A 575,607-nucleotide genomic window follows, 5' to 3' on the forward strand; every position below is an offset into this window, starting at 1 on the left:
GCTGCCTGCATTCCTCGCCCTGACTTTTACTTTCACTTTTACTACAGCCAAATACTTGTGCAAAGAAAAAAAATGTGTAATTCCTCCCCTCCCTTTTTTTTTTACCATATACTTTCCTGTTTCACACCAAACTCTACAAAGCCTTTAGTGTGCTCACATTTTTATTTGCACCAAATATACATGCTCTTTTTTTCTTCTTTTTAAGTAAACGGTGTTCAATGCTTTCTTGTTTACCAGTACGTCTTCCTGAGAGCTGATTGTTGCTGCAGAAAGTGTGAGGGCCCAAGGGGCCCGGTGAGGAGCTGAAGGGACATTGGAGGGGCGAGCTTCTGCCCTGATGTTGGGCAGTGGGAACAAGAGACTGTACCTGCCTGACCCAGAAACATGCACAGCCCGCATGAGAGCATCGCTCAGGGACTGTTTTGTTGGTCAGTCTCACAATACCCTGATTCCTGCTTGCTGAGCTCCTCACACTGAGGTTTGAACAGGGAAAGCTCTAGAAAGAAATTGATGGAGGCCAGAGGCTGGGTCTGCAACGTGAGGAGATGGCTCCCCCCAGTGTCGGGATGATTCTTCAGAAACCTGGACGAGGTTAAGCCAGAGCAGTGACCTTGAATGCTGAGTTGGTGACCAATTGAAGGTGGTGTGACCCACAGGCCTCAAGAGGAAGGGGAAGGAAGAGGCCAGTGCCCAGCGTGGGGTACCAGTTCCCCCAAAGCCGGTCCTCCCTCTGTCACCTTCAGATCCTGATGATCAATGCTGCAGACCACCCCCAACACAGCTTTCTCCAAGGACTCCAGAAAAGCCACCAAGCCTTTTTTTACTGTGTTTTATTTGCTCGTTCCTCTTTCCCTCTGCAGCAGATGCCCCAAACCCTAAAGATAAACAGGTGAGGTTGTATGGTCACAGTACCTGGAATCCCATTGTGTTTTCCTCAACATCTTTTCCTGTTCAAAGCCCGATCCATTCCAGCTCAGGGGCCTCCTGCTGATTACCAGGGCCTCCCTAAAGCCCCCCTTTATTTTTTTAATTGTATTTTTTTTTTATTGGAGTTCAATTTGCCAGTGGTGGAAATGCCATAGACCTGTGTTAGAAAGCTGCCAAAGTCATTTTCCTGTTCTTAGGTTTAAATAGAAAGGTAGACTACGTATGAAGTTCTGAAGTGGAGCTGCCAGCCTGCAGCCCTGAGGAAGTACAGGGCGCTGGACTGCTATTAGGGATCCGTGCATGATTCTCAAAATAAATTCACCAGAAAAGAAAACAAAAAGAAAGAGAAAATTGATGCAGAATTCAGCCCAAGAGAAAAAAAGACATGAATAGTGCAAATATTTCCCAGGTCCGTTCAATGTAACAAAACATGTAGGGAAAATCTTATTACCATCACTTGTTCTGAAGATACCATCCTCAGTATATATTCTGCAAAGCTAAAGAAAAATGTCCTGAGGCTGGTGGAGTCAAGGCTGAAGCCAAACTTGGAAAGACACCTTGGAAGTGCTCTGGTCCAACTTTGGAGGCTGGTCCTTCATGGAACGTGTCAACGTCAAGTCATTCCTCTTCATGTCAGAGGCTGAATGTTATCAGAAACTAGGTATATCTCTAATAATGAGGCACATAGGTAAGTGACAAGATCATGGCATCTCTTTTTTTTTTCTGATTATGGTAGCGACACATGTTCATTATAGAAAAATACAAAATGTAGTTTGTAAATTTTTTCCTCAGTGTCATCAAATATTTTTCTATCTTGTTAAGTATTTTTTTTAATTTCATTGTAATGGCTGCATAATATTGCACTTTTAAAACCATTCTTTTATGAGAAGACATTTGTTTCCTTTTTTTTCCCTCTTTTTTAAAGTGAAACAAAACAGATGAACATAGGGGAAAGGAAAAAGAGAAGGGGTAGGGAGGCAAACCATAAGAGACTCTTAACTCGAGGAAACAAACTGAGGGTCACTGGAGGGGAGGTATCTGGGGGGGGGGGATGGGGTAACTGGGTGAAGGGCATTAAGGAGGACATGTGATATAATGAGCACTGGGTGTTGTATGTAAGTGATGAATCACTAAATTCTACCTCTGAAATTAATATTACACTATATGTTAACTAAAATTTACTTAAAATTTTTAAATATTTTTTAAAATATTTTTTTAAGTGAGTATGGTGAACATTCAGATTTCTGAGTTGCTGGGTCAAGGAGAAAGTCACTTTATTTATTAAAACATGCAGTTGAGGGTCTCATGACACCATGCTGTTGTTTTCCATGCCAGCACATGGTGCCTTTGTAGAGAAAATAAAACTGTGAAAAGTATTTGTTTGGAATTGAAATAATAAAATTAAAAAGTCGAGATTTGACTTTTGGGTTTTGCTACTACTGTGGCAGCTGACAGCCTGTGGCACATCCCTTTGACTCTACTGGCCACACCTAAATTAACAATTTTTTAAAAGATTTTATTTATTTATTCATTCATGAGAGACACAGAGAGACACATGAGAGAGAAGCAGAGACACAGGCAGAGGGAGAAGCAGGCTCCATGCAGGGAGCCTGACATGGGACTTGTTCCCAGGTCCCCAGGATCAGGCCCTGGGCTAAAGGTGATGCTAAATCGCTGAGCCACCCAGGCTATCCCTAAATTAACAATTTTTAAACAATTTAAGGTTATACAGAGAGAAAGCAATATGCTTAGTCTTTTCTCTTCTTCTATGGAATAATTTTTTTTTTTCAAATTCTCTGTTCTTGTGTAGGAGAAAGTATGGCAGTCATACAGATGGGAAACTGCTGCCAGCTGCTCGTTCGCAGGGGTTTGCCTCTGGGACCCTGGCCTGCACTGCAGTGTTTTGCCTGTGGTGAGAGTCCAGCAGATGTCCACCAATCCAAGAGCAGGTGGAAGGGAGGTTTAAATGCAAAGACATCAGGCTTCAGGGCTTCTTCTGTATTTCTCCCATTATACAAATCATAGTCCAAATCACCAAGGTGTAAGCAGTATACACTGGCATCAAAATCCCATGCTCAGAAATACATCCAGAGCCCCAGAACTGCCATTTCCTAAATGAGCTGTCTAAACAGGACCTGAGAAGTCTCTGCACCTGCGAAGCGGGTGGGGGGGGGAGTACCAGACTACCTATGTCTCAGAGCTGTCCTGAGACTCAATATAAAAATGAAATTATATATGTGGTTTAAATAAACCCTAAAACTCAAATAATTGCATTAAGTAAACTATCAAATAAATTAACCATTAAATAAACTCCAAAACTCAAGTAATCACAAACCACTATTATTGCCTTATCCAAGGAGCTGGAATGCATTGGGGATAAATGCAAAGACCGTAGAGCATATCTCCGTGGTGTTATGCAACTTTACAGGTTACTTATGATGATAAATACAGTAAAGAATCTAGAAATTTCCAAGTGTATTTGGCCCCAGAACTTTCAATTCACATTATATCTATTAACATCCACATATTAGAAATCATGGGTTTTGTGGTTTGATTTCATATAAAATGTAAGGTGTACGAAGGCAAGCACTTTGTCTTGTACCCTACTGTATCTTCGGGCCATAGAAGAGCTGCCTGCACATAATAGGTACTCAATAAATTTATATTCATTGCATAATGGATATGCTTTCCATTAAGCTAATTTGAAAATAGCCTCTGAAAATAATATGCATAGTGACGTGAAACATGGGTTTATATGCTCTGCTAGTGAAAGTGTAAATAGGTTTAATCTTTTAAAAAGCAGCCTAACTTCATGCAGCAAGAGCTTCTAAAGTATATGCCCTCTCACTAAGTTGTGTTGCTTCTGGAAATCTACTTGGATGTTATTCTAAGTATGAAAAAAAAAGTTTGTATTTAAGATGCTCAGGAGATGCAGTATTGTTTAAAATGGGGGAAAAAAAACCCACCTGGAAACCATCTGAATTATGTTCAGATGAATAATTAAGATACAGAATATTCACTTGATGGGTTATTCTGCAGCCATTAATATGCTTATGAAAATTATAGAACTTTTAAATATTCTTATATTATATTGTAAGCACACATTCATAAATCACATATAATTTCTTTTTTCTCTTGTATTAAGGAAAAAGGCAAGAAACTAAATTGTATATAAATTATAATCCATATATGTAACAAAAACAAATGCAAAATAAGGAACTAACACTGAGTGCCACTGTGCCAGGCAATCGCTCTAAATACTTCATATACATATAACGTCTTTATTTTCCTAATAATCTACAAGGCAGGTATTATTATAATACCCATTATAATACTGAAAAAAACTGCTCAAATACTTACACTCAAATATTGGCAACAGCTGCCTCTGAGTGATGAAAAAGACAGTAATTATATTCTCTGCACTTTTCTGCATTCTTACAAGTTTTATGTATGGGGAGAAAACTGCTCTTTAGAAGGGTAAACTAATGAATATTAATCTGTGTTCCTGTAACGGATCTGAACAGGAAAAAAAACTTAATTGACCGCAGGACCCCTTAATTTCAACCAGGGAACTCTGACCCACCCGTGCTCTGCTCGCCAGTTCTCTACTGTACAGAAGAGGAAAATAAGAGTAAGCTCCATTTAGGGTGAAATAGGCTGAAAATCGCTTGTTTTTGTGAATGCAGAGAAACCGGCCAAGGCTAGTGTTGGGTTTTCAGTTTCAATGTCACACTTGCTCAAACCCCAAGATAACCTCGGATAACCACTGTGCTGTACCCAGAATCAAGAATTCAGGCACCGGGAACCTCATATCCCCTCACAGACCAATGGGTTGTTGGGGGTGGAGGGGTGGAGGGGGTGGGTGGAAGGGTGGAGGGGGTGGAGGGTGGAGGGGGTGGAGGGTGGAGGGGGTGGAGGTAGGAGCTGTCACCGCCCAGGCAGGCATTGAGCAGGAAGAGTTGCAGCTGGAGCCCTACAGCTCCTTTCCTTTTATGCAGAGGGAAGAACTGAGCTTGATACATCCTTTGGACGCGGTGGAAATAAGGGATAAAAGATCCTAATGATGCTAGTCATCAATGCGAAATGGGACATATGCGGGGGGGTGGGGGGAGTACCAGACTACCTACGTCTCAGAGCTGTCCTGAGACTCAACATAAAAAATGAAACTATATATGTGGCTTAAATAAACTCTAAAACTCAAATAATTGCATTAAGTAAACTATCAAATAAATCAACCATTAAATAAACCCCAAAAACTCAAGTAATCACAAACCACTATTATGGCCATATCCAAGGAGCTGGAGTGTATTGGGGAATAAATGCAACTTATTTATCTATCTATTTATCTAATGAAAATATTTATCTAATTTATCACTTATCTAAATGGAAATTTAAAATGGAACTATTTATGTGTCTAAATTGATATTTACAATGGAAATATTTATCTAATTTATCTATGTGGAAATTAATTTATTTATTTTAAGATTTTATTTATTTATACATAGACACAGAGTGGGGGGGGCAGAGACACAGGCAGAGGGAGAAGCAGGCTCCATGCAGGGAGCCCCACCTGGGTGGGACTCGATCCCGGGTGTCTAGGATCACACCCCAGGCTGCAGGCGGCGCCAAACCGCTGCGCCACCGGGGCTGCCCCTAAATGGAAATTGAAAACGGAAATATTTATCTAATTTATCTATTTGTCTAGATGGAAATTTGAAAACGAGGGACAACAAATCCACCGTACAGTAAGGATTAGGTGGTAACAAGGATTTCAACTTAAGGCGCTGTCCGAGCTCGGAGCTCAGCGGGTCCAACTCTTAACACTTGTTTCTAAGAACCACAACTCCCAGCTGACGGCGACCCCTGCGCATGCGGCCTGACCACCTGCGCCTACATTTCCCAGAGGGCCGAGCGGCTACGCTGACGCACGCGTGCGCCCTTGAGTTTCTCTGACGCGGGTTTGACCTACAGCCCCCGGAGAAGATGGCCGCCCCAGCGGTGTCCGGGCTGTCCCGGCAGGTGAGCGAGGACGGAGGTCCTGAAAACTAGCGAGAGGATCCCTCTTAGGGCGGAATGTGCCAGAGCCCTAGGAGCCGCGGGGCGAGGCCGCAGCTGGGGAAGCGGCGTCGTGGGGCCCGGCGAGTGGGGGCGAGCGGCCCTGCCGGCGCCCTGCGGGCGGGGGGCGCAGGGGGACGCGCGCCTGACCTTGGGGAGCCCGGAGCACAGCCTCGGGACGCCGCTGAGCTTGAGGAGCAACGCGGGGGCGGGGGGCCTGCCCCGGACGCCGAGGAAAGGACACGCCCCACGCCCCCAGTCCTTTAACTTTGTCGTTGTGCCTAAACCTCTCAGGGGCCCACCAGTAACGCTTCAGGATTATTTGCAAAGCCCATTTTTCACCTTTGTGCAAAGAGAAAGAGACGGAAGCGTTTAAGTGACTCGGCCTTGGCCGCCCAGCCTGTAAGGGGTGCCCAGAGCTGAGATTCGAGCCCGCAGAGTCACACGGAAGATGGAGTCGGAAGGGAAAGCCGTGCTGTTTGTGCTCCATGGCAGCACGGTGCATGTCCCGACGCCTCGCCGCTTGGCCGAGTGTTCATGCTTGATGAAGTATTTGGATCCCCGCAGCCAGTTTTGGTGTAATAACGCTGCAGATTTGAGATATTATGTTAAGGTGACCTGTGCCCTTGCAGATGCTATTTAAACGAGCTCCAGCTCGGTTCCCTGGGAGACCAGATCCCGTGTCTGAGAACTAGGGCTTGGGCTCACGTCAGACGGCTGCAGTGCTCAGAGGATCAGTCTCCGTTTTCTTTTTCCTATAGCATTTGGTTTCTAAGAAGGTGTATCTCTTGCACATCACGCCTGGAAGCCTCCCTTTTTTTTTTTTTTTTTTTTAACTAAAATCCTTCCTCACGGGTGGAAATATAAATGCAAATAATAATAATAATAATAATAATACATGGGTGGTAATATGAATGCAAATAATAATACACGGGTGGTAATATAAAGGCAAATAATCATCATCATCTTGGGGTTTTTTTGAAAGTCATCATCATCTTGGGGTTTTTTGAAAACTGTATTTCAGCCAAATTTGTGTTTTCTCTCTTACACTGATGTGTGGTAGCCTCAGCCTGTTTCTAGCAAAACTGGGGAGTTGGTGGGAAAGCCTATTTCCCAGGCAACTAGGGATGAATCTCAATTGGGGGCAGGGGGGGATTTACCCCAGGTGATAAATAGCAGCTCATGGTAATCTGTGTGATGATACTCGGAAACTAATCATTTGAAATGTTTTATTACTGTTTTAAGGTGCGGTGCTTTAGCACGTCTGTGGCCAGGCCGTTTTCCAAGCTCGTAAGGGTATGTCAGCTTTTGTAATTAATTGTGGAGTAGATGAACGTGTGTGAGTCCAACGGCAATACAGTTAGGGCATAGACGTTTGTATAATTGCCACCTAAACGTTTCTGCGTGATCTGTGGTTTCCAAAAGGTGATATGTGCATGAGTGCAGGGAATGGAATATGTTGAATGTGGGGTGTGCGGCAGGCCCATGCATAACGTTTATGAGAATTTCCTTTTTTTTTTTTTTTAAGATTGTATTTATTTATTCATGAGACACACAGAAAGAGAGGCAGAGACACAGGCAGAGGGAGAAGCAGGCTTCCTGTGGGGAGCCTGATGCAGGACAGGACTCTATCCCAGGACCTGAACCAAAGGTGGATGCTCAACCGCTGAGCCATCCATGCATTCCTCTGAGAACTTCTCAAAACCCCATTACAGTGCTGGAAAGTAACTGGCCTTCCCATTTACAAAAGCGGAAGCCGACTCTGGAAAACTTGCCCAGTGTTACTCAGCCTGGTCTTAGAGCTGGACTAAATCTTTCTCATTCCAGGCCTCAGCTTTCCCACTATGACCAGATAGCACCACCAAGCGTGTTGTAGTCATATATAGGAAAAAGCCTGTAGTTTTTTGTGAAAAATAATTCAGGCACTTACTTAAGTTGTTAGAGCTCTGTTAAACTGAACATTGATGAGGAGGCACTGTAAGGGAAATTTTTTTTTTTTTTTTTTAAGATTTCATTTATGGGACGCCTGGGTGCCTCAGCAATTGAGCGTCTGCCTGTGGCTCAGGGCTTGATCCTGGGGTCCAGGGATCGAGTCCCATATCGGGCTATCTTTGGGGAACCTCCTTCTCCCTCTGCCTGTGCCTCTGCCTCTCTCTCTGTGTCTCTTATCAATAAATATTTTTCTTAAGATTTTATTTGAAACAGAGGGCATGCACGAGCAGAGGGTGGGTGGTGGAGGGGGAGAAGCAGAGTCCCTACTGAGCAGGGAGCCCTATGACGCGGGTCTCATCATGACCTGAGCCAAGGGCAGACGCTAAACTGCCTGAACCACCCAGGCACCCCAGGAGTAATTTATAATGTTACTGTGAAATGTATAAAGATATACTTGTATATGTTTCATTAATACTTTTTTCTTGGCTCTAACGTGCAAAACTGCCTTCTATCAGTGTTTAAAATCTCCAGTACTTGGAACTGATTAGTTACTGAGTTCAAAGGAAGCATGAGTTCATCTCAGAATTAAGGTAATTGACTTACAGTTAGAGCTGAAAGGGACACCCTGTGTCCTCAGCACTTTTAAGATGAAAAATTGGAAGTTCAAAGATTGAGTGACCTGGCCATGGAAACAGCTCTGGTTTATTGGAGAATTGCCATTCAAAATAGCTCTTCGATGACATCTTTAAAGTGTCGTGTGCTATAAATGATGTCATTTTTTAATACAAATGTTTAATTCTTCTGTTGGCAGTATGATATTGTCTTAACTGATTTTCCTTTCCTTTTTCTTCTCTACTCCATCCTTTTTTTAAAGCCACCTGTTCAGATATATGGTATCGAAGGTCGCTATGCCACTGCTCTTTATTCTGCTGCATCGAAACAGAATAAACTGGAACAAGTAGAAAAGGAATTGTTGAGAGTAGCAGTAAGTAGTTTTTTGTTCATTACTTACTAAATTTCGATCGTATGTTTTTTGTTTTGGTTATTTGGCCCTGTAGCCCTAATAAGGTATATCCTGAGAGAAAATGAACTATAAAAAAAGAAAAAACCTGAAATCATGTTGATAGTGATAGTAGTGGGTATTAATATTTTGAACCTATTGTGTGGTAGGTACAGGCAGATACATACCAGGATATTAATATTAGGAACCAAGATTTGGGGCTTAGAGGAGAAATAGAAGTCATCTTTGAAAATCTGTGTTTGTATTTCAGGTATTTTCAAAATAGTTTTTAGAATGTGTTATAACGTGCTTTACTAGGAATTTCTTTTCCTTTTGAAGCCTTTCCTCGGTTTCAATTTTTATTTTATTCCCAAGATGTGAGAGGAAAATGACCAAGCAGAGCATGCTGGGCAGCAAAATTAGGAAAGTCGTATGGGCTCTGTAATGATAATAGAGAACTGATAAAGATCATGAAGCTTACAAGGGAGTCCATTTTAACATTTTTTTTTTAACATAAAAAGAGTAAATTAATTGAATTAACAGAAGTCAACTATGTAACTTAAAGAGGAGAATCTGCTGTAATTTTAACTCCATTTTCTAGTTAACAGGTTCCTGCCCATTTTGTTTACAGCAGAAATTCTTTTTTTTTTTTTCCAAAGATTTTATTTATTCATGAGAGACACAGAGAGAGAGGCAGAGATACAGGCAGAGGGAGAAGCAGGCTCCACGCAGGAAGCCTGATGTGGGACTTAATCCTAGGACTTAGGGATCACACCCTGAGCCGAAGGCAGACACTCAACCATTGAGCCACCCAAGCATCCTGAAATTCTCCTCTTTGAGTTCTAGATTGAAGGTGGAGAGTCTGTACCCTCTCCCAAGAAAGTTTTGCTCTTTTTTGGTTTTATGCTTTCAGAAGTTCTTGTATTTTTAATCCACTTATTTCTAAAGATTTTTTTATCTTACTGTTCAGAAGAGAAAACCCCCACAGGCTAGTCACATAGGATGATACTTACATATTTTGTTCATTTTTCATTGTAAGCTTTTTTATCAGAACTTTTGTCCTAGTGGATAACATTAGCTCTGTATTCCTTTATGTCTGCAGATGATGCTTGCGGTGTTAGTTGGCATATCCACACAGAGCAGGCAGGCTCACACACAGCTCTTTTGGAGCTGATACTTACTGCCCGCTCTTGTCATTTATGCCCATTGTAAACGTGAACAGCAGTGTTCACAGTAGAGAGCGTGACCTGGGTTGTGGTTCTTAGAATGGGGTTTGACTAAAACCTGGAAATCAGTTAACATACAGAGAGATAGAAAGGAAGCAATTACCCGAAGTCTCTATAAAGAATTAGCAGTTTTTTAGAACTGAGAGGAAAGTGTTACACTACACAGATGCCACTACAAAGCTTTCCACTGGATGATGGAGCAGAAAAAAACTAGAAACATGAAATACTGGATTCCCCAAACACCAGAATGCTCTTAATTTGTGTAAGTCAGCAATTTTTAGGGGAAAATGTTGTTTTTATGGAGTCACTTAAATTGAAATTTTAGCCCTAGATGCTAGTATGTGACAAGTAGCCTGGATTAGACTCACAGTTCTGGCCAGGAGCCTGAGAAAAGGGGCTGCCAGTGGTATGTAATTGAATGAAAGGTGCCCAAATGGAAACAGCCATTGGTTCATTGAACTCTGGCCTGATACAGAGGGGAACAAGGTACCAGAAGCTACCTTGGGTCACTGAAAACAGACATTTATGAATTAACAAAATAGAGACCCACGCTGTCACTCCTGGTAGCCAGCTCCCGTCCCAGAATGGCTGAGGCTTCTCTGGAAACACCAGAGGTCTCTCACGGGGCCCTGTAAGAGGCAGGGCAGGGGCAGGACCAGGCTGAGACCTAGAGGCCCCCTCCCAGGGCATGACAAGGAGGCCTCCTTTGCCATCAGAGCCCCTTTTTAGGTCTGCACATGAGTGTTGGCATCACTAGCCTTCTCGTAGTTTGTGAAAATCTAGAGGATTACCCATAATAGATACGTTAACAATATGCAGTTAATTGATTCTTTTGGCTGCTTAATTTTTTAATAATCTCTTGAAAAGCAAAAAGGATTTAAGAAACCTTATAAAGTGTTTTTAAATTTTTTCAAGAAATATATAAGATAAAGGTAGAAAGTATTCTCAAAGGCAATGAAAAGTACTTGATTGTAAACTTCTCTCCATAAGTGCTTGAGTGCTAACTAACGAAATATGTGATTCATGCGAAAGAAGTATGTTGTGGCAGCTAGGATCATTTATGCTTTAAGGAGTTTACGAAATTATTTTTTGGTACTTTCAGCAAATCTTGAAGGAACCTAAAATGGCTGCTTCCATTATGAATCCCTACATAAAGCGTTCCGTGAAAGTGAAAAGCCTAAATGACATGACAGCAAAAGAGAGGTTCTCTCCTATCACATCCAACCTGATCAGTAAGTATTAGACCTTTTCCACTGAAGCTGCTGGAAATCTTGTTATTGGAAATGTCCAAGGATCAGGAGCATCAGCATCACCTGCCTTTTGGCAGTGAAGCGTCTCAGGACTTAGCCAACCTGCTAAGTCGGAATCTTCATCTTAACTAGCTCCCCACATGAATTGTTTGTGCATTAAAGTTTGAGGAGCACTGTCTGAAGGATGTTAGGATGTAAGAAGATAATTGCAGTCAGTACTTTCACCCTACGGAGAAGACCGGTGGGATTCATACCCAGAAAATGGTTTGCAGCCAGGGCTGTACCTCTGTCCTTGAAGACAGGTGGATTCTTTGGTGCATTTGGCTTGACTTTGAAGTCCTATGGTCAACCAGAATACGGGCTCCAAAGCAAACCATCTTTGAATATAGATATATGTTAATTTGGGGATTTGTAGCCAAACACTGGAATCTAACCAGAAATAGGAGAATCCGACCGCAGGCTGCGATGAAGATGCCTGTTGCAGATCTCTGAGACCTCCCCCTACACCCGCCTTACTGATTTAAATGCCTGTCAGTGCTGGTTCTTTTAAACATTGGATATACTTTTTTTTTTTTTTTAAAGATTCTATTTATTCATGAGACACAGAGAGAGGCAGAGACACAGGCAGAGGGAGAGGCAGGCCCCATGCAGGGAGCCCAATGCGGAACTCGATCCCAGGTCTCCAGGATCACGCCCTGGGCTGAAGGCAGGAGCCAAACCACTGAGCCACCCGGGCTGCCCTGGATATACTTTTTAAACAACAAGTTGTATCTCCTTTGTATTCACATTCTTTTTTTTTTTTTTTTTTATTAAGATTTTATTTATTTGTTCATGAGAGACACAGAGAAAGAGAGAGAGGCAAAGACACAGGCAAAGGGAGAAGCAGGCTCCATGCAAGGAGCCCGATGTGGGACTCGATCCCAGGGCTCCAGGATCACACCCTGGGCCGAAGGCAGGCACTCAACCGCTGAGCCACCCAGGCGTCCCGTTTATTCACATTTTTAAAGGATATTGAATATAGTATTTTAAGGCCACAAATCTAAATTTGCTTTAGAGGTGAATATAATACCTTATGGATAACCTGTTTTGAGTGAGTTTCATGGTCCTGAGACGCCTTCACTTCCCCAGATTTGCTTGCTGAGAACGGTCGCTTGAACAATACCCCTGGAGTCATTTCTGCCTTTTCCACCATGATGAGTGTGCACCGTGGAGAAGTGCCGTGCACAGTGACCACCGCGTCTGTAAGTGACCACTTGTTGCCACTATATTTACTTTGATACTCCATGCATCACATTTTGTGTAATGAAAAGAAAAAAACAGGCTGAAATCCAGAAATTGATAAAAGTGGCTTGCCACTTAGGAGGTTTGCTTCAGTTCTTACACAGTTCGACTCTGGGAGGTACCTTCTTGGTGTCCCCCTAACCAGTGACAAATCAGAAGGGCCAGACCGGGTTAAGATGTGTTAGGGAGTAGTGGTTTATGTTCCTTTACAGGTTTGAGTTACTTTGTAAAGGTCTTATTAAGTAGGCTCCTGGTAAAGTGTCTAATCTTTGGTGGTGGAGGACAGGGCACACAGGCCTCTTGATCTTGTTGCATTGTGGAAGTGGGCTGTAATGATGGACACTGCTTTTTTGAAACCTGTATGCCAGGTAGTTTGTAATTCATTATTTTTTTTAACATCAGGATTCCATGGGAGGTAGAATTATTCTTATTTTATAGATGAGGAAACAAACTAAGTTGCTTGCCCAAGGTGACAAAACATGGAATCAGGATTTGAACAAAGGCGTCTCTTTCAGAAGTGCATGTTCCTTAAGAATTAATTTTGTTAATGTCCTAAATACGTGTTTCCTTCCTACTCCAGTTGAGTCGGTCCAGGAGAACGGCCTTTGGGGCTTAATTATCAGGGGATGGTAGATGTGCTTGGTATATGCAGCACCTCACCTCGTCCAGATTAGTATTTCTGGTGTTTACAAGATACTCTGACTCCAAGAGACCACAATTACAAAGAGACATTGTAACACATTACAACATATTTGCAGTTTGTAGCTCAGCAGCTGGTCCCAGGAAGCACATAAGCAGCCGAGAACCATCAGAGCTCAGGCGTTCTCCTGGATGGGAGGGCCCGGGCAAGGCTTCACCTGGCAGTGGCTGCACCATCCCAGAGGCCAGGCCCCGCTCCGCGTCATTCAGAGATCATGAGGACATGGGTTTTTTTTTAAATGGTGCCAATTTTTGTGAAAGTTTTTTAGAAGCAACCGTTGCTAATGCTTTTGATGTTGAAGCTCCTGGGTAAATAAGTTTCCACTGTTTAAAACAAAACAAAAATGTATTATTTGATTAATGACTAAGGGCACGGACTATAGAAATACACTGCTTGTGAATATTGGAGCAAATGGGACCTTAGGTGGGTTTCTTAACTGCTCTGAACATTAGTTCTCTTGTATGAAAAGTGGGCATAAGAACTGCCTGCTGCCCAGTCGTCTAGATTAAAGGAGATGGTGGCTGTGAAGTGCCGGCACCTAGTAGGTGTCTACGTGGAAAGTGTGCACATACTTCAGAGTTCTCTAACCTCAGAAGCTCAGCAAATAGTGTTTTAATCAAACATTGGTAGACTTGGGGTGCCTGGGTGTTTCCATCGATTAAGCATCCAACTCTTGATTTCAGCTCCGGTCATGATCTCAGGGTCATGGGATTGAGCCCCTGCCTCAGTCAGGCTCCACATTAAGCAGGAGTCTGCTTGTCCCTCTCCTTTTGCTCCTCCCCCTGCCTGTTCTCTCTCAAATAAATAAAATCTTAAAAAATAAAACATTTATACACTTTCACAGCACCCCTCATGTGCCCCCAAGAAGCACTGTTAGATCTTTGCAAAGATGGAAAGCTTTTCTGCTAGCTCTTGGACTCCTGAATGTGGGGCTGGGGCGCTAGGATTTGTGACAGGTTGGAGGCCTCTCCTTCAGCCTTATGCATTCTCCCCTCACCAGGAATGAGACTGGGTCACGAGGGGAGAACACAGGCTGGAAGTCCAGTGCTGTACCCCAGTAGGGTACAGAGCTGTGCCTCCAGAGCTCCTGCCAGCCCTGAGTCTTAAAGATTGTAGGACTGGGTTAAACTGCAGCTTTCCATCCGGGGAAATAGCCCATCCCATGCCCACAGGGCTGCCCGGAGAAGCAGCCTGTGTCATCAAGCATCACTGACTTCAGGTTTCCCCTTACTCGTGTCTGTGGTACCGCTCGTACCGGGGAGCAGAGACACGGAGGCAAGTGGCACTTCCGGCCATAAGTGAGCCTCCCAGTGTGCGCTCAGAGTTGTTCTTGTGGGGCAGAGCCTTGGCTCGCTCCCCAAACAGCAGGGGTGAGTGGCTGCTGCCGGGCAGCTCCAGAATGGCTCCCCAGTGACCCCACACAGGCACTCATGAGGCCTATCATCATCGTGACGGGTGCCAGGGATGTTTCTTCCTTTTGTTTTACTATGGAAAGTGTCTGCTGTGCCTTATCTAAGTTTAAAGGATGATTTTGTCCTTTTCTAGCCTTTGGATGAAGCCACTCTTACTGAACTAAAAACGGTCCTGAAGAGCTTCCTAAGCAAAGGCCAAGTATTGAAATTGGAAGTTAAGGTGGGTCTCTATGTCTGATGTGCCTCCCCAGCTCGTTTGACTCCGTCGAATAGCTGGAGGAAGTGAAAAATTAAACCTGATGACATACTACATTGCTTATAATAGAAATTTTATATTTTCAACTTAAATGATTATGGACTCCGTTCACAATTTGACTTCTGCTTTTCTCTAGATATAACACCTTACTTTGTGCAACATGCAGACTTTTCAAAGCTTTTCATCTTTCTGTTTGATCAATGAAATGCCAACACTTTTTCACATTTCCAACCTATTTTCTTTCCTAGGTTGATCCGTCAATCATGGGGGGAATGATTGTCCGTATTGGAGAGAAATATGCTGATATGTCTGCAAGAACCAAGATTCAGAAGCTGAGCAGGGCCATGCGGGAGGTTTTCTGAAAGTATTGATTATCTGTCAGTGAAACCTCCTAAAACTTGGAGCAACAATAAAATGCTTCCTGAACAGAATGTCCTGTTTATCTTTTTTGAAGTGGAAATACAGGGAGCCTTAGTTTATATCTTTCCTTCAGAATCCCCCCTAGTTGGAAGGTTAAAAGGCCCATTGGTTGGAGATTTTAGTTTGTGTAGCTTATTCTTAGGAATTTATGGAAGCTTGTGATAGTAGGAAAAACATTTAACGTCTATTGAGGCCTTCTGTGCCAGGCACAATTAGGTCCTTAACGTATCGTATCTTACCTCTCTGGTCCTTGGCCTCCGAGCCCGGAGCCTGGGGTGCTGACCTGCAGGTGAAGTTAAGACCCCAGCAAACCAGGCCAGTTACCATCCTGGAGTTTCCGCAGTTAATGCCCATGTCCCGCAATAATACTGCAAGTGGTCCTCCGAGCCCCCAGAATCTGTGCCGACCAGGGCTCTGGCAGCTGCCCCGTGCTCTCCTTCCTGCTTCTTTCCGCTTCTCCTGTGTGTGGACCAACGGCTGTTGCTGTGCCCTCAGGTCCCACATCTGCCAGGTGGATGGGGTCTGTATAGGGTGCTTCACGCACAGCCAGCTGGTGCTCATCTGATTATTCTAGCAAGTATTTAACTCTTGTGCATCTCCTTTTGACCCCAGAGTGATTTGTCTGTGAGACACAGTGTTCTATGAAATATAAAGGCACTAGTGCTTTCTGTAAAAGTTCTTAGATTCTGGCCAAAAAGATGTCTTCGTTCTAGAATCTACCGGAAGAATGCCATTAATGCGCTAACAGGTATTCATTCCCTCAATCCCACTGAGGGCAGAGGGCCAGAGAAGGGCTGTGCACTCCGCCCGGGAAGCCAGCAGAATAGCGATCCCAACCCCTGTGAATGTCCTCAACCAAGGACTAGCCCAGAGTTTCAGCCCAGAGTAGGAAATCGGGACGTTCTGCCCCCTGGAAGCAGCTGTTCAGCATGGCGACCCTGGTCACTGAAGTCACGGCTCAAGCTAAACTTCTTGCCTGTTGGTCTTGGCGATTCTCAAAGGCCTTTCCAGCCAACCAGCAGGCGGGGTGACGGGTGTTAGCAGAGTCCCGTTTTCACAGGCTGGGACCAGACCCAAAGGCAGCAACACTTCTGCTTCTCTGATGATCATAGTTAACCCAAAAGGGTTGCCCCAAGGGGTTCCTCCGAGACTTACCTGTTCATATGCAGCCATCACACTTCGGGTTGTGAAGTGTGTCCTGACAAACTAGAACCTGTCGAGTACCAGGAACGGGCCAGGCACAGCGATTTTCACTGCCTACCCCACCAGAAAGTTCCATAAAGGAGGAGATAGGACACCATGTACGGTGAGGCTCATGATGTAGACTTTGGCTGCTCTGTGCCCTGGGACAGTAGCCTGGTGGTCAGGGACGTATCCGGGCCACCCAGGGGGTGTGCATGCAAGCCTGCTCTGCTGCTTCCAAGCTACGGGCCACCCCAGCCTCTCCAAGGCTTGGTTTCCAACCCGTAGATGGGAGTGATCACGCCCACTTCCAGGGTAGCTGCAAGACGGAAGCAGAACTATGAAGAGTTTAGCAGAAGGCCTCAGAGATGTAAAGATGTCAGTAAATGCTAATCCTGGCTCCAGGACCCACTTCCCTGGGTCATCTGACCCTGAAGATGAGTTGACTGCACACAGCTCTCACCTGACACGTGGTCACAAGACAAAGTCCACCTGGTACTGCTGTGAAGGTGTCTGTCCTCAAGGGCTTGTCCAGAGCTCCTGGTTCCTAACGGATCATTAGGATGACTCCCACTCCATCGGTCCTCCAGGGCGGCCTCTCCCTAGAAAAATACCCTTGACCCTGGCATAACCGCCCACCCTGCTCCCCTGCCCCATATAGGCTGCAGCTCTCGAAGCCACTTCATAGATCTCACTGTTTATAACAACCTCGTGATACAGGTGGGATAGACAGCACCCTATTTTCAAATGAGGAAAGAGCCTGAGGGGCTCTGGGGTGGGCTCCACATCACATGCTGGTGGATCAAGCCCCCGAGCCTGGGTCTCTCACCCCCCATTTCGTGCTGGTCCACACGTCACTGACTACACCCTGGCACATGGCCTTCCATCGCTGGAGCCAACAGGCAAAGCTAATCTTAGTTGAGTCCCTAAGATGCTCTTGATTCACCCCTCAATCCAGGTCAGATCTTCCTTATACCTTCCCTCCTATTGGCCTTCTAGAGAAAAAAGTTCTCCAGACACCAGCTGCCTGATTTTTGGTCACGCTCCAAGAGAGTTTGGACAGCAAACCGATTCCCTTCCTAGGGAATACCCCTGGGTGGGCAGAGGCAGGATGACTGCAGCTCCGAAGCCCTGCAGGGACATGGTGTGGCCCAGGGCCATCCTGCACCCTGGTGCTGGGACCAGCATGCCCTCCAGCTGGCACGACGCTGCCCTCCTGACCATCAGCTTGTCTGAAACTCTGGCTTCCTCCTGGCAAACCAGCTACCTAATCACCTGACAGCTGAGAGACACCACTTCAGGGCCTCTTGGTAGTTTCCCAGGAGCCAGGAGTGCCCAGACTGCTGGTTGGCCCCAATATCTGGTCACCAAACTTCTAGCTGGGCCTAGCTGGGGACTACATTTACCAGTGTCCCTGGCAGTCCCTGACCAGGACGTGAAGGTCCAGCAGACAAGCAAGGGGAGGAAACGATGTGTGGGTCTTCCTGGGTAGACCTCAGAGGAACCAGCACACAGGGACCTCAGGAGGTCCCCTTTCCCTCTGGCTACCTGCAGATGACAAAGTGGGACTGGAGCAACCACACCCCAAGGGAGAGCCAAGTGACTTCAGGACCAGGCCACCCTGGTCGGCCAGACCTCGGACCTCTGGGCTGTTAAGACAGAGAAATAAACTTCTCTCTTTGAAGCCACAGGGTGTTGGGTCTCAGTGCCAGCAGCTGAGTCTGTGACCTGACCAGTACCCCAGGTCCCCCAAGCCCTGTCTGCCTTCGTCCTGCCTTGCCTCCCGACTGCAGCCAGCCCAGCACCGCACTAGACAGAGCATGACACACGTAAAACACTATAAAACCACAAGCTTCTAAGGTGACAGCTCACGGACAAAATATCTCTGGGAGAACCTTTTGCTGTAGCACTGCCCAAATCCTTCAGATCAAACCCAACAACCTTCCTGTGGGTTAAACACATAGAAACAGGGGAAATGATGAAATGCTTTCAAATACTGCCCTGTGTGATCATCAGACCATCCGTGGGGTGCTCTACCCACAGATCTGTGTACAATGGTATTCAAACGAGGGGAAAAAATTGTAAAGCCACCTAAAGATGTAACTATCCAAGGCTGTTTAAATAAATTAGGATGCGTTCAGACAATGAGATACTATGCAGTCCTTAAAAATCAAGTTGTGAAAAAAAATATGTATATAGCTGATGTAAAAGAAAGCAATCAATAAAATATTAGTGAAAAGATTTAAATTGTGTAATTGAATGTTGCCTTGCATAAGGGAAGTGCTCAGTGAATATTAGCTATTAAGTAGCATCTCGGGGCACCTGGGTGGCTCAGTTGGTTAAGTGTCCAACTCTTGATTTCGGCTCAGGTCTTGATCCCAGGGTTGTGAGTTGGATCCCCATATGGCTTACCAAAAAAATAAAAAATAAAAAATAAAATAAAAAAAAAAGCATCTAACACACACGCGGAGCAAGAAAATACAGGAATGACGAGCATCAAAATGTTAACACTGGGCTCCTGGGTGGCTCAGCGGTTGAGCGTCTGCCTTTGGCTCATGGCATGATCCTGGGGTCCTGGGATCGGGTCACACATCAGGCTCCCTACGGGGAGCCTGCTCCTCCCTCTGCCTGTGTCTCTGCCTCTCTCTGTTTCTTTCATGAATAAATAAAATCTTTTTTAAAAAGTTAACATGTATTTTTGTGTGGAAGGATATCGCCATCGAATTTATTGCCTTTGTGCTTTTCTGTTTGCTGAATTTTCTGCGTTAACAAATATTACTTCTATAATGAGAAAAAAACAATAAATATTCTAGAATAAAATAGCTCCTTGATTATGCTGGCTCCTAAGTGGGGTTAAATAGGTATCCATTCAACATGTTTTATACCAGTGATTCCTTTTACCCTCCAATTTGTGCAAAAGGAGACCTTGTCAATCTCAAAGAGAACTAGGTGTCGTTTGGAAAAGAAATGCATTATTTTCTGTGTTTATGATGATGTTTAATTTATTTTGGAAACCTCAAGAAACCAAGGAAAAGGGAGTAGGATTTTTACATTGATCAAAAATGGGGCCTCCTGGTTTAAAAAGGGTGAAAACACACTACGTTAGTGTGCAAAATTTTTTAACTTGTAACATGTCAGCTGGTGTTCAAGCCAGCCAGACAGCTTAAAGGACTGGTTCATCATCAGAGAAATCAGTGATGAAATAGGGAGGAATTACCTTAAAACCCAATCAGCAGGGCAGCCCGGGTGGCTCAGCGGTTTAGCGCCACCTTTGGCCCAGGGCCTGATCCTGGAGTCCTGGGATCGAATCCCACGTTAGGCTTCCTGCATGGAGCCTGCTTCTCCCTCTGCCTGTGTCTCTGCCTCTCTTTCTCTCCCTGTGTCTCTCATGGATAAGTAAATTTTAAAAATCTTAAAATAAACAAAAAAACAATCAGAAGAAAATGCTATAAATTCAGATAACAACAAAATTCAGTGCTGGGTTTGCTAATGGCGCCCAGAGTTGAAACTCAAGGTTCTGACGAGTTGTTTGTGTGGGAAACTTCTCAGAAAGCCAGAGTGATCCTCCGAGTGTCTTTGTAAGACAATCTCAGCCTTATGCTCCCCTGTCAGGGCCCCTGCGTTCCTTCTGTTGCACCTCACTGACTTCCCCAGTTCCCAGAAGTACTCAGTACTGGGAAATTGAGTTCTACTTGGTACTGACATCTGTGTGGCAGGGGTTGTTGGTTCAGTTTTTTTTTTTTACTTTGCTTTTGCACAGTTTTCCTTCCACGACAACCACCTTATCTGTGGGAGAAGGAAGTGCCCAGGAAGAGAAGCCATTTGCCGAGCGGCCTGTTTCCTGTCTGCTCAGAAAGGAGGTGGGGCAGAAAGAACTCGAAATAATCCACCGTGACAGGGTTGGCTTTCTCGTTTTATTCATGAACCATGTGAATGTAAACCATCCAGGTCAAAATGAACACAGAGCTGTTCCGAAGAGATGGTTCTTTTTTCAAGATACATAGGACTAGCAATCTGTACCGATGTTGCTCCTGGTTTAAGGGAAAAAAATCAGTTACCATAAGTCTGAATCCGTAAAATTTACCATCTCATACATAATAAGGTGCCAAAGGAACGTCTGAACAGCAGAACTAACTCCAGCTTCTTTTAAACAACAAACGGAAGCAACCTCATAATTTGGCCCCGCTTCATCAAACCTTAGACAAATACATAATTCTACAATTTATAATAGAGTCTAATAATTTTTTAGAACTCCATTGACATTGCGTATTAGACAATATGGTCTCCCTTCCATGGAAAATTAAACAGTACCATTATTCAGCAACAGAAGTATCGTACAGTCAACAGGACGTCCATGGAGGGGTGGGGGGTGGCCTGGTCTCTCCCCCACGCCCAGCCCCCCGCCGGGGAAGGCTGTGAGGGGAGCACTATGCCACCAGCTCTGTGACCCATTTGTCACTAAAACACAAGGGACTCGTGTCAGACTGATACATTCTTTCCCAAACGAGTAAAGGCTAACAGGAGTGGCTTGCAAGCGCTGCTGGGCGGGACCCTCACTCTCTGGCTTGTCCTGTCCCCCCAAATTTCAAAACAACCAGGGCCCAAGAAGCAGCTGACTGGCTGACTCGTTCCTACCCACAGCCCTCTTGCTACCCCAGCCAAGAGGGCGTGGTGCTGAGAAAGGTCGGCCCCTGTGCTGGGCAGATGGACCAGAGCTCGACTGGTTCTGCAGATGGCCTGGGATGGCCCCCCCAGGCCGAGCCTGAACCAGGAGATCTCTGGACGGCTCCATCTTTGGGAACAGAGTCGGTTACATCCACATGGTTCCTTGCAGGAACTTGTATGACTCATCCACATAGTTCCTTGCAGGTTCCTTGTAGGACTCAACAGATTCCAAGAAGCTTCCAGAAATCACAGCTCCCCGCCCCTGAGGTCCCAGAAGTCACGTGGACTCCAGTGTTCACCAATCTCACGCTTATCAAAAAGGGACTTCAACGGTTGGTCAGCAGCATCAAGAAACAGACAGCTGACTGTTGAAAGAAATCTGGCAAACCCGAGGCTCCCGCTCCCCGCAAATGCCTGCAAGCCACCGGCCCTACGCTCCCCACGGCAGGGACCCATAGGCGGTGGCCCCATCTTACCAGAAACCGGCTACTTTCTCCACTGCCTCACTTCCGGTCTATCAGGGGAGGCTGGACCCCCCCCCCCCACTTGCCACCTCCTGCAATGACTTCTGAATGCATCTCTCAGGGGTTCAGATGTTGAGTTTCATGGGATTTTGTATGCCATCTTTCCACAGGTGGCCGGCAGGGACACTTCTGGTGGCCAGTCTGTGCCCTAGAAGCAGCCTGGACTTCTGGCTCTTTTTTTGGGAAGGGGAAGAGGAGGAAAGCCCCCTGGCCCTGGGACCTCCACATCGGAGGGACACAGGCACCTAAGGAGGCTGCTCTGCACCGCCTGTTTGGTGTGCCCAGAAACAGCTTGGCCCAGAAATTCCAAGCTGCCTTCGTCAACCCGCCCGGCCCCGCAACAGGTGAAGACGGTGAAGATGCCCCAGAAAATGTCATTGAAAACGCGACCCACCAAAGGGATACACCGAATCTATCCAGAAAGAGAGCTGCAAAGGGTGAGCCGGAAGCCGGGGGGCTGGGGTGGGGGTCGAGGGGCTCCCTCCCATGTCCTGGACTCTCTAAAGGATGTTTGGTTCAGTCTCGAATTCCTGACCAATCTGCCAGAACTCATGGAAGCTTCTGTGGCACACGGATCTGATGGGAAACAGGCTCTCAAGCCTCTTCGTCCTTCCTGACACAACCACCCTCCAGGATGTTACCTGTTCAAGTCAGTTTTTCGAGAAACACCACGGTCCCATCTGAGGTCATGGCTACAGGATGCTCGTCATCTTTTTCACACCCACCCATTTCCCTTAAATGAATTCATCACATTCTCTGCCCCACAAATGACTTCCTTGAATTTCTAAAATACACAACTTGGATTTTCTTTTTAATATAAGAAATTTAGTTGGGCTGAACCCAAGTAATCTGATTAAAGGTTTTCTACTCCTGGAATAGGTTTTTAATTTTTTTTTCTATAGTTTTATGCACTTAAATTAGATTCCTAAAATACTCTCATATACATACAGAAAAATAATCTCTCCATGACAAATCACATTTTACAATAACAAGTTAAATATTTTGACTACAGAATCTGTGTTAGTTTATGCAACATTTACCAGCATAGCCTCTTGCATACCGTATATACATTTAGTCATGGACATTCCCGTAAACACACAGCAGAGATTTCATGACAAACCTTTTGAAGAGCATAACCTTTTCACTTTATGTAGTAGATTTCTGCATTTTCCTTAGCTGGAGACTGTATAGAAATGCAGAAAACCAGATGCCAAGAGCTGATTATCATACACAGGACATTTTTTGTTGTAGATTTCTCATCTATATACACGTATTTACACATATGTTGACCACCTAGAGATGGGAGGGTACAGAGCTAATGTAGCTAAGGCAATACGACATGAATTATATGGTTGCCAACTTCCCTATCTACGCAGAGCTACCAAGAGTCGGAAGAAGGGGGTCGGGGGGATGGTATAGACTTCAGCTAGCTGGGTTTCAGCCCACCACGTCTGAAGTCGGCTTCACAGTTCAAAGACACTTGGGCTATTGGCAACGTGTGTTTGAAACGCACGTGTAAAAATAAATCCCATTACCAACGATCTTGCCAGGATGTCTACGTTCTGACACAGGGACTATGTAGCAGGTGACATGTTGAGGATGTTGATTTGTAAAATGCACATCGAAATGTTCATTCAGGAAAAATAATGCCAGCACGATGTTCATTAAATGCCCTCAGAAAAATACTTTCTGAGCACTCAGTAGTTTGGAAGATTGCATTGCACGGAGAAACAAAGCTATGATTTGCTCTTTCATTCAGAGGGACGCAGTCACACCCACAAAGATGAGTTTGCAGTGTCTGTGCAACTTTCTGGTGACATGTTCACTTAGCAAGCTTCACAATCCCGGACAGAATCGGGAAACAGGATTATTGCTCTGTGTGTGTAGAATCGAGGCTGATTTGCCAAGGGCAAGCAGAACTGCAAAGGTTTTGGGGCGTCCAGCCCAGTGCAAGACAAAGAAACAAGGAGCTGCTTTGTGAGGGAAAGCGACAGCCAGCGCCCGGCAGGAGCGTCAACCCCGGGAGCTACTCACACAGTGGGGTTTTCTCCGGCTCCCCACCCCACCCGGCTGCAAAGCCGTCCGTGCCATCCTACAGGGAAGGCCTGCCTCCCAGGGACAGGCACCCCAGCCACCTGCGGACCCTACAGCTCTCTCTCCAGGGAGTGGCCACGGACCAAGCAGCCCAGACCCCGGGGAAGGGACGTGAGCCCTTGTCCCAGCCTCCCTGCCTCTCCTGCCACCTGGATGGTCCTTTGAAGGCAGAGGCTCGAAAAGCCTGTCTGTCCTGCCAGGAAAGGGGAGAAAGGCCCTCAGTGGCCAACTAAAGATCAAAAGGAAGGGTTTTATTTCAAATTAGTGGGTTACAGACCCCAAGGCTTCTGGGTGCCTTGTGGCAACAGCCTGGGCGAGGGGCCAAGGGATGAGCCGATGACACCCTCTCTGGGCCCGGGGCGCATCTGTCACCTAGGGCCTTGCGTCTAGGCCGTTTGTGCTTCTGTGAAATAAAAGTGGATTTTAAAAAGTATCGTCAGCCCAGCGCTCCACAACCTGCCAGGAGGACTTTACAAAGTAAGAGGATGGAAGATGAAGCCCCACCTGCTTCCAGAACCAACTGAAAATACCACGTGCCCGGGGCCAGCTTCGTGGGTGTAGGATCTGTGCGGTCCCGGGGGACCACGTGCCCACTAGGGCCCACGCTTCCTTTAACTCTCCGCTGTCACCCCCTCAAAATTCATTAAGTCTCTGCTGTCACCGCCTCAAAATCTTAACAATTTTCAACACGAGGCCTCCAATGTTCATTTTGTAGCGGGTCCTGGGTGTCACTGCGGGAGTGTGAGACCAATCTGTGTCCTTGTTCGATCTACATATCTTCATTTCCCCTGGTGCACACACACACGCACACACGTACCATGGACATGCCACACACACATCACACACACCACACACGCATCACACTCTCACACACAGTGCAGTCCCACACTCACATACACACCACACACATTTAGACACATCACACACGCCGTCACACTCACACGCTCCTCTCACAGGCCACACACACACAACCTACACTCTCACACGCATGCCACACACAGTGTCGCACACCACAGATATGGTCATACACTCACACTCTGCTCACACACCCCACACACCCTGTTATACATTCACACACACACACACACACACACACACACATACACCACATACACCCCAGACCACACACACTCTCACACACATACCATACTCACACCACACACACATATACCAGACATCCTCACACATCACACTCACACTCTTACACACACCATACACGTGTGCACACACTCTCATACGCTCACACACACACACCACGCCATGAGCTTCTGCATGCCCCACCTCCACCCCCACCCCCACCAATTCTCTGCATCTGAAATTCGGCAAGTCCTAGTGTCCCAGGAGGGACACTTGGGTGGCTCAGTGGTTGGGCATCTGTCTTCAGCCCAGGCCTTGATCCCAGGATCCTCAGATCGAATCCTGCATCCTGCTCCTTGCAGGGAGCCTGCTTCTCCCTCTGCCTGTGTCTCTGCCTCTCTCTGTGTGTCTCTCATGAATAAATAAATAGCATCTTTTTAAAAAATGAGTAAATAAAATCTTTTTAAGAAAAACAGAGACTCTATTATCCAATCCCAGTAGAGGAGGCCTGACCCCTAGGGCCCCTGTGGGAGAGGGCACCTCCTGGGGGTGGGTGGACAGTGGGGGACACCCCCAACTTACACCTGAGACCCCCGGGAGGACCTCAGGGGCTCTCACAAAGGGGGACACGCTGAACACCCCAGCCCAGGGGGAGGCACAAGGTCACTAGGTACCCCGGGGGCGCTGGCTCGGGCCCACGTCCTGCCCTCCCCACCCGCAGGCAGGCCCCAGGGTGGCCTCACGAGCACAGTCACACCCCGGGGACCCCAAGGTCTCCAGCTGGAGATCGCCCCTTGGCGGCCACAGTGGGGGCAGCACGGGCTCCCCCCACCAGACTCGGCCCAGGTTCCCCGACCACCCTCCAGGCCTGCGGCCCCCCATCTTCTTAGATGGAGAAACAGGAGGAAGAAAGCCATTTGCGCCTAAGAGGAGAAATGCAAAGGAACCGAGTTTTAGAAACACAGCCACACAGGAATGTTATTTTTTTTTTTGAACGACAAAAGTACAAAAAAAACAGTGTTCCAAGAAGGAAAAAAAAAATTTCCATTCCTCCTACTGCATAAAAAGAAGAAACCCTGGTTACTGGTTCTCAGGAAGTATCAGAGAATCAGAGAAAGGTTCACTTTTTTTTTTTTTTTTTTTTTTGAAGGTTGACCAAATGAGCCCACCTCTGGACACGGTTTTACTTGGTGGGCTTTGAACACTAAGATAGTCACGCTAGTCAGAGGAGCTGAACAACAGAAGCTGGTATAGAAAGTAGAACAGAAGCCTGTTAAAAACGACTCACAAAAAAAAAAAAAAACGACTCACAAAAGCCCTGACATACAGTTGGGGCAGATTTACCCGAAATATGACAACCACACATAGTGTCCACAAAAATGATTATGTGTGTGTTATCTGGTCCCCCAAGGCCAGAGTAATGAGGGTTCCTCTTGTCTTAGGAGCTGATCTGCACGTCACTGATATGATTATTTAGAGGGGGAGGTGAATTTGTATAAGCATTGGGTATTTTTCAAATAGCTTAAAATCAGATCCACAAGCAGGCCACAAAAGCCACAGAGGCAGGCCCCCCCCTGCCCACCTCCCAGTCCCTAGGACAGGGCTCTGGAGCAGGATAGGGACTCCCTGGATGAACATGTACTATTAGCATCACTGGCTCTGTTACTAAGAAGTCACAGCCCAGAGATGAGACCCCCCCAACAAGGGGGCATCTGGACTTTAATGCTCCCAAGACAGAGAGCTGGTAGACATCCTTCTATCCTTCACGTGGAGTAAGATTTCCCTGCTTGTAGGGAATCGATTCTGGTGCCTACAGGTATCAGGTTAGGTACCTTAATTGAGCTGGATGACCTACAAACACACCCTGGATCTGACACCAGGTGAGGTGAGGGAATGGGAGTTCCAGAACTTTCCTTTCCTCAATGTGAAATACACGGCTGTTTTCCAAGTACGAGAAACATGCCAACTTGATTGATAGGATATGAAGCAGCCCCCACAAAACATGGCTCGGAGCACTGCCAGGAGAGTCCTGGCTGCTGACCCTGGCCATTCCCGGCAGGAAGGGGCATTTCGGCACCTCGGGGTATGAGAGGAGGAGGTGTTGCCTTCCAGGGTGCAAACCAGAGGTGTGACTTTTACCAAGTACCTCATAGGGCTGCTCTGACCACAGCATCTGAGGCCTGCACCATGTCCTTAGTTTCTGGTGCCTCCAACTATGCTTTTCCCTGGTGGGAACTCAGGCCTCTACACCTGAAGACAGAGGAGGAGCATCCAGGATATTTCATTTTCCTCCTCTCGCCTTCTCCCTTCTGGCTTGGGGGGCTCTAAACTCATGGAGTAAGTCCATCCCGAGTAAGCAGACCCCCTGCTGACCTCATGTTCACCTCGAGTCTGAACCCACTCTGCACCTCTCAAGTACGCAGGTGTCCATTTCAAAGTGCTGGCGTTTGCGGTAAAATTCACCTCCAACCTCAAAAGAGAAGGCAGTCAAAAGAAAATAAAAGGAAAGAAAGCCCATGAAATAAAATTTAAAACCCACTAGCTGTTTCCAATGGAAATTCTTCAAGTTGTTCCGCACAGTAACAGATTTTCTTCTTATGAACTGGCCCACCCAACTAGAAAAGGCTATCTGGGGTAGAGATTGTCTTTTTCTCCCCATACAAAGTGTTGGCAAACTCTAAAATATATTCCCAAATCTCCAGCCTTCCTAATAAAACCTGAAGCACCTCATCCATTCCCCTCTTCTCCAATCCCCTGGGATTCTAGAACACTCCTTCTCTGTATGGTCAGTGGCTTATGATCGCACCAGCCAAGCTCCTGGAGAGACAACCCTCTTGCCTGGTCTTGGACGGCAGGCCTGCAATCATCCTTCTCCGGTGGCTCCAGCACCCCATCCCCTGACCTCATTCCCTCCCCATAAGACACCAGGGGGTTGGTTACCAAGGTCACCAGGATGCAAGTGATCAATCTACCCACTTTCTGATTTTTTTTTTTTTTAAATTCCGTGCTACTCCACTGGATGAAATCAGTTACTTTCACATACTTTAAGTTCATGCTCAAGTTGTTCAAAAAGCAAAGAGGAAAAAGAAGTCCCTTTTAACATTAATGTTCTTTGGAGCACAGCTCTCTCCTCTGCCATCGGAGGACAGAGACACATTATCCAAGCAGGAAGAGACACATTATCCAAGCAATAAGGAAACCTGGCCCAATTTCTCAAGCATCCCTGGTGACCCTAGCCTAGAAGAGCCCCCCTTCTGGAGTCAGGCAAGCTTGGGATCTGAGTGTAAAACACCATCCAGGCTCTCCTGGTTCCAGGAGATGCTGCCTCCCTCCCTGCCTGCCTGCCTGCCTGCCTGCCAGGGGAGACAGTGTCACCCAGAGAAGCCCTGCCCCAGAGGGACTGATATATGGATTGTCCCTTCAGGAAAGCTAGTCTACAAAAAGCTCCGGTCCAAGGGCTCCTGTTCTCAGCACACAGCCTGTGAGCAGAAAAGCCCCTTGCCGGGCTAGAGGAGGTCAGTGTGGCTCAGAGAAGAAAGGAAGCTTGCAGGGGCGTCTGGAGGGCCGGGGTCAGGATGCCAGGATACAGTGGCCTACAGAAACCCGGCATCTAAGAAGCAAAGAGCTAGGAAACAGATCGCTTATTGGAAAGAGACATTTCGTCTCTATGAATTTTAGCGCAGGCAGCCAACAAAGCAGAAGCGAAGGAATAGAGGTCAAAGAGACCCCATGCACTGCCCACACGTCTCTATCCCCCCAACATGACTGCTGAGTCACAGCTGGATCCGAGGGTCAGATTAACTCACCCACAAATAGGCTGGGTCACAGTACAAATTACGCCAGCGAGCGCAAGGACACCGATCCAGGGCTGCTACCCCGGAGGAGCTTCTCAGAGATGCTCAATACAGTCACTTGGGGAAAAGGCTCACATACTGCTTTTTCATGCCACATTAATTCTGATAATGGGACGCTGTGAGAGGGTGACCTCGCAGACCTACAAGGGTTACCAGATGCTTGTTACTGTTCACATCACATCCTACCTGCATAAACAGCGACGACCAGCACGACCCAGAAAGAAAGCCAGTGAAGAAAAAGGTCTTTTCCTCCCAGAAGGAAAGGGATGGGAATGGTGATTCAGGTCTACCCCATTTGCACACCACATACATTTGGTCTCTACCCTAGAGCATGTCCTTCGTATAATACACTGAACAAACTGGATTGGTTATAGAAATAGGAGCGCATGAGTTGTATGTCTATTTATAGATTTAATCTCACACAGTTTCTTAACAACGTCAAAAAATATAAACGTAAGGTAATTCTAACTGTATTTTCTTCTGGGAAGTGGTAAACAAATGCATGCCTGAAGTTAGACTTGGTCTGTAACAGTGCTCAGTGGAAAGTTTCTAACTAAAGGGTGTGTCTGTTTTAAAAAATACTTGTCTGTTGTTCTGGATACAAAAGTCTACACTATCTTCAATAAATAAATAATAAAGTGTTTCTTAAAAGTATGAAATGTAAACTTTGTTGCCCCTTCTAACACACACACACACACACGTTTTAAAAATTGCTTGAAATATGACAGGGCTCTTATGGGAAATTATGACACTACGCATTCAGTTCTCAGCCAAGTGGAGACTCGGCCACTATGTTGATGCTACCGTCTATGAAAGCACTTCTACAACCCTAGTTAAATGCTAAGGACCTACGATCAAAGAGAACACCGTCTAACACAGGAAAGCTAGACTCCAGTGCCAAGAGAACATGCAAAGAACATTTCATGACCACGACGAACTGGGATTAGGACAGTCACATGCGAACAAAAGACGATCCCAACACTTTTCATTAGCAAATCAAGTTACTACCTAGTTAACCAGCCTATCTCCCGGCATTTAAGGGGGGTGGTTGGAGGGGGGGGATCAAAGAACTCAAACCAAACAGCTTGGCACAGGGTCATACACTCCCGACTCTGGCAACAAGCACGTGTATTTCCATTACTGAGAGGTTGGTTGTGTGCGGAAGAGGACGGGAGAGAGTCTTAGGTCTTCCTCCCCAGATTTGTGAGGCTTGGATGCTCCTAGAGCCTTCCCCCCACCACATGATGGAATTCCTTCACATCTTTCCACCCCACTTCCAAATTGTCACTTTCCTTTTTTCACATCTTGGGGACGTCTTTCTTGGGAACACACCAAATACGGCTGCTGGGATTTCCCATGACAATTAGGATCCGCCACACTCAAGCAAAAATGGGCTCAAAGCTGGTCACCAGCAATTACTCTTGAAACATCATAGGACCTCCAAGGCAAAGAGAATTTTCCAACTGGACTGGCAACCAGGACCCAATGATATTGTAAAGCAGCCTTTCAGGTGACCTGTGGTGATCTAATCCAGCAGGGTACAACTTTGTAGGTAACAAGCTTCCTTAACCGTCTTCCAAGCATGCTGGAAATCAATACTCAATCACCTGATAGTAGCTAGTGATAGTTCTCATTGACATCTATCAATAAAAAGACCTGGAGGGGACTGGAATGGCTCTAACAATGCACCTGCTAGAATCTTCCATGGACCAGCTCTTCAAAGAGCTAGCGCATCGTCTGATCAGGAGACCATCTCCCCGAGGGATCATATCCAGGGCAGCATTTCCAATAAGGTCCCAGTAGGGGAATGAGATTCTGGAGCAGCGGCAGGACCTTCATAATTATTTCTAAACGCACGACGGACTAGGCGTCATAGATCAAAGGGCCTATTCAGGGACTGGTGGAGATAAGAAATAGCGTTACATGAGTTCTCCAAAAATCCAGACATTGCATTTATAAATCTATAAACCAGACCCACGCCTCAGGCCCAGGAATGGGCCAGACTCCCAATCGAATCTAGCTGGGGGCTATGGGATTTCAAAGCCCCTAGAAGCCATGATGAGACCAGAAGTGGGGACCAAGGAAGACACAGTTTTGTTTCATAAAGTGGGAAATTGTTTGGGGGTGGGGGAAGGATTGTCGAGAACTATTCCTAGAAGTTTTGAGGGGCCTGTCTTCACTGTCTCGTTGCCCTGTGGCTGAACGTCAAACGGTGGTCTAAGGGAAGCAATGCATTTTTCCAGATTGCATCTGCCGCCTGGGGCTGGAACTCTGCCAAGCACAGCCTGGGCCCACTTCCCTATGGCTCATCAAACAGCTGCAGGTCCAAGCGGACCACAATCTCTCCTGTGGGAACTTCGTGTAGCAGGAGACACTTTGTAACTGGACCCTTGGAACCCTGGTCCTTCTTGATGTCGGCCACACGGATCTCTGTCCGACCCAAAAAATCTGCAAGGAGAGAAAAAAACCCTGCTCAAAGAGAGAATTCCTTTACTTCAAGGCATGTAGTTGGCATATTAGGAATTTCTCAGTGAACTGTTATGCTCTCTTTTCTTCCAAAAGGGAATTAGGTCTGTTTATGGGAATCCATGAACTACAATGACAGAACCTAAGTTTTAAATGGAATGTAAGGAAGAAAAAAAAAAAAAAAAGACTGTTCCAGACTGGGAACAGAGGGGAGTCTAAAAGGAGGTAAAACTGCAGACTATATGGGACTCCTGGGTGGCTCAGCGGTTGAGCGTCTGCCTTTGGCTCAGGGCGTGATCCCAGTTTGGGGATCGAGTCCCACATCAGGCTCCCGGCAAGGAGCCTGCTTCTCCCTCTGCCTGTGTCTCTGCCTCTCTCTCTGTGTTTCTCATGCATAAATAAATAAAATCTAAAAAAACAAAACAAAACAAAAAAATCCCCTGCAGACTATGACTTTCCCCACACCTGGGGACCTCCTAGGGGCTATAAGCTTCCCGGGAGGCAATGTGACATCGCATGTCGTATGAGCTGTGCAAAGATTGGAAAGAAGTAGCTCCCTGGGTTTGTCAGAGGAGGATACTTCATGATGTCACATCCTTTTCAGAAAAGCTAAGGATGGTGATCTAGGGCTGGTCCTTACTATGTCCCCTTGCACATGCCAGGGAGCAAATGCAAGGTGTGGGCAAGGAGGCCACAGCCTGGGCACCGCACGGTTCCAGCAGTGCTCCCAGAACTACCTCAAGACCACTTTTCATCAAATACTGAGTGTCAGCAGAAGAACAGATGTGAACATATTTGAACATTTTTTAAATGCGAGGCAATAACATGATGGTATTAAATGGGCCTCCAGGCCATAATTTCTTCATTTACTCATTTAAGAATTATTTATGGAAATATACTATGGGTACTTCTGTGCAGGAAACAGCTTTCTTTCAAGGTCCCATTTAAAATGTGGAAATTTGGGATCCCTGGGTGGCTCAGCAGTTTAGTCCCTGCCTTCGGCCCAGGGTGTGATCCTGGGGTCATGGGATCGAGTCCCACGTCAGGCTCCCTGCGCGGAGCCTGCTTCTCCCTCTGCTTGTATCTCTGCCTCTCTGTGTGTCTCTCATGAATAATAAAATCTTTTTTTAAAAATGTAGGAATTTGGGGTGCCTGGCTGGCTCAATAGGAGGAGCATACAACTCTTGATCTTGGGGTCATGAGTTCGAGCCCACGTTGGGTGTAGAGATTACTAAAAGAAAACAAAGAAGCTTTGAAAAAATAATTTTAAAAAATAAGTTGTGGGAATTTTTTTTCTGGTGGACAGATACAGCTTTATTTTGCTCACCTCATGAAATAATCTGTGATGTAAGAACAACACTAGGATTTTCCATTTATATCCCAGTGGAGTTAACACTATGTCGTGATATTTCACTATCTAAAACAACCATAATAACAATCCAGTCTCAAACCTTCACTCATCAGAATAAAAACTGATAATTAAACACAGTAGGATCCCACATGTGAGAGACTGTTCTGGAGACACTGTAATATTTAGGCAGTTACGTGCCTGTCTTTGGACCATAACTAAAGGTGCCTGACTTATGATGAGATAATTCATTTAAGTATTAAAAGGCAAAAGCCACATGGAACAATTTAAGCCTTGCACAGATCTTGCTAGCCGTAATCCCTCACTCCTACCACTTAACTATACTCTTTGAATATAATTAAGTTGATACTGTAATCTTTAAATGTATTGTCTGATTTTTATTGGGTGAGGAAGAGAGAATTTCTTGGAATCATTGTCCAGACCCCTGCTTTTCCAGGCTCACAGAAGAAATGGACAGCTGGTTGAAGGAATATGCATCCAACATAATTCTGTCCCTTTGATTAACCAGACATATCACCCAAAGGGCACTGATTGATTCGTGCCACACCCATTGTGGGCTGTGTTCTTCTTGCTCAGCTGGCTACTTTTATCCATTTTCACCATGGCTTTGGGCCAAGAACTCAAGGACTGGGCTGAGACTTTGGGGGATAGCCTTTGTTGTAGTCACTTGCTTTGGGGAAGCATCGGACCATGGTCCAGGGTCTTTATCTTGGACCACTATACACCAAGCACGCTTTGTCCACCTTCCCTGAGATACCGCAGCATCAGTGAAGTCCTCTTTCTAGAAGAGGCTGAGTCTTATCTTGTGTCAACCTCATCTCTCTGGAGGGAAGCCAAAAAGCCCCGGCCACCAAGTTCCCAGATAGAAAGCATTTACCCACCAAAGCTGAGTGACAGGGAAGAAGGAAGGACACCTCAGGGGACCATTCTCTACTCACCGTCTGGAGAGAACTGGTCCCTCTCAAACACGGTGATGCACAGGACCTCCTGCTCCAGGTCTTTGATGAAGAACTGGCAGTTGGAATTCCACTTGGGATTCAGAGTGTCCTGGATCGTCTTGGTGATGTGACACTGGGAACCCATGGTCACCTCACAGTACGGGTTACTCTTTCCTAGAGTGGATAGAGTCTGCTAGACTCCCGTGTGGCTGCAGGCACTTCTGGGCATGGCATGGCAGGAGCGTAGCCACACTGGGCAGCAATTTCCCTCCACGGGTCCCTCATTTCTATCCCCTCCCCCACTGCCATATTCGTTAAGTGGCATCAAATGGAGAATCTGGGGACTCCTGGGGGCTCAGTCAGTTAAGCATCTGCCTTCGGCTCAGGTCGTGATCCCAGGGTCCTGGGATGGAGCCCCTCATCGGGCTTCCTGCTCAGCGGGGAGCTTGCTTCTCCCGCTCCCCCTACTTGTACTCTCTCACTCTCTCTCTCAAATAAATAAATCAAATCTTTTTTAAAAAAATGGAAGATCTGAGTGAAAACTTCCACCATTCAGCATCAGACTTAAGCTACGATCCTTAAATATTTCTAATACTTAAACCATTAGATTAATGAGCTTTAAAACTAGGCCTTTCCAGTCTCCTTGCTAGAGCCTTAGGAATGCATTACGTCCACAGTGAAATGGCAACCACTCAGATCTCTCTAAAAAGCAAAGTGGTGGGAAGGATTAAATTAAGGGGGGGGAAAAACTCTAAGTTTTTAATAAGGGTTCGAGAAACCAATTCTGGAAGGAAATTTAGGATTATGGCAATAGTACATTTGACTTAAAGCTGGCTGGGCAGGGGCGCGGGGATTACAGAAAAGGCTCCCACCCTACCCCATGCTGGAGGAAATTTGGGGTCCTTACCATGTGACCGACAGGGTTTCAGCTCAATGCCCTCAACGACGTTCACCATCAACCTTCCAATACCTGTCGCCCTTTGGGAACGGACTGTGATGGCAGGAAGAACACAAGATGGCTCATTGAAACAATTGGCTCCCTCCCCATCTCTGTCTGCTTCAGATCAGCTGCCCCCTCCTCCCCTTACACTCTGGCTTCCTGGCTCCTGGAATTTACGCTCCACCCTCACCCTGCACCCCACTCTCCATCTCCTCGACGCCCATCCCTTCTCAGGTGCAACCCCCTCCACCCACAGGCCCGTCTTCCACCTCTAGGGACCCTGTGCCCAGCCTTCTGGGCCCAGCTTGGCAGGACACACAGCAGCCACGCCGCTGAGCAGTGCATACCCAGGTACGCCTTCTCCCGCTTCTTCTTCTCAGTCTCTATATAAAGTTCTGAAGCAGCTTTGATTTTCTGCACCCAGGCAGTCCTTGGGAAGAAAAAGACAGAAAGGTGCCAAACAGAACTCAGGGGAAAAGGTTTCAGGTCTGTTCAGACTCAGCCTCCAGGACCCTACCTGCTTTGTTCATTTGCCCCTTAACAATAAAGGCTGGGAAAGAAAGTCTGGGTTTATGTCAAATGATGCTAATAACTATTCCTACCATGAATAAGGAGGGGATGAGTGGTATTTTTATTGATGTACTCGAGACCGGCCTTGGCCTGGGTGTCCCCGTGGAAGAGAGATGCTGTCCTGGAGATGTTGGCACACAACTCTGTCCTCTGTTACTGAAAAGCATCCCATTTCTGCCTTCCCGAAGGAGGCCAGATGGATCTCTCTTACTAAACCATCCAAGGGAAGACCAAACTCAATTCCCAGAAACGGAAGCACTTTACATGGAAAAGCAAACACACTCTGGGGGAAGCACTGTGGCATGGTGCTTTCTTCTTCATTTCTTAGAGACCCATGGATGCATAACTTTGGCCAATTTTCTTGCTTGGCGCAAATGCTCTTCGGAATGCCGTTGGCCTTGTGTCAAGTTCACCCTTCAGAAATGATCTATTTCCTTTGGCTCTAGGGCAGAGTCTTGAATACACAATTGAGGCAAAGTACCCGCTGCTCTCAGATCCAGAACGTCTGTCCAAGCCAGACAGCTCAGGACGGGGTCAGCCTTGGGTGGTCCCATTAATCCCCAATTCGCATTCCTATTGGTCTCTGCCACCTGGGAAACCTCGGGAAATCTGATCTCAAAGAATGATGAAGATGTGTTTTTTAAAAATTCTCGAGCAAAATCAGTTTCAATTCATTCTATTTTGAAAAATTCATGCCACGTGTTAAACTTTTGAGAGGCTCTAGAGAAAAGTATTAAGACCTCTCTCCTACCCCCTCCAGCCAAAGGTTATGGTATTACAACTCAAGAAACGTTGGGACCTTCTGGTGGATTAAATGTCCTCTATGTGTCCAGCACCCAGTGGAGCCGGGGTGCCCAGAGCCGGGAGGTGGCAGGTCTTACCTTTCATTTATGCTTTCAGCTCGGAGGGTGTAGACTCGGTCAATGTGGGAGATGTGGAAGATGGGCTCATCTCCAGAAGGGTCAGTGGGTAATTTTACTAAAACCTCATTCAGGAAAATAGGCTGAAAAATAAGGCACAGGCATTATAAAACCAGACTGGGACTCTGTTTCAGTGAACTGTGTGTGTGAGCCTACATGCACGTGTTTTAGTAAACTAAACTTTGTGTGTGTGTAAACTAGTTTCTAATTTCCCATAAACTAGAAAGAGGAAATGCGTGTGTGTGTTCCAGTAAACTCTACCGGAATAATGATTTTGTGTTAATATCAACTTTCACGTATTACAAACTGTCAATAGGGATTTTTGCCTCCTTCATTTTGCAGGTGTTTTTTGGGTCCTTTAGAAGAAGAGCTGACTGGTCTGTTTTGACAAATCCTAATCAGCCAACAGTCCCCACGACTTCACCTCCAGCCAGTTCCCTCAAAGATTTTCATATAAAGTGGCTAGTGACAATCCACATAAGTATGTTTTCCGGGGATCCCTGGGTGGCGCAGCGGTTTAGCGCCTGCCTTTGGCCCAGGGCGCCATCCTGGAGACCCGGGATCGCATCCCACGTCGGGCTCCCGGTGCATGGAGCCTGCTTCTCCCTCTGCCTATGTCTCTGCCTCTCTCTCTCTCTCTCTCTGTGATGACTATCATAAATAAATAAAAATTTAAAAAAAAATTTTTTTAAAGTATGTTTTCCTTTTCCCCACAATCAGGCTAACTGCTGCTTCAGAGAAAATTCGTCTGCAAAAACACCCCCAACACAGACAAATTTAGGAAAACAGTAGCCCAGGACGCGAAGACAAACACAGCTATGGACGTAGGAGCAGACCAAATAAACAGCAGAGGGAAATTCTCCACACATTGACTGTTTAGATTGGCTTTTGCTGGGAAAAGGTGAGGGGCACAGATGTTTCAAGCCATCCCGGGCAGTTTGGAGGCGGATCTGGGAACGTTTGGAAGGTGGGCCCTGGAGTTCCAGTTTTGAGCTTTGCCAAGCCTGCCTCATCCGTAACCGTGAGCACAGGGTGTGCTGTCGCCTGGGGACCCACGGTGGCCATTTGGAAGCTAGTAGATGTTTCGTCAATCTAGTTGAATGCTGTTTCTCTTCTGATGGTGCTAGAGCTTCACTGCTTCAGTAACCCTAAACCCTGGCTCACCCCTTAGCTTTCTCCTCTGTGCCACAGCCCCCAAACCCTGCTAATACTCTGACTCTCTTTGGAAACTTTCTATGCGCCCCCCCCCCCCAAAAAAAAACCCCATCAACCCTGATATTGCAATCTGGAATCAGACTTACTGTTTTGTACATTTTATACTGCAGGTTAGATTTGGGACTGAAGACTTTGTCGGTGCCGGAAGAGCCCAAGGGCTTTATGATTTGGGTCAGCAGGAGGAAGTCGTTGAAGAGGAAGCCATACAGCTCCTTGTTGCTCTTGGCCTTGTAGAGTTTCCCACTGTGCAGAAACTTGCGTGGCCCCAAGCAATTGGTCACTGAATTGAACACAAGTTGCTGAGAAAGGAAAACAAAACCCAAAGAACACATGATGAAGTGAGGTCATTTTTTTGATTTTTGTATTTCTGCGCCTGAAAGCCCGGGCTCCATCAGAATAGGAGGCTGGGGGATCCCTGGGTGGCGCAGCGGTTTAGCCTTTGGCCCAGGGCGCGATCCTGGAGACCCGGGATCGAATCCCACGTCAGGCTCCTGGTGCATGGAGCCTGCTTCTCCCTCTGCCTGTGTCTCTGCCTCTCTCTCTCTCTCTCTGTGACTTTCATAAATAAAAATTAAAAAAAAAAAAAAAGAATAGGAGGCTGGGACCCAGGGGTCCTGTATCTGAGGCTCAAATCAAGGACTGCTTTGAAGTCTTCAGGTGGTGCCTTTCAGAGCCAAGGAGTCAATGTCAAAGACACAGTTTCCGAGATTCCAAATATCCAGATGAGTCTTGAGTATAATTCCTGCTGCTTTCTCCCTAGGGGTCTATTAGTGTCTCAGGGATTAGTGTCCCTCCTTACTTATTAGGAAATGGGAAGCAGAAAGAAAATCCTCAGCCCTCTCCCACCTCAATGAGTATGTGCTATGTCCACGCTGGGGCCAGGAATCGGCTCCAGTGATGACCCCACACAGGCTCGGACAGTCCCTTGGGCCTCTGGAAAGCAGCCACTATTCTCTGTATAATTCTATTTATTTATTTATTTATTTATTTATTTATTTATTTATTTATTTTTATTCTCTGTATAATTCTACAGGACATATGCTACTTTCCAAGCTGCAGATAGAGTCCAGGCCCCTAGCACGTGGGTGACTGCAAAACTCGGGGGCACTGGGTGATGCCTCAAAGCCAAGCAGAGCAGACACAGCGTCAGTGCACATTAAATCTCAACCAACTCACTTGTCCTGAAAATGTGAAGGGGAAACTTTTCCTGCCACTTCCCAAATCTTGGACCTGGTGCCAAGGGCTGCTGAAACCTGACTCTACCATCCCACTGGGCTCTCTTATCTCATGTGAGCAGTTTCTAAAGGGGTGGAGGTAGACTGAGGCAGAAACATGACTCCATTAGGACCCCCTTTTTTGGTAGAAGGAGAGACTGAGGGAGGGAAAGACCACAGCTGTGCCCAGGCAGCAATAGGATCCAGGCAAGTGTCAGTTCTTCATGGCCCCTACCTGCCCACACTTGAGCCCCAGGAGGAAGCTCCACCATCAGCCTTCAAGGGCAATCCTCCCCAGAGCTACGAACCCTGTAGACCTCCCTGAGAAGAATATTTGTGAAGAGGTGACAGGGTGCACACCATGTGTCCCCCAAGAGATGTTGGTGAACACCCATTTCCCTCCATCATGGGAGAAAGAATCAGTGGTGCCTCTGTGGCTGGAGATCCACAGGCATCAAGGAAGAGTGACCACTCCACTGCGCTCTTGGCCACAAGGAAGGAGGAGGGTCTCTAATCTCCCCCCGAGGCTCTAGGAGAGTCCAGAAGACTGAATGTGGTACCCTGTCCCCAAATGGGAGCCTTTGCAGAGTATTCTTTACCCTTTCACAACTCTGAAGAGGAGTCTGGAGATCAATTTTGCTTGCCTAGAGGGAGTTCAAGCTCCTTGGGGACAGACAACGAATCCAGGGAAGGCAGCCTGGATCACAGAAAGATGATGTCATGTATTCAGACTCCAGGTTTGGGGCTTCCATGTGGCCAGGCTAACACTGAATATAAATGAATTGGGAACCGTCATTTCATTTTCCTATCTTAGGACAAGAATGCCAAAGACGGTATGTATTTGAAATTTAATTATGGGTACGAGTCCAGACCTGGGCCAGGAAACAGAAGCCAACACGCCCTCGTCCACGATTGTACAGTGAACACCATACAGATGAGACAAAAGCTGGTGTACGAAGCCAGGTAGGAACGATCGATAGGGAGGCAAAGAGTCTATCTCAGAGAGGTACAGAAGCCACACAACTCATAATAAGAGCTTATTTCACACTCTTATTATGCTGAGTCTGCCTGATGACAGCTGTGGGACTCAGGGAAGGGTCCCCTCCCAAAGAGCAGGTCACCACGTCGGCACTGCCGCCTGGCAGGTTCAGGAGCTGGTCAGGCGTGCTGTCTGCAGGAACAAGGCAGAGCTCCTCTGGATGACACACACGCCTTGCTCGCCCTGGCTTCAGCTTGCCCCAAAGCCTTATCACCTCTTGCTCTGCAGATGCCCTGCTCAGGACATGCTCTCCACTGGGATGCCCACCCCCTGGATTCTATCCTGGACGGATAACGTTATCCTTCAACACGCAGCCAAGTGTCTCCTTCTCCGATGCTTCCCGGAATCTCCCTGTGACTGTCCCTTCCTCCCCACCAGCACCTGCACCTCATTCTGCCTGCATCTTGTTGTAAGCACTGGGTCAGCCCCCCACTTTATCCAGAGTCATAGGACCCAAGGGAGGGAGGGGGTCCCATCTTACTGATTTTTGTGTCCTTTGTGTTTAGCACTGAGCAATGGCACATGGGCAGGTGCTTGAGAAATGTCTACTGAATGGACAAGTGGATGAAAGAATAAGCCAACCAACCAGTGACTGCCCCTGGATTGCATATCAACCCAGAACCCCATGCTCCCACGGCTTTGCCAATCGCACACCTACACTGAAGGCAGACGGGGAGGTGAGGCAGGCGAGGAACCCCTGGTGGGGAGCCAGTGACCGCCCCTGAAGCACTGGAAGAAGGAAGGAGCCACAGGGACAGTGGGTGAGGGGGACTCTCATTCTCCCTGGGCATTTTGGTAAACCCTAGTGAACGGTGGGCGTGCATGCACGTGTGTATGGGTGTGTGCGCACGGCCACAGACATGGATGCAGAGGCAAAGAGAGAGAGGGAATACAGGCAAAAAGAATCAATGAAACTAAAGAAAGGTAAGCGACAAGAAGAGAATTAAATACCAGGAGAGAAACTTCTGTTTCTGGCAGACTGGTGGACTAGATAGCTGACACAGCCAGTGAAAAATTTTAAAACAGTAACATAGAAAAAATGCACTTTCGAAATGCAAGCAAGCAAAGCGATCAGAATTTCTAAAAAGTAAAAACAAAAAACAAAAAGCAAAACAAACAAACAAACAAAAAAAACGATGCAGAGAGAGGCCAAAGCCAGAATGAAAATGTCAACCTCCAAAGATCAACAAACCCCAAAGCCGGCTTCAGCCCTGAGAGTGTCTCTTGAATCCACTTGGAAAGCCAGGTGGAGGGCAGGAGACCAGTGATGCCTGGGGGGCCCAGGGGGGCTGCGGGGTCTACCCCGAGATGGCCACCAAAACACTGGCTCCCAGAGGAGGAATGACAAGTAGACTCCAGCACAGAAGGCAGGAACAAGACGACTTGCTTGTTTTTGACCTTGGAATAAGTGAGATGGAAAAAAAAAAAAAAGCTCCTGAGAATTTGCAAGAGCGAGATGGCCCTGGCCCAAGTTCGCACACTCGTGTGATCTCCGAGCCCCTCTACATTTAATTTAGGGTGAGGCCGGTAGCAACCCCCGCAGGAGGAATGCTGTTTCAGACCTCAAGGTCCCGCAGATAAAGCTCCCGGGCACCCCGAACTCACAATCAGAAATCACAGCCCAGACAGTGGAGCGGAGGCCGCCGACCAGAGCGAGTCCGGGGCTGCGGGGATTGGAGTGATCGGATCTGGAATGTGTGGGAATATGTTTAAAATGTGTTAAAACAGGGATGCCTGGGTGGCGCGGCGGTTTGGCACCTGTCTTTGGCCCAGGGCACGATCCTGGAGACCCGGGATCAAATTCCACGTCGGGCTCCCTGCATGGAGCCTGCTTCTCCCTCTGCCTGTTTCTCTGCCTCTCTCTCTCTCTGTGACTATCATGAATAAATAAAAAATAAAATATTTAAAAAAAACAAAAAAACAAAAAAACCCCCACAAAGGTCTTTAAAAAAAAAATAAATAAAATAAAATGTGTTAAAACAGGGATGCCTGGGTGGCTCAGTGGTTGAGCGTCTGCCTTTGGCTCACGTCGTGATCCCGGAGTCCCAAGATCCAGTCCCGCATCGGGCTCCCTGCACAGAGCCTGCTTCTCCTCTCTCTGCCTGTCTCTGCCTCTCTCTCTCATGAATAAATAAATAAAATGTCTTAAAAAAATAAAATAAAATGTGTTAAAACACACACACACACACACAAGCATGGCCACTTGTGCGAGAATAAGACACAAAAGAGAAACCAGCAGGGATCCCTGGGTGGCTCAGCGGTTTAGCGCCTGCCTTCGGCCCAGGGCCTGATCCTGGAGACCTGGGATCGAGTCCCACGTCAGGCTCCCTGAATGGAGCCTGCTTCTCCCTCTGCCTGTGTCTCTGCCTCTCTCTCTTGTGTCTCATGAATAAATAAATAAAATCTTAAAAAAAGAGAGAGAGAGAGAGAGAAACCAGCAGATCTAATGACATAAAGGAACTCTGGGACTGGAAAGAACGGGCCCGGTGGCCTGGAGAGGTCGGCTCACAATCTCCCCAACAACCACCCACCCCCGCCGGCTGCAGGGCTAAGCTCGGGGTGGGGGGGCTGGGGTTGGGGGTGCACAGCCTGGGCCCCCCCCCCAAGGCAGCTACCTCGGACAGGCCTTCGCACTGCACGTGCGCCTGGATCCACTCGAGGCGGTCGGAGTTCTCCTTCTCGCGCACCCCTTCGTTCACCTGCGAACACAGCTCTTCGGCCTTCTCCAGGGCGTGCTTCAGGTGGCTGTGGTCGGGGTGGTTCTCAGGAGTGTTTTCCAGGATCTGCGGGGTGTGGGGTGGGGGTGGGACAGGAGGCAGTGGCTTCAGGCGGTGCAGGTGGGCCCCGCAGAGGTGGGCATGGCACCCACCTTTCCCAATGGGTGCCCACGCGGGGAACCGCAGCTGCAGCCACTGGTGGTTGGCAGGGTCCCCTGGGGAGGCAGGGGAATGACACACGATTTATACCTGGGGGTCGAGGCGGGGGTGGCTGCTGCGAGGGTGACCAGGATGCAGCCTTACACATCTCCCTCCTAGAGATGGCTCTTTGCTAGGTCTGCGCACTCTGGAACACATCTGAGCAAATGTGCGTTTATTCTGTGCAAAACACTCGAAGCTGGAGGCTAAGAGTGCCAGTTCTTCCTGCGTTAAAATCTGTGCCCCCGGGTCGCCTGGGTGGCTCAGCGGTTAAGCATCTGCCTTCCGCTCAGGTTGTGATCCTGGCATCCCAGGATCGAGTCCCACATCGGGCTCCCCGTGGGGACCCTGCTTCCCTCTCTGCCTGTGTCTCTGACTCTCTCTCTGTGTCTCTCATGAATGAATAAATAAAATCCTAAAAATCTGTGCTCTGCCAGTGACCAGCCATGCTATAGGCCAGTCCCACAAATGTTCTGAGCCTCAGGTTCCTTATACTAAAAATGGGGATGCTCATCGTACCTCCTCTATAAGGGTAGCTGGAGGGGTAAATGATTTGATACGGCAATGCACCCCGCAAAGTACCTGGCGCTTAGAAGGTGCCCATCAGATTCTCAAAGGACTTAGGGTATTAGGAGCAGTCGTGAAGAAAGGTTCTGAGCCAGCTTTGGAATGCACGGGGGATGCAGAAGGTGTACCTGCCTAGGCCTTGTCTGCATACAAATAATTCAAATGGACCTAAGCATGAATAATATCTCACCTCAAAGGTACCCTTTGGCATAAAGTCCTAGGTAAGCACCTAAATTGAGAAAAATGCACATTCTGGGTCCTGTGTCCCCCAGTCGTCTCCAACAACAGCCCCACCCTCCAGGCCAATCCTAGCTGTAGTTAGGATCCCTTTGGAAACTCCTGATGTCTCATCCCCGACCATAGCCCCGGGTGTGTGTGGGGGGGGGGGGGCTCCCATGTAGCAATTTTCTAGAGCTCTCCAGGTGGTTCTAACGTGCAGGCAAGTCTAAGGACTACCGCTCTAGACCAGGAGCCCACACGACTGGCTTGTGCAAACTCCTTTGTTTTGGTTTTGGTTTGGCTTCCTTTTCTTTTCTTTTTCTTCAATTTATTTAAACTTAAGAACAACAACAAAAAACACCCCCACAAACATAGTTTACCCATTTATGCCATCCCCTACCCCTGCCTCTGGCAACCACTAATCTGTCGTGTCTATGAACTTGGGGGTTTTTGTTTGTTTGTTTGTTTGTAAATTTATTTTTTATTGGTGTTCAATTTGCCAACATATAGCATAACACCCAGTGCTCATCCCATCAAGTGCCCCCCTCAATGGCCGTCACCCAGTCACCCCCACCCCCACCCACCTCCCCTTCCCCCACCCCTAGTTCATTTTGGTTTTTTTTTAATTAATTTTTTTAAGATTCCAAATTTAAGGGGATCCCTGGGTGGCTCAGCAGTTGAGCATCTGCCTTCGGCCTGGGGCATAATCCTGGGGTCCTGGGATCGAGTCCTGCATCAAGCTCCCTGCATGGAGCCTGCTTCTCCCTCTGCTTGTGTCTCTGCCTCTCTCTGTGTCTCTCATGAATAAATAAATACAATCTTAAAAAAAAAAAGTCCAAATTTAAGAAAGATTGTATGGTATTTGTCCCTCTATATCTGAGTTTTATCACTTAGCCTAATGCCTCCAGAGTCCATCCATGTTGACACAAATGGCAAGATTTCACTGTTTTATTATGGCTGAATAATATTCCATTATATATTACATTATATACATTCAACATAAATATAACATATATTCACATCACAATTTTTATATCCATTCATCCATCAGTGGCTAAGTTGTTTCCATGTCTTGGCTATTATAAATAAGGCAGGGATGAACATGGGGATGCGTGTATCTTTTTGAATTCGTGTTCTTATTTTCTTCAAGTAAATACCAAGAAGTGGAGCAACTGGATTGTATATGATAGTTCTATTATTAATTTTTTGAGGAATCTACTTACTATTATTCATAGTGCCTGCACCAATTTACTGTATGCTTTTTGATGCAATTGTAAATGGGATTGTTTTCTTAATTTCTCTTTCCGATGGTTCATTATTAGTGTTTAGAAATGTAACAGATACTTGTGTATTGATTCTCTATCTTACAATTTTACTGAACTTGTGTATTAGTTCTAACAGTTTGTTTTATTTTGTTTCAAAATGAAAATGGGCTTATTGATTTCTCTAATTATCAGAGTGTCAAAATTCAGAAAATTCGGGAAGTAATGAAGATCCTAAAAATCATCTGTAATCTCCCCATCTGGAGAGAATTTCTATATATTAGTCAAATGCTTTGCCTACACACACACACACACACGCACTTTTTGGAAAATAAAAATTGAACCATACTACCACACTACACTGTACCATTTTGCACACTGTTTTTTCTCCACTTCATAAGTTATGTCATTTGATGTCCATTTTATGTGGACCTATGCTATCATTTGTTTCCTTCAAATATTTTATTTATTTATTCATGAAGAGACAGAGAGAGCAGCAGAGACATAGGCAAAGGGAGAAGCAGGGTCCTGCCCGATATGGGACTTGACTCCAGGACCCTCAACCAGTGAACCACCCAGGTGGCTATCACTTTTAAGGACCCTATGATATATCATTCTAAGGATGAACTACCAGTCATTTAAATATTTCCCTTCCCATACAGCTTCATATTGTTCCTAATTTTTCAATATTTCTGAGATTATTTTTGCAGAATAAATTCTTAGAGGGGGAGGTGTTCAGCCAAGAGAATCTGCAGTTTGATCTGTCCATCACCCTCCAAAAGGCTGACCCACTCTACCTTCGACCAGCATCTTTGCTCACCCTGGTGACCTACATTTTCAAGATATGCCTATCTGGCAAGCCCAAAACAAGGTATTTTCTTCTTTTGTTATACATCTCTTTTATTATGTAGCTAACTTAAGCTTTTTGTATATTTAGTATATAAGTGTACTAAATGATAAAGCTAATGTTTATGTACTATTTAGTAGGAGCCAGGTACTTTCCATATACTACCTTGGTTAATTCTCATAAGCCTTTGCAGTAGGTATTATTAGTGTCCCTAATTTACTGAAGAAATTGATGCTCAGAGAGGAGCATTGTACCCCAAGGGCACGTAGCAGCGGTACTGAGATTCAAACCCAAGCAGCCTGGCTCCTGACTATGTGTTCTTCACCGCTACTCTACACCGCCTGTCAGAAATATCTAGTTGTGTATTTTGCCTATTTTCCAATTGGAGTATTTTTTTCTTCTTGAGCTGTAAGTTGCCTTACATAGATGATAGATAGATACATACATACATAGGTATAGATGGGTAATCTATGGATATTTCATATCCTACTTACTTACTTACAGTCTGAAATGTGGTTACCCAGCTTACACCTATCATTTGCCTTTCATTATTGTTCATTATATTTTGTCACACAGAAATTTTTAAGAAAAATGATTATGCAAATAGTATGTTAACATATTCTTGATATGCAAGATTCAAAGAATATAGAAGTACATAGAGCAAATGTGGAAGTTCCCCTCTCATTATCCTACCCCAGAGGTAACCATGCCAATGCATTGAAGGGCATCCCTTGAACTCCTTTTAGATGCTCTGTACACATTTAATAATCACATCTCATTTTTCCTCTGTTTGACAAAATGAACCACACTGTAAGATATCTCATGATTTTTTTTACATACATAGAAGTCTCTGTATTTTTAAAAACATTTTCAGAGTACAGATCTACCGTAATTTATTTGCTTTATCTAGTATCTAGGTTGTTTCCAGAATAAAATATTTTTTACATTTGCTACAACCCTAAATCTTTTAAATTTCTGTCCTTAGTGCCACGCTAAGAATTTCTCCACCTTAGCATCATAAATGGTATTTCATCTTAGTACTTTTGTGGTTTTCATATGTATCTTATAACTGGCCACCTTTTAATATTCTCTTCCTGGGGCACCTGGGTGGCTCAGAAGGTTAAGCATTTGCCTTCGGTTCAGGTCATGATCCCAGGTCATGATCGAGTCCCACATTGGGCTCCTACTCAGCAGGGAGCCTGCTTCTCCCTCTCCCTCTCCCTGCCACTTCCTCTGCTTGTGCTCTCTCTCTCCCTCTCTCTCTCTGTCAAATAAATAAATAAAATCTTTTAAAAGAAAAAAGAGGAGCACCTCAGTGGCTCAGCCAGTTAAGCGTCTGCCATCGGCTCAGGTCATGATCTCAGAGTCCTGGGATCCAGCCCCACAGCAGGGTCCCTGCTCAGTGGGGAGTCTGCTTCTCCCTCTCTCTCTGCCTGCCACTCCCTCTCCTTGTGCTCTTTCTCTCTCTCTCTCTCTCTCTCTCCCTCTCTCTCTTTCTCTCTCTCAGATAAATAAATAAAAATCTTTAAAAAAATAAAAAAAGAATAAGAGGTATCAGTATGAACTCATGGGTTTTAATATGCATTATTATCTACATGAATTGATCTAGAAATAAATATAAATGTATGTGTGTACACTTAAATAAAAGTATGTGTGTATGAATATAACATACATATATACATATATTCCTGACTCTGCCACTGAGGGACCCAAAAGGCAGTAACACTCCAACAGCAATGAGCACCCCAGTACCCAGATATGGATTTCTAAAGTCTCCATTAAAGGGAACCTGAGGGGCGCCTGAGTGGCTCAGTGGCTGAGCGTCTGCCTTCGGCTCAGGGAATGATCCTGGGGTCCCAAGATCAAATCCCACATCGGGCTCCCCGCAGGGATCCTGCTTCTCTCTCTGCCTGTGTCTCTGCCTCTCTTTGTGTCTCTCATGAATAAATAAATAAAATCTTTTTAAAAAGGGGGGGGTGGAAAACCAGATCTAAAACCTCTCTCCAGGAGGTATGCCCCCCTGTGGTTATATAATCACAGGCTCAGAGTATGTCTGAGTCTGCTCACTCATATTACAGAGAGAAACACTGAAATCCTATTTTTTTTTTCTTTTGGTATTGGCTTCACAATGGCTTTCTGAAGATGGGTAGTAGGGATGACATTTCTTTCTGCTTCTTCCTGGGAAAATCAAGGCACGAGGGCATTATACCTCTATTAAGAAAAGAACCAAAGAACGAAGATTTCCTTTTCCAACTTATGAGGTGAAAAACACTGGGTCTCAGAGCTTAAGACTGTATATTATTAGCTCTTTTCACCATAAACAGTTTTTCTTTCTGAGTTACTGGGCAGATGCTTCCAACATCCCCTTGGTGTATGATTCTAGGCAACAGATACCAGGTGCGGCGTTGGCTGGAGAACTTGCCCATGACCCCGGGTCCCTGAAATGCTGAGAAAGCATTTCTCTGCTTGAAAAGGCAAGACGGGTACTTACATTTTTAATGATCAGTGGGTATCTCGTTACGCGTTGCATAGGCTTCAGGATAAAACTAGAGAGTGGCATCCCTTTACATCGAGGGTCCATTGCCAGCCTCTGAAATGAGAGATTTTTTTTTAATGTACTTAAGAAATATGAAAAATCTGGTCAGTGACATCAACTCCCCACCCATCACATTGTCTGATTTATCTGGACGAGAACGAGAATAGAGGGGCCTGGAGTTGGAAGAGCCTGACTCACTATTCTGGCCCCAGATGGAGGTCGGAGCCCATAGATGTGACTCAGCCGCCGGGGTTAACCTTTGCTCTGCAGATTCAGCACACGCTCCCTGGGACACATGGTCCTTACAGAGGCGAGAGTCTGTCTTTCCAGAGAGCATTTCTTCTTGTTACTGTCAGACCTTTTTAACAGTCCCAAGAACGAGACACAAGACCATAGAGTTAGAATAGAAATGTCCCTTCAGTCCCAGAGATGCCAGAAGGGCTAAATCTCATTGCCTGGTGCAGATGGAGCCTGCACACACCCATGGGAGCCCCGGGCAGGCGGGGACAGTGGAGTTGAGACATGAGGCGGGGGAGGACTACAATCTCAAGGCCTGCAGCTTGTCCCCGGCTTATATGGCCTGTCCCTTTTGTCAACTCGACAAAGATGATCCCATCCGTAAATCACAGGGATTACGTGGTGACTCAGTCCTCAAGTTGAACGCCTTAGAATCGGGCAGCTGCCCTGACCTGGGCCCCAGGTCCTGAGAAGTAAGTGTCAGCGCCTGAACCTGCTCCTGCCTGGACATCATCATTCCAGGAACACCTCAAACCTGGCAAAGGTGTGTCAGACCCCCGCAGGGGTGAGGTGAGGAGAGGTGATGAGGGAGAGAAAACAAGCCCCCTGCCCTGGATAGTGTCAGCATCTCCCTCAAGTTCAAGTGCAACCAGTGATGAACTCAGCCTGCCCTGTGCCGGGGGAGGACTGGCCGTTGGCTGAAAAGCCAGGTGGCTCACCATCTGCTCTCCAGTCTCTGGATCACCCTGGGCCTGCTTCTTACCGTATCTCTCCCCTTCAAATGACATTAGAACACCCCCTATTAATTGGATAGCGAATCAACGCTTTCATGTTGAGAAACACCAGGTGAGAAAGAGAGAACAGGCCTGTGGGATGCTTCGGTCAAGGAGAGACCACCCTTGTACCTCACAGTGGTGATTCCACTGATTATGATACCACTGATTATGGGAATTCCACTGGGATTCCCATGGATTCCCATAATCCACGGGATTATGGAGGAGGAAGGAACGGCCTGCCCCCAAATGCACGAGGTACAAAGAGAAGCCTGCTGTTAGTATGATTGGTCTATTCACCAAAATATGACTGAGGCTCAGCAGCAGTTATTTGATGCTTTTCCTGTGGTCTTTTTCTCTGGAAGATTTGGGGGCTGTAGAGTGGGCCAGTGGGGCCAGCAGGGACCCACCCTGGCCAAGGCCAAGTCCCAGGGCCTGGGGCCTCCAGCAGCATGGGGCCCACCTCCCCAGATGTCCCTTGTGGGGACACACAGCTCTCAAGACCCCCATTGCCCCCGGGGCAGAGGTCCTGGCATCCCACCCTCAGCCCCAAACACTTCTCAGAGCCTGAAGCCAACCACAAGAACCAACTGGGAAATGGACAAAGGATCCATTGGGATTCCTGGCCATTCCCTCTGCAGCAAAGAACAGGGCGTGGGGAGGTGCTCAGACCAAACGGAAGGGGGAACCTGAGATGCACCAGCCCCACCGGGCCGACAAATGAGAAGGATGATTTAAACCTGCATCCAGGTAGCACCACGTCTGCAGCCAATTAAGCCAACTGTGCTCTTTCTCCCTGGGGGCCCAGTGTGCCAGGCTGCAAACAGTAGCCTCCTTGGTATGTATGCAGCCTGTTGATTGTATGGGTTGCCCTAAGGGACCTTGGAGACAGCCCTTTGTGGTCGACTTCGAGGTCTGACATCAAACTGTCTCCAATCTAGGCTGCAGACAGGTATGCGAGGTGCCTTTGGGAAGCCCCCGGGCACAGTAGCCAGGGTCCACATTGGCCAAGTCATCATGTCCATCCGTACCAAGCTGCAGAACAAGGAGCATGTGATTGAGGCCCTACGCAGGGCCAAGTTCAAGTTCCCTGGCCGCCAGGAGATCCACATCTCCAAGAAGTGGGGCTTTACTAAGTTTAATGCGGACGAATTTGAAGATATGGTGGCCGAAAAGCGGCTCATCCCAGATGGCTGTGGGGTCACATACATCCCTAATCGTGGCCCCTTGGACAAATGGAGGGCTCTGCACTCATGGGAACCTTGCACCACCCGAACCCTATTCATGCCCATCAATAAATCCTGCTTCCTGTAAAAAAAAAAAAAAAAAAAAAGTAGCACCGGGACCACCCGGACTGCGGACCAGCGCTTGCAGGTGCAGGGCCGGCCTGTCCTCTCCAAGCCTCTGCTCACAGCCACACCTGCCGGCCACTGGGCCACTGTGGGGCCCTGGTCCTCAGCCAAGCCCCGGGCCTGGGGGCTGTCCTTAGCAGGAATAGGCTTGCAGGCTTGAATTCGCCCCTTGCACACCCAGCTGCCCCAAGTCAACCACTCGGGGGTCGGGGGGGGAGGCTCCTTACTTTGACAAACTCCTTGAAGTCCGGGGCCTCGTCGGTCTTCTGCTGGATGAGGGCAGCCCCGTTGAGCTGACAGCTGCAGAAGCGGATGTAAGGCTGCATGTGCGGCAGCTGGGCCGTCAGGATGTCGCCGATCATCTTCACGGGCATCTTCTCCCCTGACATCTTCTTGCGGACCCTCAGCGCTCTGCACGGGAACACGGCTAGTGAGCGGCCGGCACACTTCGAGGTGGCTCGGGGGCACACCGCGGGGTGCACACCCGGGGCGCTAAGGGGGCTACGGGGACACAGGGACAGAAGGAACCGGTCTAGTGCTACAGGGAGCTGCCACCCGGGTATTTTTCTTTGGTAGGATGGCTGTTTGCTGGTTCTTGGGAATAAAAACTTTTCAAAGAAATCTTTGCCGAACAAGTCAGCATGAGAAATATTTATTTATTTATTTATTTATTTATTTATTTATTTATAATATTTTTATATATAAAAACTTTTCAAAGAAATCTTTGCTGAACAAATCAGCATGAGAAATATATATATATATATATTTATATATTAAATATTTTTATATATAAAAACTTTTCAAAGAAATCTTTGCCGAACAAGTCAGCATGAGAAATTTATTTATTTATTTATTTATTTATTTAAAAATTTTTTTTTTTTCTCATGGAGAAATAGGGACTCATTTCTTGCATAACCCAGACAGGATCTCTGTGTTGATGTCTCATTTTATGGATTATTTGTGGCGGAAGTCCCAGGCTAGTGTGGCCCCGGTGCTGAGTCTGCTCTGGGCCAGTGCCACCCGTGGGAGGCTACTGTGGCCAAGGGACACGGAGGCTCATTTTCAGACTAAACAGAACATAATCAAGACGGTAAATCAACTGCCACAGAAAAATAATCCCATGTTGTTCACCAAAGCCAGGTATAAATGATTGTCTGAACTCTGTGCCGAGCACAGCTTCATCGCTGTGGCTAATTTGAAGGTGCCGGGATTACGGACTTCCAAGGAGAGAAGCCTGTTTATAGGATAATGGGCCAATGAACCCAAACGATTCATATCCTGGAAGTGTTAAGAGGCTGAAGGGACTGGGAAGCATTTGTTTTGGGATCCGGCTGCAGTCTGAGCGTTCCGGGCCGTGAGAGCCAGGACTGTGCTCCCCCGCTTCCAGCTCCAGTGTGTGACCTCCTGACATCAGCCCCTAGAAGGGCACGTCACTGAGCTTCTACCCAGCAATGACAGCCATGTGCTACGAGGGCAGGGCCACAACCTGGGAGGCCATGACTGTGCTCTGCCTCCCCCAGGGAGGGAGGGAGGAAGGGAGGGAGGGATGGATGGATGGATGGATGGATGGACAGACAGATGGATGGACGGATGGGCAGACACAGCAGAATGGCATATGATTTTAACATAAGGTTGGGAGGTTGTTATTATAAATTCCTTTGACCGCCTTCCTGGCCATGTTGGAGAAGCCCCGAGGGAAGGATAGGGCTCTATGAGAATTCCAAGGAAGCTTTGCAATACTAGCATTAGCCTTTCAAAACTTCAGACCACTTTACTTTCTTCCTCCTCCATTTTTTGGCTAAAGGAAAAATCCTTGGACTGGGCAAACCAGTCAAGGAGAGAAATTTTAGGGGACCGTAAGTTACGCGGTCTGAGCAATAAGAAATTCCATCTCAGGCAGATGCCCTTGTAGGGAGAGGCTCTGGTCAGCACTGGCTGCTTGCTGTGTGAGGGGCTGAATGGCCACTGCTCACTGAGGGGGTTGGGATGGAATATCCCCCAACATGTAGAAATTTGCTCAAGGGTGATGCCACCCCCAATTCTGGGGAACTGGAGCCCTACGTAACCATGGTATAAACTTGCTATGGATGGAAACAGGAAGAAATTCCATCGTTCCATCATTTTTGTATGAAGAGGAACAAAATAGTCTTTCTCTAAGAGAATGGAAGTACCCTCAAACCTCCCCCCACCCCGACTCTTTTGCTTTTAAAAAATAATGGAGGAGACAAGGAGAAGAAGAAAGGGCAACACATGGCCATTGTGTTGAAGAGGCTAAACCAGTGCCTGGGTTCTGGAGGAACTTGTCCTGGACAGACTCAGCTTGTCCAACCAGGGGACAGGTCTACAGTCAGGCTCCTACTATGGACCAGGCACCTGTTAGGTTCCGTTGCCGGTCTCCTCCTGGGATGTTCTACTGCACAGGCAGGACTTTCAAGGACTGGGCCTCAATGGATTTGAAAGGAGGGTGTCAGTGACACCTGGGTGGCTCAGTGGTTGAGCATCTGCCTTTAGCTCAGTTCATGATCCCAGGATCTTGGGATCCAGTCCCACATTGGGCTCCCCGCAGGGAGTCTGCTTCTCCCTCTGCCTATGTCTCTGCCTCTCTCTGTGTGTCTCTCATGAATAAATAGAATCTTTAAAAAAAAAGAAAAGAAAGGAAGGAAAGAAGGGAAGGAAGGAAGGAAGGAAGGAAGGAAGGAAGGAAGGAAGGAAGGAAGGAAGAAAAGAGGGTGTCACCGGGCTCGGGGCTCATGTGACTCAGTCGCCACAGCTCCACTCATTGGTAACCTGGGTCACCTCGTCTAACCTTCCTGGGTCAAGGCCTTGAAGGCCAGGGTAATCAATCAGCTAATGAGCATTTCAAAGAGTGCTCGGTTGTTTGCTGGGTGCATGAGTGCTCCTGACCCTCTGAAGTCCACCGAGCAAGCGCTGGCCTGACTTCCTATGCATCCTATGGGTCAAACCCTCTTGTACATCCATTGCTTATTCTCCCCACTGGCTGTTGGCAGAAGCCCAGTGACTTGACCAAACTCCCGCGACTGATACTGGCCCAAGCTGTGCTCGAACCCAGGTGCTGTGAGGCCGGGGCTCGCGGTCTGTAAGCAGCGAGCCTGGGGCAACGGGCACAGCGCCCAGACCCTGTGCTCCCCCCCAGGTGCTCCTGCCACCTCGACTTCTCTCTGTTGCTCCCTTGCCCACGGCTCCTCTCCCTGCCACCACTCCTGGCATCTCCGTGCCCCACCTCAGCCTCCCACCCCCCCAGCCCAAAGTTCCCTCCACCCTGTCTCTATCCTCGAGCTAGGTTACTCCTTGTATTTGATTTCTGCTTAAAATAAAAGTATGTCTGGGGGCACCTGTGTGGTTCAGTCTGTTAAGCATCTGCCTTTGGCTCAGGTCATGATCTTGGGGTCCTGGGATCGAGCCCCGTGTGGGGCTCCCAGCTCAGCGGGGAACCTGCTTCTCCCTCTCTCTCTCTGGCTATCTCTCTCTCTCTCTCTCCTCTTAAATAAAGAAAATCATTAAAAAAAAATACATAGGGCAGCCCTGGTGGCTCAGCGGTTTAGTGCCGGCCTTTGGCCCAGGGCGCGATCCTGGAGTCCCGGGATCAAGTCCCACGTCAGGTTCCCTGCATGGAGTCTGCTCCTCCCTTTGCCTGTGTCTCTGCCTCTCTCTCTCTGTCTCTCAAGAATAAATCAATAAAAATCTTTAAAAAAAGAAAACTGTTGAAATACGTGTTTCCATAAGGAAATCAAAACTGGAAAAGAAATATTTAAAAATAAATTAATTAATTAAAAAATACATAAATAAAATTATGTCTATCTTAATTAAGTTAAAAAGGTGACTTTTTTTTTTTTTTAGATGGTCCTTCATTTTTCTCCAAGCAAGGAGGCAGGAAAGGAGATTGATTAGAGGCAAACAGCTCCCAGGACCTGGGTTTGCGTGGCCCTACGTCACGTCTGCATCCCCTCTGCTATCACTCCTGACAGCTGGGCCGAGGCACCTGCTCTTACTGTGAAAAGATCCTTCTTCCCTCCTCTGCTTCTTAAAAGCAAATTTCACAGCTCACCAGTAAGAGAGCGAATCATCCGTTCTAACTGCCAACCAGAGGCCTCATTAGTAGGAAGTCCCTAGGCCCCAGTTAGCACCCCTTTATTTTCATTTATTTACTTCTTCTTTATCTGTTCCCTAAGTCCCATGTCCTCCCCACTCCCACCAAGCACAAGGAGTCGCTGGCTCTTGGGTCAGGAGGGCCAGATATGCAGCTGCTCACTAGTGACCGTGCAGGGAGGGCTGCCTCATACTCTCTATCCAAACACGCCTTCCTCTGCCAGCCTGCAAGGAGCCCTAAAATCTCCCCATCATTGGGGTCATTCCTTTGCATGAGGAAATTAAGGCGATGCAATGAAGGAACGTAGCAAAATGTTCCTGGTACAATCTACAATATGGGTGCTCGCTCCATAATTCTTTTCGTTTTTCTGTATGTCTAAAAATTTTTTAACTAAAAAATAAATTAAAATTTTAACATATTGAAGAGAAGCAAAAGAAATCAGGCCCCCAGGAGGCTCCTATTAAATATTTTTTCTAGAATAGGAAACCATTAGAAAATTCACCCAAACTGATGAGGACAGAGGAAGGGGACAGAGCTCAGGGACACCGTGAGGGGAGAGGGTGCGGTCGGGGTACATGGACATGATTGACAGCAGGCCAGTAGTACGGCCGACCTCCTCGCTCCTCAGAATACCCCCGCATGCCCCACAGGGCGAGCACCATGACTGCGCTTTTAGAGGCCCCAAAACAAGGGGTCCAAGGAAAACTGCCCAGAACAAGTTAGAAGATGCTGGAGCCCAGACAAAAACTTAGGACAGGGACGCCTGGGTTGCTCAGTGGTTGGGCATCTGCCTTTGGCTCAGGCTGTGATCCTGGGGTCCTGGGATCGAGTCCCACATTGGGTTCCCTGGATGGAGCCTGCTTCTCCCTCTGCCTACATCTCTGCCTCTCTCTGTGTGTCTCTCACGAATAAATAAATAAAATCTTAAAAATAAAATAAAAATTAAAACCTTAGGGCATTTGCCTCCTGGTTCCACATTCTTTTCCGGGGGGGGGGGGGTCAGCCCTGGCTGGGACGTCCGCAGGTCACCCACAGAGCAGCCTGGGCCCGGCTTGCCTGGTGTGTGCCGTGAGGCACTGGCCCTCTCCCAGCCCGGCTCCCCCAGCGGAAACAGGGCTCTGGAGCACATCGGCACCAACGGGAGGAAGGAGCATGCGGGCCTGGCCAGAACAGGGCTCCAGGAAGGGGCTTCTGCTTCCCTGACAGGACAAGAGGGAGGGTGAAGTGGGGGGACCACGGAAAGGTACGGGGAGCGTTGCCAGCAGCACTTTCAGTCGAGCCTGCCCCGATGGGTGGGTGGCGGGGGCACCTGGGCACATCAGACACATCTCCCACCTGCCCACCCCCCACTGACGGCTGCCCAAGGTGGGGGGGTTAACTTGTAGGTATATTTTCAACAGAAAACTTCTGTGTCTCTTTTGGAACAACTTGTCTCCAGCCCTTTAGGCTGAGCGCGTGTTAGGGTCAGGGGCTAACCAGCTCCCGGCCCCAGGGGATAGGGCGGCCTCTCTCCAAGGCCAGGCACCTGTCATCTAATGACCCCCTAATAACCACCCGATGCAGGAGGTACACTTATCATCCCCATTTCACACATTAGGACACCGAGGCTTAAAGAGCCTAAGTGACTTGCCCGGAGACACAGCCAGTAGGGCCAGAGCAAGGTGTGAGCCCAAGCGCCTGACCCGGAAGCTTCTGCAGCATCGTTCTGGAGGAGGAGGATGGAAACACTTTCTCCAAGCACCCCTTGGGGTCCCCTCTGAATATTAGTTCTCCAGAGCACAGAGAAAAGCAGGTGTCATAGTTTTGCTTCACATCCAGCTCTCTCTCCATCCCTCAACCGCCCCCAAACACACACTCAGGAAAGTGGGGACCAGGATTTATAAGAACAAGGGGTCACATGTAGGAAATGGCCACTTGCTCGTTCCGTGAATGTCTTGATCAGGAAGGGATGCCAGCTCCCGGGGCTGCTCTCCACCCCTGGGCCCAGCGGAGGACGGTCCTCCCAGGCTGGCTGTATCCACGCGGACCTGGGCCTACTCTGTGTTCTTAGCCAGGGATGTTCCAAACCATGGCCCCCTGGGCCCCGATGTGGGGGATTCTTTGTAGAACTGGAAGGGACCCTCGTGATGACATAATTCCCTCCCCTGGCCTCACAGCTGGGGACCCAGAGGCTCAGAAAGGAAGGACAGGGAGCTGGTCTGCTGACTCCAGGCCCAGAGCTTCCTCCCTGGCCCTGCACTTTGCCTCTGGAAACTGAAATGGGAATAAAATATAAGCAGCTCCAGGGACGCCTGGGTGGCTCAGTGGTTGAGCCTCCGCCTTCAGCTCAGGTCGTGATCCCGGGGCCCTGGGATCAAGTCCCGCATCGGGCTCCCTGCATGGAGCCTGCTTCTCCCTCTGCCTGTGTCTCTGCCTCTCTCTGTGTCTCTCATGAATAAATAAATAAAATCTTAAATATATATATATCCTCTCGGGGCGTGGATCTGAGGAAATTGATGGGCAGCAAATGTTCCTATTGTTTTTCCACCTGCAGGAGCCAAGAAGGTCCCACAAGAACATTCACCCCAGGACCCCCGGGTCTGTGGGCAGGGGAGTGGGAAGCTGCCCAGGCCCTAGGAAGGAGCAGATCCGCGGTCAGGAGCCACCCCCGGCCCCGCTCCAGAGTCCCTAGACCCCCCGTACAAGCAGGACCTTGGCATTCAACTCTCTGCAGTGAGACTAGGGGGCGTGGGGGGGGGGGGTGGATGTTTCTGGAAAGCATCAGGGGTGCAAAGGAGCCATGGTGCTTGTGAGTGGAAATGAGCGAAAGAGGCGGGGAGAGACACACGGGGCGGCATGCATGGGGGACACACGGATGCACCCACACGGAAGTGCTAGTGTGTGAGAGCCGGGGGGCGGGGGGGGGGGGTCGAAGCGAGGCTGGGGTTAGCGGGGAGAGGCTTACTTCAATAGTTTGATATTACACATAATCAGCTCCTTCCAGTTAACAAAAATCATAGCACCCTCTTTTTCTGTCAGCAGCTCAGACTCCATCAGGGGTTTCTGAAAGATCTACAGGTGCAGAAAACGAAGCAGTTCAGAAAGCAAACAGTTAGCTTTACAACTCCAACACGCGTCTGCGCCCTTGTGGGGGCTGGGGGGAGGCCCGGAAGCTGACCCCCCGCCTTCCCGCAGCTTCTGCAGCAGACGGCCCCTCCTCTGCCTGCCTGAGCGGTTGGGGGGTCCCGAGCAGGTGTGCACTGTTCGACAAAGGGGGGGGGGCAGCTGAACTCCAGAGGATGGGCCTTATCCCCAGCAGGACAAAGGTGAGAGGCCTGTGCAGAGTCATGCACACTCCTATCTGCCCACTGAGGGGAGCAGGGGAGGGGAGTGGGGGGGAGTGGGGGCTTCAGGATGCACGTGGCAGGATCTGCTGCCCAGACAAGCCTGGGGCATCCTTAAGGGAGCAGCTGTGGGCAGCAGGGCCTCCGACAGAGAGCCTGGGTGGAGGCTTCTGCAGCTCGGCTAGGCCCTCAGCCTGCGCTGGGTGGGCCTCGGGTAAGGACTGGCTGTGGCTCCGGGAAGGGAACGAGCCTGCCCAGGCGCCAAGCTCTGTGTGGCTGGGTGGCTCGGGGTGCATCACAGCTCTCGGCCCAGCCCCACGTGGTGGTGAGGCCCTGCCTCCAAGGAGGTCATTGTCTACCACTGGAGGTGGGCTGCTCTTCTGAAGGGTCTTTAGACAGGGGACAGCCTATCATTGAAATAAACGTGGTCAGGCTCAGGCTGTCCCCTGGGAGCCCTATTCTTCACGCAGTCTCAGGCCGACGTTGAAGCTGGCATATGCCAGCCCACTGCACACAAGGGCCACGTCTCAGGGCAGTGACACTCTCTTCCTAGGCATCCTAGGTTGTGCATTTAAGTGACAGTCAAGCGTCCTGAGGAAGGGGCCCCTTTTTTGGGTGTTCACTAACATGTCCTAATGCAGGAATGGTGGCCTCCTGGACCAGGAATCCATCCCACCTCCTATACTCATTCAACACAGGGCAGCCGGGTGGTGGCTTTCCTGGGGCCCAAGGAGATGGTTGCACAGCGGTTAGGTGGTGGTGGTGGGGGGGGGGGGGATGGCAGGAGTTTCAAAACTGTTATAGCACTTTTCAAACTGTTGAGTGACCCTCCCATCCAGCCCTACAAACCCCTGTTCACTAATATGGCATTTTCCCATGAGTATGAGCAAAAGGCTTCCTGAAAAGCAGGGGTTCCCAACTCTGCATCTCCCCCTCCTTCTAGACCAAGAGGCCCAGGCCTTTCAACAGCTACCCGGGGGGAGAGACAAAATGAGGTATCATCCAGGTCAGGGGAGGGAGTTAGGGGTGTGAAGAAGTCAGGACCCGAGAAGAAACATCTTCATTCTCTGTAGCAGATTTTCCTCAGGGGGAAATTGTACCATGAGAACTTGGCCAGGTTGGCTGCCGTTTTCAAATGCCAACCTTGAGAGCCAGGAGACCATGTGACAAGCTTGATGGCATCAACTAGTTGGTGGCTAAGCCCCTACTTCTGAGTAGAGTCTAGAATCTCAATTCCCTGCCCACAGGTCTCCTTCCATACACCTCCTCAGGGACTCATTCACCCCTTGGCATGAGCGATCTCTGCCCCTCTATCGGAATGACTCAGAGGGCCACGGTTGAGAGTCCAACCACCTTCTCTTGGGTATGAATCTCCTATGTGATTTCCCATCCAGATGCCCCCCACATGTCAGAAAATTTCTCAGGCTGAGAATCAGGAGAGAGTCCTCCTTCACAGAGCACCCCCTCCCCACCCTCTCTGCCAGTGCCCCCCAGCACCCACCGTGGCCCTTACCTCTGTGACCAGCTGCAGGTCATTCACATAGTTCTCCTCTGTGACAATGAGCTCATGGATGTATCCTTGTCGCTTTCTCTCCGTTGGGGTCAACATATCCAAGAGGTGTAAGTCTGAGCACCCTGGAAAACACAACCATCGAGACATTTCAGGCCAGGTCGAGGGACGCACTCGCAGCTTCACAGTGAAGAGCCCCGGGGCCTCATGCCTGTGGGCCCCTGTGGTCTCACTCTAGTTGGCAGTGAGTGCTGTGGGTTGGATTTGTGTCCCCTAAAAATACACCTGTAAGTCCTAACCCTTGGCACCTGTGGATGTGACCTTATTTGGAAATAGGGTTTCTGCAGATACAATGAAATTAAGAGGAAGTCTTACTCAATGAACGTGAGCCCTAACTCAATATGACTGGTGAGCCCTAATCCAATATGTCCTTATAAGAAGACATACAGGGGGACTTGGGTGGTTCAGTCAGTTAAGCATCTGACTCTTGGTTTTGCTCAGGTCATGATCTCGTGGGATCGAGCCCCATCTCAGCATGAATCTACTTGAGATTCTCTCTCCCTTTCCTTTAGCCCGTTCCCCTGCTCTCTCTCTCTCTCAAATAAAATAAATAAAATCTTAAAAGAAAAGATCTGTGCCTAGCACGGTGCCTGGCACGCAGTAGGCGCTCAATAAATCTTGAATGAAGAATTAAAAAAAAAAAGAAGAAGAAGATACACAGAGACACACAGAAAGAAGGTCATGTGACAACACAGGCAAGGACTGGAGTGAAGCCGCTATAAGCCAAGGAACACCAAGGATCGCTGGCAGCCATTGGAAGCTAAGAGAAAGGCATGGAAAAAAATCTCTCCTAAATCCTCCAGAGGGGATCCCTGGGTGGCGCAGTGGTTTAGCGCCTGCCTTTGGCCCAGGGTGTGATCCTGGAGACCCGGGATCGAATCCCAACGTCAGGCTCCCGGTGCATGGAGCCTGCTTCTCCCTCTGTCTCTGCCTCTCTCTCTCTCTCTCTCTCTGATGACTATCATAAATAAATAAAAAAAATAAATTAAAAAATAATAAAAATAATAAAAATAAAATAAAAAAAATAAATCCTCCAGAGGAACATGGTTTGGCCAACACCTTGATTGTGGAGTTATCTCCAAAAGTGTGAGAAAATAAATTTCCATTGTTTTCAGCCTCCCCGTTTGTGCCATTTGTTACAGCAGCCCTAGCAAACTAATACAGTCGGCACGCTCTTGCTTCATCAAAACCGCTAGAATAACATCGAAAGAAGACAAAACAGCAATTGGCCCATATTTCCTGAGGGCTCACACCTGCCAGGTGCTGTACAAGGAGCCTTTCGTGGAGCGGTCCTGAAGGCTCACCTAGATCCCACAATCATCACCATTTTACAGACGGGGAAACAAAGGTTTAGACAGGCTGACTCACCCAAGATCTCTCAGCTGGGGGGTGGCCAAGAGTCAAACCTGACACTTTGACACCAGAAACTGGGCTCTACCTCAGACCACTACTGTCGGGTCCAAGCTACAGGAGGGGATCAAGTTATCCCAAGGTTGGATTTGGGAGGACGAAGTGGCTGTGCTGAGGCTCCCGATGGGCCTGGGGAGATAGGCGTGGAGTGCATTCAGACGGCGCCCCCTAAATGGAGCCAGGCTGCTGCCCTGCGCCTGTGGAGCTGAGCAGCAGGCCTGCAGACAGACAGGGAAACCCCTCCAGCGGCAGGCAGGTGGGCACAAAGGTGGCCCCAGGTGCCTGAGACAATGGCTCTGTTGACCTCACATGGGGCACGCACAGGAGGCAGTGCCTGCCCTTGCCTCTGCTCACTTAGCCGGTCATTTAGGGTTTTGTCTGCATCGAAAATTCTCAGGTGATCAGCAGAGGTTGTCCCCTGACACACTGGGATGAAGGGTGGGGAGCTCTGTTCCCAGGAATGCCCCTCATCCAGGCCTGGTCCCACCTGTTGCAGGCCAGTGGGCTCTCCTCTCCTTTTTGTGGCGGGTTTTTCATTTAATCACACACACAAAAATCAGATTTTATAAAACAGGCTGAAAGGTGTCCTGGATGTGGGTGGGAGTCGGGGCACAGAACCCCATTCACTTGCTGTTCTCATACCGTCTCCCCACGAGGGGGCGCGATGGAGCACGACGTGAAAACACCTGTGGCCACCAGTGGGCATCAAGGACCCCAGAGCAGCAGCAGCAGCAGCACCGGGGAACTTGTTAGAAATCAGATTATCACCCCCCCCACACACCTCATAGGTGGTTATTTGGGCTCATGACCTAGTCAACATGCTGGAAGCTTCTGGAAAGAGAATGATCCCTCTGGGGGCGAATGATATCACTGACTTCTTAGCGAACATGTTACTGTGCCAGACATTAACTCCGAGTCTGAGTGCTTCCAGGCCTCAGTCTTTTCACCTCCCTGGCCAAATGCACTTTCTAGAATGCGGCAGCTTCTCTTTCTGGAACAGGACAATTCCAGGATGGGCAGGCAGATGGATGCCGGGAAAGCAGGAGGGATGAGCCGTCCTGACGTTAATACCCTCCACGCCCATCCATCTGAGACCTCATTGAAAGCCACTGCGGTGTGGCCAAGCTGTCGTTCCGCAGGGCCGTGCGCTGAGCACAAAGCACGGACGGTGCAGCGCTGCAGCTGAACCTGCGGCCTGGGGCCTCTGCTCAGCCACCAGCCCGGCCCAGCTGTCCCTTGTGGCTTGGGGCGTTGGCCGAGCTTTACTCGAACCACTGCCTCGTCGGTGAACTTTCAGGAAGGAAGCAAGTCCTGATGGCTCACTCTGCTCAGTTCGGCCAGCCTCTGCGTGAGCTTCGGTTTCTGGAAAGTAGAGTGATGCCACTGATTTCTTTGGCCTTCAGGAGAGAGTCACCCGGGAAACACTCTTCCATTTGGGAGGAGACACCCCCTTCCTGCTCTGTTCTCACCAAAGCTTCCCATGAGTGGCTCCAAGAGCCCAGGGCTGAGGTCATTTCTTGTTACAGGGCAGGGTGCAGTGCTTGGGGACTTGTCTGAACTCCCATGGCGCAGAGTCTTCCCCTAGAATTTTCAGGACATTCCTTTCTGCAGGGATGTCAGAATATTGTGGATATTGTTTGGGGCTGCAGTTCTAAGACTCATCCCACAACCGCTGTGCGGTAATGTTTGCAGGGATACAAACTGGGCACTGGTCAAAAAAATAAAAATTTAAAAAAACCTGGGCACTGGTTGGACCAGGCTTTGGAACGTTCCCTTAGGTCACAATTTGCCTTGGAAGGTATGACGGATGCTATCAACTTGGACCCCAGAAAACCCATGGGTACAACACACACAATAGATGCACAATTTGCACACAATTTTTTTTTTTTTTGCACACAATTTTATAAGGTCCGCGGGTCCTCTTGAAGCTTGTTCGCAGATCTCATTCATTCATTCCACAAATTTTTACTGGATGTCCTACTATGAGTCTGGCACTAGCTGATGGGGGAGGATTTACAGGGAAAGTGGAGAATGCCTGCCCTCGAGAGCACACTAAGCCTGGGGTCATCAGCTGGGGGTGGTGCTGACTCCCTCCACAGCCTGAAGGTGGTACCCCCCCCACACACACACACAGCAGGCTGAGGGTGGTGCTGACTCCCCACCAAACAGAGGCTTGTACTGCATCCACTGCTCTGGATTTCAGAAGTTCTTCCGAGTCTTCAAGTTTTACATGGTACAGTTTTGAAGAAGCTCAGAGCCAGAGCAAGAGCACAAGGTCTAGGGTGGATTAAAGCCATCAGTTCCAGAATCCCAGGTGCTGGGGCCAGTGTGGGGTGCACTGGAGGTCTGTTGCACAAGGGCAGGTGGGGGGCATGAGGAGGCCACATGGCCTCCTACTCTGGGCAGCTCCAGCTTTCCGGTCCATCCACCCACAGACCCACATCAGAGCTGATGGAGCCGGGAGAGGCCGTGGGACTCTGGGCTGCTTGCCCCCAACAAATTCCACCCCACACCGTCCACCTACCAGCCTGCCTGGAGACAGGGGCATGGCTCGGTTGGCCTCTCCAGGCCTCAGGATGCAATGAAAAGCAGAGATTCTGTGGGGGAGATTCGTCTCTGCATTGTAAGCCAACAGTGTTGGCTTTCAACCGTCTTTTTAGCTACCGAACTGACCTGTAGGATGCTGTTTTAAAAATCCTTGCTGGTGGTTGCCAGACCGAGAGAACCATTACAGACTTGAAGCAGGCACTTTGAACTAAAAAATATCGTTTCTTTGAAAAATTTAATATTTAGAAAAACAAACGAGTTTAAAAAGTGCATTATTCAGAGAAGGGTAAATGGAAAAGACATTTCAAATAAAAGTTTTCTTTAAGGGTGGAGGGACGTGGTCCTTCTCTCCTTTGGGAACCAGGATAAACATGGTTTTCTGGCTCACTTTCCCGGTGAAAAACGAGAGGATAAAGTACAGCAAATAACTTTTCATGGACAGCTCGGTGTGATGAAGGGCTTCTTATAACTAACTATAATTCACTCCCAGCTGAAATAATATTTCGAGTGACTCCAGGCAGTTAAAAATGATCCCCAACTACAGCCTACATAAAATTCCTAATCTATGTGCTGTCCCTTGTACTTTTGTGTAGTTAGACACATCTATAAAATGGAGAGGGCCGTGGCACCCCTTTGGAAGGATTTGAGGCTGGGGCACTGGAGAGAATATGGGAAAATTTTACCCAGAGAGGTTATCCTGTCCCCTCAATTGGAAATGTTTCTATGAACAGCATAATCTAAATAAATTGCTTTATTACGAAAGTAATACATAAACACAGGCTTACTGTAGACAGTTCAAAGGATACAGAAGCACTTAGGGTAAAACCTGAGAATCACCCCCCTCTCTGCACCCCCGACCGCTCTACTTCCTTTCCCAACAAGGCCCATAATTTCAAAAACCAAACCAGCCCCCACAGCAAGCTGGCCACGGAGCAAAGCAAATAAACAGGCCTTGCTCCTGGTATGAACGGGCCAAGATATACTATAAGATGGTCAATAAATATTTATTAAGTTCCTAGGAAGTCCAAGAGACACAGAAATGAGCAAGATAAAGTCCTTGTCCACAAGGAAACTCACAGCCCGGAGGGAGACTCGACATGAAAAGTAAACGTGAAATAGCAGGCAGTGGAGAACAGGCCCCCAGGCTGCGACAGGATGGTGGAGTCGGCAGGACTCGGAGAAATAGATGCTCCTGCTCCTCATACCGACAGAGGAAGGCTGGGGGGGGGGGGGGTCCTGTATCAGGGAGGATGGGCCATTATGCTGCGGGTGTGGGGCCAGCGTGCCAGATAAATGCAGAGACGCTGTGGGAGATAAAGTGGGAAGCGGAAAGCAGAAAAAGTGGAAAGTAGGAAAGTGGGAAGATCCTGGGATAAGGTGGTGAGAAGAAGGATGGAGATAAGGTGGGAAGAGGGAAGGAGGTAAGATGGGAAGAGGGAAGGGGATAAGGTGAGAAGTGGGAAGGGGATAAGGTTGGAAGAGGGAAGGGGATAAGGTGATAGGATAAGGGATGGAGATAAGGTTGGAAGAGGGAAGGGGAGGAAGGGGATAAGGTGGGAAAAAGGATGGAGATGAGTTTGGAAGCGTGAAGGAGATAAGGTGGGAAGAGGGGAGGGGATAAGGTGAGAAGTGGGAAGGGGATAAGGTTGGAAGAGGGAAGGGGATAAGGTGATAGGACAAAGAATGGAGATAAGATGGAAAGCGGGAAGGGGATAAGGTGGGAAGTGGGAAAGAAATAAGGTGGGAAGTAGGAAGGGGATAAGGTGGGAAGTAGGAAGGGGATAAGGTGGTGGGACGAGGGATGGAGATAAGGTGGGGAGTGGCAAGGTGGGGTAAGGCGGAAGTACATTCCATCACAGTCCTCATAATGCCAGAGGGACCAGCTGAGACATCTGGGTACCACTCAGCAATACGGAAACCCAGGCATAGATTTTTATCTTTAAGGGAAAGCACTTGCCAGAGTCTCTGGGGACCCCCGGCCCAAATCCCTGGCTAAGCGGCCCCGCTCACCAGGACACACCCTGGAGCCGGAGCTCCCCTCTCGACTGAAGGCTTCTCCAGGCTTGGCCTGAATGTAGGTAACAGGGGCCCCACGGCCCCGGTGTCTCCCACCAGGTGAGCCCACTGCCCCACCAAGGCTACCCTGGATTGTTCTGGACAATGAATCTAACGGTGCTGCCTTCAGCCCCCTGGAAAGAATGGCACACACGGGATGGCCTGTCGTATAGGAAAGGCCACAATGGATGTGACATAAAGAAGGTCCTCTGGTCAGAGCACTTTGTCCTCCACCTGCAGCTGACGTCTGACCACCGCCACCCCCAACCCCAATCCCCAGGCCGCGGACTTGTGCATCCTGCCGTGCAGCTGTGCATGGAGCTGGGACCTGGTAATGAATGAGGCGAGTGGGGGTCCCCGTCCTTGGGGGGCCTTGGTCTACCAGAGGCTCAGGTGGCCCATCCAGACTCTGGTTCTTGCTGAAGCACAGATACCCGGTAGAGGCACTGCCGTAAGCTGCCATCCTTGAGACCTCAGGGTTGAAGTCCCTCAGACTGGATTTCCATGGGGCCCCAGAGAAGCTGGTGGGCATGGAGACCTGTGGTGGGACCTTGGGAAATGTCCCCTGAGGCCACCAAAGACCCCTGTGCCTTATGGCCAGCTGAACCCAGGCCACCCCGTCCAGCCTGTCTTGGGGACTCACCAGGCCCCACTAGGCTGGCTCCCTCCGGGGGCTTCCACGCAGGAGTGACCCAGCAGCCTCAAAGTGCCAACGTGGCTGCCAGGTAACATTTCCTCCTAAGACGGGGACTCCGGTCTATGTGAGCTGCCAGCCAGTTTGATGACCACAGAGCATTTGCAAAGATCCAGCTACTCTCATAGTCAGGTTCTCTCTTAATTTGCCATAAATGAGAATATTGGTAACTTTTTACTTAAAGGCGTAACATGCATGGCTTTATAGCCAATGACGTCCCTGGCGGGGCGTCAGGGGCCCTGTGGTCTGCACCTGTTAGCTCATTCCTGGCCTCGCTTATGTTTCCACCTGCGTTTTCCCCTTCTTCTTGAGCTCCTGGTTTCTTTCTTATCTTGTTTTTTTAGAAGATTTTATTTTTAAGTCATCTCCACACCCAGCGTGGAGCTCGAACTCACAACCCCGAGATCAAGAGTCACACACTCCGCCAGCTGGGCGCCCCCTGAGCTCCTGCTTCCCATCCCGCACCAGCTCAGGGGTCCTTGGCCACGACCATCAATAAATCCTCCGGATACATAAGGCGAATCAGGGCACAGAAGTACAGACACGTTTTTATTGGAATGTGTGTGCACTATTTTTGACCAGAGGGGCCCGGAAATATGTTCCAGGGGAGCAGGAATTTGGGGTGGACCCCATGGGGCACAGGCCAGGGTGGGGAGAAGTAGTGAGAGAGCCAAGCAGGGAGGATGGTCAGAGAAAGGGGAGTAGGTGGTGCAGGGCCTGGAGCCCCGGGCACAGATGAGGGAGTGGGAAGCAGATGCCGGGGTGACGGGGAGCCAGGGACCTCAAGGTGGAAAGCTCCCAGGAGCCACACTCGCAAGCGCTGCGTCCTCGCCAACAATCCCGTGTGCTCACCCCCTCATCCAGCACACAGGGATCTGAGACACCCAAAGCCTTGGTTCATCCATGGCAGAGGGAGTCCCACGCTGCATGGGCCACCGGGCCCCTCGCCCTGCTGGGAAGGTGACAGCTTAGCGACAGCTGCTGGGACCAGGCTCCACAGACTGGTGGGGGGTAGGAGGGGGTGCTCAGACGAGAGAGATGGAGTCCAGAGGCGCCAAGTCCAAGATCACGGTGCCAGCAGGGCTGGTTTGAGCCCCCGCCCCCCCGCTTTCCGTGGCGGGCAGTGGTCAGCTTCCCCTCACGTGGCCTTTCCCCAGTACCCTGATGTCCCTGGTGACTCTCGGTGTCCACATCTCCTCTCCTGGGGAAGGACAGCAGTCAGATTGCAGTGGGGTCCACCCTACTAGCCTCATCTTAACTTGGTGGCCTCTTGAATAGAGGCCCCACCTCCAAATATAGTCAGATTCTGGGGCGCTGGGGGTGAGGGCTTCAACATTTCAATTTGGGGCTGGGGGGCCTCAATTCAGCCCCAGTGGGGGAAATAGGGTCAAGGAGTCCGAAGGCCAGAGCGAGACGGTGACACTTTGGCTGCAGAGCTGGGACAGGTGTGGGCTGTGTTCCAGAAGGGTCGCCGTGGCAGCCGCCTGAAGGAGGGTAGGGGCTGTGGCTTCGGAGCCTGCAGTCTGAATCGCCCGAGGGGCTATCATCAAGCCGGGGATCCCTGCGGTACCCCAGCCCCACCCAACCCGCCTGGCCAGGGAATGGCCTGGGCGGCCGTGAGTCCTGAAGCTTCCAGGTGGCTCCGATGTGCAGCCAAGAGTGAGGACCGCCCCGTCGGATGGCAGGGTGCCCGGAGGTCCAGACAGCGGATGTGACACGGGAGCAGGATTCGGAAATGAGATCTGTCCAGGCTCACGAAGCATGAGAGTTGTCACAACCGCCGAACCGATGATGCCGGACGGTCGGAGGCGGGTCACTCGAGCAACTTGTCCGAAGGGAAGGGACGTTTGTGACTCGGAACGCCTCCCCGCGTCCAGGGCCTGGAGCCCAGGCAGTCGCTGATGCTGTGTTCCTGGGGGCCACAGGGCCACCTCGACCCCCAACCCCAGGGCCAGAGCTCGGAAGGTCACTCTGCTCAAGGTCCTCACTGGGCTGATGGGACAGCAGTGCCTAGGGATGCATGTGGCTTCTGCTAGCAGGAACAAAACCTTTGCTCCTGCGGTTGTGGCAGACGGAGACTCACAAGGAAGCCACCAGCTTCTCAAAGGGTGGGCCCGAGGGTGGCCCATCCATCCCGTTCCGCCAGCCCCGGCCAGGAGGGCGCTCCTGGCCTTGGCGTCCGAGGCCTGCAGGGGCCAGGAGCAGCCAGGCCGGGTCAAGGCCACTGCGTCTCCTCTGAGAATGGCGCTCGGCTGACCGGTCCCGGGACCTGCTCTGGCGTCCGGGGCGGGGGGGGGGGGGCAGCGTGCTCCTCATCCCGGCAGAACTTTTTTCTTGAGCCTCTAAGAATAGCCTGGTCCCTGGGGCACCTGGGTGCTCAGCGGTGGAGTGTCTGCCTTCAGCCCAGGGTGTGATCCTGGGGTCCTGGGATCGAGTCCCGCATCGGGCTCCCTGCACGGAGCCTGCTTCTCCCTCTGCCTGTGTCTCTGCCTCTCTCTGTGTCTCTTGTGAATAAATAAAATCTTAAAAAAAAAAAAGAATAGCCCGGTCCCCTGCTGTTTCTCCTAACTTGGCAAACTGACTCCCGGTGGGACAACAAGAGACAACCGGAGCCTGGGACATTTCCTGCTCATTGTCAGCAACTGCACAGATGCGCTCAGGTCCCTGCTTCCAAGGAGCTTCCATTCTAGTAGGGGAGACAGAAAACCAAATACATCGTAGTTAGGGCGGTGGTAAGAATCATGCATGACTGGGACGCCCGGGTGGCGCAGCGGTGGGGCGTCTGCCTTCGGCTCAGGTCATGATCCCGGCTCAGGTCATGATCCTGGGATCGAGTCCCACATTGGGCTCCCCGCAGGGAGCCTGCTTCTCCCTCTGCCTGTGTCTCTGCCTCTCTCTCTGCATCTCTCATGAATAAATAAATATCCTAAAAAAAAACAAAAAGAATGATGCTTGACAATTCCCATGACTAACACACTGGTCTCCAGCCTCAGGTGAGTGTAGCTTTGAAATCAGCACAGCCTTGTGTGGGGTTCGAGGCCACACCCAGCACAAGGACTGAACCCCGATGTGTCCTCTCCCTGCAGCCCGGTGGGGGAGGAAGGAGCAAGCCTGCCAAGCAAGGGGACTGTCCACCACGGCTCCTGGGCGACCACTGTGGCCACGGCACCCGGGAGGGAGGCGTGCAAATGTGCAAGGCACACATGGCCTCCAACTTGGAAGCTGCAGGGCAGCTGGGGGTGTCCCGCAGGAACAAACTGTCCAGGGGGAGGTACCATCGCTGCTTGTTAGAGCTGATCCCGGGTAGATGATCGTGGGGCACCGCCTGGCCCCCAGGGAGCTCAGGGTCTCGTGTGGGGGATGCGTGTCTGTGTGTCTGTGCATCGGCTTCCACCTGCTGAGCTCCGTGTGCGGCAAGTGACTGGCAGGTCAGCAAAGGGCTGAGCCCTGGCCAGTGCGTGGAGCTGGGCTGGGCAGCAGGGAAAGGAGGGGGGTGGAGGAGGGGGTCGGCCCACCCCCCTGTGGCTTCAGCGTGACCAAGACCCCTTTGGATGGTGGTGACAGAGGAGGAGTGTTGGTTGGGTAAGACGAGACAGGCAACGTGGGGCCGGACAGTGGGGGTCCGAGGACCCTCGTGCCGCCTGGCCCTGAGCAGGGGAGATAGGAGGCTCCGGGAGGTTGAGTCACACGGTCTCTAAGCGGGGGAAGGCCCCGCGTCCATGCTCTCGGCTCACCGCTCACCTCCTCCCCACTGCAGGCCCAGCGTGCGGGACCGGTGAGGAAAGTGGGCATTTCCACCCAGAGGTTCGGAGGTGGGAGGAGACGGTCTTCAAGAGGGTCACTTGGAAGCCACCAGGCCTCTGTCAGGGGCCACCGGGGTTACTCAAAGGTGGCAGAAAGAATGTTAGACGGGGATGCTAGCCACCGGCTCTGTAAGGGGCCCGGGCCGGGCCTTCACCTCATCAAGCATCAGCGGCCCCTCCTGCAGCCTGGAGGCCCGGGGCCCCTGCACCTGCCTCACATTTGGGGGCTAGAAACCTGGACCAGTGTTCAGGTGAGAGCAGCCATCTGGGGCTGTTATGGAGCAAGCTTCCTGGAGCAAGTGGTGAGCGAGCGATGCTCAAAGGGAGCACACAGGCGAGGACTGGCAGCCCAGCTACGAGATTTGGGGCACCGTCACACAAGGACCGGGAGCCCCGGGGGGATCGTGAGCAGAGTAGTTCCATCTTTAAAACAGCTCTCTGGCCATGGGGTGGAGAAGAGGCTGGGAGACAGTGAGCCTGGTGCAGGGACCGGTCAGAAGGCTAGTAGTCCTTATGGGGTAGGGGGCAGGAGAACCTCAGTCAACCTCAGGGCCTTTGCACTTGCGATTCCTCAGGCCCTAAGCACTTTCCTCCCTGACTTTCGCAGAGTGCTTCTGCAGTCAGACCTCCACCCCCAAGTCACGTCTCTAGAGACACCTTCCCGGCCCTTCCCTGCCCTTCCCGTCTGTGACAGGCCTGGTCCTCAGTCACGCTCTGGGCCCTGTGGTCCGGACTAGCTGAAACGACCGCGCGTTGTCTGGTGGTGGTTTCCTCTGGCTCCTACAAGCTCCATGAGCACGGGCGCCTCGTCTGCTCTCGTTTCACTGAGCACAGGCCTGACACCTGGCTCCATGCTCCTTGGCCTTGACGGTCAGGGAAGTAGCGGGACAAGAGCTGCTTGCCAGGAGACGCAGGCAGGCTGGGCACCTCCCCGGCCTCGCGGGAGCTGGGCACCCTGGGCCCTTGCCACGGCAGGGTGGAGAGGAGAGGCAGGAAAGGGGGGGGGGAGGACTTCTGTCCCTTGAGGATGGACTGGGGGGGGTGTCCCAGCACGAGGGAGACCATGACAGTGGAGGGTCGCACCGATGACTTGGACACATGGGGATCTTCCCACAGCGGCCTCGGAACAAGGTAATGCTGCACGCAGGACCGGGGCGGCCTGGCCCCCCCTTCTCCTCTGGAGCAGATTACAGGGTTGGAGCTCCGCTGGGGGCCTGGCTCGCAGAGCACACAAAGCTCTGGATCCCGAGAGGCCTCTCAGGCTACTTCCAGGGGGCAGGAGAGAACTGATCTCCCAGTCTTTGAGCGTGCTGGGGGTAGCTGCTCTGGAGATGGCGCTTTGGGGTGGCACCCCCTCGTGACACATGTCCCCCATCCAAGCTGTATGGCTGCTTCAAAACAAAAGCCAAACAAAAAGAATGAGCTCCTGGCATGTTTGGGAGCTGACCGTTCCAGTCTCTGCTGGCAAGAGAACACAAGCCCCAGAAGGCCGTGATGAGAAAGAAAGGACCCAGCGACCCAATGCATCGGTGACAGGTTTATTGTGGGGCGCTGCATGGGCCTGCCAACGCGGTCCACAGACATGACATTTAGAAGCCTCGCACATTCCATTTGCTCCGGCGGCCTCCCTGGCCTCCCCGCCGCCGGCCGTGTGAAACACGGGGCAGCCTGTCCCCTTGGCCAAGAGTCTGCTGGGGAGGCTCTGCACTTGCAGGGAACGTGGGGAAGGGTTGACGAAGCGGCTGGCTTCAACACGGGGGGGGCCTCCCCCGGTGCACGAGAGGGGCCCCGACGTGTGCCTGAAGGAGCGGGCTGTCTGGACGTTTTAGGGAAGCCAAGTCCAAACTTTTCTCTCCAAAATCCCTCCCCTGCAAAAGCTCGTCTCCTGTAAAGCCTTAAAATGCACACAAGCCCCCGCTGTCTGGGTGTACGGCGAGCAAGCAGGAAGCCAGTTAAGTGGATTCCTTCATGCTTGGGGGCCAGGTGCAAGGCCTTTCCCCTGCAGTGAGAAGGAGAAGAAGGCTGTGGGGGGCTGCCTGCCTGCCTGCCTGGCGCTTTTACTGTCCCTCACATGCAAATGGAAACGTCCCTCTGGGTGGAAATGTGGTTTAGTAGCTTGCCCACAATCAACCCACCGGGAAGGAGCAGAGCTGGGAGCTGAACCCACGCTCCGAACCACCACCCTGTAGCCCTTCCTAGCGTCTCCAAAAGCCCAGGCTACGGTTAGGTTGACGGCGTGCTGGACACCCCCACTGTCTGCCTGCAGAAAAATAAAATATCCCAAAGTTGTTTAGTTTGTGTGTGTGTTTCTTCAGATTTTATGTATTTATTCATGAGAGACACAGAGAGAGAGGCAGAGACACAGGCAGAGGGAGAAGCAGGCTCCATGCAGGGAGCCCATTGCAGGACTCGATCCCAGGACCCCAGGATCACAACCTGAGCCAAAGGAAGGCAGATGCTCAACTGCTGAGCCACCCAGGGGCCCCAAAGTATCCCAAAGTTTTAGGAGAGATGGAAAGAAGTATCACAGTGAACTTGTAGGTACGCCATGTGGGTACATCTGGCACCACGTATCTCTGGCAGAGGTCAGGGATGACGGGGAGACGCCCTGGCAGCCGTTCTTGGGGTGACCCTGAGCAAGGGCATGTCTGGCAGGCCCTTGTCTTTGGAAAATACCCAGGTCCGCGGGGGCGGAGGCAGGGAGGACTGGAAAGGTTGAGGAGGCTGGCTGCGCCTGGAGCCTGTGCGCGGAGAAGGTGCTAGAATCTGGCACCAGCTCCCCATCCTGGCTGGGGCCGAACACCACGTAGGAAGAGGAACCTATTCCCCATCTTCCCACAGCAGGTGTAGGGATTCCGAGAGGCGGCTGGCTCCGAGGCGCTGCTGCTCTCACTGGCCACGAGCCGGGGGACTGGGGGCTGCCCTTGCAAGAACGTCCCCGCAGCTCCCAGAGCCCGGGTGCTCAGCTCACAGCGTGGGGTGACATCCAACATCTGGATGTCGTGGGACCATCCTGGGGAGCATCTCTGCGCGCGCGTGCACACACACAACACACACATGCACGTCCCCCCGCTTTCTTGCTGGAGTGCGCCACGAGTGGACCCAGCGTGCCTGAGGGGGTGTCCTGGGGACCAAGAGGGAGGGGACAGCCCAGGACAGAGAAAGGGACACCACGGGAATCCAGTTGTTCAACTGTGAGTGAGAACAGGTTCCTGGAGGAGAAAGGGCAGGTGAAGTGGCCCCTTGCCCCCCACCCAGGGTCCCCTGGGAGAGGCTACATGAAAAGGGGGATCTGCCCAACTTTACAAAATCAGGGCGTGAGTCAGAGGAAGGGACACTTCCTCTTTAGAGGCTTGCGACACTACTCGGGCCCCGCGTGCCCAACAGATGTGGGGCACGGCAGCTGGCGGCCTGGGCCAGAAGCTTGTGTGGCCTGACGGGTCTGCTTTCGGGCTGCGCCCCGACCTCACCATCCCACCCGATGTTACCAAGCTGAAGGCGAAGGCGTTTAACCTGCCCGTAAATCACTGTCCTGCCCGTGTGTCGGCCACACAGGCGCGTGCACGCACACACACACACCTGTGCACAACATAAAATATAACCTGGTGGTTCCTGAGAGGCAGTGTGCCTAACCCCAAGTGGCCCTGGTAGAGTTCTATGGCTGATTCTCACTTTTTACAAACCAAACCTTCCAGTTTTTTTATGAATCAAGTCCTATCATTTGAGGGAGGGCGCCTGGGGGGCTCAGTCACTTAAGCGTCTGCCTTCCACTCGGGTCATGATCTCAGGGTCCTGGGATCGAGTTCCGCTTCCCGCTCCCTGCTCCGTGGGGAGTCTGCTTCTCTCTCTGCCTCTGCTCCCCCCCTGCTTGTGCTCTCTTCCTCTCTCTCTCATGCTCTCTAATAAATAAATAAACATCTTAAAAATAAATAAATAAAAATGCCTGGGGAAGTCTTTCATTTAAAGGCTAGAACTTTCTCCCAAGGGAAATGGAATAGCTACACACCAGGAAACATTCTGGAAATCTGGTTTTTCATGTGTGGGGTTTTCTTAAAGGAAGGCCTGAGAACTCTGGCTGAAGTGAAGTATTCACATAAAGCCACCCTGACCCTTGACCTCATTATGTCCCCCCAACCCCCACCCCACCAGATCCAAAATACTAGATATTCTGAAGACGCTCCCCCCCCCCCCCCCATGCATTTTAGGATTGCTGGCAGTCAATGTAGTTTCCATAAAAATTCTCTCGGGTATTTTTGGAACTAGAAAGAATGAATAGGATTAACTTCTAATTTTGCTAGAGGCAAAAAAAAAAAAAAAAAAGAATATTCACTCCCAGAAATACTTTTCAATTGGCTAGGAAGCAAGGCTGTGATTGAGTAGGCCCATCCCTGCTGCAATCTGGGTGGGTGCCTCCCCCGCCCCAGGCAGGGGGAAGACCTGGCCATGATGAAGGTCCCCCCCGCACCCTGGCATCTCTGGTCCTTAGCCTCCTTCATAGACCAGAGGTGCAAATCCCCCATGAGCATGAGATATTGTTCCAAGGATACTGTTGCATTTAGGAAAGGGCACAGCTAAAGGAAAGGGAACCTCTTGGGGCGGGGGTGGGGGGGGGGGACACACGTGTTGTACCAGGAATGAACGCCAGTGCTTCCTTCTTACTCATTAATTGGTCAACCCACTCATTCAAACAGCATTTCTGAGTACCTAACATACTGTAGGCCAAGGTGATCAGTGTACTGAACGACAGGAGCTGCTGTTTCATGGGTGAGAAATAGGAATATGTTCCAACCTACTATTTAGAGGGTTTTCTTAAGCTGGTATTATCAGTTTTTCCTTTCTTCGGATGGGATCAAAGAAGGCATAGAGAGCCCAGTCACCATCTGCTATGGGAGTCTGGATCTGCCCAGTTCCCTTCCAGAAACAGGGCAGACACCAGTTTCTACCATCTGTGTAATGGTGAATTTTTTTTTTTTTTTTTACACAAAAAGATGAATCCTTGCTTTAGATCAGCTTCTCTCGACACCCTTTTATGCAGAGGTGGTCTGGGCTTGGGCCCATCGGCCACCACTCTTCCTGTGGCTCTCCGGGCCCTGTTCTGAGATGCGGAGAGGCAGCTGGCCTTGGGAAGGCAACTCAAAACTGCAAAAGGAAGGTGATCTCATTTGTACTCTTCTTCCCCATATGCCACTGTACCACCCAAAGTTCGGTTGTAAATATATTCACGTTGGACAAATCAACACCAATTATGAAATTAAATGATTTAATGACCAGTGATTTTTAACAACTCAAAAAAAAAAACCCTTGACATCTTGGAACTCTGGGGCCAAAGGAGATACCTGCCATTACTTGGCTAATTTAATTAAAAGATGCTTTCCCTCTGGTTTATCCATCTTTTAACAATCAGATTCTGGGATCCCTGGGTGGCGCAGTGGTTTGGCGCTTGCCTTTGGCCCAGGGCGCGATCCTGGAGACCCGGGATGGAATCCCACATCAGGCTCCCGGTGCATGAAGCCTGCTTCTCCCTCTGCCTGTGTCTCTGCCTCTCTCTCTCTCTCTGTGACTATCATAAATAAATAAAAATTAAAAAAAAAAAATAACAATCAGATTCTCTGAGAACGGGACTAAAGTACTTTAAACCAAATTGTGCGGCTTGGGGACTAGCCAGAAAGAGTAAGATCAAGTCTAAGATATAGAACCAAGACTCTGGGACACGTTTTATGCTACAGATATTGAGCATGAACTTATTACATGATTACGTTTACTCAACAGTAGTTACCAGAACAAACTCAGCCGCCACCAACAGGGCAACCGTTTTGGCCGTGACCAACCAGGTGAACATTAACCAAAATGGCCAGTGGGTGGGACCAGGGTTTCTCAACTCTGGTACTGGTGCCATCTGGGGCCAGATAATTCTCTGGTGTCCGGGGTGGGGGCAGGGCCGTGCGTTGTAGCACAGTTAACAGCATCCCCAGCCTCCACCCGCTAGATGGCAGTAGCATCCCCCCGGCTGAGAGGCCCTGGGTTGGATGGATACCCTGGGATCAAATGCAGACTGAGTGGTTTGTAAGAGGAAAGAGCAGCGTCCTGGGAAAAGGACCAGGAGGCCAACAGAAGGCTTTACAGAGAGGGTACTGTGCAGTTACACACAGTGCAGAGTATTACCCACCTTGACAATGTGCCACTTCCAGCCAAACTCAAGGCTGGAGAAGAAACATTGGCTTATATGGGTGAAGGGGTCCTGAGCAAGACATGGGGCTTGTGGCATCGTGGGGCTCGTGGTGGCATTGTTGCTCCACAGTGGTGGTGCGGGGGGGGGGGGGGGGGGGGGGGGAGGAGGGGAGCGCGGAGGTTGGAGGTGGAGATTTCTCCACTCGTCCCTTGGCATTTGCATGTCCTGACATCTGTGCCCAGGACAGCCACTTTTCTTCTCAGCTTCATCTGGCCCCTACTTGTTGTAGGTCTCTGCTAAAAGGTCACTTACCCCTGGAAGGGTTCTCTGCCCTGCAGCCGCCCTCCCTGCCCCCTCTGCTCTGGATGTCCTGCTCCATGGTGACTTGCATCCATTCCTCCAGCACAGAACTTATCTCATCACCCCCCCCCCCATATATATATATATACATGGAGTGCAGTAGTTTGGTTTTTGCCTTGTTCTTCCCATTAGAACACAGACTCCAGGGACGCGTGGGTGACTCAGTGATTGAGGGTCTACCTTTGGCTCAGGGTGTGATCCCATGTCTGGGGGATGGAGTCCCACATCAGGCTCCGTGCAAGGAGCCTGCTGCTCTCCCTATGTCCCTGCCTCTCTCTGGGTCTCTGACGAATACATAAAACCTTAAAAAAAAAAAAAAAAGGAACCGGACCCCATGAGGACAGGGACCCTGTCTCTGCCGAGAACCCAGTGGGGCACCTCCCAAAAAACATCTGCTGAACTGATGAAGGAAATCACTCTTCAACTGAATGGCAGCAGAGCGCCGGTTAAGTGAAGCTCACGATCGGAATCGAGCGCGTGGGCATCAGAGCAAAGAGTTTCGTCACTGTGTACACTGGCTGTTCTCTGCGAAGGCGACAAGAGTGGCGCGTGCCAGGCAGAAACGGATGGCGACGGCAGGATGGAAGACGTGAAAGTTCCCATCTCCACCCACACGGTTTTGTGGACGGTCAACAGACCCTTGTTATGATACGTTGTGCGGAAAAATGTTATGTGCCGAGTCACGCACCTGTCAGTGGACCAATGACATCTACGGAAAAGCCCGCGGGGACAGTTAACCATTCGGCTGCGTGGCGGTTCTAGGCTTCAAAACCCATCTTGTACGGGGCAGTCCTCTACTCCTTGGTCAGGTTAGGGGTGGGGGGCGAGGGGAGAGGGAGGGCCATTCGCAGGCTCAGGGAGGAGCGGACGGTGTCGGTATCTCAAGGCCCGAGTGTCCTATGGGACACGTGGGCAGCTGCCCCCCCCTGCTGACATCTGGTCTGCCTGGTTCCCCGTCACCACTGCCAGGTTCCAACAGCAAAACACAGAGACATTTCCGTCTAACTTTTATATGAAGAATTTAATTATCTATACACGTAACTAATTCAAAAGGTCGTATTACAGTTGTTAAAGCCGCAGGTTTATATATTTATATATCTTACATTCATATCCATGAAAATACTGAAGGGCGAGGGGATGAGGAGGAGCAGCCCTCGTTCCCTGCGCGCGGGAGTGGAGGAGGGCCCCTACACAGCTGCCAGCCCGGACATCTGCTCCCAAGGGAGATGTAAAAACAGAAGGTAACTGCAGGTTACAAAGGCATTAGTGGAAACTGTGAGACTGTGCTCGAGGCTCCCCCTCCCCGGTTTCCTGGGCTGTCAGCAACGGGCATTTTTATTGAGAGCTTTCCAACTAGTGTTTAAAAGACACACAAGGCTTCGGCTACAACACGTCAAACACATACACAGACCAGGAGCTCCGTTCCATATTAATCTGCAGAAATCCCACAGTCTAGTTAAAAAAATGTAAACATTGGAAATTAATTGCAAGGAGGCTTCTATACATTCTTTCTTGTCAAGAAAATTACTTGTTCAAAATATGTCATTCCATGAAGAGTAACTGGAATAAAAACTTCATGTAACAGAGACTAGGAAGAGATTGTGGATGCTGTGGATCGTAACAACCTCGGCGGTGTCTGATTTCATGGTATGAAAACACGCAAAATTAAAAACCCAAAACAGAAAACACCAACTCAACCAGATAAATCTGAGACCGAACAAAAACACAGGTGCTTTCTCATGTGGCTACAAGGTCACTGTGCAAAATCAAATTAATGCAGTATGATTAGAGCATCGTACAAGGTAGTAGCTTTCGCCACGGAAAAGAACTAATTTCTTATGTACAGGATGTATTATTACATGCTCAGCAAGGTACATCTGATACACACAAACAAGCACAAAACACCTTCCGTTTAATTGGGGTCGTTCTACAAGTCTTTAAAACAGATATACTGAATTCCTCTGTACGTCTACAGCAGGGGGGGGAACCCAAACTACACAATTTAGTTGATAACACTGGACAAAATGAAAAAAGAAAAATACATCAAGTCTCAGATTTATGGACATTTGGAACATTTTTTTAATAGCACATGCAGCATTCTTTGATAGTGGGTCTTTTTGCAAAACTGAAATAGCAAAGGAGTCATTTATTGATTTTTATTAAAAGGCTAAAATATATTTTTTAGAAACACTTTTAAAACTATTGAAAGCACCTGTGCAAAGGTGGGGGGGAAGTCAATTCGAGTCACTAGGAAAGCCACAAAAGGACCCACTACCCTGTGTATTTTTGTAATGTTCGCTTCTATCTCTGGAAGGAAGAGCTCGACATTGTCATCACATGCGACTAAGGTAAAATGAGGTAAACTGCTCTGCAGTGAGTTCTTCTACTCAGAAGGCAGTAGGTGATCATGCTGGAAGTCACATGATCAAGGCTGCATCTCCCATCATCCCTCTGGGCAGTGATATGGGATAGTGGGTCTCTTTGAGGACTTTCAAGCCTGAGGGGGGGATGGACAACATATGATTCCTAGAAAAAGGAGGAGAACAACACATAAGCAAAACAAAACAATGAGCAAAATTCAAGCTAGGAAAATGAGTCAGGCATGTAAACAGCATGGTGCCAAAATGATTAAAAAAAAGAAAAAAAGGAAAAAGTGGGGAGGGCGGGGGGGGGGACATGCTACAGAAGGAATGAAAAAAAAAAAAAAAAAACCAAACCAAAACCAAAACCAAACCAAACAACCCCGCAAGATAAAGTCTCGCATTACAGAAGGTCTTCAAAGAGACTGTGGTGAATGCAGCAATGGTCTGGCTTTTAAAGTTCTGCAAACGAAGCTCAGCAGAATCAGAGCAATGCTGCACGTCCGACCGAAAGGAACCAGAGAGGAGAGGCAGCGCAGCCACCCGGGCACTTACATTGCTGGCTTGGGTCCATGTCCGTGGTCAGCTTCACGTAGTTGGAGGGGAAGAGCCCCACTTGCCCGTTGACCTCGCCCTTCCACCAGTCCGGGTCGTCTTTGTTGAGGACGTTGATGATCTGGCCCTTGCTGAAGGCCAGCTCGTCGTCGTTCTGGGCGCTGTAGTCGTACACGCCGATCACCTGGCACACTGCGGGAGACAGGGCCGCGTGAGGGCCACGGGGGCTCGTTAGGCACTCCCGACGCCACTGCTGCGCGCGCTCTCTCTCTCTCTCTCTCTCTCGGGACGGGGCACAATTAAGTGGGTCTGCTCTGCTGGGCTTCGCCGAGCGAGGGCGACGGACGAAGGCAGGGGACACAAAGACCAAGGCCATGGCAAGATTTCACGCTAAGTCTTAGCTGGCGCGACACCTTCCTCTGTCTCGTGTGTGCTCATCAGCGGAAAACTTAGGACGAGGACCGAAGGCTCGCGGACTCGCTTCTATGTGGGCGGAGGGGAGCGCCCCTGAAATGCAGACTCTGGGAGCCGGGCCCGACTGCCCAGGACGGCTGTGCACCCCGGGGGCTTCACCACATTGCTCTGCTTCTCCGCCCCCCCCTTTTTAAAAGTGGAAGGTAATTAATCATCTGATTTCCACCCCCGATCCTGCTGCCCCCGCAAATCCAAATCCTACTGAAAAGTAAATCAGTGTTCTACTCTCCTATTATCTTTATGGCTCAGAATTTTGTCTCAAAGGAAGACATCTCCACGCCCGCTTTCCCTCAAACCTATGGGAGGCTAAATCGTTTTCTTTTCCCGGGCCTTAGCAACACTTTAGATAAAGTCTGCACCGTCAGGGTGGGCCTCTAATTAATCTTCCTTAACCAGCCTATCTATGGCTTTAGCTTTTTCAAATTCTCCAGCTAATTGAATCACTTCAGCAAATGATTTCTGTGGGTTTCAACCAACCTGATGAAGGGGCTCCTGCCAGGCCTCCCTGAGGGAGAGGAGGTCCAGCTGGCACCACACCTCCGCCCACAGGAGGCCACGGCTCAGGCAGAGAGGCCCAGCTGGGGCTGGGAACAGCCCTGGTTTGCCAATCCCTTCATTTCTTGCCAAGGCTGCCAAGTTTTAATCTGATTTCACTGGGGACGTATAGCACAGACATGAACAAAAACGTCTACATTTTCTGCAAATGCCACCCAAGAACGGGTGGCTTGAAGACCCGAGGGCAGATTCCTGCTCCCCTAACCTCGCCCATCTCAGATATTACCAAAGCATCTAATTTGGTCTCTTCAGTCAGAAAATAGCCAAGTGGCTCAGTCGCGGTGCCCTCTGTTCTTTTGAGCCCTTTAGGAGCGCGTGTGCAACATCCTGCCCATTAAGCGAAGCCCCCTCTGTTCACAGGAAATGTCACAGGGGAGTTATTTTGGTCTTCAGTGAGCAGCACATTACAACCAACAGACCCCCGTGGCCTCCAGCTCCATCTCCTGACCTATTTAGACCCCAGCCATTTATTTTTAGGAGCCTCTTTTTTGTCCCCTCACCCCCTAGCCCAAATCCCAATTTAAATAGTTGGAAGGAAATCAAGAGAAAAATCTGGCTTTAATGCCATAGCATTCATGACTCCTTTAGGAAGAGAGTCCAACAAGGGCTCTGTTGTACCCAGAACAGCCAAGCTGCTCACATACTTGGTCCTTTTGAAAAACATATTCCATATCACAGTAGTTGGGTATAGGTCCTGGCAAGTACAAGAAGTGTTCACAAGCAGATGTGAAAGGCAATCTAAGATCCTTCGTGAGAAAACCGAGTGAAAGACTACCGCGACCCGCAGACCATTTGCCAAGTAGAGATCGTATGCTGCCTACCTGCCGGGAACGCCGTGGGCTTAGGTGGCTCCGTTGGAGTGATTTTGCTCGTCCCAGGGCTTAAAAGTTTTACATAATTCGCGGGGAACCAGCCTATCTGGCGCTTCTTCCCACGGGCCTAGTAAGAAAATAATTACATCAAAATGCTTAAAAGGTTCATCCTCATTCAGGGTACAGTCTGCTTCGCAACAGAGCACTTAAAGTTTACAGAAAACTACAAACCAACTGGCATTAACAGTAGAACCTCCGAGTTCCTGTATTACACAATGAAAACACTGTAGCTAAAATTCGAAGTGTAGTAGTCATCGGCCAGCAGAGCTGGGAATGTTGTTGCATAGGCTGGACGGTGTGGGTCCAACTCAGTGTGATGTGGTAGGTCTGGCACAGGCAACTGCTCACACTGCGTTGGCTCTCACGTGTTACTTTCAGGTGACGCAGAGGTGATGGCGAGTGCCAACATTACAGAGGGATTTGATGAGTAACAGTGACAATGATGACAATGAAAATACTACCAAGAATAGCAGGTAACAGTCATTGGGTACTTCTAACGAGTCCGGCTCTGCGCCGAGCATCTTATATGCATTTACCTGCACAATCCCAGGAGGAGAATACTATTACTACTCCCGATTCCCAGATAACAAAAGTGAGGCCCAGAAAAGTCAACTGACAGTGTCAGGTTTACAAGCCAGTTAGTGGTAAGCCAATATTCACACTCGCACCTGCGCTCTTATGGGTTACAGGAGGCAACACGCGTGCAATACACACAGAACATAAAGAGTCTAAGCTTGACATTGTTTTCAAAAACTACCAGGCCTACATGATGGCTGCAGCCACGCTTTGCACTAACATTCTTTTCTCCTTCATTTCAATCCCATTCAACACGAGAGCCATTTAGTGAGTGTTTACATGCTGCATGTTGTTGGAAAGAAGTAATATACGACATGGAGGAAATTATAACCAAGGTGGTGAGCTGAGATCTGCAATTCTATGAGATGGGGGACCCTAGCTGGGAATCATGAGAAGCGCTACAAGCACCCAACTCTGCCAATGGGAACAGAGAACTCAAAAGGATTCATATATGTGCACACACATGCACACACACATACACACAGCATTTCTAGGAGCAAGACTCTGGTAAAAACAGTTGCCTTTGAGGACTGGGGTGGGAGGGAGACACTTCATATCCCCTTTTGCTCACTTTTGAATTTTAAACCATGTGAATATGTTACCGGTTCCAAAAATAAGAAAATAAAACTCAAAGCAAACTTCCTCTACCTTTACTCTGCCCTCCCACCTGCCAAATTATGGAGAAGGATCCATCTGGGTTACTTTTAGAATGCGGATCAAGTTCCCCTTCCTTGTGGTCTGATAGACTTCGTGCCCTTGGCTCAAGGACTAAAGCTTTTATTTTTACAGTGAATCCGCCCACGACTGCAGCCTCTCATTTTCAAGTCCCCGCGTGTTCCTGTACCCAGTAGGCCGCCATATGGCTTGCAATGACTCTGCTACGCCTCAGCCCTGCACTTTCACAAGGGCAGAACACCGAGCTCACTGGCAATTTCTTCGTTTGTGTATCCACAATGAGAGAGCCTCTGGTTGAGGCACCAGAAGCCCTCCTGCGCATGGCAATTCACCCTTTATTGTGGATTTCAAGAACCGTTCAAAACTCCCTTTTGAGCAAGGTGCTAGGGGCATGAGGATGAAAAAATATGGTTACCGCCTTCAAAAAGCTGATAACCTGCATGGTGACATAAGGAATATGTGTGAAATGCGAATATCATCGACAACAATGTTAAATACCAAGAGTGGTGTGGGCATTGGGACCACCACAGTTCAGGGGAAGATGTCACTTCCGGAGGAAGTGGGATGTGGCCAGCTGTGGGGGGTGGGGGAGGGGAGGGGAGCAGAAGGGAGTGGGGTGTGGGTAGACACGCACTAGGGAGGCATGTTATTCTCAATGAGGTTTGAGAGTCTGGAGCGGTCCTTGTTTTCAAATGCAATGAGGCTGGAGCAGAGGTGTCACTGATGGCTGGTAAGACTAGTAAGCATGGGGCTGGGAAGGGAAGAAGGGCACCTGGAGGCAGCCTCAGGTGATGGCAGCACAGTAGTATGAAGAGGAGTGGATTCCAGGACTCGAGAGGTCAGATTCCTGAGCCTGGAAGGTCAATGTGGTCAGCCCTGCTGGACAGGTTTTATGGCTGCCCAAGAGGAAGTTTAATCTCCGACTTCCCATTCTGGCCAAGACACATTTCTCTAGTCCACTGGCTCACCCCGTACTCTGCTGGCACTTTATTTTTTAACTCGCTGCCTCTGATCATATAGAGGTACTTATTTCTTCAGCTCACCACGATATAGATCCTCACTTCTTTGACCAAAATTTGCCTCGACAAAACAGTGAACTGAGGACACGCATACACACGCGCATGTGCACGCATGCATGCATACACACACACACTCCACACATGGGAACCAAGCATGTTGTGATGTGCACATGTAGCTTTTGTACCACATCTTACATTTATATAGATCTCCGCTTCTATAATGCCATGACCCCTGAGAAGGACTCTGCCCACATCCCTCATCCTGACCTCTCACGCTCCCACCACTCACTATCTGAATTCAGGAGTCAAGCAAATTTGGATAAATCTTCCAATGAATCCTTAGCTCTCACAATTCTGCTACTGGCTGTCCAACGCTCAGGAAACAAACACATAGATTCAGATGATGTGGAATCTCTCGATATCCAAGAGCAGGATGAGGTGGTGGTGGGGTTATGTGTACTGTGCGATGAAATCGTATCCCTTTGGGGTTTTGAGTATTCATATTCGGACAGAATTTTAAACAAATGGAAAAGACACTAACTTGCAGCTCTCCTTCCCACCAACCGCCTGGGTTCTTTTTTCGGATCAAAATCAGCTGACCAGGGGCCAGGGTGAGCTGCTCGGGACCAGTAGCTGTGTAGCAGGCGATAACCTGCGCAATTTCTGAAAAACAAGATCAAACATCGTGGCACAGTGTTACAGTCAGGAGAAGAAATTCTAGGAAGACGCAGCCACCTCCCGGGTTCACAGATTGGCATCATCAAAGTCAATGCCCTGGGCTGGTTCTCTACTAAATGGAGATGGTTCATTCATCCCCCCTACCCCCATTCTACGACCTATGACCCAGATGCAGCATTCAAGGGCTCGGGCGATCTTTTGGTTCTGCTCTAGGACTTCCTCATCATCTCTCGGAACTTATTTACCAACTTCCCTCCACCCCATTCTTGCCCCCAATTCTCGTACTTTCTGTCCCAGCCCCCCCCACCACCACAACTGCTGCCAACACCCTGCTGCCCACAGCAGGGCCTGGCTCCTCCGCACGCCACCCTCCACCCCACAGAGCTAGCACACAGCACATTCAAGGGTGGGCAAGTGAATAAAGGAACTCAAGTGGAGCTTTCCCACCTGCCAAGTAAGTAGAAAGAGGAATTCTATATTCTCCAGAAACTTTTGGGAGTGTGGCGCTAGCTGATTTCCAGGTTGTGGCTTTAGACGCTTAGCCCCACCCACATGACCACTGTCTTTGTGGCTCACACAAAGGGGGATCCTTGGATATCAGGTAGGAATCATGTCAATGCAGGTTTATTTTTATTTCAAGTTAAAAAAAATCTGGAGTTAAGAAGAGAATTTTATGCAAAATCCAGTTTAGCACAGGAAAAAACAAAAAACCTAAACAGTGCTTTACTTTCCCTGAATGTTAAAAATCTCATGGGAAAAATCCCAGCAGTACCACAGACCAGGCTCTGAAAAGTACGTTTCTATTGGCACAGGAGGTCGAGTATGAAAAAACAAAACAAAACAAAACCAAAATCCTTGTCTGACTGAATCCTGGCGTATCCAGTGACTGCTTTTGGAACTTCTAGAAGCAATGCAGAGCAAACCATTCTAGTCCTTCACACTCTCTCCCCATCATAATAGATCTTGAAAGAAAGAAGGGATGAGGTAAAGACAGAAAGAAAGAAATAAAGGAAAAAGGGAAAAAGGCCCCCTGTCCCCTGACAGTACTTCCTCGTGCTCAGGAATGCACAGTAGCAGCTGCCCATCACCATGCTGGGTGCGCCAGGCTGTCCGGGGGCAGGCCTGGCCCGATGCTCCAGGGAGATCAAGACAAGTAAGAAAGAGGCCAGATTCCATACACCTTGGCCCTACTGAGAGCCCGAGCTGGGAACTCTGTGCTAGGGTAGGAATTCTCCCCTGACATGCCAATGGCTAGCTCTAGATTCCAAGAGTTTTTGGTTTGGAGAAAGTCCAAATCACTGTCCTATTTGGCCTCAGATTTTCCTGCTCCTCAAAGGACCTGGCATGCCCCAGCCAGTGATCTGCCCCAGCATTCTTCTGTCTTTGGTGTCCTGGAGCGGCCCCCTGGTTTCAGTATAAAGTTAAGCCCATCTGGACCCTTTGGAATGACAGTTTCAAAATGTAAAACACTCACAGTTAAAACACAGATCTGACCCCGTGTTCCAGTGTCTGGAGTCTGACTAATACCCTATGGCAGCCCGAGAGCCCACTTTCCCCCGCCAGGTCAGGCCATCTGTGGTTGAGCACTGGACACGGAAACGCCAGATCCCCCTGTCGGCCTGCAGGGGACCCTCCCCACCCCTCATCTCCTACGGACACAACAGCAAAAACGCTCCAGTGACCTACAGGAGGAAGGCGTGCCAGACAAACCATGTTATTTCACCTCTGCTTCTTTCCCTTCTCTTTCGTGGTACTATTTGCAGAACGTGTGATTTTGCTTAAATAAACTATAGCACTAAATTCAGAGGATGACTGTAATTTTGCATCTTCAAATGTGTACCTGATGAAAACCTCCCTATGGCTTCCAAATATTCATTTGGGGGACCTCTACTTTGTTGCTCTTTGAATTTCTGCCACTATTTATGTCCTGGGACCAAACTGTGCTGTCAGGAGAGGGAAGGAGCTTCCTGGACCTCCCAAGAGAACGAGGATGCAGCAGTCCTATTACTTTTAGAGCTTCTATGCATTACGACTTCCCACCACCCTGCCTGACTTACTTCACAACCCAAGAGAACCTTCTGTCTAGCGGTGTCCCGCCCCCCCACCCCATGTGTGAAGCAACAGCCATCGCTCATAACCACGTACACATTATTAATGGATTCCAAGAAAAGGATAAACTCTGACTGCTCTTAAGAAAGATTCTTTTGTCTGTCTTTTTTAGGCTTCCAGCCCTAATGAACAAAAGGTTGGGAGCAACTATCAATTACATTCAAAAACATTGAAAAATAAGCATCAGGGTTTGCAACTTACCAGGTTTTTTTCCTAAACTCCCTGTTTTCCCAGCAGTTCCAGAGCCCTTAAAACAGAGCAAAAGGTCTCATTTGCATACTGAAGAGTTTTGGTCATGCAACTTAAAAACACGATCAATGATGACCCAAGCCCGATCGAGCCCCTGAAGCCCCCTGGTTCATTCTGGGGAAACACGGCAGCAACTCTATCTCTTGACATCAGATGTGTGTCAGGAAAACATGGGACAAAACGAGTACTTTGAAACACACAGCTTTTACCCTCTTCTTTAGAGAGAAGTGAGCCAAGTAACGTGGCATTGTAGAATCCCAGACGGCTCAGGTACTGTCTGCGTGTAGCACAGGTGCATCCTGTCCCTGAGTCACACCAAACAGGGGGTGCCGGGCGAGGAAGACTGTTAGGCTATGTCCTAAACACTGAACTCATGCTTATGTTCAAATGGTTATTGAATATTTTACACAATAAAACTCCAGAGACTCTGACATCCAGAGCCCAACACCCAGATGTGCTACATAAAATATTAATATTTTGCTACATTTGCTTTACAGCTTTATCTTTTTACTTAAAAAAAAAAAAAGATAACTGAAACAGCACAATGGCAATTCAAACACGCCTTCCCCTATCCCATTCACCTCTTTATCCACAGAGGCAGCTACTCGCCTGTGTATCTTTTTTGCCCAAATCTTACACTGTTTAAACACTGAAATTCCTCTATCAATGCTGGATGCACAATCCATAGAAGCAGACCATATTTTTGTTGTTGCAACGATTCATTGTTCCAAAAGTGCTCTGGGGTTGAATTCCTTTATGGGTACTCATGGAATTTTAAACCAGCTGAACAAGCCAATAGAGACCTTGAGACAGGACAGGGGCCAGACTGTCATCTGTCATTACAAAGTGCTTTATTCTGAATTGATTTTCATTCTTGAGTCCCTATCTGGCAGTAAATTAAGTATTCCAATTAAAACAAAACAAAACAAAACAAAAGGCTTATTAAGAAAGTAAATGACAGTTACTGTAAGAATAAAAACATGCCATTCATCTAAGCCATCATGGTCCCTTTATTTTGGTTATTGAAATTTAATAACCATTTACCAGGAAAAGTTTGAGTTACAATTTTTACTCAGATTATGATTTCTGTATAATATATAAAAAATATATAAAAGATATATAATACCAATCTGCCTTGCTATTTTTATAGGATGCGTATCAAAATAAAGGAATACTAATGAAACAAGATTCCAAATGACCAGTTAACTTTCCCAGTATGGACTTATAATAACTCCCTATAGGCCATAAAAGGAACAAAGGCATTTGGCAACACCCAATGAATGAGTCCAAATAGCTTCAGTGTGCTACCCTGCTTTTTTTAAGTGGGCTCTATGCCCAACGTGGGGCATGAACTCACGACCCCCCCAGATCAAGAGTCACATGCCCTACCAACTGAGCCAGTTGGGCACCCCAGTGTGCTCCCTTTTTAACACCACAGCCAGCACATAAACTAAGACATACTCAGAAGGCCTGGTTCTGTCCTGGCACATATCAGGAATGCAGTAGAAAAGCTGCCCCAGGATATGTGCCACAGCCCTTCTCCTACAGAGAAGGGAAGCCAGGATAGAACAACCTCTCCCATGCCCAGAGGGAAAGCCTGGTATCTGAGGCTGGATCTGGGTTTAGCAGGAAATTTTCCTTATTCGCTGAACTCTGTACCCAAGGAAAATGAAAGAGCTGACTTTTTAGATTTTTCTCATCACTATGAAATAATGTAGCCAAATGTTTGTGCAAAATCTTTAGCTCCGTTGGTTCTTCTGTGGCTCATAATTTAAGGCCATGGTTAAAAAAGCACCTTGATATTCAGCTTACCTTTAAAAATGTCAGTTTCTTTTTTAACTTACTGATTTCAGATTTTTTTTTATAGCAAACTATGATTTATCAAAATACAATACAAGTAATGGTTTTGGTCTTTCAATTGATCCAAAAAGGTAGTCACTCTAAGATTCTTCACGCCTAGCAGTAGAAATTGAGTTTAGTTTTAGTTATTCCCCTGTGACCCCTGGAATATCATCTGTATGATTCTTACTGGATCCGACTGGATTCCTGGAGAAAACCCTAATTCTCCCCTCTCCAGGTCTGCAGAGGACAATTCACTGCTGCATTGGAGAGAAGCACTGTCTACCAGGCTTCTGCTAAATTCTCTAAGGGTAAGCAGACTCATGCAAATCCTTTCCTGGGAGTCTCAATAAGCTGCTCTCAAGACCACAGCAAGGGAAAACAAAACAAAACCAAACCCCAAAACTGAAACAGCTAAAAAGACACTCCCTGAAAAAACAAAACCCAAGCAAAATAAAAACTTGCTTCTGGGCACTGCAGGGAAGGCGAGAAAGGAAGGGGAGGGAGGGACCACACTGTGGGGTCAGGCTCCAGGCTCCCAAAGCAGCTGCAGGTACTAGGGCCTGTGGATCAGCCCAAGGTATACCCTCCTGCTGGCATTCCAATGACAGAGGAGCTCTGTCCACTGGCTTACACCTGAGAAAGCAGGTTTAAAAAAAAAAAAAAAAAAAAAAAAAGACAATTCTTGTGGTTTATTTATGTGCAATGGATCTGTTAAATGACTACATTGATTCACCCTGAAATTCTCCACTAACTTGAAATTGGTCACTCTGAGACAGGCTCCCAATACCCCGGTGGTGGGCTCACCCCACCATTTCATTGAACTCTGCACTGCCTCAAGACCTCTTGTTCTGCAATTGGATTTTTAAGGCCCCGCATAACAATGGGATTCATTTCTGATTCATAAGGAGAACAGCAGTTAGAATAAATTCAGGCCCTCATCAATGGGCCTGAGATTCTAAGGCCTGGTCAAAAGTGTCATTGATCTCTTAAATCTTGTGTCTTCCCAATGTGTAGGCAAAAGCATCAATTGTAAAAACTCTCTACCACCCCACGTTCTGGGGCCAGTATCACCCAAATCCTCTTGTTTTACATGGGCAAAATATTGCTGTGTGTCTTTCTTTGGGTATCCCAGATCAGTGACCCTGAAGACCCAACCAAGAACATTCGCTCTAAACCCTAAGCCAGTCGCATGCAGGAACAGAAATGAGCCCTGAACATTAACTCTCTCAGACCAGCCTCCAGAGAGGTAGCCTCTGCTCAGCCCCAGGGGGTTCTTCTGCTTGTGGGAAGCTTACCCTGCAGCACCAAATGACCAGTTCAAACAATTACAGGGCACTCTGTATCCGCTGTCAAGTTCCCGGAACACAGCAAAACCCATCAACAGTGTTCCACCATCAAATATTGGCGACTCCCCGCCGAGAGAACCATCGCACAGAAAGGGAGAGTAAACAGTTAATGTGGGTTTACCTCTGAATCTTTAAGCCTCACATAGTTAGAAGGGAAGACTCCGGACTTGTCGCCCACTGCTCCTGTCCACCAGTCACCATCTTTCTTGGTAACCAAAATCACATCCCCTTGCTGAAACGTTAAATCGCCTTGCTCAGAACTCTCGTAAGTGTACATGGCAATAAATTCTGGTGGGGAGAAATATTGAGATACGGAGAGAGCTTGATTGTTTACAGAGATCCCAGACAGCTTTGCAAACGCAAGTTTATGAATAAGGAAGTTAGGATAAGATCCATTCAAGAGAAAAGCTTGTCACAGATAAAACAGAAGTGTGGAACATCCCTGGCTGCAAATGCCCTAACTGCACATACAAATTCAGTAACTGCAGACGTGGGAACAATTCTTGGGAAGACCCAGCCATGCGAACAAAAATGCCAACTGCCTGTCTACCGACACCGAGTGCCAGGGCTGAGCTATAATTTCATGTCATCATTTCCTTTGGAGTGAAAATGGTTTTTACATTTACTCTTAGCTAACATTTACTTAGTTGTGCTGAGCACTCATTTGGATGCACTAACACACCAGCTCTTCTATGCACATCAAGTATCCGTGTTTTCGTTTTGAGGGTACCAAGTCACAATTTTGGAACATTTTTAGATACACTATAATCCTTCACGTAAATTAAATAAGACACATTGTTCATTACTCAAGTGCCCGAGTGAAAACTTATGTCCTTTTGTGCCATATACACAGATAGTAGGAAGCTGTTAAAACACAAAATAAAAGATACGTATTATTTAGTTAAAAACAGGCATCTACTTGTCATTCAAGTGCACAAACACGTAGTGAGGACTGATAATAAAAGTAACGTCTACTCAATCCCAGAAAATAAGCAAGCCTTCCTGAACAAGCTGAAAGAAATGTTTCCTATGTTTTATTATTCAAGTCTTAAAGGCTAAGAACTGACTTTCTTTACAGTCTTGCATGTGATGGGGGTGCATTTCAGAGGAAAATTTCCTTTTTAATTATAAAGAGTTGGTTTTACAAAGGCTCAGAAACCAAATCACTCTCAGAAAGATCCCTAGACACAAAATTCTAGACACTATACTAGGTGCAGGATAAGAGATCTACAGAGAGATGAACCTAAGTGTCTTGCTTCCATTTTTTCCTCCATTTTATCCTAGGCCTTTGGGTATTTTTGTCAAAGTCATTAAAAAAAAAAAATCACCTTTTACCCACCCGGAAAGTTCATTTTGGGGGTGGATGAGGCCTGTTTCTCACTAAAACTTCAGATGGAGCCCTTAAATGCAGAGCCTAATGTTAATTAATAGGCAGAAATTGAGTATGGAGGAATGCTTTTGGCTAATTATAAGAGCCTCTGCAGGAGGTACTAATGAAAGCTAAAACAAACACAAAAAGACACAAAGCCCCCTAATGCGTGTGCTAATGTAGGCAGCTCTACAACGTGGGAGAGCCCGCCAAGGGCTGAGTCAGCTTAGGCAGTGCTGGCCTCAGGCTGGAGCCTCAGCCAGGGCCCGGGGAGTAGGGACCCCACAGCAGACACAAGGTCACCCAAATGACCAAGGGAGAACAGAAGACGCTCTGTCTCTAGTCCTCCAGTGTGGCTCACACGCACCTCCACAGTGAACACAGGAAAAATGATTTCCCACACACGGAAATCAAATCTGGCAGTTGTGCTAAGGACATTCTTTTTTCATTAATATGTTCCTTTTCCCGATCTCTCAGTATTCTGACCTTTCCCCCGTTTGGTTTTGCTCTGCCACTTGCCCCTGAAGCTCATGTTCGGCCATTTAAGATAGGATCTTTGGCAGATGGATGCTTTTCCCAGTGATTCCTGCATTGAAAAGTCACTTTCTCAAAAATGGATCCAATCTTTGAAGTGACTTTCAAAGTGCTGAAGAAACTTCAGACGCATGAACTCTGGCTGAACCTACCATTGCACTATAAGATACCAAGGAGACTGGAAAGACTGTGGCTTCGTTTGCCCTGCCATGCACACAGGCATCTGGGAGGCCCCTGTGGGGCTCAGTGACACGGGCCATGGGAGGATGGGCGGGCGATGGCACTCAGAGCCTCCTCCAGAGACAGTTACCACAGGGCACTGGCCATTCCTAAGGGGGCACACTAAGAGCTACCCAAACTGACCATCTGTTTAATCTGGTTTATGTATGCTTTACTTTGAATGTGACTACCTTTAATGCAATATTAATAAGGGGCTCATTGATACATGCAGATAGCTTTTCTCTGAACTTCAACAGCCAAGTCCTCTCACGCCACTCCGGAAGGCCAGTGAGCTCTCTCCTAGTGTTTCTTAATATTCCAGATCATCTGACAATGGATGTAATAAATGTCAGCGGAGATTAGAATCTCCCTTCTGTTACCCAACTTTAAACGTGTGTGTGGTTCACCTGTGACCTATGGATTGAGGCTTCAAGGGACGAGGCCTCTGTACACGTTTCAAAACAAATCGGCGTTCATCGATGCTGCTCCTAGAGGAGAATGCTCACGGCGTTGTTAAGTGGCTCTCCATCAACAACCCAGGAAATGAAGCAAAAAGGAAAAAACACTAGCAGACTCTTACTGACCTTTCTCCTAGATGCTTTATGCAAATTATCTCATAATCCTTGATTGTTACTTTCTACTCGAAGGGGGGGTCAGTAGCCCACTTTACAGGAGAGGAAGTGAGGGCATGGCTACTAGGAGAGAGCCAAGGTATAAACTTCAGCCTTCCGAGGAGACGTCATTGGATAAAACATACTGAATCTGGGCAGAATAGTAATCTGCTTTATATAATATGGACCACACACGTGTTTAAAAAGAGTTTGTTTTTTGTTTTTTTGCCTCGTTCTGCTAAGTGGATAAAGCACTCATTCAGATGACTGATAGAGTGTATAAACAGAACTCTTCTAATGATCGTTTTGGTGGCAATAGCAAAAACTGGATGCAATAAAATGCTGGATGTGTTTGGCAGTGATGAGGTTTTTATAGCTGTATCTATAAACTACAAACATTTTTGCTTCTCAAATTCCTTTGGGGAAAGTAATTTTGTTACCGGGCGTCTGAAATACCACTGAACTTTAATCCTTGCTGTCTCCAGCCAAACAACTGTTTTCATAATTCTTTCACAAGCCACACTTTCCAAGGAATGTGACAATCTCAGGATGGTGAACAGACTAAATAAAACACTCTATCTTCATAGAATTTACTTAAGGAACCCAAGAAAAATTAGCATACAATGGGGTAGACATCTGTTAGCTAGGAATCCCCATCAGACTTGCAGTGGAAAGCCTGTCAAACTACTGGTAGCACTCTTCAATGAGGTGAGAATGGCTACACTGACTGCAGAAAAGACGTGAGATTTTTACCATCCAGAGCCTGGATCATGTGGGTTTTATTTGTTTTAAAGCCCACACCATGTATCAGCATATATAATCCTCAGACTTATGTGATGAAGACCAAGATATAAGGCAATTAATTCTTTGTGTGCTAAACACTCAAAATTAAATTTTTAGGTCTTAAATAATCGGGTGTGCTTATTGACAAGGAACAGAAAAACTGAACTTCTCTGTTTCTTTTGAGGTGGCAGAGATGCCACTGCGATTGCTGGGACAGCTTTACTAGACTGTGTAGTAACATTTTTAAAACAAAACACTTATGTACAAGTCAGAAGAGAACAGACTATAGTAGGGGAAGCAATGACCACAATCCAGCTGCAGAGATGCTCACAAAACTTGATCCCTAGTGACACTGATGGGCCTCTTTCAAACGTCAGAGAGCTTGTGACCAACTATCATTAGAAGATTCGGTTATTATGATCAATGTATCTGATACTATTTTGAAAGTCTCCATGAAGTACTCTGCTTTTGTAAAGATCTAACCTTTCATTTGACCTCAGAGTGGAACACACTGAACATAAACTAATATAGTCTTTTTTTTTTTTTAGTACAGTCTATTTTAAAGTAAAATCCCATCTCATTTCAAACATGTACTGTTTATATTATGTGATCCCCTCGACCCTCCTAAGAACATGATTTGACTCAGGTTCTCACCTTCTCCCGAAACGGCCGGCTTGGCTGCTGGGGAAGCTACTCTCTTTAGACTAGCGGGACTTTCTGAAGAACCAGATTCCATGCTGAAAGAGGTGGGAGGAGAAAGTATTTTAATTTTTATCTTCAAAGACATGAATACAAATGACACTGATTTTCCTTTTTTTTTTTTTAAGAGCTGCTTAATATTTAAAACTTTGAAGCATCTACAGCTGTACAGCTGAAACAGTTGCACTTGGCTAAGTTAAAACACTTAACAGCGCCACAGAGGCATGAGTCTGAGCTGCATTGTTTCTCAGCACTTGCTACATAGCCAACGTATCCATCTAGTTCAAAGCAACGATAGATGCTCTTCCAATATTTTTGTTATTTTTATCTTCTTGAAGCTCCTAACCTGTTTGAACACCTAGGTGATTGCAATAATTGAACTACAACCTTTATGTTAAAGGATCCATGCTATAAGGTTCATAATCCATTCTTTCAATTATTTCCCCAAATGCATTGAGCCTGTAAGTATTCATGTGTATCTGCATAGTACTGAGTACTAGGCATGATCACCAACAAATCCACAAGAATGTTCCAGGCCTCAGAGTAGAAGTCCTTCTTACATAAGTCACTGGAACACAAGATATGCAGGCTTCCACCAATGAAGGGGGGGAGAAAATGACCACTTATTTGTCAGAGGCTGTCTTCTCCAGATACGCACTCTAACTTCTGCAGTTAGAGGATCCAGAAGACACCATAATCCTGCAATCCCATCTGCGAATCTTAATGAATGCAAGCAATAATTTCATGCCCAACATTGTTTTCATCTAACAGAAGCAGACAAACACAAAAATACCTTGTGGATTTCCTTATGGGCCCTGAAATGAGTTTCACGTAAGACTTGGGGAACCAACCCTTCTGACCTTGGACTTCTCCAAACCACCACATGTCTTGCTGTTCCAGGACGGTGATGACGTCATTTTTGTTAAAATTTAAGTGGTTGTCTTTTTTGGCTCTCCAAGGATACAGGGCTTGTGCTTGTAGCCCTTCCACCTTCTCACCCTTGTGTGGAAATACATAAAGGACCTCTCATTACTCTGTGATCGGTTACCGACGCAGGCGACATCAACACTGGCACGAACACTCCTTTCCAGCAAGCACACACAGGCACACACAGCCACAAAGGGCCCTGCTTCAGTGCAGCATGGGTGCTGGATGCTTCCCTGGTTCCTGGTGATCTCTCATTTTCAAAAGGAGAGCCCAACACCTGCCAGCCTATTCGCAGGGGCACTATCTGGCCATCCAGAGCTGCCTCATTAAACAAGCCAGGAGGTCATATTTCTTTTGGGGGACCTGGCTGTGTGCCTTTGACATCTGGTTCTGTTTTAACCCCCAAGGTGCCCAGGCCACTCCCACCATCCCCATTTCCAAATGGATTTTGGATGTTGGGTGGAAGATTCATACCGAAGTGTAGAAATCTTGCGAAATCTCAAAGGATAATGAACTGATAGTTTAGGTGGACAAAGGAAAATATGCCCCACGTTGGATTGTTTGAGCTCCTGTTTTAGAGACCCAGGGGTCTGGCTGGCATAAATCTGCTGTGATCCACTACATACATCTACATGCAAAGAGGGGTTACAAAGAGGAATAAAATGCCACCTCTGCCTCCTCCAAATAATTTAGGCTAAAAGACTTTATTGACCATATGGCACTGGAAAAAGGGACAGTATGGTATCATTAGCAAAGACTTCACAATTAGCGGGCAAGAGAGAGACACACACAATGATATATACCACTTGGCAGAACGAGATCTACTACAAAGAGGCTCCAGCTATTCACTGTGGGAACAGAGAGAAAAGAGGGATGAATTCTACCCAGGGGCCATAGGGACAGTTTCACAGAGGAGGCAGCACTGGAGTCAGGCCTTGAAGGGCGAGGAGGATTTTGAGAGCTAGGGCTTCGGAGGAAGGGCACTCCAGGCCGAAGGCACAGCACAGGCAACGGCCTCGGGGTGGCATACTGCAAAGGGTCCAGGAAGAGGAGCACAATCCTGGGGTGCGTGGAGCCTAGTTTCATGGAGGGGTGCAGTAGGAGATGAGGCTGGAAAGGTAGGGTGAGGCATTTATTATCTTTTTTTAAAAACTGTAACATAAAACCATTACAATATCTTAAGATGATACTAAGAAAATTATGACGTCAACTTTCAAGCATATACGAAAATGGACAGGAACAAAAAGATGATGCTCAAAGGCAGCTCATTTGGAACCAACTTGTACCTGTCTTTAAAAGACATTTTCCTATCGACACTCCTGGGTCCTCACCTTCTCGGACCTTCGAAGTCCCTCCTCCCTTCCATCTCGGCTGCACACTTCTTCAGATCCCCCAGATTCTCTGCCTGTTTTTCTTCCTCGGGCTCGCGGGAGCTCCCCGACCCCCACAGCCCACCAGCTCACAGCCCTTCTGTGCTGTCCCATCCTCCCGGCTGCTTCCATCCATTCCTCTGCCAAGCCTGGGCCCCAGCCTTGTCGACCTTTCCCCACTGACACTTTGGAATAACCCAGCCTGGGGCTGGACAGAGCCTGGACTCGGGGTTGGAACCCCACGTGTGTCACTGATTTCCTGACTTTGGTCAACTGTTTAATTCCCCATAGGACCCAGCTTCCACGTTCTAAAAATTGGATATAAACTATCTTCGCCTACCTAGCAGTCAGCATCTCCTACTCCTTCCCAGGTCGCAAACACATTCTTCTTACCACACTGAATGCTCTCTACCCTGATCACCAACCCCAGTCCCTGCAAAGAGCCCAGCAGGGACAGAAGCAAAGGGAAGAGAACATCTCTGGCTGGGAGCTCCTCCTCTCAGGTGGGGAGAACACACACACATGCTGCGGATTTTCCATTTTCTTACCCTGTTCTCTTTTTTTGAAGATCTCACATGTTTCCTCAGAGCTGATCTATGTTCTTACTGCCTGTCGCATGGGACCACCTGGTGCCCTACCTTCACCCTGAACACACCTAAAACTGAGCTCCTCTCTCCAACTAAAAATCATTTTCTCTCTGTGCCCTCCTTGTTTCTCTCGGAGGTCAGATCCTTCTCTCAATCCCAGGCTGCTTTGCTTTCCTTTGGCTCCAACAGGAGTGTGACTCCGTCCTGCTTAGCTGTCGCTGCTGCCCGATGTCCTCTGCTGGCACCTCCCCATGCACCTGCTCAGAGCCTGCATGCCTCCTGTTGATCCCAAGTCAGAGACTGTCCCTGACCCCCAAATGCCTCCCACATGGGCATTTGCTCTGTCTGGTTTGATTAATGTATAGATATTTCATTCCTTTATGTTCATTGCATTAAGTAAACTACTGCTTTATCGTATGGAGTAGTAATATTCAGAATAACGATCCTTTTAGAAACACCCTCTTAGGAGGGCACTTAAGAGTTTCCCATTCACCTGTAATCAAGCCTTTCCGATGTATATTTATTGGTCTCCCCAGATCGACAGGCCTAAGTTTTTCCTGAAACACTCTGGTCTCCTACGTTAAAGCCTCTCCTCACAGCATTTGCTGTCTGACGGCAAGCCCATTCTACTTCCTAACAAAATCTACCCATGGTATAAGATACTACTTCTTCAGCGAAGCTTCCTGGTCAACCTGTGCAGGAAATTACCCTCCTCTGAACTCCCCAGGCTCCTTAATGCTATTGGGAAAATGTAAACTGAATCCACACTGCCACCTGACCCAGATACACAGAAATAACACTGTCGATAAGCACTTGGCCAAATGTGCTCGTACTGGGTACTGCATGCTAGGTCTTCACACTCCCACTGACTGCTTTTACCTGGCCTAAAACGGGAGATGGAGAGGAGCCAGTGGCCGTGGCTGGAGTAAACGCTGATCTCTGCCTTAGCTGGCCAGCACTGGGAACGGTGAGCGAGGGCTGGGCTGCCCATGCGTCCCAGTTGTCGGTTTCTGGCTTCTCATTCGTGCTGGTGGGCCACCTGGAAGGAAAGTTTGCCACCATGAGAAGCAAGTACTTTCTATGTGCCAGCTTCTCACCTACGGCAGGTGTAAAGCCAGTGCGTTTACAGGGCTTTCTAAAGATGAGAAACAAGACAGCAACGAGCCTCAGACAAATTACAGTAGTTGCTCTAAATCTTCATTTCCCCATTGATAAAATGGAAACAATATTCTGTCAATTTGGTTCATTAGAAGGGTCTCATGAAACATGGGATAGGGACTCGTTGCAACTGTACCAGAGAAGCATCCTCACATGCCATTATTGTCACTGTTAAAAATGATAGTGCAGCCAGCAAAAAAGACGTAATACACCACATAATAAAACATGCCAGCTTGGCAGCTGGCACTTAACACCATTTCTCTGTCTCCTTCCACCCCACAGCAAGCACCAGGCCACATGCCTAGCCACCAGGGTAATGACAAGCGGTATCCTTAAGGCAACCAGTCGTGCTGGGTCTCAGGGATGGTTTTAATTTTGTAATTTTTATAATGTTAATACATCTGTGTGAATGCAAATATAAATGTAATGTACTTTTTGCATCTTTATAAGACATAAACATATTTGGAAATCAAAATAATTCCTTTGAGGGGTGCCTGAGTGGCTCAGTCGGGTAAGCATCTGACTCTGGCTTGGTCATGAGCTCACAGCCATAGGATCCAGCCCCATGTTGGTCTCTACATGGGGTGTGGAGTCTGCTTAAGATTCCCTCTGATAAAAATAAAAATATAATTCCTTTGTTAGATGGTACATCCTGATTCTGGGTTTGGAAAATAAGATGTCCGTGATTAAAGCAGGAGAACCGCACATCACACATGTATTGCAGAAGATTCACAATGACCGGATCCACAGCAAAAGAAACTCCTAGAAAACATGGTGTTTGTCTTCTATGTTAGTCTGAGCTTCAGTTTAAAAAAAGCCAGAACTTTTGAATCAAGATTAAGACAGGAAGGGAGTCTTTCAACTTGGAATCATGCTAATGGAAGGCTACTTTTTAACAGAGATTAGATAGGGAGGACTTTTCTTAGCACCTGCAACCGTTTGTATGAAAACAGGAATATGTAAAACTTGCTATTCCTTACATCCTTCCCTCTACTTCCTGTGCCCCTGGTCACCATGCTCCTTCCTCTACTCTATTTAAGCCATTTGATCTTTCTCTAGCCTTACGTCTTGACTCCTTGCCTACTATTTGTTTCTTCTGAATAATGATTAGGCTTGAAAAAGAAAATTAGGGGCACCTGGATGGCTCAGTCGGTTAAGCATCTGCTTTCGGCTCAGGTAATGATCCCAGGGCCCTGGGATGAAGCCCCGCACCAGACTCCCTGCTCAGTAGGGAGCCTGCTTCTCTTCTCCCTCTGCTGCTTCCCCTGCTTGTGCTCTCTTGTCAAATAAATAAATATTTTTTAAAAAATTAAAATAGTTCTTACTCAAATCCCTCCTATTTGAATGCTCGTATGAACTACTTTTAGACGACTGCACACATAGATCACAGTCCTCTACCTGGAAGCGTGGGCAGCAGTTTCCTCCATCATTTCAAACCTCTGCTTACACACAGTTTTTAATGCCATTTCCTGATGACCAGGGGTGCGGCCAAGAGCACACGTCTCTTCACTTCCCAGTACAAGACCGATGACCGATGACAGAGGAAAGTTTTAAAGGAAACAGCTTTCTATCTTGTTCTAAACCACATGACTGAATTCAATTTCTGTTTTTGACCAGCAGAAAAAGTGCTGCTTGCATGCAGGAAACAACTGTTTGCTGACTGCCCTGGATGGTAAGTGAATTATTATTAGAGAATGATATTTCTCCATTTCTTCCACAGGAAGGAAAGATAGAGACAAATTACTGAATGCAACACGATGACAGGCTTGACTTCGTTCCTCCCAGGACACACCAGTGCGGAGCAATGAGAGAATGAAATCCAGCTCCGTGAATGTAATCCAGTGTGCCAGCAGAGTGGTCAGAGAAAAGGGTAAGGGAAATGAGCCCACTCCTTAATGCCAGAGGTACAGCCCAAACCCATAAAAGTACTTTAAAAAGATTACTGAGCAAGGAGATCCAAAACCCCTCAGAGATGGCGTGCCTACACGTACGTGGAGCTGAAGTCAGCCCAGCTGTTGGGGGTCGTGGAGGGCTCCGGAGCGCTCACTGCCACCGGAGCGGGGGTCTCACGCACAGCCAGTTTGGGCGCAGGGGCAGAGGTGAGGTCGGGCCCGGGTTTGACTGGAGCGGGCACCTCGTTTTCTGGGATTTTCTCTGCGTAGTTAGCAGGGAACCATCCCGTCTTTCCTTTTAATTCTCCTCCAAGCCAGCCCGGTTCTCCAGTTTGGCTTTCATCCACCTGCAGGGAAAGTCACAAAGTTTAACTTGAAAAGTGGCCCTACATCAACCCCTCAAGATACCAAAGGGCTCTACCAGGACCAAGCCCTGAGCCAACGACCCCATCGGACTGATATACCCCACGTACGCCTCTTCACCCTCTTTTAGTCTCTGTATCCAGGGAAATGAACCCTAAACATGAACCCTGAACAAAGAGTTTGTGTTGTAAAGGTTTCTCATTCTTTCTGCTTTTTAAGTACCTCCCCCCTATCCTTTTCTAGCAACAGCAATTCAGATAGAGCTGAAAGTCCTCAGGCCCACAGTTTACATTTTTAGAGTGACTCTGAATTGAAAAGTGATTGGAGACACTCCATCACTCGGGAAGTCATGTAATTATTAAAAAATAATTTGACTTGGGTTTATTATTTAAAGCTTAATCAGTACTCTAGAAATCTCTAATAACGGAGTAGTATTTGTTTAGCACAGGGATCAGAAAGATAAAAGCACGGTCTTAGATGGTTTCCACGGGAAGCCAAGCTGATGTTAAGCCATTTAAAAGCTCCATAGATACATGATGAGAAAATCAAAGAAATAATTATTTATGGCCAGTCAACTTTATTAAAGTCCTATGTTGTTCTTTTATACAAACTTAACTTTAATATTACAAAAGTGCACAGGAGAATTCAGAATTCTGCTGTTTAATTCTAATTTAAAAAGATCATTCAGAATCACCAGAAAGGTTCTACCTATCTTTATGAGTTACCCCCACTATTTTATGAGCAACAGGAGGATGACTTTGGAGGAAAATTATGTTCATTCTTAGAAAACCATTTTCATTACTGTATCAAATATGGGTCTATCAGAGACCTTCTCTTATTCTTATTCCTTAATATATGCTGCCTGAGGAGGTAAAACGTTGAACACTTCATCAGACATTAATGTTGCTTTTTAGAAATCACAGAAATGAGTAGGGAGGATCTTAATAAAGATTTTGGGAGGGGGGGAAATGGGCAAAAATATCAGCTTCCTAACTCATTCAAATATATAGTAAAAAATAAATACAATAAAATAAAAAATAAAGGCCCAAACCATAGAACCAAACATCTACTACCTGTATTCAGTGCAGAGTAAGTGTAATGCTTATTAGCATACCTGAATTTTAAGCGTACTTGGGGTGGGGTGGAAAAAGCGGAATACATGGCTTACCACTTAACTCTACATCTTATTCACAAAACGTTCAATAAGTAGAAGATGCCGGCACTCTGCTCTACCTTAGGGGAGGGACCCTTATTGTCAGGGGTAAAAGCAATTTTTGAAACTGAGAATTCTCCAGAAAGGAGTTCCCCGAGATAAAGAGCAATATTGCTTCAGAGCTGCTATTTTTCTCTTTGCAGTTCTGATATTCTTACTAACGCTTACATCAGATGTGAACACATTAGCCACTTTTCATTCAACTCCCCCACACTGTTTTGTGCTTACGTTCCTTTTTCTGGGCAGCCCCAACTGTTTCTCTAGATGAGGATTTAAGATGACATTTTTTTCCAATAGGATTTCATGCTGAATGCAAACGGCTAAATGCCTTTGTTTCTTCATTTATACTTATTGGTGATATTATGACACATTTAAATATTGCCACAGCTTTGCAGTGGGAACAGCTGTTTCTAGGCCAGATTGTGCAGGGGAGGGGCTCCCCAACTCCTCGGCAGGTTCAACAGTCACGCTCCCAGCCGCCCTCTCCACTCATTCTATGACCCCAGGTGATGTCAGGCAGGAGTAAGTGAGGAGCTTGAGCCTAATTCACTACTGTGAGCCTGACACAGTGACTTAGCCTCAAGACTGAGACATGTAACAATCAAGGGTAGGGCTCAGCAATTAGATTGGTCTAGTCTGAATACTAGATCTACCATTTATTAACTGGGTGACTTTGGGCAACTTTCACCTCTTGGTGCCTCAACTTCTTCATCTGTCAAATGAGGATAACAGTACCTGTCTTATTATGGTAGCAATGAGAACTGTGAAGTATTTAAAACACTGCCTGGCATATGACCAGTGTTTACTGATGTATTTTTATTTTTTATTTTATTTTTTAAAAGATGTTATTTGTTTATTCATGAGAGACACAGAGAGAGAGAGAGGCAGAGACACAGGCAGAGGCAGAAGCAGGCTTTATGCAGGGAGCCCGACGCGGGACTTGATCCCGGGACTCCAGGATCACACCCTGGGCTGAAGGTAGGTGCTAAACCACTGAGCTACCTAGGGATAACCTGATGTATTTTTAAAAGCTATCTCTCCTGGGGCTCGTGGGTGGTTCAGTGGTTGAGCATCTGCCCTTGGCTCAGGTCATGATCCCAGGGTCCTAGGATCGAGTCCCACATTAGAGTCCCCTGCAGGGTGGCTGCTTCTCCCTCTGCTTATGTCTCTGCCTCTCTTTGGGCCTCTCATGAATAAATAAGTAAATAAAATCTTAACAAAAAAATCATAAGAAGAAGGAGCTATCCCTCCTGTTGTCCTGCTCTGAATTTGTACTAGAGCTGTCACTTGGGCTTTTGTCCCATTCTAAGAGCCTGGTCTTTACCCTCACTTTAGGTAACAATCCATGGTTCTCTGTATGGGGTATTACTTTGCTCCAGGAAACTGCCTGGGAGCCGGGCCCTGTGACTTTGCCTTCTTTATCAGCAGCAATCCTTTAGAGGCTGGAGCTCAATCCTTGATCGTGGCCTGTCTGGAATGTCTACTGGTCTATCCATGTAGGACCTCCTCAAATGTCAACTGCTTTACTCACTTATATCCTATGTTTTACGGTCATTCTCTTGAGACAGAGGGTCTTACCTGGCTAATAAGACTTCTGGGACTGATATATGGAATTGGCTCTGAAACTCTGAGGAAAGGTCCTGCCCTGTGGGCAGGTCTAGTTTGTACCCCAGGTAGCTGCTCACACCCAGCCCTGTTCCCCTGGTAAGAGAGAAAAACATGCTTCACTGCTGAAAGGTGTTTGTACACTTGGAGGCAGAGAAGGTGCCACATCAGCCTCTTATCTCATCCTTCAGGGTAATAGTGAAACTAGGGTTTCCGTTTTAACCAAGGAAATTCACTGGTCAATTCTGACCAAAAAATGGTCTTAATTAGCTGGTTTTGTTCTCATAGGAATCCATTCGTTTTAATGAGTAACTTAATTTTAAGATTCAGAGGATATAAGAAAAATTCACTCGGAAACTAAATTAACCACTTAGAAAAAGCACAGAGGTTCTCATATGAAAAGGAGAACTAGAGATGCCTGGGTGGCTCAGCGGTTGAGCATCTGCCTTCAGCTCAGGGCATGATCTCAGGGTCCTGGAGTAGAGTTCCATATCAGGATCCCCAGAGGGAGCCTGCTTCTACCTCTTCCTATGTCTCTGCTTCTCTGTGTCTTTCATGAATAAATAAATAAAATCTTAAAAAAAAAAAAAAAAAAAAAGGAGAAATGTATTTCCTGAACTAAGGAAACTTTACCCAAAATGCCAATCCAATTGTGGAAAAACAGTACAGAAGATCAGGATAGAACAAGAAGAATTAGGCATACAAATTGCAGCACAGCTGGCTAGCAAGTGAACTTTAACATACAAAAAGTAGATTCATCTATTGGTGGCTATAAGTCAGGGGGATCTGAATGATTAACAATATTGGTCTTGCTACAATTTCATTTGAGCAGCCCCACTGCACCACCTCAAAGCATTTGGGGTCATTCTAGTAGTATAGTCAAAAAGGGAAACCACAGGGCAGCCCCGGTGGCGCAGTGGTTTAGCGCCGCCTGCAGCCCAGGGCATGATCCTGGAGACCCGGGATCGAGTCCCACGTCGTGCTCCCTGCATGGAGCCTGCTTCTCCCTCTGCCTATGTCTCTACCTCTCTCTCTCGCTCTCTATCTCTCATGAGTAAATAAAATAAAAATCTAAAAAAAAAAAAAAAAGTGAAACACAAACCCCAGATGTTGTGTCCATGTCTCAAGTATTACAGATCTACAGACTGTTAATATACATGGTATGCTGGGAGGCTTGGATGCAATAGTCAAGTGCACATAAGAGCCATGAGGTTCAAGTACATATGGCTGAAGCCTGATAATATTACATCTCATGGCTGCGCGATCCGTTAGGTAGCATGAATATATCTAAAATCTCTGACCTTGTCACAAAGAAGCGAAAGAGAAATTTCCTCTCCTTTCACGAGCATGACGTGGAACAAGGAGAGCAAAGAGATTTAAACTAGGTACCAACTCAGAGCAGGTGGTGTGGCTGCTGAGATGTGCTGAGGAGTATTAGGAGCAGCACGTGGTTCACGCAATCGACAGTTTAGAAATAAAAGTTTTCCCCAAAACTTCTGGAAGTTACAACACTAAAATTGTTTTCTAAAGCTCTAATCTGTAGGTCGTCAAATTTTTCCTCCGTTGTAACCGCTCAACTCTGCCCTTGCAGCACAAAAGCAGCTGTAGGCAATATGCAAATGAATGAGTCAGGCTGTGTTCCAATAAAACTTTATTACAAAACAGGCAGTGGGCTGCATCTGGCCCACTCCTGGAATCGAATGTGTATTGGTCCCTCAAAACAGTGAAGATACTATTGTTACAAAACATGCCCACCTCAGATGTTGAGGTTATGGAACTCAAAGGAAGGCAAGAAAGAAAAGGTACTGACTATAGAAAAGAAAAAAAAAATCTCAATCAAGAGAAAACAAGGAAAAGCAATGAATTTAATGTTACAAGAATAACACCAAATTAGAAGATCAACAGAGTCAAATGAACTGGCTGATGGCTGACAATCGCTAAAGAAGTGTCCTTTTTCTGAGATATTTCTAAGAGGATATGTTTCAGAAATGATTTAGAATTAGTCTTGACAGGAAAAAGCCATTAGGATAGATCAGTGGTTCTCAAAAGTGACTGCCTAACAGAACCACTTGGAGAAGATTTTGAATCCTGTTTATGGAGTAAAGTTCCCAGAGTCTCTAGGGGTGAGCCCTGGAATGCTGATTTCTTCTGAGCTCCCTGAACAGTTCTGATGTACTCAGTCCTGCACCATCCAGACCTGCTGAGTTACATGATCAGCCTGTGCTCTGAAGACAAACTTCAACAAAATGGCAGTGAGCAAAGGTCTTTTTTTTTTTTAAAGTAAGCTCTACACCCAACATGGGGTTTGAACTGACAACCCTGAGATCAAGAGTCGCATGCTCTTCTAACTGAGCCAGCCAAGAGCCTCTCTTCTAATTTTTAAAGTTTTTCCCATACATTATGGATGGCAAATTTGATTTATTTGCCCTCCAAATACCGGAACCTCCAGATCAGAAGACAGGCCATCAAAGTTCACAGCTGTCAAGGTCAAACTCAATTAAGAAGCTTCCATTAGGACACCTGGGTGGCTCAGGGATTGAGCATCTGCCTTTGGCTCAGGGTGTGATTCCTGGTCCTGGGATTGAGTCCTGCATCCAACTCCCCGCAGGGAGCCTTGCTTCTCCCTCTGTCTGTGTCTCTGCCTCTCTCTGTCTCTCATGAATACATAAATAATTTTTTTAAAGATTGTATTTATTTATTCATGAGAGACACACAGAGAAAGGCAGAGACACAGGCAGAGGGAGAAGCAGGCTCCATGCAGGGAACCTGATGTAAGCCTCGATCCCGGGATTCCAGGATCATGCCCTGGGCCAAAGGCAGGCGCTAAACCGCTGAGCCCACCCAGGGATTCCCCACTATAAATAATTTTTTAAAGAAGCTTCCATGAAGAAGGTCTTCCCTGCATATCAGTCCATTCTCATTCCTTTCCTCTTAAATTCCTAGCAAAGTTAGAAGGATTCACTGAGAACATCAGACATTGTCTTTTCAAAGTGTTTCTCTCTACTTTCTAAAAAGATTTTAAACATATGAATGGCAGATATAATTTTATATTTCTTATATTATAAACAATATACACTGAGGGGGGCACTTGATGGGATGAGCACTGGGTGTTATTCTATATATTGGCAAATTGGACACCAATAAAACATAAATTTACAAAAAAAAAAAACCAATATGTAGAACAGGACACTATATGGTACGAACTTTTTTTGTTAACCGTGGGGGAAAATATTTTTGGACAAAACTGGACTGGTAGTTAATTTTTTTCAAAAAAAAGAAAAAACATTTTAAAGTTCCCTCCAAGACTGCCTACGTTAAAAAAGGAAAGGTTAGGGGATCCCTGGGTGGCTCAGCAGTTTTAGTGCCTGCCTTCGGCCTGGGGCGTGATCCTGGAGTCCCGGGATCGAGTCCCGCATCGGGTTCCCTGCATGGAGCCTGCTTCTCCCTCTGCCTGTGTCTCTGCCTCTCTCCCTCTCTCTCTCATGAATAAATAAATAAAATCTTAAAAAAAAAAAAAAAGAAGAAGGAAACATTAGACTTCTGAAATCTAACCAAAATAGTCTGCTAATTTTCAAAGAAGTTTGAGAAATCTGAGAATCCAATGATTACTGTGCCCACAAAAATAAGTGACCTTTTGATTATTCCACCAAGAGATTGATAGTAGTCTTCTACTACATATGTTCACGATGTTTCTTAACCTCAAACTTCAGGGAATAAAAAAATTATTACTATCACATGTCAATTTCCATTTTCTGTGCTGATTGTTAACCTCACGAAGATAATATAGTTGAATGCCATTTGGGGTATAATGCTGCACTGTGTAGTAGAAGAAGACATTGCCGCTATTCCTTTGGCAAGCCAGTATATTATGACCAGCCGCACATTCCATACTTCATTACATATTTGGGATGTCTGAGATAAAACAAACACCATTCCAGACCTGGGTATTCATTCTGTTATACTTGTCAAAGTTGGAATTATTTTTAGCATTTCTTTAAAAATTACAAATGTTGGCCCATTTATAAATAATACAAATGAAAATACAAAACTACAAAAAATTAAACATAAAAGCCCCTTCTTTACTGCCCAGCAGTAACCAATGTTAATGGTTTCGTGTCTCTATTTCAAGACTTTTACCACACACATAAAAACATTCACATATACACACAATTTTTTAAGCAAAATGTAATTATACTGTACATATTATTTCTGCTTTTTCTTTTTTTACTGGTGAGCTTATCTGTATGTGTAGATCTGCCTTTTTTTAACATCTTAATCATACTGTTTAGCTATATCATAATTTATTTAAGCATTCCCTGACTTATATGGCCCCCCCTTTTTTTTAACCAAGATTGCAGTGTACATTTGTGTACACACAAATTTGTGCATATGCCAAAAAACATAGGAAGAGTAACAGAATTTCTGGGTCAAGGGGAGTAAGAATTTTTAATTTTAATAGGTATTGTCAAATTGCTTTTCAAATAGCTTAGCCAATACAACCATGCTGACAGTGTGCATTTCATTTACTTTCCTACACTCTTGACAAAGCTAGATATTACCAAATCTTTAAACTTGCTCAGGTGAGAAGTGAAAAATGCTATCTGGTTTTTTAACTTACATTTCCTGATTATCAATGAGATAAAACCTCTTTTTGTATATTTTAAAAATCATACACTTTCTTCACGTGCCAATATCTCTTCATATCCATGGACAACTTTTTTAAGTTTTAGGTTTCTTTCATATTAACTTTTAGGAGTCTTTATGTTTTGCAGTATACAAGTTTATTTTATATTGTCAAATCTGTTCATTTTTATCATTTATGGCTTCTGGTTTTAACTCAGAAAGGCATTTCTTTGCTAGAAAACTATTCCTATATTCTGCTTAAAAAAATTTTTTTTTATTAAATTTATTTTTAAGTTGAAACTACTTGGAACTTATTTTTGTCTGTAGCCTGAGATGGAGACTTAACCTTATAATTTGCCAAATACACAGCCTTCAAGTCAGTCCTTAAATGGAATCTAGCACAGAGAAATCTGGTACACAAACTTTTATACCTCTATTTTGTTTTTTCTTAAGCACAGCCTACTATACAAACTCAAAACATATTTTTACTGCCACGACAACACCCAAAGATATGTGTACTTACACAGAATTAAAGTGATTTAAAAGAAAACATTTAATAAGATGCAGACTTCCTGACAGTTACACAGACTTACCCATTCCCCTTTAACCTCCACCAGGAAAGCAAAGGTTTGAAAGCAAGGCAAAATATGTTTAATGAATGTTTTATTTTTACAGCACATCTAAACTCTATTCATCTAGTCAAACTGGTGGTTAACCAGCTATTTTGAGAAAAAAATACCATTGTAACAAGACTATGTTTCCAAAAAATAGCAATATTTTCTCATTAAAGTATAGAGATCATCTATAACACTTCCTTACTGTAATATCTGTAACACTTCCTTATCTCATCTCAAGAAGAGAACACTACTTTCCTGTACATTGTGTTGCAACAAAATCCAGTTTCAAAAACACCGGGCTCTTTTTTTGTTTCAGTGTTAAAAAAGACTTTGTAATGAGGCCCTCTGAGGTCACACTGTACTCTCATAGGTTTTAGATTCCTGGTTTGGTATTTTTATATATTTTAAAACAATTCATAGGCTTTACAAGCCATGGTATTTTCAAAGATGAGGCAGGACAAGTAAAACCACTTCAGGCCTTTAGAAAACAGCATAGGAAAAAGTCAGTGGTGAAGAAGGTGCCTTACAAAACTGTCTGTGTGTACAGAGTGCTGTGCCCACACCAAAGAGAAACCAGCAGTTCTTTCCGTAAAGAATGAGTAAGGCTGGCACCCAGGCATTCACAAACTGTTTGCTGAGTGAAGGCTGGACTGTATTTGAAGAGGGTTTGTATTGTTACGGGGATTCTGACTTCTAAAGAATCTGATATTTGGCCTTGAGTCCCTATTTCAAGCCCATAATAATTTGAGAAAAAAAAAAAAACAGAAAAAAAGGGGAGAAAGGATTGAGAGCTCTGAATATTGAACATACTATTCTTTCTATAGATTTTGGCTCATTAAGGATCATATATTCCCCACCCAGGGATCTGATATATATGTGCAAGATGAATGCATGAGTAATAGTATAATGATCTGTGCATTACTCTGTTACTTCAAAGATACCTAATACTGGTACAACAAGCAGGTTTGTCTCACTCATAGTTCTTTTAAAATATGAAACGATGCCCTTCTTTAAACAAACAAAAAATGCCACCAACAAAACAAAGTTTGACCACTTCTATGACTGTTAATCCTTATTAACTAGATAGAAGAACTGTTTTCTTTTACAAAATTATTTAAATCAACCACATTGCTTTATTCTTTCTTAAACTATAGTTTGAGTTAGAATTACACGAATATATTTAACTGTTACTATAATTAAAGGAAATGAACCCTGACAAAGCAAAATTCTGAACTCTGTTATCTGCTCATTTACGGAGTAAGAAGGCAGATTAACTTTATGTACTTCATGACTCTTCACACAATTCAAAGATGACACAACTAAAGGGGAAAAATGATTCACTGACCCAAAAATACAAAAGTTATCATTGGCAATTGTGAAAGTGATGATAAAGCATTTTGCATTTAAAACCATCTCTTAAAGATTATTCATAGTATAATAAGTAGCAATCTAAACTCTAAATTACCAGACCCTTACAGATTTAAAAACACACTAAGGCTGTGATAAGAAGCCATTTTCTTTAACACCTCTATCTTAAAGTGATGCTAGGATATATTTCTAAATATCATCTTTCATTCTAATAGAAAAGGAAGGTTGAGCCCCTACTTCCAAAACCCTGGATTTCACACTTGGCGCCAATTTCGTGGTGTCAAAATGCAAGAAGACAGATGTTAATCACTGATAGAGATCACACTTTGACCACAGTCTTTCTTACCATTACTATGTCTCCAGGCTGGATCGTGATCTCATCATGACTTCTGGATTCGAAGGGATAGAGTGCTCGGTAATACACCACCTTTACATTCTCCTGTGCAGAAATTGTAAGTGGGCCTTTTTCTATTTACAAAACAGTGGGGAGAAGGGAACAAAAATCAAGCATTACATGGAACACATATGCATAATAATAAGCCAAACCACTGACCTCTCCTCTACAGATGACCTTAACAACTGAACTATTTCCATCTATTCCAGGAATTTCTGAAGCACATACTTCATGCCAAAGGAGAGCCAAATCTGATGTCAGCAACTGAAATCTATCAGAAAGTTCACTAGCTGCCGCTCCCTGAACAAAGGCCATCCCAATGCTGAAGGCAGTGAGGCTGCCTTAGGTCCCTGGAGAACTCCCTCCTGGCTGAGGCTCCAGCAGCACACATCTGTAAAGCATCAAGACCCCTCTCCCCCACCCAGGGTGCAGAGTACAATGAAGCAGTTAGAATGTGGCCCTCAATCTGAATCAGCCAAAAAGAAAACTCCTTTGGCAGGAAGCAAAGAAACACAACTTTCCACATTAACAGACTTGGAAATGTCGATGTCTCAGGTCCCTAAAGCAATCGTATAAAATGTCAAGTGCTGATTTCCCCAAAAATGATTATTATTGATAATCCCCGGTGAAGTAAGTCTTCCTCCACATCTCTCATGGGTGGGGAAATGAGTCTCATGACAGACTTTCTAGGAAAATACTTTAGATTTTAAGTAAAAAAGTTTTAAAAATGGATGCAAGCAGAAGACATTCTGACTTCTGATTAACTTAATGGTATCCAATTGCGGCCCCCTGAACTGGTTTACCCTAGAAATGGACATAGTTAGCCACACATCTATTTTCTCTGAAAAGCAGTGAGGGGAAGGTTATTATCTTCATGTAGTCTTCAAGTGGATAATGTGCAACATTTCCCACTGACCACAGGAAAAAGAAACCCTCATTTTATATGAGGAAGAATCGAGTCCTGGTGAAATTATTTTCATACCAAAGAAAGCATTAAAACATATATTTGCTTTGCCAGCCTGGGCTGCAGGTATTTGGATGTGGGGCCCAACTCCAAACCCCACTCCCATCCCTGCCTACTGTAAACAGGAAACAAACCTTATGCAACAGTGTGCTTCTTTCTTTTCTTTCTGTATACCAATAAAAAGCACACTGATGACCAAATAAAATCGATATAATTTGCCATACAGAGGAAAAGACAATCACTTTCTTCAGCTCAGTCATTTTCTGTGAAGCTGTACAGTATTATACAGCCACACAAGAAATCTCAAAAATACATTCAGGTTGCATTTGATGGAAGAGAGAATGTTTTCTAGCATTTTCGAGGTCTTTCACTTATCATGATTTAAAGAGGCCACTTACAATCAAAGGTAAAAAACAGTCACAGTTTTCAAAAGGTCAAAAACGTGGTTTTATGCAGCATTGGCTAAAGACAGATCAGCGTAGCCAAGGGGAAAAGGAGCCAATTTCCGTGCCTGAAACAGCCCAGTAATTCCCAGGGAAAATAGCAAACTGGAGAAGCAACAGGTTCTTTCCAAATCTGGAATACAGGTTTCTGCATGGGGCTTGGGAAGGACATTCTTGCCACTTTTGTCTGCAAAGGCTCTGGATCCCAGCGTGAGAGGGACCAAAGGCTGGCGTGGTGGTGGAAGATTATACAGGCAGATCATGAGCTCACAGAATGAGTATCTGCACGACTGAAAAAAGGACACTGGCATTCTCATCCCTCTCTAGGAAAGGAGCCAAGACAGGGCTGCCTAGGTATGGGAATTCCTCAGGGCGATCTGGCGGAGAAAACTTATTTGCTACAATGACTTTTGGGCCCTAATACCTGTGGTGGACCAGGGTGCCTGGACAGCTGGCTTGGCTGGCTCTTGATGCTGGTGGAAAAGCCGACTCATCTTGTCTTGCATGTCCGGTTTGCTTTTTTCCTCACTGTCCTTCTTTTTGACACTCTCTTCCCTTCGGAGTTTTTCTTCATCATGGATCTTCCTTGGCCGCTGATGCTCATCGTCCTGCTGCACATGCTCAATCCACTGCTTGTCCCTCTCCTGAGCTCGTCTGCCAACAAAATGCTTGATTACAGCTAGCAAGCAACGCTGGTTTAACACTGCTACGGGGTCTTTGCACTAAAAAAGCTCCATCTAGTAAATGTGATGCTACACATAGAGGGGATACTGTACTTCAGATGGAGCAATCCGAGTAAAACAAAGGCTCTCAGGGCTCCGATTCTGAGTGAGATGAAATCACAGGACTCAGAAAAACAGAAGATTTCTGATGTATTTTACCAAGTGGTTACAAGAATAACAAAAAGATTTCTCGATGATAAAACTGGTATTTCACTGCAAAAAACCCATAGCACACAGGAACAAACGAGATAAGAGAGCTCAGCCAAATAAACACACATGTAGCTCCCCAAAGCTGAACGTGAAAGCAACAGATTTGTCTGAACCCTTTAGGTAGCGGCCATCGATATTAGACAATAGTCTCTGTGCATTTCTCTGAATCTGACAACTTTGTGTTTATCAAAATAGCTGATGCAAAAGGACAAGTGCAATTAAATCTAGGCCCTGAAATCTAAGACAACCTCAACCTGAAACCCACAGGACAAGACTGGGGATGATTTTTCTCTTGGTGCATGGCAGTCTATAAAATCAGTAAACATGTTAAAGAAACTCACGTGCAAAAGGGATACAATGATAGTAATAACTAGTCCCTCCTCAGACATTAACTCCATTACCCTTCACGCCAGGGGGCCAGGTCCTATTAATGTCCCCATTTTTACATGGGAGAAAAATGAGGCAGAAATATTAAAAGGCTTGTCCAAGGTCACACGACCACACTTGCCTGGGGTTCAATCCCAGGCAGCCCGGCTCTAGGCTCCACACCCTGAACTGCTATCCTGTGACATGGCCAACGCACAGAGGTCATCTCCTGGAATTAGAAAACTGCCAAAGGAATATAATATAAACAAATAAAACTTGTATTTGCCATTTAAAAAGTATTATATTTATTTCTACCCTGTATGAATGTGAAAATTTAGCGGTAAAATTCTTAACTTACATCTTTAACATTTTACTTACTTTCAAAACATCTCTTAAGAAAGCACAAAAAAAATTTTTGAAGGAGTCCCCTACCTATGTTGTCATTCATAACAACAATAAAAACACAATAGATTTTGCTTAATATTTGCTACTAATAAAAGTCATCATGTATAGTGTATAACCATGTAATTTCTGAAATTAATTTTGGGGTACTATTCATATGATCATAAGCAGGACATTTACCCTTGTTGTACTATGATATTTTGTGTTGATTTCTTCTCCATAGAAATGCTAATGCTCAATATGAATAACCAAAGCATCTAATCAATTTTGAAGATACAAAAAGGATGGAGTTGGGGTTAATCAGCGTATCTAAGAAGTGAATCCTCAAATTATATCCCAAGAAAACCATAAAATAGTCCTCTAAGTTGGTTAGAGACCCTACCCACCTGTCCACTGGTAAACTGTGTGGGTTCACTATACAGGGATATTTGACAGTATGGTACTGTGAAAGTATGTTCTCTTCCTTATGATTTAAACATTTTCCTTCTCTAGCTTACCTTATTATAACAACACAGTATATAACACAACACACGTAACATACAAAATATTTGTTAATCGCCTGTTTATGTTATCTGTAGGCTTCCCTTTAATCAACAGTAGGCTATCCGTAGTTAAGTTTTAGGGGAGTCAAAAGTTATATTGAGATTTCCAACTAATTGCGGGGGGGGAGGCATCTGTGCCCCTAACCTCCTTGTCGTTCAAGGGTCAACTGTACTACATACACCCACAACAAAAGGAGCTCAGCCCACTAAAGGCAAGGACTTGCTTAAAGTATGTTTCTTCATTTTTTATTCTAATTTCAGTAACCAATTTTTACAATTTATAGTGTAAAACTGAAATATTTGGTCATTTTTGTTCCCTGGAGTCGAAATTAATTGAAATTTAAAAAGCAAATATCCAGTAACAAAATCAGACACACCGAAAGTTAACAAATAAATTGCTCTGACTTACTACAAAGAGTTACAAAACAGCAAACTACAAACACAAATATTCAAACACAAAAAAATGTGTATCCTAAACAGCAGCAAATTTTCTCCTTTTGTGCTCAAGCTCAATTTGCAGTTGAAGAAAAGAAGAAAGAAGTTGGAGTGGCACACTGTAGTCCTACTGGAGGAACCCTGTGTGGCGAGCGCTCAGGAGCTTTGATTTCAAACCCAGCGCTTGGACAGCCACTGTTATGAAAAGGCTGTGAACTGGAAACGTATTTTGGTCATTGGCATGCAAATGAGCAGACCAAGTGTCCTAATTTCCTTGTATAATTCCATTTATCTACTCAGTAGTAGCTTGGGAGAGCTCTGGAAACTAACCAAAAACTTCAGGGGATACTTATTATATATGCAAGATTTATATATCCACGTATTTGTGCTTGCATACACACACACACCAAAGAGTAAAGGCTCTTTCTGGTCAGTAGGTACTTGCAGAAGCCCAGAAAGAACAATAAACAAAGTTCCTTCCAGATGGGCCTATAATCCACTGGAAAAGACTCACCTTTGGGCTTCTTCTTTTTGTTTTTCTAATTCTATGGTTTTTCGCTCTTGTTCTTTCTGTTTCAGACGTTCGGCCTCTATGGACTTTTGTTTCTGGAGTTGTTGCTTACTATGTATTTCTCTTAGTTCCTATAAACAATCAGGAAACAGTTCATGTAATGACACAGGGTGATAGGCATTTCCACCATTTATCAGTATGCAACATTTTCATAGAGAGGAAGTCTAAGGCATTTAGAAAACTAACATCTCAGATTTGAAACATGTTAACTTGGAAAACTGAAATCACTCTCCATTTTGACATGACTGCACTCTAAGAGCTGTTCCAGATTATATTTTATTTTAGTGAGTCATAAAAACATTACACCATTTTCCATTACACGCTTTAGAAGGAACTTGCTAGAGAAGGGTATTAGAGAAGCTACACTGGTTCAAGACTCGGCAACAGAAATGGACTTAACCAGTTTTAAGGGATGGTGATGATCATCAGTAAAACCTCGAGGTATTTCTGATAAGGAATCAACACCAGCCTCCGCTGGCTTGGAAAATGCACACACCTCTTCACATGCTGCCTCCATTAAAACCTCACCTTCTTATGCTGCCTTAGAACATCCCTCTGCTTCACAACTTTGTTCCTACCAGATTGTTTTCCTTCAAACCACACCCCTTCCAGAGCATCTTCTCTTGCTAAATCCAAGTGTAAAGCTGTCGACCTCACCAGACTAACCCTTCAGTTGGGTTGAAAATAAATGCGGTAATAGTATGATCACCACCTTGGACCAAACTTCCTCATTTGGTATCAGCCCCCAGGAAAAACAATTTCCTTAGCAAACTACTAAAAATAAAATGCATTTTATGATATTTAAAGTACTCAATTCAGAAGTTTAAATACCCTAAAATGTGAGGAATAAAGAAATGCCTGTTGAGGGGGAACCCTCGATTCCATGTAGAAACCCAATGGCCAATAACTGATTCAGGTGCTGAGACTCCTCTTGCTCGTGTCAACAATAAATCAGATGCATCAGTATCCAATAGAGCCAAGGATGCATTTCATTTTTTTTTTCTCTCTGTCTCTAAGAGTGCATTTCCAGTTGACTACTTCATCTAAGTAACTAGGGCTAGTCCCCCGAGGTGGTAGCCCTGGGGTCTTTTTGGTGAGACACGAGAACTAAGTGAGGTCTGCCCCATCTTCTTCATCCTGTTCACTGGTTAAGTCCGAATAGGTAGGTTTCCTCCTGCCTTAAATTCCTACCTTTAGATTCATTCAGAGATTGAACAAAGGTAAAGCATTGTCTATAGAAGATCAGTGTTTTTTGTTTTTTTTTTTTTAAGATTTATTTACTTATTTATTCATGACTGAGAGAGAGGCAGAGACACAAGCAGAGGGAGAAACAGGCTCCATACAAGAATCCTGATGTGGGACTCGATCCAGGGACTCTGGGATCACACCCTGAGCCAAAGGCAGATGCTCAACCACTGAGCCACCCAGGTGCCCAGAAGATGAGTGTTAAAATGCACTTACTCCTAGAGAAAAGCCTTATGGGTTAGGCTAATCTTTTTCTGCTAGCTAGACTGTCCTCAGGATAAAGAAAGAACACATGGACAAATGTTTTATAAACCAGAAGTGACTCTGAGAGGTGCTAAAAGGGATCAGTGAGACACAAGAGAAAGTTTTTGGAGACCAGGAGGTTATGGAGAGATGGTACTGATGGGGGTGCTGGGGGAACACCTAGAGGGAAGTAGGCACTGTTAAAACTGGGAAGAAAGGAAGAGACTTCAGTAGGGAGCCCAGCAGATGAGACTGGGAATATCTAGGAAGAATGCAGGAGAAAGAAGCAACTCCGTAATGCACAAACTGGTGGACTATTCCCTACGGCAGCAGCCCTGACAACATGACTTAGACTTGGTATCTTAGAGACAAATGGAAAAAACGGGCCACTTCCTATTAGAGTAATCTGTACTCTTGGCTCAAGTTAGTATCTCCATGTGAAAAGGAAAACTGCAGTGGAGTGTAAATCAATCTCTAAAGTCCTATGAGAGGGACTCAAAAGTTGGATCCTGCACAGACAGCAATGACCCAACTCCATTGTTAGCCCAATGGCTCAGTAAAAAGGGACTGAAGCATTTACATTTTTTATTTTAAAACTTCATCTTCAATTGCAGAAAATTCTTAAATGGGTTCAAGAGAATAATTTATAGCAATAGACAAGAATCAAAGGGTACGGAACCAGGAAGGAAGAAACCTGGATTCTAGTCTCAGGTTCCTGACACAGGCCAACAGCTTAATCCGAGCAGATGACTGTTAGGTTTTCTTCTTGCTTTAAGATCTGTTATATTCTCAGACACTGCTGATCACATAAAAAAATCAGTTCTTATTTATTTCAGTGTCTTTTATTAAGGGCTTTATTCTTCTCACAGGAATAAACCAAAAAGGGTAACTAGTAAGCAAAATAACTGAGCTGAAATTAAATACAAAGAAGTATGAAATGGCAGGGGAAAAGTAACATTTTAGTTTGATATTCAGGAGCCTGGTTACACATTACAATAGAAAAGCTATTACTTTATATGGGAAAAATCTATTTCTAGGCAGAGTGATATTCAAAATATTTAACAACAGGTACAACATAAACACTGCCAGTTAGAATGACTGCTGCCCATGATGCACCAATGCACCCATGAAAAATGGTTTTTTGTTTTACCAAAGAATTACAATGCACATTTCCTTTCTATACTGGGTTCTAGTGATTGAATGTTAACTTACAGACCGATAATTACCAGATACAAAGTCAAGACAGATAGGAGTAAAGCTAGTGCCCCGGTGGCGCAGGGGTTTAGCGCCGCCTGCAGCCCAGGGTGTGATCCTGGAGACCCGGGATCGAGTCCCAGGTCGGGCTCTCTGCATGGAGCCTGCTTCTCCCTCTGCCTGTGTCTCTGCCTCTCTCTCTCTGTGTCTCTATGAATACATAAATAAAAAATCTTTAAAAAAAATAAATAAAGAATCTATAGAGGGGTGCCTGGGTGGCTCAGTCAGTTAAGCTTCGGGGTTTAGCTTGGGTCATGATCCCAGGGTCCTGGCTCCCTGTTCAGTAGGGTGGGGTTGGGGTGGGGGGTGGGGGTTGTGTGGAGTCTGCCTCTCTCTCTTCTCTCTCTCTCAAATAAAATCTTTATAAAAATAAAGAATCCATAGAAAAAAATCATGCTAATAAGACAGTTTTAAAAAACAATTTTTAAAAAAATTTATCAAACCTACATGAAGGAAGATATTTTAAAATTCTAAAAACACATTTATTTTTGAGTACAGTAGCATGAGAGGGCAGGCTAAACCCATCACTGAACTGTATAAATAAGTTGCAGCTTCAAGTGCCTCCAAGGAACTGGAACTTGCAGGAGCAATAAAATAACAGATGTCAAATAAGGTAACGGAAAGCCCTGGCATCTCATGATCTAAATTTGTGGACTGCAAAGTGTTTCTACCATTTCCTTCATCCAATCCAAACACTTTTGAGTACACAATTGTAAGAAAATCAAGATGCTACAAATAGGCAAACATTCCAGGTCTTCCTCTCTCTTCTTGGACTTGGGAGTTTAAGATGGCATGAACCAAGATAGAGCAGAAAATTCATGATTCCTAAGCTTGATAACTTTTTCTTGAAAGTTGAACTTCTAGATAGGCAATCTACAGAATGAAGGAATGTGTACTAAAGATGAGTCAACAACTTGTCTTTCCAAGCATGACGAGAGTCCTGTGGAGAGCAGAGTATCTTTCTATAGGGGGCAGGCAGCTGAACTGCTCAGTCATTCCTTTTCAGTGTTGTTTAAGAAACTCAAGTGCAATCATGGCTATTTAAAAGTACCCTTTTAATTGCTTCAGGGAAAAACTTCTAAGGTGACAAGGAAAGCTGATGTCATTAAATCATTTTTTTTTTTTTTTGGGAAATGACAGAACCATTGGGAGAAGTAGCTATGTAAAGCTTCACGACATGAGTTGGTGGCCAACCTCATCCAAGTGACCCTGCATGCTCTATTCCTGTCACAGTCATTTCTTTATCATAACTAAGATAAAAATAGAACAAAAAAAGAAATTACTGACAACCAAAATTCATTATCTCACTTGTGGCTCTTACTAAAATTATTTTTTTCTATAATCAATAACCCTGTAGTCACATTTTTATAGGCTTAATATTTATCTAGCAATAAGGTATTGAATATACAACTTTGTTGATTTTTCTTCTGTGAGCTCTACTCAATGATCTCAGATGTTTTACATAGGTATAGTGCACGGTAATTTGATATTATCTCCTAATAGAGCATAAATACCTTTTTTTTTTTAAATATTTTTTTTAATTTTATTTTATTATTTATTTATAATAGTCATACAGAGAGAGAGAGAGAGAGAGGCAGAGACACAGGCAGAGGGAGAAGCAGGCTCCATGCACCGGGAGCCTGACGTGGGATTCGATCCTGGGTCTCCAGGATCGCGCCCTGGGCCAAAGGCAGGCGCCAAACCGCTGTGCCACCCAGGGATCCCAATAAATACCTTTCTTAATAAAGAAGAAATAATTAAACATGCATTGAAGAAGTTTTAGCTTTGTGTTACAAATATATAAGAAAAAGAGAACTATAGAATGTGTAGTGTATATAAATTAAAATGATACCAATAATATGTCACCAATAATATCTATAGAATTCTAAAGATATCTATAGAATATAGATAATAGTATATAATATACATAATATATTATATATGCATACATATATAGCACATAATATCTACATAATATATTATATATACACCTATATATACTATATAATAATATCTATAGAATTCTAGGATGTAACAAAGTTTCCTCACCAGGGGCTAGCAATAAGTTTTGGATCTGGAAACACTATGAGATAGTATGCAAACTGAGCTATATGGGCATTTGTCTAGCAAAGAAGGCTCAGAGTTTTTATTGGATTCTGAAAAGGGTCTTTGATCAAACACAGATTATGAATTACAATAAGAAGATAACTGGCAAATAAAGATTGTGCCATATTAGCAAAGATAAATGAAAATAAGCTTGTTTTTTAACATTCTTCCTTCAGCTCAGGGGGAAACATCCCTTATTTCCCCTAAAGAATTAAGATATTTGTACTATAAAACATCTTTGGACATCCTATGGCAAACAGCCAAAGTATTTCAAAAGCAATATGCTGAACGAATTGAATACTCCAGAAGATTCAACTTTTTTTGCCCTGAGAAACATGGCTCACTTTCAAATTTACTAATGACAGTTGTTCTATTGCTATGCAAGGGGCACAGAATCACTTGACTTAAAAACTGTGACTCTTTCTCCTTTATTTGGACTTAAGGACACTCAAAAGTAGATGTATTATGTAAAGTGATAGTAACTGAAATACAGAGACATATCCACCTGAACTGGGATTCCTTTTCATAAACAAACATTACTTTACATAAATGCTTCTGAAGAAACAAAAAATTAACTAGCAAGGCTAGTAGTTAATGGAAATTTACTGCTAATTCAGTCATTTAATTTTTTTGAAGGATCAGGGCTTCTCGCTTTTGCCTCAGGCTATCTCTTGGAAATGTGAGACAAAACAAATACACCCTAATTACTTAAAATTCATGAACTCAACATTTTAAATCAAAATAAAGCTGTTTAGGGTACATTTCTTAGGTTTATAATAATCTTCATTCTATTAATATGAAATGAACCTAGGCAATTGATCTAGATGCCAGTATCAAAAATTTCAAGTGTTTGTTTTGCCTCAACCTAATACCTACAGAAAGTCAAAAGCAGAAGTGCTTATATAAATATGTCACTTTATTTCTAACCCAGGGGTATTATGTAGCACACAATATCAGAATTTTTAAAAAGCCTTTTGAGTTCTTAAGATACAGTTTTAAAATATCCCAATTAAATGGATGTGAAACAGACAAAGCCATTAAAGAATGCCAATCAACAAGCCCAATGAGGACAGAGGAACTTGTACCTACATGAAAAATCCTGAAAAGTATTTCAAAACATTGAAACTGTACCCAAATAAAAGTAAACTGATATTCCATTCATCACAAAATTATAAAATTATTCACTCTTAATGCGTTATAATGGGTGGAATACAAAAAAAATATATTGATTGGGTTATTTAAATTCTGAGGAGGGGTATATTAATGTTTAAAAACACATTTAAATATTATTCTAAATCTGAAGTCATTATTCAACCAAATAGGAATTCCAGTTGCCCATGGCACAATTGGCAGTCCATCTAACATAAGTGCTACAGGAGAGCCAACGAGGAATGTATTGGGGCGTGTGTGTGTGTGTGTGTGTGTGTGTGTGTGTGAACTGGTGAGGAGACAGGTGGACAGAGAGGGGAGAAGAGCTTGAAAATCCTGTCCTCTCTGTAGGAAGAGCTATTTAAGAAATTCACCCACACCTCCCAAGAGGCTCTGGTATTTACCCTGCTGTTACCAACAAGAGAAAACAGACTCCATTTTGTCCTGAAAATCTGAGTTTCCCCAAAATGTCTCAGCTTAATTTTATAAATCAATATCTCATTATTTGTTTTTTTTTTTTTTTTTAATATCTCATTATTTGAAATGCAGGTTATTCTAAAGGATAAAATGGTCAAAGGCTCCGGCTAAACAAGAGAATAAAAAAAGAAAATGTTTTTTCAAAAGATTGAATTCTGCCTTTTTCCCTTTCCCAAATCACCTTTTGTTAAATATATGTTTTTTAAACCTCAAAAGAAAAGCCCACACTCTAAAAAATGCTTCAACCAACCAACCAAGCCTATGGGTGCGGCCTAGAGTCCGGTATATACAACACCTGTTAATTATTTTGAGGCTTGGGCATGTTCAAATTCTTTTTCTTTCTTTTTTTTTTTTTTTTAAAGATTTTTTTATTTATTCATGAGACACACAGAGAAAGAGGCAGAGACTAGGCAGAGGAAGAAATCAGGCTCCCCGAGGAACTTGATCCCAGGACCCCGGATCACACCCTGAGTCAAAGGCAGATGATGCTCAAACCGCTGAGCCACTCAGACGTCCCTAATTATTTTACTATATTCAAGGAATCTACATAAAGTTCCCACAATCACAAGTACACTGAATGAGAGTTTTATTACTTCTGTGCTGAGCAGGTCTTTTGAAAAGGATCACATAGGTAAAAGGAAAATTTAATCATGAACAAAATCAGGGAGTGAACCATGAAACAGCCAAACATTATTCTACTAATATGAGAAAGAACTGCTGTTATTTTATTTGAGTTTACACTGATTTCTCTTGCTGCCTCTGTATCTCCTCTTTCTGGATTTCCCTCATTGTTTCCCCTCACATGCCTTTTTTTCCTGACTTCTCATTCTGTTCTGCAGCTCATTCTCCAGCTCTTTTCTTTTTTCCCCTGGTTGCTAAACATTTTGCTTTTCACTGCCTTCATAATGAATGAGCCTGCCATGAAAGCAAGTGTTTGAAACCAAGAGCATAAAAGCCTTAGTTTAAGCCAAAAGCCTTATTTACTCTAACTGGCATTCTCATTTCAACATCAATTCAGTTCTTAGGAGCAATTTTTAAGACAGGTATCATACAGGCAGAATTTATATCTCTAATAGCCTCTTGTGTCTAATGTAAGAAGCCTGATTTCCCAAGAATATTTAAAAAATACAATTCTGAATTCTCAATTAGTCCTAACCCCTCAATTTTGCTAAGAAATAAAATACTCTCCACTTTCAGAATAGTATTACTGACTATAATACTGTCTCCCATAGGATGGAAATATGCACAAAGACCCAAATCATGGCTCAGTTTTGTCTTTCAACATTTTGCAGCCAAGTGGCAAATTCAATGACCTAAAGGACTTGCTAGAAAGATAAGACTACAGTATACACAGTACCTTACCCAGCTGGTCGTTCAGAGCTTTCACCACCACACACACAATTTGTCAAGAGCAAAGCTTCACTCATACTCCATGATTTACAATAACTATTCATTGACTTTGACAAAGAAGGCTTACCCCTTCATGGTAAGCTCTCTCTTAGACACTGAGCACTCATCCATGTGGGGGAACTATAACACAGAGCTAGAGAAGGTTCATCATTCTTAATCTGAGAAGGATGTGCATTGCCTGAGTATGACATGGAGACCTTTAGAAAAGACTCTAAGTGGATGACGCAGCCCAGGAGAACTGCCTGGCAAAGCAACACTGCCTCCTCCATTGCCATTGACTAGAAGGAAGAAATGCTCCAATGAAACACCATTCACATTAGGACTTGTCCAGTACACAATGACTAGACAGGAACTATCAAGGACTCAAGCTTTTCAACATAAAATACAACGTCTAGCCTCTCTGAATGTTGGATTCTCTCATTTGGCACACACCTGAAGCCTTGAAAACTATTAAGCTATACATCATGTTGCTGCTCTGTATCACAGTTAAGATGTAAAAATATGGAGTATTAGGCTGTCAGTGCCAAAGAAAACTGGTACAGTAACTATTAACATTGCCGAAGGCAAGAAGTCTTCTATTTGAAAAGTCTCTATCAGTAATGTTATTTGACACTTGCCAGAATCATAATTTTATATCTATAGGTAAAGTACTATATGTAAGAAAAACAACGATCAGAATGTCTCTATGTGCCCTTTAGACACATACCTTCTTCAAAAAATGTTAAAAGTTCTTGATTTTCATGTAAAATGAAGGAAAAAGGAAAAGTCACAGAAGATAATGTTAAACTGATGTTTCTAGAAAATGAATATGAGAGGACTACTGATTTCTTAGTATGAGAAAATATCTGCATACAGAATACATTTGAAAAGCAGAGAAGTCTGGTAAACAAATGTGATTCACTGAATTAAAACTACTTTAAGAAGTATTAATTCTCGTTAGCAATAATTACAGAAAAAATCAATTATTCATGGCTAAATCACTGGTCAAATACTTCTTTTGATCATGAAAAAGCTGAAATTCACTGTTCACATAAAAGGCAGCATAAATATAAAGGCGGCTAACCAGGGCATTTCTAGCACAAGAGAGTCAGTATCTCAGTGTGCTACTATTTCTAACCCCCACTACCGCCCCCAAGCCCTTTCCTACCGCTTTAGCAAAGCAAAGTATATTTGCTGCATTGAGATTCCTCTGCTGCCTTTCTCAAGTAATTCTTGGCTTACAGTGATAAATTCGAAAGATGGTTATGTCCAAGGATTATTTTGGGAATATATAACATTACATCTATTAGGTAAATATCTATTATATATTTTATATATATATATGTTTTGGGAATATATAACATTACATCTATTAGGTAAATATCTATTAAAATGCCTGGAAAAAGCATTGTGTGAAAGGAAAGAATGAGCCCTCAATTTCTATGAGATCAGATAAACTCCAGAGACCTTACATCTTATATCCCTGAATCTGGATCTGTTTAAAACACGACTGTGATTGTAAATATGCTTTATGTTCTCAAAATGTTGCTATCTTTATGAAACATACACCTGTTAACCTGACTGAAAAAGTAATGATTTTTTCCTCTTTAATTAATTACTGGAGAATTTCCATCATTGGTTAACAGGTCTTGTGTCAGGAAGCAGAATGTAATTCTTCCTGAAGTGAAGAAAAAGGAGAGACTCCTAAAATAATGAATCTGAACAAGCCACGTGTTAGAAAGGACTAAATCAGATGGTACGTCTTTAAAAAAAAAAAAAAAAAAGGAGAAAATGATAAGATGTACCTACTCTCTAAACTCTTCTACGTTCAAGAAAATAAATACATTTAAGCCATTCTGATCACAGTCTTATACTCCAGAAACTGAGCTAAAGCAGGATGCTAGGATTCCTTATGGGACCTTCTAAGTAAGGGACTAGACATGACTTTGACTTTGCATCAAAGGAAGTGAGTAACTTATTGCAAGTAGTTGTGTATCAAAGCTTCCAATGGAGACTGGTTTTTTGTTAAATGGAATCCTCATTTGTGGAGCTAGCCATTGAATACAGATTTAATTTCCTGGTCAACTAATTTTAAAATTCTGCATGCCATAAGGCACTTCTCCAGTGTTATCCTACTAGTTGATAATGAGTGAATTACACTCTTTCTCTAGGGGAACAATCTACACGAATATAAAACAAAACTGCTAAGTCCTTTTTCTTCTATATTCTCCAGCTGGTTTCCTTCTGGGAGGGGGAGATTTTGGATATAGCGAGTTCACACCATCAGATAAGACGTGTGAAATGACTGGACAATCGCCAAGGTTTCACTCCCAGCAAGGCAGAAGTAATTTTTGCATCATTAGTGTGAATGCTGTAAAGGCACTGTTGTACCAAGAGAGGCACTGAAGAAACCGCAGGGGTCAGAATGCTGGCTCTCCTGGTCTATGTCATCATACAAGAATTATAGTTACTAATGAACATGTGCTCTAAATTCAGGGAAGAAATGCTCCCTATTTTCCAACACAACCACACCAAAGAAAAGTAGGCAGGAGATACTCAAGAGACGAAATCTTAAATCTGCCTCTAGAGTTGTCTCGATCAAATTATAAATCTTTTGATGCTTCAATTTAACCGTTTCTGTTTTGGTTTCACTAGGTAAGAGAGGAATATTAGAAATAATAACTATAAGGCAATACAATGTATTTGTTAAGGCCTCCAAATCGGTTGTTTATACAATAAAGCTCTACTGCCTTGTAATTCTTTACTCTCTACATTAAAGTTAATAATGGAAAACCAAAATAAAAATGAAGACAGAAAGCCAGGTTCTTATTTACAAATAAGTGTATCTGGGAAAAGGAATAAAGTAAAAGGAAGGGCTGACTTTGTGTCACTAACACTCAAGGCAGCATCGGTCAATGACACACAGTAACAGGGACTCACGCCACCTCCCTGCAGGGTGTTCTGTTTGGCAATGGCAACAGCACTCCAATAGGCCAAAACAATCCATAAATAGGCCAGACACTTGGGAAAAATCACCCACTGCAGTGTCATCCTCTAATATATGAACTTTGTTTTCGGGAGTCAAATTGCAAGAAAAAGGAATCTTCAGATTAAGGCAGAAATCTGGATGACTGTCTGGGTTCAGAAGAGACCCAAATATTTTAACACTGTGTGCTCCAAGAGACTTTTTCTCCCCCAAGAGACTCTTAAAATGCACTGTTAATCATATTCTTTTTGCTTGAAAGAGTGATAAGTCACAGTGAGAGTAAAAGTGAGCGCTTTTATTGTGTTTATTGTAGAGATAGAGAACTCACAGCTCTACTTCCAGTACTTCCCATATAATCATATATGTACAAATATGGGATGTACATATAATACCCCACACACACACACACTGTATAAGAATGAAAGCAAAGAAAAACACTAAGTTAGCTCCAATAATATGTCCCCTAGGAGCACTTGCCTGGCATTGTATAACTGAGAAAAGTTCATTACCTATTACTCTAAGAAAAAAAAAAAGCAAAAATACCTCAAACTCAGATGTCTGAACAGTTTGGCCTCGAATCTCAATTCAAATGCCAACTAAAAATCATGAATGTGGTTTCTAATTTTTTCCTATTTTTAATATTAAAGCAGTTTTCCTTTTTTCAGTGCCAAAAGCAAAATTAGCTAAAGTTAAGTATAAAGGATTTTTGAAATGGAAAAAGAAAATGAGTATTTAAAGAAAAGTATGAAGTCCATTTCTTATAAGAACATAACTGATTAACAACTCCAATATTCACTTAAATCTACAGTACATGCTCATAGTAGGAAATTAACTGCTTACGCTCTGGCTTTTTTATAAGAGTTAATGGTCTTATGATGATAAAGTTGTGAAGTTAAATCAAAGGCACCAAACCCAAAGGAGGCTATCCTAAGCACTTTTACATTCCCTAAGAGCTTTGGCATGTTCCTGAATTTTACCATGTATATGTGACAAAACCATATACCACTTTTGCCACAGAGACACAAGCAATTACTGCATTAAACTATACAATTTTAAAATATGAGGTAACAAAATAAAGATGTGCATTTGAGGACAATCTTGAAGATAAGAAGTGGCAGAAAAATTCTTAGTTTTAAAAAAGAAAAAAATCCTTTTTTGGTAGTCTTCGAAGAACAAAAGGCCTAGCTTTTGGACTTCAACTTGATTAGTTATCAACAGATGAAAGGATGGAGATGTACAAAAATGTAATTCGGGTTAAAGACAGACATCGTGGGATCCCTGGGTGGCGCAGCGGTTTGGCACCTGCCTTTGGCCCAGGGCGCGATCCTGGAGACCCGGGATCGAATCCCACGTCGGGCTCCCGGTGCATGGAGCCTGCTTCTCCCTCTGCCTGTATCTCTGCCTCTCTCTCTCTCTCTGTGACTATCATAAATAAAAAAAAAAAAAAAAAAAAAAAAAGACAGACATCGTGTGGGGGGTGCTCACTCAGCTTTAATTTACAGATAACAAACTCATCCTTAGATGTTAAAGAGAAAAATGCAATATAGATTGTATAATATTCATCTGTAGTATTAAGGCTTGCAAGAAGGCTGACAAACCAGCATCATAAATTTTTCTCCCTGGAATTAAGTATCAACTAACCATCTGGCCAGTTAGAAAAGTTACAAGGGTAGGACATATATGTAGGGACACACAGAACAGTTACCTTCAGCTGATTATTAAAAATATCAATCTCCTGTAGTTTTGATCTGGTTTCTTTCTCAACTTCATCCAGTTGATCTCGTAGCTGCTGCCGAGCTAGTTCTTTTGCTTCTAACGCTCTTTTGAGTGTAAGCAGTGAATCTCCTATTTTAGAAAAACATTGCAAGATAAGAGAGGCAAACGGGCAGTGAAAAAAAATGTAATCTTCTCATTTCACCGAAGGAAATTCTTGCCAGTAGAAAAGGAAAAGACCAACTTTAAAAAGAAAACACGTACTGTGCAAACTGTTCTGTTGAACTTGTTTTAATTGGTCATTGAGTATCTGCTTTTCTGGAATAAGTCTTCCAAGCATTTGCTGGGCTTCCTAGGAGAGAGGAAGGAAAACAACAATGAACTGACAGGGAAAACGAGCATGTCTACGTTCCACATCCGGGCAAACGTAAGTCAGTATTCTTGTCCCTCAAAGATGCATCTAATCTCACCCCAAATCCTATATAGAAACTGCATTTAATCACCAGTCAGGGCAGCTCTTGCTTTCCTGCCAAGCAATTAACTATTTGCCAAATGCTTTTCACTGAAATAAAGTTAAGACAGTTATAGCTCTCTTGAGGTTTTGTAAATTTTTGTTGACTTACTGCCTATTTATAAGCTTTAGAAATGTACTTTAAGTACAATTCAGCAGAGAAAATGAAAAGCAATGATCTCTCCTTTGCACTGGGATCAAATGTAAATGCAGTGACCCTGTTAGTGGAAAATGACTCCATAGTTTGAATAGGAACTACTCTGAACTTTGTAACCTGAATTACAATTCTCAACACTGAACTGAGGTTTACCATACACCTAAAGATAGAAATCAAGAAGAGATTTCTAACAATAGGATCTTGGCTGCCATATATGTTTTTCTACCACCAAGGATGGATGTACAATTGTAAACAAGTACACAAAAGTCCTGAACCAACTATTTCTTAACTGATATAAGAAGAAAACTAACCTGCACACTGTAAAAGGCTATTTGGAGTTTTCATGGATAACCTCTCAAAGCACTATTTATTTGCTTACAAGTTCAGCTGAGATTACCCTATATAGTTTCTACGTTTCAGTAAAATGACAACCTTTCCAGCACAGAGTAACAAATATTTGACTTTCATTTTTAACTTGGTTTAAAAAAAAAATCTCATTAAGGAGGTCACTTGTGATGAGCATTGGGTGTTATATGTAAGCAATGAATCATTAAATCTTACATCTGAAACTAATAAGCATTGTATGTTAACAAAGTGGAATTTCAATAAAAACTTTAAAAAGAACTCTATACATTGATTTTTGGTTTGAGAAAATAAAAATGCCTTAGTTGAAAAAACAGAATATACAGTTCAGGTTGTTTCCCCAAGAAGGCCCAGACAACTGAGCTTCTCCTATTCTCCTCCCTAAATTAAGGAAAGGCCCCTTACCCAATTCCAAAGTTTCTTTCTTGAACCAAGACAATGACACATCCAGAAAAAGCCTAGTCCATGTACTGAGACTGTTTTATTTATATAAACTTCACTTTTAAAAGCCAACCTAAATTCCTAAAAAAGTCATAAACAAATATGAAGGGCCACCTGACTCATCTGCATAGCAAATATTTGCTAATAAGAGTAAAGAAGAGGAATCAATATCTCATAGCCTATGATATACCAGGCCCTCCTCAAATCATTTATTATTTTTCACTTTACTATTTTTTCAGGGACCCTGATTTGTATTTTATTACCAATAAATGAACACACTAAGTGTCAATCTTAAATAATAAAAATATGTTTGGTCACAGAGCATTCAGTGAGATAATAAACATGTGGCCTCATTCCTACATTTTCCAAGAGAGTATTTTATGAAACTTCTCATAGTTAATGAGAGACATATAAGAAAAAAGTTATCATATAGAAAAATATATTTTTAACAGGTACATGTACTTTTTAATATGTTTAAACAATTTCTAGCAGTGAACATCTGACACTATTTACATTGTATATCATATCCTAGTATCTCAAATTGATTAGGTCTTCAAAGTACATGAAACAATAACTGAGAGAACTGGAAGGAAAAAGGAAAAATTTACAATGATAGAGCTATCAACACTCCTCTCGCTGCAGCTGGAAGAGGTCACAAAATCAGTAAAGATGTAGAAAACAAAAAACACGATGAATCAATTTGCTGTAATTGATGTTTATGGAACATTCCACCCAACTACAACAGAGTATATATTCTTTACAAATGCACATAAAATATTCACCAACACAGATCATATGCTAAGCCATAAAACAAGTCTCAGTAAACTTAAAAAGATTAAGAAGAATTGAAATCATACAGAGTATGCTCACAGCTCATAACATACATCAGAAATCAGTAAGATATCTGGAAAACAATCAAAATATTTGGAAACTAATAGCATAATTCTAAATAACCCATCAAAGAAGAAATGACCATGAAAAAAAAAAAGAATTGACCATGAAAATAAAAAAAGATTTTGAATTGAATGGGTATGAAAAGACATTAAAAATTTCTGTAATATGGCTATATGACAATGCTTAGAAGGAATTTTGTATCTTGGGACGCTTGGGTGGCTCAGTGTTTGAGCATCTGCCTTTGGCTCAGAGCGTGATTCTGGGGTCTGGGATCAAGTCCCACATTGGGCTCCTTGCATGGAGCCTGCTTCTCCCTCTGCCTGTGACCCTGCCTCTCTCTGTGTTTCTCATGGATAAATAAATAAACTCTTAAAAAAAAACAACAAAAAAAAAGGAAATATATATCTTAAAATGTTACATCAGAAAGGAAAAACTATTTTTTACATCATGAATGGGTGAAGTGGGTCATAATTTTTTTTTTCCCTGCATGTACCGAGATGTGTTAGTTTTTTCTCTGTCTTGTTTGTATGATGATTTATGTTGGTTGAAATTTGAATGTTAAGCCAACCTTTTATTCCTCAAATAAGCCATACTTGGTCATGGTGTTTTACCATTTACAAAAATATTTTACTTGATTCAATATGTTATTATTATCTTTTAATTTAAATTCTTGAAAGATACTGGTTTATAGTTTTCTTATAATGTTCTTACCTAGTTTTGGTATCAGGGTAATAAATAAGAAATTAGTCAGTATTCCTTCCTCCTATATTTTCTAAAAATGTTTGTGTTGAAATGGCACTATTTCCTTAAATTTTTCATTCATCAGTGAAGCCATCTGGGCTTGGAGGCTTTTTTGTGGTAGGACTTTTAACTGCAAAATGTATTTAATAAATATACAAGTATTATTCAGATTTTCTGTTTCTTCTTGAGTCTGATGATTTGTATCTTTCAGTGAATTTTTTCATTTCATCTAAGTTGTCAGATTTATTTGTATCAAGTTGTTTACAATACTCCCTTAATTTTTTGCAAGTCTACAGTATCTGTAGTGATGTCAGTTCTTACATTTCTTATAATGGGAATTTGCATCTTCTCTCCCTCTTCAACTTTTCCCCGCTCTTTCTCCTTTCCCCTCCTCCTCCTCTCCATCAATCTAGCCAGAATTTTATTAGTTTCCATGTATATGTAAATGCTGGACACTCGTAGGGATAAACGAGTGGAATGAATTGGAGGAAAAGCAGGTAAGCCTAAGAGCAGTTAAGGAATGTATTTTCTCACCTGTAATTGTTGCTGTAGATGGGTGATTTCAGCAATTCTCAACTCTCTGGATTTGTTTGTACTCTCAATTTCTTGCCGTTGGGTGGTCAATCGACACCTGATATCTTGAAGTTTTCCTTCTAGTTGATGCTTTTTATCATTCTTTAACAAATGAAAAATAATTACTATTATTATTATTACCATTTCTAATGGTTCAGGGTTAGTAGACAACTGACCCTTGAACAACACGAGTTAGAATTGCATGGGTCCACTTACATGTGGATTTTTTTTCAAGAAATAACCATACAGTCCTATAAATGTGTCTACTTTTCTTTATCAGTTTCTTAACATGTTCTTTCCTCTAACTTCCTTTACTTTAAAAATTCAGTAGATGATACATATAACATATGTGTTAAGTAACTGGTCCAAAGCACACTACTAGTAGTTATGTTTGAGGGGAGTCAAAAGTTAAGAGTTTTGACTACAGGGGATCTGTGACCATGATTCCTGTGTTGTTCAAGGGTCAACCATATTCCCAGAGCATAATCAAACATCACTCACAAGAGCTTCTAATTCAAATTCCAGAGTCTTCTTCTTTGCTTTCAGTACAACTATGTCTTCTTGTTCTTTGTTTCTCTGATTGAGTAGCTCTTGTCTTCGATTTCGTTCCCATTCCAGTTGCCGCTGTCTTTCAAGTTCTCTCTTTGCAGCCTGTGGCATTGGCAAACAGACAACTAACATTTTAGTCCTTACATTATACAACGTCTCCTAATAAACATAATATCTAGTAAGGCCTTACACTTAGAGATAAAATGGTACATGCTACAAAAGCTTCTATTACAAAATAGTAAAACAAAATTTATACAAATCTAGTATTTCTTCTATGGGGAAAAAAAAGAATATTGAGAAAAGCTATTTAGTTAGGTGAGACCAGGAAGGATTCATTTCATCATTAGAATTCAATTGTTTATGCCTTCAAGAATGCTTGATGTGACTAAAATAAAAAAACAAAGAACAAAACAAAAAAATCCTGTTCTTTCTTATTTACTGACTCGTAAAGACCAAGAAAAATATCTTTAATCCAGTAAAGTAAACCAAAACCCCAGGACAAAAACCAAAAGCAAAAAGTACTCCCAGCCAAAAACACCTTCTATCAAATGAGAAATTACTTATCTCAAGTTTTAAAAGTTTATTGCTTCCCGACCCCCCTAATCATTTTTTATTTTTAAACACCACATAAGCTTCCATAATTTCTGTAGCAATGTCCGCTCTTTTGAAAGCTGACTCTGATGGCTGCTGGGTAAAGTACATGTCCAGAGCCATCTAGCACTCTATTGTAACTGCTTCGTATGTACTGGTCCTCCAACTACCCTTTGGGCCTAGAAGGAAAAGGTGGAGTACCTATTCACCAGTACTCTAGGAAGTACCAATGTGTAGCTTATGGTGAATGACTATTAAGTAATTCTGAAGAAATACTCTAAAGTGTCTTTAAACAAAACAAAACAAAACAAAAACATTAAGGGTAGGTGGTCTGTCTTTTGGCTATCCATTCTGGAAGTTAAAACCCAGTTAGTATCTGTATGCATTTGCCTGAATTAAAGGAGGCTTACTGTTCTAAGTTTTCTGAGGCAATAACAGTAAATGAAACCAAAGTATTGTGTTTTTATAAATAAAAATCTTCCATATGTAAAATATATTTCATTCACACAAAAGAATAATGGCACTGCATCTGCAGCAAAATGCTAGAACTGGAAATTCAGGTAAAAGATTAGCTTAGACCCTCTCCAGGTATGACACCAAATTTATGAAGCCTTCCATCAAATATAGTGAACATATATTTTTTTAAGTGGAAAAAAGTGGCATAGAACAATGTAATTAGCATGATACTATTACAAGGGTTAAAAAAATTGCACCAAACATCCAATCTCTCCACTATATAACCTTTTATATTTCTATATACATATATAAATGCAGAAAAAAATCTGAAAAATTCTTAACTGATATCAGTGGTTTGTTACAAGACTATGTTATCAAAAGCTGGAGCGTGAATGTTCTTAGCAACATTATTCATAATAAAAAAAATTATTCATAATCGTTCAAAAAAGGAGAAAACAACTCAAACGTCCATAAGCTGATAAATGGATAAATATAATTTGGAACATCTGTGTAATTGAATATTATTTGGTCATAAAAAGGAATAAGGTAATGATTCATGTTATACCTTGGGACTTGGAAACATGTTAAGTGGAAACCAGACACAAAAGGTCATATATTACATGATTCCATTTATATGAAATGTCCGCAAAACAGGCAAACCTACACAGGTGGAAAGTAAATGAGTGGCTTTGAGGGCAGGAGAAGAGGGGGATAGAGAGTTAACTGCTTTATGGGTAAGAAATTTCTTCTTGGGGGATGCTTGGGTCGTTCAGTGGTTGAATGTCTGCATGTGGCTCAGGTCGAGTCCCGCATCAAGCTCCCTGCAGGGAGCCTACTTCTCCCTCTGCCTATGTCTCTGCCTCTCTCTGTGTCTCTCATGAATAAATAAAATTTTTTTAAAAATTTCTTTTTGGGGTGAGGAAAATGCTCTGGAATTAGACAGTGGTTATGGTCCCACAACTTTGTGAATATACTCAAACTACTGAACTACAGCAAAAAAAGACCATATTAATATATTAATATTACTTGAATAATTAAGAAGGAGACCAGAGCACACACGCTAATTGTGGGCTTGGCTCTACAGCTGCTTACCTCTCGTCTCTCAATTTCTTTCCTCCTCTCCTCCTCTCTCTGACGTTCTAGCTCCCGTTGCTTTTCCAGTTGTTTCTCCAACTCCAGTTGCCTTTTGCGCTCTTGCTCCTGGCGCTCCCGCTCTTTCCGTTCTTGCTCTGCACGTTCAAGCTGTGCCAGGCGCTCTTGCTCTTTGCGCTGCTGCTCCAAGAGTGCTTGTCTCCGTTTCTCGAGTTCCAGATTGCCACGTTCAAAATTCTCACGCTTCTTATCTTCAAAGGTTACTTTAAAACAAGAAGCAGAAAAACTTTGAAAAGTCAGGATTTTCAACATACTATTTTCTAAGGAAAAATTCATTCAATGGCACATTTGAAATTTGTAGTAAAAACAAACCTGAACTGAAGCTTCTGTCCTGCCTGGGCCCTTAGGAATAAGCACTATGTCACCAAAAAACTTTAATTTTTTGATACAAAAAAACTTTAGAACCAATAACTTAATTCAGTAAAGCTGCAGGACACAAAATCAAAATATGAAATTGGTTGCATTTCTATATACTCATAATGAACTATCAGAAGGAGAAATTAAGAAAACAGTCCCCTTTACACAATGGCATAAAAAAGAATACCTAGGAATAAATTTAACCCAGACCTGCACACTGAAAATTATAAAACACTGATGGAAGAAACTGAAGACATAATTAAATGAAAAAATATTCCATGATCAGAACTGGATTGGAAGAATTAATATTATTAAACAAGCAAGCTCTAAATTCAATGCTGTTCCTATCAAAATTCCAATGGCATTTTTCATAGAACTTAAATAATTTTCAAAAGTATATGGAACCACAAAAGACCACAAATAGCCAAAGCAGTATTGAGAGAAAGAAGAACAAACTCAGAGCTATCATGCTCCCTGACTTCAAACTATACTGCAAAGCTACAGTAATTGAAACAGTATTATTGGCATAAAAACAGACCAGGTCAATGAAACGGAACAGAGAGCCCAGAAACAAACCCACAATTAAATGGTCAATTAATTTACAACAAATAAGCCAAGAATATACAATAGGAAAAGAAAAGTCTTTGCAGTAAGTGGTGCTAGACAACCGCCACATGCAAAACAATGACACTGGACCACTTTCTTCTCATACCAGACAAAAAAATGAGCTCAAAACAGATTAAAAACTTGAATGTTAGACCTAAACCATAAAACTGGTAGAGGAAAACATATGCAGAAAGCTCACTGACAGTGCTCATAGAACACTGCTTTTTGGAACTGACTCCAAGGGAGTAGTAACATTGAAAGTAAAAACAAACACGTGGGACTCTATCAAACCACAAAGTTTCTGCACAGTGAAGGAAACCATCAATAAAATAAAAAGGCAACCTATTGAACAAGAGAAGATACGTGCAAATCATGTATCTGATAATGGGCTAACATCCAAAATACATTTAAAAAAACTCCTACAACTCAACAAAAAAAAATCTGATTAAAAAATGGGCAGAGGTTGGGGTGCTCGGCTGGCTTAGAGGAGCATGTGACTCTTGATCTCGGGGTCATGAGTTCAAGCCCCACACTGAATGAGAGATTACCTATATAAGTTTTTAAAATGTAAATAAATAAATAGGCAGAGGATCTGAATAGACATTTTTTGCAAAGAAGCATCCAGATGGCCAACAGGTACATGAAGAGATACTCAGCATCACTCATCATCAGGTAAATGCATATCCAAACCACAATGAGATGTCATCTCACACCTGTCAGAATGACTATTATCAAAGACAAGAAAACAAGTGTTGGAGAGGCTGTGGAAGAAAGAGAACCCTCCCGCAGTGTATGCAAATATTGATTATGTTGTACACCTGAAACTAATACTACATCCCAATTTTGCCTCAATTTCAAAAAACCCTAAATTCTTTGCTAACATATTCTCCCCCCCACAGACTTATAATCTTTCTAGAACAGCAGTTCTGCATTATACCAATCTCCTTTCCTTTCCTGTTACTCTACAGTTCTCCTTCTCAATCACCTTGATTGACCCACTGACACCCTCTTTCCTGTACCATGAATCTCTCCATCCCTACCTCTCTCCTCTTAGCTGATAACTGTGCTGACGTGTCTTCTATTTTAACAAATAAGACAAATTCTGAAAGCAGAGGTAGGAAGGTGAGTATCCTGAGTTTCATAATGAAGAACAAACTGTGAAGTACTCACTATGTAGATCACATTCTGATTCAGTAAACAATTTTTTCTAATCCATTACTCAGTTTCCTTCTTTGAGAACACCAATGATGAATTTTAGCATTATTCCCCAGGCCAATCATTTCTTTTTCTAATATTTGCTAACATTCTGTCTATAACCATTTTATTTTCCCTTTAAAAAAGAAAAAAAAAAAAAATCCCAGGCTACCTGGGCCACTCAGTCAGTTGAGCATTCAACTCTTGATTTCAGCTCAGGTCGTGATCTCAGGGTCATGGGGTTGAGCCCCACATTGGACATCACACTCAGCATGGAGTCTGCTTAAGTCTCTTTCCCTCTCCCTCTTCACCAACCCCCTCGTGCATGCACTGTCATTCATTCATACTTACATACATAAATAAATAAATATAAAATAAATAAAATAAAATAAAATAAAATAAAATAAAATAAAATAAAATAAAATAAAATTCCCAATCTCCACACCCCTTACGTTTTCAGCAGTGTCTAATCGATTTTGTGTTATATGCTGCTCCTTGGAACCAACCCCAAACAAGAGAAGCATGACATTCCCATTGTTCTCTATTTCAGGAACTGTCACTTTACACTTTGTCTTGAGATGTGTCGCTGTAAGCATCCTTTCTTGGCTTCTTACCACATTTCTGTTTGGCCTTCACTCCTTTAGAGAGATGTTTCTCACACATTACAGTTATGGATTAGAGATCAAACATGGCATGTGTATTTCGGTTTTCTTGTTCTTCTTGCTCCTTTAGTAATTATGAGGAGGCAGCATCCATTTCACTCTGCCCCCTGAAAACTGGAAGTCCCCTCACCCATACAAAGGAATGAAATAATGACACATGCAACAGTGTGGATGAATCTCAGAAACACCAAGCTAAGTGAAAGAAGTCAGACAAATAAGGTCATTCACTGTATAATACCCTGAATGAAAAATCCTGAATAGGTAAAACCATAGAGGCAGAGAGCAGATCAGTGGCTGCCAGGGATGAGGGGAGGGGGATTAGCAATGACTGGTTATCAAGTTTTCTTTTGGGGTAATGAAAACATCTCAGAACTAGACAGGACTGATGGTTGCATAATACTGCGAGTATACTAAATACCATTGTTATGGACTGAATAACCCCCCAAATTCCTACATTGAAGCCTAAGCCCCGGTATGATGTTATTTAATTAGGATTAAGACAAAGTCCTTAGGGTGGGGGCCACATGAGGAGATTAATGGCCTCATAAGAAGAGGAGAGAAATATCTCTATTTCTCTCTTCCCCTGTGCACACATCAAGGAAAAGTGATATGAGGACCTAAAAAAGAAGACTGCCAACTATGTGCCAGAAAAAGAGCCCAACCAGGAACAGATCTGGATGGCATCCTAATCTCAGCCTTCCTGGCCTCCAAAGCTGTGAGAAATTTACCTCTGCTATTTAAGCCACCCAGACTGCTGTTTTCTATTATGGCCACCTAAGCTAAGACAGCCACTGATCTGTATATTTTTTAATGATCAATTTCCTATTATGTGAATTTTACCTCAATTAAAAAATAATCGAAAGTCTCTACACAGTTTATTCCAATATCTGGCCCTATTTCTGCTACAGAGGAGGTAAATACTAAGTGGTTAGTAAAGAATAAATGAACAAAAATCTGTTCACAACTCTAAATGAGTGGCTATCACCAACAGGAAAAGACAATCCCAAATCTGAAGGATTCCTGTCCTTATTTGCCTTTGAGACTTTATTCCCGTTATTATTGTTCTGAAATGTTCTTTCTTTCTGCTTGTAATGACCCTATTCATCTTCAGTCTCAAAACAACTGTGACCTCCACAGAGATCCATACCTCATGTCTTTCCAGTCTATGCCAACGGACATACATAAGCTCTGCTGTGCATCTGTAATATTGTCTTCAGGGATTTATTGCACTTACATACCACTCTAATGATTGTTTATATGGATGCCCTAAATCCACAGTTATATTATAACCTTCCAGAGGGCATAGACCACATTTTTAACATTAAAATTCCTCACTGTACTCAACACATAGCTTTGCACAAAGAACATTTTTCTTTTTTTTTTTTTTGGTTAAGATTTATGTGTTTTTTTTTTTTTTGGAGAGAGGGAAAGACAGCATGCACACAAGCAGGGGGAGGGGCAGAGGGAGAGGACCTCAAGCAGACTCCTCGCTGAGTGTGGAACCCAAGTGGGGTTGAATCCCATGACCCATGAGATCACAACCTGAGCCGAAACCAAGAGTCAGACTCTCGACAAACTGAGCCACCCAGGCACCTCAAAACCATTTTCAGTAAGTAATTTATCAGTGAACAAAAACTAATTTAGTTTAAAGAGAAAACTGAGAGAACTAGGGTCCTGAGCAGGTAAATTAACCACTGAGCACTTCAAATACAGCTACATGACATTGACAAAGTATTTAATATAGAGAGACTCCATAGTAAATTTCATTTGCTTCTGAGTATCAATTATCATCTCACTGTTAAAACTCATAGCCACCTTAGAATATTTTAATAATGTGATGCGTTTATTATTGTAAATGAGGATTTTTAAAAATAAGGTCATATTAAATTTAAAATAACTTCTGGTCATTAAGGAATTTCTTGATCTCTTATAACAACATGAGAAAGTAACAGTAGACAATTTCACATTCTATTTCTGCATTGCTGGTATTGAGCAAACACCATAAAGGTTTATTAATTTTGAGTGTTTTATAAATAACATTTATAAAATTTTTTTAGTGGTGAATAATCAGACTTCAATTTAAAAGTTAGAAGAAGGGCACATTAGCAAAGTACATAATGTTCTTATTTCTCTACATATATTCAAATCCAAAACCATATTACAAGAGTCTCCATTCGGATTAAGGTCAGTTACAGGAACGCAGCAAGGATGTCAGAAGCTAAATTTATTTTTACCTCCATCTTGGCATCAGAGGTAGAAAATCTCTATAATGATGTAACTCAAATATAAAGACTGCCTTACCAGGTAATTTCTTTTCTAGTTGTTGTTGTTCATCTTCTAAAACTGGTTCCTCTGGTAACCTCTGATCTACTGCTGTTGAGCTGATGACTGATATACCACTGCCAGATCGAACTCGTCTGCAATTGTGGAAAAAATGAAAAAAAAAAAAAAAGATTAATTATAAAGCTGTCAAGGTAGAACTGAGTAAATTATGGAAACGAATTTTTAAAGATTATGCCACATCATGGAGCAAACTTTATAGCGAGGAAAACATAAAGATTTGGTCCTCCTTATTTACAAAGAGTTTTTTAAAACTGAATATGTGAATATCTTCAGACACTTGAGTGCCAAGCTTGTTCAAATGTTTAGAACCATCACCAAAATCAGGGCAATTCCAAAGGACAGAATTCGTGAATAATTATCACGTGGTCTAGAAAGCGCATGGGTCACAGGTGCTCACTGTTGTTACGGCCACCCGTTCATGGAACATTAAATTCTCCAAGGGAAGATCAGTAGCTGAGCTGAATTGGAGCACCTCTTTCCCCTTTATAAAAAGCCTTTTTATCTCATAATAAATGCATGAAATATCTATACTTGACAGTCCCTAAAACAAATCACTTAATTTACTGATTAGTTTCAACTTAAGCCATTAACCTTGCTCTCTTAAAGCAATCTACCTTTTAAAAAATGATTTATCAGCTTCCAGTCTTGCGTCCCTTGTAGTGATTTTTGCCGCTGTCAGACTTTGCAGATCACCTGCCCGGCTACAGTTTCCTCCTACAGCCACAGATTTCTCGACTTGCTCAATACATGCACTGACAGCCATGGAACCATTTCTCTTACTTTTATGGGGATTTTCCACCCCCAGTCATTCCTGATGTTTGAGGAATCAAGACAGAAATTCTTATTTGTGTTTCTTTTTCTGTTCTTTGTGCTTGTAAGATTTCATATTTATCTTTTAAGTTAAAACCTTGAAGTGGCAGCCTCTGGAACAGGAGATGCGTGTGGTGTGTAAAGGTAGAGGATACCAGTAAGTGCGCATTTCTTTCAACTGGACTTTGGTCTACTCTTTTGGCAACTCCACTGAAACTGTGTTTTGGGCTAGGATCATTGTACTTAATTAATTAGCTTCCTGATTGTAATTTCTACATTGCCAACACTTCATTACCTATCCAACGTGTAGAATTCACAGGCAAAATACCCGTATCTTAGGTTCTATGTACAGGTTAATACGGTTTCATTTTAACTGCTAAAATTTTTGGCAACCTTTCATAGATTGGTACAAAAATCGCCAGTCTTTTGGTGTTTTACAAATATACTATAGCTACTTTAAAAAACAGAACAGGCCTAAGATTAACACAGGACCTACATAAGAAGATTTTCATCAACTCATGGATATTTCATTTACTTGCCAGGAATAAAAATGATTAAAAGATACACAGTCAGCAAAGCCCAGTTTGAAATTCACATGCCAAATACACAATTTCTCAAAAGAGCCAAATGTTCCTTACCTAAAGGAAGGTGGAATGTACTCTGGAGGCAGGACAGGTGGCAGTGGTTGGCCAGACATAGCTACATCAATTAGGTGCATAGCCAAGATAAATTCTTCTGCTGTGAGTTTTCCATCTTGATCAATGTCAGAAAGATTCCTATTCAATAAAAAGTTAATCACATTCTAGCTTCATGAAAATGCATGTTTGTTACTATTCCCAAGTGACTGAAATGTTCTGTTTTCTTATTCTGACTCTAGGCCAGTTAAGTCTCTCTGTGACTCCATTTACAAAAATAGTACCTATTTCATAGTACTGTTGCAAAGATAAAATGAGACAATCCATAAAGTTGGGATGGTGTTCAGCATTCAGCAAATGTTAACTATGATTATAATTATACTCTTCTCAAGCCTTGCCAGCCCATTTAAAATGTATCATACTCACATTCTATGTGTCTTTAAACACTATGTACAGCAAACTATCAGGTCAGATAGTAAACATTTAAGCTTTGCAAGACATGGTAATTATCCCAATGAATTCTGCCCTTTTAGGAGGAAAACAGTCATAGAATGGGCATAAAATCTCATTTACAAAAACAGGTGCAGGCCAGGTTCTACTCATTTAGGTTAGCTGGCTCCCTGCTGACCCAGACCTACAAGGGTGGATCTCTACGGCCTTCAGCCAGAGTCAAGATGTTTGCTGCTCCTTAATCTCAAGATTCAGTGGCCACTATTCCTCATGATCAACTTGCCCTAGTAGTTAATGAGAGTAAATAGGTATTTCCAGCAAGTTTAAGAATGGGATTTTACTTAACCACTTCTGGATACCAAAAGAGGATGTAAAACAACAAAGTTCTTCACCAGAATGCCAACAGGACAGATACTACACTGGGAACCTGGCTTTGCTGATGCCATAAATCAAGCAACTGCTCTTAAATCTGAAATTTCCTTAGGTGGCATAAACTAGTTTTTATTAAAGGTAGAATGTCCATGCAGTAACATTTGCCCTTTCTAGAGTAGAGTTCTGCAAGTTTTGACAGGTTCAATTGTGTCACTGAATTCAGTTGTGTATCACAATATACAGAACAGTTCCATCACCACCCAAAATTCCAGCGTATTTCTGAGTCATTCCCTTGCCTTGCCTGCAGCCTCTGTGAACCAGTGATCTTCTTTCTGTCACTCTAGTTTGCATTTTCCAGATGCCAGACTCCAGCCTGATCTTCCTTGACCTCTCCTCCTTTCCCCACTCCCAAGTAAATTCAGTTAGAAGGCAAGTGGAATTCTTCCCCCCACCCCAAAGTTGCCTAAATAATGGCTGTAAACATTTTTTAAAAGATTTATTTATTTATTTATGATAGACGAAGAGAGAGAGAGAGAGAGGCAGAGACACAGGGGAAGGAGGAGAAGAGGGAAGGAGGGAAGGAGACCTCTTCCTTGACCTCTCCTCCTTCCCCCACTACCAGCCACTCCCAAGTAAATTCAGTTAGAAGGCAAGTGGAATTCTTCCCCCCACCCTAAAGTTGCCTAAATAATGGCTGTAAACATTTTTTTTTAAAGATTTATTTATTTATTTATGATAGACGAAGAGAGAGAGAGAGAGAGGCAGAGACACAGGAGGAGGGAGAAGCAGGCTCCATGCCGGGAGCCCGATGCAGGACTCGATCCCAGGACTCCAGGATTACACCCTGGGCCAAAGGCAGGCGCTAAACCGCTGAGCCACCCAGGGATCCCCTGGCTGTAAACATTTAATTAAAATATCTTTTTACTGTACAGAAAGGGAATATAATAATATTCTAGTAGGAGAAGACTCAAGTATTTTTTTCAAAGAGGGCTGGTTATAAATGAAATACATAAGCATTTAGATATACTCTAGTGTCACAAGAACACCCAATAAATTACCAATCAACCTCTATCAATGTTAGATCTCAAGTTTACATTTCAGAGGGCTCTAGGATACTGGTACATATCCAGGCTTAAAGAGATCTGGATGTGTCATATTAATTGGTCTGCTATGTTTACTAACTGGTCTATTATTATTATTCTATTGCAAAAGGAAGATGCTTTAATACATAGCAGAAAGAACCAGGATGAGTGTAGGGACTAGCACTAGATGTGACCATTTATGAAGCAACCATATCAATGGACCTTATGGCAAAAATCATGAACCTCGCATGTATACAATTAAAGCAACCAAAAGCTATTAAAAATCATTACAAAATAAGGGTGCCTGGATGGCTCAGTCGTTAAACATCCGACTCTTGACTTTAGTTCAGGTCCTGATCTCAGGGTTATGAGATCGAGCCCCATGTTGGGGTCTGTGCTGGTATAGAGTCTGCTTAAGATTCTTTCTCTCCCTCTCACTCCATCCTTTTTTTTTTTTTAAGTTTTTATTTATCTATTCATGAGAGACACGGATAGAGAGAGAGAGAGGCAGAGACACAGGCAGAGGGAGAAGCAGCCTCCATGCAGGGAGCCCCATGCGGGACTCAATCCCAGGACTCCAGGATTACGTCCCAGGTTGAAGGCAGGTGCTAAACCGCTGATAAACCCAGGGATCCCCTCTCACTCCATCGCTCCCCAACACCCCCCCTCAAAAAAAAAATCATTGCAAAATAGAGACATTTATGTGCCTCTGATGAAAGTACACTGTAATATCTCTGTAGTCCTGCCAAAAAAAAAAAAAAAAAATCAAATTTGAATCTCATGAGTGGTTTTCATCAGTGGGATGATTTTGTACCCCAAGGGACATTTGTCAACACATGGGGCATCTTTGATTGTCACAACAGGGGGTGGGGGCCATGTTACTGGAATCTAGTAGGTAGAAGCCAAAGATGCTACTAAACAACATACAATACACAGACAGCCCCTCAAACAAAAAATTATCAGGTGCAAAGGTCAATAGTGTTGAGGTGTAGATACCTTGCTCAAGATCCCATTATAGATCTATACGAAACACAGGAATAAATCAACACAAGGAGGCAACCAACCACCAAGAGATAGACTAAAAGAAACTATAGGACAAACAATTTGGGCTTTTCTTTTCTAGGGAGGGTGGTTAAAGAACAAAGAGGAGTTTATAGAACACGTAAAAGATGTGTCAACCAACTGATGCAAAATATAGGTTTATTAGCATCGGATTTGAACAAATCAACTACAAAAGCTATGAGGCAATCTAAGGAATCTAATCACTATCTGATTAACTTTGGTGGACTACTGGTATTACGTCCTCTCGAAAAAAATCCCTATCTCTTTTGGAGATTAAAAAGTTAAAATATTTGCAGATGAAAAGGCTATAATCACTGTGCTCTGGCTTAAAATAACTGGAAAGGAGGAGAAGAGAACCAGAACTAGTCACAAATTGACTTACTTAAACTGTGTTAGGAGTTCTAGAGAATTCATTAATTTCTCTGCTTTTGTATTTTTCAAAATCAAAAAGAGGAAAGAGTAAGAGAGGTAATCATTGGGAAATTAATCATAATTCCTACATCCCCACTTGTAAATAATGGTATTAAACTAAGGACCCATGAAGCTGTATCAATTAAAGCCACTTTATACAAACCAAGGAATTTTTTATTCCTTACCATATTGAAGCCAGCTGAGCCTGTGGCAAACTTGATTGCATAAGAATAGTCCTTGCTTGGGGACCTAAACAGAAACCAGGGAAAAAAATATAAAGATGAATCAGCAAATCTTCACTGTCCAGGAAGACCAGTGTTGTGCACATAAAGTACCATGAAATCTCATCATGCAATCACAGTGCTTAAACAATATTTGCTATTACCCAAGGGGCTTTTTCAAAAGGAAATTAAGCTCCAATGAAAAGGGAAAAAAAAAACAAAAACAAAAAACAAAGCACGCCACAGCATCTGGCACATATTCAATAAATTCTTGTTAAATGGATGTTTAATGAACAGAGTATGTATAAGATTAGAGTTTCAAAATGTAACCTGCCCTTTTGTCTGGATTATCATCTCTATTTGTATCAGGCTTTTATTGTCAAAGCTGAAACTTCTTGTCTCTAAACTCAGCATCTTCTACCACCACCTGCTGCCTCCACCAGGCCCACTATCGGAAAAGATTCAGAAAATCTTGGAGGAGGAAGAACCTTAGAGAGGACAACCCTTGTAACCGGTTCATTACAGACTTAAAAAAAAATAGTGACCTGCTCAAGGCTGCACAAATGGCTAACATCACAATCATTTCTTATGTTAGCAATAAAGAATTCCTGGAATTCCAACTCTGCTCTCCAAATCAGCTCTCATTTCTTAAAATACTCATAAATATCTTCATCTCTGGCAAGAAACTGGGCTAAGATATCACATAAAGTCTACAGTGAGAAATTTTGTGTGTTGAAATAAACCAGGGTTAGGAAGAGAGACAAATACGGCTTCTATCACTGTCTCTCAAGGTGTGGCCCCAAGATAACCGATGGACCATGGAACGGGGAATTGTAACAATTTTGTTGGGAAGACTGCCATGTATACATTTTTGCTTTTAGCTATTTCATGTTTCAAATGGCACTTGATCAAAAAAACACACAAGTGGACGTGTTTTTTGCATGGCAAGCAGTAGTGGTTAGGGACCACTGAGAATTATCCTCAATGTGTCAGCACAGGAAGTGCCCGAGAACTTGCCACAGGACTCAGGGCAGGCAGTTTCCTCATTAATTGGACCCAGTTTTCTCATTTCAGATGTCCTTTCCAGATTTATAAGTCTGTGCTCCATCAAATAAGAAATATAACATGGAGCTTAGCATAGTGCTAGCAAATAAAAAGTGCTCAATTAATGGTAAATTGGAGACAAATTCTAACTTTTATTTACATATAAAATGTGGGCAGAAAAGCCACATCAACATACACATATGAATTTTAACACATGCAGAGGTATAGAGTTTAATTCTCCCAACTGAAAATTTTTCAAGTAAATCATACCTAGATTATGAAACAGCACCCCAGGAACCCTCTCCAGCTATAGCCCCCCTCCTTTTATCTTTTTAAGAGAGGAGATGTGAGGGAGAGAGAGAGAATCTTAAGCAGTCTCCATACTCAGTGTGGAGCCCAGTGCAGGGCACCACCCCATCAGCTTGAAATCATGGCCTAAGCTGCAATCAAAAGTCAGAAGTTAAACTAACTGAGCTACACGGGTACCCCATCTCCAGCTCCCATCTAATCATTCCCCCAACCAAGTGTAGCTCAACTTCTAACAGCACAGTGAGTCCTTGTTAAGTCTGGCTTATTTTGTTCAACGTATTGCATGTGGTTGTAGAACATTAACCCTAACTGCTGCGTGGTGTACCATTTTGTGACTGTAATAATCTATACATCCATTTTGTTGATGGGCATTCAGACAATTTCCAGTTTGGAGCTATTATGAAGAGTGAACCCTCTAGGTTTGGGCAAATATATACACACATTCCTGTTGGATGAATATGTGTGTATGTGTACTGGAAGTCTCTAAGAATAAGAAGCAATCTTAATTAATGTGAAAGCTCTAAAAGTTCTGAGATATCTGGAATGAGGAATGTAGACTGATCATTTTGTTTAGGCTCTAATATGGTACTTAGTGTGTTGGAACATTAAAAGAGAATTAGCAAAACTTTAGTGAACGCTTTAATTTATACTTGTAACAATTCTCTCCACTTCAGAACTACATAAAAGGAAGTTAGTACTTCACCTACCCCCAATAAAAAATATAATAATAAACAAACCAAAAGAACTAGTTCTGGACCTGGATGGGTATCAGGAGATTTGGATTCTGGTCCTGACTCTTCCTACTCCCTAATGGCCTATGACATTAACAAAAGTACGTTCACTCTCTAAGAATAAATTCCTTCCTCTCTGAAGTGAGAGAAATGATCTGTAAGTGATTGGTAAGCCACAGCCCACAGGCCATATCTGGTTCACCATGTGTTTTTGTAAATAAAGTTTTCTTGAAACACTGCCACATCCATTCATTTAACCATGATACATGACTACTTTTATACTACAACGGCACACTTGAGTAGCTGTGACAGACAAAATGCATGCCTAATATATTTATGGTTTTGTTCTTTATAGAAAAAGTTTGTTCACTACCACACTAGAAGACCAAAACTGTTTTTTTGCAACACTAATACTTAACTCTGTACGTCCTAAGGCAAGGTTATAAACATCAAAATACACCACCAACACCTAAGATGGCCTCTTAGCATAACACAACAGGGTAAAATTGAACTCAGTACAAAGAATATCCTGTGGAAGCCTACATCCATAAAAAGATACCAGCTTTGGGGTGCTGGCTTATATGGGAACATTATGGGGATAAGCAGAAACCTCAAATTCATAAGTCCTACTACAGGCATCCACATATTTGTAGAGAAGCATGCTAGTCAGAATTAAATGAAGTTAATGCTTTATCTCAAACATAACTAACACCTTAGCTTTCGTGATTAATATATGAATAACCAATATCATATCCATTGTTTCAGGACACAAGATTAATAAAATTCTTTTCTGGGGAGAAGGCTAGCATTGGTAAGATTACCAGAATTCTGCAGCTACTTATATAATCTTGATTAAAGAATGGGCTCTATTTTTTAAGATTGTCTCTTTTATACATCAAGTTGTGAAGCAAGAAGGGGGTACCCACCTAAACAAGTGTATCAGCTAAATGAACCCAGGTAACCAGTGGGGTAAATTGTGCCACTGCTAGATTAGCTTCACTTCCTATAGTGGACAAGCTCGTATCAGAAGCTCAGACAGGTAAGGACACAGATAAACATTAACAAAATCTGCTTTTTCAGGTGTACTTTAAATTTTATCGTCTACCTCACATATTTAAAGGTCTAAATATTCAAGTGCTTGCATCATTATCTTTGGGGTGAAGACTGCATGTGGGTCATAAAACACAGATCCTACCAAGAAAGAGAATTTCTACATCAATGTCACATCTGAATACTATTTTAATTGATTCACAGCAAACACCAACAATGCTTTGAAGAATTGTTCTCAGATTCACCGACAATGTAGTTCCAGGTCTGTATAGAGCACTGGTGTGAAGCAGACCATGCTGAATTATACTTAAAAGTATACTCCTGAATATTCCTTCAGAGCCTGTTAAAAGCTGGACTGGTTTCCTATGTTATATATAAAAATGACAGCTATGCTTTAGCAGAGAGTGAGCGTGGCATTTAGAAAATTTGTGTGTAATTACGAATGCCCCCTCAGATACATACTTATTTGAGAAGACCACTGAGATCCTTTATTAGGGATAAGGCTGAAGATTAGATCAGGCCTTCCATATATCACTATGTTTTTTAACAGATGAACTTTTCTTTTGGAAGTAAAAATTGCAATGGTAAGTGACAGCACAAACACACACACACACACACACACACGCACACACACGACAGTAAGAGTTAGAAATTTAAGATATGTTTCTCCACTTCAGGAAAATTAACTCCTTTTCTTTCCTTCTGTATTTGTTAAAAGGCAGTCACATGTTTTCCCTTCTCAACGTTCAAATCAGAGGTCTCCAGTCTCCTTATTAAAATTACACTTTTCTTTATAATTCTCTCATTTATTTTAGGTGTTTAACTCTCATTAGAAAGGTTGCTGGATAGTATCCTAAAGTCCTTTCTACTCTTCTGATATGGATAACAGAATTTCTTTTTTTCTTTTTTTTTAATCCATGGAGTTCAGTAAGTTAACTCTGACCTCTTGTACAAGAGGTAAGATCTTACTAGGTAAAAGCGACCTCCCACTAGTTAGTGGCAGAACCAGGCTCCAGACTACTCAATCAATTATCATCACTCTGCAAGCTGCCTTAAACACAGACTCTTTGAGTGGATAGTTTCAAGTTCATGTACAAAGCTGGGCTTCAAAACCTGAACCAGTTTTGGTTTGCAGCAGGGTTTCTGTGCTAGCGCTCTGATCCACATACTAGTGGCATCCACTGTGCAGGAGGATCCTGGGCCTATGTTCCATTTACCAAGAACCAATGGGGTTCAAAGACTGGGGTGCTCGAGAAGAAAGGAACTGTGGCATTATCAGTAGATGAGAACTCAAGATAAGAGGGACAAAAAAAAAACCCTGTTTAGACAAAAAGCAAACTGAGAAAGACATTTGGAGAGTATCTATGGTCCAACATCTGGAAGCAATTTGCACTTGGAATCAAAATCATATTTCACCAGATTAAGTCTCATTTGTAAATACCTGTTAAGTGTCCACTCATAGTTTTGTCATGACTGTTGAATAACTGTCTGTATTTAAGTCTGGATGACTGAGGGACAGCCCATTCTGCCACGGGAGGGACACTGTGGGGAAAGAAGATTAATGATGAGGAACATATTCAAATTCTTTAATAACAGTTAATGAAGAACTTCCTAGAAAACAGCTTTAACATTTTATTCCCTTTCTAGTCGCTACTTCTGAATGTTCTGTAATGAGTCTTTCCAAATTTTATAGTTATAAATATTTCTCTCAAAACAGACACACTTATTATTTTTCCAGAATCAAGGGTAAACACAATAGACCAAGTGACTGTTCCAAGTTAGAGATATGACTTAATAATTTAAAGGTTCCACAAGATATGGAAAAAAAAATCTCCCTGGAACTGAAGTGATACACTACTGTCGAGGCTTTCCCAAACTTCTGGAACAGTTCTCTTTTGGATTAAAGAGCAATGCTGGTAGCCCACAGATAACTCCCTTTAAAGGTATTAATTCTTGAATGTTTGTAACTTTCTGGTTAGCAAAATGCATTCATTTCTTCATGAAGGGAAATCATTTCATTCTGGGAAGTTTAAATTCCTACGAGTGGAAAGTGTCCCAGAGAGAAGAGAACATGTCCGGGGTCATGGCAAATCATTGGAATCGTAATGGAAGGAGCTTTGCTTTCCTGTCTGCCACCTACTGCTGCCTTCTCTGATAATGTGTTGCAACCCTGGCCCAAAGAGACGCCTACCAGCAGTCAGATGGGTCTACACCTCCTTAGTGATCAGGTCCTCAGAGTAGTTCCACGCCAAGTATCACAACTGACACCAATGGCTTGTTAAGAGCCTGGTGTCTAAGGAGGGCAATTTCAACGTAATGGCTAAGCTCTCAGTAAAATCTGCATTCCACTTCCAGGGCAGATTATAACTAAGGCCCCATTTGCAATTTCCTTTGATTTCAACAAAAATACCTATTTCTCATAGGTAAAAGCAAAATTTTAATCACAAAGTGAACCTCTTAGTCATCATTTATATATGTTATCTACATGCTTATACTTATAATATACACTTCATAAAGTATATGAAACTGCTCCCAAACTCTTGCAAAGTACCTAATTATATTCACATTTCAATTATTATAAATTTCTTAGTAAAAAACACTTACCAATATTGTTTCTGCTGTGAGTACTTCTGCAACGCTCTCATTTTAAACTAATATTTTGCTGATTCCAACTCTTGCCTACTTGTCAGAAGCTAATTATCTTTCCCCTACACCCCAGGAATATAGGGTGTTGCACACAGAAGCTGCCCCAGATTATACTTATCAAGTCATAGTTTTCAGCTGAGACTTTCCTGAAAATTTAAATGGACTAAAAGCCTCATTAACAGGTAACCAAAATTTAGATGCCAAATTCTAAAAATGTGCTGGAGATTTAAATTATTAATAAGATGACTACCAAACTCCCTCCTCCAAAATCAATTGTCCTAATAGCATAAATGTTTACTGATTTTTGATTCATTCTTATGTCACAAATCAATTTTATGGTGGATTTGAAAATCTCTTGTGGAGAGTCACAGAAAACTCAAAACTTCACCATGGCAAAGGGAAAAGACTAAGAAATTCAAAATTCAGTTATAGATCACCTTGAATTTACATCTCCGCTCGAACTTGTGGTAAAATGTAAACCATCAGTGAGGATTATAACCTCTCGGGATTTACTCCCTCATTCACAATTCTGAGGCAGTATCTACTGCAGGTGGCTGTGGGGGGTTAATGAGGTATTTGGTAATAATATTCCTAAATCTTCAGAGTAAAACCTTAATTGAGTGGAACACAAATATCTGTATACCACCATTAACTAAAGTTTCCAGAGAAAACTGCTATGGTTAAGAACTCATGCCTTAAAAATCAAAAAGTACTCAGTTCAACTCTTGGTTCTGTCACTTCTAAGTTGTGTTATTTTGGAAAAATTACTAATGTCTCTGAGCTCCTCATCTACAACACAGAAAAATCGAGTCATCTTATAGGGAAGATGGTGAATATCCCAAGAGCTAATGTATATACATCAGCATTCACCATGGTGATTTTCAGTTTCTGGGTTTACTTTAAATCATTTTATAAAGGGTTATAAATTGTTCAATTATATTCAATGCACTTTTCTCTTAGAAGTGGGAAAATGACTTGAGTCACTTAGGAAAGATTTCTAATGAGGACTGAAACAAGAAAAGATGGAATCATCTTCATTTATGTCCCCTTTTAATTGCAAAAGTTTGGAAGTGGTTTATGAAGAGACTTAACTTTTCATCTTGTGTAACAATATGCAAGGGAAAAAATTTGAGATAAAAGGAAATAAAAATATGAAAGAGAATATGAAACCAAGATTGGTCAAAATGTAACCAGTAAGGTCATATAAACTTTGCCAAAATTGGGCCACATACTTGATTAATAATGATTATCCACTAATCTGAATAATTCATTTCATAAAAGGTGGTTTTAAATAAGGTTTCAGTAACAATCCATATAGATTCCATGAGATTATCTGAGATAGAATAAAAAAAATTAGGTGAACTGTGGCTCCAATCTTCATATAAAAATTTTTATACATACACTTTTAAATGACCAATACAAAATAGCTAATTTTCCTCTCCTACCTAGAGTTCGATTTTAATATTTGTGAACATTAGTATAACTGGTACCTATTTGTTTTCCTTGTTAAAAAAACAACACCCAAAGCTTTTTTAGGAAATGTCATGTTTTTTATTCATCATCTCTGCAACATATAAGTGGTAAAAACTGGTAACACTATCCAGCACTAATTATTGGCATCTTACAAAATAAAAGATAATAAAGAACATAGCTAATTCATTTTTAGTTTTAGAAGTTAATCAGATAATAGCTTTTCCCCAACAGCCCATTTGAAAAACAAGCACACTTACCTAGCCACATCAAATGACTGTGCCTTCTGTAACTTAGTGTTTAATTGTGACCCGGGACCAGATCTACTGAAGGAAGAGCTCTTTGGCAATGTGGCTGCTGTAAAAATAAATAGACTTTGAATAATTTTAACTCTACAAAGAATCATGTCCCTATGAACAAAAAGGAGAATACATACACAGTCACCAAATCTGAGGCAGAAATTATTATTCCCTTTTCACCGAGGATTCAAAATGAGTTATTCCCTCCTTGTTCCCTGTGGCTGGACAAAAAGTCCTCCAGATTTATTCATTCCTGCTGAAAATCACCTTACTAAATAGAAATGGTTACCACCCATGTATTTAACTCTTTGTTAAGCTTTTCATATCACACTTTATAGACTCTGTCCCATTAGTTAAAGAAACAACAGCTTAAATACATAGAATATGGCATTCTCTTAACTGTGCTGGAAGAGTGGAAGTATTAGTTCCAGATGGAAAAGACAAAAAGTCCCAGCCTTGCAGGCCTGGCCAGACAACATGGGATACTAGGGAGGCTCAGCTCTTATGTCTGATTCTCATTCTGGCTGGTTAGCAGTGTGCCAGGAAAAAACTCTGGAGCTTTAGCCTCGTTCCCCTCATCCCTGCCTACTGTCTTACAACATTTGCCATCAGTCACAAAAGAAAACAAGACAGAGCACGTGGATTCACAGATACTACTAAAAAGCAACTGCAACAACTTTCTCAGGTGTCATCTCATCTGCAGCCATGGTCACAAATGAAAGGTGAAGTACATGGTACAAGAGAATCTTATAGAAAGAAAAAAAAAGTGGTACATTTGGCTATAACTTAGAGATAGATCTTGACAGATGTAATAAACCCAGGTAGCTGGGCAGAGAAATAATGATTCACATATAATCATTATCCATGGCTAAAACTCCACACCATCATCACTAGTGAACGTTTCAGACACATCCAAAGTTTTTTTTTTTTTTTTTTTTTTTTAATACTTCCCCCATGGTGCCTGAGTGGCTCAGTTGGTTAACTGTCCAACTCTAGGTTTTGGCTCAGGTCATGATCTCAGGGTCATGAGATCAAGCCCAGCAACAGGCCCCATGCTCAGCTCAGAGTCTGTTTGTCCCGCGCCCTCTGCTCCTCCCCCTGCTCTCTCTCTCGAATAAATAAATTAAATTTTTAAAAAATACTTCTCCCACTGGATAAGAATTTTCTAAGATTTGTAGACCATGTCTACAGTTTAGGTTTGCTTTATTTTCACTAAAGGGAAAAGACCTCAAGTAAAGTCTCAGAATGAAATTAGCTACACCAGGAACGTTCTAATCCTTTCCTTCAGTGAAGGGAGCAGGGAATACTCCATCCTTAATGTATCTAGCCATATAACAAACTTCCTTCCCCCTTCTGCCCAATTTTACTATGCCTCCTCCAAAAAAAAAAAAAAAAAAAAAAAAAAAAGCAATGTCTTTTTTTCTCCCTGCAAGTAATCCTACTCCTAAGGGAATAGCTCATTTATCAGCAATTCATAGCAACTAAAGAAAAGTAGTAACTGACACATGGAAAAAAGAAAATGTTCAAATACTGCTCCAACTGGACTTGCTATTGTCAGGCCCTAGGAGGGAAATTAAGCTCTTGGTTTTAGCTGTTGAGTTCATCTTTGCCCATAATGGTACCAAAGCTCCACAATTTTATTCTCCTTTACTTCTCTCTAGCCTAGCATACCTTATTTAACATATCAGGAAAAATGAGATATTACATGAAAAAGGGAAATATTTTCCTCTGGAACAAAATGCCACTCAAATATAATCAGAAATCGAAGACAGAAGATTCAGCAAGAAGGAAGAGTAAAATACACATTGTAAAAATTCAGTCTATGGATTCAGCAGGTCACGTACCAGGATGAGCAAATGCAGGCAGAGGTTGTATAACAGGGGGAGCCCCGTTAGCCAGGGGAGGCACTGCTGCTGTAGGAACAGAAGATACTAGAGGTGGAGACATTCCGACAACTGGAATGGATCCCATTGGCACTGGAGCAACAGCTGTAAGTGGTGGCATGCTGGCGATACCTCCTATACCTGGGAAGGAAAAAAATCCCCACAGAATTCACATGGAATCACTTTTCTCCACATTGAATGATAATTAATTCAGGAGTCTTCAAAGAAGCAAATCACTGTCCAGTTGTAATATATTTCCATTTAAAATATAAATTCAGGGATCCCTGGGTAGCTCAGTAGTTGAGCACCTGCCTTTGGCCCAGGGCGTGATCCTGGAGTCCCAGGATCGAGTCCTGAATCAAGTTGCCTGTGTGGAGCCTGCTTCTCCCTATGCCTGTGTCTCTGCCTCTCTCTCTCTCTCTCTCTGTGTCTCTCATGAATAAATAAATAAAAATCTTTAAAAACATATATAAAATCGGAAAAAATGTATAAATAAATTTAGATTAATCATTTTGGAGAATATGAAAACTTATGTCAAGTATCCCATCCTAAGGGCACAAGAGCCAACCTTAAGAGGGATCTACTGGCCAAGGTTGAAAATCAATATGAATAACTGTAATGGACTACAGCCACCAAAGAGAATTAAGTTTATGAATTCATAATGATATTTAAAAACAAAAAAAATCCTAATTGGCCACCACAGGTAATCAATGTATTCTGAAAACTAGTATAAATATACAAGGAAAAGAAATCACACATCCATTCTGCCTTTCCTTTACATACTGAACCTCAGAGTAACCAAACATTTGATAGGGAAGTTTCTCTTTATAGAAGTATTCTAACCAGAGTGAAGAAATGATAGAACTAAAATAAATGTTTCCTTTTTGTTTCTTTGTCTGAACTTGTGATATTGTGACATAATAAGAAATACATATCTGGTCTTTGTCCCCAGTTCCTGGTTCTGGTTCCTGGCAAAGCGCCTAAAACCCTTGTGATTTCCTGACTGATAGGAACATCTTTTGTTAAAATATTTGGTCTTGGTCCCTGGTTCCTGACACAGGAGCTTCTAAGACCCCTGGAATTGCTGGAGTGATGAGAGTGCCTTTCCGTATTTTGAATAAGGTGGCTTGGGGCTGGGGGCCCTTAAATAGATGCAGGACAGAAGCTGCTCATGGGGAAGACTGTGGCATGGTTAGTGGGATGCAACTTTCAATCCCACCCCATCCCTTCCCGCCTCCACACAGACCCCAGGGGAGGGTATTGGGGCTGGAGATTGAGCTAATCAACAGCCAAGGATGTCACAATCACACCTGCAATGAAGCCTCTATAAAACTCCTGCCCTATAGGGTCTGGAGCTTCCAGGCTGGTAAACATCTCCATGTGCTGGGAGGGTGGCACACCCCAACTCCATGGGGGCAGAAGCTCTTATACTCAGGAACCTTCAGGGCCTCACCCTTATATGTGCCCTATGCGCCTGTGTGTACGTATCCATCATCATATCCTTTATAAGGAACTGATGAACCTAAATAAATGTTTCCCTGAGTTTTGTGAGTGAGCTGTTCTAATTACAGAAAGGGGAAGCAGGGTGAGTGGGAGCCTCTGACTTCGTAGTCAAGTTGGACAGAAGTACAGATACTTCAGGAATCCAGTGCTTGTGACTCAAGTGTGAAGAGAGGACAATCTTGTGGGAGTGGGCCCTTCCACCAGAGGAATCTGATGATAACTCCAGTAGTTGCCATCAGAGTTGAGTTTAATTAGGAAATAATGTTAGTGTCTAGAGAGCTGGCAAATTAGGTGATGTGGTTCTTCTGGACACAAAATTCTTGGCTTAGTCTTTCCTTGATAATACTAAATACATCATTCCATCTTCTGGGATAAAGCACTGCTGTAGGAAAGTCTGAGGATATTCTAATTTTCTTTCCCTCATAAGTCATGTGCTTCCTTTTTTTACATACCCAAATAATTTTTTTAATTGGAATTTATCTTAGCACTGGTTTCTGCAGGCAGATATTCTCAAGCACATGATATCCTCTTTTAATTTCAAATCCTTTATTTCCAGGAAGTTGTCTTGAACTGATCTTTACCATTTGTTTTCTTCCCTTGCTTTGGTTTTCTCCTTTAGCGACTACCAATACCTTATATTCAATTCCTTTGCCTTCAACACTGGTCACTTTTTCTCAAGTCCTTTTTCTCTCTTGTTAATTTTGTTTTTATTTTTGAAATCTTGTCCATTTCCCCTTCTTTTTCTCTTCTGATAGCACCTCTTGTGCTGTGTCTAGTTTGGTCTCCGTTTCTGATATGACTTTTTCTGTTATTTCTCCTTCTTTCCTGAGTTCTGTTACCTTACTTCTGAGGCTTTAAAATTCTGATTGTGTTGGTCTTTTAGGACTGGTGTCGTTTTCTTCATATTTTTTAGCTTGTTTTGAAATCACAGGTTACTGGGGTGCTGTCACTGTTCACGGGGGCGTTATTCAGCTCTCTATACTCCTTTTTCTACTAATAACTTTGTGTGGGATTTGACCTTGCCCAATCCGCCTGTTGCTTGGTTTTATGTGAGCCTTGCTTCCTGGGATTTCCAGCTTCTGTTCTCCACCCCCACACTGGTCTAGACCATTCCCTTTCTTTAATGTCTGTGTCACTGCCCTGTTCAATTTTGATTCCACTCCCAGTCATTTCTCCTCAAGTGTAGGAACTTGTCACAAATGGAAGCTTTTAAATAGCCGCTACGAAGACTATCATCCTTTTACCAACTGACTACTTTTATGAAGGAATATTTTCCAAAGATTTCTAAGGAAATGCATACTGAAGGCTATGTTTTGGAGAGCATCTCTTGACTATGCTAAATCTTAATTCCTGGAATTTCCCCCCATCTCTCCTCAACCACTGGGTTTTCCTTCTTTTCTCTAAAAGTGAAGGGACACTTCCCACCCTAAGCACACCAGCCTTCAGCAGACATGCTCCTCCAGCTTTATCTCTCCTTTACAGTACAACTCTCCCCTCTTCCAAGTCTCCAATCAGGCTTCTGTCTCTACCACTCCAATGAAACTGCTTTTCAGAAGGTCGTGTACAAATTCATTTTGCCAAATCCAATCACTTCTCTGTCCTATTTTCACTCAATCTCAGAAGCAACTCAAACAAGAGAACACACCCTCCTTGAAAAATGTTTTCTTGGCTACTAGGACACCAACCTCCTCCCATTGTTTCTTGCTTCTTCCCTTTTAATACACCTTTAAATATTACAGCATGGCAAGGACTGGTCCTAGGTCTTCTGGCTCCTCTAGCTACACATCCTAAGATAGTCCTTTTTTAAAAAAACTTTTTTAAAGATTTTATTTGTTTATTCATGAGACACACACAGAGAGGGAGGCAGAGAGAGACGCAGGCTCTCTATCGGGAGCCAGATGATGGGACTCGATCCCAGGACGCCGGGATCATGACCTAACCCAAAGGCAGACACTCAACCAATGAGCCACCTAGGGGCCCCATCCTAAGATACTCCATCCAGTCCCAGGGCTTTCATTGCCATCCATACTCAAATTCTCCCAGAGCTGATGGATCCCTCCTCAGAGTTCCAGACTCATGGATTCACCTACCTCCTTAGAAAACCACCAGAGCCCTCACACTTAACGTGACCAAAACTTGATTTGCTTTTCCTCCAAAATACAGAATATAATGAATCTAAACCTATCCTGTATTCCACAGCAATTATTACTACCCAGATCTAAATCTCCATTACGTCTTGCCCACAGCAAAAATCTCCCTACTAGGGACGCCTGGGTGGCTCAGTGGTTGAGCGTCTGCCTTTGGTTCAGGTCATGATCCTGGAGTTCCAGGATCAAGCCCTACATTGGGCTCTCCGCAGGGAGCCTGCTTCTCCCTCTGCCTATGTCTCTGCCTCTCTGTCTCTCTCATGAACAAATAAATAAAAGCTTTTTAAAAAAACCCTCCTTACTGATTTCCCTGATTTTACTATTGCAATCCAATCCTCACATAAGATAGACTATTTTTTTCTAAAAGTCTATCAACCATGTACTCTCCTACCCGTAAGTTCTCTGCAGCTTTCAACTGCACTTAGAAAGAAATTTCTAACTCCTTAATGGTTTTATTAGGCCCTAAACCATCTGGCTCTTGCCCTACCTCCCTGACCTCAAGGCCTACCAAAACCTCAGCTACCATGTTCTCATGTTTATTTCTTGCACATACCAACTTCATTTTTGCCTTAGGACCTTTGCTAATTACTGTTCCATTTGCCTGGAAGGTTTGCCCCCTAGGTTTTCACATGGCTCTCATCACTAAGTCAGCTCAGAGTTATCTCTCCTCAGAGAATTCTACCGTGATAACTTTCTCCCATCAGTACCTCTATCATATTACCATTTTATAGAACTGACTGCACTTATCTTACCCTGAAACTATTCATCTATTTGCTTACTTTCCCCACCTTAACAAGAAGCTTCTTAGAAGCAGGAGCCATGATGTCTTGTTTACCAATGTATTCCAAGCAACTAGGACATGCATTAGGGGGTTAAAAATAATAGATTAATCTGGGGCACCTGGGTGGCTCAGTCAGTTAAGAGTCTGACTCTTGATTTCAGCTCAGGTCATGATCTCAGAGTTATAAGATTGAGCCCTGTGTTGGGCTCCACACTGGGCACAGAGCCTACGTGGGATCCCCTCTCTCCCTCTCTCTTTACTCGTCCCCACTCTAAAAAAAAAAATAAATAAATAAGCATAATCAAAATAAATTAGCCTGGGATCCCTGGGTGGCGCAGTGGTTTGGCGCCTGCCTTTGGCCCAGGGCGCGATCCTGGAGACCGGGGATCGAATCCCACATCAGGCTCCCGGTGCATGGAGCCTGCTTCTCCCTCCGCCTGTGTCTCTGCCTCTCTCTCTCTCTCTGTGACTATCATAAATAAATAAAAATTAAAAATAAATAAATAAATAAATAAATTAGCCTAATAAAACTATGGGATCTGGCAAAATAAATAAATAAATAAATAAATAAATAAATAAATAAATAAAAAAAAAAGACAAACTCCCCCTGAAACAGACTCAGTCAAAAAATAATTATTCTGCGTGTAAACACACTGAAGGAAGAAGATATCAGGCACACAGAACTTCCTGGAATATAGCTGGCTGCCCTCAGGCAAGTCATAGTATCACTACATCCCTTTTTCCTTTCTTTAACAGAGGGGAGTTGATCAAAATGGTCGCTCAAGTCCCAGCTGGCCCTAATTCCACATGTTAACATGTGCCTTAGCACCCATGCAGACAATGAACCGTGGAACAGTGACACTCCATGCCATCCATATGGTTTGATGATAATGAAGGTGGGAAGAGAGAAGGTAGTAAGAAAACCAAGAAACGGGCAGCCCCGGTGGCCCAGGGGTTAAGTGCCGCCTTCAGCCCAGGGCGTGATCCTGGAGACCTGGGATCGAATCCCACGTGGAACCCTGCGTGGAGCCTGCTTCTCTGCCTCTCTCTCTGTGTCTCTCATGAATAAATAAATAAAATCTTAAAAAAAAAAAAAAAACAACCAAGAGCCTTTGAAAAACTGTATGTCTGGACAGGCTCGACCTCACTTTTTAGGAACATGGTTTTAAGCAAACTGTTTACCTTCTCAGAATCTCAGTTCTCTCATTTACGTAACGGGGCTAATTTCTGCGTATTTCAGGGTCATTATTGTGACCAAATAAAATACGATACGTGAAGGTAGAATGTGTAAGGGCTAGGAAATGCATGGTGAGATCCTTTTTAACATTAACTAGAAAATCATGATCCTAGTAACAAATTATTTTCTTCTCAAGTAGCCACATAAGAAGTGTTAAAAAAAATTATCTCGGGTTGAGGTGAGAGGTGGAACTAGAAATACCAGCAAAGGTCAGATGTTTGAGCAAAGCTAAGCAAACCTGGTTAGGACACAATGTACTTTTTAACTTCTCTCATGTTCTGATATTCCCTGGTGAGTCACCTCTTGAAAATAATTTACGGGATGATGCTGATGTGACCAGAAGGAAGGTAGGAAAGGCAGTGGAGAGAAGCCTAGGGGAGAAGCCCAGGACTCACTGACAGAATGGCGGCTCAGAAGTCCCAGGTTCCCTTAGAGGCAGGGGCAGCTTACTTAGGCTGTGGTAAACCCCCCCGGGCAGCAGGTCACAACCTCATGGAAATAAATCAGCAATGACTAGAGCTGAAAGTCTTGCTGCAGAATGGAAGAAGAGAAGACCTATTAAATGTTCAAGGAAGAATGACTGACCCCCCAGTTTTGAGGAAAAAAGAGGAAATGGGATGCCTCTGGCTCTCTGACTCTTTATCCTCCCCGAGGTATCTTCTTGCAGCACCAGAAGGGAAGCCAAAAGACAACCAAACACCCTATAGCTGTTTTAATCCATGGGTCCTGACCAAATGTTGGCTACAGGGACCTTCAAAGATTCAGAGCTACTTCTACTTAAATAAGCCAGCTAACTAAAGACGTAGGGTTTTGGACACACAAGGGACGAGACCCACAAGGGTCCTGGTCATGTGGTGTGGGCTTTACGTACTCCTCACCTCCGCACGTCCTAGCCTTTGTTCATGCATGATTTCCTGAGTTTCTCTGTTTTCTCTCCTGGATCAATGTCCTTCGTGCCTGACCCCAAATCTGCACCTTTCCCCTAATGATTGCCAGTCTTGTAGCTAAACCTCACCAAAAGAAAGGCATTGCACAGTTTGTTTTTAATAGTAAATCTATTAAGTTAAACTACAGCATTTATTCATCTCAGCTTATCATTCATTGTATCAGAAACACCTGCATTACTACTGACTGCCCCTCCAAAACCGACTTTGCCTTATCACTTGTCATCAGATCTATCAGGAGGAAGAAAGGGAAACTCTAGCCACAATTTTTGTGTTTTGTTTAAACTAAGAACTTTTGCATGCATCTGATATTAGATCTGATTACTATAATCTTTAAATCAACCTAAACCATTAAAGTCTAGGGTGAGAACACAGAAGAAATCAGAACTGTTGGTAATCTTCGCCAGCTAATTACTGATGGGTTTTTAAGAAAAACACCTGGCTAAAAGATCTTTATATGGAATTGTGTTTTGAACTCGGATAATGTTTATTTTCTTCTGCTTCATTTTGTACCAAGAAAGAATTTAATGTGGTCGGTTCTCTCAATATTATGAATTTAGAAATATATTGCTAGATACCATAATCCAAAGGAACTGTTTCAAGGTAGGGGAAAATAAAGATGTTATGGAAATGAAGCCAACAGAAAGAACTGGCCTTGTGAAGGGTCAAGGATGCCATAAGAGCAATGAATAGATGGGAGATGCAGGAGCAGACTACAAATTTATTCCTTTTACCCTGACAGTCTGTGCTGACCCTCTATTTGCTCAACGGGATGCTGCAGGATTCATGAACCACTCAATAAAGCCAATTATGACTTCAGATTTACTTAGGTGAACTTTTGTTCTTTAACACAGGCTAGGGTTCAAATGTGAAACCTGATCTTCTCATCCAGCACTCTCTGCCCTTTACGGGACCAGGACCATCATTTTTTGGACAGAATCACCTCCTACACTATCACAAGGCCACAAACTGAGAAGGGAAAATATTTCTTTTTAAAATATATGGTGAAATATAGGAACCACGTCCTTTTCATACTTACCAAAGGCTGGTGCGCTAGAAATAGCAACTGGTTGCTGTTTCATGACGGGGGGAAGCGCAGAAGGAAGTTGATATCCTTGCAGCTTGAGTTTGATGAGTTTCATAGCTATGGAAAACTCCACTTGATCCATTCGTCCATCATTGTTCATGTCAGCTAGCGCCCTGCAAACCAACGTCAAGGGCTAGGAATGACTCTGACCATAAACCACCACCACACCCACTAACCCCCAGAACGGACTAGTCAGGTCCCTTCATCCTCACCATGGAGACATGACATGCTATGCTATAGTTCTAATACATCTTTAAAGCTGTGAAAATTAAATGAGCTTACAGATGTGTTTATTACTTAAAGATGGTACTCAGACATAAATGGTCAAGTGCAACTTGCAATGAGTATTTTTGTCCCTGGATTTTAATTTTCCTTTTTTTTTTTTTAATTGAAGTAGATTTGTTACATTAGTTTCAGGTGCAATGAGTTTTAATGTATATTCTCTCAAATATGGGGTTTGCAAGTGGAAATGACTTTATGCAAACCACAACTGTGCATATTCACAACCTCTTCTGCATGAAAAATGTTCATCCAGATTTCATTTTAGTCTAAATATTTAAAATGTTAAGATGCTTTATTTAACTTATTCTCTATGTCTCTGCCTCTCTGTCTCTCATGAATAAAATCTTTATAAATAAATGAATGAATGAATGAATGAATGAATGAATGAATGAAAGAAATAAAGCAAGTCACATCTAGGTAGTGCCCAAAAAAGACAATTAACTTTCATAGAACATATCCTATATTGCCGGAGTTAACTCAGGGAAAGAAAACATGAAACACAATGAAAAACATGACTTACAACAAAGGTTAAAAATCGTTGATAGCACAGAAAGTTGTAAGAGTCAACACTATTCTTTTAGAAGTTAGAAAAAGTCATCATGTGGGAGATGGGATACAGAAATCACATTTGTGCTTCAGGCAGGAGCACACCGGGGCCCTCCTGCAGTCAATGATCCCCTTTGGCAAACCTCACCAGGCGAATCCAATTCCTTTCACCAATAGTGAGCCTGAGGCTCATTTTTCATATGGTACATGAATTACTCATTCACATCCTTTGCTAATGTTTTTTGATGGACTGCATGTCATTTTCTTGTCAGTCTACAAGAGCTCACTGTATGTTAGGTCTTCACTGTTTATCTGTCAATGGTGGACTTTTAAAATTTCATTAGTTCATTCATTTGTGAATAATATCTTTACTAATAGAAACTCTACAATTTTAAAAAATTTTTTATTTATTTATGATAGTCACACACACAGAGAGAGAGAGAGAGAGAGAGAGAGAGGCAGAGACATAGGCAGAGGGAGAAGCAGGCTCCACGCATCGGGAGCCCGATGTGGGATTCGATCCCCGGTCTCCAGGATCGCGCCCTGGGCCAAAGGCAGGCACTAAACCGCTGCCGCCACCCAGGGATCCCTACAATTTTATATCATATGATTCCACTTACATGTGGAATTCAAAAGAACGAAACAAACAAAATAAACAGAAACAGACAAATACAGAGAAACTGGTGGTTGCCGGGGGAGCAGAGTGGGGAGATGCATAAAATAGGCAAAGGGGATTAAAAGGTACAAACTTCCAGCTATAAGATAAATTAAGTACACCATAGGAAATATAGTCAATAGTACTGTAAGAACTCTCTGATGACAGCTGGTAACTACACTCATCATGGTGATCATCTTGCAATGTACACAAATCATCAAGGCACACTATATGCTTGAAACTAATATAATACTACTTTAATTAACTAATTCAGCCTCTTCTCATGGAACTAAAGATTACTTTTGCTGTATATTAAATGTTCTTTTGAAGTGAAATCTATTTCTGGATTATCTACTCAGACCAATTCCCAGTTCAATATGACAATGATCTGATCACACTGGCTCCATGAATGTTCTGGTATCTGGCAAGACATAACTTCTTGGGGCGCCTGGGTAGCTCAGTTGGTTAAGCACCCAACTCTTGATTAGATCATTTTCTTCATGTAGTTACTTTTCTTTTTTACAACATTTTATTGATTGATTGATTGATTGACTGATATGAGAGACAGAGGGTATGTGCAAGCAGGGGGAAGGGCAGAAAGAGAAGAAAAAAGAAAATCTTAACCATACTTCATACTGAGCATACAGCCCGATGATGGGCCTGATCCCATGACCTTGATGATCATGATCTGAGCCAAAACCAAGAGTCAGACACTTAATGGAGACACCCAGATGTCCCAGTTACTTCTATTAAATGTATTCTTAGGAGTTTTATAAATTTCCATCATTATTTAAAATGGAACATTTCCCCATTTCCATATTTCTGTGCATTGAAAAAATTTTACTTTTAATAATCATTTATGCTATATTCAGCTATCTTATCAAACTTCTATACATATTACTTCTTTAACCTAAAATCTCTTAGGTTTACTAGGTTTACCATCACATAACTAACAAAAAAGAGAGTTAACTTTCGTTTCCAATATTTATATACTACCTCTTTTTTATTGGTCTTACTGTCTCATTGAAATGTGTGAGCATCCTGCTAAGTTATGGGTTTCAATGAAAGGGCTGTAGTGTTTGTTTAGAATAATATTTGGTAGTGATCTTTAGAAAGTAACCTGATATATTTAAAAAGCTTCCTTTCTACATATTAGAAATAGTTACTATATATATATATTAATCAAATGCCTACTCAGCATCTGCTGTTCTGATCACACTTCCTTTTATCTGTTGCTAAAATATTGAGAAAATGCCTTGATTCTGAACCAAACTTGCACTCCTGGCATTAACTCCAGTTGGCCAGAGTTGTAAATACATTGTGATATTCTATTTGCTAGGATTTTGCTTTGATTTTTATACCTATATTCATAACTGAGACTGGTCTCTGGTTATTTTATTTTTAGAACTATCTTTCATGTTTTATAAAGGAAGTTAAATAGGTAAAATGAGAGGGTGAACTTTCTTTTTGCTTAGTTTTTTAAAAATATATTCAGTTATATCAAGCGGTTCTTGGGAGAAAAAGAAAACTTGCCAACAATCAATGTCAACATGCATATTTAAAAAGAAAAATCAAGCAGAGTCTCACATTCTATTCCCCACATCACTCCCCACCCCCACCAAACACATTTTCTAATGAGAAACAAATATCTAATGTGGAATAATGACTTGTTGGGGGAGAGGAGACTTTCTAGTATACTGTAAGCTTCTAAAATAGAAGAATTTCATGTTTCTAAAAACCTTCCACTGACGTGCTTCAGTGGGAGAGGAAAGGAGACATGGAATTCTCAAATTCCAGATGAATGACTTTAAGCCACCCACCACAATCCCACTTTTTTTTTTTTTTTGAGAATTTTACGTGATCTTTCTTAAAACCTTTATTTCTCAACTAACAAAACATTAAGTATTGGGACTCATCCATAGTGAAAACTCAAAGGACTTTATGCAAATATGATAGTTAATGCTACAAAGCTCAGCTTTCTCCCCACTCCCCTCTCCCAATGAAAGAGCTGGAATACTGGAAGAGCTGAAATTCTAGTTCTCAAGATTTCTCTGCAAAAAAACCTCAGATCTACCATCCACTTTCACTTCCCATCTATAGTTTACTCATTTCTAATAATCCCCCAAAAGACGAACTAAAAGCCTAGGAATCCTAAAATTAAATTCACAAAACTTCCAAGGTGGAAAAAATAACATGTGGAAAAAAGAAGTATATGTCAAACAATTACAGTATATGACTCTTAAAAACCAGCTGATCCTAAATATATAGCATACATACATACATAGCAATAGGCAGAGCTGAAATGAGAGGGGGACCACAAGTATACTGAAATCTGAAGGGACAAATAAACCATGTATCACTCACACACACCATAGGTAGCAAAAAGTGTTGCAACTCCAAATGAAGGGAAGTATCGCAACATCTACAGAACTACCTAGGAGTTTATTCTTTGACCCCGCAAATCCACTTATAGCAATTTACCCTGAAGATACACCAAGAATATATGAAAAAAAAAACCCTATGTTTTAGCTCATTATTACATTATTGGAAATAACTGAAACACACAGGAGACTGGTTAAATACATTAAGGTGTATCTTCTACCATGGGTACCATGTTCCTGTAGGAAAAAAAGAGAGAGAGGGACATCTGGGTGGCTCAGTGGTTGAGGGCTGCCTTCAACTCAGGGCGTGATCCAATGTCTGGGGATTGTCCCACATCAGGCTCCCCGCATGGAGCCTGCATCTCCCTCTGCCTATGTCTCTGCCTCTCTGTCTCTTGTGAATAAATAAATAAAATCTTTAAAAAAGAGAGAGAGAGAGAGAGAGAGAGAGATCTATGGAATGATATGAGTGATTTCCAGAATGTGTTAAGTGAGAAAAGCAGAAGACAAAAGAACATTCATGTCTGGTAACCTTTTAAGTAAGAAGAAAGAGGAAGTAAAATAGATACGCACACATGATATATTATAAGGCTACTTTTTTTCCACAAAAATAAACAGAGGAAGGATGATAAGAAACTAAATAGATGCACACAGGGATGAAGGGACAGCACAAGGAGTGACATTTCTGAGTTCCCTTTTGTTATAGTGTTGGCTTTTGGAACTTTGTTACTGTGTGACATATTTAGAAATAAAATTAAGTCCACAAAGAAAGGAGATCTCTAAACTGAATGAACACAAAAACAAATGCTGTTGGTTTGATTTGTTTTTTTAATACAGGAGTAACAGAGTACTTCATGTATCCTCAGTCTATAACTGTAAGTACTCCTGAACTCCACAGGCTGCTTGTGCGGGTTGCAGACTTGAGTGTGGCAATGGTGAAAGTCCTCCTTTGTTCTAGGTACCTCTGCTCCCACATCTCATTCCTGCCCTGGAGATGGAAGCCTGTAGGTCTCTAGGGGCCCATCTCATCCACAGAGGATGCTCACATGATGCTCAGCGCTCAATGCACACAGATCAATCCAGCCTATGCACTGATTCATTCATTCGTTCATTCATTCATTCTTTTATTCATCCAACAAATAATTTTTGAAGATACGGACCTACTGCAGTGTAGGCTCTTCCTGAATTGGTGTTAGCACTATGAATAAGAAAGAGAAGGTTACTGCCCTCACAGAGATGGTATTTGAGTACAAGCAACCACTACACAAGAAAACTAATCAAATTCTTCCCCATGATGGTTCATGCTGTTCAGAAATAAAATGAGGTCATGGGAAAGAGAAGATGGAGGGCAGGAGCAGGTGGGCAAACGGAACCACTTTAGACAAGTGGTCAGGAAGTACTTCTCTGAAACCTGAAGGGTAATCAGCTAGTTAGCTGTGTGAGAATCTTGAAAAACTGCATTACATATTACAGGAAGAGGAAATACCAAGTGCAATGACCCAGAGGCAAGAAAGAGCCTGGCTCATTTAAGCAGAGAGAGAAGGTCAGCAAAACTAGAATACAAAAATTGAGGAAGAGAAGGGTGCAAAATAAGAGATGAAAAAAAGGCGAGAATCAGCTCAGGTTAGGCCTTGTAGCCTTGATAGATAGGACTTTCGGTTTTCTTCTCAATGGGGAGTTTAAAATGTATTTATTTTTTACAAAGAGAGTGTGGGTGCTATATGGAGAATGAAATCTAAACTTGGGGCAAGTGTGAAAGACTCCAGTTGAAATGGTGACCAGTGAGCCCAAATGGGATGACAAATGAGGACAGTAGCAACGGAGACAGGAAGAAATGGTCAGAATGGGGAGAAAAGTCTGTAAATGGAGCCAAAAGAATGCACTAATAGACTGAATGTGTAGCTTGAGGAACAGAAAGGAATCAAGCATGCCTCCCAGCAGCTGGACAGTTCCTCAATGCCATCCACTGAGGATGGATGGGATGAGAGACGGAGGGGATGAGGGATGAAGGGGACAAGGCATGGAAGAGAGGGGAACAAAAAGAGTCCAGGATGCCTAATTCCTTCCTTCCTTCCTTCCTTCCTTCCTTCCTTCCTTCCTTCCTTCCTTCCTTCCTTCCTTCCTCCCTCCCTCCCTCCCTCCCTCCCTCCCTCCTTTCCTCCATTCCTTTCTTTTTTTTGTGAGTTTGGCAAATTAATCTTGCTGGGGGCTGAAGGCTCTTCTCACAGAAACACAGTAGTGTCCTAAGACACTAGATGTTATACAGCTGTTGGCCCTGCCCCCATGGCCCCATCCCTGAACAGATCACCAAGCTGTTCTCATATTTGCATTTATGTCTCTGGTTTCTGCCTTCTCTCCCAGGGTCCGCTTCTGGGTAGGCCTGCCTTCTCCTCATTTCTCTCCTTAGAAGACTCAAATCTCCATTTTTGTGGCCTCTACTGCCTCTGATGCCACAGCCTTCTTCTTTCAGCCTCTTTTTATTTCCTGGACCATCAAGGTTCCTGTCTACCCCCCTCTGCTTTCTTCTCTTCCCTCTGCACATGTAGGCCAACACTGGAACAACTTTAAGTATCCAGAGTTGCCAAAATGATACAGGATGTTTGCCAGTTTCCTTCCAGTTCCTTATTAGTAAGACAATTTCTAGGAAGCTGTTCCACCTTTGGCCACTGTTACAATTTGGCATTACACACACTGACATGAGTCCATCCTCTGAGAATTCAGGTTTTCCTGTATTATTAGTTGGAAATTAGATTGGATAGATAAGGAGCTCCGAAGTATGAGTAGGTTATAGTTTAAAGTTCACAAACTAGGGGAGCTTGGGTGGCTTAGTTGGCTAAGCATCTGACTCTTGATCTTTGCTCACATCTTGATCTCAGAGTTGTGTGTTCACGCCCCGTGTTGGACTCCACGCTGGGGATGGAGCCTACTTTAAAAAAGATAAATGAATATAAGGTTCACTTATAGTGAACTGGAATACAATTTCTACCTGGCACAAAAATTGTACAGGTTTGTAACACATATTCCCCAGGAGTCCCTATCACTCATAGATATGAACAAATATCCACAGAATAGAAAGTAAGGCCCAGAGAGATAGAGAATATTATAGTTCCTCTCAATCCAAAATTTTCTTCTCCCCCACATGACTGACAAAGGGACTGCCCAAACTTTCTGACTCAAACCCATTCCTCTTTCTATCAAAAGGGGAACTGGCCTTCCCTGGGACCCCAGCAGAAAAACTATTAAGAAAACACAAGATTAACATGAGAGACAGGGAGTGAAAACTATTCCATTTGATCAACTGTTACTGTTTATACATTTAAAAATCTAACTTTGAAGAGGTCAAGTATTTATTACTCAGGGTTACTAAGTGAGTAAGTATCAGAGGTAGAGCTGAAAGACAGATCTAACTCATACTTTGCACTACATTATTCCATCATCTTAGCAGGACATCTGTGGTTCATGAAATCAATGATTCCTCAAAGATTATTTCTTTTGAGAAAAGATACCTAGAGGCTTGCTTCCCTCCTCCCAATAACAATTCATGATAAAAGGAAAATACACCATCACAAATTCATTAAGAAAATATCAGCAAAAATTAGACAACAGTTTTGACTCAAGCAAGACTGCCAATTCATCACCTTTACTGTTAATAAAAACTTTCACCATAAAAATAGTAAGTCAGAAAAATGACCTTAATATGCTTAGCCAAAAACATTTTGGAAAGCTAACAACTGTCTTAATTGGGAAAAAAAAGTGAAATTTACTGGATAATACTTTATTTTTCTCCATCACACTTATTATCATGTGACAATTTTTATACTGCTATTAATTATATCCTTTTCTCCAGATTGCAATTTCTATGAAAGCCAAGATTCTATTTTGTTCACTACTTTGTCCCAAGCACCTACAATAGTAACTGACCCATAGAAGACATTCAATAAATATTTTTCCATTGTTGACTGAACAAATGGGAGATTTTCTCGCAGCAGATATGCATCGTAAAACTGCTTCTTCAGGCAGCCCGGTTGGCTCAGCCGTTTAGCGCCGCCTTCAGCCCGGGGTGTGATCTTGGAGACCTGGGATCAAGTCCTGCGTCGGGCTCCCTGCATGGAGCCTGCTTCTCCCTCTCCCTCTGCCTGTGTCTGTGCCTCTCTCTCTCTCTGTGTCTCTCATGAATAAATAAATAAAATCTTAAAAACAAAAACTGCTTCTTGAATGAACATTCATAAATTAGAAATATAGAAGCAGAATTCAATGGAAGAAGCTATGTCCAGTAAACAAAGGCCCTAGTGAGTGACCTTGATCGCCAGTGTGAAGTACAATCATACCAGAACACAAAGCAAAAGAAAGCTTCTTACAGTTAACACAGATGTCCCATGTCTCTCGAATTTAAACTCAGGCACTTAAGTGCCAGGTCAGTGCCCCCGTGCTCACATGAGCATGAGTTCTTGCTCTCCTCCCCTCTGCCTCCCCACCCCTTGCAAACCTTTCACTTTATTTTAAAAATAATTCCAAAACCTTGGTTATGTGACTTTCCCAGCTGAAAGTAGATCAGAAGTAAGAGCTAGAAGGGCATCACAGGAGGAGGCTCACCAATTGAAGAGACGGCCTGGCGGCCAATATGCTGACAACCAGGAAAAAACATAAAGCAGACACCAAAAAAAGCACAGGAATCTGGTATCATTTAGTTTCAATTCAAATTTACCCGTATACAAATAGATGTATTTCTCATGAGAGCTTTGCTATTCAGAACACAGTAAATGATTTTCATACTGATGACACTGGTCATCAAGCTTAGGCTACATTCTTTAGACTCTGCTTGAAGGCAAGAAGGGACAATGTTGATCTTTATCAATTTCCATTAAATTGTAAGAAAGGTTGATCATTTTGGGGGACAAGCAATTAGCTGGACAATTTAGTTATGGGGCCTACCCAGTCCCTCATGATGACACAGGTACCGTTTCGAGTTTCGTTTTGAGGGTCTATTACACATCCCACACTAAGTCCTTTATATACAGTTTCTCTGCTAATCTTCTCAACAACCCTGCCAGGAAAATATATCTGCCCATTTTCTAGATTAGAAAACAGAGGTCAGAGAGCATGAATACATATTCAAATCATAAAGACCGAATGTAGTACAGCTGGAATTCAAACAAGGGTCTATGACTACAAACCCTGTGCTCTTTGTACTACGCAGAAAGATGCCCCCACAACATTAGAAATGAAGTATTAATTGCAAGAACTGCATGGTGCAGGAAAATGTGATTTCCTGGCAACAGACCTCAGCATGGCATAACCAAAATCATGAACCTAAAATCCAAAATTACATTTGCCACTCTTTTCTATGGTCCCTTTCTCTCCTATGAGCTCAAAAGACTGAATGCTTTTTTGTGATAGTTAATCAAGGAATTCAATGGTGTTTATTATGCCTTTACCTTGTACAACACTGTAATAAATACGAGTTATTTCACTCGCGGCCCTCCAATATTCTTTACTTTTTAGTCAAATAACATACATGACCACTACATTATAAAGCAAGAAATGTGGGACATTCAGGTAAGTATGGGTGATGTAGATGAAGCTAAAACAAACTGATGAGAAAATCTCAAACTGTTGATTTCTCCACTGGAAATTCAATTTTTTGATCCTGTAAATGTCACCACTTTTTCTTTTTTTTCTCCTAACATTCCACATTAGAAAGATAACTTTTCAGAAGTATTCTCTGGTAAGAAGTAGTAGAGTATTTCAGACTAGAGATTTATGTTTGCCTTCAAGATCTTAAGAAATGATACTACTGGAATATTTTATTTTACCTTCTGCTTATGTGAAGTTCCAACTTACCATATCTGTGCTAAAACAGGTTGAGGTAACCCAGATTGAAAAAAAAAGTTTCTAGCTTGATCACCTGTAAATTAATTAGAAAAAGTTTCAGGAAAAAAACGAGCAGCTGACAGAGATTTTCTTATAGCACAATTACAAAAATAAGAAAGAGGTTAGTAATTCTGCAAAAACTGAATTAAATATATGTTAAAAGCCAAATAGTTAAGTTTATAAGCAACAGCAAAATGAATCCATCAGATTCACTCATGAATTCACTGACTTTAGAACTTAACACTTAAAAAAACCCATCTCAAAAAAGGGACTATCATGTGATTGTACACTTTAGTTCATCTGCTAATAATTAAGATGGGAATAAGTTGACAAATGACAAAGCACTTCTATAGGGATCCTCAAGCAACTGATGACTCACACTTCTACTTTTTTAGGTTCTCTGCTATTCCTAATATCTACACTTCAAACTGTCAGTGTTTCTTCTACATTAATGGGGGAAAAGTAATGATTACACGAGTCACATCAACAATTAAGAATGAATTATTTAGAGAGAACTGTGATATACACACACAAAAACAAGTCACCAGGAAATCTAGATCCCATTTTTTCTAAAGCTATCTCCTGAAAAGTAACCAAACAAGGCAGGGCGCCTGGGTAGCTCAGTAGGTTAAATGACAGATTGACTCTTGGTTTCAACTGGGGTCATGATCTCAGGGTCCTGGGATCTGCCCCATTTCTGGCTCCTTGCTCAGCACAGTCTGCTTGTCCCTCCCCTCCCTCAACTCATGCGCATGCTCTCTTTCACTCTCTCTCCCTAAAATGAATAAATAAATCTTAAAAAAAAAAACACAAAAGAAAAGGCAAAGTACAAAAGGAACTTCAGGATATAACAACATGAGAATTCTGGATTTTTTTTTTTTTTTTTTAATATTCAGAACCTGTTCATTTATTTACATTTCCCAAACCAGTTCAAGATCAGAATTAAACAAACATTTTAGCTCAAGGACCACAGTTCATTGGTTTACTACTTAAAGAATATGGTCCACTGACCTTTACCAATTCCCATCAGTGATATACCTAAAACAAGTGGCTTGATATCCGTTATAGAATGTAAACAGGTTTGAATGCAATATAGGAAAAGCAACTGAAAGAATATAGGCCCAACGCTAAGGCAGATGTCCCCTTTGTCATATGTCCACCTCAGGTTTGTGTAATAGATTTCCCATAGATATATGCACTGCTGATAAGTAAAAACATAAAAATACTGATTCCGATTACCAGTAATAAATCCAGATATTGGCTTTAAACTATGGAACTGTTGATCATGCTTCGCTCTTTCTTCTACAGTTATGGCCCAGATATCCAGGCTGCCTACAACCCAAAGAAAAAACAAAGAAATTATTCAATGAGAAAAGAATAACAAAGTGCTCACATGCATTATTTCCCTAGTACTTTCAGATTTTTTTCAGTATTTTGTCAATTATTTGATTAACATCAAAAAATTGATTAACATCAATTTGATTAACATCAAATTATGCATATAAATTAGAAAATTAAGAGTAGGGATGCCTGATGCCTGAGTGGCTCAGTGGTTGAGCATCTGCCTTGGGCTCAGGGCATGATCCTGGGGTCCTGGCAGGGAGCTTGCCTCTCCCTCTGCCTCTCTACCTCTGTCTCCCATGAATAAATAAATAAAATTGTTAAAAATAAAAAAAAATTAAAACAGGCAAAAATAAAAATGATACTGGCACATATTCTTTATTTAAAAAAAAACCTGTCCTATAATCTTATAGTTAGGAAGACTGTATAAAGACATAATTTAATAGGCACTTATTTACATAAGCTCAAGAAACAAGTGAATTTAAAACTACAATCTCAGGTTTATTAAATGTTACAGGAGAAAGTTATAAGAGAGGCAGTGCTTCACAATTCATATCCTATGTGATTCCATGAAATCTTTTTGGAATGACATATTGAAATACTACTGGATTGTGGTGATAATTACACAACTCTGTAAAGTTACTAAAAGCCACTAACTTTTACAGGTAAACTGGTGAATTTTATGATACGTAAAGTATACCTCAATAAAGATGCATTTAAAAGTGAGTATCCTGGAAAAAAATAAAGGCAAACCAAAGAGAATGATATTTGGGTTCTCCTTCACTTTCAGCTCAGAGACTGACCAGATTGCCCCCCCCCCACACACACACTTCACTTTAGTCCTAGGTCTCCTCAATGTCATCAAAATAATTTTAGACTACACAGATGGAAGACTGTCAAAAGTTCAGATACTTTCCAAAAAGTTGGGGAATAGGCAATATGTATGTTTCATACAAAATATGAATGAGACCAGCACAAAAGCAAGATGTCTGAACATCACACGTCCCCTCTATGTTGTCTGGTAGGACAGCAACAGGAAGGGTGGGATTTATTCAGTCACTGAAAACATTTACTGGCTGCCTCATATAGGCCAGGCACTGTGTCAGATATCAGAGACATCATAGTGCCTGAAACAGCTATGATCCCTTCACTCAGAGGCCTCATAATCCTGCAACTTCTACTGCCCTGTCAAATTTAAACCTAGAATTATAAACAAAAGCAAAAGCAAAAACACAACAGAACACAAACCTGCCCAGGAATTAACAAGAGGGATAAAAATAAAACAATAATGCTAATGGTTTTGAAAAGTTTACAGAGTTCTGTACTGGAATTTCACGGGGGCTTTAACAGATGTGATCAGAGGGGTGGTGATTTGTGCCTCACTCTCCTCATGACTGGATTAGACAGTTGCCAAAAGACAGACATAATAATGGCACCTTCTCTTAAAAAAAAAAAAAAATTGGCCAGTAAGCAAAACTAATATTTAACACTTTTATCATAATATTAGGAAAAATTACCTGAAAAAAAACTTTTATGCAGATTGATACGTTTCAGGCAGATAAAGTAAAACAAACAAAAATGTCCTGCTTCCAATTCAGGCTTTGGGAAAAAATACAGAATAAGCGACCCAGTCGCTTCCACAAGTACGATGCAAAGAGAAAACAGTGAAAGGCGTAAGAAAAAAAAAAAAAAGGCGTAGGAAACATGTGAACTGAGAGCAATGTTTGGATCCTGATTTGAACTGACACACCATAACAAAAAAGGTCTGAAGACCTTCAGGGAAACTATAACACTGATGTGATAGTTAAGGATATTATGGAATTACTGTGAATTTTAAAGGTGTGATTAATGGTATCGTAGTTATGTCTTTAAGAGAGTTCACGTCTCTCAGAAACACACACTAAAATATTTGTGGATGAAATGATATGATGCCTGGGAGATGCTTCCAAGGAATCCAGATGAAACAATATTAAAAATACGGGAGGCGGGTGCCTGGGTGGCTCAGTTGGTTAAGGGTCTACTTTCGGCTTAAATCATGATACCCGAGTCCTAGGGTTGAGTCCTCATGTTGCCTAGGGCTCCCTGCTCAGCAGGGAGTCTGCTTCTGCCCTCTGTTTCTCCCTCTGCCCCTCCCCATGCTTGCTCTCTCTCTCAAATAAAATCTTTAAAAAAAAAAAAAAATGTTCTCAGGGAGCCTGGCTGGCTCAGTCGGTAGAGCATGCAATTCTTGATCTCAGGGTCATTGGGATGGAGCCTATTAAAACAAAAAGAAGAAAGTAAGTCTTGAATACATTAAAAAAGGAAAATCTTTAAAAACTTACCTCCAAAAGGTGTTGGAAACTGAGCCATGGTTCTGTCACTTTTACCTTGCTAATCGACGCCTGTAATTGAAACGCAACATTTAAGTTTCTGAAAACTTCATTCCTATACACTTATAAACACACTAAAACATTGTTTTCAATGATAAGAAACAGAGTAGTGCCAGCGCTGGGCAACAGCACCACAAATGGAAGTTACAAGGAAAAGGTTCTTTCATTAATTTCTGAAGCTCCTTAGCGCCAGGTACACTGACAGGTACTGGGGAATGTTGATGCAAGACTCTGGAAACAAGAAGCTTTCAGTGGATACTACTGGCTCAGGGCAGCCTGCTGTATCACTAATGTTGTATTTGTTACTCTTTAAATATATGTTTTTCTTAGCCATCTACATATATACCAGCCCATCTACTTGGTGGTTATAACACCGGCTTCTTTTAATGAGCACTTAGTACATGCTGCACACTGTTGTAGGTGCTTTATAGCTCTTACCCCTTCATCATCACAGCCCTTATGATACAGGTGAGACAGACCAGTATTTCCACCCCTTATTCCAGAGGAGGAAAATGAGAATCAGATAGATGAAGTGATTCGAGCAATACCACACATTTGATGACAGAGCACGATCTGAGCAGGGCCAGCAATCCCCACAGCCTGTGTTCCGCTCCCGAAAAACACTGGTAATTTTGCAAAAGGTGGTAAATAATGTATAATGTACTAATGTCTGTCCAAAATACCCAATGCAACCCCAACACTCCAAAATCCCCATCAGGCATTATTTGTTCATGAACAGCCAATGTGAAACCAACCCTGTCTTCTTCCTCAACAAAAATACTCCAAAAGTAATGAATATTTTCATGATGCAAATAGTAGATGCAAATAGTTAAAAAAAAGAGTATTAAATATTAATAAGCATTCAGATTTTTAAAATGACAGTCCTTTGCCCTAATACTCTTCAATTTCATATTCCAGTCCGTCCATGGATTTCTTTTTTTTAATACTGCCAAAATCCCAGGGTCCTAGGATTGTGCCCTCAGGTTGCCTAGGGCTCTTTCATATTGCCAAAAGCTTTCTTGACCTTAACTCTATTTCTAGTACTCTATTTTTTTTTTTCATAATGGGCACAACATCTTTTACCCTTTTGATGTGTTTTTGTTTTTGTGAGGACAGTATTTTGTTCTTTAATTTTCTTTTTTTTAAAGATTTTATTTATTTATTCATGAGAAACAGAGAAGGGCAGAGACATAAGCAGAGAAAGAAGCAGGCTGCCTGCAGGGAGCCCGATGTGGCACTGGATCCCAAGACCCCAGAATCACGACCTGAGCCAAAGGCAGATGGCTCAACGACTGAGCCACCCAGGTGCCCCTGTTCTTTCATTTTCTTGCTTCTTATGTCATTTAATTCCTGTTTTGTTTGTTGGCTGATTGCTTTGGGTCTCTCACTTGTGAGGCTTTCCTCATATATCTGGTGATCGACCCCTGGGTGCTCCTTCATACTTAAAAGTAAGGCATTAAAAAATGGGTGTGGGTGCCAGGTCTATTGACTGATGGGCTTCTATACACAATGGTCAAATGTGCCCAGTCACCACCTTTCACTGGGAGACCTCCAAATGTCAATATGCAGAGGTCTCCTTGTTGAAGTTGCTCGGTTTTGCCAGACAGAAGTGTATGGGAGGGTGCTGGCTTTCGAGGAGCAGAAAAGAAAGGAGAAAATGAAGGGGCCTACACTTCCATGTGTACACGAGCACATACTCCCTTTATTTTCAACCCCAAGCTCACTCTTCTGTCAGGAGCATCTCTGGTTCTAATGCTCTCATCCCATCTCCCCAGGAAAAATGGGACTGAAGAAGTCACCTGTCTGCTGGGAATGCAGGAGAAGACATCCCAAAAGATCTCGATACAGATTTTTAAAGAACTTCCATTTCACCTCCAAAACTGACCTCTGCCTGCAGCAGCCACCAAACACTCTGAAGCCTGTCAAGACATTCCCAGAAACAGCTGACTTGTACCCCATCTCATCTATATTGCCCCTCCCCAGGCATTAGGTTGCACCTTTCTCTAAACTCACTTACCACTCCATTCACTCTCTGGTTCTAGAAAATTCTTAAAACCCTTTGTTCACTATCTTTTAAACTGCTATCTTTCTCCCTGTGAGTTAATATCTGTTAGGCTTCCTTTGTGTTCACTGCAGACTTTATGGAAGAAAACACATGTGGTCAAGCTGCCATATTTAAGTGAGGGGTCTCTGGATTCAGTTCTGAAGCAGGCGACTTCTCACTGCCAATTCTCTTTAGAAACTATGACTGCTATTCTCTTCTTTCACTATTTCTCACTCAATACATTGTGTAGGGAAGCTTGACAATTTTCCAAAAAAATGTATTTTTAAAGATTTTATTTATTTATATGAGAGAGAAAGAGAAAGGATGGAAGGAGGAACAGAGGAAGAGGGACAAGCCCTGACAAGGGGCTTGATCCCAGGACCCTGAGATCATGACTCGAGCTAAAATCAAAAGTCAGACACTCAACCAAATGAGGCACCCTGATAATTTTCCAGAAAATTTTAATGTGTTTCATCTTACTTAATCTTCATAATGCTCTTAAAACTGACAGATCATACCTCTTTTTTGTTGAGCTTTACAAAAGCAGTAAACTCTTATTCCTAAAAGCAGAGTAATACAAATATTTCATATACATAATATGAGAAAACATTGTCTTGATCTATTTCAATTCTTTACTATTTATTGCAAAATAAAGTTATTGATTTAACTATCTTCTTGGTACCCAGCCACTTTACACATTTTCTTAACCGTGCTAAGTCTCTCAGATGAGTCTCTCGGGTTTTCTAGATCTATATCCTTTGGGAATAAAGAATTTAAGCTTATGTTATTTGCCTAAACCAATAAAGCTAAGCTATACAATAGCTGGGACAGCAGGAATTTTTATATTGCCCCTGACTTTCATGGTGATAGTTTTGGTATTTCACAACTAATGAAATAGGTTATGAATAGTTATGTTTGCTGTTGTAAATAGCTTTTACCATGCTTAGGCAGTTTCCTAGTATTACTTGACTTAAAGTTTTCATTAGAAATGACTGCTAAATTTGTTCAGAGGCTTTTTTAAGTGTTTAATAAGATGACCATGTATTTCTTTCTAGAGTAGCATACTAAATTATAGTAATATATTTCTAGTAGAAACTATCCTAGAATTTATGTAAAAACCCAACTTAGATATGCATGTCACTCTTTTACTACATAACAGGGTCCAATTTGCTCGTATTTTTCCTTTAGAATTTTTGCTTAAGCGTTTTTTAAATATATATATATATTTATTTATTTATTTATGAGAGACACAGAGAGAGAGAGAGAGAGAGAGAGGCAGAGACAGGCAGAGGGAGAAGCAGGCTCCATGAAGGGAGCCCGATGTGGGACTCGATCCCAGGACTCCAGGATCATGCCCCGGGCCAAAAGCAGAGCCACCCAGGCATCCCTTAAGTGTTATGTCTTAATTCTATGCAACAGAGAATCTAGAGAAAATGGATGTATTTCTACTTCACTGTAAATTTCCAAAATGATCTTTTAAAAAGGCATAATATATTTAATAGACCAAGAAATAACTGGAAATGTAAAGATGTAACAGTAAAAAGATCCCAAGAAAAAAGAATCTTAGGGGTGTGTTTGAGCTAGCTTTCAAGGAACAAATAGTCCTTTTACTAAAACCATTCCACTGAGAAAGATCAAATAAATATTCCTCAATTCAGGTTATGAAATTAGCATCATCGATACTAATCCATAATAATAAAAGTATAGACTACTGTCACTGTTCTGTAGATAAAATAATTATATGCCTCACTTTAAATATTTCACAGCTATTGTGAAAGAATCACAGACAGACAAAGTATAACAAGCCCTAGGTTCCAAAGGATATTATAATCATCATCAGCTCCTTGTGAGGCATTTAAGAGCATTTGCTGTTTACCATTCTTCCTAGAATTCAGGAAATAATTCCCCATCCTCTGTGAACCTTTTCTGCAAAAACATTCACCTATTACGAACATTAGACAAACCCTGTCTTCAGGCCCTTTTACTCCCTCTCTGCTTCCCATTCATCTTACATCCATTAGTGACAACGGAATGCACTGCAACCCCAGCTTGGGCCCGACACCTGTCAACTAATACCCTTCTGTCTCTTTCCCCCTCATTTAAAGCCCTGTTCCTTAATTGTCACTGGTCTCAGTTGGATACTGGTAAGAATGGACCTAATAAAAACTAAATCACCTTGAAGTGTGAAGAAGATATATCTCCTAGACTTATTTACTAACACAAAAGTCCAAATGCTGCCTTAAGGATAAAGTTGGAATAGTCCCTCATACATTTCTTTTAACCACAGGTACTTCAAATGCCATTCACAGCTGGGTTCCCCTCAGATCCAAGACAAAGATAGTAACACAGAGATGAAGCAAATAAATCAAATCTTACAATCCCACCTTCTTTTCAGTTCTATGCTATACAGACGAACCATGGTGATAACATCTTGGTTCAAGGTATTTTGTTACTATTTTTATATATATTGGTTGCATGTATTACTGTAATTTGAAAAAATAAAATAATTTATGAAAACAAATACCACATATCTAAGATTTCTAAGTGTCAAAAATCAGAGTTCTAGTTTGGCTATGGTAGTGTATATATATATATATATATATATATATATATACCCACTACAATCCCTGTCCCACTTAAAACTAAAAACTGGGCAAAACTTTAAAAAAAAGCAACTCTCTGAGGACAGTAAGAAGTAAAGAAAAGTAGATTTTAGAAGAGAGGCAAAAGCTCCCCTCATTTTGTTCACTTTTCTCTAGTAGCTATGCCCCAAGGGTGGGCCCAGACATGAAGTTACACAGTGAAGCTGAGGAGCAAACAGTAAAGCTCTGATAGAAACCCAGTCCTTCTGGCCAAAGGAACTAAAAAAAAAAAGAGCCTCTGTGGGCAGGGAGTGTGAGGATCACGTAATTCTATAAATGAACTCCCATGAGACTCAGGCTCACACCTGAGCTGCAGGACAAAACAAAAGCAGCATAGCAAAAGTCTCGAAAACTGATCTGACAATGGAACCTCTGTGTGCCAACAGCAGATAGAACTTGTAGTTTGAAACTAATCAGGATGAAAACCTGCTCAAACAAACACTGGCACTGTGCAGGGGATTACCACAGCGCACAGAACCTAACATGAAATCCACAATATCCAGGATGTAATCCAAAATTACTCAACATACAAAGAACCAGGAGAATCTCACAAATTCTCAAAGAAAGTTTGTAATCTCAACAGATCCCAAATCCTAGATAATACAAATATTGCAATAATCACAAAGGCTTTTTATTTTATTTTTTTTAATTTTTATTTATTTATGATAGTCACAGAGAGAGAGAGAGAGAGAGAGAGAGAGAGGCAGAGACATAGGCAGAGGGAGAAGCAGGCTCCATGCACCCGGAGCCCGATGTGGGACTCGATCCCGGGTCTCCAGGATCGCGCCCCGGGCCAAAGGCAGGCGCCAAACTGCTGCACCACCCAGGGATCCCCACAAAGGCTTTTTAGAGCAGCTATTATCCCTATGTTCCATGAGGTAAAGGTAAACACAAATAAAGTGAATGAAAACACACATGGTCTCTGCAGAGAAGAGAAAGCTAGCTTAAAAAGAATCAAATGGAGCAGCCCAGGTGGCTCAGCCGTTTAGCGCCACTGTCGGCCTAGGGTATGATCCTGCAGACCTGGGATCGAGTCCCATGTCAGGTTCCCTGCATGGAGCCTGCTTTCTCCCTCTGCCTATATCTGTGCCTCTCTCTGTGTGTTTCTCTTGAATAAATAAAATCTTTAAAAAAAAAATCAAATGGAAATGTTCGAGAGAAACTTAGACCTTCAAGAATGAAGAGCAACAGAAATGGTAAATATCTAGGTAAATATAAAATTATATTTTTCTTATAAAGCTCCGTAAGATATGTAGACTGTTGAAAGAAAATATTGTAACACTGTCTAGTAGGGCTTTCAATGTATATTAATGTAAAAAAAAAATGTATATTAATGTAATACCTAGGATAACTTTAATATAAAGGTCTATGGAGTAAGAGTAAGGGCCTTATATGGTTGCAAGCTTACGCATTTTATTTGAAGTAACATAATATTACCTCTAAACGAAATCTAAAAAAACTAGATAGATATATTTAATCCCTATAGTACTTAGAAAAATAAAAATAAAAACACAGAAATATATCCAAAAAGTCAATAGATAAATGAAATTGAATATTAAAAATTACTCAAATAATTTTTAAAAGGCAAAGAGTAGAAGAATAAAAAAACAGAAAGGATAAACAAAACAACCAATAAAATGGCAGATCTAATTATAACATACCAATAATTACATTCAATGTTAATGGTCTAAATACTGAAGAAGATAACAGCTGAGGGAAAAAAAAGCAATGTAAACTAGAAGTAGGAAGAAGGAAATAATAAAGATAAGAGCAGATTTTTAAAAAATTGTTTTTAAAAGACTGACAATAGAAAAAATTAATGAAACCAAAATCTGGTTCCTTGAAAAAAAAAAAAGACAAACCCTTACTGAGACCAATTAAAATAGAGAAGACAAATCAGATCAGAATTCCCATCAATCCTACATTAAACATTAAACATTCAAAGGGTAAGAAACACTAAAAATAACCTTATGACAACAAATTTGACAATATGAATGAACAAATTCTTGGAAAATAAAACTTACCAAAATTGATTCAAGGAGAAAAAGAATAATATCCAAATATTCCTATGTTTATTAAAGAACTGGTTTTATTAATAGAATCCAACAAAAAAAACTGCATTCTCAGATGGTTTCACCAGTGAATTCTATTGGTCAAGGAAAAAACAATACAAAAACTATGCAAACTTTTTCAAACAGAAGGATCAGTGCCCCACTTGAGTTTTGAAGCCATCATAATTCTAATAACCTGACAGATATTACCACAAAAAAATATAAAACCCTAAGTAATACAGATGCCAAAATCTTTCAGAAGATATTAAAAACTTAAACTTAATAATATATAAAAAGGATAATAAAATGACCAAGTAGGGTTTATCCCAGAAATGCAACATTTGCTTACATTGCTGATAATCAGTTAATATAATTTACCATATCAAAAGGATAAAGCAAAAAAACCTCAACATGATTATTTCAATAAATGTGGGGAGAAAAGCTTTTAACAAAAACCCAAACCCAATAATGATAAAAATTCTCAGTAAACCAGGATTAGCAGGAACCTTCCTCAGAAACAGAACACCTACGAAAACAGACAGCTAACATCATAACTAATGGTTTAAGACTGAATTTCTCCCCATGAGATAAGAAGAAGTAAGGGATATCTGCTTTCACCACTCCTATTCAACATTGTTCTGGAGGTTCTAAGCCTCTGAAATAAGGTATGAAAAACAAAAACAATAGCCAAAAAGATTGCAAAAGAACAAATAAAACTCTCCCTACTTACAGAAAATCCCAAGGAATCTACTAAATACTATAATAAGTAAATTTGCCAAATTCTGATTTTGTGTGATGTAACAAAATTGCAAGATAGAAAGTTAATATACTGGAAAAAAATGGTTGGAAAGTGAAATTAGACAAACAATCCTATTTATAGTAGAGTGTCAAAAAAAAATGCACAGTTCTACATATAAATTTAACAAAAGACATCTAGGGATGCCTGGCTGGCTCAGTCTATAAAGCTTATGACTCTTGATCATGAGTTCAAGTCCCACGTTGGGCATAGAGCTTACTTAAAAAATAAAACAAACAAAACAAAAGAAAACCAAGGCATCTACATTGAACACTACAAAATACTGAGGTGGGGGGAATAAACACCAATATAAAGAAAGATGTCCTAAGTTCATGGATTGGAAAATTCAATATTGTTAAAACTGCATTTTTTCCAAATGGGTGTGTATATTCAAAGCAATTCTAATAAAAACTACAGCAGGCTTTTTAGTAGAAACTAAATAAATTTACATTGAAATGAAAAAGACCTAGAATAACCAGAGCAATTTTTAAAAAGAACAAAATTGGATAATTTACTCTACCTGATTCCAAGATTCACTATGAAGCAACAGTAATCAAGACCTTTGGAACAGGTATAAAGAGACACACCAGATCAATGGAACAGAAAACAAGAATTCAGAAATAGACTAATACATGTTTGATGAATTCATTTTTAGTAAAGAAGCAAAGGCAAATCACTGGAGAGAAAAAAAAAAAAGTCTTTTCAACAAACAGAAATAGATTAATGGGATGCCCATGTGGAAAAAAAGAAAACAACACTGATCTTAACTTCATATTATACATAAAAATTAACTCAAAATAGGTCAAAATTTTAAAATTTAAATTTGAAGTAATTTAAAACCATACAGTTTAACATTAAAATTCTAAAAGATGGGAGAACACCTTCATAACCTTAGGCTAGACAATTTTTTAGGACACAAATTGCATGATTTATTTACAAAAAGGGAAGGGTGGGCTTCATCAAAATGAAAGTAAACTCTTCAAAAGTACCATTAAAGGGTAGCCTGGGTGGCTCTGTGGTTTAGCACTGCCTTTGGCCAGGGCATGATCCTGGAGACCCGGGCATGGAACCTGCTTCTCCCTCTGCCTGTGTCTCTGCCTCCCTCTCTCTCTCTGTGTCTCTCATGAATAAATAAATAAAATTTTAAAACAAAACAAAACAAGTACCACTAAAAAGACAAAAAGGCCTGCCATAAAAAAAAAAACATTTGCAATACAATTATCAGAAAAAATAACTATATTCAGAGTATATAAGGAACTCTTACAACTTAAAAATAAGAAGAGTATTTGGCTATAGTTCACCAGAGCTTGCTTAACCTGAATTGCATTTCTTCTGTTCCACAATAAGTACTTTTTTTTTACTTTATTATTATTTTTTAACCATATCAGCCAATAGCGAAGCACAGAACTTCACAGTGGTTGTTTCTTTCTTTCTTTTTTTTTTTTTTTTAAAGATTTTTATTCATGATAGACGGGGGTGGGGGTGGGGGTGTTGCAGAAGCAGGCTCCATGTGGGGAGTCTGACATGAGACTCAATCCCAGCACTCCAGGATCACGCCCTGGGCCAAAGGCAGGTGCTAAACCACTGAGCCACCCAGGGATCCCCTTTTTTTTACTTTAAAAAAAAATTGAGTCAAACAACTCAGTGAGAAAATGGTCAAAAGGTATGATCAGACACTACACAAAATAATTTATAGAAAAGGCCAAATTAACACATGGAAGGATGCTCAACACTACAGACCATTAGGGAAATTAAATTGCAACAATATGCCACCATATTTACACTAGGGTGCCAAACAGGAAAAAGACCAACCATACCAGGTGCTAGCAAGGATCCTCATGTACCGCTGACAGGAATACAAGATGGGTACAACCACATGGAAAAATATACTTTTCTTAAAAAGTTTTACAAGAGCCTGGATGGCTCAGTTGATTAAATGTTTGACTCTTGATTTCTGCTGGGATCTTGATCTCAGGGTCATGAGTTCAAGCACTGCGCATTAGAGAGCTCTCCATGTGTTGCCCAGCATGAAGCCTACTTAAGAAAGAAAAAAAAATGTTGTACAGTCCATTGGACCTAGCCACTTTAATTCTAGGTATTTAGCTAAAAGAAATGAATTTTTATGTCCACACAAAGATTTCTATACAAGCATTCACAGGAGTATTAATTTTAGAAGCCAAACCTGGAAACCCAAATGTCAATCAATTGATAAATGGATAGGTAGTGACATATCTGTTAACACTACCTAGCAATAAAAAGGAACCAACTGGTGCTACAAGCTGTAACATGCATGAATGTCAAATTACTATGCTAAGCAAAAAAGCCATGGATGTACATATATACTATATAACTACATTTCTGTAAAAATTCTAGCGAATATAAACTATAGTGACAGAAAACTAGTCAGGACTCGGCAGGAGATGTGAGTAAAGGAAGGGACAGGTTACAAAGGTATAATGAGGCACAAAGAAACTGTGGGGAAAGGTGATGGTTTTTCATAGGTAATTATATATATCAAAACTGATCAAATAGCATACTTTAAACATATGGAGTTTAGTGTAAATTATATCTTGATAAAGTTGAAAAGAGTCACAAGCCGTACACACAAAAATCCCTATGAATAAAAGTCAAGAGTTTTGCAACCCTAACAGTTCAATACAAATTAGAATATCTATGTTGGAATATCATGTGAGAGATGTACTTATTCCCAATAACTCCTGAGAAGTATTTTATCATTAAAAACAACAAAAAGGCAACTTTAAGTTCAACTTAAAAACTTAATTGAAGGGGGATGCCTAGGTGGCTCAGCAGTTGAGTGTCTGCCTTTGGCTCAGGGAATGAGCCTGCTTCTTCCTCTGCCTAGGCTCTGTCTCTTTGGGTCTCTCATGAATAAATAAATAAAATCTTTTAAAAAACCTGAAGAGACAGAACAAATGACAAACAATAAGTGTTTTGGGCAAGAATATTTAATATAATTAAGTGATAGATATTTGGTTATTATTATGAATCCTTAATAATATTATTTAGTAAGGATGACAAAGAGAAGATTTATTTTAAAAATTTTTTTTTTTTTTTTTTTTTTTACAGAGCTGGGGTGGGATGGGGAGAGTCTACATTGATTGAAACCAAAATGCTTTACCAGAAAATAGAAAGTACTCATCTTAATCTTAGCATGTCCAGTGTATTTTGTAATGAATGCTTTTGCTAAATACACAAAGGCCAGTGGGTTTTCCAAATACCTTCATGGCCAAATAATAAATGCACATAACAGCTATATTTTGATTTTCAATTTCACTGAAGTGGGGAAAAAAGTCTAGAAAGTGTAGGATAAAAGCCAGGTATTCTTACAAATGTCATCAATTAAAAACTGGTCCATCTTTAAAAAAAAATTGAAAAATAAAAAGATAATAAAACTGGTAAATCTCCATAAACACCGATCAAATTCTGCATCTATCCTAATGTAGATTAAGCAAAAAAAAAAAAAAAAGAAAGAAAGAAAGAAAGAAAAAGAAGATCAAAGTATTTTTAAGTATATAAACAAAATTAGAATACGATGTAAGAGTAGACATGAATGAAGCCTCACAGAATCAGCATTTGGTTTGTGTGAGGAAAATATATATAGCCCCAGAGGCAAATCATAAAAGCTTTTCGGAAAAAAAAATGCATTCACTGCCATAACTATAAAAATAAATTAAAATATATCGTTAAAACACAAATTTAGAATGATAGGAGAGATATAAACTTCAGTCCTTCCATCTCTAAAGTAATAACATTTGGGCTAGATATTTTAGTAAGGCCTTTTCATTCAAATTTCCAGAGTATAAATCCTTTCTAGTCAAAGTTTCAAATGTTAAGATAACTGAAAAAGAGTTAGTTTTTTGACTGTTGAGTCTGAGCATTAGCATATTTAACATTTTCATATTCTTCTCATTTATGATCAGATAATCATTTCTATTTAGATATTATTTGAAGATAAGCCTTTATACCTTTCAAAGATCTTCTCTCTTTAAAGTCTTACTCATTTACTCAGAAAAAGGTTTTATTCCCACAGACAACATAAAGCTATACTAATCTAATACATAAACAACAGGCTTGTGTCAGTAATTTTTATCTCCTCATTGAAATATTTCAAGGTTATCCTAAAAGAGCTGATTTCTAAATCCTCATCTCATTCAAAAGATATCATGAAGCTCTACTCCCAGAGTCAAAGCTAATGGTCTACACATTATGCCAAGATTATGGAGTCTGCTTACGTGAGGAATAATTAGCATGATCCTTGCTATTAAGATGTTTACAGGAGCACCTGAGTGGCTAAGTCAGTTAAGCGTCTGACTCTTGATTCTGCTCAGGTGGTGGGATAGATCCCCACATCAGGCTCTGGGCACAGCATGATGTTCGCTTTGGATTCTTTCTCCCTCCCTCTCCCCTCATACCCCTCCTTGCTCGCTCACTCTCTCTCTAAAATAAATAAATAAAATCTAGGGGTGCCTGGGTAGTTCAGTTGTTTAAGCATCTGCCTTTGGCTCAGGTCATGATCCTGGAGTCCCGAAATCAAGCCCCACATAAGGCTTCCTGCTCAGCTAGGAGTATGCTTCTACCTCTCCCTCTGCCCACCCCGCTTCTCTCACTCATTCACTCTTCCACTTTCAAATAAATAAATGAATAAAATCTTTAAAAATAAATAAAATATTTATAAATAAACAAAATCTTTTTAAAAAGTAGTTTACAATTGGGGTACCTGGGTGATCAATTGGTTGAACTATTGATTTCACCTCAGGTCATGATCTCAGTGACTTGGGATTAAGCCCAGGGTCAGGCTCTGTGCTCAGTGGGGAGTCTGCTTGAGGACTCACTTTCTCTCTCCCTCTTCCCTCCCCCATCACACACATGTCCACTCTAATAAACAAATTTTTTTTAAAAAAGGTCTACAATTAATTTACACAGCCCAATAGCAAAAGCACAAAAACTCAATTAAAAAATTAAGCAGTCTAGATTCAATGCAACCTCCATTAAAATATCAACAGCATTTTTCACAAAACTAGAACAAGTAATACTAAAATTTGTATGGAACCACAGAGACCTTGAATAGCCAAAACAATCCTAGGAAAGAACAACAAAACTGGAGGTATCACAATCCCCAGTTTCTTTTTTTTCCCAAAGATTTCATTTATTTATTCATGAGAGACAGAGAGAGAGAGAGAGAGAGAGGCAGAGACACAGGCAGAGGGAGAAGCAGGCTCCATGCAGGGAGCCCGACATGGGACTTGACCCCGGGTCCCCAGGATCATGCCCTGGGTCAAAGGTGGCACGAAACCGCTGAGCCACCCGAGTTTCCCTCCCCAATTTCAAGATATACCACATACTACAAAGCTGTAGTAAACAAAAAAGTGTGGCACTGACAAAAAAACAGACACAAAGATCATTAGAACAGAGAGCTCAGAAATAATCTCATGCTTATATGGTTAATCTATGACAGAGGAGGAAAGAATGGGCAAAAGACAAATTCTTTAATAAATGGTGCTGGGAAAACAGGACAGTGATATGCAAAAGAATAAAACTGGACCACTTTCTCACTCCATACCCAAAAATATACTCAAAATGCTTTAGAGACCTACATGTGACATCTGAAACCACAGCACTCCTAGAAAAAAACATAGGCAGTAATCTCTTTGACATCAGCCTTAGCAACATTTTTCTAGATATGTCTCCTCAGGCAAGGGAAAGAAAAGCAAAAATAAACTGTTGGGACCACACCAAAATAAAAAGCTTTTTTGCATAGCAAAGGAAACCAACAAAACAAAAAGCCAATCTACTGAATAAGAGATGATTTTACAAATGACATACCCAAAAAGGAGTTAATATCCAAAAAATATTCTTAAAAACTTATACAATTCAACACCAAAAAAATCTTATTAAAAAATGGGCAGAGGGCCTGAATACACATTTTCCCAAAGACATAAAAAGATGGCCAACAGACATGAAAAGATGTTCAACATTACTAATCATCAGAGAAATGCAAATTTTAAAAAAAGGAGATATAACTTTATACCGGTCAGAATGACTGGAATCTAAAAAACAAATAACAAGTGTTGGTAAAGATGTGGATAAAAAGGAACCCTCCTGTACTGTTGGTAGGAATATAAATTGGTGCAGCCACTACAGAAAACAGTAAGGAGGTGCCACAAAAAATTTAGAAATAGAAATACCACATGATCCAGTAATTCCACTACAGGGTATTGACCTAGAGAAACTGAAAACAGTAATTTCAAAAGCTACATGTACCCCTATATTCACTGCAGGATTATTTACAATAACCAAGATAACCAAGATATGGAATCAACCCAAGTGTCCATCTACAGATAAATGGATAAAGAAGCTGTGGGGTGTGTGTACCCACAAACACATACACTGGAATATTATTCCGCCGCAAAAAGAAATGAGATCTTGTCATCTGTGATAACATGGATGGCCTCTGAGGACATGATGATAAGTGAATTAAGTCAGACAAAGAAGGACAAATACCATATGATTTATAGACAATAAACTCGTGGTTGCCAGAGGGGGGTGGTGGTGGGGTGTAAGATGGGTGAAATAGATAATGGGGATTAAGGGGCACAAACTTTCAGTTATAAAATAAATACATCACAAGGATGAAAATTATAAATAGAAAATACAGTCAATAATACTGTAATAACATGATGATAGATCATGACAACGCTTATCATGGAAAGCAATGAGTAATGTATAGAGTTGCTGAATTAATATGTTGTACATCTGAAACTAATATGATCTTGTATGTCAAAACAACAAAAAATGGGCAAAAGACCTGAACAGGCATTTTTCCACAGAAGTTATACACATGGCAAACAGATGCTGAAAAGATGCTCAATCTGACAAACCATCAGGTAAATGTAAATCAAAACCACAATGTGATGGGATAGCTATTACCAAAAAGAGAAGAGGGAACAAATGCTAGCAAGGATATGGAAAAAAGGGAACCTTTGTGTACTATCGGGAGGAATGTGAGTTGTATGTCCACTAAGGGAAACATTACGGAGGCTCTTCAAAAAAGTTGAAATTAGAACTACTATTATAATCCAGCAGTCCCACTCCTGAGTTTATACCCAAAGGAATGAAATCACTATCTAAAGAGACGTATGGAGCACTTAGGTGGCTCAGTGGTTGAGCATCTGTCTGCCTTTGGCTCGGATCATGATCCTGGAGTCCTGGGATCTAGTCCTGCATTAGGCTACCCACAGGGAGTCTGCTTCTCCCTCTGCCTATGTCTCTGCCTCTCTCCCTCTGTGTCTCTCATGAATAAATGAATAAAATCTAAATAAAATGTGGTGTTATATGTATGTGTATAATATATATACAGACACACACAATGCAAAATTATTCAGCCATTTTTAAAAAGGAGAAAACCTGCTATTTGAAACATGGGTGAGCCCAGAGGACATTTTGCTAAGTGAAATAAGCCAGACACACAAAGACAGATACCATACGATCTTACTTATATGTGGAATCTAAAAAAGCCAACCTCATAGAACCAGAAAGTAAAATGGTACTTGCGAGGAAGGAACCAGAAGATGCTTGTCAAAGGATACAAACTTTCAGTTATCAAATGAGTTAAGTTCTGGGAATCTAATGTATAATATGGTGACTATGGTGAATAATACTGAATTCTACACTTGGAATTTGCTAAAGAATAGATATTAAGTGTTCTCACTACACACACACACACACACACACACACACAAACTATGTAAATGTGGATATGTTTAATTAGCTCAACTGTGGTAATCACTTCACAATGTACATGCATATTAAATCATCACATTGTATACCCAAAATACATACTATCTCAGTAAAGCTGAGGGAAACAAAGCAGTTTACAATTAAATAGGGGATGGAAAATATACATCAAAAAATCTCTGAGTGTGTCTGTATGTATACAGAGAGAGATGTAAGCAACACCTAATAACTAAAACTTTGTTAAATGCTCACTAATACATCTGATCTGATTTAACCAACTTAATCTTATGAAGCTCTATGGCTTAAATAACTTTACTATCCCATCTCACAGATATAGAAACTAAAACAACAGTTTATACAATTATTAAATAGTAGAAAAGGGAGTCAGTTTGGTTTTAGGACACATGATCATTCTTTCAGGATTATGAACTTATTGGAACAACCATGAAGTAAAGTTAGCCTGGTAAACCAAGCAGGGTGGAGCTGGGAGGTGGGGAGTAAGGGGATACTGTTCCAAGCAATAAAAGCACTAGAAAACAAAAAGGAGGCAGAAAGGGAAACCAAGTGTTCAGTTTTGTGTTTTTGTTTTGTTTTTTTAAGTGTCATAGCAGACCATAGAGGAAATTGGATGGGAAAAATACATTTGGTAAAAGTTTTCCATAAAAGTCCAAAGAGCTTTTATTTCTCATATTAAAAAGCAAAGCTGGGGCACCTGAGTGGCCCAGTCAGTGAAGCATCCACTTTTGGCTAAGATAATGAATGATCCCAGGGTCCTGGGATTGAGTCCCATGTTGGGCTCCTTGCTCAGCCAGCAGGGAGCCTGCTTCTTCTTCTCCCTCTGCCTGCTGCTCTCCCTGCTTGTGTTCTCTGTCTCTCTCAAATACATAAATAAAATCTTTTTTTTTAAAGCAAAGCTTCCTGAAATGTAAATACTTCTCACACAGAAGACCAAAGTTAGATAGATAAGACAGATGATCTAACCAGAAAGCCCAGAGCAACAAAAGAAAGAAAGAAAGAAAGAACCAAAAGTGATCAAAGGCAGAAGTTCTACCCATATGATAGGATTTCAGTGGAGTCATTAAACAAACAGGAAAGCAGGCACCTACTTAGGATAAAGCAGAGAAGGTCATGCTTCTCTCTAAGGTGCCTGTCCCCACTGCCTGGGAAGCAGGCAGGCAGGACTGCTGGCCTAGCACAAGGCTCACCTGCAGTGCTAAGGCAGTGCTTAAAGCATCTGGGGTTCTTACAGGCAGAGAGGATGACCACTACGTAGACAAATATTGCCTGTACTGTCCTACATTTTTAACAGCCTCTCATTTATGTTTCCTTCTAGTCTTTTCCCTATAAATATACAATTGTTCCCTCCTTTCTCCCCTTTACATTATAATATATGCTTTCCCCAAGTTATCTTAAAAGCCTTTGATAAACATGCTCATGGAATTAGTCATTTTCAGAGTGAAGCAAACACTCCTATATTTACATATAAAAAATAGAAAAACACGCAGACTAAATACTCAGCAATCAAGAAATAGGTAGAAAAGTAGTTTCTAAAAGTTCAGATGAGGGATACCTGGGTGGTTCAGCGGCTGAGCGTCTGCCTTGGGCCCAGGGCATGATCCTGGGAGTCCTGGGATTGAGTCCCACATTGGGCTCCCTGCATGGAGCCTGCCTATGTCTCTGCCTCTCTCTCTGTGTCTCTCATGAATAAATAAATAAATAATTAAAAATAAGTAAATAAATTAGATAAAAGTTCAGGTGAATGTTAGGATTTTTAAGCCAATGCCTAGAATATGAGCAGAGTCTTTAACCTTTCTTCATTTCAATTTTAGAAAGAAGAGCTAATTACTGAAAGGTAAGGGAATAAATACTGATCCTTAATTTCAGTATTTATAAGAAAATCTCAAATGTTGATATATTTAAAGTAGAAGACCTCTATAAATGTGGATTTATAAAACTGGAAGACCATTCTTAAAAGAGTATTTATTAAATGTCATTTCACATGAAAAAGAAAATTATATTGCAAGAGGTTTGTTATTTGATTTCCAATGTTTTATTATCATAAACAAGGGGAGATAATTCAGAAACTATGAAATGATTTCAAAACACAAAATAAAAAACCATGTACTAGCAAATACTAAATTAACAGTTTAAAAAAAGCCTAAATTTATATGAGAAATAATTTTTGAGAAATAAAATTTCTAAACTCTATTAACATAATTTAAAATGTTACACTTTATATAATCTAACTATCTGAAACATCTTTAAAATTAGGTATGTTATACGATTCTTTCTGATTTCCTAAAAGTTTGAAAATACTTTAAGGTTTTTGGGTCTTGTTTTTCTCTTTTGAAAATGTTCTAAAGGTTTTTGTTTGTTCATTTAAGATTTTATTTATTTATTCATGAGAGACACAGAGGGAGAAGCAGGCTCCATGCAGGGAGCCCGATGTAGGACTCGATCCCAGGACCCCAGGATCATGCCCTGGGCCGAAGGCAGACGCGCAACTGCTGAGCCACCCAGGGATCCCTAAAGTTTTTTTTAAATCAAAGGGGAGAAGGACAAAATAAAAACAAGTATGTAACATGAAATGATGTAATTAAAATACACTCATTCACAGAAACAGGAATCTTCACAATTATGTAATTCAAATAATCAGCATATTTCTAATATACCAAAAATAGGCCTAATTTAGGATTTAATGGCCTAAGGAACAAAAGGAGATTATAAACATACATTACCAGTTTTTTACTCAATTACTGACCATTGCCTCACAAAAATCTTGTAATCCTCTTATATAAATAAAGAAAAGTGAGGGGTGAGGGAGGGGTCGAGAGGGGGGCAGAATTGAGGCAGAGGCCCTGGTGGTGCCACAAACACTCCACTGACCTAGGTCACTGGATTCACAAGCAAAAACACACCTGGTCTCAGTATTTTAAAATGTAAATCTTGGCAGAGAAGGTATTTTATAAGATGGAACGTTTTTATTTTATTTTATTTTTTTTTTTTTTTTTTGATGGAACGTTTTTAAAGTCAATCAGGCTCACTCCTCCTATTCTCCTTAAATTTACAATACTCCAGCTGTCCTAGATTGTGGACAGCTACATTTGTGCTGCCAGAGAAAGGCAAGCTGGCTAGAAGATATCAGAGGCCAGAGAGGTTAAGGAAACAAGAGAGCTCATATTTAAAATTTTTGGCTTGCACTTTAACAGGTCTTTTGTCTACACTCAGTTCAAGGGGTCCTTTCCCCAATAGTCAGACTAATTTACTTGAAATAGATTTTCATGGTAATGAAGGTAATGAACTTTAAATTCATTTCTCATAAAGAAAAAAATTTTTTAATCTTGTTGGAAAGTTGCTCAAAAGGGGGCATCTGGCTGGCTTAGTCAGTGGAGCATCCTACTTTTTTTTTTTTTTTTAAGATTTTATTTATTTATTCATGAGAATACACAGAGAGGAGAGAGAGGCAGAGACACAGGCAGAGGGAGAAGCAGGCTCCCTGCAGGGAGCCTGACATGGGACTCAATCTTGGGTCTCCAGGATCATGCCCCGGGCCAAAGGCGGCACTAAACCGCTGAGCCACCTGGGCTGCCCAACATCCTACTCTTGATCTCCGGGTCATGAGTTCTCTCCACCACAGTGGGTGTAGAGATTACATACATAAATAAATACATACATATACATAAAACTTTTAAAAAAGTAAGTTGCTCAAAAAATTGAGTTTTAGGTTAAAGGGCTACAGAATGGAAACGTACAGGATAAAAATTTTAAATTTCTATAAATTTAGTATCAAAGAAATATTGAAAAGAAAGGAAGAAATGTCAAAATGTAAGAGAAGAATAAAAAATGTGTATATTTTAAACATACATTTCTTCAAAGGATAAAGGATATAAAAATATCCTCAGAACCATAAAAAGCACATATAAAATTTACACTCTACTTATACCATGATGCTAATATTTGAGAGTTGTGAAGAATCTGGTTTTAGGTATTTTTCTATGCACATTTATCACAAATCTATAATAATAAAAATTAAAAGGAATCACTAAAAACCATTGTCCCCACATCCTTTCCTTTTGGAGGCTTTTATATCTCCAAAAATTCAAAATTTAGAAAACCTTAAAGAAAAACCAAAGGAAATCTTTCTCTTATTAAAAAAAAAAAAAAAAAAAAAAGTCTACAATGAAAGAAAACTAGAAGAGCCTCCATCTCTATAGTGAGTCTTACAACAAATCCCAGTCCTGTGAAAACTATTTGAGCAGGAGATGAACACAAAGCAGAAGCCGCCCTGTAAGATTACAAATAAAGGCAGGATGTACACAAAGCCCTTTTGAAACACAGAGAAAAGGTACTGAAAGCCAAACAATAAAGAGACAAAGGAACTGACAAATCCCAAACATATAGCCAACATGATCAACGCCAAATTGTCATGTCTCAAGTCATGGGGCTCAAATGTGGCTTCTACATGTGCTGCTGTTTCAAGTAGAACAAGATGACCCATAAGGGACGCACATACGACTTATTCACGAAGTTGAGATTTTTAAAACTGCATGAAGGGTAAAGAACGTGATAAAAAGGAGAACCTTGTTACTGCGTTCCAAGAGACATTGTCAACATTCTGTCTGAAAAGCTGTAGTGAATTTTCGAGTTGGTCTCTAAAAAAGAAACAGGCACTCCTAGATTTTTGTTGTTGGGGGAGGGGGTGGTGGCAGGGGACAGAGGTGAGAAGGGGACAGGTCAGGAATGACCAGTGGTGAGGAATCACTGTCAGGCCCAGCTGTCAGCACATTACTTGGCAACACTCACTGGCATTTCAGACTATTTGTCCATTTATTCCTGCTCACTTTCCATAAAGAGAGATGCCCCAGTGGCTAGCCTACAGAGCTTCAATAAACAGATTTTAATCTCAATTCTTCTAAGTTATCCTTCCTTTATTATTGGCAATGGGAGAGAATTCATCCGGGAGTAATAAAATCAAGACACAGCTACAAAGTTAAAGAACGAAGGGCAGCAAACAAAAAGACTAGAGAAAGGAAGTTAAGAGAGAAATGGAAATTAACTCCTCTTTGAAGTCTATTTCCACCTTTAGATCACCAACTAACTGCAAAGTAAGTCATTAACCATAGTTGTCTTTTTAAAGAAATCAGAATCTAGAGCACTACAGCTGCAGCTAGAATAACCATTCATAAGGCTTCAATACAATAAGTGAGGACTTCATTTATTCCAGAAGGTTCTACTTTTAAGAGGATCATTAAAGAAAAAAAAAAAAAAAAAAACATTTCAAGGTACGGAAAGCTGAAAAAGTAATTCCTGGAAAAAGCACACAACATAAAATTAATGACAATACTTTTAAGAATCATTGTGTGGGAGAAGAGCATTTCAGATCAAACTATTATTTTAAATATAAGACATGAAAAAAAATAAATATAAGACATGTAATTACAAGAGTAACAGCTAAAGAAATGAGATTATAGAAGTTTAACCTATTTTGAACTCACATACTTTTCAGTATGCTCTCAAACAGAAATTAATTAGTGACCCCCAAATTCAAAACATTTTGTCACATCAAAAAAAACGTAATAACAGGTTAAAGGAAGAAGAAAATGTTGAGATTTGTGTCATATGGATGTACATATTGTCACTAAAAAAAAGATGATCTAGAGTTTTCTTCCAAGTAAAAACTTTAGTTTCAATACATTACAAGGCACATGCACCCTTAAAAGAAAATATTAAAATAATGTTTCCATTATTTTACTTCTTCCATGCTCCAGAAGAAGAACTGATATATCACACTTGTCTTAAGTCAACAGTGTACTGGTTTACTACTCTAACTTTTATCTCTAGGTAATTAACTTGTAGACCTCTAAACACAGCCAGCAGCCAAGCCTTGGTATTATCAGTTCACCTGAGGGAACAGTGAGAAGCTAGACAGAGGAAAGTTTTAGAGAAAGCCTTTAGCTTGAGGAAAGAAAATCAAGAAACCACCCAGAAAGCGCCAATTGTGCAAAATAACATTGCAACACTGAAAAGAGCAAGAAAGTAGGAAGGCCTCCTGCCAGATTTTTAAGCCTGCTTCAACAAAAATAGTGCACCAGCTGCAACTGGATAAATTAAATATGGGTTTATAGATCATAGTAAAAGAAGAAATGAAACATATGCAGGCTGTGTTAAAAAAAAAAAAAACAAAAACAACCAGGTGCTAGTATTTATAAAATGCTCTACATTTGAATGTATTCATCAACACTGAATTGGCTACATGTAAGCCTTGATAATGAGAACAACTGAGAACCCAGCAAACATTTCACATCTTTGACATCTTCACAGATGTAGTGCCACAATGGATAGCAAATATCAATTACACCTTCCAGTTCGACTCAACTACTTCCTGATGAAAAGTGGAAAACTCAATGGAGATGCGTTTTAATCCCTTAGAGCTTTTGCTAAGGACATTAAGTTTACCCAGTCAGGAGATAAAGGAAATCTGCATAGGTACATATCGATAATCTGACCCAGAGATGCTAGCTGCCTCCTGCTATAGCTGAAGCTTATTTGCCAATGTGTAAAGAATGGGCGAAGTCCAAGGGGGAAAAAGTCTTACTGGAACATCAATGAAAAGTCACTGAGTGTCATGAGTGAGAGAGCAAAGGACAATGCTGTCATTAATAAAAGCAACTGCGCCCTGCTAGGTGACCCAGAGGACTTCAGTGCAGGAGAAGATTTATCACCACTAGGAAGTTTTAGGACTATAAACCAGTTCAATAACATTAGCATCACTAAAACACTAAATAGACTGCTGTTAACAGAAAACCAGACCGTTTTAGAAGGCAAGAGGTACATGATTCAAATCTTTAATTTCACTCCACTTGACTGAGATACACTGAAATATTTAAGCCTGAGGAAACTGAGAAGAGCTGAAAAGAATCGTGGTCATCATTTGCTGACGATCTCACTAATTTCTTTAAGTAGAACCAGCTGTACCACTGAAGTACAGAACAGACATTTGGAAGTCTCTGTTAAAAAGAATCACAAATACTATGCGATCTGGAATAAAACTGGAAAAGAAGAAAATCTCAGAGTTTCTCAGTTTCATATTCCCTTTTAAAAGGTTCAGCTTCTATTTTTAATATGAAAAACTTGGCAGAAGCCAATTTTATACTCAAAATGTGGATTACAGTTCATCTAGAATTCCAATTTAGGCACGTTTGCACACTTAAAGTTGACTGTTTAATTTCAATGTTGCGAAATCCAATAGAGCTATTAAGCTTTGTAATTCCAAATAACATTCAAAAGATTCTGAAAAGATAACTATTGTTACTGAAGGGAAGAAAAGTTAATTCATTCAGTACGTACTTCACTGAGTAACATTCATCTAGATGCGGACTTTATAAAACTAACCCTTCATTCCCTCTGTGACAAAGCTTTTCTTATTTTCTTGACATCTCAACTTTTAAATGGATCTTATACAGTTTTTGTCTAAGGGAAATTTAACTTGAGAATTTGAGCCAATTTACTTAAGGTCAACTCAGCTTGGAAACTCATCACAAAGGAATGAAGAAAAGCCTCAAAATAAATAAGTTTATTACTGCAGATTTCCAATATTAATAACCAGATAACAAAGAGAGCCCTCTCTCACACTGCTGGTGGGAGGGTGAACTGTTACAACTCCTTTGGAAAGTAATGTGACAAGATATATATCAAGGGTGGGGGGGGGAAATGTTCTTACCCGTAGGCCCAATAATTTAATTCCTGGGAATCCACTCCAAGAAAAGGATCCAAAATGCAAAGATAGAGGTCTAAAAGGTGTTGACTGTGACTTTATTATGAACAATTGAAAACTGAAATAATCTTAAATGTTTGATAGTATAGGAACTATTATTAACAGTATAGGTAAAAAGTAGAGGTAAATTACAATGTTATAACAAATATATACAGTGAAATATGTGACCATTAAAACTATTTAAAATGCTCCTCAAAAAGCAGTTTAGAACTTTATAGCCATTATTATGCCCATTATGTTTTTATTTTTCAAAAATGCTCTGATAAAAGAAAATATACCGAAAATTTGAAACTTGGATTAAAAGTTGTAAATATTCTAACACTGCATAAATGATTTTGTATACATTGTATCAAATGATATTAGGTGGAGCAAGTTTGCAGAGGACTTTGACAGCTCCAAGGAAACAAAACTACCAACAGCCCAGAGATGGTAAGAGGCCACTCCGCAGGATAACTAGCAATGAGTGTTATTTATTTTTAATTTTTAAAAAAGATTTTATTTATTTATTCATGAGAGACACACAGAGAGAGAGAAAGAGAAGCAGAGATACAGGCAGAAGGAGAAGCAGGCTCCACGCAGGGAGCCTGATGCAGAACTCGATCCCAGGACTCCAGGATCACGCCCAGGGCTGAAGGCAGGTGCTAAACCACTGAGCCACCCAGAGATCCCAATGAGTGTGATTTAAATTAGGAGCTGTAGGAAACAGCATTCTAGGCTGAATATCAGCAGGATGGCAGGAGCAAACTACCAAACAAAAGCACAAAATGCCCCCAAAGTCTAAGTGATTCTGAATGGCAAGAGAGGCCATGCAGAGGAAGGGATCCCAGTAGTGGAAGGTGGACTCCAAACTGCCTGGCCATTGGAGGAATCTTCCTCTTAATTTAGACTGCAGAAGCTAAAGAGAACAGCAGCTGTATGAGTTAATTTCTAATTTTCTTAAAAATAGAGTGAAATCACAGAGAAATGGTCATGTTTCACTTATTAGCATTCTGAAAGCAGCTGATTCATAGAGCTTACAGGATAACTCACCCATTTTTTTTTTTAAGATTTTATTTCTTTGAGAGAGAGAGAACACAAGTGGAAGCAGTGGGGAGGAGCAGAGAGGGAGAGAATCTCAAGCCGACCCTGTGCTGAACGTGGAGCCTGATTCAGGGCTCTATCTCACGACTCAAGATCATGACCTGAGCTCAAACCAAGACTTGGATTCATAATCAACTGAGCCACACAGGCACCCCAATGTTTAAAATTACCTTTTATGTTCAGAACATCTAAAATCCTAATTTTTATATTTTCTTCCTTTGTGGCTATATTTCAAAAGGTAAGACCCAGAAATCTAACTGAAAAATGTTACCCTCCTGAATAGGAAATAGAAATATATACAGTCTCCCCATCCATCTGAAATTCTAATAAAGCTGCTAACACTTAAATGTCATTCTGTATAACACAGAGTATGTTGCTCCAGTGGAAATTATGAGCTTCACAACAGCACTGGCAGCAGCGAGACCACAAGTCATTCTAAAATAAAGGCAAACTTCTACCGGTTCTCATAGTAGGTTAGCAAAATTCACTGAGCAGTCACCAGGCAGGGTACACAGGCCAGAAGATGATCAACACTTTAAAGTCATAAGATGGGGGCACCTGGGTGGCTCAGTCAGTTAAGCGTCTGCCTTAGCTCAGGTCATGATCGAGGATCCTGAGACTGAGCCCCGCACTGGGCTCCCTGCTCAGACTGGGAAATCTGCTTCTCCCTCTACCCCTCTTCCTTGCCTGTTCTAGAGAGAGAGAGAGAGAGAGAGGAAAAAAGAAAGAAAGGTCACCAGATGTAGAGCATCCAGTAAGCACCCAGCTCTAGCATTTACCTCTGGGCCTATGGGAGTTGCTTTGGCTATTTCTGAGTTTTAGACTCATTATCTGTAAAATGCATGAAATAATACTACCTACCAGAAAAGGCTCATAATGATAAACACTCTCTCCCTGACCACTTTAATCAGGTTCCTCTAAGCCCCCTTGGCTTTGGCCCTATCCTGTCTTCAGTCTGCCTACCTCAATTTTAGCAAGAATCCTGCTATGCCAGTTTCATGAGAATCCCTTTCTCCCCCAATATTTGATCACACTTGATATGTGATCAAGTTCTTCCATCCCCAACCTTTGATGGGTGAGTCCTTGGCCTACCTTTAGCCAGAATCCACCCCCCACCTTGATTTCTCTTCTCGATAATTTCTCCTCCACTAACCCTCTATCACTGTGCTCCCTGGCTATAAACCCCCACTTGTCTCTGTGTTCAGAAGTGAACCAAAACTCTCTCCTCTATTATAACAGTCTGAATAAAATCTTCCTTACAATTTCAATAAGTGTCAGAATAATTTTTTCTTTAACAATAAGGAGGATCACTTATTTAATGTAAGCAAAAGGCTTAAAACAGTGCCTTATGCACTCTTGTTCCATCACAATTATCAGACAGTACATGTACCAGAGTAACTACATGTTTAAATGCTACACGGCTCAGCTTAAGTAAAATACTGACTATTTAGTAATGACAGTTATTGTGATAAACATAAAAATCCAGACAGGAAGATATAGGTCCTTCCTCAAAGGGCTCAATTTAGAGCAGGAACAGGGAGAGTAGGTAAATAATTCTGGCACAGTGTGCTTCATACAACAACAGACAGCAGGTCAGGGTCCAAAGGCAGCAAAGAAGAAAAAATGATGAACAGAGCATGGTAGAAAAGTCACCAGTCAGCAGATAGACTTTGGAGAATGAAGATAAGTTTGCAGAATCACTGCCAAGGTTGAGAGTGAACACTCGGGAAGGAAGCCATCCCAAGAGCAAGGGTTAAGGGTGGAGCTGGGACTAGACCACATCCCACTGGCACTCCTGGATAAGAGGGCTACTTAATTATTTAATAGGAATGTGTCAGGACCAGGTTTACCTTTCCCAATTTACTCTGGCCCTCTGAGGCAACAAAGTAGTTGGATTAGGGGAGGGGGCTGCTGAAAACCAACCAGACACACATGACATAATGGGCAAGGGAAATGTAGACACTGCCCATCAACAAGTACAAAATTGAAAAGGAAAAAAATTAAGCCTAGACAGGTTGTAGAAATATGTCAAGCAAAGACATTCCAAATTAATATGTCAACATTAGGCTACCATGAGTATTTTATTTATTGTACAACTACTACAGATTGGTAACTGTTTATTAGTAAATTATTCTTACAAAAGAAATGAATTTACCTGCCATTTGCTGATTTCTGCCCATGATCCTCTCTGTCCTCCCTTCTTGCCAACTCTTCTTGCCATTCTAAACAGGGGCCACATGTCTTGTTTGGACCTTAGAATGGTTTATCTGAATCTCTGCTCTTGTTTCTTTTGCGTGCTCTAAGCTTAGAAATAGATCCATGTAAAATGCTTATTTAAGGTCTGTTTCTTACATCTGTTACATGGTTTGGCTTACATAAAAAGGCATATAAACAATGTCTACTGAAGGAATGAGTTTTAGGACGAATGAATGAAGCAAATACTGGGAACTCATGTGACGACCCTTCCATCCTCCACAGTTGCCTGCATAGGTTGAGAACTAAACAAGAAGTCTCCCCAGTGAGCTTCCTGCTACAGCCTAGTACTACAAGTGTTCAGGAACCAATTTCAATTCTACAAAGCAAAAGATTAACAAAGAAAAAAATACACAAAGAGAAAAACAACAACAACAAAATTAGTTAAAAGTTGATTTGGGGGCACTTGGATGGCTCAGTCAGTTAAGTGTCTGACCTCAGCTCAGGTCATGATGTCTGGGTCCTGGGATGGAGCCCCACATTGCATCTGGCTTCCTGCTCAGCAGGGAGTCTGCTTCTCCTTCTCACACTCTCTCTGTGTGTGAGCTCTCTCTCTCAAATAAATAATAAACAAAATCTTAAAAAAAAAAGTTGATTTTGACTCCAAATAATGTTTCAAGGATTTTAACAGAAATAAACTACTAGTTTCCTAAACTTCACAGAATTATATTAGTTATGTAATTTTCAAGTCAAAATATTCTGGAGTTCTGACAGAAATATGTGAAGTATAGTCCAACTAAAGAAGCAGATGCTTAAATGTATGTCTGTCTCTTTGAGGGAAAAAGTCTATGAATTAGAACACTGATGACTTTTTTTTTACTTTAACATCTTAACACAGGCAAGGTGGCTGTTTTGTTTTTTTAGATAAACTAGGTAATCATATTCTAGAAATGTGCTATTTTGGGGGCAACAATAAAAATGCTTAGGAGTTGATCTTTATCTGTACACAGCACAGATTTTTCTTAGAAACAGTTTTCATTTATTTGTCCTTAAAATCAAACAAGTTTAGTTTAACATCAGAGGCTTCCCTGTTTATTTTATTTACTCAGTACCAAAGTAGGTTATCAGTGTTTTTAAAGAACCTTTTAAAAGTAAAGTGGTTGTCACAGGATGCCAACTCATGATATAATGAAGGCTACTGAATAACATTTCATAATCCACAGACAACTGTCCCTATGTATGTGGAATGCTGTCCTGAGCAAGTCATCTCATTTGTTCTTAAAAGTTCATTCATTTCCAACTGGAACTCATAGGAACCCTTTGAGTTGGTCAACATAACAATGTAACAAAAGAGACCACCCTGTGAGAAAGAACCGGTCCTATTCCCTGAAAAACTACCTCCCCTACTCCATATTCTACAAATTAGAAACACCAAAACCAAAATATATCACAGATTATCTCATACTAAAAGGAAACAGTGCCTATATGCATCCCAATGAAGGTGGGAAATTGTTTAACTACTAGGGTTAAAATTCTTTAAACTTAACTAAGATTGACCAGCTATTATCAAAAGAAAGTCAATATTCTGTAAAATATACATGAAGCATGTCCCAATGGTATTAAAAAAAAATCAACCATATTGGCCACTGACAAAAACAAAACAACCCAAACCAGCTAAAGAAAATAATCTTCCCCATAAACACACAATCGGATTCCAGGAAAACTGGAGAGTCTAGTGGCTGGCTGTGGTCTCAGATCTGCTCAATTTATTAGTTTTAGGAATCCCTAATCCATGCCCCATATGTGATGAATCTCATTCCAATTTTATTGGATAGCACTAATCTTCCCTCCAGTAGTTAACCAACTAGATCATCCATCCTGAAATTTAAGGTACAAAATAGAAAGGGAAATAAAACAAAATTTGAGTTCAAGGCAGTTAGGCAACAGGCAAATGGATTCAGACTTCCCAGTCACAGAGAGCGAAACCTGTCACTGTAAACAGTAACTCTACCCTGAAAGTGGAGAGACCAGAAAGACACAGGCGAGCACTTAGCACAGTTCAATTGCCTTGCCATTAACTTAGCCATCTATCCAGACACATCACTGTGTTCTAAAAATAGGACACAAGAATGCTTTTATAGCATCCCAGCTGCTAAGAACATTAAGAGAACAAATTTCAAAACATGCATCAGAACCTGTACCCCAAAAGAGAAAAAGCAGTATGTTTCTAGTGTCAAAAGAACAAACCAAGGCAAATGAGATGTTAACAACACCCTGCTTTTATATAGTACCTATCTGTGAAACAGCTCAAATATTTTTGCAAATTAAAAAAAAACTAATTATAGTACTAACAACATCTCTGTGAAATAGGTAATATGTAAATATAATTACTTCTGTTTAGCTACTAAAAAAAAGTAGAGACATATTTAATCACACTGTAAATTAGATTACTGATCTGGCTCAATCCAGTACTTCCAGCATCCCATCAGCTAAGTCACCAAGTACTCTGTTATTGCTAACAATGTAATGTAAAATATAAAAGTGAATCCCACAGTTCCCTGTGTTCAAGAACTCAACTCTAAGAATCAACAGGGCAAAATTGGCTTTAGTTTTAGAAAGAAAACACTTTATTCTATTTAATCTGTTGAATCTACTTGTTTTCAGGAGTAAATTGAGAACCTATCATCATCATCATCATCATTATTATTAAAGCCACTTGACACTTAGAAATCACAGAAAAAGTAAAAATTCTACTTTCACGCTAATCGATATAAACTAAAGCTTTATGCTTCACTCAAAGGACAAAAGGAATTCAGTTTGCAAGGTCAACATATACGAAAAGACACACTGGCCTGGGAAGTTAATAGGTTTAACAACAAAGGATGAGTGAAGTAATACTGCAGATCTCAGGTACTTGAAAGAAAATTTTATTTTGGCTCCAAAAAGGAATTAAATTGTCCCCCTGATGGCAAGGACAAAAGATCACCTTTAAGTGTTTTATTTGTACTTTTTAAGAGCCATTATTATGAGGTAACTTTAAAAGCCAGTATATGATTACAACATTAAGGGGCACTTCCTTAATATACTGAATATATCTAACTCCTCTCAAAGCCAACTCTTGCTGAAATAATTCTTTCTTCCCTTCAATACTATTTAGATAAGGCACAGCCAAAACAGTACAGGCTGACTAAACCTGAACTCGCTACAGGAATTTCCAAATAGATAAGAACTTAAGAACTTTGCAAATACACCCCTATTTGAAAGACAAGAGAAACTTGAAGAAAGTATCCAGTGAAAATATGAGCTCCTTTCTTAAAAGGTAAACTCTTCAATGCAAAGTCTGTCTTATAAATCTATTGAGCCCCTGGCGGCTGTGCTAATGCCAAGAAGGAACATGGCTCTCCTGCCACTATCAAAAGCAACTCACTTTAATGAAATGATGTCTAGAAATTCTTCAAAATACTCTGGAGTGAGGCCTGGGTGGATAGATGGAACAAGATTGGCCAAGAGTTAACAGTTCCAGCAGCAGGGTAATGGATATGCTTCCTGGGGCTTATACTCCCCCCACCTTTGTAGGTATTGGAATTTTTCATAATAAAAGGTTAAACAGTGAAAGAGAAGAAGAAAGCTGGTTTTAGAAAGTGTCTCTGAAATAGCCTATTTTTATAAGCCACCAGCTCAGGAGTTACTTACTGGGGAATTCAAAAGGAATAAGATATAACTAGCATGTAAAAAATTCTTCCGAGTTAATAAAACAATCAAAATGACCCTGTGGTTTCCTGTCGCTCATATCAGAGTAAAACGCTGACTTAAGAAATCATGTTTCTAGATTGATACGTTTTCTCCCACATGGGTCACGGGAATTAAGCCTGATTTAAAAGAATGGCTGAGGGAGGCCTGGGTGGCTCAGCGGTGGAGCACCTGCCCCTGGCTCAGGGCGTGATCATAGGTCTCAGGATCCAGTCCCACATCAGGCTCCCTGCCTGGAGCCTGCTTCTCCCTCTGCCTACGTCTCTGCCTTTCTTTCTCTGTGTCTTTCATGAATAAATAAATGAAATATTTAAAAATAAAATAAAAGAACGGCTGGTTATTTTTTTTTTATTTCATCCTGACGACAGACACTCTTTCTGAAATAATCAAAGGGAATTATGGGATAGTCTAGAGAAATTGTTTCTACCCACAAACCCAGACTTTAAATAAAGCTTAGCAAATTTTAAACCATCCTTTTCATCAGTTTCTAAGAGCTCATCTTAGATCAAACTAAATAAAGCTAATTTTTAACATATTACTTATATCTTAATAAATACTCTCATAAATCATGCTATTCCATCTTTGGAAAACTTCATTCTTTTGGATCCTGCTAAGAGCTGGAACACAAAAGAGACCAAAGCCCTGTCTGTCTTTTATTCAACAGAGTCAGTACTCAGATGAATGCCATCAAGATCTCTTTAGTCTCCATAAATGATTGGAGACACTTGACAATCAAGATTAATGTCTGACCTGTGAGTTAACCTTAACAATGGACTCTTCTCTGCAGTCACATGGAAACTCAAAAGTTATTACCAAATCACATTTCTTTACAAAGTTATCATCGTTCTACTAACAGAGAATTAATCAAAATCCTTTCTTAGAACAGAGAAAATTAAACTCTAGGATGGGAAACTTGAAGGACTCCCATTAGTCCTGAACAGATATTACATAGGGACTCTTTCTCCTCTTTGATCCAGGCAGCTTTACTTAGAGGAATCTGCTTCAACAGCAAACACACACATTATTTAAGCTGTCATTCTGCACATACTGCTAACCTATTTGGCAGAGTGAATGTTTCTAAAATGGATAGCAACTACAAAAACTAAAATAGAGAAATTCCTCAGACCTCAAAAACTGGCCACTGAGCTGAGTCTACAGTTGGTATTTCCAAATATTTGGAAATTACATTAAGTACCAGGAGTAATTCAAAAGAGTTTAGTAGGTTAATTCATGTCATCTGTATGGTAACTTTTACAGCCCTGATCAGAGCTCTTTATAAATGGACACAAAAGGTACCTTTTTAGTAACATATAAGGAATTCAATCTGTGCATTATAGGAGACAAACCAGTTCTCTGACCTGTACTGAGTGAGACAACAAATATTTCATGCATTCACCTCAGCAGGGTGGATTTCCCCGCATTGTGAAGGGCCAAATGGCTCAAGATTCAGCCTTGTTTCCAGAGCTCAGAGGGAAGATGATTAATGAATCAAAAGAACAAGGAATGGTGAACTTGTTCAGGGGCTTGCCTACAAAAGCTTGGTTGCCGCCTAAAAAATGCTTCAACCTTAGATAAAGCAGGCACTCAACACAGAGGTTCAGGCAGGGGCTAAGTTCTTGAATGACTCATTAAACTTCTCTAGGGTATCAGCCACAAAAAAACGATAGGACTCAAACCAATTTTTTATCAAGTTCTTGACTTTCAGGTTGTTCAAAAGACCGTGCAAACTCTACGATATGAACAAGTCATCTCTGAGTACCAGAAAAAGAAAAAAGAAAGGGGTTGCGGGGAAGAAGAGCTTGATTCTCCAGGAGCTGATGGACTAGTCTGAGAATCACATCAGTCCCTTAGTTTTCAGGCCCACACCTTTCTTTTCTTTTCTTTTTCTTAAGATTTTATGTATTTATTCATGAGAGACACAGAGAGAGAGGCAGAGATACAGGCAAAGGGAGAAGCAGGCTCCCTGGGGAGCCTGATGTGGGACTCCATCTCAGAACCCCAGGATCACAACCTGAGCAGAAGGCAGACTTTCAACCACTGAGTGCCCCAGCCTACACCTTTCATCACTCTTCTGCTCATTTCTATTCTTGCCATGGTCAGAGAGGAAACAAATAGAGGGTAACTTTTGTGACTTGAGAGAACAGCTCATATGGAAGAGTCCAGTTTTGAGAAAGAGAAAGAGGAAAGTTACAATTTATCCTCTATTACTTATCTGTGCCATCTATGCCCCTTAGAATTGTTGATTCACAACATTGGAAGTGAAGCAAGAGATACTGTAATAAGGACAAAAAGAAGTGATTACAATAGGACTATCAACATGGCACTGTTCAAAAATTATATGGACAAAAAAGAGGAGGAAAAGAAATTATAGTAGAGTATAATAGTGGTCCTGAGTAGCCAGGTAAAAGAGGATCTTTGCCTTGCTTGTATTTAAAACACATTTTTCGAATTTTCTAGAAAGATCATTAAAAATAATTTTTTATAACAAAATATGTTTGCCCAAAAAGCACTTTTTCATTTAATATATGAAAGGTGCTACTTATAGGAAGTATTCTATAAAACAGTCTCAGGCTAAGCTGTGAAAGGCACTACAATGAGAAGAACTACTTTTTTATTATCCTTAGAGGTCTTTGCCCACCTAATCCAATAAACATTTAGTTGTTTTTTATTTTCCAATAAACATTTGTTAAGAAGCTATCATGTGGGGGAATCCCTGGGTGGCTCAGTGGTTTAGCGCCTGCCTCTGGCCCAGGGTGTGATCCTGGAGTCCCGGGATCCAGTCCCACATCAGGCTCCCTGCATGGAGCCTGCTTCTCCCTCTGCTTGTGTCTCTGCCTCTCTCTCTCTGTGTGTCTAATGAATAAATAAATAAAATATTTAAAAAAAGAAGAAGAAGCTATCATGTGGGACACCTAGGTGGCTCAGTAGTTGAGCATCTACCTTTGGCTCAGGGCATGATCCTGAGGTCCTGGGGGGAATCTGCTTCTCCCTCTGTGTATGTCTCTGCCTCTCTCTGTGTGTCTCATAAATAAATGAATAAAATCTTAAAAAACAAACAAAAAGAAGCTCTCATATATTAGATCCACGGTCAGCTGAGATCCCAAAAATGGTAATAAAGACATTCACTAGTCAATTCTCATTGTCAAGGTGCTTCAGAGCAGAGCTACAAAACCTCCTGCACCCACCTCCAAATTTGAACACCCCTCAAAAAAGTAGGAAACCTTTTTGTAATGTCACTAAATTCGAAAACATACTACAACAGACAATATTATTGTCAAAATGCTTGTTGCACTTCCCTTACCAGAGTTTCTACCTGCCCATCCCTGCAAGGGATTATACTGCTTGCCCACTGAGGCCATGCTTGACCATGTGACTTGCTTTGGCCAAAGAAGTATGAGTAGCAATGGCATATAGCACTTTTGAACAGAAGTGTTAGGAACTATTGAGAGGTTCTATCATGGCTCTTTTCAGTCAATCATACCAGGTCCTGGAATGAAGCCCACAGGGGGCATTACCGTGAAAAGTAAACTTTCGATGTAGTTTACTGAGATTTGGAATTGTTACTGTAGAGTAATTTAGCAAAAGCTGACTAATTCATACACCCCAGACAAAACTTTAATATACGGAAAAACACTACACCCCAATGGGCAGGAGGTAGAAGAAAATAATCTTCTCTCTAGCTGTGCTCATTCCAAGTTCACAGTTTAACCTTCCAAGAGACAGATGATAACACTTTGGCCCTGAAACCAAGCATTACTTGCCCACTGCTTGTTTTGTTTTGCTTCATTTTCTCCCCAAAAGTCTGGGTAGGCCAACTTGAGGCACTTCAGGCATGTGGAGCCAACCTCTCATTTAACCCTTAGACATATGAAATTCCCTTCCTTGAAAAAAACCCTCCAAAAATGGTGCCAACGAAAATATTCCATGGGACACAAGATAACAAAAAATGTCCAAAGGAATGAAATCTACCCCTTTCCTTTGAAATAAATTAACATTAAGTCTCCTTAAGTTGTACACCAGAACCCAACATAACAATTTATGTCAATTATATCTCACTTTTAAAAATTAAGTTAATCTTTATATTAGAGAATACCTGCTTTTTAGGAACAATAAAATGCAAAAGCCTATTAAACCATAGGCTGCTGTGAGACAAGCAGGCCAAACTAGCTAGAATGTACCTAAACTAAGAGATTCAAGTATGAGTAAAGATCTTTCAAAAAAACACTAAAAAGCAAGGAAGAGTCACTAAATTAATACAGCACCACTGCAAGGAAAAAGTTACATGTGATAAAAAAAAAGGAAATTTATTTTTATAAAGTTACATAATCCAGAATGAAAATGACAATTGTAGAACTTCATACTCACCATACTATAACATAAAAACACATAGAGCAAAAAAAGAGGCAATCTCTTTGTATTTACTGGTCAAGATTTAGAAAGTAGTAAAACTTAAAACACAACTAATAGGAGTTCCTAATTAACACAATAGCCAAAAACTAAAATATCTGAACTGTCAGAGGACAGGTGTTGCAAAAAAACAGCCCCTTAAAAAAACAAAGACAAAAACAAAAACAAAACAGCCCGTTTAGGAAGCAGTAACCTGGTATACATCAGAATTCCAATGTACAGGCGCCTGGGTGGCTCAGTCCACTAGGCATCTGCCTTTGGATCAGATTGTGATCCCAGGGTCCTGGTATCAAGTTTGGCATCCAGCTCCTTGCTCAGTGGGGAGTCTGCTTCTCCCTCTCCTTCTGCCCCAGTCCTCCCCCCACCCCCTACTGGTGCTCTCCACTCTCTCTGGTGCTCTCTCGTAAATAAATAAAAATAAAAAATAAAAGTAAAAGAATTCCAGTGCAGTGCAGAGTTAAAAAGGAAGCAAACAAGTCAAACACTAGAGTGTTTACAATTTAATGGGGAAAAAGAAAACACAAAAATACTATGCATATACATATAGATCAAGGGGAACATACATTTAGATGAATAACACAGCTGGAACCCAAATATTTACATAATAAAGCTATATAAATGCTTTGGCTTGGGATTCAGGAAGCACCCCTTAAAAAAGGTAAATATAAGAGGATACAATCTCATAACCTTCCTAATTATAGGATAAAAATAATCTATGGTATGCAGTTTGGTAAGATAAGAAAAAGTACTCCTGGGGAAGAAATATTTAAAATCATGTTGTTCTCATGCTCTCCTGTTGAGGTTAAAAAGTCAGGAATCACACATCAATATATTTAAGAAGCAAATGGAATACCCTGCAAACGTCAAATTAAAATCTTTTTTTATTGAAATTCAATTTAATTACCATATAGTGCATTATTAGTTTCAGAGGTAGGATTTAGTGATTCATCATTTGCATATAACACCCAGTGTCGATTCCATCACATGCCCTCTTTAATGCCCATCACCCAGTTACCCCTTCTCCCCACAATGACCCTCTGTTTGTTTCCTAGAGTTAAGAGTCTCCAATGGTTTGCCTCCATTTTTCTTTTTCCTTCCCTTCCCCTGTATTCATCTGTTTCGTTTCTTAAATTCCATAAAATCTTCTCTTTCTCATATATCATTAAATACCTATCTTCTAAGGAAATTATCTTAAAACTTTTGTTAACCAAGAAAATGTTCTGTAAACAAAACCTCATACAAGCTCAAGATATAAAAGTAGAGCTGTTTTAAGTGTGCGTAGGGGCTACAGGATGGGAGAAATTCTACAAGTGGTTACCCAGCACCTAGGACTAGTACCATTGAGTCAAAGGGCTACTAAGGGTAGGGAATTGAGAAGGGAACAAAGCAGAGTCTATGCTCTGAGGGACCTTATATTCTAGAATGAAGAGATGGTGAATAAGTAAGTACACAAATAAATATGATCATTTCACATACAGAGAACCACTCCAAAGAAAACAAGGTAGGTGATGACCAGAGGTGGTATCTGGGGTTTCTTCATGAGCCTGGGTAGTCAAGGAAAATCTCTTAAGAAGACACTAGCATATTTTCTGGGTAGTTCCAGAGAAGCAAAGATTCAAAGAAATAAAAGAAGCTGTTCACAGAATAGAAAGAGGCCAGGTTACCAGTAAAGAGTAAATGAGGGCAGTGTAGAAAGGAAATTGGAGAGTTAAGAGAGACCAAACCACAAGGATCTCTTAAAGTGAGGTTTGATATTAAGTGTAGGAAGTCTCTGAAAGGTTTTAAGCAAGAGAAGAACATGATCTGATTTATGCTGTGGAAGTTACGTGTGGAACAGATTCCACGTAAACAGGAGAAATCAAGAAAACCAAAGAGATGATCATCACTGACACTCATGTGAGACGGGGACTCATGTTTTAACCATGAAAATGATGAGGAGTGGTCAGATTCAGGACATATCTTGGACAGAACACCTACAGAACCTAACAGTGGAGTAGACAGAAAGTGAGTGGAAGAGAGTATAAAGGATAGCTAGGACACTTTCATGCTGCATACCTGGATGGGTAATGGCACTGCTTACTAAGATGAGAAAAGTCTGGGGTATATAGATTAGGGCTTGGATAGCATTACAAATTCTGTTTTGGGGCACCTGGCTGGCTCAGTCAGTGGAGTATGTGGCTACTGATTTCAGGGTTGTAGGTTTGAGCCCCACATCGGGTATAGGGAGGACTTAAAATTAAAATCTTAAAAAAAAAATTGTTTTGACCAAGTTAATTTTGAATGGCCTACTATTAGCTACCCAAGATCTGTCTAGTAGGTGCCTGCTGACATCTAAATCTATAGTTCTTGGGAGAAGTTGGAGCTATTAATGCCCACATACTTGCCCAGCTCTTCCCTGCTCTCCCACTTCTATATCCCTATGGCAAACCCTTTCAAAGACTTCTCAGAATTCCCAGTGCTCTTCAGAGCAACGTGAAAACTTAATGCTTATCTCCAACTTGCTACCTAAATTTGCCTGTTTGCTTAGTGTGACCAGAATAATTAAATATCAAGAAAATGGGGCAGCCTGGGTGGCTCAGCGGTTTAGCACTGCCTTCAGCCTGGGGTGTGATCCTGGAGACCTGGGATGGAGTCCCAGGTCGGGCTCCCTGCATGGAGCCTGCTTCTCCCTCTGCCTCTGCCTGAGTCTCTGTCTCTCTCTCTCTGTGTGTCTCTCATGAATAAATAAATAAAATCTTTAAAAAATAAAAAAAAATTTAAAAATATCAAGAAAATGTAGCACCTAACAAAACAGTAAATATGAAAAAATGTAAATCACATTTGCTCACACTAGAATAAATTTATTTGCTCACACCAAAATAAACTACAGATGGTTTAAAGATCCAATGAAAAAACAAAACCACGAAAGTGTAGTAAAAGAAAAGAAAAAACAAAACCACGAAAGTGTAGTAAAAGAAAATCTCAGTTAACATTTATAAAATCATGAACAGAATGTTCTTGTTTAACAGCAAGGAAAAGAAATCCTTAAAAATGGAAAATAATGATGGATGGGGGAGGTGGTTTAAACACTTCTTTAAAAGAACAATCCCACAAGTTTTAAAAGCAAATAAGAAATTGGTCAAAAATATCTGAAGCATTTGACATAAGGAATTAAAATCCTAAGTATAAGGAAGTCACATAAATTAATAAAAAAGATTAACTCCAGCAGAAAATATGACAAGGACAAGGGCAGAAATTCAAAAGAGAAGAAATACAAGTGAGCAATTAACACAAGAAAAAAAGTGCTAAGCTTCTTATCATCAATAGAACAGAATTAAAAAAGGAGATACTCTATTTCACCTATCAAGCTGGCAAATATTAAAATGGCAATGAGTGTAGACTTGGAGCCTGGGCAGTAATTATTAAGCCCTTTCTGAAGATAATTTGGTCAAGTATATCAAAAGCCTTAGATTTCACATGCTCTTTGACCTACCAATTCCACTTCAGAGAATTTATCCTAAGGGTAGGGGGGATCAGGAGCTGTTTGAAAAAATTAAGGTATAAATTATCATTATTGGATTAGGATACTCTGTACCTAAAAAAGGTTGCTTTAGAATTACATGTAATGACACAAAAAGATCCTGCATTAAAAAATTAGGTAATAAAACCCTTTGGTCAGGATAATATGTAAAAATAGGTATCTTTGTATCAAGAGATCTCTAATGGTAAAAATTGCAGGAAGCTAACAAAGGTTGTGTCTGGAAAAATTAAGTGTTCTTTACGATCTTTTTCTTTTGTTACAAGAGTATATATTGTTGGATAATCAAAACTTCATTTTGAGGGGAAAAATAAAATCAAAAGTACAAAGCATAAAAGAGATACTGAATGGAAATTACAAAAAAAAATTAACAGACAATATCTTCATATGATACCACTATAATTTAAGGAAATTTCTCTTCTAGGATAGAAAATTTTCTGTACTTATATTCTTCCCATTGTGAATATGAATTACAATACTCTTTTTTTTTTAGTCTTATCTTTTAGAAGGTAAAACAAACTTTTAAAAATTATTTCCAATCCTCTTTCATTATCATAATTTTAACACCCATTACAACTATCACAGGGTATTTCCAAGGATTTATGCCCATGTCTTCTGTTCCAAAACCAATTTTTCTTTATTATTTTAACATCTTCAGGGAACACAAACATACTGGGCTCCATCATCTCCCTCCATACTATTACCTTTAGTTGACATCAACATCTTAGCCCAGTGGTTCCCAAAGTCTGGTCCCTGACCTGCCTCATCAGCATACATAGCAAGCTACTTGGAAATGCAAATTATTGGCCCCACCCAGACCTAGTGAATAAGAAACCCAGTGGGCACCAACAACCTGTTTTATCACAGTCCTCCAGGTAATTCTGATGCAACCTAAAGGCTGAGAACCAAGGTTTCTGCCTCTATGCTTTGGGCCTTTCAGAACCCGGAAATTCTCCTAAGAACAGTCAAGTCATTTTTGAAATTAAATTTTTCAGAATTCCAATAGTAACGCATTAAAACTTTCAAGAGGACTGAACTGTTAAATCTCATATCTTAATAGCTAACAACAAAATAAAAAAAAAAAAGATCCAATAGAAGAAAATCATACCTGTAAAGATGTCTTAAAGGCACCAACGAGCCCTAAAGACATGGCTTCAAGCCTTCAACAGCCTCTGAAGTAAACACATCTGGCATAAGGAACACACTAAATGCAAACTCATTTAATTACACGTGTCAGAGACAGGGCTGCATAATCAAACAATTACCCAAAATACTGAGTAATAACCACACTCGAGCCATATCTAGACATCAATACAACAATCCAGTGTGCCCAGAACTTCAGAAACATCTTTATTCTGAACTAAATGACCCCATTTGGGGGCAAGATCTATTGAGGTTTGAAATGGTAATTAATATAGGCTTTGTCCTATAATGGAAGAATAAGCATGATAGGAAAAAAACAAAGTTTATTCACAGTCAGACGGAGAAACAAATTTTTGCTACGTCCATTTGTTCCAGGGATTGATGAGTCAAGTATTGAGCTAATGCTAGAGACAAAGAAGCATCCTGCACTCCAAAAGACTGCAGCCCACTTGGATTAGCAGGGGCCAAACACCAGACAGGGATCTCCCTCTGCCCTGGGGCAGGAACTTTACATACATTATCTCTAATTCTTGTTAGAGACAAGAAAACTGGGAGTTTGAGAGGTAAGTCACTTTTCAAGGCCACTCAACTCCCAACAAACCCAGGCTCTGTTCTGACCTGTCTACCCTTGTTTTACTGTTACCACTTCTAAAGTCAAAAGGAGAAAAGAGTATTAATTGTTTTTAACTTACATATTATGCCAATTTTAAGATCAAATCAGGAATAAAAATGATGTCGTGATTTTGAAAGAGAAGCATGAATTAGGTAAAATCAAGAAGCATCAAGGCAAATAAAAAACTAGTTTCTAGGGACGCCTGGGTAGTTCAGTGGTTGAGCATCTGCCTTTGGCTCAGGGCATGATCCCGGGATCAAATCTCACATCGGGCTCCCTGTGTGGAGCCTGCTTCTCCCTCTGTCTCTGCCTCTCTGTGTCTCTCATGAATAAATAAATAAAATCTTTAAAAAAAAAAAAACCTAGTTTCTAAGTGATCCCATTTTTTAATAGGAAAAGTTATCAATAGAAGAATCAAACAAGGCATAATATAGGCCTAATATAAAGGCCTGATTATATTAGGTGTTGAGATTACAGACACTTATTATTCCTTTTTGAAATTCTTTTATAATATACTGTTATTTTTAAGATGATCATCCCACATTAAAAAAATTTTTTTTAAGATTTTATTTATTTATTTGACTGAGGGAGAACAAGAGCACGCACAACCAAGTGGAGTGGTAAGCAGAATGACAGGAAGAAGCAGGATTCCAGTTGAGCAGGGAGCCCAATACAGACCTCAATCCCAAAACCCCAGGATCCCAATCTGAGTCAAAGACAGACACTTAACTGAGTTACCCAGGTGCCCCCTCTCTCCAATTTTTTTTAAACCCAACCAAGATTCCATCAATCAATGGTTCTCAATAGGTATGTACCATTCAGCCATGGATGGTGGGAAATGCATAGTACTTTTGGTTATCACATTCACTGGAAGGCACCACTGGCATTTAGCAGGCTTCTCAGAACAGTTCCATACAAGGAATTACCTCAAGTAACTTCCGAACGTCTCTAGACACTCATGTAGGGGGGTAAATCCATTTATAATTATCTGAGCCTAGAACCTAATTCCATTTTACATTTAAACACACAAGACTTTGTGCAAGTCTGTACAATTTGCTAAAAGTATAAATTCAAGAGAACACCGTTTTGAGTTTTCCCAAACGTTGTTTGTGATTCCGGTAGTCAGGTCATTAACTGCGATGCCCTTCTCCATGTCTGCATCACCTCCCTCTGTGCATTTGCAGCAAGGGTGTCTGCAGTAAGCATCCCACCCTCTGTGTCTTCTGGTATAGTCAGGCCTGAACTCTGAGCCACTCAAACAGTATAAATTACTTTGATTTCTCTTTATAAAAAAGTTACGGCAGGGACACCTGGGTGGATCAGTCAAACTGTTAAGGGCAGGGCTCTAGGTTTTGGCTCCGGTCATGACCTCAGATCCTGAGATAGAGCCCTGCCTGGGGCTCTGTACTCCTTGGACAGTCTGCTTGAGACTCTCTCCCCTTCTCCCTCTGCACCCCACCCCCCACATATACTCTTTCTCTAAAATAAACAGATAAGGGCAGCCCCCATGGCGCAGCGATTTAGCGCCGCCTGCAGCCCAGGGCATAATCCTGGAGACCTGGGACTGAGTCCCACGTCGGGCTCCCTGCATGGATCCTGCTTCTCCCTCTGCCTGTGTCTCTGCCTCTCTCTCTCTCTCTCTCTGCATCTCTATGAATAAATAAATAAAATCTTTAAAACAAAAAACTAAAAAAAAAAAAGTTAAACAGATAAAAATAAAACAATTTTTTAAAGTTAGGGCATTACACTGAGTTTTGTATATCTAATTTAATTTCATGAGAATAAAGGAGGCATCAAGAAAGGGAGTGCTGGGTCTGAAAAGGTTGAGAGTTTGCTGTGATAAGCACAGGAATGTATGCAGTGGATGAGAATCCGGATGACTTCTACTAGGCCAGGCATTAAAGAGATCTGCAAAATTGCAAAACAATTCCACTCTTCTTATAAGTCTTTGTTCTGAGAAAGTTATCATAATTAAAAATTTATGCTAACTTGCAATGAGTTTATTCATTTTAAATGAATTCATGAATTAAATGCTTAAAAATGGGGGCGCTTGGGTGAGTCAGTGGTTGAGCATCTGCCTTCAGCTGAGGTCATGATCCCCAGGTCTTGGGATCAATTCCCCCCCCCCCCCCATCGAGCTCCCTGCAGGGAGCCTGCTTCTCCCTCTGCCTATGTCTCTGCCTCTCTGTCTCTAATGAATAAATAAAACCTTTAAAAAAAAAGTTTAAAAATGAGTAATTTCTCAGTTTTGATTTTAATGTGGTAAGTATCAATAAAGAGAACCTATATAAACAAAAGTTCCTTGGGGATCCTCAGTTGTATGAAGGGGTCCTGAGAGGGAAAAAGCTTGACAGCTTACTGCTCTAGAGGAAAAGGATGTGGAAGGAGGGCTGGTGCAGGAGTCGGGTGGAGCAGGTACTAAACCGGATCAGTAGGGCATGATTACAAGGGGTTCAAGGAATTCAGGATGAGGTATAAGCTCTTGACTCTGGCAGCTGAGGGAAGGCTAGAAAGCCACTCAGATTTTAATACCATAAACATGTCATTTTGTGCAATAATAAAAATTAAAAGGCAGAACATAAATCCTTGAACATGAAAGCTTAAATGAAAATACGAGCACCAAAAGCCCTTTTCAGGCAGACATAATAATAGTTAAAAACACCTCCTTCTCTCCCTGCTTCTGATCTATACAAACAAACCAGAATGTGGGGACAGTAGTCATGAATGCAACTGGATGGCCCTCCGGAGCCACCAAGGATGGAAAAGGAGCCTTGCAAGGGAACATCTGCTCCCCGCCCTCCCAGTGCCAGGCCCCTTCCATCAGCATCTTCAGGATTCCACATGGTATTATTTTTAAGGATTCAGCTTCAAAAACTTTTAAAATCAGAGGTGTTCAAAGAAGCAGGAAGGCCAGACCTCCTCCTGCTCCATCCCGCATTCCTGCTGGAACTGCAGTGCAGGCTCTGGTTCTCAGGGCTCCACTGGGAGGATCGGGCCCTGCCACCTACAGCACTGTTTTTCCCCCCTACCAGGAGTTCTGGACAGAGGAATGGATGTATACTGGAAGCATAACTGGAAAGAAAAAGGCAGAAACGCCCAATTTTTAACACTAGTAGAGCCTCCCCTTCACACAAACTCTGTGGGAACATCCCCAGCCCCCACCCCTGGTTTATACTTCGCCCCAGTATGAATCTTGGTGCTAGAAAGGGATCCTGTGGTATTAAGACTGACAATAGGAGGGGAAGACGGGAGGAGGTAGGAGGGTAGACACATCCTCTAACTCCCATGACAGGGCTAGAGGCTTGGCTTATAACTCCTGGCAAAGCGCCCACCTTAGCCGGGAGAGAACAAAGTCTGGAGGGACCCACAGCAAGTCCAGGACACCATCTTAGAGAGGTACCTTGGTCATCTGAATCCCAAAGACTCCTATCAGCACCAACATTTGTTCCTATTTAGTTCTAAGTTTCTTTTCTTTAAAAAAAAATTTTTTTTTAAGAGAGAGAGAAAGCTCTTGAGAGAGAGTGCACAGGCAGGGGAAGGGGCAGTGGGAGAGGGAGAAGCCGACTCTCCATTGAGCAGGAAGACCTGTGCAAGGGCTCGATCCCAGGACCCTGGGACCATGACTTGAGCTGAAAGCAGCTGCCTAACCAACTGAGCCACCCACCTGCCCCTAAGTTACTTTTCTAAAAGGTATCTTTTTTTTCTTTTTTTAAAGATTTTATTTATTTATCCATGAGAGACACACACAGAGAGGCAGAGACACAGGCAGAGGGAGAAGCAGGCTCCATGCAGGGAGCCCGATGTGGGACTCGATCCCAGGACTCCAGGATCAAGACCTAAGCCAAAGGCAGACAGACGCTCAACCACTGAGCCACCCAGGTGTCCCTAAAAGGTATCTTTCAATACCTTCCCCACTTCAACTTTTTTTCTCATTCCTAGTTGGTGGTACAAACTCTCAGAAAAGTGCAAATGGAGTAAGAACTTGCCTCAGAGCCAGAGACTAGGAGAAAACTGAAAAATCTGTCTTCCCAAGGGCCACAGAAAAAGGAAGAGATCTCTAAGAGCCGTAAGCTGAGCCAAGCTCTAAGAAAAGAAATGTCCAACTAGAAAACTGGACCAGAAGCACTCTAGGCATGAACTTGGCCCCCACAGCTCCCCATCTCTCCCCTAACTACCTCTCTGCTAGAGCCCTTGCCTTAGGCTCCAGACCCAGGACCCCTCCCAATTCCGCCCCCGCTGTCATACAGTATACCTGACCCATGAACAACAGGGTTTGAACTGCGTGGGTCCATTTATATGTGGATTTTATTCCATACAGTACCATAAATGTATTTTTTCCTAATGATCTTCTCAGTAACATCTTCTTTCCTCTGACTTAAGAATACAGAATATAATATATATAACATACAAATCACATATAACTGGTCTGTTTATGTTATCAGTAAAACTTCCAGTCAACAGCAGGCTATTTCTAGTTATCGGGGAGTCAAAAATTATATGTGGATTTTTGACTGTGCAGGGATTGGCACCCCATCCCCTCCCCTTTGTTCATAGGTCAACTGTAGAATTGTGAGCCTTCCAAATGGAAACTTCCTATATATATATTCCCAGAGAGCTAGTGTACAGTGCACGTAGGCATAGCATACAGCATAGTGGTTAACAGGCAGACTTCAGCCAGAATGCATGGGTCCTAATACCAGAGCTGCCACTTTCAGGTTGTGGGATCATAGGTAAGCTAACTAACCATTATAACAGTTCCTATTCCGCAGGGTTGTTGGGAGGATTAGGTGAGTCATTACACGGGAAAACACCTAGGACACTGCCTGCACATAGGAAGCACTCAGTAAATACTAGCTGTTTCTATACTTCAAATGGATCCCAAATTATAAAAGTTTGAGGGAATTGAATATGATAAAGTTAATACCTATACCTGACGTCATTCCTATTGTAAAAGGTGTTCAAATTCAAAACCATAAACTTAACCTGTAACTGAGACCCTTTTCCCAAACTGGAGATTTACATTATCTTGAAAAGAACACCCTGGTTCCAAACCTAATAATCTCTGAGCAAAAAAAGACATAAAACAACCACACACTCAAAAAAGTTTTTTGGCTGATAATTTATTTTCCCTCTATTTTCAAAAATGCATAACATAGGCGCTTCATACATAATTTTTTATTATTAGCATATAACATTTTCACTAAGACCTTGGCTCTCTAAAGTTCTGGCCTCAGGATTTTTTTATACTCTTTAAAACTTGAGGATCCCCCCCAAAAAAAATTTTTAAAAAAATAAAACTTGAGGATCCCAAAGAGCTTATCTTAGAAACTTTTTTTTTTAGGATTTTATTTATTCAGGAGAGACACAGAGAGAGGCAGAGACATAGGCAGAGAGCCTCTCTCTCTGTCTCTCCTGAATAAATAAAATATTTTTTTAAAAATTGCCACTAAGGTAAACTAAATGTTATGTTCTAATTTCTTTCCATTTTTAAAAATGATAGAGGAGCGCCTGGCTGGCTTAGTCAGTAGAGCATGCAACTCTCCACCTCGAGGTCATTGAGTTCAAGCCCCATGTTGGACATGGAGCTTACTTGAAAATAAATTAGGGGCATCAGGTGGCTCAGCCAGTTAAGCATCTGCCATGGGCTCAGGTCATGATCTCAGGGTCCCGGGATGGAGCCCCACATCCCTCATATCCATCAGGGTTCCCTGACTCAATGGGGAGTCTGCTTCTCCCTCTCCCGTTCCCCCTACCCCTGCTTGTGCTTTCTCTCTCACTCTCTCTCAAATAAATAAATAAATAAAATATTTTAAAAAATTAACTAAAAAAATTAAATATAATAAAAATATCATTTTAATCACTCTAAAGTATATAATTCAGTGATATTTAATATATTCACCATTTAATACATTAATAACATGACAAAATCTAGTTCCAGAACATTTTCATCATCCCAAAAGAAAACCACATATTCTGCCCCCAGCAACTACTAATCTCCTTTCTGTCCCTCTAGGTACGTGGCCTTTTATGTCTACCTTCTTTCACTTATCATAATGTTTTCTAGGTTCATCCATTTTGTTGTAGGTAGCATGGATTCCTTATTATGAATGAATAATACTCTGTCATACACATATACCACAATTTGTCCACTGATAAAAAAAAAAAAGTTGATCAACATTTGGGATCGTGTCCACCTTTGGCTACTGTGAATGATGCTGAAAATTCACCTCCAAGTTTTTGTTTGGACAGCTGTTTTAAATTCGTTTGGATGTATACTTAAGAATGGAATTCCTAGGACATTTGATAACTCTATATTTAGCTTATTGAAGAACTACAAAACTGTCTTCCACTGCAGCAGCACCAGTTTACTTTCCCACCAGTAATATATAAGGCTTCTAGTTCCTCCATATTCTTGCCAACACTTATCATTTCCATTTTTTTTTTAATGATGGCCATCCCAATGTGTGTGTAGGGGCATCTCAGTTTTAATTTCTATTTCCCTAATGACTAAATACATTGTTGGCCATTCGTATGTCTTCTTTGGAAAAATGCCTATTCATGTCTTTTGTTCATTTAAAAAATTGGGTTATTTCTTTTTGTTGTTGGATTGTAAGAATTCTTACATCTAATTGTTTTATAACCACATGAAAGCACTTTAAACCGATGACGCATTTGGTCCTCCCCTCTCTACCAAGCTTTAAGACAAATGCCAACCTTCCACATGACAAAAGAACAACTGAGAAATTAAAAGAGGTCACAGAATCAACTGGCAACAAGACTACATAACTAAAACCTTCATTTTTGTCTTAAATTACAAATCCAGGACTGGATCACAGATGATGACAAAATAATGGTAATAGTCATTTCTTATAAAGCGCTTACTACCTAGCAAGGCACTGTGCTAGCTGCTTTCACATCCTCCCAACAACCCTGGAAGGCAAGAACTAGCATTGACCTCATTTTACATATGGATTAACAGAGGTACAGAAAAGTGAAATTGTTGGCTTATGGTTATGCAGTCAATACCTGAGCAATTTTGCTTCAGAATCTGTGCTCTTAATCCATTTGCTATACTGGCTCTCAATCATAAAATAACAAATCTTGACCAACTGCCGAACTCAGGACCTAAAAAAAAAAAAATGCTAGTAGCTACATTGTGATATGTCACTTTCTAGTTCTAACCCCCAGTGTCTGCACAAATCTTTCAAGTTAACTCTTGGTTCTAGGACTTGCCTCTTCATCACGTTTAGGAATGTCACAAAGAAGTAAATCCAAAACTAGATGGGTGAATGCCATTTTATCATTCCAATTTAAGATCTGTTATATTTTTGAATCTGACAAAAGACTATTCAGGATATGGTGACTCAGTTGTCTATTTCCAAGAGCATCTGGAATGCATCTTGACTGGAATTATAAGATGTTACAGTTACCAGCAAAGGCAGGCCTAAAGGCCCATCTAATTCAAACCTGTAATTTACAATATAATTATATATCAGTTAATGGTTTTGTAAACTAAATCTCAAACTTGAGAAGAAATCTAAAAGGTAATGTATTTCATAACAAAACCAATATGAACAGAATGCTAGAGGTTATAGATTTCATTTTCTGAGCAATAATTACAGGCATAACTGCCTGCTATATCCAGCACTGCTACAACTGCCTGGAATTATGCGACCTCAGAATGTGAAAGAACTTTAGGCCCTACCTAAACAATCCTTCATAAACAATTCTCTCCTTCTAGAATTAAAAGGCAGGCTAAAGCCCTGAAATGTGCCTATGTGATAAATGATCATTTATTTATACCAAATTTTATTTCATAATGTTATAGTACTTCTAACTATTTTTGTGGTATTTCAAGAATTTATTTAAGTTCAGCTACCCAATACATCACTCGTAACGTTCTTGTTACAACAAACGATAGCAAATATAACGTTCTGTTTTCTCATCCGTAACATGACGAAGTGTATTTACCATTTCTCTAACAGAATTATGGAAAACAAATTTTAGATAGGACATGACAAAGTCTCTTGTAAAATACATGAGACATGATAGGTACTCAATAAATATTCCTGTGTCTTTGTGAAGTCATGGGTGTGAGTTAGATAATACCAGAAGCCATTCTAAAGCAAACTTTACGTAAGCTAAGTGCAACTCTGATTAGTATCTAAAAGGTCACTTATCTGATGAACTCAACTGCATATAACCCAGAATCTAGATACCAGAAGAGCCTTCTGATTAGAAAGATAGGTATCATTTGTAAGTTATAAAGGAAATCAGTTTACTTCTTTGGCTAGACCTAATGTCATTTCTGATACAGCAGAAGACTCTATGAAGGCTCTTTCTATATATATCCTATCACCCATTTGATAAAATGTTTCTTTTTTTTTTTTTTTAAAGATTTTATTTATTTATTCATGAGAGACACACAGAGAGAGAGGGGCAGAGACACAGACAGAGGGAGAAGCAAGCTCCATGCAGGGAGCCCAATGTGGGACTCGATCCTGGGATTCCGGATCACGCCCTGGGCTGAAGGCAGGTGCTCAACCAATGAGCCACCCAGGCATCCCTGCTGAAATGTTTCATTTAATTAGGGCTATGGAGGTTCAACATGCAAAATATTAACATGAATACATGTAAGTCACAAAGGAAATGTAAAATGCTTTCCTCTTCTGATGGGATTGTGAAATAAAAGAATTCCATACCAGAGGGACCTAGAGAAAGGATGGAAAGAGATACAGTCAAGCACACCCAGTGCTATGCTGTATGTTGGCAAATTGAACTCCAATTAAAAATATATATATATGTAAAAAAAAAAAAAGAAAAAGAAAAAGAAAAAAAAAAAAAGTAAAAAAAAAAAAAAAAAGATAAATACCCACCATTTGCTTCGACGTGGATGGAACTGGAGGGTATTATGCTGAGTGAAATAAGTCAATCAGAAAAGGACAATTGGGGCAGCCCGGGTGGCTCAGCAGTTTAGTGCCGCCTTCAGCCCAGGGCCTGATCCTGGACACCCAGGATGGAGTCCCACATCGGGCTCCCTGCATGGAGCCTGCTTCTCCCTCTGCCTGGGTCTCTGCCTCTCTCTCTCTCTCTCTCTCTCTCAATCTCTCTGTCTCTCATGAATAAATAAAATAAAATAAAATAAAATAAAATAAAATAAAATAAAATAAAATAAGAAAAGGACAATTATATGGTCTCATTCATTTGGAATTATAAAAATTAGTGAAAGGGAGTAAAGGGAAAGGAGAGAAAATGAGTGAAAATATCAGTGAGGGTGACAAAACATGAGAGACACCTAACTCTGGGAAATGAACAAGGGTTAGTGGAAGGGGAGGTGGGCAGGGGGTTGGGGTGACTGGGCGATGGGCACTGAGGGGGTCACTTGGTGGGATGAGCACTAGGTGTTACGCTACATGTGTCAAATTGAACCCCAATAAAAGATTTAAAAAAAAAGAGAGATACAGCCAAAAGTTTGGGAGCAGGGTGGGACTCAAGGAAATGATTAATAGCTGGGGCAGGAGCTTCCTATTGAGACCTAGTCTGACCCAGAAGGATAAGCCAGAGACAAATGGCAAGAGACAGAAGGACGAGTGGACAGTGGCATGAAATGAAATGTGAAGGAAGGTAAGTGTATGTGACAAAAGGATCATACTTGGAGGTTCAGGTGGCCAAAGTCTGGAAAGGTGAGGTATAGATGGAAAAGATGAGGAAGAAACCAGAAAGGTCACAGGGATGGTGCATAAAGCACTCATCAGACTGGGTACAAAGGTTCAGATTTTACCCTCTATCGTAGCAATTCTCTGTGTGGTCCCTGGATTTCTGGAGTTCCCAGGACCCCTTCAAAGGGACCAGAAGATCAAATCTACTATAATAGTACTCGGACATTATTTTCCTTTTTCACTCTGTTTATATTTGTGGTAATACGAAAATGACTGGTGGGTTAACTGCTGCCACCTTGGCAGTGGCACCAAACTGTACTGGTGGTCGTGTATTCCTCACTGCCACACAATCACAGTAAAAAAAATCAGTTTCACCTCAGAATGTCCTTGATAAGTCATCAGAAAGTATTACGATATTAAATCTCAGCCCCTGAATAAATGTGTTTAATATTTATGTGACCAAAAGGGAAGTAATCATAAAGCACCCCAATGGCACGCAGACGATGACCATCTTGAGAAAACACACCTGTGCAAACGTGTTGGAAGCTGAACTAGCCACTGTTTTCGTGGAACACAAATTTTACTTGGCAGAACAACAACAGAAAATCTATACTTACTTTTAGACTTAAGTATTTGGCAAATGGTTCTCAAAAATGAAGTGAGTCAACTGCGAGAAACACTGATGGTACTTGTTGCTAACGATAAAAGAGTTTTTGGGCAAAACTTTTAAATTTGGAAAACTAGTATCTGCCAACGGGAATTAGGCTACTTCCCGACTTTTAGAGAATTTTCTAATAAAATGGATTCTCGTATTAACAAATGGGATCTTGTATTGTTTAATGAAACATTTGAAACTACACAACTCGGTGAACTAATATTTTGCAAATGACCAAATCATGATGTTACAAAATCACACAGGAATAAAATATCCATCCAAATTGCAAGATGAGCTAATAGATTTTATTGTAATGCAGTATGAAAAGTTCACCAACATAATTCCAGATTCCACATTGCAACTAACCCTTAAGAAACTATCAGTGTCAAATTTTGGTATAGTACCAAAGAATAACCACAATTTTCTGAAAATGCCATCAAAAGACTCCTGGTTTTTTCCAACTACATATCTGTGTGAGGCCAGATTTCTTTCAGCTACTTCAACCAAAACATTTCGCAACCCATGGACTGCAAGAACAGATATGAGAACCCAGCTGTCTTCTATTAAGCCAGACATTCAAAGAGGTTTGCAAAAATGTAAAACGATGCACTCTTCTCACTAAATGTTTTTGCTTTGTTAAACAGTTTTCCTAACCCTGTTATTTAGGTAGGCATGTGATGGGCTTTACAGATATTTGCAATAAATTAATAAAATATTTTGTAAATTTCTCAGTTTTAATTTCTAATCTGGCAGATAGTGATAGATTAAAAAAAAAATCCACATAAAGAAAAGCTCCTCGAGGTCCTTGATAACTTGTCAGAGTACACAAAGGTCCTGATACCAAAGTCTGAATGAAACCTGCCACCACAGGAGATGAAACATACAGGGAAAGATTTTATCGTGAGGCAGATGTCCAAACACACTCCTCTGGCAACAAGGGGTAGGTTAACACTGAACAGGTGAGGACTAGAAGCCAGACCAGTCAGTAAGAACAAGTGGAAATGTGAACAATTCCAAAGTGTGCAAGTGTGGGCTATGACGACAGCAATGAACATAGCGGGAAAGAGATGAATTCAAAAGATGTTTCGGGGCAGGAGAGTGGACAGAACCTAGCAACCAACTTCAGAATGAGACAGAAGGAGTACAGGCTGCCAGCCTGCATGGCCAACTTGCAACTGCCCATCCACCTACCTGGCTTACAGACAGGTACTGAGTCAATCCCTATAGAGATCTAGATATCCCAAAGTCAATCAGTTCTAACAACAACTCTCCCTGGGGTTAGTACAGACCCCACAACTTAAGGGCTCAGTCCCACTTCAGACATCAGCCACAAGTCTTGAGTAGCCCCTGAAGTGCTTGAGTATCCCCAGCCCTTCTACTGGCAGCCTATAAATTCGGGGGTTCCCACAAGCTCCACCTTCCCCCAGGTTCAGTAATTCATTGGAACTACTCACCAAACTCAGGAAAGCACTGTACTTGTCATTAGTTTTATTACCTCTCTTGTCTGTGAACTATGGTACCCACTTGTTGTTTTGGAATGCTGGTGAGGTTGGGGTCCAAAGCTGATGGCCAAGAAGGAATTCTTGAGACGTCTTTGGTGCAAAAAGGTGATTTTGCTTAAGCAGCGGGACAGGACCCAAAGGCAGACAGAGCTGCTACCCCAGGGTTCTGAGGGGTGACAGATCCTGTAACTTGGGAGTTGGGGGAGGTTAAGGAAAAAGAAGTGTCCAAAAGGACTTTCATATGCTAAAAAAGACTCAAGAGATACTGGAGGCCTTGCCTTTGTCAAGCTAAAGGAGTTTGTCCCTCTAGCAAAGCATTAACTTTAAGAGAGTTGGGAGTTTCCAGGAGGAAGGTTATATACTCCTCCGCCTATCTCAAGTAATTGTCAATGGGCTGAAGGGTATAAGGAAATTTTATTTGATTTACATTCCCTTCTACCTTTGTTTCCCACATCATCATACGGGGCTCTAGGAAATTGAGTCTCTAGATTTCTGGAAATTAGGCTATTGATAAGAATGCTTTTTCCTTGTAAATCACTAAGACCCCAGTAAACTGAGAGAGACTGAAGTCCCACAGGGTTGTGATCTCTATTAGTTAACCATTTGGTTTTTTTCCTTCTCTTAGTTTTCGGGCAGCCAAGAGTCCCTGAGGAATGTCACCTGTATCCCACCCGGGAGTGGGGAAGAGGATTTGTGGGTGTCAGTTTGTGCTTTGTCCTAACCTTGCCCTCGGCTCCCTCATTACATCTACCCACACATCTAAATGTTCACCAAACCAGATGTCCAAACCTCTCCATTCTAGGGTTTCTATACAGGGCTTCATCAGACTGACATGACTGATTAAATCACTGACCACAAGATGAAACTCAAATCTCCAGTCCTCCTCCTTTTTTGGGGGGTGGTGGCTAGTAGTCATTTCATTAGCATAAACTCAAGTAAGGCCTAAAAGGGCTCATTTTAAATAACAAAAGATGCTCCTACAAGTCAGGAAATTCCAAAGGGAACCATGGAGGAAAGTCAACTACACTTTTTTTATTATGCTACAGAGTACCTAACATAGTTATTGATCTTTAGTAGGTACTCAATAAATAACTGCTGTAGAAAAAAGGTTAAAAGGCAGAAGAAAAGACAGAACTCCATCCAGGTATACACAGAAAACAAGATTTATTAGTTGTCGCTAAAACTCTTAAAGTGGAGAGGACTGTCCTAGAGGGGACTGCAAGGTCAAAAGAAGGTAGAAATAACAGCTCTAGAGACAGAACGTAATGAGGTAAGGAGCCCCAAGAGACCAAGAAATCCTAGATGTGATAGAGAGGAAAAAACCGAGTATAAGGCAGGGAAAGCCAAAATAGAAGAGTGTTTCTAAAGAAGAAATGTGGGGGCACCTGGGTGGCTCAGTGGCTGAGCATCTGCCTTTGGCTCAGGCCTCAAGTCATGATCCCAGGAATCTGGGATGGAGTCCCGCATATGGCTCCCATGGGGAGTCTGCTTCTCCCTCTGCCTATGTCTCTGTCTTTCTGTGTCTCTCATGAATAAATAATCTTTAAAAAAAACAAAGAAGAAATGTGTCGAGGGGTGCCCAGATGGCTCAGTCAGAAGAGCCTGGGACAAGTGATCTTACAGTTATGAGCTCAAGCCCATGCTGGGTGTAGAGGTTATATTGAAAAAAAAAAAAAAAGTGTCAAGTCAGATGTCAAGAAACAAATGGGTGGAAACTTGTGTGCAGCAATCAACAATGGAGGGGCAGAGCAGAAACCCACTATGATGAGTAACAGGAACAGTAAAGACACCCAACATGACACTACTCTTCCAAGAAACAGGGCTGCCAGAGGGCGACATGGGTCGCCAACCAGTGGAGGGAGCACAGCAGCACTGGGATGAACCCAAATACAGTGTGAAGGAAGGGACGGAGGAGGCAGAGAACAGGCCTGGTTCAGGCTGGAGGTTCTGGACTGACACCAAACCCTGATCTACCTGCCTTAAAGGCCCTGCCCAGTCTGGCCTCCCCTTCTCCACGGTCCTCCTCATGGCCATGGAGGCCTTCTTCTCAAACGTGCTGTGCTCCTTCCTCATGGCGTGGGTCCTGTTCCCATGCTGGTTCCTTCCCTGATGAACTCCTGTGCGTAGCTCAGACTCCCGGGTCCATGTCACATCTCCCATGGACTCTAGAACCGGGTTGCATCCTCCTGAACGCTTTCTGCAGTGCTTTCAACAGCTGGAAATCATGTATTTATGTGGGGTGGCTCGTGGGTTGTTTTGTTGGTATGTCCATCTGTCCCACTGAAATACAAACAGACGGAGGACATGTAGCTGTCACCCCTGTCCTCCCCGCTCCTGCCTCAGCTCCTGGCACACAGGACTTGAGCAGGACTCGAAGCAGTGGACTCACTTCATTTTTGTGCAGGACTGAGCGGTGGCACCGCTGAAGGGAACAAGCACCGGAGACAGGCCCAGAGTCACAGAGCACCCAGAGAGGAACTGGCACCTAGAACCTGAGGAAGGAAGGTGACGCCCACCTCGTCCTTCTCCCTCTCGTCCCAAGAAGCAAAGGGTAAGTAAGTGTGAGTTAGTGAGAGTCACAAGAGCTATTTGGGAAGTGGGCAGCAGGCCCAAACAGGAGGCAGAATTGGCCCTGAAAAGTGAAGGTTCGAGAGCCTTGGGGGAAGCCTGAGGAAATGGGCAAATCTGGTGAGAACGGGAGAGAAAGCTGTGAGGGAATACGCAGCGGGTCACCGCCAGGCGGGGAGGGAAGCCCACGAGAGTCTGTTTGCTTCTCCTCAGCCAGCTGTCAGCCGCACAAACACAGGAAACAGCGTGCAGATAGCTGGGCTGGAGAGGCGACGGAGGTCTGCAGGGGAGAAATGACAGAGGGACAGCTGGCCAGGGGTCGTGGGTGTGACACGCTCAGTGTTCCCAGGTGCGCAGGGCAGGAAACAAAAGCAGGAGGAAATGAGCCACCTGAGATGAGAGAAGCGAAGGAGGACCAGGAATCAGAGCGGGTGAAATAAATTAGGATACAGAATCTTAAAAATAGGGGCACCTCGGTGGCTCAGGGGTTGTGATCAGAGGGGCCTGGGATCAAGTCCCGCATTGGGATCCCCACAGGGAGAGCCTCCTTCTCCCAATGCCTAGGTCTCTGCCTTTCTCTCTGTGTCTCTCATGAATAAATAAAATCTCAAAAAAATCATCTAGGCTTTAAAAAAAAGAATCTTAAAAATAAGTGCAACATATTTTTCAAGATATGATAAGCTCTTGCCACCTACTGTAATCAGTCTCTTACCAAAACCATAACAACAAATCTCAAAAATAGGCCCGGCCCGTCTGGAAAAGGTCAAGTTGCTATCTCTCCTAGAGTCTTAAAAAAAAAAAAAAAAAAAGCAGACGACTGAAGAAAGGATATATCCCTTTCCAGTTCCAACTTTTCCACAGTAGATACATGTTTCTCCAGCAGTTCCAGATGAGCGTAAGTTAAAAAGCCTCCAAGAATGAGCCAAGACAGAAAGCTACACACCTTAGGCACTGAAAAAATCTGAGGAAATCTGCAATTACAGAAGCAGCCCAACTGGTGACAGTAATGCCCACAGTTCTAAATTTAAGGTGATCTAACCAGACTACAGAGGAGTCTCCCAAACTTCATTCTATTCAGAGGAGTCACAGAATAGTAAAATATATTTAGTTCTAAAATGAATGAGAAATACAAATTCTGTAGGCAGTATGCTACCCATTTAAATTTAAAAACCAAACTTTATTGAGAAGAATGCTCACATATGCTTTTGGTTTCTTTGAGGTCTTTGTATCATTTTATTAAAGGCCTTCACTTAAAAGAAGAAAATGGTCACCACCATTTTCATATTCTCACCGTTTATTATGAGTGTTTTGGGCATGTGTTTGCCTACTCAACACCCTTCCTTCTCCCAACTGATCCTATTTTCCCTCCTGTGATTTCCATGAGTTTAGGTACAGACCTTACCAACTGGTACAAAAGATGGACCCAAAAGCCAGGACAGCCAATGAGATCCTGCACTCTCCTGACCAAGAGGACTGGTTCAGGCTCATGATCAAGCCAGGCCAATTAAAAACCCTTGGACTTGAAGGTATGTGAGTCAACATACCTCCCTTTGTTTCTTAAGACAGTTGGTGCTTGGGACACCAGGATGGCTCAGTGGTTGAGCTCCTGTCTGCCTTTGGCTCAGTTCATGATTCCAAGGTCCTGGGATCCAGTCCCACAACAGGCTCCCCGCAGGAAGCCTGCTTCTCCCTCTGCCTGTGTCTCTGCCTCTCTCTCTGTGTCTCCCATGAATAAATAAATAAAATCTTAAAAAAAAAAAAAAAAAAAAGACAGTTGGTGCTTCTTCCATTTGCAAATAAAAAATTTCAGACAAATATAAATAAGGACTATCATAACACCAAATTTTATCTTCCTCTACTTTAATCCTTTCCTTCTCTTCCCATCACTTTTTGGTTCTCCCTCTCCACCCAACTCCTTAGGAGAATAGATTACCACAACTTACCACTGAGTTGTTAGGACATCACCATGGGATAGAAAAAGCCTTCAACCCGGGTAAATTAAGCTGAGATTCCATTTCTTGGTATTTAGATGAGAGTCTAAATTTACCAATTAAAGTTGAGAGTCTTATTTCAGAGGCTTGAACAGAACACACCTGAACAGACTTCAAACTCACCCCCTACACGGACACACGCAATAGTGTTATGTTCACTGTGAATTTCGCTACTATCATTTTTTTTGCGTGTGGCCACAATGTTATACGTATGTGAAGGGAAATAACACCACTGAACTGCTAGGGCATCTGGAAGTACATTCCAAATCTCTTCCTTCCTGCTTTCCCTCAGCTAGAGATCTGAACTGGTTTAAAAGAGGTGAAAGTAAAAAAAAAAAAATTAAAAATTAAAAAATTAAATAAATAAATAAAAGAGTTGAAAGTGGCATCCACATCTGCAAAATGGCTTTTTGAATAAAATCATGATGACCTAAGTTAAATTCTGTACTTCTGCATTTCCTACAATCCTTAATTTTCAATGTTACGATTACATGGAAAATATAATGAAAAAGTCACAACTTCCTCAGAAGTGTTAGAGACATGGTAGTATTACTTAAAAAAAAAAAAAAAATACAGTGTTGAGAATAAGAACCGTCAATCACCATAACAATAACCCACCTCAACTGGCTTAAACCAAAAGGAACAGGAACAGGAATGCAGCCAGTCCTCAGAAATGAATGAAAAGACGGTTTAAAGCCATCAGAGATTCAGATAGTGTTCTTTCTGCTTCTGTCCAGATAGGTGCTTTATACACTCCATATGAACACCTTTCTCTGCTCCAGACACAACAGCAGGACATAACTTATGTCCCAAGTGTTTACCTTAGGGCCTTGGGCATGTGAATCTCTAATCCCAATCTGCAGGTCCAATTTCAGATTTCCAGGAAAGGAACACTGATTGGGCTAGCTTGGGTCAGGTCCCCAAACCTGGTTCAATCCTCCTCCGTGTCTTCTGTGGGGAGGAAGAAGTTGGCCAGGAGAGGATGTTTAGGTGAAAGGACAGTTAAGGGATTTGCGTTGGGTCAGACACTCCAAAAATTCCTATCACACAGTCTCAGTTCTCTGTACTTGTTTTATCATCATCACAATAAGGTCCATCTTAGACTTTTGCTAGGAGTCTAGAGTTTAAAAGAACTTAAGAGAACTGAATCAAATTTAAGAAATTAGACGGTGGGGGATCCCTGGGTGGCTCAGCGGTTTAGTGCCTGCCTTTGGCCCAAGGTGCGATCCTGGAGTCCTGGGATCGAGTCTCCGTCGGGTTCCCGGCAAGGAGCCTGCTTCTCCCTCCTCCTGTGTCTCTGCCTCTCTCTCTCTTTCTATGTCTATCATAAATAAATAAATCTTAAAAAAAAATTTTTTTTTAAAGAAATTAGAGGGTAAGGAGCTTTCACCACTGTTTGGGGAGTTCACATCAATAAAAAGTACAAATTAAAAACAAATTATAGGGGTACCTGGATGGCTCAGCCAGTTAAGCGTCTGCCTTCGGCTCAGGTCATGATCCCAGGGGCATGGGTTTGAGTCCAGAACTGAGCCCAGCATCAAACCCAGCATGGGGCTCCCAGCTCCACCAGGAGTCTGCTTCTTCCACTGCCCCTACCCCTGCCCCTACCCCTGCTCAGGCTCACCCCTCCCTCTCTCCCTCAAATAAATAAATAAAATCTTTTTTAAAAAATTTTTTCTCTGCTTGCTTCAGCAGCACATATCTAATAATTTTTTTTATTAAAACCAAGAGTACACTTAAAAAAACATGTATGTTTGGTCTACATGAAAAACCCAAGAGAAATGGGGAAAAAAAGAAAAATAAGATGTTAGAGGGCTAAGATTCTGTCTTGGTTTAAGCCTGGACATCTGGAACAATGCGCAGACAGAGAGCGCATGCTCATGTTCACTTACCAGATGACCACACTCAGATCTTCCCAACTACTGTACTTTCAAATGGGACACAGGTGTGCTCACGGTACTGCTGCCCTTAGTTACGGGAGATGATGCCTGCAATTAGTACTAATTACCAGGACTAACGTGATACTAATTGTAGAGGACATCAAAAGGTTGAGAAGCACTGAATAAATGACCAAAACACTCCTGGAACTAAGAGAACAGAGTGGCTGGTTACCAATGTATATAAGGCCAATACACATTCAACAAATGTTCAAAGTCATTGGTAGTGGCAAAAAAAAAAAAAAAAAAAAAGGCAAGTTAAAACAAAACTAAGATTTTTCTTAAATGGTTTTATCCAGTCGTGGTGAGGGAACACAAATTAGGGACACAAAGCCAGGGGAACACACTTGAGGGCAGTGGTGGGCTATGGAGGCTTAGAATATATTCCAATACATTAAGTGAAAAACACAAGCTACACAAAGGTATGTATTGAGATTACAAAGTGGCAAGGCAACGAAGACTGAATTCAGCCCTCGGGTATGCAATGTCTGAAGCCCAGTGTGTTTATAAAAATTGTGGTCCATACAAAAATTGTGAGATTTCATATTAAATCCATATTTCTAGATTTCCAGCTTTTTTTTTTTTAAGATTTTTAAAATTTATTTATTCATGAGACACACACACACAAAGAGAGAGCGAGAGAGCCAGGGACACAGGCAGAGGGAGAAGCATGCTCCATGCAGGGAGCCTAACGCTTGATGCCGGGTCCCCAGGATTAGGCCCTGGGCTGAAGGCAGCACTAAACTGCTGAGCCACCTGGGCGGCAGATTTCCAGCTTCTCTTGAAGAACTAGAAGGTATGTCTCTCAGGCCACAAATGAGTAGGCTGCCTGGCCCTGGGGAGCCTCTTGCATGGACCAACTTCAGTGCCCACGTCCCTAACATGCCCTCATGTCTCCCAGACTGAGCAGCTCACACATCCAACCTGCTGAGAAATTTGAGCTGATGGACCCCTCACAGCATATGAACAGTCATTATTGCTGGATAGTGAGATTCTAGGTCCACTTTTTTCTTGTCTATATTTTCAAAAGTTTTCTTCGATAAACACATACTGCTTTTGGAGTGAGGGGGGAAAATGTTATTTTTTAAATTACCAAATCACAACTGCAATATCACTTCATCTAATGAGACTGAAACAACTAAAGATAACAGATAATGACTGTGGTTTAAAACTAATTGAACTAAGGAAGTAATGTAAGGTTTCAATTACTACAGTATTTCCCTCCTTTGATACTAATTAAAACACCAGCTTGGACAGACAATAGCAGCGTTTTACAAATTAGATCTTCCTCAAAGTGAACAGCTTCTACAGACAATCAAGTCATAAAATACCTATTTTAAGGATTCATTTCCCTATATTTCAAGTTTCTTTCACCAAGAAATATAAACAGAAACTCTATCAGAAATCTGTTAATCAACTTAATGCTTAAAAAGTTAAATAATTGCTGATCTTTATTTCACATTGTTTGGTTTGGTCTGATCAATAATAACAGTAGTTTCACAAGAACTTCAAAAAGTTTCTACCAATCACTATTCATCACACCCCATCCCTGAAAGCTCAAAGAGTATCTTCATGGCAAAGAAAAATTCCCACATCAGGTTTCCTGCATGGAGTCTGCTTCTCCCTCTGCTTGTTTCTCTCTCTCTCTCTGTGTGTGTCTGTCTCTCATTAATAAATAAATAAAATATTTAAAAAAATTTTTTTAAAAATGGGGATCCCTGGGTGGCTTAGCAGTTTAGCACCTGCCTTCGGCCCAGGACATAACCCTGGAGTCCCAGGATTGAGTTCCACATCAGGCTCCCTGCATGGAGCCTGCTTCTCCCTCTGCCTGTGTCTGCCTCTCTTCTCTCTCTCTCTCTCTATCTCTGTCTCTGTCTCTGTCTCTCACTAATAAATAAAATCTTTTTAAAAATTTTGAAAAAAAAGAAAAATTACAAAGCTAGGTAGAAATGGCAATATCCACAGGTGACAGAAAGTAAAGTTGATTCAACATTTCTCTCTTGCTTTCCTACAAGCCACTCCCACTCCCATGAAATCCAGAGTGATCTTTTTAAACAAAAGCAAATCATGGGACTCCTCTGCTTAAAACTTACCTTAGTTTCCTACTTCCATTGACTTAAAAAACCCAAACTAGCCCCTATCTCCTCACTGCTCACCAAACTTGAGTAACTCTGGCCTCCAGGCAATCAGGTCCTCAAACACTAATAATCTACTCAATGTGCCAACAAGCAACTGCTCAGGGTCCAACATGTACCAGGCACTGTTCTAGATGCCGGGGATAAAGCAGTGAACAATACACACAAAACTCTCTACCCTCCTGAAGCTTACATACTAGTAACCTCTCTACCACCTTATCTTCTGCCTCAATTTCTGTAATCATTTAAAGAATTTTAAAACAATTATAATGACTGTATTTGAAGGTATCTGGAAATAAACAATACTACCTATAATAATTTTATTATCATTTGCTGACTTTCTTTAATAGTAATTATCATAAACAAGGGAGAGAAGAAATAAAAAAGGGGGACCTTTACTCATTGAAACTTTGCTATATACCAGTAATGAGACTTATTTATCCATTTTTCAAGCTTTCTCTCATACTAGCCATACAGCTTTTAGATGCCAGTGACCAAAAGGTAGCATTTCAATTCTGCCAGAATGGAGCAGTTGAGTTTAAATAATGCCAGAAAGTGGAAGATTACTTGTTTTCAAAATCTAATTATCTTAGGTTTGCAGCAGAAATGGATTTTTATAAAACAGCATCTCCACAACGAAGATCATAGATCTTCCACAGACTCTTATTATAAACAACATACAGGAATGGTGTGTGTATGTTTATACAATGACTTATGATAGGAAACACTACCCTTGTTAGAACAATGTAACCGCTCAGGAACTTTGTCTCAGAAAAAAATAATTAGCCCTACACACACGCACGTACACAAAGATAAAACAAACAGATCCAAGAGCATCTTGTTTCCAGTGCTTTTATCATAAGAATCAGTGTCCTCCTGGGGTGCCTGGGTGGTTCAGTTGGTTAAGCATCTGCCTTTGGCTTGGGTCATGATCCCAGGGTGAGGGACTGAGCCCTATATAGGGCTCCCTGCTCAGCGGGGAATCTGCTTCTCCCTCTCTCTTCCCCTGCTGTGTGCTCACAAGCACTCTCTTTCAAATAAATAATAAACACACTTTTTTTAAAAAGTAAAAAGAATCGGTGTCTTCCTTAGGGCACTTAGATGGCTCAACTGGTTGCACATCTGACTCATCGTTTCAGCTCAGATCAGTCTCAGCCCTGCGTCAGGCTCCACGTTCAGCATGGAGTCTGCGTGGGATTCTCTCTCCCTCTCCCTGCCCCACCCCCAACACGCACAAGTGCTCTCTCACTCTCAAATAAATAAAAAAAAAAATCTAAAGAATCAATGTCCTCCTTTACTAGGTTGGCTAATGCATGGCACTACAAACCACTTGGCTGCATTCATTTCCATGAGCTGTATCCATGTCTTGCAAATCCATGCTACCAGTCACCGGGAGGACTTGCGGGCAAGACACAAGGATGAACAAAACCATCACTGACAGAAAAACAAGGCAAAATGCCCATTAAAGCAAGAGGATCAAAAGCACTGCCCTTGTGCATTAGGATAAGATATTTTATTTTAAACATCAAGGATTAAAAAAAAAAAAAAACTGACCCACTGCTATGACCTTGTTATGTTCACAGCCATATTCAGCTGAATCTGAAACTCCATCACACCCCTCAGTTCAACTCCTGGGACTGCCACTCAGCCAAGAGTGCAAAGTATTCTGTACCATTCCCACACCACACAACAGTGAATGGGTTTTAGTGACCAGCTTAAAATTGAGCTGTCAATTCAGCACAAGCAAACTCAGGCCAGAGAGCTAAAGCCAAAACAATTTCACCAATGCTCTCTCTGGGCAATAAGTTAGTAAGATAAAGGGCCAATTAATTCTCCCAGAAAAAGGTCAAAAGACCACTGAATTCAAATAGATGAACCTGTCTCAAATTCACCTGGTTAGAGGGCTACAAATGTTAGCAACAAAATGTTAAAGATAGTCTACCATCACATTTATTAACAGGCTTGGGTTTTTTGTTTTTAGCAATCTCCCGGTGGATCCATGACATCTCTGTACAGAGAGGCCATCACATTCCTGAAGTGAACTTCCACAGGCTGATTCAAATCTCCAAATTGGCCAATATGGGAACGTTTGGACAGACTCCCAGCTGTCTTCCTTATCATACGTCTACACACAGTCGTTTCCAAGGCAAGTCCACATTATAAGTGAACCGCCTTTTCAAATTTCACTAGTCTTCTCTGTAACTCTAATCCTGTTTTTCATGCAGGGGCACTTCAGGAAAACCACTACATTGGAAAGGATAATAAGCTGCTTTGAGAGACGAATGCTAGATAGTAGACAAGGCTTATTTGTGAGCTAACTTATATGACTAACTTCTCAACAAGAGGGACTCAGGCCTATAAACTGATACGTAGCAGAGAACCTCCAGGTTATTCCAAAAATGAGATCAGGAATATAAAAATACCCTAATGCCTATAAATCATGTCCAGGAAACAGGCAGTCCAGGATCGTGGCTGAACATTTGGGCTCTGGACTTACACATCTGGGTGGCCACTTACTGGCTCTTTAAAGTTCCTTAACTGCAGGCACTTCAGTTTCCAAGGCACACTCATCTAAAAAAGGACAATTTTGTGAAGATTGAGTGAGGCAGTGCTTATCAAATGATGCAAAAAGACTTGCTAAATGTTAGCTATCACTATTAGCAGTGCATGAATTTTCTGACTTTCCAGATCATACTCCTGAACACATCACATTAACATCCCTTTCTTCTTCCTAAAAATAATAATTCACTAGGTTTGTCACTGGTTAACTCATTCCAAAAAAAGGGAGGGAAGAAAACAACTCTCAACCACCACTGTAAGGATGTAAATTGCTACAACCTTTCTAAATGGCAACATGTATCAAAAATCTTAAACTTGGCATGTACTGTACTTTGATCTTGCAAATCCACTTCTAGAAACTTATCCTACAGAAAAAAAAAAAAAATCTCCCAAGTATACACAGAGATGCATGTAGGAGAATAGTCACTGCAGAGTTTTAACAGTGGGAGAAAAAAGAAAATTAATGTCTGATAAAAAAATAGGTTAAATGATCACAGACATAAAATGGAATCTTATTCAGTTATTAAACTATTACAACTGATGATATAGCCATGGAAAGATTCATGATGTAAGAGGTTAAGCCAAACAAAGTTACAAAATAATCATGCATAGCAGGGCCCCATATTTGTTACCAAAAATTGTATCTAAAAAGCTACATGCACACACACAAAAAGAGGGTTTGAAGAAACAGGTACTGAGGTAGTGGATATAGAAGTATTTTGTAGTGTTTACTTTTCGCTATTTCGATTTCTTTCTACCATAAAGATGCAATTCCTTAAAATACAAGGGAAATGAACTGATTAGCAATTTGCTTCTAAAATATTCAACAAATCTAAAAGCGATGACAAGATTCATCTTTATTTAGAAAAATACCTATTTACACAATATTTGATGGTTTATTACTTTTAATGGTTAGTTATCCAATTAAAAAGTTAGTTATCCAATTAAAAATTAGTATCAAGAAATTAGCAAGAGACTTCTTTTCTTCAAGAGATGGATTTCTACCATCAAGTGCAGCAGTACAAAAATTAAATGGATTAGTTTGAGTTTCATATATTTTTATATACTTGAACTCCTGATCATCATAATTACCATTTAGTACATGAATATATCTCAAGAATTTATGTAAGCACTTGAAGTACTTAAACTTAACCTACTATTATTATTCCCATTCAGCTGAAAAAACTGAGACATTGAAAGGTTAAGGGCCAGATCAAAGTCACAGATTGTATGTGGTCAAACCCAATACCCTGTAGAAATTTTACTCCTAACTATTCAGCACCCTCAACTACATAACAGAAACCGTTCTTTATGGGGTATTACACTGGATTCTGAAAAGAAAGACTGAAGGTCATATTTTATTAGGATGAAAAATGAAATTGGAAAACATACCAATTTTCTGTATTTTTTGTAAACCAATTTTTACAGCAGTATGTTGGGTTTATCATAGCATACCAGTGGCATTTTGAGATAGTGTTAAATAGTAACCCACCACTACATGGGGACCTAAATTTACATTTTTAGTCTCTAAACAATATTTTGATAGGAGCCTTCTTTTCAGCTTAATCACCTTGTGCCTTCTATGCTTGGGAAAGGTTCTCTCTTTTCAGAGCCAAACAAACTTACATAAATGACTGGGCACAGTACATGTGGCTCCTAATTTATAAAATCCGTGACTAAGTAATAACATTAATTTTACAAGAAAAGGTTTTAAAGTGTGGCCTCATTGCAACGTTATCCACTCATAAATATTTAATGGAGCTCCTCCAGGCACTATTCTAGGCACTGGAGATAGAATGATGAGCCAAAATCTCTGCTCTTCTGAAACATATATTTTAGGTGCATTATATATCTGAAGGTCGTAGTCCATTTTTTATTAGCAGCCTAAGGTATAAAACTTAGTCTGCTACTTAAAATCTGCTATCCACTTCAGGGGACGGTCTTAGGAGAAGGAAAGCACAGGGCCAGCTGTTCTCCAACTTTTCTATTCCAAGAGAAATTCCTGGAGAACTTGTTTAAAAATCGGATTCCAGGGCCCCATCTCCAGGAATCGGATTCTGAGGTGAGGTGACAAAAAAAAAAAAAAAAAAGAAACCCGTATTTTTAACAAGAACCTCACTTAATGCTGATCTAAATGATCTGAGGTCCAGACTTTGAGAAACCCACCAGTAAGTGGAGCCATTCAGAAGAAAATGATCATTCCGAAGAGACTAGTGCTATGGCAGTGAAACCTGAACTGAGTAACATAAAACCAACCCTCACGTAATTAATTCTGTGTCATTCACAAATCTAGCAAATTAAAAAGATGAGTAAGAATGGAGCAATTTACCAGCACCTCCCCCTTAACATCTTATGGGATATTTGAATTTGCCTCAAACTAGGCATTTGCTGAAAAGATGAACTTGAGTTCTACCAACAGAAGAGATAAGCATTAAGAAAAAGGAAATTTCTAGTAAATTGCCAAAAAAAAAAAAAATGCTAAGAGGGACAAACATTTCAGGGAACTAACTTGCTACTACTCATTTTATGCCCTATTTCACAATGCTTAGTATCTGAACAATCCACAGGGTTCCAAAGTACATCAAAAATTTGTTCATTTCCTCTCCTACTCAGGCAGAATAATAATCATAGAGTTTTGTGAAGGTGCCATGTGCCTCGGCAACTTCAACAGACACATTCTTAGGTAAATAAACGCCACTAAAAAAAAAAAATTCTATCAGAAATGCTTTTTAAATAGTTTTAATGCCACCACTAAATCAGTGTCCCTTCATTTCCAATTTAGATTACCTAAAAAGTTCCTGGGTTCTTTACCAACCTCCTACAGAAAAAAAAAAAAAAAAAAAAAAAATTCCCTTGGATATTAGAAGGACGTACATTTTTAGTTATAAAGCGAACACCATCAGGGCAACATAAATGTGTCATGTAAACTAGAAGGAAAAAAAAAATTCTTTTAAAGAAAAAAAAAACCAGCATTTTGTTTGCAGAGATAAACAGGTAGAAATCCTAACCTTAAAAAAAAAAAAAAAAAATCCTAACCTTGAAGAGAGAAATTTAAGCTTCTGCAACCTTACATCAGCTAAAAATAAAGGTATCCAGGCAAATACATCCCTCCCATTTTAGGGGTTGAGAGTAGCACCTCGCGGACCAGCTGGCCTGCTGGGTCCTGGCCCCAGTTCCTAACCTCAGATCCTGTCCACTGCCTAATGCATGAGATCTCTGAGCCTGTGTGTTCTTCATCCGTTCAAAGGGATTAGTGACATTGCCTCTCTCCGTTAACGGAATTGAGATTTTTTTTTTCCCCAGATGCATTTGTTTTTATTATATGTCCTTTTTTTTTTTTTTTTTTTTTTTTTTTACTGTGCTTGCTTCTATCATTTGCGCGCTTGACCACGGAAACGGCGAGAGCGGGATGCCCGGGGATGAGCACAAAGAAACGGCATCTGTCCGGGGTGCGCATATATTTAAGATTTCAGGCTGGTGCTGTCTTCAGAATAGCAGTGACGATGACAAAGTTCTAGGGGAAACTTTCATATTAAGAGGCTATCAGAAATCTCCACCGCCTCCCACTCAGCGGGGCAATCAAAATAATAATAATAATAATAATAATAATAATAATTAATTAATTCTGAAAAGACGCGAATTTATTTCTTCAAAAAGCAAAGCCCTTCTCCAGTCTGAAATCACAACAAAAGATGCCCGTAGGGAATGTTATCTGCGAAGTTGTTTTCTAATCCCGAGGCGGGCAGAAAAGTCAAGGGAGGCGCAACCCACGGGCTGGGTTCCTTTTCCTGCGGATCCCGGTCCCAGGTCGTCGTAGGCGCGAGCAGGGGCCGCAGCGGTGGCCCCGCGGGTCCGCACCGCGAGGCGGCGGCCAGGAGGAGCGGCGGACCCCGGGGCCGCGCGCTCGCGGCGGAGGGGGAGCCCCCGGCGGGGCGCCTCGGGGCCGAGCGGCAGTGACCGCCCTTCACCGGCACGCGACGGAGACAAGGGGATGAGCCGGGGGCGCGAGGCCCGCGGGCGAGGCGGGCGAGGCGGGCGGGGCGGCTGCCCGCGGGCGCCGGGTCCCCGGGAGGCTCGGCCCGGGCGCCCCTCTCGCCCCCGCGGACCGAGGCGCCCCGCTCGGCCGGCCGGGGCTGCGGACGCGCGTTCAGCCCGCAGCCCGTGCAGCCGCCGCCGCCCGCTCGGCCCGCCGCGGCGTCCCGGCCTCCCGGCGCCCCGCCGCCGCCCCCGGGAGGATGGGGAAGGACGCCGCGCAGGGCGGCCGGTGCCGCGCCTCCCGGGCCGAGGCTGCGGGGCCGCCCGAGGGACGCGCGCCCCGGGCGGCCATCGCGCCGACCCCCGCCCCCGCCCCCGCCGCCGCCGCCGCCCCCGCCGCCCGGTCCAGCCTGCTCCTCACCTCATCTCCGGGCGGGTCCGCGCTGCCGCCCCAGGGACAAATCAGTGCAGCTCACTCGCCGCGGGGAGGGACGCAGGAGCCGCAGCCCCGCACACCATCCCCGCCCGCCCGTGCGCCCGTGCGCCCCGGAGCCCGCTCGGGATTCTCCCTCGCGAGCCGCCGTACTACGGAGCAACCAAGCTGCGCTCCCTCCCCTCTCCTCCGCTCCTCTCTACCTCCTTCGCTCCCTCCCTCGCTCCCTCGCTCCCACCTATCTCCTCATCTCCCTCCGCCGCCTCTCCCGCCCCCGTCCCCGCCACCATCTCCGCCCACGGATGGGTGGGAACCGGCACTCGCCAATCGCAAGAAGGCGCTCGCACCTCCTCACCGCCCCCTGCCGCTGCCCCCGCCCACCGCGGGAACGAGGCGGGGGCAACTAAAAAAAAAAATGGAAGAGGACAGAGTGACAGCCACGTGAACCAATCAGCGAGCGCGCAAAGGGGGTTGGTGGGCGGGCGCTTGTCATTTCGCCCCGCCCCCTTCCCAGGAGGCGTAACCTTCTGGACTGGGATTTCCCTGACCCGCCTTCTGGAGCTGCACCGGTTTGGGTGCATCCGTCCGTCGTCCTGCGAGGCACTTATTAAGCTGTATCCAACTAAATCAATTACAAAAGGTTTTAAGGGAGAGAGCAACGTGGAGGCGAAAAACAGGCGGTAGGGCAAACGGTTGGAATGAGGAAGGGTGTGGTCTTTAATAGAAATTTGCATAAAACGGAACCCATCCGTGAGACTACAACTTCGCCCTTTTATTGGTAGCCCCGGGGCGTCTCGTCCCGGCGGGGCATTCTGGGAGATGTAGTTCTGCGTTCGGTTGCTATGGCGTTCTCCACAGCCTCCGGTCCAGAAGTGACGAGAGGCCTGACCAATGGGAGCAGCGCCTGGGCCAGCGGGGGCGGGCTCTCTGCAGTAGGACTCCAAGGTGGCGGTGGCGAAGACGCAGGCCGTTGGGGCGCCTCGGAGGCAGGTGAGTCCCCGGACCTGGGTTCTGTGTCTTCGGAAGCCGGGCCTTGGACTTTGGACGCTTCGCGGAACCGTGCAGCCCTGGGGTGAGTGGTGGGTCGCGTTGCACCCTAACCCCAGACCCTCTTGGGCCCAGGCCTAGCTTAGCTGAGGCCGCCGAGGGGCGGGAAAGACTTGACCATTTCCTGGTCCTTACAGGTTTTCATTGTAGGTTTTATCTCAATCTGCATCTCTCTTTACATTTATAGAAGCCAGAGTCGGGAAGTTCCCTTCCCCTGAATCTCCCAGGTTGGATTCTTTTGCACACCCACCCCTGCTTTCTTTTTATTCCTATAATTTAAGTTTGTGTTTCATTCTCTCATACTCCTCTGCCACCGCTTTTTTTCCTGCTTCACTTTGCTTATTCAGTGAAGCAAAGGAATTTGCATTTACGTGATTATGCGGCCAGATATGCCCTCTTAAGATGAACAGCGGAAAACCCTGGAGCAACGCGTGAGAATCGCCTCAGAATCATGTACGAGCACAGATGCTGATTCTGCAGGTCCGGGCGGGGCCTGAGACTCTGCATTTCCCACCAGCTCCCCAGGCTGCTCGTCCAAGGTCTGAGAAGCGGGGTGTTCAACTCAGCTCTGCTCAATACAAAGATAATGCGAGGCACTTAATTTTAAATTTTCTGGTAGCCACATTAAAAAAAAAAAAGTGAAAAGCACGTGAAGTTAATTTTCACAATGTTTCGTTTAACCCAAAATATCCAAAATTTATCATTTCTACCCATAATCAAATATTTTTAAATTGAGATATTATACATTCGTCTGTTTGTTAGTTAAAAAAAGAATAAGCTGTACCTCGACGTGGAGCTTGAGCTCAGCAACTCCAGGATTTAGATGCACCTGCTCTATGGATGGAGCCAGCCAGGCGTGGCAATTCTTTTTTTTTTTTTTTTTTTAATCATCTTTGAAATCTAACGTATGTTTTACCTTGACACCACATCTCAGTTCTGACTAGACACCATTCACATGTTCTTTAGCCACCTGTGGACTAGTGGCCGCTGTTACTGGACCCGGCAGGTCCAGATGATAGAGGTGCCCCCTGCAGAAATTAAAAGGTATTAAAGCTCAAAGGGTTGCATGTCACCAACCCCTTTGCTGCTCTGTGAGATGGGCCTGGGAACTATTTTAGAGAGGTTCTCTGCCCAGATTGCAGAAATAATAGTGAAAATAGCCAGCACGTATTGAATGCTTATTTTGTGCCAGGTGTTGTACTGAATGCTTTGCTTGTGTTGTTTAATCTTTAAAACAACCGTTGGGGGCAGCCCGGGTGGCTCAGCGGTTTAGCGCGGCCTTCAGCCCAGGGTGTGATCCTGGAAACCCAGGATCGAGTCCCACGTTGGACTCGAGTCCCTGCATGGAGCTTGCTTCTCCCTCTGCCAGTGTCTCTGCCTCTCTCTGTGTGTCTCTCATGAATAAATAAATAAAATCTTAAAAAAGTAAAAAATAAATCAAACAACCATTGGAGGTAACTACTATGCTTTGTAGAGGTGAAAACTAAGGCCTGGACAATTAAAATTGAATAGCCTAAAGCCATTTGGCCAGTAAATAGAAGAACCAGAATTCAAACTCAGGTCAGTTTTGACTTCTAAATCCTGTCAACCACAACAGTGTATGATTATTGTTTTTTGATCAATAATTTCACTTCATTGATGTCTCTGCTCTAGTTTATGGCAGATGAAATGTTCAGAGTTGAAACAGAGAGGGTTCCCCCATAGAAGGTTAATTTACCTGCCACTTGGAGTGACATATTTTGGTAGTTTTACAAACACTCCATGCCATATATATTTTTTTTTCTTTTTTTTTTAAGTAGGTTCTAGGCCAACATGGGGCTTGAATTCAGGACCCAACAATCAAGAACCACATGCTCTAGGAGTACCTGGATGGCTCAGTTGGTTGAGCATCTGACTCTTGATTTTGGCTGAGGTGGTGGTCTTGGAGAAGTGGGATTGAGACCTGCTTGGGCCTCTGCTCAGTACAGAGTCTGCTTGTCCCACTCCACTTGCTTCACCCCCTGCTTGGGCTCTCTCCCTAGCTAGCTCTAAAGAAAATAAATGAATTCTTAAAAAAAAAAAAAAAAAAAAAAAGGCAGCCCAGGTGGCTCGGCGGTTTAGCGCGGCCTACAGCCCAGGGCGTGATCCTGGAGACCCAGATCGAGTCCCACATCAGGCTCCCTGCATGGAGCCTGCTTCTGTCTCTACCTCTATCTCTGTCTCTCTCTCTCTCTCTCGATTAAATAAATAAAAAACCTTTAAAAAAAAAAAAAAGTCATATGCTCTACCAACTGAGCCATCTCCATGCTGTATTATAAATAATAAAAGATCACTTCCCCTGTACTATATGCTGGGCAGTAATGTGTCTTGATTCATTGGTGTACCTCTATGAAGAAAAAGGATGAGAAAGCTTGGAAGTTGTTAAAATATTTCACCATGGAGTCATAGTGTTTTTTAGTTTTGTTTGTGGAAAAGCATTCTATGCTCATGAATTGGGAGAATAAACATTTTTAAAATAGTTTTAAAATATTTTATTTATTTGAGAGAAAGAATGAGTAGGTGGGGAAGGCCTGAGGGAGAGGGACAAGCACACTCCGTGCGCCCGATGGGGACTGATTACATCTTTTTTATTATCATTATTATTATTATTATTATTTTAAAAAATAATGCTCCTGTGAACTTTACGTTGAATATTTCAAAGACAACATTATGATTTTTCTAGGCCCCCCCGAACAGTACTATGCTGAGCTAAGGTGAGTTTTATGATTAGAAGAGTAAAACTAGGGGTGCCTAGGTGGCTCAGTCAGTTAAGCATCTGTCAAGTCATAATCCCTGGGTCCTTGGATCAAGCCCCACATTGGGCTCCCTGCTCATTGGGGAGCTTACCTCTCCCTCTACCCCTGCTCATGCGTGCTCGCTTGCTCTTTCTGTCAAATTAATAAATAAAATAAATTTTTAAAAGAGCAAAAATACACATCTATACATGCTAAAATGTATTTTGCAAAATAATTTTTCTATTTTTATACAATGTAAGAAATATACATCTTGCAAATTATTTTCTCTTCATTGTGGATTTACTAGTAAATATTTAATCAAAATTACAATTCCTATTTTGCTTCTGAAGCAAGAAGTTGTTGTTCTTGTTTTTTTTTTTAAGATTTTATTTATTTATTCATGAGAGACACGGAGAGAGGCAGAGACATAGGCAGAAGGAGAAGCAGGCTCTCTGCGGGAAGCCTGATGCAGAACTTGATCCCAAGACCCCGGGATCACGACCTGAGCCAAAAGCCGCCCTTCAACTGCTGAGCCACCCAGGGATCCCCTCAGAACACTTTTAGTCTGAAAGTGTAGATAAGGAATAATCTGTAGAGGTTTTATTTACAATTATTAATAGATGAGCTTCTTGAGGGACTAAATGTAGCAGACGAGCTAATGGAGTTCATGTTGTTGTTATAACTAAGATGAAACCATTCAAAGTTTCTTCCCATTGGTTTTTTTTAGAAATGCCTTTAAAGATCAGTATTTTTATTAACGCTTTCTTGAAGTGTTATATTCAAGTGTTTCTTCTTTCCACCAAAAATTATTTAAAATAGGTGTCTTTGGACTCCTGGGTGGCTCAGTTAGGCATCTGACTCTTGATTTCAGCTCAGGTCATGATTCCAGTGTTGTGGGATTGAACCCTGTGTCACTGCCCCTCTGCCGGCACCCCCAAAGATATTCAACTATTTTATCTTATACATGCAAATATCTTTACATTCAATAAAGATTTTATTAAATAGTGGACTAAGTGTTCCATTTAATCTAAACTACCACCTGAGAAGCTATATTATCCATTCTCTCATTTTCTTAGTGTTAAGAACTCAGTATTCCTTTTTGTGATCTGGAAAACAAGTAAATAACATTTCATCAGTTTTCTTCTGGCCACTTCTCTAAAAATACTCTTCTTTCTTCACTTTGTAACTTTGAGGATATTTTTCTTCCCACATGGCTTTTTATTGGACCAATTAAACATTACTTTTTTTCCCACCAATCAGGCCAATTTTAGCTCAGATTTAGAGGAACCATTTAGGACATTCTGACTAAAGATATCGACATTATTATGTATATAATATATGCTTTAGGAATACAGACAAGCAGTTATCTTCCAGGGTCTTTGAAATTGGGGTGCATGTAGTATGAGGCCCATCTGACTACTGATTTGGGGAACGTGCCATATGTTTTAAGATTCATTGGGCAGGGGCACCTGGCTGCCTCAGTCAGAAGGACATGTGACTTGATCTCCACGTTGTAAGTTCGAGCCCCATTACTAAAAGAATCAAATAGGGGATCCCCGGGTGGCTCAGCGGTTTGGAGCCTGCCTTCAGCCCAGGGTGTGGTCCTGGAGTCCTGGGATCAAGTCCCACATCAGGCTCCCTGCGTGGAGCCTGCTTCTCCCTCTGCCTGTGTCTCTGCCTCTCTCTCTCTGTGTGTCTCTCATGAATAAATAAATAAAATCTTTAAAAAATAAAAAAAATCAAATAAACTTTTTTTTTTAAGATTTTATTTATTTATTTATTCATGAAAGAGAGAGAGAGGCAGAGACTCAGGCAGAGGGAGAAGCAGGCTGCACGCAGGAAGCCTGATGTGGGACTCAATCCTGGGTCTCCAGGATCACACCCCAAGCTAAAGGGGCGCTAAACCGCTGAGCCACCAGGGCTGCCCAAAAAAGAATCAAATAAACTTAAAAAAAAAAAAAAAAAAGATGATGGATAGAGAAGATAGTGACTACCAGCTTTACAACAGGAGCTGCTTTGTTTTTTTTTTTTTTTTTTTTTTTAATAATAAATTTATTTTTTATTGGTGTTCAATTTACCAACATACAGAATAACACCCAGTGCAGGAGCTGCTTTGAAATCAAGATGTTGATATGCAATTGTTTCATTTCTCAAAATGGAACTACTAATACCTCCAGACTGAGTAGGAGCAGTGATTTCTTCATTTAATAATAATAGATATTACTCTCAAGCAATGGCTGGGGAAACCTGATAGTGAGTGAATAAAGCAAGATTTTGTTTGTTAGTATGTTACGAAATCTGGAAGCATGGAAGAGATGGGGTAGCTTGGGTGTCACTGGGGGTGATTTCAGAGAAAGAATAGGACATGAGTTTTATTCACTTGGCAGAATCTATAAAGTAAGTTGGGCACAGTCTCAGAGAACAAGCAACGCCTGTACGTCCTGAGACGCAGATGACCAGATGGTGTGAGGTCACACTGACTAGCTCAGAACGAGAGTGTGCCTGTGTTAGAAAAAGGGGAATAAATTAGATTAGAGACAGTGAATATGCATTTTAGACAGCCTTGAAAGCTAGGCAAAGGGGGTTGGATCTAAAGCTGTAGGGACAGGCGCTGGGTGACTCAGTCAGTTAAGCATCTTCTTTTAGCTCAGGTCAGGGTCCTGGGAGCAAGCCCCACATCAGGCTCCCTGCTCAGTGGGGAGTCTGCTTCTCCCCTTACCCCTTCCCCTGCTTGAGCTCTCTTTCTCTCTCAAATAAATAAAATCTTTTTTTTTTTAAGATTCTATTTATTTATTCATGAGAGACACAGAGAGAGAGAGGTAGAGAGGCAGAGACACAGGCAGAGGGAGAAGCAGGCTCCATGCAGGGAGCCTGACGTGGGACTCAATCCCGGGACTCCAGAATTATGCCCTGGGCCAAAGACAGGCGCTAAACCGCTGAGCCACCCAGGGATCCCTAAAACCTTTTTTAATTAAAAAAAAAAAAAAATTAAATTGTAGGAGGGGCGACTGGCTGACTCAGTTTGTAGAGCTGCGACTTTTGATTTTGAGTTGTGATTTCAAGCCCTCCATTGGGTGTGGAGATAACTTAGAAGAATAAAATGTTAAAAAAAAAAAATTGTGAGCATACATAGCTTCTATCTCTGCTTAGGTCTTTCCTGTCTCCCCTGCCACAACAGCCAACACACTTACATACACATACCTGCAATCAAATGGTTAGAATTAACATCTGGCCTACCTCTATCTCTGAAACTAATAATATACTATATGTCAATTATTTTAATTTATGTTAAACTTAATTTAAAAAATTAATATCCCCCTCAAAAAAGAAAAAATAATGTCTTAACAGGATAATTTGTAAAAGACCCAAACTGTAACAATCAAGTGTCTGTCTGCAGTAGAATGGATAAATAATAATTTTTTAAATTTTTTTTTGATAAATAATAATTTAATCACACAATAGAATATAGCATAACAAGGGTAATAGGGCAGCCCCAGTGGTGCAGCGGTTTAGCGCCGCCTGCAGCCCAGGATATGATCCTGGAGACCTGGGATGGAGTCCCACGTCAGGCTCCCTGCACGGAGCCTGTTTCTCCTTCTGCCTGCGTCTCTGCCTCTCTCTCTCTCTTTCTGTCTCTCATGAATAAATAAATAAAATCTTAAACAAACAAATAAATAAATAACAAGGGTAAAAAATGAACCACAATATAGGAAACAGCATAGATGGTGCTCACAGATATAATATTGAGAGAAAGAAACTAGACGTGAAGGAGTGCGATTTCACTTTTATAAACCAAAAACAGACCAAACTAATCTGTGCTGTTAAAACTTGGGATGTTAAGTGTCCTTAGGAAGGGAAGGTGGTGACTAGAAGGGGAACAAGGGAACTTCTGGAGTTCTAGTGATGTCATGTTTCCTTGACGTGACATGGCCATGTTCACTTTTCAAAATTTAGTAAGCTATACATTTAGGATCTGTGAACTTGGCTATATGTATTTTATACTTCTATAAAATTGACATTTTAGAAAATAGTCTTGCTGTATAATTATAGTTGACTCCTGAACAGGTCTGGGATTAGGGGAACCAACCCTCTGAGTGGTTGAAAACCTGCATGTAACTATTGACTCCCCAAACACTGAACTACTAATAGCTTGTTGAAGGCTTACTGATAAAAACAGCCAACACATATTTTCTATGTTACATGTATTATATTCTGTTCTCTTACAATAAAGTAAGCTACCAAAAAGAAAATTTTATTAAGAAAAATCATAAGAAAGAGAAAATACATTTATAGTAGCATACTATTTATATTTTTTTAATTTTTATTTATTTATGATAGTCACAGAGAGAGAGAGAGAGAGAGAGAGGCAGAGACATAGGCAGAGGGAGAAGCAGGCTCCATGCACTGGGAGACCGACATGGGATTCGATCCCGGGTCTCCAGGATTGCGCCCTGGGCCAAAGGCAGGCGCCAAACCGCTGTGCCACCCAGGGATCCCCAGTAACGTACTATTAAAAAAAAAAAAACCCACGTGTAAGTGGACCTGTGCAGGTCAAACTCGTGTTGTTCAAGAGTCAACTATTACGAAAATTAAACAACTGTAGAATCCTTAGAGATGCCTCAAGAAGTTCACAGAATACAGGTTTAATACTTCCATTACATGGTTCATAAACTGATACAGAAGAATCAGGGGTATGATTTTAATGAGTGTCTTGACTGTTCACTTTTTCTTTTTAATGGTCTTTTTTAAGAGTTTGAAAGACCTGGGGCGCCTGGTGGCTAAGTTGGTTAAGCATTGGACTCTTGATTTCTGCTTAAGTCCTGTTCTCAGGGTCCTACAATGCAGCCATGTAGGCTCCATACTTGGCATGGAATCTGCTTGAGATCCTCTCCCTCTGCTCCTCCCCGCTCATGCTTTTTCTCTCTCCCAAATAAATAAATAAATCCAAAAAATAAAAAATAAAAAGCCTTGAAATCCCTTCAGATGCCTCTTTTGGTAGTTAAAATTGAGTTCTGTGGCCCTTGTGAAAAAAATTTTAAGTACATCTAATAATTTTTATTGAATAGCAAAGTGAAATTAAGCACTTGGTCACCTTGCTTTGAAAGGTTAATGTTAAACCCATTCTTACTAAGATATGTACTCAGAGATTATCCTTTTATTTGACCACTTCCCTTTTTTTTAAGATTTTATTTATTTATTCACGAGAGACACACAGCGAGAGACAGAGACACATGTAGAGAGAGGAGAAGCCGGCTCCATGCAGGAAACCCGATGTGGAACCCAATTCCGGGACTCCAGGATTGCGCCCTGAGCCAAATGCAGATGCTCAACCACCAAGCCACCCAGGCATCCCATTATTTGACCACTTTCAAGAATTATTATCTAAATAGTTTTATTTGAAAACTATGTGTAGTCATTTTATCTGTTGCCAGCATTATTTTTCAATTTTTGCTTTCATTTGGTCTGGGAGACAGTTTATTTCATGCTTATATATATGTATATATATGTGTGTGTGTGTATGTGAATTTTTTTTTAGGTGACTATGAAAGGCTTATATTTTCAAAAGAGTTCTACAAATGAAGAAATAACATTTGTATTTCAAGAAAGGGTAAGAAAAATTGTTCAATTATTAAATGAAAAAGGTTACATATTTTCTAAAAATATTACATATTTTCTATATGTAATAGTGTCAGTTAAGTTAGTTTGAATGGAACTAAGTGAGTAAAAATTACTTAAATGAAACTTACAAACTCTTTTAATTTTATGTGAAAATGGTGATCCATGTTACAGTATAACCATACTTTTTTTAAAGAGTTGCTTCAAAAGAGTTTTTAGTTCCTCAGGGTGGTGGTATAAAACATATTAGGAAAACAGAACAACCTTGATAGTCTTATATGTTGCAAAATTAACCCGACATATTCAGAATACCACAATAAAGTGAGTATTCAGATTGTAGCCATATTTCAGAAAATATTTCTCCCATGTTGTAAAATGAAAGAGGTAGAAAAGCATTGTTCTCCACACCAAATTCTGAGCTTTGCAAAATTATCTCATTTGCTAAGTTCTAAATTGTCTCTCATTTTTGCCCACTTTAAGAATAGGTAATAAAATTTTCATATACTGGTGATTGTTTCAAAGATTTGTAGCAAGCCAGAATCATTCCACGGACAACCTAGGACCCTAAACTAAGTACTATTATTTATTTCATGGTGGTAATAAGAACGTCCAGATCATGGGCACAATCCAATGTTTCTATTATCTTTTACTAACTCCAAAATTAGTTAGGTCAGGAGTCAAAATCCCAGACAGCTTGTCTTCTACCATTGAGTCAGGATGAAGATCTCAGAGATTTGATTGGCTCTCGGGAAGAATCGTGTACAGGTTCATACAATCATGGGTAAAATCTGCACATTTATCAGTAATATTGAATATCTTCCTAATATCAAATACTATCAAATCTGAATCTTAAAAAGAGATATTCCCAAAGTGTTTACGTCAAATCAAGTTCAAGTCAAGTCAAACCGTAATCTCTTTGATAGGTCATAGGAGGGGCTATAGAAGTAGTTATTCTTCCCCAGCTTCTGATCTAATGTTTGGGCATATCAGGAGTTGAGAGGAATATTTTAATTATTGGTGCCAGGATATGGTTGTTTGGCAGAAGTGATATTATATTTAATAAATAATACAAGTGGGTGACACTGAACACCTGAGTTGAGCAATTCTTTGCCTTTGAAGTTATATCTAGCTATGGGATAGTGCAGTAATTCAGATACATTAAGTTTGTATTTTGGCCCCAAAAATCCCACGAGGTATGCTGAAATGTCTAAGACAGATGTTAAAAAGGGTAAGTTAAATAAGAGATACACAGGTAACACCAAGCAACTTCATTTATAGCATTAAGAAAATTCCAAAATCAGTGAAGGCTTTATGTTATGCATATAAGGATATCCCTGGTTGTGTGAAGCTTTGATGCTTTGAGGTTATTTAGATTGAAATTAAGTACAGTATTTGTTGCTCTCCTTTTTATCCTAAAAATGTATTGCCTATGTATGTGTCCATATTGGTCTCTCTACATTTTTAAAATAAGTATCCTAAGGCTTTTTAAATATTTTACCCCAAACTTCCCCTTCTGTTGTTTTTTTTTTTATTATTATTATATACTATGGGATAATTACTTGTGGTTTTTTCACTGAAGTTAGGTATAAGATTTGTGGGGGGTTTAGTTTTGTTCAGTTATGTGTGACAATTTTCACAACATAAAGGTATGTTCTCAAAAAAATATGTTATCATTTGGTTCTAGGAAAATCTTCCTGTTATAGAGGATAACTATGTGAGACTTCAAGTTAAAGCTTGTGCTCTAAGCCAGATAAATACAAAGGTATGAGGCTTTTTTTTTTTTTTAAGATGTTATTTATTTATTCATGAGAGATGCAGAGAGAGAGAGAAGCAGAGACACAGGCAGAGGGAGAAGCAGGCTCCATGCAGGGAGTCCAACATGGGACTCGATCCTGGGTCTCCAGGATCAGGCCCAGGGCTGAAGGCGGCACTAAACCGCTGAGCCACCCGGGCTGCCCAGTATGAGGCTTTTATTTTGACCAAAAGTCAAATGAGAGTTCCTGGTATATTTAGTGTACAAATATATAATGAGAACTGACTTCGGAGTGCCAAAAAAATAACATTCTTAGAAGACTAAAACAGCTAGGGGAAAAAAATGTAATGTGAATTTTTGTGTTTCTGTATTAAACTGTTATCTAGCTGAAGTCATACATTTTATATTATTACATGAAAATAGCTCATAAACTCCTTTACATTGTGAAAGGCTGAGAATTTATAATTAAGGCCTTTAAGAAATTACTTTTTTTTTAAGATTATTTATATTTATTTCTGAGAGAAAGAGAGCATGAACAGGGGGAGGGGTAGAGGGAGAGGGGAAGCAGACCCCCTGCTGAGCAGGGAGCCCCACATGAGGCTTGATTCCAGGATCCCGGATCATGACCTGAGCTGAAAGCAGATACTTAACTGACTGAGCCACCCAGGCGACCCAAGGAAGAAACTACTTTTATAAATACAGTAAAAATAAAACTAGAAATCTAATCAGTGGCTTATTAACTATTCTGTCGCTATTTCTAGTTAATGTCTTTAGGCAGGGTTCATATTCTTCATGTCATTTCTCTGTCTCTCTCTTGCTCATAATTACACATCCTCAACCTCCTACCACCCCAGTCATCAGTCATGGTTGATATGAAGTATGTGAACAGTCTTCAAATAGTTAATAAGGTGTGGTTATTACACATAATAAATGTGCCATGATAAAGCAGATCCATTTACTCAGTTTTGTAAAGATTAATACTATTGTTTTAAAGATTTTATTTTTTTTTCTTGTGGTTCCTACAATCTTATATCTTTAAATATGTCTAGCATATCAGTATTATTATAAAAGTGCAAGTGGCAGGAGCTACAGGTTTATGTATGCTGCCACTTTAAAATTCAAGCATTTAATTGGTTCAGAATCTAACAAAATGCCTCTTAAAAAATGATTTATCCAAGATGCCTGGGTGGCTCAGCAGTTGAGCATCTGCCTTTGGTTCAGGACATAATACCAGAATCTGGGATCAAGTTCTATATCAGGCTCCCTGCGTGGAGCCTGCTTCTCCCTCTGCCTGTGTCTCTGCCTCTCTCTCTGTGTCTCTTGTGAATACATAAATAAAATCTTTTAAAAAATAATAATAATTTATCCTTGGGGTGCCTGGGTGGCGCCATTGGTTGGGCATCCGACTCTTGGTTTTAGGTCAGGTCATGATCTCAGGATCCTGACAGCATGCCCCACAATGGTCTTCTTACTAGTCATGGAGTCTGCTTGAAACTCCCTCACTCTCTTCTGCCCCTCTCTCTCGTACTCTCACCCTCTCTCTCTCAAAAAAAAAAAAAAAAACTTTTAAAAATAATAATAGTAATCTACCCTTTCAAAAAAAAAGAAACTCCACTCTGAAATTGTATGGCAGTTTCCTTTATGCATATCCATAGCTTTATTCCACCTGCCCTTTACCTGAGACTTGTGAGAAACACACAGATGATGTCCAAAGATGTTGGAATGGAGACCCTTTTTTCCTCCATGACTACATCCCCTTTATTCAGCAATATCTTCTCCAAACTCCCTTCGCCCCACCAGAATGAAGTGACTAGTAAAAAGTATTTAGACTTTTGGCCATAATTTCCTTTCATATGTGGCAAGTAAAATTGCTAAATAAAGGATGCTAGTGGTGATTTGAATAATAATACTAATACCTAAATTCTTCAGATCAACTAATTGTTCAGGCAACTCTTGGTTGCCCACTATAGAGAGAAACTAATTTTGTGAAGTGTTTTGCTTTGTCTTAACTCCAAAAATTAAATCATTTTTGCTTTTTCTGTGGTCTAATTTTTGCTCTTGCTTTCCTTATATATGAGAAGAAACCAGGATTTATTCTTAACAATAACAGTCTGTCATGATTTAGCTTCTGACAGAAATGAAGATGGAGAAAGATTTCTTTCCTGTTGGGAGAGAAATTGCTGGAATTGTGTTGGATGGTAAGTTTACAGATGTCAATATCTATACTTACTTTCTAAGATGAAGGAATTAAATGGTAGCTAATTGATTTAACAGTTCATAAAATTATGTACACTTCCTCAGATGTGAAATATAATTATACAAAAATGTTTCCCTTTTTTAATTAAAAAGAAAAGTGGAACTTAGTGTTTTTCTTTTAATTTTATTTTTCTAATTGATGTCTTATAATTAAAGAGCTTATTAGAGTTTAGTAAATATTTGGATTTTATTTGTTTAAATCCATGAGTAATTATAGTTAATGGAATGACCAACGTTGTTCTTTTTATAATGTTTACAAACCATAAATAACTTGTGTAGGTTGGCTTTGGGCCAAAATTTATAATAATAGTAACTACATTCACATTCAATTTTTTAAGTTTGCCTAAAATTGAGCATTTAAAATCAGTCTGCTCATGCAAAAATGGGAAGAAAAAACCAGTAAAGTTTATGATTGCCTTAAATAAAAAAAATTAAGTTTTATTTAGTAAGTAATGGTCTTAACATGCAAGACAGTAAGTCTAAGTATTTGAGATAATTTGTTTCTAAATAGACCTACTTTTCATATCCATTGCTAATAGGTAGTTCATGATCAATCAGTATGTTTGTTCTTTCTGCATATGTGAGTGAGTAAATGAGTATGTAATATGGGTTAGACTGAGTTTTACCTGTGATTTTAATCTGTAATATATTTGACTCTTTCTCAACGTTTTCTTCAGATACAGGTAAATCATAATTTCATTTCTTCTTTTTTCTTCTTAGACTGTAGGAAAATAAAAATAATAATTCTAATAGAATATGATCATTGTCATGTCATTGCATTCATTCATTCATTCACACCAGATATAGTGAGCATTTGCTAAGAGCTTTGAATATTAAATGAGACAGAGTCCCTGCCCTCAAAGGAATTTTCCTTCCAAAATTCCTCAAGGAATTTACTTCCTAGGGTAAAGACAAATACATCCTTATGAGCAGATTATTATGAAAGCTCAGAAGAGAGCTATCCAGCCCAACCAGAAGCAACAGGAAAGGCTTCTTGGGTACTTTAACCAGACTAAGGAGAATTGTACTCAGCACAGAGGGTGTCATATACAAAGACAGAAGCGAGTGATAATCTGATGTTTCGTAACAATTACAGAGTTTGGTGTTGTCAGGGCAAAAGCAAAGTTCCGGGCAGGAGTCAGAGGCAAGATATATTTGACAGCAGAGAAACAGTTTGTCAGGAAAATTCTCCTTCAAAAATAGCAGAATAAAAGATAACAAACAAAATATTTTAATGATATAAACACTGATTCCTTATCCCAAAATATGAGGCAGGATGGTAGACAAGGGCCAGAGGCATAATGAGCCTCATATGTCAAATTGGGTTTTAGGAAGATTATTGGAGTGCCCGTATGAAGGATGCTTTTGAGGCTGTAGGCAAGAGGACTAGTTGGGTCATAGACTAACAAGCAAGAGGTGACAAAATCCATAACCTAGATAGTGGTGGCAGAGGTGCATGTTCAAGAAATACTGAGGAAGTAACGTTAGCAGGACTGAATAATTAATGAACAGGAAAAAAAAAAATTAATGAACAGGAGAATAAAAGCAAGTAAGAGCCAGGAGTGATTTACCCCCATTCTAGTTAAGGTATGAATTGGTGCCACTAATTGAGAAGGGAAAAGGATCTGATTTGGAGGAAGATGGTGAGTTTAGATTTATACTTGTTGAGTTCTAGGTACATAAGTGACATCTCACTGGAGAGGTCTATTAAGCAATTGTGTGAGTTTAAGCTCAAATGTAAGAGAGTTCTTGCTAGAACTGTATATATTTGAGAATTGTTCCCATGTCAATTGTATATGAAATCAGAGTAGAAATGGAGGAGGACCATAAACATAGCCACTCTTTGGGAGGCAACTGAAAGGAGTATGAAGGAAGCCAATTGAAAAGGATCAGAGTGATCCCAGGAAGACAGGGATCAGCAGCCAAAAAAGGGAAAAGTATAGTGCATCAGAAGCCAAAAATATTGGGAGGATGGTACAGGGAGGGATCCAGAGAAGAGCAAACTGTGAAAAGAAGATTTGAAAGTAGGAATATCAAACAGTTGCTTGTAGAGTACCAACAAATGAGCTCTGGAACCATCTTTCCCTTAGCCAGCCAAAGAGGCTACTCCCTTCATCTTCCTTCATTGCATTACATTAGTGTCATCTGTTAACTAAGAATAATCATACCTACAATCATGAGTTAAATGTGATGAAGATCAAATGAGATACTGCAAGCAGGCATTCAATGTTTGGGATTTTCCTTTCCTTCTTGTAACTATTTGAACAAAGATATCTAAAGAATTGACTGGTGGTAGAGGCTTTTTCTCTACCATGTGCAGAGAAAATGTAATCATCATTTCTATGTAATTCTAAGAAGTTTCTTGATACCAGTCTGAATTATATCTATAATCCCAAATTGAAGTAATTCTGTGCATGACTCCTACCAGAGTCTGCCACTGTATGTCTTAGGTTCTGCACCTAAAATAATGACAGGAGGGATCCCTGGGTGGCGCAGTGGTTTGGCGCCTGCCTTTGGCCCAGGGCACGATCCTGGAGACCCGGGATCGAATCCCACATCGGACTCCCAGTGCATGGAGCCTGCTTCTCCCTCTGCCTGTGTCTCTGCCTCTCTCTCTCTCTCTCTCTTTCTCTCTCTCTCTCTCTCTCTGTGTGTGTGTGACTATCATAAATAAAAAAAATTTAAAAATAAATAAATAAAATAAAATAATGACAGGAGATTGGGCTCGCCACAGGAGGGGTGGAAGGCAGTGTAATCATCATAAGAGCTGCAGAGTGGATTATTTTCCTTTATTCCTTCATCCTTAGCAACACAAACATCATCCTCTGTGGTGTCAGCAGCCACATGACCCAGATTTTGTGGAGCACTATGTGCAGAATCCAGATTTGAAGTGTTCTATCCTACAGTCTTTATAATTGACCATCAAAGTGTCCTAGAAGTTCTTGGCCTTTTCTCTGAGTCAGTGACTTTTTTTAATAAACCCATGAATTTATTTTAGTAGTTAAGTAACAGTGGCATTTAATAATCTCACAATACAAATTAATTTTCTCTCCTCTTTAAGTTGGAAGCAAGGTATCATTCTTTCAACCAGATGATGAAGTCGTCGGTAAGTTATAATTTATAGCCCTATTTCAAGTCCTCTATTTTACTGTCATCTCTTCTTTTTCCAAGGCAATTATTAATGTTTCTTGTGTCCTTTGCTTTGGATAGGATACATACAGGGGCGCCTGGGGGGCTCAGGCGGTTAAGCATCTGCCTTAAGCTCAGGTCATGATCCCAGGGTCCTGGGATCAAGCCCCAGATCGGGGCTCCTTGCTCAGAGGAAGTCAACTTCTCCCTCTCCCTCTGCCTCTCACCCCACTTGTGCTTACTCACTCTTTCTCAAATAAAATCTTAAACAAACAAAAAAGAATACATATATCCTGAATCTGCTCACAAGTATCCACTGATGAAGAGAATTTGGAGTTAAATTCTCAATAGCAGAATATTTAAAACCTTCTACTATTTGACTATTGAACAATGTGATAGAAAGATGACCATAGTTATTAATGTGGTCGGTACAGCCTTTCCTGACAGGACCCTAGTCTATGACTCGACTGCAAATTCTGGAACGCACAGTCACAAGTCACCTGCTTGAAGACTGCTCACTGACCGGGCTGTATGGAAGCTCCGCTCTCCATATCCAGCTTGCATTTCACAGAGCTGCTCCCTCAGTAATCTTGTAAAACCGAAAGTCCACTGGAAATCTTCAGATGAATGGTTATCTTAAAAACCCACAGTGAATACTATTCTCCCAATATATATGTATTTATATTATTATATCCTAAACAGTCACACAAACATATAAAATATGACTTTAATAATAGTTTTGAAAATTAACATTTCTGTGTAGAAAATATTGATAGGAAGATACTTAAACTTAGAAAAATATCAACTTTATGGTATGCTTGAAGTTGTTAATAGCTTTTTATGGTATTGCCTTTGACTCATGTATTTTTCTTAGAGAACTTACTATTTCTGTCTTTAAAAATATATATATATGTATATATGTACATATATATATATATTTAAAGATTTTATTTGTTTTTTTTGAGACTGACAGGGAGAGCATGAGCCAGGGGGGTGAGCAGAGGGACAGGGAGAAGCAAGCACCCCACTGAGCAGGGAGCCTGACTCAGGCTCGATCCCAGGACCCTAATCAGAAGGCAGACGCTTAATCCACTGAGCCACCCAGGTGCACCTATTTCTGTCTTATTCATCCAAGAAGTCAATGACACTGTGTTACTCAAGATTCCTTTTGTGTTGTTTTTTTAAAGATTTTATTTATTTATTCATGAAAGACACAGGGAGAGAGGCAGAAACATAGGCAGAGGGAGAAGCAGGCTCCCTGCAGGGATTCCAGTGCAGGCCTCGATCCCGGGATTCTGGGATCACGCCCTGAGCCAAACGCAGACGCTCAACCACTGAGCCACCCAGGCACCCCTCAAGATTCCTTTGTAAGAGACCAAATATGAAATCGGGATTAGCATAGAGGAAAATGGGATTTTACTAGAAGCATCTTACAGAATCAAACCGCGGGAAGGTAGCTGTGCATCAAGAACAATTTTAATGAGGAATCCAGGTGCCCCCAAATCTCTAACTTGCCTCTGTACATAGGACACCATCACTCAGGTCACAGAAGAGGAAGAAAAAGAAAGAGAGCATAGGCAATATAGCCTTCATGACAGAAAATGAACAGTCTGCTTCCCTTCCATACTTCTGAGGCCTCTTCCTTCCCCACACTAATAATTACTGGAATCTTCCTCAAAATTCTAGTGAACAAAATTTAGACTAATACTTACTGGCATCTCATTAGGAATGAATTCATTTATGGGATTGTTTCTGTTAAGTTTCTCCTGTCGATTTCCAGGAATTCTGCCCCTGGATTCTGAAGACCCTGGACTTTGTGAAGTTGTTAGAGTGCATGAGCATTACTTGGGTATGTGCCAGTCTTTTGCTGCTCATGTAAGTCTTGCATCATTGTTGTGTGGTGTTTAGTAACATCGCAATGTATTTGCATCTACCTTGTGTAATAGCCATTGGCTGATCACGTGAACACTGCTAGTGTATATTTAGTATCCATAAAATTCATATTCAGACCATACAGCATATAGACTTTTATTTTTATTTATTTATTTTTTTTTATTTATGATAGTCACACACACAGAGAGAGAGAGGCAGAGACACAGGCAGAGGGAGAAGCAGGCTCCATGCACCGGGAGCGCGACGTGGGATTCGATCCCGGGTCTCCAGGATCACGCCCTGGGCCAAAGGCAGGCGCCAAACCACTGCGCCACCCAGGGATCCCTAGACTTTTAAATCTCACTTAGACTACAGTGGTGAGATGTTTGAAAATTAATTTCTTCCTTGGCTCTGAAATTATATCACCGATCAGAATTGTTTTTTTAATTGAGAGATAGTTGGCATACAATGTTATATTAGATTCAGGTGAAGAATTTTTTTTTTTTTTACTTCTTATAAAAATAATTTTTTTACTTATTTAAAAAAATTCTTTTTTTACTTCTTATTCTTCATTATTAGTTGAAACTAAAAATATGTGAAATCTAGATAATATGTGCAGAGTCTGAGACAGGAAAGAATCAAGAACACTTGTCTTTGGTTTCTATTGTTAATATATTTTTAAGTTTTTTTAATTTAACTGAAATGTTAATTTTAAATTTCTCCTATAGTAATTTACTTCTTGAATATATAGAATAAATATAAATACACTTTAGGAAACTATAGTGAAAAGATGCTACATCTCCTTAGTAATCAGGGAAAAGCAAATTAAAACCCGCTTCAGGATACCATTACTCATCCACGTGATTGACAAATTTTATCAAGTCCCCGCTGAGCCACCGGGGCTGCCCAGTAGTTAACTTTGTATAACAAGTTATTTTAGGGGACTTAGTCAAAACTCAAGCCTGAGAATCCAAATGAAAGGTTTTAGTTGACTCCATAGTTACAAGGTTCTCAACAAACAAGTGAAATAAGGCGCAAGGAAATTCTGGTGCCAAAAACAGTATAGTTACCTGTAAAAAAGCCAGTGGTGGTCCTCAATTTTCAAACTGCATAAAATTGAAATAGCTTTGGAGTAGAGACTTTCGTAGCATGGTATTTGAAAGTGAGCTTTATCTTTCAAAGGAAGACACATACTTGGCTCCATATCTAGGTTTAATATACACAGGCCTCAGATTTCCAGAAAAAATGACTTTTAAAATTAATTTTTTTTTAAGATTTTATTTATTTATTCATGAGAGACACACAGAGAGAGAAGCAGAGACATAGGCAGAGGGAGAAGCAGGCTCCATGAAGGGAGCCTGACATGAGCCTTGATCCCGGGACTCCAGGATCACGCTCTGGGCCAAAGGCAGGCGCTAAACCACTGAGCGACCCAGGGATCCCCAAAATTAATTTAAGTGAACTATCCCCAACATAGTGTTTGAACTCATTACCCCAAGATCAAGAGCTGCATGCTCTCTTTAATAAATTTTTTTAAAAAAAGAAGGTAAGTTAACTGTTAAAAAAGGGCCCATTCTTTCTTCTGAGATTTGGCATGATTTATACACATTTCCATCATGTATTTACCAATTGTTTTTTAATAACAGCTTCATTGAGATATAATTTACATACCATAAAATTAACCTTTGTAAACCAGTCATTTTTAGTTTTTTTTTTTAAGATTTTATTTATTTATTTATTCATAGAGACACACAGAGAGAGAGAGAGAGAGGGAGGCAGAGATACAGGCAGAGGGAAAAGCAGGCTCCATGCAGGGAACCCAATGCGGGACTTGATCCCAGGTCTCCAGGATCATGCCCTGAGTCGAAGGCAGACACTCAACCGCTGAGCCACCCAAGTGTCCCAGTCATTTTTAGTATTTTGACAAAGTCGATCAACCCTTATCACTAATTTTAGAATACTTTATCACTCCAAAAGAATCTCCATTCCCATTGGCAGTTATTCTCCATTTTCCTTCCACAGCTTCTCAGAACCATGAATATACTTTTTCTTTCTATTGATTTGCTTATTTCGGACATTTCATATACATTAATCTTGCAATATGTGGTCTTTTGTAATTGTCTTAATTCATTTTTCATAAAGTTCATGTTTTCAAAGTTCACGCATTGTGTGGCATCTATCCATATTTAATTCTTTTCAGTGGTTGAATAAAATACTCCATTGTATGAGTATACCACATTTTGTTTTATCCATTCATCTATGATTGGATATCGAGATTGTTTCTACTTTTTTTGGCTATTATGCATAATGCTGATCTGCACATTTATGTAATAAATTTTTGTGTGGATATATGTTTTTATTTCTCTTGGGTATATACCTAGGCATAGAATTATTGAATCACATAACAACTCTACATTTAACATTTTGAGAAACTGAGAAACCATTTTCAAAATAGCAGCATTTTATAATTCAACTAACAATGAAACAGCATCTCAGTTGCTCCTCATCCTCACTACTGCTTATTATTTTCTGCCTTTTTAATTTTAAGCATCCTAGAAGTGAAATCTTGTTGTTGTTTTCATTTTATTTCCCCAATGACTAATGATGTTGAAAATTTTTCATGCTTATTGGACATTTGTATATCTTATTTGGAGAAATACCTGTTCAGATCCTGTGCCCAGTTTTTAAATTGTGTTATCCTTTTTATTGGTGAGTTGTAAGAGTTCCTTATATATTCTAGATAGAAGCTGCTTGTCAGATAAATTGATTATAAATATATTCTCCCATTCTAAAGGTTGCCATTTCATTTTCTTATGACATCCTTTAAAGCACAGTATTTAAAATATTGAGTGGGTTTCAGGTTCTTCATATTTTCTTTTGTCCATTGTGCTTTTAGTATTATTTCTAAGAACTCATTGCCAAAGATAATTTTACAAACATTTACACCTATGATTTCTCCTAAGAATTTTATATATTTAGCTCTTACATTTACTTCTGTGATCCATTTTGAGTTAATTTTTGTACATGGTATGAAATAAATGTTCTTTTTTTTACATGTAGATATCTAGTATCCCAGAATCATTTGTTGAAAAGACTCTTCTATACCTACTGAATTGTCTTGACACTCTTGTTCAAATCTTCTTTTTTTAAAGATTTCATTTATTCATGAGAGTCATAGAGAGAGGCAGAGACATAGGCAGAGGGAGAAGCAGGCTCCTCACAGAAAGCCCAATCCAGGACTCGATCCCTGGACTGGGATGACGCCCTAAGCTGAAGGCAGATGCTCATCTGTTGAGCCATTCAGGCATCCCACTCTTGTTCAAAATCAATTGACCATATATAGGTTTATATCTGGACTCAATCCTATTTAACTGATCTATATATCCATTTTTACGCCAGTCAAAATTGCTTTGATTACAGTAGCTTTGGAATAAATTTTCTTCTTTTTTTAAATTTAAATTCAGTTAATTAACATATAATGTATTATTAGTTTCAGAAGAAGAGTTCAGTGATTCATCAGTCTTATACAATACCCAGTGCTCATTACATAATAAGCCCTCCTTAATGTCCATCACCCCATCCCCCGCCTCCCTCTAGTGACCCTCAATTTGTTTCCTATGATTAAGTGTCTCTTATGGTTTGTCTCCCTCTCTGATTTCATCTCATTTTATTTTTCCCTCCCTTCCTCTATGATCCTGTTTTGTTAAATTCCACATGAGTGAGATCATATAATTGTCTTTCTCTGATTGACTTATATCACTTATCACTTAGCGTAATACCCTCTAGTTCCATCCACATTGTTGCAAATGGCAAGATTTCAGTCCTTCTGATGGCCGAGTAGTATTCCAGTGTGTGTGTGTGTAGATATATCTATATCTATATATACCTGCCGTGGTTTTTTTTATCCATTTATCTGTCAATGGATATCTGGCCTCTTTCCATAGTTTGGCTATTGTCTACATTGCTGCTATAAAAATTAGGGTGCAGGTGCTCCTTCGGATCACTACATTTGTATCTTAGCGGTAAATACCTATAAAGAGCTTAGCAAACTCAACACCCAAAGAGCAAATAATCCAATGAAGAAATGAGCCAAAGACATGAACAGACATTTCTCCAAAGAAGACATACAAATGGCCAACAGACACATAAAAAAATGCTCCATGTCACTCAGCATCAGGCAAGTACAAATTAAAACTACAATGAGCTACCACCTCACACCAGTCAAAATGGCTAAAATTAACAAGTCAGGAAATGACAGATGATGGCAAGGTTGCAGAGAAAGGGAAAGCCTCTTAATAACACTTTTGGTGGGAATGCAAACTGGTGCAGCCACTCTGGAAAATAGTATAGAGGTTCCTCAGAAAATTGAAAAGAGAGCTATCCGACAACCGGGCAAAAAGGGCCCATTTTTCTAGGTGTCGCCAAATACTGGAGATTTATAAAATGGACCAGAAAGAGAAAAGCAAATTGGAACATCAGTTTCCTATTATAAAGCTTAAACTAAGACAAGCAAACCACACAAATGACCTTTTATTTTCCTATGAATCAAGAGGATTGTAGTCCAAAAATCCATTAACACATATAAAGAAAATAATTCCAGATATTCCTTGAGGAAAAAAATACAGTAAAATGTTTCTTTAAGAGAGGAACTTTACGAATGGCCATTTACTGTGACTGCTTGCCTTTGGACAAGACACTGGGCACATTCACCAAACTGGATAGCCTCTAAATTCTGTTGGTGCTCCAACATTTTTTAAAAGACGAAATAATTTCAGTATGTTCCCTGGAGATTTGCGGAAGGAAATACTCAGTTTAGCACAACTCTATTTCAGTTTCTGTTAATTCTTTAGTAATTTTTTTAAAATGAAAGTTGAATACTCAGCCACCTTCAGATAAGTCTGTTCTTTCCCAAACCGAAGAATTAGGTTCCAAACAACTTCCCCAAAAATGTCTTATTAATCCTTCTACAGAATACTAAAGATAAAGTTAAGAAGTTGATTGAATCTTCCAGTTCTTTTGTGCTTTCAACTCTTAAGCCATTTATGTCAAGCATAAAAATAATTTTTTCATTCAAAATTTAGTACACATTTTCAGCATTATTTTTTTGGACCTAAGGTAGAAAGAATTGAAATTATAATTCTTGGGTTTGATATGCTGTTATTATACCTCCCTGGTTCTTCTATTTATATTTTTAGTTTTTCATAACATAATAAATACTTGTGGACCACCTAACACAAAAGCAGGGATCTCAACATTAAACCACGTTACCATGCAATGTTAGAGCCTTTGCTTAGCTTTTTTTTTTTTAAAGGACTACAAGTTTGGTTTGGTTGTTTTGGGGTTCTTTTAAAGATTTGTTTATTTTAATGAGACAAAGAGTGAATGAGGGAAGGGGCAGAGGGAAAGAGAAAATCCTGAAGGACTCTGCTGAACACAGAGCCTAACGCGGGGCTCAGTCTTGCAACCTCAAAATCATGACCTGAGCTGAAACCAAGAATTGGGTGCTTAACTGATTATGCCACCCAGGCACCCCTACATGTTTGATTTCTTAATGAAAATATAGGCAGTCCCGGGGATCCCTGGGTGGCGCAGCGGTTTGGCGCCTGCCTTTGGCCCAGGGCGCGATCCTGGAGACCTGGGATCGAATCCCACGTCGGGCTCCCGGTGCATGGAGCCTGCTTCTCCCTCTGCCTATGTCTCTGCCTCTCTCTCTCTCTCACTGTGTGCCTATCATAAATAAATAAAATAAAAATTATTAAAAAAAAAAAAAAAGAAAATATAGGCAGTCCCAATTCTTATAATGGAGGATATTCCCGCAACAATATAAGTAAACTAGAAATGCCTGAGTGGCTCAGTTGGTTAAGCATCTACCTTTGGTACAAGTGGTGATTCCAGGGTCCTGGATTGAGCCCCACATAGGGTTCCCTGCTCAGCAGGGAATCTGCTTCTCTTTTTCCTTCTGCTGCTCTCCCTGCTTGTGCTCTATGTGTGTGTCAAATAAGTTAAAATCTTTAAAAACAACAACAATATAAGTAAACTGTAGGTACCTTGAGTGTGCTCTGTTAGAGTAGGTGTGCTTTAGAGTCAGACATTCGAATTTCTTAGCTGTGTAGCCCCAGACAAATTAATTACCCTGAACCTCACCTTATAATCAAGAAAATTAGGAGGATAGGTATTTTAAAGAGTTTGGTAAAGAATAAAGTACCATGCGTGAGTGATATCACCTAGTGCTCTATTTTATTTTATTTATTTATTTATTTATTTATTTATTTTTATTTTTATTTTTTTCTGGTGCTCTATTTTAATGCCTTGCTGGTCTGAACATTTTCAGCACATACGTGTGGGTGTTCTGTCCTCTAGATGGCACTAGTTAGTTGATATGTGCAATGCTGAGTGGCCTGTGCTACACCATCTCAACTTTAGAGGGAAAACATTTGAAAGAGTTAGTAGACTACAGAAGTGTTATAAAGTTGATTTTAGGTAAAATGAGAAAGGATAGCTTTTAACTGAAAAAAATCACATTCATTGTACAAAATAAAAACCTAAAAACTAAATAATTTAATTTATTAAGGAAGAGCTTAATGATCAGATCATATAGAGCTCTTTATATTAGGAGTTTGCATTTTGTCTCAAGTGCAATAGAAAGCCATTGATGAACTGAGCTAACATCAAGAGTCAGTCAATCAACTGAGACACCCAGGTGCCCCACCACTGAACTTTAAACAGAGAAGTGTTAGCATGTTATGTATGCTTTTAAAGATCATTCTGGGGGCGCCTGGGTGGCTCAGTCAATTAGGTGTCCCAACTCTTGATCTCAACTCAGGTCTTCATTTCAGGTCGTAAGTTCAAGCCCCATGAAAAGAAAGATCATTCTGACACTTCTTTTTTCCAAAACACTATTAGGGATATTGAAGAAAGAAGACATAAAGTTGAAAATAATACTTAGAACATGTAAACAAGCAGTTCATTTAGAATATGTTTTTAACTTCCTGTAAATCCATAAGAAAAAGATAATACAACAAAGAAATTGATAAAACACTTGGACAGTTGTTTCACAAAAGGAATTCCAGATGGCCAGCAAACACAGAATAGTGTTCGGAAAAACAAGTTAAAATCACAGTTAGAAACCCTTTACACACCCGTATGATTGGTAAGAATGTATACTAGTGCCAGGGGTTGACAAGGATGTTTACAGTGATAGGAGCTCATTACCCAGCTATATGGGAGAATGAATTCAGACAGCCACTTCAGTAGTATGTAGTAAAGTCAAAGGTGGTATTCCTGTGAGGTGGGATTTCCATCCTTGAGTACTGTCTTAGAAAAAACCCACATGACAGCATAATGCCATCTTTTATATGAGAGCATTCTTAGCAGCATGGTTTAAAACTGCCACAAACTGAAAACAACACAAATCCTCCTCTACTAGAGTTGTATCACCAAATGAATGTTTTCACATAGTGGAAACCCATAAAACACCAGAAAAACGAAAGCACTGCAGCCACATTTACAAAAATATTTATGGCTTTAAAACAATGTTGAGAGGGATAAAGGAAGATAGAAAAGAGTTCATATGATGCCACTGAGATAAAGTTCAAAAAGAGGCAAAACTAAATGACATTGTTTAGAAATGCATACTTGGGCCATAAACTATGAAGGTGAACAAGACTGAGGTAGCGACCTCTGGTGGGAAAGACAAGGCTGTGGCTGTGCGTTTTCTCTCAACCAAGATTGGTGCTTACTTGTATATTTGCTTGGGATTTATCCACCCATCTATACTTACGTCCCATGTACTTTTCTGCATGTGTTTTATTTCACAATATAATATTTTAAAAATGCACACACACACTGACTCCTATGCTAAGAGTGCATTACGTGTGGGCCAGAATGGAACTGGGGAAACCAAAATGTCAGCAAAAGAGAAAGGAGTAGTGCCTTGGACCAGGGCCATAGTGGGGCTAAGAAGAGATAGATCCAGGAGTCAGGACTAATGGGACTTGCTAACTGATTGCTTCCTCTTGTTCTTTGTGACAGTTCACAAACCAGAAAAAGTTACATGGACAGAAGCTGCTGGAACCATTCGGGATGGAGTACGAGCCTATACAGCTCTGCATTATCTTTCTCATCTCTCTCCTGGAAAATCAGTGCTGATAATGGATGGAGCCAGTGTAGGTGCTAATAATTCTGCTAAGAAACAGATCAAAAGCTACTAAACTTAGGAAGTAGGCCATCCATTTGCTAATATAATTCTCTGCTGATAGCTTATTCACTGCTCATTTTGTTAAAATAGGCAGCTTTGACTAATAGGAGATTAAAGTTAGACTTAAGGGTGTTTAGTTTATTATTTTGAATCTGCTAGTACATTAAAAAAGCAGATAAGCCATGTTTTTATGCCTGTTATACAGAGCCTGAAATGGCTCATGAAATCTTTGAACCATGCCCCAAAACTCCCTACTAATTTTGTATATGCCTCACACTTACACTTGTGTCGATAAGGTGTTGTATTTCTAGATGGGTCACACAAGATAAAAAATGTGCTCCTGTCAATATATTACACATATCAACAAAAAATAGTTTAAGACACTAAAAATACATAAAAATAGATTATAATCTAAAAAGGTCACAAAACTTGGGGTGAATTTTTATCATTTTTTATGTGGCTATTGATGAAAATGCTTTTATCCCTTGCTTTTCTGTGCAAAAAAGGCAGAACTGTCTTCAGCATTGGCTTCAACCTGATGCCTAGCATCAGGGTAGTAGTGTTTCCTTGAGCTCACCCCTCAGGTCAGCAAAAGGATGGAGCTTTTGAGAGTTCTTTGATCTTTAAAGAGAGATAGATGGACTCATGCATGTACTGTGAAATTAGCTTAGAACATCATGCTGACAAGGCCCTTAAAAGCCCATTTTTCTCTTCCTGAGGCCCAAGTTTCTGAATGCAGCCCTCCATCTTGAAATTATGTGCAATGACGAGACTGGGTGAGAGCATGTGACATGTATACCTTTTCTGCCACCCCTTCTGAAGAAGAAAGTCAAATGTCTCAACCTTGCCCATATTTCTTTTTCTTTTTCTCTCAGATAATATTCAAAAATATACTAAAGTAGCACTAAGCTATTAGATTTTATTAAACGGCCAATGAAACAAGTTAGATATGGCCTCTGCCTTATATCTGTAAGCCCATTTTGTATTTTTTCCCCACACAGGCACTCGGTATGATAGCTATTCAGTTAGCACACCATAGAGGAGCCAAAGTGATTTCAACAGCAGGCAGCCTTGAAGACAAGCAATGCCTTGAAAGACTTAGGCCTTCTATAGGTGGGTACTATTACTCAACACAGACTCTGCAACAGAAAATTTTGAAGAGATATCATCTTATAGACTAAACTCATAAAGTACAAAATCCCAACTATAGCAACTTTTTTCTAGGTGTGTTTCCTGAAGCAGGGGAAACAAAAGCAAAAATAAACTATTAGGACTACATCAAAATAAGAAGTTTCTGCACAGTGAAGGAAACAACAAAACTAAAAGACAGCCTTCTGAATGGGAGGAAATATTTGCAAATGACATCTCTGATAAAGGGTTAGTATCCAAAATACATAAAGAATTCATACAACTCATCGCTCAGAAAACAAATAATCCAATTAAAAATGCATAGAAGACATGAACAGATATTTCTCCAAAGAAGAAATACAGATGGCTGACAAATGAAAAGATGCTCAGCATCACTCATCATCAGGGAAATGCAAATCGAAACCACAATGAGATGGCTAAAATAAAAAACACAAGAAGCCACAAGTGTTGGAGAGGATGTGGTGCATGCCACTATTGAAAACAGTATGGGGGTTCCTCAAAAAGCTAAAAATGGAACTACCTTGTGATTCAGTAATCACACTACTGGGTATTTAACCCCAAAATATAAAACACTAATTCAAAGGGATACATGCACCCCTCTGTTTATTGCAGCATTAAAATTTAGAAAAGCTAAATAGTGGAAGCAGCCCAAATGTCCATTGACTGATGAATGGATAAAAATGATATGAAATATATATCTCATATATACATAGGAATATTATTCAGCCATTAAAAGATGAAATCTTGCCATTTGCAACAACATGGATGGAGCTAAAGAGTATAATGCTAAGCAAAATGAGCTAGTCAGAGAAAGAAATACCATTCAATTTCACTGGCGGAATTTAAGAAACAAAACAAGTGCACAAAGGAAAAGAAAAAAGGAGAGAAACAAACCAAGAAACAGACTCTTAATTATAGAGAAGAAACTGATGGTCACGAGAGGAGAGGTGGGTGAGGATTAAGAGGACACTTATCTTTTTTTTTTTTTTTAAGATTTTATTTACTCATGAAAGACATAGAGAGGCAGAGACATAGGCAAAGAGAAGCAGGCTCCCTGCAGGAAGCCCAACGTGAGACTCGATCCCAGACCCTAGGATCAGATCATGACCTGAGCTGAAGGGGAGACGCTCAACCACTGAGCCACCCAGGCATTCCAAAAGGACACTTATCTTGACAAGCCCTGAGTAATGTATAGAACTGCTGAATCACTATATTGTACACTTGAGACTAATAGAACACTATGTTAGCTCTACTGGAATTTTAAAAAAATTTAAAAATGCTCAACAAAAAAATGAAAAGATTGAACCTGTCCAAACAATACAAATGGAAAGGATAAAGAAAATAGACTGAAAAAATGACCAAGGAGAGAAGAATGAGCAATGGAGAAACTAACAGATGAAGAGACAGGAGGCTGAGCCAGAGTGTGAGGGGCAGGCAGGAAGGGGAGTAAAGTTCATTGAGTGTTAGTGTGAATAATCTATCCTGACATCGTCACCAGCCCCCTGTCAGTGAACCAGGGCGCAGCATCTACAGGATTTAACCAGTGTGTCCAAGGAGCTACAACTAGATTGGAGTGGGATTTAAATCGAGGCCTATCCAACCTTAAAGCCCTCCTTACTTCCATTGTTACCTTTTGCCTCTGACAGAGATAACCAAGACATGGAAGAAAGGTTAAGACAGGGACTGGAGAAAGGAGGAAAAACAGGAAAAGTTTGGAAATGGAATTGAGGGTTGGGGGGCAGACCATGAACTGTACTGTTGAATGGAGAGGCTTCTTCCTGCCCTTCAGAGGTACTTAAGTCCCTTCCCAAATGTCTTCCCTAGGCCTGCCCCCGGCCCCCACCTCTTAGATCACTGTCGTTCTACACCCCCTACCTGAGCCTCCATCTGAGCCATGCTGTGAAGAATTCTCTTTTACAAGAGGGTACTAAAAGTTATGAAAAGGAATTATAAACACGTCTTCATTTTGACAGTTCAAATACTCAGATTTTTTTTTTTTTTAAGATTTTACTTATTTATTCATGAGAGACAGAGCGGCAGAGACACAGGCAGAGGGAGGAACAGGTTCCCCCAGGGAGTCTGATGCTGGACTCCATCCCAGGATCCCAAGATCACGCCCTAAGCCAACCACTGAGCCACCGAGACATCCCTAGATTTTTTTTTTTTTTTAATCTCATTGGCTTGTTCTATTGATATAATACTCTAAAACTAGTCTAGTTTTCACTAGGTGATCAAAATAATCATTTTTTCCCCTTAATCTCCAGGATTTTTCTTCATTTTGGAGAGCAAGTGGGGAAGGCAGCGGGGGGTGGATTTCCATGACTGAAAAGGGATAATACAGCCTCTAATAGAGAAGTATTATATCACACAAATACCGTTTTTACTTTTTAGCTCTAAATTCTATTAAACCTGAACATAAGAAATTGCCTAATCTTTCAGTTTATGCCTCAATATATATTTATCTCTGTGGCTTACAGATTCTCTGTTCTATTTAGCAATAAGGTACAGTCCTCTTTTAGTAGGCCAGCCTTGGAACACATCATCCACAAAATATTAAGTATTTTTTTAATTTTATTTATTCATTCATGAGAGACACAGAGAGGCAGAGATATAGGCAGAGGGAGAAGCAGGCTCCCTGCTAGGAACCTGATGCGGGACTCGATCCCGGGACCCTGGGATCACAACCAGAGCCGAAGGCAGACACTCAACCACTAAGCCACCCAGGTGCCCCAATATTAAGTATTTTAATTTGATTGAATATACCAGTCCCTTCCTTTAAATTAATCCCTACCACTGTTGGGTCAGAAGAGAAAAAATAAAATTTGGATCCAGTAATTGAACCACTCCATACATTTCAGAGAAGAAATATTTGCTTTTTCTTTTTCTCTGATTTCTTTGTACTCATCACATAGAGAACAATACAATTGCCTGACTTCCTGTCCTTCACAGCCCGAGTCATCGATATTTCTAGTGGGAAAGCCCATGTTGCTGAAAGCTGTTTAGAGGAAACAGGTGGCCTGGGAGTAGATATTGTCCTAGATGCTGGAGGTAGGTACTTTACTAGATCAGTAGTCTGTGTCATTTTTGTAGTGTGATGGATGCATCTCAAAAAAAATTAATATATAACCAGGTAATAATTAACATTTATTAAATTGATGTCATGTTTTGTTTTTAACATTTCTATTTAAACCGGAGCTTCTTGAATCCCATTGTAAACACTGTCTGGAAGAGAGAGCATGCTTACCTTTAACATACAGGCATTGGGGTTTAAATGTTTCTACGGAAATGAACATCATCTATTCTCAGGGGTTCCCAGATGATACACATTAGTTCAGCTCTCAGCCAGATACTTAGTTGTGCTGTGTCTGTCTGTCCTCTATTGGATGGCTGACTTCTGCAATCTCTATTTGGAAAAAAGCATGGAATTTTGTTCCGTTTTTACCTTCCTTGACCTTTTGTTATTTAACCAGTATCTATTTAACACCTAATCTGTACACACGTAGGTAGGGCCATTGCACAGAAAGCATAGGATTCACAAGCCTGCAAAGGGAGGCTTCATAGTTTGTTAAGATTTATCTTCTGTGATGAGAATCCTAGGAATACAACTGTGACCATTTTAACATGTTTCTTTTTAACCAGTATTTTCAGGACTTTAAATTAACTCAGAAAAATCACTTCTTGGCCTTTTGGCTAAGATCAAGTGTGAAATTAACTCAGAAAAATCTTTCAGTGGAAGTGACTGTGTATGTCACTAACTTTTCAAATATACATTTCAATAGTTATGTCAATGTGTGACTATCTTGCGTCTGTGGGTTCCTTAATCAGAAGTCAACTTTTCCCAAAGAATTAGTCAATGATATGATTAAAACTATCAATCTTAGTTATGTATTATGTTGTTGCCTTGCCTGGTTTTAAAATGAAAATAAACTTTTTGTCTTTTGTTATTTCACTTGTAATTGAATCTAGAGTAAATTTTATGACCAGTTTTAATGCAAAAAGTTTATTTTAAGGTGTCTGAATACATTGTTACTTTATTTCTTTCTAAGAAGAATGCTTCCTCATTCCTAACATTAAAAAGTAAAAGTAAAGAGGACTCAAAAAAGAAAAAAAAAAAAAAGGTAAAGAGGACTAATTTGAAGAATAAAGAATAAATTTTTGCCCGATTACTATAAAATATATTTCTTGTCTCTCTCTCTCTCTCTTTCTTTTTTTAAACTATTCCCTTGTAAGTGAGATTATATAGTAAAGATGATGAACCAGCTGTAAAATTACAACTACTACCTCATAAACATGATATCATCACACTTCTTGGTGTTGGAGGCCATTGGGTAACAACAGAAGAAAACCTGCAGGTATTATCAGAAACAGTAAACCATTATTATTACACTGACAGGATGTAATTAACAAAGAATAATGCCTAAGTCTTTTGAAGCAAGATGTGAAGAAATGATAAATTCTGAATTATACCTATTTCTAATGAAATGTAGCTTTCTTTTTTACTTTAGATACATGGTGGCCAAAATGTAGAAATAATGCCATTCAGCCTTTATATAGTGGTTTGGAAGAAGTGACTTCTGAATTTTTTATTAGTATTTCTAGTAAGATTTTCTTTTCTTATAGTAACAAACATTGTTGGCATATACTTGGCAAAATATTTCTACAAAATTATAACAACTCCCCATTCACATTGGAATTTACTACAAATGTGTGTATATACATTACTCCCAAAGTTATATTTTTCAACAGTATTCAAGTTTTCTTATCATGGCTGATATGTAAATAACATAACTCTCATATATCAATTGCCACTGATTTTTTTACATCCTCATGAAGATAACTGGTAAGTAACAGGTAAAAATCTCACTCTGTCTCATACACGCATGCACATGCACACACACGTGCTCACACACAGGCACACGCTTATACAACATATACACACACATCCACACACATGCATGCACACAAACTACCACTCCATCACCTCTACATAGGTCTTGCATCTGACCTTGCTCTTTTCATCGTTTTGGACAATGAATTAGAAAAGAAAACATTGCATTTTGCATATTGTTATTAAAGTTTGTATGCTGTTTGTGTGCTGTTTGTGATTTGGGTATTTGCATAGAAGTTTTTCTGGCTCAAGATATCAGTCATCTGTCTGCTATTAAACTCACAGTCATTGATGAGTTTTCGTATGTTCTATCCAAGTTGGATCCTCCAGATAGCCATTGCCTTTTCCTCAAAGGAGCAACGGTGGCTTTCCTTAATGACGAAGTTTGGAATTTGTCAAATGTGCAACAGGGAAAATATCTTTATATCCTTTTTTATCTACTGACTTGAGTTTATGGCTTGAGATTTACCATGTACTCTCATTAAGTTCTTTAACAATGATGATTGATAATAATAATATAGCTAACTTTCATTGAGCATGCCAAACAGTGTTCCAAGTGCTTTGTAAGTATTAATTTATTTAAGCATTAAAATGGCCCTGTGAGGTGTAAGTACTATCATTATCCCTGTCTCACAGAAAGATTAATACGTGTCCCAGGATGCAACTAGAAAGGGGCAGGACAGGAATCACCCAGGCAGTCATACTGGTTCTGAATGGAAGATAAACCACAAGATACAAGGCACTATGAAAATTACACATCACTGTGAAAGGCTGCATCCTTAATCTAAGCTATGATGGTACTATTACATAAGACATTTCAGAATGCTCATCTGCATTAGAGAGCTTCTGAGGTGTTTTAAGATTAACAGTGCTAGAAAATCTTCATCAAATGAAAATGGGTTTGTTTGTTTTTTAAATGGAATTAATTGTAAGAAAAATTTGGTGAATGAAGCCAAATCATTCCAGTTTTGGTAAAAGCAATGAAATCTTCTCTTGAGAATGTGAAAGCAGTTCCAAAAGAATGATCCAAACCTCTTTAGAACAGGGTCAAACCTACAAATAAAACTTTTTTTTTCTAAGATAACTATCTTAAAGGCAACTGTACTTGGTAAAAATTGTATTGGATGAAACATAAGTTCTTATTACTAAATAGAGTAAATCTGTATGCAAAGAAAGAAACTTGCCTTATTTTGTCCACTATCTATCATACTTTGCTTTTGTTAAATGTGTGTAGTTATGTACACATGATACTTAGAAAGGCCCACCTCCTCTACAAGAATGACAGAATTAATTCAGAACTTTCAAATAGGAGTTTTTAATTAGGACCCTGAATATGTTGAGTCACAAAAAGTACATTTCAGAACCAGAATATCCCCTTACTGTAGGGAATGTGTGAGTTTCAAGTATTTCTAAATATTTTTCTTTGAATTTGGAAAATCAACTTAATTTTTTAACGTTCTAAAAGAAATCCTTAGACTTCAGGTTTAAGCAACTTAACTGTCCACTAACATTGTAATTATCAAGAATATCATGAGATGTTAACAATGAAGAATACCATGTGTTAACAGTAACACTAGATAGTGTGTTTCGAATCTTACATGTCAGGAGCTAGGCTGGCTCCTTTGCCTTTGTTACTTAATTTCCTCCATACACACACACTCTTAGAGTTACTGTTGGCATTTTCAGTATTTTCACTTAAGAGAAGTAGAAAGAGAATTTGCAGTATGAGGTCCTCTTTAAGAAAATCTTTAAAATGGCTTATGTTCTGGGGCTCCTGGGTGGCTCAGTTGGTTAAACGTCTGCCTGCAGCTCAGGTCATGATCCCAGGGTTCTGGGATGGAGCCCCACATTGGGCTCCCTGCTCAGTGAGGTGTCTGCTTCTCCCTCTCCCTCTGCCCCCACCCATCCAATGCTTGCTCACTCTCTTTCTTGTGAATAAATAAAATCTTTTTTTTTTTTTAAGATTTATTTATTTATTCAGAGAGACAGAAAGAGAGAGAGAGGCAGAGACACAGGCAGAGGGAGAAGCAGGCTCCATGCAGGGAGCCCGACATGGGACTTGATCCCGGGTCTCCAGGATCACACCCCAGACTCCAGGCGGCGCTAAACCGCTGCACCACCAGGGCTGCCCTAAAATCTTTAAGATAAAAATAAAATGGCTTATGTTTGTACTTTTTAATTTACATTTTCTAATTCCTGAACTCTCAAGTTCCAAATCAGACTTCAGTCCTCACTTGTGCTAACCCCTCTCAATCAATTCAGACGTGAGCCAGCTGCTGCTTATGATTTAACAGACCTTCTACTGGTTCTATGCCATATGTCATTCTCTAGTACTAGCAATTACATAGAGTCTCAATCCTAAAATTATAATTTCAATTAAATGACTGAATTTTTTTCTTAATTTTACACTATTTCTTGATTCTCTTAGTGACACAGTTAACTTTTCTGCCTACAAAATTTGAGCCAATTAGCAGCCAGTTTAGTACATAAATGTGCACCTAACATAAGGATGCAAGTGCTAACATTTTTATCTAAAAATATCATAAATAGTGCTAAAAGGAAAACTTGACACCATAACACTTCTGCTTGTTTGGGATAACACGAGTCATTACTTAGGACTAGTCATTAGGCTTGCTGCTTCTGCCACTTGTCCTTAGAAGTTTAGGCTCTGTTATGTCTCCACTTCTCTCAAATAAGTTCCCCATTTCCCTGTTTCCAAGGTAAACTTCACAGCTTACAGAATGTCTGTAACTTAAATTCTCAATTTCTGAGAGTGCTGAACTTAGATAGGTGACCTGCCTAACATCTTCCTTTTATTGACTGGTTTTGTTTGACTGCCACCTTAACAATCTTTCCAGCTACGTATCCTAAAAGATGTGATGGAGAAGCTATCAGCTGGAGTTTTTAGGTACGCTAAGTAATCAAATCGTTTATTTTCTATTCTCAAGGAGGTAAGCAAGCATTTCCACTTTCATTTCAGTTTTCACAGCATACCTGTTACCTCCATAGGTTTTTTTTTTTTTACTGGTTTTTTTAAATTTTTATTTATTTATGATAGTCAGAGAGAGAGAGACAGAGAGAGGCAGAGACACAGGCAGAGGGAGAAGCAGGCTCCATGCACCGGGAGCCCGACGTGGGATTCGATCCCGGGTCTCCAGGATCACGCCCTGGGCCAAAGGCAGGCGCCAAACTGCTGTGCCACCCAGGGATCCCAGGTTTTTTTTTTTTAATTTGGATAAATAGCCGCTCTTTAATATTTGTCAAAGTGTATCTTGTGATACACCAATAAGTATTCCCTAAGAAGTGACCCATGAGTTCTCCTTAGTGCATTCCATACCATACCATACCACCTTTGCTTTTTTCATCACCTTTCCCAAGGCAACCTAAAATAACCTGTAGACTGAGAAGAGGCGAAAATGCAGTTTTGTTTTTTCAAGTTGGATCTGGGAGTGGATAAAGTTGGCAGTTTTCCCCTTCAAAACTTAACCACTTTTAACAATGGGAATACTAATGGACAAGTTTGTTTGCATTATTTAAAATAATAGGATTGGGGCACCTGGGTGGCTCAGGTCATGATATCCAGGTCCTGGGATGATGGAGTCTGCTTGTCCCCCTCCCTTTGCCTTTCCCAGTGCTCCTGCACGCTCTCTAAAAAATAAAATCTTTTAAAAAATAGTAGAATTGAACTATAGCAATTGTCAACTACCATCCTATTGTTCTACTCATCTTTGCCTTGACCTAACTTTTCTAATACTATCCTTCTTCCTCAGGCCTCAGTTGGATGAACCCATTCCATTGTATGAAGCGAAAGTTTCCATGGAAGTTGTTCAGAAAAATCCAGGAAGAAAAAAGCAAGTTGTTCAATTTTAATTTTGTTCTTTCTCAGACCTCAGTTGGATAAACCCCTTCCAGTACTCGAAGCCCGAGTTTCCTTGGAAATTGTTCAGAAAAGTCAAGGAAGATAAAAGCAGTGTCCGGTTTTCTAGGAGTCAAGATACTCAGAGTTATTTAAAGTTTTTGAGAAGTCATTTGAAAAATTGTTGTACAAATGGTCAAGACAATTCCGTAATTAACATCTAAAGGGATCATTCCGAAATTACTTCTTGCTCGTTTCTACACATTTGCCTTTGTTCCAAAGTCCTTCCCATGAAGAAAACTGCTTTCGGCAGGAGCGGCGCCCTCCTGCTCTCCTGATAAGGCCGTCCGGGTGTGGGCGTTCCCGCGATCGCCCTGTGTGCGCTGCGTCCTCCGTGCCTGCCTTCCGTGGCGAGCCTGAGTGGTTTCAAGCCTCAGAGGCTCTAGTCCATAGACACTAAAATTTTTCCAAGCATTCATTTATTTCAGGGATTCCTCGGGATCCAGCAGGACCGCGGCCCAGCCTCGCCGGCGGGAGCGGCCGCGGGGGCGGGGCGGGGCGGGGCGAGGGGGGCGGGGCGGCTGCGCTCGCTCGGCTCCCGCCGGGTTCTCTCTTTTCAGTCCGGGGGACGGAGGCGCAGGCCCCCCGCCGGCTCTGGGCGCCCGCCGCGGCCGTCCGCAGGCTTAACCCCAGCGGCAGCCCAGTGTGACGTCGTCTCGGCCGGGGCCGGCGCTCGTGACGCCTCTGCTCCAGACCTACGGAGCGCTCAGCTCTCCCGGTGCCCCGGGCCGCGGATTGCCCCGCCCCTCGGCGCCCACGGCCCGGCCACGACCCGGCCACGACCCGGCCACCGCCACCGCCAGGGACCCGGCAGCAGCGCCCGGCAGCCGAGCCGACCGAGGGGAGGGGCGGGGCCTCGGGGCGGCCGACGTCGCTCGCCCGCGGGGGCGGGGCCACGTCGGGGGCGGGGCCGGGGCCGGCGCGCGCGGGAAGCGGCGGCCGCGCGTCATGGCCGTCTCGGTCCCCGGCTACTCGCCCGGCTTCAGGAAGCCTCCCGCTACTCTGCGGCTCCGACGGAAAAGGGCCCGCAGCCACGGGGCCGCCGCCGCGCCCGGGGAGCAGCCCGAGCCTGCGCCCCGCCGCGCCGCTCTGGCGGCCGGGCTGCTCCTGCGCCCCTTCCCGGCGGCGGGCGGCGGCGGCGGCCCCCCGGCAGCGGCCCGCAGGAACCCCTTCGCCCGCCTGGACAACCGGCCGCCGGCCTCCGCGGAGCCCCCCGACGGGCCGCCCCGCGGTCGGCAGGAGGCGCAGGCCCCGGTGAGTGTCTCGGGCCTGGCGGGCGGGCGGGGGCGGGGGGCGCGGACGCGGCCCGGAGCGTTGGGCGGGGCTGCCCCGAGGCTGCGCTCCGTGTGGCGGGCGCCCCGCGGTCCGGCCCGGCCGGGGCCGCTCGGAGCCCCCGGGGGTCGGGGGTCGGGGGTCAGGGCTCCGGGGGAGGGCGGCTCGTCCGCGGAGGCCGCTGTTGGGCGGGAAGACCCGAGACCCTCCTGCCCCGCACGGCCGCCGCCCTCGCGCTCGGAAATACTCCGGGTGGAGGAGTGTTGGGGATCCCTGGGTCCGAAATTCCTGGCAGGCAGAGCCTGTGGGTCCCTGGGCTTGAGACCTCCGCACCCGCCGTCGGACGCACGGATCCCCCACCCCCACCCTCACCCCCACCCCCACCCCCACCCTCACCCCCACCCCCACCCCCGGTCTTAAGAGTCAGGCCAGACGCGAAACTGGCGTGAAGCCGCGGTCTGGTGATTTGCGTGTGAATTTCCTGCCCTGGGCATTTATTGAGGCACTTGGATGCCGGGGGAGGCGCTGGTGGTGGTTAACGCAAACTCCGGCATCGTTTGGGATTAAAAAGGACCATCGTTTTCCCCGCAGTTTGTAGATTCTAATCAAGAAAATGATTCGCTGTGGGAGGAGAAGTTTCCTGAAAGAACAGACGATACTGAATTACTGCAGGTAACAGTTTTCGATGTCAGTAGAAGGTGTAGTCTTAAAACCTAAACTTATACCTCAGAAACATGTTTTTTGTTAAGTCGTTGCTCGAGAGCGTGGAGGCAGTGATCACCTCTGCCGGGTTGAAAAGATGGCATCGGCCGGCGGGAGCATGAGGTTCCTGACGTACAGCGCTACGTACTGTAGATTCAGGTTGTCCTTCCTCCACCTGTTTTTGACACTCTCTCCGTGGGCGGTGACTCCAGCTCCTCTCTCCACACCCAACTGCTTTTTGAACTTCCTCTTTAACTGAATCTTCAGACAAAATCCACAAACTACCTCCACAGGTTGTGGCCTATCCCTGAACCTTGCAGACGCGGCCACAACAGCCGTCCTCTTGGTACCATCCCCCAGGTATTCCTGTTGGCGCAGCTCGTCCTTAACAGGAGCAGGCCAGAGGGCCAAGACCTTTCATATAAAGGGACGGCCTTCACAGGGTCTGTTACAGATAGTTCCCCCGCACCTGTTACTTGGTGTGTGTGATGTCACCTCAAACAATCATTGTAAATAAAGTGGAGAAAACGGCCTTGAAAGGACAGCAGAACAGTCTGGAAGGAAATTTTGAGATCAGGAAACGTCTTTTTACATATGGCCTCACAAGAGCCCTAAGTTACCTGCAGGAACCGCTTAGCCCTGGTTCCGGAGTTTGCAAGGCTTAAATGGTGCTCTTTAAAACACTTGCAGGGGACCCTGGGTGGCCCAGTCGGTTTAGCGTTCAACTCCTGATTTTGGCTCAGGGCCGTGAGCAGCATCACAAGACAGAGCCTCAAATCAGGCTCCTGGCTCAGCAGGGAGTCAGCTTGAAGTTCTCTCCCTCTGCTCCTGCCTCCCCCCAATAAATAAATAAATCATTTTTAAAAAATAATAAATTACTTGGAAGGTTTTTGCTTTGACAGCAAGATCAGTAGATTTTTTTTTTTTTAATTATGATTGTGGAAATAGTACATGCTTCTTGTAACTGAACTATGTATAAACTATAAGGTAAAAATGTGGCCCTCCACCACCACCACCTATAACAACAATAAATTCCCACTTCCAGAGAAAACCACTGTCAACAGTTTACTGTAACTTTCTAGGGTGTTTCACAGTGTGTGGTGTATTTTCAGTGTTACTTATTATGCAGTTATAAGATTCTGACAATTCCGTGATCATGCAGGTTGATAAAATCTGTAGATTAAAAGGGAGGTTCTTTGGTACTCAACTAATTTTTGTGTCCTTTGTTTCCTAAAAGACTCCACAAGTATCATTCTCCGAATCTGATACTCCATCCTCAGAAAGTACTGAGTTACCTGTGGACTGGAGTATTAAAACTCGACTCCTTTTCACCTCTTCTCAACCCTTTACCTGGGCAGATCACTTGAAAGCACAAGAAGAGGCCCAAGGTGTCATCCAGCATTGTAGGGCAACAGAAGTTACTTTGCCTCAAAGTATACAGGTAATTCTGAAGGGAAGTTAGGTGTGTTTTAAAGTAACAAATTAATTGTAAAACGTACTTCTCTGCAAAATGTCACAAATATTTCCTTCTTCTAAAAAGTTTTTCTTCTAAAGTTTAAAGACACTAAGACTTGGGGAATTTTGTATTTCTTGCACTTCAATGCAGTTTTCTCTATCAGATTCAGTAACTGCCCATTAAATTTAAAGACTTGTCCTGAGGACTAATGTTAGAGGCAGAAATTGTTTGAACAAAACCGTTCTTCTCTAAATCCTTCTGAGAAAAAAATACAAGGGAGAAAAATGAAAAGCAATTGAATAGAATTGCAAAGGTAGATTGGTTATTCTCCTGGTTTTCTGATATAATGTATATTCTTTTTTTCATACATACTAATTCTTGCTACCTGTTTGATAGTGTTGTAAATACTGTAATAGAGTTAATGAGTTCTAGAATGGTTTTGGAGGAATGTAATTGCATTGCTGTCAAGCAACTCATCAACTCAAATTAGATTAAAAGTGATTACCTAAAAAAAGGGCCTTGGGGAATCCCCAGGCGGCCCATCGGTTTAGCGCCTGACATTGGCTCAGGGTGTGATCCTGGATTCCCTGGATCGAGTCCCGCATCGGGCTCCCTGCATGGAGCCTGCTTCTCCCTCTGCCTGTGTCTCTGCCTCTCTCTCTCTCTCTGTGTGTGTGTGTGTGTGTGTGTGTGTGTATCTCATGAATAAATAAATAAATAAATAAAATTTAAAAAAAAAAGAAGGCCCTGATACATCTTTTTTAATAAATCAGGTTGATTTATGATTCTCATTACTCATTTTTACTGGTTCCTGTTGAAACAGTTGTGAGGGGAGAGGGGTTGAACATAGTATTACTTACATGCAGTAAACATCTCTGTCTATCGCCCTACCCTTATGATAACTAAAATAGTCACTGTTCTCCGGAGAGAACAGGAGAGATGAGAGAATGTTCCCATCTGTATTTTAAGTCCTCCTTTTGATATGCTTTAAGATACAATAAAAGCTGACAAGAATAAACTACATTTTAGCCGGTGTAACAGTTATGAATACTTTTCTATAGGAAACAGTAAAGGTTCTTAGAATAAGTGGCATATTCAGTGCTTTTTGATGAAATTTTATACTTCTAATGTGGCAAAAACTTCCAATATCATCTCTGGATTTTAGGATCCCAGACTCTCCACTCAGCTCCGTTGTGCCTTTCAGCAGAGCCTAATCTATTGGTTGCACCCTGCCTTTCCCTGGCTACCACTGTTCCCTCGCATTGGAGCTGATAGAAGAATGGCTGGAAAGATAAGCCCTTGGTCAAATGATGAAACCTTGCAACACATTTTAATGAGTGACTGGTAAGATTATTAAAAATTTGTACATCCCAGTAGTGTATTTTCATTGTAATCAGTATTCTTATTTACAATGTGGAAGTGTATACTGGTAAAAGGTTCTCTGTGTTCCTCTGAATTATTTTTTCTAAGCTGTTAATAATCGATATTTAAATTGTTTACTTTTTTTTTTACTCTTATTCACTCTTTATGCAATTGTGGAATTATGTATAAGTGTTACATAAATATATACATTCTTTTATGTTATTTCATCTCAGTGGCTGCTTCCTTTCTCATCAGCAGAAGCTGCTCAGAGAAAAGTCAGCAACCAGTTATCAATTAAGATTTGTTTGGTTTCTTTTTAATTTTTTTTTAAAGGTTTCATTTATTTATTCATGAGAGACAGAGAGAGAGGCGCAGAGACCTAGGCAGAGGGAGAAGCAGGCCCCATTCAGGGAGCGCAATGTGGGACTTGATCCTGGGTCTCCAGGATCACACCCTGGGCTGAAGGCAGCGCTAAACCGCTGAGCCACCGAGGCTGCCCCAATTAAGATTTATTTAAAGAAAACATGATTAGCGTTTAAGCGGTAAACACTGTGGGTCCCATGACCAATTTTAGTCCTTTAAGAGCCAAGTTATGTATGTAGTAGAAAAAGTTCAAACCATTATCTATAATATTTGTGTTGTGTTTTTATTCAAATGAGTATCAAACTGAATCATAAAAAACTAAATTTTAGTTGTTAAGCTAAATGTGTAGTAATGCCTAAAGAAAATCTTGCTACTTCATAGGTCTGTGAGCTTCACTTCTCTCTATAATCTACTGAAGACAAAGCTTTGCCCATATTTCTACGTTTGTACCTATCAGTTTACGATCTTGTTCCGAGCGGCAGGATTAGCAGGAAATGATGTAATCACAGCTCTCATCTCTCCTACAACTAGAGGCATAAGAGAAGCTATGAAAAATGAAGGTAAAACCATAGGCTTAAAATGATTTATTTTTTATTTATCCCGTTATTTCATCAACGGGAGCATAGTTGATTATTGTGATGTCAACATGCTGGTGTAGTTAAAAGGAATTCAGTGGTTTCATCATTGAGCTGTTTTGCTAATTCAATGAATATTTGAGTGTCTACTATGTGCCAGTTGCTCTGGTGCTGAGACCATAGAGAGAAACCAAATACACATATCCTTGAACCCCACAGAACTTGTAGTTGATTTGACGGTAAGGAGGATCCATTCCATTCATCCAGTGAGCATTTATTGGCACCTTTGTTCTATACAGTGTTCTAGTCCCTAGAAATACAGCAGTGACAGAAGTAGACAAAATCCCTACTCTCGTAGAGCTTATGTAATTTGTTAAAGGAGAATGTTATATTGTTAACAAAAGAAATATAAAAATTTGGAACAGTGTATGTAGTTGATGCAATTTTTTCATTTTCCTTAAAAAAATCTGGAAGAGTATTACAAAATTAATACGGCTACCCCATAGTGGCCAATGGTCATGAGACAGAATTCTGCTTTGTTCTTTTATGTGCTTTTATGATTGAGTAATTTCTTTTGTAATAAAAAACTGATTTAAGCATTAAAAAAAAAAAGTATAGTAAGCACTTTCCTTAGAAGCTAAAGTTTGAATTGTCTTTTTACCAATTGAATTGCCTTTTACCAGTTTTACCTATATTTTTTAAGAAATGCCTTCTTTGTGATTTGTGATTAATTTGTGATTTTATTTTTTCCCAGCAGTGATTTAAGCTGTCCCTTAATGCACAGCTTTCTTTAAGTTTAATGGTGTTCCCTTCTTTGATCTGATAAACATATTGAGCTGGAAAGTTCCCATCTGAATGTACTTGTCTAGAAATTCCTACCCCCTTTTAATAACATAATTTTCAAACTGGGCCAACCATTGATGATCACAGATCTATTTAATCAGCACTACAGGAAAGAGTACCACATGTAGTGGGGGAGTATTCATTGTTTCCTGAACCTTTTGTGTAAAAGAGGAGGAGGAGGAGGGGTGTGTGTGTGTGTGTGTGGTGGGCTACTGTCAAGAAAGCTTGAAAGCTGTTGCCTTAATAGATCCACGTGTAAAAGCTCAAATCTTCAGATTTCATACTCTGTAAAAGTAGGACACACTTGTTCTTTTAGAGTATATTAAAGGAAACTCAGTTATATTTTTCTTTTCTCACGTAGGTATTGAATTTTCTCTGCCGCTAATAAAAGAAAATGGCCATGAGAAGAAAAAGGCATCTGGAACAAGCCTGGGACATGGAGAGTATGTGATTAAAACCACCTTTTACATCACCTAGGGACTTACGGTCTCAGTGAAGTAGTTTTGTAGAGGAAACCGTTTGATGAAATGGAAACTCTAACTATAACAATTTTCTAGGGAACAAGTAATCAGTGATGAGGATGAAGATGAGAGCTTTTCCTGGCTGGAAGAGATGGGTGTGCAAGATAAAATTAAAAAACCAGACATACTCTCTATCAAGCTGTATCCTTTCCGTTGTGTTAACTAGAATTGATTTTCATTGAATTTAGTGAGCTGTGTAATATTGACAGTTTTATTTGTAATCTTAAATTGTCTTAAGATCATATTTAAACTAATTCTCCATCATAATTCTCCATCATTCTCTAAAAAAACAGACTAAGTACCAGTAAACTATGAACAATTACTGCTAAAGTTTTTTTTTTAATGGAAACATTCCATATAGAGTATGTTTTCAACTAGAGAAGAAATTCGTTTTCTTTAGGAGTCAACTTCTAGCAAATTCAATGGTCAAAGAGAAATCATTTTGATTTAAGCAGATATGTTATAATTGCAGCAGAGTGGGGTAGAAAGAGCACTTCCAGTTCACAATGGGAAAAAAGGGTCCCAGGTGATTCAGAATCAAGATGATGGCTTTTCTCATTAGCATGGGATTTTAATTTGCAAGTTCCTTGATTGTCATTTTCAGACGAAAAGAGAAACACGAAGTGCAAATGGATCACAGACCTGAGTCTATTGTGTTGGTGAAGGGAATGAATACCCTTACATTGCTGAATTTCTTGATCAACTCTAAGAGTTTAATTGCTAGTTCAGGTCCGCAGGCAGGACTTCCACCAACCCTCTTATCACCTGTAGCTTTCCGAGGTGCCACAATGCAAATGCTTAAGGTAATGAAAAGGAAAAAAGAAAAAAAATCTACCCTAATCCTCATAAGTAAGCTTTTTAAGAAGAAATCAAGAACAAATTCTTGATTTGTTTTTAATAACTCCTACCATTTTACATGGTGCATATTTTGTTTTTGCTTTCCTCCCAATAAAAAAAAATGTTGATATAAAGGTATATCAAATTATATGAGAACATTCATTATATGAAATGTTTTATTTGAATTATATAAAAGTAATTTTTTCTAACTGAATAAATCTGATTGGCAACAAAAGCATTTTGGTGTTAGTCTTTTTTGCCATTTGGAAAAGCTGCTTTAATCTCATTTTGTCATTTCGTAAGCAATGAAAGAACCTAGCTAAGATTAGAGATCTCAAAACCTAAATCCTGGATAGCTGAAAAGAATAGCTGTATATCCATATCGTTGAAAAAAACTTAACAGATGTAAATACAAATACATTGTGAATGTTACTAACAAAAGATTTTAAGATTTTATTTATTCAAAAGAGACACAGAGAGAGGCAGAGACACAGGCAGAGGGAGAAGCAGTTTCCTCACAGGGAGCCTGACATGGGACTCGATCCCCAAACTGGGATCACACCCTGAGCCAAAGGCAGGCGCTCAACCACTGAGCCACCCAGGCATTCCGAATTTGTATTTTTTTAAAAAATAGAATTTATTTTTATATTTATTTTCCCAGTATTCTGCATTGAAAATGTATTACTGAATTGGGAAGGGAGATGGGCAAAAGGGTTAAAGGGGATTGGGAAGTATGTGCTTCCAGTTACGGAATAGAGTAAGTCATGGGATGGAAGGCCCAGTGCAGGGAATATAGTCCGTGATACTATAACAATATGGTGGCCGATGGTAGCTACATTTGTGAGCAGAGCATAATGTTTAGAGTTGTAGAATCGCAGTCCTATACCTGAAACTAATGTAACTGTAACATGTGTCAACTCTACTTCCATTAAAAAAATCTTAATAGGGAAGCCTGGGTGGCTCAGTTGTCAAACATCTGACTCTTGACCTCAGCTCAGGTCTTGATCCCAGGATTGTGAGTTCAGGCCCCAGAAAAGCTTTGTTTTGTTTATTAAAGGTTTTATTTATTTATGAAAGACCCAGAAAAATGCGGGGACAAGGGCAAAGGGAAAAGCAGGCTCCACGCAGGGAGCCCGACATGGGACTCAATCCCGGGACTCCAGGATCACACCCTGGGTCAAAAGCAGATGCTCAACCGCTGAGCCATCCAGGTGTACCTGTTTTTTGTTTGTTTTCCTAAGTAAAAAAGCATACTACTAAATTAGGATACTATATGAAAAATTATATTCTCTAGAATATGCTTAAACTGAGTCATAACTTGGAGATGTGCTACAGATGGAGAATTAACATTTTTACTCATAGCATTCTTTTGATGTCTTACGAACTACCTTATGCTATTATGCTCACAAGTATAGTTCCTGCCACCATACAGTGCTATTATAGTACCACTGGCTACGGTCCCTCTATGTTGTACCTTTTAGTCCATAACTAGTAAAGAGGAAAACCCAAATGAAGTTACTGAACAAGTCTTTAGGGACAAAAGCTTGAGAGACGGTGACAGTAATTTTTCTTTAAATTTTCTTGAAGGCAAGAAGTGTAAATGTGAAGACACAAGCTGTTTCTGGATACAAAGATCAATTTAGTTTGGAGATTACGGGTCCTATCATGCCTCATTCTCTACATTCAGTAACCATGCTACTCAGATCTTCACAGAATGGGTCATTTTCTGCTGGACTATATACACATGAGCCAACTGCTGTATTTAATATCTGCCTGCCAGTGAATAAAGTACTGGATAAGGTAAGCAGACAGCTGTTAGCGTAGCTCACTGTAGCTAGTTTCCTCGGGTGGAAGAAAGAAGTGATTTATAGAGTCAAACTTGTGTCTGACTTACCATTAAACTGTACTATTTGGGAAAAAAAAACAAAACAAAACTGTACTATTTGGGATCCCTGGGTGGCTTAGCGGTTTAAGTGCCTGCCTTCCGCCCAGGGCGTGATCCTGGAGTCCTAGGATCACGTTCCACCTCAGGCTCCCTACGTGGAGCCTGCTTCTGTCTCTGCCTCTCATGAATAAATAAAATCTTTTTTTTTTTAAAGATTTTATTTATTTATTCATGAGAGACACAGAGAGAAACAGAGACATAGGCAGAGGGAGAAGCAGGCTCCACGTGGGGAGCCCGATGTGGGACTTGATCCCCAGGACTCCAGCATCACGCCCCGAGCCGGAAGGCAGACGCTTAACCGCTGAGCCACCCAGGCGTCCCTAAAATCTTTTTTTTTTTTTTTTCCTAAAATCTTTTAAAAAATAAATAAAAAATAAACTGTACTATTTAACTGCCAATCCTAAAATGAAGGGGTAAGATTTGGGTTTTTTGAGATAAATTTTTATGAATTTAGATTGTACTCCGCAACGACTATAGAATTTCCCAAACAAAAAGGCAAATTGTTTATATGGCCATCTCAGATCCAGAATAGTACCAGATTCCTTTATTATAAACTATGGGTATTTTATCAGTATTTGCCTTTAATTTTGGATATAGTTAGGTTTCTATTTTTTATTTACAGGTTATAATTAAAACCTTTAAAATTGCCTCATGCTTTTATCATCTGCCAGACGTCTAAAAATAACCAAAATTATTTGTGAATGCTATTGTATGTGAAAACTTTTAGGGTCAACTTCTATGGATAATGAACTGCCTTTGCCTTATGAACGTGATTAAGGCAGGTGTTTGTCAAAGTTCCCATGGTAATTACTAAAATTTGACTCTGTTGGTAGAGCATGCGACTCGATCTCAGAGTTCAAGTCCCACATTGGGTGTAAAGATTACCAAAAAAAAAAAAAAAAAAAGTCAGTGTTCAGAGACTGATACACTTTTTAACTTACTTGAATACAAATTTCCACAGGAAACTGTTCTTGAGGAGCTTGCTAACTGTGGATTGCACCCTAAGACTCTGGATCAACTTAGTCAAACACCAATACTGGGAAAATCATCTTTAAGACATGTGGAAATGAATGACTACGTTTATAATTGGAGATCCTGAACACCAAAGTAAGCCTAAAAGGAATCTTTGAGGAAAAAGCCTTCTAGCAAGGAAATTCAAGATTCTTATACCTTTGGCTCTAAAGTTCATTTTGGAAGTTAAATGAATCTAACTTTAACATATTCAACTGTTGATAAACATTAACCTTTTACGTTAATTTTTACATGTGTTAAGCAGTAGGATCAAGGTTTTAAATCAACATTTACTATTCTGATTAGATATGAAGAGAACTCCCAACTTTTTAAAAATATAAGTAACTTGAGACTTCCAGACCTTTACAACCTAATTATAAATCAAGTAGAAAACTGAACGTCATGAATGTCAGTTTCTCCTTGCAAATGGGAAATTGAAACTAAATTACGATCAATTATCTCCTGGTATTGTGACTGATGGCATCAGGGCAAAATTATATTTGACAATTCACCTATCCTACTACGGAGGTTCTAGCTTTATAAAGATACAAATGTAGACAGGATCTGCTGAGCTGATTGTTACTGTATCTACCATAGTTGCTGCTTTCCTTCTGATTTATGATTCCTTTATTCTCAAATATATTAAATTTGGTTTTTTGATGCATGTTAATTCAGATAAGGGTATTTTGTATTCCACATAGAATAGGTTAATAATTGTATGCTCAGCTATCATGGTAAAGTAGTATTTAATGTCCCTGGGGTGTGTGTGTGTGTGTGTGTGTGAGAGAGAGAGAGAGATTCAAATTTTCTTAACAATAAAAGTGCTTAGAAACCAAAAGTATTGGGTAAAGAAATGACAGTAATGAAGAAGTATGTGTTCACTTTATGATCCAGAAAATAAAACACCACATTTATTCCAGAGAAGTTTATATTTGGGCCTTAAGCTTTTGAAAATAAAGTTTAGAGACATAGCATTATGAATACCACTGTAATACACATGAAATATTCTATCAGACCCTAAAAATTAACATAAACTTAAACTTTCTCATAGTCAACAAAATAGTGGCTGGGTGCCGATTTTATTAGATAAGTTGGTTACAGCATTTTAATTATCATTTAACGTCTATCTAGGTGTAGCTGAAATTCAAAATGCACATCAAAGTAAAACTATATCACAACTCAATGCCATACTAAATGTACTTGGCCTCTGCAGTAGAATTCTAATCAGACTTCATTTTGACTCCCTTCTCATGGCCCAAGTGGCTTTGATGGGAACGCAGGACTTAGTGCAGATCATCACACAACATACCACTCTTTTTTTTTTTTTTTAGAACCTCTACAAAATTTTAAGGGGAGATGGTGGCATTAGCCCTGTGGAACAGATCTTGCTTGATTACCTCAATAACACTGGCCCAGTATCTGTCCAGCAGAACCCATTGTGAACTAGTACAAGGTGCACAGCCCTTCACTGATTACAGGCAAGTGTTACAGCAGCCTAGCCATAAGGAAGGGAGGTTACATCATAGTACAAAATACAGTATAAAAGCGTTATTTAACATTCCACACTGAAGATTACGGATGCCTTCAAACAATCGTTTGGATGTTAGCCACTTAAACAAATACATCACTAAGGTAAACAATATAAACATACCAAAACCCTGTATGGTTAAATACAATTTCCATGGTACAAAAATCAAAGCCTGGAGATGTTTGTACAGATTGCTTTTTACACAATGTCTTAAATTGCCAAATATTTACAACATTAAAGAGGAAATACATTTTGATGCAGAGTAAAATTATCTGAAATGATTAATATAAAACCTCAATCTATCTACGTGAGGCACTCCTGAAGCAAGTGGCATTAGCCATGAGGTCCTTTGGTACAAGGCCCATTGCTTGAAGAACCACAGTAGCTGCTGTGGCTTTAGCATGCTTCTTATTAGGGCTGGCAAAGCTGGGCTGGTAAGCGCTTCCATTTATCAATACCTATTCAAGAAAAACATACAATTGGGCTGGTAAGGGCTTCCATTTCTCAATACCTATTCAAGAAAAACATACAATAAGAACAGCATCAAACTTTAATATCTATTAGCTTTGTATTTTTCACTAAATGCTAGAAAAATAACTTACAGAAATATAAAACCCACACTATGTAAGTCAAATTAATCTCAACCCAGGAGAAGCAAATCATTTGGGAAAAGGGACTGCAAATTAAGAGCAGGTCTCCAAATGGGCGGGATAAAACTAATTTCCCAAGTTCGCTGGAAAATGTCAACAAATTGTTCACCAGATTTGGCCCACCTCTTTCCCTCCAGCATTTTTTAAAACTAGGACATTAACAGGTCATATTAAAGTATGCTTAAATATTTAAAAACCCCAAAACCCTACCATTTCTACCCACACATATATATTCACTCCCAACCCACAATGTATCAATCCTGTGATCATACAATGCTTACCCCTCACCCTCTAAGTCCTCAAATTAATAGGGGTATACAATTAATGCAGAAATTCATATTTACCCTAAAGAGAAAATGTTTGCGATGATCTGGGCCACTATCATGGACCAAGAGAAATTCTGGTGGTTGCCACCTTCTCTTATTACAGATTTCCATCAAAGCAGACACAGGATGTTTGCCTACAAAGAAAAAAATAACCAGTTGTTGATTATTTCCAATGTGGCAACAAAATACGAATTCAAGTGGGAGATAGGACAAGAAGAAATTCAAATGTACTCTCACCTGACAGATCTTTCATTGCAGCAGAGAAGTTCCCGGACCTCTTTTGTGCTCTTTCTCCTACTGCAACAAGACCTTTAAAATAAAAAGGCAGTGTTCACTGAAGAAACTCCAAAGCATCATTTTAAATTATTATATACAATGATTCCCTCTGTAGGACCCTAAATCTCAACCTATGCCTTCCAATAAAATACTCAACCCCCACTACCTTTGATTTTTATATAGTTTACCTTGTTTTGCTGTTTCAATGTATAAGCCTATACTTTATGTTCATATAACTTGGTAATAGAAATTGCTTAAGAAATCAAATATTCACAGAACACAAAAACCTAGTAGCATATGAATACACCTATTAAGTGCCACAGATAACACCTTTAGGATTTCTTTTTAATAAGTTTAAAAAATAGTGGCTATTTATTTCAAATGCTTTCTAAAGGCTTTTCCCATTCCTTAAAGCACCCTGCTGTTAATTAAGTTCCCCAAAAGGTGAGGATTTTAGGCCACACACCCTCCAAACAAAGAAGTGTCTCTATAAACGGGTCCATATTTTCCCCAGCAAACAGCCCCTGACTTCTCAAATGAAGATGTTCACAGAAGACAATCTCACTGCATAACCTCCCTTTCCAATGGGATTTCACTGTCTCATTAGCCAAAGTCCATGCTTTCCTGCTTCCATTTCTCCTAGGGGGAATTCTTCAGCTCTTCACTAAATCTGCTAGTACTCTTCTCCAAACCCAACACCTATTACACAATTCCAACGAGAATGTTCCTGGAATTATGTAATGCATTCACAGATGTTTTCTTATAAACAAATCACCTTGTATGACTCAAATCTATTCAACTTGTATAAGTAATACAATGTCAAATGTGACATAATCCATACAATGTCCTTTTCTAATTCAGTTTGAATTAATGCTACAGCAGCACAGAACGATTCTCCTGCTATTTCCAACCTACTTGAGAATCCTTACAATTAATCCCTCTAATTTGAAAAAAAAAAGATATCACAGTATTCTACGTGGATGACAATGTAGAAATTCTGATGCAAAATGCTTTATGAGACACACAATTTGGTCCAAGCTAGTTGGTTTCCAAATTCACTGACACAGAATAATTTATCTGCATTAACTTCAACTTATCTTTCTGATTGAAAAGATAAGGAAAATTCCAGGTTTAAGCTTTCTAGTCTTTAAAAATCAGGCTTATACAATCTATTGAAATCACACTGAGATGACAGCCCCATTTGATTCTACTTAAGACATTATTCCAAGGGAAGAAATTATTTAAGAGGTACCAACTGGCTGTTATCAATGAGCACTAAGTGTCTGTGTGTGCATATATTCATATATATACATGTTTGTTTGCTTTTTTTTTTTACACAAGTGGAGGGAGGGCCCAGAGAGACAGACAGAATCCCAAGAGATTCTCTTTCCCGTGCACCCCACAGAGGCCAATGTAGGGCTCGACCTCACGACTCAGATCATGACCTGAGCCAAAATCAAGAGTTGGACACTTAACTGAGCTATCCAGGCACCCCGCTAAGTATATTTTTAATACTTAGCAACTGCATGGGGGCAATGCAGAAGGATTTCCAGGAGTGGCAAAGTACTAGTAAGATAAAAGTTCCAAGGTGCCCTGAGCACAAGACAATATGACGAGCTGACACTGCTGTCAGCAACTGGCCTATTCTCCAGCCCCAACCCAAGAAAATTCAATGACAGAGCTTAAAAAGAGGGAGATACCAAAACTGTTTATAGGAGAAGACAAAACAAGACTCTAATAGGAAATAAGGAGAATACGTGGTATAAATAAGAAGGAAAAAAAAAATACAGCCTAGAAATGACAAGTATGTTACCTGTCACAAGAAAAAACTGGGATACCATTTACCAAAACTGTAATCTAACTGAAATTTCAATCCCATTGATATATGCACATTTCCATAATATTTAGCAACTAACATAAGACCACCTTTTAGCTCCCATTAGTGACTCCCATCTGTATCTATACAAGCTGCCACAAATGGATGAACCTTTTCTTTCTTAATAGCTGTAGATATGCTCCAGTTAAGCATCATGGACATCAAAATGTAGAAAGGTTACTTTGGGGGAAAATATTTTTTTTCAAGGGGCACTTGGGTGGCTCTGATGGTATAGCGTGTGACTCATGATCTTAGGGTCATGAGATCAAGCCCACATTGGGCAGAGCTTGCTTTAAAAAAAACTACGAAGGTAATGAAACCCTAAATATTAAGGAGAAATAATCAACATTCCCAAAACAATGGGTTACCTTTTCGGTCTGTCTTAAAATCAACCAGGATAGGTTCCTTATTTCCTTCTTTGTTTTTTCCTAATCCTTCTCCTTCTCTCCAGCCCATTTTTCTCATCAAAACGGCTCCCATTCCTCCAGTTACCGGGGCTGCTCTTAAGAACTGATCCTATCCAAAGAAAGAAAGGTAAAATGTCCCCATTTCACAGTTAGAATTTGACTACAAACTTGGTGTTACTTAAAAAAAAAGTCTTATTTTACTTCTAGATCTGATATAGCAATTAAATTTCTATACTTATATACATACTGTAGTGTGGATGCTCTAATTATTTTCACCATTAACATAATAGTATTTTGAAAGTCAAATAAGGCAAATAAATGGCAGTTTAAAACAGTGGCCCTCATGCCCCCCTCCAAAAAAAAAAAAAAAAATTAGAACACTCCTGTTTTCGTCCACTATTTAGGTTCACTGGTATCTCTTCTTAGCTTGCAAAATAAAAAGAAGGCAATGTTAAAACAGTCAATAATATTAATTGTCCCAGGTGTACCTAGTTAATGAATAAAGCCCAGAAATCATTTAGAAATAGTTTGGACACTGAAGAAGCATACTGTTAACAACCCAAGTTTTCTTCCCCATTCTACCATAAAGCAAGTAAAAATATTTTACTTAGAAAATCCCTATGAAGCAAAGAAGATAACTCTTTAAAGTATATTTACACAGTAAGAAATGGACAGTCATATAAAATACCCTGTCATTATACCAAACTGAATCTGAATTCTTTTAAAACCTAGCGTGACGTTAAAAGACTTGTAAAAAACTCCTTAAGCGTTTACATACCTAGGCCTCGGTGGCAGCAGTGTTGTGAATAGTAGGGCTGGCACTGACCGGGGCAAGAAGACAGCTACAAGGATTTGGCCCTGAAACAAGTTTCCATACAGAGGGGTGAAAGTTCACAGGTTATTCTGTGAACAGTCATCTCTCTTGTATCCAACCCACTGAACCATAATTTCCATCAAAGCAGCAAACCACTTAATGTCATAAGATGCACAACTATATACATTAGCATGGTCAACAGTCATATTCACACATTTTAAGAAATAAATAGCTGATGCCTCTATTTAAAGGACATCCATGTAAACAGAACAAATGAATTCTACTGTTGATCTTTATGGCTTTTTTAAAAATTTGTAAATCTCCAAATCCTGCTTTAGTTTCCCTTGTTATTAAATTTTAGATTTATGTTCTCTAGCAAATATATAGCAAAAGTCATTAACTTATCAAAAGAGGGAGTCAAAACTTTTGGTAGCTCTGGAAAGAGTAAGCATTAATCATTTCCTGTATTGATAAGTTAATACAAAATTTTTTAAATCTTGTTTTTACACACAGTAGTAAAACTTTATCATCTTATTTTTTTCCCCAGCTTTGTAAATTATATGCTGGGGAGAAAGCATGCCAATGATGTGTGACTAGACATTAAGTTCAACAAGGTGCTCTGATGGAAGGAGGCAGCTGTGGAGGTAAAAACATACCCCTGGTTCAGTTCCTTATTTGGTGCAGGCCATGCAGTGTTGATGTATAAAGAGAAAAGTTAGCTGATGCTTGGGTATCAACTGCCTTGTTGCTACACACCTAGAATGACTTTTACTTACTTCCAGGTTCATCCGCCCCTCTTTTCCAGGCAACACTCCTAAAAAAAAGGGCAACTGTGCAAAGTATAATGCAAATCCCCAAATAACCCAGGCTTCCAACTCGGTTTCCAATCTCTACTATGTTCATGTTTCTTTACCCCAGTGTGTATACAGTTCACCAAAAAGCTGCTTAATCTAATGAACCTATAATAATAAACAATACCCTTCGGGTCATGTCCAAATCATTTAATTCCAGAAAATAAAGGTTCTTTTAAATCAATTATCACTTAAAAATGTTTTACTGACAAATAATAATAATGGAAAAATTCTCACTCCTTTTCATCTAAGAATATACTGCAACAGACTAAAAGAGAATATGGAGAATGCTGGCATTCCATGTGGTTTTTAACGTAGAAGAGTGTAGCGAGGCAAGAAAAGCTGTATGATCACTGAAAGTTTTCTGAACACAACACTTTGTGATATTTGACAGTGAAGATAAATGTTAATTTTTCAGTTATCTAAAGACCTTCCACATTATAAATAAAATGTTCCTTCCTTCCTTGACATCAGTAGCAAATGTTCTTCTATAAACATTTAACTGGGAGTTTTCCTGAAAACATAGCTTTCTTACTAGTATTTAAAAATGTCTCTGATGAATATATCTCATAATTTATCAAAATGGGTTACATTTACATTTAACATGATGTGAATTATTTAAAACTTGTCAACTGCCTACAAGACCGGAAAGCAAAAAAAATTTAAGGGACAGTTTGCAAGGAACCAATTTAATCAGTAGATTCATTTCTGCAAGTTACGTTACCATGATTTTTAGAACTGTATTAGCATTATGTGGATAGGCAGCACTTCATCATACAAATGAAGTTCAAAATTTTGCAATGGAATCGCATTCAGAAGCTTCTACCTAGTACTGTACAAAACTACTTAATTTTTATGTGCCTAAACACTCACATAAACTTAAAGTCTAATTTCCTGAATGAAATACTGAGCACTCAGCTTCAAGATTAAATAATATTAAAGAATTAAAACTACTCAAATAAGTGTGTACTTATAATTAGTCCCAATGAGATGAAAACCATTTTCAAATACTATACAAACCACTATATTTTAAATACTGTAATATAGTTAAGTCCAAAATGAACTCAAAATCAAAAGTATTTTGCTAGATTTTCATCTTTTTCCAACACCAATCCTAGTAAATTACATAAAAGTTAATTTTTCATGAATCTGACCATATACTCACTATACACCTATTAGTACATCTCTTCCCCCCCACCCAAGTGGCAGGCAAACTAAGGATATATCATGTTTTATATTAATTTGTTAATAAGAGGGCCATCAGAGATAATGCTATCAAAACAAATGTTATGAGATTAAAAGATCTGAAGCAACCAAAATCTCATTTTGCTGAAATTCAGTTCATTCCCTGGCAATCATAACCATTTTTCATAGGTGCCCATCACGCTATTAATTACCACCCTGTGAAGCAGTAATAAGGACTTGTCTTCTCATGACACTTGGGGACTGAAATTCCAAGTAATTACTTGCCCATGATCACAAAAGCAGTCAGGAGTACAGCGGGATAAAGAAACCTTCCCAATCCTTTAGACCACGCAGCCTCCTAGTTTCAGCACTGCCATGCTGCCAGTACTCCTGAAACAAATTTCCCATCACCCATCCAACCAAACCAGAAGGCATTTCTTTAGAAAGCCTTGCTTAACCACCTAGGACTCCCCCGACAATGAGGCAGCCGTAGGTGGAGTTCACAGGTCTCATTGCAGGAATGTGAAACCAGGAGCACCTACATCTTCACAGCACGAGGCGTCCATCCTCTCCTTTCAATTTAGGACTTACTATATCCTGGTTGTTTGGTTTTTTTCCATGACATCAGTGGTTCTCAAATTGAGCCTGTGGATCACCAGAGGCCACCAGGGCCTAAATGGTGGTCCACAGATTGTATCCTCCAGCCCCACCCCGCCCCCTTCACCACCCCTTCGGCACTGCCCACCTCCCCACACACTCCAGCCCTCCTCCCCAGCCTTCCAGTCCCATGGCAAGATCACCACATGCAGTGCTAATACTGGGGCCTCCCAACCAACTTGCTGTAACCGGCAACTGACAACCACAGGGATCAGGGGCTGGAGATCACCGGAGGGGTGAGGAGTAAGGGCCAAGAGAGCTTACAAGAGGGCACAGGCACTAAGGAAGGGGAAAGAAGGACAGAGGAATAGAGAAATGGAAAACTGGGATGGTAAGAGGGCCCTTTGGGCAGTGATCCACCAAATATAAACCTGTAATAAAGTATCCCATGATGAGAAAAAATTTGAGAACCACTGCTTTGAAATCATTAGATTAGTAGTCCAACAGGAACTGTGGAACATTCTGAACAGCACCTGAGATACACTTGTTAGCATTCAAAAGTTTTAAAAAACCACCCCCCAAAAAACCAGCAGTTGCAATATAGAAATAACTTGAGGATAGAAACTAAACGGGCTCTTAAGCCATATTTATACATTTGCCATTGTCTCACAAATCAGGTCCATCTTCAGTGTCCATCCTAGAGTATGCACACATAGAAAATTTACTCGTGAACTTTCAGTTAAAGTCACTGGCCTCTTCGTGCATTTTTAATAAAACATTTTCTAAAAAAATCATAATTTTGTACTTGGACACTTTCATATGTGCGTATGTCGTGTACCTTTTTAATCCAGGCTTGGGCACCAGTATTAGCCAATTGTTCTTGTGTCAGAACCTGTACTCCTGTACTTCCAGTGAACTGGCCAGGAATAGAGTTTAGCTGAGCCCAGGCATCAATCTGAAGAAAAAAACATGCCTCAATTAACTAAGCAAAATTACTTATCTACTCAAAACGCCTCTGGTTTATTTCACTACGTTATTTAGTTCTTCAAAAGGCTAAGACTTAAAACTTCAACTTTTAAAATAGCATGCTGAATTTAAACATATTTAAAATTGTTTTCTTAAACACTTCAAAGAAGCACTTTGCTAACATTCAGTTCAGTCCCAATAATAACAAAATTTAAGATGTAACTCTAACTACTAAAAAAGTATAACTATATAATACTCATTCCTCAAAATATCACATTGATACATGAATACAGAAAACAGTTCATATAGCCAAGGATCCCCACCCTTTGCTTATGTACATCATATAAATGTCACAATCACCTGAGTTTTTAATAACCTTTTTTGTGGTATTAGAAATCCAGGATAAATCAAGAGATATGCTTAAGGAGTAATGAGTTATACAGGAAATTGTTCAAACACATAAAACAGCTTTCACACTACGTTAATCACCAACATTTATTGTGATGGTTAAAGATCAGTTGTCAGTCCTTCAAAGTAGATTTACTCAACACTGGCATGGTCAGATCTGTATTTCCTTATCTGTCTGAATGTATATTTACTGTTTCTATACAGATCTACCACAGGAATGTAGAAGACAAATGGAAAGCTGTCCACTGTTAAAAGTATAGACTCTGGATTCAAGACTGCCTAATCACTTTTTTAAAATTTTAATTCCAGGGTAGCAGTAGTTAACGTACGGTGTTTTGTTTCAGGTTGACTAACCTTTTCTTAGTCCATTTCCTCAGCTGGAAAGTGGGAAATAGGAGTACCTACATTTCACAGGGCTATTATGGGCATGTAGCTACTTTTATATACCAGATTACAAACTCTATATAAGGGCAGAGAATTTTTTTATTTACCCTCCCAAACTGTTCCTGCCACACAGTACACAATAAATACTTACTAAATAAATGATCATGCCCCAAGTCACTTTCATTTAAAATAAGCTAGCTAATTACAATAAATTACAATTTCCTTGGATTTTAAGGACCTACGTTTCAACAGCATGCCACAGACTTTGCTTATGTCAGAACTAATTATTTAAATTCTCATTTATACATTAAAATTGCTACATACCCGTTCCTGAGCTCGATTTAACATGCTCATGGCTTCAAGGTCAAATGCATTCTCACTGAGTCTTTTCTGAGCAAGTGCCCGCTCACTCATTGCTGTTGAGATGTCCACAGGCTAAGAAAGAAAACATAGATAATTATCTCAAATTACGATAGACCCCTAAATTCTAAAAGTGCTTGCATCTTTAGTTGCTACATATCAAAAATAAACTAATAGCCTTACAAATTAATAATCTTGTAAAGTACAGAAAAGATGCCAAAAAGTAAAGGAACCTTGGGAAAGTAGACAAGGATTTAAGACAAGTTACAAAGTATCAGAGGCAGCAGTTAAGTGATTTCATATTTTCTACTGTATCATATTACGATCATGGAAAGTTGAAGAACTTAAAACTCTCTAGCCTTCACTAACAAGTCATTTATAAAAAAATGAGAATTTTTTGAACAATTTTTCAACTTAATTTATATGCATTAGCAGTTTTCAATTTATCCTATTTATTAATAAGCATGATGTGAGAAGCAATAAGCAAGGTTCTTGAATAAGCAAGCAGAAAAACACTATCATATCATGTCTGTGGTCTCTCCACTCATCCGCACATCCTTCCACCTTCTTGCAGTTGCTCAGGGACAGTTGTCTTAAGAGAACTCCACTTCTTCAAAAACTGTATTTCACTATATAAATAAATGAATCCTTTGTTTTCAGTTTATATACATTAATGACCCAAATTAAAATACTTCCGTGGGGGTACATAACAATCAATATGAACCAAAACACCTAAAATGAGGTATGTCTGAATTGACATATCCTCCTTTTCAAAGCTCATGCCCTACCTGTAAAAACTTTATGCTAAGCAAAGAGGAGTTTATAGTTTAACTTTTTTAAATGTTTCATAATGGTAATCTTTAGAACAAATTCCCAATTTGTCAGATTTGTGGCTCAACCATAAAAGGAAAACCAAGTATATGATGTTCTTTGTTCTAATATTAAGAGCTCATGTTGACTTCTATCAACTCACCAATTCTTAATACTTTTCTTCTAACACAACTTAACCCATTAGTATTACCCAGTGATTGCACCCAAGAAAATTCATTTTTGGAAAATGTTTGACATGGGAAGGTTTTCCTATATTCATTTATAAAGAATAATTAGTGAGCACTATATGGATATGACAAACAGTCAGTGAGGTAAATTAACGGCTAAGGATTTTTCTTAAAAAGCTAAAAGTAAAGGCCACCTGCAATTTAACGGTGTACTGCATATGAAATTTTTCTAAAATAAAGACCTGTATAGTAGAGAAGGGAATGTAACCATGAGAGAATTCTATCTCATGCATAAGAATTCCTAATCTTCCTTTTCCTACCTTCAGAACCCCTTATTCTGACATCATTCTTAGTTATCCTGCTAAATTGTCTCCGAATTCCTCTAGCAACAAAATTTTTCTTCTATGTAGACTCTTTTGTATTACCTTTTTAAAACGAAAGCAAAACAAATCTGAACTCATTCTGTCATCATTGTTGGACTGTTTATAGATCTCAGGATTAAAGATCTTAATCTCTTCATCAATACACTGAATTATCCGTGCTAATTAGAATACAGGACCTATAAAAAATAATCTAAGCAAAGTCACAATTAAATACTAAAAAATTTTGTGCCTTCACTTTTCACTTCTATTATAATTCTGATCAACTGCTGACATTTTAAATGGCAACCCAGATATTTTGGCCAAAATTTATTCCTTTGGCGTTAGATGTTTCCTAAAACTGTTAAGTAGGATTATCAATGTAACTTGGAGGCCCACTGAATACATCTCAAAGACTGTTCATTAACCTTGCCCAAATTACTTTGGGTAGCAGTCTATAAATCTTTCAGGATGGCTAGATGGAAATGGGTTTTTATTCCAAAAAGTTTAAGTTTAGAGGAGATAATTTGGAAAATCTATCTCCACCATCCCAAGCCTTGATTCCCAATCTCCAACTATGAATTTAGCCATGAAAATGTAGTAAAGATGGCTCTGAAAGCTCCCAATGTCTCTAAAATGAAATTCTTCAAACTGGAAAGCAAATAAATATATCTATCTTTGAATCCCTCTTTCGGAAAACACATCTTCAATACTTTTTTCTTTTAAAGTCTTCACTGAGTAAGCGGATAACCTAAAATGTCTCATTTATCCCAAGAAGAAACTTCATTCAAATCTCAGTAATACTTAAATTCACCTGTCTGAAAGAAATTTTAATATAGCAACCTTGATATTTAATATAAATTTACTTTATATAAAATTACAACTATTTTTTTCCCAAAGTAATAAAAATTCATTTACTCAAAAGGCTTATTAGCAAAGTAAGCTCCAAGTTCATGTCAAAACCTTATTACCAGATGGTAATCTATTAATTTTATATTCGTATTTTTAAATGTGAAGAAATAAAATGAACCCAGGATTATCTTAACCTCTTAAGGATCCTGAAGAGTTTGAATCAAAAAGCAGGTTTCCAGGTTTTCAAGGCATTCCAGATATGTGATAATGAACAAAAAGCCAAATATAATCTCCAAAGCATTAATACTCAAGAACTAAACCAAATGTTACATGTCAGTATTAAAACTCTCATAAAATATTAGAGCTACTCTTCAGAATACTGGCCAACATTATTCTCTACAGTTATAGTAATGAGCACCTGAAATGTGTCTAGTCCAATTAAGAAACTGATTTCTCAATGAGTAGTGACTACTACTACATCAGACTGTATGATGTGTGTATGTATATATGAATAGTATATATTGGATTATACTATATAGTAGAACTTTAGAGCCTTAACTATCTTTAAATGTTGCACAGAAATAGGAATATGTGAAAGTTACCAAAATGATGCTAAAAAGCCCTTCTAAAAACAAGGTGAAAAAAAAAAAGCTTAAATTTCATAGACTACTATCTAGTTGTCATCAACAAGCCTTATTTGTTTCCAAATAGATTTCCAAAACTATAGATTTTCTAAAGTCTAATTATGATACTACAGTAATATTCTAGGTATTATAATGGGGGAATGCCTAATTTCCTTTACACTAAGACTCATGCTAAGTGAAATCTATATAAGAGAGTATCCTGAATTATAATTCCAGTTCTAATAAAAACCTGTCCAAGTCATTTTATCTCTCTACTACAGCAACACAGCAAATCACTTCTCCCATAATCCAAGAAAGTGTCAGGAATAATGAAATCCACAATTAACATAAATTTCATAGTCTAAGCATAAATTGTGTACTTTCTGTATCGTCCTCATTTAAAAAATCCTAAGTAAAAAAAAAAATATCCTAATTTACTTCCCTCTTTTGTCAACCAAACTGTTCATACAAGTATTTTAGGTTATTTCTTAGAAAGAAAAAAGGGGAGGGGCTATAAAAGGGCTAAAAAAATATTAGAAGGGGGGCAGGCAGATAAAGAAAATAAAACCTATAATATGAAAATTATTTTCTACAAATATAATTGCAGGTATCTTAAAAGATGGTAAAAAGGAAACTTTTAATTGTAAAAACACAGAACTAAGAAAATGCATAGGACCTGTATGTAAAATAGAATTTTAAAATATTTAGCAAAAATTAACAAATTACAAAGAGGTTCATATAGAAAAGAAGATAACAACTACAAAAACAAAAGCCATACACAATACAGAATATCTCAGTGTCATGTGTTTTTAAACCATAAATTATGAATCTTTTTATTACATCATATAGAATTCTCTAGTATAAACTCTTACATATTTAAACAAACTACAATAAGAAAACAAATAGATAATCTAATAAATGGTTCAAAGAAATTCAGTGTTAATCACTGAGGAGAATCTAAGGAAAGGAGGAGGAATAACAAGGCTGTACTTAACTATTCTAGCACTGCCAGGGCCTAGTGTTTAATTTTCAATTAAAATTTACATCTTACCCCAAGAACTGAGCTTTCCTAAACTATAAATTTAGAACTTCTACACTTAAGAGAACTGTAGCTCCACTGGGATGTGGAAATAGTTTTCAGTAAACCAGGCACATTGCCTACCTCTGGACATCTAAATATTTATGATTAATAGTAAACCCCAGGAAATTTTATGTCAAAGACTACATTTAAATCTTCTACCCAATAAGCCTCTAACTTTATTACCAAGAATTAATGCTCCCGAGGACTATTTTTTAAATATTAGTTTTCCAACATTTTTGATTTCACTGTTTATGAATCAAATTCACACAAATATGGTCAAAGTTCTGCAGTCACTCCTTACTGAGGATGATGTTGGCTGGCTTCTGGATAGGAAGACGATGCTATGGCAGTAAGGAACAGTCTGATGAGCTGATATTCCATAAGATACGAATTTATGTTGATCCATCCACATCTATCCACTCACGCTTATGTCAAAGAGCACTCATGTGCAAGACAATTGGTGGAGTTAAGGATTACAGCAAAGCTGAGATCAAATCTGTGATCTTTGCTTAAATGTTTTAAGCTCAAAACTAAAAAAACCACAAACTCCATTTGTATTTATTAAAATGAAAAAGACTGAGAAGTTTTTTTAAAAAAATACTATTGAGTTAAAACAGTGACCATTTGAAAGAACTTTCCTTTTACTCTCTCAAACCCTTTATTTCAACCCCTAACAGGGAATCAAAAGGGTCAATGCTTCCATAAAATGTCACCAACAGTATTCCACAAACATTGGTATATATATATCATAATCTTACAAATATATTTGCAAGATACAGCTAAATAACTAGAACTAAACATTTTATATTGTGACTACCTCCCCCAAGTGTTTACTACTAGTGTTAGGTAAAAGTACAAGAGACCTAATATCAAAACAAAACCCTCTTCTAAAATTTAGAACCCTCTCCTAAAATTTTGGGATTGTTTTTGCTTAAAATTAAAGTTAACCTACTTATTTTTTTAGTCTGATCTCCCAAGAAACTAGTTAAAAAGAGTTCTGGTATCAAATAGTTGTATATATCCTCTCACAGGAGAAAAAGCTTCTTTTCTTTAGCCCTCTGAACTTTTTCTCCTGCTTTCATGAAACGCTGCTTAATACAAAATTTGAATACCCAATTTTTCCCCCTGGGATTTCTTTGGAAATAATTTCCAACTTTTAATTAAAAAATGACAACCACTTCTGATGACAGACAAGGATAAGGCACCACACTCTTAGTGTTAAGAATGAAAATGGCAGAGTACTGAACTTCAAATATATAAATACATATATAAAAACTCTCAATCAAGAAAGTACTTTCACCATGTTCAAATAAGGTTAAAATAGTTATGATCACTTATTTTCTCAGGATAATCCCTTGGAATTTTTCAGTATTTATAGGAAGATACTCAGCTGAAAATTTTTTCTCACATAAATAACCTCCACATATTTTTTTCCAACTCTGTTAAATGTTTTATCTACAAATTACTAAAGGCATTATGTATCAGAATTTTTTAAGTCTGTTTGGCCCTCTTATCCTGATTTATATTCAGCTAGTACAAGATTTAAGTTAATTGCAAATGTCAGTTAACTTTTCCCTCTTGAGATGTGCAGGTAGCCTGATTTGGGGATTAGCAACTGAACTACTCAACTGGTTATACTAAAATATTGTCCAAACCAACTGTCCCTCACTGGTGATACTCTTTCCTCACTGGTGACAGTATAACTTGCTTCAATTGCTGAATCCCACGTAAATATAAACCATCACTGGTGACTGTAAGATGCACTGGCTAATTATCATGTCCAGCTTCATGGTACAGAACTTGCTCTCTTAAAATGCCGGTCAAAAAAAAAAAAAAGTGAAAATGTCACCTGTGAATAGCTCAGGGGAAAAAAAATACTATCAAAAGATTTCTGATTTGGGTTCTGTTCACTTTCTGATTTTATAAACAACAGGATTTATTTGTAATATTGGAAGTGTTTAGTGGAAGATAATATGGCCAATGAAGGGAACCTGAGGTGGAGAGAACTGGTCTCTCTGACCTACATATCCCAGAATTGCAAGAAAAGGAAGTGGGGAAGAAGTCCCACATTGTAAGGGCATCAGATTATCTAGTCCAGTCCTTGGACAAACGTCTGGGCTTTGGAACCAAGGGCAAGAGGTGATAACTAGTCTATAGTATCATTCAAAACTCCCACCCCCCCTAGTAAGTCTCCACCCTCCCAGATCCCCCAAGCGTGATTTTGCACAACAAGTTAAATAAAAGTAAACTGTTTATTAAAAGATACAGCAAAGGTACAGATACAGAGATACATACAAAGATACAGATATATATATATATATTTACATATATATACAGTCTTGCTGTTTTCATGTGCACTATACTTAGCAGCACATTAATCAGGCAGCATTTTAATGGGGTTGTTTTGACACTTGGCGTTATTACTGCGTCATTTTGACAAGATACAACTATAGCCTCATGGAAATTTCAAGTTGTAAATTCCACTTCTCCAACTTTTAATAGTAGCAAAGAGGGGAAGGAGAAGGGAAATGGAGTACCAAGGCTGAGCATTAGGTTAAACACAAGAATTCCAAAGGGCCACGGTAGCACAGGGAAGGGAAAATGATTAAAATTAAAGACTATCTGACAAACAACCCAAAGAAACCAATGTTTAAGGGCAATGGGCTATGTATCCAAGATGCTCACACATCAGCCTACAATGACCTTTTCCAATCCAGTTCTTGTGTTGAACCTGAGGATCTGCCTCTCTCTGCTTGATCCCTCCACCCAATAAATTTGCTACCACCAAAATCTAGAGCTATAGAGCCTTGAAGCAAAACGGGAAGCTAAATAGTTGTACCTTGGGCTACCTTCCCATAAGTGCAAGGAGGGCCCAATGTTGGGTAAGGATGTGATAACACTGTTCTCTGCAATTCGATGCTTTTCACTTTGTGGCTTGGTTCCACAAAGTGAATTGCATCGAGTTACTGTCAAATGAGAAGCTGCGGGTTGTTTCATCTGTCGTCTAACCCGGCCCTGCCGTTTAACCCGGCCCTAAGAAGAGTGAAACAGAATCCAAATCAGATATAAAGTAACAATAAAATGGGAGATTCAGGTATTAAAAAACAAAAAACACAAAACACAATATTCCTCTTACTTACCTCAGAGGGCAAATTGCTGCTGAAAACATTATCATCATCTTTGTTTTCTTCACCATTTTTCTCTACAGGAACCCACTCTCCATAAACACTATCTGCTTCTTTTTTTCGATGTTGAGATCCAGATGACACAGGAAATTCTTTTGTTAATGTTACCTGGCTTTTTGGTGGAGTTGGCTTTGCTGCAGCAATCTAAGAAATAATGTATTTCCTTAATTAAAACTTGACTTTCAACATGATCTGAAAATAGCGTTGTTATTTTTCACAATATTTAATCCAAAAATTAAGACATTAAATTCCATTGGGTTTCATTTAAATAGTCTCTGTGCTGTTTCATCAAACCATAAACACTAATACTCACATTCAGATTGAAAAAAATGGGTTTGGGTTCACTGAGTTTAAAGGGATGATGATAAAAAGGAGGTTCTTCTTCCTCTTCATCCGAAACATGAGGCTTATTCACTATTACATCATCATCTTCTTTACTCTGTGCGATCTGTTTGCATTTCTTAAAAAATAAAAACAAAAGATAAATCTTACACTTTATATGGAATAACATGTAATTAAAAAAAAAACAAAACCACATAAAATTAACTTTCAGAAATAAAACAAGATTAACAATTGGTTGTAAATAAGTAACTTAGCTTATAAGCTATTATTTAAACACACTCTAGCTGGTCAGTCAGTCAACAACATTTATTGAGCACCTACTATGTGCAGAGCACTGTACTGGGCACTGTCCAGGGAATACAAAAAAAAAAAAAAAAAAAAAAAGTAGAAGACATGGTCCCTGCTCCAAGGAGCTTACAATCTAGTTCAAGAAACAGAATTACATACACATGAAATAATTGAGGAACGCTTTTACAGAGCAACACAATTAACAAGTGCAAACTGATATAATACAAACTGAGTACATAAGTGCTGAAAGAACAAAAGCTCAAGAGAAAACAGAATCAGGCAGAATTTGATAATCAAGGGCTATTCCTTGAAGAGTTCTAAACCAGATTTTCATAGTTAAGAATAAGGATTGGCAGGAAAAGAAAAAGAGTCATCCTAGTTAGGTGGTGGTAAAAAGGTGAAAAACTTATTGGAAGAACAAGAGGGCTGAAAATGAGGCTTAAAAACATATAGGGGAAACATTAAGTGTTCACAAGATTTTAGATAAGGAGCTTAGATTTGATAAGCAAGTAATAGAAGCCTTCACTAAGTCCTTAAATTAAAAAAAGTTGTAATTCATATTGCAACAAATCTAAGTGAGAAAACAGATTAAGAAACTATATGAACCCCCAAATGCATGGCAAATAAAAAATCTGAAACCTCTGGGTTAGATGGTAATGTGTCTCTCCATAAATGTTTTGTAGGTTGAGTGTCTCAAGGAACAAAACTCAAGAATGAAAAATAAGGCATGATGGAGAGGGTGTTAACTGATGAGGTCTGACACATAAAGCAAAGTCCATTCCTTCCCAAGAAGCTAAGGAATAGACTCCATTACCTGGCTTTATAAAAAGGTCAGAGTAAATTTGGGTGGACTTATCTATACAAGCGGTAGAATTTGTCATACCCATCATCAATTGGAAATGTTACAATAGGATAAAAAGCTTCAATTGGCCAAAAAACAGTATATACCAAGCTTGTAATCAAGGGGAACAGAATATATTGACAGTGGCAGGCTGGCATAAGGCTAGCCAATAACAAGTTTCAATATATGAAACAGTGTGATATTTCTGGATCCTAGCAGCAATATTTCAGCGTCCTCCCAAAAAAAAATAATAATAATAAAAATAATAATATTAACAAAACAAAGCAAAAAAAAAAAAAGCCTCAATTGAAAAGATCAAATTCTTAAAAACAAAAATAAGTGTGTTTAAAATGTTACTGCCAAAACCCGAACCGCAGGAAGAACTGATAATGGCCGGCCATTATCACCAATGGCTGGTACCAAACAGCCAAAACCCGAAATGTTGATGCGTAAGAAGTTCCTTTCAGGCAATGGCCAGCTATTCTCATTAATTTCCAAGCTCCGGTGGCAAAAGATCATTTCTGAAGATTGTCTGTGTCTTTGCGTATATGCAGTACACTCGTGGCGATCAGTGAACACGTCGTGAATGGAAACGAAACTGTAGGCGAGCTTCTGCGTGTTGCTCACTCAACACCTCCTCCATTCAAACGAACCGTCCCACTCCTCAGTCAGTTTGGCTTCTAAAACTGGAAAGCAAAAGTAATGGGAAGTAACTTTTAGCTAGCGGAGCTTAGCCATCCCGGATAATGGCCTGCTAAACAGAGCTTCTGCCGCTGCCACATCTGTATTTCGGGTTTTGGCCACTCGGTGCCAGCCATTATCAGTTCAGCCCACAATTCGGGTTTTGGCACGCTCCAGAGTCAACATCACTGAAATAATCCATTTAAGAATGTAAACAAATTCTGTCTAGCTTACCTCAGTTAGTTCTTCTATAGTAGCTCCTCCTGATTTTTTAGCAACTTTCTCTTCTATTGTGGGTGGAGGTGCAGGCTTTAGGTTTGGCGGTAAAGGAACACCAGCCTTAGCACACATGGCAGCTGCATTAGCTTTGGCTATTTCAAGTAATTGAGCCTTATCTGGAAGAGGAAAAATATAAGCAGATTTCCTACAGGCTAAACACATTCTGTATTATCCAAAAAGCTTATATGGTTAACAAAATTAAAGGCAGCAATATTCTGTCCTAATGTAACTGTGATCAAATCACTCCTGATCAGTTTTCACACAAATGACCCCTATGAAATCAACACTCAGCTTCCCTTTTAAATACTATACAAAATTAGCTAAATTATGTAACAACCACCCTAACACACACACACACACACTCTCCTGGCAGAGCCCTCTTTATTTTCCAAAATTATGATGCCTTCAGAATTACTTTCCTTCTAATCTCTGACATTTTAAATCACTCTTTAAGCCCAAGTTCAAGTACCACCTCTTCTTCTAATAAGCCTTAAGTTAGAACGTAACACTTCTCTTCCAATGTGCTCCAAAGCACCTTACCTATACCAGAACTTACAGTAATCATCACATTCTACTTTATTTTGCAGGTTACGATTTGGTAAAAGAGAAAAACACATATTTTATCCAGGACTCCTCTACCAACTTGCAACCACTTCAAATATGTAATTCTATGAATTAAAAAAGAACTCAACTTTTGTTAAACTGAATGCATTTTCCCTTACTGTTCTGTTAGGGTCTTCTTCTTTAGATAACCCTGACCTAGAAATGTACAATCTTCTAAGATAATGATAGATTATCCATTACTACTGCAGATAGTCATGCACTATCCATCAGGTTTTAATCATCCCTACGTATTTCTTAAATCAAAAGAAACTAGAACACTTTACTTTTAAAGGCAGATTATTAAAATACTAAAATCATATTAATAAATTTACCCATTATACTATATCTTCACAAAGATTTAACAGCCCTGTGCTGCCATTTTCAAACATGTAAGTATTTAAAAAGAGACACTAATTTGAGGCTTATTTGCAAGGACCTATGTTGGAATACATACAATAAAACAATCTGAGCACATACCAGTCTTGTCGTTAACTAGACTCGTACTTTCCATCTTTAGTTATGGAAGATAGTTGAAGCAAACTAAAACATTCAAGTATGAAAACACCTTGGTTCTAATACACTCCAAAAGGTCTTTTTAGCTTTAATTATAAATGTACTTATTCCTACATGTTTTCTAAACACAAGCTAATCTAATTACAGTTGACCCTGAACAACATGGGTTAAAGGCACTGACACCTCTGTGTAGTTGAAAACTGCATATAACCTTTGACTACCCAAAAACTTAACTACTGATATCATCTACTTTTGACTGGAAGCTTTACTGACAACATAAACAGCAGATTAACACATATTTTATATATGTATTACATGCTATGTGCTAAAAAAAAAAATTATTTATAAAAACATTAAGAAAATACATTTACAGTACTACCTTATCAAAAAAAAAAAAAAAATACCCACGTGTAAGTGGATATACCCAGTTCAAACCCATGTTGCCCAAGAGTCTACTATAAAGAAACTAAAAGACAAAAATACTTCTTCTAAAACAATAAACCCGAAAGATTCCAAAGATTCCATTGGACTCAAAGATCAGAAAAAAATTAAGTCATTCTCTATTACAATGCCATTAAATTTTTAAAGGACTTACTCAAATCTGTCAGACGTTTAGGTGATCTGCCTCTTTCAGAAGACCTGGATCGTTTACGACGGATGGGAGATCTGCTGAACCTTCTTCTCAAGGGTGTTCGTGATCTCCTTAATCTTACTGGTGAGATACTAAAGCTTCGTCTCCTTACCACAGACCTTGATCTTCTCCGGCGGCTCGGGGTGCGGCTTCGGCGGCTCGGGGTGCGGCTTCGGCGGCTTGGGGTGCGGCTCCGGCGGCTTGGGGTTCGGCTCCGGCGGCTTGGGGTGCGGCTTCGGCGGCTCGGGGTGCGGCTCCGGCGACTCGGGGAAATACTAAAGCTCCTCCTCCCCACAGATCTAGATCTTCTTCGGCGACTGGGAGTGTGACTCCGACTCCGACGACTTGGGGTGCGACTGCGAGCTCTAACTGTTTTCCGGTTATCCCTAGAACTTGATCTTTTTCTTTTTCTTTCCCTGGACTTCGACCTGTGCTTTGGAGATCTTTTACGCTTCTCTTTTGATACAGAGCGCCTTCCTCTGGACTTTGACCTTGATCTGCTGCTCCTCCTCCTGCGTCTTGAACGGGACCTTGAACGTGTTTGAGAACGATGAGACTTGGACTTAGATGATCTCTTCCTTGCCCTAGAACGAGATTCGCTGGTACGCTTGCGTGATTTATGTTCAGAAGACTTGGAACGCTTACTTCGAGATCTTAATGAAGAGTCTCTTTTCTTCTCTTTCTCACCTTTGTCCCGGTTCTTGTTTTTCTTACTTTTCTCATGTGTGTCCTTAACTTTTACAAAAATTTCATAATCATCTTTTTCCTCTGAGGAAGACTCTGAAGCTCTCTCTGGTATACTGATTACAACCGGACTGGCAGCAGATTTGTCACGTTCAACCTCACTTGCAAGTAAAGGTCCTTCAATACCAGCTCTAAGGCTTGTAAGACGTTCCATATCCTTAGGAAGTAATGGTCTCACTAAATCTGCTTCATTAATATCATCAATATTAGCAGAAAATCCTGAATCCGACAGTATCTCTTTAGTAGGGAGAGTTACTTCTTTATCTTCTCCACTACTTTCTTTAGGACTGAGAGCAACTGCCAATGTCTGGTCACACTCTTTTATAGGCAATGGTCCTTCTGCATCCTTACTCATAAAGTTATTTGATGGTAAATCAAGATGAATGTCCTTAGCAGGCAAAGGTCCCTCTATGTCAGCTTCACTACCACCACTAGGACTAGTGGAAATTATCATGTCATGTTCAGTATCTTGAGTAGTTAAGGATACTTCAACATCATATTTATTAACTGAACTGAGAGCAGATTCTGTGGCAAATTCAATACCCTTACTAGTTCCCATTGCATCAGGTTCAAGAGCAAGGGGACCAGCAGAAGATAGAGTTCCTCCATCAGCTTCACTAACACTAGAGCAGGTATCCAATACTGTGCATTGTTTAGTCTCACTGATGGACAAAATATTCCCTTCACCAATTTCATCAACAGCACCAGTGCTGGCAGCAGACACTGTATTTTGTTCCATCTCTTTAGCAACTAAGTGATTATTTACATTAAGTTCTATATTTGTACCATTTTCACTTTCATAAGGGTCATTCTTCAGGTGTCCTTCAGCATGTGGCTCTTCATCTGAATGCATGGGAATCTCCTGTATGCCAATCTCTGGAGCAAGATTTTGATCCCCAGGTAATATATTCACTCCTTTTATAACAGTCGGCTCCAGTATCATTGGTGTAGACTCTAAAACCATCTCATCTGGTATTACTTGGGTCTGTTCTGAGACAGTGACAGCAGGCTCTGAAATTATCACAGTGGATTCTTGGACAGAAACAGATGGTTCTGATACAACTGTATTAGGCTGAGGGACTGACACTACTGGTTCCAGTACAGGCACAGTAGGCTCCAGGGCAGAAACTGGCACAGGAATGGTAACATGCTCTGATTCAGCCAAGGCCAAGGTCTCTGGGACAGCTTCAACAGGTGGATCTGGAACAGCCACAGCTACTGGGTCAGAGACAGCCACAGCTATTGGATCTGGGATAGCCACAGCTGGGGTCTCCAAGACAGCCACAGTTGGGGGCTCTGGAACAGTCACAGTTGGTGGCTGTGGGACAGCCACAGCTGGTAGCTCTGAAACAGTCATGGCTGGCAGCTCTAGAGTGTTCTGTGATGGCTCCGGATTAGTTGCAGCTGGCTCCAGGAGAGAGAGAGATACCTCTGAGGCAACATGTCCTGAAGCTTTCATGGAATCAAAAGTTTCTGCTGTCTCAGACATAACTGAAGGCTCTGATGTTAATACAGTTGGTTCAGCTGACATTATGGGAGTTTCAGATACCATGTAAGTCACTGCTCTCTCTGGAACAATTTGATGTTCTTCTGCTACTACAGCAGACTCTACAGGTGTTGCTGTAACCGAAGACTCTGGCTCTAACGGTGGTTCTGGAACAGTCACAGCAGCCTCTGATGCTAACACTGAAGGATCTGATGCTGACACTGAATAATTAGCAGGCAATGCCGAAGGCTCTGACATCTCACTTTGACTCACAGAAGGTTCAGACAGCGACACAGACTCTTCAGGAGGTAATGCTGGCACCTCAGTAGGCCAAGTATTTTCAGCGGTTAATGCTGACTGCTCAGTAGGTAATGCTGGACCCTCTGGTGGTTCCTCAGGAGGCAATGGTGGTGTCATTGGTGGCTCCTCAGGTGGTAATGGTGGCATTGTTGGAGGCTCTTCAGGAGGCAAAGGTGGCACCATATATGCCTCCGTGTATGTATCAGTATAAGAATCGGTGTAAGAATCAGCTGCCATAGACATCATTGAACGATCAGCAGTGTAAGATGACATCATAGATCGGTCAGCTGCAGAGTACGATGACATCATAGACCGGTCAGCAGCAGAGTAGGACGACATCATAGACCGGTCGGCACCCATGGACATCATAGATCGGTCAGCCATTGGGGACATCATGGAGCGCTCGTAAGCTGACATCATAGAGCGTTCGTAAGCGGACATCATAGAACGCTCAGCCATAGGGGACATCATAGAGCGCTCATAGGCTGACATCATAGAGCGCTCATAAGCTGACATCATAGAGCGCTCAGCCATAGGGGACATCATAGACCGCTCATAGGACATCATGGAGCGTTCGTAAGATGACATCATGGAACGTTCTGCAGCATAGGACATCATCATAGAACGTCTAGATGCCAACATCAGGGGTCTTGGTGCTAACCTATATGGCCTGGGGGCTATTCTATAAGACCTGGGTGCTATCCTATAGGGTCTAGGTGACATCCTATAGGGATCAGGAGTTAGTCTGTAGGGATCATGGCCTAATCTATAGGGATCTTGCCCTAATCTGTAAGCATCATGACCTAATCTGTAAGGGTCATGACCTAACCTATAGGGATCCTGAGCTAACCTGTAAGGATCCTGAGCTAACCTGTAGGGATCGGGAGATTTTGAACCCAACATAGAAGAATCTTGGGTACTAGATGCTAACATCTGGGCATCCATGGTACCTGATGCCAACATCTGAGCATCCATGGTGCCGGAGGCTAACATTTGAGAGTCCATAGTGCCTGATGCTAACATCTGAGAATCCATAGAGCTAGTAGCTAACATCTGGGAGTCCATAGTGCTGGTTGCTAACATCTGGGAATCCATGGTGCTGGTTGCTAACATCTGGGAGTCCATGGAGCTGGTTGCTAACATCTGGGAGTCCATGGAACTGGTTGCTAACATCTGAGAGTCCATGGAACTGGTTGCTAACATCTGGGAGTCCATGGAGCTGGTTGCTAACATCTGAGAGTCCATGGAGCTGGTTGCTAACATCTGGGAGTCCATGGAGCTAGTTGCTAACATCTGGGAGTCCATGGAGCTAGTTGCTAACATCTGGGAGTCCATGGTGCTAGAGGCTAACATCTGGGAATCCATAGTGTTGGACGCTAGCATCTGGGAATCCATGGTGTTGGACGCTAGCATTTGGGAATCCATGGTGTTGGACGCTAACATATGGGTCTCCATGGTGTTAGAAGCTAACATATGGGATTCCTGGGCCATCAAGGGATCCACTCCTACTGTTACAGAAGTCTCCCCCACTAATGTAGTAGGCAGCTCCTGTGCTACCGTATTATAGGACTCCAGCGCTGTCGTCGAGGGCACCTCCAGGGACTGCGACACGGTCATCGTTGACAGCTCCGTTGTCACCACAGACTGAACAGAGATCTCCAGCGCCACAGTTGCCACAGGCTGCCCAGGCAACTCTGGTGCCCCAGGCTGCCCTGGCAACTCCAGCACCCCTGTTGCCAGAGGCTGCCCCAAAAGCTCCAGTGCTCCAGCTGCCCCAGACTGCCCCGAGAACTCCAGTGCCCCAGTTGCCATGAGCTGCCCAGGCAACTCCAGTGCCCCAGTTGCCACAGGCTGCCCTGACAACTCCAGTGCCCTAGTTGCCGAAGGCAGCCCTGGCAACTCTGGCACCCCAGTCACCGAAGGCTGCCCTGGCAACTCCAGCGCTGTCGTTGCCACTGGCTGTCCTGGCAACTCCAGCACCATTGCTGCCTCAGGCTGCCCCAGCAACCCTGTTGCCGTTGTCACCTCAGGCGGCCCAGGATGTTCCACCGTTGTCATCCCCACAGGCTGCTCCAACTCTGACGTCGTCACAGGTTGTTCGGTCAACTCCATTGCTACTGTTACCGCAGGCTGCCCTGGCAACTCTACTGCTGCTGTCACCGCAGGCAGCCCTGGCAACTCCTGTGCCATCACAGGTGGCTCTGGTACCTCCTGTGGTGGCTCCAACCCCACGGATGGTGCTGGAAGCCCTGGCAATTCCTGCGACAACTGTGGCACTGATGTCGCTGAGGGCCCCGGCAACTCAGGCACTGCTGTCGCAGGGGGCCCTAGCAACTCAGGCACTGGGGTAGAAAGGGGGCCTGGCAACTCTGGCAATGGGGTAGCAGAGGGCCCGGGTAACTCCAGCACTGGAGTCACAGGGGGCCCCTGCAACTCCGGCTTGGAGGTCGCAGGTGGCCCCGGCAACTCCATCACTGAGGCCACCGACGACTCCGGCAGCTCCAACGCCGTGGTCTTGGGCAGCTCCAGCAACTCCTGTGGTCTTGTCATGGATGAATCTGCAATCTCCGATGGTACTTCTATAGGCTGCTCTGGCAATGGGAGCCCTTCAGTTGCAGACGACTCTGGAAAATCCACTGTTGATGTGCTTGGCTCAGGATGTACCTCAGTAGGTATCTCAGGCGATACCACAAGGGTTTCCGATGACTCTAGCCCTTTTGCTACTGGAGGTTCTAATATGATCTGTGACTGCTCTGGAGGTATGGTCTCCAAAGATTTCAGCACAGGCTTCATCTGATACTCCATTGACATTGTTACAACTGGCTCAGGTGACTTTAGCACTACTGTTGTAGTAGGCACTGGTGCCGTTGTAAAAGAATCCAGAATCTTTGTCATGGATGGTTCCAGCGTGAGTGCCACAGACTGCTCTGACTGCACTGAAATTACTGATGTTGATGCAACTGACAGTTCTGCAGTTTTTGTAGCTGGCTTCAGAGTTTCTAAGGTGTGTGGCTCTGATACCTCCATGGACACCACAGGAGGCTCTAACACAACTGCAGGAGATTCACTGGTCTCAGAAAGGCCAAAAGCTCTTACAGGATGCTCCAGTGCCATCGCTGAAGGTTCAGAATCAAACTTCAAAAAGGAATCTGATTCTAAATCTATGTTCCCATCATGATGTGATTTCACCTTTGACTCAGATTCTTCTGGCTGTCTTTTATACTTTTTTTCCTTTTCTTTCTTCTTTTTCTTCTTTTTATTTTTGTGCTTTTTATGCTTCTTTGACTTTTTGGTGGGAATTTCATCAGTAGGATCTGTTTGTACAGACACACATCTACTTTTTCTGGAGGCCTCCTTCAGGTCTGAAATTAAAGAAAGTTAATTTTGTCAAACATTCCCCACAGTAAACTTAAACAAGATTTACATTCCATGTTAAAATACCACAGTATTATGCTTCTCATTAAATAAAGTTACCAACTAAACTTTTTACTATGAACCAATTACCTAAAGACTGAAACTTTCCCAATATTTCTTTCTACAACTAAAGTCTGAGTTAAGGGAAGCCTGGGTGGCTCAGCAGTTGAGCGTCTGCCTTTGGCTCAGGGCATGACCCTGGAGTCCTGGGATCAAGTCCCACATCAGGCTTCCTGCAGGGAGCCTGCTTCTCTCTCTACCTCTGTGTGTCTCTCATGAATAAATAAATAAAATCTTTAAAAAATAAAATCTGGGTTAAAAACAAATTCTCAGTTTATCACAAAAACTTGAGAGTCACACTAAAATGTGTTTACTATGGGACGCCTGAGTGGCTCAGTGGTTGAGCATCTGCCTTTGGCTCAGGGCCTGATCCCGGGATCCAGGATCGAGTCCCACATCAGGCTCCCTGTGAGGCGCTTGCTTCTCCCTCTGCCTATGTCTCTGCCTCTCTCACGAATAAAGTCCCTAAAAAAACAAAAAAAGTGTTTACCAAACTTATTTACAACTATTTTCTCCACCTTACAAATCATAGCAAGCTACTTTCAAACTACATGTAAGAAAACTTCATATTACCAACTGTTAAAATTCCTGTAAAAATGCACATGTTAAATAATATTTAGGACTATTTAATAACCCAAAGCAACACGCCACTGGCTCAGGAACAGACAGTCTGCTTTTGGATCCTGTATCAATTAACACTCACTAGGTGAATGGACTTGGCAAAATTATGACACTGTCTCCTAAAGTTACAGGACAAAGAGAGTTAAAACATACAAAGTATGTTGAACAATGCCTGACATATAATAAGCCTTCAAATACTAGTGATTGCATTTATATAGCATACAAAGAAAGGGCTGAACAACTAATATAAAGTACCAACACAAAACTTGAATTTTATCGCACTAAAACTCCCATGTTACCTTCTAATAAAAACACCTTTTCCTTCAATGCTCTTTTAAAATTACTAAAATAATCTTAATGTTTCCACTCAAAAAAGAAGTCCCTTCAGGAAAGAAATTCATTTTTTTTAAGATTTATTTATTTATTTATTCAGAGAGAGCGAGAGAGAGGCACAGACACAGGCAGAGGGAGAGGGAAAGGGAGAAGCAGGCTCTATGCAGGGAGTCCGACGTGGGACTCGATCTCGGGTCTCCAGGATCACACCCCGGGCTGCAGGAGGCGCTAAACCGCTGCACCACCGGGACTGCCCAGGAAAGAAATTCTTATACCCCTTTACATTTAACCTAAAAATACCACGTATCTGAAGAGAAAACAGTTTTCTTCTTTACAAGTAGATTAATTTACTCTAATGCCAATACCAACTTAAATTCTAGTGGTCCCAGAAAAGCTGATCAGGGGGCAGCCCCGGTGGCTCAGCGGTTTAGCACCGCCTACAGCTCAGGGCGTGATCCTGGAGACCCAGGATCGAGTCCCACATCGGGCTCCCTGCATGGAGCCTGCTTCTCTCTCTGCCTGTGTCTCTGCCTCTCTCTCTCTCCTCTTTGTGTAAAAAAAAAAAAAAAAAGCTGATCAGAAATCCAGACCACTAATACTATAGAAAAAATGAATACAAGACAAGATCCATTTCAAAGAAAAACCACTTTATACTACTTGTTATTTACATATCTAATACTAATTAGCTAAATTATACTTCAAGAAAAAACTGCTACAGCCATGAATCTAAGGAGAGCAGGAGTCAAAGCTGGGTTGTTGTTGTTGTTGTTTTGTACCATATGCTATATCAAAAATAATGAAAATAAAAAATAAAAACCCATACCACCCCCTCATTTCCAAAACTGAACAAAGCTAGTTATTTCTGTGGTTCATCATAAAGCTTTCATTTCTAAGCATCAATTATTTAATTAATTCCCAAAATACATTATCAAAGCGATGATTCCTCTCTATTCATTGCACTTGTAAGAAGGTAGATGCAAAAACAAGGCAATCTCTAAACTTGGGCTTTAGGATAAAACCTCCTAGGGTTTTAAAATCATTACAAATTTGATTCAGGCTCCTATACCTTCCAAAATGGACATTTAAAACAATTTTTCCATGAAAACCTGCATTCAAAATCCTGGTAAAGAGGCACTACAAAACTAAATCAAATAAAGTTATATTCCACCAACAAAGCAACCAAGTATCAATGCTCATGTTTAAATATAACTGGATTTCCAGAGACTTTGAATGGTTTTCAGTAAATAAATTCAAACTTACTACAGTTTTAGACCAAGTGAACATTTTTTTTCAAGTGAACATTTTTAAACAACAAAAAGAAATAATATTGTCAACTACTAAAGAATTTTTAAGTTTTTGAGAAAGCTAATTATCTCCAACTTACCTGGCTTATATCGTAGTTCTGTATCTAAGACCCCAGAAAGTACTTCCTCTATCTTCTGAACTATTTCTTCATTTGGGAGGCTCCTGGCAGAGGCAGCTGCATCACCTGCCTGGTTTCCTTCATTAGGTGTATTTGTTTCACCATTGAGCTGGCCTTCACTCCTTCCACTTGACAAGAAAAGTTACCAAAATTCATTAATACTTTTACCACACCATACTGAATTAATATTTCTAACTCGATTGAAATAATCTTACACCGTTCACGCATTTCACCATTTTTGTATTTTCTTTCAGGTGATACTCCCCACCAACAATGCTTCTTTCACCCTATCTATTAGAAGTTAGTACAGTTTCATTTTTACACAATTACTTAATTTTCAGAACCATGGAATTTTAGAAAAAGAAAAAAAATCTTTGAAACAGCTTTCTAAGCTCCTTTTTAAAGAATAATAAAATATTTCCAGAAGTCTACACTGATTTAGATTTGGGTTACTTGCATTATCTATCTCAGGGAAGAAAAATTGTTAAGATCACAATCACAAATCCAAAGAAAAATATACCACCTAACATACGTGGTACAATATACCATCCTAACATGACAAAGGCTACAATCACAATAAAACCACACCTGTGCATGGATCACAATCACCATCAACAGTATCAAGGAACAGTTATACCACAGACACATTGAGTAAAAAAGATAAATTGTAGCCCCTGATCAAAGTTACTGAAATACCATAAAGTTTAAAAAGAAAAAACATTTATATAAATTTTACCCATTGATCAAGAATCGTAGTATTTCCTGGTATTCAAAAAAAACTTATAGAAAACAAATGTTTTATTTATGGTTAACAGTAAATCAATATAGATGGTTTAATGTGTTTTCAATTCCCAGGGTCAGGAAAACCTTAACACGAAAAGCATGTCATTTACCTAGTTACTTACACAATTTTTGTAAGTTAATAAAATTGTTTTAAAAAATAATTTGAACATTCAATTTAATCAAAATTAGCTAACAAAACAGATTACACTCCACTACCTGATAAAAGTATGAATGTTCAAAAAAGAAAAAAATTCAGTAGTTACTTGTTATTTGGGAACACTTATTTTTCAAACACAAGTCACATAAAAATTGACATTTACTATTAACTAGAATCATGGGTATTTAACTCATTTAATAACTCTATAATTAGCACAATTACTCTGATTTTACAAATGAGAGAAACGACACACAGAAAAGAAACTTGACTAAAATTCATGGAGCTATTAGGATGTGAGCTGGTATTCAAAACCAGAGCTCATACTCTTAACCACCATCTATATATACTAGCTATCTTAACTATTTAAACGTAGCCTCCTTACCCAAACTGATATGTAAAAACATAGGAAAATACAGTAACTATAACTCACTGAAATGACAAATAAGCTAAATTTTGTTTTTAGACTAATAATGTATTACATATTATTTGAGAAGCTGAATATTCCCCAAATATAAGTCTAATATTCTCTTTTAGACTTTGTTTCTGAAGCCCTTTTACACTTTTCCTAACCACTTACATACACAATCACATTATTAGGGCACGGATTAAAACTTGGAGAAGTACAACTTTAAAAAGTGTGTAAGAAAACAAATCATCTTAACGCTATCAGAATTTATCTGTTATTGAAAAGTGATGAAAATTTCAAGCCATCTAAATATCCAACAATACATTCCTACAATATTATTCTATGAAACCATAAAAATGGTCCAAAAAGACAACTGAAAATGTGAAAAAGACAAACTTGTTCACATTAGGTGAAAAAACCATACAAAACAAGATCACACTTCACAAAATATGTATGTGCATCAGTACACACAAGCGAAAAAAAAAGAACATAAAGAACATCATTATGTGGTTGTTTTTCAATTTTTTCATTTATTTTTTTCTAAAAGCCTTACAATAAAACAGTTTTTCAAATACAAAAACTAGTTTTTATAAAACATAAAAGTGAAACATTACAATAAGCAAATACAATCATTGCTTAAAACTATTAAAAGTTTTCAGGAAAATTATATTCCTATACCTCCGGTCTTTTCCCATCACCTAAAATCGCTAACAAAATTTTAACAGCAATGAAATGAGCGAACGGATATATTTCCTCCTTAATATACCCTGCAAAATTAGTAATTTTAGTGATACTATATACCATTGCCCCAATAACCCTATGTTAATTTCAGCGCTTAATTTACAATTGCGTTTTTAAGTTCACGTATTGCTCTTACTCTGAACTTTTGAAATATTACTAGCAAAAACACTGAACGTAGACCAAATATTTACTTTACATAAAACAAAAATTTTAAAGACAACCTCGAAACAACATGACCAACACCATTTTCCTTTCTCCCTATAGAGCTTATTTCTTTGGAAATCTATTCCCTTTCAAATTTTATGGAACTAAGGCTAAACTACGTAAAAATCTAAGAGCAACGGCAAAAGTAGCGTATTGGTCTTATATGTCAATTGGGGCACGAGTAGCAAAAAAAAGGGGGGGGGGAGGCCTAAATACAATGTCTGCTATCCACTTGCCAAATTGAGAAATTACTAGTAATTCAGAAATCCCCTTCCATTCTCACCTCGAACATTTCGTCAAAGTAGCTAACATTAATTTGAGCTGCTTTCCGTTCAATTTCTAATCCATTATTAGAATGCTGCCCGGTGGAAGCCACAGGACACCAGGGCCCAAATAATCTAATTAAAGGATCCCGACCCCCCAAATGGTCTGAAGCGTGCAATAATAAAGCGGATTTAAGATTACTCAAGAAACGGCCGTTAGAGACCCTTTCCGGTCACAGGCACCGGCCGGCGAAATCCGCGGAGGCGGAGAGGGGGAGGGGAAACGCGGCGGCGGAGGAGGAGCCGGGGAAGGAACTAGGCCCGTCCCCGGTGGACAACCAGGCCTACGAGTAGCTAAAAGGAAAGAGATGACCAAACGGGAAAGAAGAGAGCATCTTAGCTCGGCTCTAGAAGAGGGAGTCCCGGGTTACCTCAGAAAAGGCCAAGTTCCTCGCTGGAAAGGGAGGGAGCGGATGGGGGGGAGGGAGGGCCCGGAAAATGGATCCCGGGCCCAGGCGGGGCCGTAGCGGGGCCTGAGGCGAGGAACGACGGCGTCTCCGAAGAAAGGTACCATGGAAAGCTACACGGGGCCCTATCGATCCCTTGGGGGCACAAGAGTCTGGGAAGCGTTTACCTGGAAAGCTCCTGTTGAATTTCCCGGAATTTACTGACCACGAAAGACCTAAAAATCTGCTCGATGTTGGTCGCCATGGCGTCCGCTCCGTTCTCTCAACTCCTCCTCGCTAGTCCTCCAGGCTCCCAGCATGCCTCGGAAGGAGGCGCAGCGGCCAATTCCGTCTCTTGCCGTCCTGATTGGCTTGTGTGGGAGCGTCCAGAGCGGCACGCTCCGCCGCTGGACCAATCAGAGAGCACGGCCCCGTTCCCCTCCGCTGTTTCTGAGCGGCTGGGGTAGAGGTGCTGACGTTTGCGCCGCGCACGACTATGTCCGCCATGTTAGTGACTGACGCAGGCGCCATTACAGGAGCAGTCTCTCCTGAGGCGACTGTGTCGGCTAAAGTTGTCAGTCTCCCGCAATGCTCGGGAAGGATGAAGAGGCTGACTAAATGCTCAAGATTACACAGCATAAGGAAAGAGAGTGAGGAGGGCGACGCGGCTTGACACGGGGGGGGGCCCGCCGCCGTCCTGGGTGGCGCCGAGTTGTGTTTTGGCAGGGAGCTACATCCGGAAAAAGCATTAATCAGCGCCCGCCCCCACCGTGGTGCGAATAGGAACACGTTTTTACCCCCATCTTTCTCCCGTGGCATCCCATCATCATCCACCCCCCCACACCCCCAACCTCGTGTTTTAATGCACGGGGCCAGAGGTCTCGGACGACCTGCCATTCAAAGCCGGGTGCATTTTAGGATACCAAGAGGCTCGGCTCGGACTCGTTAGCAACACAATCAGCTAATCGTGGATCTAGCATTTGGGGCGCTGCCCCTCCGCAGAGCCCTGAAGGCTCCGGGGGAGGCACAGAGACGGTACGTGGCGCCCGATAACTGCAGTGATAGGCGCGCAAGGCCCTGGTTAGCTTCACTGTGGAGGAAGCGGAGACCGCGCACGAGGGCCCGAGGGAGTCGGTCACACTGGATCACCTCGCTGCGGACCCCACGGGCCGCGCGCTGACCAATGGGGTGGCGCGGGCCGCCGCGGGGCGGGGCGGGGCGGGGCGCGCGCAGGATCGCGCTGGGCCGACTTCCGGCGCGCGGCGGGCGCCCGGCCTCGGAGCGCGCGGGCCAGCGAGGGAGCGCGAGCGGCCGGACCGCCTGGTGTCGGTGCAGACGCCCCTGTCCGGTTCTAAGTAAAGTACGTTTACGCTCTGGTTCGGGAATTTAATATCACGGATTGGGTGAAACTCTAAGAACTGGTTTGGCCGTGGGAGTCCTCGTCTTTTTGAATGCCGTGGGTTGGGGGGGTTGGCCATGTGCTTTTCACCCCCCCCCCCTTAGGGTCTTGCGCTTTCCCTGCCTGAGAGGTCGGCGCATCGCTTTTTTTTTTTTTTCTTAGGTCCTAAGCCCAAATTGCATATTTTCTCTAATGCACCCCCCTGTCTGTAGCCGACTTAGAGTCCACTTTTGCACTTGGTTTTCAAGTCGTTTGCAGTGGGTTTACTTGGCTTGTTTTAGGTTGCCCACTCAGATGAGTCCACGAAGAGCAAGTTCCTGGGGGTGTCCCCGCGAGCGAGGGGCAGTCTCCGTGCAAACCAAAGCGCCTCGCAGCCCAGGCTGCCCAACCACCGCTCCTGGCGTGGATCCCCCCGCCCCCCACCCCGGGCTGAGCGCTCATGCTATTTTTGCGACCCCCTGTAATCACCAGGACAGTTTACCTTTGGTTGCCTCTCCTAGTCAAACTGTTTTTTTTTTCTCCAGATTTGAGGAAAATGCCTTTATTTCAATACACGTGGCAAATCTTTTTCATTAAAATAGTTTTTGTCCTGAGCATAGTTTAGCAAGTTTTTTTTTTTTTTCTTCAATTGTCAGTGATCATAATCTCAATTGTTAATATCTGGAGCAAAATTGGACTCGTGAGAATCCAGACTTTACTTCCTCTTAGAATTGTGACCTAGGAGGGGCGCCCAGGTGGCTCAGTAGTAGAGCGTCTGTCTTCGACCCAGGTCGTGGTCCTGGAATCTCTTCGGGCATCTGGCTCCTCTGCAGGGAGCCTGCTTCGCCCTCTGCTTATGTCTCTGCCTCTGTGTGTCTCTCATGAATAAATAAATAAAATCTTAAAAAAAAAAAAATTGTAACCTATGAACAGGTGATTTAACTTTATTGCACCTCAGTTTCCTCTCTGTAAAATAAGGTAACCACTTTATCTGCCTCAGATTTTTTTTTTTTTTTAAGATTTTGTTTATTCATGAGAGGCAGAGGGAGAAGCAGGCTCCTTGTAGGGAGCCGGATATGGGACTTGATCCCTGGACACCAGGCTCACACCCTGAGCCAAAGGCAGATGCTCAACCGCTGAGCCGCCCAGGCGTCCCTGCCTCCTAGATCTTTTAAGATTAAGTGAAGCCCATCCGTGAAAATTATTCAGAATAGCATCTGGTACAAAGTAGATGCTCAAAAATTGTAAGTTTTTTTGTGTTATCAGCTTAGATATAAATGTATAATTCTAGCACAAGAAGTTACTGAATTCAGTTTTCTGTGTTCATTTTGCCTTGTACCTGATGAAATGCCTTCTAGAAATTAGTAAATTAGGGGACACCTGGGTGACTCAGTGGTGGAGCATCTGCCTTTGGCTCAGGTCGTGATCCCGGGGTCCTGGGATCCTGCATCGGGCTCCCACAGGGAGCCTGCTTCTCCCTCTGCCTGTGTCTCTGCCTTTCTCATGAATAAATAAGTGAGATGGGGTTTTAAAAAAAAATCAGTAAATTAATGTGACAAAGTACTTATTTGGGGGGCTATTTTTTCCTGTTAGTACTTCTTCCTGTCCCTGATGTTTCAATTTATGTAGAAGTAACAAATATAACAAGTTTACATTTATAAATGCTGAGTGTCAGAAATTATATTCTGTTTATAAATGCCATTTCAAAAAAATGTCATTTTAGTTAACCTCTACGTAGCCTTTTAGAGGAAGTTCTCCTTCTTCCGTCTTTTAAGATGTAAAAAAAATTGAATTAGAGATGGTTAGAGCTTAGCCAAGGTTGCACTACTCACTGGAGTTGAGATAGGTGTTGCATCATTCCTACCTAAGAATCAAATGCCAGAACCAAAGTGAGACATGTTCAAGTTGATTTTCTTTTCTCTACCGACTTTCTAACATATTACACTGACTTCTTAAATCAGGAGTCAGCAAACTGGCTCTTGTGCCAAATCTGTCCTGCCACCTATTTTTGCATAGCGCACCAAATAACAATATTTACATTGTTAAATGGTTGGGGAAAAGGAAGAATATTTTTATAACATGTAAAAAGTATAAGATATTCAAATTAATGTCCATAAATAAAGTTTTATTGAAACACATGCTAATTTTTTATAATCTTCTGGTAACTTCCCATTGCTTAAATCAGAACATAGGCAAACTATGACCAACAACCCACTATTTATGTAAGGTTTTATTGGACTTTACCATGTTCATCCATATCTGTATTGTCTGTGGCTGCTATTGTGCCACAGCAGCAGAGTTGACTTGTTACCATAAAGATTGTATGACCCTCAAAAGTGAAAATACTTCCTATCTGATCCTTTACAGGTCCCAATGTTAAGTATTTCAGCTTATAACTTTGAAGTCTATTGTTTATAGTATCACAAGGTTTAAAAGCAGGGTTTTTTTTAAGATTTTATTTATTTATTCATGAGAGACAGAGACAGAGGCAGGGGGAGAAGCAGGCTCCCTGAGAGGAGCCCAATTCGAGACTCTATCCGGATTCCAGGATCACGCCCTAAGCATGAAGGCAGACGCTCAACTGCTGAGCCACCTAGGGCTCTCTAAAAGCAAGATATTTTAAACTTGAGGTCTGAATTTGCAGTATTAGGATTCATGTTTAATTGAGGTTTGATGATAAAAGTGGAAAAGTGAAGCCTAAAAAGTGATTATTCAGAGGAGATTTAAAACACTGCCCTTGGGGCACCTGGCTGGCTCAGTAGGTAGACCGTGCAACTCGGAGTGTTGAGTTCAGGCCCCACCTTGAGTGTAGAGATTACATATGTGCATACTTCCCTAATTCTTGTGAGTATAGTCATCTGAAATTATAAGCCTGATTTTTTCACAAATGAATCTTTGGAATACTTCTATTTAAATACTTAGAAATTGTGATTTGTAAACTACGTGCATTCTAAAATATCAACTGTGGTTTTCTTTCTGCAGCTTTTATTTTCCTTTAGAATTCCTGTTTTGCAGACAGCAATGGCAGCCCGAGTACTTGTAATCGGCAGTGGAGGAAGGGAGCATACCCTGGCCTGGAAACTTGCACAGTCTAACCATGTCAAACATGTGTTGGTTGCCCCAGGAAATGCAGGCACTGCCTGCTTGGAAAAGATTTCAAATACCGGTAATCATCTTTTAAAGTGGAGAGTAATAGTTAATAATTGTAAATGATAAACTGGCAACTATATTTGTTCTTTATAAGGTTGATAGCTTTTCAGATCTGAATGTTTTTCTTAACCTTAACATTTATGTGGTAACTTGAATATTTGCCTTATGTTGTAAATTTTAGGTATCTTGTTCAGAGTGTGGCACTTCTTTAATTACTTTAAACCTTAAAAAATACACCCATTGAAAAAGTCACAAGTGCCTAAGGTTAAAGGCATTTTGATGTGTATTTTTGGAATGAAAAGTTGAGCAGTAATATTAAATGTAAGTTTTGACAATTTTGAGTCCATAATAGACTTCAATCGTTATCTCTTTCACTGGTAAAAGTGAAAAAATGACCAGTTCTTATGTTACATTAAATTCTTTAAGTGGCTTCCTATGGTTCTTAGAATAAAACTCAAACTCCTTTACATTCCTTCCAAAACCCTTTGCGATCTGGTTTCTGCCTGACTTTTCAGCCTCATCTTTTATATCCCTTGTTTTCTTTTCTCTGTGCTCTGTCCATGCAGTCCTGCCAAACAGAGCTGCCTTGAACTTGGTTTTTGTTTGTTTCCACCCCTAGCATGACTGGCTCCTCATCATTCAGGTCGCGGTTTATATGTTATTTCCTCAAAGAGGTCTTTGCTAAAGTTTCTAAGTAAAGGATGCCCACTCTATTTCATTTGTTTTCTTTTTTTTTCTTCCTTTTTTTTTTTAATCTTAAATTTAATTTGCTCATTTGTTTTCAATCATGGGCTATCATATGTATTTACTTTTCTATTGTCTATTTATCTTCATTTCCTTATGCTAGAATATAAACTCTAGAATGTAAGCTACATGAGGCCAAAGAGCTCTTCTTTTTTTTTCTTTTGGGATTGTGTGCACTGTGCCTAGTACCCTATGTGGCACATAATATTTATGGAGAAAACATAGACCCAACAAGCCCCAAACATATACACATAGTACCAAAAATAATAAAGAAAAAGATAAAATATCTGCTTTCCTGGGATCTTAGCTCTGGGGGTAAGGTATTATGTGTTTATTGAAGAACTAATACATTCTATCTAGAGTTGATGTTTTACCCACAAAAAGTTGATGTTTTGCCCACAAAAATCTCCCAAGATTGCCATGAGACTACTACCACTTGCAACAACAGGTTAGGTGTGTCATCTTTTGCCATTCTCTGTTTTGTACAGTGGTTGTTGGCTCTGCTCAGTCAATTTGTGTTTGCAGGTCCTAACCCAGAGTGCATGGCTCTCCATCCTTATCCTACTCGGGCAGCTCCTATAGATTGAGTACTCTTTCTGCTCTTATCCCTTACACGTCACAAATGTCACAGAGTTGTTTAAGATTTCAGCCAACTTAAGAATAGTGTTCCAAATAGAGTGAAGCAGGACAGTGCCTATGGAACCAACACATGCTTAGTATGTGGCTAATCCTGCTGCTAATTACTTAGAATTCCGTTGAGAAAAATTTCCTGGCTTGTAGGCTGAAGTAAGCTAGGTCTTAAGATTGTCATTCAGGGTGCACCTGGGTAGCTCAATTGGTTGAGCATCCAGCTATTGGTTTCTGCTCAGGTTATTATCTTAGGGTCATGAGATCAAGCCCTGCTTCAGGCACTGCAGGGAGTTGGCCTCCCCTCTCCCTCTACCCTCTGTGCTGCCCAGGCACCCTCTTTCTCTCTGAAGTAAATCTTTAAAAATAAATTTGTTATTCGGTTCTTAGTTTACTCATCTCTGCACAAAGACCCTTCCTGCTCAACCAGAAATAGCCTCCCAATTCACCTGATTTGCCTAATTTGTTCATACTTGGGGGGTTTTTTTGCTTGCATATTTATTACCCAACATTCCCACATAAGCATCTTAAACATAGGGACTCTGTTAACATGTTAACTCAGGTACTAGCACAGGATATAGCACGTAGTAGTTCTCGGTAAATCTTAACTAAATGACATTAAAAGGCAGTTTCTGAGTATATCCTGTGGGGCTTTCTATTTACAATCAATGTAACATGAATGCCATAGTCAAGAAAGTGCTTTATTTAATACCTCTTTGGGAAGCTTCCTGGTATCTTCGTCTAACTGGTTGTAATAATCAAGGACTGAGCTTTGTTGGTTAGCCTAATGCAGTATGCTCTGAATTTCTCATGGTGAAATTGTCATCTCTACCCATAAAAGAAAAGCAATCATTAATAAACATTTCAAAGTATAGTATTTATTTTTTCAACATGATTGATTAACTTAAGGAATGTTTGTATCAAGTGAGATGTTGTGTGTGTGGTTTTTTTTCTATTTATAGCCATCTCCATCAGTGACCACACTGCCCTTGCTCAATTCTGCAAAGATGAGAAAATTGAATTCGTGGTTGTTGGACCAGAGGCACCTCTGGCTGCTGGTAAAGTTTGTTTCTATTTATTGTTACAGTAGATGCAATGCCAACAGGAGCTTAGAGGTCATCTAAGCCAATTCATTTTGCAGATGAAGTTTTTACTATCATATCACAGTGGGAAAAGAACTATCACCTTCTTAAAATTTATGGATTCTACTATTTTTTTCCCCTGATGCATCAATAATGTCATGAATGAAAGAGCAGATTTGCAACTGTGGAAAACATTTTAAATGTTTATATTCTGCTCTGTCATATGTTTGACTTTTGCTGGATTTGAATCACATGTTAGTAAGATTTTTGTTTATATCCTGTAGACTGCATGAAAAACTTATTTTCTGCCTTTACTCATCTGCCTTATGTCAGTGTAATCCTGATTCTTCAGTCACAAGGCTCTACAGAGATCTTGGTTCACCTAAAGCTGCTCATTCCCATCAATAGGAATCGCTGGGAACCTGACATCTGCAGGAGTGCGATGCTTTGGTCCCACTGCAGAAGCAGCTCAATTAGAGTCTAGCAAGAGATTTGCCAAAGAGTTTATGGACCGACATGGAATCCCAACTGCACGGTGGAAAGCTTTCACCAAACCTGAAGAGGCCTGCAGCTTTATAATGAGGTAGCTAGAAGACTGCCTGTTGGGGGCAATTGTTAGGATGTGTAAATATACAGGTCTCTTTTGTGTCACAGGTTTACAGTAAGATAACCCTAGGAGAAAACCTCATGCTGTGTAGGTTTTTCCAACATCAAAATAAAATGGGACTCTGTACATGTATCATTGTACAATCTTGTGGCCTTGGAAAAAGAATAATATTACTGAAGAGTTTCTAGAGGAAAAGATACATTTGGTTCAGCAGTCATACACTCCTTTTATGGTCAAATTAACAAACACCGTAGCATCTTACAACATAAAGGATATTGATTTTTTTTCATAAATAATGGCCTTCGACCATTGCCACTTAGATCTAAATCTTAAGACTAAACATTCTTGTTCTCCGTGTAACGGAGATTACATTACATTACATTACATTTTAATGTAATTAAAATTATGAAGCAATTAATGACTGTAGACACATGCCCTTTGCCCTTTTTTTATTGCCAGTTCTCCCTTTTACCTGGTATGTTTTCCTTTTAGTTGGGTCAATTTCATTCTTTATTCATTCTTCATCCTACAGGGTTTCTTAGACACTGAATGTTATTATTTCCTTGTAGCCAGATGCCTTGGGTAAGTAACAATTTTGTTACTTACTTTGGGTAAGTCTCCTTCTAGATCTCCAGTCCCATCCAACAGAAGACCTTAATTATCAAGAATAGTTTCTTCTGTGTACTTCCAGAAATGATTTGTGTATCCATGCTTATGATGATCTTATACAGTCACATCTTCTGCTGGAATGAGAATACAGTTCACTACTCTGTTCTTAAGGATCCTTCCATACCTGACTGTACAACTGCTTTAGTCTTCCAAAGATGTTGCCTGTATGATCTCATGATAAGTGAAAAAACCAAAATTGTATGTATCCTATGATCACAAGTATAAAGGAATATGTAGGGGAAAAAATCCCGGTGGGAAGTACATCAAAATGGTGTTGGTATAAGTAAATTTTTTTCTGGTTTTTTGGTGGTTGCTATAGCACATCATTGCATTTTAGAGTGCTTTAAGCTTTTGAATTGTAAGGATTTTTATTGAATATTGAAATTCTCTGTCTTCACAGTGCAGACTTCCCTGCTTTGGTTGTAAAGGCCAGTGGTCTTGCAGCTGGAAAAGGGGTGATTGTTGCCAAGAGCACAGAAGAGGCCTGCAGGGCTGTACAGGAGATTATGCAGGTAGGTTGTTCCTCTGGAAAAGTCACAGTGTGATGGATACTCCTTAAGTTTGAAATGTTTCTCAAGATGAGACCTTATCTAGCAAATACACAGGTAAGTTTTTTGTGTTTTTTTAATTCCGTATATTATCTCTATAAAAGGGTTTTTACAGATTTATACGGATGGCTAAACCACTATGCTGTTCTTTGGAAGTAAGTTCTAGCATGCTTTGTCTGCTGTGGAAAGATAGAAAATCCTCAAACTATAGAACATTCAAATTCTCAATCATCCATGTAGACAAAAGTATTTGTCCTTAGTGTCCTAGGTCTGAGAGAAGTGAAGGAATGAATTAATATACTTTCCTCATACCATCCCTCTTGGTGGTTATTCTCCTTTATAGAAATCTATATTCAAAGGCATAATCTCTAGTACAAAATGTAGCAAGCAAGCATATCATAATAATCACACATAAGAATTAAATGGTAAGGGTGAAAATAATCTTTTTCTGTTACATGATTGGAAACTGGAAAGCCAGATCCTCAGAAGAGTGTTAATTATATGTTCAGGGAACCCTGAGTGGCACAGCGGTTTGGCGCCTGCCTTTGGCCCAGGGCGCGATCCTGGAGACCCGGGATCGAATCCCACGTCAGGCTCCCGGTGCATGGAGCCTACTTCTCCCTCTGCCTGTGTCTCTGCCTCTCTCTCTCTCTCTCTATGTGTGTGTGACTATCATAAATAAATAAACATTTAAAAAAAAATAAAATAATTATATGTTCATATCATCTGTACCAGTGCTGGCTCTGCATTATTGCCACTTGTCAAAATAGGAAATATTCATATGGGGCGCCTGGTTGGAGATTACTAAATAAATAAACTTTAAAAAAATTAAATAAAGTTTATTTATTTAAGTAATCTCTACACCTGATGTGGGACTCTATTTTATGATCCCAAGATCAAGAGTCACATGTTCTCTGACTGAGCCAGCCAGGTGCCACAAATAAATAAACTTTAAAAAAGAGAGAGAGATTCATATATTCCTTTGAGGCTCTCAGAAAAGGAAGAAGAAATTACAATACTAATGAATTGGTTCATGATACAAATGATGAAAAATGACAACAGCCTTTTTCTTACCCTCCTTACCCCCTGTTCAACAAGGATAAAGCTTTTGGAGCAGCTGGAGAAACAATTGTCATCGAAGAACTTCTTGAAGGAGAAGAGGTGTCTGTATGTATATCCATCTTTTGGGCTATCATAGAGTAGGAGAAGCTATAGAATCTGATCTGCGAGCCCCAGGAGGACTTGATTTATTATGGTTGTTTCATCTGAAAGCATAACAAAGGAATTTGTATATGTCGTACTTTGGATGCAAGTGAAAAAAATCTATCCTCTTTTAATCATGCCCAGTATATCAATAGAGGACTTGGATTTTTATCATATTATTTAAGAAGGCCAAAGTTGAAATACTTCACTTTGGGAGTAGCTTGACTTTTTTTTTTCCCTAACTGGCTCAAATATTACAGATCCTTCAGAAATTGAGTATATAAGATGTTCTGATTCTTGATGTGGATAGTTTAGGGTTATTTATGTTTCAACTTACTATAAGAAAAAAATTTTTCCCCTGAGTAGAGTTAGTACATACAGTTCCCCTCATTAAACTTTTTTACTTTTTGCCATTTAAGGTAAGTGGACTATTTTGTTTTCTCTGCAGTGTCTGTGCTTCACTGATGGAAGGACTGTGGCCCCCATGCCCCCAGCACAAGACCATAAGCGATTGCTGGAAGGAGATCATGGCCCCAACACAGGGGGAATGGGCGCCTATTGTCCAGCACCTCAGGTATGGCCCAAGTTATAGTTCAGGAGTCATTATTTAAGTCTTCTCAAAGAGCTCTTGGACCATACTTTTCTGTTTTCTGTACATGGTATTATTAATCAGCCATTTGGATTTCATTTAATGTACATGGTATTATTAATTAGCCATTTGGATTTCCTATTAAATGAAAAGTAGCTCTTCTAGTCTCACTCTAAAACAAACCTTTTCTGCTAAAGTCTGAAGAATTAAGTATAGATTGAACAGGTCCTTCTATGTCCTGCTCTGTACCCACTATTTTTAACCCATGAGCACCAATTATAGTCCAGAATTATGTTTTATTTATCTTTGGATGAAGTAAATCCTACTTTGTCTATGTGTGTGAAACAGATGAATTGAGAACCAAGTCAGACTATAATTTGTTCTTATCATTTCTGTACTTCATGGTGGGTACATAAAGTATGTTTCCAAATTATTTCTGGACAGTTTTTAGAAGAAATCTGCATTGAGTGTCTTATAAGTAGAACTGGCACTTCAGAAACTCAGTTACTCTTTTCAATGATAATAGTGAACAGTGTTTGTGCTGATAATATAGTGCCTTATACACATTTTCCTTAATTATAAAGATTAAAAACAAAACAAGATTTATGTTACGCTAGAAGTATTAAAACTACTGTTTGGAAAAAGTGATTTTAGTGTAAGAACCATCACTGGGGGGACGCATGGGTGGCTCAGCAGTTGAGAGTCTACCTACGGCTCAGGGCCGTATTTATTTATTTCACAAAGAGTGCGAGCAGAAGCAGGGGGAACAGCAGGCAGAGAGAAATCAGGTTCCCTGCTGAGCAGGGAGCCCAACACAGGGTGCCATCCCAGGACCCTGGATCATGACCTGACCTGAAGGCAGATGTTTAACTAAACCACCCAAGAGCACCTAAAATAAAATATTTAAAAGAAAAGAACTCTAAGTCTCATTTTTATAATTAAATTTATAAATTTACAGATTCTTTATAGACTTATGAAGTAGCATAGAATATACCAGAAGGATACAAAAGGACCTCAAAGTAGTAGAGAGGCTTTTTTTCATTTTTATTATGTTTTAGAAAACTTTTAGTAAGGTTTGTTTACATGTTTAAAAAATGTGTAGGTTTAGTAGTAAAAGGTGATTTAACATTTAATCCTGATATGGCAGTTGACACTGATCAATAAATATATAACCTAGCTTCTGCTTAGAATTTTTATCTCACAGAGTTGTTCTTTCCTATTTTAAAGAATAAGGGTAACTACTTACTTGATAGAGTCAATATGAGGATTTTAAAAGTTTATGAATTTCAAATGCTCAGTCTGTCTGAATTAGTAAAAAAATAATAATTCTCACAGTCCCCTTTCATTGTCCATTTGGTACTGCTTACAAGATGGTTATTTTTTTTTAATACTTAGTTACATTTTAACGTTCCTGTATGTTCCCCAGGTTTCTAAGGATTTGTTCCTGAAAATAAAAAACACCATTCTTCAGAGAACAGTGGATGGCATGCAGCAGGAGGGCATGCCATACACAGGTGAGCATATTGATTTCACTATGGACATTATTCATAGAGTGACTTTACACGTTGACAAAACTTCCCCCATTTCTCCTTCTTCACCACCTTTCAATTGACCATAACTTTTGCCATAGTGCAGAACCTGGAGTATTAGTAACTTATATTCTAATTTTCAGTCACAATACATCGTTTTCATTATAATTTGGGGGGAGGGGGTTTGTTTTTTAAAGATTTTATTTATTTATTCATGAGAGAGAGAGAGGCAGAGGGAGAAGCAGGCTCCATGCAGGGAGCCTGATGTGAGACTTGATCCTGGGACTCCAGGATCACGCCCTGGGCCAGAGGCAGCACTAAACCACTGAGCCACACGGGGTGCCCTATAATTTATTTTTGTTTCTGTTTCAATGAAGGTGTTCTCTACGCTGGTATAATGCTGACCAAGGAGGGCCCAAAAGTTCTGGAGTTTAATTGCCGTTTTGGTGATCCAGAGTGCCAAGTGGGTAACAGTTAAAGATAGAGTATCAATTGTTACTTTGTAAATGTATGTGTTTTAGTCTCAGAATTTATCAGCCTCGAAATAATTACCTTTAAGGAATATATGCAAATTCTGCTGGTATCTCAGTGAATGCATTGTCTAGAGAGAACTAAGATTTCTCTCCGTTGCTATGTTGATTATGTCTTTCCAGGTGATCCTCCCACTTCTTAAAAGTGATCTTTATGAAGTGATTCAGTCTACCTTGGATGGCCTGCTCTGCACATCTCTGCCTGTTTGGCTTGATAACCGTGCTGCCATAACTGTGGTAATGGCAAGTAAAGGCTATCCAGGAGATTACACCAAGGGTGTGGAGATAACAGGTGAATATCTGAGAACAAAAGGTGTAATTACAGTGTGACAAGTGAGCAGTGTTACAGTAGGCCTTCCTCCCATGCCATGCTCTGCTTCTTTTAGGGGCGTAAGGCTGTCAGAAACCTTCCAGGGTGGTTTTAACCATGTTGGATGTGGGTGTGCAAATATCCAAAATTCCTGTATTTAAAGAACTGTCCATCTCCCTTCTTGCACAAGGAATATCTAAATGGGTATAGCCAGGTTTCTAGAGTATCACTCAAGTGTGCCTTTCTCTTCCATCCTCCAAGAGCCAGGAAATTAAGGGAACTCAGTAGGGTCAGAACAACAGTAGTAGACACTACGTCAATGAGATAGATTTCAGCGGCATGATCACAACTAGACCCCCTCACCCCTTACCTCCTGTTTGCAGCATACCCCATAGTCACTTGGATGATGGAATTAAAAACCGTTTCAAAACTATAGCCTTCTCTTCCGTCTCTCTCTATAGGAAATGAGGCGTCTCTTGTTAAATGATATTAAATAAAACAGTGTCTTAAAATGCTAAATAAGTTCTAGTGCCATGAGCCCAAAGGCAGTCCTCCATGATGCTCAGCAGCCTGTAGTTTGGTCTCCCTCAGGGTCCCAGCAGTGTGTTTTGGTTCAAACACCCCAGATCTGTCTTGCCCAGACAGTGAGTTCATTGCCCTGTGAATCCCAGTCGTGGCAACTGTGCAGTTAGGAATTGATTGCCTTTTTTTTTTTTTTTTTTTTTTTTATTTCTTTATTTTAGAGAGTGCATGTGCATACACACACACTTACACGTGAGCAGGGAGGGAGCACAAGGGGAAGGAAGAGGAAAGGGAGAGAATCTCAAGCAGACTTCACACTGGACACAGAGCCAGATGCCAGGGCTCAGTCTCACTACCCTAGACCATGACCTAATCCAAAATCAAGAGTCAGAAACTCAACAGACTGAGCCACCTAGGTATCCCTGATTGACTTTTAAAATGAATAGAGAAGGAATAGAATCAAGATCACTTATATTGGTGAAATTTCCCTAAGATTGAGGTGACAAGTATAATAGTCATTTCTGACACAGCAGATATTGTGTCAGATATTCCAAATAACAGGAGGTACTTGGGTACTTATGACTGAATGCCCCTGTGTTATAAAGACATTTAGAGAAGACTTATATTAACAAATCACCAGCTAGGATGCTAAAAGAGAAGTGGTGACCAAATAGGACAGACTTTAAGTGGGGTGGGGTTTTTTTTGGTTTTTTGTTTATTTTTTAGTTAAGAGGCTATCTTTGTGTAAACTGCCTATGTTGGTTACTTGAGAATATAAAAAATATGGTCTAATAATATTTAAGTGTAGAATTATATATGAGAGCTTAAGAATAATTCAAATGAAAATAAAACTGGGGATTTTAGACTGGACCTAAAACCAAATTTAAATCAAATTTGTCTTAAGATTTTACAATTGTTATATTAGGGAAAATATTAAGGATGTTTTGCATTACAGTTTTTCTGTTTATTTAAAGAAGAAAGAAGGCACTTGTATGGCTGTGATAAAAGGAATCCTTTAAAAAAAAAAAAGGGAATTCTTTTAAGTAAAAGATGTGATCAAGTACAGGTTTTATTCATTGATTTTAGTTTTTTTTGTTGTTGTTGTTTTGTTTTTTGTTTTTTCTTATCTCCCCTTTTAAGTTGTAGTTTTTAATGTCCTGTCTGGAGAGAATAACTATACAGCTGACCCTTAAACAACAGGGTTTGAACTACATGGGTGCTCTTAAACATGGAGTTTTGTACAGTACTATAAATGTATTTTGTCTTTCTTACATTGTTAATAATATTTTCTTTTCTCTAGTTTATTGTAAGAATATAGCATATAACATACAAAATATGCATTAATCGACTGTTTATGTTATATTGGTAAGGCCTCTATTTAGCGGTAGGCTCTTATTTTTTTCCTCCCCCATTGAAACAATAGATCTTACATGAGGTTTGTAACACAGGTTAAGGATAATGCAGTTATCACCTAGAGCAGAACAGGCTATTCTTAAGAGAGAGGGTCTATTTGCTATCTTGTTGCTTTATTCCTTCCTGTTAGGATTCTTGTGAAGATTCATTTAAGTGAAATAAAAACTTACAGAAATTATAAGCCACTTTAGAAGTGTAGACTATTGTTATGATGTAAATCTGCTCTCTTATAGGGTTTCCTGAGGCTCACGCTTTAGGACTGGAGGTGTTCCATGCAGGCACTGCCCTGAAAGATGGCAAAGTGGTGACTAACGGGGGTAGAGTCCTTACGGTAACAGCAATCCAGGAAAATCTCCTCTTGGCCCTTGAAGAAGCAAAGAAAGGACTATCTGCTATAAAATTTGAGGGAGCCTTTTACAGGAAGGACATTGGCTATCGTGCCATAGCCTTCTTCCAGCAGCCCAGGTAAATTACTGAGGTGGTTCTAGCACAGCTTCAGAACTAGCATAGCTTCAGAACTGGTATAAATGGCCATATAGAAAATTCTATGAACCTATACTAAGTCATTTCAATAATCTTTTCTCTCTATGGGACTGACTTTAATTTGCATTTAGTTTGAGTCAAAACTAGTTACAACAATATTCAAACGAAATGGGAAAAGCTTCATGGTAGCTCTTTTTTGTTTTTTCTCAGTTTAGTAGAGTCCCAGTAATGTTAAGGACTTTTTTACATTGTATATTTAAATGTATACAATCATTTGTCCATTATTCATCAATAAAGATGGGGAAAGGATTTTTATGCCTTGAGTTATCATATATTTAAATATTTACTGTTGTATTTTTATCTTAGTTCCTGGTTTTGTCAAAGAATTCAATTTGAAAATATTAGCCATCTTCCTTTGCAACTTAATTGATTCTACTGTAAATTTTGACAGTCTTATTTTGTTACTGTCTTTATTACTGAAATGTATTTTTCCCCTTATTAATTTGTTAGCACAACTATTCCTTTGTAAATTCAATAAACTATTAATTGCAAATGTGGGTGTTTTGATTTCTTAAGTATAGATCACAGTTATTATTGTTCGTTTAGGTCATCCATGAGAAATAAATTAATTGAGAGACACAAAGATTTTATTTATTTATTCATGAAGGACACAGAGGAGAGAGACAGAGGCAGAGACATAGGCAGAGGAAGAAGCAGGCTCTATGCAGGGAGCCTGATGCGGGACTTGATCCCGGGTCTCCAGGATCACACCCTGGGCAGAAGGCAGGCATTAAAGCACTGAGCCACTCAGGGATTCCCGAGAGACACATTTAAAGTTTAAATACTGGGGCAGCCCCCGTGGTGCAGCGGTTTAGCGCTGCCTGCAGCCCAGGGCATGATCCTGGAGACCCTGGATCAAGTCCCACGTCAGGCTCTCTGTATGATGCCTGCTTCTCCCTCTGCCTGTGTCTCTGACTCTCTCTCTCTCTCTGAATAAATAAATAAAACCTTTAAAAAATAAAAAATAAAAAAATAAAGTTTAAATACTAGAAATTTTTAGGCTTCAGAACATTAAAATACCATGCCAAAGTTTTATTTTTTGTTTTAAAATAACCAGATTCCATTGAAATGACCAATTATAAGAGCCTGGGATCTCAATACTAATCTGAGCTCATTAAAGATGAAGAAAATGAGAGGTCACAATACCAGCTGCTGAGAAAGGTTTTTTTTAAACCAGTAGAACTTTGTTTCCTATCTGAGCATGAGCCCAGGTTGCTAATTTCATTGGAGTTAATTGCTAGAGCTTTCAACTCTGTTGGTACCCTGACTCCTTGTTTCTAATAAAATTTCATAGTTCTTCATGTATCACTACATCCCAGGAGGCCAAAGTACTCATTTTTGTAAAGCAAGGCTACTGAATTCCCAGTGTTGTTCATGAGCTTTCGATGCACTACTGCAACATGTTGGCCCTGTTTAGAAGGGAATGATGCACTATCATCTGGTTTTGCTTTTTCCAACATGTTTTTATTTTGTTTCATGCTAATTTCAGCCATAAGGAAACATACATAGTTCTCTACTGCAATAAGAGCCCAGTTTCATTATTTAGGAGTTTCTTTGTAGAGTGCGTATAATCCTAATTTTCACTTTTTTTACTCCATTTTGGCATTCCTTTCCTTCCCATACCAAAATTGAACAGAGAAATGTAGGAAAATATCAGTATATCCAGCTACCTGTGAGAAGTACTTCTAGATGAAATAAGTAAGAGAAGTAGTTCTCAACAGTGATAATACAATGGAGTCCACTAGGGAATTCATTTTAATACATTTCAATTTCTAGGCCCTGCCCTTTTCAAGTTAAAATCCAAATCTGTGGATGGGGCCTGGCACATTCAAAGATACAAAAATCATCTTCCGTTTCAAGTAATACTTTAAACAATTTTCCCTGGCATTTGGGTGATGTGTTTTTGTTTAAATCTTTAGGGGCCTGACTTACAAGGAATCTGGGGTAGACATTGCAGCTGGAAATATGCTGGTCCAAAAAATTAAACCTTTAGCAAAAGCTACTTCCAGACCAGGTAAGTCAGAGCCTGCCCTTTCTGGTTCATTAACTGTGACAGACATTGTGAATTGATTTGGGCTTTGTAGTTTACTGAGGAAAATGTGTCAAATTTAATGCTAGGTTGTTAAGTCTTGCCCTGTTTAAGCGAACCCCATAGTCGTCTGCTTTTTTTGTCTCTAATATTAAGAACAGCATTTCTTATCCTTATTAAATTCAAAAAGATTATGTCTGCCTCTTTCATACATAATTACTTTTTTGATCATTTCTTTGAGCACATTGTATTCTTCCCCATTCTCAAGAAAGACATATCTTATTTTTGCCATGCTTAAGAAGTGTTTGTATATCCATGTTTAATCTATTAAAATGCAGCAGGTAATTAGTTTCCTCTCCCCGTTAGGCTGTGATGTTGATCTTGGAGGTTTTGCTGGTCTTTTTGATTTGAAAGCAGCTGGTTTCAGAGATCCTCTTCTGGCATGTGGAACAGATGGTGTTGGAACTAAACTGAAGGTAATCAGACACCTATGTGATTAAAGGTCTTTTATGAATGATAAGAGAATTTACCGTATATCAATACATATTTTCCTCTCTTGACATATACGCACCAAAGAGAAATACTCCAAATAACCATAAAACATGGTTAATGTTTAAACCATAAAACATAATGTTGTTACAACGATATCTGGCTGGAGGATTATTGGAGGGAATTAGATGGTATACTTTGGGTGGCACATGGGTAGTTTCAGTTGGTTAAGCATCAGACTCTTGATTTTGGCTCAGATCATGATCTCAGGGTCTTACTCTACAGCCCTGCATCCAGCTCCATGCTCAGCTGGGAGTCTGCTTGAATTCTCTCCCTCTGCCTCTCCCCCAACTCATGCACACACACTCCCTCTTCCTCTCTATATAAATAACTTTTTTTTTTTTTTTTAATGGGACACTTGGGCAGCCTGGGTGGCTCAGCAGTTTAGCTCCACCTTCAGCTCAGGGCATGATCTTGGAGACCCGGGATCAAGTCCCACGTTGAGCTCCCTGCACAGAGCCTGCTTCTCCCTCTGCCTGTGTCTCTGCCCCCCTCTCTCTCACTCTCTCTCTCTCGGTCTTTCAGGAATGAATAAATAAAATCTTTAAAAAAAAAAAAAAGGACACTTTTGGGAGCACCTAGATGGCTCAGTTACGCATCTGCTTTTGGCTCAGGTCATGATTTCCTGGCTCTCTGCTCAGCGGGGAACATGCTTCTCCCTCTCCCCCTGCTCCTTCTCCCCTGCTCATGCTTTCTCTCACTCACTCAAGATCTTTTTTAAAAATTTAAAAATCGGATACTTTTCGGTCAAGTGGTTTATCAGAATTTAGTATTTTGTCTTTAGGTGTTTAGAGCAGCTAGCCAAATAGCAGTAATATTTATTAGCCTCCATTGATAAACTGACAAGGTATGATTTGGAGTTTATTCTCTTATGTGGATGTTTGTATTGTGCTTCTTTAGATTGCCCAGCAGTGTGATAAACATGATACTATTGGTCAAGATTTGGTTGCAATGTGTGTCAATGACATTCTAGCCCAAGGGGCTGAGCCCCTTTTCTTCCTCGATTACTTTTCCTGTGGAAAACTTGACCTCGATACAACTGAAGCAGTTGTCACTGGAATTGCCAGAGCTTGCAGAAAAGCTGGATGTGCTCTCCTTGGTATGACCATTTTAATCACATGTCCTTCCTGTATTTTAACCCTGTATATAAATGTGATCAGTACCAATATAGCTAAGAAGAAAAACTGTAGGGGCACCTGGGTAGCTCAGTTGGTTAAGCGTCTACCTCCAGCTTGGGTCATAGTCCTGGAGTCCTGGGATTGAGCCGCCACATTGGGCTCCCTGCTCAGCAGGGTGTCTAATAAAAAAGAAAAACTATAGATGACACAGTGAAGCAAATAAAATAGAGGTAATATTACTTGAAAACTTAGATCCTGATGCCTTCAAGCCCCTCCTCAAGGGTTTGTCCCCCAGACTCCTACTCTTAAACTGTGAGCCAGGCCTTATCTTTCTCCCTGATCTTTACCCCTTCCTCCTCCTGGCCTGCAGCAGAAGTAGATGATTCATGACATTCTAAATCTTAAGCGTTATTTTCCAACAGAAATTATGAATAAAATGTACTTAAGATTTACAGGAATATTACTTAAATATATATATGGGAACTTTGAGCAAAATGAATTTACAGGTTGACCAAGCAATAAAACTACCTCTTTTGTATATCAACCATTTCTGTGGACACATCTGTCCCAAAAGCCAAAAATACCTTTTAACCATCTTTTAGGACAGTTTATAATTTGGAGTCTGCCTTTACATAGGATCACAGGGACACTGGGTGGCTCAGTGGTTGAGCGTCAGCCTTTGGCTCAGGTCATGATCCTGGGGTCCTGGGTTTGAGTGCTGCATCAGGCTCCCTCTTCCTATGTCTCTGCCTCTCTCTCTCTTTGTCTCTCATGAATAAATAAATAAAATATTTTAAATATAAATATATATATATAAATATATAAATAAATATATATATATATATACACACACACACACACACACACTGTATTTAGTCAGGCCTTGCATTTAAGCAGGCCTGACTAAATCACTTCTCTAAGACTGTACCATCATCTGGAATATACAGTGATTATAAAAAATCAAATACAGGTGAAAGCATTTCTAAAATTAAACTATAATAGAAACATTCAAGCAAGCATTCGTTCTTTAAAGAGAATGTTGTTTGGAGGTTACACTATCCTTTCAGGAAATTAGTACTGTTTCCCTTGAAGTCATGCTTGGTCAAAAGTTCTGTTAGGCAACTAATAGAGTACATTTTTTTTAACGTTTGCAGAATATAGCCACATGTGTAATTGTTCATAAGAAGAGTAGGGGCACGAGTTCCTGGTGTCATTACGTCCTAGACAGGTTTATAAATATTATGCCTTATCATGGTTCTCATTTTATTGTCCTGCCAGGAGGTGAAACTGCAGAAATGCCTGACATGTATCCTCCGGGAGAATATGACCTAGCTGGTTTTGCCGTTGGTGCCATGGAGCGGGATCAGAAACTTCCTCACCTGGAAAGAATCACTGAAGGGGATGTTGTTATTGGAATAGCTTCGTCTGGTCTTCACAGCAATGGATTTAGCCTTGTCAGGAAAATTGTAGCAAAATCTTCCCTCCAGTACTCGTCTCCAGCACCCGATGGCTGTGGTGACCAGACCTTAGGTAAACATACATTTAAATTCTCCTGCTTGGAAACTTGTGAGCAACACTTAATGGATTAGTCTTTCATTAGTTAATTAGAATGGAATAAATTACATTATCCTATGTTTTCACTCTTTGGACATTTTCATAGAACTGGCATGTCTGCAGGGTCAAATCATTCTGTATTTCAGAATTGTTTTTTATATATGCTTTGGTTTTACATTTGTAGGCTAAGTTTGTCTTATCTCTCCAATACACAGGGGACTTACTTCTAACTCCAACCCGAATCTACAGCCATTCGCTGTTACCTGTCCTACGTTCAGGACATGTGAAGGCCTTTGCCCATATTACTGGTGGAGGATTGCTAGAAAACATCCCCAGAGTCCTTCCTCAGAAATTTGGGGTGGATTTAGGTAAGATTACTAAAAGGAACTTCTCAGAAAACCATTCAGAGGAAAAATGTATTATGGAAGAAAACTGTGAGTAGTCAGTACACATATAATTATGTATATGGAAAATTCTTAATTATTGGGGTTTCTCAGAAAAAAATGAGGCTGACCTTTCTCTTTCTGCTATTTTTTTTAAGATTTTATTTATTTATTCATGAGAGACACAGAGAGAGGCAGAGACACAGGCAGAGGGAGAAGCAGGCTCCATGCAGGGAGCCCGACATGGGATTCGATCCCAGGTCTCCAGGATCACTCCCCAGGCTGAAGGCAGTGCTAAACCGCTGAGCCACCTGGGCTGCCCCTCTTTCTGTTTTATTAACCACATTTATAAGGCATAATATTCTCTCATATAGTTGACTTACATAGATGAAGTGTGATGGGGAGTATGAGAGGTTGGTATCCAGGGGACCCAAACAACAGCATAGAGAAGGGAGATAGATTTGAGAATCACTTTGTGCTTAGAAGGAAAAAGAAGTCTCAAGTTTCTAGTTAAGCAAATGAGTAGATGGTAACACCCATAACACAGCAGAAAGAGTAGATTTGGAGTAGGAAGTGGGAATAGTGTTTTTTGTTTTTTTCCCAAAGATTTTATTTTTTTATTTTTAAAAGATTTATTCACTTCTTAGAGAGAGCACGAGAGTATAAGGGAAGGGGTAGAGGGAGAGAATCTCTTTTTTTTTTTTTTTTAATTTATTTATGATAGTCACAGAGAGAGAGAGAGAGGCAGAGACACAGGCAGAGGGAGAAGCAGGCTCCATGCACCGGGAGCCCGATGTGGGATTTGATCCCGGGTCTCCAGGATCGCGCCCTGGGCCAAAGGCAGGCGCCAAACCGCTGAGCCACCCAGGGATCCCAGAGGGAGAGAATCTCAAGCAGACTTCCTGCTGAGCATGGAGCTGGATGCAGGGCTAGATAATAAGACCCTGAGATCATGACCTGGGCCAAAATCAAGAGTCAGATGCTCAACCGACTGAGCCACCCAGGCGCCCGTATTTATGTGTTTTAGAGAGAAAGAGAGCATGAGTGGGTACAAGTGGGGGGAAAGGCAGAGGGAAACAGAATCTCTAGCAGACTCCGTACTGAGTGTGGAGCCCAAGGCAGGGCTTAATCTCACAACCCTGAGATGACCCTGATCTGAAATCAAAAATCAATCATTAAACCAGCTGAGCAAAAAAAAAAAACAAAAAACAAAAAACAAAACAGCTGAGCCACCCAGGTGCCCCAGGAATAGTGTTTTGATTTTCAATGTTTATTTTAAGGTATCTGAGAACACAAGTTGAGATCAGACGAGTTAAGTTTCGTGCTCATATGCAGATAGTAATAGTTATAGCCAAGAGAGTGGAAGCAACTAAAAGTGGTTTCTCAGTGTTCTGTCCACTTTAAAGATCAACAGAGGCCAAATTACTGGAAAAGAACAGTCGGAAGCAGGGAATGAACCATGTAAAAGTATCATGAACTCAAGGAATAGAACACAACACTGGCCAGCACTCTACAGCATAGAGACCTAGATGAGAACTAGAAATATTAAAAAAAAAAAAAAAAGGCGGGGGAGGATCCCTGGGTGGCGGCGCAGCGGTTTAGCACCTGCCTTTGGCCCAGGGCGCGATCCTGGAGACCCGAGATCGAATCCCACGTCAGGCTCCCAGTGCATGGAGCCTGCTTCTCCCTCTGCCTATGTCTCTGCCTCTCTCTCACTGTGTGACTATCATAAATAAATAAAAATTTTTTTAAAAAATTTAAAAAAAGAACTAGAAATAAGCCAGTATAATTCAGAGTCAGCTCAGAAAGTATCTCAGTGAGGGTAGATACCACCCACCCAATGATTGTGGGGGGAATGAGTGACAGTGAATAGAGGTTGTTATTTCAAGAAAGTTATTGGTAAGAGGGAAGGGGGGATTATTACTTATACTCAAGGCAAAATGAGCAACTAGGTTTTTCCTCCCCGTTTTTATAGCATAAAGAGACAGGAACTGCTCCATCTATCTCGGCCAACCAATATACATGGGTTTGAGAAAATAGAAACCATAGAAGTTCACATAAAGTGGTCCCTTTTCCCAGTGAAGTAAGAAGGGCTTAGTGAGATCAGCAGTCTGAGTGAGGGCTTGAGGAAAGAAGTAAATAATAAGGTAGACTAGATCAGAAACAAGAATGAGACAACAAGCAGTACTGAAGGTGAAGGTGGAGCTGGTTGTGTGATTTTTCTCCCAAAGTAAGAACTGTGTCACCTTGAAACACAAGCAACAATAAAAAAATTGATTGGCTTGATCCAGTTGGCTGGCCAAGTGGAGGGGTCACTTGTGAGGGGAAGCAGCTGTGGGTACAGGTGAGTAGATTTGCAGAGCCAACAGTAGAGTCAGAATACATGGAGCTAAGAGAGAATCCAAAGTCAGAAATAGGTCGTGATTTAGAGTTGATACCGCCATATTCCCCAATAGCCACTGTGGTTGAGTCACACAAATGTCCATGTCCCAGTAAAAAGGAGTTAGGCCCTTACATCAGCCTCTGAGGTTTCTTGCATGAATCCTAGTTGGACAACAGATTTAAGTAAACAATTTTCAACATTAAAGTTGCAGCTGGTTACATTACTCATGACTTGTCTGTTCATTTGTAGAAACTAGGCTCTTAGCCTGTCAGTATTTGTTTGCTTTCAAATACTTTAAATGAGTTTGCTAAAATGAAATCATAGTTTGTAACCCTGCCATTTAATGTATCATCAATATCCAGCAGTCATAATAGCATCATTTTTGAGGCAAGATTCCTTTTTTTTGATGCATATACCACTATTTGGTTTATGTTGCTGTTGACTTTAGACTATTGATACCACAGTGAACATCATAGTAGCTAAATATTTTGAGCTCAGCTTTTAAGAATGGACATTTCCCAGCTAGAAGAAATGAAATTAAATCTGATAGAGAAGGTTCATAGACATGTGATGCTTTTTAAAAATTTTAATCAACTCTAGAGCATTAAAGAACTGATTATCCAGGGCACTTGGCTGGCTCAGACAGTAGAGTACCTGACTCTTGATCGTGGGGTGTGAGTTTATTCAAGGCTCATGTTGAGGGTAGAGTTTACTTTAAAAAAATAAATAGGGATCCCTGGGTGGCGCAGCGGTTTGGCGCCTGCCTTTGGCCCAGGGCGCGATCCTGGAGACCCGGGATCGAATCCCACATCGGGCTCCCGGTGCATGGAGCCTGCTTCTCCCTCTGCCTGTGTCTCTGCCTCTCTCTCTCTCTCTGTGACTATAATAAATAAATTAATTAATTAATTAAATAAATAAATAAATAAATAAATAAATAAATAAATAAATAAAAATAAAGAAACAACTATCTTTGGGGATCCCTGGTTGGCTCAGCGGTTTAGGGCCTGCCTTCGGCCTGGGGCCTGATCCTAGAGTCCCAGGATCGAGTCCCACATCAGGCTCTTGCATGGAGCCTGCTTCTCACTCTGCCTGTGTCTCTGCCTCTCTCTCTCTCTCTCTCATGAATAAATAAATAAAATATTAAAAAAAAAAAAAGGAAAGAAACAACTATCCAGCAAATAGACCAAGTTAATAAGGGGAACTGATCATTAACCCTATTATTTAATAAAAATCTAGGCTCAGGGACGCCTCGGTGGCTCAGAGGCGAGTTCCTGCCTTTGGCTCAGGGCATGATCCTGGATTCCCAGGTTCAAGTTCCCCATCAGGTTCCCTGCATGGAGCCTACTTCTCCCTCTGCCTGTGTCTCTGCCTCTGTGTATGTGTGTCTCATGAATAAATAAATCTTTAAAAAAAATAATAATTTCTTTAAAAAATCTAGGTTCACAGTGGCTTCCCTATTTTATGAGCATAGAAAATATTTAATTATTTTCCAATTCAGATCCCATAACTTATAGATTCCAAAGAACTATCCAAGTATAAATGTGTGTTGTGTTTATGCCTTTACCTTTAAAATTTTTATTAAAGTTTTTTGTTGTATTATAACAGACCTAAATCTAAATTTTAAAGTAAATACATTAAGGGGTTGTGGCTCAGTTAAAAAGTCTGACTCTTGATTTTGGCTTAGGTTGTGATCTCAGGGCCTAGGATTAAGCCCTGTTTTGGGCTCTGTGCTCAATGGGGAGTCTGCTTGTCTCTGTGTGGTCCCCCCACCCACCCACCACAACTACCACCACCATCATGTACTTTCTCTTTCTCAAATAAATAAAACCTTTTAAAAAAATAAAGTAAATATGGTTGGGCATATTTTGATTTTAACCTTTTATAAATTGTATGACTTTTTTAAAATAGTGGATACGGGGATCCCTGGGTGGCGCAGCGGTTTGGCGCCTGCCTTTGGCCCAGGGCGCGATCCTGGAGACCCGGGATCGAATCCCACGTCGGGCTCCCGGTGCATGGAGCCTGCTTCTCCCTCTGCCTGTGTCTCTGCCTCTCTCTCTCTCTCTCACTGTGTGCCTATCATAAAATAAATAAAAAAAATAAATAAATAAATAAAAAATAAAATAGTGGATACGTTTCCTCTAAGTCTGTGACATAAGCCACCTAGTTTTGCATCACACCTAGAGTGCATTTTGTTATTGCTAAGACCCAGCTTAACATTCTCAAACCTTTACTGGAATTCAGCTGGTAACAATTCCCCATTAGGGAATTCCTAAGAATCTAGTTACTTGATGCAGTACAAGACCTCACTTAATAGTGAATACTGGCCAAGTGTGTCGGCAAAAATGTTCTTGATATCTGCAGTACAAGTGAATCCCCCCCTCCAAAATTATGAAAGGCCAACATATAGTTTTACCTTATATAAAGTAGCAGTACTGCTTGTAATCTCCACAGCTTTATATATGTGCATACATTACAGAAACAATAGGTTAATCAGACAGTGCTTGCCTGTTTTCAGATGCCCAAAGCTGGAGGGTCCCCAGGATCTTTTCATGGCTACAGCAGGAAGGACACCTCTCTGAAGAAGAGATGGCGAGAACATTTAACTGTGGAGTTGGGGCTGCCCTCGTGGTATCAAAGGATCTGACGGAGCAGATTCTGAAGGATATTAAGCAGCACAAGGAAGAAGCCTGGGTGATTGGCAAAGTGGTGGCATGTCCTGAAGGTAATTGCTCCTTGTGTAGTTGCTCTTAGGTATATAACCTCAACTATAACTCTGCCCTGCCTCTGCAGCGGTACCCACCTTTTATTCTAGCTATGGCTATATCAGCTGCCTTTACACAGCTAGAATATGACAACAACCCCAGCTCGTAACACCACATTTCTCTTTATTTCTGCCTTAGGGCTCTGACACCTCCGTGTAGTCGTCACGTATGCACAACTACACCCCACAGGACAAGCCTTAACCAATAGAGTGAATAAATATGCACTTTAGAGACAGAAGGGAACAGTTCTGAGACAGGGTCTTCATGGGTTTTTTGAAAGTCCCAGTGGAATCAAGCCCCAGTTGCACACTGGGGTGACCAGTTTAATAACACACTCTTATATTTGGCTCTCCATATTACTCTTCCCAGATCCTCACTCTGGTTTCCTGGGATCACTTCCTAGAGTCATCTTCCCACGAGCAGGACCTGGTCTCAGGCTCTACTTTGTAATTCAGCTCAATTCAGGGAGTAGTGAAGGGAGCACCCTGACAAGTGCTGTGTATACTTAGGACTCTGTTAGAAGTACTAGAAGTTAGCAGCGTGGCTAACTCAAATTAGTGAACAGAGATGCTGGCTTGCCGATTATGTCTGTGTCTGCCTTTCATTCCTTTATTGTATAGGTTTCATTTTCAGGCCAGTTCTCCAAATGCCAGGATGTCTTGAGTCCACATCCTTGAGCTCATGTTGCAATAGGAAAGAGAGGCCCTCTCGTCCTCCACATCCTCTCGTATCAAATCCTTGAATGGCCCCGCTTGGGTCACATGCCTTTCCTGAGGCCAGGAGATAGTGCCGTCCTGTGGCTTTTAGTGGAAGTAGGTAATTATACATGTTCTCTATCAGGAAGTTTTTATGAGTGAGTAAAATTAAGTGGTAAAGCCTGTTCTTCATTTTAGTCCTTGTATATCTTATTTTCAGAATAAAGTGTTCTCAAGTTCTCATAAAATACTTTGCTTTCCATTATTACTGTTAATTCACCGTTGTTCCATTCTTATTTGTTGGGTGTGTTTGAAATGCAGGTTCTCCTCGTGTGAAAGTCAGGCATCTGATAGAAACTATGCAAATAAATGGGTCAGTATTAGAGAATGGCACCCTGAAAAATCATTTCTCTGTTCAACCAAAAAAGGCAAGAGTGGCTGTCTTAATATCTGGAACAGGTGAGATGTGCCTTCTTCTTTACTATGAGGCTGTAGAAATGCCCTTTCCTTCTCCCTTCTCCCCAGCCTCCTTCAGATTGTGAGGACACCGTCAGGAGAGCAGAGCAGGGGGTCAGTAAGAAGTGTTATTCTGTGTCCTCAGTCTGTCCACTTTTGGAGGGCTTCTGAGACACCTAAAGAAGAGAAGAGGGTATCAGGAAGACACTTGAAGAAACAGAAACCAGAAAAGACAAAATCCAATTTTCGTATCCTAGCTTTCTAGTTGAAAAGTCTTAAAAAACAGCTGAGGGTTTTTTTAAGAATAATATGAAATTTAGGGTTGCCTTGTGGATGGGGGGGGGTAAAATAAGAGCATCATATTCTCTTAAGAGATGGAGATAGCGGGGATCCCTGGGTGGTGCAGCGGTTTAGCGCCTGCCTTTGGCCCAGGGCGCGATCCTGGAGACCCGGGATCGAATCCCACGTCGGGCTCCCGGTGCATGGAGCCTGCTTCTCCCTCTGCCTGTGTCTCTGCCTGTCTCTCTCTCTCTCTCTCTGTGTGACTATCATAAATAAAAAATTAGAAAAATAAAAATAAAAAAAAAGAGATGGAGATAGCATGTTTATTTTTCTCACTGTTGTAAGTAACATTGTTGTGAACATTTTTGTAAAATATGCAGTACATTTCTAGGTATATATCTGATTATTCCTTTAGGATACATTCCTGAAAGTGTAATTGCTTTCCAAGTCTATGTTAAAGTTTCAATATACTTTGGGCCCAAGTTGATGGTAAAGCAAAGAAGCTATTATAAGGGTCATAGTGCTTTCTTCTTAAGAGGGTTGATTTTTCAGGGTAACTGGCTGACTCAGTAAAGCATGTGGCTTTTGATCTCAGGGTTGGAAGTTCAAGCCCCACCTTGGGTATAGAGATTGCTTTAAAAACTAAAATCTTAGAAAAGAGAATGGGGGTGGGGGTAAGATAACTAAGTGATGGGCATTAAGGAGGGCATGTGATGTAAGGAGCATTGGGTGTTATGTAAGACCAATGAATCACTGACCTCTACCTCTGAAACTTCTAATATACTATATGTTAAATAATTGAATTTAAATTTTAAAAATGGGGCAACCCAGGTGGCTCAGCGATTTAATGCCACCTTTGGCCCGGCACATAATCCTGGGGACCCGGGATCGGGATCAAGTCCCACGTCAGGTTCCCTGCATGGAGCCTGCTTCTCCCTCTGCCTGTGTCTCTGCCTCTCTCTCTCTCTCTCTCTCTCTCTCTCGCGCGCGCGCGCGCGCGCGCGCGCTGCGCGCGCTGCGCGCATTCTCTCTGTGTCTCTCATGAATAAATAAATAAAATATTTAAAAATTTTTTAAATAAAATAAATTTTTAAAATGAAAAACAACAAAAATGAAGACTAACAAATAAAAATTTTGAGAGAAAAGCAAAAAATTAAAAAAATAAGAGTTGATTTTTGTTGTTAATTAAGCTGCCTCTTCCTCTCTAGTCAGGTTTTTTTGGTTTTTTTGTTTTGTTTTGTTTTGTTTTTAATTTTTTATTTATTTATGATAGTCAGAGAGAGAGAGAGAGAGAGAGAGAGAGAGAGAGGCAGAGACACAGGCAGAGGGAGAAGCAGGCTCCATGCACTGGGAGCCTGATGTGGGATTCGATCCCGGGTCTCCAGGATCGCGCCCTGGGCCAAAGGCAGGCGCCAAACCGCTGCGCCACCCAGGGATCCCGGTTTTTTTGTTTTAAGATACTATTTATTTCTTTGAGAAAGCATGAGAGGGCAGGGGCAGAGGGAGAAGCAGACTCCCTGCTGAGCAGGGAGCCTGACTCGGTTGTGACTTGAGCCAAAGGCATACTGTGCCTCCAATCAGTTTTTGTTTTTTTTTAAGGTTTTATTTATTTATTTATGAGAGACAAACACACACAGAGAGGCATAGAGACACAGGCAGAGGGAGAAGCAGGCTTCCATGCAGGGAACCTGACGTGGGACTCAATCCCGGGTTTCCGGGATCACACCCTAGGCTGAAGGAGGTGGTAAATCCCTGTGCCATCCAGGCTGCCCTCCAGTCAGTTTTTTTTTTCTTTTTCCTTTTTTTTTTTTAAAGATTTATTTTTATTTATTTATGATAGACATAGAGAGAAAGAGAGAGAGAGAGGCAGAGACACAGGCAGAGGGAGAAGCAGGCTCCATGCCGGGAACCCGACACAGGACTTGATCCCGGGACTCCAGGATCCACCCTGGGCCAAAGGCAGGCGCGAAACCGCTGAGCCACCCAGGGATCCCCCCAATCCAGTCAGTTTTTAAATCATGTTATATACTATTACTCTTCTTGGTCATGAGATATGATTTTGCAGGAGCCAATTACATACCCTCAAACCAGGAGTGCCTCCATTTTAATAAGCTATTAATCCATTATCCCGAGAGAAAGGAAATTTAAAAGCTTCACATGTTTTGCCAGTCTTTTCTAAGACATTTATTCAGAAATCTTGACCATTCACTATGCAAAATAGAACTTTTTTTTTTTTTTTTTTTTTTAAGAAGCATGAACTTACGAATATGTTTCTCTCTTTCAGGATCAAACCTGCAAGCTCTTATAGACAGTACTAGGGAGCCCAGTAGCTGTGCACACATTGTTGTTGTTATCTCCAACAAAGCTGCAGTGGCTGGTTTAGATAAAGCGGAAAGAGCTGGAATTCCCACCAGAGTGAGTTATTTTGAAAAGTGTCTTTCCTGCAGACTGTATGTGTGTATGTATGTGTATATGTATGTATTTATTTATTAATTTTTTTTTTAAGATTTTATTTTAGTTATTCATGAGAGACGCAGAGACACAGGCAGAGGGAGAAACAGGCTCCATGAAGGAAGCCCCACATGGTACTCAATCCTGGGTCTCTAGGATCATGCCCTGGGCTCAAGGAGGCACTAAACCACTGAGCCACCGGGGCTACCCTGCAGATTGTATTTAAACTCAAACCTCCAAAAAATAAAAAAATAAAAATAAAATAAATAAATAAATAAATAAATAAATAAATAAATAAATAAATAAATAAACTCAAACCTCCCACCCTCCCTCCAACAAGACCTCCATCTGTAGGACAACTTATTTTTTGGATTTCTGGATTGGGATATATGCTAGGCTTGCCTTTCTACTTCATCCTTCCCATGTTTAATTCCTTTTATCAGGTGTGTCTTCATGAGAAAGAAGGAAGGTACAGTCAATGTACAGATTGAGTTTTAAATCATTTTTGGTAATTCACTGAAAAGATTGTGCTTATCTTTTTCTATTACAGGTAATCAACCATAAATTATATAAAAGTCGTGTAGAATTTGACACTGCCATTGACCAAGTCCTTGAAGAGTATTCCACAGACATAGTCTGTCTTGCAGGATTCATGAGAATTTTATCTGGCCCCTTTGTCAGAAAATGGGATGGTAAGCAAAAATTATGTGACACCACATTGAGAAATCAACTGAATGCAGGCTACAGGGTCGTTAGCTTTCCAAACAATCCCAATTAAATATTTATTGGGCCATTTTAACACAGGTCATAATTTAATTTCCTTTCCTCAGCTCAGAGGATGACCCAATGATCATTAATTATCCTGCTCTTTTTATCAGTTTTCTTGGGCCTACTGTAATTAATCGTCTTCTCTAATACAGCTTAGGTTACTCACATTACTAATATTTCATATTCAGAAGATACATTTTTACTTGTTTAGAAGCAAAAGAAAGTGATTCCTTGAATCCCAAAATAAAGAGTCCATCTTTTCCTTAGGAAGTGTAGACCATAGCACCTTTTAAGATTTTATTTAGTCAGAGGGGAGAGAGGGGCACAGACACAGGCAGAGGGAGAAGCAGGCTCCATGCAGGGAGCCTGACGTGGGACTCGATCCTGGGTCTCCAGGATCACTCCCTGGGCTGAAGGTGGCGCTAAACTGCTGAGCCACCTGGGCTGCCCATGTTCCTGCCCTTTCCACTAAAATTTTGACTACATCCTATTGTCCCTTTTTGTGCACATGTTTCGGTGATAAATGATTCTCTTTCCAAAGAGTTTATGTTTTTTTCTTAAGTGAACATGGTTAGATAAAATACTTATGGATAATATAAAACTGGCAATGCACATGGAACTAACTAGTATCTTGCCAGTGGACATGCCACTTCATAGTTCGAAGTCAAGCACATAGATACCGTGCGAGAATCTCCTGTCACTCCCTAATAGGATGTACTAGTGACAAGCCAAATTTTCTTTGAGAGCTCTGTGATCCACAGTTGATCCCCCTCTCATCCAACTTTCAGTCACTGCAAGCACCTATTTCACATGGGTCCCTTTGCTGTAAAAACAACTGATTCGTTTGTTCAGGAGAGTTCACTCGACATTTAGTACCTAGAGTCGTTGCATGGGTCTTCAGTTGTGAAAGGCAGGAACTTGCTGCTCCGGGCCTCTTGGATGAAAACCTATATTCCCTTTACTTCATTTCTGTCTTTTACAAAGAAACACCCATCCCAGAGAAATCCTGCTCCTCCTGACTCCTGATTCTAGACGGAAAAACATTCCTTGGGTAGAGTACACAGGATTTTAAAATTCTGACCACTGTGTTTTTATTAATTTCCAGGGAAGATGCTCAACATCCACCCCTCCTTGCTCCCTTCTTTTAAGGGTTCAAATGCCCATGAGCAAGCCCTGGAAGCTGGGGTCACAGTCACTGGGTGTACTGTGCACTTTGTAGCTGTGAGTATGTCTCTTTCTAACAAAATATTATTAGTATCTATATGTACTAGGTAGAAAGTAATGTTCAAAATTTCTGCTTCCCTCTCCAGGAAGATGTAGATGCTGGACAAATTATTTTACAAGAATCTGTTCCAGTGAAGAGAGGTGACACTGTTGCAACTCTGTCGGAAAGAGTGAAATTAGCAGAGCATAAAATATTTCCCGCAGCCCTCCAGCTGGTAGCCAGTGGAGCTATAAGGCTTGGAGAAAATGGCAAGATCCGTTGGGTCACAGAGGATTGAAACCTTCCAATTCGGGAATAGGGCCAATTCTGAACAAAGTCTGAACAAAAGCTATTTGTATGGTGAGTTTTATCATGGACTCAGCTGAGAAGAACAGCTGCTAAAAAAGAGGCCCTCACCTTCACCTCTGGCCATTTTTTTTTTTTTTTTTTTAAATGAACAGAGATTTGTTAAAAACAAGACTGGTGCAGCCTATCTAATACCTGTGTGTGTCCCTTCCAGTGGTCTTTCAGGGTTTACCTGTTCCAGACCTTCTTGTTCAAAATCAAGTTGGTCATTCAGAATTCCTTTCACTTTCAGCCAGATAAGATACCAAAGCTCTTTGTCCTTCTTAATGTTAACCACCTCCATTTTTTGTAGTTATATGTTCTCTAGTATTTGAAGAGTTAACCAACAAGACTACTAAGTTAATATCTTTGCCCTGTATTATGTATCTGTACTGGTTTGAATTGAGACTTCTCTATGCTAATTATCCTAAGCATAATTTAGTGTCATAAAATTTGTGTGTCGCTCTCAGCTCTGAGGGATAGTGTACTTTCTGCTTTGAAATATTATTAAACATCCCTCTGATTATTGACAGTTTCTTTACTACCCAGATTTTAGCTTCACAGTGATTCTACAGATTGTCAACATTCATACTCTGGTAACTACTAGGTTAAAGAGAGTTTTGGAGGCATCTAGATTCAAACATAGGACTAGGGCATGTTACTCATTCTCTCTGTCTCTGTCTCCCCATCTACTAAGGTAGGCAAATACCTGTTACAGCTGTCTTGATAATTATGTTAATGTGTGTGAAATGCCAAAAACCATGCTTAGCATAGAGTAGGCACTCAGACGTCAGCATTTATTTCATAGTTCTTCCCAGTTACAAAAGCTATGGTAATTTAGTATGATTTCAACAAATATATCTTGAACATAAAATTGAGAATGGTGATAAATAGAATATTGGAAGTATGGTAAGTATGTTTGGGAGGAGTGAGAGCAAGTGGAGAGCAATCTACCCAGACTAATAAAGAGTATAATGGCACTGTGTGTGTTTTCCACTCTGGCCATTCATTTCCAATCTGGATATGCAATCCTGGACCTGGGAGATCTGGGTTGACATAGTAGGCACATGTACATGACCCCAAGCTTGGTACCACATTTCTCTTCTCCTGTAGCAGAGTGAACAAGGACTGGCCCAGCAGCCCTAAGGCAGCCAGCTATCCTTAGACTCCTGGGCAGCCTCCAAGCTGATGTGACCTAAGCATTGCCTGCCCAACAGGAGTGTACCTTACTGAAAGGATATCCAGAGACCCTGTTCAAATCTCCTGTGGAGTTCAAACTCAAGACCTAACAGCAGAGCAGTCATTTTATACAGAAGATGTAAATTGTAGCCTTACAAAAGGAAAGAGTAGGGAGTTAAGGGGAGAGCCACCTTCACTAACCTCCTAATCACTGCCTCTGATGCAAGTAGGTTTGCCCAGGCCTAGCCCAGGTGGCTGGCCAGTGATGTCCCCTTTACTCACACTGAATAGTCCGCCACAGTCATCACATTGGAGGTTCAGGTGGCATCATTTCACATGGGTCCCTTTGCTATAAAAACTGATTCGTTTGTTCAGGAGAGTTCACTCGACATTTGGTACCTATTACTTACATGCCAAACATTGTCCTATGACATTTACAGAAAGTTAAAAGATCTAACGAAAAATGTGTAATATAAGTAGAGGCTAAAAGGGACACCTGGCTGGCTCAGTCAGTGGAGTATACAACTCTTAATCTCAGGGTTGTGATTTTGAGCCCCACATTGGGTGTAAAGATTAAAAATAAAATCTTGGGGAAAAAAAAGTAGAGGCTAATAGCACCTGCATGCAAATTAGAAAAATCAGAAAATATATATCTGGTTGCCAGAAACCAAAAAACATTTGAAAATAGGGATGATAATTGAAAGAACAAGGGAATCTGCTTCAAGGGTGTCCTACTGTCTAGTCCCAGTAAACAATATTATTTGGACATGAGTATATGAGCAGCCATTAGTTTATAATGATAGAGAAAAGGTTATTTAAGTTATGAAAAAGTCAATGCAAAAAAGGCAGACGGGATGCCTGACTGGCTCAGTGGTTGAGCATCTGCCTTTGGCTCAGGTCGTGATCCCGGGGTCCTGGGATCAAGTCCCGCATCAGATTCCCCACAGGGAACCTGCTTTTCCCTCTGCCCATGTGTCTGCCTCTTTCTGTGTCTCTCATGAATAAATAAATAAAAATCTTTGGGCAGCCCGGGTGGCTCAGCGGTTTAGCGCCGCCTTTACCCCAGGGCATGATCCTGGAGACCCAGGATCAGGTCCCACATCAGGCTCCCAGCATGGAACCTGCTTCTCCCTCTGCCTGTCTCTCTCTCTCTCGTGGTAAATAAATAAAATCTTTTAAAATTAAAAAGGCAAAGATGAGGTTAATGTATTGTAATAAATATGGACATGTATCTTTTATTATAGATGTTTCTGTATGTAGACAGGAATAAAACATCAGTCCTTGGTCACACCCTGTTGTCAGGGAGAAAGATTGGGCAGAGGCAGGTGGAGGTCCAAATGTTAATCCGTGCTGTTGGTCATAACAAATCAAAAAATTCAGCTGTGAGTCCCAAAACAAGCCAAGTGTTCTGAAGAAGAGTGTTACAGTTTCTAAGAGAAACTTCATGACCTCTAAATGTTCCTCCTCGAATTTTTTACTCTTTTTAACTATAGATTTCTTAAATAACTCAAGTACAACATCGTATTTAATCATAATAAAGTTTAATAATGATACAGCTGCTAGAGCCTCATTATTTTTTTCACCACAGTTCCCTTGGCTATTCTTTCTCATGCTAAGGGAACAGAACCATAGCCAAAATCTTGCCCCAGGAGGAGAATGTCAAGGACACTGCTGCCATGGCCACATCCGCCTCCATGGGCCCGGCCCCACTGCCAGTGGGCATTCCATCTGTTGTGTCCCCACCAAAACTCTGACCACCTGTGTCTCTGGGTCACTGATCCAGGCTTAAAGCCCCAGGCAGGATGATCCAGTTGGCTAAGTTTAGGTACCCGCCCCCCACCCCCAGCTCTCACCCCGGGTTCATGGGAGAACAGGAATATGGCTTCATACTGCTGGAGAGTGAAACTGCCTCTCCTACAGTAGTAGATGCCCCGCACACACTGAGGGGACGCCCATGCACAGCAGCCCCCAGGTGTCAAAGGCCTGACCCCATAGTTCAAGTGACCAGTGCAGCTGCAAGTAGTTCAGGAAGACTCCTAAAATCCCAGTCGTTCTGGTTTTGAGTTCATGTTCCTGTTAATTCCGACGGCACCTCTTGGCCTCTCTCCCTGAGCTGTTTTTTTTTTTTTTTTTAGGATTTTATTTATTTCTTCATGAGAGACCCACAAAGGCGGAGACACAGGCAGAGGGAGAAGCAGGCTCCCCGCAGGGAGCCTGATGCAGGACTCAATCCCAGGACCCCAGGATCACGACCTGAACCAAAGGCAGACACTCAACCACTGAGCCACCCAGGCGTCCTAAGCTGCTGCTTTTTTACCAGTTACCTGTGTAATACATAAATTTTTGCCTCCTCCACTACTATTTAGGGGAGAGTCTGATAGCCATTCTTTCTCAGCCTTTTATTTACCACAACATATGGCTATTTTTCTTTATCTGGAGCCAATTGGTTTTCTTAATTTTTAAAAATATTTGTCTAAGTAATCTCTGCATCCATTGTGGGGCTCAAACTCCCTACCCTGAGATCAAGAGTCACACGCTCTTCCAACCAAACCAGCCAGGCACCCCTGGAGCCAATTACTAATTAACATTTTTAAATTAACTCATAAGAAAGAACAATCCAAATGTCCATCTGCTAATGAATCAATAAAGAAAATGTGGTCAATCCATACAGTGGAGTATTACCATTAAAGGAAATGAAGCACTGATACATTCTATAACATGGATAAACCTTGAAACATGCTGAATGAAAGAATCCAGTCACATATGACCACATTTATAGTTCACGGATATGGAATGTCCAGAACAGGCAAATCTATATGGACACAGGGCTGTGCCCTGTTGCCCAGGGCTGTGGGGATAGATAATATTTTGAGGATGATGCCTAAGGGGTGCAGGGTTTATGTTAGGTAATGAGAATGTTCTAGAATTGATTGTGGAGATGGTTGCATGACCCCATGGACGTATCTAAACCTACTGAACTGTACATTTTTTTAAAAGATTTTATTTATTCATGAGAGACAGAGAGGCAGAGACACAGGCAGAGGGAGAAGCAGGCTCCATGCAGGGAGCCCGTCGTGGGACTTGACCCTGGGTCCCTAGGATCACACCCTGGGCTGAAGGCGGCGCTAAACCACTGAGCCACCGGGGCTGCCCTCAACTGTACATTTTAAGTGGGTGAACTGTGTGACATATGAATTATAGTCATACAACTATGTCCCAAAACAAAGCTACAGCTCTGTCACTGTAAAAACATTAATTCACAGTTTTTTAAGTACATTAAGGTTACATTTAATCTGATGTTATAGAATACATTTAAAATACTTCACATTCAGGGGGTGCCCAGCTGGCTCAGTTAATGGAGCATGTGACTTGACCTCAGGGTCCCAGGTTCAAGTCCCACATTGAGCACAGAGCTTACTTTAAAAAATAAAATTTAAAAAAATAATAAATCAATAAAATTTAAAAGTAATAATAAAATACCTCATTCAGATTATGAAGTCACTTAAATGAATATAGACAGAACGTCCATGCTTTAAAGTCTGTCTATCGGGGGCAGCCCAGGTGGCTCAGTGGTTTCGCGCTGCCTTCGGCCCAGGGCATGATCCTGGAGACCCCGGATCAAGTCCCAAGTTGGGCTCCCTGCATGGAGCCTGCTTCTCCCTCTGCCTGTGTGTCTCTGCCACTCTGTCTCTCATGAATAAATAAAATCTTTTTAAAAATAAATAAACCATTAAAATAAATGAGTTTTAAAAAAAAGTCTGTCTATCTGGGGCACCTGGGTGGTTCAGTGAGTTAAGCATCAGCCTTCAACTCAGGTGATCTCAAGGTCCTGGGATTGGCCCCAAATCAAGTCACATGGGGCTCCCTGCTCAGCGGGGAGTCTGCTTCTCCCTCTGCCTCTGCCTCTCTCCTCTGCTTGTGCTCTTTCTCTCTCTAATAAACAAGTAATAATCTTAAAAAAAAAAAAAAAAAAAAAGGACTGTCCCTCTGAACTGCAATCCTAATCCTCAATCCTCCATCTGTTAACCTGGCAATTCTCATGGGTCAACTTAGTGCAAATGCTAACTCCTGAGCCCTGCCTGTATCCTGAGCATTGCAATAAAAGAATGAAGATCTCAATATTCCCAATCGATTTTTTTTTAAGGTTCATGAATTGAAGTATTTGTGCACACTCAGAGTCAAACCGCACTTTAAATTTTTATGTGCCACTACAAACTTTTACAGGAAAAAACATAGTTTTGTTATAGTATCCTTCAGTCCCCTGACTGCTTCAGTTATGTGCAAAAACAAAACAAGATCACAAAAAATCATTTTTTTTTAAGATTTTATTTATTTATTCATGAGAGACACAGAGAGAGAGGCAGAGACATAGAGAGAGAAGCAGGATCCATGCAGGGACCACAAATGCTCATGGGACTCATCCGGGAACTCCAGGATCATGCCCTGGGCCAAAGGCAGGCGCTCAACCACTGAGCCACCCAGGCATACCAACGAAAAATCATTTTAAATTAAATATTCAGCTGAGAAATCTATTAGGTTATGCTTCACTTTTTGTTGAAAGCCAAGTATTGAAAACTCCCTCAGCTTTATAAAAGATTTATCTTGCTTTCTCAGCATCCACAGCAAATCAGCCTTTTTCTTTTTTCACATCAGCCTTTTCAACTGTGCCTTTGTTTGGGGCCCTGAGGGTGTTTGCAGCACCCTAAGATTCGGGATGTGTGTGCAAGGTGTGACCTCGTTTTGCAAAATGAGTCAATATTGTTCAGAGGGAGGTGGGACTGTTTTGAACCTTTAGGGATTCGTGACCTGCCTACCCTAATACCACTCCTAGGTTAGTCATTAGCTTAGAGACGGAGCTTTGGCGCTGGAACTGAGTGGGTAGGAGAGTGTAGATGATTTAGGTAATCAGAGTGCACACTTAACAATCAAGTGAAAGGACCAAAAAGGAGCCTGAAAATGGACAGACGGTGCAGCTGGGGGCCCAGAAGAGAGGGATGCCACCGGGGATCCCTGGGTGGCGCAGCGGTTTGGCGCCTGCCTTTGGCCCAGGGCGCGATCCTGGAGACCCGGGATCGAATCCCACGTTGGGCTCCCGGTGCATGGAGCCTGCTTCTCCCTCTGCCTGTGTCTCTGCCTCTCTCTCTATCTCTCTGTGACTATCATAAATAAAAAATAAATAAATAAATAAATAAAAACTGCCTAACTTTATTTAAAAAAAAAAAAAAAAAAAAGAGAGGGATGCCACCGAGACTAGGAGAAGGGTATCCAAAGGAACAGGGAATGAGCTCTGGTTCCTTCTTCCTAGAGGCCAAGTTAGAGAGAAATAGGTACCACCACCCCATCCCACACCTTTCGGCAAGCCAGAAAGCCCAAGATCTTATTTTTTTTTTTAATTTTTATTTATTTATGATAGTCACACACACAGAGAAAGAGGCAGAGACACAGGCAGAGGGAGAAACAGGCTCCATGCACCGGGAGCCCGACGTGGGACTCGATCCCGGGTCTCCAGGATCGCGCCCTGGGCCAAAGGCAGGCGCTAAACCGCTGCGCCACCCAGGGATCCCAAGCCCAAGATCTTAAATCCATTCCCTCTGGGGCCCTAAGTGTGCCTCCCACCCCCCCAATGCAGACATTCCAGGTGGTATGAGAGTCCTGGTGGAGAGGAGGCAGCGGCAGCTAGAAGCGAGATCTGTAGGACAGGTCCAGCAAGAGGAGACTGAGGACGCAAAAGCCTGCACTTGCCTTTAGAGTTTTCCACCTGGGGGGCAACGATGTGGCTAACACAAATTCCTGGAGTCCACCGAGGATCACACAACCCGTATTTGTCTGCTCAGGCTGCTGTAACAAAATACCACAGGCTGGGGTTTACCCAGGAATTACTCTCAGGGTTCTGAAGGCTGGAAGTTGAAGATGAAGGCTTCTGAGCCCGCCTTCTCACCGTGTGCTCACATAACCTTTCCTTTGTGCACGTGCATTGCTGGTGTCCCCTCGTGGGTCCAGATTTCCTCCTCTCTTAAGGACAGACTGGATTGGGGGCACCCCAATGGCCTTATTTTAACTTAATTGCTCCTTTAAAGGCCCAATTTCCTATTTCCTAACATTCTGAAGTACTGGGAGGTTAGGAGTTCAGCAACAAATTTGGGGAGGGGGGGAAAAGCAATTCGGCCCTTAACATCTATTATCTCCTCCCAAAATTTGTGCCAGTTTTCAAGTGGCCCCCCTGGGACACTGAGAGCCATGACCACAGTGGCATCTTCTGGCCACTGGAAGAGCCAGCCAGACCACCATCCAGGGTTGGCTGTTGGTAGAGATCATTTTGAAGAAGTGAGAGTAAACCCTGGGAATCCTTTGTAATTATTATTTTCTTCAAAAGAATGGTGGGATTTGGGATGCCTGGGTGGCTCAGTGGTTGAGCGTCTGCCTTTGGCTCAGGGTGTGATCCCGTGGTTCCAGGATCGAGTCCCGCATCAGGTTCTCCACAGGGAGCCTGCTTCTCCCTCTGCCTGTGTCTCTGCCTGTCTCTCGTGACTAAATAAATAAAATCTAAAAAAAAAAAAAAAAAAGGTATTTATCTAGATTTTGTCAAGTGAAACACATAAAGGAAGATATGTATGTATACTATGCTTCCATTTATATATCAAAGAAGTGTGAGTAAAAGGGCATTTTTTTTTTTTTTTTTTTGGAAAGGTAGAGAAGGGAGGGAAGGGTGGAGAGAGAAAGAGAAGGTAGGGCTGGGGAGGGGCAGAGAGAGAATCTCAAGCTGACTCCCTGCTGAGCAGAGTCCCATTTGAGGCTCCATCTCACAACCCTGAGATCATGACCTAAACTGAAATCGAGTCAGATGCTTAACCAAATGTGCCACCCAGGCGCCCCAAGGGCATTCTCATGTGTTAATTATCTCCACAAGGACACACAGCAACTGCCACCACTCCCTCAGCAAAGGAGGAGAGCAGGGATGAGCAGGGAGGTTTTTCAGGTATATTCTGCTCTTTTAAACTAATATTCAATTTATTAAAGTTACACATTCAAAACTCAGCTTATATATTTTTTTAAGTAATCTTGATGCCCAAATGGGGCTCAAACTCACAACCCCAAGATCAAGAGCTGAACGCTCCATCAACTGAACCACCCAGGCAACCCTATTTCTTAGTAAACATCAACCATTATTGTTAAGGGGACTTGGTTGATAGTTGATCCCACAGACACATGAAAACACTTGTGGCTAAATTTTGTTGTCTATGTTTATTTTCTTTCCCTAATATTTTTATTATCTAGGACTTAAAAATTCTCTGAGAATTATTTTGATACCTTCAAAACTTCTAAGTTGATGCTAAAATTCTCTTAGATAAGCTGATAATATATGTATATTTAGTAAGATTTCAATTTTCAACCAAAGTCTAAATCACTCGATCACATTTCCAATTTTAATTTATGACTGCCGTAAGATTATGTCTGAATTTCTGAGTATTAAACTATACAAAATACCAACTGTACTCCAATTTCTTTTTTCTTTAAGATTTGTTTTTTCATGAGAAACACAGAGGGAGAGGCAGAGACATAGGAAGAGGGATAGAGGCAGAGACATAGGCAGAGGGAGAAGCAGACTCCAGGCAGGGAGCCTAATGGGGGACTCGATCCCAGGATCCTGGGATCACACCCTGAGCCAAAGGCAGATGCTCAACTGCTAAGGCATCCAGGCATCCCCTAGTACTCCAGTTTCATAACATAAAAATATTAACACTTGATTTTTCATTGAGACAGAATTAGTATAAAATTCAACTTCTGAAATACAATTCCGTGATTTTTTACAATATTGACAAGCTTATACAACAATTACCGCTACCTAATTCCAGAACATTTTTATTACTCCAAAAGGAGAATTCTGTTTACTAGCAACCACTCATCTTTAGTATCTGCCTTCTTTCATTCAGCGTATTTTCAAGGTCCATCCATGTTGTGATGTGAATCAGTACTTTATACTTCTCACATAATAATATCAGGTTGTATGCTCACGGCACATTTTGTTTATCCATTCTTCAGTTGATGAGCACGTGGGTTCTTTCTACTTTTTGGCCATCATAAGCAATGCTGCTTTAGTTTTTGTTTTAAATTTATTTATTTGAGAAAAAGAAAGAGAATGAGAGCCAGCGAGCATGAGCAGGGGAGGAGAGGGAGAAGCAGATTCTCTGTTGAGCAGGGAGCCTGATGGGGGGCTCGATCCCAGGACCCTGAGATCATGACCTGAGCTGAAGGCAGACGCTTAGCGGACTGAGCCACCCAGATGCCCAATAATGCTGCTTTGAATAGTTGTGTGTATGTTTTTGTGCGGAGGTATATTGCCAGTTCCCTTCGGCATATATACCCAGGAGGGCAATTGCTGAGTCACATGACAACTCTATGTTTAACTTTTTAAAAAAATATTTATTTATTCATGAGAAACACAGAGAGAGAGGGGCAGAGACACAGGCAGAGGGAGAAGCAGGCTCCATGCAGGGAGCCCGACGTGGGACTCGATCCCAGGTCTCCAGGATCATGCCCTGGGCTGAAGGCAGGTACTAAACCGCTGAGCCACCTGGGCTGCCCTGTTTAACTTTTGAGTAATTGTGAACTGTTTTCTAAAGGTTGTCCATTTTACATTCTCATCAGCAATATGTGACCATTTTGATTTCTCCTCAACAACACTCACTATTGTCTGTCATTTCAATTACTTAGCCAATGTGTTATCAAGGATGTAGAGTAACAGGCATCCCCGGATAGGTTGGAGTGCAAACTGATTCATCCTTTATTAAATATAATTTAGCAAAATTTATTTATTCAGAAAATACACTGGCCACCTTTCTACAGCTGTGAGATCTGGCTAGAGATCTGGGTCATTCTTTTTACAGGTTGCAGAGCAAGGGATGTTTCATAATTTATGTTTCCAGTCTCCCGTAGTTATTGGATTCTCCCCGCTTTAAATTACTTTAAATTTTGTTATTATAGTGATTCAAATGAAAATCTTGGGACTCCCCCTCCTAAGACTTTCAGAGGTAATTAAGATCCTGAAGTTTGTGTGAAACATTCTTATGCTGAGCACAGCTTTTTAAATGGACAATTTATTAAGAACATTGTCATTGCGGGATACCTGGATGGCTCAGTGGTTTAGTGCCTGCCTTTGGCTGAGGGCAAGATCCTGGAGACCCAGGATGGAGTCCCATAGGGCTCCCGGCATGGAGCCTGCTTCTCCCTCTGCCTGTGTCTCTGCCTCTCTCTGTGTGTGTCTTTCATGAATGAATGAATAAATGAAATCTTTAAAAAAAAAAAAATTGTCATTGCTACTTTATGTATTTTTATTATGTTAATGGTGTGGAGAAAAAAGATCTTATTTTTCCTACTACCAGAATTTTACTCCTGTACCTAGAGAAAAGAATTGCTTTGTAATTGTAATCTACTTTATAAACCACTTGCATCGGGAATGAGACAGACACCACCATTTCCCCTCCCACATATACAAACTCTTACAAGACACCCAGTTGAAGGTAATAAGTGGTCCTTGAAAGGCTGGGTGGAGTGGCAACTTCAGTCCTGTTTCCTGCATGAAGCAGTGAAACTTAGAATACATTTTAGATAAGCCAAGGCTGGAAGAAGGAAGATAGGAGGTACAAGGCCCACCTCACAGCCTGGGAACATAAGTCTATTGGCAACATTTAGGAAATTTGCTTGGTGGCTTTGAATGGAACCCTCCCTTCTGTGCCCTCTAAAAATATATATATATATATATATGAAATGTCCATTTTTCACTAATTATTTTATAAAACGAAGAAAAGGACCCAGGCCTGCCCCAGGACTGCGAGACACAGGATCAGAAGCTCCCAAGAGTGTTGCTGGGAAGTGACTTATTGTTCTTAGTACATTTGCCAGCTGATGATTTGGACACAAATAATACATTTAAAAATCTAATAAATGACTTAATGAAGGTCTGGTACTATTAACCACATTTTGAAACAAACTCCTCCCAGAATTGAAATTATTTTAGAAAGCTATATGCCAAGACAATATGCAGATAACTCTAGCAAGGTCTTCGCTTCTGCAGCATGTAACCAGGTTTGCCGTCTGGATAAAGAGGATTATAGGAGAAATCTTGCACTAACGCTGCTGATTAAATCTGCAGACTTAGGCAGAAAAATCTGCCACAAATTGTGTAGACTTGGGCATGTCATTTTTCTTTCAGTATGCTACGACTAGATTTCCACAGTCGCACTTAATTCCAACATCCTGCTAGTCCTTGTTTGAACCATCACAGATTTAGGGAGAAGTAAGTGGAAAGGAGAAATGAGAGAAAGAATAGTCCACATAGGGCCTCCGAAACAGCATTTTCAACATTCTTGGCTAGAGAATTCTTTGCCAGATAAACTTGGCAGTGTAAGATGTCAAGCAGCATCCCTGGTCTCTACCCACTAGGTGCCAGTAACAATTCCCAATTGTGACCATCAAAAATGTTTCCACCATTTTATGTCCTCATAAGGGTTCCAGCTTCTCCACATCCTGGCCATCACTTGCTACTTTTTTCTTTTGTCTGATAGCAGAATCCTAAGGGGTGTGAGGTGCTGGCTCACTGTGGTTTTGATTTGCATTTCCCTAATGATCAGTGGTGCTGAGCTTCTCTTCATATACTTGTTGGCCATTGTGTATCTTCTTTGGAGAGATGTCTATTCAAGTCTTTTGCCTATTTTTATTATTTTTTTTTTTCAGAATTTATTTGTTCATGAGAGACACAGAGAGAGGCAGAGACACAGGCAGAGGGAGAAGCAGGATCCCTGTGAGGAGTCCCATGCAGGACTCAATCCCAGGACCCCGGGATCATGCCCTGAGCCAAAGGCAGACGCTCAACCGCTGAGCCACCCAGGCGCCCCCTTTTGCCTATTTTTAATCCATTCATTTTTCAAAACCGTTTCTATAGTTTTATGTAGTTGGAATCATATATGGAGCCTTTTCAGATTGTTTCCTTCCACTGAGCAATACACATTTAAGGTTCTTCAATGTCTTCTCGTAGCTTGATAGCTCAATTACTTTTTATCACCGAATATTTTATTGCATGAACCACAGTTTATTCACTTACTGAAGGACATCTTGGTTCCTTCCCATTTTTGGCAATTATTAATACATTATTTTTAAAAAATTAAAAATGCCTAACACAGAATAGCTGCAAGAATACAAAAACTTTCCAAATAATCTTTACCCAGATTTTCCAATTAACATTTATTTCATTCCATCTGGTTTACTGTTTGCTCTCTTTCTCCCTTGCTCTGTACATGCATTTGTTTCTCATTGGAGAGTAATTTGCAGACATCATATCCCTTTCTCCATAAATATTTCAACATGTATTTCCTAAGAACAAGGACAGAACCATTCACTCACTGTGTATATCCCCCAGAGTAGGTAATTAAACCTTGCTGTCAAGTACAGAACAGAAATTATGTGATTCTTTAATTTAATAAAAGAAATGATAATCAAGAAGGGCATCTTCAAAAGGAGTTTGGGTAACAAACTGGATTTATATGCTCATTTCCTGTACTCTTCTATTGAGAATAGCATGGACCAAATGAAGTAGTATCACCTCATCAGAGCTTGAGGCGTCTTTGGAAGACCCTAAGACGAAAGAGGCATTCAGGGGCATTCCTACAGAGTGGGTATTTTATTTTATTTTATTATTTTATTTATTTTATTTTATTTTATTTTATTTATTTTATTTATTTTATTATTTTATTTTATTTTATTTTATTTTATTTTATTTTATTTTATTTTATTTATTTTATTTTATTTTATTTTATTTTATTTTATTTTATTTTATTTTATTTTATTTTATTTTATTTTATTTTATTATTTTCAGAGTGGGCTTTTTAAACAGAAGTAGCCGTGGGGTGCCTGGGTGGCTCAATGGTTGAGCATCTGCCTTTGCCTCCAGTCGTGATCCCGGGGTCCTGGGATTGAGTCCTGCACTGGGCTCCCGGGAGGGAGCCTGCTTCTCTCTCCGTACTTCTCTGCCTCTCTTTGAGTGTCTCTCATGAATACATAAAAGTAAAATCTTGAAAAAAAAAAATTTTTTTTTTTTTTTTTTTTGAAAAAAAAAAATTTAAACAGAACTAGCCTCACATCTCATTACAAAGGTGTTTTGGAATTCGATTTGCCTTAAAACCTACTCTCTCCATAAAGCATCTTGGATGATTCTCTAGCAAAGAATGTTAGGTGACAGTTTTAATGTTTAGTTTGGTTGCTCAAATCTTTGACAACCAATAAGCAGTGAAAGGAGGCTACCCCCCCCCCCCCATATGCTGGTCTTTTTAACTTATCAAAACATCTAGACTGACTATACTTAACATAAAATCTTAAAAAAAAAAAAAAAAAGTAACCATGTGAGGTCATGGATATGTTAATCAGCTTGACTATAGTGATTATTTCACAATATATACATATGTCAAATTATCAAACGATACACCTTAAATATTACAATTTTTGTCAACTAGACCTCAATAAAGCTGGAAACAAATTCTCAAGGGTGAGAAAAGTACAGAGTAGCTGTGCTGTAAAGCAATGATTTCAATAAACATGGTCAGTAAATGTAATATGGGTTAGAAACAATTCAAATTTTGGTTCCCAGACAGCTAGTGCGCATTAGTTTCCCCCTTAGTGGCCTGCAATTAGGGGGAGGTGTATACATTACAATTTCAAGTAACAGAAAGTGCTGTGGATCAATCAGCAGCAGTCAAATACAGATAATTCAGGCTCAAGTGACAATAAATCATCACATTAATTCTAAGCCAAAAACGAAAATCAGTTGGGTGGGGGAGGGCAGTTTACCACTGGCAAAGTCCCACAGACCCATACAGGAGAGTCTGATAACTGGGTTACCTTGCTGGGAAGAGAGAACAGAAGAAAATATCCAAATGAATGTGAATCTTCTCTTTTCCACTGTACTTTCCCTAACACTCCTAGACTTTAGAGTATTGTTGTGTTACATAAATTAACCCACTGCTTTATTTTTTTTTTAATTTTTATTTATTTATTTATTTATGATAGTCACAGAGAGAGAGAGAGGCAGAGACACAGGCAGAGGGAGAAGCAGGCTCCATGCACCGGAAGCCCGACGTGGGATTCGATCCTGGATCTCCAGGATCACGCTCTGGGCCAAAGGCAGGCGCCAAACCGCTGCGCCACCCAGGGATCCCCCCACTGCTTTCTTTAAAAGCTGAACTCTCTATATCAAAGTTTTTTTTTAAAAGATTTTATTTTTAAAAAAATTATTTATTCATCCATTTATTTATTTATTTATTTATTTGAGACAGAGAGCACAAGGAGGGGGTGGGGGGCAGAGGGAGAGGGAAAAGTTGGCTTCCCCCCGAGCAGGGAGCCTGAGGTGGGGCTTGGTGCAGGAACCCAGGATCAAGACCTGAGCTGAAGGCAGACTTTTTTTTTGAAGGCAGACTCTTAACCAACTGAGCCACCCAGGCGTCCCAGCATGAGACTCTTTCTTCAGCAAATAGTTTAAAAAATGAATTAGGATGGTACCCAGAGGGGTGTCTGGCTAGCTCAGGTGGTAGAGCATGCAGCTCTTAATGTCAGGGTCGTGAATTCAAGCCCTACATTGGGCATGGAGCCTACTAAAAAAAATAAAAATGATAAGTAATAAAAAATATGGCACCCAGAAAGGAAAGCATATACATGATTGTTCTATGAACTGTAGCTTCAGAATTAACCATTTGCAAGCATCACTGGACAATATGTAGTCTTAGGATGCTGACTGCACCATTAAGTCAAGCTTCGGGGAAGTGATTTTTGGTTACTATGGTAACTTCTTAGCAATATATCAATTTCTATGCAGTTATCACAGAACCAGAAAGAGAAGAAAAGAATAACATGGATTAAAATAGAGCCCTTGGGGTGCCTGGCTGGCTCAGCTGGTGGAGCCTGGGACTCTTGATCTCAGGGTTGTGAGTTCCAGCCCCACATTAGGTGTAGGGTTTTTTTTTTTTTTAAAAGATATTTATTAACAAGAGACACACAGAGAGGGGCAGAGAAACAGGGAGAGGGAGAAGCAAGCTCCCTGTGGTGATTCCGAAATGGGACTCCATCCTAAGACCCCGGGATCGTAAAATATCATTTAAAAATAAAATCTTGGGCAGCCCAGGTGGCTCACCGGTTTAGTGCCACCTTCAGCCCAGGGCATGACCCTGGAGACCTAAGATCGAGTCCCACATGGGGCTCCCTGCATGGAGCCTGCTTCTCCCTCTGCCTGTGTCTCTGCCTCTGTGTGTGTGTGTATGTGTGCCTCTCATGAATAAATAAATAAAATCTTTTTTTTAAATAAAATCTTTAAAAAAATAAAAATAAAATCTTCCAAAAAAAAAAGTACATACAAAGAGAGAATGGTAAAGCAAATGTGGCAACTCTTCGTAGATGAACCAATACCCAGAAACTGCCTACCTCCACATTTCACATACATGAGAAGAATAATTTCCTGAGTCAGTTAGCTAGTTTGCATTTTGCAGCGGCAAGAGTTCCTGATGGATGATTCAGCCAACTCCAATTCACCTTCTACAAGTACAGAGTCACACTGTAATACTGACACTCTCTGAAAGAGAGAAATGGACTCAGGTTCCAGTAACTTACAAAAGGCACTTGACTACATGGTGCTAAAGTATAGGAGCTTCTAAAATGCAAACAAAAGGATATTTGTGGGCAGCCTCAGTGGCTTGGTGGTTTAGCGCCGCCTTGGGCCCAGGGCATGATCCTGGAGACCCAGGATCGAGTCCACATCATGGAGCCTGCTTCTCCCTCTGCCTGTGTCTCTGCCTCTCTCTGTGTGCCTCTAATAAATAAATAAAATCTCTTTTTTTTTTTAAAGGAGATTTGTGATGAGTGCTTTGTAAAATGCAAAGTGTCAGACAAATAATGAATAGTTTTTAAAGCTGTGTCCATGCTTTCCACCCCCCTTTTATGCTGTGTTTAAGACGCCAGGTAGAAACGCTAGCTTGTTCATTGTTTGCTTATTATAAGGCAATCCCTCTGCCTCAGTATTTAAATCTTTCTCTGTGCAACTACATGGGAGTCAGCAAACTGCTATACCGCCTGTAAATTCAGAAGCTCAGAAAGGCTAGTACCTATTTTGGGCTCCTTTTAGGAGACCCAGTCATAATCAAATACATTGCTTAATGCGCCAGGAACTGTGCCAGGTTGCTTACATACCTTGTGCAATTCTCACAAAAATTCACTGTGTTTAAAAAAAAAAAAAATTGAGCGTGTTTGATGCAATCATTATTTCATCACGTGTAAAATGAAAGTAACTACACTTAAAAAGAGACTAAACATAAGGCACTTCGCACAGTAAGTAAGCTGACAAAAGTGCTCATTATTTTACTGGTAAGCAGACACAGAGAAAAGCAATTTTCTGCCTTTTTCTATGTGTTTTTTTTTTTTTTTTAAGTATCTCCCAGGGCAGCCCTGATGGCGCAGCGGTTTAGCGCCGCCTGCAGCCCGGGGTGTGATCCTGGAGTCCCAGGATCGAGTCCCACGTCGGGCTCCCTGCATGGAGCCTGCTTCTCTCTCTCTCTCTCTCTCTCTCTCAATAAATAAATAAAATCTTAAAGAAAAAAAAAAAAACACCCACCTGGTCCTTTACAAAAAATAAAATAAAAAATTAGAAAGTATCTCCCCGTCCAAGAGGGGGGAACAAGAAATACCCACGGCAGTGGCTGAGCTTAAAAGCGAGGAGACCCTACCTACCAGCGCCTGGCTAAGCCAGCTGCTCAGTAAGTAGTTGCTAAATTAACGAGACCTAAGACGGTTTCCAGCCTGGGTTTGCTAGAGGCCTCTGCGCAGGTGCCCCACCTGCAGACCCGGAAAAGGCTGTCCAGGTCCTGATCGAGGAAACGACTCCGCGGTCCCTTCTCAAAAGCAAGTTACTGAGGGCCGTCGCGCCCGACCCCCTGCGACTTCAGGGGTCCCCGCCCACACTCACCACGCTCGGCAGGCGACCCTGCCCGCTCGGGTCCAGGGCACCGCCGCGCATCCGTCGCCCCGCCTCCCTCCAGGAAGGCGCAGGCGCACTACGAAGGCCGCAGCCCACCGCGCGGGCCCTCGAACTACACTTCCCACAATCCCAATCGGCCAGACCACCGCCCGCTGAAGGGGGGAGCGGAGGCGGAGCGGATCGCCCCGGGGCGGGGCGGAGCCTCCCGGGATGCCGTCCCTGTGTCCTCCGGGGTGAAGTTCGTTTTAGGAGAGGTTCCTGGGCTCCCCGTTAAAGGAGGACCTCTGTCTCAATTAGGTACGATTCTGGCCTCCGTCCCCAGTGTGGTCCCCTCCGTGTAAGCCGGCAGATGGTCTAGTCCAGCGGAGCCGCGCGGACAGCGGGAAGGGCAGACCGCGCACGCATGCGCAGAGGCGCAGCATGGGGGTGGGAGCCGCTAAGCCCCTTCGCCGCGGCGGGGAAGGTGAGTGGGGGACGGGACGGGGCGGGGCGTGTCCCGGGTCAGGACCAACACTGCCCCGCAGTGACCTCGGCGGGTGGTTCACCGCCGCGGTCTCGCCCACCTCCAAAAGCCGTTAACCCCAAATTGTTCAGCAAACTGGGGTCCCCAGGAGCTCAGCCTTAGCGTTCGTGCATCAAAAATCGCACTTCCCATTAAACCACTTCTGGCGTTTCATTGCCGTTATCTGGGTATAAGTCGTGCTCTTCTGCTAGACCATGCGTTCTATTTCTTTCTTCTTTTTTTTTTTTTTTTTTTTTTTAAGATTTTTATTTATTAGACCATGAGTTTTAAAAACAACAGCTAACAACAACAACAAGAAAACCAAACAGCTGTGTCGGGAGGGCCCGCCCTTCGTCCCGGTGTCCCAGCATGTAGCAGACAGCTCCTTCTTGATAAGGTGCAGAGCTTAATTAAAGTCTTTCGGACACTTGATTCCATTCCGTTTCGAGTCAGACGAGCTACATACTTGCTCGGGTTCTCGGTTTCATGTGTGAGTCTTCCCATGAGAAGACTCCTGGAGATGACGAAGACGGTATTCCATCAGACAGTGGAGGTGTTGAGGTTGATAGTCTGCTAGGGACACAGAGAATTAAGCAATTATTTATTGTGCCCTACCCCTAACCCCTAATTTTCCTTACACCCTGCTGTATGACTGGGTTATGTTGCTTAACCTTCTGGGCCGATGTTTTCTTATAAAATGAGGTTAGATTAGATCTCCAAGAACTTGCCAGCTCTGAAATTCTGAGGTCAGTGAGGAATAGAATCCAGATTACATCACAATATGTTAATGCTACACATCATCAACTTCCATTTGTCTGCTAACATGAGTGAAATATGGCTGTAAGCGTTTGGCAGCAGCATTAGAAAGAACTGCCCCTTATTGTACCTGTAATTTTTCCCTGGTGGCTGAAAAGATGAGATTTGCTGATAATACAACTTTTTTTTTTTAAGACTTTATTTATTTAGTTATTCACTGGAGACACACAGAGAGAGAGGCAGAGACACAGGCAGAGGGAGAAGCAGGCTCTGTGCAAGGAGCCCGATGCAGGACTCGATCCTGGATCTCCAGGATCACGCCCTGGGCCAAAGGTAGACGCTCAATCGCTGAGCCACTCAGGTGTCCCAGTACAACTTTCATGATTCTATATTTGTTGTCTATTTGTAGATCACTGTTAGGAAGAACTCTGGGTACAATTATGAACACGATGTACGTGACAACGGCTCAGATCTTAAGATCTCATCTGATAAATGTTTCAATGATACCTAATCGAATGAAAATGCTTCCATATCTCGGTGTCATTAGAAATAGAATGATGTCAACTCATAAATCCAAAAAGAAGATGAGAGAATATTATAGGCTGCTAAATCTGGATGAAGGATGCTCTGCGGATGACGTCAGGGAATCTTTTCATAAGCTTGCCAAGCAATACCATCCAGACGGTGACTCTAGTACTGCTGATTCTGCGACATTTATAAGGATCGAAGAAGCTTATAGGAAGGTGCTTTCCCATGTGATAGGACAAACAAATGCCCAACAGAATAAAGTTGAAGAAGCAGAGGAAGAAGAAGACAAATTCAAATATAAAACACCCCAACACCGGCATTATTTAAGTTTTGAAGGTATTGGTTTCGGAACCCCAAGTCAACGGGAGAAGCAATATAGGCAGTTTAGAGCAGACCGTGCCACTGAGCAGGTGATGGAATATCAGAAGCAGAAACTACAAAGCCAGTATTTCGCCAATAGTGTAATTGTTAAAGATGTAAGACAGAGCAAAGAACAAAAGATAACTCAGGCTATAGATCGTTTAGTAGAGGATCTCATTCAGGAATCAATGGCCAAAGGAGACTTCGACAATCTCAGTGGGAAGGGAAAACCTCTAAAAAAATTTTCTGGCTGTTCATATATCGATCCCATGACTCACAACCTGAACAGAATATTGATAGATAATGGATACCAACCAGAATGGATCCTAATGCAAAAAGAAATAAAAGATACCATTGATCAACTCAGAGAGGCCATTTTAGCGTCAAGAAAAAAACTTGGGAATCCAATGACACTGAATGAACAGAAGCAGTGGAACCAAGTTTGTGAGCAGTTTCAAGAAGACATCCGGAAACTAAACAAGCGAATTAATGATTTTAATTTAATTGTTCCCCTCCTGACCAGTCAGAAAGTCCATTTTGATGCACAGAAAGAAATTGCCAGAGCCCAAGAAGTATATGAGACCCTTACAGAAGCAAAGGAAGTCACAGATAAAAACCCAAACAACACTGATCAGAGAGAAGGAGAGAAAACACCTGGAGTCAAGACAGGTTTTTTTAACTGGATGAATGTGTGGAAATTTATTAGAATATGGCCACTTAAATACTCACAGTAGTGCCCCAAACCATCTTCAGTTGTGCTGACATCACACAGAGGCTGAGATTTATTGTTGTAACACAAAAGCCTGAGAACTGTGTGCCTCTGTACTTATTACAAAACTGATCACGTCTCCAGTGATGTGTGAGAAAGCTGTAAGAAACTGAGTCAGAAATGTCCAGCCAGCTTTGCTCTGAGGAGGTTGCAAGAACAGAAGAGAATTTCTAGGAAAACAATCCATTCCGGTACATGAATGTCAGTCCCAGGTGAAATGATTTAGGTCAGGGACTCAGACTGGGAATCATAAAGGGTATTCCAAAAGTCTTAGTGCAATTTTCAGTTCTAATAACTCAGAAAACAGTTGCCATCTTCAAAAATAGTTACTGAACCAACAACAACAATCAAAAGCAAACCTTAAAAAGCATTCTCAAAGTCACAAAACTAAGGAAGTATGGGCCATAGGCAAGCAAACTTTCACAATGATGCATGTTTTTTGCAAGCTTGCTGCATTTATACACTTGAGGTTATTAAAGTTTACAACCATTCTAAGACTTGGGACACTATGTGGGTGGAAATGTTATGATCAGGAAATTAGCCCAATAGAGTTACTGCACTCTTCCTTTTTTATAAAGACCTCTGTGGGTACTGAATAAAAAAACAACCAAAAACCCACAAAATTTCTGGGTTGTACTTTTTCCTGCCTTAACTTCATTATCTTAGCTATGGAGATCCATCAGCCAAGCTAGTTAATATAGCTGTTCTAGAAGTAGACTCCAGTGGCCACTTTTAAAAGAGTTTGGGTGTATGTTCTGCCCTTTTGGAGGTAAAATAATAATAATAAAAAATCCTTGGGATCAATGGAAACTTAAGATTTCACTTCTGACTTCATCTCTAAGTCTCCCTGAAGCCTTTCTTTGTCGTCTATCAGATTCCCCAGAGGCTTTTTCCATGTGAAAATCTCAATTTAGGGATATAATTTCCTGTCTTAGGAACCTTTTCATAAATGAAAAAGATGTCTGAATTTTGTGCCAGTTTGCACTTTGGGCAAATGACAGGAGATTAACATTCGTGAGATTGTTACGTTCCATCCACTTTCAGAAAATCTGACTTTTTAGGTTTGCATAATTGCTTTAGCCACAGAATTGGGCAACTAGAAGAATACAGAGAGTGGTCAAACAGAGCAGATCTGTTTCCTTATTTAACTCAGAGTGCTGGATTATGGATGCGGTTGAGAAGTGGCACTTGCCACTCTGATTTTGAAAGAACAAGTTATTTTGTAAAGTGCGTGATGGTTAAGTAAAACTACATCTTCCAAAGGAAACTTCAGGACTTTCTGCTTGGATGATGGGGTAATTAATTGGTATAATATGTGATTATTTTACTGAATGAGTTATGTGGCTTCTACAATGATGGCATTACTGTAAATGAAATTGTGAACAGTATGAAATAGAGCTACATAATGAGAACTATAGTTCTAAAACATTTTAGAAGGCTATGATTCTGTGAATCTTGTTAAGAATGGGAATTAGATGTATGATACCTAGTTGCATTGCAGCAACATAATACAAAAGACTATTTTCAATATTGCATAATGGGAAAGTAAACTTAACAAAAATTTTCAGCACAGCACACTTTATGCCTGTACATGTTGTCTATATTAATAAAGTTAATTTTAATGATTATCCAATGGTCCCTTGTTATATAAACAACAAATAACTATTTTTGGCTGACTACCTGAAGAAATATTTTTTGTCTTTTTGACGCTATAAAAGCCGTGATCAGAGATTGTTCTTATGAAGAAGGCAAATTCACTTAGGGAAAAACAGATTCACTAATTTAAGACATTAAGTTGCAGGCCCAAAAAAAAGATCTTGGCCAGTTCATCAGCGTTTGTTTTTTTATATCTATTTGTTCATGAGAGATACACAGAGAGAGGCAGGCTCCATGCAGCAAGCCCCGTGCTAGACTTGATCCGGGAATCCCAGGATCACGCCCTGAGCTGAAGGCAGACGCCCAATCGCTGAGCCACCCAGGCGTCCCAAGTGTTTGTTGAACACAAAAGAAGTCACTTCTCCTTCCTTTGATGGAGACTTGACCCTTTTCTGGATGTGTTACACCTTGTAACTTTGCCAACGTCTCAGATGTAGTAGTAATGTCAACTCATCAATAGACACATCAGAGTCTACCTAATTCCAGCTTTGAATTTCAGAGCTCCTTTCTTCAAGCTGTAGGACCAAGATCCTGGCCCAACACCCTGAGGACCAGGGTGTGAAATGGTTTTTGCCCCTGTTCTGTATGCCCATGGCTAGTTTGGTACCTCAGGGCTCTAGTTTTCTGTTCCTTGGTAGAACAATGGCAATACTATTCTTTTTCTTCATCGAGCCATGGAGAACAGGGTTCTGCTCTTGGGGGTGGAGGGCCTCCCAGAGATGGGAGTCCCCTGAGACCTTGTCTGTGTGCTTGGGCCCTGCTATTCCCTGACATACTTCTCTGCTGCCAACTGCCTGCCTGGGTGACCATCACTGGGCCTCAGCCACCATTTGGGACATTCTCAGTACCTCTCAGGCAGCCCTCGTGCTGATTTGCCTGTTCCTAGAAGTGCTGCCATAACTTTTTGACAACGTTTTGTTCATTCAGCCTCCATTTACGAAAGTCCTGAAGGGGGCAGCCTGGGTGGCTCAGCGGTTTAGCGCTGCCTTCAGCCCAGGGTATGATACTGGAGACCTGGGATCAAGCCCCACATCGGGCTCCCTGCATGGAGCCTGCTTCTCCCTCTGCCTGTCTCTGCCTCTCTCTCTGTGCGTGTGTGTCTCATGAATAAATGAATAAAATCTTAAAAAAAATAAAGTCCTGAAAGGAAATTCACCATTCCATCATCTGGGCGATCAGAAATCAGTAAGGAGGGGGAGGGCAATGGACCCCTCAGCCCCAAACGTAACCCTCAGATACTCATTTTGCTTGGTATTACTGCTGCCGCCAGCACCCTGGCCTCCCTCTCTTCCCCTGGCCTAAGGGCAGACCCATAAATGTTGCATAATACCTCTTGCCCAGCTGAGACCAGATCAAAACATCAAATACAACTTTTCTCAAGGCTTAGGATGACATAAGCAAAGGGAAGGCAGTCCGTGGGACAGGGTAACACCCTCCCCAGTTTGTCTCTGAGCCCAGACCCCCAGCCTGCTATAGGGAGGCAGAGCCTACCACTCCCACCTCTGAGAGAATCTTCGGGTACCCCAAACATGACTCCACTCCCCCAGATCTGGATTTAGGAAACTAAGAACTAAGGGATTGTCTTTCTGGCCAAGACCAGTTTCAGAGTCTGGCTTCCTCTCCGAGGACGCACATCTTCCCTAGATGATTGATGTATGCCACTGTCCTCCAGCCTCCCGCTGTGACAGGCTCCTACCTGAGAGTCTCAATACGACAGACATATCAAATAAGCTTAACATTGTTATAAGAGAGACCTACTCCAAATAAATAAATAGAATCTTAAGGGAGTGCTTAGGTGGCTCCATCAGTTAAGTGTCTGCCTTCGGGCTCAGGTCACGATCCTGGGGTCCTGGGATCGAGCTTGTGTTGGGTTTCACACTCAGCGGGGAATCTGCTTGTTCCTCTCCCTCTGCTGTTCATGCTCTTGCTCACTCTCAAATAAGTGAATTTTTTTTTAAAGATTTTATTTATTCTTGAGAGACACGGAGAGAGAGGCAGAGGCATAGGCAGAGGGAGAAGCAGGCTCCCCACAGGGAGCGCAAAGTAGAACTCGATCCCAGGACCTGGGGATCACGACCTGGGCCAAAGGCAGATGCTCAACCACTGACCCATCCAGGCGCCCAGTAAATGAGTCTTTAAAAAGAGAGAGACCTACTCACAGTTGTGGGGCAGGTCCTTGCTGGTGCACCTTGAGGACCTTCTAGTAAGGAGCACATGGCCCAGTGGTGACGCAGCTTTAAGATTTATAGCAGGGCCTCTATGCTCTCTCTGGTTTCACCTCCATGGGTGAAACTGGTCCCAGGCTTTGTCCTTTCAACTTTTCCACTTAGCCACAGTTTATACCATGACTTGCTCAATGAAATCTAAGCTTCTCAGTTAGATTTGCTTAAAAATGTGGTAGATGGCTGTTGTGTTTTGGGCTGCCTTTCATCTTGAGAATGGACTGTTTGATGGTGGTATGTGTCATTCATCTAGGGAGGATGTGGTTCCTAGCACAGGAAGTCAGACTTTTGAAGATGATCTTGATAGGTGAGAACATCCCTAATTTTCTTAAATATGCTCAAAAATGGTCATGTGAGCTAGGCTCTGCCAAGGCAAGTCCTTGGGAGACATGGTTCAGAATGAAGCACAGGAGGAAAGAGGCTGGCTTTCTGTAGACATGCCACGTAGCTGGTGCAAGAAGGCAGGGCTGCCCAGTGGACAGAGAAGTGGCATCCGTGTCACCGGCAATGGCAGCCAAATTCATGGGCGTGGCCACAGTATCTTTGGTGTTTTCCTCACCAGGTCAGTTCTTCAGTGTGGTTTCAGGCATTGTTCCTGGAAATAACCGTGAGCCACTTTCTTTGACCCTCCTGAAAGTTCCAGTGTCCTTTCATAAATCTCTCTTTTTTTAAAAAAGATTTTATTTATTCATTCATCCAAGACAGAGAAAGAGAGAGAGAGGCAGAGACATAGGCAGAGAGAGAAGCAGGCTCCCTGAGAGGAGTGTGATGCAGGACTCGATCCCAGGACCCTAGGATCACAACCTGAGCCAAAGCCAGATGCTTAACCACTGAGCCACCCGGTTGCCCCCATAAATCCCTTTTCTGCTTAATCCAGCTAGAGTAGGGGCTGCCACTTGCAGCTAAGAACTGTGACTGATACAGATGAGATCATGAGAATCTCATGGGTTTGGGATACTTGGGAGCTATATATGCTAGATTGTGGTGCAGTAGGTACATGGACTCTCAGACTCTCAGCTCTACACACCTCTTTGTAGGTGTGTAATCCTGGGCAAAATACCAAACTTCATTGACTCACAGACTACTCAAGTATAAAACCTCAAAATGATGGCTTATTGCAAGGATGCATTGAGATACAATATGTAAAAAATCCAGCGTGGTTTTTAAGTCAGGTTGAACGTACAGTGCTGTGCTAATAAAATAATAAATAGAAGTTTGTATAATTTTATTTTTTAATTTATATATATATTTAAATATTTGTTTGTTTGTTTGTTTGTTTAAGACACAGAGGCAGAGGCATAACCAGAGGGAGAAGTAGGCTCCCTGTAGGGAGCCCGATCGGGACTCGATCCCAGGACCCCAGGATCACAACCTGAGCCAAAAGCAGACGCTCAACTACTGAGCCACCCAGGTGCCCCAAGTTTTTATTATTTTAAAGATTTGTTTTAAAAAAATGTTCCCTTGGGGGTGCCTGGGTGGTTCAATTGGTTGAGCGTCCAACTCTCAATTTCAACTCAGGTCCTGATCTCATGGGTTGTGGGTGGAGACTCTGCATCTGAGCCCAGAGTCTGCTTGAAATGCGCCCCCCCCCCCAGCACTCATTCACTCTCTCTCTCTCTCTCTCAAATAAAGGGGGGAATTTTTATTTCAAAGCTGATCCATTGCTAGTTTTCTGAATTCACCGAAACTGTTCTATGACATGCCTTCAGCTAGTGGGAGGCATTAAATGAGAATGTGGAAGAAGCCAGTGAAGAAAGACCACATATTGTACGATTCCATTTATGTGACCGGTCTAGGATAGGCAAATCTCTAGAGATAGAAAGTAGATAGTGGTTGCCTAGAGCTGTAGGGTTTGGGAGGAAATGGGGAGTGACTGGTAATGCTCAGGGGTTTTCTTTTTGGAGGTGATAAAAATGTTCTAAAATTGATTGTGGTAACGGTTGAACAGTTCTGTGAATGTACTAAGAACCACTGAATTGTGTGCTTTAAATGAGTGGATTTTATGGTATGTGAAAGCTGTTTTTTTATAAAAAGAAATTAAAAAGTAAGAGAAAATATAGAGCAGTTCTGAATTTGGTAGGTTGCTTGCTACTTTTCTATAGCAAAAAAAATGTCCTCAAAAGCATAAAGAGTGAGGGAACTGTTTTAAATTAAGCACAAAAATGACAGCCAATGTTTGAAGAATTTAAATTTAGATGCTTTCACATCTATAGCAAATGTTAATTAATGTGTACAAATTTCTGCAAAACCCCCACAGAACTGTGTTAGTATTCCCAGGCATTTGCTACTGTGTCTTTTTTTTTTTTTAAGATTTTATTTTTTTAAGTAATCTCTACACCCAGTGTGGGGCTTGAACTACATCCCTGAGATCAAGAGTGGCATGCTCCACGACTGAGCCAGTCATACCCCTCACTGTGTCTCTCTTACAACAAATAGCTACTCTTACCAAAATGAGTGGTGGCCTTACATAAACAAGAATCCACAAATGGAGAAAATTAGATAAAAGCAAATGCATGTTTTGTAAAAACTGATTGAAAGAACGTGGGCTTTAATGACATAAAAGCTTCTTTTAAAAGATTTTATTTATTTGAGAGAGAGGCAGAGAGAACACAAATGGGGGGTGGAGCAGAGGCAGAGGGAGGAGAAGCAGACTCCTTTTTGAGTGTGGGGGCCCAATGTGGGGCTTGATCCCAGGACCCGGAGATCATGACCTGAGCCAAAGTCAGATGTTTAACCTTCTGAGCTACCCAGGCACCCCACATATAAAAACTTTTTTTTCTAGGGAACGCCAGGGTGGCTCAGCAGTTGAGTGCCTGCCTTTGGCTCAGGTAGTGATCCTGGGGTCCTGGGATCGAGTCCCACATCAGGCTCCCCAGAGGGAGCCTGCTTCTCCCTCTGCCTATGTCTGTGCCTCTCTCTGTGTCTCTCATGAATAAATAAATAAAATCTTAAAAAAAAAAAACACGCTTTTTACTCTGGAACTCATTAGGTGATTAGGCAGTAGGTAAGATGTCAATCCCTGCTATCTCCCATTACACATCATGCAGCCCAGAGTCTGTGGGGAAGGAGAAACGTAAAACCCTGCCTTTCCTTTCTTCTCTTTCTTCTCTCCAACACCAAGAACAAGTGGCCCCAACACATCATGATTCTGAAAGCTTCTGGACATGAGTGTCAGGGGCTGCCAGAGTGAAGAAGAAGACCTATGCATGCTTGGGTCCCGCTCTTATGGGCACGAGCATCTTGAGAGGTTTGGGAAATGCCTATTTTAAGCTTATCCCTGATGGTGCCAGCCTGCCCACAGGCGCCAAGGCCTCTGGCCCAAGGGCAAAAAAATACATCAACTGGCTGGGGAAGTGTTACATAGTACAACAGCATAAGGTTCTTTATTTGGAAAAGGACAAAGTCTTTTTTATTTTGAAAATTCACATGTATATGTTTAAAAAAACTCAATCAATGCAAAAGGATAGACAATGAAAAAAAAAGGATAGACAATGAACAAATGAATTCCTCTTTAAACCAGACCCCCCACTCCACTCCCACCCCCACTGCCACCCAGACCCAGACCTCCCACCCAGACCCAACCCTACTTCCCAGATCTGACTGCCATCAACAACTTCAACTAGTTTTTTTATGCTGTGGTAACAAATGACTAGAAAATTAGTGGCTTAAGTACCACATTTATTGCCTTACAGTTCTGGAGGTCAGAAGTCTGAAGCGGGTCTTACTGGGCTAAAATCAAGGTGTTCGTGGGGCTTCTTTCCTTCTAGAGGCTCTAGGGGAGAATCTGATACCTTGCTTTTTCCAGCTTCTAGAAGCCACCTGTATTCTTGGTTTGCGGCCCCTTCCTCTATCTTCAAAGCCAGAGACAGCAGGTAAGTCCTTCTCATGTCACGCTACTTGGACTCTCCTGCCTCCTCCCCTTTCTGCTGACAGGACCCTCAGGTTTACCTCGGTCCCTCCTAGATCATCCGGCACAATCTTCCTTTTTTGGGGTCAGTCTCTTAGCAACCTTAATTTCCTTTTGTTAAGTAACGTAACATATTCACAGATTCTAAGAATTAGGACATATTTGGGGAAGCCATTATCCGGCTACCACAATATCCTGCCAAAAGTTTATATATTTAATTGATATACACACACTGTCTTTCCATCTCTCTCTCTCAAAAACACACAAATGCAAACACACTCTATGTGCTCCTCTTATCTTTTTCTTCACCTGCCTATTAATATATATCTTCAAGACCTTTCCAAATCAACACACTCAGCTCTATTTCATTATCTGTTAAGCCTGCCTGAGATTGTTGTATGTTCTCATGGAAATAAGAACTAATCGCTACCGAGCAGATGAAGTAAATAGCAGTGCAAGGTTAGACCAAGAGAGGCCTTGGGGCAGAGAGACAGCAAACGCAAGCTGAAGTGATCATGAGTCGGGAGTGAGATATGGCATGATAATCCATCGTGAGGTATGAGGCACAGAGAAGCTGATGATAGCTTAGTTGAACAATTTCCTTGCATTAACTAATCTTCGCTATGACATAGGTACTATTAACACTTTTTTTAAAAAAATTTTTTCTTAAAGATTTTGTTTGTTCATGAGAGACACACAGAGAGAGAGGCAGAGACACAGGCAGAGGGAGAAGCAGGCTCCCTGCAGGAAGCCCGATATGGGACTCAATCCCAAACTCCAGGATCACACCTGAGCCAAAGGCAGAGCTTAACCACTGAGCCTCCCAGGCATCCCTATTATTAACACTTTTTGAGAGCTGAGGAAACTAATGAGGCACAGAGAGCTTAAGTAACTTGTGTTGGGTGCCACAGCTAGAAAGTATTCAGGGGTAGGGATTTGAACCCAGATTGTCTTGGGTTGGTCAGGTTCCAGATCCCTGTTCTTAGCCACACACTGTGCTGTGGTGTCGACAGAGAGGATTTTGAAGCAGATCACATTAGTGGCAGCTTCTGCAATGAAGAATCAAGATACTGAGTTTCCTGGGGCTGCCTTGAATTCAGTGTGTCTTAATTGTTGGGCTGTCATTCTTGCCCTTCATCTTCCCTCAAGCTTTCTCCCCTCATACCGTGAGCAAGAGGCAGTGTGATGCAGTAGTAAAAGAGTGGGCTTTGGAGCTAGGAGACTGGAAGTCAGATCCAGGTTTTGCCACTCACTACCTATGGGATTTTCTTGAGTTTCTGTTTCTTCATCTGTCCAATGAGTATACAGTAGACCCTTGAACACCAGGGGTTTGTACTGCATGGAACCACTTATAGATAGTACTATAAATGTATTTTCTCTTCCTTATGATTTTCTTTCTCTAACTTACTTTATTTAAGAATACAGTATATAATATATCTAACACATGAAGCATGTTTTAATTGATAATTTGTGTTATCGGTAAGGCTTCCAGTCAACAGTAGGCTATTACAGTTAAGTTTTGGGGGAGTCAAAAGTTATAGGGGCATTTTTTGACTGTGGGGGGAGGGTTGGTGCTCCTAATCCCCCTATTGCTCAGGGGTCAACTGTAATCAGACCTAACTTGCAAGGATAGCTGTAATCCTTAGAAATGATGAATATGAAATGCTGGGTGCGGGATGAAGTCCTTAGAAGTAACTCAGTGGTTCTCTGGGCACTATTGCCCCCAGAGGATGTTTTGGAAATTTATGGAGGAATCTTCGAAAACAAATCGGTTGGAGGGGCACAACCAGCAGAGCTTCTGTTTTGCCCGTTTGGACCTGTACGTTGTGCTGGCTGGCATCTATTCTGATTGGTTGGTAAGTCCATGCAATCCTAATTGTTAAGTATTTCAAATCACCCAGGACCACAAACATTTAGGAAGTGGAGTCAGTGATCCTGAGGGTTTGCAGTGCAGGTAACAAAAAGAAGGAATTATTTCAAGTCTTGGCCAACATTCAAACATCTCACCAGATATTCATGTGGGGGGAAAATAGTCTTGTTTATAATAATCTAAGCCTGGAACAGAATTACATTTTACATATAAACACAACATACTTTGGGGCATGAATTAAAATATACTTTTTTGGGGACTCCTGGGTGGCTCAGTGGTTGAGCATCTGCCTTTGGCTCAGGGCGTGATCCTGGGGTCTCAGGATCAAGTCCCGCATCGGGCTCCTTGCAGGGAGCCTGCTTCTCCCTCTGCCTGTGTCTCTGCCTCTCTCATGAATAAATAAATAAAATCTTTAAAAAATAAAATACACTTTTTTTTACAAATGCAAATACTGTAAAAGTTGTACTTATTTTGAGGGAAATTTTACCAAGAGCTGTACCCCAGTTCAGCAGCTCATTAGTGATGGCACCATGGCTTATGGCATTTGAATGATCGGTACTACATGCCTATTAGAGTTTGCTTTTAGTATTGAATGCAAATAGGTACCAGAGGAGATTGGCTTTTACTTAAAAGCCAACTGTGACCACATTAGTAAATCTTGCAGCCAGCATCCAAGATGACCCTCAAAGATCTCCACTTTCTTTTTCTTTTTTAAAGATTTCTTTATTGGGGCACCTGGGTGGCTCAGTGGTTGAGCATCTGCCTTTGGCCCAGGTCATGATTCCCGGGGTCCTGGGATCAAGTCCCACATCAGGGAGCCTGCTTCTCCCTCTGCCTATGTCTCTGCCTCTCTCCCTGTGTCTCTCATGAATAAATAATTTTAGTATATGTGCTGCCGAAGCGAGCACTCTCATGAATAAATAAATAAAATCTTTAAAATAAATTATAAAGATTTATTTATTTTATATATAGAGAGAAAGAGCAGGCGCGAGAGAGGTAGAGGGAGAGGGAAAGAGAATCCCAAGCAGACTCTGTGCTGAGCATGGAGGCCATTGTGGGGCTTGATCTCATGACCCCGAGATTGCCACCCCAACTGAAACCAAGTGTTGGATGCTTAACCGACTGTGCCACTCCCCCCCCACTTTCATTTAATATTTCTTTTTTTTTAAAAGAAGATATTTACATGTTTGGGTAGTGCCCTCCCATATTTTATCAGATTTGGTCTGCGTGATCAAAAATGTATAAGAAGTGACAGCACGTCACATCTGAGGCTAGAAGCTTCCTGCTTTCTCACTTTCTGTTAGGTCACTCACTTTGGGTGAGGCCTATTGCCGTGACTCGATGCAGCCTTGTGGAGAGGCACATGCATCCAGGCTCTGAAGCCTCCAGCCTCCAGCCATGGGAATGAGCATTATTGAAAGCGGAACCTTCAGAGATCTGCAACCCCTGCTGATGGTTTAACTGTAATCTCATGAAGAATCCTGAGCCAGAACAATTTAGCTAAGTTGCTTCCAGATTCCTGATCCTTAGACATTATGTAAAATAATAAATAAATCTTTGATGTTTTAAATCACTAAGTTTGAGGATAATTTGCTACATAGTAATAGATAATAGAGTAGATGTACATGAAACTATTGTCTCATTAATTTCATTAATAAGTATTGTTTTTAAAATATTTCATATATGCTACCCTTCTATTGTACAATGAAAATCTATATTGCAAAAGCTACATGTTGAAATGACTTATTAAATTGGGGGTCACCTTTTGTTTTATCATATTCTGTTCCTGAGGCATTTTACCTAACTTCTGTATGGTTTTGAGTACAACTGTACTGCATTTACTGACCCATTTTTCTCTTCCCTGATATGAAGAATTTTTGAATCAATCTTTTAAGCATTGGTGTCTGAATATATCCTTGATGTAGAGTACTTGCAGTATTTCACTGCCACCTTTTCCTAGATTATAACATAGATGATTATTTTATTTTTTAAAAATTTTTATTTATTTATTTATTTGTTTATTTGTTTATTTATTTATTTATTTGAAAGAGAGAGCACACAAGCACGAGTGGGAGGGAAGGGCAGAGGGAGAAGCAGGATTCCTGCTGAGCAAGGAGCCTGATGTGGAGCTAGATCTCAGGACCTCAGGATCGTGACCTGAGCCAAAGGCAGGCATTTAACTGAGCCACCCAGACATCCCTTACTTTTTTTTTTTTTTTTTTTATGTAGGCTCCACAGCTAGTGTGGAGCTCAGTGCAGGGCTTGAACTCACAACCCTGAAATCAAGACTGAACTGAGCTGAGCTCAAGAGTCAGACACTTAACTATCCCCCAGTGGCCCATAGGAGATTATTTTAACATGACACTTATAAAGCAGCCTGACTCATTTCTAAGAGTATCACACTTCCTATTTTCTCCATGAGTGTCTCTATTTCTGCTGAGGTTATGTCTCCATTTTTTGTTTGTTTCTTTTAAAACTAGGATTTTTGGGACACCTGGGTGGCTCAGCAGTTGAGCGCCTGCCCAGGGCATGATCCTGGAGTCCCAGGATGGAGTCCCACATCGGGCTCCCTGCATGGAGCCTGCTTCTCTCTCTGCCTAGGTCTCTGCCTCTCTCATGAATAAATTAATTAAATCATAAATAAATAAATAAATAAATAAATAAATAAATAAATAAATAAAATAAAACTAGGATTTGGGAGTACCTGGGTGACTCAATTGGTTAAGTGTCCAAGTGTCTTGATTTTAGCTTGGATCATATTAGGGTTGTGAGATCGAGCCCTGTGTAGGGCTCCTCACTCAGCAGGGAGTGTGCTGGATTCCCTTTCTCCACCACCCTCTCCCCCTCCCCACAAGGCGTTCTCTCTCATAAATAAATAAATAAATAAATAAATTAATTAATTAATTAAAACTCTGGGGTTTATGGGGCACCTGGGTGGCACAGTTGGTTGAGTGTTTTTGTTCTTGATTTTCACTCAGGTCCCTGATTTCATCTCAGCGTCCTAAGATGGAGACTACCTCGTGCTCCATATGCAGCAGGGAGTCTCTTTCTCCCTTTGCCCCTCCTTCTGCTCACTTGCTCTCTCTCTCTCTTCCTCTCTCAAATAAATAAATAAATTCATAAATAATAAATAAATAATCTTTAATAGAAAAAAACTAGTTTTTTTGGTTTTGTTTTGTTTTTTACTATTCTATAAAGCCAGTTTGAGATTATTTTTCTTGTTCCTTGCAACTGAAGGAGCCAATTGATAAACGAAGCCACTGCCATCAACAGTCTAGACTGCAGAAAGAAATGTCTCCTCTCCTGCCTGTATCACATGACCCTCCAAACTTTGGTTTCATTTCCCATCTAAAGACCAATCTTTCTCCCAAACGATTGGCACTGAATATCCATACTCTTGAGAGAGGGTCATTTCGGATCCATAGGAATGTGATCTTAATTTCAAGATAGCTTTATCCAAATACAACAGTTCTACTGACTTACGCAAAGTCTTTTTGTTACACAACCCCCTAACTTTATGGAGGAAGTGACAATATTTTCAGAAGTACATGTTTACATATTAAGCTTTAGTCTTTCAGTTTCTGCATTACACATTGGGTGTGTACTTTTTTTTAAAAGATTTTATTTATTTATTTATTTATGAGAAGCACAGAGAAAGAGGCAGAGACACAGGCAAAGGGAGAAGTAAGCTCCCTGTGGGGAGTCCTAGGACCCCAGGATCATGACCTGAGCCAAAGGCAGATGCTCAACCACTGAGCCACCCAGGTGCCCCAGGTGTGTACTTTCAAAAGATGAGGACTGAATGCCACTTTATCAGAGTAAGTTCATGAAACAGCCTTAAGAAAATAAGAACAAACCAGAACCTGCAAGACCTAGTGTGAAGGACAGCTTGGATTGTTCCTTTCTCTTAGTAGGTTTGAACCCACCAGACTGGAATCTACCTAATTTTAGGTGAAGCAGCCTTATGGAACTGTCCTGGCTCAAACCTGAAAAGGTCCTGAAGTCATAGAGACTCCAGATTCTAGGAGGGCCTCTCTGAAGTTCTTACAGAATAAGTATTTAAGAAAACATGCTTAGGTAGCTACATGATGGAATACCAACTGAATCAGGGCAGATGTGAAGATTTGTTTAAACTGATTTGCAATTTTACTAAAGACTCAAATCAGTGCATTTGAAATGATGACATTGAAATTTTGGCATCAGTAACTTAATCCCAATACATTTCAAATGCCCATATTTTCAAAGTATATATATATATTTTTTCAGAGTGTCTATATATATATATATATATATACTTAGTATATAAAGTATAAAGATACTTTATATATGTAAATATATATATATACTTTTTTCAGTATATATATATATATATGTATACATATATATATACACACCCTTTGTAAAATAGAGGTTACAGAATGACAGAGAAGCTAGCTGCATTAGTGTGAGTCCCCACTCATTTCTGGAAGAGTAACTCAAAGCATGCACATCCAAAGGGCAGGTCAACAGTACCATCTTCCTTTGAACATGCTGCTAAGCATTTTCTTACAGATATTCTCCTGTAGGGACGCCTGGGTGGCTCAACGGTTGAGCATCTGCCTTGGCTCAGGGCATGATCCCGGAGTGCCGGGATCGAGTCTTCTATTGGACTCCCTGCATGGAGCCTGCTTCTTCCTCTGCCTCTGCCTCTGTGTCTCTCATGAATAAATAAATACAGTCTTAAAAAAAAAAAGATATTCTTCTGTAAAAGAAGCTTTAACAATTTTGGGGAAATCTTAAAATACTTAATACCTTAAAAAGTGATGAGATTTAACACTATGATAGGAACTCCTACCTATCCATTCTTTTTCAGTACTAAAGCCCTATTTTCGTTTTCCAGCCTTTCTTGACATTTAGTGTAGCAAAGCGACTATGTTTTTGCCAGCAGGATGAAAGCATGAGTGGTATATGCTAGTTGGAATGCAAGCATAATGGCTGGAGCTACAGCAGCTCTCTTAGATCATGAGGTGATACTGGGAGTAGAACCAGATATCTTCCAAATGCCTGTTATCTTTGAAAGCATACATAAATACATGTGTGACTCTCTTGGTGGAACAATGAGGCTGGATTTGTCTCCATGAAGTATCAGATGGGCTCTAGACTAACTTTAGACTTTTTAAACATAAGAGGGAAATACTATTTTTGTTTACACCAGTGTTATTTTGTGGTTGCTCTCCCATGTTATATGCAGGCAAACTTAATCCTAATAGAATAAAGAAAAAGAGAAGCAAGATCTAAAACCTTGTTTTTGGGACCTTGTTCTTGAGCCTCAGTGGCTCAGCAGTTTGGCGCCTGCCTTCAGCCCAGGGCATGATCCTGGAGTCCCTGGATCGAGTCCCACATCGGGCTCCCTAGATGGAGCCTGCTTCTCCCTCTGCCTGTGTCTCTGCTTCTCTCTGTGTGTGTGTCTCTCATGAATAAATAAATAAAATCTTAAAAAAAACCTTATTCTTAAAAAGTCAATTTTCATAAGCTAATACGTTTTATAAATTATATGATTTGACTAGTTTTAAGGTTGCACATATTTCAAAAGTAAATAATTCAACAAATATTTATTCAGCACTAGATCCTAACGCATGTATCAGAATGATGGATAATGTAACTCTAAATGTATTACTTGCCAAGTGACAAATATAAAAGAAAAATAGTACCCATGAAAATGGGAACTGAGGGATAGTGGGAAAATAAAGCAATGATTCTTCCTCCTACATGCATAACATCTCTAGGAGTAGCAGGAAGAAGAGGATGACATTTTGTGATAAAAACCTTTCTTTTTTCATCATACCCAAAGTAAAAACTTTTTAAGATTTCTATTTATAATACCTGGATTTACAGTGTCTTTCCCTCCAAACAACTGAATGGCGTTTGATATCCTGTAGGAAATTTCGATGGGGCTTTCAAAAGATGGTGAAGTTATGCTGAAAGCTTGAGATGCAGTGTCTTTATTTTTATTTATTTTAAAGATTGTATTTATCTATTTGAGAGACAGCAGGAGCCAAGGAGGGACAGAGGGAGAAGCAGAATCCCGCTGAGCAGGGAGCCTGATGCCAGCTCCATCCTGGGCTTCCAGGATCATGACCTGCGCAGAAGGCAGACGCCTAACCCACTGAACCACCCAGACGCCCACATTTTCTTATTTATTAAGTACGCTCTACACGCAAGATGGGGATTTGAACTCATGACTCCGAGTCGCATCCTCTACGGAACGAGCCCGCCACGCACCACAAGATGTCTTTAAAGGAGGGCGTTGGAAGAGACCTGACTGTGAGGAAGCCAAAAGTCTGGGTGGATCCCTGGAAAAGCCTCAGGACAGAATTAGAAGAGTTTCCCGGGGTGGGGATCCCGGGGTGGTTCAGCGATTTAGGGCCTGCCTTTGGCTCAGGGTGTGATCCTGGAGACCCGGGATTGAGTCCCACATCGGGCTCCCTGCATGGAGCCTGCTTCTCCCTCTCCCTCTCTGTCTCTGTGTCTCTCATGAATAAATGAATAAAATCTTAAAAAAAGAATTAGAAGACTAGTTGTCCTGTGCTGGTCACCTCGGGTTAGCAGAGCTAGCCGACAGCCTCGGACGAGAAGCTTCACCGTTCTGGGCCTCCCTTTCTGAGCGGTGGCATTAGCAGAGGGCATCCCTGCAGCCCCCGGGGGCTGAGATTCCCCTCTCTGCAGCACTTGCCCTCCCTTGGGCAGCTCAGCGGCCGACGCCGCGGGGCCTGGAGGCAGAGTCCCTGCCCTCCGGGTCTTGGGTGCCCTCCGAGCGCGTGATTTCACGGGCGCTGCACTTGAGCTCCGCGAGCAGAAACGCAGCGGCGGGAGCCGGGCCCCAGCCGCCGTCCGCAAGACGGCAGCACCTCGGACCACGTTCACGCGGAGCGAATCCCAGCGCGCGGGCAGCCCGCAGCTCCCGGAGCCCCCGCCCCGCCCCCTGGCGCCCCGCCCCGCCCCCTGGCGCCCCGCCCCCTGGCGCCCCGCCCCGCCCCCTCGGCCACTTGCTGCGTGTCGATTGGTCGCCGCCGTGCGCACGGCGCCGCGCCCCGCCGGCGCCCCTCGCCTCGCGCGCGCCGTCCGCTCCCGGCTCCCGGGCACCGAGGTGGGGCGCGGCGGACGCGCGCGCTCGGGGGCGGCGTGGGCGTCGCGGCGGCCAGGTGAGTGCGGTGGGCCGGTCTCGCGGCGCGCGGGGGGGGGGGTCGCGCCCGTCGTCCGCGCGCGGAGAGGCGCCCCCGGCCGGCCGGGCCTGCGCGGTGCGGCGGCGCCCGCCGGACCTCCCTGTGCCGCGCCCGGCGCCGCCCGGCGGATCGGGCCCGCGGACCTCCGCCGCCCCCCGCCCCCCGCCCCCCGGGGCCCACCGAGGCCGCGCCGCGCGGGGAGCCGCCGCGTTGCCGGGGGGCGGGGGTCCGGGCCCCCAGTACCTCGGCGCCCCTCGGGTTTGCTCCCAGCCGAGGGGGGAAGGTGGTCGGTGATCCCTGGACTCTCCGGCTCTGCCCTTGGGGGAGGCCGGTACAGAGGTGGGAAGAGGCGACGTCCGAGGCTCCTCATTCCTTTGACAATTGATCCTCGAGCGTCAGTGTCCTTTTAGGTGTGTAGCCGCAGAGAATTGCCCCCGCCCCCCCCCCGCCCCGTAGCGGGGTAGTTGTGCCGGGGAAAACCGTTTTTGGTGTTTTTAAGCAATACGTTGGCTTCCGAGTTAATCCCTGGAAAGGTGCTTCGTCTCCCATGCAAGTACGTGACCTTTTTAAAGCCAAAGCCGCGATGACAGAGTCGACTGTGCCCGCTCCCTTCCTGCTGTTGGTGCCGGGTGAGCGTGTGTCTGTCTGTCCGTCTGTGGACGGGAGTCAAACCTCCGATTGGAGTAAATGTGCGATCACCATCGTGCCTCCCAAAGGCATTAATTTCTCGGAGTATCCCACCTCTTCTCTCAAACTCTTCGTTCACCGGTACCGTGATTTCCCTTTTCTTTCTCTCTCTGTCTCTCTCTCTTTTTTTTTTCCCCAAGACTTTATTTATTTATTCACGAGAGACACAGAGAAGCAGGCGCCCCTTGGGGAGCCCGAAGCAGGACTCGATCCCAGGACCCTGGGATCACGACCTGAGCCAAAGGCAGACGCTCAACCACTGAGCCACGCAGGTGCCCCCAGTGACTTTTCCCTTTTCTTAACAATTCCCAAGGCTCTTACTCCCAGGCTGGTCACACTTCTTGTCCATCCTCTTAAGTCTCTTATTTGTCCTCTGTCGTGTTTCAAATCCTCTTAGGTGTCAAACGTAGAACAAACGTTAAACATTTTTTTACGGTAATAATAGTGTTGCAAGACTCTCGGCTCTTAAACCGAAAATCGAAAGTTATCTCCAATACTGATGCTGCAGGAAAAGCAGGTTTAATGAGAGTTTCCTCTTCCGGAGACACGCCTGCCCTGCCCTGCCCGGCCTGCCCGGCCCCCATCCTCTGCCCACTAGGATTACCGCAGCCTTCCCCTTCTGTCTTTAATGAACTCACTTCTGGAGTCCAAGGTAAAAGTTTATCCTTACTTGCTACTTTTAAGTGATAGCAGTAACATATCTAGGTTATTAAATTTTTTTTTGACATGACAGAAGAATATCCAAGTGAAAAGTTCAAACGGCACACCAAAGTGTATCAGGTAAAAAGTGGGAATTCCTTGTTCACTTTCCATCCTTTAAATCTCCAGATCCATTGCCTAGGAGGGGACCATCCCATAGCTGTTGGGCAGTTGACTTATAATAATATTAGGACATGGTTCCATATCTGTATGTGTGTGGATCTACCTCATTTTTAGAATGCTTTATCCTATACCATTATTTATATGTGCTCTCATGTATTTTGTTGATCCTGTACTGACCGACATTTGGTTGTTTCTGGATTTTAGCTGTTAAAAGTCTTGCCGTGAAAATCCTTTTGCCATTGTAGGTAGGATAAGTTTCAGGTAGACAATGTAAACAGATTGTTGTTCTTTGGTATAATTTGAGTGCCTTTTTCACCAGGAATCGTTTTTATAACTTAAAAGATTTTATGATTTAAAGGCAGTAGCTCAATTTGTTCTAAATGCATTTCTTAGAATCTGTGTTTTATGTTTGGAGACTGGATACTGGATCAAGAAAATTTTGAAGACCAGGTTAAATAATGGTAAATTTTTGTTTCCACTTAGTTGGTGTTGACTTTAAGGTTATATTCATTCATTTGATTGGCTTGGTAGAAATAAATAGAGAAGGCCTTCAGGAAGAGATCTGTGAACAGACAAACTTTGTGTACTTTCTGTCCTGTGGTAAGCACCTTGAATATCCCATCATAACAAATCCTTGTTCTCTCTCTCTTTTTTTTTTTTTTTAAGATTTTTAATTTACTTATTAATGAGAGAGAGAGAGAGAGGCAGAGACACAGGAAGAGGGAGAAGCAGGCTCCATGCAGGGAGCCCAACGTGGGACCCGACCCGGGTCTCCAGGATCAGGCCCTGGGCTGAAGGTGGCTAAACCGCTGAGCCACCTGGGCCGCTCTTTTGTTTTTTTTTTTTTAAATGTTTCTTTTATTGTGAAATGTATCCTAGGTGCAAAAAAAGTGTGTAGAACATAGGTCTGTGTGTACATATATATTTGTGATGATATATGATTTTTTATATATACATATGTGATATATGTATATATTTTAAAGAATATGATTCCTGTGATCCTTGTATCTCCCACCAGATTAATAAAACATTCGGGCAGCCCAGGTGGCTCAGCGGTTTAGCACCACCTTCAGCCCAGGGCGTGATCCTGACGACCCCGGATCAAGTCCCATGTTGGGCTCCCTGCATGGAACCTGCTTCCCCCTCTGCCTGTGTCTCTGCCTCTCTCTCTGTGTCTCTCATGAATAAATAAAATCTTAAAAAAAAAAAAAAAACATTCCCATCCTACTTCTGAGGTATGGCCTCTATTCTGTGTTAATCTTTCTCTTGCTTTTTAAAATAAGCTTTACAAAAATAAATAAATAAAATAAAATAAGCTTTACACATATATATACAAATATACACATATACATATATATTTACACATATACATAAATGCACACACACAGCAGACACATACACACATACCCATCCTACCAATGTATTTGGTTTTGAATGAACAGTTTTATTTTTTTAAGATTTTATTTATTTATTTATTTATTTATTCATTCATTCATTCATTCATTCATGAGAGACACAGAGAGAGAGAGAGAGGCAGAGACACAGGCAGAGGGAGAAGCAGGTTCCATGCAGGGAGCCAGATGTGGGACTCGATCCGGTGACTCCAGGATCAAGCCCTAGGCTGAAGGCGGTGCTAAACCGCTAAGCCACCCCGGGATCCCCTGAATGAACAGTTTTAAAACAAAATTCTCATGCAAATAGATAATGAGCATGTTGCAAAGTTTTAACTGTTACAGTTAAAACTTGTTTTTTAAGATAATTTAAGGAACATATGTAGTCCACAGGGAAAAGAATGTCTGAACAAAATTGCCGAGTTAGATATAATCAGTTAATGTTCCACACAGCAGCAAAATCATCATGCCTTTGGAATTACTCTTTTCTACCAGGCTAGAAAAATCATAACACCTTATTAATTTCTCCAGTTAAATCTTACAGGACTATAAACTGTGTCTTTTCCATTAAATTAATACTTAGTTATTATTAATTATAGTTCATTATAATTAATTAATTATTAATTTTTCCCCCAGGAGTGCAGCTGAACTCCAAACAGGCTTCTTAGAAAATACTAGAGCTTTCTAAATTTGAGATTAAAATTTTGTTTCATAATTGTAAGCACAGACCTGATGGTGTAAGGAAAGGACGTTTTTGTCACTATTGGATGGAGGTTTCCAGGAAGAGATGAGCAGAACAGAATGGCTTCAGCTTGCCTGACTGTTTACAGGAGGCCTTTCTGAGGAAGTTAGTGGGTAGTGTTATGAGTGAGTCCTAGGAAATGGGGTTCACCACAGTAAGGGCTTCTGGAAGGCTCTAGAGCAGATCACGTACAGGCACACTGTCTTACTGTGCTTTGCTGATACTGCCTTATTTATTTATCTGTTTTTTAATAAATTGAAGGCTTGTGGCAGCCCTGTGGGGAGCAAGCCTATCAGCACCATTTTTCCAACAGCATTTGCTCGCTTCCTGTCTCTGTGTCACATTTTGGTAATTTTTGCAATATTTCAAACTTGTTTATTATTATATTTGTTATGGTCATCCATATGACTGCCGAAAGCTCAGATGATCATTTTTAGCAATGCAGTATTTTTAAAGTATGTACATCGAGGTTTTTTTGTTTTTTTTTTAGACACAGTGCTGTTAATGCTCAGTAGACAACAATATAGTGTAAACATAACTTTCATAAGCTCTTGGGAAACAAATTTCTCTGACTCACTTTACTAGGATATGCACTTTATTGCTGCGGTCTGTGACCAAATCTGTAATATCTCCGAGGAGTGCCAGTACTGGACGGACAGCAGAAATGAGAGGGTAGGCTGCTTCACATTTTGTATTTTCTGCTTTTTAGCTCACGTGGCCAGCCTGCAGCTAGCAGGGTCGGTCAAAGCAGAACCCTTCTGTGAAGGAAGTGAATGTCCTCTGCTGGTGCAGCTGCAGGGCTTGGAAGGCGAGCAGGAGCTTTATCACCATATGATCAAGATCAAGCCGAGCCCAGCTGAGTACAGATAGGAATCTGGGCCAGGTTTCGGGGCATTCAGTCCTCAGGTTAAAAGGCTGGTAGAGCAGCTGGGGCATGTCTGTCTCGAGTTACCACTACTTCAATCTGGCCTGGTTAGCCTCCTTGTCTGGGGCACAGCTGGATTCTCTTTAGCTCTCCTGTGTTGGATCTTTCCTATACCCTGGATTCTCTATTTTATTTTTATCTTTATTTTTACTTTTACTTTTACTCATGAGAGACACAGAGAGAGGCAGAGACCTAGGCAGAGGGAGAAGCAGGCTCCTTGCAAAGAGTCCAATGTAGGGACTTGATCCCAGGACCCCAGGATCACACCTTGAGCCAAAGGCAGACACTCAACCACTGCACCACCCAGGTGCCTCTAGATTCTCTCTCTCCTAAAAAAATATTTTTATTATTGAAGTATGACATACGATGTTACATTAGTTCAGGGGCACAACATAGTGGTCTGACAATTCTGTACATTACTCAGGGCTCACCACAATAAATGTAGCCACTATCTGTCACCATACAGAGTTATATTATCGACTCTATTCCCTGTGCTGTACTTTTCATCTCCAGACTTATTTATAACTGGAAATTTGTATCCTGTATTCTTTCTCTCTCTCTCTCTCTCTTTTTTTTTTTTTTTTGATTTATACTCCCTAGTGGTACTTAGACGCTAGTAACTTCTTGACAAGAAGAGTAACATGTTTCAGAGACCTTGCCTGTCTGAATATGTTTTGATTCTATACTCACACTTGATTGATACTTTCTCTGCTAATAGAATTTCAGTTGAAAATAATTTGCCTTCGGAATTTTGAAGGTATTGCTCCATTGCTATCTGCATCCAATATTTTTTTTTTTTAGAGAGGGAGCAGGGAGGGGAAGAAAGAGAATCCTAAGCAGGCTTCACGCCCAGCAAGGAGCCCAACTCCAGGTTCCACCTGTCGACCCTGAGATCGAGACCTGAGCAGAAATCGAGTCAGACACCTGAACCACCAAGCGCCCCCTGCCCCTGCCTCTAATTTTCTGTTTCCCCCTGGTCTTTCCTGGGTTGGTTCTCAGCTCTCCCCACTGCTGACTTGGAACTTCAGCTTGCTTGGGTGTGCTAACTCAGTCACCACTGCCCACCTGCTTTCCAGCATTCAGAATTGCATTGCTGTTGTCTCCTCTTCTGTTCTCTGTATCATTAGGAGTTTATGACTTTTTAATTTAATTTAATTTATTTATTCATGAGGAACACAGGGAGGTAGAGATACAGGCAGAGGGAGAAGCAGGCTCCCTGCAGGGGAGCCTGATACGGGACTCGATCCCAGGACCCTGGGATCAGGACCTGAGCCAAAGACAGATGCTCGCCCACTGAGCCACCCAGGTGTTCCAGTTTATGACTTTTCAAAAACTCCCTTTATTGTAGTTTTAGTGAAGCTTCAGGAGGGAGCAAAATGAGCAGCTTATGTGCAATCTGCTGTCTCTACCTAAAGCAGTAATAGTTTTTTTATATTTTTTAAATTTTTTTTATTTTTAATTTTTTAATTTTTTTTTTTTTTTTTTGCAGTTTTATACCTTTATTTGACAATCAGTGATTAGTTCTCATCCACATTAACAGTCTGTAGATTTTTGAAAGTGGTGACAGGTACGTAGGTAACCAGCGTGTAGAGCTTGTTTGGTGAATCTTCATCCTCGTTACGTTTTCTGGACAACCGCACACGGATACGGTATGGAACATTCCTTATTCCTTTGGCCCAGACAGCTTTGTTGAGCCTGGTGTCAATGCGCACATCTGGAGTTCCCATCTCCTTCATGGCAAATTTCTGGATCTCTTTGAGTGCCCGAGGGGCACGCTTCTTGAAACCCACTCCATGGATACGTTTGTGAATGTTGATGGTGTATTCTCTGGTCACTACCTCGTTGATGGCAGAACGGCCCTTCTTCTTCTCGCCACCCTTCTTTGCAGGAGCCATTCTGCCGGGCCCTAGTTGGAAAGGAAGCAGTAATAGTTTTTTTAGACTGAAGGGTCATAGCACTGTTGTCAAGAACAGAGTAGTCACTACAAAGCAATCATATGTATGTGAACCTTTTTGATAGGGAGTAGTTGATGGTATTGAGTGATCACACATGCTGGACACAGCTATTATTATTCTCACTTTCTGGGGCACCTGGGTGGCTCAGTCAGTTAAGCATCTTCCTTTGGTTCAGGTCATGATCCCAGACTCCTGGGATCGAGCCTCCCATTGGCTCCCTGCTCAGTGAGGAATCTGTTTCTGCCTCTCCCTCTGCTCCTCCCTCTGCTTGTGGACTCTCTCTCTCTCTGTCAAATAAGTAAATAGAATCTTTAAAAAAAATCTCATTTTTTTTGGCGGGGGGTGTTGCTGTCATCACCCCAGTTTACATACCAGAAAACTATAGCCTAGGGAGATTTAAAACTCAGATAGTGCTGGTACATAGCAATTGTTCCCTGAAGAGTAGAATGGATACATGGAGCTGGCCAAGTAGGCAGAGCTGGGAGGAGGCTGGATGTGGGAATGGGCCCGAGCCAGTGCTTACTTCCAAAGCCTGGACTTTTCTATATATAGACATATTTAAAGTAAGCTCTGTGCCCAGTGTGGGGCTTGAACTCACAACCCTGAGATCAAGAGTTGAATGCTCTACCAACTGAGTCAGCTAAGTACCCTCAAAGCCTGTACTTTCCAGTGCCCTCTGTGTGGTTAATGCTGGAAGATGGTGATTGGTCCACTTCCTTCGAGGGTTTTAGGAGTACTATTACTATAGACCTTTTCTGAACTCATTTTAATACCTTTGCTTGCCCAGTAATGCTTGTGAAGAGGGTTCCCTTTCATCTGTGTGGGTTGGAACCTGTGACCCTGGAGCCAGTTTCTCTGAACTGGGGAGGAGGGCATTTACTGAGCAATCCTAGAGGATGCAAAGATGCCTTAGTAGGGATTTTGCCAGAGAGCCTAACTAAAGATGGCCTCAGAGTGCAATTTTGCCACGACTGGAGCAGCTCGTGGTTTATGTAACTGTCATCTAAGTTTAGGTGGCAGTTCATGATTTAAGCCTTCCTATTTTTTTCAACTTTTTTATTACAGGAAATTGTAAACATACAGAAACAGTTCAACAGTAGATTCAACATTTTAACATTTTGCCATATTTACTTTCTTTTTTTCTTTCTTAACCACGTGAGAGTATGTTGCTGACATTGACACTTAACCCCTAAATATGTAAGCACATGTCTCCCAAAAATAAGGTCATTCTCTTTACATAACCACAATTCTTCCATTATCACACCTGAGAAAATAATGCTATAATATCTTTTAATGTCTGACCTGTATTCACATTTCCCCATTTGGCCCAGACTGCTTTAAATTTTTTCAAACTAGAATCAGCAAAGCTTTGCACATTTCACTTGGTTTGTAAATTGTATGTTTTGACGTAGCTGAAGTTAATGACAAAATCTCTCGAAGTTTCCAGCTCATGTTGCTCTTGGAGACTGCTTCACTGCAGTAGAGATGGTGATGCTTAGATACTTAGCAATGGAAGGAACTCTTGAGTGAATTTGGGATGGTGATTCCTATGGTTTATGTGGCAAGTTTGGTGTTTTGTTTTTTTTTAACCTGGGAAGTTTTGGGGTTTTTTTTTTAAGGCTTTATTTATTTATTCATGAGAGACACATAGAGAGAGGGGCAGAGACACAGCAGAAGGAGAAGCAGGCTCCCTGCAGGAAGCCTGATGTGGGACTCCATCCCAGGATCATGGGATCACGACCTTAGCCAAAGGCAGATGCTCAACTGCTGAGCCACCCAGGCCTCCCTAACCTGGGAAGTTTTAAAAAATAGATAACTTGGCCTTTCTCTTGACTTTATGATCTTTGGGGAGGGGGTCCCAATTACTTTTTATTTTTCTTTTAATTTCCCAAGTTACTATGAAGTTAGCTTGGCCCTGCTCCATGGACCTGTGTTTGGAAACCACTGATTTAGTCCACTTGTCTCATGGCCCAGTGTCACAGGCTAAAGCATGTCAGAGCCAGTACTAGAAGCAGGGCTCCTCGTGTTCTTTTTTTTCTCTAGCGATTATTTGAATATTTTTTTTTAAAGATTTATTTTTATTTATTTATGATAGTCACAGACAGAGGCAGAGACACAGGCAGAGGGATAAGCAGGCTCCATGCACCGGGAGCCCGACGTGGGATTCGATCCTGGGTCTCCAGGATCATGCCCCGGGCCAAAGGCAGGCGCCAAACCGCTGCGCCACCCAGGGATCCCTGAATATTTTTTCTTAAGCATGCACACAAAGTAGTTGCTCCGCAACATAATGTGCTATTATTAGAGCAAAACAAAAATTCATGAAAGCATTTATACTAATTCCGCCTAGAGAGGGAAATGTTCAATTTGTGTCCTAAAGGTTGAATTGGAAGTTTGCCTGTAGAGAGTAGATGAAAGGGGCATTCCAAGGGTGTGTGTGTGTGCATTTAATATTATAGATATATATTAAAATAACATATGTATGTATTATATCAGATATGTAGTATACATTGACTATTATATATTATGTATCTAATATAGTAATACATATTTTTTCTTAAATATTTTATATCTTTATTTGACAGAGAGAGAACACAAACTGGGGGAGCGGTAGGCAGAGGAAGAAGCAGGCATCCTGCTGAGCAAGGAGCCTGACACGGGGTTCTATCCCAGTGTCCTGGGATCATGACCTGAACTGAAGACAGTTGTTTAACCCACTGACCACCCAGGCATCCCTAGTAATACATATCTATATTAGACATGTGAAATATCTGAATATATTCATGTCTAAGTTAGATATATAAATACAAATATAAACATGAAATATAAATATAAGATATATACAGTTTAGCAGTTTGAGCAAGTATTGGCTACCTTCTGCTTTCTGTTTCTCTGTGGCTAGAGATAGTGTCATGATAGCAGGAGATAAGAAAGTTGTGTTAGGGAAAGATTTCAAGTACCCTGTACATTTCGGAATTTATCTCACTAGCTGTTGGAAGTTTGTGAGTGAATGGCATGACCCAGTCTGAGTTTTAGAGAGAAAATTCTGGCAGAAAATGGACTTGGGAAGGCAAGGGGGATGATTTTAAGAAATCATATGTTTGAATATATTGTCGCAGCAGAAGTACTTTCCCTCACCCAAATGATCGTTGTTTTTTTTTTTTTTTAAAGATTTTATTTATTTATTCACGAGAGACGCAGAGAGAGAGACAGGCAGAGACACAGGCAGAGGGAGAAGCAGGCGCCCTACGGGGAACCTGATGGGGGACTCGATCCCAAGACCCCGGGATCATGACCTGAGCCAAAGGGTAGACGCTCAACCACTGAGCCACCCAGGTGCCCCCAAATGATGTTTTTTATTATCAGCTTTTACAGATTATCAGTTTCAGTAAACCTAGGCATAAAGTCGACCCTTTCTTATGACAGGATAAGGAGACATGTATGCATTTCACACTTTGGAAGCTAGAAGTTAGGGGTCCGCCTGAGTGCCTGGCCTATGTGCACCAGGCACTGTGCTAGGCTCTGGCAATGCCGCAGCCGGTGAGAATGGACTTAGACTGTCCTTCACGGAGCTCCCCTGTGTGGGGGGAGGTGAATATTAACCCAGTAATGAGATTAATAATGCAATACTGGGGGATTAGGAAGTCATGAAAGTCCGTGTCGCCTCTCACTTAGAGATTTCAGTAGCCTGTGAGCTGATCTCTCTCTTTGTCCTCTTAGTCCTTCCAGTCTGTTCTCCCACAGCAGCCTAAGGGATCCCTTGGAAAGTAAGTCCCTCTGCGCAGCACTCTCTTCTGGCTCCCTATTTCAATCAGTGAAAACCAGAGTCGTCCCAATGGCCTAAGGGGCTCTGTAAGGATCCTTCCTTGCCTCTCTTACCTCTCTGATTTAGTCTTCCCCTCTCACCCCACTGCCCCGGCTACCCTGGCCCCCATAGTGATGCCTCAATACCCAGACACTGCCTTCAGGCCTTTGCCCTGTTGCCATCCTCTCTGACGGACATCCAGCAGGCTGACTCTCTCCCTCCCTTCAAGTCTTTGCTCAGCTGGTACCTTCTCTCTCTCTTTTTAAAGATTTTATCTATTCATGAGAGATGCAGAGAGAGGCAGAGACACAGGAAGAAGGGAAAGCAGGCTCTGTGCGGGGAGCCTGATGTGGGACTCGATCCCAGGACCCCAGGATCACGCCCTGAGCCAAAGGCAGACACTCAACCACTGAACCACCCAGGTGCCCCCAGCTGGTACCTTCTCAATGGAGCCCACTCTTGGGGCTGGCAATTTTGACATTTCGGCTGGCCCCACTCTTGCCTGTATTTTTTTTTTCTTTTCCACTCTTGCCTGTATTCCCACTGCTCCTTACTCTGCTCGTTCTCCCCCTCCCCCCAAGGCAACATGGTAATTATGTGTCTGGTTAAAATTTAAAAATTATGTGTCTGGTTCCCTCCCCCCACCCAGCTCCCCATAGCCAGGGCTTTCTGTCCGTTCACTAATGTATATTAATTAAGTGTCCAATACCCAGCACATAGTAGACGTTGTAAATAAACACTTAGTGAGAAAGGGAAAGCTGATATTGGAGTGAAAAAGTGATAACTAAGCTGACATTTGCAGTATGGGCAGGTGTTAACTAGGTGAGCTGGGAATGGAGAGGTGTCGGACAGAGGGGATGTGGGTTTTAGATAGGGTGATTTAGCAAGTAGGAGGTACTACAAGAGAAACCAGGAGGACTGGAGGAAAGAGACAAAGTGTCATAAGGGGACCCTGGGGCCAGTAAGGACTGGGCCATACTTTATTTATTTATTTATTTATTTATTTATTTATTTATTGGGGGCCATACTTTAGAGTTTTGTCTTTATCTTAAAATAAATGGGAGGGAAATTAAAAGGTTTTAAGCAGGAGGGCAGTACTATATTTGTGCCTTTTTTTTAAAAAAGTCACCCCAGCTGCAGTATGAAGGACATATTGATGGGGGCAGGAGTGGATGTGGCTAGATCAGGCCGGAGGCCATGGTAGTGGGACAGTACTCGGGTGACACTGTGGTGGAGGTAGACAGACCAAAGTTAGGAGGCATAATCAGGTGATGGATCGGTTGTGGGAGGGAAAAGAGAAATAGTAGGGATGACTCCTGGGTTCCTGGCTTGTAAAACTGGGTGAATGATGATTCATTCTTGGTAGGGAATCCCAGAAGGGGATTGGGTTTGGAGGAGGAGAACATGAACTCAGATCCCGACATGTTGATTTTGAGTTGACTTTGAAACAGCCAGAGGATGTCGGGCAGGTGATTGGATGTATATGGATCTGGGATTGGCTGTTTCAGTCTGTGAATCAACTGCATAGAGAAATAGTAGAGGGGAGGATTCACCAAATAACCCACATTTTGAACAACTAAAAGTTGTTAACAAGGATATTACCAGGGGAGATTATATAGCTATAAAATTAAAGTCTCTTTAAAAGTCTGTGCACCCTGTCCTTTTCTTTGGTTTTGGATTTAAATCTTTGACCAAAATTGATGGTACTTACTACATTTTATTCTTGTTATATGTGATTTACAGGTCAGAAGGCAAATAGGCCTTCCCTGAGATAAAGTATGTAAAATGTCTTTTCCAGAAGTACTTAGATCTCTGAATAATTCATGCTGTTGGATTTTAAGGCCTATAAAATATTCACACTGTGAGTGTCTAGAAACCAGGTTTATAGCAAACCAAGAAGAAAAGCTATTCTTCAGACTCCCTTGGCAGGATTTGAATCAGCAGCAGTCACCACAATCATTGTAGACCTCATTGCCTGCTTCTCTTTCCAGATGATCACAGTGTTCCTCTAAATTCAGTTTCTCTTCCATCTTGTCCTTGATCTCCTCACCACAGACAGCGGAACAATAACGTTGTCTTTATGAAATCTGAAATGAGAGACATACTGTGAAACTCTGATGATGAGCAGCAGTATAGTATAATGGTCATGAGCCCAGATTTTAGAATAGATGTGAATGAATTTCCATGGAAGCGCTGATTTTCCTCCTTGCTAGCTGTGTGAGCCATTCTCTAAACTTTTTCAGTAATATGAGATAGTAATAGTAACTGCCTTAGAGCATTTGTGAGGATTGGAGGGCATAGTCCCATGAATAGGGGTTTTCTGAGGATGGAATGGGGTGGTCTGTAAAGACCCTAGCACCTATACACCTCCTGTAATTTATAGCTAGTACTAGCAAGAGTGAGGAAGACGCAGATTTTATTTTTGTTTCATTTGAGTCAGGTTGTTTTGCTCTCACTATGTGGGCCTCCTATCTTGAATGATATTTATATTTTGTTTCATATTTTGTTAATCTGATTTTTTTAATGGTACATATTCTAATCTAGTGTCATGAAAATGTTAATTGATTTCTCTGCTAGTTTATAAATCTGATGATGAGGGCTGTTTTATTCATCTTAATTTTCCCCACCGTGCCTTGCTCGTAGGAGGTGTTCTGTAAATAATTCACTACATGCTTCAGAGGAGTCTTGTGCTGATTAAATGCCATTATATTTGTAGGTCGACCATAGTGCCTGCACACAGTAATTCAGGCGAACAAAGGACATGAGTCAGAGACGAATACTGAATCCTCGGTGCTCTTCCACACCTTCTCCCCGAGATACCTTAACTGCCCTATGACCTCAGTTAACAATTACTGTGAGCCTCTTATCTGTATTTCTGTCTTAAATGGCTCTTTCAGTGGTTTCTGTGTATCTGTCTTATGTAATTTCCACCTGAATGTCCTTTAGTTTTTTCAAGTGCATCATGCTCTAACTCTCCTCTCCTATTCTCCCTTTCCTGTTTGGGCTAATGGTGTGTCACCATCCACTGGGCACCCAGCCATCGTCATTCTCGGCTTCTCCCTGCCTATTGATAATGCCACTTAAGTAGTCCTCAAATAAAAACCCTTTCTTTGGCTTGTAACCAGTGTGGCTTCAGTGTACCTCCCAATTCTCTCCCTGTCTAGAACGAGGGCAGGCGTCTAACATTTCTCTCCAGTCCCTCCTCCACACTGTCGCTGCCAGCATTGTCTTTCTAAATCACAGAGATGATCTTGTCGCTTCCCTACTTACAAGCCTGTAATTTTATTCCTTCTTTTTCATCTGCCAAACTCTTATTCATGCTTCAAAACCCCACCAAGTTTGCTCTTCCTCAGTTCTTCCTGGCAAGTACTGTCCAATAACACTTGATTTCATATAGTGCAACACTTTTGCACTACAGCTCATAAGGTTTGTGTATTATAGCCCATATATATTTTTTTAAAGATTTATTTATTTATTTATTCATGATAGACATAGAGAGAGAGAGAGGCAGAGACACAGGTGGAGGGAGAAGCAGGCTCCATGCCGGGAGCCCGATACGGGACTCGATCCTGGGACTCCAGGATCGCGCCCTGGGCCAAAGGCAGGCGCCAAGCCGCTGAGCCACTCAGGGATCCCCTATAGCCCACATTGTAATGCAATTACTTGTTCTAACAAGGTTCCTTTTTTTTACTGCTTTTTTTTTTATTTTTTTAAGATTTTATTTATTCATGAGCGACACAGAGAGGCAGAGACAGGCAGAGGGAGAAGCTCCCCCACAGGGAGCCTAATGTAGAACTCAATCCCAGGACCCCCAGGATCATGCTCTGAGCCAAAGGCAGACGCTCAACCACTGAGCCACCCAGGCGCCTTACAGTGTTCCTAACTAGACTGCTTTCTACATTGATTGCCTTAATTGTTTTTATATATTCAGTGCCCAACGGTAGTAGCATTTAACAACTAGTGGAGAGATGGCAGGACAAACAGATGGTAGTATAGAAATTTGATTAATGGGAACATTCCTGAATTAGATGTTATTTGGGATGCATACGGAAATTTCTCAGACCGTGTTTGTACGTTGAAGGCTATAGTTGTTTTCTCCTCTTGCTTTTGCAAGTGTCCTTGGGTTTCCTAAACTGAGTTTTTGGAAATGAAATTTTGACAGTTGAATCACTTAAAATGCCCTCTGAAAAGGATTCATATTTCCTTTTATAAAGAGTTGCCTCTCTTAGTAATGGGAATAATTGCTATCTAATGTGTTTCAAGACTGGTGGGTCAGACCAGCAATCCATTAGTTCAGTTCTCTAATCTTGTTTTTTTTTTTTTTTTTTAACTTGGTACCAGGGTCAGTTTTGTGGGAGAACATGCCAATAATTTCCTTGATCTCAAAAAAGTCATAAGTTTATTAAAAGCAGTTACAGAAAAAAAAAAAAAAAAAAAAAAAAAAAGCAGTTACAGACATAGTACATTATACAAAGAGGTTTCTCAACAGGCAAGAAGAATCAGCACCTCATTGTGTTTAATTATAATAACTTTTTAAATTTTTGTATTTAAAAAGCATTTTGGGATACCTGGTTGGGTCAGTGGTTGACCATCTGCCTTCAGCTCAGGTCGTGATCCTGGGGTCCTGGGATTGATTCCCACATGGGCTCCCTGCAGGGATCCTGCTTTTCCCTCTGCCTGTGTCTCTGCCTCTCTCTCTCTGTCTGTCTCTCATGAATAAATAAATCTTAAAAAAAAATAAAAATGAAATAATGTTATACATATAGTTTTAATAACCTGCTTTTTTTCACTTAGTAACCATTAGCATTTATTCATGCCACTAAATTTTTTTTAAGATTTTTATTATTTATTCATAAGAGACACAGAGAGACACAGGCAGAGGGAGAAGCAGGCTCCCCACAAGGAGCCCGACGCGGGACTTGATCCCAGGACCCCCGGGATCACGCCCTGAGCCAAAGGCAGATGCTCAACCACTGAGCCACCCAGATGCCCCTCTTTTGTTTCTTCTTAATCTAATTCACTTTGCTCAGCTTTTAAACTTTAGTAGGTTTTAAGATTTTACCAAGTGTTACCTCATCATAGAGGCTTTCCCATGTCACCCTTTCTTTTTTTTTTTAAACAAGAAATTTATTTATTTATTTATTTATTTATTTATTTAAACAAGATACTTGAAGGGAAAACTATCTAGGATTCATTTCTTTTAGAGTTATTTATCCCTACTTAAAGACAGTTTGCCCTACATGTAACAGCTATGTACAAAAAAGTTATAAAATTGTTGTTGGTTTTACAATGATAAATGAAAAACATTAAAATTTTCCAATCCAGAACCCTAGGTGGTTCAGCGGTTTGGCGCCTGCCTTTGGCCCAGGGCGTGATCCTGGAGTCCCAGGATTGAGTCCCACATCAGGCTCCTTGCATGGAGCCTGCTTCTCCCTCTGCCTGTGTCTCTGCCTCTCTTTCTCTCTCTCATGAATAAGTAAATAAAATATTTAAAAAATAAATAAAATAAAATTCTCCAATTGAACAAGGTATGCAAGGATTTTTATGTTCTTTTTTTTTTGTTAAACAGTAGAGAACAAAATAACTTACTGGAATATAAAGATGAGAGCTGACCGATCATGCCACTAATGAAAAGAGGTGGTATTTTCACAGAAGCACTATTTTCCTCCATCCCATCCCCATTTGATGTCGATCAAAACATACCATTGGCCATTTTATTTTAGTTTTTTAAAGATTTTATTTATTCATGAGAGACACAGGCAGAGACACAGGCAGAGGGAGAAGCAACATTGGCTATTTAGTTTAAAAAAATGCAATATACCTGTGCACGTACACAGTTACTTTATGTACAATAGAGGAATGGGGAAATGAAAAAAAGCTGGGCAAATGAAAGAATAGAGAAAACTCTAGTAGTCAGGATCTGGTGGAACCAAATTGTGGCTTTCTATTTGAGAATATCTTCTTGGTCTGGAGGAACAGAGTTCTGGAGTAAAGTAGCAGGTTCACTTTTTAGTAGACACCTGTCTGCTGCTGGAACACAGCAGTTGTCTCTTCTTCCTCCATTTCCAACTGTGCAGGTGTGTCTGTTTCATTGATTGGTTGCCCATCACCCTGGAATCCGATCTGCCTCACTGACAAACCCTGTCGTTCACAGTAGGCTTTCATTAGTTTACTAAGTGGTGTGTGCCTCTTAATCTTAAACTGCACCACAGAACCATCCTGCCCCCCACCTTCAGATTAATATGATCGTTGTTCTCAGTCTTCATTCCTTCCTTGGGCCTTTCACCGGCCTTGATGAGCGCCAGAGTCTCCCCAGCTGCCTCTTCACAAAAGAGGTACCAGGTCCACACCAAAGAAGCACACAAGCAGCACCAGGACGGCAGAAGCCCCGTCACCCTTTCTAAAATAAGTCTCCCCTTTATTCGCTGTTAGGATCCTGCACATTTCCTCCATAGTCATTATTTGTATTACTCTGTTTGATGTGTCTCTGCGGCACTCCATCCCTGACCCTCCAGTTTAAGCCCCAGAAGGGAGGAAATCATGACCTTTGAGAAATCACTGTCTGCAAATAGCTGTATATTTTCTGCTTCTAGAACTACTTTTAATTGGGTTAATATATGGGAAATGAATTTTATAATAGAAAAGAAGACTTTTAACTTCAGAAATTGTCTTAAATTCATAGTGAATTTAACCTTCCCTATTAACCAGTTAATATTTAATCTTTGAAAATAATCCATTGCCATATCTATAGAAGAGCGATAAAATGTGCAAGCCGTCAGTGTAGCTAAAGCATATCTGAATGATAAACTTCTAAAAACATTTTGTGGGTAAAAGTTACATACTGTAAAATACACAGGTTTTACGTGTATACTTCAATGACTTTTGATAAATGTGTGTAGCTGTATAACCATTATCCCAATTAAGGTACAGAACGTTTCCATCACTCCTCCCCCAAAAGTCCCTTGTAGTCAGGACTTACCCTCTAGAGGCAAGCACTGTTCTGATTTCTGGACTGTTAACTAATTTTGCCTCTCCTTAAGTTGCATTTAAATGGAATCATGCAGTATATACTCTTTTGTGTCTGCCTTTCACTTAAGTCATGTCTTTGAGGGTTTACTCTTTGTGTGTGTGTGTGCAGTTGTATGTATCTACTCATCCTTTTCTGTTGCAGAACAGTGTTCCATTGTGTGAATCAATCATAACTTTTTAAAAAAGTTTTATTTATTTATTAGAGAGAGAGCAAGAGATCGAGAGAGTACAGCCCAGGGTTGGGGAGGGGCAGAGGGAGAGGGAGAAACAGACTCCCCGCTGAGCAGGGAGCCTGACATGGGGCTCCATCCCAGGACCCTGGGATCATGACCTGAGCCAAAGGCAGATGCTTAACCTGCTGAGTCACCCAGGCGCCCCTCAATCATAACTTATTTATCCATCCTTCTGTTTTATTTATTTAAAGATTTTTTTTTTTATTTTTTCATGAGAGACACACGAGGGAGAGGCAGAGACATAGGCAGAGGCTCTGTGGGGAGCCTGATGTGGGACTCAATTCCAGGACCCCGGGATCAGGCCCTGAGCCAAAGGCAGATGCTCAACCACAGAGCCACCCAGCACCCTCCATCCTTCTGTTGATGAACATTTAGGTTGCTTCATTTGGGGGCTATCACGAATAAGACTGCTAAAAACATTCTTCTCTAAGTCTTTGTGTCGATATGTGTTTTTTACTTCTTTTGGCAAATACCTAGGAATGGAATTGGAGGTTTATTTTTAACTTTATAAGAAACTGCCACCAGAAATATATGAGATTTCCACTTGTTCTACAACCTCACCCATGCTGAGAGGTGCCAGTCTTTTAAATTTTAGCTGTTCTAGTGAATGTGAGGTGTTATTTCATCAATTTGCACTTCCTTAATGACTTGACGGTGTTGAATACCTCTTTATGTGCTTCTTGGTCATTAGTTATCTTTTTAAGTCTTTTGCCCATTTGAAATTGGCTCAAGTCTTTTGCATACTTTTTACTGCCTATATTTTATCTTTTTATTACTCATGTCCAGTTCTTTCTATATTATAGATCGAGTCCTTTGTCAGATAGTTGTTTTGCAAATATTGTCTCCCAGGCTATGTTTCCAGTATTTGGACCTTCTATCATATATTAATTGTACTTATTTTTCAGCATAGTTAGATCCATTACTTTAAATTTAGAGGTATTTCACCTGAATCCATATTTAAGCATATTATTTGAAAATATAACTAACATACTGTTTATAAAGAAGTCCATCTTTGTGGACATGCTATGCAGTGTTAAATTTTTGCTTTACATAGTTCTCTTTTAAGTATAAGAAGAAAAGATAGTCTTTTATATTTATCTACATATTGATCATTTCTGGTTTTCCTTATTTCTCCCTGCAGATCAGAGATTCATCTGGTGTCGTTTCCCTTCAGCCTGAAGAATTTCCTGTAGCATTATTTTTAGTGCATATCTCATGATGATTTACCTCAGTTTTTGTTTACCTGAAAATATTTTTATCTTCATTTTTATAAAAAAGCTTTATTGAGCTATACATATGTTAACATTCACCTATTTCAAGTGTACAAGTCAATGGTGTCTAGTATACTTACAGAGTTCTGCAGTCATCACCACAGTATTATTTTTTTAAGATTTTATTTATTCACAAGAGACACAGAGAGAGACAGAGACAGAGACAGAGACACACACAGGCAGAGGGAGAAGCAGGCTCCATGCAGGCAGCCTGATGTGGGACTCGATCCCGGGTCTCCTAGATCACACCCTGGGCTGAAGGCGGCGCTAAACCGCCGAGCCACCGGGCTGTCCACCACAGTATTATTTTTTTTTAAGTTTTTATTTATATTCTAGTTAGTTAACATACAGTGTAATATGAGTTTCACGTATACAGCTGTGATTCAGCACTTCCGTACAACACCCAATGTTCATCACAAATGCCCTCCTTAGTTCCCATCACCTGTTTCCCCCATCCCCCGCCCACCTACACTCTGGTGACTATCAGTGTATTCTCTGTAGTTAAGAGTCTGTTTCATGGTCTACCTCTCTCTTCCCTTCCCCTACGATGGTCTGACCACAGTCTAATTTTAGCACCTTGTACCCATTAGCAGTGACTCTCTATTCCAGTCCCCCTACTGTCACTAGGCAACCACAAATTTACTTTCTGTCTGTAGATTTCCCTCATCTGGACATTTCATATAAATGGAATCATACAAGATGTGGTCTTATATCTTTCACTTAGCATAATGTTTCTGAGGTTCCTCTGTGTTATACCATGTATCAGTACTTCATTCCCTTTCATTACTGAATTTGTATTCCATTGTAGGTATGCCACATTTCATGTATCTATTCATTTGATATATGTTGGATTGCTGTGCTTCTTGGCTATTATGACTAATACTGTGATGAAATTTGTGCTCAAGTTTTTATGTAGATATATCTTTTTATTTCTCTTGGGTAGATAGTAGAATGGCTGTCATGCTCCCTTTTTAAAAAAATATTTATTTTGAGAGAGAGAGAAATGCACAAGGTCAGGGTGGGGGGCAGAGGGAGAGAGAGACAGAGAATCTGAAGCAGGCTCCAAGTTCCATTTGGAACTCGACTTGGGGCCTAATCTCACCACCCTGAGATCATGACCTGAGCCGAAATCAAGAGTTTGATGCCTAACTGATTGAGCCACCCAGGTGCCCCCTCATGTTCTTTTCTGAAGAATATTTTCACTAGATATTGAAATTGATTACTTAAAAAAAAAAGCACTTAAAGAAATTATTTTCACTATCCTGGCCACTTCTGTTTCTGGTGATAGATGGGTCATTGTATTATTCTATGCTATATGTAATATGTTGAAAAAATGATAGTAATATGTTGATTTTTTTTCCCCCTAAAACTACTTCAAGTATTTTTTTTTCTAATTTTCAGCTTTTGATTATGAAGTTTTCTCTGTTTAACCTTCTTGGAGTTTGCTGAGCTTCCTGGATTTATAAATTACTAATTATCACTAAACGTGGGAAATTATCAGCCATTATTTTCTCAAATATTTTTTTCCTCATTCTGTCTTTTTCTGGGACCTAGTTCAACATATATTGGATCAGATACTAGTGATCCTCTGTACACTGAGGCTCTGTTCATTTTTTTTTCTCAGTTGGGGAAAAAAAATCCCTGATCTTTAGATTGGATAATTTCTTTTGATCTTCCCTCAAGTTTACCACTCTTTTCTTCTCCTGTCCCTAATCTCCTGTTAAGTCCATTTGGTTCATTTAAAATTTCAAATATTATAATTTTCAGTTCTAAAATCTCTCCACTGAGATTCTTCATCACTTCATTTGGACCATGTTCATTTAAGTCTTTGAATGTGTTTATGGTAGCTTTAAAGTCTTTGCTAATTTCAATATCTGAGTCATTTTGGGGCCTATTTCTATTGACTTCCCCCCCCCCCCCCCCCGCCCCTGGCTTGAAAATAGATTGCATTCTTCCTGCTTCTGTGAGTGTCTAGTAATTTTTTGCTACATATTAGACATTGTGGATGATAAATTATAGATACTCTCAGTTTAGTTATCTTCATCTGAAGAGTGTCAGTTTTTGTTCTAACAGGCCGTTAAAAATGCTGGCTGAGCACCTTCAAATTGTAGACACTTGGTTTTATACCTTATTAGAGTAATGCCAAGATGTTTACTATGCCAAGATGTTTACTCATCTCTTCTGACTTGGTGGAACAAACTCTAAAATATCCTGCATTGGGCAGTAGGAGAGCTCTGCTTAGTTCTTTTAGCCTTCCAGCTTGTTTTTGTTTGTTTGTTTGTTTGTTTGTTTGTTTTCCTGCCGAGTTTCTTGAAATTTCCTCCATTTATGTTCTCTCTGGGGGATTAGCCAGGTATTTAAAGAGAGTTTATATTAAAGTGTTTGGGGCTCTTTCCTGTGACTCATTCCTTTCCAACTAGATCTTAACTCATTGTGTTTTCTTTTTTTGTTTTAATTTTTTTTTTTTTTAATTTATGATAGAGAGAGAGAGAGAGGCAGAGACACAGGCAGAGGGAGAAGCAGGCTCCATGCTGGGAGCCCGATGCGGGACTCGATCCTGGGACTCCAGGATCGCGCCCTGGGCCAAAGGCAGGCGCCAAACCGCTGCGCCACCCAGGGATCCCTCATTGTGTTTTCTTTTAAGGGTTAAATTCCCTCCAGTGTCTGCCTGCTTTTCAGCACTCTTCAGTGCTTTCAAATAGATTTTTCCCCCCTTACTTTTTGGAATTTAAGGTGTTCCTGGATCACCTCATCAAAATGTACTTTGTTTTATTATTTTTTTAAAGATTTTATTTATTTATTTATTTATTTATTTATTTATTTAAGATTTTATTTATTCTTGATAGACACAGAGGGAGAGAGAGAGAGAGGCAGAGACACAGGCAGAGGGAGAAGCAGGCCTCATGCCGGGAGCCCGATGCAGGACTCGATCCCGGGTCTCCAGGATCATGCCCTGGGCCAAAGGCAGGCGCCAAACTGCTGAGCCACCCAGGGATCCCTTCAAAATGTACTTAAAAAAATTCTCACAGCATATTATACCCTTATAGTCCTTTATGCACATGATTTTTCTCCTGCTAGTTATTGATTGCTGTGTTCCTGATAACTCTGAAACTTAGTCGTTTAAAACAACCATTTTGTTATGCTTATGGTTTACTGTGGGTCAGTAATTGGCCAAGGGCATGGCCAGGATGGTGTCTCTGCTCCATATATCTGGGGCTTCATTGGGTAAAGCTGGAAGTCTGGGTACTGGACTGGTGCAATAGCTGGAAGAGCAGTCACCTAGAAGTGGCTGCTCACACATCTGGCAGGTGGTGCTACCTGTTGGCTGGGAACCGTGGGCCAGAACACCTGTACATGGTCTCCTCACGGCATTCTGACCTTAGATTTTTTTTACATGGCAACTCAGAAGTCTGGTACTAGTGTTCTAGAGAACGAGCTACAAGCTGTGTTGCCTTTTACTATCTAGTCATAGAAGCTGTATGGCAGACATTACATAGAATCACTTCCTCTACTCTACTGGTCAGCCAGTTTTGATTGCCAAGCCTGAGTTCCAGGAGAGGGACATTGATTTCTCAGTGAAGCAGAAGTGTCAGAGAATTGGCAGACATGTTTTAAAACCATCAGGCTCATTTAGTAAATAGTAAACTTCCCCTTGTGTCCCAACACAATCCTGTGTACATGTCAGTTGGTATTCATTCAAGTATTTAATTTTTCTTCCTTAACCCTAGGTCTAGACCTAAAGCCAATTTCTGTTTAAAACTTTAAGAAAGGAAAAGATATTTCACTTCTTAAAAACATTTCCTTAGATTTGATTATTTTCTGTCTTTTTATTTGTCGAATACAGAGTTTAATGAAAAATCCATGCTTACGGGGTGAAAATGGCAGGCTTCCTCGATAATTTCCGTTGGCCAGAATGTGAATGTATTGACTGGAGTGAGAGAAGAAATGCTGTGGCTTCTGTGGTGGCAGGCATATTGGTAAGTGAAAAGGCCTGGTTGGTGACACTTTGCCTAATTTTTTGCCCTAAAAAAAATTTTTTTTTTAAGATTTTATTTTTTTATTCATGAGAAACACAGAGAGAAAGAGAGAGGCAGAGACACAGGCAGAGAGAGAGGCAGGCTCCCCTTGGGGAGCCCAATGTGGGATTTGATCCCAGGACCCAGAGATCATGCCCTGAGTCAAAGGCAGACGCTCAACCACTGAGTCACCCAGGCATCCCTTTGCCCTGAAAATTGTCAATTCCTTTGGATCACGAATACCTTTTCAGAAGTGTTTATTTCACTGTTATTTTAGAGGAATAATTAGAATTCTAGGTATTGCTGAACAAAACATGGTAAGCAAGCCCTGGGTTGGTTTGACTTTATAAATTTGTTAAACTTAATATCTTCAGTTCAAGTGATAATACAATTATTACAAGCAGTAGCATTTTTTAAGTTAATGATACAATATAAGTCCTGTAAGCTCATCAGAGGCTTGGAATTTGATAACCAAACAGTGTTGTGACTCACTGAGATTCAGGATGTGTAGACAGCAGTAAGGACCTGAGGCTGTGTTAGAACTGAAGCCCTGCAGTGCTCTAGGGAAGGGACCCCAGCCCAGTTACCCCCCGCTGCAGCTCTGACAGGGAAATGAGAGGAAGACATTTGTGGAGGAAACACTTGCTTCGTTTTCTTCCTAACATTTTTTTTTTCTTTTTCAATTTTTTATTACAAAACATGTTAAGCATGTATAGTCAACAAAAATAGAATGGGATCAAGAACCCTACTCACCCCATGTTCATACAGTCCAGCTTCAGAAAAAAAAACACGACCATCTTGCTTTAGTGTTCCATCATCTACTCCCTGCCCTCACTGAGTTTCTGAAGCCAATTTCAGTATCCATTACATTTTTAAAATGTATCTCTTTCAGTATACAGTTCTATACCTGAGGTCTAGTAGAAAAAAAATAAATAACCCAGAGCAGGAATTAAAGATAATTGTGAATTCTCTACTTTTTTTATGTGCTCTGTGGTCATCTCACCTGCACTTAATTTGTCCATGACATTCTTTAAAAGTTCCTCTAAGTCTTTTCAGCTTAGTTTACATAGAAACATTGCATTTTACAAACTTGTGTTCAGACAGGCAGCATTTAATCAAACTGCATCATCGATTAAAACTGCAGCAGGCTTAAATAGTTTTGGAGACATGACAGCTGACCCTTGGTAATGCAGCTCATTTGTGGAAGCAGAAGAGCTTGGGCATATCAAAGAGGAAGGTTCTCTGGAGAGAATGAAACACTCAGGTAATCAGGAGCTGGTTAGCTGGAGGTTACTTAAGAGAGCTTCAGGGGCGCCTGGGCGGCTCAGTTAGTTAAGCATCCGACTCCTGATTTTGGCTCAGGTCATGATCTCAGGGTTGTGAGATCCGGCTCTGTGTTGGGCTCTGCACTCAGCTGGGAGTCTGCTGGAGATTCTCTTCCTCTGCCCTTCCCTCTGTGCGCATGTGTGCTCGCGCTCTGGCGCTCAAATAAATAAATAAATAAATTATATATTCTAATTTATTCAGAGAGAGAGAGATAGAGGCAGAGATACAGGCAGAGGGAGAAGCAGGCTCCATGCAGGGAGCCCGACGTGGGACTCGATCCCGGGATCGCACCCTGGGCTGCAGGCACGCTAAACCACTGCACCACCCGGGCTGCCCTAAATAGTATATTTTAAAAAGAGAGCTTCAGTGCATGTAATTATGGAGGATAAAAGAAGAAGATAATTCGTTCCAGATAACACATTATTTTTATCTTGAATTGAGAGCAGAACTTCAGGATCTTACACTGATTTGATTAGCTAAGTTTACCTCAGATGTTATCCAGAGTAAGTCAACAAGGGATTCTTATTTGTTATATTTCCACATCCAAAACTCTAAAGTAGAAATACATTACGTTTCATTTATATGGTCTGTAGAAATATAGGAATATTACAGAGCAAGTAACTTCATGCTAAGCCAAAGTGGTAGTGTTATCTTAATGACTTGGGCTCTTGCACAAGTTTTTTACAGGTTGGTGGATAATGATTGATGCTGCCGTGGTGTACCCTAAGCCAGAGCAGTTGAACCATGCCTTTCATACGTGTGGTGTGTTCTCCACATTGGCTTTCTTCATGTAAGTATGAAGGTAATTCTTAATTCAAGATTGTTTTCCAAAAAACATGTTTTCCTTATAGTTTTTAATATCTGGAATAACCTTTTAATAATCAATGGATTCTTCTTTGACATGATAAATATATATTTTTCCCCATTTTATTAAGATTTTAAAAATCAAGAATGAGTGTTGAATTTAGTCACATATCTTTTTAGCATCTATAGATTATCACATGATTTTTCTTATAATATTGTTAAACTGGTCAGTACTGTATTTTATCAGTCCCAAGATTATTTTTTATATTCGAATATTTCTGAATATGGGAGTGCTTCTTTTAATCAGTGTTACCTTATAATTACAGTTGATTTTATATATATGTAAATTTTGGTGGTGGAGAATAAGAGGGTGGGAGGAGAGAATCTATTTTTTTTTTAAGATGTTTATTTATTTATTTGAGGGAGAGAGTGCAGGCACATGGAAAAGAGCCGAAGGGAGCAGAGGGAGAGGCATAAGCAGACTCCACGCTGGGCAGACTTGGGGTCATGACCTTGAGATCATGACCTGAGCTAAAATCAAGAGTCTGATGCTTAACCCACTGAGCCACCCAGGCGCCCCACAATTGATAATATTCCTTTTTCTTGGTGGTAAAAAAAAATAATCATGGATCATAAAAAATCAGTGGCATCTTAGATTTAATGAAATATGTTACATTTCTAGATTGTTTTTTAGAGAATCATTCCTTGAGTATTGTAACACATGGAACTTTTAGCATGGAGAATAATTTATTTTTTTAATATTTGTGTTTGCCAGTAGCTGACAGGAGGGGGGATTGGCCTCTAATGAGATTGGCCTATGGCTTTTCTTTTTTATTAAATCATTTTTGGGCTTATCTGTTAAATCTCACTTCATAAAAGAGTTTGGAAACTTTCTGTGGATATCTTTTATTAATTTTAAAAACTATGTTAAAACATTAAGATTACATAATTTCCTTATACTATACTTTTAAAGAGTTATAAAAGTTAAATTGTGGGGGTACCTGGATGGCTCAGTGAATTAAGTGTCCAACTCTTGATTTTGGCTCAGAGTCATGAGATTGAGCCCCCTGTTGGCTCCACACTGGGCATGGAGCCTGCTTAAGATTCTCTCTCCCTCTCCTCCTGCCCCTCCCTACCCTGCTGGTGCGCTCTTTCTCTCTCTAAATAAATATTTTTTAAAAAGTTAAATTGTAGAAGGTAGAACTACTTACATCTATTAAGAGTGCAGAGAAGAGGCTTTTCTGCTATACATACTATACTATCTACATTTCTATTATAAATGCACCTTGCTCTAACAAAAATGGGAAGAGCATGAGTAAAGTGGGCCTGTTTATTATATAGACATCAAATGTGTGACTTTGAGAAATGGATCAGAGAAAATCACTTGACCTTTAACAAAAAGAGGAACTTAACTCTTGATTATAATGAGAACCTTAAAATACGATGACTCACCCTGACTCATTCAGGTGTAAATATAAAATAGGCGAAGAACTCAGAAAATTGGCCCCTCTTTCATAATCTCTGGACACAAGTGATAGTAAATTCTTCTTCTTCTTTTTTTTTTTTAGTGATAGTAATTTCTTAAAACTAAGTATGTTTTCTGGGTGAAGTTTAGGTAAAGAGTTCTGTAACCTTTCTATCCATGAGAATATTTGTTAAGTTAAAAAGAAATGTTCAGTTGTCCAGATACTGACTTTAATTAGGAGATGTTTCTCTTCGAAATGATATATAAACATCTGTGACTATCTTAGCAACATCCAAGCTTAAGAGATGATTTTGTGTTGTTGCAGGATAAATGCTGTGTCCAATGCTCAGGTGAGAGGTGACAGCTATGAAAGCGGCTGTTTAGGAAGAACAGGTAAAGGCACTTGAGTTGTCAGTGTACACTGGCAAAGAGGGATTTATCAGCAGAAAATAAAAGGTCTCTTTATATAGGCCTAGTTATGATTGTATATAATTGTTAAAATTACTCCTAGAAGTTCTATTTTAGTCATGTTTTACTGCTCATAGTATATAAATAAAATGTTATTATTTAAAATCAATGGCTGTTGGAATCCAGGTTACTCCTCTGGCAAAGCTAATGATGGCTTTAGGGTTTAATTAATCAGTTAATCAATTCAGTCATATAATTACTTAGATGCTCACCTAGCTTAGTTCGCTAGGGTATTAGTTTCTCTAGCCAGCAGAAAGATGATTTTCTTTTTTTTCCTCTTCCCAAGTGTGGCTTAACCCCTTTTAATTTGTTTTTTAAGTCTTTATTCATTTAATTGTTAGAGCAGGTGTATGGGAATATGTGGCTGTCTTTGATATGCATAGCATGTATTAAGTTAATGGTGTTTCCATTGCAACTCATTCTTAAGACAGCTGCAGAAATGAGTGGAAATCCTAAAGCCTGTTCTTTATATAGGTGCTCGAGTTTGGCTCTTCATTGGTTTCATGTTGATGTTTGGATCACTTATTGCTTCCATGTGGATTCTCTTTGGTGCATATGTTACCCAAAGTAAGTATTTATTTCTCCTTTTTATTTCTTTTTTTCTTAAATTAATTAACTAATTAATTTTACTCCCTCTTTTATTTCATAGAGATTCACATACGTCTTTTACATGTAGCGTAGTCCGTTAGCTCCACCTGGAGTAAAATTTAGTGTAACTATTCACTTAGCTTGAAGATACCTAAGTTGTTTAATAAAACCTCTCAGTGGGGTCGCTGAGTGCAGTGGGATAACTTGGTTGTGGAATCTAAGCCACTGACAAGACCAGGTAACTCTCAGCCATTTCTAGAGCTTCTGATTACCTTCTTTACCCTGGACAGCCAGGCTGTATACTCGAGGTCCATATACTGAGGGTTGTAAGTGGTAAAGTGGGAAATCTGTACAGATCTACAATCCCATGTACATAATCCTAAAATCCACAAAGTGCTGGAAGTTAGGTTTCTCATAACCAGATTGGCAGCCAAACCTGACTTAAGTTGACAGGGGCTCCTTATGGTCTTTATTCCATTGAATTGATATTCAGATGTTTTCTTGCTAGAATGTGGTTGTATTTCCTTGTGGAGGCTGGTCCCAACAGAGCTGGGCTGCTATGTTGTATTTCTGCCCTGCATCACCATTCCTACATGTGAAAATTTCTGAATTCCAAAACATACCTTGCCTCGAGAGTTTCAGCTCAGGGGTATAAACCCCAGTATTCCACTGAGATGTCCTCTTTCCAACCCAGCCTGGAATTTTTTAGGCATAGGTACAGGGGAGATTTTTAGGGGTAAGACTGAAGACATGACTGTAGCCTTCATGCAGAAACCTGCTCACTCACTCAGTGGAGTGAGCTCACAGTGCACCATCCTGAGTTTTGTGGCTGCTCCAGGCACCATGGTTTTCCTCCAGGATGGGGTCAAAAGGCAGGATCCAGTCTCAGAAGAACCTGCTTCTCTCCCTTCACTTCAAAGACCAGGAGTCTGTTTCAGATAACACGTAACACCACTTATTCATCCTCTGATCCCTCTACCCCTGCAATCTCTTTGTCACTCTGCTTAACTGCCGCATGGCCTTGTCCTTACCCACAGCTGATGTTTTAATACCCTTGATAGGACCCCTTCAGTTCCTAGCTCTATCTTTGAAAATTTTTGTCTTTCACTCAGCACAAAATAACTTATTTCCTGGAGCACCTGGGGGGCTCAGTGATTGAGTGTCTACCTTCAGCATAGGTCATGATCCAGGGGTCCTGGGATCAAATCCCACATTGGGCTCCCTGCTCAGCAGGGAATCTGCTTCTCCTTCTGCCCCTCCCTCTGCTTGTGTGCGCTCTCTCTCTCTCTCTCTCTCTCTCACATGCTCTCTCTCAAGGAAATAAATAAAATCTTAAAAAAAAAAAAAGTACAAGTGGTTGACTGCTGTTTAGATAGTATTGTTCATCAAATATATCTAAAATGTAGGGGTGCCTGACTGGCTCAGTTGGAGGGGCAGTGTACAACTCTTGATCTCAGGGTTGTGAGTTTGAGCCCCACGTTGGGTGTAGAGATTACAAGGAAGGAAGGAAGGAAGGAAGGAAGGGAGGAAGGAAGGGAGAGAGAGAGAAAGAAAAGAAAGAAAGTTATTTTAATTAAAAATACTAATGGAGGACACAGTTCTAGTATGAACCTCATGTAAAGTGCTTTATTAAAAACGGCTTTATTAAGATATAATTTGCATCTCAAGTAATTTACCCCTTTAAAGTGTATGTTTCAGTGTTTTTAATATACCTAGAGTTGTGCTACCATCACACAATCCAATTTTTTTTTAAAAGATTTTATTTATCTGAAGGGGGCTGGAGAGCATAAGTCAGGGGAGGGGCAGAGGGAGAAACAGACTCCCCCCACTGAGCAGGGAGCCTGATGGCAAGCATGATCCCAGGACCCTATGCCGAAGTCAGACACTCAACCACCTGAGCCACCCAGGCACCCCACACTCTGATTTTAGAACGCTGTCATCCCAAAAGAAACCCCTTACTCATTAGCAGTCACTTCCATTACCTTCTCCACCAGCCCTAGATAACCACTAATCTGTCTTTGTAGATTTGCCTATTTCATATAAATGCAATCATGTAGGGAAGTGTGTTTTAAGCTCACTCTGTCCCTGACTCTAAGTACTATTACTGATTTCCTTGGAAAATCTACTTAGTGACTTCAAGCAACTGGTGGAACTTTCCAGTTTCTGTTGTGAAAATGGGCATAAATTATCATTTCTGGAAGGTGTGTAGGGAAGTAGGAAGTTTGTAAAGGTTGTGCAGTCATTGGTTGTGTGTTTTTTTTTTAAATAACTAGTACACAATGAGAAATTTCTCAATTGTGGGGACGCCTGGGTGGCTCAGCAGTTGAGTGTCTGCCTTTGGCTCAAGGCATGATCCCCCGGGGTCCTGAGATCGAGTCCCGCATTGGGCTCCCCACAGGGAGCCTTCTCCCTCTTTCTGTGCCTCTGTCTATCTCACTCATGAATAAATAAATAAAATAAAATAAAAAAAGAAATTTCTCAGTTATGGATTTCATCTTTTTATTTGTATAGCAATGCTCATTATATATACTTTCCTGTTTATAAATTGAATATGCTTTTGCTTCAGAGAGCATTTCTGACACGTATTTCAAATCTTTTGTTGTGCAGATTTTCTTGACCTATGACTAATCATAATAGCAGCTAACATTTACATAGCACTTTATGGGCCAAGTACTATTTGAAGCACTATACACACAGTCATACATTTCTTATACTCTGTGGGGTAGGTGCTGTTATAATGCCCATTTTACAAAGGAGGAAACTAAGGCATAATAAGGCTAAATAATTTGCCCACTGTAAGTATACAGATTATTAGACTACTAAATCATCAAGAATTAAATTGTATCTTTCTAACATTTTTTTAAAAGATTTTATTTATTTATTCATGAGAGAGAGAGAGACAGAGACATAGGCAGATGGAGAAGCAGGCTCCCATGGGGAGCCTGATGCGGGACTTGATCCCGCCCGGGATCCTGGGATCACAACCTGAGCCAAAGGCAGACATTCAACCACTAAGCCACCCAGGCACCCCCATTTTTGTATTTCTATACAATAGTTTTCCCCCCACCTTTTCCATGGGGGTTATGTACCAAGACACCCCCCCCCATGGATGCCTGCAACCATGGAGAGTACTGAACCCTATCTATACTCTGATATCCCTATACATGAAGAGCTATGATAAAGTTTGAGGAGCTATGATAAAATTTGAACACAGTAAGAAATTAACCACAAGGACTAATAAAATGGAACAATTATAACAGTATACTGTAATAAGTTACATGAATATGGCCTCTCTCTCTCTCTCAAAATATCTTGTACTATAATCACCCTCTCATTCTGGTGATGATGTGAGATAACAACACATCTGTGTGACTAGATGAAGGGAGGTGAGTGATGTAGCTTTAGGCTACTGGTGACCTACTGATGACCCATCAGGAGGATCATCTGCTTGACCGAGGATAAGTGAAACCTCAAGAGGCAAAACTGCAAATAAGGGCAGAGTGAGCTACTGCTGCTTCCTTAGCAGTTCTCTTGCAGCTACAAGCATAGGAATCTCCTTAGACAAAAAAGAGAACCTATGAAGTTCACTGTCTTTTATCCAGAGTGAGAACAAGATGTTTTGGGAGAATAAGATGGACATTTTCTTCCTAAAGTTTCATCATAGATAATGAATAATAGCCGTATTTTATAATATACAGAGCATGTCATTGTGAGTGGCACAAATACTGCACCACTGCCATTTGCCTTTTGCAATCTTCTAATCTGTTTTTACTTTGTATGTGCAGATACTGATGTTTATCCAGGATTAGCTGTGTTTTTTCAAAATGCCCTTATATTTTTTAGGTAAGTTGCCTAATTTCTTAACCACACCTAAAGCATTTACAGAAATCTCACTTCATTATAAGAGCAGCATATAGAATGGAACATGTATAAATCCCTTGAATTAGTTAACAGTGTGTAGAACTTCTTTGAAAAGGTGAAAATTCCACTGTTGTATAAAGGGGCATATGTAAACTATTTAATTGGGGTCCTGCTCTGAGCTAAGAGCTCAGCTGGATGATTTATATATGTTGCCTTGCAGTTCCCATGTAATTGTCTAAAATACTACTTAGAAACCAGGTGATGCTCCCATTTTATAGATGAGGAAATAAGGTTCAAAGCCTACTTCGGGACACCCAGCTAGTAATTGCAGAGCAGAGACTTGAACCCAGACTACTCTTCCATAGCCTATTAAAAACCATATCAGGTTTTATTTAAAAAAGAAAAACAGAAATCAGATTTAATATATGTTATTATCATGTCATATACAAAACCGGTTAGGAAATTGAATTTTTGATTAAGTATTTAAGAAAAGTAAATATAAAAACAAAGCAAAAGTATTTTTCAGGGGCAATCTTCTAAAAAAAACCCTAAAATAAAGCTCATGGGGTACCTGGGTGGCTTAGTTGGTTAAGCATCTGACTCTTGATCTCAGCTTGGGTCATGATCTCAGGCTCATGAGTTTGAGCCCCACATTGGAACCTACTAATAAAAATATTAAGCCCATATCCTATGCCTTTCAGAATGAATGTCTTTTAACATAAAGATAAGTATTTTAGGCATCCACTTATAAATTTATAGCCCTACCCCCCAAATCATTAAGATCTAAGCGTTGAAGAACTTTGTTTTTGTCACTGTTTTAAAGCAACCTGATTATGATGTGCTGAGATGAAGCCTTCTGCATGTTTATTCTGTTTGGGGTTCATCGAGTTTCTTGGATCTCTCTGTGGGTTTCGTTTTCATTGAATTTGGAATCTTTTCAGCCATTATTTTATTCAAAGATTTTCCCCTGTCCATCCCACTGTCGTCGGAATCCATATATACTGGGCTGCTTGAGTCATTACCCCTAGTACTTCGTCCTTTTTTGGTTTTTGTTTTCTGTGTTTCATTTGGGACACTTGCTCTTGTTATATCTTTATGGTCACACTAGTCTCCTCTCCTGCAGGTGTCCACTATCACTCCTATCCAGGGGTGTGTCACCTCAGACACATGGGTTTCATCTCCATTTGCTTGATTTTCCTTATTTCTCCTTAACATGCTCACGCTCTCCAGCACCTCCTTGAACATAGGACGCATGTTTATTAACTGTTTCAGAGTTCCTCTGTGTCAGTTCTGAGTCTCTTCTTGTTAATTTCTACTCTCTTTATTTTGGGTCTTTCTCCTTCCAGTTGCTTCTTCACATGCAGCTGGTTGTGGGGGTAGGGGCTGGATTTTTTGGCATTCCTTTAAACATTTTTGATCTTCATCCTGGGTGCACTTAGGTCACTTGGAGACAGTTAGATCCTTTTGAGTCGCGCTTGTAAGCTTTGGAGGACAGAGCCAGAGCTGACCCAGTCTAGGGGTGACATGTCCCCTGACTAAGGGGGTGCATTTTGTGCGCCATCGATTCTGAGGCTTCCCACTGCTTAGGAGGTTGGGAAGTCTTCCCAGCCCTGTGACAGCTCTGGGACTTACTCCTTCCCTCTCCTTGAGTAGTTTCTTCACATTCATCTGCTCATCAGTTCTCAGCAGAAGATTCAAGGGGAGTCTCCTGCATGTCTCCCTCTCTCCTTAGCCGTGTGTACTCTGCCTCATGGACTGTAGCCGCTTTGGCCTCTCTGAACTCTCAGCTCCGTCCCCTCCGTTTAAGGAGACCGCTGTGCTCTGCTCTCTTACTGCATCATGGCCTGGACACTCGTGGCTTTCAAAGATGTTTGATGGTTCCTGCTGTCTTGTAATTATTTCCTGGCATGTGACCAACAGTCCTTTGGGGATACAGTTAAGTTTTCCTGAAGACATCTTAGGCACTGTTTAGAGTTTTAAGATCTTAGATCTTCAAGATCTTTCAAGATCTCAGATATCAGATCTTGAAACTCTAATCTAGGGACACCTGGGTAGCTCAGTGGTTGAGCATCTGCCTTCAGTTCAGGTCGTGATCCTGGGGTCCTGGGATTGAGTTCCGCATTGGGCTCCCTGTAGGGAGCCTGCTTCTCCCTCTGCCTGTGTCTGCCTGTCTTTCTGTGTTGTTCATGAATAAATAAATACAATCTTAAAAAAAAAGAAAGAAAGAAAGAAAAACTCCTGTGCTCATGTGGCCTGGCTACTGCATTAACTGAATGCTCAGCTCAGAGCCTGGCAAGTTAACCAACCTCCTGTGTGCTTCCTCTGTGCTGGGCCTTTCTAAGTAGCAGAGTGTGGCTCCTATGTCTGTGGCCACTCTTCCTCTGCTTCCTTTGCAGCTGGCCCTCCACCCACTGGCTACTAACTTTTGAAGTTTCTTACGGCTCAAGTCCAGGCCTCTTCTCCCTCAAAGTGAACTCCTTTATGCTCAAGACCTTGATTACTGCATATATGCCAATGAGTCACAAGGGTCTGTCTCCACGTCTGAACCAAGTATCCACTTTCCTCCCTCTCCCGGGTGGCTGACATTTCAAATCCAACACATTCCGTGTACCCACAGCTCAACTTACGGCCCCAGCGTGCCCTACCTCTGTCCCCTGCACCTTCCTTCTTCCCCCTGTACTTCACCAAGATCATTTCCACCCTTCCTTCAGATCTCAGCTCAGCCGCCACTTTCTCAGGAAGACCTTCTCGACCTCTCTAGCTACTTCTATTTCACTTTCTTGGCACCAGGTGTGTCGCCTTTACAGCATTTTTTTGCTGTTGAAATTTGATGGTCTTCCTCAGGCTCTCAACTCTGCTTGTGAGTACCATTTGCTTTGCTGTGACTCCAACATTCCTAGCACTTAGCTAGGACCCGCTGCCTAGCCAGTCCTCCGGGGACAGTAATTATATGGTAAATGAATGAAGAAATGTGGCCTGGTCTGTTTTAGGATTCCTTGGTTATCATAGCCCAGGTATGACCTAAGCTCAGCGATGTAAAGTGGCCCTCATCCCTGTGCTATGAGAAATGCCTCTTTTCCTTACAGGTTTTCTATCTAATAACTTCCCAGGCTTTAAGAAAGTCTATTTAATCAACCAAGCTTAGCCATCAAGGCCAACAAACTGCTGTATAAAATGAGCACATTCAGACCAGTACCACTGCAGTCTTTATTTTTAGAAATTGATCCAAAGGAACCAGGGAGGTACCTGTCAAAGCATGCTTAGAAAGTGACTTCTTTGTTGCTCATTCCCATGCACTGTTTCCTCATGATTTCTTTTAATATCTTTCTAGCACTCTGATCTACAAATTTGGAAGAACTGAAGAGCTTTGGACCTGAGAGCACTTCTTAGAGCACACTTCCTTTTCTTTTGTTATATTTGTAGATAAGTTTTCTTCCCTCGACATGATTTACACATTGCCAAATGGGGTAGATTGTACATTAAATGTTCTGTTTCTTTACACTTCTGTGCTCTGAGTTTTAAAATAGTTTGATGAAGTTTCTGTGCTTTTTTAAAAATCATTTAATAGATTGTTAATATGTATATACTATAAAACTATATGGATGGGGTGATAAGAATCAGTTTTTTATTCCTGAAGACTTAAAAGCTTGATCTTTTCCTTGAGCCAGGGTTATATCTTCATGTCATTTTAAGAGTTAACCATTGTGTTTTAGTATCTTTAATTTCTGAAGATGTGCAAAAAAAAATAAAAAATACAGCTCCATGTACCTGAAATAAGCACTGAGCCATTAGAAAGGATATTTCAGCAAGTTGTAATTTATTTTGGCTTAAAGATGAGATTTTTTAAAGGAAAGGTGTTTGTTCATATGTATTAAAGAAGTGGACTTTTATATGAAGATTTTTTAAATGCCTGAAGGACCAGTTTGAAAGCCTCTTTTAAAGACAATTCCTCCAACGTGACTTTGAGAACGAATAATACGAGGTCAAATAAGCTCAGCTTCATATGGTTAATGTGAAAAGGCTGTAAGGCAGCTCAGCAACATGCTTCTTGTAAAAGCAGCTCCAGGGATCCATCTAATGGGATTCTCTTTTGGCAGGCTGTTATTTTCTGACATTACAAAATTCAGCATCAAGCAAGTTTGAGACAATTGCAGTCTAAAAGCATGAACCATATAACAAAAACTGGAATAATTAGTTTCAAGATAAAGCACTTCTTCCCAAAGGGAATCATTATGACCTAGTGAAAAATTAGGCATTTCTTCCACTTAGTTACCACCTGCAAGTGTCTCTCTGCGGTAGCTCTTGCACTTTGGGTGAACTCTTCCTGCAAAATATATCTTTAACCTAAAAGTCCATATTCCAGTCGAAACCTTCTTTTGCTGAGTTTGAAACACTTTTTTTGCACCGTGTGTATTCCTAGGAGAGATGTCAAAGCGATGGTAGGGTCCTTTATTGCTATGTTTGCTTTATAGAGGCTTTGTGTTGCACTTTTTTCCTCCAGAGGGATTTTACAGCACCTTTTGTGGTAAGACAGAATAATAGCAATGGTATTAATATGCAGCTTCTAACAAGCCTTATTTTGATTTTACCTTCTCTCCTCTCTGAGAGGATTTACCGTGCACAGAGTATGAAGCGGTTGTGGAATGCTGTGCATTTGTCTAGATGCCTTCTTGTTTCATTACCCCTCCCAGTGTCAGTTGTCTTGCTTCCAACAACTTGTAAGACCATTTACTGGTTGCCACTCTCTTGTAACGTGTTGCAATAAATATTACTTCTCACACATCCCAATATTGTGAAATCATTTGGAGAAAACGAACCATAAGAATCTGCTTGTTGTTCACTTTCAGTTATTCGAGTGGACCTGGTCAAAGAAGCAGTTTCTCTTTGTGACATAAAGAGAAATACATTATGCTCAGACTCGTAAAATGCTAGTATGAAGGCTAGCAAAGGGCGTGCTGGAAGACCAACTGAAATAGTGGCTGTTGTCTCTATTCCTGATTCTGGCATGAATTTGTTTTGTACTTGTGAGCAAATCACTCAATCTTCCTCTGTTTACTCACTTAAAAAAGGCGTGTCTGGGGGGGTAATGTTCATACCCTTACAGGTATTGTAAGAAAAGATGGAGCCCTCCATAATCATCTAAAAATACATGAGGGGCACCTGGGTGACTCAGTTGGTTAAGAGTACAACTCTTGGTTTCAGGTCAGAATCTCATGGTTGTGAGATTGAGCCCCCCATCGGGTTCCACACTCAGTGTGGAGTCTGCTTTAGATTCTCTCTCCCTCTCTTTCCCCTCTTCTCCTTCCTGCTCACTCTCTCTAAAATAAATTTTAAAAATCTTAAAAAAAAAAAATACGTGGGTTTCCCTTAATAGAAAGTTCTCCCTGTTACACAGGTTCAATGGCTGTGAATTTGAGTGTCTTTTGGTGTTTTTAGGTAGACCAGCATTACCAAAGCATTCTGTTTTATTATACTGTTTCTTAGATCCTGGTATTCCTAGTGGTGTTGCCACTATGAAAAAAGTCTAAATGTTTCCATTATATAAATTTTGATATGTATCAACATAATGAAGTAGCAAGGTTGAACCGGAAAGATTGATGTTAAGTCACATAACGTTTGCATAATATTTGCTACTTGAGCAAGAGCCCCACCCATATGTTTGACATTGAACTCAGGGTCTCAACATTTTTCCACAATGGAAGGGTTTTCAGTCATCATGTCAGCTTCATTGTTCCATCTTATTTTTTTTAAGATTTTATTTATTCATGAGAGACACACAGTGAGAGAGAGGCAGAGACACGGGCAGAGGGAGAAGCAGGCTCCCTGTGGGGAGCCCGATGCAGGACTCGATCCTAGGTCTCCAGGAGCAGGGCCTGGGCTGAAGGCGGTGCTAAACCGCTGAGCCACCCGGGCTGCCCCATTGTTCCATTTTAGATTCAGTTACTTCACATGAAATCATCTCTGCCAATTTTACGAATTTATCCCAGTTTTTCCTGTACCCTCTTGTCATCGCACTCTCATTTTGATTCTGTTTAAAGTTTATACAGGTTTGAGGCTACTTCAAGACAATCTCAAGTAACAGCCTATTAAATCCTGAGGGAGAAACATCCGATGTTAATTTTATTCTCTTAACAATTAGACACGTTTTGTGGTTAACAGAGGGTGCAGTTAGGTTAGAGCAAGCTCTTCACTGTATCATCTGTCCAGACAGGAAAAATTAAAGTAGAAGCTACTTGATGTAAAAATTCTTATTTAACTTTGTTGATTGTTTTTCTTAATTCTTTGATGGAAAACAAAGGAATAGGGACAGCTGAGTGGCTCGATCCATTGGGCATTTGCCTTCGGCTCAGGTCATGATCCTGAGGTCCTGGGATCGAGTCCCGCATCAGGCTCCCTGCTCCCTGCTCCCTTCTCCTGCTCCCTCTCCTGCTCTCTTCCAAATAAATAAAAATAAAATCTTAAAAAAAAAAAAAAAACCCAACAACCTACGTAGGAACAGCCTGGAGTGACTGGTAGTTTCGGTGCTTTTCTGGAGATTTATGGAGGAAAATCAAGGTATACTTTGATCCTGGAGTAGATCTTCACCTTGAGGGAATTGTGGCAATTTTTGCTTTTGAAAGCTAGTCTTTATGATAGTTCCATTTTCTTAAACATGAACACAGTTATATTTTCTTTGATACTTAGACGCTCTTTACTTTTCTTAGTGACCCTTCTCCTCAGTTTCATTGCAGACAAGGCCAAATAGGAGCACCTGGGTGGCTCAGCGGTGGAGTGCCTTCCTTTGGCCCAGGGCATGATCCCAGAGTCCAGGGATGGAGTCCCGCATAGGGCTTCCCACAGGGAGCCTGGTTCTCCCTCTGCCTGTATCTCTGCAACTATGTCTCATAAAGAGATAAATAAAAAATCTTTAATTAAAAGATTAATTTAAAAGATTAAAGAGAAAAGATTAAAGATAAAGATCTTTAAAGATCATTTAAAAATTATTAATCTTTAAAGGATTTTATTTCTTCATGAGAGACAGAGACAGAGGCATGAAGAAATAAATATTTTTTTAATTAAAGATTTTTATTTATTTATTCATGAAACAGAGAGGCAGAGACACAGGCAGAGGGAGAGGCAGGCTCCCTGTAGGGAGCCCAGTGTAGGATTTGATCCCAGTACCCCAGGATCACGCCCTGGGCCAAAGGGAGGCGCTAAACCGCTAAGCCACTCAGGCATCCCAGAAATAAATAAAATCTTAAAAAAAGAAACACCTAAATATTTACTCCACCCTCCTTCTCCCTTTCCCTCTGGACCTCCAACTCCCAAGCTTTCCAAATCCAACCCTCGTTGTCCCAAATCGGTAGGTCCTGTGAAGTCTCCTCAACACCGGATCAGCGATCGTTGCTCCTGGGGGCACCCAGGGCTAGGTTCGCCCCTGCCCTTCCTCAGACCCTCCGAAAGTAGCCTCAGCTCATGTGTGTCTCTGTTGAAAACCACATTCCTGAACATCGCTGATTCCCTAACCTCGACCTCAAAACTGCACCACCACTCATGCCTGAAGGCAGCTTCCCAAGCCTGCTGTTCTCTCCGAAGGCCCATCCCTTGCACTTGGGAGCCCAGGGGGGCACTGGAGGGCCATCGGGCTGGGGGCCAGTCCGCACGGCGACATGGGCCAGACCCTGGGCCGGGAGCAACACGGCTCTAAGTAGGCTGCGGGCAGGGCCCTCACTCCTGGCCCCAGAGCTGAAGCCACAAACGAGTCCCCCGGGGGCCCGCCCCGGCTGGCATCACAGCCAGCTGGCCGGGCAGGTGACTCAGTCACTGGCCCCTGGATGCACCTGCGCATGTGGCCTGGCATTGCCCCGAGTGGGAGCAACAAACCCATATGGTGGCAAGTGGCCCGGCTTACAAATAATGAACATCGGCCACAGCTACAGAGCTCCCGTCACCCTGGTTTTCCTCCTGCACCGTGTCTTTCCACCCTCACTCCTCTCACGGCCGTTTCTCTGTGCTCCGTGCTCTACCGCGGGCTTCTCACGTTAGGTCCCTACTTCCTGAGGTCACCTTCCTGCTCTGCTCTGAGCGCTGATGGTTACGGAGAAGGTGGTTTCTGAATCTGAAACCAGCCTCACCCGCACCAGCCCTGTACTCAGAGGGTAGGGGGAGGACGAAGCAAGAGGCCACTCCAGGCTGCTAGGTGGCCAGGTGTTTACAATTATGTTTTATTTATTGATTGATTCATTCATTCAAGACAGAGAGAGAGAGGCAGAGACACAGGCAGAGGGAGAAGCAGGCTCCATGTAGGGAGCCCGACGTGGGACTCAATCCCGGATCCCCAGGATCACCCCCTGGGCTGAAGGCAGTGCTAAACCGCTGAGCCACCTGGGCTGCCCTAAAATTATGTTTTAAATGATTTGAGAGGGAGAGGGAGAGGGAGACAGCATGAGAGCATGAGCTGGGGGAGGGGCAGAGGGAGAGGGAGAGAATCCAAGCAGACTCCCCTCCTGGGTGGCGCAGTTGGATGAGCAGCCAACTCTTGGTTTTGGCTCAGGTCAGGATCTCAGGGTGGTGAGATCGAACCTCACATGGGTCAAGCAGACTCCCCTCTGATCAATTCGGGGTTCGATCTCACCACCCTGAGGTCATGGCCTGAGCCAAAATCAAGAGTTGGCTGCTCGACCAACTGAGCCGCCCAGGACCTCAGGCGGTGGGTTTAATAAGCAAGGAAACTTGCACACGAGGCCTGTGGTGGGCGGCAGCAAGGTGAAGGGTTCTCCACACCTGCCCTAACTCTGAGTCTTAAAAGTTGATAAAGAGGCCCTAACCAGGTTCCATCATGTGCACTGCACAGGTGCTCTCAACACCCCATCACCATCTCCAGGTCGTGTCCTTGGAGCAGCTCTGGGCACAGGAAAGGCAAGAGGACCCCATTCCAAGGATGGGGAGGGAGTTAGGAGCCTCCAAGTGCTTGGATCCAGCTCGAGTCAACTGGCCGTCCCATCTTGTCAGTGACCTTCCCCAACAGACGTTGTGTCCTACATGTTGTCTCATTTCACTCTCAGTTTGGAAGCAAGAACTTTCATCTGGAGAGGCTAAGGAACCTGCCCTCAGATTGGGGTCATAGATCAGGCCCCTTGCTCCAGAGTGCAGGGCCCTGAGCTTCCCTCAGCCAGCATTCCTCATGCCACCCTATGTGCCCCCTGTCCCTGGTGTTCCTTGAGGAAGACAGGTGTGGTCCAAGAAGCTCGGGAATCCTTGGGCTGAACCAGGTTAAAACATTATTTCTGTAAAGTTTTTTCATTTTTAAGATTTTATTTATTTATTTGAGAGAGAGAGAGAACACGTGCATATGGACAGGGGAAGGAGAGAGACCCCACACTGAACCAAGAGCCTGATACAGGGCTTTATCTCACGACCCCAAGATCACAACCTGAGCAGAAACCAAGAGCCAGAAGCTCAACCAACTGAGCCACCCAGATGCCCCTGAAGTTTTTTATTTTTTAAAGATTTTGTTTATTCATAAGACAGAGAGAGAGAGAGAGAGACATAGGCAGAGGGAGAAGCAGGTTCTATGCAGGGAGCCCGATGTGGGACTCAATCCTGGGACTCCGGGATCACACCCTGGCTAAAGGCAGGCGCTAAACCACTGAGCCACCCAGGCGTCCCCCCTGAAGTTTTTTTTTTCTTAAAAGCCTTATGTAAAATATGAATTGCATGTTTTGAGGAGAGAGGTGTCAGTTTGATGGTTCCATACTCGAGACTTGGAAATCTGTGTCCTAGAACACCTTGAGAAAGAAAATTTGGAGAAACTGCTGTGATTGTGGCTTTAGAAGAACAGATGGAACCAGGGAAGTCCTCAAAGGGAGAGGGGAGCTCCAGTGTGGATGCTGGGGCCTCGGGAAAAGCCAGTGGCTGGCCTGACATGGAGGATAAAAATTTGGGGCACAGAGAAAGGAGGAGGGATACTTCACATGGGACTCTTCCTAGAGATTTCTGGTTTTGGAGTTGGGCTTCGTGGGGAACCATTCACTTATATTTAGGTTGGTTACTCATCCCTGGATCTGGCCCCACCACGTATTTGCTCTGTGATCCCAAGGCTGTTTGCCCACCTGGAGGTGTTTGAGGATTCTCATACGATCTCACTCATATGTGGAATTTAAGAACCAAAACAGGATCATAGGGGAAGAGAGGGGAAAAAATAAAACAAGATGAAATCAGAGAGGGAGAGAAACCACGAAAGTGTCTTCATCATAGGAAACAAACTGGGGGGCGCTGGAGAGTGGGGGGCGAGGGGAGGAGGTAACTGGGTGATGGGCATTAAGGAGGGCACGTGATGGGATTGCGCACCGGGTGTTATATGAGACTGAAGAATCACTGACCTCTACCTCTGAAGCCAATAATACATTATATGATAATTAATTGAATTTAATTTTTTTTAAAAGAGAGAGAGAGAATGAACACTAGCAGGTGCCTAACTTAGTGCCTGGAAACAGTTAAGTGCTCAATATCAGCAGGCCCTTATCTCTCCCGGATGGCTTTGCCTGAAGGGAAGGACGTTTCCTTCCTCTTTCGAGAGCTGTTTAGCCTCTTGGCACAAGGTGGCGTGCCACCGTAAAGAAAAAACGTCCGGAGTCCCTTGCTTTTTCGTTTTGTTTTGTTTGGAGCCTGCCCCCTGCCTATCTTTTTGTAACAGTTTTCACACAGCTTGTGCCACTTTACATAGGGTTTTCAGATGATAATCTATGCCTCTTCAAAGTATTTTAAATTTCTACAAGTAGGTGCAGCAGGGGAGGGCAGGCCTTCCAGACACTCGTGGATTATGCCACAAGCACCAGTCTCTGATTTGGGAGCATCTATTCCAGGTACCAAAAAGTGGTTCAGGATTATGTTGAGTGTATGTACCTCCCTGTTCTGAAAGTTGTGAATTTAGAGATTGATGAATTTGTTTGTTTGTTTGTTTGTTTTACTGAAATAATTCCAGACTTACAGGAAAGTTACAAACCTTTATCTAAAAAAAAAAAAAAATTTTTTTTTAAATTTTATTTATTTACTCATGAGAGACACAGAGAGAGAAGCAGAGATGTAGGCAGAGGGAGAAGCAGGCTCCCTATGGGGAGCCTTATGCGGGACTCGATCCCAGGACCCCGGGATCACGACCTGAGCCGAAGGCAGATGCTCAACCACTGAGCCACCCAGGTGCTCCCATGACCAAGCATTTTTTAAAAAGCATTTTTGAAGAATGAAGATGCTTGGTTTGTAGAATGCCCCTCAATTTACATTTGTTTGATGGTCCCTTACGATTACAGGTTGTGCATTTTTGGCAGGAATACCACAAAAGTCATGTTTGTTATGTTTTAGTCCTTTGTAATTAACTTAGATAACCTGTGGGGACAGAGACTGATTAACTTGATAAATCAAATAGAGCAAACTCATATATATATATATATATATATATATATATATATATATATATTTTTTTTTTTTTTTTTACTAACAGCATTTTGTGGAATTGAACGAGAGTAAGTGGCCTTGTGACAGGGCAGGTGGGATATACATTTGTGTGCAGCAAATTGTAATCTTTCCCTTACATATATAAATGCTTTTCATCTGGTTGTAGATAAACCCAGATGCAGGGGACATGGGGGTCATGAGGGAGGTAGGGGGTTCAGCTGTATCCTGAAATCAGCCGGTTTGGGGGCCCTCACATCCCTGTTTCTCTCCGGCCAGAGCACAGCACTTTCATCTTGTACAAAACTTGTGATATTATTTCATTATAAAAAAAGGAACATTCTCATAGAAAATGTCTGGGGAAAAAAATGAAAACAGTAGAGAGAAATTCATGTTTAGATGAGCAAATAGCTACTTTAGATTTGCAAATAGCTACAGTAGAGAGAGCAGCTAGACATGGGCAGTGGTGGCTTCTCTGGGTCCCCCAATTAGTAGGAAAAGGGGACAGGGGGACCCCCAAGGCTTATTTATACACATACCCCTAGTTAAAGCATAAACTCATTTGCAAAATATATTAACTATTTTTCCTTGTAACTGAGTAGTGGTATGAATAATAATTCATAATGAATATGAATGAGCCTTGTTTCATTCATTCAGGTGTTTCTACCCTGGGATGGAATTCTAGGCAGGGCAGCTCCCTGTCTTCCCGGGGGGCTGGCCAAGAGCTGGCACTGCCCAGAGCCCTCCCCAGCAGCAACGATCAGCTGTGGGGGCCCAGGGCACTAGCACCCACTCTGACCAGCTGGCCAGCCCTCCCCGTGGAGGCGGCCTTCTCCCCTCACCTTGGCCAGAAACGAGGAGGAAGGAATCCCTTCTACTGTGCTCCCATCAGGGAACCCTTGCTTTTTCTTTTTCTTTTTTTTTTTAAGATTTATTTCTTCATGAGAGACACACAGAGAGAGGCAGAGACACAGGCAGAGGGACAAGCAGTCCCATTGCGGGGAGCCCGATGCAGGACTCGATCCCAGGACACCAGGATCACACCCTGAGCTGAAGGCAGATGCTCAACCACTGAGCCACCCAGGGGCCCCAGCGGGTCTGTGAGCTGCATAGGAGAACACAGGTCTCTGCATCCTGGGCCAATGCCTGGCTGGCTTCTCACTCCCACCAGACTGCAAGGACAGTTTGGGATGTTGTCATCTAAAAAAGAGGCTTTTTTTGGCATAGAGCAAACCGATTTTGGGGGGAACCTTGGGGTTCCTCATAGAGATATTGAGTTGTTTTCCAGTAGCTGAAGGGGGCAAAACGAGGGGCTCTGCAGATGTGTTAAAACATTAAGGACAGGGGGCACCTAGGTGGCTCAGTCAGGTAAGCATCTGCCTTCAGCTCAGGTCATGACCCTGGGACCCAGCCCTGCATCAGGCTCCCTGCTCAGCACGGGGTTCTGCTTCTCCCTCTCCGTCTCTGCTCCCCACTTGTGCTCCTCTCCACCCCGTCAAATAAATAAATAATAAATAAATCTTTAGGGATGCCTGGGTGGGTCAGCAGTTGAGCGTTGATTTAAAAATGGCAAGTTAGGGCAGCCGCCTGCAGCCTGGGGTGTGATCCCAGGGTCCTGGGATCGAATCCCACATCGGGCTCCCCGCAATGGGACTGCTTCTCCCTCTGCCTGTGTCTCTGCCTCTCTCTGTCTCTCATGAATAAATAAATAAAATCTTTTAAAAAATAATAATAAATCTTTCTTAAAAATAACAACAACAACAAAAACCTGCTAAGGGCAGATATCAGTGATTTTAAGTGAAATAAGTCATAAAAAAAAAAAAAAAAGAGTCATAAAGGTGACGGCCAAGCACCAGCTAGGGACTGGGCTGTTCTCCACACTGGGGATTGCTGGGTGACATGCAGTGGTCATTTCTCCAGTGCATTAGCCTGTGTCCTACACGGACAGAGTCTTCTTCCTCTGCACCACCCGGCCTCCCACTCCTGCCCAGGGGCCTGCCTTCCCCACCCCCCAAGCCCAGCAGCTCCTCACCCAGGGGCATCACCACCATCCCAGGTACTGGGGGCCCACCAGCGGCTGTCCCTGCACAGCCGAGCACCGCGGGCCCCCCAGGGGGCGCTAGCCACAGCGCAGGAACAGGGGATGAGCTACTTGGCCTTAGAAAATTCGTGGTGCTTGAAAGCACAGTGTCTTGAACATCGGACGTCTGATTCACACAAAGGTGCCTTATAGGCCAGAGGTGGCCTTGTTCCAACTAATCCATCATCTCGGGCGCCCTGTTTTTGGTAGAGGCCCCTCTTCCCTCCACTGATCTGCATACCCCTACTCCTGCCTCCCTCCCCCTGCCCGGGGACACAGTGCATGATGTGCTTTGTGCAATTTATGCAAGGGTGTTATGCTATATGTTGGCAAATCGAACTCCAATAAAGAAATATATACAAAACAAAAATAAATAAATAAAAAACAAGAAAAAGAATTTATGCAAGAATACCTCTTCTCCCACATAATATATGACCCTTGAATGAGATTATCTCAGCATTAAATGGCTTTTTTTTCCTTTTTTTTTTTTTTTCAAATGGCTTCTTGCAGGGACTTTGTATTCACTTAAATAATGGGAATGGGTCTGTTTTCTCCTGTACAGTGAACACTTCATGGTGTAGGTCAAGGGGCATCAAACTTCCTTGGGAAAGGGCCAAGTAGTAAATATCTTGGCCCTGTAGGCCTTCTCAGTTCTCCCCAGCAGTGCAAATGCAGCCAGCGATGGTCCGCACATGAATGAACGTCACTGCCTTCCAATAAACGTTGATTTACAGACGCTGAAATTTAAATTTCATATGCTTTTCATGCGTGATGAAATACTATTCTTTTGATTTCCCCCCACCCCCAACCATTTGTAGGAACTATTCTTAGCTACAAATACAGGGAGTGGGCTGGATTTGCTGCATGGCCTACAGCTTGCCCTGTTGTAAATGATGTATAAGGTGGCTTCTGACTCATTTTATGGTTCTGTACGTAGCCTGACCAGAAATTAAAGTCCCAAGTTAGTACAAGTATGAATTCTAATTGATGAGCTATTTATTTTACAAAGTAGAATCAGGTGTTTTGGGGGAAGAGCTACAGAAAAGGAGACTCTTAGTCAACTAGTTCTTATCCTCCTGTGGATAAGAGGCCAGCCCCACGCCTCCTCAGGATGTTTATTGAGTTAGGATGGTGAAGTGGGGCCACGGAGAAGTGGCATGTTTGGTGTTATTGGCATCGTCTCCCCTATAACACAGTAACGTTGGAGAGCCTGGCCCCAGAGAGGCCCCTGGGAACAGGGCTGGCTCTGGGCTTGGGCTCTGAGTGTCACAGATTTAAGCCACTGCCTTTAACAAGAAGGGCCTTACTGGGCCTGCACCGCAGTGACCTCCTGCTCCAGGCCCTGAAGCCAGTTCAGCCTTCTGGGCATCTGGTCCCCAGAGCCAGCCTGCTGGCCCCTGACTAGCTGGAACTAACGCCCTTCCCCACACGGTGGCACATAGGCACTTCCTCTCTTACAGAGCTATCTGTCCCCTTTCTGTTGGGCTCAGACTCTTAGCCTGCTTTCTGCTACATGCATGTCCTCCCACCCTCGCTGTGCTTCACCCCACAGCCCCAAAAAGGAAGCCCTTCTATCTCACATCCCCTACCTGATCTGAGCCAGGTGTTCAGAGTCTCCACCTACTAGCTCTTCCTCCAAACCAGGCTCGACTCAGATGCACCTAATAAAGTGGATCTCTCCCAAGAGCACTTGCATGGAGCGGGGTCTAGGGGGGAGGAGGGGTCCTTTTGTGTCTTGTCGGCAAAGTACACAGTGCTTGGTTACAAAGTCAGCCCAAGAGCCAATTCCTCACCAGTGGCACAAGCGCCAGATGAGAGAGAACTTGGTCCCATTGACCAGTGCCAGAAGCTTCATAATCATACCGAGTCTCTTCTTCCCAGTGTGTTTTGGCCACCAGTAGGGGCTAAAGCAGACCTTACAGCAAGTCTATCACTTGTGTGTGTGTGTGTGTGTTGGGGGAGGGGACATGTAGCTACACATCCATTTCCCAAATGTCAAGGGTCACAGAAATGGGATTTTCAATCCAAAACCTTTGAACCAAAGAACCTGTCGATACTTCCCTCATCAGAAGAGTGCATGCCCCGTGGGTATTCACTGTTGTCCATCAGCGAATTCTCTTTACTGCCTACAAGCCCCTGCCTTGGTCAACACACAACTCCTAAAAAGTGAAGTGCTCACGCAGCTTCTGAAAGTGCCCTTTAGGGCAGCCCGGGGGGCTCAGCAGTTTAGCTCTGCTTTCAGCCCAGGGTGTGATCCTGGAGACCCAGGATCGAGTCCCACGTCGGGCTCCCTGCATGGAGCCTACTTTTCCCTCTGCCTGTGTCTCTGCCTCTCTCTCTCTCTCTGTGTGTGTCTCTCATGAATTAATAATAATAATAATAATAATAATAATAATAATAATAATAATAAAGAAAGTGCCCTTTATACCTGCCTAAGGAACCGAGGGATGCACGCAGACTGTTCCCTCTGAGTGATCATGAGGCCTTGGTGGCTCCACCCGGTATCACTTAAGAAAACGGAAATGCAGATATAGTGATTTTTAGGAGTTGGAACTTTGCAGAAAATAAAGAAGGCCAAAATAAAGTGGAAAGCAGCAGAACATTCACATCGACTTGTAAAAAGTTAATTACACAATCTTTTATTCCCTAGCCTGAAAAAAAAAAAAGGTTTAAATCGCAGGATAATATTTACAGGACTAATCACATTTTAAGCTGAGAGAGTGGATATGAAGAAGGGCCACTCATTGTCCCTTGTTGGGACAGGCTGGGACAGACAGGTTATGTGATCTGCTTGAGGGGTCCAGTCAAGGAGAGGACCCTGTGTCCCGGCTGCCAATGAGCAAAACATCAGGTGTGTCAGAGCCGTTTTGCTGACAAATAATTGCATGGCTTTTTAGTGTTTAAGAGAAATCTTAATTTTTCTGGGATATCTCTGTATAATTCTGGAAACTTGTATGATTAGAAAACCCTTAGTTTAAAGGAAAAAAAAAATAAGTGTGCCTCCCCCATGAGACCCGTTACATCTTCCAAGGCACCATCGGGCTTCTGGGGGCAGGACTATGGAATGCAGGGCTCCGTAAAGTCCTGACAGGAACGTCAGCAGCTTCAATGGCTCGGAGCTCTCATCCCACAGGCTGGCTGACTGGGACCAGAGTTTTAGTTCAAAGTGCTTTGGAGAACATCTTCTCGCTCCTTCTCTGGAAACGAAACTATGGACACAGAGTCCCAGGCGTCATCCTTTGGCGAGCTGTCCTTGTCCAGGGCCTCTAAGATAGGCTGGCTTGGGTCCTTTAAATACTAGAAAAGGTTGAAAACCAACATTGTTATTAGTTTTATCAGTTCAAAAGAGCAGACCTTCCACTTGACTCTTAGCTGCGGCACAGGCCTATCTTCCCCAGGTGTGCAATCCTATGCTGACCACCACTGCCACAACTTCTAAAACAAGAGCACCCCAGGGGGCACCTGGGTGACTCAGTGTGAACATCTGCCTTTGACTCAGGTCATGATCCCGGGGTCCTGGGATCGAGTCCCACATCAGGCTCCTGCAGGGAGCCTGCTTCTCCCCCTGCCTATGTCTCTGTCTCTCTCTCTGGGTCTCTCATGATAAATGAATAAAATCTTACAAAAATCAATCAATCAAACAAACAAGAACACCCTTCACATCAGTAGTAACCTGAACACGAATCCAAGGGCCAACCAAGATCACACCAGAGCTCGGGAGAAGTGAGGCCTGACTTGCTGCACTTGCTGCAGGCTTGGGGGTGGCTCTTCCCAAAACGTCTCTGGAATTCGGAGGATGAGGGGCCTCTGGTTCACTCATTAAGGGGGAAGAGAGGGAAAGTTCGCCAGGTTTTCCTCAGCCCCTCCACTCTGGTTGCTTCTGTTTCACACAACACACATGGAGCAGAGAACAGAGAAGCTGGGCGCTGGGTCGGGGAGAGACCGAGAGGGGCCTTGTGAGGTCTCTATCTGCCCTTCCCCTCCCACCCCTGCTCTAGGCTGAGCCATCATTTCACTGCTGAGTGACCCAGAAACCCATGCCTTGCTCTTGGATGTGCCAAGAGACACTGCAACACACAGTGAGCTGAGAGCTTATTCATGACGAGAACATAAACCAATCATGTGCACTTCTGAAACCTCAAAAATATGAGTGAAACCTGATTCACTCTTCTCATGTAACTTCAGTGCCCTTTGATATATATTTTTCACACTTTCCCAGGAAAGTGAACTGAAACTCTGTTTTAGAGCCACACCCCACAGGAAAAACTAGTAGTAAATTCACTTCCTAGGGACCTGCTGGTTGTTCTGTGAGGGAGAGACAAATGCAAGGAAGATTCTGAGTCCCATTGAAGGCTGTTATTTTGTGAAAATATTAACCAGGGAAGGTTGGGGGTTGTGTGTGTGTGTGTGAGAGAGAGAGAGAGAGAGAAAGAGGGAGAGAGAGAGAGAGAGAGAGAGAGAACTCACTTAATATGAGTTCTACCCTCTTAATAAAAATTTTAAAAGATTTTATTTATTTATTCATGAGAGACAGAGGCAGAGACACAGGCAGAGGGAGAAGCAGGATCCATGCAAGGAGCCCGATGTGGGACTCGATCCCACGACCCCAGGATCATGCCCTGGGCTAAAGGCAATGCTAAACTGCTGAGCCACCTGGGCTGCCCTCTTAATAAATTTTTAAGTGCACAATCGGTACCAACTATAGGCATGATGAGGTACAGCAGATCTCCAGGACTTACTCATCGCGCGTAACTGGAACTTCAGACCCAATGAACAGCATCCCCTCGAGCCCCTCTCCCCTGGCCCCTGGCAACCACATTCCACCCCTGCTTCTTCTTCTTTTTTTTTTTTCCAAGATTCCATTTATTTATTCATGAGAGACATAGAGAGGCAGAGACACAGGCAGAGGGAGAAACAGGCTCCAGGCAGGGAGCCCGACCCGAGCCAGTCCCCTGATGCGGGACTTGATCCCAGGGCCCCTGGATCATGACCTGAGCTGAAGGCAGACGCTCAACCACTGAGCCACCCAGGGGCCCCTGAACATGTAATTTGTATTATGTCTGTGTACTTTAAATACCCCCTGACAAGGGAAGGAAGATGAGGGATTACAGTGTGGGACCCAGAAAATTAAACAAAATCCCCCACCCCTGGACAAGCAGAGCAGGACTGACTCTATTTTGGGCTGCACCCGCCTTGTGCTGACCTGCTTATTACTTAGGGCACTACCTCGCCCTAGTCAGAGACCAGGGCACACCCTAACCGGAAATCCGGCTCAGCGGACCAGCATGACTGGGCAACTCTCTGTGTATCCCATTGGCCACTGGCCCCTATAAAGTTGCTAAGCCTCTTAGTCTCGGGGTCCAAGTCCCTGCTCCGCTGCGTCGGGTATACTTGGACCCAGGCTCGAGCTTGTAAATAAACCCTCGTGTGTTTGCATCGGTGTCGGCTCCTTGGCGGCTTCTCGGATTCGCGATCTGGGGCACAACACACAGCTCTTTCTGGAAGCACTGCTCTTTCTCCGCAGACTTGGACTTTATCTAACGCCTACTCCGTCGAGGTATAACGGAGGGAGATTCTGTTTCCAGTACCTTTGCCCCGATTTTGCTGCCAATAAACTTCCAGAAGCAAATCCTTTTAAATGATCTTCTGTTGGCTCACTTCTGACCCTAAGCGTGTCCCCCGTGGTGTCCTTGGAGGGCCAGGCCACCTCAGAGCCTCGGGGCGGGTGGGGCTGTGCAGGAAATCACTCTCCCAGAGACCCCGTCCACCCTCCTTCCTCAGGTCTTTCAAAATACCAGTAACATCCAGGGAGCTCTCGGTGTGCAAGGCTCTGTACTCACAGCCCTGGGTGCGTTTGCCCTAGAATCCTTCTAAGTGCACACATCTGACCCACAGCCCATGCTCTAGACCCCTGTCTTTGCCACCCTCCTGTCCTCTGCCAGGCTCCTTGGGGGCTTTCTCCCAAAGGCATGGGGCTCATGTGCCAATTTCTTGGCCAGGCCAGGCACTGGCTACCTTTTTTCACCAACTTCATGGCATTAAAAAAGTGTTTTAAATCGCGGGAAAATACACATAACATAGAAGTTACATCTTAACCGCTTTTAAGTGTACGACTCAGTAGCATAAAATACGTTCACACGGCTGTACAACCCTCACCACCATCTCTGGAACTGTTTTTATTTTACAAAACTAAAATACTATCCCCATGAAAGACTAACTCCCCACTTCTTCCTCCCTGCCCAGACCCTGGTACCCGCCACTCTACTTTGAATGGCCTCTATGAATTTGACTCCTCCAAGTATCTTATAGAAGTGGAATCACACAGTATTTGTCTTTTTCGTGACTGGTTTAATATCTACCATAATATCCTCAAGGTCCATTCACGTTGGGTCAGAAACTCCTTCCTTTTTATGGCTGAATAACATTCCACTGTATGGATAGACAACATTTTGCTTATCCATTCATCCAGTGACAGAAATTTAGATCGCTTCCACCATCTGGCTGTTGTGAATAATGCTATGAACCCGGGTGTACAAATAACCCTTCTAAAAATAGGCTTCATGCCCAGTGCAGAGCCCAACGTGGGGCTTGAACTCACAACCATGAGCTCAAGACCTGAGCCAAGATCAAGAGCCGGACGTTCAACCAACTGAGCCACCCAGGCACCCCTGCCCTATACCACTTTTTAACTCAACTCTCTATGCCCATGGCTTTGTCCCCTGCCATACCCTTAGGCATTACCAGGGGGGGCGTGGAGTGCTAAGATGTCACCCACTAGACATGTGCATACGTACCTCTTCTATTTGTAATGGGATGGTTGGCGGAGAGTGAAACCAGTATTTTATCAGGCCTTTGTATTTCAGGACCAGGAAGAAACAGGCCCCTGCCAGTGCCAACAGCAACAGAAAGATTCCCACGGCAATTATGATGATTTGCTGAAGCTTGGTAGTGGCTAAGAAGAGGACACAAAAGTGAACAAGAGGCTCATCCCACACGGGAAATAAATACCGGGTCATTCTTGATCTACCAACTGCTTAGAGGCTTCACTGTCCTCATGAAATGGACACATACTGTCCCTCCTCCACCCAGCCTCACAAGCCTGAATGAGTAGCTAGTAGAGGCAATCCTAAAATCAAGCAAGCACCGTTAGCTGTCTGGGGCTGTTATTACTGTCGATCTCAGCTTCTCCTTCCTTCTCAGCAAGGAGATCGTCCTTGCTTCTTGCCCTTCTCTCTGGGTCTCCCCACTCCTACGTCCCTCCACCTAGTAAGCCATCCCTGATTTCACTACTTGGGGAGGAGTCTTGTCCCAGCTCAGAAAGGCCGTGAGGTGTCCTACGTTACCATCTGCTGCTGTTTCGTAGCAAGATACGTTGCTTAAATGTCCGAGTCTAGAGAGCTTTGAAACTGTCCAAACCAGTTGCGCCTTGACTTGTAAACAGTATTCTCTTAAGGGCTTCAGGTCATTCAACACAATGGAGTTGCTCCTGAAAGGGCCTTTAACCTATATAAAAAACACCAACAAGCACATATGAAAATTACCCGAACACACACGGTCGAGCCCCTTCTACCTTTTCCAATATTTCCTCAAATCCGCAGGGAACATCAAAACCAAAGAATAAAGAGTTTCTGTCTTGAGAGAGTCACTGGCTTGCAGTGGACACAGTTTATACGTGAAATCTGCTGAGCCATGTGGAGAAAGACACTGATGGCTTCAGAGATGTGTTTCTGGGCCCTCGGAGGGCCCACCCGCTGTGGCAGTGGAGGGCCTGCCACTGGGATTTAGCCAATTCCAATGTCTAGGATGAAATTTTCTCCTTTAAAATTGCTTAAGTGGGGCACCTGGGTGGCTCAGTCGGTTAAGCCTCCAACTCTGGGTTTCAGCTCAGGTCATGATCTCAGGGTTGTGAGATTGAGCCTCACGTTGGGCTCCACGCTCAGCGAGGAGTCTGCTCGTCCCTCTCCTTCCCCACCTGCGCGCACTCTCTCTCTCTCTCTAACACATAAATAAATAAAATACATAAATAAGTTAAAAAAATTTTGAAAATAAACAAAATAGTTTTAATGCCCAGTGCATTTACTTCAAAATCACTATTTTTTTACTTCATGGTCAACGTATTCTAGATACTTTAAGGTAGTCAACGAACAGAGAAAAAAAAAATCATCATGGGAAATAATGTTCCTTTAGTTCCCAGTCTCCTTCTAGTTTTAACTGAAATGTGCTGAGGCCTCTCTTACAGAGTTTTGGTCAACACACTCTTGGTGAGTTATGTAGCTGGGGACACAGCTGGATCTCAGATTCTTGAGGATCCTGTCTCCTTCCCATGTTCTGTCCCTGATGCCACTGGTTCCCTCATGGGCCTCATCAACCACCCCCCCCATCTGGATCCCTCTGGTCAACGGCTTCTTACTCTCCTGGACAAAGTTGCCATCATTCCACAGGGAAACAGGGAAAAAATACATTATGGCAATATAGGATTTCTTTTTTTTTTCTTTTCTTTTTTTTTTATTATTATTTATTTATGATAGTCACAGAGAGAGAGAGAGAGAGAGAGAGGCAGAGACACAGGCAGAGGGAGAAGCAGGCTCCATGCACTGGGAGCCCGAAGTGGGATCCGATCCCGGGTCTCTAGGATCACGCCCTGGGCCAAAGACAGGTGCCAAACCACTGTGCCACCCAGAGTTCCCTATAGGATTTCTTCTAAGGGATTGCTTTCCTATTTTGAGATGCAGGAGAAAATGCTACAGCCATTTGAAACGGTGGTATAAAATATGCTCAGTAACATGGAGATGAAGCTGCTATAGTGGTTCCTGAAAATCATTGTATGCAGAACATCTTATTTTTAAAAATATAAAATAATCATATTACTTAGGAATAGTAGGATCATAGATGATTTTTTTTCCTTCTGTTTAATGGTGATGGACTACCAGGGCAGAGGAGAAAAATTTTTGCTTGTGATGCCACGTAAAGCCATTTTTTAAAAAGGTTTATTTATTTATTTGAGAGAGAGAGTGTGTGTGTGTATGTGTGAGCGGGGTGTGGGGGGTACAGAGGGAAAGGGAAAGAATCCCAAGCAGACTCCCTGCTGAGCGAGGAGCCCAACTCGGGCTTGAACCCACAACCTGGAGATCATGACTTGAGCCAAAACAAAGAGTCTGGTGCCTAACAACTTCGCCAACCAGGTGCCCCACCACATAAAGCAATTTTAAGTACAAACTTCCTTTGGGGTTTATTTCAGCCACCACCTGGCATTTCTAGAATGTAGAATAACAGATTGCAGAGACCTGAGACCACTGTCCTTGGAGGGCCTGCTTGCAAGGGTAACCATAGCTGCCATCTGGGAACTTGGAATCCGGAAGTGTCCCCCCTCCGCACCCCCTACCCCGTTCCCTAACTGGTATTGGCATCTTATCATACAAACAATGTTTTTTATTCTGAACACCTGCTCTCCTTCTAGGAGTCTGGAATTTTGATATGTGCTAGGGAAAAGAGGCCTGTATTTCCAATAAAGCCCCTGGGCGCAGGGTCTCTGATAAGATTCCCCAGAGGACATTTCACATGTCCTCACGGTTTGTTGTTGGAGGAATTAAGTGTGTCCTGTCTGAATCTTTTGGGAGAAAGTTCTTCGAAGCTTGTATCTGGATTCCTCTGGAGTTTGGCCCATGTGCCTCTTCCCCTTGCTGATTTTGCTTTGTGTCCTTCTTCTATAATAAACCATAGCCATGAACACAACCATGGGAAGGTCCCATGGGTCCTTCCAGCAAATCTAGGGGTTGGTCTTGGGGACATAGACTCACAGATGGGATGGGGATATTTTGGTGGCTCTCAAACTCATGTGAGCCCTAGAGTCTTCTGTTCATAGAAATCCAAAGTATAGCTGCTCTGGTTGGGGAGCGGGGGTGGGGTGGGGGGAGAATCCCTTCTGGAATCTTCCAGACCAGGCCCTTCTCTATTCTAGTTGCCCAGACCTTGATCTCTTGATTCAGAGAAGTAATTATTTCCTTTTTCCCCATATGATAAGAATCTATTCTTCAGTGAATTTTGCCTTTCTCAATGTTTTTAGACTATTAAGAAACCAGGAGGAAGTGCAAATGTAAACTATGTAAGAGAAAAAGTACAGAGCATGGATTCTAGGCTCAGATGTTTCCACACCGCTGTGCTGCTGACCTTGGGCAAGTTACTCAAACACTTGGTTTCCTTCTCTGTGACTCGGCTCAGTACAAAGATTAAATGAGATGATGTAGCTAAAATGCCTGGCCCAGGGCCCCATACAAAGAAGGCTCTCGATAAACATAAGCTCTTATTATTATAAAAAGCTATAAGCATTTTATAATATACGTAAGTCCAAACCATCATGCTGTACCCCTTATACTTAGTGATGAATGTCAGTTATCTCACAATAAAACTGGAAAGCCAAAAAATAAAACAAAAAAATTATAATACTGTTGAATTTAGGAAACCCTGAAGCTTATATAAAACCTGATGAGATAAACATGATAAAACCTCATGAGGTGCAGCTTGGACAATCAGGCACCGTAGACAATTTAAGGCCAGCATCTTCCCTTATACTACGTAGGGGGGACCAGGCCCTGCTGGTCTGACACATCTTTGTGAGCCTTACAGCCCCTCCTGCATTTCTGACGGATCCCGGCACTTGTAGTTCCCCAGACATCCTGAATCTTCCTCCATCCTTCTCCCTAAGAGGCTCTCTCTCCTCCCAGTGGACTTTTTGCCTGTTCATATATGGTTTCCTTGCAAACCATTCAAACCAGAGCAATTTCTATAAACCTTGCAGACTGCAGTGGTAGACTCCTTGTTGTAGAAACAGGCCCTCTAGAACCTTCTCCACGCTTTAGAGTGCCACAGGGGCACCGTGAGCATCCCAAACAGTGGGGCTAGGGTGGTGTCAGGCAGGGAGGGGCCTTCAGATCCACCTGGTGGAAGGGGAAGCTCCGCACAGGGAGCAGAAACTCGGGTGTCCGGGGGAAGGATGAAAAGTGGTTCAGGGCCCAGACTCTAAGGCAACACTGGGATGCTCTGTCCTCCTCATCCAGTGTCAAGTACACTTTCTTTCACTGAATCAAAAAGGAAAGAAAAGCAAAACAAAGTAGAAAAAAATGCTCTTGCCTTTTGGATTCCGCCCTTTTCCCAGTAATGGACGTAATACAAAAAAGTGGCAGAGGAGGGAGAGATGTCAAAGGGAGAGGAAAACCTGATGACAAGGGAGCCTTCTCCTGGAGTCACCCAAACGTTCTCAGGAGGCCCAACGGTCACTGAAATAGAATAGCAAACACAAACAAAAAATATATATATGAATATATACATATATTTTATATATACTTTTTCTGTTCATCGAAGTCTAAAGTATAGCAGACATTATTTTATTTTATTTTATTTATTTTAAGACTTTATTTATTTATTCATGAGAGACACAGAGAGAAAGGCAGAGACACAGGCAGAAGGAGAAGCAGGCTCCCTGTAGGGAGCCCAATGCAGGACTCAATTCCACGACCCCGGGATCACACCCTGAGCTGAAGGCAGATGCTCAACCGCTGAGCCACCCAGATGTCCCACTACAGCATAATTTTATATTTATAGTGTGTACACACATGCACACACACACATGTATTTATAAATGCAATGAGATCACATTCAGGTGCTCAAGACTAGTAGAGACTGCTTGGGGTACAAGCTTAATGTGGGCGGCCAAGGGGCAGGAGGTCCAGGAGGGCCATGGTACACCACAAGGAGCTTCTTGCCTTCAGTGGATGGATGGCTCTGGTAACAGTCCATGTGGTGGCCCAGAGCCAGTCTCTCCACAACCCCCTACCCTAGGACACAGCTTCCATGCAGAGAGCAAGACCCACGACAGGCAAGTACTGGAGCCTCTCAGGCTTCAAAGCCCCAAGAGCAAAGATCTCTTAGGATAACTCTACAGGAAGTTTCCAGAGTCCCCGTGAGGAACATGCACAGTTTTAGGAATTGCTGCACTCAACCCAAAGACCAGATCCCTAAAAGGTATTTAACATGGCCCCAAGGGAGATGCAGTTTATCAATCAAGGGTCATTTTGACATAAGTGATGACACTGCCTAGGGACATGGCCAACATGCCACCTTGATCAGATTTCCAGAGATAGCTGGGAGGTCAGCCGAAGACCAAACTTTTAGGCATAGGAGGAGAGGATTTTGTTAGTCCTTACCTACTATCTATCTACTGTGTATATTTATTTTTAATATACATTCTTATAATTTCTTTTTTTTAAAGATTTTATTTATTTGACAGAGAGAAAGAGAGATAGAGATAGAAAGAGTGCACACACAAGTAGAGGGAGCAGCAGGCAGAGGGAGCAGGAGGAGCAGGCTTCCTGCTGAACAGAGAACCTGAGGCAGGGCTTGATTCCAGGATCCTGAGATGATCACCTGAGTCAAAGGCAGATGCTTAACTGCCAGGCACAGCCCTTATAATTTCTTTATAAGTGAAAAAAGTGGTGTTTACAAACCTTTAGATCCATGTCTCCTAGCTCATTGTCCTGCTATGTTTAAATATAGTGACAGAGGGGCAGCCCGGGTGGCTCAGCAGTTTAGCTCTGCCTTCAGCCCAGGGTGTGATCCTGAAGACCTGGGATCGAGTCCCGCGTCGGGCTCCCTGCATGGAGCCTGCTTTTCCCTCTGCCTGTGTCTCTGCATCTCTCTCTCTCTCTGTGTGTGTCTCTCATGAATAAATTTTTAAAAAATCTTAAAAAATAAATAAATAAATAAATAAAGTGACAGAGAAATATTGGCATCAGAAGTCTATTTGTTGAAGCTTTTCATATAGTTCACAGGACAGCCAAGACTGTGACTCATGAAGTCCTATAGATGAAGGGTTCCAGGATTCATCAAACAAGCATTTAAACCATGTGCTTAACTGGAGGAACTCAGATCGAAGTATAATTTGGGTCCTACAAGTTCTAAGAGGCTCATTTCTGCACGGTTGACATGTGCAGGTGATCGATCAGATGGATCACTGTGAACAGTCCCATGTTCACAGTAGCGGGAGGAAGTCTCTTGTGCTTCCGAGCTCTTGCCTGGGCTCTCCCGGGTGGGCAAGGCTCAGGCATCTGCTTGGGCCACCCTACTCTGTGCAAAAGGAAGTGGTCCCTGCAAGGTTTGCAGCTGTGCCCTCCGATCTCATTTCTTCTGGTGGAGGAACTATGTCTAGACAGACACCGGGCCAGCCTGGCCCACTGCCAGCCAGAGCAATGTGAGTGGATTGGCCTCATGTGATGAAAAGGTTTTGTTAAACCTACTCACAGATGCTGGCCCACGTGTTTACAAGCTTCCCTATCACAGCCAAGTGACTGGAGCTTGGGAAGGCGCTGACTTGCCTGCTACAGGCCTCTCACCTTGGTAGGACATGTTCTCGAGACTTTTCTGTGACTTACGCATGGGAGTGGGCCTGGAAGCCAGGGTGCCAGCTGTGACCAGTCACTTCATCTCCCAGAAGGCCAGTGCTGGGAGACCTGCCCTTCTGAGAGTCACAGATCTGGAGTCTGGTACCAACCTGATAAGCCTGTCTTTTGAGGGGGAAACAATCGACCTTCTCTCAACACATTGAAGAAAGACTCGATTGTCTGTAGATAATAGTTGGTAGCAGCTTCCATGTACTAAGCTATTGCTGTAAACCAGGCAACGTGGATAGTCCATGTGTCCACCCAGATCTGTCCCAGCCACAGAAGGTCATCTTCACTTCCCACAGGGAGAAACAGAAGCCTGGAGTGACCCTGGTTGCCCAGAGTCAGGAAGCAGCAGAGCTGGGATTTGAACCTAGGTCTACGTGACGTCACGGCCTGCCCCCTGCAGCCATCTCCTCCTCTCCTGCCAAACGCTTGGTAAAGCATCATCGCGTTGGTGATCCAGCCCGAGTGTACAAGTGGTGAACACAGCGATGGGATCCGAGGACACCGCTGCCTGAGACTTTACAAGTGAGGGGCAGAGGATGACATCCCAGCCAGGAACGACCTGGGAGCACTGCTGCCCAGCTCGGACCGGGACGACGGAGAGCAACTGATGGCTGGCACCGGACCAAGGACTTTCACAACAGGCCCTACCTTCTATTTCCATTCCTCTTCTCCTGGGCTATGGCCGGGGACCCCCACTACATTTGTTTTCTTTTTTTTTCTTTTTTTCTTTAATTTCCACCGAGATGACATTTCATAGCTCAGACGTGTGCTGGTCCTCTACTCGAGGACAAACAACTTGTCCGTAGTAAATGACCTGTCTTCTCTTTCTATCCCTGCATCATTTGGCACAAACCGTTGATTGTCCTTTTCAGCTTCCTATTGCAGAAAATTTCAAACACGTAGAAAGTAGAGGGAAGATCCTAACAACAAGGCATGTACTCATTGCCTAACTTTTTTTTTTTTTCCCAACTTTTATCAACTGTCAAGTCATGGCCAATTCTATTCCTCCTGTGCCCATCCCCTTTGCCTTCAGCCCTCCTTCTCTCTGGGTTATTTTGAATGAATCCGAAACATCACATCATTTCATGTGGAAATACTCCAGCATGTGTCTCTAAAGGATAGGCCCCCCCACTTATAATACCTAAGATTATAATAATATAGAATAACTAAGATAAACTAACACTAATTGCTAATAGACTATCAAACAGCTAGACGGTGACCACATTCCCTCAACTGTCTTATGCTTCTGTTTAGCTTGTTTGAATCGGGATCCCATACTTGATGTCTGCGTAAACCACGAACACTGAAGAAACACGGGGCACATGTGAAAGATGAATCGTGGAAGGAGCGAACGAACAAGCTCGCATCTGTCGATTCTTACGCCCCCTTCCAATTTCTGGGAGCACATGTGCTCATTCAAGCAAGTCTTTACTGAATGTCCACTATGTGCCAGGCACTGTTCAAGGCTGAATTAAAGCTTTTCTTGATCATAAAGGAAGTTGTGCCAGAAGAGATAAGGGTGATCGGTGAAGCCAATATACTAGTGTCTCGTCCAGCCCAGAGGTCAGCAAACATTTTCTCATGTTAGTGCTCAAATAAATGTAAAGTGCTCAAATAAATTTAGGCTTCGCAGGCCAGACGATTCCTGTTGCAACCATCCGGCTCTACTGCTGTAGCTTGAAAAGCATCCACAGACCATACGTTATTAAAAGATGGTGAAACTGCGTTCTTATAAAACTTTATTTACAACAACAGGTTGGCGGGCCGGACGTGGCCCGCAGGCTGTGGCTTGCCAGCCTCTGGGCTAGCAAATCACACTCCCCTAGCGCCAGCCTCCATGGTCAGTACTTGGGTTGGACCATCATCCCCACCGGTTTGCTGGCTGTGTGGGGTGAGGGACAGGACGGAGGGGCATGGAGTCCGTGCTGCTCAGTGAGGAGTAAAGTGAAGAAAGCCTGGAAAGGATAAAGGAAGTTTCACGGCCACGTTCTCTTACTTACCATTCCTAAGGTACTGGAACCATGGCACTCTGACCCAGGTGGAAACCAGGTCTCCCACCTTAGCTCGGACACGCAAGGAGACGTTTAAGTGTGGAAGGAACTCCTGTGAAGGGCTGGTTGGGGTGAAGTCACACTCCGTCGTGGTGATGTTCATACAGTTGACACCTATGCTGTCCACACTGAAGTCGTACCACTGACTGCCAGAGGCGCTGGAAGGGAAAGAAAGGCCTTCACTTCACAGAATTCTCTGTTCTCCCACACACAACAGTTCCCCCAGAGCTGATTTTTTTTTTTAAAAAAAGAAGCTTTACTGGGATCCCTGGGTGGCGCAGTGGTTTGGCGCCTGCCTTTGGCCCAGGGCGCGATCCTGGAGACCCGGGATCGAATCCCACGTCGGGCTCCCAGTGCATGGAGCCTGCTTCTCCCTCTGCCTGTGTCTCTGCCTCTCTCTCTCTCTCTCTCTGTGTGTGACTATCATAAATAAATAAAAATTAAAAAAAAAAAAAGAAGCTTTACTGAGATACAGTGTGCAGACCAAATAACTCACTCAGGTAAAGCAGACAGCTCAGGGCGCCTGGGGGGCTCAGACAGTGGAGTGTCTGCCTTCGGCTCACGTTATGATCCCAGGGTCCTGGGATCCAGTCCCGCATTGGGCTCCCTGCTCAGCGGGGAGGCTGCTTCTCCCTCTCTCTCTGCTTCCCCTCCCTCGTGCTCTCTCTCTCTCTCAAATAAATAACATTTTTATACAAAAATGACAAAGTGCACAACTCAATGACTTCCAGTATATTCACAGGGTTATGCAACCATCACTATGGTTAATTTTAGGGCTTTTTTTTATCCCCCCAAAGAAACCCGGTATCCCCACAGCTGTCCATTTAAAGTTTGCTTCGCCCATGTGAAAAGCCTGCTAAATCCAAGGCCACATATTCTTGTAAATGACAATGCATTCCCCAGAGTCCCAATGCCACACCCCCACATGGGACTCTACTCTCCAGCCCCGACCTCTGTCCTTAGGTGACAGACTTGAGAAAACCAGGGAGGTGGCTGCTAGAAACCTCAATGGGAGGCAGTAGGCAGTGTTCTCTGTAGAGAACACACACAGCAGCTCTGGCCTAGAAAGCAAGACCAGGGTACACGGAAGAGATGAGGCTGGGGATCACTGCCACTGGCTCTCACGCATCACACGTGCTTCTAAGTATACCTCTGACTCGACTGGGGACTCTTCTGTCAAAGTGGCAAGTGGCAAGATGAAGGCCTCTTCAAGATGTGTGCCCAGGGCTTCCATGGAAGATGCCTGCCACACTCTCATGACCGCCAAGCGCTGGGTGCCCAGATCCTACTGGGGAGAGAGATCCCCAAGCATAGGCACCCCCATCTTAGATTGGCGGTGTGCTTCAGCAAGGGTAAGTGGGTTGTATTTTTATTTTTAAGTTCTACAGATACTTATAGGTACTCTAACCTTCTTCCCGGAAGACCCCAGCTGTTGAACTTGGGCAGAAGGCTCCCCACATTTCAAAGGCTCACTTCCTCATTTACCAGTGGGGACCACTCCTGTTCCCCATCCTCTTCTCTCCTCCAAACTTGGCCCTTTCTCAGAACTGCTTTTGAAAAATGTTTCTCCCCAAAGGGGCCTACAGGGGGACAAGCCAATCAAATTTAAATGACAGCTGACACATGACCGCGGTTTTAGGGGGAAGAGTGGAAAAGGAAGCTGCGTTCTGGAGGCTGCCTCTCCACCTCTCTGCAAAGGGGAGAAACGAGGTTATGTTGGTTCCACTTAAGTGAACACGGCCTCAAGAGTGTGGCCCTGCTCACAGCAAGACTCTGGCCTCCTGTCCAGGGCTCTTACTGCTAGGCGGGAGTCTGGGTCTCACCCAGGGAGTCACACTGGCTCCCTTCCATGATGGGTCCATCACGACCTGCCTCTGCCCCTGAAATTATCTCATTTGGAAAGCAGCCCTCACCATGAGAGGGCACACAGCATAGTGGTTGAACAAATGGATTCTGGAGCCAGATAACTGGGTTCAAATCCCAATTCCTTCGCTTCTTTGTTCCTTAATCCCCTTATCTATAAAATGGGAATCAACTGTAGTATTTGCCTCCCCGAGGTATCATGAAGGTTGAACCAGCAGACATGAGCGAAGTGCCTGAGCCAGGACCTGGTGCCCAAGTAAGCACCATGTGAATCATTTGTTCAACACCTGCACAATTATGGACTTCGCTGTTCAGCCTCTGTTGGATCACTTCCAAAAACACTAAGTGTCCCTTCTGACCCAGCAATTCCTCTGCTACAAATGCAAGAAAACAATTGGGTGATTTATGTACGAGGCCACTACCGACAACAGTCACAAACTGGGGACTGTCTACACCTGCAAGTGGGGAAAGAGTTAAATACATCATGTCTGATACATCATACAATAAAACGAGCAGTAAAAATGTTTACGCAGAGATAATTATGAGAAAAAGTGCTCCTACACTTAACTATGTTTGGTTGAAAAAAAAAAAAAAAAGGAAGGAGGACCCAGAAGTGTAACCCCAGTTTTGTTTCAGTTTTACACATGCACCGGCACATTGTCAAACCAAGTGCATGCATTTAGTAAAAAGTCTAGAGAGAGAAACACTAAAAGGAGAATAGAGATTATCCTTGGGCTGTAGAGCACTAGGTTGTTTAAATTTTAAATTCTGGGTAGTCTCGCTTTTCTGTTAAGAACATGCATTGCTGTTAAAATCAGGAAAGAAAGAAGAAAGAAAGAAGAAAGAAAGAAAAGAAAGAAAGAAACATTTTCAGAAGACCGGGTTGGTCAAGTCAAGTTTTTAAAAGTGAAATCTCCAGACTTTTTAATGTTGGCACTAATTGGGGAAAAAAAAAAAATTAAACACCAAGGGTCAAACACAGCCTGTAGGCTACATTATCTGCAATCCCTGATTTAAACTTTACATTTTCCCACAGTGCTCAGAGTATTTTGGCTTTGGCTCCTGTACTACCAGAAGACAGGCACCTTCCTTTATAATTTCAGTAATGCTTTACTGTAGAGAAGTGGGATGGAAAAGTTTGAAGTCCCACGAGCCTCAAAATGAAATTATTTCATGTCACTGAAACATCCCCGACACGTAAAAGTCTTGAAAAACAAAAACAAGGGCAAAGGCCCTCCCGCATCATCGAATCAGCAATTGGAAAAGAAAACACGATCAGCCCTGGTTTCAGTTTCTCGTTACCCCTCAACTCTTCCAAATAGGTACGTTCAGTCACCCCATCTTTTGTTTCTTTCAACAAAACCAACCTCTAGCCTTGAAAAAACTATCTCCAAAATGCCTTCCAAAAAAAAAAAAAAAAAAGAAAAGAAAACGAAGTAAACATGCTAATCTGGGATGGGAAACTGTCAAAGGCTGTAAGGAATATTTCTACTAGAATATTTCCACTGTTTCCTGGTGCTCCCTAGACCCACAGATGTACTTCCCCCTTCAGGGCTAAGGAATGCCAGTCGGTGTATCAGCTGTGATTTCCTGTTACTGAAACCTTATTTGGTTCCACAATATCATGTTTACTCAATGCTGAGTAGGGCCAGCTTCTTCGTGGGTGGGCGTGTGACCCATGCAGAGACACAAAGGCCTGCTCGGAAGAGGTGCTCAGTTTGATGCTCTGCTGTCACCAACTTGAATTTCTCAGTAATTCTGAGCAAAGCCCCCCCCCCCAATTTTCATTTTGCACTGGGCCCCACAAATTATGTAGCTGGTCCTTGTGAACTGGTCCACGTACTGTAGATTACTGGTACTTACTTGAGGAACAGAGAACCAAAATTCAGAGATAACCCCAAAACTCTGGTTCAGAGTGTATTTTTATCAAGCAAATATTGTTACAGTGGACATTCCAAGATGAGAAAGGAGTCGTCTGGAAACACACTCCTCTAACATGAACTGCCTGTAATTTTTGTAGGTTCCTTCCCTGTTGTTGACCAGAGATACAGTCCAAATTTTATACGGTTGCCACTGCAACCGGATGACACACAATGATCCTTTTTAGTAGTTGCCTAATGTTCAACTACTAGCTAACATGACACGATTTGGCATTTTTCTGCTGATGGACAATGAAGGCTTCAAGGTATATCTTCATGAATACGAGGGGTTTCCTTTGCTTTGCTTTGCTTTCTTTAAAGATTTTATTTATTTGAGAGAGAGAGAGAGAGCACATGGGTGAGAGGGAGTGAGAACCTGAGGCAGACACCACACTGAGCACAGAGCCCAATGTGGGGCTCAATTTCACAACTGGGAAGTCCTGACCTGAGCCGAAACCAAGAGTCAGATGCTTAACCAACTGAGTCACCCAGGTGCCCTCTCCCCTTTTTCTCTTTTTCTGATGGGGGCTTGTATCACCTGCGTAGGGGAAAAGTGACGTGGGCATTTCTGTGACTCTGGATGTACAGCAGATGACTCTGCTGTAGTGCGGCCGTGTTAACTAATCCTCATCCAGCACCATCTCCATCAACCATGCGCTCCCAAGCACTGAGCATTACCATTTCTTTAAATTTTGTTTAACTGGTAAAATAAAACGACTTAGCCAATCATTTTTAACTTAGTAACTTAACTTAGTAAACATGTAACAACTGAGGACTTAAGAGTTTGCCTTTCTTCTTCTTCCCATATGTTTCTGTTGCACACCAAAAGATGATCAACTGTAAAAAGGGGTGAGAGAGAGAAGGAGGGGCCAGAATAATGTGAAAAATGCAAAAATCCCCTTAGAAATCAAGAATTAGTAGTGATTTAGTGAACACGTTCTTCGGTAGGCCACAGCTGGCCCGTCAGGTTCAATAAACGAGATTTTCGAACTTGAAGAAGATGAAGGCTAAAAGGTGCCTCCTGGCCTTTCAAGACAGGAAGCCCTCTTATATACGAGCCTCTCCCGAAACCAATGAGAGAACAGTCTCCCACCCAACTAAGAAGCCATGTGGGTAGACAGCAGAGGCTCTGGCACCAGTGCTGTCTAAGCCCCTGTGTGGGTGGGAGGGTGTGAAATCTCTGTCCGTGGAGAGTTTACAGGTACAAGGGGGAATACCTGCTTCCAGTGGCTTTGCAGGCCGTCCTGCCAGGAGGCAGGCTCGAGCAGCTGACCCCAGGGCTCCCCCCACCACTCCCCGTAAAGACGACAACAGAAAGATCTGGCTTACTATTTATACTGCACCTGGTAGACCACGGGCCTCGAGTCATTGCTCAGGGACACTGGCTCCCAGCTCAGAACCCGCTCGGCGTTGTACAGGTGAACCTTCGGGTTTCGAGGAGCAGGGAGCTGGGAAAGGGAGTCTTGAAAGGGGCAGAGTGAGAGAAGGGGGAGGAGGTGAGAGACACAGGGAGGGTCAAAAGAGAAAATCTGATCACAATTATTTACGTGCATGTCAGCAAACTATGCCCACAGCTCTGTTTCCGTAAGGGTGCAGAAATGGTTATGACCTGGATCGCTAGGAGTGTGTGTCCCCCTCACCCCCACTTTTGACTACACACGGCCCCACTGACACAGTCCGTGGAAGAAAAGAGAGGCCTGGAGCTGCCTTTCTGCCTGCAGATTCCAGTTCTTATGAACAGGGCCTGGGTGCCAGGGCCTGGCTCAACCAGGATGCTTGTCCTATCTTAATGACTGGTGGGCAGGTTAACTTGAGAGTCTGTGCCTCACTTTCCCCTTCAGGAATAAGGGATAGAAAATAGTATGGTCCAAAAGTGAGCACTGATAATCGGTGCTCATGTGACGTGCATCAGCCCCAGAGTTCCATTAGTACCAGACATGCATTCATACCAAGGGAGCGTCTGACAAACCTCCACAGGTACATGCACATGCCCCAAACCAGGTGTGCAAAGCTCAAAGGCACATGGAGGGTGACACGTGTCCTTTGGGTTCCATGAGAGTTGTGTGTTTCTCAAGGACCCTCCACCCCCACCCCGTATCACAATCACCAAGGCAGCGCTGGAAATGCAGATGCCCAGGCCACACCCCCCAGACCTGGAAATCCACATTTGCAACAAGCTTCCCAGCTGATTCTTAGGCACAGAAAATCTGAAGACTACAAACAGCAAAGTGACACCCATCCCAGGGAACCACGGCCAAGGTCAGAGTCCCCTTCCTGGGGTGACCTGGAAGGCACAGCTCCAGCCCCCAACAGCAGATACTTCACAGGACTCGGCCGGGGAGTGCAAGCACAGGAGCATTTGCTCTCACAAGGAAATACAATCATGACGAACCTTTCTCTGAGATTGAAAGATTAATGAGAAACCCCAGGGAGTGGAAAGAAAGATTTGAAAAACATGCAGAGCATGTCCCAGAATTCAGAGCAGGAAACTCAAATCACATGTTGTCAGTAAATGCATTCGGTCTTGAAGAATGGTGGCCAGTTGGCCAGTTGGCCAGCTCTTCCTCGGAAAGATGCGTAACCAAGAGTCTGTGGCCACTTGTTTACTTACAGAATGCCCACTGTCTCCACAGCTCGGAGCTCAGGCTGGCCTTCATTCCAGATCATTCTTCAACCAGCTACCCCACACTCCTGCTGAAAGCCAGGGCCAACGGTGGGCAGGCCGCAGCAGCCCAGAGGGGGGCTGCTCTCCAGGGCAGGCCCACCTCGCTTGCTGTGGCTGCTGTGCGGCCTGGCATATCCCAGAGCCCTGCTGCCAGGAGCACCGTGCAGGGCCCCCGGGGCGAGGGCTTGGTGAGCGCCGGGCACCCATCAGAGTCCCAGAGACCTCCTTTCCTTCCTGTATCAGTTTCCTATTGATGCTGGGATGAAGTAGCACCAGTTTGGTGTCTTAAAACCAATGAGATTTCTCTAGTAGAGTTCTGGAGGTCAGGAGTTCGAAACTGGTCTCACTGGGGCTAAACTCAGGATGTTGGTCAGGCTGTGTTCCTTCTGGAAGCTCTGGGGGGAGAAATAGCTCCTTGCGTCCTCCAGTTTCTAGAAGCAGCCCACATTCTTTGGCTCTGACTGCTTCCCTCAGCAACAACAGGCTGATTCCTCCTCTCTCTCTCTCTTTTGACGATCCGTTTATTTATTTTTCTTAAAAAATTTTTTTTTGAGAATTTACTGATTTATTTTAGAGAGAGAAAGAGAGCAAGAGCGAGAGGGGCAGAGAGGGAGAAGAGAGAAATCCAAGCGGACTCTGCCCTGAGCACAGAGCCAGACACAGGCTCATTCCCACCACCCTGACATCACCAGGACCTGAGCCCAAAATCAAGAGTCAGACACTTAACCGACAGGGTCCCCCAGGCGCCCCTTTCTTTTAAAATTTTCACTTCAATTCTAGCTAGTTAACTTACAGTGCAATACTGGTTTCAGGAGAATTCAGTGATTCATCACTGACATAAAACACCCAGTGCTCATCACAACAAGTGCTCTCTTTAATGCCCAGCCCCCACCACTTCCCCTCCATCAACCCTCAGTGTGTGTTCTAATGTTAAGAGTCTCTAATGGTTTGTTTCTCTTTTTCTCCTCCTGTGTGTTCACCTGTTTTGTTTCTTAAATTCCACATGAGTGTAATTACATGGTATTTGTCTTTAACTTATTCACTTCGCATAACACGCTCTCGCTAGATCCACATTGTTGCAAATGGCAAGATTTCATTCTTTTGGATGGCTGAGCAATATTCCATTACATATACACACAGACACACACACACACACACACACCACATCTTCTTTATCTATCCACCTGTCGATGGACATTTGGGCCTTCTCCATACTTTGATTATTGTTGATAACGTTGCTATAAACATCAAGGTGCACGTGCCCTTTCGAGTCTGTATTTTTGTATCCTTTGGGTAAACAGCTAGTAGTGCAACTGCTGGATCATAGGGTAGTTCTATTTTTAAGTTTAAAAAAAAGATTTTATTTATTTGAGAGAGAGAGAGAGAGAGAGAGAGATCGCACAGGGGGAGGGGTCTCCAGGGAGAGGGAGAGAGAGAATCCCAAGACTCTGTGTAGAGCACAGAGCCCAATGCAGGGCTTGATCTCACGACCCTGAGATCATGACCTGAGCCAAAATCAAGAGTTGGATGCTCAACTGACTGAGCCGCCCATTTTTAACTTTTGAGGAACCTCCGGACTGCTCTCCAGAGTGGCTGTACCAGTGTGCGTTTCCACCAACAGCATAAGAGGGTTCCCCTTTCTCTGCATCCTCACCAACATCTGTTGTTTTCTGAGTTGTTGATTTTAGCCATCTGACAGGTGAGAGGTGGTATCTCACTGTGGCTTTGATTTGTATTTCCCTGATGACCAGTGATGTTGAGCATTTTTCATGTGTCTTTTGGCCATCTGGATGTCTTCTTTGGAAAAGTGCCTTTTCATGTCTTCTGCCCATTTCTTTTTCTTTTAAATTTTTTTTAAAGATTTTATTTATTTATTCATAGAGACACACACACACACACAGAGAGAGAGAGAGAGAGAGAGAGAGAGGCAGAGACAGAAGCAGGCACCATGCAGAGAGCCTGACGTGGGACTCAATCCAGGGTCTCCAGGATCACACCCTGGGCTGCAGGTGGCGCTAAACCGCTGTGCCACCAGAGCTGCCCTTCTGCCCATTTCTTAACTGAATGATTTGTTTTTTGGATGTTGAGTTTGGTAAGTTCTTTATAGAGTCTGGATACTAACCCTTTATCAGATATGTCATCTGCAAATATCTTCTCCCATTCCGTAGGTTGCCTTCTGGTTTTGCTGGCTGTTTCCTTTGCTGTGCAGAAGCTTTTTATCTTGATGAAGTCTCCATAGCTCATGTTTGCTTCTGTCTCCTTTACCATATATGCAGTAAGAAGCTGCTATGGTTGAGGTCAAAGAGGTCGATGCTTGTCTTCTCCTCTAGGATTTTGATGGTTTCCTATCTCACATTTAGGTCTTTCATCCATTTTGAACTTATTTTTGTGTACGGTATAAGAAAGTAGTCCAGTTTCATTCTTCTGCATGCGGCTGTCCAGTTTTCCCACCACCACTTGTTGAAGAGATAGGCTGAAGCCTATTCACGCTGCCACCTCTCTGGTCTGACTCTCCTCTTCCATCTCTGAAGGACCCCTGTGATCACAGTGGGCCTACGGAGCCCTACTATCCGGGGTCATCTCACTATCTGAGGATCCCTGGTCACATCTGCAAAGTCCCATCTGCGCTGTAAGGTCACACAGCCATGGGCTCTGGGGCTTAGGATGTGGACATGTTTGGGGACCATTACTCTGCCTGTCACAGTGCCTTTCACTATCTCCCCATCTCTGAGTTGGGGGGTGGGGGGTGGGGAGCCATCTCTTCAGGCACTCCCATATCCGTGATCCAGATATTCAGCTAAGAAAGGAAGCACCAAAGGACCGAGCAAGAGGGAAGGGCTTCTACCCCAACTGACGGCTGGACCAGAAGAAAGGCTTCCCCATAGACATGGAGTCTCCAGATGAGCCTTCTGCTTTCTTCAACTTTCATTTTGCCAAGATGTGGAAAGTGACCCCCGGTTCTACTCTGACATTTGACTTTCCTGGAATCCCCTCCTCACCACATTCAGAGGAGATAACCAGTCTTAAAACCGAGGGTTTCACAATGAAACACCCAAGACTGCCCACTTGTTAACAATTGCCTCAGAACACTGCCCTCTGCACCTCTCAGAAGGCTTGTCCTTGAGCTGCCTCACCCCCAAGGGGCCCTCCTCGTTCCTGGGAAACCCAGGGCCTGCCCTTGCCGCTCCTTCTCTGGAACCTTCTTTCCTGCTATGCCATGGCTCTCTCCCCTACTCCCTTTGGGTCTCTGCTCTGGTTTCTGGTGTAAAAGGCCCGGGGCTTGGGAGTCCCTGTCCCTGCCTGACTTGTCCAAATGATGCTTGTTTACCACCTGAGTTCTTTGTCTACACCACGGTGCTAGGATTCCAGAACGAGACTGCCTGAGTTCCAAGCTGCACACTCCTCGGCACCCTGGGCAATTTGTTTAACCTCTCTGCGCCTCGGCTGTCTCATCTGAAAAATGGGTACAGTACAGACCCCACAGTGTTGTTAGGTGGAGAGAATGAACTGGTTTTCTGCACGGGGCTGAGGACAGGGTGAGCACCTTGTGATCCATGCCTCTCCTCATTGCTAGCAGTTTATCAACAGTGTCCCTAAGTGCAAGAGCGAGCAGCTCCAGGAAGGCTGGGCGTTGTTGGATTTGGGGACTGTTTTAGCCCCCCTGCTGGGAAGTGCAGGCACTCAGCATCTGGGGAAGGACTGGCCTGCAGCCCAGCAGCGTGCTTTCCTCCAGAGATGACATAACCAATTTCTTGTCCTCGGCACCACGTTCACCCACTCAAAAATCAAGCAAAGCTTAGGTTCCCTTCTTCCTTCCTGGCTTTCTGCTGAAGTCTTCCCATCTGTCCGATCTCTGCTGTTGCAGGAAGTGGGTGAACCACTCTGGGCTGTGACTTAGCTGGTTGGCTCCTAAGAGCCAGGATATTTAGGGTCATAGCGCCTGCTGTCCATGTGGTCCATATAAGCTCAGTGGGAAGAGAACAGAATTTTTGGATAAAGGGCAGAAGCTCGAATCCTGATCCTATGACCTACAGCCACAGATCCTGCCAACCCCCAGCTAAGGCTCTGTTTCCTCCTTAATTATGGAGCAGTGCCATCTCTCCTGGAGTTGCAGTGAGGGACAAATGCAAGACCACAAATGAAAAGCAAACTAGACACTGCTAAGTAAATTTCTAAGACGGGACTCTTTCAGGGTGACCTAGTTCCTCAGGATGACAAGTAGCAACCAGTCACCCAGCCCCTGCCTTCAGGGACCAGCAACAGGGTGCCTAGCCCCATGCTGAGCGCTGTATCCAACAGTCTGACCCTGATGGAGGCAGAAGAGCGGCCCCCCAAGGATGTCTGTGTCCTGTGAATATATTAGGTTACATGGTAAAAGGGAATTGAGGTTGTAGATGGAATTTAGGTTCCTAATCAAAAGACCTTAAAATAGAGAGCTTCTCCTGAAATATGTGGGCAGACCCAATGTCATCACAACAGAGTTTCTCTGGAAGCTGGAGAAGGCAAGGAAACAATTCTCCCCCTAGAACCTCCAGAAAGGAGCGCATCCCTACTGACACCTCGATTTTAGCCCAGAGCCTGACTTCTGACCTCCAGAGCTGTAAGATAATAAATTGGGGTTGTTTTAAGGCACTAAGTTGGTGGTGATTTGTTACAACAACAGGAACTCATATGGTCCCTGGAGGTGGACACCAGGGCTTTAATGACACCCCAGCTCCAGAAGATAAAAGTTCACAATAATAGTAGGATGTACAGAGTTCCACTCTCCCTTCCCTCTCCATGGTCTATGGGACAATAACCCATAAACCATTAATGGTAAGAAGAGATAACGCAGGTATCACCTGTATGAAGAGTGTTCTCTGCATCTCACAACTACAGTCCTCCTGGGCTACCTTCATGCCACCTTCCTGTCCCCGGCCATCACCTCTGATCTACCCTGGATCCAGGCATTTAAGACTTAAGTCATATTTAAGAATAGGCTTTCTTGGGTCTCAAAAGGATTCTTTGGTTAACATACATTACACACAGAGGGGTGCCTGGGGGGCTTAGTTGTTTAAGCATCTGCCTTCAGCTTAGGTCATGATCTCAGGGTCCTGGATTGAGCCCTGCATCACCCTGACCTCTCTCCTCCCCCTCTCCTCCCTCACCCAGCTCATGTTCTCTCACTCTCTCTCTCATAAATAAAATCTTTAAAAAAAAAAAACCCCATACATCACACACAGATAATAAAATAAAGTACAGGGATGCCTGGGTGGCTCAGCAGTTGAGTGACTGCCTTCGGCTCAGGTCGTGATCCCAGAGTCCTGGGATTGAGTCCCACATCAGGCTCCCTGCATGAAGCCTGCTTCTCCCTCTGCCTGTGTCTCTGCCTCTCTCTCTCTGTCTCTTTCATGAATAAATAAACAAAATATTTTTTAAAGTACAGTTAACATTAAAATCAACCATTTAATCTTGACATGCAAAGACCCTTTAGGATCTTTCTATGGATGGGGCGTTATAATGAACATCTTACCTCCAACACCTTGTGGGTGAGGAGAAGCCAAAAAACATTAAGACAGAGAGGGTACATAAAACCCTCTCTGACAAACAAGAGTCACTTAATACAGGAGTGCCTGGATGGCTCAGTCAGTTAAGCATCAGACTCTTGATTTCAGCTCAAGTCCCAATCTCAGGGTCATAAGATTGAGCCCCGTGTCAGGCTCCTCCCTCAGAGGGGAGTCTGCTTGAGACTCTTTCTCTCCCTCTCCCTTACCCCACTCACCTGCATACTCTCTCTCCCAGATAAATAAATAAATCTTCTTTAAAAAAAGAGTTTTTTTAGAGCAAAATATGCCCCCCCCCCACATGTCACTTTGGCAGGTTGATTTTTTTTAAATGTTAATTATTTGGAATTAAAGTTACTTAAGAAACAGTCAGTGCAAGAAGGACAGTCTGACTTTCCTTTATCCCCAGATATAAATTCCTCCTGTGAAGGTGTCCTCCCTATACCAGAAGGGTAAAGAGCATCTTTACTCAGAGACAGGGAATTCAAGGCTGGCAAGGCTCTATAAACAACCTCTGTTACTTCTTCATTCATTTGCTACCCCAACTCAAACCCCTTTGTTTGGTCAAATCTCCGCAAATCACTGTTTCTCTAACAGGTAGGAAAGCTGCCTATTTTGGTTACTTCTTCCAATCTCATATTTTTATAAGCTCCAGTAGGTACAAAATTAAATCTGTTTTTCTCCTATTACTCTGTCAACTTAATTATTAGACCAGTGGCAGAACTTAGAAGGCAAAAAGGAAAAGTTTTCCTCCCGTACACTACAATTTAGACTCGGTCCAATATTTCACATATGTTCTCCTTATAACAACTCTAAGGCATAGACACTATAAGTTTTCTTTTTTAAAAATTTGTTTTCGATATTCATATTTTTCCCTCTGACCATAAAACCAATCTCATGATTACTGAAGGATACTTGAAAATTATGAGAAAGCATGGAGGGATCCCTGGGTGGCGCAGCGGTTTGGCACCTGCCTTTGGCCCAGGGCGCGATCCTGGAGGCCTGGGATCGAATCCCACATCGGGCTCCCGGTGCATGGAGCCTGCTTCTCCCTCTGCCTGTGTCTCTGCCTCTCTCTCTGTGTGTGACTATCATAAATAAAAAAAAAAAAAAAAGAGAAAGCATGGAAATTTTTCTACTACCCATTTACTATATAACCATTGTTAATAGTTCCACTCTGTGCTTGGACTAAGAGTTTCTCTTAAAAATATCCCAGTTGGTTTTTTAATGGTTTATTATAAAAGAATTTTAAGTATTCACAAGAGATTAGCATAACATGGTGCTATTTTTCAAAGGATCTATGATGAAGGAGCTTCTTTTCTTTTCTTTTCTTTTCTTTTCTTTTCTTTCTTCTTTCTTCTTTTTTAGAGGAAGGAGAGATAGAGGTAGAGAGAGAGGAAACTTAAGCTGGCTTCACGCCCACTGGAGCTGACATGGGGCTTGATCTCATGACCTGAACTGAAATCAAGAGTCTAATGCTTAACCAGCTGAGCCACCCAGGCACCCCTGGACCAGTTTATTTCTGATGCATCACACAGACCCAAACTATAAGATAATTACTAGAAAGACACACAGGGCCTTCGGTTTGGGGCAATGTCAAATTGCAGTTTCTAAATACTTCTCTCCACCTCAGACTCTCGGCAGACAAGTCACAAACGCACAGACCACCAGTAGTGAGGAGTAGCACCAGTATAAAGAAACCACCACCAAGCCCATCACCCAGCAGCTCGGGCAGTTACCAACATTTTGCCAAACTCCGGATCGCAAGGGAAGGAGGCCCAGGGAGGGCAGAACAGAGATTGCCCAAGACTTGAAGCCGGGAGGGGTGAAGTCAGGATTCAAATCCATCTGTCTCAAAGGAAAACAGCCCTTTGGCCAGGAGCACAAACCCTCCTGTGTGCTCCCCTCATCAGGAGATTTGGAATCTAAGGCCCTTTCTACGTGATGCTGGCAGAAGAAACAAACCTAAACCACACCCTGAGCAAAACATCTAAATTCTTGACACGATTTAAGGGCTACGCAACCGATGACAGTCTCTCTCCCTGGGCAAGAAGGCAGCAAACCAAATACACACGGGCCTACACAGAGGATAACCTGCGCGCACCTTCCTCGCTGAGGTCCTCTTAAACTTTCTGCATTTGGCTTAGGAGTATGGGCAGTTGTGGTCGGGGGTGAGGAGGAGGCTGACCCAGGGAAGGGGCGATCTGGCTGCGAGCTGAGCTGGGGTCAAAAGTCTGGTTCGATGACTCTGGGCCGCCACCACCCCCGGGGGCCGGGGCATTTCTGGGTCCTGCCCCGAGCGCTGCCCCCATCCGTCCGACCCCATCAGGACTCCCACACTCCGTCAATCGCACCCCTGTCGCAGCTGCAAGGAAGGCAGCCTGGGGCCCCCCGCGCCTGCCTCGGGCCACCGCGGAGGGCGCGCCGGGCCAGGCAGGGGCCGCGGGCAGCCAGGCCGGGCCGGCGAGCCCGTGGCCGGCAGAGGCGCCCCTCCCCCAGGCCGGCCTCCGGCTTTCCTCGCTTCTCGCCGGGACCCGCGGAGCCGTCGGCCGCACCGGCTCGCGGGCGAGGGCCGCCGAGCAGCAAGCGGGGTGCCCCGAGTCACGCAGGGGTTAGCGGGAGCGCCCCCGGCCCGGGAGGGCTGCGGACCCGGGGCCAGGACGCCGGGCCGGGTGGAGGGATGGGGGTGGGGGTGGGGGTGGGGGTGGGGGGGTGGGGGGGGTGGGGGGGGTGGGGGGGTGGGGGGCTCCTCGCCCAGGCGCTGCCCGGAATTCCCCGCCGCCCCGCCCACACCGCGCACCCCACCCCGCGGCGGGCTCCCCGCATCCCACCAGCCATCCGGGCTCCCCGCGGGCCCCTCGGGCGGCCACCGGCTGCGACGAGCCCCGGGCGGCCCCGGGGTGGGGTGGGGTCGGGTCGGGGCAGTCGGGCCCGCTCACCTGCTGGGGACGCCGCGGCGCCGCGGCCGCCGAGCAGCAACAACAGCAGCAGCAGCGGCGGCGGCGGCGGCCGCATGGCCCGGGGCTCTGGGAGCGGCCCGGCCCCGGCGCGGGGTCCCCCGAGCGGCTCACGTCGCCGCCCCGGCGGCCATGGCGAGCGCAGGGCGAGCGCAGGGCGAGCGCAGGGCGAGCGCGGAGCCCGCCCCTTCCCGGGCGGCGGCGGCGGCGGGGGGGGGCCTGGGGGGGGCCCTGCGGCGGGATGGCCCGGCTCGGCCGCCGCGCCCCTCCCGGCCCCTCCCGGCCCCTCCCCGCCCCGCCCCGCCGGCCGCGGGACTTTCCTGGCGGCCCGACCCGCGCGGTGGGCGCCGACTCTCCCCGCGGCCCAGGCCCCGGGCCTCCCCGAGCGAGCGCGGAGCGGGGGCAGACCGGGACCCCGCCGACCCCACCGCCCGGGGCTTGGGCCCCTCTGGGAAGAGCCCCCTCCCCCACCCCTCCTCCTCCCCCACCCTCCCCCTCCCCCACCCTCCCCCACCCCCACCCTCAAGGCTCGCGGTGGGCCTCGCGCCGCGCCTCGCCTCCGCGCCCTCCCCCACCCGCACCCCATCCTCCCCCCTTCCCCTGCTGCTCCCAGACGCGTGGGGGTCACACGGGTCCTCCCTTGGCTTAAACTTTGCTTTCGTAGCCTCTCAAGTGCACACTAAGCTTCTAACCCCTTTTGGGAAACAGGGTTAAGGGTGCAGTGGTTAGAAACGGCCCAGGTGAAGGCAGGTGTGGGGCTCTGGGGAACGGGGGCGGGGGGGGGGGCTCCCACAGAGCAAGGCGGAGGGAAAGGAGAGAAACGTCCCACATTTCAGGGGGGCCTGTGGGTTTGGCCCTGGTCTGGGCTGCGAAGTGAATGAGGAAGTGACCTCAGGAGCTGGGGGAGTGGGGTGGGGTGAGGGGCCGTGGGGCTGGGGCGAGGCCTACTCTCCCAGCCTGGGCCAAGCTCCAGTTTGATACCAGCTGCAAGGATCTGGGTCTTCTAGGATCCCCCAAGATGGGCCATAAACCCAGCTGAGCAGGGGAGGAAAGGCGCAAAGAAGGAAATGAATGGAGGACATCAGGAATTGAAGAACGTTGGGTACCTGGGTTGCTCAGTGGTTGAGTGTCTGCCTTTGGCCCCTGTTGGTTGGTCGTGGTCCCAGGGGTCCTGTGCATTGGGCTCCTGACAGGGAGCCTGCTTCTCCCTCTGCCTGTCTCTCTACATCTCTCATGAATGAATAAATAAATAATCTTAAAAAAAATTAAAAAACAGAGTAATCAAGGCCCACTTAGGAGTCTGCTGGGCTACTTGCCAACAAAGTATTTGGCAACATAGGGCTTTACTTTTGGACTTCTTACATTTTATTTCATTTACTTAAAAGATTTTTTTTTAAGATTTTATTTATTCATTAGAGACATAGGCAAAGGAAGAAGCAGACTCCCTGTGGGAAGCCCGATGTGGGACTCCATCCCAGGACGTTGGGACCCTGGCATCATGCCCTGAGCCAAAGGCAGACGCTCAACCACTGAGCCACTCAGGTGCCCCTTAAAAGATTAAAAAAAATTTTTTTTTTAATTTTTAAGTAATCTCTACCTAATGTGGTGCTAGAACTTAAAACACAGAGATCAAGAGTCTCCAGCTGTAGAGACTGAGCTCCCCAGGCGCCCCCAACATCTTGCCTCTTTTTTTTTTTTTTTTTTGGTAGAACTCTTGAAATTGGTCACTGTTGTAAAAAAAAAATAGGTGATAAAATATCTAGTGGTTATCTGAATGATGCTTTGAGTGGGTTTTTGAGACACAGAAATATGTTTATATCCTAAGTGGAAAAAGCAGTATGTAAGCCAGAATCCTCGCATATTGAGAATGTTTGGAGGAAACATACCACCATACTCACATAAAGTAGGTAATGGGATTATGAATGGGAACAGTTTTCTTTTTTTAAACGTTTTTCCCTTCAAAGGGCATATTTTACTTTCATAGTCAAGAAAAAAAAAATCATGTTAAAGGAAAGGAGAGCCGAGCATCCATCTCAGCCCATGCCAGAGAGGGCTGATGTAGGGTTCTCAGAGGAAAGGACAATGGTTTTCGATGGGGGTGCAGGGAAGGCAGTAAAACTCCACAGAATACTTGTTTCTTCCCAGCTGGAGAATCTCCTTCCAGAGCTCTTCCCTGCTAAAATGTGGAGGGTTTACTTTTTCCGTAGAGAAGTCCGTGACAAGATACTAAAAGGAACATATCCAGTGCTGTTGAGCCTGGCATTCTGTTGTTATTTTAAGCACACAATACCCCAAAAGCAAGTAAATGCCAAGAATGCTTGATCACCATGGAAAGGCCAAATCTCCTTTCCGCGTTCCTCCTGGCTGGAAGACTTTTACTTTTGAGGTCATCGCTAGATGACTCTGACTTCCGCGGAGATCCTACACCTAAGAGAACAAGAAGCCAATCCTGTTGCATTTCTTGGGAAAGATGTCTAAGCATCCACTACCCTTTGGTCCCATGTATAGCCGCCTGGCATCATGCAACTCATTGGTTATTGCATATAACACCGACGTGGGTTCCCTTCTGCAGCTTCTCCCTTTTGGAGGCAGATTTACTGTGAAACTACCAAAAGCTTAACCTCCCACCCCCCCACCCCCACACACACCCTTGCCCAACCTCCAAGGGGCTGCTGGCACAGAGTTCGCATTGTCATATGCTTCTCCAAAATCTGCAAAGTAAGAGATTCTAACCACAGTTGTTAGGACCTCTGTCGCTTCCCTCTCTGACTTCTCTTTTAACTCACTTCTCATGGAGGGTGGTGCTGGGGGGGGGTGGCTGTGGCATTTCTTGAGAAGTGTCTTAATACTGTGTATCACCAACAAATGGTCAAGTCTAAAGGAACCCTTCTAAAGTATCAGTAATGAACACTTTGATACATCATTCTAGAGGAAAGACTGAATCGACTTTCTATTCTGTATACAGAGCATGTTTCAGAAGGTCGTCATTTGCAGAGACGAAGATGACACAAAGATGTACGTGTTCCAGAGTCAGACAATTAATACGGGTATTTTATTTTTCTGCATTTTGCAATGTTAGTGGTATTTGGAAGCTTTAAAAAATTGATAACTTGTGATTTATTTTCTCATTGTGAATAAATGATTTTGTACCTAATTGTATATTCTGAGCTGTGTATTATTATTATTTTTAGATTCTTTTACTTATTTATTTGAGAGAGAGGGAGAGTGCATGCCTACACTGGGAGGGGGAGGGACGGAGGGAGAGAGAAGCAGACTCCTTGCTGAGCAGGGAGCCAGAAGCAGGGCTCCATCCCAGGACCCCAAGGTCATGACCTGAGCTGAAGGCAGGTGCTTAACCAACTGAGCCACCCAGGTGCCCCAGTTGTGTATTATTTAATAATATCACATAATTATAGGACACCCGGGTGGCTCAGTGGTTGAGTGTCTGCCTCTGGCTCAGGGCGTGATCCCAGGATCCTGGGATCAAGTTCCCCATCGGGCTCCTTGCAGGGAGCCTACTTCTCCCTCTGCCTATGTCTCTGTCTCTCTCATGAATAAATAAATGAAATCTTAAAAAATATTACATGATTAATGATAATTTATATAAATAATATATATAATATATATATAATATAATATATATATAATATATATAATATAGAGATGATTATATAAATAGCATATAAACATATACATATAAATTATATAAAAATTAATAATCTTGGGGCAGCCCCGGTGGCGCAGTGGTTTAGCGCCGCCTGCAGCCCAGGGTGTGATCCTGGAGACCCAGGATCGAGTCCCACATTGGGCTCCCTGCATGGAGCCTGCTTCTCCCTCTGCCTGTGTCTCTGCCCCTCTCTCTCTCTCTCTGAATTAAAAAAAAAAAAAAAGGATTTAAAAAAAATTAATACTCTTATATAAACTTCAGCCTTACCAAACCCAAATTCCTCCTTCCCTTTCCATTAATTTGCTATCTTCTAACCAGTTAATCTTCCTGAAATCTTTTCCTTACACTAGTAATCTGGAGGTGCTCTCCTCATCTCCCTCAGGAGGGATGGCAGAAAGAAGCCAATATTGGTTGTTGGCCGGGGGAGGTTTTCCATGTGTTATATCACTCAGTCCTCTCAGGTAGGGGGATTATGACTCCCAATTCACAGATGAGGAGTTTCGAGTTAGCATGGGCAGGGAAGGATGTTTTTGTACAAGATTTAGAAGTGAAGCCATATTCTTTCACTCTCAGGAGGTTGGGGCAGGGTACGGGACATTGTTGCCATTCCAGCACTGTGGCTTATCTGCTGGCATCCTGGACAGCGAGTACCAGGCTCCTCCAGCTCCTGCTGAATCCTCTGTACAACCAACCTCCCTGTCTCCTGGGCCAGGAGTGCCTTAGCTCCATGACAAAGGGCGTCAGCTTTTCCTGCAGGACCCTTGTGCTGTCATCCGTGTTGGAGGTTGGAGATGGTGAGAAACCAACAGTGGTTCCAGCTCAGCCTTAGCTTCCTGCTTGTCCTTGCAATCTCCAACCTTCTCTTCCCCACTGCCTGCCCTGAGAGCTGTGGGATCCAGCCTCAGATACAGGAAAAATCGTCCCATCAGACTGGGTAGCCAACTCCTGCAATCACCCAGGGTCCAACTCCTATCACACCCCTGCCCCCCCCCCCCCCCACTCCACCCAGTGGTTCTGTTTCTCTGACCCAAACATGACTGATCATACCCCCAAATTGCACAGCCAACGAGTGGTGGGGTGGGCTCTTGGCTACAAAGCCCCTTGCACCTCACGCCAAACTTCTCACCCAGCCATGTCAGTCTCCTCATCACTAGGCCTGCCTCTACCTGATGGATCATACTTTCTGTGACTCCTTGACAAGACCCACTAGTCCATCAGCGCACCTCTGATGATGAACTTCCTGAGGGTCCCTGCGCACTCCTGATGGTATCTTCCCCTCTTCCTTCACCTCTCACCTCCTCCCCCACCCACACCCTAGATTCTAAAGCTCAGTCTCTGGCTGGAGCTTTCACTCCCTGAGAAGTTCGTTTCCCTCCTTGACCACCTCCTGGAATCAGCCTTGACTGAGATGGTTACCTCCAAAGTGCAGGTGGGTGGGTGTCCTCCATAGATTCAAACAGAGTAGCAAGAGCTCTGAGCCCAGAATAGGCCCTGAGCAATGCTAAGTGGAGCCTTGATTTGTCACTTGGAGTCCTCCATCCTGAGAAAGGCCAACAGCAAGAGCCCAGGGATTGGCATACAACAAAAAGGACAAATTCACTGGAGCCTGGGGCCTGTCTTCTCATCATGTCTGTTGTGGGGCCCCCTTGCATCTTCCTGCAGATTTGCATTTCCGGTCCCCCCCTTCCCATGGGGCCCCATAAAACCTCATTACAAAAATATACACTCTCTTTCTCTTTTACCTCCTTCAAAGAAGGACCCCTGCAAGAGTATCACAAAGTACGACATTATGCATTCTATTCCTCTGTGAAACAGGGGGATGGGTAGTATCTAGAAATTTGGCCCAGAGGAGAGACTAGGCAGAGAGAGGAGGACATTTTATGGGTCCTTTTAACCTTTTTGAAAAGTGAAGATATGTCTATATTTATTAATGATTTAAATGTAATTAATCAACATATAGTGTATTATTAGTTTCAGAGGTAGAGTTCAGTAATTTATCAGTTGCTTACAACACTCAGCGCTCATTACACCACGTGCCCTTAATGCCTATCACCCAGTTACCCCATACCCCTACCCACCCCTCCTCCAGCAGCCCTTAGTCGTTCCTTTTTTTTTTTTTTTAATTTATTTATGATAGTCACACACAGAGAGAGAGAGAGAGGCAGAGACACAGGCAGAGGGAGAAGCAGGCTCCATGCACCGGGAGCCCGACGTGGGATTCGATCCCGGGTCTCCAGGATTGCGCCCTGGGCCAAAGGCAGGCGCCAAACCGCTGCGCCACCCAGGGATCCTCCCCTCAGTCGTTTCCTATGATTAAGAGTCTCTTATGATTTAGGGCATCTGGGTGGCTCAGTTGGTTAAGCGTCTGCCTTCAGATCAGATCATGATCTCAGAGTCCTGGGATGGAGCCCCATGTCGGGCTCCCTGCTCAGCAGGAGTCTGCTTCTCCCTCTCCCTCTACCTCTCCCCCGCTGCTCATGTTCTCTCTCTGTTTCAAATCAATAAATAAAATCTTAAAAAATTAAAAAGAGGGATGCCTTGGTGATTCAGTGATTGAGCATCTGCCTTTGGCTCAGGTCATGATCCCGGGGTCCGGGGATCGAGTCCCACATTGGGCTTCCCACGGGGAGCCTGCTTCTCCCTCTGTCTACATCTTTGCCTTTCTGTATCTCTCATGAATAAGTAAATAAAATCTTTAAAAACAAACAAACACAAGAGTCTCTTATGGTTTGTCTCTGTCTCTGATTTCATCTTGTTTTATTTTTCCCTCCCTTCCCCTATGATCCTCTGTTTTGTTTCTTAAATTCCACATATGAATGAGATAATATGATAATTGTCTTTCTCTGATTGACTTATTTCGCTTAGCATAATATCTTCTAGTTCCATCCACATCATTGCAAATGGCAAGATGTTGCGGGTTTTTTGATGGCTGAGTAGTATTCATATATATATATATATATATATATATATATATATATATATATCTCACATCATATATATATATCTCACATCTTCTTTATCCATGCATCTGTTGATGGACATCTGGGCTCTTTCCATAGTTTGATTGTCGTGGACATTGCTTCCATAAACACTGGGCTGCACATGCCCCTTCGGATCACTACATTTGGGATGCCTATAATTAGGTGCATGCTGACACTTTAATATTCCTGATCCTGGCGAGTCTCCTGGAAAAGCCTCGACAACTCCAGGGTAAGTGCCCAGGGCTTCAGGAAGCTGCCAACATGAACTGGAAGAGGTGGGGCTCAGATTTCTTCATAGGTTCTCTGGGCACAATTTGTGTAATGAGGCCTCTCCAGTTTTGTAATTTAGAGAAGCTCAAACTGATCCATTTCCAGGAAGGATTAAGATTGTATCGTTATCCTTCTGTGTTTAACTTTGTCATCTGGGTCCTCTAGACTTCTGGGCAAAACTTGGCAGATTGCACGTAAGAGGTGGAAAGGCTCAGGCTGGGAGGTGGCTGCTATAAATAAGCTGAGTGTAGCCAGGAGGTGTTGGATGGGGCATCTGATGAGTCACCAGCAGCAAACTGGGAGCATTGCCCACACCTTCCGATAAGAATAGTCACTGTTTATTGAGACCCTACCCTATGTCCTCCCTCCATCCTCATAACCACCGTATGCTTATCTTGTTTTCTGACTGTACCTTTTGAACACCCTTGGCATATCTGGGTGATATTCAGCCTTATGAATACTCCCCGTTCCAGAGAGATGCCAATTCCCAGCCTCCCTTACACCCACTTGGCCTGAGCCGAGCTTTCTTCCACTATACCCCTTCTCTGGGTCAGAAGCCATGGAAGCGTTCACCTTCAAGAACCACCAGGAGTTCCCCTCAGACCCCAATTCTTCAATTTTTCATGAGGGAAACCATATGATCAAGATAATTTTATACTACATATCCTAAAACCTAAACACATTTCTTCTCTTTTCCCATGCAAACACCTCTGTTCGACTCTCCTCTCAGATATACTTCTTACCTCATTCGTTATTATTCCCCTTGCTTCAAAACCTAAATGTGAATCTTCACAAAGCCCTGGAGACATCATCCATCTGCCCCCAGGAAGGCTTCTCAAGTGAGTTAGAGCATCCAGTTTCTTGACTTGTGGCTGGAATTGTACCTTGCAGTATGGCAGCATGGCTCCACCACCAGAAAAGTCAACTGGTGACGGGTCAGTGATGTAAAACAGGAACTTCACTACCCGGGATTTCATTCACGCAGGGGGATTAGGTTGCTGTAATCCAAACACAGACTTTTCGAAACGTGACTATTGCTGTTTCCTAAACAATCTCCCTGAAATGAGAGGAGCATCCACCAGATGGAAGCCCTGTGACTCTTCACTTCAGTTTCTAAAACCTTTGTTTTATGAGCTCTGTTTTACACCTTGATGTAGCCAGAGATCAGGACCCCGTGTCTTAGCTCAGGGTGCCGTAACAAAATACCATACACTGTATGGTGTAAACAGCAGAAATATTTTCTCACAAAATAAAGTTTACTTTATTTGGGGCTAGAAGCCCAAGGTCAGGGTGTTGATGTAGTTGGCTTTCAGGAAGGCCTCCAATCCTATCATAAAGGCCCATCTTTATGACCTCAACTAACCTAATTACCTCCCAAAGACTCCATTTCCAAACGCTATCACGACAGAGGTTAGGGATTCGACATATGAATTACAACACCCCCTCAAAACACACACACACACACACACACACACACACACACACAGAGAGAGGAAAACCATTATTCTCCTAGAGTATACATTTGACAAAAAGCTCAAATACATGTTTTACAAACACAAAGAATAACAATAATGAAATGAAAACACATGTTTGGGAGAAAAAAGATTCAAACAGAGGTTTTGAAAACAAGTTCTCTCTTTTTCTCTCTCCAATCTCTTTCTGTCTTTGCAACTTCCTTTTTTTTTCTTTTTTAAAATTGAGATATAATTGACATGTAACATTATATTAGTTTCAGGTGTACAGCATGATGATTCAATGTCTGTATATAAACGAGAATTGATCGCAGCACCTGGGTGGCTCAGTCAATTAAACATCTACCTTTGGTTCATATCATGATCCCAGGGTCCCAGGCTCCCTAGGGAGTCCGCTTCTCCCTCTCCTTCTGCCCCTCCATGTTCTGCTCTCTCTCTCAAATAAGTAAATAAAATCCTTTAAAAAATGAGAAATGATCTCCACAATAAATCCAGTTAACATCTGTCACCATGCAAAGTTATAATTTTTTTTTCTGGTGATGAGAACTTCTAAGATCCACTCTCTCAGCAACTTTCAAATGTACAGTATTGTTAACCATTGTCACCATGCTGTGCATTACATCCTTAAGACTTCTTTATTTTAGGGCAGCCCGGGTGGCTCAGCGGTTTAGCGCCACCTTTGGCCCAGGGCGTGATCCCATGGATCAAGTCCCATGTTGGGCTCCCTGCATGGAGCCTGCTTCTCCCTCTGCCTGTGTCTCTGCCTCTCTCTATGTTTGTGTCTCTCATGAATAAATAAATAAAAATATTTTTTAAAAAAGACTTATTTATTTTAAAGCTGGTAGTTTGTGCCTTTTGACCATCTTCACCCATTTTGCCTCTCACCCCCACATCTGGCAACCACCAATCTGTTCTCTGTATCTATGAGTTTAGTTTTCTTTTTTTAGATCCCACATATAAGTGAGATCATATGGTATTCATCTTTCTCTGACTTATTTCCCTTGGCATAATGCCCTCAAGGTCCTTCCATTTTTTATGGAGGCCTTGTCATGTAGGCATGGTCAATCATTAACTTTATTTTCAGCCCTTCGCCTTTTTTTTTTTTTAAGATTTTATTTATTTATTCATGAGAGACACAGAGAGAGAGAGGCAGAGACACAGGCAGAGGGAGAAGCAGGCTCCATCCAGGGAGCCTGATGTGGGACTCGATCCTGGGTCTCCAGGATCACACCCTGGGCCGAAGGCGACACTAAACCGCTGAGCCACCCGGGCTGCCCAGCCCTTCACCTTTCTTATAAGAAACATCCAAGCTTCTAATCACAGCTTGTTCTTTCCAGTGACCAGCTCTCATCCAGGATCCATCCAGGAACCCACTCAGCATCACCTCATTAGAACAAAAGACACTCCCAAGGGCTTCAGAAACTGTATGCCAGGAGCCAGGGGCAGAGATGGACATCTATTTTCCATTGTCTCACAGTAGTAAAGAGGAAGCATTACCAGCAACAGCAGGCTTCTTCATTTAATTCCTTCCTCTCCACACACAATTCTTTCTGGGTACACATTCCCCTTGAAAAGACTCATGCCAAAGTTGAGACTTCCAGAAGAAGCTGGCATGTGATGTAATAATGTCAATCACCTGGGTCAACACACTGGCTTAGCTTGGGGCAATGCCTATGAAACATCAGCTGAATCCTACTTCTCGAAAATAATAAAAAAGATTAATTGTGTACCTCATTCTCTAGAATTCTAAGGCAGCTTAGAATAACAAATATATTGTACGGCTGTTCCATATACATGTTTTTTATTGTAAAGATTCATAAACAAAAAAAGAATACATGGTACAAAATATTAGATACAAAATTATAGGTCTAGGGCAAAAGGATGAGTCCAGGAAATTAAGATAGAGTGTGTTGTGACCGTGGGAAGCCAGTCTATCCATGTGTAGTAAAAAATCCTACTCATATTCTAAAATCAGCTTTCCAGCAACCAAAATACAAACCAGGTTCCTTAATGTCCACAGGTATACTAGTATCAAAGGCAAGAGAAAGGTAGTTAAAAAGCACATGCATTTTGCTTCCAGCCTGACTTCTGTTCTAGACAACAGCAACTTTTGCCTTGGTTGGCCCTACTATGTGGGCTAACTTACAACAGAACAAAAACACATGCAAGCCTTTATTGCTGTCTTCATCCTGGCGCAAATAACAGCATTTGCTCATTATCGTGAATCTAGAATATAGAAAAATAAGAAGAGAAAAAATTCCCCCATAATCTTACAACCCTCAGACAACCACAGCTTGCATCTAGAAAACTCCTAAATTCTTAAGCAGCTGTGAAGTGGTAAGGGGGCAGCACTACTTCCCTCATTTTGAGAAGATTGTAGAAGCCACATTTGGGACAGGCTAGAAGGGAATCTTGCTTCTCACGTGCTTGTGTTTCATGACTGTGTAAAAATCAGGCCGCCTATAGTTGCAGGGCATTCAGTCTTGGTTTGCAGAGCCCAAAACATGGAGAAAAAAGATGCCAGACACCTCCTACTCACCCTCAAGCTTGAGCCTTGGGTTGGCCAACTCCTTCCATGTAGAATCATGCAAAGTCATGGCCATCTTACAGCAGGTCATTACATGAAGCTTCTCTTCCATTTCATGGGTGTTAGATGCCTTGCGAAGGCATTTCTTGCCTTGTCTTGCAGTCTTAAACTATTGTCAACATGGACTTTCATTTTTTCTTTGAAACCTCAAACATCATAGTTATGTGACCTACTGGGTGCCCACAGAAAACAAATAATAATAAAAAAAATACAAATTGATTTAGGTACATTTGTTGGCGAAGGCAAGAATGGACGGAGTCCAGGGACAGTAAAGCATGTTCAGAAAGCACACGGCGGCTTTCTGTATCGTGTTCCCTCCTTCCTTCCTCCCTTCCTTCTTTCCTTCCTTCCTTCCTTCCTTCCTTCCTTCCATCTCTGGTTCATTTAGCACATGTTTATTGAGCATCTACTCCACACTGGGCTCTCTTCTGAACACAAGAAACAAAAACTCCAAGCTTGTGGAGATGAAGTCTTAGTGGAGGTGACAGAGGACACCCAGGCCAACCAACGAAACACAGCACCTCGTGTCTCAGACCACGCTGGATGCACCGTTGAGCTGGACTGGATTCTGTCCCAGGAGACATCCCCGGAGTCTGTGGTTGCAGATTCTATAGGAGACCTTCTTCCTCTTCTGTTGCAGGGCTAGTGGTAGGTTCTGAGGTGACTGGACCCTCCGTGTGGAGAGTAGGGAAACCCTGGCAGGAAGTGACCCCTTGGCTGTGCCCGAGAGCTACTGATCCATCCAGCTTTTCAAAGTCCCCAACTGAAGCTGGAGGGAAACCCTCCCTGGAGGAACTTGGGAAGTGTTCATGAAGTGGCAGTTTCTTCTCACCTGCCTAAGGATCTCACCCCCAGCTCACACCCTTTTCTGGCTTGGGGGGAGCCCCCTGCCCTGCCTTGATCTTCCCCAGACAAGCAGTGTGTGGGGGGGCACCACACCTGCTGATATTGTCACAGTCAAACCCCCAGGGACCCAGGGGGTGCTGAGAACACCTCCTCACTCACTGCCCCAAGTAGGATGAGGGCATCCATGCAAATGAAGCCTCAGAACTTACCTGGACCGTCTCAGACACAGTGACACCCTTTATTTACCAAACAGACATCAGTCATATTGCCTCAGGAAGGGAAATTAGTCCTAACACTTGGATTCAAATGAAGCCAATTCTAGGAAATACCATTATTCTAACACCAAAATTTTGACTTATGCAAGTATTGATGGAGATGGATCCATTTACTTTTTTATCCCTCAACGAAAAGTTTCTTGAATAAATATTTATTGAATATTTGAATATTTCACTTCTGTGCCAAGCATGGTTCTAGACACTTCAGATACAGCCAGGACCAAAGCATTATAGCTAAATTTAAACTTCAACATACATACCCTCAGACTTCAGTAATTTAATAATTATCTACCCCTAAACGTCGTTTAAACAGGAAGCCAGATGGACTTATGGGCAAAACTAATTCCTGACCTTGGGTCCACAAGGGTCCTGCGTCCGCCTCCCGTCACTCAAGAACTTGGCCCTACCCCCTGAATCCTCAGATTGCGGGAGGGGAAGGCGCTTGTTTTGTCCGCAGGCTCTTCTGCAAGTGCTCCCATCCTGCAAATGCAGCAGCATTAGCTCCTGGGCAAATGCAAAACAGAAGAGACTGTTTCTATTCTGCGAATTAAATTCCTCTTTGGCTCCTTCACTTGAAAGCAGATTAGTCTCATTTCCAAGAACCAAAATACAAACCTCCTGCCCAAGCTGGCTTTTAGAAATGGTTTGGCAACAGTAAGAGAAGATGGTAAAACCAATTAGGAGGGGAAAGTAGGGCTAGAAAGTGAAGTGTGCTTTGTTGTTACCTTTTTAAAAACTGCACCATCAGAGCTATTGCGGGGTGCCTGGGTGGCTCAGTAGGTTGGGCATCTGGCTCTTGATTTCTACTGGGGTCAGGATCTCAGGGTCGTGGGATGGAACCCTGCCTAGGGCTCTGGGCTGCTGGAGAGTCTCTCTCTCTCTCTCTCTCTCTCTGCCCCTCCCCTTGCTCTCTCTTTCCCTAAAATAAATAAATAAAATTAAATAAAAAGAGCTATTGCGCTATTTAGAGGTATAATAAAATCTTTTGTTTAAAACATAACAGCTGTGATAAAACATGTTCTTTAGTAACTAATTGCCATTGGAATTTTTTTCTATGTAGTTTATATTTTGGATAATTTTAGATCAACAGAAAGGGCACAAAGATAGTACATAGTGTTCTGGGTCCCCCTCACCCCATTTCCATTTCCTTGAGGGTCTTATATTATTAAGGAACACTTACCAAAGCTCAGAAACCAACACTGGTATCTTAATATTAACTAAACTCTAAACTTATTTTGGATTTCACAGTTTCCACTTTAATGTCCTTTTCTCGTTCCAGGATCCAATCCAGGGTACCACGTCACATTGCACTGGATTCCTTCTGAAGGAGCAGATTCTGGATTCTGAAAACAGTAGAAATAATATTATGTTATCACATTGACATATAGACCTTCTTTTGAATGTTGTTTACTTTTTAAAAATAAATCAAAAGGGCAAACAACTGGATTTGTCCCTTATAAGCAAGAGCTTCCTAGGAGAGGATTCAAACATGCATAGCATAAAGTATACCAATTATACCTCAATCAAGCAGCAAAAAAGAAAAAAAATTGTATGTCATATTGAAACATAGGGTTGCAAAATACTTTGTCAATGATTGTCATGGCACCAGACCAATCTATATATCCCATGAGTCAAAGTCTACCTTTCAGAGAACCTCAAAGACAGGGATTTTTTTTTTTTTTTTATGACAGGGAATTTTAACTCTACAGCTATTTTTCCCTTAATCTGAATCAGAAATCACACCAGGACCCATATATAAAATGATTCCAAATCTGTGCTGGAGGGTCTGACCCCCTCAAGTAGTCCCAAGGCCTGAGGAAAACTCTAGTGTCACTTTGGGCCTGGTGATACCAATAGCCCAGTGATGTCACATAGAAACTGGGGCTTATCCTATCAGCAGGTCAAAGGGCACTGGAGCTGATTAGAAGAGAAAACTTGGAGCACCTGGGTGGCTCAGCAGTTGAGTGTCTGCCTTCTGCTCAGAGTGTGATCCTGGAGTCCTAGGATTGAGTCCCATGTCCGGCTCCTTGCATGGAGCCTGCTTCTTCTCTCTCTGCCTATGTCTCTGCCTCTTTCTCTCTCTCTGTCTCTCACGAATAAATAAATAAAATCGTAAAAAAAGAAAGATACTGACTTGCTATCAAAAATAATTTAAAAAAAAAGAGAGAGAGGGATCCCTGGGTGGCGCAGCGGTTTAGTGCCTGCCTTTGGCCCGGGGCGCAATCCTGGAGACCCGGGATCGAGTCCCACGTCGGGCTCCTGGTGCATGGAGCCTGCTTCTCCCTCTGCCTGTGTCTCTGCCTCTCTCTCTCTCTGTGACTATCATAAATAAATAAGAATTAAAAAAAAAAAACTTAAAAAAAAAAGAGAGAGAAAACTTGCCAAGAGTCCAGAATTGTCTCCACCAAGAAATGAATATGTCCATACTTCAGGCTGCCTTTGAAGAAGCAAGTGTCACAGAATAAAATAATTAAGTCATGTAGGAGATATAAGACAGGTCCACAGGGACGCTTGGGTGGCTCAGTGGTTGAGCATCTATCTTCCTTGGCTCAGGTCGTGATCCCGGGGTCCTGGGATCAAGTCCCGCATCAGTCTTCCTGCAAGGAGCCTGCTTCTCCCTCTACCTATGTCTCTGCCTCGCTCTGTGTCTCTCATGAATAAGTAAATAAAATATTTTTTAAAAAGACAGGCCCACCATTTTTTAAAAAGATTTTTAAATTTTTAAAAAAGATTTTATTTATTTACTTGAGAGAGTGCATGCAGGGGGAGGAGGCAGGGGCAGAGGGAGAAGCAAACTCCCTGCTGAGCAGGTTAGATCCCAGGACCCTGGGCTTGAACTCACAACCCCAAGATCAAGAGTCTCAGGCTTTACCAGCTGAACCAGCCAGCTACCCTTGGGTCTACAACTCTAATCAACAGCTCCCAAATCCAAAGAGCTCTGTTATGGCTGTCTGAAATGACAAACTCTTGTTAACTCATGATCTGAACTAGCACGAAGCCTATAGAGCCTTTAATGATCCCATTAAGTGTGAAACAGTTACAAGTTTCCCTTGAGAACTGGAAATGGTTTGATTACACGGTACCGGTCACGTCGTGCTCGAGGTGATGTAATGTCACCTGTATCATATCAGCTTTCTAAACCCCAGATGGCAAAAACATTTCTGGCCCAAGTGTTCCAGATAAGGTGCTGTGTTGCCTGTTAACCACTCCCATCTATTGAACGGTAACATGGGGTACTCAGCACACCTCCCCTTATCTCTAGAGTGGCAACTCCAGAGTGTGTAGTTATGCTAACTATAGGACCCTGAAAAGTTCCACTGCCCTCTGAGAAAGGGCCTTGGAGGTACGGGGCTGGCATGGGGCACCCCATGGGACAGATTTCACAGTGTAACTCTGAGGTTACGTTATCCATCAATAATGTCAGAGAAAGGCCGGGAAATCCTAGTGGGGATTTCAACAATTCCCCTATAAGGGAAGCGATATTCCAAAAGAGGGGATTCATGTGTCTCAGCTGGTGGCCCAAGACATGGTGGTTCCTTTAGGGGAATCGCCTTAGTTGGGGCCAGGAAAAGAGGGAAGCAAGTTTCCAGCTGCTGAGGACATCCTAGGACCCAGCACTGGTTTAGTGGGGGTGGTGAAGTGGCCTGGGTGGATGGGGCATTTGGAGAAAGTAGACACTTGTGACAGGGAGGCTCTAGGCCCCTCTTTGTAGTGGAAATGGCTTTGATGAGCCACAGGACATTTGATGTGGGTGACTTGTCTTTGTCCCAGGCACCTACTGAACAGGACCTGCCCCCCTGGGAGTAGTTCCACTAAAGCTGAGGGAAGGCCACATGGCAGAGGAAGGCATGACTGGAGCCTGGGATGACCCCAGGCACACTCAGCTTGGACTTCCTGACCCTATCATCAGACAGGTCTTGGAAGCTTCGGTCAACCAGAAGGCTGGCTTAGAGGTAATAGGAAAGGGATCGATAGAGGGGAATTTGCTTCCCAGAATAAAGTCTTTGGCTAACTTACACTCAGCTGAGCTCAAGCAACTTTGTAATCTGCTAGTAATTTATAGTCAACTCATTTAGCGAAATAGCCATCTGGTTCACATAATATTTGATGCTATGTGGTTGATGTGAGAAGACACTTTTACCAGTGGTTAAAGACCTTCGAATTTTTCACCCTTGACAGAGAAGACAAAGAGACATGTGGTTATTATGTTATAACCACACAGTATCAAAGGTTACTTAGCTAAGTGTGAAAGTAACAGTAAGCACTGCAAACATCAAGAAACTCAGGAAACTATTCCTCGAAGCCTTCTGATCACATCCAGTACCGCTTAAAAATCAGATCAAGTCAAGGTCATATGCTCTTTCACGTGCTCAAAAGCCCTCCCAGGGTGGTGAGAAATCAGTCCCTGTCTCATTCTGGAAACAAATGCACACCAACAGCTCAAGTTGATGTGAACACCAACAACAAATATTTATTGAGAACTTTTTTTTAAATAATAAATTTATTTTTTATTGGTGTTCAAGTTGCCAACATACAGAATAAGACCCAGTGCTCATCCCGTCAAGTGCCCACCTCAGTGCCTGCCACCCAGTCACCCTCACCCCCCGCCCTCCTCCCCTTCCACCACCCCTAGTTCATTTCCCAGAGTTAGGATATGGCATGTGACATTCCAAAGGGTATAAAATGATAACCCACACTCTGCCTCTGGGATCTTGCAACCCTCAGGAGCATGAGTTGGGCATGCCAATAATGCCAATAAGGCCAAGACCAAGCAGAGGAGGAGGGAGGCAAAAACAGTGCTTAGAAGGAGGGGGTCACTCAGCAGGATCAACTGCTACAGGGGAAAGGATGGGAGAGTTTTGGACCAAAGCCCCCCGGGGTGTGGTGGCTGGGGCCAGTGGTGGCTTTGGGAGAGCAGTTTTGGTGGAGAAGTTGGCAAGGAAGCCAAATCAGGAGGGATTAACCAGTGAGTGGGTGTGAGGAAGTGGAGAAGAGTGTGGTGATGAAGCACAGTGGTGAGCTGAGGAAGTGGTAGGGCCAAAGGAAATTTGTGTCACTTTTTTTAAGTTAGGGAGACCTGATGAGGGGAGGGTGCTGGCAGAGGAGGGAGTCAAGATGAAGATGAGGTGACAGGCCATTGCCACGCGCTCTCTGCACTGACGTGCAGGCCTAGCCCAGCTCAACTGCTGGAGCACAGCAGAGCATGCAAGTCTCATGGCTTGATGACTACTATCTGCCTTTTATTTGTCCCATAGGGAGAACATTTTTGTTTTTAAATTAGGTAAACTGTATGTCCAGCGTGGGGCTCACACTCATGACCCCAAGATCAAGAGTTGCATGCTCTACTGACTGAGCCAGCTGGGTGCCCCCATAATGAAAACATTTTGATATTTTATTTGTGAGGTTAAAAATAACAGCCAGGGGTGCCTGGATGGCTCATTTCGTTGAGCTTCCAATTCTTGGTTTCGGCTCAAGTTGTGATCTCAGGGTTGTGAGATCAAGCCCTGAGTTGGGCTCTCTGCTCTGCGGAGAGTCTGTTGGAAATTCTCTCCCTCTCCCTCACTGCCCCTGCTTGTTCTCTCTCTCTCTCTCTCTCTAAAATAATAAATAAAATAAAAATCTTAAAAAAAAAATCCCAAACAGCAACCAGAGCAAGCATTTGGTGAAGTCTGTCTTGTTTCCTAGAGGGGTTCATGGCAAGTCTGAGCTCAGCTTGAACCTTCAATAAACATAGCAATTATGCTCTGAAATATAATTCGGCCACAAAAAGGCAAGAAGCATTGACCCAGGCTACACCATGGATGAACCTTGAAAATGTGCTGAGCCAGGTACGAAAGGTCACATGTCACATGATTCCATTCACAGGGAATGTCCAGAATAGACTAATCCCTGGACATGGAAAGCAGGTTGGTGGCTGCTAGGAGGAGCGCTGTAGGGAGCAACTTACTCAATGAGCATAGGGTTTCCTCTTGGGGTAATATAATATTTTGGAACTAGATACAGGTGGTGGTTGCACAACACTGTAAATATACTAAATGCCACCGAAACTGTATGTATGTTTCCTGGGGCCCCTGGGTGGCTCAGTGGTTGAGCATCTGTCTTCGGCTCTAGGTGTGATCCCAGGACCCCGGGGTCTTGGGATCGAGTCCCCCACCTGCTTCTCCCTCTGCCTCTCTCTCTCCGTGTCTCTCATGAAAAAATAAAATAAAATCTTTTTAAAAACCCCAACTGTATGTTTCCAAATTGTTAGTCCTATCTCACTAATAATAATGAAGCCAAAAACGATGCCAGGAGCTGCCCTTGCTAGATTCTGCATCCTTCTCTGCAAGGGTTTTTACTCAGTATCCTTCCACCTGTGGACAAGGCCTTACTACCTCCTGGGCAAGTCACCCACCTGGGACACTCACCCACCTGGGACGACTCCGCCACAGTTGACTTCCTGTTGTGCCCTCCCCCTCTGCCGGCAGCCAACGTTGTGGCTCACTCAGGGTCCCGGTGTGCCAGGGACCGAGGCATCTCCTCTGATAGGGGGCTTTCAGTGCTGAAACTGGGGCAGTCCCTGGTAAACCGGGACTTGCTTGCCCTATGTTATGCTCTGATGGAGGAAGGCGCTTGGAGGTCAAGGCCTGCCCAGCCCTGGGGAACAATATCAGGTGCTCTCACCCTGAGATAGTCACATGCTCATTACAGAGAGGTGTGACACGGCTCCTGTGGGCCAGGGGAGGAGGCTGGATCTTTTTTTTTTTTTTTTTTTAAGATTTTATTCATTTATTCATGAGACACACACAGAGAGAGACAGAGACACAGGCAGAGGGAGAAGCAGGCTCCATGCAGGGAGTCGGATGCGGGACTCAATCCCAGGACCCCAGGATCACGTTCTGAGCTAAAGGCAGGTGCTCAACCCCTGAGACACCCAGGCGCCCCGAGGAGGCTGGATCTTAAGGCTGCTGAAGCCGGAACATGCCTAGCTCAGGAGCTGTCATCAGGTCCTCCTTTCGGAGTAGGAATTGGAATTTCCTTTGAGGTCCATCTGGAGGCCGAGGGCTAACCTCCCAAGTGGCCCCTGGAGCTGCAGAGGGACCAGGCATTTCCCCAGGGATTATGCCAGTGGCGGGGGTGGGAGCATGGCAGGACCTTTTTGCCTGGACAGGGTCCTGGGGCTGAGATGCAGTCTGTGAAGGAAATCGGAGATGCTTCAATCTGGTACTGCAAACAGATGGGTTAATTTGCAGACATGCCAAGGAGGCTTCTGGAAAGAGTGACAGGGACCCTCTACTCCTTTGCTTTGAAGTTCAGTGTTACTGGAAGGCATCTTGGTGGATGAAGGCCGGGAGAGCTGGGCTGGGGCTCTGATGCACCCTCAGGGCCGGGTGTCTGAAGTGGGGAGGACCCAGGGGCTCTGAACTGTGGGTCCTGAGCCTAAGTCCTTTGGGAGGAGTGTTAGCCTGTGAGGGGCTTGGCCATCAATGAATCACGGGGTGCCTTCCAAGGGGAGCAGCTACAGCGGTATATACACTTAACAGAAATTATTCAGCAGGAAAGAAAGAAAGACAGAAAGAGAAAGAAAGAAGGAAAAACAAAGAAAGAGAAAAAGAAAGGAAGGAAGAAAGAAAGAAAAAAAAAAAGAAAAAGAAGGTTCACATGGATAAGCCTTGAAAACTCTGTGCTAGGGGCACTGGGTGGCTCAGTCAGTTAAGCATCTGCCTTCAGCTCAGGTCATGATCCCAGGGTCCTGAGATCAAGCCCCATGTCAGGTTCTCTGCACAGCGGGGAGTCTGCTTCTCCTCCCTCTGCTGCTGCTTCCCTTGCTTGTGCTCTGTCTCTCTCTGTCAAATAAATAAATGAAATCTTAAAAAAAGAAAGAAAGAAAGAAAGAAAGAAAGAAAGAAATCAGTTACAGAAGGTCAACATGTTGTATGATTCTCTTTCTATGAAACATCCAGAACAGGGAAATCCATAGACAGAAAATAGATTAATAGATCCCGGGGGGCGGGGGGTGGGTGGGTGGGGCAGAAAGCAGGAAATGGGGAACGACTTCTAATGGGTACAGAACGTCTCTTTTAGGGTCATGCATCCCACCAGGGTGTCTCTGGGGGTCATGCTTAATCCCTGTGTGCCCATCATCCATCGGCTTCATTTATGCTTCAAGGCCAGCAATTCTGGAAGCAGTCTCTGAGGCCAGGGAAGGGTGAGTGGGGGAGAAACCGGGCAGAAGCAGCCCCAGGAGGAGCCCACGGTCCAGATGTTCTCAGAGCCCTAAGTCCCTGTTGCTCAAATGCGGGTATTTCGGGCCACAGAGCTGATACTTGCCGTGGGGTTTTGGTTTCCTGTCTCTTGGCAAGCTTGTTTGCCATCCTGTTGTGTGAGGTGGAGAGAGTCATAGCTGGGGTGTAGGAGGCCTAGACATGACCCAGCCCAGTGTTTGTGGTTCTGGCTGCACTTTAGAAACACCAGTGTGTGTTTCAAGACTAGCAATGCGCAGGCTTGTCCCCAGAGCCTCTGGGTCAGTTGGGGAGGAGGTTTGGTGGGATGCCCCCCTTGACCACACCGCCTGGGCGAAGAACCCTCTTCTACAGAAGATGGTATTGTGCAACAGATCATAGAGCATCCAGGCAAAAATGGAGGGGAAGAGCGAGAGAGAGACATGGCAGGCACCAATTAATAGAAATATCATGTTAATTTCCTGGATTTTGTGATATCCAGGATATTTGAGGCTCTTTGAGATTTGTAGCTTGTGATTTTATTTTCTAACTCCACATACTCACTTTCGTACCTAATTATGTGTTCTTTTTCTTTCTTTTTTCTTTATGATAGTCACAGAGAGAGAGAGAGACAGAGGCAGAGACACAGGCAGAGGGAGAAGCAGGCTCCATGCACCGGGAGCCCGATGTGGGATTCGATCCCGGGTCTCCAGGATCGCGCCCTGGGCCAAAGGCAGGCGCTAAACCACTGCGCCACCCAGGGATCCCATGTGTTCTTTTTCTTAAAGAGGGACTCCCAACATTGTTTAAGGCTTATACCCCACAAGACTTGGATCTACCCCTTGGCTAAAGGCTTACTTAGGTCCGGATAAACTTTTGGTAAGAATATTTCATAGTTGTACATCACATGACTGCTTCTATACTGCTGGGTGTCTCACATTTAGTGACCAAGCATTTAAGGTGGTGACGGCCAGACCTGTCCTGTGTAAGATCCATTTTTCCCTATTGCACTTAGCAAGCAAGCAGAGAAATAGTATGTTGTTCCTCCGCACCGATTCTGTCTCCCAACTTTTCACGGAATGGCTCTAACATCCATGGGCAAATCTTTCCTGAATCAGTTCTTCCACCAAGAGTTGCAAAATGATAATTTTATGACTGTTTCACTAATTTTGCCTTTATTGACTGGAGTTCTTCTATGAAGAAAGCCTTCCTTCATCAATTTCATAGGTGATTTCAATGTGAACAGACCAGTTTAGAAGTATTGACCCAGTCCAACAGACCCATTTACAGGTGAGAAATATTGAGATTCAGGGAGGTAAAAAGATTCGCTTCAAATCACACAGTCACTAGCAATAAAAGGCTACTTTAAAAAAAGAAAAGGTAGCAAAAAAGAAAAATCTTTATTTTGAAACAACTCTGCAATTCCAGAGCAGGGCATCACAAACTGTCACTGTTTTAGAACACCTGTCAACATTTCCTAGAACAAGACACAGCTTGGGAAATAGGACCAGGCTTTGGGAGACATTTGAAGGCTTTCCATTTCAGCCAGGAACCAAATTAGCTCCCCATTCTCTCATTGCAATTACTTAGCATGGCTCTGGAAGTTCTGACTAGTAAAGATAAAAAGTAAAAAACAGGTACTATCAGAAATAAGAATACAAAATCACCACTATCTGTATATAGTGTAATAGTTTTTCTAGAATAGCCTTTCTCAAGCCTTTTGGTCTCAGGACCCCTTTACCAAACTCTTAAAATTTGCTGAGGACTCCAAACAAGTTTTGTCTATGTAGGTTATTTATATTGATATTTATCATACTAAAAATAAAGACTGAGGAAAAAATTTAAAATATTTACTTAGTAAATAATTCAAAAGTAACAAACCAATTAGATGTCAATGCCACTTTTTAAATGAAAAGGATTACATCTTCTGAATGGAAAAAGCATTTGGTAAAAAAGTGTTTTCTTTTGCAACTTTTTAAATCTCTTTAACCTCTAGTCTACTGGTAGACTCTGTACTCAGCAGATGCAGTGTCACATGATCCAGTTTCTAGGAAATTCTACTGCACACTTGTGAGTGAATGAGAATGAAAAAGGCATAATAACTTTTTGGTATTACTGTGAAAATAAATAATTTTGACCTTGCAGATTCCCTGAAAGAGTTTCTGGATGACACTTTGAGAACTGCTGTTCTGGAACACTTGAGAGGCTCAGCAAAAAGTTTTACTAGCATCAGTTACTTTGGTAAAGTGGCTGGATAAATAATAAATATAGGAAAACTAGTCATTTTTCTCATATACCAGCACCTATGCAATGTCCTACTTCTACTCTTGCATGCATGAGTGTGTGTGTGTGTGTGCCCATTGTGTTACCTTTATAGCAAATCTGAAATCTCAACAATCTAGATGTTCTTTTCGCTTATGTTGCTGGGAGGGCAGCTTTTCAAGGTTTTCTTTTCCCTAGGCATTCCTTCAAGAGCTTCTGGATGAGGAAAGAAGGGCAGGAAGAATAGGAAAGCAGAAAAGAGAGGTCTACACATAACATCAGAGCTGTACTTGCTGCGTGCAGCCCTACTACGTGATGTTCCCCCTCCTTTCAAGTCATCTTCTCCAACTGAGATGCTCACACCACTGCTGACATCCCAGACCTCTGGAATGGCCAGGCCTTCCAGAGAGTTTCCCATAATTCCTGCTGTGGTTTGATCTTCCCATGCTTCCTGGGCATGGGGGAAGCAGGTGACTACTAGGGGTTGGCCCAAGCCAAGGTTAGGAGGGGCATATTCTTCGTTTTCAGAATCTACCACCCTCTTCATCAACTTGGCCCACTAGTCAGACCTCTGTGTTCATGGGGGTAGTTTCTCAAAGGGGCAGTGCTTCCCCTTCCTCCAGTCCAGCTCCCTTCCAGAAGCTTCCATTAGAGGGTAGGATCTATACAGTTGGGTCCCTCAGCCTCATGTGAATCAGTAGGTATAACCACTTATCCAAAAAACAGTAAGAAGCATTGGCAAAATTGGAGAGCAGAAAAGTTCCAGGAAGAGAGAAGGAGAACAAGTAAGGAGAGGGCAGGTTGAAGTGAGAATGTCCTTCTGAAAATGAAGGGGGACCCAGTCCCTTCCAGGGTAAGAGTGACTCTGTGGGCTCAGTCTAAAAAGGGTGTTTGTTAGCCCCTTCCTCTCCAGAGCTGTCAGCATTTTCAGTGTCATCCAAATTTATAGAAAAAAAAAAACTTGTGGGATGCCTGGCTGGCTGTCAGAAAAGCATGCGACTCTTGATCTCAGGATCATGAATTTGAGCTCCATGCTGGGCATAGGGCTTACTAAAAATAAATAAATAAATAAACTTTAAAAAAAGAAGAAAGAAAAAACTTGTTACCTTTGGACACAGAAACAGAGCTGTGTTTTTTTTAAAGATTATTTTCTGTGCATACTATTTTCCTAGTGTCTCCAAACTTTATCCTACTTATGTTGAAATACTATGGAGCCTGGTTTTGTCTCAGCCCTGTAATTCTGTCTCGTTTGGATGGTATTCATGAAATAGAAATGTTTTTGCATATTAATACCTCATTTATTGCCCAATTTATTTTTTTTTCAAAGATTTTATTCATCTATTTATGAGAAACCCAGAGAGAGAGGCAGAGACACAGGCAGAGGAAGAAGCAGGCTTCCTGCGGGCAGCCCGATGTGGGACTCCATCCCAGGACCCCGGGGTCAAGACCTGAGCCAAAGGCAGACACTCAACCACTGAGCCACCCAGGTGCTCCTTGCCCAATCTATTTTTAAAACATAGCTTCAGGGGCAATCCTCACAGGGAGCTGGCTTCTCCCTCTGCCTATGTCTCTGCCTCTCTCTGTGTGTCTCTCATGAATAAAATTTTTAAAATCTTTAAAAAAACAACTTCATTAAGTATAATCTGTATACCATAAAACACACAACTTAAGTGTACAATTCAATAGTTCTTAGAACTTTTATAGACTTGTGTAATCATTATAACAATCCAAGACATTTGCCAGTTTTCGTTTAACTCTTAAAACACCTTAAGTACAATTAGCACTAGAGAAAATATGGATGTCTATTTTTTAAAAAAATTAAAAACCTGAAATTTGAAAGTATTTTTAAAGTAGTGTGTGGTTATTTTTCTTTCAGTGGCAATGCGTCAACCTAGCCAATTGAACTCTTATTTCATGAATCAATCAACTATTCAATAATTTATCAAGCATCATGTGATGGTTACTTTTAGGTGCCAACTTGGTGAGAGACGTTAAGTTGTTTGCTCAAGTTCACACAGCCTGTAGGTAGTCAGGCTAGACTTTAAAGCCATGATCCCTTTGAGACCCTGTTTAGTGCCTAACTGTAAAACTAAACATTGTACCACATCAGAAAGAAGCGGTTGATGACAATTCTAAAGTATTTATTCCCATGCTCTGGGAGGTGACCTCAATAATTTAGTTTTCCTTATGGCAGTGAAGTTTTTGATATTTAAGTTCCACACTTGAAAAAATAAGCATCCCTGTATCAGAGGAAGTGTAACTAAATACTGCATGCTTAGTCAAGGGGAAATTTTTGAAATAACAGACATTATACATTTGAGGAAGTGGGTTAACAGGCTTAAGGACCAACAAGAGGCCAATGAAGAATCAGAGAAATTTGCATTTCTCCATAATAATTGTTTACAACCAAAGCAACAACAGTGTTACTCATCCTACATTTGCAGTCTAAGTCAACGATGTTTGAACATGGTAATGAATAGGCTGCACAGTGTGGGGCACATGACGCACATGCCAGGGGTTAGTAGGATGAATGAATGCACTCAGCCTTCTTTTTTTTTTCAACTTCCTTTCCCTGAAATGACAAACAGCAACAGAACTGGGAAGACCCAGGCTTCAGTTCACATATCTATTCTTGATGATTATCAACATAAAGATGTGTGTTACAGGAAGTGGATACCAGTCACAGCTGGTACAGGACCAGTCACAGAAGGAAGGTTTAGGGCACAACCCCAGTATAGTTTTAGAGGAAAAGAAAGACACAAGATAAATGCTTCATTTTCAACTTTTCTCTTTTAGAAAAAAAATAATCAAACTTCATATATGATTTTCCATCCAGTCATGATTTTACTGAAATCAAATGAATCCTTCCTGGTCAGGGAAAACATGTACTTGAATCATATTGGTCATTTGGTCATTTGAGATGGATTCATCCAACTTCCAAGCCTATAGCTTTGTTGATCACGCCCTGTAGACATGGCTAAGTTCTAGGCTCAGCACATAACTATGAAATCAAAGTGTTGGCTGGACTGAATGCTCATCTGTAGGCTCTGGAGGCGGGGTGGGGAATCCTTCTTGAAACTTGTTCTCGTTGGTAGAATTCAGTCCTTCAGGACTGAACTGAATCTTATTTACATGGTGACTATCAGCCAGTGGCTACCAGCCACCCAAATTCCTTGCCTGTGACTCCCTTTTATCTTCAAGCCAGCAAACAGTGTGTTGAATTCTCATGCTTCAAGTTTGTGCCTTCTTCTGAGATGAGTCAAAGAAAGTCTGTTTCAAAAGGGCTCATGTGATTAGGTCAGGCCACCAGGATAATCTCCTAACTCAAGGTTACCTGTGTGATCTAATCTAATCTAATCCAATCCAATCTAATCACAGGATGAACTCCATTATATTCACAAACCTGGGGATTATACAAGCTGTTTAACACCAGGCATAGGGGTAATGGGCACCATCTCTGAATTCCCCTACCACACCCAGCTCCAAGAATGATCAACCCATGGCTAATCTTGTTTCACCTTGCGGCAGGATGGGATGGGTTCCCTGGGCAGCATGCTCTGAGATGAAGGTGAGCTTGCAGGAAGTTTAGTGGGAGCGTTGGCAGGATCAACTCTGTGCAAGGGAGGGGAAGGAAATGGGGGGTCTGAAGCCGGGATGGTCCTTCAGAGAGAGGTGTTCCAAGGTGGGGCAACGCCCGTCCAACCCCTGGATGGCCAAGACCCCTCCCCTTTTTTTTTTAGAACACAAGGAATCACTTTTATTTCAGTATGCACCCACATCTCAGCATTTAGTGGTCCTGAAAACTGGAAAAATACAGCAATTTGCCAGGAAGTCAAGCCTGCCAGTTTCGGGGATCTGCTGTGCACACCGAGTTCTTTCTCGATCCCTGCTGAGGACCATGAGACACAGCAGCACCAAAACCAAAGTATGCACCGAATCCAAGGTTCTTTTTGTTCCAGTTGTCAGATTCCAAACTAGACCCAGTTGGATTGGACGTGGGCTGCCCCAGGCAGGGTTCACCAAGGGCTCTCCCTGAAGATATGACAGTGCAAGATATGTCTTGATAACACTGATCAGTGCATTGCACCAACTCTATGGCATTTCTGCAGCTCCTCTTGGGCATCCAGTATTTTTTAAAAGATTTTAAAAATTTATTCATGAGAGACACACAGAGAGAGGCAGAGATATAGGCAGAGGGAGAAGCAGGCTCCTTGAGGGGAGCCTGATGTGGGACTCGATCCTGGGACCCTGGGACCACGCCCATCTGCTGAAGGCAGATGTTCAACTGCTGAGCCACCCAGGCGTCCCTCCAGTTACTATTTTGTAGTAGAGTCCAGATATCATAGTATCTATAAACAGTTCAGTATTACTTCATCTGTAGACATCTCACTCTGTGTCATCGCAGCAAAATCTTTGGGGTCCCCAGAAAAAAGAAAGATGAGATACAGCTTTAGTGACAACAGAGAATTCATTTTAGGCCCCCACCTGTTTCCCCCTCCTCCCCACATGATCTGTGCCCGGTTTGGTCCCAGCACACTTGTGCAGAACTTCCTAGGAGGCGTCAGAATTACAAAGAAATGCAAACGTATCAGTGGTTAAGGTTTTTCTGGGAAGGAAAGGAATGCAAAACCTACCAGTCAGTACTAGAGCCTAATCAGGTCGGAGACTGGAGATCAGCGGTAAGAACTCTTAGTGCGGTTGCAAAAGAGAGAGAGCCTCGAGTTCCTTCGAGACAACAAGCCCAAGACCAGGTGCAGGTTAGATGGCTCTCAGAGTGGACCCAGAGCCCCTTCTTCTTGTCGGACAATTACCACTGCTTCATTATAATGTAGTTTTGTGAACTTTTGTTTCTTTTTTATTTTTTTTTTTTTTTTTTTTTTTTTTTTTTTTAATTTTTATTTATTTATGATAGTCATACAGAGAGAGAGAGAGAGAGAGGGAGGCAGAGACACAGGCAGAGGGAGAAGCAGGCTCCATGCACCGGGAGCCTGATGTGGGATTCGATCCCGGGTCTCCAGGATCGCGCCCTGGGCCAAAGGCAGGCGCCAAACCGCTGCGCCACCCAGGGATCCCTTTTTGTTTCTTTTTTAAAAAGATTTTATTTATTCATGAGACACGAAAGAGAGAGAGAGAGAGAGAGAGAGAGAGAGGCAGAGACACAGGCAAAAGGAGAAGCAGGCTCCCTGCAGGGAGCCCGATGCTTGACTTGAACTCAGGACCCTGGGATTACACCCCGAGCCAAACGCAGACACTCAACCGCTGAGCCACCCAGGTGTCCCTATGATGAAGTTTTGGAATATAGGTGTGGTTTGGTGGGGTGAGTCCGGAGCTGATGGCCAAGAAAGAATTCTTGAGAGGTCTTTGTTGCAAAGTGGTGGTTTTATTAAACCCTGGGAATGGGACTTGTGGACAGAAAGGGTTGCTGCCCTGGGGTTGGGAGGGGGTGCTCAGGAGTTGGGGGTAAGGAAAAGGATGATTTCAAAAAGACTTTCATATGTTAGAGAAGACTCACAGGATATTGGAGGCCTTGCCAATGTCAAGTTAAGGCTGTTTTGCCTTCTAGCAAGGCTTTCACATTAAGATAGTCGGGAGCTTCCAGAGGAACATCACCCTCTGCCCGCTTCAAGCATCCGTCAACAGGCTGCAGGTTATAAGGACATGTAATTGCATCTACGTTTCCTTCTGGAAGTTAGGTTATTGATAAAAATGCTTTGTTCTTATAAATTACTAAGACATTTGTAAACTGAGGGAGACTCACGTCTTGTGGGATTGTGATATCTAGAAGTGAACTATTTGGTTTTCTTTCCCTTAGCTTTAGGGCAGCCAGGAGCGCTTGAGGAATGTCACCTGTATCCCACCTGGGAGGTGGGGGGGGGGGTGTTGTGGGGTGTCAGCTTCTTCTTTGTTCTCAGCTTGCCTTCTGCTCCCTCGTCAATTATAATGTTAAAGTCTCCACTTGAGGAGGAGCACAAGGGGAGGTGTCCAAAAGGACTTTTTTAAAAAAAATATACATTTTATTTAAATTCAATTTGCCAACCTACAGTGTAACACCCAGTGCTCATCCCATCAAGTGCCCTCCTTAGTGCCCGTCACCCAGTAAGGACTTTCATATGCTAAAGAAGACCCTCAGGATACTGGGCACCTGGCTGTTGTCAAGTTAAGGTTGTTTTTCCTTTTATTGAATCATTAACGTTAAGACAGCTGGGAGCTTCTGGAGGAACGTTATACTCTGCCTACCTCAGGGCCTTGTCAAAGGGCTGCAGGTCATAAAGAAATTCAATTTTGTTTACTTTCCTGTCTGCCTCTGGTTCCCCATCACTCAGTGGATGGGATGGTGATGTTAAGGCTCCAGGAAATTGAGTTATGGGTCTCTGGAAATTAAGCTGTTGATAAGAATGCTTTTTCCTTGTAAATCACTAAGCCCTGGGTAGACTGAGGGAGACTCACCTCCTGCCGGGCTGTGATCTCTGTCAGTTAACCATTCATTTTTCCTTCTTCCTTTTAGGGCAGCCAGGAGCGCCTGAGGAATGTCACCTGTTTCCCACCAGGAAGTGGGGGCAGGAGTTTATGGGGGTGTCGGCTCATGCTTTGCCCTCAGCTTGCCTTCTGCTCCCCCATCAGGTAGCATCTTTTTTTTTTTTTTTTTTTTTTTTGTGATGTTAGCAGCTGTTGATGCTTCACATCTGAACAGAAATATTTTTTGATGAAAGTTCACTCAGGAGCTTCTCACCTATAACTCAGAATTCAAAGACTCAGGGGGCACTGACTCAGCAAAACTCTCCTACAAGGAGTTTCTTCCCATTGCAAACCTTCACCCTAAGATCAGGGGACGTGTTGGACTCTGTCTCTATCAGGCAAGAAGTAACATATACCCTCGCACATAACTTCACTGATGGCAGGAAGAGGCTCCGTCCATTTCCTCAAGAGATGCATTTCTTTTTATTTTTTTTAAGATTTTATTTATTTATTCATAAGAGAGAGCGAGAGAGAGAGGCAGAGACACAGGCAGAGGGAGAAGCAGGCTCCTCACAGGGAGCCAGACGTGGGACTTGATCCCGGGGTTTTCAGGATCACGCCCTGGCTGAAGGCAGGACTAAACCGCTGAGCCACCAGGGCTGCCCAAGAGATGCATTCCTAATGAAATTTTACTTCTTCTTCTTCTTCCTTTTTTAAGGTTTTCTTGCGTTTTTAATAGGGTTTAATAATGTTATGAGTGAATCCTATTCATCAATTGGTGCATGTTTTATTTACTTATTTTTTAAGTAATCTCTATGCCCAATGTGAAGCTTGAACACACAACCCCAAGATCAAGCATCATAAGCTTCACCAAACTGGGTGCCCCTGAAACTTTACTTCGTACACTTAAAAACGCTGGATCGAAATTTGTGAGCTGGTTATGTTTTGATCAAGTGTATGTTACTAATAATTGCAATGCTAATTAAATCCAGAAAACATTGTATTGTTTTTAATGTTTGCTATTTATTTATTTATTTATAAATTTATTTAGTTATTTATTTATAAATATTTTATTTATTTATTTATTTATTTGACATACAGAGAGAGCTAGAGAGCACAGGCAGGGGGAGCAGTAGACAGAGAGGGAGCCGCAGACTCCCCGCTGAGTAGGGAGCCCAGTGGGAGGCTCCATCCCAGGACCCTGGGATCCTGAGCTAAGCTGAAGGCCGACACTTAACTGACTGGGTCATCCAGGTGCCCTAATTTTTAAATTTTAAACTTTTCTTGCCCATTCATTTTTCTGATAACCTTTTCCCCTCCTTGAAATGTAGCATTTATGCTAGAAATTGACCTTTGCTGGGAAATCACTTCTTTGGGAAAATATTATTAATCCATTCAATTTCCAGAGGAATATAAATATTTGATCATAAGAAGAATACAAGTCAGGGGTGCCTGGGTGGCTCATTCGGTTAAGTGTCTGCCTTCAGCTCAGGTCATGATCTTAGGGTCCTAGGATGGAGCCCTGCATCGGGATTCCTGCTCAGCAGGGAGTCTGCTTCTCCCTCTCCCTCTGCTCCCAGCTCCAGCTCTCTCTCTGTCTTGCTCCAAGTAAATAAATAAAAAACTTTTTAAAAGATTTATTTATTTATTCATTCAGAGAGAGCGAGAGACAGAGACACAGGCAGAGGGAGAAGCAGGCTCCACGCAGGGAGCTGATGTGGGACTCGATCCTGGGTCTCCAGGATCACACCCCAGGCTGCAGGCGGCACTAAACCGCTGCACCACTGGGGCTGCCCTAAATAATAAAATCTTTAAAAAATACACACACACAGAAGAATACAAGTCAATGTATTGCAATGTTTTGCAGCTAGAGAAGAGAGCCTCTGTGGACCTGGGGTCCCTGCCTTGGTGAGGCAAGAACCATATTACACACTGGTTTCTCCTTGGGACGTTTTTGTTTGTTTGTTTGTTTGTTTGTTTGTTTTTTAACACTTTGAGACTATGGCCATAGAAAATATGAAAAGAAATTTATGAATTTGTATACTTTTTTTTTTGTGGGAAGGATGTATGATGGGGATCAAGAAATATGTTACATTAAGGTAAACATCCCTGGGAAGAGGAAGAGAAAAATTCAAAGAAAAAAGGAATGATGCAAGATTTCAGAACTGATAAAGAAGAGTTTTTCTAATTTCAGAGTAGGTGTTGGTGGGCATCAGTTGCTTCTGCATTAGATTCCACGGGAGATATTTATCAAATGATTAAAAAGTTTGTTTTTAAATGTCAATTTTTACGACTTACTGGAAAGTGCATCCCTTGCAACTATTTCAACTTAGTATTTGATTTTTACAGGTTTTTAAATATTTATTTATTTATTTATTTATTTATTTATTTATTTATTTGAGAGAGATAGGGAGACAGAACAGAGGGAGGGACAAAGGAAGAGAGAGAGAGAAAGAATCCCATGCAGCCTCCCTGCTGAGTGTGGAGCCTGACTCAGGGCTTGATCTTAGGACCCTGTGATCATGACCTGAGTCAAAATCAAGTCAGACGTTTAACAGACTGAGTCACCTAGGTACCCTTCAACTTAGTATTTCAGATGTCAATTAAAATGTGTAAAAGAGGGGGCGCCTGAGTGGCTCAGTCCGTTGAGGATTAGACTCTTGGTTTCCACTCAGGACGTGGTCTTAGGGTTGTGGGATCGATCCCTGAGGCAGGCTCCATGCTCAGCACAGAGTCTGTTTGGGATTTTCTGCTTCTCCGTCTGCCCTTTCTCTTGCTTGCTCTCTCTCAAATAAATAAATAAATAAATAAATAAATAAATAAATACATAACATCTTTTAAACAAATGTGTAAGGGAGTATATGGACGTACAAAAGTTTTTTCAGGGACACACAGGCAAAATGTTTAAAAGCTTTTTTTTTTTTTTTTACCACCCTTCTTTTCAGCCTGAACACATTTGTGTTCCTTCATTGTCTCAGAAGAATGGGGAAGTACTTCGTTGGCATTAACATCAGCATAACTCTGTATAACTAACTGACTGCATGCTTGTTTTCAAAAGAGATTTGCATATAATAAATCTTTTAGTAAAACATGCCCATACTTGTATTCTGGGCAGCTCAAATGATGGCAAAGAAGAGAAGACACTCCCTTTATTTATTTATTTATTTATTTTTTTAAGACACTCCCTTTAGAGAGAGGAGGAAAGAATGTATCAGGAACCAAAGATGGAGCTGTGACTGTAAGTCTGCCCTAAATTTCTTTTTTTATTAAAATCATGACATGTTTGGGGCCCCTGGATGGCTCAGTCCATTAAGCATCTGCCTTCTGCTCAGATCATGATCTCAGGGTCCTGGGATCAAGCCCCACATCTGGCTTTCTGCTCAGTGGGGAGCCTGCTGCTCCTTTTCTCTCTGCCCCTCCTCCTGCTTGTGCACTTGATCTAATTCTGTCAAAGAAATAAATAAAATAAAATAAAAATAAAATCGTGACACCTTTTTCTCATTGATTAGCCTTTAATCTTGGAATATCTAGGTTTGTTTTTTCTCAGTTTATTTCAACTCACTTTGTGTCTGATTCAGATGATTTTCCCAAACCTGACTACTTAATTCTACCGTCAGAAAGAAATAAAATACAAAGAATCTCCTATATAAAATACATGTAATAATGTGAAGATTTGCTTTTCATCAATAAAAGCCAAAAATATGCACATCTAGAATTGCCACACTGTGATTGAAATCTTTTAAATAAAACACACCAGGATTCTAAATTACCATTTTCTTTTCCAAAACAGCTGATTACAGACTTTTTTAAAAAAGTAGATACTTCTTAAAAAAAAAAAAAAAAGCAAACAACTATGGTAAAAATGCATAGCATAAACTTTACCATCTTAACTATTTTTAAATGTACAACTCAGGGTGTTAACTATGCTCACATTGTTGTACAACAGATCTCTAGAATTTTTTCATCTTGCAAACTGAAACTCTGTGCCTATTGAATAGTAACTCTTCATTTCCCCCTCTCCATGGCCTCTGGCAACCAGCATTCTCTGTTTCTTTCTTTCTTTTTTTAGTAATCTCTATCCCCAAACTGAACCTCGAAATCATGACCCCAAGATCAAGAGTCGGATGATCTTTGGACTAAGCCAGCCAGATGCCCCGGCGATTCTTTGTTTCTATTAGTTTAATGTTTTTAGAGACTTCATAGGAATGGAATCCTAGAATATTTGTCTTTTTGTCACTGGCTTATTTCACTTAGTGTAATGTCTTCAGGGTACATCTATGTTGTAGCATGTGACTGGATTTCCTTTATAAAGGCTGAATAATATTCCATTGTATGTATATACATTTTCTTCATCTATCCATCCACCAGTGGACATTTGGATTGCTTTACTCTCTTGGCTGTTGTGAATAATGCTGCAATGAATGTGGGTGTCTCCAAGATCCTGTTTTCAATTCTTATAGATACAGTCATAGAAGTGGGAATACTGGATTATATGGTAGCTCTATTTTTAATTTTTTGAGGAATCTCCATAGTTTTGTTTCATAGCAGCTGCACTACTTTGCATCCTGCTTAAAAGAAAACCACAGGCTTAAGATGGTGTCACTCAGGCTAAGGCCTCAAGTCAGTAAACCAAGACTTAATACCTAACCAGACTACCATTTCAATCCTCTTGAAATACAACCTTTTTAAAAAAAAATATTTTATTTATTTATTCAGGAGAGACACAGAGAGAGGCAGAGACATAGGCAGAGGGAGAAGTAGGCTTCCTGTGGGGAGTCTAATGTGGGACTCGATTCCAGGATCCTGGGGTTCAAGCCCTGAGCCAAAGGCAGCCACTCAACCACTGAGCCACCCAGGCATCCCAAAACATGATCTTTAATTCATCAACATGGGAATTTCCTGGTCAGCACTAAGAAATTTACTGATAGACTCATTCCTTTTCCCATTGGAGGGCGATCTTGCCTAAGTAATGGATTCTTTGGTAATAAATTTCTTTTTCTCCCCTCCCTCTCTACCTTTAAAAACATTTCCTTTTCTATAGCTTTTTGCAGTTCCCCTTTACTTGCTAGACAAGATGCTACCCAGCCCACGAATTGACTAAGAAAGCCCATTAGATCTTTAAAGAAGCTTACTTGATTGAATGTTTGTTATTTAACAATCCCCAGCAACAGAGCACAGGCTTCCAATTTCTCCATATCGCCATCAACACTCGCTGTCTTCTGTGGTTTTAATAGTGGCTATCCCAATGCATGTGAGGGGATACGTCATTATGGTCTTGATTTATGTTTGCCTTTTCACTTTGTTGCTTGTTTCCTTTGATGTGCTGGCATTTTTAAGTTTGATGTAGTCTGAGTAGTTGATTTTTGTTTTTGTTACTTGTGTTTTTGGCGTCATATCGCAAAAAATCACTGCCAAATCCAGTGTTATGGATTCCAGTGTTTCATTTTCTAAAAGGAGCTAACCATTGTTCTCTATGGCCCCTGAGCTAACTAATTGAATTAAGATAAAAGGAAACCATTATACTCAAGTTCTTCCCAAACTCTTCCAGATGAGCCAATTGGACTAAATATGTTAGAGCATGTTCTACAGAAAGAGAAGAACTCACAGGTCATTGACATAGGGTATTTATTGGGTTCAGTGAACAAAGAAGGAAGAGGTGATACCAAACAGTGTTCCTACACTGCACTCTATCCATAACTTCAGGGTACTACCTTATATAGTCCTGCCTCTCCCTGGGGGGGGGGGGGGGGGGGGTAGATGGGCCAGGAGATACTGCTAGTCACTTTGCCTGGGTCATGACTCTGATTGTTCTGTACCATCATCTTCAGTTGCTTGTTCAACAGGTGAGTGTAAAGGGGCTGAGTCACAGCTTAATGAGTCACCTCAACTAGCAGGGTGTGCATTATGGTGATTATATATACCCTGAGGCTAGGGCTGTTTACATTCTGGTCCAATTCAACTCCAAAGGAGGGCCTACTTCTTTCCCTTTCCCCCAAAGCTGTTACTATGGATGTGGGGCTTCCCTCTTAGTGACTCATTCACTACATAGTTCTGTTCATTAAGAGACAAAGATGCTTCAAGTAGAGGAGGTGGTGGCTAAATATTTACTCAACTGGTTTCTCTTGCTTAGTAAACCCAACAACCAAACATTTCGCGGTCAGGTCATGGTGACTAGCACAAGATTCTTTTGCTTTCTTTTCCTCATTGCTCAAGATAAAATATTCACAAATAGAACCTCAAGAAACCCCTTGTGTAGCCATATTTTGAAAAAGTAACCTCTGAAGATGAGGATTCACGTGGAGCCCTTGGAAAAGATTGAGGCACACCATTAAAGAAATGTTCTGGGGAACCTAGGTGGGTTGGTTAAGCATCTGACTCTTGATTTTGGCTCAGGTCATGATCTGAGGATCATGAAATCAAGCCCTGAGTTGGGCCCCATGCTGGGTGTGGAGCCTGCTTAAGATTTTCTCTCTCTCTCTGTCCCTCTCTCACATGTGCATGCATGCTCTCTCTTTCTCTCTAGAAAAAAAGAAAAGTTCCAGTGTTTCAGATGGTAGATTTATTTGTGGAGTCCGCTACCCTTCTTCCAGAAATTAAAAAATTTGCTTTCACTTTGGTGGTAAGCTTAGAAGTCTAAAAGGCATATTCTGGAATCATCTAGATGAACCTGTTGTATGTTTGTATTTAGGATCTTCTTGGGGCACAGTGGTACTATTTTGATTATTTTCAGGTAATAGGACATAAACAAAAATGAACTTAGTATGATCTATTTCAGCCAAATTGGGGTCAAATAATATTAACCATATATTGTACAACTGGCTATTCATCATAGTTCGATGGAAAAAAAAGTAATGGCTGAATTGGTTCCCTCACATTGCAGGGTGCATGGTAGACAAGCCATGCTGAACTCAAATGCTGAGTTAATGTTTTTTGCTTTACTTTTATTGTTTTGCAGTTTTGGTTATAGTTCATTTATAAACTAGATTTGGTTTTGTTGTGTGAGAGCTATATACTGAAGATTATAATTAGTTTTACATTCACACATACTTAAGGAATATTATGGTAAAAAAAATTGTCAACCTTGGCAGATGCTGAAGAAGCTTCTTTATTTTTTTTTTCTTTAAAGGGGTCTAAACATTTCTCAGATTTGAGGAACATCCTGCTAATAAACAGATATGATGACAAAAGATGTGCCCTTTTGCTCTCCTATCTTAAGATGCTTGTTCTGGTGGTTCTCAACCGTGACCACAGTTAAGAATCAACTGAAGAACTTAAAAAAATACTATACTATATCAGGTATGCTAATTTCAGATATAGCTATACTAATATCATAAAAAAAATAGACTTTTAAGACAAAAATTGTTACTAGGGGCAAAGAATGATATTATATAATGACAGAAAGGTTAACCCATCAAGCAAAATAGAAACTATATATATATATATAGGTGTGCCTGAATGGCTTAGTTAGTTAAGCATGCTACTCTTGGTTTTGGCTCAAGTTGTGATCTCATGGTCATGAGATTGATCCCTGCATTGGGTCCTGTGCTCAACATGGAGTCTGCTTGAGATTCTCTCTCCTTCTTTTTCTGTCCCTTCCACTCATGCTCTCTCTCTCTAAAATAGATAAATTAATCTTAAAATATAAACAAACTATAAATATATATACATGTACTAACAGGACCCCAAAATACATGAAGCAAAACAGACAGAATTGAAGGGAGAAACAGATAACTCAACAATAAAAGTTGAAGACTTCAATATCCTACTTTCAATGATTTATAGAACAATGAGGCAGAAAATCAACAAGAACATAGAAGACTTGAACAATACTATAAACCAACTAGGCCTAACAGGCATCTATGGGCACACACCATCCAATAACAGCAGAATGCACATTCTTCTCAAGTGCTCATGGAACATTCTCCAGGATAGATCAGATGTAAGACCATGCAAAAAGTCTCAATACATTTCAAAAGATTAAAATCGTATAAAATATATTCTCTGATCACAATGGAATGAATTAGAAATCAATAACAGAAGGAAATTTGGGACATTCACAAATACGTAGAAATTATTTATTTTATTTTTATTTTTATTTTTTATTATTTATGATAGTCACAGAGAGAGAGAGAGAGGCAGAGACACAGGCAGAGGGAGAAGCAGGCTCCATGCACCGGGAGCCCGATGTGGGATTTGATCCTGGGTCTCCAGGATCGCGCCCTGGGCCAAAGGCAGGCGCTAAACCACTGCGCCACCCAGGGATCCCAATACGTAGAAATTAAACAACATATTTGTTAACAACCAGTGGGTCAAAGAATTAATCACAAGGGAAATTAGAAAACACTTAGAGATAAATAAAAAGGTAAATGCAACATACTAAAACTTACGGAATGCAGCTAAGGCAACAAGGGGAAAATTATAGCTCTAAATGCCCGTATTAAGAAACCAGACGAGTGCCTGGGTGACTCAGTTGGTTAAGTGTCAGACTCCTAATTTTGGTTCAGGTCATGATCTCAGTATCCTGGGATGAATTGCTTCTCGGCCTTTTGGCTAAGATCAAGTGTAGTGTCCTGGAATCAAGCCCTGCCTCGGTCTCTACACTCAGTGGGGAGTCTGCTTGAGGATTTCTCTTCTCCCTCTGCCCATCCATCCCACTTGTGCACTCTCTCTCTCTCTCTCTGAAGTAAGTACATAAATCTTAAAAAAAAAAAAAAAAAAAGAAGAAGAGGGGCACCTGTGGTTCAGTAGGTTGAGCACCCAACTCTTGGTTTGCCTCAGGTCTTGATCTCATGCATGATGGGATCAAGCCCTGAGCCAGCTGGGTGCTCATCAGGGAGTCTGCTTGAAGATTTTTTTCCTTCTGCCTCTCTTCTCACAGGCAAGCATTCGTGGTCTCTCTCTTTCTCTCTCAAATAAATAAATAATAAAATAATAAAATAAAAAGAAAGTAAAAAAGAAAATCTGTGATCAATAACCCAACATTTCACCTTAAGAAACTAGAAAACAAAGAGGAAACTAAATCCAAGGAAACGGAAGGGAGTAAAAAAATAAATATTAGAGTGAAAAATAAATGAAATAGAGAATAGAATGAACAGTAGAGAAAATCAATGAAACAAAAAGTTGGTTCTTTGAAAATATCAATAAAATTGACAAACCTTTAGCTAAATTGGCTAATAAAAAAAAGAGACTGAAAGTGCTAAGATCAGGAATGAAAGAGGAGACATTACTATCAACTATACAGACATAAAAGGACAATAAAGGAATACTATAAACACACATATGCCAAAAAAATTAGGTAACCTAGATGAAATGGATAAATCCTACAAAGATGCAAACTACAAAAATAAATTCAAGAAGAAACAGAAAATCTGAATAGATCTGTAGCAAGTAAAAAATTGGGTTAATAATCCAATCCCATAATAATCCAATTTCCCACCAAGAAAAGCTTACATCAGCATGGTATCACTGGTGGATTGTTTATAGATCCAAATAACACCAATTCTTCACAAACACTTCCAAAAACATAGAAGGAAACCTTTCCCAACTCATCCTACGAGGCCAGCACTATCCTGATACCAAAAAGAGACAATGCATCCAAAAACGACAGACTAATACCCTTTATGAAAATGAATGCAAAAATCCTCAACAACACACCGGCAGGTTGAATCCAATAACATGTAAAAAGGATCATACAGTATAATCAAGTGAGATTTATTCTGGGGATGCAGGTCAGTTTAACATACAAAAACATAGAAAACCAAACCAAACCAAACCAAACCAAACCAAGAGATCATTTCGGTAGACACAGAAAAGCACTTGACAAACATATGACATACAACACCCTTTCTTGATTAAAAACACTTAACAAATTGGGAGGAGGAGGGAACTTCTTTACCCTGATAAAGGGCATCTACAAAAAGCCCCACAGCTAACATCATAGTTAATGGTAAAAGACCATAAACTTTCTCTCTAAGATCGGGAATAAGACACTATTCACTTTTATTCAGCATTTTTTTTTTTTAATTCAGCATTGTATTAGAGGTACTAGCTGGGGGAATTAGACAAGAAAAACAAATCTAAAATATCTGTATTGGAAAAGAAGAAGTAAAACTATCTCTATTTACAGATGATACAGTCTTGTATATAGAAAATTCTAAGAAATCCACCAAAACCACTGTAGGAGCTAATAAATAAGTTCAGTAAGGTTGCAAGATAAATATACAAAAATTTTGCTTTTAGCTTTTGGCAGCTGTGAGGCTGGGGAGAGCTCAGTCAGGCTGAGGACATTGGATCTCATTGTCTTTCTACCCTTCAACTTTTCCCTAAAGCCACTCAATAAAATGCGTTGGTTCCCTTCATCTCAAAGTGGATTTTTTGCTTCTGTACATTAGCAATGAACAATTTGATAATTAAATTAAGAAAACAATTCCATTTTCAATATCATCAAATAGAATAAACTACTCGGGAATATATGTAACTGAAGAAGTACAAGGATTAGACATTAAAAACATTATTGAAGGGTGTCTGGCTGGCTCAGTCAGTAGAGCATGTGACCCTCAATCTCAGGGTCATGTGTTCAAGCCCCACATTGGGCATGAGGCCTAATAAAAAAAATAAAACATATTATTGGAAAAAATTGGAGAAGATCTAAATAGATGAAGAGATATTCCATATACATGAATTGAAAGACCCAATATTATTAAAATGGTACTAATTTCCCAAATTAATCTATTTTTTAAAAAAGATTTTATTTATTTATTTATTCATAGAAACAGAGAGAGAGGCAGAGACACAGGCATTGGGAAAAGCAGGCTCCACACAGGGAGCCCGACATGGGGACCTGATCCTGGGTGTCCAGGATCACACCCCAGGTTACAGGCGGCGCCAAACCACTGCGCCACCGGGGCCGCCCCCCCAAATTAATCTAGAGATACAATGCAATCTCTAGCAAATACCAGCTGGCTCTCCCTACCCCCCACCCCTCCTCTGCCCCAGAAACTGCAAAGCTAATCCTAAAATTCATTCTTTGTTGTCCTGTGCATTGTAGGATATTTAGCAGCATCTCTGGCTTCTACTTGCTAGATGTCAACTCTCACCAATCCTTAGATAAAATGGATTTTGGAAGACAGTTTTGGGAGTTCCCTCATGCTCAAAAGCATTAAAGGGCGTGGAAATATGGGGAGGTGGCAAGAGTACCTGCAACAGTTAACACTTGTACCACTCAGAACCACTGTAACTGATTCTTTCAGGTGATGGCTGGTCACAGTTAAAAAATAATTAAAAAAAAAAAAAAAAAGAAAATCTTATAATAGGTAGGCTAGTGGGACAGCTACAGTCCCCATTTTTGAAGATGGTCTCTAGGCCAGAATAAACTCTCCTTTTCTTCCTCCTCTCTCCTCACTGTCAGCCAGTACTTCTTCTGGTCTGGGTTGCTTGCCTGGTGGGCTACCCTAGACCTTGATCCCTGAGAGGTTTGTGCCCGAATACTTTGCTGTTGTCAACGTCCGTTCCTGGAATTGGCCACTCCCAGGGCACCACTTGGGATAGAAGCACCCAAAGGTGCCCCAGGCAATTCCCAGCATTCCAGACCCACTCCTCTTTGCCCCATCATGAGGTTGTAACTTAGCCTCCTCATAAGAATTGGGGTGAATTTCCCTTGTCTGTATATCACCTCCTGCTGATCCACTGGCATGCGGAGCTCAAAGCAACCAGATGGGAACCAGAGCTTCAGACTTAGTGTCGCCCTTCCTGTCCTTTTGGAAAAGGCCTTCTTGTCTTTCTGCCCTCTCCCTACCAGGAAACCGGACCTCGAGTCCAGCCCAACCTCAAGTGCAGATCGCCCAGAAGAAAGCGAGGCGTGCTGGGGAGGGATGCACTGGGCTCCCACCCCTTGGTGCTGTCAGAAATTCGGCACTTTGACCCCTCGGGGTTCGTTGCCTGCTGATGCCTTAGCTGCTGTGTTTCCAGCCAACCCAGGGTGCTTTCAGGCTGGTAGCTTCTAGGGGATGTGGCATGTGGTAGGACAGTGGGTCTCATGATCCTCTGCCTGTTGTTGTACCTCCTTTGACATAAAACGGGTCCCTTGGTCGAAGGCAGTCTATCAGTCGGGATTCATTCAGAGAAGCAGAAACTTTGAGCGATAGAGAATAAGCCATTGGAGTAGGTGGGATAACACCTCCCGCCACCTGCCACCCCAAAAGACGTCCAAGTCATCATCTCTGGAACCTGTGAATACAGTGTTTGGATGGCAAAGGGAGAATTGGGGCAGCAAAAGGAACTGGCTTTGCTTATCAGCTGACCTCAAAACAGGGAGCTTGTTCTCGATGATATGGGTGGGTTCCAGGTAGTGGTAAGGGTCCTTTAATGTGGCAGGGGGAAGAAGAAGAGGAGGCCACTGTGATGTCACGTGAAATGGAACTTGGAAACTAATATTGGCATTTATGATAGGGATTAGTTATGGGAGTTAGTGAAGAACATTGTAGAAGACTGCTTCTCACCTGCGCTTTTGGTGGCAGGCAGGCCTGGCCGGGAGAAAGGAGGGCTGGACACGAACAGCAAACCAGCAAGGCAAGGCAGCCGCTGCTGTGCCGTGACAGGTGGTGCTTGCCTCTGCCTTCCACACCGCAGGAAATTGCTCTTGAAGCAAAAGCTAAATATACATGTATTTTTTTCTTTTCCTTTTTAAAAGTTTTTTAAAAAAGATTTTATTTATTTATTCATGAGAGACACACAGAGAGAGGCAGAGACACAGGCAGAGGGAGAAGCAGGCTCCCTGTGGGGAGCCCAAAGCAGGACTTGATCCCTGGACCGCAGGATCATGACCTGAGCCAAAGGCAGAAATTCGATTACTGAGTCACCCAGGCATCCCTTGAATGTCGTCTTTGCAGGGCCAGTGACTGAGGGCTGGTGATCTGGAGAAGAACAGGGAGGAGCAGGGCTGGATAGGAGGCTGGCGTGTGGTAGCCCAGATGACGGTGTAGACTAGCATGTGATAGAAATGAGAGGGAAGGAAATGGGAGGATTCAAGGGCTATTCAGGAGGTAGGATGAACAGGACTCGGTGACACTTGGATAAGGAAGAAGGAAGAGTTGGAGACACCTAGTAGAGTTCTGGGCTGAGCCAGAGGGTGCATTTCCTGAGTGGGACCCAGCAGACTTGGGGGGAGGTCTGAAAGTTCATTTATACGACATTGATGGATTTCTTAGTAAGAGGTGCTAAGAGGAGAAAAGAGGTGAGTAAAAGGCCGTCCTTGCCCTGAAGGAGGGCACGGTCTAGTGGGCAAAAAAGAAATGTCCACAATTAATGCAATCCAGCAGAATCCAGCAGATTTGGATATCAGAATATTCCTGCCTTTTTTTTTTTTTAAGATTTTATTTATCTATTTGAGATAGCAAGAGAGGGAGAGAGAGAGAGAGCACACATAGGGGGAGTAGCAGAGGGAGAAGGAGAAGCAGACTTCTTGCTGAGCAGGGAGCTCATCCCAGGACCTGAGATCAAGCATGAGCTGAAGGCAGGTGCTTCACTGACTGAGCCACCCAGGGACCCTCTATTCCTGCTTTTTGACCAACTACTCCTACTGCTGGATGGTGACGTGTGGAAAAAACTCTAAAGAAAACAGTGGATCCTCTTGAATGCAACATGTCTTTTATTGAGCAACTACTCACAGTAGGCCAGGCACCATTCGGCCTGAGGAATCAAAAGACAAAAACGAACACAGCGCCTGACCTCAAGTTGCTCACAGTCCACTGGAAAAGATAAAACAGGCGTGAAAGTAACCGTGATATGAAACGTGGTCAGAGCCAGGTGAGAAATGCTGGCAGAGAGGTGGGCAGCCAGTCAGAACCATCGGACAGATCTGTGCCCCCACCGGACTCAGATGCCTGCCCCCCAACCCCAACACCTTCTCCTTAGGGCAGAATTAGATTGGAATGTATTTTTCTGGCTATATAATGTTTGCAATATTAACTCTCTTAACTGTTGTTTTAAATTGTAAATAAAACACGTTACAGGTAATGTACTTAGTATGAATTTCTGTAGGAAGCATTACCTTTTTTTAAGATTTAAAAATTTTATTTATTTATTTATTTATTTATTTATTTATTTATTTATTTGAGAGGGGAGGGAGAGAGAGAGAGAGAGAGCGAGAGAGAGAGAGAGAGCACAAGCAAGGAGGAGTGGGAGAGGGAGACGCACATTCCCCACTGAGCAGAGAGCCCAGCACAGAGCCTGGTCCCAGGACCTTGGGATCATGACCTGAGCCAAAGGCAAATGCTTAACAGACTGAGCCACCCAGGTGCCCTGGAAGCATTATTTATGTTGGTTGAGGGGTTTGGGAAGGCCTAATAGTACTTTTGAAACCTAACATTACCAGGGTTGCCAGATTAAAAATTACAGGTATCCAGTTACATGTGAATTTCAGATAAATGAATGCTTTAGTATAAGTATGCCCCAAATATTGCATGGGACATAAACTAAAAGGGTATTTGCTGTTTATCTGAAATGACAGATGGGGTACAAAGATGACCTCTACATGTTTACCTAGCAGGAGTCATCTAGATCTCAAAGAAGGAATGATACATTTTTATACTAAAAAACTCATCATAATCTTTCTATAAGTAAAATGCCAGAGTATTCATAGCAATTTTTTTTTAGTATAAGTATGTCCCATGCAATGTTTGGGACACATTTATACTAAAAAAAAACCAAACAAAAAACCCCAACCAACCAAAAAAACCCCTATTCATTGCATACTTGAAATTCAAATTTAATTCCGATTTAACTGGGTGTATTTTTATTTGCTAAATCTAGCAACTGAAACCATATGTAGTCTTTAGCTACACATCGCCCTCTTCCTTGCTTCTTCATAACCCCGCCTACCCAGTTAGGAATCTAAGATACCAGTTGGTTGTGAACCTGAGCAGGGTGATTTGTCTTCCCCTAGTGGTGGACCTGGCCAATGTATGTACCCTCAATGCCCCGGTGGTCACTCACACAACACTTAGCAAGTGTCAGCTACAGAGTCAAAAAGAGAGTCCTTGTCTCATGACGCTTGCCATTTAGCAAAAGGGGCTCTATAGAGGCAAATTGCTCTAAAATGACTCCTGGGCAGCGTGCTAGACGAATGTGCAGGTACAGAGGGTCACAAAGATGACTTCTACATGTGTGAGAGGCAGAGGTCTTTTAGGGAGATTTCAGACTGGATGATGTGCCTCTTTGTCCTATAAAAGTCATCATATCTTTTTTATAACTAAAATTCCAGACTGTCAAAACATTATGATATTTGGGACTATGCTATTTGTTGAGTATTTAAGGACTAACTTAAATCCTTTGGAAAAATGAACTTTCTACTTGACAGACAGGCAAAATGTTTCTTCATTCATTCATTCATTCATTCATTCATTTTTCCCTCAGCATCTTCTTCTCTGATGGAGCTAGGAAAATTTGGGGTGACTGAGGGTGAGGGGCAGTGAGAGTCACTGTGAGGACAGTTTAATTTTTTAAAAGACTGATATATTATTTTAGAGAGAAAGAGAGAGGAGAGGAGAAGGGAGAGAGGGAGAATTTTAAGCAGACTCCCCGCTGAGCACAGAGCCCGACATGGGGCTTGATCCTAGGTCCCTCAGATCATGATCTGAGTCAAAATCAAGAGTCAGCTGCTTAACCAACTAAGCCACCCAGGTGCCCCAAGGATAGTTTAATTAATTTTTAAAAAGAGATTTTATGTATTTATTCATGAGAGACACACACAGAGGGAGAGGCAGAGACATAGGAAGAGGGAGAAGCAGGCTTCCTGTGGGGAATGTGATATAGGACTCGATCCCAGGATCCCGGGATCACGACCTGAGCTGAAGGCAGATGCTCAACCACTGAGCTACCCAGGAGTCCCAAGGATAGTTTAATTTAAGCCAACTACTGAGAGAAACAATCTCCCTATTTCCTCCCTTTTCCTCAAACTTGTTTTTTTCTAAGCCAGACTATCCGCTCTGCTAATATTTTCTTTCTTCTTCATCAATTACTACCTCATCCACAAGATACCCTCTGCTAGAATGAGCCCCAAGTTGGGGCAGGCCTCACAAAGGGTAGGAAACTGGTATATTCTTTGCACGAAAGGCATCAGATTCTCTCTTCCTGCCTTTTCCCCCTCAGGTAAAGAGAAAAGGTATTCCTATTTTTCCTGCATCAACATAAATATCCCAAGACAAATACCCACATACATTAATGTGGTCCACAAGACCTAGAATGAAATGCAGTGAGAACAAACTGGATGTTATTGGAACTTGTTAAGTAACAGGGCAGTTCTTGGGCATCAGGGATGTGTATTTATTAGTATTTACTGCCTTGTGCCATTTGAAAAAAATTTGAGGAAGCTTATTAAAAATAATTTTTGAAGGATCCCCCTCCCCCCAGACTGAATATCAGTTGTGTTCAATGTCAGATTATTTTTTACTTTTTTTTTACTTTTTTAATTTATTTATGACAGTCACACACACACACACACACACACACACACACACACACACACAGAGAGAGGCAGAGACACAGGCAGAGGGAGAAGCAGGCTCCATGCACCGGGAGCCTGACGTGGGATTCGATCCCGGGTCTCCAGGATCACGCCCTGGAGCCAAAGGCAGGCGCCAAACCGCTGCGCCACCCAGGGATCCCTCAATGTCAGATTAAATGTGTCCAGAGAGAGTTGCCTGGATGGCTTAGTCATTTGAGTGTCTGACTCTTGCTTTTGATTCGGGTCATGATCTCAGAGGTCACGACATTGAATCCTTCACTGGGCTTCGTGCTCAGTGGGGAGTCAGCTTGAGGATTCTCTCCCTCTGCCCTCCTCCTGCTCGCCCTCTAAAATAAATAAATAAAAATTTTAAAAAAGATTTTATTTATTTATTCATGAGAGACACAGAAGCAGAGACACAGGCAGAGGGAGAAGCAGTCTCCTGCAGGGAGCCCGATGTGGGACTCAATCCCAGGACCCTGGGATCACGAGCAGAGCCAAAGGCATATGCTCAACCACTGAGTCAGCCAGGTGCCCCCAATAAATAAAACTTTAAGAAAAAATGTGTCCAGATGGCAGGAGAGATGAATTTACATGTGGGATTGGGGTGTGTCCTTAGAAATCTCTGAGTTTATTCTGAGAAGAAATATTTCTAGAAGGAAGGCAGTTGAGTTCAGGAAAGCAGAGTATGCACCACCACTGCAAACTCATTTAATAAAGGCTGTGCTCCATCCAAGTCTTAAGGTGAGGTTGTGAAAAGGAAAAGAGGAAAAAGAGGGTTGTGAAAAGGAAAAGAGCTGCTGGTCCAGGAGCTGGGGGACAAGACAGCTGCAGTGGTGCCTTCAGGATACTCAGTGCCTGACATTGGAACATTTGGCCCAGGCGTCGGCCCCCCTCTGCTTCACAAATTGTGAAGGCACCCATTGTAGCACCTTTTGTATATGCAAGTTTATTAAGCCTAAGCATGACAACAACAAAATAAAAGACTTCTGGTCTCAGTGTTTATTATATAAAATTGTTCACAGCAATAGGGTTGAAGACAAAAACACAAATACAACTTTACTGCATAGAAACACTGAACACATGGTTTACATCCTTCCGCAACTCAACTAACACACAAACATCGTCAGAAACAACCATTTGGTTTCAAATTGCAGATTTCACACATTCGATAAGGATTTTCTATGCAACCTCCATGAGCAACGCAGTGCAATTCTGTAGATGCTGGGGATACATCAATGAATAAAGGAAAGTCCTTGCTCTCATAGAGCTTCTGGTCTCATGGGGGGCAGACAGATACCAGACAAAAAACAAACATACAACATGTCAGGTAGTCATAGGAAGGAAGGGGGAGGAAGGAACGTTTCTGTACACTCAGGATTCTTAAGAGCAGTTTGGGGCTGCCTTTTAAAGGCCGCAGGTTGGGGAAGAGATACAAACTCTAAATTATATTTAAAAAACGAGTTTATAGGTTATAAATCTCTGGTCAGATTCTACAATTCATAGCTCTGAGTTACATTCCTAATTTTTGAATTAGAATCTATACTAATAAGTACTTCATGAAATCCTAATGGAATATGACCCACGTCATGTGTGAGGGCAAAGGTGGGTATAAACATGCGTGGATGTGTTTACACGCCCATGTCACTATTTACATGTATCTTTAATCTATAATAGATTACATGGTTGTAATGATACACATCTTTGACATAGATTTTTGATTCTATTCAGCCGCTCCAAGGACTATCCGTATAGTATTTCTGAGGTGGTTTCTTGGTGCTCCTAAGTACAGGATTATTTCCAAGTAAACTATTCTTCAGAAACAACACTTAATGCCTTATAAGCAAGCACCTCCTGATTATGCTACATGTAGACCATAATGAAGAATGGAAATGAAGTAGTTTCATGTGTAGAAGACAAGGCAAGAATGAAGGGGTTTTGTTCACTGCTGCTGAGATGCTTGTTCCCTGAAAAAACCAGGATCTTCAAACCTAAAGACATCCACTCCCACATCTTGGGGACCTAACGATTTCACTGGTGTCTTCTTCTTCTTCTTCTTTTTTTTAAAGATTTTATTTATTTATTTGACAGACAGAAAGAGCATGAGCAAGGGGAGTGGCAGGCAGAGGGAGAGGGAGAAGCAGGCTCCCTGCTGAGGGAGCCTGATGTGGGGCTTGAACCCAGGACCCTGGGATCATGACCGGAGCAGAAGGCAGGCACTCAACCAAGCCACCCAGGCGCCCCTCACTGGTGTCTTCTGATTCTAGTATCTAAGATTCCCCTCCTCCACACCCCACAAAGGACATCGAGTGTGAAGCGGCTTCTTGCCTGGACCTGCGTGCTGGATGGGACCACTGAGTCAGCACCGTCTGAGAGTTGGTGGTGGTGGTGGTGGTGGTGGTGGTGGCGGGGAGGTCATAACATGCTCCTAATCTCTTCTTTAAAGAAGCAAATTTCCACAGACGGGGCCTTTACAAGTGGAGAGCCAACCCAGAAGGTCTGCTTGAAACTAGACGTCTCTGGGCAGAGTGATCAAGAGGTGGATGTGTGGGGTCACCTTCGGGATTTTCCAGCAGAGACCTGTGTTGTGGGATCCTCAGGGCTCCCTGATTTCCACTACGCTCTGCTGGAAACCAGGGCTGCAGGTCCAGGAAAGCACGTGGTGTGCTCTCCGGAGCTGTGGGTGTGCCGAGGAGGTGCTGCCCTGGGGGAGCTGCTTGCCACCTTTTCTTCCCCACACGTCAACCTGGGACCTCAGCAGGGACTACAACACAATACTGGCCATAGGTTACGTCCATCCTAGCCTGCCGTGATGAAAATTCCTAGACTTCCTATGAAGGGGGGAATCTCCATGAATAATTTAAAAATACATTACAGGTGGCCTTCGAAAAACGTTATGTAATTCTTAAAATTGGGTTTCCCTTCCAGTTACATTTTCTTCCTCACCTTGATAATAAATTTTCGCTTTCTTGAGTGTGTATGAGCTGGGCAGGAGGGGTACCTGAATACTGCCACATGGTAGAGAGAAGCTGGCCCGGTACGAAACATGACACAGGTAAGTTACATGTCAGTTATACCTCAATAAAACTGAGAAAGAAAGAAAAAAAGAGAGATACAGATGAGCAACCTCACAGCATGTTAATCATTAAAAGCTGATTAGACACATTCCTCTTATTTTTCACTGAAGTCCTCTGCTTTCCTCCTCTTGATTTTATTCTTCTTACTATCCTGTTCTATTGGTAGTATTTTCTGGTCCCAAGACTTCCTGTATATACTGCAACTACCCTCTACATACTTCCTTATCTTAAAATATTATAATCACTTCTCTAATTAGGCCATTTTCTCTTTCTCTGTAACTTCAGTGATTGAAATTCGAATCCGAAACCTGTTCTACCCGGTTGGGAATTAAGTTATGAGTCAGGAAGTATTAATGCGTATGAAAAGATCACCTGGTTTGAATCCTAAAGCACCAAAGGGATAGGTGATTGTGATGGAGAAGCCCAGGTTTTGGGACAGGGTTCCCCTGAAAATTGTAAGGATCACAATTTCTGGCACCTGTGGATGTTTTCTAGATTAAGCTATTTTTCAGAAAACCAGTGGTAACGGTATTCAGCTTTTCTAAAGAAATTTCCTAAGGGCTTACATATACTTCAGTGTCAAAAGTGTCTAAATACCTCCTGAAAAATCCTGAACTATAAAACTGAAAATGGAAGACGAATCAGTGACACGGGCAGATCCAGGCATAAAGTGACGGCATCACTGGACAGGAACACAATTCCTCTGTGTGCTTTGCCACAGTGGTACTTGAGATGTCATGAGACAGACCGAGAACATTTTCTGGGATTTCACTCATTTCATCAGATGGGTCCACTGTCTTTCAAGCCTCTGCACAGGGAAAAGAATACAGAAAACTTCTGTCCAACAAATTAGTGCTTGCCTGGATTTAGGACCTGTGACCTGAAGACGTTTCCCTTCCCGAATAAGCCAGCATCCTCTGGCTGGTCAAAGCAAGAGCTCAGGTTTCTGGTGTGGCTTCCATGGAACTCCCACGTCTTTCAGGGCTCCCTTCTGGTCACTCGCTTTCCTGTTGCAGGAACTCTTCGCTGAATTTGCTTCCACCGCTTTCATCTTCATTCGAATAGTTTCCCGAATCCTGACTCGTTTGGGAACTGTATTTTTTGTGATCTTCATCAGTTTGATTAGTTTCTTCTACTGCAGAGATAGTGTTCGTATTTTCAATGATAAAACACCTTTCCGTTTGCTCCTCGGATGTCAAAAGGAGGAGATTCCAGAGCGGTGGCTCCGAAAAATACTAATTTAAGAAAGAGAGAAGAATAGGAACAGAGTGTTTAAAATAGTAATGGTTTTTTTTAGTTTTAACAGCATCAGTTTCTTACATCCACTACTGAGAAAAGGCTAACCTCTTGGTGTTCATATGAAAAACCAGTTAGGAGCCTCTGGATGGCGCTTAAAACCTTTAGAATAAGCCCCTTCCTAGGATGGTCATGTGCATCTTGGCACAGTCTTAAGGCAGGTAGGTAAGAGGACCCCAGAGGGGGGCCAGGGAGCACGGGAAAGGAAGGAAACGCGAGGTACATTGGGGCTCTGGAATGAGAGAGTTGCTCTGGAATGAGAGAGTTGCTTTTGAAAAAAAAATTTTTTTAAGATTTTATTTATTCATGAAAGTCACAGAGAGAGAGGCAGAGACATAGGGAGAGGGAGAAGCAGGCTCTCCATAGGGAGCCCAATGCAGGACTCGAGATCATGACCTGAGCCGAAGGCAGATGCTCAACCACTGAGCCACTCAGGTGCTCCTTTTTTGAAATTTTACCAAATAAGAGCACTAGTTCTAGTTCTCTTAAGTGATCTGTTCAAGTTCATAGAGTTAACATATGCAAACATATAGCAGTTGATCAACAATTCAACTTTGGGTCTTGCTAGCTCCAAAGCTGGAGCTCCAATTGATACTCTCAAGGCAGGCAGCCTGAACCCCCGCCCCCACCCCCCGTCCCCCGGGCGAACACACCAGCCACAGGCTAGGTCCTGGGCTTAGGTCTTTGTCATTTAGTGCTTTCATGAGATATGCCAACCTCACTGGGGTGCCAAATATGAGCCTGTGAGGTGTCCCAAAAGGAGGCTCATGTTCTGTTATTTCATTTTCTGTGATGTCACCCACAGAACGTACTGATGATGAAGCTTACGGCTGTTGGTGAATACCCAGCCTTTCAATGGTAAAACAAATTCCAAGGTAGCCAAACTGAAGAAAGATACGAGATTCACGCCAAACCTTACTATTCCACATGACATGATATTAAGTGACTGTTTCTAAAGCCAGTTTACTGAAAGTGAAGAAAATATCCCAGTCTCTACTATTTCCCCAATATTAAGAAAGTGTATATATTCTGTTGAAATCAGATTCATTTTAAGAAAAATCCACCTGTTGACAAAAGTCACATACCTCATCTATAGTGGATGGAGGTTTACTTGATGGAAAGAACACATAACTGATACATCTCAGGAGAAGTTTCACAACATAAATGACAACAGGGATGGAAAATATTGCAGCACAAATTCCAGCTATGAGCCAGGTTCTAGAAGTATTTCCTAAAAATAAAGTAAGTGATGTTTAGCATCGACATAGGTTTTGACACACAAAAACATTAAGGGCTGACAGTCTGTGTGGGCAAAATATAGCCATGTGAAAGGAAAGGTAACAATCTAAAGGTAACATGATATACTTTAGAAATATTTCTGGTAACATAGAGCATACAACAGCTGTAGGCAATGCATTCCCTTTATTATCTATCTATCTATCTATCTATCTATCTATCTATCTATCTATCCATCCATCCATCCATCCATCTGTAGGATCCACACCCAATGTGGGGCTCGAACTCATGACCCTGAGATCAAGAGTCTCACGCTCTTCTGACTGAGGCAGCCAGGCATGCCCCCTGGCCCCTCCTTTTTAGGCAGTGCATTTCCATTTATTTATTTTATTTATTTATTTATTTATTTTTTTTTTTTAGTGCATTTCCATTTAAAGAGTGGCCTGGCAAAGGAAAGTATACAATATTGACATATAGCTACCCATGTGCAAAGTGTTCTCTAGCACTTCCGTGACACACAACTAGCATAACTAAAACCATTCTGTGACTAATCAGCATCTCGAAGTCAACACTGGAAATTGCAAAATACAAAATGGGGCTTAACCATTCCCACAGAACAAAATTCACAATTGAACTAATGAAATTATTTCCACATAATTACATAAAAAATTACATAAAAACAAACAAAAACGACTAAAAATAGTCTTATTAAATGTTAAAGAGTAATTATTAAAGGCAATAAATTATGTGGGTATTGGATGAAGTATTAAGCATTCAAAAACATGGAATCGTGCATTAAAAATATTTTCTAAAATAGAAAGACAGCCTGAAAGTCTACTTTTGATTCATGTAGCCCATGAAGAAAATATTTTGCAATTTTCAGTGAACTGAATTATTAGAAGTCCAGTTACATTAAAAGAAAGAAAGATATAATCAAAGATTCTGACCTGGTTTTGTTTTCTCACACACAGTATCACTAAAACCACTGCTTTTATTCCACTTATCATCCTCGATGAGTGCTCTGGCTTTGACACAATATTCAGTCAGCGGTTTCAATTTAGAAAAAGTAAAATCAGTTTTTTTCTCCCGAATTTTCCTCTGTAAAAAAATAAGTAGATCATTGATAGACTTTAGTCACCTTATGAAATCGGAGTTGGAACATCGATTTCCTAAACTCTCCAAACATTGTCTACGACTGGCCTCTCCCAACCACTTAGTTGGTGTAAGTTTAAGAAATATACATGCTTTGGACGACAGATTATAACCCATGTCAAACTTAAAAATGCTGCTTCCCCAAAGGAATATGGTACATTCCCTTTTTTAAAAATATGATACATTCCCAAGATAACTCTAATTTAGAAGTACCTGTTGATCGGTATTTATTTATTTATTTATCTATCTATCTATCTATTTATTTATTTATATTTTATTTTAAAGATTTATTTTTTCATGAGAGACACACAGAGAGAGGCAGAGACATAGGCAGAGGGAGAAGCAGGCTCCCTGAGAGAAGCCTGAAGCGGGACTCAATCCCAAGACCCTGGGAACATGACCTGAGCTGGAGACGCTCAACCACTGAGCCACCCAGGTGCCCCATGTTACTCAATTTTTAACCTTATAAACATCCTTAAAAAAAAAAAATAGAGTTACTATGACTACCATTTTAAAGAAGAGGAAATGAAATTTCAGAGAGGTAAAGCACCCTGCCTGAGGTTACACAACTTGGTGGGCCTGAGGTTACATAACTTGGTGGATTGAGACACAAATTTAGGTTTTCCTGATGTAGGGACAACTGAGAGCTGGCTGTAATTCTCAATGGGCTAAATTATACTTTGGTTACAGTGCATTCAGACAGTTAAAAGGAAAAGTAGCCCAGTCATTCTAATTTTCTTAGATTTCCAACAGAAGAGGAAGTCATTTATAGAGTTTACCCACTCAACAACACAAGGTTTTTAAAGGTTGATTCCTTGATTGTAATTCTATAGGGAAATCACATGGATTGTCCAATGTTGTGTATTGCCTTTGTCTGTGGTTTTTGGATTTGAGTGTTTTTTTTTTTTTAAGATTTATTTATTCATGACAGGCAGAGAGAGAGAGAGAGAGAGAGAGAGAGAGAGGCAGAGACATAGGCAGAGGGAGAAGCAGGCATCCTGCAGGGAGCCCAATGTGGGACTCGATCCCAGGACCCCAGGATCACGCCCTGAGCTGAAGGCAGACGCTCAACTGCTGAGCCACCCAGGCGTCCCAAATTTGAGTGTTTAAGCCTCTGTTTCTTAACTCTTTTTTCATGACTCCCCTTGCCAAGGGGTCCTTTTTAGAAGACTGTTTTCAAATCCTTCCCCTTCCATGAAATTGAATAACAAGGGACAGGATTTGGTGCAGCAAAGCAGAGCTCTGAAGTATGCTCTCCTCTCGGAGGGCCAGGGAACCAGCGTACCACCTGAGACTCTTTGGCCTCCTCCAGGTACCCCGCCCCCAGGGGATTTCTGGCAAAGTCTGGAGGTTTTTTTGGTTGTCACCATGGGAAGGCAGTGCTACTGGTGACCAGTGGGCAGAGACTGGAGATGCTGCTAAGTATCCTATAATGCACAAGACAGCTCCCACAACAATCGTCCAGTTTGGATGTCAACAATGTTGAGAAACTCTGCTTTAGATAAATCCCAGGAATCATATTAAAAATGCAAATTCCTGAGTTCCATCCCCAGAGATTCTGATTTGGGTAGTAAGAGGCACAGGGATCCAAATGTTGACAATAAATCCAGGGCCCAGATGCAGGTGATCCATAACTATACTATAAAACAAGGAGAGATGCTAATATTCTTTATGTTGTAAATATCGGATTTGATCCCAGTGTCTTTATTAAAGTTTAAAAATTTCCCAACATTTAAACTTCAAACTTTGTCTCCCCAAATCCTAGTTATAACCCTAACATTACAAAACTTTCACTATGTAGTTGCTGTTTTTTTTTTTTTTTTTACCTCAGCATTTGAAGTGTTTTCCCAAAATACAATTTCATAAATTAGTGGGAAATTCTGGTTCACAGGCTTGTTTTCAGACTCTTCCGGAGCACTGATATAGACCCGCAGGGAAACATCATTGGTGGATTTCATGGTAATGACCGGGGGCAACAGGGTAACTAGAAAAAAAAAAAAAAAGGTATAGACATAATGATCAACTTGGAAAAAATGCGAAGACTTCATAAGCACAATCTGAAGTCAAAAGAACTGGCTTACTTTGTAACTGAGCATCAAATTTTTCTTCTTTAGACCAAACGGATGTGGTATTTCCATCAGATGCCTGAACACGGATAAGGTAAATTCCCTTTCGGAAAGTATTTTGAGGAAAGACACAGTGGGTTGTGTGGACATTTTTACAGCCTGGTATTTGTTTCCATTTACCTGAACTGTCCCCAGGAATCTTTTTTAAATAGGCACTTCAAAGACAAAAAAAAAAAAAATGTATTACAAACATAGTAGTTCAATAAATATTTATGAAGTACCTAGAATATGCTGGACACTGAGGGGTTAAGGTTACAGAGGGAAGAAATGGTCCCCACCCTTGGAAAGCAGATCGTACAGGGCAAGAAGCACACCTACAACACAAGAGAACCAAACCCCTTACTCTAAGCACATGTGACAAGGCGCAGGTGTGCTAGAGCTGCCCAGGGCCAGCCCACAAGAACAAACAGCTGAATTTTCAGGAATGTGCCGGAGCCAGTTATTAAAAGTCATTATTAAAAATTAAATTACACAAACTTACAAAGAAATAGTATTAAAAATAAAAGATGCGGGCAGCCCGGGTGGCTCAGCGGTTCAGCGCCGCCTTCAGCCCAGGGTGTGATCCTGGAGACCCGGGATCGAGTCCCACATTGGGCTCCCTGCATGGAGCCTGCTTCTCCCTCTGCCTGTGTCTCTGCCTCTCTATCTGTTTCTCGAATAAATAAATAAAATCTTTATAAAAAAAAAGATACTGATGGGTCAGAAGCATCGGTGACAACCTGGATCAAAACTCATGCTGTCCTAATTCTTTCACTACACTGTATTGTCGATGCTCCAAGCTATTTACGTCTATTGGATCTCTAAGGTGGAAATACTCTACAATGTGAGTCCTCATGAACATTTCTTCCCAATGCCAAGTTTGGTGACATCACGTTCAAGCTCGAAAGTGTTGAAAGTCACCACAATAAAAACAAAACAAGATGAAGAGGTGATCACAGTAGGAGTATTTACATCATGAAAACTGGCAAAGCGCTACATATCAGGCTTTTTTTTTTTTTTCCTTCTGGAAATCCAGCTGTGAAGCTTAAACACCAATGGATAAGTATCATAAGGGAGATATATGCCCAGTGTGGTAAGAGCGAGTCTAAACAGAATACGGGCACCTGAGTGTGAAGAGGTCAAGTAAACTGCTCAGCAACCAACAGCTCAAAGCCACTCAGTTCCAGCCTGGAATGTGTAAGCCTCCTAACTGGTTCTGTCTTTGGCGTCTCTGTGGTCTACGTACAACGTGGCAATCCTCACCCTCCTTGAATACAGACCTCATGCTGCCTATCCCTCAAAGCAAAATTCCAAATGGCTGGACCCAAATGCCTATCGGAGAGTCTGAGGCCAAGCCCAATCTTATCCTATTCTACTTACTCAATTTTCTCATTCATTGCTCTCCCACGCCCAAATGTTCAACCGTTCTCAAGGTAGGTCTTCTTCCACATGGTAGGCAAAATTTCAAGATGGCTCACAAGGTTTCCACCCCTGGTGCACATGTTCTGCGTAATCCTTCCCCTTGAGTGTGTGCAGGGCCCATGAACTCTTGACTAGGTGACATTATATGGCAAAAGTGCAGGGATTTACAAATGAGAGGAAGGTCTCAAATCAGTCGACCCTGAGTTAATCCAGTGAGACTGAGCTGGATGGACCTGACCTAATCAGACAAGCCCCTGAAAAGAGGGGTCCAGGGATCAGAGATTTGTCTCTCCCTGTGGCCCCCAAGAAGCAGGCCAATGTAAGCTGTACAGCTTGGAGAAATGAATTCTTCCAACCACCACCTGAGCGTAGGAGAGGACGCTGAGGCCTGTACGAGACCACAGCCCAGCCTGACACCTTGCCTGCAGCCTTGTGATACCCTGAGCAGAGGGACCAGCTAAGCCACGCCTGGTCCCCCGACTAGAAGTCACTGGGAGATAACAGCACTCTGTAAGCTGCTAACTTGCTGGTAATTTGTTACAGAGCGATCTCTCCCCCTTGCCTTAACCTAACATTATTTTTATTTTTCAAGATTTTATTTTTATTTATTTGAGAGAGAGCATGAGCAGGGGGAGAGGCAGAGGGAGAGGGAGAAGCCGGTTCCCTGCTGATGCGGGACTCGATCCCAGGACCCTGGGATCATGACCTGAGCCGAATGCAGACACTCAACCACTGAGTCACCCAGGTGCCCCTCTATTTTTGATTTCTGTAACCCTTATGCCCTGTAGACCACCCCTCAGCCCCAAATCACAGCCTGCCAGGCCATCTCAGCTGCCTGCCTTGGATTTCGGGAAGCACGTGTCGTATTCTGTTGTAACTTTACCATCCCTAGGGTGCTTCATACAGGGTGCCAAGCACCCACAAGAAACTTCGAGACCGGACACCAGAAACCCCTTTCCCTCCCTGGTCTGTGGCCCTCAGACTCCACATACTTCTGAGAGGGAGGTATAGGCATGAGATGACTGCACAGTTTCCTGGTGAGTCGGAGCTTACGGGCACAGGAACGCGTTTCCATTCCACAGTGAACAGGGTCGAGTCCACCAGAGCGGCCCCCACTGCCCTTGGCTCTCCGTCCACTTCTGGCTTCTCTCCCTCTTCTCACTCTTCCTTTCCTGCCCTTGCTGGCATTGCCGCTGGTCCCTCTTTTCCTTTGCCCTCGGCAGGGCCTTCTTACCCATCCCCTGCCTCCCCTCGATTTGCCTCTTTACCGGCCACAACTTTCCAGCCAACACGAACTACGTGCAGTGCCCAACCGCTTCCACGGTGCTTGGACATCCTACCTAGTTGGCTAGAACGCTGTTCTCTCCAGCTTTCCCTATTTCCCGCTGAAGCGATCACTCCAAAGAAAACCTTCCCAAACCACTAAAAATCGTCAAGAAAACAGGAAGGCTAAGTTGGAATGGACTGAGGTCATCCCAAGGACTCATGGGAAAAGGGAGTTCTGAAGGAAAGGTCAGGGTCACCTGTCAATTACTCCAGACTGAGGAAATAATAAGACACACATAAAGAGAGGCAGACTTAAAAAAAAAAAAAGAAAAGAAAAGAAAAGAAAAGAAGAAAGCAGTAAGTCCACGAGATCTTATTAGAAATATGCCCACTTTACAACAAACGAAGAGACCAAGGCCCAAAGAGACTAAGGGATCAGCTCAGTGTCACTGGTTAGTTAACCGCAGAGTCGGGCCCAAGAGGAAACACTGGATGGTACAATCTCCTGAAGTACAATCTCCTGAAGCAGTCACCTGTGCAGAGAGCTGTAGGGGGCCGAAGCCCAGTGCAAGGAACCCTAAGAAACTGGGCAAAGGGACACTCATGGATGAGAACTTACTAGAGCCACTGAGCTTGGAAAGTCACATTTGGACGTGCGTGACCCCATTTCACACTTCCATAGGGGTAATCCCATCTAAGAACAAAGATGTGGTTTTTAGCATCAAGCCGGATGTTTTCTGGTGGAGGCAGTTTATTTGCAACTAGAAGACAGAGAATACAGAGAAAAGCATACATTTTTACTTGAGTGAGAATACATGGTAAGGGTTCTTTTTTTTTCTTAAAGATTTATTTATTTGAGCACGAGAGATACATGGGAAGAATTCTTAACAGCATGGGCAAGAAAATAAAAGGCTTACACATGAGTTACGGTGTAGGTTTACACTATGGGATAGTATCACCCACTAAAAAAGAATGGGATAGGGGTGCCTGGGTGGCTCTGTCGGTTAAGTGTCTGCCTTCAGCTCAGGTCATGATCCCAGGGTAATGGGGTCAAGCCCCGCGTCGGGCTCCCTCCTTAGTGGGGAGTCTGCTTCTCCCTCTCCTTCTGCTGCTTCCTGTCCCCATCTCTGGCTTGTGCTCTGTCTCTCTTAACTAAATAAATAAAATCTTAAAATTAAAAAAAAAAAAAGAACATGATAGATCGTATGTGCTGACATATAAAGAGATCCTCAATGTAATAAGTTAAATAAGCAAGTTGTAAGATATATCTAGCAGGATCCCATTTTTTTATTTTTAAAGATTTATTTATGAGAGACACTTAGAGAGAGGCAGATACACAGGCAGAGGCAGAAGCAGGCTCCCTGAGGGGAGCCCGATGTGGGACTCGATCTCAGGACCCCGAGATCATGACCTGAGCAGAAATGCTTAACCGACTGAGCCACCCAGGCGCCCCTAGGCAGAACTTTCATTACTGTTCACTTGAGACAAAAATCCCAAATACTGTGATTTTTTTTTTTTTTTTGCTTATGTAAGTGCTGTTGTAATGTTTTTGTTTCAGTATCTATTAAAACCATCCTATAAACGTCAGCAACAAAGGGCAAAACCGCCAACATCAAGAGACTGCCCACCTGTATATATAGTTACGGAATCTACAGCAGAACTTCCTCCTTACCTGGGGTCTTTATACAGTGCACAGGACTATAGATACCGTTTTTTCTCGGCAAAAGTCTTGCTTTAACTTTTAAACAGTAAGTGGTCTCTGGTGAGAGATTATAAATTTTATCTCTGGAGTAAACAGTTTCAGTCCTTCTCTAGAATAAAACAAATAGAAGACTGCTCTTCAAAAAAAAAAAAAAGAAGGTCAAAATGGAGAACAAATTCATGTCTTTTTTCTCTCCCATTAAACAGAGGTACAAAGAACGCTTACTTCTCCACTTGAAGAGTTTTTCCAGATATCTAAGCTGTAGGTAAAGCTGGAGCTATCCAGAGCCCACATGACGCTGTCTCTCACTCCAGGCAGGGAGATGTTTATTATGATTGCCTTATCTTCGGCTTCCAAATGTACTTTTGGGGGACCAATCTGAGCTGTAAAGAAATGAACACATTTATTTGATCACTTCATTAATAGAGGGTGGAAACATTCAGGGATCCACTCCAGGGTACGCACTCTCAAAGTTGATCATTCAATGTGTTGACAGAACTGATGCAGGATTTCAAGGAAAAGGGATGCTAAAAGTGACTCCAAGGCTCTTGGCGCTATCAATGAAACAGGTGCCATCTGTAATGGGGATGGAAAATTAGCTGCAAGAGGAGCAGGTTTGGAGTGGGAAATCAAGAGCTTTGTTTGACCTGATGACTCAGACACCCAAGCAGAGCTGGTGACTAGAGAGCTGGTGATACAAGTGTCAAGGTTAAGGGAAAGGAGTGGGGCTGGAGATGTAAGTTTGAGCTTTTCTCAAGGGCACACAGATTGGAGGGACCGAGGGTAGAAAAAGAAGAAGTAGGACAATCCAGCCCTGCAGTAATCTGGCACCGAAAGGCCTGGAAGGCCTGGAGAAAGGGGCAAAGGAGGGAAGGATGAGCAGGAAAGGAGCTGGCAGGGATCAGGGCCCTGGAGACCCAGAAGTGGATGGGCTTCCAGTGATCACTGTGGCCCTACAAAGGTTCTGAGCCAGAGGAGGGCTGGGAAGTCTCTTGGCATTGAGGAGGGCACCAGAGTCCTTGACAGGAGTGGTTTCTTTTCCTTTTTTCTTTTTTTTCTTAAGATTTTAAAAAATATTTATTTATTTATTCATGAGAGACACCGAGAGAGGCAGAGACACAGGTAGAGGGAGAAGGCTCCCTGCGGGGAGACCAAAACGGGACTTGATCCCAGGACCCTGGGATCACGACCTGAGCCAAAGGCAGACGCTCAACCGCTGAGCCACCCAGGTGCCCCAACGGGAGTGGCTTCTGTATAGTGACAGGAACGGAGGGCACATGCACAGGGCTGCAGAGGGAGTGGCAGGCCAAGAAGTGCCGAGAGGGACAGAGATCATCCTTCTCAGGGGTTGTGATAGAGGGCTGGGATTCCCAACTGTTTAACACTCAGGACCCCTTCAAACTCAGAGAAACTGAGGGTCTGAAAGAGCTTTTGTTGGGGATCCCTGGGTGGCTCAGCGGTTTGGCGCTTGCCTTTGGCCCAGGATGTGATCCTGGAGTCCCAGGATCGAATCCCACATCAGGCTTCCTGCATGGAGCCTGCTTCTCCTCTGCCTGTGTCTCGGCCCCTCTCTCTCTGTGTCTCTCATGAATAAATAAATAAAATCTTTAAAAAAAAATGAAAGAGCTTTTGTTGATATGGATTATGTCTTTGAATATTTAGCACAGAAAATGTGAAAACTGCTAACATTTTAAAATATTAATTCGTTAACAGGTAATAATGATAAGCCCACTGCGCCATAACAAGTATTTGTTATAAAAAATAACTCTATTTTCCCAAAACAAACATAGTGAGAATAGTGGTACTGTGTCAAATCTCGTCCCATTACTGTCTTAACAAAGACGACAGATGTTATCTCACACCCACCTCTGGAAGTCACCCCACCAGTCTCCCTATGATCCATCAGCCTCTGGAAAACTCCAGAATATTTTTTATATTCTTTTAAAAAACTCTATACTCATGGAAAAGGGGCAGAGAAGTCTTGGAATTATTATGAAAACAGTTTGGCTTTTTTTTTTTTTTAAGTGGGAGATTTCACATCACGCACATGAGTGGGCTTGGGAAGTGAGCCCTTATGGTAACAGTTAACGAGGAATATTCTGTAATTCAGCTGGCAACTTCCTCTTACCTTTTTCAAATAGGGTGAATGAGTCAATATTATGCCACGGAGAAGTGTTGTTTCCTTCCTCTGCTCTTATACGCAATTTAACTTTGTCGTAAACATTGAGCTTGAGTGAAGAAAAGTCGCATGTGGTGTTGGCAACAGACTGACACCCAGGCAATTTTAACCAAATATCATTTCCAAGTCTTTAAGATAAAAAAGCAGATGAACAAATAAGCAAATGTATAAAAATACAAAAGACTGTCAGACATGGTTTCTGTTTACTAAAAACTGAAGCTATTATAAAGCTAGGCTAAGTAGTTATTCTATTTGAGTTAACGTCCTGTTAACATTTGAGTTGCCATGTAGCACTCTTGTTCAGCACATACATACCAGGCTTTTATTTATAAATGGAATAACTCTGATCATTTGTTTTAAAGATTTTATTTATTTATTTATTCATGAGAGACACACAGAGAGAGGCAGAGACACAGGCAGAGGGAGAAGCAGGCTCCTTGCCAGGAGTGTGATGCAGGACTTGATCCCAGGACCTGGCATCACACCCTGAGCCAAAGGCAGATGCTCAACCACTGAGCCACCCAGGTGCCCCAAGAGGGTTACTTTAAATAAGAATATCTGAAACAATCTTTGTTATACCTAAAAGAGTTGTTTATTTTTTATTTTGAAAGATTTTTTTTTTTTTTTCTGGGACGCCTGGGTGGCTCAGCAGTTGAGCATCTGCCTTTGGCCCAGGGCATGATCCCGGGATTCAGGATCGAGTCCCACATCGGGCTGCTTGCAGGGAGCCTGCTTCTCCCTCGACCTGTGTCTTTGTCTCTCTCTCTCTCTGTGTCTCTCATGAATAAATAAATAAAATCTTTAAAAATAAAAAAAAGATTTTTTTCTTATTTGTTAGAGAGAGAGAATGTGAAAAAGCAGGGGGAGTGGAAGGCAGAGAGAGAAGTAGGCTCCGCACTGAGCAAAAGAGCCTGATGTGGGGCTCCATCCCAGGACTCTGGGATCAGGACCCAAGTCAAAGGCAGATACTTAACCAATTGAGCCACCCAGGTGTCCTTAAAATAGTTGTTTAATAAGAAAATTCTGAACTAAGGCAAAGAATGAAATGGACAAAATTCAAAGTTCAATTTAAACATTTTTTTTTTTAAGATTCTATTCATTAATTCATGAGAGGTAGAGAGAGAGAGAGAGAGAGAGGCAGAGACACAGGCAGAGAGAGAAGCAGGCTCCATGCCAGGAGCCCAATGCGGGACCTGATCCCGGGTCTCCAGGATCAGGCCCTGGGCTGAAGGCGGCGCTAAACGCTGAGCCACCCGAGCTGCCCCTAAACATTTTTTAAATAATGATTTTATTTATTTATTTATTCATGAGAGACGCACAGAGAGAGAGAGAGAGAGAGAGAGAGAGAGAGAGAGGCAGAGACACAGGCAGAGGGAGAAGCAGGCTCCATGCAGGGAGCCTGATGTAGGCCTCGATCCCGGGTCTCCAGGATCATACCTTGGGCTGAAGGCAGGCGATAAACCGCTGAGCCAGCCACCCGGGCTGCCCTCAAAGTTCAATTTAAAGAAAATCTCTAGAGATAAAAATTCTTAAGTGGCTAATTAAGAGAAAAAACACGTATGTATGTATACAGATGTATACACATGTGTACACACGCACATACAGACACAAATGGCTAAAGCTGCGAGATTATTAACAATCGACTAGAAAACAGGAGTGCCCGGGTTGTGGTTGAAGTGGGGAGATCCTGGTTCTGGAGGTCCTACACCCTGTTTTTTCACTGCCCAATTCCTGGCCGCTGTTTCTTGGACAGAGATCATGGTTAGCACACAGGGCCCTGACACCCAAAGCAAAGCACTGCACTTCCTGAGCTGTGTTCTTCTGTAATCCTTTCTTCTGCAACTCCCTGCTTGCCCAGCCTCTTGGCAGCTACGAAGTAGAAAGTGCTAGGGAGAAGGCATAAACTCTAGAAAAAGAGTTTGTGGAAAAAGAGGATCCAATATGCTCATGTTAATAAATTGTATCTAAAATTAAAATGTTGTATACGATGGGGAGAATTGAAAAATCCTGACCATCGGAGAACTGGGGGGCTATTTCAAGACCACGGATAGACCTTTTGGGGTCCTCTTCCATATCCTCAAGACATGTTCTAGTTCGGACCCTAATTTATACTCAAAGAAGGTGGAGCATCTAGAAGAGAGAAGGTTGGGCTGTGGTCTACAGAAGCTGTCTGCCATCCTCATCCCCCAAATCTCTTTTGCTACAACACCCAAAGGTCAAGTGGATGAAGTCTCTATTTGTAGAAATGTAAGCTATAAACATTACATAGACATAAAGTTTCTGTAAAAGATAGAAAAACCAATTGTTTCCCAAATCTGAGAAATAAACGATGGTGTGGCAATTTTTAAAAAATTTCAGGTGATTCTTGCAAATCAATCAATAGTCACATACGTTTGATAATATGCTGAAAAGGTCACATTCCTGATAGACGGGTTGCTCCTGTTCCACCTTAGGATAAAGGTATCATCAACGATGTAGACCTCTACATTTTGAGGAGATTTTAGAGTTGTTCCTCCTGGAAATAAAGAAACAAGACAGAAGACAATCACATGTACACTGTAAATATTCTTAAAAATATTGTTCTTCCTTTCACATCACTGATTAAAGAATGAATACATTCATATATAATAAAGAACATGCAAAAATCTAAAAAAAAAAAAAAAAAAACCCTAATGATTGCTCTCAGCACAGGGAGGCTGCTAATTATTTATGTAATCTTTGCTTCTGAGAGAGCTGGAAAGAGGCTGAGGTGGTTTTTTTTTTTTTAAATCTATAAAAAGTAAGCCTTCTATGTCCTAAGTATCTCAGTAAAGCTGGAAAAAATAAGGAAAGATAAATCAGCCTTATCTTTTAATTAAAAGTCTCTTTACACAAGACACACAAAACGCTAATTTGAAGGAATACATGCACCCCTATGTTCATAGCAGCATTATTTACAACAGCCAAGTTATGGAAGCACCCCAAGTGTCCATCAACTGATGAAGGTTCAGCCATAGAAAAGAATTAAATCTGCCATTTGCGATGACATGGATGGAATTAGAGAGTATTATGCTAAGTGAGATAAGTCTGTCAGAGAAAGACAAATACCATATGATCTCACTTATATGTGTAATTTAAGAAACAAAACAAATGAGCAAAGGTAAAAAAAAAAAAAAAAAAAAAAAAAAAGAAAGGCAAACCAAGAAATGGACTCAACTCTAGAGAACAAATTGACAGTCACCAGAGGGGAGGGGGCGGAAGGGAGGGGGGAAATGGATGAAGGGGATTAAAGGCCATACTCATTGTGATGAAAAATAAAACAACACCTTCCACCTGCAGATAGACTACAACTCATCTGAAAGCTCAGATGACAGCTGGCATTTTTTAGCAATTAAGGTTAAAAACGAAAAAAGGAAGAAATTGTCTCTGCATAAAAATTTTCTTTGGTCTTAAAAGTGATGTAAAAGATACAAGGTTTCATGGTTTAGTGGCCTCAGTTTGGTTTCACATCCTATATTCATGCTTTATGTATTCTGTTAAAGAATGGAACAGGTGAGATTTCAAAGTCAACAGCCATACACAGAAACAAATATTCACATGACAAAATCGAGAGAGATGAATGTTTCTTATGTCAGCCAAGCACTGTAGGAACTCATAAAGGTGTTCATATTAAGCCCGAACCCTTCTGATTACTTTTAAGGACTTCCAGTCCCCAGTCCAGAGATCTATTATTTCTTTTTCTTTCTTTCTTTTTTTTTTTTTTTTTGAGATCTATTATTTCTTACGCTTCGAGTATGAATCTTCCCTGAGTTTGATGTCCTCTCTTATTTTTCCCTTTTGGCTTCTTCCACCTGTGTTTTTCTTCCTCTCTGACCATTACCTAGATCCAGCTCACATTGGACCCCTTACAGAAAGCCATCATCAAGGACTTCAGCTCATGCTAACCTTGCTCTTTCCTTACATGCTGTAGCACACATCTGTACCCCTCAATTTCACACTAAAGCACAGTACACGACACAGTACCTGACATCTACTAGGATCTCAAAACTTGCTGAAAGAAGATATTTCAAGAGAAAACCAGCAGTTTCTTTGCATTAAACACAATCTCCAATCAGATTACAAACTCCTTGAGGACAGTCTATACAGCTGCATACTTAATCTGCATTTTTCTTTTCTTTTTTTTTTTTTTTATGATAGGCACACAGTGAGAGAGAGAGAGAGGCAGAGACATAGGCAGAGGGAGAAGCAGGCTCCATGCCCCGGGAGCCCGACGTGGGATTTGATCCCAGGTCTCCAGGATCGCGCCCTGGGCCAAAGGCAGGCGCTAAACCGCTGCGCCACCCAGGGATCCCAATCTGCATTTTTCAGAGTTCTCAGCACAGTGGTGGGGTTAGAGGAGTTTCTTCATCACAAAAGGTTGATCTTTCACTATGACAAGCTACAATTTTTTTTTTTTTTAAGATTTTATCTATTCATGACAGACACAGAGAGACAGAGACATAGGCAGAGGGAGAAGCAGGCTCCCTGCAGGGAGTCTGATGCGGAACTCGATCGCAGGACCCTGGGATCACACCCTGAGCCCAAGGCAGATGCTTAACCGCCGAGCCATCCAGGTGCCCCAATAATCTAAACTTTTTAAAAGGCTGGCTTTTACATTTATTTATCTCTTGTTCCTACAATACGTCCTTTGTTTTTGTCTCAGGGCAAGCATGTTCCCTCCTTGTAGACTTTCAACCATAGGCGTCCTTATGTAGAACTTTTTTTTTTTTTTTTTTTTTTTTTTTTAGATTTTATTCATTTATTCATGAGAGACACAGAGAAAGAGAGAAAGAGAGGGACAGGCAGAGGGAAAAGCAGGCTCCATGCAAGGAGCCCGACATGGGACTCGATCCCGGGTCTTCAGGATCACACCATGGGCCAAAGGCAGGCACCAAACCACTGAGCCACCCAGGGATCCCTAGAAATTTCTTTATTGGTACTGCTCACTCTATTTTCCAGCTAGAGATGTTATGGTATGGAGTCCAAAGGGGGAGGAGCTGAGATAACATTTTCTGAAAACTTTATTTTTATTTTTTATTTATTATTTTTTGGAAAACTTTATTCTTAATTTGGGAGTTCCTCATTGAGTCTCCCCTCCTTCAATTATCTTCTTTACATTTACTTGCTTGGAGACTTTCCCTTATTCCACTTCTCTAAACTTAATTCCCATTCCATTTGTTGTGATTTTATAGTTTCTATGCAGCTACGGGTCTATAATCCCGTAGCTGGGTTTATAGGAATCAACCAAAGGTGTGATGGCATTTGTCATCTCTGGTCTGGACTAGTCTAATTCCAGTAATTCTGGGCCTTGAGACAGGGAGAGGAAATCTGATGGTGGTAGAACCAGGAATTGCCTCTGGGATGCCGTCCTTCAGCTAAAGAAAGGAGACTGCAATTTGGGGCATCTTGGCATTTGGGAGACCAACAGATAACTGACTGATAAATGACAAAGAAATAGTTATTAAACAGTGTTTTCGATTTCACAGATTTTGTTCTGTCCGTATTACCAATATCTGTTTGAAAATAGTCTATTTCACTTTGTAGTGTCTAAGATCTATAAATGGGCACTTGATCCAATACTCCCACTTACACAACTGGTTGCTTCTAACCTTTCACATTCCTATGGATGATCAGAAACAATTTACTGTCTCTCTCTCTTTTTTTTTTGTAAAGATTTTATTTATTTATTGATGAGACACAGAGAGGCAAAGACATAGGCAGAGGGAAAAAAGCAGGCTCCCTGCAGGGAACCTGATGCCAGAATCGATTGTGGGGACCAGGATCACGACCTGAGCCAAAGGCAGACGCTCAACCGCTGAGCCACCCAGGCGTCCCGATTTACAGTCTTTTAAAGTCTGACATAAATCCAGACACATCCGTCCACACAAATAAAAATTTCCTCCCGTATTTTGTTAATTTTCTTAGGCCAGGGTCCTAGAATTGCATTCACTAGGTTGGAAAGAATGAGTATTTTTATGACTTTGAAAGGGAGCAACATTAGGATCTCCAGTTCTGGTCAACATTTCATTTGGTTTTGAACATTTTATTATTCCTTTGAGGAATAAAAACACATTAGTTAATTGAATGATAATGAGGAACTTAACAGTATCGATGGATAATTGAGAATTTAAATAGTTTAACCTTTAGGAAAACAGACAAGTCTTAAGCCCAGGGCACTGCTGCCAGATTCCCAGGGTTTAATTTCCGGTTTGGCCACTGGCTAGCTGTATGGCCTTAAGCAAGCTACTCAGTGTCTCCGTTCACCTGTAAAACGAGGATAACAGTGTGTAGCTTTTTACAGAAAACTAAATGAGTTTATACCTTTAAAGCACCTAGATAATTGCTTGGTACACAGTTAAGCTGTGTATAACTCTAATATAATGCTAGCTGTGTATAAAGTTTATTTTAGCAGCCCTCCCCTAATTTAGATTAAAATAAGGATCTTAATGTACATCCTCCAGAAATGCTACTTTCACATGGGAATTCTGGGGGAAATTCTTTTTATTTTTTTGATTTTATGTATTTATTCATGAGAGACACACACAGAGAGAGAGGCAGAGACATAGGCAGAGGGAGAAGCAGGCTCCCTGCAGGAGCCGGATGTGGGTCTCGATCCCGGGACTCCAGTATCACGCTCTGAGCCAAAGGCGGATGCCCAACCGCTGAGCCACCCAGGTGTCCCAAAATTCGTTTTATATTACAGCACAATGAGCTGAATACAAAAACTTCAAGAACAAAAGACTTCAAAGAGATTACCATGGGTTATACCAGGACCATCGTACCCATCTACTATATATACTATATTTATGGAAGAGTTTGAGGAATAGAATACTCTTGTACCACATCAGGGTTCGCTTTTCTATGCAAACAGGGATTTTGAACATATTAGGCGGCCTCACTGACCCCTTGGATTCCTGCCCTGCGGTGGTGCTAGTCTGTCTTTCTTTCTTTCAAGATTTTTTATTATTTACTTATTCATGATAGACAGAGAGAGAGAGGCAGAGACACAGGCAGAGGGAGAAGCAGGCTCCAAGCAGGGAGCCCGACGTGGGACTCGATCCCGGGACTCCAGGATCGCGCCCTGGGCCAAAGGCAGGCGCCAAACCGCTGAGCCCCCCAGGGATCCCCTAGGCCCTTTTTCTCACTGGGTGCCCCCTCCTCACTACAGAGTCAACCTTTTAATAGTTGCCATCCCCACCCCCCACCGGCTCCCTAGTTAAGTATTAATAGAGGCAGCAAACTGGCCTGATGGCCCCAGACTCTGTTTCTTGGCCGCGCATTTTTCTTTGTTACTTTGTATTAGACTCCACGAAGCCTTGAAGGCAGAGAAATTCCCGCAATCCCGGCCTCTCTCTAACTGTCACATTGAGACAATGTTTCAGGCACAGCAACACTGTTTCGCGGCTAAAGTCTCGTTTATTATTTCAGGGTCCAGCCGAGCTCCCGGATTCCCGGGAGAGAAGCGAAGTGGACAGGACAGGACGGCCCGGGTCGCCCGGCGCGGCGGGGGTGGAAGCCCGGGGGGGCGGGGGGTCGCCGCCGGGGACCGGTGCGCAGGCCCGCAAGCCAGCGGCGCGCAAGGATGCTCGGACTCCGCGACCGCCCGCTTTCGGGCCGAGCGATGCGGCCCCGCACCCGCCGAGGTCTCCGCAAGGACCCCGGGAGGCCTCCGCGCGGTCTCCGCCAGTCCCTTCCCCGGACCCCACCGCCCAGCCCCTCGCCCCGCCCCGCCCCGGGCCTGCGCCGAGGCCCCGCGTGTCTGACCTGCGGCTGCGGGCGACATCCACGGCGCCCCCGCCACCAGCACCACGGTCGTCGCGCCCAGGAGGGTGAGCATCGTCCGGGGCCGCCCTGGCCGAGCAAGTCACATCCTCGGGCACCTCGCGCGAACCGGGCGACGCGGGGCAGCTCACCCTCCGCAAGGGCCGCCCCCGCCCCTCCCCTTCCGTCCTCCCCTCCCCGCTCCCCTCCCGCGCTCGCCCCGCCCACCGCCCCGCCCGCTGCGGGCAACACCCACGGCGGCCCCGCCGCCAGCACCCGGGGCGTCGCGCCCAGGAGGGGGAGCATCGTCCGGGGCCGCCGCTGGCCGAGCGAGCCCCATCCCCGGTCCCGTCCCGCGGAGCCAGGCGGCGCGAGCTAACCCTCGCGCAAAGGCCGCCCCTCGCCCCCGGCCCCGTCTCCCACCCTTCCTTCCTCCCTCCCGTCCCCACCCCTTCCTTCCTCCCTCCTCTCCCCTCCCCTCCCCGCCCCTCCGCGCTCACCCCGCCCTACGAGTCCTCCGCGGGGGAGGTGGGGGGAGGCGGCGGACCGCGCGTGCGCGGCGGGGACCGGGTGGCCCCCCGCCCCCCCCCGTCCTTACCGCCAGTCGCCGCCCACGGCCGCCCGCCCCCTTCCAGCAAGGCCACGCCTAGCGGGACGCCTTGACCCCGGCGGGAACCGGGCGCGCGCTGCCCGGGGCCTCGAGCCCGAGGCGAGGGCCGGCCCCCGCCCTCGGAGCGCGGCGGAGGTGGGGCGCCGCCCGGCCTCGCATCCCCGCGCGGTCGCGGACACGGAGGGGCGGCAATGAGGGAGCCGCGAGCCGCCTGGCGGATTCCTGGGTGCAGAGCGCCGTGAGCAAGGGCAAGAGCGTCCGGGGCCCTGGCTGCCGGGGCGACCTGCCCGAGGTGCGCACGGGACCGGTGGAGAGTCTCGACGGTCTCCAGAGCTCAAGCAGTTAGGGTCCCTTGCCCTTATCAGTAAACAGTTGGGGTCCACCCTTCAGATCGTTCTTTAAATGCCCGAATCATAGATTATGGATGGTATTGAAATACGCAAAAAGAAGGGATGAGATGAAACAAGCAATCGTGCTTAGCTGTTAATTACAACTAAACAATATTAATTATCGATCGTCATAAAATGGGTATTTGTAGAGAACAAGGCACTTGGGTTTTTGCCTTATAAACAACTCTGGGGTATGATTTTTTAATTTTTTTTAAGGATTTTATTTACTCATGAGAGACACACACAGAGAGAGGCCGAGACACAGGCAGAAGGAGAAGCAGGCTCCATGCAGGGAGCCCGATGTGGGACTCGATCCCGGGACTCCACGATTATGCTCTGGGCCGAAGGCAGGCGCTAAACCGCTGAGCCACTGAGGGATCCCCGAGGTATGATTTAAATATCGTGAGATTCACTCATTTTAAGTGAAAAAGGATGTTTGGTGAATAATGATGTTAGGCCTCATTATTTTTATTTATTTTTAGAAATTGACAGCACTTGTAGGGGGGAGGGGCCGACATCCAGGAACAGAGGCTCTCAAGCAAGCCCACCCTCAGTACAGATCCCGGGGACAGGCTCCATGGAAGGATCCCTGAAATCTTGAGTGAGCAGAAATCAAGAGTTAGGTGCTTAACCCCCTCAGCCACCCAGGGGCCCCAGGCCTCATAATTTTTTTTTTAAACATTGGCTTATTACTTTGTTATTCAACAAATTTTAGGTTTAATTCTGAGTTTGCCGGTGCCTTAACAATATGATAGAAGGAAGACTATCCTATGAGAATATGTGGGTCGAATGGAAAAAGGAAATTCCTGGTTGCACTTAGTAAATTGTACATATTTTAAAAGATTTTCCAACAACTTTCTGGCTGATGGTTTTAATTGAAATTTCCATTTCCTGCTGTCCAAAAGTTGCTTTTGCAAACTACTGGGAATAGTTTGCACTTCTGTCTTTAGAACGTGGGCCCCAAAGAGTTCATGGATGGGAATTTTCCATTTGAAATACTTAAAAATATGTTGGCAGCCCCTCCCCCTTCTTTAATGGCAAGGTAGAGTTTTTTACAGAGGCACACAGCACTTTTGGCAACAAAAATCACATCCATATGGAAATAATCCGGATGTATTTTAAAATGGAAGAGTTCTATGTGGTTCATGCCTATATCATTTCTTTTTGCTCATAATAAGCAGTTTTAAAAGAGTTTATGCTTCATTTTTTTCTTTTTAAGATTTTATTTATTCATAAGAGACACACACAGAGAGGCAGAGACATAGGCAGAGGGAGAAGCAGGCTCCCTGCGGGGAGCCCGATGTGGGCCTGGATCCCAGGACCCTGGGATCATGACCTGAGCCAAAGGCAGACACTCAACCACTGAGCCACTCAGGGGCCCCTTGAAGTTTAACTTTTATTTCTTCAGATCTTCAGCCACATTTTCTCTACAGCTTCTAATAGCTTTTACTGACAAAGGGATATGCTTAGTTTATCATCACATAGTTGCAAGCAGAACAAATATTTCCCTAGGACGTGCAACTTTTTGTTTTTGGGTGTTAAATGAAAACACTGAAGGCAGCTTCTAACCATTGTCATCAATTGTGAAATTTTTAAAACATGGAGTCAATAGGTATCACATGAGACTTAAATGCACTCTTCCAGTACTTGCTTGTAGAGGTTTGCTTCTATGGTCTCCCTTAGGTAAGCTGCTTAGGACAAGATGAGTGGCCAATAACAATTAGGGTAAAAACATTTTTCAAATAGTCTGTGATGATTTTTTTTTTTTTACTCTTTTAAGTATTTGATCAGATTGTCATTGTTTTTATAACATTATGTGGCGAGAAAAAAAATTCATACCAGCAATGGAATGAGCATTTCTGATGTTATCTTACTCACTTATGTTAACAGTAGTATCTTTAATTCCCAGTTTGTAGGAATCATTCTGCAGCATTAGTTTAAGTTAGTTAAAACTAGCAAATGTAATCAATCTGTACACACAATCAGGCTAACTAAACAGCCAGACATAGTCACAAACTTCAAAAGTGGATACCATCACTGCACATTTCCACTTTGTGGAACTCCCACCCTGTTTTCAGGTATGTTGGACATCAATGTATGTGACATATGGCTCTCTGATATTTGGTCTAAGTGAAAGTGCTAGTGCTAGGCAACATATCAAATATTAGTAAGATTTAACTTATTTGACAAGGCAAATAGAATTTCCTTACACCCCAGTAGGCCCTTTATTCCAACACAAACCCCAGAGTGGGTGTACTCCAGTTTAGGAACTGCTGCTCTAGGACCTTCCAGAAGAATGAATTTACTTTGGCCGGAGAAGTTGGTATAGCAACCTCGCTGAGCAGTGACTGGCTGCACAACAGTGGAACAAACATTTAGGATGTACAAACGTTAGCTCCAGGATGGACAGGGAGGAATCTGAGTAGCCCTGCTCTGGAATCTTCAGAAGTGCCTTTCTCCTTAATGTTTTATTCCTTTTCTTATCCCAGCAGGCAGACAGTTACATTAAACACACACACACACACACACACACACACACACACACACACACACTGGAACATTCAACTAGTTTGGTTGTGAGGGGTTGGATTTCAACAGGCGACCTGGAGCAGGGGGTGTTTTAGTGGAGACTGAGTGGATAAGTAGGAGGCAGAGAAAGAACAGGGAACAGTGTTCCAGCAAAGGGAATGTCATATTTGAAGGCTTGTGTTCAGGGTGGCTTGAGGTAAGAGTTAAATAGACTGCCTGCATAGTGACTGCATCCAGGGAGAGAAAGACACCTATCCCTTTGTATGTGATGCCATGAAGGACAGCCTTGCCCTTCCCAGCTGGTAACTATGTACCCCTGAAACAGAGTTGGAGTTAGTGGTTAACACGGTGAGCTCTGGGGCTCACTTGCCTTGGGTTGGTCTCCCCACTCCGTCGCTCTGGGACCCTGAGCAAGTTATTTCATCTTGTTTTCTTATGGGGGCCGTAAACGTTGGTATGTCATAGAGGTGGCGTGAGGATTGAGGTAATTAATGCATGTAGAGTCTAGTCCAGTGTCTGGCATATGGTGCTCAATAAATATTACTATGTCCCTGCCCCACCCCCGACCATTGTGGTGGTTGTTCTTTCTGCTTCATAAAAGCCCAGGGGAAGATCTAGTTCTGCCAGAGAAAACTGGAAGGATCACATGGCCCCAACAAGCAAAATTTCATTCCCTGACTTCAACTGGGCTGAAATTTAAAACCTTCTGTACTCACTGTAAATCTCTGCCCTACCACCTGTCATCCGCAACAAATGTTCTTCCTCCCATTCCTTTCTTTCTCGGAAAATGAAAGCAGTCAACGGATCAGACTTCAGCTTGCTACCACCCAAATCTCAAAATCCCTTGGACCTGCAACTCTTCTTTCTTTCCTTCTATTGCTGAGAACCCATTCTTCCTTTGGTCAAACAATAATCTACCCATCTGGATCTGTAAGCAACTCCCCTTTAGGGATGGCTTTCCACTGATTCTTTTTCCCTTCCCCCATGACTTGATCTTCTCTCTTTGATCCCTTCTTACCAACAATGAAACACACTCAAGTCTCTCCCATCTTAAAAAGGCACGTCCTTCACTCTCTCCGGAAGCTGTCCTTTGTCCTACCGCTCATAGCCAGATTTAGCTACATTCATCCATACCTATCTGCGTTTCTTCACTGCCTGGGTATTCCTGAGTCTGGCTTTGTGCCTCTACCATTGTGCTTGCCCCATTCTCACCAAGACACCAGCTAATTGCTAGTATTCAAACCCATTAGACTCTGTAGCCTTTGTCATACTTGACTTCTCAAAAGCATTTAGTAAATCTCATTCCTTGTTCCCCAAGATTTCTCCCCCCCGCAAAGATTTTCTTTATTTATTTGAGAGAGGGGAGAGAGAGAGAGAGAGAGAGAGAAAATATGACCTGGAGGGAGAGGGAGAGGGAGTGGGAGCAAGAATATGAAGCAGACTCCATGCACTGGATGCAGGGCTCGACCATGAGATCATGACATGAGGTGAAACCAACAGTTGGCTGCTTAACCGACTGAGCCACCCAGCTACCCCCTACCCCACCCTGTTCTCTTCTTTGGGTCTCTTGATTTCTATCATTGGCCTTTCCTTCTACTTCTCTGGGCTTTCTTCTCAATCTCCATTGCAAACCCACTCCACTGCTCGGCACTTAAATGTTAGTGTCACTCACTGCTTTGTCTTAGCCCCCTTTCTTCTCATGTTAAGCGATATCCCCTCATGGTCTCCTCGCCTGTATGAGTTCATTAGCTGTCATTTATGCTGATTGCTCCCCAAATTGTCTCTGGCCTAGATCTGGCTTCTGATAGCCAGATTTTACATCTATCAATGTGCTGGATGTAGTCTCTGTTATTTTGCTCCCCATATGAGAAGTCCACTTCCAAGTCCAAATCCTTATGTGTGAACTTTCAGTCCCAACTACAAGCAATTCCAAAGCTTTGCCTGGCAGGTGTCACCTTGCCCTCCCCACACTAGACTTGGTGCACAGCTGTTGGTTCACAGCCCCCCTCCCCTGGAGCTTTCCGGGTCTGCTCTGAAACTGGGTCACAGTACACCGATGGCAGGGAGAAACCCAAGAAAGAGGCAGACCACTCCAGACTGGTAGGTGGAAGTTTTCATAAACAAAGAGAATGTATACCTGATGCTTGGCTCTGGCAGTAGCAGGACAAATGGATCCCCACACCTGCCCTAACACCAAATCTTGAAAGTTGATAAAAGACACACACACACACACACACACACACACACACACACACACACACGGTGCAGGTGTTCTTGACACTGTATCACCATCTCAAGGCTGTGTCTTGGGATCAGCCTCTGGGCAAGCACACCCACACTCCAAAAACAGGGGAGGTGGGGAGGAGGAGCCTCTGAGTGTTGGGGTCCAGCTCACAGGTCAGTCGGTGGTCACAGCAGGCCAGTTTTCTAGAGGGTGTTGTAGACCAAAACTCCAGGCACCCCAGAACAGCCATGCTCATAGGCATATGTGCCTTCCCCACATCCCCAGGCGGAGGCCCTAGCTGAGACTCTTTTCTGTACCTACCTTGATTTCCTGCCCTTCCACTCCTGACTCTTTCTCCCTTACCCCACCCTGCTTTTGTTCAGGAGCCTTGTTTAGGGGTCCTTGTCAGTGAGACAGTTCTCCCCATCTGTTTCACCTACTGGGCTCCCCTGAGCAATTCTATGGAGGAGAAGGAACCGGAGAGCCCGAGCCTCTCTTGGTTGGCCTGGGGCAGTACATGAATAAAGACTTGCTTTTTATCTCCAGCTGGGCTCGTGTCCTAATGGACTACCTGGACATTCAGAGGGCCCTTTCCTTTTTTTTTTTTTAAGATTTATTTTTATTTATTTATCTATGATAGACATAGAGAGAGGCAGAGACACAGGAGGAGGGAGAAGCAGACCTCATGCAGGGAGCCCAATGTGGGACTCGATCCCGGGACTCCAGGATCATGCCCTGGGCCAAAGGATCCCCAAGAGGGCCCTTTCCATTCGAAAACCTGTCGTCTTTCTTCAGCTGAAGGAAATGGGAGTTTGTGAGCTTTAGGGACCTGTGAGTTTATAGTTTTTATCAAGTTTAGAAAATTCTTTACCATTATTTCTTCAAGTATTTTTTTTCCTGTCCTAACTCAGTACGTTTTTCCATCTCAATCATTGTGTTTTTCTTTTTCTTTTTTTCCCCCAAAGATTTTTATTTATTCATGAGAGACACACAGAGAGAAGCAGAGACATAGGCAGGGGAGAAGCAGGCTCCGATCAGGGAGCCCAATGTGGGTTCGATCCCAGGACCCCAGGATCACGACCTGAGCCAAAGGTAGATGCTCAACCACTGAGCCACCCAGGTGCCCCTCAGACATTGTGTTTTTCATCTTTAGACTTTTGATTTGGGTTCCCCCCCACAAATATGTCTTTCATGTCCCTCCTTAACACTTTTCTCTACCTTCTTGAACATATGAAGTACGTTTTAAAATTTTTTTTAAAATATGGTTTTAATAACTTTTAATATCCTAATTTGCTAATTCTATTTATTGTTTGTATTGATTTATTTTCCTTCTCATTATGGGTTGTATTTTCCTGCCTCTTTGTATGCCTGGTAATTTTTGATTGCATGACAGACAATGTGAATTTTTCATTATTGGGTGCTAGAAATTTCTGTATTTCTATAAATATGCCTGAGTTTTATTCTGGGATGCAGTCTGGTCACCAGGAAATAGTTTTGTCCTTTTGAGGCTTGCTTTTGTTAGATGGTGCTAGAGAAATGTTTAATGTGGGGTGAAATTTGCCCTGCTGATATACTTCTGAGTACTCTTCCTGATGTCCCATGAATTATGAGGTTTTCCACACTGGCTGGTGAACTGTTCCCAGCCTGTATGAGCCCTAAGAATTGGTCCCTTTGTTTTTTGGGGGAGTGGTTTTTTCCTTAGCTTCAAGTTTCTTCCTGACACTTGCTCTGATCAGTACTTAGCCAGATATTTCAGGGAGACCCTTTGCAGACCTCCAGAGCTTTCTTTCTCTGTGCAGCATTCTCTTCTCCCTGTCAGATTTAACTGCCTCAGCTTTCTGGGGCTCCTAGTTCCATATCCTCAATTCACAGGGCTCTGGGTTCCTCCTCTCTGTGCTGAGGGCTGGAAATTACCTCCAGGAAGTCAGTTTATGCAATTACAGAGCTTATCTCATTTGTTTTTCTTCTCTCAGGGAGTACTGTCCTGAAATACCTATTTTCTAATATGTATCTAAAATATTTTTTGTCTTTTTGTTTATTGGTAGTTTCAGGCAGCAGAGTAAATCTGGTCTGCATTACTCCATCATCATAGCCAGAAGCAGAAGCCCCCAAATTGTACTGTTTTGTTTTGTTTTAGATAATTTTTCCTCTCCATTTTTTCTGCTTTTTCCTCATTAGTAAAAGTTGTACTTCCTGGATTCACCCTTGATATCTCTTTTCTGTTCTCTGTAGTTTTTATCTCTTTGTACTTTCACTCTTGGTTCTGAAGGATTGACTTGATTTCTAATGAAATTTTTATTTCTGCAATTTATGTGTTTAATTTTCAAAAACACTTTCTCATTCTTTTTTTAAGATTTTATCTATTTATTTGAGAGAGAGAAAGAGAGTGAGAGTGAGAGAGAGAGAGAGAGAGAGAGAGAGAGATCACAGAGACAGAGGGACTGAGCAAGGAGCCCGACTTGGGGCTTGATCCCAGGAACCTGAGATCATGAGCTGAGCTGAAGGCAGATTCTTAACCAACTAAACCACCCAGGGGCCTCTTTATTGTTCTTCTTTCAAAAAAAAATCGCATCCTGTCTTTGTTTTATGGATGCTCTAACATGTCAAACCTTTTAGAATTTGTTTTTTTCTGACATTCTCATCTTTCCAACATTCTTTTTCTTCAAGAGGCAGTTTGTTCTGTTTGCTTATTTTTGTCTTTCCCCCTTATGTTGCTAGTTTTTCTCGTTGTCTGGTAATCTTTTACTGTCCATTTATATTGAAAAGGCCAAAGGCTGTTTTCTTGGGCAACATAACTGATGGTGTCTTATTTATAAGATAAGTTGTTGTGTGTTAGAGGCAAATAAGAGTTTATGAACCCACAAAAGAAGAGTCTTCTCAGTACAACTGCTGAGACCACAGAATTGTGAGCTTGAGGTAAAAGGGAAGCAGTGGTGAGCCATATGTACCCATCTGTTTCTTACCTCATTTTGATCATTTGCAAAGCTTATTTGCTGCTTCAGGAATGAACCCAAATAATCTCCATCCTAAGCAGTGACCCAGTCCTCATTTTCCAATTTTTGGACCTGGACCAGACTTTATCATTTGGCTTTCCATATACTAATGCTACAGGTGACCAATCCATGGCACCTGGCATCCCCTTTACTTGTCTGGGTCCAGCAGCCTGCTTTTTTTTTTTTTTTTTTTTTTTTTTTTGTGGCCAGCACCTGTACCTTTTTTGGATGTGGGCCAGAAGTTCTTAGGAATGAATGTGGAGGTATAAATACCCCAGCTGCCTATACTGGCCAGCATATTTAATTTTTAAAATATTTATTTAGGATCCCTGGGTGGCGCAGCGGTTTGGCGCCTGCCTTTGGCCCAGGGCGCGATCCTGGAGATCCGGGATCGAATCCCACGTCGGGCTCCCGGTGCATGGAGCCTGCTTCTCCCTCTGCCTGTGTCTCTGCCTCTCTCTCTCTCTCTATGTCTATCATAAATAAATAAATAAACAAATCTTTAAAAAAAATAAAATATTTATTTATTTATTTATTTACTTACTTATTTATTTATATGTTTAGAGGGTGTGCACATGTGTGAGTGGGGGGAGGGGGCAGAGGGAGAGGGAGAAAGAATCTCAAGCAGACTCCGTGCTGAGTGTAGAGCCCAACGCAGGGCTCGATCTCACCACCCTGAGATCATGACCTGGGCTGAAATCAAGAAGCAGACATTTAACCGACTGGGCCACCCAGGTGTCCCTGGCCTGTATACTTCTGAGGAATGTGCTCTATACCATTTTCTTCTGCATCTCCATGGGGTTAAGATTTACCATGCACTTTGATAGCTGGCTTGTTGGAAGTCTTTCCTTCCATGTATCACTTCCCCTCTGCTTTGGTGTTGTCCTGCACCTCCCCAAAAACCACATGCTCTCAGTTGTCATCTCAGGATCTTCTTGGCAGGGGAGAGGGGTCCCATTAAGACCAGTGATGATATGGATCAAAGGTTGACACCCTTCCCATAGCTTCTTACAACGAAAGCCCTACTCTTCTTCTCTCTCTAAAAATTCAGTAGAGAGATTGATAAAGAGGAGCAAATTCCCACACCTGTGCTTCTCATACTGTGTTCGATCCCACTCTGGCAGGAAGAATTCAGACACCCAGCATGTGGCAGAGTTGTCTGTTACTCAGACTGTTAAGCCACAGTGAACACAAATCTCCGAGACGAGTTGAAATGTAGGCTCCAGCTGTCACAAAGAATCTCTTCTCTGATATTGGGGTTTCTTATCTGTTTATATCTACCAAATAAGGTAATTTTCTGCTCCTGCAAGAACAGAAAGCCACAGGAATGCAAAAATCTGCAGATGTGGTACTCAATTAACAACTTAGGCACTTTTCAGGCAGTGATTCTCCGATGTTGGTGTGCATTAAGATCACCTGAGGGCTTGGAAAAACATTAAAATACAGTCCTCACCCATAGAGTCTCCCATCCACTTGGTCTGAGTGGGCCCAGAGTTTGCATTTCTAGTAAGTTTCCAGGTGATTGTTACTGTCCAGGGAATATACTTTAAGAACAAGGAATCAATGTTTTTCTCCCCCTAGCTTAGATGATCATAATTTACAGTCTGTTCCTTTCATGGAATCTTCTGATATGATCTGTGCAGTTTTCATGTAATTGTATTATAGCTAGTTGACTGTCAAGGTCTTTTATTGGTGATGAAAGCTATTTAGAGTTTTCTACTTAAATAGTTACCCTTGGGCTAGCATATTCAACAGTAGCAGTTCTCTTAACCTAGTAAAATATTAATCAACTTCATCTAATTTTTAATTTTTATTTTATTTTATTTTATTTTATTTTATTTTATTTTATTTTATTTTATTTTATTTTATTATTTTTTTGCTGTGGAATGGTTGTAATATCCTCTCTGGGTTTCAGCAGTGGCTTTACTCTTGTCTTAGTGAAAGCATCCCACCTTCTCGTCATCTCTAAGACTCTTGGCCGTGGTTTAGGAGGAGGGAAGGGGGTAAGGGGGACATGGGGTAGGGAGAGGAAAGAGAGAAAGAAAGGAGTAGGGAGGGCAGCCAGGGTTTGCATATTTCTGGGGAAATGCAAACCCCTGTTTCCAGTTGGAGGGTACAGAGGGCCAGGGGAGAGGAGAGCCCTGGCTCTGGTGGCAGCTCCACATCCCCAGACCTCATGAAGGAGCTAGTGCTGGAAGTTGGCTCCAGGTAAACAAAAGAGAATCCTGGGAATCCAAACAAAAGCACAAAGCTAAGGCCTTTTTTCTAGAAAAAGTCCTCTTTGTCATCCACAGGGAGCCACCCTGCAGTCTGCCCCTCTCACCCTCCATTGTCTGAATTCACAGCAAAATAAATAGCTAGACAGCTTCTCTCCCAGTGAGGTTGGTGGTCTCACACATCCTCACTGGGAGGGCCTTGAGTGCCCATCAGCTGTTGTCTTTCCCTTCTCATTCTTCTGCAGACTTAATCGTGCTCTTGGGCAAGTCATCTCCCATCTGTCTGCTGGAACTTTCTGGACTGTGCATCCCATGTGTTCTGGATGGTTACCTTGAATTCAGCCATCTCACACCGAAAAAGCTTCGGCATGCGAGCCTGCTTTGGGGTCAGCACATGGCCCTCCTTGCACACCTCCTGGTTGGACAGCAAGGTCACCACACCTCTCCTGAGAGCACATCTCTCTGCTGTGGCTCTATGGGGACTGGGGGGACTGCTCCAGGGGCCCCAGTGCAGGCTCATGGTGAGTGTTACTTGGTTTCCAGCTCTAGTGAAGTCCATTTCCATGTGTTTCGTGAACCACCCATTCACTTCCTCCTTGGTTCGGTTGGTGAAGTGGAGACTGACTTCACCCCTCAACTTCTTGCTGACCTGATGCAGGTTGTCTTTGTAGTCGTTAGATGGGCTTCCACCCAAGGCCACCGTCATTGCTTTGTTTTTGCCAAAGAACATCCAGCTGTGCTTCCAGGCATTCTAGATGTCTTTCAACTGGCTTTCTTCACATTGGCCACGGAGAAGATGAAAAGGTATTTTTGTACGTGTCCACACATTTCCGAAGCTCTTCTATCAGGTTCCGTTTCAGTTCTAAGCCTTTCTTGGCAGTTTTGGTTAAGGAAACTTTCTTGTTGTGCTCCGATTTGGGCACAGAACTGCAGGCAGATGCCATGGAAGGTGATCTGCATCATTTAATTTGATTTAATTTAATCTTTTTAAAAAAATATTTTATTTTTAAATAATCTCTACACCCAATATGGGCCTCAGACTGACAACACCAAGATTAAATCATGTGCTCTACCAACTGAGCCAGCCATACACCCTCTAATTTAATTTAATTTAATTTAATTTAATTTAATTTAATTTAATTTAATTTTTGTGTTGCTTCCCCTTCCATTTAATTTTATTTATTTATTTTAAAGATTTTATTTATTTATTCATGAGAGACACAGAGGAGAGGCAGAGACACAGGCAGAGGGAGAAGCAGACTCCCTCTGGGGAGCCCGATGTGGGACTCGATCCCAGGACCCCAAGATCACAACCTGAACCAAAGGCAGACGCTCAACCACTGAGCCACCCAAGTGTTCCCCTCTCTACATTTAATTTTAAACACAGATGAGCAATCTCATTCTTTTCAGTTGTAACAATTATCACATCCAAATCATATTACAAATATAGTACAGATTCTGTCAAAAGTTATGAAGTGTCTCCTCTTTCAGGACACTTTTTACACATGTAAAGTGACAGGTCTTGAAAGAAAAGTTCTGCTCTCTTCCTTAATTTTGATGCATTTGCACCATATTTGCCAGAATCAAGAAGGTCTTCTGAGGAGTTTCTGGGAAATTCTCTGGGTACTGATGCCAGGAGAGGATGGAGAGATGAAAAGGGAAAGATGTCAGCTGGGTGGCCAGCAGTTGGGAGCTAGGAGGGTCACCAGCAAAACCCAATTACATGGTAGAGACCTGGAGGGTCCAGGGTCTGGGCAGGTCAGAGAGGAGGAGTGGGAAAGCAGGGGCAAGGTAACTTGGAGAGGAGAAGGCTGGTGAGAAAAGAGGCCAGGAGAAGCAAAAAGCAGCCCCTGAGCTGTAAGGAGCAGAGCAAAAGTTGTCTCCATAAACTCTTATCATGAAATACAAAACAGTTTTATTATATAAACACTGTGGCATTCAGTGGCTGTGTTGAAGAGCAAGATATGAAAAAGAAATTTAGAGCTTATTTTGTATGAGACATTGTTAGGTGGGTGGGTCAAGTTCATTATCGCTTACACCACATGGGCCATTTTCCTGTAGCCTCTGTTAAAAATCTCCTTAGGTTCACTTGTAGTGAAGGAGGAGGAGGGGAGGAGAAGAAAGATAGGGCTTTATTGAGGAATGGTATTTTTTTTTAAGATTTTATTTATTTATTCATCAGAGACACCGAGAGGCAGAGACACAGGCAGAGAGAGAAGCAGACCCAATGTGGGACTGGATCTTGGGACCCCGGGATGATGACCTGAGCCAAAGGCAGATGCTCAAACACTGAGCCACCCAGGCGTCCTTATTTATTTATTTGAGGGTGGGGGAAGCCCTCAAAGAGTGTGCGTGAATGGAGGAGGCAGTGGTGGGAGGAGCAGAAGAAGAGGGAAAGAGAGATTGCCTCAGCAGGTTCCACTCCCAGCACGGAGAACAATGCAGGACTCGATTCCATGACCCTGAGATCATGATCTGAGCTGAAACCAAGAGCTGAATGCTTAACCGACTGAGCCACCCAGGTTCTCAGAAATGTAAGTTATTTGATGACAAATACACAATAAGTTACGTTTGTTCTTCAAAATTGAATTTGCTCACTACATTGTAAATGAACATATTTGTGATACTGCTCTGACCTCCCCAGTTTAGGCAATCCATGTCACAACCACACCAATGTTTTTTGTGTTTTAGGCAATCCATGTCACAACCACACCAATGTTTTTTGTTTTTTAAAGATTGCATTTATTTATTTATTTGAGAGAGAGAGAGAGAGAGAGAGCACAAGCAGGAGGAGCGACAGGCAGAGGGAGAGGGAGAAGCAGGCTCCCCACTGACAGGGAGCTGGATGCAGGCCTTGATCCCAGGTTCTGGGATCATGACCCGAGCCAAAGGCAGATGCCAATTGACTGGACCACCCAGGTGCCCTGCTAGTTTGTATTTGTGGGGTTCTTTTGCTAGTCAGGAGGTACTAGATTGTACTAGATTCTAGCCCTTGCTTTATCTTTACAAACATGCTGAAAAGGAGATTGCCAGCAACCACCCAAATATCCATCGTGGATGAATTGATGAACAAAATGCAGTGTGTGGGTGTATTATTCAGCTATTTTAAGCAGGCATGAAGTACTGAACTATGCTACAGTGTAGATGAACCTCTGAAACCTTATGCCAAGTCAAAGAAGCCAGACATAAAAGGCCACATATATGATTCCATTAGTGTGAACTACGCAGAATAAGTAAATCCATAGAGATAGAAAGTAGATTGGTGGTCTCCAGGGACTGGAGGAGCAGGGTGGGGTGGATGGGGATGATTACTTAATGGGTTCGGGTTTTCTTTGGGGTGATGAGAATGGGTACTTGTAATGGGTGGTGGTTGGACACCATGTACTAAATGCCACCGAATCGAACATTTTAAAATTGTTAATTTTATGTTATGTGAATTTCACCTGTCAAAAAAACACCAAACCAAAAACAGAGAGAGAGAGAGAGAAAGAGAGAGAGAGAGAGAGAGAGAGAGAGAATGTTGCCTGTGGCACATCAGATTCAAATATAATGTGAAGTTCTGTTCCTTTGGGGCAGGCCCTCAATTTCCAACTCCCAGAGCGCCTGGGGTGAGTTTCTCAGATCCTTCTTCAAGCGCCTCTAACCTCACAGCAGGGGAGGGAAGCTTGACTCATGGAATTAGAACCCTCATATGGCCCATGGTCTCTACTTCACTATCCTGCCCGCTGCTTCCTGGCAGGATATTCAATAAACTTCTGCCTTCTTTGCTCTGTCTTGGGCGAATTCTTTTTTTTTTTTTTTTTTTTTTAAGATTTCATTTATTTATTCATGAAAGACACAGAGAGAGAGAGGCAGAGACACAGGCAGAGGGAGAAGCGGGCTCCATGCAGGGAGCCTGATGCAGGACTTGACCCCAGGACTCCAGGATCACGGGGGGTTGAAGGCAGGTGCTAAACCATTGAACCACCCAGGGATCGTTGGGTGAATTCTTTGCCTGTGCTGCCGGCTTCCACCAAGTTGTTGGGTCACCCCAAATTTGGTGGCCCCCGTCCAACTGGGGGAACCCCACATTTGGTGACCCATATGGGGAGACTTTGTAGCCACCCTCTAATTTGGTAGGCCCTGCATGGTGAGAGCCTTTGCTGGCCCTGGGTGCTCCCTGTATATTCTCTTGGAAATTTTCAGGACATTTCTTTGGAGGACTGACTTCTCAGGCTCCTTGGGGACCCGCCAACCTCCGACCTCTGGCCAAGGTGCCTCGTTGGTGAAGATCTGAAGCCCCGGGGAACCACCCGTGAGGGATTTCCCATTTTGCCCTGGGGAGGGAACTTTCCCTCCCTCTTCTTTCTCTTTGGGCCCTTTGGCAGGCTAACCCTAGCACCTCCCAGACAACTGAAGGTCTCTGGTCAGGGTGGCTCCCCAGTGTGCTCTGAAGGTCTGCGGGTGAACAGTTTGGACTGTCCGCACCGGTGAGGGCAAAGGGGTGAATCCGCACATGTTATGGCCTCGGTTGGGACCCTTTCCTGATGCTGGAGAGAGAAAGAAGCCCATGTCCCTTTGCTTCTGTCTCTATCACAGGAGTCTACCTTGTATTAGGGTTTTCTCTCTCCCTCTTTTATGGAGATAAGGTGGCCGAGAGACAGCCTGAGAAAGAATCTCAGCCACGAATTTTGCATTTTATTTTTATTTTGTAAAGATTGTATTTATTTGTTCATGAGAGACACACAGAGAGAGGCAGAGACACAGGCAGAGGGAGAAGCAGGCTCCTTGGGTGGGGAGCCTGATGTGGGACTTGATCCCAGAACCCGGGGATCACGACCTGGACCTGAGCTGATGGCAGATGGTCAACCACTGAGCCATCCAGGTGCTCCTGTTTAACCTTTAGAGGAACTGCCAGACTTTTCTGAAGTGGCCGCCTCATTTTACAATCTCACCAGCAATAAATGGGGCTTGATTTTTCCGTATCTTTTTGAACACTTATTAGATGTCTCTTTCATTATAGCATCCTAGCGTGTAGCGTGGAATCTCATTGTGGTGTGAATTTCCTTCCCCTGATGGCTACTGAGTAACTTTTCTTTATTATTTTATTTTTTTCTTTTTCTTTTTCTTTTCTGAGTAACTTTTCATGTGCCTCTTGGCCGTTTGTGTATCTTCTTTGGAGGAATGTCTATACCGATTCTTTGCCCATTTTTCAACTGGGTTATTTGACTTTTTATCACCTTTGAGACCCTTTAAAGCTCCAGTTCTTCTATCCAACCCAACACCCCCCCCCCCAAGAAAAAAACCCTCAAATTAAGAAAATCTGAAGTTTAGAACTGGACTCTGGGGCCAACTCAGGACAAGATCAACAGGTGACCATGGGGAAGAAGAGGTGCAAGATCACCCAGAGCTTATTTTCCCGCAGCTCACAGTGACACTGGACTTACCCCCTTTTAATAATTAATTTTTATGTCCAAGGGGCTTTTGTACACTTCCAGGAACCCACCTGAAATTGTTACTTGTTCTGCAGCAGTTAATGATAAAATCTTCACGTTCTGCTTTTATTATATAAAAAGATGAGTTTTACAGATTAGAGTTCCCCAAACACTTGAAGAATGAGAAAAACTTAAGCAATTAAGCTCTTCCAAATGAAAACTTGATGGAAATTGTGAGCCACATTATGAGACACTTTTATTTTTATTTTTTAAAAAATATTTTATTTATTCATTCATGAAAGACACACAAAGAGAGAGGCAGAGACACAGGTAGAGGGAGAAGCAGGCTCCATGCAGGGACTTGATCCTGGGACTCCAGGGTCACGTCCTGAGCCAAAGACAGAAGCTCAACCACTGAGCCACCCAGGTGTCCATGAGACACTTTTAAATGCTTTAAGCATCTTAAAAATCTGATACACATGAATATAAAGATTACCAAATATTTGGTAGGAAATCTTGAAAAAACCTTTTTGGAAAAATACCAAATGTAATGGATCTAAATTTGCTTCCTCATTATCTTTGCTCTTCCTCTTATTCTCTCTTTTGCATTTTGCTTCCCTGGGGTTCTGGAGGCCTTCCCTTTGCCTCCCCGGATCCACTGTCTCCTCAGCTGCCCTGGTCCATGTTCTGGGTGCTTTGGGAGACTCATTGTATTAAGGTGCATCAACGGTGTCCTTTACCCCTGTCTTTGATTGGGTTTTGTCAGTGGCAGGCATCGGCCTGAGATCTGAGGGTGGGGAACAGGGAGGTGGGCTCCTTTCCAGAGGCGTCACTGTGAGTTGTCTGTGTCCCTCAAGAGGTTGTATACCCTGTGGCTGTCCCCAGCTCTCTGTGGAGAAAGTGATCCTCCCCGTCTCCTTCAGGCCTGACCTACTCAGCCCCCCATGCTAGCCTCTTGCTACTGTATTTTTCCTTGTTGGTCAACCCTGCCCACCCCTCTATCAATAGTACCTTCACTCCATGCTTCTCAGTCACTCCATTGGAGGGTGCCATCTCTTCCCTGATAGGTCCTTGACTTATAGACTGATCCTTTGCCTGACTTGGAGAGGCAGAGTGATCTTTGCTGACCAGACAGGTGACCAATACAGATTAAGAGTTGAAGGTTTAGAATCAGGGACAGAAGCTGTGGCTCTGTCATCCAGAAGATTCCATCCAAGGCGAATAGGCTCTTTATCTTTTTTTGTCCAGCTTTTGTCCATTACATGAGAATCTCTGGCCAGGTTATTGGCTCTAGCCAATCATTTTTGCTTGGATTTTTTTTGGTGTGTGTGTTCTTAGTCTTAGAATTTTTTTAAAAACAAGGCTCTTTGAATATCTTATCTTGAAAGTAGGGCCCAAGTGTTTGTGATGCAACCAACATAGCACATTCTGCAATTGCTTTCTCCTGCCTGGAATTTACTGTGATCTGTCATATGACCTATTTACGCATGGTTCTTGTCTACTGTGTTAGAGTTCTGTAGAGAAATGGAACCAAGCAGATTTGTTGTAAGAATTATCTCAGGATTGTGAAGGTGGAGGAGTCCCATGATCTGCTCCCTGCAAGCTGGAGGCCCAGGGTGGGGGTGGGGGGTAGGTTTCAGTCCAAGCGTAGAGCAAGACCAATGTCACAGCTCACAATAACTTCCCCCTGGCACTAAGTGGTTACTAAGTAAACAGTTGTTGAGTGAATGAGACTGGCTCATGTCTCACTGAATTTGATGAGAACTTGAAGCCTGGGATGGTGCATGGTCAGTGGGTTCATGGCTAAGCTTAGGACTTAAGCTGGGACTTAAGCTGGGACTTAAACTGGAACTTAAACTGGGACTCAATCCCAGGAGGCTGTATTAGCTATCTATTGCTGCATAACAAATAACCCCACACCTAAAAGCTTCAAACGACATTTATTATGTCATAGTTTCTGTGGATGAGGAATTCAGTCCAGCTTAGCTGGTTTCTCTGTTTAAGGCTTCCCAAGGTATCAGCCAGGGCCAAAGTCAACTGGAGAAGAACCCATTTTTAAGCTCATACAGTTGGAAGAATTTCATTTTTTTAAAGATTTTATTTATTTATTCATGAGAGAGGCAGAGACACAGGCAGAGGGAGAAGCAGACTCCATGGGGGGAGCCCGATGTGGGACTTGATCCCAGGACCCCGGATCATGACCTGAGCTGAAGGCAGAGAGGCTCAACCACTGAGCCACCCAGGTACCCCAAGAATTTCATTTCTTTAGGGTCATTGGACCAAGGGCCTCTAGTCTTTGCTGGCTGTTGACGGGAGGCACCCTCAGGTCCTTGCCACCTGGGCCTTTCTACCATGGCTGCATGCTTCTTCAATGTGTATAAGCCATGAAGGCCATAAGGAGAGTCTACTAGTAAAATGGAAAGTACCATCACCTGGAACTTAAATACGGAAGTGGCATCCCATCAACTTCGTCACGTTTTGTTGAGTGATGGGTACCATCCATACTCAAGAGGAGGGGATTACTCAAAGGGGTGACTTACCAGGAGATGGGGATCATGGGTGCCCTTTTTTTTTTCTATTCATGATAGTCACACACACAGAGAGAGAGAGAGAGAGAGAGAGAGGCAGAGACACAGGCAGAGGGAGAAGCAGGCTCCATGCACCGGGAGCCCGATGCGGGACTCGATCCCGGGTCTCCAGGATCGCGCCCTGGGCCAAAGGCAGGCGCTAAACCGCTGCGCCACCCAGGGATCCCCATGGGTGCCCTTTTTAACCTGCCTGTCACAGGTGGGTATGAGCAGACTCTGGAGCCAGGCCACCAAAGTTCAAATCCCAACTTGTCATTTCTTTGCTCTGTGACCTTGGGAAAGTTACTTAGTCTCTTTGTGCTTCAGTTTCAACTTTTGAAAAGATGAGGCAAATAATAGTATCTGCTCCATAGGATTGTTGTGGGAACTAACTAAAAATGTGAAAATGCTTAGCACCGGGCCTGCACACAGAGACTGCTAACTAGGGATTGGCTGTTTTCCTGCTCCACTGGGGCAGGTGTGCAATGGGGTCCCCAAAGGAAGGGGAGTCACAGCTACCCCGTGTTTCCTGTTTTTGTAGCATTGTTCAATCCAACTTTGAGTGTGTTCTTGCCATGACTTTTCCTGCTGGGAGACTTTACTCCCATTGTGAAGTCTTTTTGGTGTATTTTTAGGCACAAACCAGGGGTGTTAATCTGGGCTCTTAAAGGGCTAGCCCACTAGTAGGGGACTGTTTCAGGAAGACTTCTGATGGGCGTGGATACAAAGGCATTGTTGGGGGGTCTGCTTGGTCTAGACAGGAGCCGTGAGGCAGCCAGGAGACAGATATGAACTTGACTCGGGGAGAAAATTGCAGGGAGTCTCCGTTGCTTGAGGCAGATTTTTTTTTCTTCCCCTTTTCTTTTTCAGGGAAGTGGCTTGGGTTGAGCATTGTCTGAGCTAGAGAATTTAGGATCCAGCTTGCAGAGAAGCCTGTTGCTGAGGAGAGGGTGGCATCAGGTTCCATACAGTAACCTGGGACCTCCTGTTCTCCCTCCTTCCCATTTAAAGCACCAAAAAGAGGTCATACCTGGTCAGGATAAAACAGCAGAGCGTTGGGGCACCTGGGTGGCTCAGTGGATTAAGTGTCTGCCTCCGGCTCAGGTCATGATCTCAGGGTCCTGGGATCGAGTCATGCGTTGGGCTCTGTTGCTCAGCGCGGAGTCTGGTTGGGATTCTCTCTCTCCCTCTGTCCCTCCCACTCATTCTCTCTTTTCTCTCAAATAAAATCTTAAAAGAAAAAAAAAAAGAAGAAAAATTAATAGATCCTTTCACTGCAGTGTCAGTTTCCTGTGGCTGCTTTGGGAAATCACAGCAAACTGAGTGGTTTAAAATGACAGAAATTTATTTTCTCAGTGTCCTAGAGACTAGAAGTCTGAAATCAAGATGTGGCAGGGCTGTGCTCCTTCCAAAGGCTCTGGGGGAGGATCCTTCCCTGCTTCCTCCTCCTTTCTTTTACCGTTTTTTTTTCTTTCTGATTTTAACTAGGCTCCCCACCTCACGTGGGGTTTGAACTCATGACCCTGAGATCAAGAGTCACATGCTCTTCCAACTGGGCCGGGCATATGTGCCCTGCCTCTTTCCAGTTTCTGATGGTGACTCGCTATCCTTGACATTTCTTGACTCATAGATGCGTTGCTCTAATCTGCTTACAGAGTCACATGGCCTTTTCCCTGCGTGTGTCTCTGTATCTCTTCTTACAAAGACACCAGGCAGTGTACTAGGGTCTACCCCAATCTAGTGTGACCTCACCTTAAATTAATTAATTGCATCTGCCAAGACACTATTTTCAAATAAGGCCACATTCTGAGGTTTTGGGAGGATGTGAATTTTGAGGGGACTTTATTCAACCCAGTACAACTGCACATCATTTGCTATCCATCTTCACTAGTTGCAAATCATGTCTGAGTATGGCTCTGAGGTCCTCTGCAATCTAGAGCCATGGACAATTTATTTTATTCTAATTCTGGGATATATTCTTTTTCTTCTCAATTATTATTATTTTTTAAGATTTTTTTTTTTTTTTTTTTTTAGATTTGAGAGAGAGCAAGCGAGAGTGAGAGTGAGAGAGCATGAGCAGGGGGGAGGGGCAGAGGGAGAAGCAGACTCCCCTGAGCAGGGAGCCCTACGCGGGACTCTATCCCAGGACCCCTGGGATCGTGACCCGAGCTGAAGGCAGATGCTTCACCAACTGAGCCATCCAGGCACCCTATCACTGTTTTTAATGAAGTACAGTTGACATACAATTTTATATTAGTTTTATGATAAGTGTAGTTGCCACCTGTGAACGTACAATATTATTGACTACATTCCTGGTGCTGTACTTTTCATCCCCATGACCTACTTATTTTATAACTGGAAGCTTGTACCTCTTAATCCCCTTCACCTATTTCACCCATTCCCCCCGCCCCCAATCCCCGTAACCACCAGTTTGTTCTCTGTATTTATGATTCTGTTTCTGCTTTTTGTTTGTTCATTTGTTTTGCTTTTTTAGATTCTACATATAAGTGAAATCATATCGTGTTTGTCTCTATCTAACTTATTTCACTTAGCAGAATATTGTCTAGGTTTATCCATGTTGTCCCAAATAGCAAGATCTCATTCCTTTTTATAGTTGAGTGATATTCCATTGTGTGTGCATGTCGTACAACTTCTTCTTCTTTTTTTTTTTTTAAAATTTATGACAGTCACAGAGAGAGAGAGAGTGAGAGAGAGGCAGAGACACAGGCAGAGGGAGAAGCAGGCCTCTTTTGGGGAGCCCGATGTGGGGCTCGATCCCAGGACTCTGGCACCATGCCTTGAGCCAAAGGCAGACACTCAACCACTGAGCCACCCAGGCGTCCCCCTCTGCCCAATTTTAATCAGATTGCTTGTTTGACTGATGCTGAGTTGTATAAATTATTTCTATATTTTGGGTATTAGCCCTCTAGGGTTTATTCTTGATTAGGACAAAACTATGGGATAAAGTGAGCCTGTCTTGAGTAAGCAGCCAACAGTGAGTTGTGAGATACACCATCTATAATCCTGCCTCCTCTGAGCATTTGAAATAGCTTTGAAAAATTATTTATTTTTTGAGAGAGTGAGAGAGAGAGAGAGGTGGGGGGTGGGCAAAGGGTGAGGGAGAGAGAGAATCTCAAGCATGCTCCACACCCAGCATGGACCCCACGCAAGGCTTGAACTCATGACCTGAAATCATGATCTAAGCCAAAATCAAGAGTCCAACTCTTAACTCACTGAGCCACCCAGGTGCTCCTAAAATAGTTTTATAGACGCCCACCAGGTTAGGGTTGGAAGACTCCTTAGATATCATTGCATCCAGCTCAAATTGCAACCTAGTTCAGTCCTGACTGTCACCTTCGTACTAGAAGGAGACCATCACTTTCTTAGGCAGCTTATTCTCTCTTAGACCAAAGGGATGGACACACATATTTTCCTTCCGAGAGCCAAGGTCGGCCTCCTTGAGCCCTGTTGTACTGTTGTGCATTCTCATTAGCCCTCCGTGAGATGGCCAAGGAAAGGTCAGCCCCCATCATATCTCAGCTTCCTTTTTTTTTAAAAAAAAGATTTATTTATTTATTTATTTCATGATAGACAGAGAGAGAGAGAGAGAGAGAGAGAGAGGCAGAGACACAGGAGGAGGGAGAAGCAGGCTCCATGCTGGGAGCCTGACGCAGGACTCGATCCCAGGACTCCAGGATCGTGCCCTGGGCCAAAGGCAGGCGCTAAACCGCTGAGCCACCCAGGGATCCCCTCAGCTTCCTTTAAAAACATTCCCCATCCTGCCACCCTTTTCACAACGTCTGGCAGGTTTTCATGGTGGTACCAGGACTGAAATGTGGATTTCTCTATGTGATCTGACGCAGGCCCTGGACCCTTAGCGTTTCCTCTTCCTTTATTTTTTTTTCTTTCAAATTTTTACTTTGAAATAATTTAAAATTGATAGAGAAGTTGTGAGAATCCTACAAAGAACTCCTTTATGTCTTTAACCCAGATGCACCGGTTGGCACTTGGTGTTTCTCTAGAAAAAAGGATGGGCCAATGTCAAGCTCTTGGAGGGCTCAGCAGGTGGTCCTCGTGGCCTGATGGTGGGATTCAGAGAATGCAGGTGCAGGTCACCTAGCTTTCTAAACAGGTTGCACACTGCTACCACAGGCTGAGTTTGACATAAAATACCCTGTCCAGCTCATTTTCAATTCTTGCCTTCTTTCAATTCTTTCAATTCTTGCCTTCACTCAGCTGTGAGAAACCTCAATTTAATGGACAACCCCTGGTAAGGATATGTTGTTATCTTTAGCCCACCAGTGCTTGTCAAATTCTTATTGAATGTTTCATCTAACATGCTCATTGCTCATCCCAGTTTTGTCTTATCTACAGATTTGAAAGGAATGGCTTCCGGAACTTGTGTTTGTGGATTCGTTATGCTGTGAAGTCATTAACTACTTGCTTTTTTGGCCACAATTCCTTCTTTTTCTTTCTTTTCTAAAAAAGATTTTTATTTTATTTTATTTTATTTTATTTGTTTAATTAAAAATATCTTATTTATTTGTTCATGAGAGACAGAGAGAGAGAGAGAGAGAGAGAGGCAGAGACATAGGCAGGGAGCCTGACATAGGACTTGATCCCAGGGCCCCGGGATCACGACCTGAGCTGAAGGCAGATGCTCAACCACTGAGCCACACAGGTGCCCCAGATTCTTATTTATTTTAAAGAGAGAGAGAGCAAGCAAGTGGGGAGAGGGGCAAGCAGACTCTGCACTGACATGGAGCCCCATATGAGGTTCGGTCCCACCACTCTGAGATCATGACCTGAGCCGAAATCAAGAGTCCGATGCTTAATCAGCTGAGCCAACTGGCCACAATTCCTTCTAATTATATTATTGCCTAGGCTATATCTCCTCTTCTTTTCCACATATTTATCACTAAATCATTGTTACGTTCCTTGACTGGCATCTGTATTTATAGGTCTTCTTCCAAACAAGGATCTTATTGTCAAATGTTGAAAAATGATCTGCTATACTCTCTGGGAAAATGCACTGCATGTGTTAGCATACAAATGCTCTGAAAAGTCTTACAATAATAACTTGTTCAAACTAATTTTGTGTAACTGAGTGCTTCCTCAGTTCCTTGATATTCAATCCCCTTTTCATGGTCACCCTTTTGAGGAACCCTAGTGTTATGGGAAGCACAGTGAAGCAGAAGCTGGTCTGTAAGATTTCACTAATTCCCTGTAGAAGTCACCCTGCCCATAGAAAGAAATGAGGCCATGTTGATGGGTCCAAAACTATCCATTCGGTAATTAATCCTAGATATTAACTTTTTTTTTTTTTCTGGTGAATCAGACGTAATCCTAATGGTTAGAATCTTGCTTTTCCCTGTCTTTGGGAAAATATGGTAATTCTTTGTCTGTATCTGCTGTGTTGGCATCTTCTCATTCACTGAGATTTCCCCAATCTCACTGACCAAGAGATCAGTCACGTAGTAAGTTCTGTTAGCCTGGGAGGCGGTGCCCAAGTCCAGACCCCAGAGGGGTCTCTGGATAACTCTTCCTGGTAACTCACATTTCTCAGCTCAGTGCCATGGACACAGTAGGCTCTTAATACATGGCCTTCCTTCTAGGCCTGTGTAAGACTTTCAGAGATAGGAACTTGCTGAACATTCCCAACGATGTCTGTAAACACCAGTAAGTTGTGTGGATGCATCCAGGCCACAAGTTATTTTTCCTGACCTTCTGCACTAGTCTGTTCCAGCTGCCATAGCCCAGGCCCACAGACTGGGCAGCTCCAATAGCAGACACTTACTTCTCATAATTCTGGAGGTGGGAAGTCTGAGATTAAAGGGTCCACAGTGTTGGTTTCTCCCAAGACTTCTCTCCTTGGCTAACAGATGACCATTTTGTGGCCTTGTCTTCACATGGCCTTTCCTTTATATGCACACATCCGTGGTGCGCCCTCTTCTTACAAGGACATCAGGCATATTGGATTGGGGCCCACCCATGTGAGATCATTTTTAACTTAGTCACGGCTTTAAAAATTCCATCTCCATGGGGCGCCTGGATGGCTCAGTGGTTGAGGCTCTGCCTTCAGCTCAGGTTGTGATCCCAGGGTCCTGGGATTGAGTCCCACACTGGGCTCCCCACAGGGAGCCTGCTTCTCCCTCTGCCTGTGTCTCTGCCTTTCTCTCTGTGTCTCTCATGAATAAATAAATAAAATCTTAAAAAAAATAAAGACCTTATCTCCAAATACAGTAACATTATGAGATACTAGGGGTTAGGACTCTAACATAGGAATTTTGGGGTGGACACAATTCAGGTTATAACACCCTATGAATCTCCCTCCCCCCATTTTATTCCTCTCTTGAGTCATTTGTATTTGAATCAGAATTCTGTACCTCGGGAATCCTTATCCTGCTTGAATCACTAATCCCTGATCTTGAAATCATCCTTCTTTCTCTAAACAACTGTCTGCTTTCCTGATGCCTTGAGTATATGCCCACTTGCCCTGTGTCCCATCTTTCCCTGCTGTCAACTTCGACATAACATGTGATGTGTGGTGAGTCCTGGAGCTGCCCTGTGCCTCAGCCATGTCATCTGAAAATACAGGGAGTAAAATGGTGCCACAGCACACAGGGGTGGGACATGGGGGGTGTGGGGGTATGAGAGGATGTAGAGCAGTGCCAGGCACCAAAGTGAGTCCTTAACATATGTTAGAGATTCCTATACTTCTTATATTATTATTTTTATCATGAACAGTCATTGTCATTGTTATGTCCTAGTAAAAGTTCAGGCCATGGAACATATTGTGAGACATAAAATCTAGCCCCAAAGCATCATTTTAATGATCTTGTGAATACTTTGTCACCACTTAACTGATAAATTCAAGGTTGTTAGTCTTCATTTCAATAAGAAAACACCTTAAAAATTATATATGTCAGATGTTATTTTTTGTACTTCCCACACTTAGTCCCTAATTCTCTTTAAGATACGCATCCTTTTCATCACCTCCCGTGGTGCAGATTAGAACACCAGCGAGGATAGATGTTAAGCATTTTGCCAAGGTCGCTCAGCCAGTAGTGACAAAGTCAGAATTGGCACACAGGCCACGCTGCTTCTAGAGCAAAGGCATCTTCCTCATCTGTATGAGTTTTTGATGGTGGCTTTAACAAATATGAAAATCAATGAAAGGAAACCTCGTTTAGAAAAGAGTCAGGAGGCCAGCAGAGGGAGCTCCCATGGCCAGCACTGTCTTCTCTTGCACACCCAGCAGGAAGAGAGGTACCTTACTCCTTCATGCTACTCACTCTCCCAGCAGGTGGAAGGAGGTTTGCTCATCCCATTGGCAACAGCCAGCCAATGAGAGACAGTCACAGCTCAGCCAATGAAAAGCCACTATTCTTCTAGCTCTGAAAATTTACTCCAATGGGCTTTTTCTTTACAACAGCCCTGCCCACCTCCCCTCTTTCTCTATAGAAGAGGGTCCTCTCCTTTATTTTTCAGACTTGCCAATGGTTTTGCATTGCAATTCTCTGCCATTCCCAAATAAATCCAGCTTTTGCTGGTAAAATAACTGATAGTTTTATTTTTATAGTAACACAAAGTGCCACCGACTGTGTGCCTTAGAACCGTAAGGGCATTAGGGCCCACTACAATAATACAGGATAAAACCTTTATCTCGAGATAGTGAATTTAATCCCATTTGCAAAGACCTTTTTCCCCCCCAAATAAAGTTACATTCTCAGATTCCAGGGATTAGGACCTGGATATCTTTTGGGGTGGAGGGAGGGACATTATGTAGCCTACCACATTATTGCCATCCTACTGCCTAAATTAATGCCATGCTGTAATGAATGCCTGATGCTTTTGTGGACCAAGGGAAGAAACAGCTTCCATGATGGCCCAGTCATGGGAAAGCTGAGAGGTGCAGAAATCATAGATTATAGGAAAGTCAGCTGCAAATGTTTTAGAATAAATTGGGGCTACCATTGAGGCACAGTAGAGAGGAAGAGGTCCTAAGAATTGGAATTTTGGCTATATAGTAACATGTAAAGATGAAAGAGGAGAGTCATAAATAAATAGTTACCTGTTGAGGGTTTTTGAGCCCAGACCCAAGGAGGACCCGCTCTAAAGATTCTGAGTGGGCATATTGCCAAAGGCAAGTGTTTCCGAGGGGCTAGAACCTTCTAACAAGAGTGGTAACCGAGATCCCAGCACCAGAATGAGCCAAGAATCTTTGTGAGCTCTTGAGGAGGAAGAACAAAGAGGGGCGGGCCCGTTGCCCTGGGGTAGAAGGTGTTTTGTAAGTGGAGACCCAACAGGAAGCAAAACTATTCACCTGCTGTTTCTGCTTCTGGCTCGCCATCACAGAGACTGACGGGAAAGGACAGATGGGGTTACATGTCGCCAGGCAAATCAAAGCCAGAGATGGGGCGTAGTAAAGGGGGGGGGGCCCTGGAAGGAGCCCCCGCTGTGAGGCTAGAAGACTTTGCAGCCCTGCCTGCAGAGCCAGCCCCTGTGATTACCCTGAGAAATGCAGGGGCGAGGAGGCTCTTGGAGAACCGCCAAGGGGGTGAGGGTGAAGGAAACCCAGGAAACTGCAGATCAGAGTCCTCATATCATTAAATTCTCCGGTATGATGCACAATGCAGAGAATCCATTAACCATGGCCCAGAGAATAATTTTGAGTTTAGAGAGACTTGCTGGAGATGGAGACTTTGAGTTGAGAAAGCACTCATGAGATTTAGCCAATACTGATATATTGAGTCAGCTCACCAGCCAGCCACTCTGTCTTTCAGTGTTTATCCTCTGTCCTTTTCAAGGAGAATCAAGAGTGTATATCTCGGGTCCACTGAATTCAATTTTGGGAAACTCCTTCCTGCTCTTCTCCCCTCTCATGTTCCTAGAAGCCAGCCTGGATACAGATCCCCTTGTGTACCCTTCCACCCATCACTTCCCTTAAATGAGGCCAATGAAGACACAGAGCCCATGAAGGGAAACCCTGACAGCTCTGGACCAGCCAAACGGCTGGCATCAGAACTTCTAAGAGGGAAAAGAATAATTAAGGAAGCAGTAATAAGGCGTTAGCTTGGAAAGAGGGAGCAAAAAATGTCGAGTTTTACCAAGAACTGTTTTTCTATCTCACAGTGATGTCAAGGTCATTATGGACTGAGGAAGATGGGCCTCAAAAAATAGAGAACTTGAAATTGGCAGAAGTCTCATCAGACATCTGTTAGCACCTGTTAAAAAGAAAACCACAGGCCCCAGATGGTGTCATTTAGACAACAGTTCCCAAATTGGGGCTTAATACCAGATCTAATTGTGGTTTCAACCTCCCCCAGAAATGTAGTCTTAACTGGTCAGGGTTTTTCCTGTCAGGGCCAACGAGTCTGCCACAAGGACCCTCTCAGTCCCCCAAAGGGAGATGAGGTCATGTTCAGGGTAAGACCCCCCTCTTCTCCCCCAAAGGGAAATCCTTGCCTGGAACAATCCTGTTTGTCTGTTAATAACTTTCTTGCCCCCACCCTCCTTCTACAGAAACTTTCCATTTTGTGCAACTCCTCTTCTTGCTAGATGGGATGTTGCCCGACTCAGGAATCATTCAACAAGGCCAATTCGATCTGTAAAATGTACCGGTTGGATTTTTGTTATTTAACACAACTTTGTGATTCCAAGGGCTGGGGAGACAAGGGTGAAAATAGAATATGGTCCTGCTGTTCTAATAATTAACAGTGGGGACAGATGCTGTGGAAATGAACTAATGTGAGTTTGCTCCTTGGTGAGTCTCAGGTACGGACTACACCGCGTGGAGTTGTCACACAAAGGATACTTTATCTGCAGCAAAGCAGAGATCATGGAGAATAACTTCCAAAGCTGAGACTCCCTGAGTAAGGGTGAGTGGGTGTCTTTTATTTGGGGTTAGGATGAAGATTCAGAAAGGGGGAGTTTGTCATCATATGTAAAAGTGGGCATAGAGTTGCACAGGTGTGCTTAGAAAACATGCCTATACACACATCCTGTGTTATGTGAATGAAGCTTGTGCTCCTTTTTGGGTGGGGACTTTAACATTATAATGAGGTAGAGGTGCCTGGGATACTCCCTGGCCCATCACACAGGTGTGAGTGAGCTCAAAATGATCTAGGCCACTGGAGCTCTTCTTAATTGCCTCTCAAAGATGAAGTTAACATTCCTGTGAAGAAGGGGGCTAGGGGGGGGTCTTGCTGGTGACAGGTTTAACCTCATTAACCCTATGGGGCACAGTTTCAGAAAGATTGCTGAAAAGTATGAAACTGCTTAGGAAAACACTCTGGCAGTTGATCAAACAGCTAAACATAAAATTCTCATATGACCCAGCAATTCCACTCCTAGGTATCTACCCAAGAGAACCGAAAACACATGTCCACACAAAAGACCTGTACACAAATGTGCATAGCAGTTTTATTCATGGGATCAAACAGTGGAAGTGGTCCAAGTGATCACTAGCTGGAGAATGGCTAAGCACAATATGGTCTATCCATACAATGAAATGATGACCAAGCAATAAACAGCAATAAAAGCAAATGAAGTGTGGCTACACACTGCACAGCATGGATGACTCTCGGGAATATTAAGTTAAGTGAAAGAGGATCACATACTGTATGGATTCCACTTATATTTAAATGTCCAGAATAGGCAAGTCCATTGACACCTACAGTAGATTAGTAGTTCTACTAGAGGGGAGGGAGGAATGCGGAGGGACTGCTAATGGGTAGGGGACCTCTTTATAGGGAGATGAAAATGTTCTGCAAGTGGATAGTGGTGACAGCTGCTCAGCTTTGTGAATATGCTGAAAATGTTTGCATTTATTATATTATAATTTTATAATATGCTTCAAATGAGTACATTGTGTAGTGTCTGAATTACATCTCAGGAAAGCCGTTATTATTATTATTTTTTAAACTACTGAAATTGCAGTTCACACAGGATGCTGGGCAGGACAGAGGAGGGCCACCAACCCCCTTGAGGGTTCACGGAGAACTTCCTGTGTTCTTTGCACCGATATTAGTATTGCATGTCTATGTGGCTTCCTGGAGGCCGTGCGGGGTGTTATTAGCCACAAAAACCTCCTCCAGTTTCATATAGGAGCCATGTAAGTATGAGCATTCCCTGGTTTTGTTTGGCAAATCCAATCTGTTGTCACTTTTTAAGACTGTGTTTTCTAGCCCTGAGTTAGTTCCATGAGTGAAATTTCTAGAAGGCTAGAAAAAGAAAGGGAAAATAGTGATTTTTGTTTAACTTAACTTTTCTTCCATAGTGTCCAATCCACCCTTATGTAGCTCTGTTTGTGTCTTCCTCGCCTTTTGGAGAGAATGAAACCTGAGAAATTAGGTGTGACTTCCGATGACAGAAGCCGCAAGCAAACGCTAAGTGATGGTGGTAGTCTCAGGAGCCCATCGTGGCATGAACCGGTAGAGCCAATCTTTGGGGAAAATAACAAATCTAGGGGCACAGCAACCCTTAAATTCTCACATCTGCCTCTAAGGAGGGTGATCAGAGCATTCAACAAGGACTGAGAATATTTGACCCAATGTGGTTCTAGAAACTCCTTGATGGTGGGCTTATCTAAACAGCCAAAGAGCTAAATTTTAAAAGCTCATTCCTGAAAATATTCCATGATTAGTCCTTGGGCTCCAAGATGGCTTTTAACATTAAAACAGTTTTTGGGACGCCTGGGTGGCTCAGTGGTTGAGTGTCTGCCTTTGGCTCAGGTCATAATCCCGGGATTCTGGGATCGAGTCCTACATCAGGGTCCCCGCAGGAAGCCTGCTTCTCTCCCTCTGCCTATGTCTCAGCCTCTTTCTCTGTGTCTCTCATGAATAAATAAATAAAATATTTTTTAAAAACCCAAAACAGAGTTTGCCATTGAGGGGGTGATTCCAACGGGCTCTTCCACTGTGGACTAAGTTAGATGCTACATTTAGCAATGAGACACCAAAATATTAAGAATGGGGAATGGATGGAGACGCTGTAAAATTCTTAGTGACTTCTGATATGAAGTTGGATCTGAAAAGCAACTTCAACTCGTGTAAAAGGAATCAGGATAACCTGAAAGAATACCCCCCCCCCCCCTTTTTTTGACCTGGACATTTTTCACTGGATTTGTTGCTGTCTTTCATGTGATTTATGGTGTTCTGTGAACTTACTTAACCTGAGCAGAATCAGCTCTGTTTCATCTGCATGTGCTTATGACTCTAGACTTCGTCCCTATGTGTCACCCTCACATATTCAAGAAGGCTTCAGTTCACCATTTTTTTTTTTTTTTTTAAGCCAGTGATTCAATAGATATTTCTTAGTACCAGGCTCTGGGACAGGTACTGGCTCAGGGAAAGGGGTAGAAGCAGCGCCCAGAACTGCTTCCCAGACGACCCAGTAGTGAGCACCTCCAAAGCCTGAAGCAGTGCAGGGGGAGGGGGTCGGTGACTGCTTGATATGCTCACAACCCCAGATGACCTCTGACCTTCCTAGAAAAGCACAGGGTGGTGGGTGGGCCGTGTTAGCTGCGTATTAAAAGCAAGAGTGCTCCCTTTGAAGGCTAGAGAACAGGAAGACACAGGGAGTACAGGTCAGCAGGTACTCACAACCTACTGTTATTTATTTATATTTTAAAAAGATTTTATTTATTTACTCATGAGAGACACAGAGAGAGGCAGAGACACAGCCAGAGGGAGAAGCAGGCTCCCTGCAGGGAGCCCCATGTGGGACTCAATCCCAGGACCCTGGGATCACAACCTGAGCCAAAGGCAGATGTTCAACCACTGAGCCACCCAGGCGTCCCACAACCTGCTGTTATTAACAAAAACTCAACCAAGTAAATTTGAAGATCTCACTGGCTTTGTTAAGTGATTCCAGAATGGTGCGGCACCCCATCTACAAGTAGAAGGGCGCTCTGAGGAGTTGTACCAAATGGTAGGATGTTATGGAAGGAAGGAGGGTGGGGCAAGAAAATTATTACCGGAAGCAAAGGACTGTTGCAGGTAAGGCTTCCCCTTTGGGGGGTAGAGCAAGGGGTCTTATCAAGCAGATGATCTCATCTTCCTTTGGGGGGATGGAGGGGGCCCCCATGGCAGACACCTTGGCCCTGACTGACCAGTTGAGACTCCGTTTCTGGGGGCGGCTGGAAGTGCAGTTAGATCACGTATCAAGCCCCAGGTTGGCGACTTGGCCTCAGAGACACCATCTTGGGCCTATGGTTTTTTTCTTGAACAATAGCACAGATGCTCTAAGAGAGCAGCGGTTCTCCGTCTGGGTTGCACGTGGGAATAACCTGAGGGAACTTTATAAGATAGTGATGCCTGGATATCGCCCCAGAGAGCCGGAATTAATGGGTCAGGGCAAGCTGGGCATTGGCATTTCTACAGCTCCCTGGGTGGTGGTGATGGGGCCACAGGAGTGGGAGGGGAAACAGACACTTTGGGGGCTCAGGGCAGCAGGACAGGAGCCCCCCGAGGAAGTGTACCGAGTTCCTCTCCCATCAGGCTGGGTTCCCAGGGGAAGGACCCAGAGAAGGGGAAGGTGGCTCGGCTGGCCGGCTGCCCTCAGCGGCCTTTGGAACAAATAGGACACATTCCCCACGTAAGTGGGCTTCCCCCCAGTTGCCTCGCTGCAAAGTTTGCAGCTCAGCAGCCGGTTGCCCACATCCTCCTCACCAGGGCTGGGCCCCAGACAGCACAATCCACCCTGACTACCTGCAGGGCACAGGCCACCTCCCTGGTCACAGATCGCGGAGGAGGAACTCATGCTGTCACACCGTTTCAGAGGTTCCTGCCGAAGGTTCCACACAGAGCGTAGGTGAGATAATAAACCACAAAGCCTGGCACACAGTAAGCACTTAATACATGATAACTTTGTCAATAATATCACTTAATTAAAAAAGAAAATAAAAGGAAGGGGTGCCGTCTGGGTGGCTCAGTCGGTTAAACATCTGCCTTCAGCTCAGATCAAGATCCCGGGGTCCTGGGATCGAGCCCCATGTCGGGCTCTGTGCTCAGCAGGGTCTGCTCCCTCTCCCTCCCCCACCCTGCCTGTGCTTTCTCTCTCTCTCTGTCTCTTTCTCAAATAATTAAAAATCTTTAAAAAAAAAAAAAAAGCAAAAAAAAGAAGTTTCCAGTGCATTTGAAAGGGAGACACTCCAAATAGTTCCATCGTGTAGAAAAAGGGATTTCTTTCTTTTCTATTTTTCTTCTTTCTTTCTTTCTTTCTTTTTCTTTCTTTCTTTCTTTCTTTCTTTCATTCTTTCTTTCTTTCTTCTTTCTTTCTTTCTTTCTTTCTTTCTTTCTTTCTTCCTTTCTTCCTTTCTTCCTTTCTTTCTTTCTTCCTTCCTTTCTTCCTTCCTTCCTTCCTTCCTTCCTTCCTTCCTTTCTTTCTCCTACTTATTTTTTTAATTAATTATTTATTTATTTGTTCATGAGAGACACAGAGAGAGAGGCAGGGACTCAGGCAGAGGGAAAAGCAGGCTCCATGCAGGGACTCGATGGCGACTCGATCCTGGGACTCTGGGATCACATCCTGAGCCAAAGGCAGATGCTCAACCGCTGAGCCATCCAGGTGTCCCACTTTCTTTCTTCTACTTTTTTAAAATTTATTTTTAATTTTTTTTATTTCTAAAGATTGTATTTATTCATGAAAGACACAGAGAGAGAGAGAGAGAGACAGAGAGAGAGGCAGGGGGAGAAGCAGGCTCCATGCAGGGAGCCTGATGTGGGACTCGATCCCGGGTCTCCAGGATCACGCCCTGGGCCAAAGGCCAGTGCTAAACCACTGAGCCACCGAGGCACCCCTCTTCTACTTTTTAGAGTAGTCTACACACTCAGTGTGGAGCCCAACACGGCCTTGAACTCTCCACCCTGAGATCAAGACCTGAGCCGAGATTAAGAGTCAGATGCATAACCGACTGGGCCACCCAGGCGCCCCTCTTCCATTTTTCTTAGTTCAAATACTAATGGTGCGTCATAACTGGTGGCATTTTAGAGTCAACAGACAACAGAATTGGTAACGTGCCCAGCACAGCGTCTGGCTTGCTGTCAGCATGACACAAGTCGTAGCCATTATCACTATCTCAATATGACAGTGAATTTGTCTGGCTCTCCTGTGGCTCTGTCCACTTTGATCTCTTTTGAAGCTGTGCTGTGCAGGGTGTGCATGTTTAGAACCACTTTACCTTCCCTATGAACCGAAGCTTCTTATGAAGATGCTTTGTGCCTTAACGTCTTCTTTGTATGATGTTGATGTAATGAAATCGGCTCTCTTGGTGAGGATTTGTCTGGCATATCCTTTGTCCTCTTGCTACTTCCAATTTTTCTATGTGTGTATGTTTTCTCTGGGTCTTTTAGAAACAGGTACAATTTTACAATCATTTTAAAAATACACACTGACAATTTTATCTTCTACTGGATCACTTAGTCCTTTTACTTTTTGATGTATTTCTATTATATTACTTATGTTTTCTTTTTTTTTAAGATTTTATTCATTTATTCATGAGAGACACAAATACACACATACACAGAGAGAGAGAGAGAGAGAGAGAGAGAGAGGCAGAGACACAGGCAGAGGGAGAAGCAGGCTCCCTGATGTGGGACTTGATTCCGGGTCTCCAGGATCAGGCCCTGGACTGAAGGCAGGCGCTAAACCGCTGAGCCTCCAGGGCTGCCCTTACTTATGTTTTCCATTTGTTCTGTCTTTTTTTTTTTTTTTTTTAATAAGATCTCTTCTTTTTTGTCAGCGTAATCTCTTGACTGAGTCATTTTTCTTACTCTGCTTTTCCTTGTAGTACAGAGTTTCTCAGCTTCTCCTCTATTGATATTTTGGGCTGGATAATTCTTTGTTGTGTGTTGGCTGTCTTGTGCATTGTTGGATGCTTTGCACTTTCCTAGCTTCTATTCACCGGGGGCCAGTAACACCCCTCCAGGTTTGACAACCAAAAACGTTCCCAGACATTGTCACACGACCCCTGGGGTCGAAACTGTCCCCAGTTGGGAAGCACTTCTCTAGTGATGAGGTTACTCTCGAAATCTTAACATACTTAACTTATCCATGTCTCAAATGAACCACTGCCATTATTCTTCTCTAAAACACAACAGGAACATTTTTCTTAAAGATTTTATTTATTTATTCATTAGAGACACACAGAGAGAGGCAGAGACACAGGCAGAGGGAGAAGCAGGCTCCCTGCAGGGAGCCCGACGTGGGCCTTGATCCCGGGTCTCTAGGATCACGCCCTGAATCAAAGGCAGACAGACAACCACTGAGCCACCCAGGTGCCCTAACACAACAGGAACATTAGGTCACATTATCTGCAGTCGTTTGCCTTCCTGGGTTTAAGTTGTTGCGTTGCCAACCCAGAATATATTATTGCTGTTTCATGCAGTCAGTGTTTGTTTAGGTTTTCTCACGAATTTACCAGTTTCTTTCCTCTTTTCTTCTTACGTGTCATAACTTCTGTGTGGGAATAGTATCATTTTGCCTAACATACACCCGTTAGAACTTTATCTGATAAAGACCTTTTGATGTCAAAGGCTCTCAACTTTTGTTTGTCTGAGTATTTTGTCCCCTTTCCTGGAGGGATACAAAATTTGCAGGATATGCAGTTCTAAGTCAGCCAAGATTTTTGAAGCACTTGGAACGTATTCCATCCACTTCGGGGTTCTATTACTGCTGAGAAATAATCTGTAAACTTAATATTGTTCTTCCTTTGAAGGTCATCTACCTTCTCTGTTTTTGACATCCTGTCAAATTCACTCTGATGTGATTTCTTTCCTTTTTTAATTTTTTTTTTAAGATTTTATTTATTTATTCATGAGAAACACAGAGATGTGTGAGAGGCAGAGACACAGACAGAGGGAGAAGCAGGCTCCATGCAGGGAGCCCGACGTGAGACTTGATCCCGGGACTCCAGGATCATGCCCTGCGCCAAAGGCAGGGGCCAAACCGCTGAGCCACCCAGGGATTCCCTTTTTTTTTCTAATGTGATTTTTTTTTCTTATTTGTCCAGCTTGGGATTTGTTGGGACTCCTGATATGGTAGTGTCTTTTTTTTTTTTTTTAAAGATTTATTTATTCATTCATGAGACACAGACTGAGAGAGGGAGGCAGAGACACAGGCAGAGGGAGAAGCAGGCTCATCACAGGGAGCCCGATGTGGGACCCGATCCCGGATCCCAGGATCACGACCCGAGCCAAAGGCAGGCGCCCAACCACTGAGCCACCCAGGTGTCCCATAGACTGGTGTCTTTAATCAGCCATTGTTTTTTCAAATATTCAGATAGTGCTGTTGCCTCATCCTCTCTTACCTCTCCTTTGAGGTTGTGATCAGACATTAATTCTATCCATCATATGTCTTATATATTAACCTCTCATATTTTCTTTTTTTAAAAAAGATTTTTATCTATTTATTCATGAGAGACACAGAGAGAGAGGCAGAGACACAGGCAGAGGGAGAAGCAGGCTCCCTATGGGGAGCCCGATGTGGGACTCGATCCCAGGACCCGGGATCACGACCTGAGCTGAAGGCAGATGCTCAACCACTGAGCCACGTAGGGGCCCCAACCTCTCATATTTTCTATCCTACGTTTCTCTATATTGCATCCTTGATATTCACGTCAGATCTACCCTTCCAGTGGCTAATTTTATGTGTCAAATTGGCTGGGCCATAGTACCCAGCTATCTGATCAAACATGTCTTAATGTTGCTGTGAAGATATTTCTTAGGTGAAATTAACATTTAAATCAGTCAACTTTGAATAAAGCAAATTACCCTCTATCATGTGGGTGGGCCTCATCCAATCAGTTGAAGACCTTAAGAGAAAAAAGATTGAGGTCTTCGTGGAAGAGGTCATCCTTCCTTGAGGCTGCTTTTGGACTCAACTAAATGTCAGTTCTTCCCTAGGTCTCTACCCTGTCAGTCTGCCTTATGTATTTTGGACTTGTCGGCCTCCACAATCCTGTGAGCTGATTCCGTAAAACAAATTTCCTTCCCTCTCTATAAATACACACAACCTAATAGTTCTGTTTCTCTGAACCCTAAGTTTTCTCTCTCTTCAACTGTGTCTAATCCGTGGTTAAACCCATCCTCTGACTTTTAAATGTCAACTATTGTATTTTTCATTTCTACAGGTCTACTTGCATCCCGCCCCTCAAATCAATTTGGTTATTTTTGTCTGTAGCAGATCATAATTACTGGTCCCAATTGTTCACTCCCTTCCTTGTAAGAGGATTATACATTCCTGGTTGTTGCTATATGACTTGCAGTTCCTCCCTGGGGAGGAGTACTTCTCCACTCTATTGACATTGGCCTTGGTCATGTCTTTGACCAAGGAATGTGGACAGAAGTGACCCGCCCCACATCCAAGCAGAAGCTCTAAGAACCTCTGTGGGGTTGGCATTTCTTCCCCCACGTAGCATGTCCTTTAGCCTAGATCCTAGAATGAAGAAGTCGCTGATATTTGGGATTCATGTGCTACCGCAGTAGGGCTGAATGATCCAGCCTCTTGTGCATTCTGGACGCGATCAGTGCCCCTTACATGTATCTAACTGCACTAAGCATCCATGTTTATGGCCGGTTCTGAAGTCTTTGTGGGTCTGATGGACTGCCTGCTGCTTCTGCTGGCTCTTGGACACCATGCTTTCCTCTTGTGTTTCATGATTTCTAACAGCTAACCCTGTTACTTGACCACCTGGACAGTGTGATCTAGGGCTGTAAATCTTTAGAGCACTTTTCAGGAAAGATGTATTTTGCCCCTTCAAGCAGAAAACACGACCAAAACCAAGACAAAGCCCCCTCAGCATCAACTGAAATGCTGTAGTCGGTGGTAGGGGTGTGTGGTAGGCTGAACAATAACCCCAGAGATGCCGGATCCTAATCCCTGACACCTGTGAATGTGACTTTATTTGGAAACAGGGTCTTTGCAGATGTGCTCAAATTGGGTTTCTTGAGAGGGGGGAATTGCCTGGATTATCTGGGTGGGGCTCACAGGCAACCACAAGTGTCCTCATAAGAGAGAGACAGAAGGGAGAAGGTCATGTGAACACAGAAGCAGAGACAGGAGTGACACTGCCACCAGCCCAGGGACGCTGCCATTTGCAAGAAGAAGGAATACATCGTCCCCCAAAACCTCTGAAGACTTTTCAACATCTTGAATTCAGCCTAGTGATACTGATTTTGGATTTCTGGTCCCTGGAACTGTGAGAAAATAGGCTTCTGTTAAGTCACCAAGTTTGTGGGACTTTGTTACGGCAACGCGAGGAAACACACATGGGGGCGGGATGGGATTCATTTATTCCTAGTGGCCCTGACACAGTGGGGGTGGCTCTTTGGGATTTCAGATTTATGGGGAGAAGGCTCCTTTAGCTCCTACCTCGGGTGAGCCCTGGTCTTTGTCCTCTGTCTCCTAGGTCCTTGTGAGGGGCTGATACTGAAGGGTTTGTCAAATGCCCTCCAGGTGAAAAGTGGCACTTGGTTAGCTGCTGTAGCTTTTGTCCTTTGAATATTCCTCCCTTCCTTGTTAGGAAACATCCGAATTTTTTTTTTTTAAACATTACAGCCAGCATTTCAGTTGATTTTGTCTGAGGGTCAAGGAGGTAGCCTAGTTAGCCATATTGCGGTAAGTGGAAGTCATAGGAATTTTTTTTCTTCTTCTTTCTTCTTCTTCTTCTTCTTCTTTCTTCTTCTTCTTCTTCTTCTTCTTCTTCTTCTTCTTCTTCTTCTTCTTCTTCTTCTTCTTCTCCTTCTCCTTCTCCTTCTTCTTCTTCTTCTTTTCTTCTTCTTTCTTCTTCTTTTCTTCTTCTTTTTTTTTTTAAAGATTTTATTTATTCATGAGAGATGCAGAAAGAGAGTCAGAGACACAGGCAGAGGGAGAAGCTCACATGCAAGAAGCCCGATGTGGGACTCGACCCTAGGATCCTGTGATAACGTCCTGAGCTGAAGGCAGATGCTCAAGCACTAGGCCACCCAGGTGCCCCTTTATTTAATTGTTAAAGATTTTATTTATTTATTTGAGAGGGAGAAAGAGAGGGAGAGAGAGCACAAGAGCAGGGTGGGGTGGGGCAGAGAGAAAGGGAGAAGCAGACTCCCCATCGAGCAGGGAGCCTAACGCGGGGCTTGATCCCAGGACCCCAAGATCATGACCAGAGCTGAAGGCAGATGCTTAATGGACTGAGTCACCCAGGTGCCCCCTGCGCTGGTTTTAGATGCAAACATTAGAAACTGATTCCAGCTGATATAAGCAGAAAAGGAGTTTCTCAAGATGATATAGAGTTGCTCAGAGATTTCTCTGGAAGGGTTGGGGGAAACAGCCTCGGCGGGGACCCAGGCAGGAGCAATGTCCAAATCAGACCCAGGCTGGTGGGGACGTCACTGATGCTGGGGTGACCCCCTGGCTGCTGGCCACTTCTCCCAGAACCCCTGCCTCTGCCGCTGCCACCTGTCTCCTAAGTCAAAGCTGGGCTGGAGCCAAGCTTGCGTGCCTATAGCCCAGCAGCGAAGGGGCCGGGAACCGAGCATGCAGCTTCTGGAGCCCCCAGAAAGAGGGAGGGGTTCACATTTGCAAAGTGGGAGATTCCTCAGTCATGTGAAGGAGATTCAGGTGCAAGGTGGGGAGGGGGGGCAAAAAGGATGCTGAGTGTCCAGAGCAGGGACGGACATGCTCCCTGATCCAGGTGCTCCCACAAGTAGAGCCCTCCCATCACTGTACGTGTAGGGAGGGGAGCCTGCTCAACTGGGAATCATTTTCCCCTCTGTCTCGAGACTTAGCCCCCTGACTACAGTCAGATTTCTGGGGGCACTGAGAACCGAAAATATGGTGATCACTCCCTCACGGTGTTACTGACAATAATTGAAAAATACTGAAATGTAGGGGCCCCTGGGTGGCTCAGTGGGTGAGCATCTGCCTTCGGCTCAGGTCGTGATCTTGGGGTCGGGGGATCAAGTCCAGC

General features: G+C 42.5%; 11 protein-coding genes, 3 long non-coding RNA genes, 1 other non-coding gene and 2 pseudogenes across 43 annotated transcripts; 8 read left to right on the forward strand and 9 right to left on the reverse strand.

The window, feature by feature from the left end:
* The first annotated feature begins 5,819 nt into the window (after nt 1-5,819).
* On the forward strand, nt 5,820-15,470 carry ATP5PO (ATP synthase peripheral stalk subunit OSCP). 2 transcript variants are annotated; one of them, XM_025985156.2, is made up of 7 exons: nt 5,820-5,946; nt 7,228-7,278; nt 8,789-8,899; nt 11,243-11,372; nt 12,519-12,631; nt 14,917-15,003; nt 15,288-15,470. In XM_025985156.2, the coding sequence occupies exons 1-7, from the start codon at nt 5,911-5,913 to the stop codon at nt 15,399-15,401; spliced, it is 642 nt and encodes a 213-aa protein (XP_025840941.2). In that variant the 5' UTR covers nt 5,820-5,910; the 3' UTR covers nt 15,402-15,470. The 2 variants fall into 2 exon arrangements, with proteins under 2 accessions (XP_025840941.2, XP_072596861.1); XM_072740760.1 differs by lacking the exon at nt 5,820-5,946 and adding an exon at nt 6,142-6,595.
* Nucleotides 15,471-25,977: 10,507 nt separating this feature from the next.
* On the reverse strand, nt 25,978-241,819 carry ITSN1 (intersectin 1). 8 transcript variants are annotated; one of them, XM_072740761.1, is made up of 40 exons: nt 241,509-241,819; nt 174,294-174,353; nt 171,871-171,963; nt 170,602-170,665; nt 160,849-161,009; nt 153,159-153,338; nt 151,276-151,372; nt 148,341-148,441; nt 143,730-143,793; nt 140,171-140,308; nt 138,681-138,796; nt 133,501-133,763; nt 131,314-131,463; nt 130,774-130,914; nt 127,397-127,484; nt 127,125-127,264; nt 114,514-114,641; nt 111,747-111,976; nt 109,868-109,989; nt 108,130-108,144; nt 99,832-100,079; nt 97,562-97,721; nt 94,592-94,797; nt 93,754-93,836; nt 89,705-89,871; nt 86,348-86,393; nt 83,901-84,022; nt 81,039-81,156; nt 79,189-79,380; nt 59,179-59,300; nt 57,287-57,393; nt 50,462-50,645; nt 47,828-47,926; nt 42,142-42,309; nt 37,360-37,572; nt 36,020-36,141; nt 34,916-34,998; nt 34,536-34,619; nt 33,629-33,802; nt 25,978-31,303 (listed from the first exon to the last, which is right to left on the reverse strand). In XM_072740761.1, the coding sequence occupies exons 2-40, from the start codon at nt 174,319-174,321 to the stop codon at nt 31,155-31,157; spliced, it is 5,166 nt and encodes a 1,721-aa protein (XP_072596862.1). In that variant the 5' UTR covers nt 174,322-174,353; nt 241,509-241,819; the 3' UTR covers nt 25,978-31,154. The 8 variants fall into 8 exon arrangements, with proteins under 8 accessions (XP_072596862.1, XP_072596863.1, XP_072596864.1 ...); XM_072740762.1 differs by lacking the exon at nt 108,130-108,144 and having other exon boundaries at nt 29,254-31,303; XM_072740763.1 differs by lacking the exons at nt 86,348-86,393; nt 89,705-89,871 and having other exon boundaries at nt 29,254-31,303.
* LOC112909302 (small nucleolar RNA SNORA70) lies at nt 49,645-49,776 on the forward strand. Its single transcript, XR_003233093.2, has one exon. It is a non-coding gene; the product is annotated as a small nucleolar RNA SNORA70 (small nucleolar RNA).
* LOC140595790 (uncharacterized) lies at nt 99,388-100,223 on the forward strand. The gene is made up of 3 exons (XR_011997666.1): nt 99,388-99,512; nt 99,626-99,710; nt 100,086-100,223. It is a non-coding gene; the product is annotated as an uncharacterized lncRNA (long non-coding RNA).
* A 246-nt stretch (nt 241,820-242,065) lies between the features above and the next one.
* Nucleotides 242,066-278,279, forward strand: CRYZL1 (crystallin zeta like 1). Of its 8 annotated transcripts, XM_072740773.1 has the most exons (14): nt 242,450-242,592; nt 243,534-243,611; nt 250,857-250,928; nt 252,621-252,698; nt 254,815-254,887; nt 258,007-258,051; nt 259,855-259,923; nt 267,978-268,111; nt 269,145-269,256; nt 272,242-272,340; nt 273,523-273,644; nt 274,498-274,603; nt 277,043-277,088; nt 277,951-278,279. In XM_072740773.1, the coding sequence occupies exons 3-14, from the start codon at nt 250,863-250,865 to the stop codon at nt 278,048-278,050; spliced, it is 1,050 nt and encodes a 349-aa protein (XP_072596874.1). In that variant the 5' UTR covers nt 242,450-242,592; nt 243,534-243,611; nt 250,857-250,862; the 3' UTR covers nt 278,051-278,279. The 8 variants fall into 8 exon arrangements, with proteins under 8 accessions (XP_025840918.1, XP_025840917.1, XP_025840921.1 ...); XM_025985133.2 differs by lacking the exon at nt 243,534-243,611 and having other exon boundaries at nt 242,066-242,510; XM_025985132.2 differs by lacking the exon at nt 243,534-243,611 and having other exon boundaries at nt 242,071-242,592.
* Nucleotides 278,280-278,734: 455 nt separating this feature from the next.
* Nucleotides 278,735-289,653, forward strand: DONSON (DNA replication fork stabilization factor DONSON). The gene is made up of 10 exons (XM_072740772.1): nt 278,735-279,350; nt 279,960-280,040; nt 281,308-281,511; nt 282,692-282,870; nt 283,633-283,811; nt 285,031-285,112; nt 285,227-285,331; nt 285,795-285,993; nt 287,615-287,827; nt 288,934-289,653. The coding sequence occupies exons 1-10, from the start codon at nt 279,045-279,047 to the stop codon at nt 289,069-289,071; spliced, it is 1,686 nt and encodes a 561-aa protein (XP_072596873.1). The 5' UTR covers nt 278,735-279,044; the 3' UTR covers nt 289,072-289,653.
* A 240-nt stretch (nt 289,654-289,893) lies between these two features.
* Nucleotides 289,894-322,615, reverse strand: SON (SON DNA and RNA binding protein). Of its 6 annotated transcripts, none has more exons than XR_011997668.1 (13): nt 322,457-322,615; nt 319,230-319,396; nt 310,852-316,779; nt 309,096-309,256; nt 307,023-307,169; nt 306,665-306,853; nt 299,576-299,686; nt 298,332-298,448; nt 294,825-294,904; nt 294,008-294,155; nt 291,725-291,796; nt 291,506-291,621; nt 289,894-290,969 (listed from the first exon to the last, which is right to left on the reverse strand). XR_011997668.1 is itself a non-coding variant. In XM_072740768.1 (12 exons), the coding sequence occupies exons 1-12, from the start codon at nt 322,531-322,533 to the stop codon at nt 290,811-290,813; spliced, it is 7,392 nt and encodes a 2,463-aa protein (XP_072596869.1). In that variant the 5' UTR covers nt 322,534-322,615; the 3' UTR covers nt 289,894-290,810. The 6 variants fall into 6 exon arrangements, 4 of the variants coding, with proteins under 4 accessions (XP_072596869.1, XP_072596870.1, XP_072596871.1 ...); XR_011997667.1 differs by having other exon boundaries at nt 289,894-291,022; XM_072740768.1 differs by lacking the exon at nt 294,825-294,904.
* A 124-nt stretch (nt 322,616-322,739) lies between these two features.
* On the forward strand, nt 322,740-355,676 carry GART (phosphoribosylglycinamide formyltransferase, phosphoribosylglycinamide synthetase, phosphoribosylaminoimidazole synthetase). 2 transcript variants are annotated; one of them, XM_025985164.2, is made up of 22 exons: nt 322,740-323,303; nt 326,629-326,812; nt 329,130-329,225; nt 329,658-329,832; nt 330,926-331,037; nt 332,172-332,240; nt 332,725-332,850; nt 334,292-334,379; nt 334,772-334,857; nt 335,048-335,216; nt 337,403-337,634; nt 339,632-339,726; nt 340,108-340,217; nt 341,191-341,389; nt 342,687-342,938; nt 343,178-343,330; nt 348,244-348,450; nt 349,507-349,644; nt 352,208-352,338; nt 352,925-353,066; nt 354,248-354,363; nt 354,453-355,676. In XM_025985164.2, exons 2-22 carry the CDS (start codon nt 326,668-326,670, stop codon nt 354,642-354,644), a joined length of 3,033 nt encoding a protein of 1,010 aa, XP_025840949.2. In that variant the 5' UTR covers nt 322,740-323,303; nt 326,629-326,667; the 3' UTR covers nt 354,645-355,676. The 2 variants fall into 2 exon arrangements, with proteins under 2 accessions (XP_025840949.2, XP_025840948.2); XM_025985163.2 differs by lacking the exon at nt 322,740-323,303 and adding an exon at nt 323,480-323,628.
* Nucleotides 348,594-371,954, reverse strand: LOC140595791 (uncharacterized). The gene is made up of 2 exons (XR_011997669.1): nt 371,865-371,954; nt 348,594-349,817 (listed from the first exon to the last, which is right to left on the reverse strand). It is a non-coding gene; the product is annotated as an uncharacterized lncRNA (long non-coding RNA).
* Nucleotides 371,955-372,015: 61 nt separating this feature from the next.
* DNAJC28 (DnaJ heat shock protein family (Hsp40) member C28) lies at nt 372,016-376,419 on the forward strand. 2 transcript variants are annotated; one of them, XM_025985125.2, is made up of 2 exons: nt 372,016-372,339; nt 373,544-376,419. In XM_025985125.2, exon 2 carries the CDS (start codon nt 373,575-373,577, stop codon nt 374,754-374,756), a length of 1,182 nt encoding a protein of 393 aa, XP_025840910.1. In that variant the 5' UTR covers nt 372,016-372,339; nt 373,544-373,574; the 3' UTR covers nt 374,757-376,419. The 2 variants fall into 2 exon arrangements, with proteins under 2 accessions (XP_025840910.1, XP_025840911.1); XM_025985126.2 differs by having other exon boundaries at nt 372,043-372,173.
* Nucleotides 372,049-427,815, forward strand: TMEM50B (transmembrane protein 50B). Of its 6 annotated transcripts, none has more exons than XM_072740780.1 (8): nt 372,074-372,173; nt 382,475-382,541; nt 414,350-414,482; nt 416,525-416,637; nt 418,442-418,509; nt 419,059-419,151; nt 422,958-423,015; nt 426,365-427,815. In XM_072740780.1, the coding sequence occupies exons 3-8, from the start codon at nt 414,384-414,386 to the stop codon at nt 426,408-426,410; spliced, it is 477 nt and encodes a 158-aa protein (XP_072596881.1). In that variant the 5' UTR covers nt 372,074-372,173; nt 382,475-382,541; nt 414,350-414,383; the 3' UTR covers nt 426,411-427,815. The 6 variants fall into 6 exon arrangements, with proteins under 6 accessions (XP_072596879.1, XP_072596881.1, XP_072596878.1 ...); XM_072740777.1 differs by lacking the exon at nt 372,074-372,173 and adding an exon at nt 372,201-372,339; XM_072740778.1 differs by lacking the exon at nt 382,475-382,541 and having other exon boundaries at nt 372,049-372,339.
* On the reverse strand, nt 397,694-398,131 carry LOC112909289 (large ribosomal subunit protein eL31-like). Its single transcript, XM_072738599.1, has one exon. The coding sequence runs from the start codon at nt 398,108-398,110 to the stop codon at nt 397,733-397,735; it is 378 nt and encodes a 125-aa protein (XP_072594700.1). The 5' UTR covers nt 398,111-398,131; the 3' UTR covers nt 397,694-397,732.
* On the reverse strand, nt 407,982-409,799 carry LOC112909290 (small ubiquitin-related modifier 2 pseudogene; annotated as a pseudogene).
* Nucleotides 427,816-439,166: 11,351 nt separating the features above from the next.
* On the reverse strand, nt 439,167-467,161 carry IFNGR2 (interferon gamma receptor 2). Of its 2 annotated transcripts, none has more exons than XM_072740781.1 (7): nt 466,966-467,161; nt 457,148-457,280; nt 451,986-452,194; nt 447,671-447,816; nt 443,887-444,046; nt 443,338-443,495; nt 439,167-439,840 (listed from the first exon to the last, which is right to left on the reverse strand). In XM_072740781.1, exons 1-7 carry the CDS (start codon nt 467,039-467,041, stop codon nt 439,700-439,702), a joined length of 1,023 nt encoding a protein of 340 aa, XP_072596882.1. In that variant the 5' UTR covers nt 467,042-467,161; the 3' UTR covers nt 439,167-439,699. The 2 variants fall into 2 exon arrangements, with proteins under 2 accessions (XP_072596882.1, XP_072596883.1); XM_072740782.1 differs by having other exon boundaries at nt 457,162-457,280; nt 466,966-467,131.
* Nucleotides 467,162-513,488: 46,327 nt separating this feature from the next.
* On the reverse strand, nt 513,489-536,051 carry IFNAR1 (interferon alpha and beta receptor subunit 1). The gene is made up of 11 exons (XM_025985122.2): nt 535,719-536,051; nt 530,328-530,451; nt 527,886-528,064; nt 525,983-526,140; nt 525,728-525,866; nt 524,675-524,816; nt 521,344-521,543; nt 521,089-521,246; nt 519,058-519,208; nt 517,960-518,105; nt 513,489-516,813 (listed from the first exon to the last, which is right to left on the reverse strand). The coding sequence occupies exons 1-11, from the start codon at nt 535,789-535,791 to the stop codon at nt 516,574-516,576; spliced, it is 1,710 nt and encodes a 569-aa protein (XP_025840907.2). The 5' UTR covers nt 535,792-536,051; the 3' UTR covers nt 513,489-516,573.
* Nucleotides 536,052-546,907: 10,856 nt separating this feature from the next.
* On the reverse strand, nt 546,908-547,620 carry LOC112909291 (mRNA turnover protein 4 homolog pseudogene; annotated as a pseudogene).
* Nucleotides 547,621-554,013: 6,393 nt separating this feature from the next.
* LOC140595792 (uncharacterized) lies at nt 554,014-558,850 on the reverse strand. The gene is made up of 2 exons (XR_011997670.1): nt 555,688-558,850; nt 554,014-555,596 (listed from the first exon to the last, which is right to left on the reverse strand). It is a non-coding gene; the product is annotated as an uncharacterized lncRNA (long non-coding RNA).
* Nucleotides 558,851-575,607: the final 16,757 nt, after the last annotated feature.

The sequence above is a fragment of the Vulpes vulpes genome, chromosome 15 (assembly GCF_048418805.1).
Source record: "Vulpes vulpes isolate BD-2025 chromosome 15, VulVul3, whole genome shotgun sequence".
Lineage (NCBI taxonomy): Eukaryota > Metazoa > Chordata > Mammalia > Carnivora > Canidae > Vulpes > Vulpes vulpes.

Coding starts and splice junctions, on each gene's coding strand:
- ATP5PO (XM_072740760.1), top strand. CDS start 6,434: ATGGAGTCGGAAGGGAAAGCCGTGCTGTTTGTGCTCCATGGCAGCACG. Junction 7,279..8,788: donor CGTTTTCCAAGCTCGTAAGG/GTATGTCAGCTT, acceptor CTTTTTTTAAAG/CCACCTGTTCAGATATATGG. Junction 8,900..11,242: donor AGGAATTGTTGAGAGTAGCA/GTAAGTAGTTTT, acceptor TGGTACTTTCAG/CAAATCTTGAAGGAACCTAA.
- ITSN1 (XM_072740761.1), bottom strand. CDS start 174,321: ATGGCTCAGTTTCCAACACCTTTTGGAG. Junction 127,265..127,396: donor TCAACAGAACAGTTTGCACA/GTACGTGTTTTC, acceptor TTTCTAAAATAG/GAGATTCACTGCTTACACTC. Junction 114,642..127,124: donor TTTTTAATAATCAGCTGAAG/GTAACTGTTCTG, acceptor GATTGTTTATAG/GAACTAAGAGAAATACATAG.
- CRYZL1 (XM_025985133.2), top strand. CDS start 250,863: ATGAAAGGCTTATATTTTCAAAAGAGTTCTACAAATGAAGAAATAACA. Junction 269,257..272,241: donor AAGACTTAGGCCTTCTATAG/GTGGGTACTATT, acceptor TGTCCTTCACAG/CCCGAGTCATCGATATTTCT. Junction 274,604..277,042: donor GCAACAGGGAAAATATCTTT/ATATCCTTTTTT, acceptor CTTTCCAGCTAC/GTATCCTAAAAGATGTGATG.
- DONSON (XM_072740772.1), top strand. CDS start 279,045: ATGGCCGTCTCGGTCCCCGGCTACTCGCCCGGCTTCAGGAAGCCTCCC. Junction 281,512..282,691: donor CTTTGCCTCAAAGTATACAG/GTAATTCTGAAG, acceptor TCTGGATTTTAG/GATCCCAGACTCTCCACTCA. Junction 285,113..285,226: donor ACAAGCCTGGGACATGGAGA/GTATGTGATTAA, acceptor ACAATTTTCTAG/GGAACAAGTAATCAGTGATG.
- SON (XM_072740768.1), bottom strand. CDS start 322,533: ATGGCGACCAACATCGAGCAGATTTTTAGGTCTTTCGTGGTCAGTAAA. Junction 319,397..322,456: donor ATTCAACAGGAGCTTTCCAG/GTAAACGCTTCC, acceptor TTTCTTGTCAAG/TGGAAGGAGTGAAGGCCAGC. Junction 298,449..299,575: donor TAAATCGAGCTCAGGAACGG/GTATGTAGCAAT, acceptor TTTTTTCTTCAG/ATTGATGCCTGGGCTCAGCT.
- GART (XM_025985164.2), top strand. CDS start 326,668: ATGGCAGCCCGAGTACTTGTAATCGGCAGTGGAGGAAGGGAGCATACC. Junction 353,067..354,247: donor CTTTGTCAGAAAATGGGATG/GTAAGCAAAAAT, acceptor ATTAATTTCCAG/GGAAGATGCTCAACATCCAC. Junction 354,364..354,452: donor GTACTGTGCACTTTGTAGCT/GTGAGTATGTCT, acceptor TTCCCTCTCCAG/GAAGATGTAGATGCTGGACA.
- DNAJC28 (XM_025985125.2), top strand. CDS start 373,575: ATGAACACGATGTACGTGACAACGGCTCAGATCTTAAGATCTCATCTG.
- LOC112909289 (XM_072738599.1), bottom strand. CDS start 398,110: ATGGCTCCTGCAAAGAAGGGTGGCGAGAAGAAGAAGGGCCGTTCTGCC.
- TMEM50B (XM_072740778.1), top strand. CDS start 414,384: ATGGCAGGCTTCCTCGATAATTTCCGTTGGCCAGAATGTGAATGTATT. Junction 414,483..416,524: donor CTGTGGTGGCAGGCATATTG/GTAAGTGAAAAG, acceptor CTCTTGCACAAG/TTTTTTACAGGTTGGTGGAT. Junction 419,152..422,957: donor TGGTGCATATGTTACCCAAA/GTAAGTATTTAT, acceptor TTGTATGTGCAG/ATACTGATGTTTATCCAGGA.
- IFNGR2 (XM_072740781.1), bottom strand. CDS start 467,041: ATGCGGCCGCCGCCGCCGCCGCTGCTGCTGCTGTTGTTGCTGCTCGGC. Junction 447,817..451,985: donor GTTCCAGTACCTTAGGAATG/GTAAGTAAGAGA, acceptor ATTCTATTTCAG/TGACCGTTGGGCCTCCTGAG. Junction 443,496..443,886: donor CTACGAAACAGCAGCAGATG/GTAACGTAGGAC, acceptor TCCTCTTCTTAG/CCACTACCAAGCTTCAGCAA.
- IFNAR1 (XM_025985122.2), bottom strand. CDS start 535,791: ATGCTCACCCTCCTGGGCGCGACGACCGTGGTGCTGGTGGCGGGGGCG. Junction 526,141..527,885: donor ATTCACCCTATTTGAAAAAG/GTAAGAGGAAGT, acceptor ATTTCTTTACAG/CTCAGATTGGTCCCCCAAAA. Junction 516,814..517,959: donor CTCCATCCACTATAGATGAG/GTATGTGACTTT, acceptor TTCTTAAATTAG/TATTTTTCGGAGCCACCGCT.